The sequence below is a fragment of the Elephas maximus genome, chromosome 13, assembly GCF_024166365.1.
Source record: "Elephas maximus indicus isolate mEleMax1 chromosome 13, mEleMax1 primary haplotype, whole genome shotgun sequence".
Taxonomy (NCBI): Eukaryota; Metazoa; Chordata; class Mammalia; order Proboscidea; family Elephantidae; genus Elephas; species Elephas maximus.
Genome location: NC_064831.1, coordinates 92,939,460 through 93,516,175, shown reverse-complemented (window position 1 = coordinate 93,516,175; position 576,716 = coordinate 92,939,460). Strand labels below are relative to the sequence as shown.

At 44.0% G+C, this 576,716-nt stretch overlaps 4 protein-coding genes and 1 long non-coding RNA gene across 6 annotated transcripts; 4 read left to right on the top strand and 1 right to left on the bottom strand.

The window, feature by feature from the left end:
* Positions 1–115,391: 115,391 nt before the first annotated feature.
* Positions 115,392–118,790, bottom strand: LOC126088038 (uncharacterized). Its single transcript, XR_007519926.1, has 3 exons — positions 118,572–118,790; positions 117,928–118,115; positions 115,392–116,474 (listed from the first exon to the last, which is right to left on the bottom strand). It is a non-coding gene; the product is annotated as an uncharacterized LOC126088038 (long non-coding RNA).
* Positions 118,791–118,966: 176 nt separating this feature from the next.
* On the top strand, positions 118,967–388,231 carry PCSK6 (proprotein convertase subtilisin/kexin type 6). 2 transcript variants are annotated; one of them, XM_049906075.1, is made up of 21 exons: positions 118,967–119,263; positions 191,104–191,208; positions 225,173–225,283; positions 226,413–226,556; positions 227,589–227,665; positions 230,042–230,130; positions 263,665–263,837; positions 271,071–271,283; positions 275,104–275,204; positions 277,172–277,275; positions 279,321–279,438; positions 298,352–298,540; positions 302,647–302,783; positions 341,885–342,064; positions 361,786–361,888; positions 365,089–365,285; positions 367,405–367,492; positions 371,148–371,251; positions 379,885–380,014; positions 384,591–384,703; positions 386,600–388,230. In XM_049906075.1, exons 1-21 carry the CDS (start codon positions 118,967–118,969, stop codon positions 386,695–386,697), a joined length of 2,871 nt encoding a protein of 956 aa, XP_049762032.1. In that variant the 3' UTR covers positions 386,698–388,230. The 2 variants fall into 2 exon arrangements, with proteins under 2 accessions (XP_049762032.1, XP_049762033.1); XM_049906076.1 differs by lacking the exons at positions 361,786–361,888; positions 365,089–365,285 and having other exon boundaries at positions 386,600–388,231.
* An 18,577-nt stretch (positions 388,232–406,808) lies between these two features.
* On the top strand, positions 406,809–422,767 carry SNRPA1 (small nuclear ribonucleoprotein polypeptide A'). Its single transcript, XM_049906079.1, has 9 exons — positions 406,809–406,961; positions 408,954–409,101; positions 409,751–409,829; positions 412,869–412,915; positions 413,212–413,314; positions 413,907–413,986; positions 414,382–414,457; positions 415,118–415,211; positions 422,353–422,767. The coding sequence occupies exons 1-9, from the start codon at positions 406,880–406,882 to the stop codon at positions 422,409–422,411; spliced, it is 768 nt and encodes a 255-aa protein (XP_049762036.1). The 5' UTR covers positions 406,809–406,879; the 3' UTR covers positions 422,412–422,767.
* Positions 422,768–441,601: 18,834 nt separating this feature from the next.
* On the top strand, positions 441,602–452,373 carry SELENOS (selenoprotein S). The gene is made up of 6 exons (XM_049906082.1): positions 441,602–441,737; positions 442,563–442,697; positions 444,996–445,102; positions 449,750–449,839; positions 449,941–450,019; positions 451,425–452,373. The coding sequence occupies exons 1-6, from the start codon at positions 441,662–441,664 to the stop codon at positions 451,502–451,504; spliced, it is 567 nt and encodes a 188-aa protein (XP_049762039.1). The 5' UTR covers positions 441,602–441,661; the 3' UTR covers positions 451,505–452,373.
* Positions 452,374–475,090: 22,717 nt separating this feature from the next.
* On the top strand, positions 475,091–554,644 carry CHSY1 (chondroitin sulfate synthase 1). Its single transcript, XM_049906077.1, has 3 exons — positions 475,091–475,443; positions 492,115–492,610; positions 551,706–554,644. Exons 1-3 carry the CDS (start codon positions 475,124–475,126, stop codon positions 553,296–553,298), a joined length of 2,409 nt encoding a protein of 802 aa, XP_049762034.1. The 5' UTR covers positions 475,091–475,123; the 3' UTR covers positions 553,299–554,644.
* Positions 554,645–576,716: the final 22,072 nt, after the last annotated feature.

The following is a 576,716-nucleotide window of genomic DNA, read 5'->3' as shown; positions in this document are numbered from 1 at the left end:
TTAGGAGTATAATTAGGGCTAGTGTTAGGTTGAAGTTTAGTGTTTGAATTTGATCTATGGGTTAGGATTGGGTTAGGGCTAAAAGTAAGGCTAAGGATAGAGTTAAACTTATGTTTACTGTTATGGGTAAGTTTAAGTTTAGGTAGACGTTTATGTTTAAGGATATTATTAGATCTAGGCCTCAGTATCATTTAGACTTAGTGTTAACCTTTGTGTTAGATCTAGAGTTAGGGTTAGTTTTAGGGTTTGTTAAGATTAACATTAGCGTTAGTGTTAGTTTTTGAGTTAGAGTGTTAAGGTTAGGGTTAAATCTAGGGTTAAGTTTAGGGTTAGGTGTTAGCAGTTTTTTTTAGAGATGGGATTAGAGTTAGATCTAGAGTTATTGTTAGGTTGAGAGTTAAATCTATGGTTAGGTTAGCTTTATGGTTAAGGTTACATCTAGGGTTAGAGTTATGTTAGTTATAGGGCTATAGTTGGGTTTAGGGTAAGGGATAGTCTTTAAGGTTAGTGTTATCATTAGCCTTATGGTTACATTCAGGGTTAGGGCTAGGGTTAGGGTTAGGGTTAGGGTTAGGGTTAGGGTTAGGGTTAGGGTTAGGGTTAGGGTTAGGGTTAGGGTTAGGGTTAGGGTTAGGGTTAGGGTTAGGGTTAGGGTTAGGGTTAGGGTTAGGGTTAGGGTTAGGGTTAGGGTTAGGGTTAGGGTTAGGGTTAGGGTTAGGGTTAGGGTTAGGGTTAGGGTTAGGGTTAGGGTTAGGGTTAGGGTTAGGGTTAGGGTTAGGGCTAGGGTTAGGGTTACAATTAGTATTTGATCAGAGTTACAGATCTGGATAGAATAATGGTTGGGGTTAGATCTGTGGTTAAGGTTAGGCTGTGTGTTAGGATTAAGGTTAGGGTTAGGATTAGAGTTAGGTTTAGGGTTATATCTAGGGTTATGGTTAGGGTTAGATCTAAGCTCTTGGTTAGGATTAGTGTTAGGGTTAGGTTAGGAATAGTATTAGGATTAGGGTTAGAGTTAGCATTAGGGTGAGGATTACCTCTAGGGTTAATGTTAGGGTTAGGGTTAGCTTTAAATTAGGATTATCTAGGGTTACTTTTTAGGTTAGGTTAGAGTTAGATCTAGGGTTAGGGTTATGGTTAAGATCAGTGTTATGATTATGGTTAGTGTTAGGTTAAATATGAAATTAAAGTTAGTGTTTTACCTAGGTTTAGAATTACACTTAGATGTAGGCTTAAAATTAAGGTTAAGGTTACATCTAGGGCTAAGGTTAGGGTTAGATCAAAGGTTAGGTTTGGAGTATAGTTTTAGGGATAGCGTTAGGGTTAGTGTTAGGGTTACTGGTTATTGTTAAGGTGAGAGTTACGGTTACACTTAGTGTTACCAGAATAGATCTCTTGACTTAATATACTTGAACAGGAAAATCTATGTAGAGTTTTCTCAGTCAAATAATGGGTTGGAAATTTTTCCATCCTTCTTTCATACAAACATACAATGTACATTGAAAATTTGGGTAACTCTCTTTATTACATGTAGTTTAGTGGGAGAATCTGTATAGCATTTTCTCAGTAAAAGAATGTATTGTGAGCTTTCCTGTTCTTATAAAACATGATATACTTTGCAATCTAAGATAGCTCTCTTGATTTCATGTAGTTGCATGAGAGAATCTGTGTGACGCTGTGTCAGTCACAGAAGGTATCGGGAAATTTCTCATATTTGCAAAAATTATGGACATTGAGAACCTATATTGACTTTATTTTTTAAAATCAGAGAACCTGTGTAGTGTTTTCTCATTCATAGAATGAATGTGGGTAATGTCCCGTCTTTATTATACATAATGTCCTTTGAAAGTCAGAATATGACTTGATGTCATGTACTTAAACAGGAAAATCTATATAAAGACTTTTCTCAAAGAATAGATTGGAGCTTTTTCGTCTTTCTCGTAAAAAACATACATTGAATATTAAGATAACTTGCTTCATTACATGTATTTGAATGAGAGAATCTATACAGTGTTTTCTCAGTCAAAGAATGTTTTGGGAACTTTCCTGTCCTTGTAAGACCCAATGTACTTTGCAAACTGTGGTAACTCTCTTGACTTCATGTACCTGAGTGGGAGAATCTGTATAGTGTTGTGTTAGTCAAAGCATGTATTGAGAACTTTCCAAACCTTGTCATACAAAGTGTACTTTGAAAACCTATATTGATTTCATTTACTTGATTTGGAGGATCTGTATCGTGTTTTATCATTCAAAGTACATATAGGAAAATTTCATGTCTTTGATATACACAGTGTACTTTGAAAACCAGGATAACCCTCTTGACTTTATGTACTTAAATGGGAAATACTTGCAGAGTGTTCAAAAAGAATGTGTTGTGAACTTTTCCATCTTTTTACACAAGATGTACATCAAAAACGATGACATTTTCTTGAGTTCATTTACATGTGTGAACAAATGTGTATAGTGTTTATTCAGTCAAAGAATGTTTCAAAAACTTTTTCACCCTTTGCTTTGAAAACCTGGAAAACTATTTTGACATTGTCTGAATTATCTAGGGCTTCTATAACAGAAATACCAAAAGCGGATGGCTTTAACAAACAGAAATTATTCTCTCACAGTTTAGGAGGCTAGAAGTCCAAATTCAGGATGCCAGCTCCAGGGGAAGGCTTTCTCTCTCTGCTGGCCCTGGGAGAACTCCTTGTCATCAATCTTCCCCTGGTCTAGGAGCTTCTCAGTGCAAGGACTTTGGGCCCAAAGGATGGGTTGCTCCTGGTACTTCTTTCTTGGTAGTAATAAGGCCCCCCATTTCTGCTTGCTTCTGTCTTTTATATCTCAAAAGAGATTGATTCAAGATACAATCTATTCTTGTAGATTGAATCATGTCTTATTAACATACTAGCCTCTAATCCTGCCTCATTAACATCATAGAAGTAGGATTTACAACACATTCACCTCATCATAGCATAACAAAAGTCTTAAATCAACTTCAAATCCAAAAATTCCTCTTCATCTGTGAAATCTAGAATACCAGTTGTCTGCTTCCAAAGTACAATGGTAGAAAAGGCACAAGGTAAACATTTCCATCACAAATGGGAGAAATTGTGGGGAAAGAAGGGATTACAGGCACCAAGCAACTCAGCAGAACACATTACATTAGCTTTCAAGGCTTAAAAATAATCTTCTGTTCTCTAACCGTTTAGACAATGGCCCCACCCTCCAGACTCTGGGTATTCACCACACTCTCTGGATTCTGGGAGGAGGCCCCTTGGCCCTGGGCTTCAGCTCCACCTTCCAGGTCCACTGGAATGGAAACTCTGCTCATTTGGCTTTTGGCAGCTCCATTCTCCTAGTCCATCTGAGTATTGACGCTACCCCCCAGCCCCAGCATGCCCATTCTGCCCCTTAGGCATGCAGACCTCCTCCTTCAGCTTTGGGCAACTGATCTGGCCCTATCCCATAGGCACTCGTGAACAGCAGCCCCACACTCCAGAACCAAGTTGTTGAAGATCTGACTCTTTGAAATCTAAGAGGCTTTGATCTCACCCTTTGAAACCCTAGAGGCCATGGCCCCACCCTTTGACACCCCAGAGGCTGTAGTGCTACCCTTTGAGACTGAGGCAGCTCTGTTTCCTGTGCTCCTTGTTTCTTCAGCTCTGCTTCCTGGTTCTTTGGCCTCTCAGCCCCTCAGGCGTTGCGGCCGGCATCTGCCCTACTAGGGCAAGTGTTTCAAAGCTTTTTACCTCAACTGAGAAGTGCCTAGAGGCACCCCACTCCACCAGGAAGCCTCCTGCACACAGGCACTTGGCTCTCTCACTCTGTGGGTCGGCTCCAGCACTGACTCTCACTGGTCTTCTGCTTCTGCTGCTGCCATTTCTCTGCTGCTGCTTCTCACCGTCTGCACCATCTCCGGTGTACAGCTCTCTTTATTTCCTCCTGAGTCCTCACAAGAATTGCCTTTGACATCCATAATTCCACCAACAGTCTCTTCAAGGCAATCTAGGCTTTCACTATTGGGCACTTTAAAAATTCTTCCAGCCTCTATCCATTCACAGGTTCAAAACTGCTTCCACATTTTAGGTACCTGTTAGGGCAGCACCCCACTCTCTCAGTACCAAATTCTGTCTTAGTTATCTAGTCCTGCTATAAGAGAAATACCACAAGAGGATGGCTTTAACAAAGAGAAATTTATTTTCTCACAATCTAGGAGGTTAGAAGTCCAAATTCAGGGTGCCATCTCCAGAGGAAGGCTTTCTTTCTCTGCTGGCTCTGGGGGAAGTCCTTGTCATGAGTCTTCCCCTGGTCTAGGAGCTTCTTAGTGCAGGGACCTCGGGTCCAAAAGGCATCAGCTCCTGGCACTTTTTTCTTGGTGGTAATGGAATCCCCCCATTTCTCTGCTCCCTTCTTTCTTTTATATCTCAAAAGAGATTGACTCAAGACACAACCTAATCTTGTAAATTGAGTCCTGCCTCATTAACATAACTGCCTCTAATCCTACCTCATTAACATCATAGAGGTAAGATTTACAACATGTAAGAAAATTGCATCAGATGACAAAATGGCAGAAATTCACACAATACTGGGAATCACAGCCTGGCCAAGTTGACACACATTTTATGGGGACACAATTCAACCCATTACATTCCACTTTTTGGCCTCCCAAAATTAGTGTCCTTGCTACATGTAAAACACATTCACCCCATCATATCCGAAAAGTTTTAAATCAAATAGAAGTCCAAAATCTTATCTTCTGCAAAATTCCTCTTCATCTGTGAAATCTAGGATACAAGTTATCTGCTTCCAAAGTACAATGGTGGAACAGGCACAAGGTAGATATTTCCATTACAAATGGGAGAAATTGGAGGGAAAGTAGAAATAACAGGCATCAAGCAAGTCCAAACCCCAGCAGAACAATTTACATTATCTTTCAAGCCTTGAAAATAATCCTCTGTTCTCTGAGATCATCTAGGCAATGGCCCTGACTGCTGAACTCTGGATGTTGGCCATGCTCTTCGAACTCTGGGTGCAGACTCCTTGGCTCTGGGCTTCAGTTCCGCCTTCGAGGCCCACTGGCACAGCAACTCTGCTTCCTCAGTTTTGGGTGGCCCAATTCTCCTAGTCCGTCTGAATGTTGACCCTGCTCCCTCAGCTCCAACAGGCCCGTTTTTCTGCCCCTAGGGGTTGGCAGCTCTGCCCACTCATCTTTGGGCATCAGATCAAACCGCATCCCCTGGCACTTGTGATCGGCAGCCCCACACTCCAGAACTGAGTTGGTGAAGATCCAACTCTTTGAAACCTAAGAGGCTGTGCCCCACCCTTTGAGATCCAGCAGATTGTAGTTCCACTTTTTGAGAACCTAGAGGCCATGGCCCCACCCTTTGAGACTGAGGCAGCTCTGCTTCCCATGCTCCTTGTCTCTTCAGCTCCTGCTTTCTGGGTCCTTGGCCTCTCAGGCTGAAGGCACTCAGCTCTCTCACTCCATAGATCAGAAAACCTAGCTCCGCCACCAAGTGCCCAGAGGCACCCCACTCCACCAGGAAGCTTCCTGCCCAAAGGCACTCAGCTCTCTTGCTCTGTGGGCTGGTTCCCGTGTTGTCTCATGCTGGTTTCCTAGTTCTGCTGCCACCATTTGTCTACCACTGCTTCTTGCCATATGCACCATCTCTGGTGTTATAGCTCTCCTTATGTCCTTCTGAGACCTCAGCAGAATTGTCTTTGATGTCCCTAATTCCACCAACAGTTTATTTAAGGTAATTGAGCCTTTTACTATTAGGCACTTGACAACTCTTCTAGCTTCTACCCATTACTCAATTCTAAAACCACTTCCACTTGTAGATGTCTGTTAGAGCAGCACCCCACTCCCAGTACCAAATTCTGTCTTAGTTATGTAGGCTGTTATAGCATAAATACCATAAGTGGATGTCTTTAGCCAGTGGAAATTTACTCTCTCATAGTTTAGGAGGCTAGCATTCTAATATTAGGGTGTCAGCTCTTGGGGAAGGCTTTCTCTCTCTGTTGGCTCTGGCAGAAGGTCTTGGCATCAATCTTTCCCTAGGTCTAGGAATTTGTCAGCACAGGGACCCTAGGTCCAAAGGATACACTCTGCTTCCAGCTCTTCTTTCTTGATGGTTGGAGGTCCCTCTCCTCTTTGCTCACTTCTCTCTTGTATAGCTCCAAAGAGATTGACTCAAGATACCACCTAATCCTGTACTTTGAATCCTGCCTCACTAAAATAACTGCTGCTAATCCTACCTCATTAATATCATAGAGGTTAGAATTTATAGCACATAGAATAATTACATCAGATCACAAAATGGAGAACAACCACACAATACTGGGAATCATGGCCTAGCCAAGTTGACACACATTTTGGGGGCGGGGGGTGGGCACAATTCAATCCATAACTATTTTTACTTGAATGGGAGAATATATGTAGTGTTTTCTCAAAGAATATTTGAGGAAATTTTATGTCCTTGTCACAAATGATATATGTTGTCAATCAAGATAACGCCCTTGACTTCATATACTTGAATGGAAAATCTGCACAGTTTTCTAAAAGACTGTGTTGTCAGCTTTCCTGTCCTTGCTACACACTATGTACTTTGAAAACCAGGATAACTTTATGACTTCGTGTATTTGAAAGGCAGAATACATGTAGTGATCTATCAGTCAAAGAATGTACTGGGAAATTTCTTGACCAAGTAATACAAGATGTACTTTGAAAACCTATAAAACTGTTTTAACTTCATATACTTGCATGGGACATAATCTTTTTTGTATTTGCTTTCAAAGAATGTGTTGGGAAAGTTCTTGTCCTAGTTATACCAATGTACTTTGAAAATCAAGACAATTCATTTGATGCCACATACTTGAATTTGAAAATCTGTACAGAGTTTTCTCAGTCAAAGACTGAGTTGTGAACTTTCCATCCTTGTTGCACACGATGTACTTTGAAAATCAGGATGACACTCTTGACTTCATGTGCTTAAATGGGAAAATCTGTACAAAGAGTTTTCTCAGTCAAAGAGTGAGTTGTTAACTTTCCCATTCTTGTTACACAGGATGTGCTCTGAAATTCATAAAAGCTCTATTGATTTCATATACTTGCACTGAAAAGTGTGTGTAGTGTTTTCTCAGTCAAAGAATGTGTTAATACTTTTTCCGTCCTTAACACAAGATATACTTTGAAAACTTGAAAAACTATTTTGACTTTACATACTTGAATGAGAGAATCTTTATAGTTCTCACTCAAAAAATGTATGGGAATTTTCTTGTCCTTGTTACACATGATGAACCTTAAAAGCTTGAAAAACTCTGTTGAATTCATGGGTGTCAATAAGAGCACCTGTGTAGTACTTCTCATTCACGGGATGTGTTGGTTACTTGTGCAATTTTTTTACACATGATGTTCTTTAAAAACCAAGATTACCCTGTTGACTTTATGTACTTGAATGGGTAAATCTTTGCACAGTTTCTCAATGAATGTGTTGTGAACTTTACTGTCCTTGTTACATATGTTGTACTTTGAAAAATAGAATAACTCTCTTGACTTCATGTACCGGCATGAGAAAATTGGTGAAAAAAGAGTCTCAGTCAAAGATTGCATTGAGAACTTACCATTTCTTGTTACACAAGATGTACTTTGAAAATCTGGATGACTCTATTGATTTCATGTACTTGCACGAGAGAATACGTGTAGTGTTTTGTCAGACCAAAAAATGTAACCTTAACACTACACCTACCCCTAACTCTAGATCTAACCTTAAGCCTAACCTCAGCTGAACACTAACCCCTAATCCTAAAACTAATCCTCACCGTAGTTCTTATCCTAAACCAAACCCTGGGTCTAAACCTAACCTTAACTCTAACACTAAGCATAGAACTCTCCCTAACCCTAACTGTAGATCTAGCACTAACCCTAGATTAAACCCTAAAGCTCACTTGAATCTAAACCCCATTTGTAACATTAATGCTGAATCTAGCCCTAACCCTAAACCAAAGCCTAAACTTTATCTTAAGCATAGATGTAACTCTAGGACTTATCATAAGTCTAACCATAACCCCTACCGATAACCTTAACCTGAATCTTAACTGTATTTCTAACCTAACCCTCAATCAAACCCTAACCTAATGTTGTAGATTGAATTGTGCCCCCCAAAATGTGTGTCAAATTATCTAGGCCATGATTCCCAGTATTGTGTGGTTGTCCTCCATTTTGTGATCTGATGTGATTATCCTATGTGTTGTAAATCCTAACTTCAACGATGTTAATGAGGCAGAATTAGAGGAAGTTATGTTAATGATGGAGGACACAATCTACAGGATTAGGTTGTATTTTGAGTCAATCTCTTTTGAGATATAAGAGAGGATGGAGCAGAGAGGAGAGCGGAATCATTACCACCAAGCAAGAAATGCAAGGAACAGACTGGTACTTGAACGCAGGATTGCTGCTCTGAGAAGCTCATAGATTCAGGTGAAGATGGATGACAAGAATTGTAACACAGAACTGACAGAGAGAGAGAAAGGCTACCCTAGAGCTGACACCCTGAATTGGGACTTCTAGCCTCCTAAATTGTGAGAGAATAATTTCTGTTTGTTAAAGCTATCCACTCATGGTATTTATGTTTTAGCAGCAATACATAAGACAAAGCCTAACACTAACTCTAGATAAAACTGATTCCTAACAGTAACCCTAATCCTAACCCCTAAAACTAATCCTAGATGTAACCCAAAGCATAAATTTAACCTTAATCCTAGCCTGAACCAAGCCTTAGATGCAAAACTAACCCTAATCTTGGCTCTAACACTAAAACTAGCCCCTAACCTTAACATTATCCCTAACCCTAACCCTAAATACAGCCAAAAACACAACCTTAACCCTACGTCTACACTTAACTTTAACTCCGGATCTAATCCTAATCCTTCCCTTAAACCTAAACTTAGATCTAACACTAACTAAACAATAACTCTAACCCTAGATTGAAACTTAACCCTAACCCACCATCTAAATATAACCCTAACCTTAAATCTAACCCCAACACTAACATTAGATCTAACATTAACCCTAACTCTAAATGCAAACCTAACCCTGATCATAACTCCAGAACTAACAGAAACCCTAAACCTTTATCTAACCCTCACCCTGATCCTACACCTAACCCTCCCAACCCTAAACCTAATCTTAACACTCTTACCTTATGTCTAACCATAATCCTGACCCTAACCCTATATCTAATCATATCCATAACAGTAACCCAAACCCTATTACTAAACCTAACCTTAGATCTAACTCTAATCTTAACCTCACACTTACTCCAATCCTTTATCTGACACTAACCCTAACCCTAAATATGACCATAACTCAAGAAATAACCCTAACTCTAAATCTACAACTTACTATATCTCTAAACCTAGCCTTAACTCCTAAATGCAACCCTCAACCTAGTTCTAATTGCAAACCTAACCTTAACCATGAGTTTAACCCTAACCATAACCATAACACTAACTTCTAACATTAACACTAATCCTAATCCTATCCCTAACCCTAACCAGAGATCTAAATGTAATCCTAACTGTAACCCTAACACAAGATCTAAACCAAACCCTAACTCTCTATCTCTAGGTCTAACCTTAACCCTATCCCTAACCCTACACCAAAATATAATAATAGCTCTAATGCTAAACCTATCAACCATACTTCTAACCCCAACCTTAGATCTAACCTTAACCCTATCCTTAAAACTAATCCTAATCCTAGATCTAACCCTAATCTTAATCTTAACTCTAAACATAGCCCTAATCTTAACCCGAACCAAAAACTTAACTTTACATCTAAACTTTAACCCTAGATTTAACCCTAACCTTAAGCCTAACACTAACCATTTCATTAACCCTCACATAATCATTGAAGTAACGCTAACCTTAATCCTAATAACACTAGCGCTAACTATAAACCCTAACACTAAATATAACCCCAACACCAACACTAAACCTAAACGTATCCTTAACCCTAAAACTCCTAGATATAACACTAACCCTAACTCTGGATATAACCCAAACTCTAGCTGTAAACCAACCACAACCCTAACCCTAATTCTAGATATAACCATAAACAGAGCCCTAACTCTGGCTATAACATAATTCTATATCTAAAACAAACACTAACCCTAGCCCTACATCTAACACTAAATGTAAAACTAACACTTGATCTAACACTAACTAGAATCCTGACCCTAACCCCTACTATTATGGTTAAAGTTAGGGGTAGTCCCAGGTTAGGGTTAGATTAAAGGTTAGGGTTAGAGTTAGGCTTAGGTTTGTCAGTATAATTAGGGCTAGAGTAGGGCTATGTTTAGGGTTAGGGTTAGGATTAGGGTTAGAGTTTGGATATGGACTATAGCTACCCCTGCCCTTAACCCTAACCCTAACCCTAACAATAAAGCGAACACTAACCCTACCCATAAACCTAACCCTAAAACAAACCAATGCCTATCCCTAGCACTCATTATGCCCCTAAACACAAGATCTTAACCCTAACCCTAACACTAAATGAATTCCTAATTCTATTCTTAGCCTTAGTTGTAGCCACAACAGTAACCCTAGACCTAGCTATAGTCCATATCCATTGGCATTTCTCAAGCTGAAAGAACTGAAGAAAAAATTCAAGCCTCGAGTTGCAATAGTGAAGGATTCCACAGGTAAAATATTAAATGAAGCAGGAAGCATCAAAAGAAGGTGGTAGGAATACACAGAGTCATTATACCAAAAAGAACTAGTCGATATTCAACCATTTCAAGAGCTGACATATGATCAGGAACCCATGGTACTGAAGGAAGAAGTCCAAGCTGCTCTGAAGGCACTGGCGAAAAACAAGGCTCCAGGAATTGATGGAATATCAATTGAGATGTTTCAACAAACAGATGCAGCGCTGGAGGTGCTCACTCGTCTATGCCAAGAAATATGTAAGACAGCTTCCTGGCCAACTGACTTCAAGAGATCCATATTTATGCCTATTCCCAAGAAAGGTGATCCAACCGAATGTGGAAATTACAGAACAATATCGCTAATATCACACGCAAGCAAAATTTTGCTGAAGATCATTCAAAAACGGCTGCAGCAGTATAGCAACAGGGAACTGCCAGAAATTCAGGCCGGTTTCAGAAGAGCACGTGGAACCAGGGATATCATTGCTGATGTCAGATGGATCCTGGCTGAACGCAGAGAATACCAGAAGGATGTTTACCTGTGTTTTATTGACTATGCAAAGGCATTCGACTGTGTGGATCATAACAAACTATGGATAACGCTGCGAAGAATGGGATTTCCAGAACACTTAATTGTACTCATGAGGAACCTTTACATGGATCAAGAGGCAGTTGTTCAGACAGAACAAGGGGATACTGAGTGGTTTAAAGTCAGGAAAGGTGTGCGGCAGGGTTGTATTCTTTCACCATACCTATTTAATCTGTATGCTGAACAAATAATACGAGAAACTGGACTATATGAAGAACGGGGCATCAGGATTGGAGGAAGACTCATTAACGACCTGCATTATGCAGATGACACAACCTTGCTTGCTGAAAGTGAAGAGGACTTGAAGCACTTACTAATGAAGATCAAAGACCACAGCCTTCAGTATGGATTACGCCTCAACATAAAGAAAACAAAAATCCTCACAACTGGACCAATGAGCAACATCATGATAAACGGAGAAAAGATTGAAGTTGTCAAGGATTTCATTTTACTTGGATCCACAATCAACAGCCATGGAAGCAGCAGTCAAGAAATCAAAAGACGCATTGCATTGGGCAAATCTGCTGCAAAGGACCTCTTCAAAGTGTTGAAGAACAAAGATGTCACCCTGAAGACTAAGGTGCGCCTGACCCAAACCATGGTATTTTCAGTCACATCATATGCATGTGAAAGCTGGACAATGAATAAGGAAGGCCGAAGAAGAGTTGACGCCTTTGAATTGTGGTGTTGGTGAAGAATATCGAATATACCATGGACTGCCAAAAAAACGAACAAATCTCTCTTGGAAGCAGTGCGGCCAGAATGCTCCTTAGAGGCAAGGATGGCGAGACTGCGTCTTACATACTTTGGACATGTTGTCAGGAGGGATGAGTCCCTGGAGAAGGACATCATGCTTGGCAGAGTACAGTGTCAGCAGAAAAGAGGAAGACCCTCAACGAGGTGGATTGACACAGTGGCTGCAACAATGAGCTCAAGCATAACAACAATTGTAAGGATGGCGCAAACCGGGAGTGTTTCGTTCTGTTGTGCACAGGGTCACTATGAGTCGGAACCGACTCGACGGCACCTAACAACAATAACAACCTAGTTCTAATGCTAACACAAATCCTAACCCTACCACTAAAAAATCTGTAACCTTAAACCTAAGCCTAACCCTAGATCTACCCCAACCATAATACAACCCTAATCCTAGATCTAACCCTAAACCTAACCCAAACCCTAGATGTAAACCAAACCCTAGCCTTAATTGTAAACTAAAATTAAAATCTAACCCTAAACCACACTCTAACACCATCCCCTACCCAAACCCAAACCTTAACTCTAGATCTAATCCTAAACCTAACCCAATATCTAGCCTTCACCTGAACTTTGATCCTAACCCTAATCCCTAACCCTAAAACTAATTCTAGATAAAATCTTAACCTTAATTCTTAACCTAACTCTAAGGTTAATGCTAGGTCTAACCTATCCCTAACTCTAGGTCAAACCTAACCAGATTATGGGTAGGGTTAGGGTTTTTTTTTTTAGGGTTAGGTCTAGGGATAAGGTTAGATTTAGGGATAGAATTAGTGCTAGGGATAGAGTTAGGATTAAAGTTACAATTAGTGTTACAGTTAGGGTTAGCATTAGGTCTAGGGTTAGAAGAATAATCAGGTTTAGGGGTAGAATTAGGGCTAGGATTAAGCCTAGGGCCAGGGTGAGTTTTAATGCTAGATTTATAAAAAAAAAATCTTGGGGTTAAATTTAAAGCTAGGGTAGGGCTAGGCCTAGGGCTAGTGCTCAGTATTGTGTTAGGGTTAGGGTTAGATCTAGGGTAAGTGGTAAAGTTAGGGTTAAATTTAGGATTAGGATTGAGGTTAGAGTTAGGGTTACGATTAGGTGAGGTTGACAGTGTTGTTGTTAGGTGTAGTCGAGTCAGTTCAGACTCATAGCAACCCTATGTATAACAGAAGGAAACACTGCCGGTTTGGTGCCACCTCACAATCGTTGCTGTAGTTTAGACATTTTTGCGGCCACTGTGTCAATCCAGTAAACCCTGGTGGTGTAGTGGTTAAGTGCTATGGCTGCTAACCGAGAGGTCAGCAGTTTGAATCCACCAGGCACTCCTTGGAATCTCTATACCCTCGCTATGAGTCGGAATCGACTTGATGACAGTGGGTTTGGTTTGGTTTTGGTGTCAATCCAGTTATCGCATTGAAGGTCTTTGTTTTTTTTCACTGATCCTCTACATTGCAAAGCATGGTGTCCTTCTCTAGGGGCTGGGCCCTCCTGATAATTGTCCAAAGTAATTGAGATGAACAGTCCCCATCCTTGCTTCTAATGAGTATTTTTTTTTTCTTTAAGTGAAAGTTTATAAATTAAGTCTCTCATACACAAATTTATATACACCTTGCTATGTGCTCCTAGTTGCTCTCCACTTAATGAAACAGCACATTCCTCCACCCTGTATTCTCCGTGTCCGTTCAGCCAGCTTCTGCGACCCTCTGCCTTCTCTTCTCCCCTCCAGACAGGAACTGCCCACGTAGTCTAATGTGTCCACTTGAGCCAAGAAACTCACTCCTCACCGGTATCATTTTCTATCTTATACTCCAGTCCAATCTCTGTCTGAAGGGTTGGCATTGGGAATGGTTCCAGTCTTAGGCTAACAGAAGGTCTGGGCCCCATGACCTCCGGGGTCCTTCTAGTCTCGGTCAGACCATTAAATCTGGTCTTTTAATGAGAATTTGAGGTCTGCATCCCATTGCTCTCCCGCTCCATCAGAGATTCTCTGTTGTGTTCCCTCTCAGGGTAGTCATCAGTTGTAGCCAGGCACCATCTAGTTCTTCTGGTCTCAGGCTGATGTAGTCTCTGATTTATGTGTCTCTTGGGCTCATAATTACCTTGTATCTTTGGCATTCTTCATTCCCCTTTGCTCTGGATGGGTTGAGAACACTTCGTGCATCTTCTATGGCCACTTGCTAGCGTTTAAGACCCCAGATGCCACTCTCCAAAGTGGGATGCAGAATGTTTTCTTAATAAATTTTATTATCCCAATTGACCTAGATGTCCCCTGAAACCATGATCCTCAGACCCCTGCCCCTGCTACTGTGGCTTTTGAAGCATTCGGTTTATTTGGGAAACTGCTTTTGGTTTAGTCCAGTTGTTCTGACCTCTCCTGTATTGAGTGTTGTCTTTCCCTTCACCTAAAAAAGTTCTTGTCTACTATCTAGTGAATACCACCTCCCTCCCTGCCTCCCCTCTCTCCTAACCATCAAAGATATTTTCTTCTGTGTTTAAACTGTTTCTTGAGTTCTTATAATAGTGGTCTTATACAATATTTGTCCTTTTGCAACTGAATAACTTCACTCTGCATAATGCCTACCAGATTCCTCCATGTTATGAAATGTTTCATGGACTCATCGTTGTTCTTTATCAATGCGTAGTATTCCATTGTGTGAACATACCATAATTTATTTATCCATTCATCCGTTGATGGGCACCTTGGTTGCTTCCATCTTTTTGCTATTATAAACAGTGCTGCAATGAACACGGGTGTGCATATATCTGTTCATGTAAAGGGTCTTATTTCTCTAGGATATATTCCAAGGAGTGGGATTGCTGGATCGTATGGTAGTTCTATTTCTAGTTTTTTAAGGAAGTGCTAAATCGATTTCCGAAGTGGTTGTACCATTTGACATTCCCACCAGCAGTGTAGAAGTGTTCCAGTCTCTCCACAGCCTCTCCAACATTTATTATTTTGTGTTTTTTGGATTAATGCCAGCCTTGTTGGGGTGAGATGGGATCTCATTGTAGTTTTGATTTGCATTTCTCTAATGGCTAATGATTGTAACCATTTCCTCATGTATCTGTTAGCTACCTGAATGTCTTCTTTAGTGAAATTTCTGTTCATATCCTTTGCTCATTTTTTAATTGGGTTATTTGTCTTTTTGTTTTTGAGTTTTTGCAGTATCATGTAGATTTTAGAGATCAGACGCTGATAGGAAATGTCATAGCTAAAAACCTTTTCCCAGTCTGTAGGTAGTCTTTTTACTCTTTTGGTGAAGTCTTTGGATGAGACAGGTGTTTGATTTTTAGGCGTTCCCAATTATCTAGTTTCTCTTCTGGTGTTTGTGCATCGTTAGTAATATTTCGTATGCTGTTTATGCCATGTATTAGGGCTCCTAGCATTGTCCCAATTTTTTCTTCCATGATCTTTATCATTTTAGATTTTATATTTAGGTCTTTGCTCCATTTTTAGTTAGTTTCTGTGCATGGAGTGAGCTATGAGTCTTGTTTCATTTTTTTGCAGATGATTATCCTGTTATACCAGCACCATGTGTTAAAGGGACTGTCTTTCCCCATTTAACAGACTTTGGGCCTTTGTTAAATATCAACTGCTCATATGTGGATGGATTTATGTCTGGATTCTCAATTCTGTTCCATTGATCTATGTATCTGTTTTTGTACTAGTACCAGGCTGTTTTGACTACTGTGGAGGTATAATATGTTCTAAAATTAGGTAGTGCAAGGCCTCCCACTTTGTTCTTCTTTTTCAGTAATGCTTTACTTATTTGGGTCCTCTTTCCCTTCCATATGAAGTTGGTGATTTTTTCCTACATCTCATTAAAAAATGTTGAAATTTGGATCAGAATTGCATTGTATCTAAAGATCACTTTTGGTAGAATAGACATTTTTACAATGTTGACTCTTCCTATCCATGAGCAAGGTATGTTTTTCCATTTATGTAGGTCTCTTTTGATTTCTTACAATAGTGTCTTGTAGTTTTCTTTGTATAGGTCTTTTACATCTCTGGTTAGATTTACTCCTAAGTATTTTATCTTCTTGGGGGCTACTGTAAATGATATTGATTTGGTGATTTTCTCTTCGACATTCTCTTTGTTGGTGTAGAGGAATCTAAGTGATTTTTGTATGTTTATCTTGTATCCCAATACTCTGCTGAACTCTTCTATTAGTTTCAGTCATTTTCTTGAGGATTCTTTAGGGTTTTCTGTGTATAAGATCATGTCATCTGCAAATAGAGATACTTTTACTTCTTCCTTACCAATCTGTATGCCCTTATTTCTTTATCTAGCCTAATTGCTCTGGCTAGGACCTCCAGCACAATGTTGAATAAGAGTGGTGATAATGGGCATCCTTGTCTGGTTCTCATTCTCAAGAGGACTGCTTTCAGACTCTTTCCATTTAGGATGTTGTTGGCTGTTGGCTTTGTATAAATGCCCTCTATTATGTTGAGGAATTTTCCTCCTATTCCTATTTTGCTGAGAGTTTTTATCATGAATGGTTGTTGAATTTTGTCAAATGCCTTTTCTGCATCAATTTATAAGATCATTTTGTTTTATTTACATGATGGATTACAGTGATTGTTTTTCTAATGTTGAACCATCTCTGCATACCTGGTATGAATCCCACGTGATCATGGTGAATTTTTTTTTTTTTGATATGTTGTTGAATTCTATTGGCTAAAATTTTGTTGAGGATTTTTGCATCTAAGTTCATGAGGGATATAGGTCTGTAATTTTCTTTTTTTGTGCTGTCTTTCCCTGGTTTTGGTATCAGGGATATGATGGCTTCATAGAATGAGTTTGGGAGTATTCCATCCTTTTCTATGCTCTGAAATACCTTTAGTAGTGGTCGTGTTAACTCTTCTCTGAAAATTTGGTAGAATTCTCCAGGGAAACCATCAAGGCCAGGGCTTTTTTTGTTGGGATTTTTTGATAACCTTTCAATCTCTTCTTTTTTTAATGTTGTCATCTTTTATTTTATTTAGTTTTCTGCCTCTGTTTGTGTTACTGTAGGTAAGTAGCGTGTTTCTAGACATTCATCCATTTTTTTCTAGGTTTCCAAATTTGTTAGAGTACAATTTTTCATGGTAATCTGATATGATTTCAGATAGATCTGTTGTGATATCACCCATCTCATCTCTTATTTGGGTTATTGTTTCCTCTTCTGTTTTTCTTTTGTCAGTTTGGCCAATGGTTTATCAATTTTGTTAATTTTTTCAAAGAACCAGCTTTTGGTCTTGTTAATTCTTTCAATTGTTTTTCTGTTCTGTATTTCATTTAATTCTGCTCTAATTTTTATTTTTTGCTTTCTTCTGGTGCCCGACGGTTTCTTTTGTTGCTCTCTTTCTATCTGTTCAAGTTGTAGGCATAATTCTTTGATTTTGGCCCTTTCTTCTTTTTGGACGTGTGCTTTTATTGCTATAAATTGACCTCTGAGCACTCATTTAGCTGCGTCCCAAAGTTTCTGATAGGAAGTGTTTTCATTCTCATTGGATTCTATGAATTTCTTTATTCCACCCTTAATTTCTTCTATAACCCAGTCTTTTTTGAGCAGGGTATTGTTCAGTTTCTAATTGTTTGATTTCTTTCCCCTGCTTTTTCTGTTATTGATTTCTACTTTTATGGCTTTATGGTCAGAGAAGATGCTTTTTAATATTTCAATGTTTTGGATTCTGTTAAGGCTTGCTTTATGACCTAATATGTGGTTTATTCTAGAGAATGTTTCATGTGTGTTGGAAAAGGAAGTATTTTTGGCTGATGCTGGGTGGAGTGTTCTGTAAACATCCATGAGGTCAGGTTTTGTTGATTGTGGCATTTAGATCTTCCATGTCTTTATTGAGCTTCTTTCTGGATGTTCTGTCCTTCACCAAAAGGGGTGTGTTGAAGTCTCCTACTATTATTGTTTAGCTGTCTATCTCACTTTTCAATGCTGATAGAGTTTGTTTTATGTATCTTGGAGCCCTGTCATTGGATGTATAAATATTTAATATGGTTATATCCTCCTTTAATCATTATATAGTGTCCTTCTTTATCCTTTATGGTGGATTTAACTTTAAAGTCTATTTTGTCAGAAATTAATATTGCCACATCTGCTCTTTTTTGTTTGTTGTTTGCTTGATATATTTTTTTCCATCCTGTGAGTTTTAATTTGGTTGTGTCTTTAAGTCTAAGGTGTGTCTCTTCTAGGCAGCATATTGATGGATCTTTTTTTTTTTATCCATTCTGCCACTCTCTGTCTCTTTATTGGTGCATTTAGACCATTTACATTCAGTGTAATTATGGATAGGTATGAGTTTAGTGCTATCATTTTGATGTCTTTTTCATGTGTTATTGACAGTTTCTTTTTTCCACTTAATTTTTTGTGCTGAGTAGTTTATATATTCTTTTCCTCTTATTTATTGTCACTCATTTTGTTTTTGCTGAGTCTTTATGTTTTTCTTATATTTTATTTTGATATGTAGGATTGTTAGTCTCCTTTGTGGTTACCTTAATATTTACCCCTAGTTTTCTAAGTTTAAACCAAACTTTTATTTCTTTATATCAACTTGACTTCCTCTATACATGAAAGATCTATGACTGCATTTTTTAGTCCCTCTTTATTGTTTTAATGTTGTCATCTTTTACATAATGACATCACTGTTTCCCTGTTTTGAGCATTTTTTTGTCTCGATTTATTTTTGTGATTTCCTTATCTGGGTTGATATCTGGTTGCTGTGTCCTGTGTTCTAGTGTTGGGTTGATATCTGATATTATTGATTTTCTAACCAAAGAACTCCCTTTAGTATTTCTTGTAGTTTTGGTTTGGTTTTTATAAATTCCCTAAACTTTTGTTTATCTGGAAATGTCCTAATTTCACCTTCATATTTGAGAGACAGTTTTGCTGGATATATGATTCTTGGCTGGTGATTTTTTTCCTTCCATGCTTTATATAAGTCATCCCTTTGCCTTCTTCCCTGCATGGTTTCTGCCAAGTAGTCCAAGCATGTTCTTATCGACTCTTCTTTGTAGGTGACTTTTCATTTACCCCTATAGCCACTCCTAAAATTCTTTCTTTGTCTTTGGTTTTGGCAAGTTTGGTTATATGTCTGGTGATGTCTTTTGAGATCTGCCTTACATGGGGTTCAATGGGCATCTTGGATACATATTTTTCACAGTATCATGGAAGTTTTCTACCAACAAATCTTCAACAATTCTCTCTGTATTTTCTGTTATCCCTCCCTGTTCTGGCACTCCAATCACTTGTAGGTTTTATCTCTTGATAGAGTCCCACATGATTCTTAGGGTTTCTTCTTCTTCTTTTTTTTTTTTAATTCTTTTATCTGACTTTTCTTCAAATATATTGGTGCCAAGTTTTTTATCTTCACTCTCACTAATTCTGCCTTCCAGTTTCTCAATTCTGCTCCAGTGACTTTCTATTGAGTTGTCTAATTCTGTGATTTTATCGTTAATCTTCTGAATTTCTGATTGCTGTCTCTCTGTGGATTCTTGCAGCCTATTAAATTTTTCATTATGTTCTTGGATAACCTTTTGAATTTCTTCATCTGCTTTATATGTGTGCTCCTTGGCTTTTGCTGTGTTTTGTCTGATCTCCTTCCTGATCTATTGAAGAGTTCTGTACATTAATCTTTTGTATTCTGTATCTGGTAATTGCAGGAAGAGATCATCTGGAAGATTCCTTGATTGCTTGTTCTGAGAGCTTGTTGAAGCGACTGTGGTCTGCTTCTTTATGTGATTTGATATTGACTGTCATCTCTGAGCCATCTATAAGTGATTGTATTAATTTATTTTAAGTTTGCTTACTGTAGCCTAACTTCTTGCTTTGTTTTGTTTTGCTAAGCCCAAATAGGCTGCTTGAGTGAGCTAGCTTGATTATTCGTGCCTTTGAAGCTCTAATGTTCTGTCACCAGATTGCTAGAGATCTTACCAGGTATATGAGCCTATGAGTCCATTCACTTTCCTTGTATGGATTCAGCTCAGGTATACAGGTATTTGGTCATCAACTGTGTGATACAGGTTCAGGGTCAGGGGTGATTGATGCAGACACAGGTATCTGGTTGCTGCTGGGAGCCACACTCTGAATGAGGCAGGGGGCTAACAACTGTCTCCTCAGTGTCTGTGAGGAAAGCATGTCCCTGTTTCCTAGAGCACACATGTGGGTGGGTTCTGCAGCTGGATCATGGGCACCCAATGCTTTTGGTTGTAAGGACTGGGAGGTACAACTTTTCCTTGGACTGCTGTTGTGGGTAGCTAGGTGATGTAGGTGGAACCACTGGTCCTCAGGCCCCTGATGTGAGTAGGTGAGAACCCTGTTTAATATGCAAAGCAGTGTGAAACATCAAAAACCCACCTCTCCACTGCACAGCTGAAACAGTTGAAATCAGACCTCAAGCACATATACTGTTGCAGTCTGTCAACACAGGTCCAAGCAGGGGTGAAATGTATTCAAAGTCTGCAGACCATTTGTGCCTGGGCAGGAGCCACTTCTGTCTCGAGCTTCCCAGCTTAGTAGAGCTGGCAGATTATCCTTTCCCCCAGCTGTTAATTTATTCCTTCTCCAATGATGGGAGAATGGCTCAGCATGCACAGTAGGACCTATCTCAAGCCCAGGGAAATCAACAGCCACTGAAGCTGACTTGGGGGCTGGGGGTGCAGTAAAATAAACACAAGCACTTAGCTTTTGCTAAGAGCACTGTTCTCTGGTTCAGGAGGTGTGAGTAGACTGTGCGGCTCACTGCCTTTCCCTGAGGAAACCACATCCCAAACTCTACTATCAACCCTGCTGCAGTTGCTCCAGGGGATCATGCCTGAGGGGCACCAGTTTCCACCAAGTCAGGTCTGGCAACTCCTCGCCACTTCTGAACCCTCTCTCCCTCCCCCTGCCGCTCAGCTTGATTTCCTAACTTTACATTTGATGTTCAGCGCTCCTACCTTGTCATATATGTAATTGTTTCATTTGTTTTTTTCAGCTTCTTATTGTAGGAGTGTTCACTGGAAGCATCTGACTACTCCACCATCTTTGCCCACCTCTCATGAGTATTCTGACTGTACTTCTTCCAAGACAGGTTTGTTCGTTCTTCTGGCAGTCCATGGTGTATTCAATAGTCTGCCAACACCACAATTCGAAGGCATCAATTCTTCTTTGGTCTTCCTTATTCATTGTCCAGCTTTCAAATGCATACAAGGTGATTGAAAACACCATGGCTTGGGTCACCTGCACTGTAGTCCTCAATGTGACATCGTTGCTTTTTAACACTTTAAAGAGGTCTTTTGTAGCATATTTACTGAATGCAATGCTTTGTTTGATTTCTTGACTGCTGCTTCCATGGGAGTTGATTGTGGATCCAAGTAAAATGAAATCCTAGACAACTTCAGTCTTTTCTTTGTTTGTCTCAATGTTGTGAGGATTTATTTATTTATAATGTTGAGGCATAATCCAGACTGGAGGCTGTGGTCTCTGGTCTTCATCAGTAAGTATTCTTCACTTTCATCAAGCATGTTCCATTTTGCAGGTTGTTAATAAGTCTTTCTCCAATCCCGATGCAGCATTCTTCTTCACATAGTCCAGTGTCTCAGATTATTTGTTCAGCATACAGATTGAATAAGTATGTTGAAAGGCTACAACACTAACTCACAACTTTCTTGGCTTTAAACCACGCAGTATCTCCTTCTCCTGTTCGAATAGCAGCCTCTTGGTCTATGTACAGGTTTGTAATGAGCACTATTAAGTGCTCTGGAATTCCCATTCTTTGCAATATTATCCATAATTTATTATGATCCACACAGTTAAATGCCTTTGTATAGTCAATGAAACACAGGTAAACATCTTTCTGGTATTCTCTGTTTTCAGCAAAGATCCATCTAAGATCAGCAATGATATCCCTTGTTCCCCATTCTCTCTGAATACAGCTTGAACTTCTGGCAGTTGCCTGTCAATGTACTGCTGCAACTGCTTTTGAATGATCTTCCGCCAAATTTACTTTTGTGTGATATTAATGATACTGTTCTATAATTTCCACATTGTCTTGGATCACCTTTCTTTGGAATGGGTGCAAATATAGATCTCTTCCAGTCAGTTGATCAGGTAACTGTCTTCCAAATTTCTTGGCATAGACAAGTGAGTGCCTCCAGAGCTGCATCCCTTTGTTGACACATCTGAAATGGTATTCTGTGAATTCCTGGAGGCTTTTTTTTTGCCAGTGCCTTCAGTGCAGCTTGGACCTCTTCCTTCAGTACCATTAGTTCTTTATCATGCAAAGGTTAGTGTTAGGGCTACATATAGGTCTAGTGTTAGGGCTATAAATATGTATGGTTAGGTTTAGCTGTAGAATTAGTTTTAGGTTTAGGGCTAGGGCTAGGGTTAGGGCTGTGTCTTAGTTACCTAGTGCTGCTATAATAGAAATACCATAAGTGGATGGCTTTAACAAACAGAAATATTCTCTCACAGTCTAGGAGGCTGGACATCCATTTACAAGGTGCCAGCTCCAGGGAAAGTCTTTCTTTCTCTGTCGGCTCTGGAGGAAAGTCCTTGTCATCAATCTTCCCCTTGTCAAGGAGCTTTTCAGCACAGTGACCCTGGGTCCAAAGGACATGCTATTCTCCTGGCCCTTGTTTCTTGGTTCTATAAGGTCCCCCTGCCTCTCTTATCACTTCTCTTTTTTACATCTCAAAGGATATTGACTTAACACAAAACCTAATCTTGTAGATTGAGTGCTGCCTCATTAACATAGCTTCTGCTAATCCCAGCTCATAAACATCATAGAGGTAAGATTTACAACACATATGAAAATCACATCAGATGACAGAATGGCTGACAATCACACAGTAACAGAAATCATGGACTAGCCAAGTTGACACGTATTTTGGGAGGACACAATTTAATCCATAACAGGCCGTCTTAGTGTAAACACTAGACTGATAGTCTGATTAAAACAAAAATTTTATTGAAGAAATAGTTTTACTCCATGGAATGGAGAAATTATGTGAAGTTCAAAAGGGCTGCTTTGTGTGTTCTGCTTTGCAGGCAGAACAATGAGATATCTAACAGGCAGAGTAAACAAATGCAAACAAGTTCACATCAAAGCAGTTTCAAGGAAAGGAAGGAAAATTTACAAGGGGTGATTAAATTACAAACTTCGTTAACATCAAATTGTAGTCTAACATAAATCTCTCATTCTTGATACAATTTGACCAAGGCAACATTTGTAAAGTGAAACTTATACTTGATGTGGAAGTTAAGGGTTAAAGTTAACAGCTAATTGTATGCCTAAGGGTAGTGTTACAGTAAAATTAGGGCTAGGTTTTGGTTTAGTGCTAGGGTTATGCGGGGTTATGGCTAGATCTAGGCAATGGCTAGTGCTACGTGTAGGGTTAAAGTTAGGTTTAAATTTCAGTTTGTTAGGGTTAAGGTTAGGGTTAGAATAAGAGTAGGGCAAGGGTTAAGGTAAGAGTTAGGTTTGGGATTAAAGTTAAGGATATGCCTAGGGTTATGGTTAGTGTGATGTTTAAGGTTGTGTGTCAACTTGGCTGGGCCATAATTCTCAGTGATTTTGCAGTTATATAATGTTGCGATCACTTTCGTTATGAGATTTTGTATAATGTGCTCACCTCCATTATGGGATCTGCTGTGAGTAGGCCAATCAGTTGAAGGGGAGTTTCCTTGGGCGTGTGGCCTGCACTGAATATGAGTGGACATTCTGGTCAGGCTCATGGGCCTTTGCTCACTCTGGATCCTATAGCTGGCTCCTGTTCGTTGACCTCCAATTCTTGGAACTTGAGCTAGCAGCTTACCTATGGTCTTGCATGTCTATCTTGGGATTCGTCAATCTTTGCAGGGTGCTCTCTGATCTGCCAATCTTGGGTTCGCCAGCTCTTGTGACTACGTGAATCAGGAGAAGTCTTTATCCTGACCCACGGACTTGGGGCATTTCAGCCCCTACAACCTCATGAACCATTTCTGTCATATAAATCTCTCTCTAGATACACTGTGAGTCGGAGTTGACTGAACAGCAATGGTTTTGATCTCAAGCTTATATATACTTACACACTTCAGCAGTTTTGCTTCTCTAGAGAACCCAACCTAAAACATTTGGTAGCAAGAGTGATTCTAGAGAAACAAAATTGTAAGGATGAGTTTTCTAAATTGGTTCTCAAGTCTGGTTAGCCTTAAAGATGCTGATGACTCTGCTTCTGGTAGTAAAGACAGCAATGCTAATCCATGGCATGAGGTGGCAACAGAAATATGCAAAATACCACCACCAATAGATCAGGTATTGGTGAAAGTCAAGGATCTGGGTGATTGCACGTGTGATAGCTTCCTACAGTTTTTTTTTTTTTTTTTTTTCATAACGAGAAGTATAAAGAAGATGGTTGGTTAGTCCTACTTTCACTAGAAAAACTAGTGAAAGAAAAAGATGAGCTCAGGTCTTCAGAATCAAAGCTCAAGTGCCACATAAATGACCTCAAATTTCTCAAATTTTCCACTCATGCCTTGAAAGAAAGCCTTATATCTTTTTTGAGTTAGACGGCTGTTCTGCTATTTTGATGGCTGCTTTGAAGTCACCGCCCATAGTCTGACTCTTAGGGACTTACGGTGTTGGCTACTTAGTCATGGTGACCCTAGGAGTGAAATAGTTAGGAAATCTACTGAATATTTACTTGATCTGTACAAGTGGATGAATTCTAGGTCAAGTGAACAGCAATCTAACTTGAATTGCCAGAATGGAAAGACATGGTCCTTCAATCGATTCCCAGAGTTGAGCAAGTTTAAAATCAGCATGCTGCCTGAGGTGCCCGTCATGAACTGGCCGTTGTCTGACTCAGTGGATGGAACTTCAAGCAGTGCACCTGGTCGTTCACTTTGCTTGGAAGAAGAAATGGCCATATGTATGATTGTGTACTGATTCATGGGCTGTGGCCAATGATTTAGCTGGATGCTTAGGGACTTTGAAGGAACATGATTGGAAAATTGAAGACATGGGAGTAGGGGGGAAGAGGTATGTGGATAGACCTCTCTGAATGGACCAAGAAGTGAAGATATTTGTGTCTCATGTGAATGCTCACCAAAAGGTGACCTTGGCAGGTGAGGATTTTTACAATCAAGTGGATAGGATGACACGTTCTGTGGAAGCCAGTCATCCTCTTTCCCCAGCTACTCCTATCATTGCTTAATGGGCTCATGAACATAGTGGCCATGGTGGCAGGGATGAAGATTATGCATGGGCTCAGCAACATGAACTTCCGCTCACCAAGGACAACTTGGTTACGGCCACTGCTGAGTGCCCAATCTGCCAACAGCAGAGAACAACACTGAGTCCCCAATATGGCACCATCAGCCAGCAACCTGGTGGCAAGTTGTTTACACTGGACCCCTGCCATCAAGGAAAGGGCAGCATTTTGTTCTTACTGGGATAGATACTTACTCTGGATATGGATTTGCCTCACTGCACACAATGCTGTTACCAAAACTACGATCCATAGAGTTACAGAATACCTTAACCACAGTCATGGCATCCTACCAAGCAAAGGGACTCACTTCACAGCAAATTAAGTGCAGCAATGGGCCCATGCTCATGGAATTCGCTGGTCTTACCATGTTCTCCATCATCCTGAAGCATCTTGCTTGATAGAACAATGGAATGGTCTTCTAAAGACACACTTACAGTACCAGGTAGGTGGCAATACCTTGCATGGTTGGGGCAATGTTCTCCAGCAGGCTGTATATGCTCTAAACCAGTGTCCAATATACAATGCTGTTTCTTCTATAGCCAGAATTCATGGGCCCAGGAATCAAGGGGTGGAGATGGGAGTAGCACCACTCACTATTATCCCTACTGACCCACTTGCAAAATTTTTGCTTCCTGTCCCTGTGACCTTATGCTCTGTGGGCCTAGAGGTCTTAGTTCCAAAGGGAGGAATGCTCCCACCTGGAGACACATCAGAGATTCCATTGAACTGGAAGCTAAAAATGCCACCTGGTCACTTTGGGCTCCTTATATCTCTGGATCAACAGGCAAAGAAGGGAGTTACCATACTGGCTGATGTGATTGATCTTATTACCAAGAGGAAATCAGATTGATATGACAGAGGTAAAGAAGGGTATGTCTGGAATACAGGAGATCCCTTAGGGCATCTCTTAGTACTACTTTGCTGTATGATTAAAGTCAATGGAAAACTACAGCAACCCAATTTCAACATGATTACTAACAACCCAGATCTTTCAGGAAGGAAGTTTTGGGTCACCCCACCAGGCAAAGAACCATGACCAGCTGAGGTACTTGCTGAGGGTAAAGGGAATATGGAATGGGTGGTGGAAGAAGGTAGTTCTAAATACCAGTTATGACCACATAACCAGTTGCAGAAGCAAGGACTACAATTGTTATGAGTATTTCTTCCTTGTATGTGTTTATCAAATATTTTTGTTTTCTTCACTTATAAAATATAAGATATAAACAGGACTACTGCTTTTTTTTTTTTTAGTGCATTTTTGGTTGTATGTGTGTCTATTATATCATGTTAGGTACAAGTATGACTTTATAATTGTCTTTATTCAGAGACTATGTATGCTTTAAGGAGATGTGTATAGGTGCCCAGTTGACAAGGGGTGGATTATGATGGTTAAGGTTGTCTGTCAACTTGGCTGGGCCATGATTCTCAGTGGTTTGGCAGTCATATGATATGGTGATCACTTTCATGATGAGATTTTGTATAATGTGATCACCCCCATGATGGGATCTGCTGTGAGTAGCCAATCAGTTGAAGGGGAGTTTCCTTGGGCACATGGCCTGCATAGAAAATGAGTGGGCTTTCTGGCAAGGCTCATGGAATTTTGCTCCTTCTGGATACTGCAGCTGGCTCCTGTTTTGTCTGACCTCTGGTTCTTGGGACTTGAGCTAGCAGCTTACCTACAGTCTTGCCTGTTGATCTTGGGATTCATTGATCTTTGCAGCCTGTGAGCAAGAGCCCTGCTCTCTGATCTGCCAATCTTGGGTTCACCAGCCCCTGTGGCTACGTGAATCAGGAGAAACCTCTATCCTGACCCATGGACTTGGGATGTTCCAACCTCTACAACCTCTTGAGCCATTTCCTTGATATAAATCTCTCTCTATATGCATATGGACATGGAAACTCTGGTGGCTTAGTGGTTAAGAGCTACAGCTGCAAACCAAAAGGTCAGCAGTTCGAATCCACCAGGCACTCCTAGGAAACTCTATGGGGCAGTTCTGTCCTATAGGGTTGCTATGAGTCAGAATCAAATTGACAGCAACAGGTTTTTTTTTTTTTTTTTTTTATATATACATATGGAAAGCCTGGTGGTCTAATGGTTAAGAGCTATGTCTGCTAACCAAGAGGTTGACAGTTCAAATCCACCAGGTGCTCCTTGGAAACTCTATGGGAGCACTTCTGCTCTGTCCCATAGGGTCACTATGAGTCAGAATCAATTTGACAGCAATGGGTTACATACATATATGCTTTACTGGTTTTGCTTCTCTAGAGAACACAGGCTAAGACAGTTAGCCTTGGGTCTACAGTTAGAGTTATGTTTAAAGTTATGGCTGGGGCTAGTGTTAGGTTTAGGATTTGGTTGACGGTTAAGATTAGGGTTAGAGTTAGGCTTAGGTCTAGAGTTAAGGTTAGAGTTAGGGGCAAAATTCAGGCTAGTGTTAGATTTAGAGTTACAATTAGTTTTACTGTTAGTGTTAGGATCAAATCTAGGATTACAATAATAGTTAGGTTTACAGATAGAATTACTGGTAGAGTTAAGGTTAGGGCTAGAGTTAATTTTAGGATTAAGTTTAGTATTAGGGTTAGGGTTAAAACTAGGGCTACACCTGAGGCTAGGCCTAGAACTAAGGCTAACAATAGTTTTAGGGTTAGGGATAGGTTTACAACTAGGGCTAGTGCTAAAGTTAGGGTTAAAATTATGGTTAATGTTAGGGTTATGTTTAGGGTGAGGATGAATGTTAGGGTTAGGGCTAGGGCCAGTTATATATCTTGGGATACAGCTAGGGTTAGGGTTTGGTTTAGGGATAGTTACATCTAGGGCTAGGGTTAGGATTTGTTATATGGTTTAGTTTTGGTTAGGAATTAGGGTTAAGGTTAGATTTTGATTAGCTATAGGTTAATGGTTAGGTTTAGGTTTGGGGTAAAATAGGGCTAATGCTAGGGTTATAGTTAGGGTTAGAATTAGGGTTAGGTTTAAGGTTTGGATAGAGTAGGGTTTTGGTTTAGGATTAGGTATAGGTTTAGGGATAGAATTAGGGCTACTGTTAAGGCTATATTTAGGGCTAAAGCTCTGGTTAGGTTTCGGGTTAGTTGTGGACTAAAGTTACAACTAGAACTTGGCCTAGGCTTACTATTAGGATTAAAGTTAGTGTTAAGATTAGGTTTAAAGTTAGGTCTAGGGCTAGGTTTATTGTTAGGCTTAGGGCTAGGGTTAGGTTTAGGATTAAGTTTAAAGTTAAGGTTAGGATTAGACCTAGGCCGAAGGCTATGTTTTGGGGTAAAACTAGGGCTAGGATTATGATTAGTGTTATGGTTGCAGGTAATTTTATCATCAAGGTTATGTTTAGGTCTAGGCTTAGGGCAATGACTAGGTTTTGGAGTAGAATTATGAATAGAGTTAAGGCTAGGACTAGGGCTAGCTTTAGAGTTAGATTTAGTGTTAAGGTTAGGGTCAGGATAGTTTTTAGGGTTAAAATTAGGCTTACGCCTATGACTAGGTTTATTGTAAGGGTTAGATGTAGGGCTAGGTTTTCGGTTAGTGTTAGGAGTAGGTCTAGGGTTAGGTTAAAGCTAGGGTTTATGTTAAATCTATGGTTAGAGTTAGGTTTAGGGGCAAAATAGGACTTGGGCTAGGTTAGTGTTAGGGTTAGTGCTAATATTTGGGGTAGGATTATGGTTAGGACTTGGGTTAGGTTTAGGTCTAAGATGAGGGTCAAGGTTCAGTTTAGGGGTAAAATTATTGCCATGGTTATGGCTAGATTAATGTTGGGATAGATTTAGAGCTAGGCTTAGGGTTAGGTTTAGAGGTAGAATTAGGTCTACTGTTAAGACTAGGCTAAAGCTAAAGTTAGAGTTAGGCTTAAGGTTAGGGTTTTGGCTAGGGTTAGGTCAAGGTTTGGCATAGGTTTGGTCTTAGGAGTTTGGGTAGGTAAGGTCTACCGTTAAGACTAGGCTAAAGCTAAAGTTAGAGTTAGGCTTAAGGTTAGGGTTTTGGCTAGGGTTAGGTCAAGGTTTGGCATAGGTTTGGTCTTAGGGGTTTGGGTAGGTAAGGGCCAGGGCTAGGGCTAGGATTAAAGTTAACGTTAGGAGTAGATTTAGAGTTAGTGCTATGGTTGGTGCTAGCGTTAGGGTCAAGGTTAGTGTTAGGTTTAGGATTAGCTTTACATTTGGTTCAGGATTAGTGTTAGGATTAGATCTGTTGTTGTGCTGTTGTTAGGTGCCATCAAATTGGTTCCAACTCACAGCAACCCTATAGGACAGAGTAGAACTGCCCCATGCAGTTTCCAAGGATAGGTTGATGGATTTGAACTGCTGACCTTTTGGTCAGCAGCCAGTTAGCCTCTGAGTTCCTAGCCACCACACCACCATGGCTCCAGGATTAGATCTAGGGTTATGGTTAGGTTTGGGTGTGGAAATAGGGCTAGGACTAGGATTAAGATTACGGTTACTGTTACAGTTATGAATATGGTTAAGTATAGGTTTAGAATAATGTTTAGGTTTTGGGTCAAACTAGGGTTAGGTTTAAGGCTAGGACTAGGACTAGCTTTATGGTTATGGTTAGTGTTAGGGTTAATGGTTGTACTTTGGTTCTCATGGATTTGTTCTAAGGTTCTTCAGCTTCAACTTGAACTTGCATAGGAGCAATTGATGGTCTGTTCCACGGTCAGCCTCCGGCCTTATTCTGACTGATGATGTTGAGCTTTCCTATAGTCTCTTTCCACGGATGCAGTTGGTTTGATCCCTGTGTATTCCATCCGGTGAGGTCCAAGAGTATAGTGGCCACATATGTTGTTGAAAAAAGGTATTTGCAAAGAAGTCATTGGTCTGGCAAAATTCTGTCATGCGATCTCTGGCATCATTTCTATCACCAAGGCCATATTTTCCAGTTACCAATCCTTCTTCTTTGTTTCCAGTTTTCACATTCCAATCACAAGTAATTATCAGTGCATCCTGATTGCATGTTCGATCAATGTCAGAATGCGGAAGTTGTAAAAATCTTCAATTTCTTCATCTTTGGCCTTAGTGGTTGGTGCGTAAATTTGAATAAAGGTCATATTAACTGGACTTCCTTGTAGGCATATGGATATTATCCTATCACTGACAGCATTCTACTTTAGGATAGATCTTGAAAGGTTCTTTGACGGTCAATTGGAAATTGTCAGAAATGAATGGAATGCATAAACGTTGATAACCTGAGCTAAAAAGGATTGGTTTGGTCATTTTGAATTGGACAATCATATGGTCTACTATGCTGAAAATGACATGCAAAATAGTGTTGACTTAATGTACTTAATGGGAATAACTGCACACCATTTTTCTTATTCACAGAATGTATTGGGAGATTTCTTGTCCTTTTAAAACATACTGTACTTAGAAAACATATAAAAAAATTTTTGACTTCATGTATTTTATACTTGGATAGGAGAAACTGTACTTTCTTTTCTCCTTTACAGAATGCTTTGGGAAGATCCTGTGCTTACAATATGTGTGTTTAATAACAGGTGAGAATCTATTGACTTCATCCACTTGAATGACAGAAATTGTATATTGGTTTCTCAAACACACAATGTATTGGAAACATTCTCCTGCTTATAACACAATGTGTGTTTTGAAAACAGGTAAAACTCTTTGTAACTCATCGTCATGAATGAGAGAAACTGTATATTAGTTTCTCATTTAAACAATATATTTGGAAGTTTCCCATCCTTGTAACACGAAGTGTACTTTGAAAATATGAAAGACTCTGTTGACTTCAGACACTTGAATGGGAGAAACTGTACATTGTTTTCTCATTCACACAGTGAATTGGGAGCTTTCCTGTTCTTGCAACACAATATATATTTTGAAAACATAAAACTCTTTTGATTTTATGTACTCAAATGGGAGAAACTACACATTCTCTTCTCATTCACAGAATGTTCTGTGAATTTTTCCCTGCTTTTGTTGTACTGGGAAATATTGTGTTACAAACAAAAGAATGTTCCAAATACATTCTGCAAATGAGAAAACAATGTACAATTTCTCCCATCAAGTACATTAAGCCAACACAATTATAAATGTTTTCAAAGTACACGTTGTGTTGCAATAACGGGAAAGTTCACACTCCATTGTGTGCATGAGAAACCAATACAGAGTTTCTCTCATTTTAGTAGATGAAGTCAAAAGATCTTTACCTATTAACAAACAACATGTTGTGTTAGAAGTGCAGGAATGTTCCCAACACATTCTGTGAATGAGAAAACAGTGTACGGTTTCTCCCATACAAGCACATTGTCAAAAGAGTTTAACGTGTTTCCCAAGTACACTTTGTATTACAAGGATGTGGAAGTTCCCAATACATTCAGTGAATGAAAAAAAAAAAATGCAGTTTCTCCCTCTCTAGAGCCCTGGTGGCGCGGTGATTAACAGCTGGGCTGCTAATCAAAAGGTCAGCAGTTCAAATCCACCAGCTGCTCTATAGAGCAGTTCTACTCTATTCTATAGGGTTGCTGTGAGTCAGAATTGATGACTACAACAGACAGTAGGTGAAGTCAAAGAGTTTTACATACTATTAAAAAAACACTTTGTGTTACAAGCACAGGAATGTTCCCAATGCATTCTGTGAATGAGAAAACAATGTACATTTTCTTGTATTCAAGAATATGAAGTCAAAAAAGTTTTACGAGTTTTCAAAATACACTTTGTGTTAACAAGATTTACATTATGTAAATCAGAAAACAAAGTACAGTTTCTTCAATTCAAATACATGAAGACAAAGAGTTACACATTTTCAAAGTACACTTTGCATTGCAAGAGTAGGTAAGTTGCCAATACATTTTGTGACTTAGGAAACAATATACAGTTTCTCTCATTTAAATAGATGAAGTTGAAAGAGTGTTGCCTGGTATCAAAAAATACCTTGTGTCACAAGCACCAGAATGTTCCCAATATATTCTGGGAATGAAAAAACAATATAAAGTTTCTCCCATTCAAGTATACAAAGTCAAAATATTTTTAGAGGTTTTGGAAATACAATTTGTACTAAAAGGAGTGAAAGTTCCCAATACATTCTGCTGATGATAAAACAATGTGCCATTTCCCTTTCAAGAAGATGAAATCAAAACAGTTTAACTTTTATCAAAAAACAATTTGGGCTACAAGCAGGGGAATGTTCCCAACACACTCTGTGAATGAGAAAACAAGGTACAGTTTCTCCCTCTCAAGTACATAAAATAAGCAGAGTTTTACATGTATTCAAAATATGCATTGTGTTGCAAGTACCGGAGATTTCCCATTACATTGTATGAATGACAAACCAACATACAATTTCTCTCATTCAAGTTGATGAAGTCAAAATATTTTTACCAGTTACCAAATACCAGTTTGTGTTAAAAGCATGGGAATGTTCCCAGCACATTTTGGGAATGATAAAACGTACAATTTCTCCCGTTCAAGCACATGAAATAAACACGAGTGTTACATGTTTTTTCAAGTATGAATTTGTGATACAAGGACAGGAAATTCCCCAATACATTTTGTGAGTGAGAAACCAATATACAGTTTCTCTCATTCAGGTTGATGAAGTCAAAGGAGTTTTACCTGTTACTAAAAAAACCACTTTGGTAATACCTAGCTCAATTGGCGTAACATTGACATAACATAACATACTTTGTGTTAAAAGTACAGGGATGCTCCCAGTACATTTTGGGAGTAACTAAACAATTTACAGTTTCTCACATTCAAGTAAATGAATTCCACAGTTTTCATGTTTTCATAGTACACTTTGTGTTCCAAGGGCTAGATATTTCCCAGTACACTGTGTGAATGAGAAACCAATATACAGTTTCTCCCTTTCAAGTAGGTGAAGCCAAAGGGTTTTACCTTTTATCAAAAAACACTTTATGTTACAGCACAGGAATGTTCCACATACATCCTCTGAATGCGAAAACAATGTACAGTTCCTCCCAATCAAGTACATGAAGTCAAAAAAGTTTTGCATGTTTTGAAAGTACACTTTATATTGCAAGGACACGAAAGTTCTCAACTCATGGCGTGAATGAAAAAACAATATAAAGTTTCTCCCTTTCGAGGAGATGGAGTCAAAAAAGTTTTACCTGTTAAACGTAAGCTAAAAAAAAAAAAAAAACTTAGTTTTACAAGCAAAAGTATGTTCCCAAACCACCCTGTGGATGAGAAAACAATGTACAATTTCTCCCTTTCAAGTACATGAAGTCAACAGATATTTACCTGTTATCAAAAAACACTTTGTATTGAGAATGTTAACAATACATTCTGTGAAAGAGAAAGCAATGCAAAGCTTCTCTCCTTCAAGTCCATGCAGTCAACACTGTTTTACATGTTACAAAGTACTCTTTGTGTAACAAGGACAGAGAAGTTTCCAAAACATTGTATAAATGAGAAACCAATATACAGTTTCTCTCATTCAAGTAGATGAAGTCAAAATAATTTTACCTGTTATCAAAAACACATTGTGTTAAAAGAACAAGAATGTTCCCAGTACGTGCAGTGAATGAGAAATCAATGTCTAGTTTCTGCATTTCTAATATATGATATCACAGAAGCTGTATATGTTTTCAAAGAACACTTTGTGATAGAAGGATGGTAAGTTCCCAGTACAATCTGTGAATGAGAAAACAATATACAGATTTTCCCATTAAAGTCCACGAAGTCAAAAGATATTTTTGTTTTGAAAGTACAGCTTGCATTGCAAGAATGGGAAATTTCCCAATATATTGCATGAAAGAGAAATCAATATGTTTCTCTCATTCAAGTCAATGAAGTCAAAAGTTTTTTTTTTAAATAATTTTTATTGTGCTTTAAGTGAAAGTTCACAAATCAAGTCAGTCTGTCACATATAAGCTTATATACACCTCACTACATACTCCCACTTACTCTCCCTCTAATGAGTCAGCCTGCCCCCTCCTTCCAGTCTCTCCTTTCCTGATGATTTTGCCAGTTTCTAACCCTCTCTACCCTCCCATCTCCCCCCCCCCCCCGACAGGAGATGCCAACACAGTCTCAAGTGTCCACCTGATTCAAGTAGCTCACTCTTCATCAGCATCTCTCTCCAACCCATTGTCCAGTCCCTTCCATGTCTGATGAGTTGTCTTCGGGAATGGTTCCTGTCCTGGGCCAACAGAAGGTTTGGGGACCATGACCGCCGGGATTCTTCTAGTCTCAGTCAGATCATTAAGTCTGGTCTTTTTATGAGAATTTGGGGTCTGCATCCCACTGTTCTCCTGCTCGCTCAGGGGTTCTCTGTTGTGCTCCCTATCAGGGCAGTCATCGGTTGTGGCCGGGCACCATCTAGTTCTTCTGGTCTCAGGATGATGTAAGTCTCTAGTTCATGTGGCCGTTTCTGTCTCTTGGGCTCATAGTTATTGTGTGACCTTGGTGTTCTTCATTCTCCTTTGATCAAGGTGGGTTGAGACCAATTGATGCATCTTAGATGGCCGCTTTTTAGCATTCAAGACCCCAGACACCACACTTCAAAGTGGAATGCAGAAAGTTTTCATAATAGAATTATTTTGCCAATTGACTTAGAAGTCCCCTTAAGCCATAGTCCCCAAACCCTTGCCCTTGCTCCGCTGACCTTTGAAGCATTCATTTTATCCCGGAAACTTCTTTGCTTTTGGTCCAGTCCAGTTGAGCTGACCTTCCCTGTATTGAGTATTATCCTTCCCTTCACCTAAAGTAGTTCTTATCTACTAACTAATCAGTAAATAACCCTCTCACACCCTCCCTCCCTCCCCACCTCGTAACCACAAAAGCGTGTGTTCTTCTCAGTTTATACTATTTCTCAAGATCTTATACTAGTGGTCTTATACAATATTTGTCCTTTTGCCTCTGCTAATTTCACTCAGCATAATGCCTTCCACGTTCCTCCATGTTATGAAATGTTTCACAAATTTGTCACTGTTCTTTATCGATGTGCAGTATTCCATTGTGTGAATATACCATAATTTATTTAACCATTCGTCCGTTGATGAACACCTTGGTTGCTTCCAGGTTTTTGCTATTGTAAACAGAGCTGCAATAAACATGGGTGTGCATATATCTGTTCGTGTAAAGGCTCTTATTTCCCTAGGGTATATTCCGAGGAGTGGGATTTCTGGGTTGTATGGTAGTTCTATTTCTAACTTTTTAAGAAAACGCCAGATAGATTTCCAAAGTGGTTGTACCATTTTACATTCCCACCAGCAGTGTATAAGAGTTCCAATCTCTCCGCAGCCTCTCCAACATTTATTATTTTGTGTTTTTTTTTTTTTTTGGATTAATGCCAGCCTTGTTGGAGTGAGACGGAATCTCATCGTAGTTTTAATTTGCATTTCTCTAATGGCTAATGATCGAGAGCATTTTCTCATGTATCTGTTAGCTGCCTGAATATCTTCTGTAGTGAAGCTCATGTTCATATCCTTTGCCCACTTTTCGATTGGGTTGTTTGTCTTTTTGTGGTTGAGTTTTGACAGAATCATGTAGATTTTAGAGATCAGGTGCTGGTCGGAGATGTCATAGCTGAAAATTCTTTCCCAATCTGTAGGTGGTCTTTTTACTCTTTTGGTGAAGTCTTCAGCTGAGCATAGGTGTTTGATTTTTAGGAGCTCCCAGTTATCTGGTTTCTCTTCGTCATTTTTGGTAATGTTTTGTATTCTGTTTATGCCTTGTATTAGGGCTCCTAAGGTTGTCCCTATTTTTTCTTCCATGATCTTTATCGTTTTAGTCTTTATGTTTAGGTCTTTGATCCACTTGGAGTTAGTTTTTGTGCATGGTGCGAGGTATGGGTCCTGTTTCATTTTTTTGCAAATGGATATCCAGTTATGCCAGCACCATTTGTTAAAAAGACTATCTTTTCCCCAATTAACTGACACTAGTCCTTTGTCAAATATCAACTGCTCATATGTGGATGGATTTATGTCTGGGTTCTTAATTCTGTTCCATTGGTCTACGTGCCTGTTGTTGTACCAATACCAGGCTGTTTTGACTACTGTGGCTGTATAATATGTTCTAGAATCAGGTAGAGTGAGGCCTCCCACTTTCTTCTTCTTTTTCAGTAATGATTTACTTATCCGGGGCTTCTTTCCCTTCCATATGAAGTTGGTGATTTGTTTCTCCATCGCATCAAAAAATGTCATTGGAATTTGGATCGGAAGTGCATTGTATGTGTAGATGGCTTTTGGTAGAATAGACATTTTTATTATGTTAAGTCTTCCTATCCATGAGCAAGGTAAGTTTTTCCACTTATGTAGGTCCTTTTTAGTTTCTTGCACTAGTACTTTGTAGTTTTCTTTGTATAGGTCTACATCTTTGGTAAGATTTATTCCTAGGTATTTTATCTTCTTGGGGGTTACAGTGAATGGTATTGATTTGGTGATTTCCTCTTTGATGTTCTTTTTGTTGATGTAGAGGAAGCCAAGTGATTTTTGTATGTTTATCTTATAACCTGAGACTCTGCCAAACTCTTCTATTAGTTTCAGTAGTTTTCTGGAGGATTCCTTAGGGTTTTCTGTGTATAAGATCATGTCATCTGCAAATAGAGATAATTTTACTTCTTCTTGCCAATCCGGATGCCCTTTATTTCTTTGTCCAGCCTGATTGCTCTGGCTAGGACCTCTAGCACAATGTAGAATAAGAGCAGTGATAAAGGGCATCCTTGTCTGGTTCCCGTTTTCAAGGGAAATGCTTTCAGGCTCTCTCCATTTAGGGTGATGTTGGCTGTTGGCTTTGTATTAAAAAAAAAAAAGTATTTTTTTTTTTTTTGCATAGATGCCCTTTATTATGTTGAGGAATTTTCCTTCAATTCCTATTTTGCTGAGAGTTCAAAAGATTTTTTTACCAGTTATCAAAATCAGTTTGTGTTGAAAGCAAGGAAAGGTTCCGAGTACATTTTGGGAATGAGAAGACAATGTACAGTTTCTCACAATCAAGTACATGAAGCCCACAGAGTTTTACATTTTCAAAGTACACTCTGTGTTCCAAGGACTAAATACTCCCCAATACATTGTGTGAGTGAGAAACCAATATACAGTTTCCTTCATTCAAGTAGATGAAGGCAAAAGAATTTTACCTGTTATCAAAACACATTGTGTTAATAGCACTGGAATGTTCCCAATACATTCTGTGAATGAGAAAATATGTACAGTTTCTGCTACTCAAGTATATGAAGTCAAAAAGGTTTTCCATGTTTTCAAAGTACATTTTGTGTTAGAAGGAAGGGAAAGTTCCCAACGTATTCCATGAATGAGAAAACAATATACAGTTTCTCGCATTAAACCAGATGAAATCAAAAGAGTTTTACAAGTCTTCAAAGTACACTTTGTATTACAAGGCCGTGAAAATTCCTAATTCATTGTGTGAATGAGAAGACAATATACAGCTTTGCCATTTCAAGGACATGAAGGCAAAAGAGTTTTTGCTGTTATCAAACAACACTTTGTGTTACAAGCATGGGAATATCCCTAATACATTCTCTGAATGTGAAAACAATGTCCAGTTTCTCTCATTACAGTATGTGAAGTCAAAAATTTTACATATTTTCAAAGTACATTTTGTGTGAGAAGGAAGGGAAAGTTCCCATTACATTCTGTGAATGAGAAAATAGTGTATAGTATCTCCCATTCAAGGACATGAGTTTTACATGTTTTCTAAGTACGCTTTGTGTAACAAGGGCGGGAAAGTTCCCAATACATTGTGTAAATAAGAAAATAATATAAAGTTTCTCTCATTCAACTAGAAGTCAAAAGAATTTTACCTGTTATCACAAAACACTCTGTGACAGCTGGGAGGTGTAGCCAAGATGGCGGAATAGACAGATGCTTCCAGCGAGCCCACTTTACAACAAAGACCCGAAAAAACAAGTGAAATGAGTATATTTGTGACAAGCTGAGAGCCCTGAGCTTCAAAGGCAAGCTTAGAAAACGAACTGAAGGGCAGGGAAAGGAAGAGACCGTTCAGAAGCAAAGAGGAATTACCAGACCTGAATCGGGGGAGCCCTCAGGCATGATTCCCAGAGCAGCGGTGTTGGGCTGGTACTAGCGTTCAGCTGCAGTTTCCTCAGGGAGAAGCAGCCAGCCACACAGCCTACTCACACCTCTGGAACCAGAGAACAACGGCGTTCTGGGCAAAAGCTAAGTACTTGCATATATTTTACCACCCCCACCCCACACACCCAAGCCAGCTTCAGCGGCTGAATTCCTTGAGCCTGAGACAGCCACTGTTGAGCAGCTAAAGCCATCCTCCCACCCTTGGGGAAGGAAAAAATTTGCAACTGGGGAAAAGATAATTTGCTAGCCCCATTAACCGGGGGAGCTCAGGACAGAAGTGGCTCCTGTCCACACATAAACCGTCCATGGACTTTGAGCACATTTCCCTTCTCCATGGACCTCTGTGGGCCTATTTCGGGAGAATAGGCCCTTGTTGGCAGGCTCCAACTGTTTCAGCTGTGTTGTGGAGAGGTGGGTGTTTGATGTTTGACATTGCTTTGCCTGTTAAACAAGGTCTTCACCTACCCACATCAGGGACCTAAGGACTGGTAGCTCCACTCAGGTCACCCAGCCACCCGCAACAGGGGTCCAAAGATAACTGGTACCTCTCAGTCCTTACAACCAAAAACTCTGGGTGCCCATAGTCCGTCTGCAGAACGCACCCACCTGCACACTCTAGGGAACAGGGATGCGCTTTCCTCAGAGACACTCAGGGGTCGGTTCTCAGCCCCCAGCCTTCATCAGAGTGTGACCCCCTGCTGCAATCAGATACCGGTATATATGCCAATCACCCCTGCCCCTCTAAGACTGTAGGACAGAGCTTGTACCACACACTTGATGATCAGCTACCTGGAAACCTGAGCTGAATTCATACAAGAAAACGGAATAGACTCCTAGACTGATATACCTGACAACAGCTCTAGCCAGCTGGGAGCAGGACACCAGAGCTCCTAAGGCAAAAATAATCAAGCTAGCTCAATCAAGCAACCCATAGGGGTATAATAAAACAAAACAAAGCAAGCAGCTACAAAACAGTAAGCAAGCATAAACTAATAAAATAATGTCTAGATGGCTCAGACAAAACAGTCAATATCAAGTCACATAAAGAAACAGACCATGGTCACCTCAACAAGCTCTCAAAACAAAGAATCCAGGGATCTTCTAGATGAAAGGGCATTCCTGAAATTACCAGAGCCAGAATACAAAAGATTAATAAACAGAATCCTTCAAGAGACCAGGAAAGAAATGAGGCAATATGCAGAACAAGCCAAGGAACACACAGATAAAGCAATTGAAGACATTAGGAAGATTATTCAGTAACAAAATGAAAATCTTAATAAGCTGGAAAAATCCATAGACAGACAGCAATCAGAAATTCAGAAGATTAACAATACAATTACAGAAGTAGACAACTCAATAGAAAGAGGAGCAGAATTGAGCAAGTAGAAGCTAGAATTTCCGAACTTGAAGATAAATCACTTGGCACTAATATATTTGAAGAAAAAAGTGAAGAAACCTTAAGAATCATGTGGGACTCTATCAAGAGAAATAACCTATGAGTTATTAGAGTACCAGAACACGGAGGGATAACAGAAAATACAGACAGAATTGTTGAAGATTTGCTGGCAGAAAACTTCCCTGATATCGTGAAAGATGAGAAGATATCTATCCAAGATGCTCATCAAACTCCACATAAAGTAGATCTTAAAAGAAAGTCACGAAGACATATTATAATCAAACTTGCCAAAACCAAAGATAAAGAGAGAATTATGAGACCAGCAAGGGATAAACAAAAAGTCAGCTACAAAGGACAGCCAATAAGAATAAACTCCGACTACTCAGCAGAAACCATGCAGGCAAGAAGGCAATGGGATGACATATTTAAAAAATTGAAGGAAAAAATAAGAATCATATATCCACCAAAACTGTCTCTTAAATATGAAGGTGAAATTAAGACATTTCCAGATAAACACAAGTTTAGGGAATTCATAAAAACCAAACCAAAACTACAAGAAATGCTAAAGGGAGTTCTTTGGTTAGAAAATCAATAATATCAAGTAACAACCCAAGACTAGAATACCGGGCAGAGCAACCAGAAGTCAACCGAGACAGGGAGATCCAAAAAACAAACCAAAAAAAAAAAAAAAATATATATATATATATATAAAAAGATCAAAACAGGGTAACAGCAATGTTATTATGTAAAAGAAGACAACATTAAAATAATAAACAGGGACTAAGAAATGTAATCATACACCTTCCATACAGAGAGGAAGATACACCAATACAAAGAAATGAAAGTTATATTAAAATTTAGAAACATAGGGGTAAATAATAAGGTAACCACAAAGGAGACAAACGATCCTACTCATCAAAATAAAATACAAGGGAAAAATAAAGACTCAGCAGAAACAAAATCAACAACAACAAATATGAGGAAAGGACAATATATAAAGAAAACCTACTCAGCACATAAAATTAAGAGGGAAAAAGAAACTGTCAACAACACACAAAAAAAGACATCAAAATGATAGCACTAAATTCATACTTATCCATAATTACCCTGAATGTAAATGGACTAAATGCACCAATAAAGATACAGAGAGTGGCAGAATGGATTAAAAAACAAGATCCGTCTATATATGCTGCTTACAAGAGACACACCTTAGACTTAGAGACACAAACAAACTAAAACTCGAAGGATGGAAAAAAATATATCAAGCAAACAACAATCAAAAAAGAGCAGGAGAGGCAATATTAATTTCTGAGAAAGTAGACTTTAAAGTTAAATCCGTCAGAAAGGATAAGGAAGGACACTATATAATGATTAAATGGACAATATACCAAGATGATATAACCATATTAAATATTGATGCAACCAATGACACAGTTGCAAGATACGTAAAACAAACTCTATCAGCATTGAAAAGCGAGATAGACAGCTCCACAATAATAGTAGGAGACTTCAACATACCACTTTTGGTGAAGGACAGAACATCCAGAAAGAAGCTCAATAAAGACGCAGAAGACCTGAATGACACAGTCAACATACTTGACCTCATAGATGTATACAGAACACTCCATCCAACAGCAACCAAGTATACTTTCTGTTCTAGTGCACATGGAACGTTCTCTAGAATAGACCACATATTAGGTCGTAAAGCAAGCCTTAGCAGAATCCAAAACATTGAAATATTACAAAGCATCTTCTCTGACCATAAGGCCATAAAAGTGGAAATCAATAACAGGAAAAGCAGGGAAAAGAAATCAAACACTTGGAAACTGAACAATACCCTGCTCAAAGAGACTGGATTATAGAAGACATTAAGGATGGAATAAAGAAATTCATAGAATCCAATGAGAATGAAAACACTTCCTATCAGAACCTTTGGGACACAGCAAAAGTGGTGCTCAGAGGGCAATTTATATCAATAAATGCACACATCCAAAAAGAAGAAAGGGCCAAAATGAAAGAATTATCCCTGCAGCTTGAACAAATAGAAAGAGGTCAACGAAAGGAACCCACAGGCACCAGAAGAAAACAAATAATAAAAATTAGAGCAGAACAAGATGAAATAGAAAACAGAAAAACAATCAAAAGAATTAACAAGACCAAAAGCTGGTTTTTTGAAAAAAATCAACAAAATTGATAAACCACTGGCCAAACTCACAAAAGAAAAACAGGAGAGGAAGCAAATATCCCGAATAAGAAATGAGACGGCCGATATTACAACAGACCCAACTGAAATTAAAAGAATCATATCAGACTACTATGAAAAATTATACTCTAACAAATTTGAAAACCTAGAAGAAATGGATGAATTCCTAGAAACACAATACCTACCTAAACTAACACAGAGGAAGAACAACTAAATAGACCCATAACAAAGAAGAGATTGAAAAGGTAATCAAAAAACTCCCAACAAAAAAAAATCCCTGATGTGGGCGGCTTCACTACAGAGTTCTACCAAACTTGCAGAGAAGAGTTACCACCACTACTACTAAAGGGATTTCAGAGCATAGAAAAGGACAGAATACTCCCAAACTCATTCTATGAAGCCACCATATCCCTGATACCAAAACCAGGTAAAGACACCACAAGAAAAGAGAATTATATACCTATATCCCTCATGAATGTAGATGCAAAAATCCTCAACAAAATTCTAGCCAATAGAATTCAACAACATATCAAAAAAATAATTCACCATGACTAAGTGAGATTCACACCAAGTATGCAAGGACGGTTCAACATTAGAAAAACAAAGTAATCCACCACATAAATAAAACAAAAGACAGGAATCACATGATTTAATCAATTGATGCAGAAAAGGCATTTGACAAAGTTTAATACCCATTCATGATAAAAACTCTCAGCAGAATAGGAATAGAAGGAAAATTCCTCAACATAATAAAGGGCATTTATACAAAGCCAACAGCCAACATCACTCTAAATGGAGAGAGCCTGAAAGCATTTCCGCTGAGATAGGGAACCAGACAAGGAGGCCATTTATCATCGCTCTTATTCTACATTGTGTTGGAGGTCCTAGCCAGAGCAGTTAGGCTAGATAAAGAAATAAAGGGCATCCAGATTTGCGAGGAAGAAGTCAAAGTATCTCTATTTGCAGATGACATGATCTTATACACAGAAAACCCTAAAGAGTCCTCTAGAAAACTACTGAAACTAATAGCAGAGTTCAGCAGAGTGTCAGGATACAAGATAACCATATAAAAATCACTTGGATTCCTCTACGCCAACAAAAAGAACATGGAAGAGGAAATCACCAAATCAATGCCATTTACAGTAGCCCCCAAGAAGATAAAATACTTAGGAATAAATCTTACCAGACATGTAAAAGACCTATACAAAGAAAACTACAGGACACTTCTGCAAGAAACCAAAAGAGACTTACGTAAGAGGAAAAACATACCTTGCTCATGGATAGGAAGACTTAATATTATAAAAATGTCTATTCTACAAAAAGTGATCTATACATTTAATGCAGTTCCAATCCAAATCTCAACGTCATTCTTTAATTATTTCGAGAAACAAATCAGCAACTTCATATGGAAGGGAAAGAGGCCCTGGATAAATAAGGCATTACTGAAAAAGAAGAACAAAGTGGGAGGCCTTACTCTACCTGATTTTAGAACCTATTATACCTCCACAGTAGTCAAAACAGCCTGGTACTGGTACAACAAGAGATACATAGACCAATGGAACAGAATTGAGAATCCAGATATAAACCCATCCACATATGAGCAGTTGATATTTGACAGAGGCCCCAAAACAGCTAAATGGGGAAAAGACAGTCTTTTTAACAAATGGTGCTGGCATAACTGGATATCCATCTGCAAAAAAATGAGTCAAGACCCATACCTCACTCCGTGCACAAAAACGAGTTCAAATGGATCAAAGACCTAAATATAAAATCTAAAACGATAAAGATCATGGAAGAAAAAATAGGGACAACATTAGGAGCCCTAATACATGGCATAAACAGTATACAAAACATTATTAAGAATGCAGAATAAAAACTAGGTAACTGGGAGCTCCTAAAAATCAGACACCTATGCTCATCCAAAGACTTGATCAAAAGAGTAAAAAGACTACCTACAGACTGGGAAGAAGTTTTAGCTATGACATTTCTGATCAGCACCTGATCTCTAAAATCTACATGATACTGCAAAAACTCAACTGCAAAAAGACAAATAACCCAATTAAAAAATGGGCAAAAGATATGCATAGACACTGCACTAAAGAAGACATTCAGGTAGCTAAAAGATACATGAGGAAGTGTTCACAATCATTAGCCATTAGAGAAATGCAGATCAAAACTACAAAGAGAGTTCATCTCACTCCAACAAGGCTGGCATTAATCCAAAAAACACAAAATAATAAATGTTGGAGAGGCTGTGGAGAGACTGGAACACTTACACACTGCTGGTGGGAATGTAAAATGGTACAACCACTTTGGAAATCGATTTGGCACTTCCTTAAAAAGCAATCCCACTCCTCGGAATATATCCTAGAGAATATATCCTTTAGAAATAAGAGCCTTTACATGAACAGATATATGCACACCCATGTTTATTGCAGCACTGTTTACAATAGCAAAAAGATGGAGGCAATCAAGGTGCCCATCAACAGATGAATGGATAAATAAATTATGGTGTATTCACACAATGGAATACTATGCTTCGATAAAGAAAAGTGAGGAATCTGTGAAATATTTCATAACATGGAGGAATCTGGAAGGCATTATGCTAAGTGAAATTAAAAAAAAATTTAGTCGGTTGCAAAAGGACAAATACTGTATAAGACAACTATTATAAGAACTTGAGAAATAGTTTAAACTGAGAAGAAAACATTCTTTTGTGGTTATGAGGGGGGGAGGGAGGGTGGGAGAGGGGTATTCACTAATTAGATAGTAGATAAGAACTATTTTAGGTGAAGGGAAAGACAACACACAATACAGGGGAGGTCAGCACAACTGGACTAAACCAAAAGCTAAGAAGTCTCCTGAATAAACCAAATGCTTCAAAGGCCAGTGTAGCAGGGGCAGGGGTTTGGAGACCATGGTTTCAGGGGACATCTAAGTCAATTGGCATAATAAAATCTATTAAGAAAACATACTGCATCCCACTTTGAAGAGTGGCATCTGGGTTCTTGGACGCTAGCAAGCACCCATCTGGGATGCATCGGTTGGTCTCAACCCACCTGGATCAAAGGAGAATGAAGAACACCAAGGACACAAGGCAATTACAAGCCCAAGAAACAGAAAGGGCCACATGAACCAGAGACTACATCATCCTGAGACCAGAAGAACTAGATGGTGCCTGGCTACAACCGATGACTGCCCTGACAGGGAACACAACAGAGAACCCCTGAGGGAGCAGGAGAGCAGTGGGATGCAGACCCCAAATTCTCTTAAAAAGTCCAGACTTAATGGTCTGACTGAGACCAGAAGGACCCCGGTGGTCATGGCTCCCAGACCTTCTGTTGGCCCAGGACAGGAACCATTCCTGAAGCCAGCTCGTCAGACATGGATTGGACTGGCCAATGGGTTGGAGAGGGATGCTGGTGAGCAGTGAGCTTCTTGGATCAGATGGACACTTGAGACTATGTTGGCATCTCCTGCCTGGAGGGGAGATGAGAGGGCAGAGGGGGTTAGAAGCTGGCGAAATAGACACGAAAAGAGAGAGTGGAGAGAGAAAGCGGGCTGTCTCATTAGAGGGAGAGCAATTGGGAGTATGTAGCAAGGTGTATATAAGTTTTTGTGTGAGAGACTGACTTGATTTGTAAACTTTCACTTAAAGCACATTCAAAAGTGTAAAAAAAAACAAAAAAACAAAAAAAACTTTGTTTTCTAGCACAGGAATGTTCCAGATACCTTCTGTGAAAGAAAACAGTGTACACTTTCTCACACTCAAATACATGAAATAAACAGAGTTTTACATGTTTTCAAAGTACACATTGTATTACGAGGTGGGGAAATTTCCCAACACATTATGTGAACGAGAAACCATATACAGTTTCTCTCATTCCAATTGATGAAGCCCAGAGTTTTTTACTGTTATCAAAAAAAACACTTTGTGTTACAAGCACAAGAATGTTCCCAGTACATTCTGTGAATGAGAAAACAATGTACAGTTTCTCACATTTGAACACATGAAATCAGAAGAGTTTTACATGTTTTCAAAGTACACCCTGTATTACAAGGACATGAAAGTTCCCGATGCATTCTGTGAATGAGAAAACAGTGTACAGTTTCTCCCATTCAAGTCTGAACTCAATAGTGTTTTACATGTTTTCAAAGTACACTTTGTGTTGCAAGAATGAGAAAGTTCCCAATCCACTGTGTGAATTAGAAACAATGCACAGTTTCTCTCATTCAAGTAGATGTAGTCAAAAGAGTTTTACCTGTTATTAAAAAACACTTTGTGTTACAAGCACAGGAATATTTCCAATACATTCTGCGAATGAGAAATCCTTACATAGTTTCTCTCATTCATGAAGATGAAGTCAAAAAAGTTTTACCTGTTATCAAAACACACATTGTGTTACAAGCACGGGAATGTTCCCAACACATTCTGAAAATGAGAAAACAATGCACAGTTTCTCCCATTCAAGTATAAAAAAAATACATTCAAGTATATGAATTTAAAAATGTTTTACATGTTTTAAAATTACACTATGTGTTAGAGAGATAGGAAATTTCTCATTACATTCTGTGGCAGAGAAAACAATGTACAGTTTCTCCCATTCAACTACATTAAGTCAACAGTGTTTTTCATTTTCAAAGTACACTTTGTGTTGCAATTACGGAAAAGTTCCCAGTACATTGCCTGAATGACATCCAACATACAGTTTCTCTCATTCAAGTAGATTTAGTCAAATAGTTTTACTTGTTATCTAATAACACTTTGTTACAAGCATGGGACTGTTCCCATTACATTCTCTCAATTAGAAAATGATGTACAGTTTCTCCCATTCAAGTACATGAAGTCAATAGAGTTTTACATGTTTTCAAAGTACACTTTGTGTTAAAATGACAGGAATCTTCCCAATACATTGGGTGAATGAGAAATCAATATCCAGTTTTATATATTTTATATATAAATCACAGGCTTACTGCTAATAAGTCAACAAAGGAGATAAAAAGAAATCATAAAAATACTCAATTAACCCAAAGAAGATAGAAGAGGAATGGGAACAAAGAAAAGATGGAACAAATAGGAAACAAATAACAAGATGTATATTTAAACCCAAACATACCAACATAAAAATAGTAACATTAAATATAAATTATATACATATGAAACACTGGTATTGTCAGATTAGTGGAAACCCTGATGGCATAGTGGTTAAGTGCTATGGCTGCTAACCAAGACGTCGGCAGTTCAAATCCACCAGGTGCTCCTCGGAAACTATGGGGCAGTTCTACTCTGTCCTATAGGGTCGCTATGAGTCGGAATTGACTCGAAGGCAGTGGGTTTTGGTTTTTTGGGTATTATCAGATTGGATAAAAAATTGAGACCCAACTATATGCTGCCTACGAAAAGCTTGCTAAAATATAAAGACACAAGTAGGTTAAAAGTAAATTTTAAAGACATAAAAGTTGAAAAACAGATGAAGAAAAGATATACCATTCTAACACCAGTCCAAAGAAAGCAAAAGTGACTATTTTAATATCATAAAAATTAGATTTCAGAGCGAATAATGATTAATAAGTGTTATTACATAATGATAATGGAGGCAATTTACCAAGCATATACAAAACAGACCTAAACATTTATGTCCATCATAACAAAATTTCAAAATCTGTGAAATAAAAGTGGATAGAACTGTAAAGAGAAATGGAAAAATCCAAAATTATAGTTAATGATTTCAGCATCCCAGTTTCAATGATTTCTACAACAAACAGAAAATTAGTGGTAATGTAAAAGGCTTATACAACATAATCAACCAACTTTATATAATTGATACCTATAGAACATTTCACCTAACAACAGCAGAATACACATTCTTTTGCAGTGTGTATGGAACATTCACCAAGAAAGGCCATATTTAGCAACATGAAAAAACTCAATAAATGTAGAAAGATTTAAGCCATACAAAGCATGTTCTCTGGTCACAATGGAATTAAATTAAAAATTAATAACAAAGATAGCTGGAATATCTCCAAATATATGGAAATTAAATAACACATTTCTAAATGATGCATGGGTCAAAGAAATCAAAAGATCATAAATAAAAATGAAAATACAAACTATCCAAATTTGTGGACTGCAGATAAAGCCACACTTCGAGGGAAATTTATAGTACCAAATACTTATATTAGGAAAAAGAAAAGTCTCAAATAAATTACTTCATGTCTTACCGTAAGGAAGAAAAAAAACAAACAACAAATTAAACCCAAAGGAAACAGAAAAAGGGAAATAATAAAGATGAGAGTAGAAACAAATGAAATAGAAAACAGATAAATAGTAGAAAAAAATCAATGAAACAAAAAGTTTGTTCTCTGAGGTTCACCCTTCAGCCAAAGATTAGACAGGCCCATAAAACAAAACAAGACTAAAGGGGCACAACAGCCCAGGGGCAAGGACTAGAAAGCAGGAGGGGACAGGAAAGCTGGTAATAGGGAATCCAAGGTCCAGAAGGGAGAGTGTTGACATGTCATGGGGTTTTTAATCAATGTCATAAAACAATATGTGTACTAACTGTTTAATGAGAAACTAGTCTGTTCTGTAAACCTTCATCTAAAGTACAAAAAAAAAAGATTGTTCTCTGATAAAATCAATAATATTGATTAGGTTCTTGACAAAAAGACCAGGTTGGGAAGTGGGAAGCAGATGCAAACTATTACTATCAGGAATGAGAGAGGGGATGTCGTTACAAATTCTACAGATATTAAAGGAAATATTAGAAAATATTAGGAATAACTGTACATGAATAAATTCAACAATTTAGGTGAAATAGACAAATTCTGCGAATGACACAAGCTACCAAGCCTCACTCAAAAGAGAGATAGATAATTGGACTGCCCTTATATCTATTTAAAAAATTGAATTTATAAATAAAAACCTTCCCAAAAAGAAAACTTCAGACTCAGATGGCTTAATTCTACAAAATGCTTAAGGAAGAAATAATAATACAAATTCTACACAAATTCTTACAGAAAATTAAAGAGAAGGAAATGCTTTCCAACTCATTCTATGAAGGCAGCATTGTCCTGATACCAAAACCAGACAAAGACATTATAAGAAAATAAAACTGCAGACAATTATCTCTCATGAACAAAGATGCAAAAATTCTTAATGAAATTTAGCAAACTGAACCTAACCGTAAATAAAAACGATTCTACATCATGACCAAGTGGAGTTTATCATAAGAATGCAAGATGGGTTTAACATTTGAAAATCAAAGTAATTAATCATATCAACAAACTAAAAAATAAAAACCTTATGTCCATCTCGATACATGCAGAAAACATTTTAACAAAATCCAATACCCATTCCTGATTAAAAATTCTCAGAAAACTAGAAATAGAAGAGAACTTCCTCAACCTGATAAAGATTACACAATGGTTGGCTATCTGCTGCTACCCCAAAGGTTGGTGGTTCGAACCCACTCAACAGCTCTGCAGAAGAAAAGACCTGGAGAACTGCTTCCGTAAAGGTTACAACCAAAAACCCTATGGAGCAGTTTTACTCTGTAACACATGGGATTGCCATGAGTCAGGGCCTCCTCAATAGCAGCTAACAACAAGGAAAAGCTTACAATTAACATCAAATGTAATGGTAAAAGACTGTGCTTTCCCTCTAAGGTTAGGAACAAGCTAGGACATCTGCTTTTTAACTTCTATTTAACTTGTCTTAGACTTGCCAGGCCATTCAAGAAGGCAAGACAAAGATAAAAGGCATTCAGGTAGGGAAAAAAGAAGAAAAACTGTCTTCATTTGCAGACATGATAGTCTATGCAGAAAATTCTTACAGAATCCACAAAAAAACTACTGCAACTAAGAAGTACGTATAGCAAGGTTATAGAATGTAACACCAAATTACAAAAAAATCAAATGTATTTATATATACTAGCAATGAATATTTAAGAACATTTCAAGATTTATGCTGAAGTACAGCACTGTCAGTGATAGGATAATAACCATACACCTACAAGGAAGACCAGTTAATACGACTATTATTCAAATTTATGCACCAACCACTAATGCCAAAGACGAAAAAATTGAACATTTTTACCAACTACTGCAGTCTGAAATTGATTGAGCATGTAATCAAGATGCATTGATAATTACTGGTGATTGGAATTCAGAAGTTGGAAAGAAGAAGGATGACTAGTTGGAAAATATGGCCTTGGTGATAGAAACAGCACAGGAGATCCCAAGATACAGTTTTGCAAAACCAATTATTTATTCATTGCAAATAACTTTTTTCAACAAATTAAAGGGTGACTATATGTGTGGACCTAACCGGATGGAATATGCAGGAATCAAATTGATTATATCTGTAAAATGAGATGATGCAGACAATATCATCAGTCAAAATAGGGCCAGGTGCCAACTGTGAAACAGACCATCAATTGCTCTTATGCAAGTTCAAGTTGAAGCTGAAGAAAATGAAAACAAGTCCTGGAGAGCTAAAATATGACCTTGAGTATATCCCACCTGAATTTAGAAACCATCTCAAGAATAGATTTGACATATTGAACACTAATGACCAGACAAGTTGTGGGATGGCATATAGAAAGCAAAAGGTCATTAAACATACAGGAAAGAAAGAAAAGACCAAAATGGATGTCAAAAGAGACTCTGAAACTTGCTCTTCAATGTAGAATAGCTAAAGCAAACAGAGGAATGATCATGTAAAAGAACTGAACAGAAGATTTTCAAAGAGAAGATCAAGAAGACAAACCATTATAATGAAAGTTGCAAAGACCTGGAGTTAGAAAACCAAACTTGGCACTTTTCAAGCTGAAAGAATTGAAGAAAAAATTCAAGCCTTGGGTTGCAATATTGAAAGATGCTATGAGCAAAATACTGAATGACACAGAAAACATCAAAAGAAGATGGAAGGAATACACAGAGTCACTATATCAAAAAGAATTGGTCAACCAATTCAGGAGGTAGCATATGATCAAGTATTGAAGGAAGAAGTCCAAGCTGCACTGAAGGCGTTGGTGAAAAACAAGGCTCCAGGAATTAATGGAATAACAATTGAGATGTTTCAACAAATGGTTGCAAAGCTGGTAGTGCTCACTCATTGTTACGGGTTGAATTTTGTCCCCCTAAAAATGTGTGCCAACTGGGCTAGGCCATGATGTGTGATTGTCCACCATTTTGTCATCTGATGTGATTTTCATATGTGTTATAAATCCTACTTCTGTAAGGTTAATGAGGCAGGATTAGAGGCAGTTATATTAATGAGGCAGGACTCAATCCACAAAATTCGGCTGTATCTTGAGTCAATCTCTTTTGAGATATAAAAGGGAGAAATGAACAAAGAGATAGAGGACCGCACACCACCAAGAAAGTAGTTCCAGGAGCAGAGCGTGTCCTTTGGACCCAGGGTCCCTGGACTGACAGGCTCTTAGACCAGGGGAAGAATGACGACAAGGACCTCCCCCAGAGCCAACAGATTGAAAAAGCCGTCCCCTGGAGCTGGCACTCTGAATTTGGACTCTAGCCTCCTAGACTGTGAGGGAATAAATGGCTGTTTGTTAAAACCATCCATTTGTGGTATTTCTGTTGTAGCAGCACTAGATAACTAAGACACTCACCTATGCCAAGAAATTTGGAAGACTGCTACCTGGCCAACCGACTGGAAGAGATCCATGCTTGTGCCTATTCCAAAGAAAGGTGATTCAATAGAATGTGAAAATTTTTGAACAATATCATTAACATCACACACAAGTAAAATTTTACTGAAGAGCCTTCAAAAACAGTTGCAACAGTACATAGACAAGAAATTACTAGAAATTCAAGCCAGATTCAGAAGAGGACATGGGACGAGGGCTATTATGCTGATGTCAAATGGATCTTGGCTGAAAGCAGAGAATACCAGAAAGATGTTTACCTGTGTTTTATTGACTATACAAAGACATTCCATTTTGTGGATCATAACAAATTATGGAAAACATTAAGAAGAATAGGAATTTCAGAACACTTAATTATGCTCACACAGAACCTGTACATAGACCAAGAGACAGTCATTTGAACACAACAAGGGAACATTGCATTGTTTAAAATAAGAAAAGTTGTGCATCAGGGTTGTATCCTCTCACTATACTTATTCAATCTGTATGCTGGGCAAATAATCCGAGAAGCTGGACTATATGAAGAAGAACACAGCATCAGGATTGGAGGAAGACTCATTAACAACCTGTGATATGCAGATGACACAATCTTACTTGCTAAAAACAAAGAGGACTTGAAGCCCATAATGATGAAGATCAAAGACTGCAGCCTTCAGTGTGCATTATGCCTCAATATAAAGAAAACAAAAGTCCTCACAACTGGACCAGTAAGCAACATCATGATAAACAGAGAAAGTAATTGAAATTGTCAAGGCTTTTATTTTACTTGGATCCATAATCAACGTCCACGGAAGCAGCAGTCAAGAAATCAAACAACATATTGCATTGGGCAAATCTACTGCAAAAGACCTCTTTAAAGTGTTAAAAAGCAAAAATGTCACTTTGAGAACTAAGGCACGCTTGACTTAAGCCGTGGTATTTTCAGTTGCCTCCTATGCATGCAAAAGCTGGACGATGAATAAGGAAGACTGAAGAAGATGCCTTTGAATTGTGGTGTTAAAAAGGCATCTTCTTCGGTCTTCCTTATTCATTGAATTGTGGTGTTAGCAAAGAATATTGGATACACCACGGACTGCCAGAACAACAAACAAATCTGTCTTGGAAGAAGTACCGCCAGAATGCTCCTTAGAAGTAAGGATGGAGAGACTTCATCCCACATACTTTGGATGTGTCATCAGGAGGGACCAGTCCCTGGAGAAGGACATCATGCTTGGTAAAGTAGAGGATCAGTGAAAAAGAGGAAGACCCTCAACAAGATGAATTGACACAATGCCTGCAACAACGGACTCAAACAGAAGCCACTGTGAGAATGGTGCAGCATTGGGCAGTGTTTCTTTCTGTTGTACATAGGGTCTCTATGAGTTGGAACCAGCTCAATGCCACCTAACAACAACAACAGTAAAGAATAATTAGAAATTAAAATTTCAAAAGCAATACCATTTACAATGGCATCAAAAATATAAAATACCTGGTAAATTTGACAAAATTTACACTGAAGACCTTTACACTGAAGACTACAAGCAAAAAAAAAAAAAGCTGAGAGATATTAAGACCTAAACAAAAAGAGTGATATGTCATGCTCATGGATCAGAAAACTCAATTTCATTAAGTCGATTTTCTCCAAATTGATTTAACACAATTGCAATAAAAATTCCAGCAGGCTGCTCTGACAGGGATCACAATAGAGGGTCCCAGACAGAGCTGGAGAAAAATGTAGAACAAAATTCTAACTCAGAAAGAAAGATCAGCCTTGCTGGCCTGACAGAGTGGAGAAGCCCTGAGAGTATGGCCCCTGGACACCCTTTCAGCTCAGTAATGAGGTCACTCCTGAGGTTCACCCTTCAGTCAAAGATTGAACAGACCCATGGAACAAAACAAGACTAAAGGGGCACACAAGCCCTGGGGCAGGGACTGGAAGGCAGGAGGGAACAGAAAACCTGGTAATAGGGAATCCAGGGTTGAGAAGAGAGAGTGTTGACATGTAGTGGGGCTGTTAACCAACGTCATACAACAATGTGTGTGCTAACTGTTTGATGAGAAACTAGTTTGTTCTGTAAACCTTGATCTAAAGTACAAAAAAAAAAAAATCCATCAGGCTGTTTTGTAGAAATTGAAATTTATATGGAAGTATAAAGGACCTTTTTTTTTTTTTTTTTTATAAAGGACCTGTTGTTGTTGTTAGGTGCCATTGACTCAGTTACAACTCATAGCAACTCCATGTTTCAGAGTATAACTGCTCCATAGTTTACTAGGCTGTGGTTTTTATGAGAGGAGGTCACTAGGTCTTTTCTCCTGTGACCAACTAGGTGGGTGCCAACCACCAACCTTTTGGTTAACAGCAAAGGGCTTAACTACTGCACTACCAGGGATCCTTATAAAAGACCTAGAATAGTCACACACACAAAAAAAAGAACATAGTTGGAAAACTGTCACTGCCTGACTTTAAGATTTTTTAAAAAGCTACAGTAATCAAGTAGTGGCACTGATGTAAAAATAACCAAGAAGATCAATGGAAGAAAGTAGAGTCCAGACATAGACACATATATAGATAGTCAATTGGTTTTGGACAAAGACGCCAAGGCAATTCAAAGGGTAAAGAATAGCCTTGTCAACAAATGGCACTGGAACAATTGGATATACATATATGGAAAAAAATGAACCTTGATTATTAGTTCACATTGAATCATGGACCTAAACGTAAAACCTAAAACTACAAATCTTCTAGATAAAGAAAACAGGAGAAATTTTCTGAACTTGAGTCAGGTAAAGATTTCTTAGATATTTCATCAAAAGAACAACCCATATAAGAAAAAGCAGATCATTTGTACTGCATCAAAATTAAAAACATCACTTCTTTGAAAGATGCTGTTATGAAAATAAATGGACAAGCTACAGACTTGAAAAGATAACTGCAAATCACATGTCTGATTAAGGCTTGTATCCAGAATACATGAAGTCTCAAAATGTGATAATAAACAAGCAATGCATTTAAGAAAAAAATGGACAAAATATTTATACAGACACTTCACAAAAAGGCATATATAGATAGAAAATAAGCACAAAAAAAATCCTCAATATCATTAGTGATTAAGGGAACGCAAATTGAAACTTCTATTAGATACCACTGCACACTTACTAAAATGGCTAAAATTAGTCTAATGAAAAAATGTTGGCGAAAATAGAACTGAAATGCTCATAATCTTCTGGTGGGAATGTAAAATGATGCAACCACTTTGGACACTGTCTGGCAGTGTGATAGGCATCTTCTGACATGGCCCTAGATTATCTCTGCCTTCTGGTATTCATGGCCTTATGTAACCCTCTTTTCTTGAACAAACTGCTTCTAACCAATGAGTTACAACATCAAAAGGATGTCACTTTTATGATTAGGTTACAAAAAATTGTGACTTCAGACTTCTTAGCAGGTTCGCTCTTTCTCATTGGCTTTGATGAGGCAAGTTGCCATACTGGAGAGGTCCATGTGGCAAAGAACTGAAGGAGGTCTCAGCCAGTAGACAGCAAAGATAAGGTCCTCAGTCCAACAGCTCTCAAAGAAGTGAGTCCTGCCAACAACTATATGAGTGAGTTTGGAAATAGATCCTTTCCCAGTTGAGTCTTCAGATGAGACATTAGCACTCGCCAACACCTTGATTGTATGCATCTAAACCATGTCTGGATTCCTGACCCAGAGAAACTCTGAAATAATAAATGTGGGTTGTTTTAAGCCACTAAGTTTTGTGGTAATTGGTTATGCAGCAATAGATAAGTAACACAGGCAGTTTCTTAAAATGTTAGACACACATCTACCATGTTACATAGTCATTCTACTCCTAGGTAGTCAAAAGAAATGAAAGCATGTATCCACACACAGTCTTGTACATGAATGTTCATGCCCAAAACTTTTTAATATTTTTAATAGCCCCAAACTGAAAACAATACAAATCTCCATCAATGGCAAATGGATAAACAAATTGTGGCATATACAATATATAAAAAAATAAAAATATATAGTGGAGTACTATTCAGCAGTAAAAAAAAAAATGAACTGTTGATACATGGAACTACATGGATGAATTTCAAAGTAATTATGCTGAGAGAAAAAAGCAAAAAAAAAAAAAAACATATTGTATGATCCCATTTATAAAAAAATTCTAGAACATGCAAACTAATCTTCAGCGACAGAAAGCAGACCAGTGGTCATCCAAGAAAGGGGTGGGGTGTGAGGTTCCAAGGAGGAGAAGATGGGAAGGATTACAAAAAAGCAGGAAAAAAATGTCAAGTTATGGATATAAAAATATATATGCATAAATATAACTACTTATTATATTGATCATGGTGATGGCTTCACAGATATTACCTATGTCAAAACTTGTCAAATTGTACACTTTAAACACATAAAATTATATATTAATTATAATTCAATAAGGCTGAAAAAAATATTGTCACAGAAAGGAACATTTAAAAAACAAAATTGGTTTTGGATTTTAAAACTTCAAAAGTAGAAATAAAAAATTTAGTAGAAGCATCGAAAGTTAAAGTTGAGGAATTCTAATAATTAGAACAATGACACCAGTGAAGTGGGGAATAGAAGCTAGAAAGTAAGAAAATTAGAGGACTAGTTAAGAGGTTAACTGGTTAAGAGGTACAACAGCTTAAATAATAAGGCTTTCAGAAATAGAAAAGAGGAAGCATAGCCAACGTGGCACTGTAGACAGAAGCACCAGGCCATCCTTCTGCAGCAAAGACCCAAAAAACTAAGTAAACAGATATAAATATCAATCCTGGAACCCTAAGTGTCAAATGAAAGGATAAAGAACTTGATCAAAGCACCAAATGGAATATGAAACTGACAGAGAACAAGGAGAGCTATGGAGTGGAGGTCCCCTACCAGCTAAAGTGGCACAGATTTACCATCTTGGACCTCAGTCACCAAGGACCTTGGACAGGAAGTATGGGAAGGCAACTTCACAGAGCTCCCAATAGGAGACAGAGCACCCAGTAACCAGGGATACACATTTTACCACTGCCCACCCTTCTTCCCTGTATGAGGCCTCCATCATTTCCACAGGGCCATGCACGGTTGCTCGACCAGAGAGACAACAGCTCACTGCCCCCTGGGTCCACCCCACCCCCAATGTCTTGTTCTCCTGCCACCATTTTTTAATTTTTTGGTTACTGTTTTTTTTTTTTTTTTGCCTTCTTTTAACCTTCTCTCTCTCTCCTTTTCTTCCTTTCTATTCTCCTGCCCAGATAGCCCCAGACACCACCCTTGCTCCTTCTCAACTGGCTGTGCAGCACTGCTAGGCTAGAAAGCCAAGGGCACAGCCTCCCTGGTTCCACGCCACCCCCACCAGCAGGCTCCCTCAGTGCAATTTTTTTCTCTATTTCTTCTCTCTCTCCCTTCCTTCCTTTCCTTTCTCCTCCACAGTTAGCCCCGTACACCAATCCCACACCATCTCAATGGGCTATGCCACATTTCTTTCTTTTCTTTTTTAATTTTTATTCTGCATTAAGTGAAAGTTTACAAATCAAGTCAGCCTCTCATACAAAAATTTCTACACACCTTCTATATACTTCTAATTGCTCTCCCCCTAATGAGACAGCACACTCCTTGCCTCCACTCTCTCTTTTCATGTCCTTTCCGCCAGCTTCGGACCCCTCCACCCTCCTGTCTCCCCTCCAGACAGGAAATGTCAACATAGTCTCATGTGTCGACTTGATCCAAGAAGCTCCCTCTTCACCAGTATCATTTTCTATCCCATTGTCCTGTCCAATCCCTGTCAGAAGAGTTGGCTTTGGGCTAACAGAAGGCCTGGGGACCATGACCCTCTGGGTCCTTCTAGTCTCGGTCAGACCATTAAGTCTGGTCTTATGAGAATTTGGGGTCTGCATCTCACTGCTCTCCTGCTCCCTCAGGAGTTCTCTGTTGTGTTCCCTGTCAGGGCAGTCATCGGTTATAGCCGGGCACCATCGAGTTCTTCTGGTTTCGGGCTGATGTAGTCTTTGGGTTATGTGGCTCTTCCTGTCTCTTGTGCTCATAATTACCTTGTGTCTTTGGTGTTCTTCATTCTCCTTTGCTCCAGGTGGTTTGAGACCAATTGATGCATCTTAGGTGGCCGCTTGCTAGCGTTTAAGCCCTCAGACACCACTGGATTGCAGAGTGATTTAATAGATTTTATTACGATAATTGACCTAGATGTCCCCCGAAACCATGTTCCCCAAGCCCCTGCCCCTGCTATGCTGGCCTTCGAAGCATTTGGTTTATTCAGGAAACTTCTTTGCTTTTGGTTTAGTCCAGTTGTGCTGACCTCTCCTGTACTGTATGTTGTCTTTCCCTTCACCTAAAATAGTTCTTATCTACTATCTAATTAGTGAAAACCTCTCTCTATCCCTCCCTTCCTCCCCCTCTCATAACCATCAAAGAATATTTTCTTCTCTGTTTAAACTATTTCTCGAGTTCTTATAATAGTGGTCTTATATAATATTTGTCCTTTTGCAAATGACTAATTTCACTCAGCATAATGTCTTCCAGATTCCTCCATGTTATGAAATGTTTCATGGATTCATCACTGTTCTTCATTGATGCATAGTATTCCACTGTGTGAATATACCATAATTTCTTTATCCACTCATCAGTTGATGGGCACCTTGGTTGCTTCCATTTTTTTGCTATTGTAAACAGTGCTGCAGTGAACATGGGTGCGCATATATCTGTTCATGTAAAGGCTCTTATTTCTCTAGGATATATTCCAAGGAGTGGGATTGCTGGATCGTATGGTAGTTCTATTTCTAGCTTTTTAAGGAAGTGCCAAATTGATTTCCAAAATGGTTGTACCATTTTACATTCCCACCAGCAGTGTATAAGTGTTCCAGTCTCTCCACAGCCTCTCCAACATTTATTATTTTGTGTTTTTTGGATTAATGGCAGCCTTGTTGGAGTGAGATGGGATCTCATTGTAGTTTTGACTTGCATTTCTCTAACGGCTATTGATCTTGAGCATTTCCTCATGTATCTGTTCACCACCTGAATGTCTTCTTTAGTGAAATGCCTGTTCATATCTTTTGCCCATTTTTTAATTGGGTTATTTGTCTTTTTGTTGTTGGGTTTTTGCAGTGTCACGTACATTATAGAGATCAGGCACTAATCGGAAATGTCATAGCTAAGAACTTTTTGCCAGTCTGTAAAAAAAAAAGTCTGTAGGTAATCTTTTTACTCTTTTGGTGAAGTCTTTGGATGAGCATAGGTGTTTGATTTTAAGAGCTCCCAATTATCTACTTTCTCTTCTGTGTTGTTAGTAATGTTTTGTATACTGTTTATGCCATGTATTAGGGCTCCTAGCATTGTTCCTATTTTTTCTTGTATGGTCTTTATCATTTTAGATTTTATATTTGGGTCTTTGATCCATTTTGAGTTCGTTTTTGTGCATGGTGTGAAGTATGGGTCTTGTTTTATTTTTTGGCAGATGGATATCCAGTTATGCCAGCACCGTTTGTTAAAGAGACTGTCTTTTCCCCATTTAACTGACTTTGGGCCTTTCTCAAATATCAGCTACTCATATGTGGATGGATTTATGTTTGGATTCTCAATTCTGTTCCATTGGTCTATGTATCTGTTGTTGTACAAGTACCAGCCTGTTTTGGCTATCCTGGCAGTATAATAGGCTCTAAAATTAGGTAGAGTGAGACCTCCCACTTTGTTCTTCTTTTTCAGTAATGCTTTACTTATTTGGGGCCTCTTTCCCTTCCATATGAAGTTGGTGATTTGTTTCTCCATCTCATTAAAAAATGTCATTGGAATTTGGATCGGAATTGCATTGTATCTATAGATGGCTTTTGGTAAAGTAGACATTTTTACAATGTTAAGTCTTCCTATCCGTGAGCAAGGTATGTTTTTCCATTTATGTAGGTCTCTTTTGGTTTCTTGCAGTAATGTCTTGTCGTTTTCTTTGTATAGGCCTTTTACATCTCTGGTAAGATTTATTCCTAAGTATTTTGTCTTCTTGGGGGCTACTGTAAATAGTATTGATTTGATGATTTCCTCTTCCATGCTCTTTTTTTTGGTGTAGAGGAATCCAACTGATTTTTGTATGTTTATCTTGTATCCTGATACCCTGCTGAACTCTTCTCTTAGTTTCAGTTGTTTTCTTGAGGATTCTTTAGGGTTTTCTGTGTATGAAATCATGTCGTCTGCAAATAGAGATACTTTGACTTCTTCCTTGCCAATCTGGATGCCCTTTATCTCTTTATCTAGCCTAATTGCTCTGGCTACACCCTCCAGCACAGTGTTGAATAAGAGTGGTGATAAAGGGCATCTTTGTCTGGTTCCTGATCTCAAGGGGAATCCTTTCAGACTCTCTCCATTTAGGATGATGTTTGTGCTGCATTTCTTGGCTAGAGAGCCGCTGGCACATGACCTCCCAGGGTCCATGCCACCCCGCTCAAGCCAGGTCCTTCAGTGCCATATTATTTTATTTTTATTATTTTTGTTCGTTGTTATTTCATTGCTCCCTCTCCCTTCCTTCTTTTCCTTTCTCCCACTCACCTAGCCCCATGTGTCGCCCCCACCCCTTCTTGACAGACTGTGTTGCACCTCTCAGCTAGAGAGATGCTGGCACGTGGCCTCCGTGGGTCCATGCTGCCCCCACTGGGTGGCTCCTTCAGCACCATATTATTTCCTTTCTCCCTCCCACCTAGCCCTGTCTGCTGTCTCTGCCCCCTCTCAATGGGCAGTGCTGCATGGCTTGGCTAGAAAAGCACTGGCACAGGGCCTCCCCAGGTCTGTGCCACACATACTGGCAGGCTCTCTCAGTACCATATTTTTTTGTTTTATTTTGTTTCTTTGTTTATTCTCTCTCCCTTCATCCTTTTCCTATCTACCCACCTGGGCCCATGCACCACCCCCACCCCTTCTTGAAAGGCGGTGGTGCACTGCTCAGCTAGGTAGTCATTGGCATGTGGCGTCTCCAGGTCTACACTGTCCCCACCTGCCAGCTCCTTCAGTGACTTTTTTTTTACTTTGTTTGCTTTGTTCTTTTTTCTTTTTCTTTTTTTTGTTTCTTCTCTCTCTCTCTCCCATCATTCCATTCCTTTCTCCCTCCCACCTAGCCCATGCACCACCCCACCCCTTCCAAAAAGGCCATGCTGCACTGCTTAGCTAGAAAGCCACTGGCACCCAGCCTCCCCAGGTCTTCTCTGCCATCACCAGCTGGCATCCTCAGTGTTATTTTTTGGTTGCTGTTGTTTCTTCTCTCTCCCTTCCTTCCTTTCCTTTCTCCCTCCCACCTAGCCTGTGCACCACCGCGCCCCTTCTAAAAAGTCCATGCTGCATTGCTCAGCTAGAGAGCCACTGGCACACAGCCTCCTTGGGTCTGCACCGCTCCCACAGGCCAGCTTCCTCAGTACAATATTCTTCATTTTTTCTTTATCTTTCCCCTTCTCTCTTCTCCTTCTCCCTCCTACCTAGGCCCTATGCTGCCTCTGCCTCTTCCTAAGAGGCTGTGCTCCACAGCCCGGTGAGAGAGACACAAGATCACCCCTTTGATTCTACCCAATCCCAACAGCCGGATCCTTCAGCACCGAGTTTTTTGTTCTTATCTTTTATTTGTTGTGTTTTAAGTGAAAGTTTACAATTCAAGTCGGACTCCCTTACAAAAACGTGTATACTCCTTGCTATGTAACCCTAGCTACTCTCCTCCTAATGTGACAGCACGCTCCTCCTCTCCAGTCTGCATTCCCAGTGTCCGTTCAACCAGCTCCTGACCCCTCTGCCTTCTCATCTCACCTCCACAGGAACTGCCCACATAGTCTCATGTATCTACTTGAGCCAAGGAGCTCACACCTCACTGGTAACATTTTATGTCTTATATTCCAGTCCAATCCCTGTCTGAAAAGTTGGATTCAGGAATGGTTCCAGTCTTGGGCTAACAGAGGGTCCAGGAGCCATGACCTCTGGGGTCACTCCAGTCTCAGTCAGAACGTTAAGTCTGGTCTTTTTAAAAGAATTTGAGATCTGCATCCCACTGTTCTCCTGCTCCATCAGGGATTCTCTGTTGTGTTCCCTGTCAGGGCAGTCATTGCGAGTAGCTGGGCACAATCTAGCTCTTCCAGTCTCCGGCCGATGGAGTCTCTGGCTTATGTGGCCCTTTCTGTCTCTTGAGTTCATATTTACCTTCTGTCTTTGGTGTTCTTCATTCCCCTTTGCTCCAGGTGGGTTGAGACCAATTGATGCATCTTAGATGGCCACTTGCTAGCATTTAAGACCCCAGACTCCACTCACCAAAGTGGGATGCAGAATGTTTTCTTAATATATTTGGTTATGCCAATTGACCTAGATGTCCCCTGAAACCATGGTCCCCACATCCTTGTCCCTGCTGCTCTGGCCTTCGAAGTGTTTGGTTGAATTCAGGAAACTTTTTAGCTTTTGGCTTGGTCCAGTTGTGCTGACCTCCCCTGTATTGTATGTTATCTTTCCCTTCACCTAAAATATTTCTTGTCTACTAAAAAAAAAAAAAAAAAAAATTTTTTTTTAATCTAACTAGTGAATACCCTTCTCCCTCCCTCCCTACCCTTGTAACCATCGAAGAATATTTTCTTCTGTGTTTAAACCTTTTATTGAGTTCTTATAATAGTGATCTCATACATTATTTGTCCTTTTGCCACTGACTAATTGCACTCAGCAAAATGTCTTCCAGATTCCTCCATGTTATGAGATGTTTCAAGGATTCTTCATTGTTCTTAATCGTTACATAGTATTCCATTATATGAATATACCATAATTTATTTATCCATTCATCCATTGATGGGCACCTTGTTTGCTTCCATCTTTTTGCTATTGTAAACAGTGCTGCAATGAACATGGGTGTACGTATATTTGTTCACATAGAGGCTCTTCTTTCTCTAGGATATAATCCAAGGGGTAGGATTGCTGGATCCTATGGTAGTTCTATTTCTAGGTTTTTAAGGAAGCACCAAATCAATTTCCAAAGTTGTACCATTTTACATTCCCACCAGCAGGGTATAACTGTCCCAGTCTCTCCACAACCTCTCCAATATTTGTTGTGTTTTGGATTAATGCCAGTCTTGATGGGATGAGAAGGAATCTCATTGTAGTTTTGATTTGTATTTCTCTGATGGCTAATGATTCTGAGGAATTCCTCATGTATCTGTTAGTGACCTGAACGTCTCCTTTGGTGAAGTGCCTATTCATATCATTTGCCCGTTTTTAATTGGGTTATTTGTCTTTTCGTTGTTGAGTTTTTGAAGTATCATGTAGATTTTATAGATCAGACCCTGAAAGGATTTATCATGGCCAAAAACTTTTTCCCAATCTTAGGTTCTCTTTTTGCACTTTTGGTGAAGTCTATGGATGGGCATAAGTGTTTGATTTTTAGGAGCTCCCAGTTATCTAGTTTTTCTTCTGGTGTTTGTGCATTGTTAGTAATGTTTTCTATACTGTTTAGGCCATGTTTTAGGGTTCCTAGCATTGTCCCTGTTTTTCCTTCTATGATCTTTATCATCTTAGATTTTATATTGAGGTCTTCAATCCATTTTGAGTTCATTTTTGTGGATGGTGTGAGGTATAGGTCTTGTTTCATTTTTTTGCAGATGGATATCCAGTTATGCCAGCACCATTTGTTAAAGAGACTGTCTTTTCCCCATTTAACTGACTTTGGGCCTTTGTCAGATATCAGCTGCTCGTAAGTGGATGAATTTACATCTGAATTCTCAATTCTGTTCCATTGGTCTATGTATCTCTTGTTGTACCAGTACGAGGCTGTTTTGACTACTGTGGCAGTATAATAGGTTCTAAAATCAGGTAATGCAAGGCCTCCTGCTTTGTTCTTCTTTTTCAGTAATAGTTACCCAGGGCCTCTTCCCCTTCCATACGAAGTTGGTGATTTGTTTCTCCATCTCATTAAAAAAAGTCATTGGAATTTCCACCAGGATTGCATTGTAGCTGTAGATCGCTTTGGGTAGAATAGACATTTTCACAATGTTTAATCTTCCTAACCATGAGCAAGGTATGTTTTTCCACTTATGTAGGTCTCTTTTGGTTTCTTGCAGTAGTGTCTTGTAGTTTACTTTGTATAGGTCTTTCATGTCTCTGGTTAGATTTATTCCTAAGTATTTCATCTTCTTGGTGACTACTGTAAATGGTATTGATTTGGTGATTTCCTCTTTGAAGTTCTCTTTGTTGATTAGAGGACTCCAACTGATTTTTGTATGTTTATCTTGTATCCAGATCCTCTGCTGAACTCTTCTATTACTTCAGTAGTTTTCTTGTGGATTCTTTAGGGTATTCTGTGTATAAGATCGTGTCATCTGCAAATAAAGATACTTTTACTTCTTCCTTACCATCTTGGGTCCCCTTTATTTCTTATCTAGCCTAACTGCTCTGGCTAGGACCTCCAGCACAATGTTGAATAAGAGTGGTGATAAAGGGCATCCTTGTCTGGTTCCCATTCTCAAGCGGAATGCTTAGGGCATGCTGGCTGTTGCCTTTTATAAATGCCCTTTATTATGTTGAGCAATTTTTCTTCTATTCCTATTTTGCTGAGAGTTTTTATCATGAATGGCTGTTGGACTTTGTCAAATGCCTTTTCTGCATCAATTGATAAGATCATATGGTTCTTGTGTTTTGTTTTATTCATATGACATTCATTTTTTTCTGATTAATTCCACTTGGTCATGGTGAATTTTTTTTTTATATATATGTTCTTGAATTCTATTGGCTAGAATTTTGTTGAGGATTTTTGCATCTAAGTTGATGAGGCATATAGGTCTGTAATTTTCTTTTTTTGTGGTATTTTTACCTGGTTTTGGTATCAGGGATATCCTCACTTCATAGAATGGGGTTGGGAGTATTCTGTCCTTTTCTATGCTCTGAAATACATTCAGTAGTAGTAGTGTTAGCTCTTCTCTGAAAGTTTGATAGAATCATCCAGTGAACCTGTCAGAGGCAGGGCTTTTTTTTTGTTGGGAGTTTTGTAAATTACCTTTTCAATCTCTTGTTTTGTTATGCGTTTATTAGTTGTTCCATCTCCGTGTTAGTTTAAATAGGTAGTGTGTTTCTAGAAATTTGTCCGTTTTCTCTAGGCTTTCAAATTCGATAGAGTACAATTTTTCATAGTAATCTGACATGATTCTTTTAATTTCAGTTGGTTCTGTTGTGATATCGCCCATTTCATTTCTTCTTTGGGTTTTTTGCTTTCTCTCCTGTTTTTCTTTTTTCAGTTCGGCCAATGGTTTATTTATTTTGTTGATCTTTTCAAGGAATTAGTTTTGGTCTTGTTAACTCTTTCAATTGTTTTTCTATTCTCTATTTCATTTAATTCTGCTCTAATTTTTATTATTTGCTTTCTTCTGGTGCCCGACGGTTTCTTTTGTTGGTCTCTATTTGTTCAAGTTGTAGGGATAATTCTTTGATTTTGTTCCTTTCTTCTTTTTGGATGTGTGCATTTACTGATATAAATTGATCTCTGAGCATTAATTTAGCTGTGCCCCAAAGGTTCTGGTAGGAAGTGTTTTCATTCTCATTGGATTCTATGAAATTCTTTATTCCGTCCTTAATTTGTTCTATAACTCAGTAGTTTTTGAGCAAGGCATTGTTCAGTTTTCAAGTGTTCGATTCCTTTTCCCTATTTTTTCTGTCATTGATTTCTACTTGTATGGCTTTATGGTCAGAGAAGATGCTTTGTAATATTTTGATATTTTGGATTCTTTTAAGGCTTGCTTTATGACCTAATATATGGTCTGTTCTAGAGAATGTTCCATATGGGTTGGAAAAGAAAGTATACTCGGCTGCTGTTAGGTGGATCATTCTGTATAAGTGTATGAGGTCAAGTTGGTTGATTGTGGCATTTAGATCTCCCATGTCTCTACTGAGCTTCTTTCTGGATGTTCTGTCCTACACTGAAAGTGGTGTGTTGAAGTCTCCTACTATTATTGTGGAGCTGTCTATCTCTCTTTTCAATGCTGTTAGAGTTTGTTTTATGTGTTTTGGAGCCCTGTAGTTGGGTGTGTAAAAATTTATTTTGGTTATGTCTTCCTGGTGTATGGATCCTTTTATCATTATATAATGTACTTCCTTATCCTTTGTGGTGGATTTAACTTTAAAGTCTATTTTGTCAGAAATTAATATTGCCACTCCTGCTCTTTTTTTTTTATTGTTTTTTACTTGGTATATTTTTTCCATTCTTTGTGTTTTAGTTTGCGTATTTAAGTCTAAGGTGTGTCTCTTGTAGGCAGCATATAGACAAATAGTATTTTTTTTTATCCATTCTGCCACTCTCTGTCTCTTTATTTGTGCATTTAGTCCATTTGCATTCAGCACAATTATTGATAGGTATGAGTTTAGTGCTGTCATATTTTGTGTGTGTGTTGCTGACAGTTTCTTTTTTCTACATAATTTTTTGTGCTGAGTAGTTTTTCTTTATATATTGCCTTTTCCTCTTTTTCATTGTTGTTGATTTTGTTTTTGCTGAGTCTTTATGTTTTTCTTGTGTTTTATTTCGATGTGTAGGATTGTTAGTCTCCTTTGTGGTTACCTTAATACTTACCCCATTTTTCCAAGTTCAAATGAAACTCTTATCTCTTTATATCACCTTGACTTCCTCTCCATATGAAGGATCTATGACTACATTTTTTAGTCCCTTTTTATTGTTTTAATGTTGTCATCTTTCATATAATGACATCTGCGTTTCCCTGTTTTTAGCGTTTTTTATCTGGATTTATTTTTGTGATTTCCCTATCTGGGTCGATATCTGGTTGCTCTGTCCTATGCCCTAGTCCTGGGTTGATATCTGATGTTATTGATATTTTAAGCAGAGGGCTTTCTTTAGTATTTCTTGTAGTTTTGACTTGGTTTTTGCAAATTCCCTAAACTTCTGTTTGTCTGGAAATGTCTTAATTTTGCCTTCATATTTGAGAGACAGTTTTACTGGATATATGATTCTTGGCTGGCAATTTTTTCCTTCAAGGCTTTATATGTGCCATCCCATTGCCTTCTTGCCTGCATACTTTCTGCTGGGTAGTTCGAGCTTATTCTTATAGACTCTCCTTTGTAGGTGACTTTTTCTTTATCCCTAGCTACTCTTAAAATGCTCTCTTATCTTTGGTTTTGGCAAGTTTGGTTATAATATGCCTTGGTGACTTTCTTTTGCGATCTACCTTGTGTGGAGTTCGATGAGCTTCTTGGATAGATATCATCTCATCTTTCACAATATCAGGAAAGTTTTCTACCAACATATCTTCAACAATTCTCTGTATTTCCTTTTACCCTTGCTTGTTCTGGTACTCCAATCACTCGTAGGTTGTTTCTCTTGATAGAATCCCATATGACTGTTAGGTTTCTTCATATTTTAAAATTCTTTTATCTGATTTTTCTTCAAATATATTGGTGCCAAGTATTTCATCTTTAATCTCAGTAATTCTGACTTCCATATTCTCAATTCTGCTTCTCTGGCTTTCTATTGAATTGTCTAATTCTGAAATTTTATTGTTAATCTTCTGAATTTCTGTTTGCTGTCTCTCTATGAATTTTTGCAACCTATTAAATTTGTCATTATGCTTCTTAATTTCCTTCTTAAATAGCCTTCTTAATTTCCTCCATTGCTTTATCTACGTTTTCCTTGGCTTGTTCTGCATTTTGCCTGATCTCCTTCCTAATCTCTTGAACTTCTGTATATTAATCTTTTGTACTCTAAAAAAAATTTTTTGTACTCTACATCTGGTAATTCCAGGAAAACATCTTCTAGAAGATTCCTTAAATCTTTGTTTTGGGAGTTTGTTGAAGCAATCATGATCTGTTTCTTTATGTGATTTGATATCTACTGTTGTCTCTGAGCCATCTATATGTTATTGTATTACTTTATTCTATGTTTGCTTACTGTGTCCTAGCTTCTTGCTTTGTTTTGTGTTAATATGCCCAAATAGACCGCTAGAGTGAATTAGCTTGATTATTGGTGCCTTTGAAGTTCTAACATCCTGTCACCAGATGGCTAGAGCTGTTACCAGGTATAGGAAGCCAGGAGTCCATTCACTTTTCCTTTATGGATTCAGCTCAGGTGTCCAGGTAGTCAGTCACCAAATGTATGATTCATGCTCTCACCTACAGTCTTAGAGGAGCAGGGGTGGTTGGTGCAGGCACAGGTATCTAGCTGTACCAGGGGGTCACATTCTGAGCAAGGCAGGGGGCTGATATCGTCTCCCAAGTGCCTGTGAGGATAGCACATTCCTGTTCTTTATAGTGCACAGGTTGGTGGGCTCTGCAGCCAGACCATAGGCACTCAGTTCTTTTGGGTCTAAGGACTGGGAGGCACCACTTATCCTCAGACCCCTGTCACAGGTGGCTAGGTGGCATGGTTGGAGTCACCAGTCCTCAGGCCCCTCATGTGGGTAGGTTAGGACCCTGCTTAAAGGCAGTGAAGTGTAAAACATCAAAACCCCACCTCACCACCACACAGCTGAAACAGTTGAAGTCCAACCTCAGCCACGTACACCATTGCACTGTGCCAAGGAAGGCCTAAGCTGCTGAAATGGTCCCACACAGGTCCATGCAAGGGTGAAAAGCACTCAAAGTCCATGGACCACTTGTGCCTGTGCCCAGACAAAGGAGCCACTTCTGCTCTGAGTTCCCAGCTTAGGGGAGCTGGCAGATTTTTTTCCCACATTTTTTAATTTGTTCCTTCTCCTAGGCCAGGGGAATGGCTCAGGGTGCACGGCAGGACCTATCTCAGGTCTAGGAAAGGCAACCACCACTGAAGCCAGCTTGGGGGCTGGAGCAGAGGGAGGAGGGATCAGATAAATGGGAGAGAGTTCTTTCAAAAGGGGTGCATTTTGGTCCATGCAGTAAATTAGACACAAGTACTTTTCTTTTGCCAAAAGCACTGTTCTTCAGTGATTCCGGAAGCATGAGTCGACTCTGTGCTGCTTGCTCTCACCCACCGTGGAAAACTTGTCCTGAGTGCTACCACCTGCCCCACTGTGGTCAGGCCAGGGAATTGGGCCTATGGGGCTCCAGCTTCTGCTGAGTCAGGTCTGGCAATGCCTCACTGCTTCTGAACCATCTCTCCCTTCCCCTTCTGCTCAGTCTGATTTCTTAAATTTGCTTTTGATTTTCAGGGCTCTTAGCTTGTCATATATATAATTGATTCAGTTTTTTTTGGGGGGGGGGTCTTTGTTGTAAGAGGGACCACCAGAAATGTCTGACTACTCTGCCATCTTGGCCCCACCTGTTTTGTTTTTTTATTCTTCTCTCTCTTTCCCTTCTTTCCTTTCCTTTCTCTCACCCACCTAGCCCCATGTGCAGCTCATGCCCCTTCTTGAGAGGCCAACCCACACTGCTTTGCTAGAGAGCCACTGTCACATGGCCTCCCTGGGTCTGTCCCACCAACAACCACCCAATCCCACCATGCCATCATTTTGTTTACTTTTTTCCCCTACATTTTTTCTTTTTTGTGATTTTCTTTTTGTTTCTGTTTTTCTTTCTTCTTTCTATCACCCACTTAGATCTGCACATCACATTCTCTCCCTTCCCTTCTGCTAATCTGCATTACACACTGACCACTGTGCCCCCAAGTGATATCAGTGCAGAGCCCCGAGCCCCACCTCACATTGCCCCCCAGTTTTTGCCCCAAAGGACCTATCCACTCCCCTTCCCCTGACTTGACCTGCACTGCTGCACCATACCTGAGCGACCAGCCTGCCCACCTGGACAAGGTGGTGAGAAGCATCATGCCCACAGGCAAGCAACAAAACGTGTCCAGCCCACCTGTCCAGACATAACCAAATAAAACAAAAAAGCAGGATGAAATAACAAATTTACAATCAATGAACAAAGAGAGTTATTCCTGAATGTCCCAGAGACAGCAGACAATATCAAAACATATTTAAAAAAGGGCAGGATGGCTCCAGTAGGCTTCCAAAATAAAACACCAGATGGCCTTATGGTAGAAGAAAAGGCACTGGAACCACCTGATAGGGTATTAAAAAGTCTAATATTCAGGGCTCTCCAAGAGATTAGGAAAGAAATGAAAGAAAACACAGACAAAAATAAGGGAAAAATAGGAAAAAAAATCATCAAAAATGCATACAAAATCATAGAAAACACATATACAGCAATGGAAGAATTCAGGAAAATAATACAGGAACAAAATGTCAAAATAAACAAACAACTAGAAATCATACAAAAACACCAATTGGAAGTTGAAAAGATGAACAAGATTTCATAAATGGACAGTGCAATAGAAGAAGGTTTTAGGAGCAAATCTGAGAAAATAGAAGACAGGATCAGTGAAATTGAAGACAAATCCTTGAATACCATTTTGTTAGAGGAAAAAAAACAAGGAAAAATGAAGAAACCTGAGAATGATATGGAGTACAATCAAGAGCAAATTTTGTGCATAACTGGAGTTCCACAACAGGGAGAAAAACCAGAAAACGGAGAGAGGATCATTGAGATCTGTTAACAGAAGACTTCCCTAATATCATGAAAGAAGAAAAGTTGGCCATCCAAGAAGCTCAACAAACTCCATATAGATAGGCGCCCGAAAGAAAGTCATCAAGGTATATCATAATCACATTCACCAAAACCAAAGACAAAGAAAGAACTCTGAGAGCTGCTTGAGAAAAATGAAAGTCACATACAAAGGGGAAATGATAAGACTGAGCTCTGATTACTCAGCAAAAACCATACAGGGAAGAAGGCAATGGGATGACACATATAAAACCATGAAAGAAAACAATTGCCAACCAAGAATAATATATCCTTCAAAACTCTTGCTCAAATATGATGGTGAGATTAGGAAACTTCCAGATAAACAGAAATTAAAGGAATATGTAAAAACCAAACCAAACTTACAGGAATTATTAAAGGAAATCCTTTGGTTAGAGAACCAGCAACATCAGACAACAACCTGAATCTAGGACACAGGACAGCATCAGCCAGACATCAGCCTAGGAAACGAACTCTCAAGGATAAAACAAAATGAAAAGACTTAAAATAGGACACCAGAGACATCAGTCTGTAAATGACAACAACATCAGAACAAAAAAAGAGGGAAGAAAATGATGTGGGTATAGAACTTTCAAATGGTGAGGAAGTCAAGGCAATACAAAGTAATAAAAGACTGGTTTAAACTTAGGAAGGTAGGAGTAAATTTCAAGGAAACCATGAAGAAAGTTAACAAACCTACTCATCAAAATGAAGAAAAACAAAGTCTCAGTAAACACAAAATCTACAAAAACAAAAGAAATGAAAAAAAAATCCACAAATAAAAGGAATTCACAGGAGAGTAAGATGAACAAAGAAAACATCAGCACCAAAAAAAAAAGCATTACAAAATATCGACAATAAATCCATACCTACTGATAATCGCACTGAATGTAAATGGCTTAAATGTACCCATAAAGAGGCACAGTGACAGAATGGATTAAAAAAAAAAAAAGGAGTCATCCATATGCTGCCTACAAGAGACATATCTTAGAAACAAAGGCATAAATATATTAAAACTCAAAGGATGGAAAAAATATATCAAGCAAACAGCAGCTGAAAAAGGGCAGGAGTGGCAATACTAATCTCAGATAAAATAGATGTTAAAACAAAATCCACCATAAAAGACAAGAAAGGACATTATATAATGAGTAAAGGGACTATCCACCATGAGGACATAACCATAATAAATATCTATGCACCCAATGACAGGGCTCCAAAATACATAAAAAAAAAAAAAAACTAACAGTACTGAAAAGAGAATTTGACAGTTCCGTAGTAATAGTAGGAGACTTCAACATACCACTCTCGGTAAAGTACAGAACATCTAGAAAGAAACTCAGCAAAAACATGGAAGATCTAAAGGCCACAGTCAACCACCCTGACATCATAATAGACATGTATATAATACTCCATCCAATAGCAGCAAAGTATACATTCTTTTCCAACACAGAATCTTCTCCAGAATAGACCACATCTTGGGCCACAAAGCAACCCTCAACAGAATCCAAAATATTGAGATAATATAAAGCGTCTTCTGTGATCACAAAGCAATAAAAGTAGAAATTAATAACAAGAAGAACAAGTGGAAAAAATTAAATACATGGAAACTGAATTAACACCTTGTTTAAAAACCACTGGGTAATATGTAGCTATAGATTCACACAACAAAAAAGAACAGCGAAATCAAAACATTAGCTTTACAACTCAAACAAATAGAAAGAGAACAGCAAAAGAAGCCCACGGATACCAGAAGAAAGGAAATAATAAATATCAGAGCAGAAATAAATGACTTAAAGAATAGAAAAACAATAGAAAGAATCAACAAAACCAAAAGTTAGTTCTTTGAAAGGATCAAAAAAAAAATTGACAAACCGTTGGCCAAAGGGACAAAAGAAAAACAGGACAGGAAGCAAATAACCCAAATAAGAATGAAATGGGGGACATAACAACAGACCTAACTGAAATAAAAAGGATCATGGCAGAGTACTATGAAAAAGTATACTCCAACAAATTTGAAAACCTAGAGAAAATAGACAAATTTCTAGAAACACACTACCTATCTAAACTAGCACAGACTGAGGCAGAAAATCTGAACAGGCTCAAAACAAGAGAAGAGATTAGAAAGGTAATTTAAAAAAAAACTCCCAACAACAACAAAAAGTCTGGGCTCAGATGGCTTCACTGGAGAATTCTACCAAACATTCAGGGAAAAGCTCACACCAGTACTATTCAAATTATTTCAGAACATAGAAAAGGAATGGATACTTCCAAGTTCATTCTATGAAGCCAGCATAACCGTGATACCAAAACCAGTTAAAGATGCCACAAAAAAAAAAAAAAAGAAAGAAATTTACAGACCAGTACCTCTCATGAATATAGATGCAAAAATTCTCTACAAAATTCTAGTCGATAGGATTCAGCATCACAAAAAAAAGAATACACTCAACCAAGTGGGATCCATACCAGGTATGCAAGGATTGTTCAACATTAGAAAATCAGTCCACGTAACGCACCACATAAACAAAACAAAAGAATCACATGATCATCTCAATTGACACAGAAAAGACATTTGATAAAGCCCAACACCCATTTCTGATAAAAATCTCAGTAAATGGGAATAGAGGAGAAGTTCGTTAACATAATAAAGGATCTGTACAAAACCAACAGCCAACATTATTCTCAATAGAGAAAGGTTGAAAACATGCCCCCTAAGAACAGGACAAGGATTATCACACCTATTTAACATTAGCTAGAGCAATTGCATAGGGTAGCTAAGAGTCAGAATCGACTTGATAGCACTGTTTTTTTTTTGTTGTTTTGTTTTTAGAGCAATAAGGCAAGAAAAAGAAATAAAGGCATCCAAATTGGTAAGGAAAAAATAAAACTATCCCTATTTGTGGGATATGATACTATACATAGTATATGATACTATACAAAGGACTCCACAAGAAAACTACTGGAACTAATTGAAAGATTCAGCACAGTAGCAGGATACAAGATAAACATAAAAAATCATTTGGATTTCTATACATTAATAAAGACAACTATGAAAAGAAAATCAGGAAAGCAATACCATTTATAAAAGGCCCTAAAAAAATAAAATAGGAATAAATCTAAGCAGGCACATGAAAGACTTATACAAAAAAAACTACAAAACACTATTGCAAGAAACCAAAAGAGACCTACATAAATGGAAAAACAAACCATGCTCATGGATAGGTAGACACATTGTGAAAATGTCAATTCTACCCAAAGCAATCTACAAATACAGTGCAATCCCAATCCAAATACCAACAGCATTCTTTAATGAGATGGAAAAGTAATCATTAACTTTATACGGAAAGGAAAGAGACCCCGGATTATTAAAGCATTATTGAAGAAGAATAAAGTAGGAGGCCTAGCTCTATCTGACCTCAGAACCTACTATACTGCTATGATAGTCAAAACAGCCTGGTACTGATAAAACAACAGACACATCGACCAATGGAACAAAATTAAGAACCCAGGTGTAAATCCATCCACCTATTGTCACCTGATCTTTGACAAATGGTGAAAAGACAGTCTTTTTAACAAATGGTGCTGGCAAAACTTGTTGTCCATCTGCAAAAAAAATGAAACAGGACCCATACATCACACCATACAGAAAAACTAATTCAAAATGAATCAAATACTTAAATATAAAACCAAAAACTATAAAGATCATAGAAGAAAAGATAGGGTTAATGCTAGAGGACTTAATAGATGGCATAAATAGGATACAAACCACAAGTAACAATACATAAACACCAGAAGATAAACTAGATACCTGGGACATTTTAAAATTAAACACTTATGCTCATCAAAAGACTTCAACAAAAGAGTAAAAAGAGAACCTACAGACTGGGAAAAAGTTTTTGGCTATTACAAACCCAACAAAGTTCTGATCTTTAAAATCTGTAGGAAATTTCAACATCTCTACAACAAAAAGACAAATAGTTCAATTAAAAAATGGGCAATGGATATGAACAGGCACTTTACCAAAGAAGGCATTTAGGTGGCTAACAGACACATGAGGAAATGCTTGTGATCACTAGTCGTTAGAGAAAAGCAAATCAAAACTACAACATTACAGGCACAAATCAAAAACACAGAAAATGGCAAATGTTGGAGAGGCTGCAGGGAGACTGGAATTGTTATGAGCTACTGGTGGAAGTGCAAAATGGTACAACGATTTTGGAAAACATTGCGGTGCTTCCTTAAAAAGCTAGAAATAGAAATACCATATGATCCAGCAATCCCACTCCTAGGAATATATCCTAGAGAAATAATAAATAGACATATGCACACCCATGTTCATTACAGCATTATTCAGATTAGCAAAAAGATAGAAACAGCCTAAGTGGCCATCAACAGATGAATGTATAAACTGACACACACAATGGAAAGCTACTCAACAGTAAAGAAAAATGATCAATCTATTATACATCTCACGACATGAATGAACCTGGAGGGCATTATGCTGAGTGAAACAACTCAATCACACAAAAAAATATTGTAGGGAGTCACTACCATAAAAACTCTTGAAAAGGTTTACACACAAAAAGAAACAATCTTTGGTGGTTATGAGGGAGGGAAGCAGTGGAAAAAAAATGGAAAAATACTAAATAGACAATAGATAAGTGGTAACTTTGGTGAAGGGTAAAACAGTACACAGAACTGGGGAAGCCAACACAACTTGTACAGGGCAAGGTTATGGAAGCTCCACAGACACATCCAAACCCCCTGAGGGACTGAAGTACTGGGCTGAGGGCTGGGGACCATGATCTCAGGAACATCTAGCTCAACTGGCATAACATAGTTTACAAAGAAGATGTTCTACATTCTACTTTGGTGAGTAGCATCTGGGGTCTTAAAGACCTGTGAGTGGCCATCTGAGATACTCCACTGGTCTCACCCCTTCAGGAGCAAGGGAGAATGAAGAAAACTAAAGATACAAGGGAAAGGTTAGTCCAAAGGACTAATGAACCACAACTACCATGGCCTCCACCAGACCAAGTCCAGTACGACTAGATGGTGCCCAGCTATCACCACCAACTGCTCTGACAAGGATCACAATAGAGGGTCCAAGACAGAGCTGGAGAAAAATGCAGAACAAAATTCTAGCTCACGAAAAAAGACCAGGCTTACTGGCCTGACACAGGCAGAAGAAACCCTGAGAGTATGGCTCCCGGACACCCTTTTAGCTCAGTAATGAAGTCACGCCCGAGGTTCACACTTCAGCCAAAGATTAGACAGGCCCGTAAAACAAAATGAGACTAACGGGGCACGCCAGCCCAGGGGCAGGGACTAGAAGGTAGGAGGGAACAGGAAAGCTGGTAATAGAGAACCCAAGGTCGAGAAGGGAGAGTGCTGACATGTTGTAGGGTTATTAACCAAGGCCATAAAACAATACGTATACTAACTTTTTAATGAGAAGCTAGTTTGTTCTGTAAACCTACATCTAAAGTAGAGATTTAAAAAAAAAAAGCTTGTGAGCAGCCATCTAAGATAGGCCACTGGTCCCACCCAGTCTGGAGCAAGGGAAAATGAAGAAAACCAAAGACACAAGGCAAAGATTATTCCAAAGAACTAATGAACCACAACTACCTCAGCCTTCACCAGACTGAGTCCAGCACAGCTAGGTGGTGCTGGCTACCATCACCAACTGCTCTGACAAGGATCAAAATAGAGGTTCCCAGACAGAGCTGGAGAAAAACGCAGAACAAAATTCTAGCTCAAAAAAAAGACCAGACTTAAGGGTCTGAGGGAGACTGGGGAACCCATTTTAACTCAGTACTGAAGTCACTCCTGAGGCTCACCCTTCAGCCAAAGATTAGACAGGCCCTTAAAACAAACAATAATACATGTAGCTCAACCATGTATGCGAGACTAAATGGAAACAGCAGCCCAGGGTCCAGGATGAGAAGTCAGGATGGGACAGGAAAGCTGGATGAATGGAAATGGAAAACCCAATCTTTAGAAGGGGAAAGTGTTAACACATCTCCAGGTTGACAACCAATGTCACAAAACAATACATGTATTAATTGTTTAATGAGAACCTGATTTGCTCTGTAAATCTTCATCTAAAGCACAATTAAAAAAAAAAATAGAAAAAACACAAAATGGACCAGAGAAAATTATCAAAGAAACAATTCAAGAAAATTTCCTGGAAATAAAGAATATGAATTTCTAGATAGCACAATGAAAGAAAACAAAGCCACAGAGAACACACCTATGAGAATTTTCATAACACTCAGGAAAAAGGGAAGGTGTTAAAAGATCCCAGAGAAAAAGAAGTCACATATGAAAAGTCCAGAATTAGTTTGGCATTAGATTTCTCAGCAGCAATGCTAAAAACTAGATGATAATAGAGCCTTCAGAATTCTTATTGAAAGTGGTTTCCAACTTATAATTCTATATTCTCAGCCAAACTATCAACATGCTATTAGGGCATGTTATTGCACATTTTCAGATATGCGATGTCCTCAATTTTTTTTTTTTTCTTTACTGCCCACGTTTTCTTTCTCAGGAAACAGGAGATCTCTTCTGTTGAAGAGTTGGGGATGAATTTGTGATAGGTACTGTCTTGGTTATCTAGTGCGGCTATAACAGAAATACCACAAGTGGATGGCTTCAACAAACAGAAATTTATTTTCTCACAGTTTAGAAGGCTAGAAGCCCAAATTCATAGCGCCGGCTGTAGGGAAAGGCTTTCTCTCTCTGTCGGCTTTGGAGGAAGGTTCTCGTCTCTTCGACTTCTGCTTCCTGGTTCCTTGGAAAGCTCCATGTGTCTTGGCATCTATCTTACCCCAGCTTTGCTTGCTTGCTTGTCCTAATCTGTTCTTTTTATATTTTGTAAGAGATCGATTCAAGACACATCCTACACTAATCCTGCCTCATTAACATAACGAAGACAACCGATTCCCAAATGGGATTATAACATATTTTGGGGGGAGACAATTCAATCTGTAACAGGCATGTAGAAAATCAAGGAGCCCTGTTGGCACAATGGTTAAGCACCCAGCTGGTAACTGAAACGTCAGTGGTTTGAGCCCACTTAGCATCTCCACAGAAGAAAAGCCCCGGTGGTCTGCTTCTGTTAAGATTACAGCCAAGAAAACCCTATGGAATGGTTCTACTCTGTAACACATGGGGTTGCCATGAGCTGGAATCGACTCAGTGGCAAGTAACAACAAGCAGTTCATCACAGGAAAATATTTCAAAAGGGGGGGAAAAGTTACATGCTTGGAGATGTTCGCTGCAGTATTATTTATTCCAGGTACAACTGGAAATTATGTAAATGTCTGGCAACAGGAGATAGTAAAGTAAAATATGATACATATACTTGCTAAAACAAAGGAGTCCTGGTAGCTCAAGGGTTAAGTGATCTGCTGCTAACTGAAATGTCGGCAATTTGAACCCACCAGCCACCCATGGAAGGAAAGATCTGGAAATCTACTCCTGTAAAGATTACAGCCTAGGAAACTCTATGGGGCCCTTCTACTCTGTTCTATAGGGTCACTATGAGTCAGAATCGACTGGACAGCGCCTAACAACGACAACATAGAAAACTAAAATGGGAAAAAACATTGACTCCAATGAAAACAAAAATTCCTATAAGAAAGGAATCATAATGTATTACGTGGCTACAGCCTCAAATAATATTTATATAGGCATAATAATGTAATGCTAATTATCAATTTGTAAAAAGAATTATGATATTCTATTAGAACAATGGAAACCCTGGTGGTGTGGTGGTTAAGTGTTATGGCTGCTAACCAAAAAGTTGGTAGTCCATATCCGCCAGGTGCTCCTTGGATACTCTATGGGGCAGCTCTACTCTGTCCTATAGGGTCGCTATGAGTTGGAATCGACTCGATAGCAACAGGTTTTTGTTTTTTTTTATTAGAAGGATAAGAGGGAGAAGAAATGTGTTTAATGGTATGGGAGTGGATTGGGAGACCTAAACCTTTATTGTTTATTGCCTGAAGTAAATATAGTTAAAAATAAATAAATAGGAATTTAATCGTACTATGCAGAAATAGGAAACCCTGGTGGCATAGTGGTTAAGTGCTACAGCTGCTAACCAAAGCGTCGGCGGTTTGAATCCACCAGGCGCTCCTTGAAAACTCTATGGGGCAGTTCTACTCTGTCCTATAGGGTCGCTATGAGTCGGGATTGACTTGACGGCACTGGGTTTGGTTTGGTTTTTGATGCAGGAATATGGAGGCTAATACCAGAAGATGAGAAGTGTTGATAGTAGTGGCTTCTCAGGAGTGTGATGGAACTGCTAACTTTATTATGAGACTTGTAGAACCATTCAATTTTTAAAACTATGTAAATGTACAACTTTTAGTAAAATGAACAGAATAAAGATATGTTAGAAGCAAGCTTCCTAGAACTGACAAAAGACTAAAAGACCTTCCAAGTTCCAAGCAAGATAAAGGATAAAGGACACAGGCCTTGATATAGATTCAAGATATTTCAGAACATCAAACATAAAGAGAAGTTCCTAAAAGCTCCCAGGAAAAAAGAAAAAGTCATCTGCTGAAGAACAAAAATCATACTGGCCTTAGACATTTCATTAAGGACACTGAACACTAGAAGACAAAATTCTGAGAAATATAATTTTAAGCCAAAAATTCCGTACTCAGAAAATTGTTGAAAGGGAGGACAAAACAAAGACAGTTTTAGGTTTTTAACTCAGATAATTTACCTCCAAAGTACTTTTTCTGTTACTGTAGGACATAGCCCAACAAATGGCTTCAAGAAAGAATCTGATCATGAGGTTTGATAATCAGGAGGATCTAGCAAAGGCATGTTTCTTTTACTAACTAGGAAAATGTGAGGCAATTAAGAATACCAAGAAAAACAAAAAGCAATATAAGAAACTCAGTAAGAAACAAAAATGTGACAAGAATTTGATTGATTCATCGTGTGGCTCATAGCCAGTGACACTAGACCCTCAGAGAAGGAAATTAAATCCTAACACACTGCTTGACTTTGCAGAAATAATATTTACAGAGTCATAATAATGTAAACCCTGTTTGTTGGTTTTTAGATTTTTATAATCAACCTGTGGACAAAATATGAAAGAATTATGTTTACAAAACAGTATGTAAAATTTTTAACTGTGATGATATAAAAGTTAAGATACAGCTGAAATAAATTTAGATAAAAAGTCATCCAAAAGTGCCAGGTCATTGTGGAGGTGGTCATGACATATTGTCTGAAAGTAACAGAGTAAGAAATGAGATTTAGATGTGCAACTGAGGTAGCCGACAAGAAAACTAAAAATAATAATGTGACTATCAGTAAGCCAAAATTGACTTGACGGCAATGGATTTTATAGGGCAAACAATTAACACACATGAGGAACATGCTTTGTAGTTCAATCATGTATATGAAACTAATCGGCACACCAGCCCCAAAGCAAATACTAGAAGGCAGAAAGGGAAAGGAAAACTGGACAAACAGATACAGGCAACCCACAGTGGTGAAGGGGAGAGTATTGACATGTCACTGGATTGGCAACCAATGTCACAAAACAATTTGTGTATTAACTGTTTAATGAGAAACTAATTTGCTCTGTAAATTTTCCTCTAAAGCATAATAACAAAAAAAAAAATAATATAACTATCAAAAGTTAGGTGATTGCAGCATATTCACAATAGTCACAATGTGGAAACAACCTAAATGCCCATCAACAGAAGAGTGGATAAACAAAATGTGGTATATGCATATAATAATATATTGTTCAGCCTTAAAAAGGAATTAAGCTCTAATGCATGCTCTGACATGGATGAACCCTGAAAACATTATGCTGAGTGAAATAAACCTACCCAGTGCCGTCGAGTCAAGCCAGACACAAAAGGACAAAATTTTGTGTGATCCTACTTATATGAAATATCTAGCAGAGGCAAATGCATTGAGACAGAAAGCAGGTAGTGGTTACCAGGGTCTGGGGTTAGGGAGGAATGGGGAGTTATTGCTTAGTGGATTCAGAGTTTCTGTTTGGGGTGATGAAAAAGTTTTAGGAATAAATAGTGGTAATGGTTTAAAAAAACTAGGAGAGGAGGGAGTGTAAGTCAGCTAAAGCCTTGTGTTCCAAAGCCAGGAGTCAATATTTAGTGCCTAAATTGAACATCAAGATAGTTCAAATTAGGGTGCTTGCTGTTGTGGTTGTTGTTAGATACTGACGAGTCAGTTTCGACTCATAATGACCCCATGTGACAGAGTAGAACTGCCTCATAGGGTTTTCTAGGCTGTGATCTTTACTGGAGCAGATCAACAGGTCTTTCTCCTACAGAGCCTCTAGGTGGGTTCAAACCACCAACCCTTTGGTTAACAGTTAACTGTGCTAACCACCAAAAAACAAAGATAAAAACAAAAACGAGTGTAGAAATGGTTAAAGGGACCATGGGTGAGAAAAGGGAATGGAGTGAGTGAATTTTGCGTTTCGTTTTACATCCTTTTCTACCCCACACAAAATGTAAAATGCTTTGAAATGTTTTACATGAATAGAATAAAAAGGTGAATGGTGAATACATTCTGAAAACTGGATATGAAAACATGTTGCTAGTGAACAGCAATTTCTTACATAATCAGGACACAAGGGTATTCAGCATGTGTCATCCCGTTTGTCATCGGGCTCCAGGATGGTGGCTGTCATGGATTGAATTATGTCCCCCCAAAAATATCTGTATTGATGGACTGAGGCGGAGCCAAGATGGTGAAAGAGACAGACGCTTCCTTCGAACCCTCTTTACAACAAAGACCCAAAGAAACAAGTGAAACGAGTATATTTGTGACAAGCTGGGAGCCCTGAGCATCAAAGGCAAGCTTAGACAACGAACTGAGGGGCAGGGGAAGGAAGAGACCATTCAGAAGCAGAGAGGAGTTACCTGACCTGAATCGCGGGGAGCCCTCAGGCACCATTCCCGGAGCAGCGGTGGCAGCACCACGGGCTGGTCCTAGCGTTTGGCCGCAGTTTCCTCAGGGAGAAGCACCCAGCTGCACAGTCCACTCACACTTCCAGAACCTGAGCAGAAGGGCGCTCTCGGCAAAAGCTAAGTACTTGCGTATATTTTACCGCGCCCCCCCAACCCCCAACCCAGCTTCAGCGGCTGAATCCCTGGGCCTGAGATAGACCCTGGTGAGCACCTGGAGCCTTAGGGAAGGAAAAAATTTGTAACTGGGGGGAACAGATAATTTCCTAGCTCCATTAACTGGGGGAGCTCAGGGCAGAAGCGGCTCCTGTCCAGGCATAAACTGTCTGTGGACCTTGAGCACCTTTCCCTCCTGCATGGACCTGTGTGGGCCTATTTTGGGAGAATAGGCCCTTGTTGGCAAACTCCAACCATTTCAGCAGTGTGGTGGAGAGGCAGGTGTTTGAAGTTTGACATTCCTTTGCCCATTAAACAAGGTCCTCACCTACCCACAACAGGGACCTAAGGACCGGTGGCTGCACCTAGGTCACCTAGCCACCCACGACAGGGGTCCAGGGATAGCTGGTACCTCCCAGTCCTTACAAAAAAATCTTTGGGTGCCCATGGTCCCTCTGCAGAGCCCAACCACCAGCACGCTCTAGGGAACAGAGACGTGTTTTCCTCAGAGACACTTGGGGGTCGGTTCTCAGCCTCTTGCCTTGTTCAGAGCGTGCTGCAATCAGATACGGGTATATACACCAATCACCCCTGCCCCTCTAAGACTGTAGGACAGAGCCTGTACCACACACTTGGTATCAGCTACCTGGAAACCTGAGCTGAATTCATACAAGAAAACTGAATGGACTCCTAGACTGATATACCTGATAACAGCTCTAGCCAGCTGGGGACAGGACACCAGAAGTCCAAAGGTGAAAATAATCAAGCTAGCTCACTCAAGCAACCCATAGGGGTATACCAAAACAAAACAAAGCAAGCAGCTACAAAACAGTAAGCAAGCATAAACTAATACAATAACTTATAGATGGCTCAGAGACAACAGTCAATATCAAGTCACATAAAGAAACAGGCCATGATCACCTCAACAGGCTCTCAGAACAAAGAATCCAGGGATCTTTTAGATGAAAGTGCATTCCTGGAATTACCAGATGCAGAATACAAAAGTTTAATATACAGAACCCTTCAAGACATCAGGAAGGAAATGAGGCAATACGCAGAACAAGCCAAGGAACACACAGATAAAACAACTGAAGAACTCAGAAAGATTATTCAGGATCATAATGAAAAGTTTAATAAGCTGGAAAAATCCATAGACAGACAGCAATCAGAAATTCAGAAGATTAACAATAAAATTACAGAATTAGATAACTCAATAGAAAGCCAGAGGAGCAGAATTGAGCAAGTAGAAGCTAGAATTTCTGAACTCAAAGATAAATCACTTGGCACTACTATATTTGAAGAAAAATCAGATAAAAGAATTAAAAAAAATGAAGAAACCTTAAGAATCATGTGGGACTCTATCAAGAGAAATAGCCTACGAGTGATTGGAGTACCAGAACAGGGAGGGATAACAGAAAATACAGAGGAAATTGTTCGGGATTTGTTGGCAGAAAACTTCCCTGATACTGTGAAAGATGAGAAGATATCTATCCAAGATACTCATCGAACTCCACATAAGGTAGATCTTAAAAGAAAGTCACCAAGACATATTATAATCAAGCTTGCCAAAACCAAACATAAGGAGACAATTACAAGAACAGCGAGGGATAAAAGGAAAGTCACCTACAAGGGAGAGCCAATAAGAATAAGCTCGGACTACTCAGCAGAAACCATTCAGGCAAGAAGGCAATGGGATGACATATTTAAAAAATTGAAGGAAAAAAATTGCCTGCCAAGAATCATATATCCGTCAAAACTGTCTCTTAAACATGAAGGTGAAATTAAGACATTTCCAGATAAACACAAGCTGAGGGAATTTGTAAAAACCAAACCAAAACTATGAGAAATACTAAAGGGAGTTCTTTGGTTAGAAAATCAATAATATCAGGTATCAGCCCAAGACTAGAACACTGGACAGAGCAACCAAAGTCAACCCAGACAAGGAAATCAAAAAAAAAAAAAAAAAAAAAAAAAGCCCAACACAGGGTAAGACGATGTTGTTATATAAAAGAAGACAACACTAAAATAATAAAGAGGGACTGAGAAATGTAATCATACACCTTCCGTATGGCGAGGAAGATATGGCGATACAAAGAAATAAAAGTTAGTTATAAATTTAGAAAAATAGGGGATAAAATAATAAGGTAGCCACAAAGGAGACAAACTATCCTACTCATCAAAATAAAATACAAGGGAAAAATACAGACTCAGCAGAAACAAAATCAACAACAACAAATATGAGGAAAGGGCAATATATAAAGAAAATCTACTCAGCACATAAAATCAAGTGGGAAAAAGAAGCTGTCAACACACAAAAAAAGACATCAAAATGATAGCCCTAAATTCATACCTATCCATAATTACCCTGAATGTAAATGGACTAAATGCACCAATAAAGATACAGAGAGTGGCAGAATGGATTAAAAAACAAGATCCGTCTATATATGCTGCCTACAAGAGACACACCTTAGACTTAGAGACACAAACAAACTAAAACTCGAAGGATGGAAAAAAATATATCAAGCAAACAACAATCAAAAAAGAGCAGGAGTAGCAATATTAATTTCTGACAAAGTAGACTTCAAAGTTAAATCCATCAGAAAGGATAAGGAAGAACACTATACAATGATTAAATGGACAATACACCAAGATGATATAACCATATTAAATATTGATGCAACCAATGACACAGTTGCAAGATACATAAAACAAACTCTATCAGCATTGAAAAGCGAGATGGACAGCTCCACAATAATAGTAGGAGACTTGAACACACCACTTTTGGTGAAGGACAGGACATCCAGAAAGAAGCTCATTAAAGACACAGAAGATCTAAATGCCACAATCAACCAAATTGACCTCGTAGACATATACAGAACACTCCACCCAACAGCAACCAACTATACTTTCTTTTCTAGTGCACATGGAACATTCTCTAGTATAGGTCACATATTAGGCCATAAAGGAAGCCTTAGCAGAATCCAAAACATTGAAATATTACAAAGCATCTTCTCTGACCTTAAGGCCACAAAAGTGAAAATCAATAACAGGGAAAAGAAATCAAACACTTAGAAACTGAACAATACCCTGCTCAAAAAAGACTGGATTATAGAAGACATTAAGGATGGAATAAAGAAATTCATAGAATCCGATGAGAATGCAAACACTTCCTATCAGAACCTTTGGGACGCAGCAAAAGCAGTGCTCAGGGGCCAATTTATATCAATAAATGCACACATCCAAAAAGAAGAAAGGGCCAAAATCAAAGAACTATCCCTACAACTTGAACAAATGGAAAGAGGTCAACAAAAGAAACCCACAGGCACCAGAAGAAAACAAATAATAAAAATTAGAGCTGAACTAAATGAAATAGAAAACAGAAAAACAATTGAAAGAATTAACAAGACCAAAAGCTGGTTTTTTGAAAAAATCAACAAAATTGATAAACCACTGGCCAAACTGACAAAAGAAAAACAGGAGACGAAGCAAATATCCCGAACAAGAAATGAGACGGGAGACATTACAACAGACCCAACTGAAATTAGAAGAATCATATCAGATTACTATGAAAAACTACACTCAAACAAATTTGAAAACCTAGAAGAAATGGATGGATTCCTAGGAACACAATACCTACCTAAACTAACACAAACAGAGGTAGAACAACTAAATAAACCCATAACAAATGAAGAGATTGAAAAGGTAATCAAAAAACTCCCAAGAAAATAAAAGCCCTGGTCCAGACGGCTTCACCGCAGAGTTCTACCAGACTTTCAGAGAAGAGTTAACACCACTACTACTAAAGGGATTTCAGAGCATAGAAAAGGATGGAATATACCAAATTCATTCTATGAAACCACCATATCCCTGATACCAAAACCAGGTAAAGACACCACAAGAAAAGAAAATTATAGACCGATATCCCTCATGAATGTAGATGCAAAAATCCTCAACAAAATTCTAGCCAATAGAATTCAACAACATATCAAAAAAATAATTCACCATGACCAAGCGAGATTCATACCAGGTATGCAGAGATGGTTCAACATTAGAAAAACAATGTAATCCACCACATAAATAAAACAAAAGACAAGAACCACATGATTTGATCAATTGATGCAGAAAAGGCATTTGACAAAGTTGAACACTCATTCATGATAAAAACTCTTAGCAAAATAGGAATAGAAGGAAAATTCCTCAACATAACAAAGGGCGTTTATACAAAGCCAACAGCCAACATCACCCTAAAAGGAGAGAGCCTGAAAACATTCCCATTGAGATCGGGAACCAGACAAGGATGCCTTTTATCACCACTTTTATTCAACATTGTGCTGGAAGTCCTAACCAGAGCAATTAGGCTAGATAAAGAAATAAAGGGCATCCAGATTGGCAAGGAAAAAGTCAAAGTATCTCTATTTGCAGATGACATGATCTTATACACAGAAAACCCTAAGGAATCCTCCAGAAAACTACTGAAACTAATAGCAGAGTTAAGCAGTGTATCGGGATACAAGATAAACATACAAAAATCAGCTGGATTCCTCTACACCAACAAAAAGAACATTGAAGAGGAAATCACCAAATCAATGCCATTTACAGTAGCCCCCAAGAAGATAAAATACTTAGGAATAAATCTTACCAGAGATGTAAAAGACCTATACAAAGAAAACTACAGGACACTTCTGCAAGAAACCAAAAGAGACTTACATAAGTGGAAGAACATACCTTGCTCGTGGATAGGAAGACTTAACATTATAAAAATGTCTATTCTACCAAAAGCGATCTATACATATAATGCAATTCCAATCCAAATCCCAAGGGCATTCTTTAATGAGATGGAGAAACAAATCACCAATTTCAAATGGAAGGGAAAGAGGCCCTGGCTAAATAAGGCATTACTGAAAAAGAAGAACAAAGTAGGAGGCCTTACTTTACCTGATCTTAGAACCTATTATACCACCACAGTAGTCGAACAGCCTGGTACTAGTACAACAAAAGATACATGGACCAATGGAACAGAATTGAGAATCCAGACATAAATCCATCCACATATGAGCAGCTGATATTTGACAAAGGCTCCAAAACAGTTAAATGGGGGAAAAGACAGTCTTTTTAACAAATGGTGCTGGCATAACTGGATATCTATCTGCAAAAAAAAAAAAATGAAAGAAGACCCATACCTCACTCCATGCACAAAAACTAACTCAAAAGGGATCAAAGACCTAAATATAAAATCTAAAACATGGAAGAAAAAATAGGGACAATGTTAGGAGCCCTAACACATGGCATAAACAGTATAGAAAACCTTATAAAGAACATAGAAGAAAAACTAGGTAACTGGGAGCTCCTAAAAATCAAACACCTATGCTCATCCAAAGACTTCACCGAAAGAGTAAAAAGACTACCTACAGACTGGGAAAAAGTTTTTAGCTATGACATTTCTGATCAGCACCTGATCTCTAAAATCTACATGATACTGCAGAAACTCAACTGCAAAAAGTCAAATAACCCAATTAAAAAAATGGGCAAAAGATATGAATAGACACTTCACTAAAGAAGACATTCAGGTAGCTAAGAGATACATAAAGAAATGTTCACGATCATTAGCCATTAGAGAAATGCAGATCAAAACTACAATGAGATTTCATCTCACTCCAACAAGGCTGGTATTAATCCAAAAAACACAAAATAATAAATGTTGGAGAGGCTGTGGAGAGACTGGAACACTTATATACTGCTGGTGGGAATGTCAAATGGTACAACCACTTTGGAAATCGATTTGGCACTTCCTTAAAAAGCTAGAAATAGAACTACCATACAATCCAGCAATCCCACTCCTTGGAATATATCCTAGAGAAATAAGAGCCTTTACATGAACAGATATATGCACACCCATGTTTATTGCAGCACTGTTTACAATAGCAAAAAAATGGAAGCAACCAAGGTGCCCATGAACAGATGAATGGATAAATTATGGTATATTCACACAATGGAATACTACGCATTGATGAAGAACAGTGAGGAATCTGTAAAACATTTCATAACATGGAGGACCCTGGAAGGCATTATGCTGAGTGAAATTAGTCAGTTGCAAAAGGACAAATATTGTATAAGACCACTATTACAAGAACTTGAGAAATAGTTTAAACTGAGAAGAAAACATTCTTTTGTGGTTACAAGAGGAGGGAGAGAGGGAGGGTCGGAGGGGGTATTCACTAGTCAGTTGGTAGATAAGAACTACTTTAGGTGAAGGGAAAGACAACACACAATACAGGGAGGTCAGCACAACTGGACTAAACCAAAAGCAAAGAAGTTTCCTGAATAAACTGAATGCTTCGAAGGCCAGTGTAGCAGGGGCAGGGGTCTGGGGACCATGGTTTCAGGGGACATCTAAGTCAATTGGCATAATAAAATCTATTAACAAAACATTCTGCATCCCACTTTGAAGAGTAACATCTGGGGTCTTAAACGCTAGCAAGCGGCCATCTAAGATGCATCAATTGGTCTCAACCCACCTGAAGCAAAGGAGAATGAAGAACACCAAGGACACAAGGTGATTATGAGTCCAAGAGACAGAAAGGGCCACATGAACCAGTGACTACATCATCCTGAGACCAGTAGAACTAGATGGTGGCTGGCTATAACCAATGACTGCCCTGACAGGGAACACAACAGAGGACCCCTGAGGGAGCAGGAGAGCAGTGAGATGCAGACCCCAAATTCTCATAAGATCAGACTTAATGGTCTGACTGAGACCAGAAGGACCCCGGTGGTCATGGCCCCCAGACCTTCTGTTGGCCCAGGACAGGAATCACTCCCAAAGCCAACTCTTCAGACATGGATTGGACTGGACAATGAGTTGGAGAGGGATGCTGGTGAGGAGTGAGCTTCTTGGATTAGGTGGACACTTGAGACTATGTTGGTATCTCCTGCCTGGAGGGAAGATGAGAGGGTGGAGGGGGTTAGAAGCTGGTAAAAAGGACACGAAAAGAGAGAGTGGAGGGAGAGAGCAGGCTGTCTCATTAGGGGGAGAGTAATTGGGAGTGTGTAACAAGGTGTATATGGGTTTTTGTGTGAGAGACTGACTTGATTTGTAAACTTTCACTTAAAGCACGATAAAAATTATTTAAAAAAAATATGTGTATCAACTTGGTTAGGCCATGTGTGGTTGTCCTCCATTTTGTGATTATAATTTTATGTTGAGAGGATTAGGGTGGGATTGTAACACCACCCTCACTCAGGTCACCTCCCTGATGCAATGTAAAAGGAGTTTCCTTGGGTGTGGCCTGAACCACCTTTTCTCTCTCAAGAGATAAAAGAACAGGGAAGCAAGCAGAGAGTTGGGAACCTCATACCACCAAGAAAGAAGCACCGGGAGCAGAGCACGTCCTTTGGATCTGGAGTCTCTGTGCCTGAGAAGCTCCTTCACCAGGGGAACGTTGAGGATGAGAACCTTCCTCCAGGGCCGACAGAGGGAGATGTCTTCCCCTGGAGCCGATGCCCTGAACCTGGACTTTTAGCCTACTAGCCCGAGAAAAAAATTTTCTCTTTGTTAAAGCCACCCACTTTTGGTATTTCTGTTATTGCAACACTAGATGACTAAGACAGAGGCCTTCCCAGAGGCGAGAGCAGTCCCCAGTATGTCCAGCCCTAAAGTTAAGAAGGAGCTCACAGGGAGATTACAGAAAAAGTAAGGTGCCTGAGTTATGTATCAGTTTCCTGCTTGTTTGGTATAATGTGATTCATAAAACCTTAAAAAAAAAAAAAGCTAAGTGCACATGAAATTCCATTATTATGACCTCTAGTGATAGTGACAGCTATCAGTGGGGACGCTGGATTCTGACAGAATTCTACAGTGGCCTTCTGTGTGTTGCGCTCATGAGGGGATCCTGTGAGGCAGCCTGACTTAGTTCAAGAGACTTGGAGATCCTTTTTGCTTCTCATTTACACAACTGCTCAGCCACCTTGGGTCCCACTGTTGATTTGGTCATCTGAACGTTCTCGTTACAGCTGCGCGGAGAAGCTCCAATTTGGCATTGGTTCTTATAGTCCAAGCAAAACCTTCCCTGGACCATGTTAAGCAGCCCAGCTTCTAGGCACAGTGCACCATGGACTTTGAAAGAGCAGGCGTGTGGATATTAACATCCAGGGGTGATCTTACTCTCTACAGGCCCATACCTATCACCCTGATAGCCGTGCTGCATTCAGATCATGTGGGCGGCCTGGGGACGACCCGGATTTCAGCATCAGTGAAAGTTCTAACATTTATATCAACTCTGGTATTTCAGGTTGATGGCAGAATTCTCTTGATCACTTAAATGTCTCATATAGGAAAGAATTTCCATGTGGCTAAAAATGCAGCCCATTTTACCTTTCTATCAGGCTATTTTCAGTGTCATTATCTTTTCCACTAACACACTTTAGCAATGATTGCATTTTTCTTAGTTTTATTGATCTTTTGGTTATTCTTCCCTTTGGGGCCATGGGTTAGTCCCTTTCCCTGGCTATGGGTTAGTCCCTTTCCCTGCAAGAGAAGCTCAGAGAGAAGTGTATTTACGTGGTGGTTAATGTATGTTATTACACTATTTAAAATGAGAAGTCACACTGACTCTATTCAAAGCATATGGGAAAGATAAGAGAGAATAATCACGGCCGTGTGAAAAAATTATTGGGGCCAAGATGGACTATTAATGCTTGGCCTAAAAGGAATCCATTGACATGACACATCCTAACTAGCCCTCAGATACAAAGAACAATCTGCCCTGTCAGTTTGGCCTGTGTCCCTAACATCTGCTGGCAGGGAGCGTCCTCTTACATGATGGAACTGGGGGGAGAAGAACATCACCGCTGATGTGCTGGGCTGGGAAAGTGTTCAAACGATGGGCTAGTAGCAAAAGGCTGTGGCATTTCAATACCTCTTTGCTGTTTAATATACTTGTTTTGGGATAGTCCATTACCTGCTTCTCTGCCTTGATCCATCATTTCTCCCTGCACACAAGTACAAATTAATACAGAACAGAAATAACTCTGGATCCACAGACTTCAGCCAGCTCTCTGTTAACCTGGCAAAGTGTTGATTAGTAAAAGCTTCTGGTTAGCACAAGATTCCCATGTATGGCATAACTGGATGACCAATTTTCAAGTAATTAGAAAGGAGTACAATAAAAATACTTTGTCATGGATACGGTGCAACCCTTGACTCAGACAGCCCTGGTACTCCTTACAACCTCGACATTTTTGGTCGGAATATTGTCATTATACAGATCCTCATAAGTTGGTATCATAGAATGACAGTTAATAGAATGTTTGATAAACCATCTTTGGAAACCCTTAGCCCAGCCATTTCCAACATTAACTCAACAGCCAAAATTTGGAACTAGAAGACAGTGTTGTTGACATTTCCTTCACTATGCTAGACTCCTCATTGCAGAGAGCTGTGTGTGTCCATGTCGCATCCTACCTGGTGTTGAGCTGCCCCACAATTCATTCCTTACATACTAAGTATACCTCAACATGGGCTCTGCAGAGCACCAAATGCCATCCTGTTCTTACCTGCTCAATCCATACAAAGCTAGAAAAGTTCATGGGTACCTGGTCTAATAGGGCAGAAAGAGAGATAAACTGGGATCTCATATTGGTTTTATACAGGGACCTAATTGTCCCTTCCCAGGACAGAAGTTCCGTCTTAGCTGACAACTGTCTTGCTGACCATCAGAAAAAAAAAAAATTGCCAAAGGAAGGGGGGAATGAACAACAAGAAAATGGAGAGAAGATGAAATAGAAAAAGAGGATAAATGAGATGTTAAACAAAATGATGAAATAGAAGAAATAAGTCTCGTTTGGGAGGGGTGCCTCTGACTTGATGGTGTTTCATTTTGCCTAGGTGTCTGGGGTTGGTGATGGGAGCAGAGAAGGAGGCTGAGAGGAGGGCAAGGATGGAACATAAGAAATGGTGGGGATGGTATGACTCTCCTGGCCTGGGCCCTCCCAGGTTCTGGGGAGCAGGCCCCCTCGCCTCTGCTATTCCCCACCATGGAACCCACTGAGGCCAGAATGACAGGAGGATGAGGTAGGCAAAAGGGTTCTTCGCCAGGTCACCCAAACCCTTCCTGAAATACCAGCTTGAAGAAACTTCCCTAATGTAAGCCATGTTGGAAGCACCCTTTCTCCTGTGAATAACACTGCCCAAGGGTTACGATTGTCTCAGATAGTGCATTTTTGTCTTGATCTCTCTTCCCCTCTGTCTGTTTCTTTGTTTTTATTCATTTTTGTTTTGTTTTGTTTTATTCTGTCAGGATGCCTAATGGGCTGTACCTCAGCTCAGCTGACACAATTGTTTGAGTTGCCATGATTCCAGGCCATATCAAAAAATGTTCTGTATTTTTAACCCAAAATCTGGTGACCTTGGTCTGTCGCTCATTTTAAAAATATCAGTAATACATTTTCCTACCCTATTCCAGCTTATTCCAGCTTAAGCATTTGACCCCCACCTTTGACTCCAAAACTTAAAGCAAATAAAAATATGGGACACCCAGGTAAATTTTAATTTCAGATAAATACTGTAACATATAATTTTGGTATAAGTATGTCCCAAATACTGCACGGGACATACTTATACTAAAAAAATCATTTCTGGCTACCTGAAATTCAAATTTGACTGGATAGCTAGTATTGTCTCTGTCAACCCTACCACCTAATCCCTCAACTGTTCTATGAACACTTTAGCCCCAGGCTCGTATACAATAAAGAAAAAAAAAATACAATAGACATATTTAAAAAAAAAAATTTTTTTTTTTTTTTTTTAATTATCCACATTGTTTGTTCGTGGCGTGCACATCTCTGCTCGGGTGTATCCAGGTACGTCTCAGACTGCGAGCTCCAAAGGAAGCTCTCCTTCGGCACAGGGCTTAGAATGTTGCCACTCACAGGAGGGGGTGATTGCACAGGAGGCATTTCAAGGTGGAATTCAGTGGAGGCAAAATGTGAGGACCTTCCAGCTTTGCCGGAGGCTGGGCTTGTGGTCAGTGGGAATGGGATTTGGTGCACTTTTCACATTTGTCTGGGGTTTCACTGATAGTGGAATTGTATAGCTGGCCCGGAGGTAGTCCATTGAGTTCAGCTTCTCTGAAGATCGAGGAAACCTCTCCTCGACGTCCATACCAGGGGCCCAGACTTTTTTAACGCCTTCCAGGTGGGAAGCACATCAACACACCGCATACAGGAACAGCTCTACCTCTCTGTTGTTACTGTTAGTTGTCAACTGATTCTTGGTGAGCCAATGTACAATGACAGAACCGTTGCCCAGTCTTGCACCATCTTCATGATCGTTGGTATGCTTGAGCCCATGTTGCAGCCACTGTGTATTTTGAATGCTTTCCAACCTAGGAGGCTCATCTTCCAGCACTATGTTGGCCAATATTCTGTTGTGATCCATAGGGTTTTCATTGGCTAATTTTCTGAAGTAGATTACCAGGCCTTTCTTCCTAGTCTGTCTTGGTCTAGACAATCTGCTGAAATCTGTCCATCATGGGGTGGCCCTGTTGGTATTTGCAACACGGGTGTCATAACTTCCAGCATCATAGCAACTTGCAAGTCACCACAGTAGGACAAACTGACAGACTGGTGGTGTTGGTTTACCCCTTTATCTCAACTCCATTTTTAAGGTGAAGAAAATGCAGTTCAGAGAAGGAAGTTTCCTTCAAATCAGCCCAGAGAGTTCTGACCGGGCCTTCTGATCTCTAATTCAGCTCCTCTTCCACTGAACCCTGCTGTCCTTTCTCGCCTATTAGAAGCCCACAGACAGCTGCTGTTTTTTCATGTCAAAAGGACATGGGTCGAAAGGGTGTGGTGGGAGATGTCTTATAAGTGAGTGTGGGTGAGTATGTGGGGTGCGCCTGGAGCAGAGTCGGGCCGCCTCCTCAGGTAATGGACGTGTCATTCCTGATTCCACTCGTCCCCCACCCCCAGCAGCCTGCCACCCTGTCACGGGCAGAATACAGTGAATGACAAGAGGATTTATTTCCACCAGTGAGAGAATGGCTCATAATTTACAGCCCGCTGAGCCAGCTCCCACCAAGTCGTTAAAACCTTCTTTTAGTAGACAGCAATAAATTGTCTTATCACTAGCACTGACATAACATGCTCCTCTTTAAGTGCACCACAATTTTTATTTTTAAGAGAATATTCATATTTGATGGCGGAGCTCATGGGCATCTCCGTGCTGCTCTAAGAGAAGATCTTTTTGTGTTTAAAGAAGGTGTAATTCAACTCTCTGGTGCCATTGCCAAGGGTAGTCTTGACTTCTAAATGGATGTTTAGAAAAGATGTTTCTAGACTCTTGAGAGACAGAGCAGCTTGTCCTTCAACAAAGAGGTCTCACGAAGATTAAAATAGCATCTCAAGAATGCCCGTCCTCTGATGTGGCCATGTGTCTGCTTTAGGAACAGGACCTTGGTAAGAAGGTTTCCTGTCAGACCAGAAGGCGGTGACAGGGAGTTGTGCCTCCATAACCTTTTTATCCCAAAGGGCCGGTTTCCCCTCCACTCAGGGCACTTACTCCCCAACGTGTTGCTGACGGTGGTGGGGAGTGGGTGGTGACAGATGGGAGTGAAGGCAGCTCCTGGGTCTCCCACTCAGGTCATTTCCAGTTTGGAAGCCCTCACCTACCTGGTCACTGGGCTGGTTGAGGTCAGGCCCCTGCTCCTTCCTTCTGTGCCTCCTTTAGTGGGTGACCATGCAGCCTTCTCGCATCACCAAGGAGCAGTTCTGTCCCTGGCTGGGGAGCCTCTGAAGCACCCTGCAGGGCTGCTGATGCGCAAATGGCCACTGCCCACCAGGGACTCCCCCAGGCCCCTGTTTCTCCAGACCTGTGGAGAGACCAGTGTAGTGTTCTATCCCCTCAACAAAGGGCCCTCTGCTGCCTGGCAGGAAGAGAAGTGACCGCTGGGGATTTTTTGGCTTCCCCCTGCCTTGTGTCCCTCTGCCTCCACTGCTCACGCTGTACCTCTCATTATCAGATCCCTAACTCACCCACATGACCCCATGGAGGCTGAAGGCCTTAGGCCAGGGTCCATCCCTCTCTCAACCTCATTTTTCTTGTCTGTGAAGCAGGAGAACTGATAGTCACTGCACAGAGAGGTTTTAAAAACAAATGAAGTGATTGAAATAGCATGTTTTGGTTATATGCATTTCATCACAATAAAAATTAAAAAATATAGAGACATAAACACACCCAAAAGCTGAGCAGAGGGCTCAGAAAGTATGTGTCTGCATCTCTCTTGGCCACTCTTCCCTCCTTTCTTCCTTCACCTCCTTTTTCCCTCCTTTTTGTCAGGCCCATATCAGGAAGGGGCTGAGGCCCACTGTGCTGTGGTGGTCCCTTTAGAGCTGGGATTCAGAGGAAAGAGAGGCTGGCCTGAGGGTCTGTCTTAGGCTGGGTTCTCCGGAGAAGCAAAACCAGTAAAGTGTATAAATATATATACATAGAGAGAGTTACATCAAGGAAACAGCTAGTGCATTTGTAGAGGCTGGAATGTCCCAAGTCTGTGGATCAGGACAGAGGCCTCTCCCAAGTCACAGAGCCGCAGAAGCTGGTGAACCCAAGATCTGCAGGTCAGTGAGCAGGGCTCCCACTAATAGGCTGTGAAGGCCGAGGAATCCCCAGGTTGGCAGGCTAGACCACAAGGTTTCTCCTGATTCATGCAGCTTCAGGGATGGGTGAACCCAAGATCCGCAGGTTGGGCAGCAATGTTCCTGCTTACAGGGTGTGAAGATCCATGAATCCCAGAATGACAGGTAAGCTGCTAGCTCAAGTCCCAAGAACTGGAGGTCAGACTGGAGGCAAATGCTGGATCCAGAACAAGCCATAAAGCTTGGCAAGACGAGCAAGAAGGAATTAGGTGGCGGAGAGTGGAGAGATGAAGGCTGAGGGGGTGGTGACCCGTCACAGGCCCCGCCCCCACTGGGACCACTCAGCAGATTTCATCATGAGGATGATCACATATCAAATTTCAACAGAGAAGTGATCACAACATTATAGAACACTGAGACTCATGGCCCAGCCAAGTTGACCCACAATCTTAACCATCACAGGGTCTCTCTTGGGGGAGATGCAAGACTGGTCTTTGTGGGCCGGCTGGCCCAGGGTACATCTGTGCTAATGCAGCTTTGCACACACACAGACACCTCTAGTACCATCTAGGTTTACAAGTAGCAATCAGATACTGGCCTTATGATAACCATATCAGCTAGCTCCTACCTAATGTCATCTAAGTGCCAGGCAAAATTTGGACAATTTATCTGTATTAACTCATTTGAAATAGATACTATTATGCCCATTTCATGCTCAGTTTGGAACTCTGAGGCCCAGAGGGGTTAATTAACTTGCTTATGGCCACACAGCTAGGAAGTGGCAAAGCTGGGATGAGAAACCCAGATGGCCAGCTCTAGAATTGCTGCTGTAACCATGGTGGGACACTGCCTCTCTTACCACTGTTAGGCAATCCTGTTTCACTTAGTCCATTCCCTGCACTTCCCGTGGGATAGCACATCCCTCCCAGCCATGCCATCCTGTGGCTCTGCTGTGTGCTGTGGCAAAGCCCCCATGAGCTTTGACCTGAAAGGTATAGTACCTAGACAGTGAGTGAGATGCTTCCAGTCTCCCGTCCACCAGCGGTGCAGGCTTCCTGGTCTTTCTTCCTACAGCGGTGGTCACCTGTGACTGTGACTGCACTGTGCTAATAGGGATCAGGGAGCCCTGGTGGCACCAGTGGTTAAGCATTTGGCTGCTAACCAAAAGGTTGGCGGTTTGAATCCACCAGCCACTTCTTGTAAACCCTATAGGGCAGTTCTACTCTGTCCTGTAGGGTTGTTATGAGTCGGAATCAACTTGACAGCAATAGGTAGCAGGGAGCACACTGTTGCACTTTGCTGGTTTCTAAGTTAGGATCACTTTTACAGGATGAGGGAGAAAGGGCTCAGAAGGACAGAGAAAAAGAGTAAGGGGATTGGCCCTAATTCAGATGAAGAGAACCCGATACAAAATCATTTGAGCCACAAGAATGTCGTTATCAAATTTCCAACCTTTTAAAAATGACGATATTGGACGGCAGGAATCATAACATCGTGGATCTCCTACAAGGGAAGGAATTAGGCACCGCTGCAGGTGACCTGGGGCCCTGGGTGGTGCAAATGGTTAACACCATCAGCTGCTAACTAAAAGGTTGGAGGTTCCAGTCCACCCAAAGACGCATCACAAGAAAGGACTGGAAAGTCAGCCATTGAAAACCCTGTGGAGCACAGTTCTATTCTGACACACATGAGGCCACCATGAGTTGGTGTTCACTTGACAGCAACAGGTTTACATGTAACTCAGCATAACACTGCCACCCATCTAGTTGTCTCTGGCTCACATTTCTGTTGTCACCAAGCCCCTGCCAGTGTCTGCCAAACCTAGGACACACATCTTGGTGAAATGATAGTTGACATTGGCCTCCAGAGACTGCTCTAATGCTATGTCATTCACTCACCACAGGGAGGTACTGCTGTGGGTCTCTTTTACAGCTTAGGAAACTGAGGCACAGGAGATTAAGTGACCTGTCCAAGGGCACACAGCCCTCAAGTGGTGGGCTGGATTCCACTCACCCTGGAGCCCACACTCCTAACTGCTGCCCACCCCCCTCAGCTGATAACCACCACAGCATATGAAAGGATGTGTGTGCCTTTGTTTCTTTCTTCCTGGGGCCTTGTGGTCATCAGCCTTCTCTCATCTTGTTATTGTTATTAGCTGCCACTGAGTTGGCCCCCGACTTATGGAGAACCCATGCACAACGGAACAAAATGCTGCCTGTTCTGGTACCATCCACATGATAGGTTGTGGGTAGGGCTGTTGTGATTCATAGGGTTTTCACTGGCTGATTTTTCAGAAGTAGATTGCCAGGCCTTTCTTTCTAGTCCATCTTAGTCTGAAAGCTCCATTGAAACCTGTTTGGCATCATAGCAATACGCAAGCCTCCACTGACAGATGGGTGATATTTGCACATGTGGTGCATTAGCCAGGAATCGAACCTCGGTCTCCTGCATGGAAAGTGAGAATTTTACCACTCAGCTAGCACTGCCCCCTTTTTGTCATCTACACACCTTTATTTCATTTAACGTACTCACTCACTGGTATGGATTGAACTGTGTCCTCCAAAAAGATACGTTGGAGCCCTAATCCCTACCTGTGAATGTGACCTTGTTTGGGGAAATAGGTTCGTTCTTTGGAGATATTATCAGCTAAGTCACACCAGAGTAGGGTGGGTCCTAGTCCCAATCCCGTCCGAGTTGAGTCTTATAAACGGGGTGGACAGAGACAGTCACACACAGACAACTTCATGTGAAGCCAGAGGCAGATGCATTTACATGCAGCATTGGAATGGCAAGGATTGCAAGCAGCCACTAGAAGCTAACAGAGAGGCACGGAATGGCTCCTCCCTCAGAGCCCACAGAAGGAATCAACCCAGCAGACACCCTCATTTGGATGCCTATCCTTCAGAACTATGAGACAGTAAATTTCTGTTCTTTATTTTTGCTGGCAGCACTAGGGAACTAAGATACTCACTGTGATAGTTAAGATTGTGTGTCAACTGGCTGGGCCATGATTCTCAGTGTTTTGTAGGTTGTATAATGTTGTGATCACTTCCTACTTGAAATTTGATATGTGGCCATCCCCATGATAGAATCTGCTGAGTGGTACTGGTGGGGATGGGGCCTGTGGTGGCTCACCACCCCCTCAGCCTTCATCACTCCACCCTTCATCTCTCTACCTACTTCCTTCCTGGCGGCCTTGCTAAAGTTTTTTGGCTTGTTCTGGATCCAGCACCTGTCTCATGTCATCTGACCTCGGGTTCTTGGGACTTGAGCTAGAGCAAAGCACCTATCAATCTCGGGATTCATCGATCTTCATAGCCTGCAATCAAGAGTCCTGCTGATCCTGGGTTCGCAGCCCCTGCAGCTACGCGAATCAGGAGAAATCTTGAGGTCTTGTCTGCCAATCTTGGGACTTGTCGACCTTCACAGCCTGTGATCAGGAACCCCTACTGATCTTGGGTTCACCAGCTTCTGTGGCTGCATGAATTGGGAGAGGCCTCTATCCTGATCCACAGACTTGGGACCTTCCAGTCTCTACAATCACATGAGCTGTTTCCTTGGTATAAATCTCTATATACATATTTATACACTTTACTGGTTTTCCTTCTCTAGAGAACCCAGCCTAAGACATTTGGTACCAAGATTGGTTCCAGAGAAACAAAATTGTAAGGAAGAGTTTCCTAAACTGGTTCTCAAGTTTGTTTAGTCTTAAAGATGTGGATGACTGCTTCCAGTAGTAAAGAGGCCACCGCTAATCCATGGTTTGATGTGGCAATTCAATTATGCAAATTATCACCACCAATACATCATGTATTGGTGAAAGGTGAGGCTCTGAGTGATGGCATACATGATACCTTTCTACAATTCTGTCATAATGAGAAGTATAAGGAATCTGGTTGGTTGGTCCTACTTTCACTAGTCAAACTGGTGAAAGAAAGAGATGCACTCAGGGCTTCAGAGTCAAAGCTCAAGAGCCGCCTAAATGTCCTCAAATCTTCCACCTGTGCTTTGAAAGAAAATCTTATTTCTTGTAGTAACAGAGCTGATATTGCCGAAAACCAAACCCAGACTCTTATTGTAAGAATGGCTGAATTACAACACCAGCTCAACTGCCAACGTCTAGAGGTATATGAAGTTAAAGTAAGGGCGTTGATTGGGAAGAAATGTGATCCTGAAAGTTGGGATGGAGACATGTGGGCAGATAATCAGGAAGCTGGGGACACTGAGCCCCTAAATTTCATTGAATCACTGCTGCCAGCAGAACCACTCCCATCTAAAGAGATTACTTCATGCTTGTCTGCTAAACCACCCAGCCCAGAAAAACCATTAGCTCCTCCACTCCTATCTAATGATACTAGCCTTAGTCAAGCTGTCACTAAAGAGCCCTTGCCTGAGTCATTGCCTGGGGCATCTCCTGAGGCAGATGCCCCAGGCAATTATAAGACATTGCTGAATGTTCTCAAAACAATTCCACACTACTGATTCTGGCTTCTAGACCTATAACTAGACTTAAGTCCCAGTGAGCCCCAAAAGGTAAAGTACAAAGCATTACTCAGGAGGAGGTACCCTACACTCCAAAAGAACTACTTGTCTTTTCTACCATGTACAAAGAGAAATCTAGGGAATATGTGTGGGAATGGCTATTAAGGGTATGGGATAATGGTACAAGGAGCATAAAGATGGATCAGTCTGAATTTATTGATATGGGTCCACTAAGCACAGATTCTTCAATGTTTCAGATCTAGAAGTTAGGAAAGGATCTAATTGTTTGGTTTGGTTGCTGAAGCATGGATTACAAGGTGGCCTATGCGAAATCAAGTCGAAGTGCCAGACTTGCCTTGGTATACTGTAGAAGAAAGTATCCAAAGGCTTAGAGAAATTGGCATGCTAGAGTGGATTTATTGGGTTAGGCCCACAGACCTACACATCGAATGCCCAGAGGATGCACCTTTTATCACAACTGTGAGGAAAAAATTTGTGACAGGAAGCTCCAGCGTCCTTGAAGACTGCTGTGATTGCTATTTTATGTAAGTCAGATTTGACAGTGGGAACTGGCCTAACTGAACTAAGACACCTAAATACAATGGGGCTGATTGGACCCATGGTAGTGGTAGCAGGAGCCAAGTGGCTGCACTCAATTGACAAAGACAAGGTAGGCATGGTTATAGTAACAGACAGTGGAGCCAAAGCAGTAATCAGAATAGTCTGACTCATATGGACTTAGGGCATTGGCTACTTAGTCATGGTGTCCCTAGGAGTGAATGCCGTCGAGTCGATTACGACTCATAGCGACCCTATAAAATCTACTAATATGTACTTGATCTGTACAAACAGATGAATTCTAGGTCAGGTGAACAGCAGTCTAACTTGAATCACCAGAACAGAGAGTCATGGTTCCTCACTCACTGAGCGAGTTTAAAGATCCACAACCCCCTGAATGAAGCGGGGCTGGGCCCCCTTGAAGAAGGACCCCAACACACTGCCCAAAGTTAACAGTGTTAGTCTGTCTCCCAGCCTTCCCCAAGGGGATCTATGCCTTTTACCAGAGTGACTGTTCTCATTGGAGAAAAGGAAATAATCAGACTTTTTGGAGATTACTGGATACTGGTTCTGAACTGACACTAATTTCAGGTGAGCCAAAATGTCACTGTGGCCCGCCAGTTAGAGTGGAGGTGTAATGGAGGTTAGTTTATATGGAATCTTGGCTCATGTCCATCTCACAGTAGGTCCAGTGGGTCCCCGAACCCATCCTGTAGTGATTTCCCCAGTTCCAGAATGCATAATTGGAATAGACATACTCAGCAACTGGCAGAACCCCCACACTGGATCCCTGACAAATGGAGGAAGGGCTATTATGGCAGGAAAAGCCAAGTGGAAGCCATTAGAACTGCCCCTACCTAGGAAAGAGTAAACAAAAAGCAATACCACATTCCTGGAGGGATTGCAGAGATTAGTGCCACCATCAAGGACTTGAAGGATGCAGGGGTGGTGATTCCCACCACGTTCCTATTCATCTTTCCTATTTGACCTGTGCAAAAAGCAGATGGATCTTGGAGAATGACAGTAGACTGTCGAGAATTTAACCAGGTGGTGACTCCGATTGCAGCTGCCGTTCCAGATGCAGTTTCATTACTTGAGCAAATTAATATATCTCCTGGTACCTGGTTTGCAGCTATTGATCTGGCTAATGCCTTTTTCTCCATATCTGTTTCAAAAGACCACCAGAAGCAGTTTGCCAGCAATACACCTTCACTTGCCTACCTTGAGCTACCTCCACTCTGCCAGCCCTGTGTCATAATTTAGTCCTCAGGGACCTTGATCGCCTTTCCCTTCCACAAGATGTCACACTGGTCCATTATATTGATGACATTATTCTGATTGGACCTAGTAAGGAAGAAGTGTCAATGACCCTGAATTTGTTGGTAAAACATTTGTATGGTAGAGGGTGGGAAACTAATTCCACAAAAATTCAGGCATGTTCCACCTCAGTGAAATTTCTAGGGGTCCAGTGGTGTGGGGCATGTCAAGATATTCCTTCTGAAGTGAAGGATAAGCTATTGCATCCGGCTGCTCCCACAGCTTAAAAGAAGGCACAGTGCCTAGTGCACCTGTTTGGATTTTGGATGCAACATATTCCTCATTTGATTCTGCTACTCCAGCCTATTTATCAAGTGACTCAAAAAGCTGCTAGTTTTGAGTGGAGCTCAGAACAAGAGAAGGCTCTGCAACAGGTTCAGCCTGCCGTGCAAGCCACTCTGCCACTTGGGCCATATGATCCAGCTGATCAAATGGTGCTTGAGGTGTCCATGGCAAATAAAGATGCTGTTTGGAGTCTTTGGCAGGTTCTTATAGGTGAGTCACAGTGTATACCCTTAGGATTTTGAAGCAAAGCCCTTCCATCTTCTGCCAATAATAACTCTCCTTTTGAGAAACAGCTTTTGGCTTGTTACTGGGCTATAGTAGAGACTGAACACTTAACCATGGGACACCAAGTCACCATGCAGCCTGAGCTGCTCATCATGAACTGGGTGTTGTCTGACCCACAGAGTCATAAAGTAGGACGTGCACAGCAGCGCTTCATCATTAAATGGAAGTGGTATATATGAGATCGGGCCCAAGCAGGACCTGAAGGCACAAGTTGCTCGAGGAAGTGATCCAAATGCCCATGGTCTCCATTCCTGTTACGTTACTTCCCATCTCCCAGTCTGTATCTATGGCCTCATGGGGAGTTTCTTATGATGAGTTGACTAAAGAACAGAAAAGCTGTGCCTGGTTTACAGATGGTTCTGCATGATATGCAGGCACCACTCAAAAGTGGAGAGAGGCAGCACTATAACCCCTTTCTGGGACCTCCCTGAAGGACAGTGGTGAAGGGAAATCCTTCCAATGGGCAGAACTTTGAGCAGTGCAACTGGTTGTTCACTTTGCTTGGAAGGAGAAATAGCCAGATGTGTGATCATATACCGATTTATGGGCTGTAGGCAATGGTTTGGCTGGATGGCCAGGGACTTAGAAGGAACACGATTGGAAAATTGGAGACAAGGATTTATGGGGAAAAGTATGTGGATAGACCTCTCTGAATGGACCAAGAAGTGAAGGTATTTGTGTCTCATGTGAATGCTCACCAAAAGGTGACCTCAGTGGAGGATGATTTTAACAATCAAGTGGATAGGATGACACATTCTGTGGAAACCAGTCATCCTCTTTCCCCAGCTACTCCCGCCATTGCTAAATGGGCTCATGAGCAAAGTGGCCACGGTGGCAGGATGGAGGTGTTGCATGGACTTCCACTCACCAAGGCTGACTTGGCTACAGCCACTGCTTACTGCCCAATCTGTCAGCAACAGAGACCAACATTGAGTCCCCAATGCTGACACCATCCCTCGAGGTGATCAGCCCGCAACCTGGTGGCAAGTTGGACCACTTCCATCATGGAAAGGGCAGCATTTTGTCCTTACTGGAATAGACACTTACTCTGGATATGGATTTGCCTTCACTGCACACCATGCTTCTGCCAAAACCACCATCTGTGGACTTACAAAATGCTTTATCCACCATGATGGTATCCCACACACCATTGCCTCTGATCAAAGGACTCACTTCACAGCAAATGAAGTGAAGCAGTGGGCCCATGCTTGTGGAGATCACTGGTCTTACCATGTTCCCCATCATCCTGAAGCAGCTGGCTTGATAGACTGATGGAATGGCCTCCTAAAGACACAATTACAGTGCCAGCTAGGTGGCAATACCTAGCAGGGTTGGGGCAGTGTTCTCCAAGAGGCTGTATATGCTCTGAACCAGCATCCAATATATGGAGCTGTTTCTCCCATAGCCAGGATTCATGGGCCCAGGAATCAAGGAGTGAAAAAGGGAGTGGCACCACTCACTATTACCCTTAGTGATCCACTCGCAAGATTTTTGCTTCCTGTCCCCATGATGTTACGCTTTGCAGCTATAGAGGTCTTAGTTCCAAAGGGAGGAACACTCCCACCTGGAGGCACATCACTGATTCCATTGAACCAGAAACTGAAAATGCCACTTTGGGCTCCTTATGCCTCTGGATCAACAGTCGAAGAAGAGAGTTACCATACTGGCTGGTGTGACTGATCCTTATTACCAAGAAGAAATCTGATTGATATTAGGTAACGGAAGTAAAGAAGAGTGTCTGGAATGCAGGAGATCCCTAGGGCATCTCTCAGTACTACCATGTCCTGTGATTAAAGTCAATGGTAAACTACAACACGATTATTAATGGCCGGTACCCTTCAAGAGTGAAGGTTTGGATCACCTCACCAGGCAAAGAAACATGACCAGCTGAGGTGCTTGCTGAGGGCAAAGGGAATACAGAAAGGGTGGTATATCATGGATTGAATTACGTCCCCCCCGAAAATGTGTGCATCAGCTGGGTTAGGCCATGATTCCAAGTATTCTGTGGTCGCCCTCCATTTTGTGATAGTAATTTTATGTTAAAGAGAATTAGGGTGGGATTGTAATACCCTTACCAGGTCACATCTCTGACCCAATGTAAAGGGAGTTTTCCTGGGGTGTGGCCTACACCACCTTTTATCTCTTAACAGATAAAAGGAAAATGAAGCAAGCAGGGAGTTGGGGACCTCAAACAACCAAGAAAGCAGTGCTAAGAGCAGAGCGCATCCTTTAGACCTGAGGTGCCTGCGCTGAGATGCTCCCAGACCAAGGGAAGACTGATGACAAGGACCTTCCTCCAGAGCCAACAGAGAAAGAAAACCTTCCTCTGGAGCCGGTGCCCTGAATTCAGACTTCTAGCCTCCTGGACTATGAGAGAATAAACTTCTCTTTGTTAAAGCCATCTACTTGTATTTCTGTTATAGCAGCAGTAGATGACTAAGTGGTAGAAAAAGGTAGTTCTACATACCAATTACAGCCACTTGACCAGTTGCAGAAATGAGGGCTGTAATTGTTATGAGTATTTCTGCTTTGTATGTGTGCATCAGATTTATTTTTTCTTCACTTATAAAATACAAGATGTAAACAGGGCTAGTGTGTTCTTTGTTGTACGTGTGTTAGTCGTATCATGTTAGGCACAAGTATGACTTCATAATTATCTTTATTTAGAGATTATGTATGGTTTGGGGAGATGCGTACAGATGCCAAGTTTACAAGGGGTGGGCTGTGATGGTTAAGATTATGTGTCAACTTGGCTGGGCCATGATTATCAGTGTTTTGGCAGTTTTATAATGTTGTGATCACTTCCCTGTTGAAATTTGATATGTGATCACCCCCATGATGGAATTTGCTGAGTGGTACAGTGGGGGTGGGGCCTATGGCAGCTCACCACCCCCTTAGCCTTCATCTCTCTGCCCTCCACCACCTACTTCCTTCTTGCTGGCCTTGCCAAATTTTTCTGGCTTGTTCTGGATCCAGAACCTGTCTCGTGTCGTCTGACCTCTGGCTCTTGGGGCCTGAGCTAGCAGCTTACCTGTCGATCTTGGGATTTGTTGATCTTCACAGCCTGCGAGCAAGAGTCCTACCCCCTGTCCTGCTGATCTTGCGTTCATCAGCCCCTGCAGCTGCATGAATCAGGAGAAATCTTGCAACCTTGCCTGCCAAACTTGGGATTCCTCAAACTTCACAGCCTGTGAGCAAGAGGCCCACTCTCCAACCTACTGATCTTGGGTTCACCAGCTTCTGTGGCTTCATGAATTGAGAGAGGCCTCTACACTGGTCCATGGGCCTGGTACATTCTGGCCTCTATATTCATGTGAGCGGTTTCCTTGATATAAATCTCTCTCTATATACTTATACACTTTACTGGTTTAGCTTCTCTAGAGTACCCAGGCTAAGAAACTCACTCTAAACCCCCTTTATATTTCTGTAGCCCCAGCTCAGTAAGCCTGACTCCCACTCTGCTTACAAGAATTTTCAGAAAACACTGAGACCTGGGCTGGACTCTTCTTACCATTGGCCCCCAAACAGATCTTTTGTTCTTGAGCCTTTCAAGAAAATTGTTGTGACCTAATACTGAGGGAAAGGTAACCTGGACAGAGTGATGTTCAGGATTACAGCTGGCTGTCACAGTTATAGAAAGTCCAAGGCTTTAATGGATTTTTTAAACCTATTGGATTTCCTTCACATGCCTGCCAACTTACGTCCCACTAGCCCATCCCTCCTCCGAGCCTCCAGAAGAGAATGGGGTAGGAAAATTTTAGATCTGAGGTGTTGCCCTATTTAAATGAAGGTGTTGTGAGATTGTGGAGTTTGAGGCCTGATTTTAGCACTGAGGATGCAGAGTGCTTGGGGAAGATGGAGAGCATCTGCTGGGACCCAGCTATGAGTCGGGTCCTGAGCTGGGTGACAGAGACCCCATGACCACTCGGCATGGTTTGCTGAAAATATAAGGCCACGTGGTCACGGTGAACGATTCTGCCTAGAGAGAAAGAGAGAGGGGGTGAGATGGATGTGGCTCAGGGACTTCGGGTAAGGGAGGCTTCACAGAGGAGGTAACCTGGGGCTGGTAACTCAGGCAAAACCTGAGTGTGCAGAAGGAGAGCAGAGGAAGGCATCTCCAGAGAGGGAATGGCAAAGGAAAGCCCAGGTGTGGGGGGCTGGGGCGGCAAGTCTATCTGGGGACAACAGTGGGAAAAAGCAAGAAAGAGTACTGGCTTGCAAAGGGCCTTGAGAGCCAGGCTCCACAGTCTGAACATCTCCATGGTGGCTGGGAAGACTTCTCCTTCCCAGCGTCTCGTTAAGTGGTGGTAGGTTTGACGTCAATGACTCTGGAATGGTGGGCATGGAGGATAGATTGATGGGGAGAAGGCCAGAGGCAGAGAGCCAGGATGAGCAGGTCTCTTCTGATACCCTCTACCTTCTCAGTAAAAACGGACACAAAGTCCACAAGTGGGTGGCTTTAAAGAACAAAACTTTATTTTTTCCACAGTTCAGGAGGCTGGAGGTATGAATTCAGGGCATGGCCATGGCAGGAGGCCCTTCCTTGTCCATTTAAAAAAAAAAAACAAACTTTTTAGCCTCTAGTGAAACCAAACTAAACCTGTTGCAATCCTTGTAGATGCATCTGTCTCTGTTGTCTATTTTCTCTCTGTGTGTATCTCTATGTCTGTTCTTTTTTGTGACTCAGAATTGATTAGATTTAGAACGTGTCATTGTTTTTGTTAGGTGCCATTGAGTAGGTTCTGACTCATAGCAACCCTACGTACAACAAAACAAAACACTGCCCGGTCCTGCGCCATCCTCATAATCATTGTTATACTTGAGCCTATTGTTGAACCCACTGTGTCTGTCAATCCATCTTGCTGAGGGTCTTCCTCTTTTTCACTTACCCTCCACTTTACCAACCATGATGTCCTTCTCCAGGGACTGGTCCCTCCTGATAACATGTCCAAAGTATGTGAGACGGAGTCTCCCACCCTTGCTTCTAAGGAGCATTCTGTATGTACTTCTTCCATGACAGATTTGTTCATTCTTCTGGCAGTCCATCGTATATTCAATATTCTTTGCCAATATCATAATTCAAATGCATCAATTCTTCTTTGATCTTCCTTATTCATTGTCCAGTTTTCACATGCATATGAGGTGACTGAAAACACCATGGCTTGGGTCAGGGGCACCTTAGTCCTTAAAGTGACATCTTTGTCAGTTTGTCATCTGTGGTAGTTTGTGTGTTGTTGTGATGCTAGAAGCTATGTCACCAGTATTTCAAATACCAACAGGGTCATCCATGGTGGACAGGTTTCAGCTGAGTTTACAGACTAAGACAGGCTAGGAAGAAGGACTTGGAGGTTTACTGCTAAAAAAAAAATTAGCCAGTGAAAACCTTATGAATAACAGTGGAACATTGCCTGACATAGTGTGGGAAGGTGAGCCCCTCAGGTTGGAAGGCTTTCAAAATATGACTGAGGAAGAGCTACCCCTTCAAAGTAGAGTTGACCTTAATGACATGGATGGAGTCAAGCTTTCAGGACCTTCAGTTGCTCATATAGCATGACTCAAAATGAGAAGAAACAGCTGCAAACATCCATTAACAATAAAAATTAAAAACCAAACATGTTGACATCAAGTCAATTCTGACTCATAGCGATCCTATAGGACAGAGTAGAACTGCCCCACAGAGTTTCCAAGGAGTGCATGGTGGATTCGAACTGCTGATCTTTTGGTTAGCACCCGTAGCACTTAACCACTACACCACCAGGGTTTGTTAACAATAGGAACATGGAATGTACGAAGTACAAATCTAGGAACATTGGATATCATCAAAAATGAAATGGAATGTGTGACATTGATATTCCAGGCATTAATGAACTGATATTGACTATTTTGAATCAGATAATCATATGGTCTACTATGCTGAGAATGACAAATTGAAGAAGAATGATGTTGCATTCATCGTCAAAAAGAACATGTCAAGATCTATCCTGATGTACAATGCCATCAGTGATAGGAAAATATGCATATGCCTACAAGGGAGATCAGTTAATACAACTATTTTTCAAATGTACACAGCAAACACTAAGGCCAAGACGAAGGAATTGAAGATTTTTACCAAGTTCTGCAGTCTGAAATTGATCATACGTGCAATAAAGATGCATCGATAATTACTCGTGATTGGAATGCGAAAGTTGGAAATGAAGAAGGATTGGAAGTTGGAAAATATGGCCTTGGTGATAGAAATGATGCTGGAGATCACATGATAGAATTTTGCAAGACCAACGACTTCTTCATTGCAAATTCCTTTTTTCAGCAACAGAAACGGCGACTATGTACATGTGAACCTCACCGGATGGAATACACGGGACTCATATCAACTACACCTGTGGAAAGAGTTGATGGAAAAGCTCAGTATCATCTGTCAGAACAAGGCCAGCGGCTGAATGCAGGGCAGATTTAGAGCCTATCTGTTATGAAATGAATTGTGTCCTCCGAAGATATCTGTTGCAAATCCTAACCCCTATACCTGTGAAGGAGCCCTGGTGGTGCAGGTGGTTAAGAGCTACAGCTGCTAATCCAAATGCTGACAGTTCGAATCCACCAGCTGCACCTTGGAAACCCTATGGGGCATTTCTACTCTGTCCTACAGGGTCGCCATGAGTCAGAATCAACAAGGTTTTTTTTGTTTGTTTTGGGGGGTATACTTGTGGATGTAACCTCATTTGGGAATAGGACTTCTTCTGTTATGTTAATGAGGCCATATCAGTATAGAGTGTGTCTTAAACCAATCACTTTTGAGATATATAAGGAGCAGATTAGGTACAGAGAAAAGCAAGCACAGATGGGGGGGAAGAGAGAAGCCACACCACATGAAGATCGCCAAGAAACAGAGAAACAAGGTGAAAACAGACAAAGACTTTCCCGTAGAGCTGGCAGAGAGAGAACGTCTTTGCCTAGAGCTGGTGCCCTGAATTCGGACCTCCAGTCTCCTAAACTGTGAGACAATAAATTTCTGTGCATTAAAGCCACCTGCTTGTGAAATTTCTGCTATAGCAGCACTCGGAAAATAAGACACCACCCTAGTCAGATATGATCTAATTAACATAACAAAGAAAACTGTATTTCCAAACAGGATTACATACACAGGTATAGGGGCTAGGATTCCAACAAATATTTTGGGGAAACACAATTCAATCTGTAGCAGGGGATATTGGGCACAATAGCTGCAACAATGAACTTAAATATACCAATGATCATAGAGGAGGCATAGGACCAGGCAACACTTCATTCTGTTGGGCATAAAGCCACCATGGCAGACTGAATCGCAACTAACAATAACAGCAACATTGGCGTGGGAGAGAGAAGAAGGGTTGAATGTCATTCAGAAGAGTGGGAATACAGTATGACTGCCAGAGGTGTGAAAGGAAGAAGGCCAAGTGAGACGTCAGGGTGCTCTTGTTGAGTGGACCAAGAGCTGGTACAGGAGCTATGCTCAAGTGCGAAGTGATGGGACCTTTTCCAGAACCTTGGTCATGAAGGCAGAAGGAGAGAGGCAGAGGTGTGTGAAGGGGAAGTAGGGTGTAGAAGGCCTTTTTAGGATGAGGAAGCCCCAGGAAATGCATAGCTGAAGGGAAAGGGCTGGGAAAAGGCAAATATTAAAGGGTCAGGAGTGTGAGTAACTGCCAGAGCAAAGTCCTACAGCTGATGGGATTCTGTAGGGGGGCAACATGGAGGGAAGGAAGCTTTGAAAAGCGACAGGGCACCCCCTTTCCCCAGGCGCAGCAGGACAGAGAGGTAATGGTGTCCCTGCCTGTCTTAGTCATCTAGTGCTGTTGTAACAGAAATACCACAAGTAGATAGCTTTAACAAAGAGAAATTTATTTTCTCCAAGCCTAGTATGTTGCAAGTCCAAATTCAGGGCATCAACTCCAGGGGAAGGCTTTCTCTCTCTGTCAGCTCTGGAGAGAGGTCTTTGTCCTCAATCTTCGCCTGGTCGAGGAGCTTCTCAGGTGCAGGGACCCTGTGTCCAAAGGACACGCTCTGCTCCTGGTGCTTCTTTCTTGGTGGTATGAGGTCCCCAAATCTCTGCTTGCTTCCCTTTCTTTTTATCTCTTGAGAGATAAAAGGTGGTGCAAGCCACACCCCAAGGAAACTGCCTTTACCTTGGATCAGGGAGGTGACCTGAGTGAGGGTGGTGTTACAATTACACCCTAATCCTCTCAACATGAAATTACAATCACAAAATGGAGGACAACCACACAATACTGGGAATCATGGCCTAACCAAGTTGATACATACATTTTCGGGGGTACATAATTCAATCCATGACCCTGCCTTCTGGCCTTCGTTTCCCTGGAGGAAGTGAGACAACTCTAGGGCATAGGATCTGTAGGAACGTCCCAGAGAATCCCCTCCCCGGCCAGGCCCCTCCATTCACACTGCATCTCCCAAGAGACCTGCGATGTACTTTTCCCATTATCTATTGATACTATTCCCAAAACTATTCCTTTCCAGAAAAGAATCATTTTCGGGCTCTTCGCTCTTGATTGTGACTCCAGTCCCCATCCCCATCTTCCACCTTGCTCCATTTGTTCATTCTCATTTGGGAAGAGTACTTAGGCAATGGACCCTAAACACTCCTGGAATTAAGGGGAAGTCTTCACACAGGAAGAAGAGGCATATTCTGTTGCCGGACTTAGGCAATATACAGTATATATTACAATGCAATCCTGAGGGATGGGGGACGTGGGATCAGAGTCAGCCAGCAGTTGCTTAAGGCTGGTTTGTGTTGTTATTTTACAAATGTACTCATTCTAAAAGCTATTTGACCCTTCCTTCCCCTCTTCCCCTTCTCCCTCCTCCTTCCCTACCTCTTCTCTCTCTCTTTCATTCTTTCAGTAACTATTTCTTGGGAGTCTGCAGTGAGCCTAGCAGACTGTACGTGAAAGTGACACGCAGAGGCAGAGAGGAATAGGAGGCAGAACTTGCTGGCCCACAAGGTAGCCTTCCCAGTGCCACCTCTAGCTAACAGAGCCCTGGTTTTGCTTAATTTGGGGCATGATGTGCTCTGGGATTGCTCCCCCAGGAGAAAAGCCAAGACTGTTCTAAACCCGCCATGGTAGCCCCATTCCCATTGGGAATGTGAGGTGGGCCTGTGACCTAGTTTGGGTTAGTAGGGTCTGTGTGGAAACAAGTGGGGGTTTGGGTGCCTCCTCCCTAAGGAGGGCAGCACTTGAGAGATGGAAGGTGGCTCCTGCCCTTTCTTCCTTAGAGGCCATCTTGAGAGATATGACAGTCCAAACCATGGAAGTCATCGAGGAGGAGTGGAAGCCAAGCAAAGCATGGAAAAGCTCCCCCAAGCCTGATATCCCTGAGCTGCTGAATCAGCAACTCCAGGTCTACCTACCACCTTCCTGTTCTGTGAAATAATAAACTGTCCCTATTGTTTGAATATTCTACTATTTGTAGCCAAAACCTTCCTAACTGCTTTAGTCAGGAGGAAATAAATATTAGTGATTTTTTTTTTTTAATCACACGTGACTCTAAGTCTCCTGGTGACCAAGGCAGAACGGGAAATCAGATGAATTTGCAAAGCTCTCATTCTTCATTCTTAGCCAGAAAGAGCTTCTCAGGGAGCCACAGGTTTTGCCTCTAAACTCCCTGTTTGGCACTAAATTGCCAGGTGGGAGTTTACAGCAGGGACACTGAGACACATAGTTGCCAGATCCGGGATGAGGGCTTTTCAGTAGAAGCAGTTTTCACGAGGATCTTAAAACAACTAGGGTCTAGACACAAGGTGAGAGCCTAACCAGAGAGGCAGAATGGAGTGGAAATGGGGGTGGGTGGGCATTCCAGCTCCTCTGTGCCTACCCTTTCCCAGATGGTCACAATGCTCGCAGCAGGGAGTCATGCTTAGTGTGAATGACAGCAGACACTGAAGAGATGAAAGGGTGATGACACAGAGTGCAAGGCAGAGCATGGACGAAGTGGGAGACGCCTGAGCTGCAGGGCAGGGCACAGGCCCTTGGCCTCCACTGCTGAAGGGGCTATGAGGGGATTTGGGCTGTGTAAAAGAGAAGTGTCAGGGGCAGAAGAAGCTGGGCAGGCAAGAATCATTGGTGTGTAGAAGACTGGGCCTGGTTGATGTTTTCTCTGGGACAGGGGTGGAGAGGCTGGAGGTCCACTCTCCCCTGGGCCTTCCCTTGTCTTTGCATCTCAGGGCTCAGCCCAACTTGCTGTGCCACATGTGACATCTGTATCAGTACTTCCTCTCCCCGGGCCAGGACCGTGAGTGCTAATTCAGGCCCAGTGGAGGGCCATCAGCTCTGCGGAACGCCTCTGTAAGCACCATCAGACATCTTATTGCTGAGGGCATGTAGTTGAAGTGTGTGAGTGCTCTCCTCACAGCAATGAAGTATTTGAAAATTCAAACTAACCAAGCTGGTACTTTAGGAAAAGCCTATGCTTTGGCAAAGGACTCACCACAGATTTTCGTTAAAAACACGGCATTCTCCCTAGTGTAGTTCTTTTTGCAGCATGTTGTAATGGGTTGAATGGTCGCCCCCAAAAGATACATCCAGGTCCCTGTCCCTGGAGCCTGTGAATGTGACCTTATTTGGCAAAAAGGTCTTTGCAGATGAAATTAAGTTACAAATCTTGAGTTAAGATTATCCTGGACTACCTAGAAAAAAAAAAAAGACAAAACTAGTTGCCATGGAGTTGATTCTCACTCACGGTGCCCCCATGTGTGCAGGGTAGAACTGCTCCTTAGGGTTTTCGAGGCTGTGACCTTTCAGAAGCAGATTGCCAGGTCTTTTTTCTGAGTTACCTCTGGGTGGGTTCAAACTGCCAACCTTTCAGTTAGTAGGTGAGCACTTAGCCTTTTGTGCCTCCCAGGGACTCCAGATTGCCCTGGTAGGCCTTAAATCCAATGACAAGTGCCCTTATAAGACATAGAAGAGAAGGCACTGACACAGAGGAGAATGCCATGTGAAGACGGAGGCAGAAATTGGAGTGATGCAGCCATGCTGTGGATTGAATTTGTGTCCCCCAAAAATGTGTGTCAACTTGGCTAGGCCATGATTCCCAGTATTGTGTGGCTGTCCACCATTTTGTCATCGGATATGATTTTCCTGTGTGTTGTAAATCCTACCTCTGTGATGTTAATGAGGCAGGATTAGAGGCAGTTATGTTAATGAGGCAGGACTCGATCTACAAGATTAGGTTGTATCTTGTGTCAATGTCTTTGGAGATATAAAAGAGAGAAGCAAGCAGAGAGACAGGGCGACCTCCTACCACCAAGAAAGCAGAGCTGGGAGCTGAGCACATCCTTTGGATCCAGGGTCCCTGCGCTGAGAAGCTCCTAGACCAGGGAAAGACTGATGACAAAGACCTTCCCCCAGAACCGACAGAGAGAGAAAGCCTTCCCCTGGAGTTGGCACCCTGAATTTGGACTTCTAGCCTCCTAGACTGTAAGAGAATAAATTTTTCTTTGTTAAAGCTATCCACTTGTGGTATTCTCTGACAGTAGCAATAGATAACTAAGACAGAATTTTGTACTGGGAGTGGGATACTATCCTAACGGATACCTAAAATGTGGAAGCAGTTTTGAAATTGTTAATGGATAGAGGTTGGGAGAGTTTTAAAGTGCCTAATAGTAAAAGCCTAGATTTCCTTGAAGAGACTGTTGGTGGAATTATGGACATCAAAGACAATTCTGGTGAGGACTCAGAAGGAAGTGAGGAGAGCTGTTACACTGGAGATGTCACAGATGGCGAGAAGCACCAGCAGAGAAACGGCAGCAGCAGAGAGCCAGAAGACTAGTGTGAGACAGTGCTGGATCCAATCCATGGAGCAAGAGAGCGAAGCGCCTTTTTGTAGAGGCTCCCTGGTGGAGTAGGGTGCCTCTGGGCTCTTATTGGTAGAGCTAGCCTTGCTCACCCATGGATCAAAAGAGCTGAGTACCTTCTGGCTGAAGTTGACTGGGGAGTGAGGTGCCTCCAGGGACTTATCAGTAGAGCTATAAAGCTTTGAAATGCTTGCCCCAGCAGGGCAGACACAGGCTGACCCAAGGGGCTGAGAGGCCAAGGAACCTGGAAGCAGAAGATGAAGAGAGAAGGAGCACAGGAAGCAGAGCTGCCTCAGTCTCAAAGGGTAGGGCCACGACCTCTGGGGTCTCAAGGGGTGGGGCCATGACCTCCTAGGTTTCAAAAAGTCAGATCTTCATCAACTCAGTTCTGGAGTGGGGCGGGGGGCTTTCATGGATGCCAGTGGGATGGGGGCAGAACTTCCATGCCCAAGAGGCAGAAGAAAGGGGTCTTTTGGGGCCAAGGAAGTAGGGTTGCCACTCAGATGAACTAAGGAGAATAAATAGGGCCTCCCAAATGTGAGGGAGAAGAGTTGCTGTCCCAGTGGTCCTGGAAGGCAGAGCTGAAGCCCAGGGCAGGGGTCTCTACCCAGAATCCAAAGAGTGTGGCCTATACCCAGAGTCTGTAGGACAGGGCCATTGCCTAAATGGTCTCAGAGAAGTGAGGATTATTTTCAAGCCTTGAGAGATAATGTGTTCTGTTGACTTGCTTGGTGCCTGTTATCCTTTATTTCCTTCCAGTTCCTCTCATTTGTAATGGAAATGTCTAGCTTGTGCCTATTCCACCATTGTACTTTGGAAGCAGATAATATGTACCCTAGATTTCACAGATGAGGAAGAATTTTTGGATTTGGGACTTAGAGTTGATTTAAGACTTTTGCTATGATATGATGGGGTGAATGTGTTTTACATGTGGCAAGGACATGAATTTTGGGGGGCCAAAGCATGGAAGGTTATGGGTTAAACTGTATTCCCCCAAAATGTGTGTCGATCTGGCTAGGCCATGATTCCCAGTATTGTGTGGTTGTCTGCCATTTTGTGATCTGATGTGATTTTCCTGTGTGTTGTAAATCCTACCTCTATGATGTTAATGAGGCAGGATTAGAGGCAGTTATGTTTTATTGACTATGCAAAGGCATTTGACTGTGTGGATCATAACAAATTATGGATAACATTGTGAAGAATGGGAATTCCAGAACACTTAATTGTGTTCATGAGGAACCTGTACATAGATGAAGAGGCAGTTGTTTGGACAGAACAAGGGGATACTGCAAGGCTTAAAGTCAGGAAAGGTGTGCGTCAGGGTTGTATCATTTCACCATACCTATTCAATCTGTATGCTGAGCAAATAATCCGAGAAACTGGACTATATGAAGAAGAACGGGGCATCGGGATTGGAGGAAGACTCATTAACAACCTGCGTTATGCAGATGACACAAGCTTGCTTGCTGAAAGTGAAGGGGACTTAAAGCACTTACTGATGAAGATCAGAGACCACAGCCTTCAGTATGGGTTACACCTCAACATAAAGAAAACAAAAATCCTCACAACTGGAGCAATGAGCAACATCTTGATAAATGGGGAAAAGACTGAAGTTGTCAAGGATTTCATTTTACTTGGATCCACAATCAACACCCAGGAAAGCAGCAGTCAGGAAACCAGACACATTGCATTGGGCGAATCAGCTGCAAAAGACCTCTTTAAAGTATTGAAAAGCAAAGATACCACCTTGAAGACTTAGGTGCCTGTCTTAGTCATCTAGTGCTGCCATAACAGAAGTACCACACATGGATGGGCCTTAACAAAGAGAAATTTATTTCCTCATGGTAAAGTAGGCTAAAAGTTCAAATTCAAGGCGTCAGCTCCAGGGGAAGGTTTTCCCTCTCTGTTGGCTCCGGAAGAAGGTCCTTGTCCTCAATCTTCCCACAGTCGACAAGCTTCTCAGGCACAGAGACCGAGGGTCCAAAGGATGCGCTCTGCTCCTGGCGCTGCTTTCTTGGTGGTGTGAAGTCCCCAACTCTGCTTGTTTCCCTTTCCTTTTATCCCTTAAGAGATAAAAGGTGGTGAAGGCCACACCTGAGGGAAACTCCCTTTACCTTGGATCAAGGAGGTGACCTGAGTAAGGGTGGTGTTACAATCACACCCTAATCCTCTCAACATAAAATTACAATCACAAAATGGAGGACAACCACACAATACTGGGAATCACGGCCTAACCAAGTTGATACACACATTTTTGGGGGGACATAATCAATCCATGACAGTGCCTGACCCAAGCCATGGTATTTTCAATCGTCTCCTATGCATGTGAAAGCTGGCCGATGAATAAAGAAGACAGAAGACGAACTGACGCCTTTGAATTGCGGTGTTGGCAAAGAATATTGATATACCATGGACTGCCAGAAGAACAAACAAATTTGTCTTGGAAGAAGTACAACCTGAATGCTCCTTAGAAGCAAGAATGGCGAGACTACATCTCACATACTTTGGACATGTTATCAGGAGGGATCAGTATCCGGAGAAGGACATCATGTATGGTAAAGTAGAGGGTCAGCGAAAAAGAGACCCCCAATGAGATGGATTGACACAGTGGCTGCAACAATGGGCTTAAGCATAACACAGGTGAGGAAGGAGCAGGACCGGGCAGTGTTTCCTTCGGTGGTACATAGGGTCGCTATGAGTTGGAACCAACTCGATGGCACCTAACAACAACAAAAACATCTGCTTTATGCCGGGTTCCAATCACCTTTCTGGTCCATGTCCTGCCTGTCCCTTGGTCTGCTGACCTCAATCTTGGGAAGCAGCAGGCACCACCTCAGAGCTGTGCAGCCCCCAAGAGCAGACTGGAGAGCCATGCCCTGAGTGAGTGGTAAATCCCCTTCCTGCAGGAGGATGAGCCAAGTTTTATTGCAGACCCTCTCACCATGCAAAGGGCTGGTACTTCTGTGATTGAGCTAATCCTGTCACCATGTAAATCAATAGGAACCCACAAGAGGAGGTTTGATTTAGGATGTTCATTTTGGGAAGCTGGTATTCCTATAAAATTGGAGCCAAGATATTGCCTGGGTACTTTCATGACAAATGGGAAATTTAGCCTGAAATGACCAGATTTGTTAATAAAATAAACTCAGATCCCTCCAAATAAAAATTCAGATGCATTTTAGTCTCGTCTCAGTTCAGTGAGTTGAATCCCTTAATCTGTCAAATTATTAAGGAAAAAAACCCTTATCTTCTGCCTGTCAAAATCACAGCTGTCTTGGTGGCACCCTTTGGAGGCATGGGCTGCTTCATTGTAACTGAGGTTATGTGCAATGAGGCAAGATCTTGAAGAGGGCCACATTCTTGAAGACAAATAAAACACAGGAGCTGGGAGGGGTCCAAGAAATAGTCGGGCCAACAGGGGCCAGAGAAGGGACACGTGCTGCTCAGAGGTCTTGCTGTAAATGGCAGAGTAAGGCCTCTAACCAGCCTGCTGATCCACCCAGGGTCCCTCCTCTGTGGGCCAGCTGGATGGGCAGCCAGTCAGGTTGAGACAACCGAGGGTTTGGGGCTCTTTCTCCCCAGCACATCTGTCTGGGGCTGCCCCATCTGCAGAGGGCCAGTGTCCCTCAAGTAGGGCAGCTGTGGGCAGGGGAGGCAAGCATTCAGGCCCCCTGTAGGAGGAAGATGAAACGCCCGCACTCTGCAGCATGGGGCGGGCCTAGGGTGCCTGACTGCCTGCCCAGGGAGCTGCCCCACTTGACTGGGGAGGGCAAGGGGAAGTGGAATCTACTGATGAAATGGGAAGTGTGCTGGGAATTCAATTCCCAGGTGCCAAGAGGGGACCTTGTGAAGGTGGATTTGGCATGTACAGGACAGGCCTCCCACCACGCCTCCCATTCTCCCACCTCCATTCGGGAGTGACTCACGTTTGCAGAAATGATGAATCATATGGGTTATGAAACCAAAGGGCTCCTGAGAGGAAGGCTGGAAAGGATCTCGGGAAGCTGTCTCCACGGATCCTGCCCTGTCCCCACTTCCTTCTGCCCCTCACCCCCACCTCCATCTGCCAAGCCACAGACTCAAGAAAGTGAGTTCTGCCAGGCACTCCAGCAGGTCTGACTGCTCCTGGAAGCTGAGCATCAGAGAAGCTGAGCCCGTCCTTCCCACCTCAAGGCCTTCTTGGCCTTTTTTCACTCCCGAAGTCTTTTCGGCTGAAGGCTTGCTTTCTGCACAGGCCAGTTGAGACCAAAGGGTCCTAGGAGGGCTGGGAGATCCTGCAGCGGTCCTTGCCTCTCCGCATTTGATCATGGTGTGAACATGTCCACAGCTCTCCAGGGTGCTCCAGACACTTACCTACTGGATTCCAGGCTGCTTCCAGCGGCAGGGGGCAAGAATGATGCAACTCTGTCCCACCAGCTGGCCCAGCCCAGTGGGCGGTGCTTCTGAGAGTATTCACAACCTAGAGACCGCTCAGCGCTTGGCAGGCTCCAGGCTCATAAAAACAAACGTTTATTGAGAGCTCATGGAATCACCAGAACAGCCTATGGGGCAGATAATATTGTTATTTCCACTTCCCTGGTGGAGCAGCTGCCGCACAACAGGGATACAACTTCACCGAGATCACACAAATACTGAGTGGACGCCCTGGGGGTTCACCTGCACCGCCTGACCCGGAGGTGCGTTGTCTCCTCCGGGCTGTACTCTTAGGTTTCTCCCGTCAACTCCTGTAACCCAGTTAATCTGCCAAACGCCTTTGACCCGCATTTAACCTGCCCGTTCAATCACGCCTGGTTCTGGGAGAGGGCCGTGACCCTGTGCTTTCGGTGCAGCTTTTTTTCCCTAGAACTCAGGACCCTTGCAAGCCCACTGTCTCGCCCTGAGGTGAGGAAGGCTACCCGGCCTCTCAAAGCAGACCTCGTTGAATGCGGCCACCCAGGGCGCCCGACCCGAGAGGAGGGCGCCGGCCTGAGCACACTAGCCTGGGGAACCCGGCTCACCTGAGACGCTCCCCACAGAGCCCTCCCCGCGCCTACTAGAACACGCGGGGCCGGGGCCCAGCCGTCTTGAGTCCCGAGCGCCCCAAAGTCCGCTGACAAGTTCCCGGCCGGGAGGGCCCGTTCGGGCCACCCCTGCGGCCGCCCACCCCCCGGCTGGTGGCGGGACCCGGGCTGCCGGCCGCGAGGCGCGCGGGCCGAGGGGCGGACGCCCGGCAGCGCGGGCGGGAACGCGCCGTGGCCGCCTCCTCCCTCTCGGCTCCCGCCCGCGGCGGCGGCGGCGGCGGCGGCGGCAGCGGTGGCGGCGGCGCTCCCCCGGCGCGGAGCGGCTTTAAAAGGCGGCACCCCACCCCCCCGGCGCACTCGCCGCTCGGGCGCCGCGCGAGCCTGCCGCTGCCATGCCTCCGCGCGCGCCGCCTGCGCCCGGGCCCCGGCCGCCGCCCCGGGCCGCCGCCGCCGCCGCCGCCGCGGGTGCGGAGGGCGCTGGGGCCGCGCGAGGCCCCGGTGGGGCCGGGATCCGGCCGCTCGCGCCGCGCGCCTGGCGCTGGCTTCTCCTGCTGGCGCTACCGGCCGCCTGCTCCGCGCTCCCGCCGCCGCGCCCCGTCTACACCAACCACTGGGCAGTGCAAGTGCTGGGCGGCCCTGCCGCGGCGGACCGCGTGGCCGCGGCGCACGGCTACCTCAACTTGGGCCAGGTGAGTGCGACCGGACCCTTCGCGCCCAAAACTTTCCCGGCCGGGCGGGCGCGGCGAGGCGAGAGGGGGCGCCTCTGTCGCCTGCCAGGCCCGCGGCCCCGCGTGGGGAGGGTCCGGGCTGCGCGGCCCCGGGGGACTGGGGGTGGCGGAGACGCCCGGCGGGGAGTCTCTCCGGGAGCGCGGCGCGCGGGACAAGTGGCGGGGCGGTCAGGGTGGCTCGCAAGGGCGCCCACGCAGGCCCGGCGCCCCGGGGAGGTCCCCGGGCGGTGTCTCCAGGCTTTAGCGCTTGGAAGTGCACCCTCTGAGCCGAGCCCGTTGGGGACACCTGCCCAGCCGGGCGGGAGAGAGTCTTCTTGGGGACGGCTCTCTGCCCGTTGGCGCAGTTCTCGGTGCCCACCACCCTCTCTGTGGCCCCTTGAGCCCCGGCCCTGCCACCTCAGCCCTGGTGCCCTCGACAGACAGCTTGGGGCTCCGGACCCTGTGCGGGCGCCAGGAAGCTCCCTCGGTGACAGGCGCTTGGCTCGAGTGTCGGGAACCCAGGCTCCTCGGCGTCCGCGGCACCGCGGGAGGGTGACCAAATGCCGGGGCCCGAGGGCCGGAGGTGGGGGTCCTGCCTTAGAAACCTCTGGAGGCAGGCAGGGAAGTTGCTTTGTTGCTTTGTTTCTGGAGTCCTGCGCTGTTCGAATGGCACCTCCACATACTAGCCTTGTGACCTAGGCAAGTCACTTCCCTGTCTGAGCTGCCCGCCTTGCTCCTCTGTAGGGACGGACTGGGACAGTGCCTGCCCCATGCAGTCGTTGGGACGATCTGATGAGGTCTGGTCAGAGAGCGCCGGTAGGGGCTTGGCCCACTGCAGGCGGGTTACAGTGGCCAGAGTCCGCCCGCGCCCTCTGCCCTGGCAGGAAGCGGCCAAGACTCAGAAGGGACCGCCAAGGCGGGGCCGTTTTCCCGCTCCAGTCCCGCGGAGCGCTCGGGGCGGAGGTTTGATGCGGGTTCATGGCCGGCGGAGGGTCCCCAGCAGCCTGAAGCGTGCGGTGCCGCCGGGGACTCCCCGTGCAGTTAACAAATCTGGCAAACTACACAGTCAGAGGATCTAGCGAAGTGACAGGGACGCGCCGCCCCATAACTCAGACCCTAATGCCAGGCACTGTTAAATTAGTTTCATCATTATCCCTGACAGAAGCCAGCAAAGTGTGCTGCCAGCCGAGATAAATGACATTTCTTCTGCATCTGAAATTCCATGATGATGCAGCTAATGGGAGGTGTGTCGCCTTCTGGAAGAGCAGATTCTGCCGTTTGAACCACACTTCACGAGGCGGGTCAGAGTTTACCTGAAAGGATGCAATCACTGCTCTTGAGGATCTTTTTTTATGTGTTTTGGCTGCTCAGATCTCTTCAGACATCCTGTGATTTAAGAGTCTGCGGTTAGGTAGCACTGACTTGTGTCTCTCTAGCTCCTAAGTCTCCTGACCGGTTGTCCAGAGTTGAGATGGTGCTCCTCAGGGTTCCACCCTGGTCATGACCCCTCTTGTTTGCTTAGGGCCCTGGCTCCTGCCACACTTGGCTGCCCTGCCCAGGTGGCCCCTGCAATTTGTCTCCAGCTAAAAGGGACTCTTGAACTGCCCAGTAATTTACAAGGAGCTTGGGTTTCTGGTTCCTATAAGAGCCAGCTGAAGTTGAGCTGTGAGTTTCTGCAAGAGAGATGGAAACCCATTTACCTCCTCCTGCAGTTCCTGTCCCTGGGCTTCAAAAATGCCTGACCCCTGACCCAGCCTGGCCTTGGAAAGAGCTTACGTCAGACTCATTGAGTGCTTGATGCACAAGGTGTGCTATCCCCATCTTGCCTATGGGAAACGAGGTTTCTCCCCATATGCAGCCCCTCTATCCTGGGACGTTTCGGGGAGTCTTTCAGGGTACCCCAGCTGCTCAGAGTGCAGTCAGCGTACAGTCCACAGCCTGGTGTGGTAGGCACAGGACTTGGTGGCGATGCTGCGGAGACATTCACTACCAAGGAAGTAGTTTGTTGGGAACACAAGCTGTCCCAAAGCCAGAGAGGGGCTCCTGTGTGTGATTACAAGGAGGGCCTATTTCTCTTTACTCCCCAACCAGCTTATTTCTTCCTCCTCAAAGCGCACTGCTAATGTGGAAAAGGCCTGGAGCAGTCCAGCCTCTACCCACTCAATAAGAATACTTTAAAAACCTAATTTGCCTTTTTTCAGCCAGGAGAATTTGTGACTCATAAATAAGTGGTAGAAATAATTAGCTTTGATTTATAGATGAGTAAACTGAATGAAGCAAGGGAAGGGAGCTGTTTGTGTCCACGCAGAAACGTGTGTCACGTCTGTCTGTTCTGCTCCCTGCTCTGTGTCTCCAGCCATATTCCCTGGTCTAAGATCTCCTGGGTGTGACTCTCTGCCCAGACCCTTAACGGGCAATTAGTGGTAGCTCTGTACCTGAGCTGACTCACAGGGATCTGTGCTGTGTGCTCAGCTCTTGCTTGATTGTTTTACTTTCTTTCATATGACTGATTACGTTTGTTTTACACGGTCCAAAGGTAGTTTAGAGTAGTGGTTGTTCACCTTTCTTGAATTAGGGATCCCTTTCAGAGTCTGACGAAGGCTCGGGATTCTCTCCAGAGCCACTGTCGGGAACAAACCAGACTTGCCTCTTTTTGCCCCTCTGCGCAGCATTATTGAGCCTGGTGGCGTAGTGGTTAAGAGCTCGGCTGCTAACCAAGAGGTCAGCAGTTTGAATCCACCAGCCACTCCTTGGAAACTTCACGGGGCACTTCTACTCTGTCCTATAGGGTCGCTATGAGTTGGAATCGACTTGACAGAATGGCTTTTCTTGGGTACCCAGCATTGTAGGAGTCCCTGGGTGGCGCAAATAATAAAGTGCTCGACTCCTAACTGAAAGGTTGGTGGTTTGAACCCATTCAGAGGCACATCAGAAGAAGGGCCTGGCGATATGTTTCCAGGGTTGGAGCTAGGGAGCACAGTCCTGCTCTGACACACACGGGGTTACTGTGAGTTAGAAGGGACTCAGCGACCGTGGTTTGGCTGGCTTTTTGGTATTGTACTGGAGATCCCAGCTAATGCAACGAAATTTTAAAAAGAAAAAGGAATAAAGATTTGGAAGAGTCAAAACTTTCGTTATTGACAAGTGACATAACTACTGATATTGATAATCCAAGAGAAGCTACAGACTATTGGAACTCATGAGAGAGCTGAGCAGATTGCTTGATTAATAAGAGCTACACATTTTTTTTTTACACATACAGCAGCAACGTCTGAGTAGACAAAAGAAAGTATAAGTCTCTCTACCATAAAAGCTATAAGATACTTAAGAATAAATCTAAAAAAAACAAAGCGAGACTTCTATGGAGAAAATTCCAAATTATTTAAAAGGAAGATTGGAAAAAGAAGGTCTGAGTAAATGATATATTAAATCATATTAAGAAATAAAAATGTCAGAATAAATGATACACTATGTTCTTGTAGGAGCCCTGGTGGCACAGTGGTTAAGTGCTCAGCTGCTAACCAAAAAGGTCGACAGTTCGAATCCACCAACTCTCCTTGGAAACCCTGTGGGGCAGTTTTACTCTGTCCTATAGGGTTGCTATGAGTCAGAATCGACTCTCTGGCAATAAGTGATAAGTATGTTCACGTATGAGAGGACTTGATGTCACAGTTCCCCCCAAATTAATCTGTAAATGCAATATCATCTAGTTTAAGCCCTGACAGGATTTTACGTGGAATACAAAATCACCTATACTGATTCTAGAATTCAGATGGAAAAGTAAGATCCAAGAATACCTAAGATAGTTTTAAGAAAGAAGAATGAGGAGGGGAGTAAGAGTTACCATAAAGCCGAAGTCATCACAGCAGTTTGGCATTGGCCCAGTAGTGGTCTAATCCATCAATGGAATAGAGTCAAACACAAGCATATATGAGAACTTGTCTATACAAGCAGAAGAGTTACAAGTAGATGAGGACAAGATAGATTGTTTAATAAATGGTGCTGGGAGGATTGACCCTACATGGAAAAATAGTTTGTAGTGTGTTCTGCTGACTTGCTTGGTACCTATTATACCTTATTTCCCTCCAGTGTCTCCCATTTGTAATGGAAATGTCTAGCTTGTGCCTATTACACCATTGTACTTCGGAAGCAGATAATTTGTATTCTAGATTTCACAGACGAAGAGGAATTTTTGGATTTTGGACTTGGAGCTGATTTAAGACTTTTGCTATGATATGATGGGGTGAATGTGTTTTACATCTGGCAAGGACATGAATTTTTGGGGGCCAAAGGATGGAATGTTATGGATTGAATTGTGTCACCCCAAGATGTGTGTGAACTTGGCTAGGCCATGATTGCCAGTATTGTGTGGTTGTCCACCATTTTGTGATCTGATGTGATTTTCCCATGTTTTGTAAATCCTACCTCTATGATGTTAATGAGGCTTTATTAGAGGCAGTTATCTTAACAAGGCAGGACTCAATCTACAAGATTAGGTTGTATCTTGGGCCAATCTCTTTTGAGATATAAAAGTGAGAAACAAGCAGAGAGACAGAGGGACATCATACCACCAAGAAAGTAGTGCCAGGAGCAGAGCGCATTCTTTGGACTCTGGGTCTCTGTGCTGAGATACTACTAGACTAGGGGAAGACTGAAGACAAGGACCTTCCTCTAGAGCGTACAGAGAGGAAAGCCTTCCCCGGAACCGATGCCCTGAATTTGGACTTCTAGACTTCTAGACTGTGAAAGAATAAATTTCTGTTTGTGAAAGCCATTTATTTGTGATATTTCTGTTACAGCAGCGCTAGATAACTAAGACAATCCTCGATTTACACTGTATGCAGCAATAAATTCCAGATGGGATTAAAGACCTGAATGGGTACAAAACCTTTAGACATAAATACAGTAGAATGTCTTTATGACAGTGGGGAAGGAAAGGACTTCTTCAACAAGGCACAAAAAGAAGAAATTATAAAAAGAAAACTTGTTAAATTAGAATAAAAACTATATACAGCAATTATAACAAAGTTAAAAAGCAATTAATAGAATAGGAAAGGTATTTGTAATGCATATAACAAGCAACAAATTAGCATCCAGATCACTTAAAAAAACTGTTAATAAAAAATGTAAACACCAGGTAGAAAGATGGGAAAGTGTATGAGCAGGGAATTTAATGAAGTAGAAATTCAAATGGCCAATAAATGTAAGAAAAAGTGCTCACCTCACTCAGAATTATCAGGGCAAGGAGCACAACCTAAGGCAACAGTGAGATACTACTTCACACCCATCAGATTGGCAGTCATGGAAAAGTGTTAACACTAAGCGCTGGCAACCGGAACTGCAACATGCTGCAGTTGGAAGGTGAAATTGGTATAATGCTTTGGAGAGCAATTTAGTAATGCATAAATCAGTTGTCCTCAAGTAAGTTCTGACTGATGGTGACCCCAGCTCTGTCAGAGTAGAACTGTGCTCTACTATAGGGTTTTCAGGGGCTGACTTCTCGGAAGTAGATCACCAGGTGTCGTGGATTGAATTGTGTCCCCAGAAATATCTGTCAACTTGGCTAGGCCGTGATTCCCACTATCATGTGATTGCCCATCATTTTGTCATCTGATGTGATTTTCCCATGTTTTGTAAATCCTATCTCTATGGTGGAAACCCTGGTGGCGTAGTGGTTAAGTGCTACGGCTGCTAACCAAAGGGTCAGCAGTTTGAATCCGCCAGGCGCTCCTTGGAAACTCTATGGGGCAGTTCTACTCTGTCCTATAGGGTCAGTATGAGTCGGAATCTACTTGATGGCGCTGGGTTTGGGTTTTTTTTGGGTATCTCTATGACGTTAATGAGGCAGGATTAGAGGCAGTTATGTTAATGAGGCAGGACTCAATCTACAAAATTAGGTTGTGTGTTAAATTAATCTCTTTTGAGATATAAAAGAGGGGAGTGAGCAGAGAGACAGGGGGACCGCATACCAACAAGAAACTAGTGCCAGGAGAATAGCGTGTCCTTTGGACCGGAGGTCCCTGCGCTGGGAAGCTCCTCAACCAGGGAAGATTGAAGACAGGGACCTTTCCCCAGAGCCAGCAGAGAGAGGAGGCCTTCCCCTGGAGCAGGCAACCTGAATTCAAACTGCGAGCCCTCCTAGGCTGTGAGAGAATAAATGTATGTTTATTAAAGCCATCCAGTTCGGGTACTTCTGTTATAGCAGCCCTAGATACCTAAGACAACAGACCTTTCTTCTGTTAGCAGCTGAATATGGTAACCATTTGCAAACCAAAACCAAACCTATTGTCATTGAGTTGATTCTGACTCATAGCAACCCTACAGGACAGAGTAGAGCTGCCCCATAGGGTTTCCAAGGCTGTAAGCTTTACAGAAGCAGACTGCCACATCTTTCTCCATGGAGGCTGGTGGGTTCAAAGTACGGACCTTTTGGTTGGCAGCCGAGCGCTTTACCCACTGTACCACCAGGGCTCCTTGTTAATCATTTGCAGGTGAGGTTGAATTGCCCCAGCAAGCCCACATCAAGGTTTACATGTGAGAAGAACCCTTGCACGTGTGCACGAGGAGATCTGTGTGTGAACGCCCACAGAGGCATTGGTTAAATGAAGGGGAGAAAATCAATCCAGTTGCCATCCAGTCAGTTCTGGCTCGTGGCACCTGCGTGTGTCAGAGTAGAGCTGTGCTCCGCAGGGCTTTCAGTGGCCGGTTTTTTGTAAGCAGATCACCAGGCCTTTCTTCTGAGGTGCCTCTGGGTAGGTTCCAACTGCCAACCTTTTGATTAGTAGACAGGCTCTTAACTGTGCTACCTAAGGACTCATCAAAAATAATGTTGATTCAACAAAGGCAAGTTGCAGTATTTATGTAAACTTTAAAAAATGCACAAAGCAATATTATATTATTTATGAATGCTTACATTAAGCATAGGTGGCGCAAATGGCTAAGAGCTTGACTACTAGCTGAAAGGTTGGTGGTTCAAGTCCACCTAGAGGCACCTTGGAAGAAACCCCTCATGATCTACTTCCAAAAAACCAGCTCTTGAAAAACCTGTTGAGCACAGTTCTACTGTGACACACGTGGAGTCGCCATGAGTTGGAATCAACTCTATGGCAACTGGTTTTACATACGTGCATTTATACACATATATACACGTATAATAAAATGTTAAAGGGAGAGAAAAAGAAGAGAAAAATGCATCTCACGCACACACCTGTTGTTCCTGGATACCTGAAGCACATCTGTGGGCATACAGATGCCTGTGGGCCCCAGGTTAAGAAGCCCCTGCTTTAGACACCCCGGCTGGGCCTGTACACTTGTCAAAGGCAACGGCGACGCAGAGGACAGAATGCCTGGCTGCAGATCACGCAGCTAATTGGAGGCAGAACAGGACTGGGAGCCAGGAATCCCAGCTCCTGGCCAGCTGCTCTTCCCTCCACATGCTCCTCTCTCCTGCCGACCATCTCTTGCAGATGTGGGCCCTCCCTGCCTCTGACCTGTTGTTACATGTGACACAGGCCAGTCCTAGAAAAGACAATTTGTTAATGTGAAGACTGTGGCAGCAAAATGCTCTTCGCAAGCTGGATCACAGCCCCTCAGCATCTGCAGCTCCTGAAAGTGATGTTTACCTAGAGGGTGGCACTCACACGCCGTACTTGCCCTGCATTTTTGCTTTGCCTGGGGTGTTGAGCTAATTTGTTGGTTCTGAGTCTGAACATAGAAAGGCAGGCTCGTTTCCAGGGCCCTAACAGATCTAAGAGCCTTAAATGATTCTGGATCTGCCTTAAATAGTTCTACGTAGAATAGCTGGGGCGCAGGCTGTACCTGGCTCAGAATTTCAGGTGGGTCAGCAGAGGAAGTGGCCATGCTGCAGACAGCCTGCTCTTCTGAAGGAAAATGGAATGAAACCTTAACCAGGAGATTAAAGAATGGGCCAGAACTTGTTCCAACCTGAGGGTTGGGGCTCAGGAGGGGCAAGGGGGAGCCCAGAATGTAGTCACTTGTGACATGATTCACTGATATTGATATTCAGTGTGATACTCTCTTGTTTGTATGCTTTGAGCCTAGAGCCTTGCTCAGGACTGGCCTGGGTGTGAACGGGGAGACACAGACAGGCTCATCCTATCATACCCTCCTCCCATTTGACAGGTTTTTCAGATGCTCACAGATTTAAGTGGACAGGGCCCTTATTTGAGTAGACTGACCTCTCGAATCATTAGACTGGGGTGCAGAGGGGTGACGGAAGCTGAGCTGTGCGCTGTGTGTACAGCCCAGAAAGCTCCAGAAGTCAGTTAACCAGAAGCCCCGGCAGGTTTCTCATGGGCATGTGCTAGCTCATGGGGTTTTGCAACAATCGTTCAGAAGTGTCACCAGCCCTGTTGTACTGAGATGAAGCCTCAGGCCCGGCTAACTTGTTGCTGATCACATCGCTGACTGACAGCCAGCGCCTAAACCCCCTCCTCCCGCACTCGCCTTCTTACACTGTCACCTTTGGCAAATGATCTCATTTCTGCTTCACAGAAAAAGAGTAGGCCATCAGATGAGACAGCCTTTCAGCTCCGGCTGCCGCTGACACCTAAGCCCGCGTGCACCCATCAGCCTCTGCTTCTCCTTCCCCTCTACTTGCCTCTGACGTGTGCATACACAAACACACACACACACCCCACACACAGACACACCACATACAGACATCACAATACCCGATACACACAGACGTACAAACCACATATACCATACACACCCCCACACACAGACACGAGACACCACACACAACACAACACACAGATATACCACACATACACACACACAAACACCACAGACACATGACACACAGACACAGATACACAGACACACACATCCCACCACACATACACACAGCACAGACACAACTCTTCCTGGGGACCCAGTGCAGCCTGTTAGCGCTTTTCTGTCTGAAAGAGTCTGAGCTGGCCTTCTCGTCAGTTCTGAAACTCAGTCACAGCTCTCCATATTGGACGGGAAAACACGCAGCCTCTTCTGGTCCTCCTAGGCTATCACATGCAGTTGCTCAAACTCTGCGGTTATCAACTGAACTGATCATCCCTTACTGCAGACCCCTCTTCTCTGTGTGCTCCCCGTCTCTGGAAAGGGACCATCTTCTACCCAGGGGCCTCAGCTAGAGACCCAGGAGTCACCCACCCCTGTGCCTCGTGCCCAGCCTACGGAACACCCATCTCTTCCTCCTGCAAGGCTTTTAGGTTCCCTGCTTGTCCCCTGCATACTGCCCCTCACAGGCCCAGGTGGTGCCCACCCTCACCTCTCACCTCTCTGTACTGGCCCCTTCCAGCCCTGCCACTCTCCTGCCTCAAACCCCTTAATGACTTCCCACTGCTTTGCCAGGAAAGCCCAAGCTCTGAAAATGCCTTCCAAGGCCCTTTGTGACCTGCCCCCCCTCCTCTCTGTCACCTCCCTTCCCCCACCCTGCTCCAGCTGCAGCTGCGCTGGGCACTTTCTCAGTGCTGGTGCTGACATTTAGGCTTTCTGATACTGACTGCCCTATCTGCCTAGAATGACTTTCCCCTTCCACCTGGTTAGCCCTCTTCCTTCAAGTCTCAGCACTGCCATCTCCCTCAGTGGCCTGCCCTGCGCCTCACCTCCCTGACCTGTCTTCTTCTGGGCAGCTGAGCCCCCGGCATGGTGACATTGCCTGTGGACTTGTCTCTTTCTGCCTCAGGGCACTAGCAGTCCAGGGTCAATCCTCTGGCCACTCTCTAAGGTCTCTCCAAGTCCCACTCCACACCTCCCTGAGGGCTGAGAAGTCACAGAAGGGCCACCTTCAGCAGCGGAGCTCTGTTCATTTTCTCAGCAAGCATGTATCGTGTGTCCACAGTGTCACAGGCTCTTGCTGGTGCGGGCCCTCAGGAGTGAGTAACATGTGGCCCCAGCCTCAAAGAGCATTTTATGGAGGGGGAAGCGTATGGATTTGTCAACAAGCACAGTTAGGCCCATGCATTTAGCGTCAGTGGGCAGAACCATCTCCACCCACTGCTTTTAAAAATCTTAATCCATTGCTTTTTGGAGTCACTCAGCAGGCTTACCCCTCACACCTTTGTTTGTGTGCCGGGAGGCCCTTTGTCGTGACACACACCAGTTTTTGTGTGTGCGTGGGGGGGATGCCCTTCACTGTGACACACTCCAGTCTATGTGTGTGTGCTCGTGGGGATGCTCCCTCCCAGGACACACTCCAGTTTGCTTCCAGGTCAGGTCAGCAGCTGGACATGCCACCAGCACGGCTCAGCAGTTACCCTGGAGCTCACCGTGGATGCTTTAGACCCAGTGGGGCCTGTCATTCTGTCAAACCATCTGTCTTCCTTGTGTCCTTGTGCCTCCGCTGCTTGTGGAGTCTGAAGACCCAGGGCCAGCACAAGGCCCTCTGTCCTGCCTCGTAAGAACAGCGATGAATAGCCCAGCAGCTGTCGGGAGCCTCATGCTTGGTGGGATGGGATTGGCAGCCTCAGGTTCCCATGGTAACCAGCCCGTCAATGCCCTCAGTGTCAGCGATGGCACCGCAGAAAGGAAGAAACCATCTCATTGTCTCTCCCTGGGCTGCCTGGGCACAAACAAGCCATGCCCTGCAGGGTTCGACGGTTCCAGCCCCAATGGGGATGCTCTGCCAGTTGTACATGTACCCGCTTGCTGAGCTTGGCCAGAAAGAGGCCATCGATTTCCGTTTTCTCACCCTCCTTGGGGCCTCCTGAGGTCCTGCGACCGGCTAGCTTAGTTTGCTACCAGAGTCCTTGTCACGCAAATCAGTTCTTCAGGGGGAGAAATGGCAGCCAGACTCCACTCTCCGTGGGGCACGCTGTGGTGAGGAGTGAGTTGGTATCTCACAACAGCAGTTGTATTTTTGAAAGGGACCTTGATTTTCAAGCTTTCTCCCTTTTGTCGTGTTGGCCACTTTCAGAGAAGACCCTTCTTCTTGCCCACATAAGTCCCAAGTCCCACCTGGATGGTCTGCCAGACTCTCCAGGGCCAGGGTTAGGGCCAGGGAGGTGGTGGAGGGGAGGTGGGTTAGCTAAGGGCCCCCTTTCCTGAGGCATAGGCCTGCATTTCCCCCATGAGGACGTCTAGACACTCCAAAACTTTGCTGGCCCTTTCCCAGTTAATAGCGCCGCCACTCCCGTCCATCCTCCAAGCCAGGAACCAGGACACCACCCTGGATTCCTCCTCTCATCAGGCCTCAGCCATGGCCCTGCTCCTTCCCCCTACCTATCATTTCCCCTGTATCCCACCACCCCACAGACCTCCCCCTGCCCATGCCTGCATTGCTGCCTCAAAGCTCCCTCTGCCCATCCCTGCCATTTCCCACACTGCCGACCAGGGAATAGCTCTGCAGAACCATGGCTCTCATGCATTGCTCCCGGCTTTCAAACCATCAAAGGCTCCTGCAGAGCAAAGCAGACACATTCGGCCCCTGGTGAACAGTCACTCCCTGCTGTCTGTCCTCGGCTCAGAGCCTCTCACTTTTACCTTTGGCCCCAGCACTCCCAGACTTCTGGACTCTGGAAACTGTCCCTATGCTTTTTCTTCCTTTTGCACCTGCTGTTGTTGTTTTAACTTGGGTGTCCAGTCCCCTGTGGTCTACCTGGAGAATTCTGTTCTTGGTCAGAAATTAAGGGAACTGTTCTTTCCTCAGCCATCTGCTAGTCCCCCGCCCTCGCCACTTGCCCCACTGCACCTGGTGGTCGGCATCTTTGCCTCACTCATTGTGGTTTCCTCGACCCTAGCACAGTTCCGGCACTCAGAAGGTTAGTGAATGGGAACCTGTTAGGACATTTCTATACCAGGACCTGCTGGCTTAATTACCTTCACTTCTGCTTAACTCTAGACTTGTGAGTGGTGTATATTTACCATGTTTCTTTGTGATCAGATGTCACTTGAGTTCCCCTTATGCCACCTATTGGTTCCCTGCCTTTGGGCCCATACCCCCCCAGGAGCGGAGTGCTCCGAGGGTCCCACAAGGGACTCAGTGCTGTCCTTGGTCACTTCTGGCTGGGGGTGCCATGTGGCTGCTCAGCACTGAAACTGGCAGACGTGGCTGAACCCAGGGTCCTAGACTAGTGTCCTCAGAAGTAAAGTGGGCAGAAGACAGGAAGGAAGAAAGCGTAGGAAAGAACTGGGGATGCCAGAGGAGTGGGAGGAAGGGAGTAAGGGGAGGAGGTGGAGAGGCCGGCATAGGAAGAAAAGCAGAGGAAGAGGAGGTATGGGGCCCCAAGGCCTTAGGGGGAGTCCTCCCTGGTAAAAGGTCTAATTTCTGGGAAGAAGCCTAGTTAGCCCGGGTCTTCCCTGTGCACAGCCTCTCCATCCCTTACACCCACTGTACGTGTGTGTGTGAGTGTGAGTGTGTGTGTGTGTGTGTGTGTGTGTGTGTGTATGTGTATAGAATGTATAACTGGGTCAGCCCAAAGTGGATTCCAGTACCAAAGCTACCACCAGCAGCAGCAGCTCCTGTACCAAGCGCTATTCTGGTAATCCCCCGGGAGTCCTAACATAACCCCATTACACGTGTGAGCAAACTGAGGCACAGAGTGGTCAGTAACTTCCTACAGCTCAGTAAGGAGCAGAGCAAGAGTTTCCGCCCAGACAACTCTGCCTGCAGGTCTTACACATGGACAGCCCACATCCACAGTAGGGAAAGCTGCAGAGCAGGGGCGGCAAAGCCTGGGGGTGACGCTTGAGTTGGGGTTTTGTAACCGAGTGCACTGCAGGCAGATGAAGGGTGGGACAGGGGTGGTCCTGGAAAGATACTGGCAGTCCCGGCTAGAGTGAGGGTGGCTTAGGAGGCCTCCCTTCTTATCAGGTCCCCGGCCTGGGGCTTCACTTCAAAGGCTTATCTATGCAGGAATGATGATGGCCATAATCAGCATTCTTCAAGTTGGAGTGTTAGAGTCTCAAGAGCAGGGAATTATCCTTGGACACCCTCACCCAGCAGAGCCCTGCGTGTTTCTGGGCCTCCCAGGAGGAGAGAGGGCACTGGAGAAGCCAGTGTTGGAGCAGGAGGGCTGGTGCAGAGAGCACCGAAGGGGCACAGCGCTAGAAGAGAGCTACAGAACTGATTTTTCTAAGTCTGATACAAAAGTCATCCCTGTATGTAGGAATTTTAGAAACCATGGGAAAAAACAAACAAAACTATAAAAATCGTCTCTAATCTCACCACTCAAAGATAACCGCTGTTAACACTTTGGACCACGTCCCTGTGTTTTTTTACTGTGTGTGCGTGTGTCTGCATGTATGTGTGTGTGCATGCGTATGTACGTGCACACACACACACACACACACACACACATACATAAATGTCGTACATAAATAGGATTGTTCAGTGTTGCGGTATGTACCCCCCAAGCCAATCACATTCCACATGCACATGTGTGGTTGGCCCAGAAATTACTTAATCTTTCCCCTGTTCTTAGACATTCCGGTTGCTGGATTCTTTCTGACTTCTTGGGGAGGGGTGTTGGAGTAGCTGGCCTGGGATGTGAGGACCATGCTGGAAGGTCGAGTGGGGTCTCACTGCTGTGTGACCTCCCACTGCTGCCTGCCTACCTGTTCCAGCTTCCTGTGGCACACCTGGGCCCCAGACTCCTCTTCTGTCCCCATCCCACATTACTGGCCTTACAGGGGATCCAGGACTTGGTAACATTTGTTTGTGTCAACTCGAAGATTTTATTGAGCATTTTTTCTTATTTTAGAAAATTATGCTTGTATTATCTGAATAACTTTAGACAGTTCAGAGTTCACAATTCAGATAGTACAGAAGTATAAAGAAAAAAATCCAAAATCTCCTTCCCCTCATCCCACTCCCAAATTACTTCTTTCCCCAGATGTCACCCTTGTTCAACTTTAGAACATGTGTGTGGTACTTTTTCTGTTCCTTATCGAACATATGTAAGTACGTATTTACATATAGAGTTTTGGGGGGGTTGATATTTTACATAAATGGGATCATGCTATACCTATTTCTCTGCACCTAGCTTTCCTTAGTCTAACAATAACCCGCTGCCGTGGAGCCAATTTTGACTCATAGCGACCCTATAGGACAGATCAGAACTGCCCTATAGGGTTTCCAAGGCTATAATTTTTACAGAAGCAGGCGGTCACATCTTCTCCCCGTGGAGCGGCTGGTGGGTTCGAACCATCAAGCCTTCAGTTAGCAGCCAAGCACTTAACCACTCTGCCACCAGGGCTCCTCAGCCTAACAATACAGCTTGGAAATCTTTCCACGCCAGTACATATAGATTTGGAGTCCCTGGGTGGTACAGATAGTTAATGCACTCAGCTGCTGACTGAAAGGTTGGAGGTTCAGGTCCACCCAGAGGTGCCTCTGAAGAAAGGTTGGGCGATCTATTTCTGAAAAATCAGCCGTTGAAAACTCTATGGGGCACAGTTCTACTCTGACACACGTGGACTCTCCATGAGTGGGAATGGGCTCAGTGGCAACTGGTTTTGGTATGTACAGATCTACCTCATTCTTTTAAAATAGTTGTATGTATGGCCTTCTGCAATATGGATATGACATATTTTGTTTCACTGTTTACCTATTAATGATATTTGATTTGCCTCCAGTTTTTTCCATTATGCACAATGTTACAATGATCATCCTTATTCCTGGCTCTCCGTGTGTATGTATGAGAATATCTTTAGGATACATAATCACTAAAATACATAATACTGTATTTTTATGCAAATAATCTGTGCCTTCTACATTTGTTTGCCAACTTGCCCACTCCCCCCCAGGTATTTTAGTAAGTGTGCTATGCTAATTTTTTTTACAGCAGCATACGCTTATGAAAATATGTCAAGGGGAGAGGGCACCACTGGCAAACAAATAAACTTAGAAGAAGCGTGTTATTTGCATAAAAATATGGTAGTTAAAATAATAAGTAACAATCACACACACCTATCTGGTCCTTACTGTGTGCCAGCTAATTTCCAAGTTCCTTCCATGCATGAACTCATTAAATCTTCTGGAAAACTCTATGAGGTTGGTGCTATTATTGTTCCCATTTTACAGATGAGGAAACTAAGTTACAGAGAGGTTAAGTAACTTGTCCATGGTTATACAGCTTTGTAAGTGCTAGAGCTAAGACTTGAACAGTCTGACTCCAGAGATTGAAGAGCTGCTAAGTCAAAGTATTTACACCTTTTACACTGTGTTAGGCATTGCAGATGGCCTTCTAGAGAGGTAGTACCAATTGACCCTGCCTCGGAAGTGTCCTGAGGACCCTCACCAAGCTGGGGTGGAGATTATCCAAGATTATGGTATTTACTATTTCTTACAGGCGAAAACGAGGTCTGAGTGCTGTTTGAATTTGCCTTTTCTGAATACTGTTAGCCGCCACGGAGTCGTCATTGTGGTTTGTAGGGTTTTCCACTGCCTGATTTTCAGAAGTAGATCGCCAAGCTTTACTTCCTAGTCTGTCTTAGTCCGGAATCTTCACTGTAACCTGTTCAGCATCATAGCAACACACGAGCCTCCAGTGACAACGGTGGTGGCTGCGTGTGAGGCCCATCGGCTGGGAATCAAACGTGGGTGTCCATGATAGAACGCAAGAACCCTACCACTGATCCACCACTGCCCTCTTTCTGTTTGCTGGAAAAGTTAACTCTGTCTTTTCATATATTTATCAGCCATTTTAATTCTCCTCTAAATTGTTTCTTCATATTCTTTGCCCACTTCAGTTGGGTCGTTTGTCTTTCTTTCATATTAATAATTTGTAAGTGCTCACTCTCTATTCTGGATATTAATCCCCTGTTTTTAAATATATTACAGACACACTTCTCCTGCCTGCAACCTTTTCTCTGACCTCCACTCAAAGGGTTGGTTGGTTCGCTTGTTTTTTTTTTTTTTGAAGTAAACTGCAGTAGTGTGTGTTTACAAGACTTTGGATAGTCAGTTGGTATAGTTCAGAGATGAACAAGTTGTGGTACAAGACCTTAATAACAATTGCAAGAGGAATAGTGAAAGCAATACAGAGACGGCATCCAAAAGCTTTAGGATAACACAGCAGAGCAGGGCTAATTTTCACCTGGGGAATTCAGGGAAAGCTTTGTGATCAGTAGCGTTCAATAACACGGGATTCCTACAGACCGAGGAAACAGAGAGGGAGTGCTGTGTCTGTGGATGGATCAGGAGTGAACGCATCAGCAGCATCCCATCAGGAAACAGCTCACCTTCGTGGCGCAGGTAAGGTGACTCTCAGGAAGGGACTACTTGCAGAAGTGTGAATGGGGTTAAGGGAGCCACCAAAGGGTGTTGAGGCACCTGGGAACTAGCAATGGTGGGGAGCTGTTACCCCTCCCGGGCTGGAGAGACAGTGGGAGAAATGGTATTAGCAGAGCTTTGTAGGAGGGGCCCATAGAGGGTGCAGTCTCCTGATGTCATTACAGGGTGTTTTTGATTTAATTATGATCTCCAAAAATATGTGTTGTAGATCCTGACCTCTGTGCCTGTGGTTATAATCCCATCTGGGAATGGGTTGTCTTTGTTATGTTAATGAGGCAGCATTAGTGTAGGATGTATCCTGAATCTATTTCTTTTGAGATACAAAGAGATTAGACAAGTGAGCAGAGCAGAGAGGGGAAAGACACATGCCAAGATAAATGGAAATCTCAAAGGAACCAGGAAGCAGAAGCTGAAGAGACAAGGACCTTCCCCCAGAGCCAACAGAAAGAAAAAGCCTTCCCCTTGAGCTGGCACTCTGAATTCAAACTTCTACCCTCCTAAACTGTGAGAAAATCAATTTCTGTTTGTTAGAACCATCCATTTGGGGTATTCCTGCTATAGCAGCACTGATATCTAAGACAGAAATTTGGTACCAGGAGTGAGGTGCTTCTCTAACAAATACTTAAAATGTAGAAGTGGTTTTGGAATTGGATGAAGGGTAGAGGCTGAAAGAGTTTTAAGGCACCTAATAGTAAAAGCCTAGATTTCCTTGAAGAGACTGTTGGTAAAATTATAGATGTCAAAGGTAATTCTGGTGAGGGCTCAGAAGGAAGTGAGGAGAGCTATAGACAAAGTCTTTATCATCTTAGAGTATACATACGTCAGCAGCAACAGAATGTTGCTGCAAATATGGACGTTAAATGTGCTTCTGGTGAGTCCCACCCAGGAACTTCCATTACTGCTAGAGAAGGGGAGCCATTCACTGCTGCTTTTATTCAGCAAATGTGCATTGAGTGTGGCCCAAAGCCTGGCACTGTGCGAGGTACTGAGGCGTACAGATGCGGCAGGCAGGGCCTGCACCCTGTGCCCTGTGGCTTGGCGTCAGTTTTCCTTTTCCATGTGTCCTCTCCCAGGTTCGAGCAGAGGTGTGTGGTTTTGCGTCTGTCAGACCCCATGTACCTGGATCTGTGCCCTGTCGTCCCAGCCGGAGTTTATTTAGGTGTGTCTATGTGAGGACAGCTTTTAACACGGGAAAGTAAGACCATTTGTGGTGACTATTACACTCAGTCTAACACATGTCTTCATCTTCTGCTGTGTTTATAAAGCTCAAACAAACAAATATCCCTATTTGTGTTCCTCTTGATAAAGCCTAATTTCTGTAAAAGGAAAAGAAACCTTATTTCTGGCCTGCTATCAAAAAAAAAAATTTTTTTTTTTTTTTTTTTTATCAAAGGAAGCACTCAGCCCTAAGCTCATTAACAGTCTCTATGTGCATGTCTCTTAGTTTCTCATTTGCAGGAATATAACACTGTGAGCCACGAACAAGAAGCTGGATTCGTTTCGGTGGCTTAAACCAGCCCATGTTCCACGACTTTGCCAACTGAGACCCTTTCCTTTAGCACCAGATGCCGAAGTCCATGTGTGGAAATGGACAGTCTCCCTTCCCAGAGCATTCCATGTCTTTTGTACAGAATGAACTTGTTAGTCACTTTCCAGCTTCTTTGGTTTGCTTTTCGAGGAACGTGGCTTTACCTTCCTCTGATATCTGGTCACACTAGGAATATTGTAAAACCAAATTGCTTCTGCATGCTGCTAATCCTAAAATTCAGACCAGACCTCAGAGGTAGCTGTGGATACACAAGTGACTCTAGAAAACCATGTTTCTGAGGCTCAAGTTGGGCGGCACACCCACACACCCACACACACATTGCCACTGAGTCAATTCTAACTTATAGCGACCCTATAGGACAGGGTAGAACTGCCCCACAGGGTTTCCAAGGAGTGCCTGGTAGATTTGAACTGCTGACTTTTTGGTTAGCAGCCATAGCTCTTAACCACTACGCTACCAGAACCACTACGCTACCAGGGTTTCCAGGTCGGGAGACAGGACTAACAAACCCTGGCATTCCTATTCCAGCTCAGTAAGTGCATTTCCGTAACCCAACCAGGGAAATCTTTCCACTTTTCCATTTTGAGTCTTGCTCTCCAAGCGTCCTGAATGTGTTTTTTGCTTTCTTCTGTCAGGAGTTGAATGGCTGCATAGAGCTACAGGAAATCCTATCTTAAAGCCAGGATATGTTTCTTACTAAAAGTTTGCTCCTCTTTCCAGCAATGGGCTCCTTTCCTGAAGTTGTCACTGGTGGTCCTGTGCACTTGTCTGTGCCGACTGGCACGCCAGGTGGCCACCACGCCTCCTTCCTGGCCTCCCTGACACTGACCTCCACCAGCAGTGAGGCCTTTCAGTGGCCAGGCACTGCCATTGAGAGGTCTTTTTTCTTTTTTTTCAAAGACTGAGGAAACCTGTTTTTGCGCTTGCTGCCGACTTTCTCCCTGTGGTGTCTGTGTGCTATTTGAATGGTGTGTCAGGCCGCATGGATTAGGTTGCAAGTCTCGGGGCAGGCTGTGTCTGCACACACCGCGGGCATGCAGCTGGTGCTCCTCCACACATCGTTAGGAGCAGAGACGCAGCCACGAGGGAGCCGTCATCTCGTCAAGCCTGCCCAGTTCATTTCCACTGACATGCTTTTGCCATGAGGTTTTTTTGGCGATGTGTGTTGGTGTTGAGTCCAGTTTGATTTCAGTGTCCGCCTTTTTGAAAGGGGATGTTGTGGACTGATGTGACCAGGCCTCACATGGACAGCGGGAATGGGTTTTGTGGCCCCCTGACTCGACGGCAGTGGGTTTGGTTTTTGTGTGGGACTGCTTGTGGGTTTTGGCAACAGAAAGGGAGGCGTGTCTGATACCAGCACGTGGTTCCTGCGGTCAGGGCGTGGGACGAGGCGGCCTGTCTCCCCTCTGGCTGCTCAGTAATCTGTGTGCTGCCTCTGTTTTATATCAGAGGATCGTGGGCTGCTTAGCTTGTTTATCACAATTTAAGAAGTTTCTTAGATCCATCAAAGGGAGCCTGGATAAACAAATGTGATATGATCATACAGTGAGCACTCTTCATTCAGCAGTAAAGAAAACTGGCAGCCGATGTGCACAACAGCATGGATGAATCTCACACTCATCATACAGAGTGAAAGACTCCTTCCACACAAGCGCATACGTGATGTGGCTCCCTTGGTGTGAAGTTCTAGAACAGGCACAATCAGTGGTGGAATGAAGATGACTCTCTGAGGGTGGGCACTGACTGGGGAAGAGCATGGGGGACTTTTGGGGGGTGGCTATGTTCTATATCTTGTTAGGTGTTTGGATTACGCAAGTGGATATGTTTATCAAAACTCAACAAATGTTCAATTAAGATTTCATCACTCCATTATTCTACCTAAAAAGAAAAACACATTTATAACAAGCATTGAACCCTGGATAATGATGTGCATGTTGAAGCATTTGGGGGAGGTATACTGATGACTGCAATTTACTTGAAATGCGCCAAACATGAGACAGATGGAGGGAGGGAGAGCGGGAGGGAGAGATGAGGGAGGGAGCGAGGGATGGGTGGGTGGATGGCTGGATGGATGGATGGGTGTGTGGGTGGGTGGGTGGGTGGATGGATGGACGGGTGGACGGGTGGACGGATGGGTGGATGGACAGATGGGTGGGTGGGTGGGTGGACGGATGGATGGATGGGTGGGTGAGTGGGAGGGTGGGTGGATGGATGGGTGACTGGATGGATGAGTGACTGGATAGATGGGTGGATGAATAATAGATGGACGGATGGGTGCATGGAAGAAAGGAAGTGTGATGGAGCAGTTTTATTAAATACATTTAATGGTAGAATCTAGGTGGTGGGTACACAGGTGTTTGCTGTGCAATTATTTCAACTTTGCTGATTTTTGAAATTTTTCATAATAAATATTGAAAGTAAAATTCTTAGGGTCATGGCAGAGAAGAGGTGGATTTGAGAGAAATGACCTGCTGTCCTTGGAGACATACTCATACATTTGTGTTTAGAGATGAAGATTAGAAGCCTTCTAGTGGAAACCCTGGTGGTGTCGTGGATAAGAGCTACGGCTGCTAACCAAAAGGTCAGCAGCTTGAATCCACCAGGTGTTCCTTAGGAACTCTATGGGGCAGTTCTACTCTGTCCTTTAGGTGGCTGTGAGTCGAAATGGGCTCAACTTGACGGCGACGGGTTCGGTTTTTTTGGTTAGGAGTTTAAGAAGAAACAGCGGTGGTTCAGTGGTAGAATTCTTGCCTTCCAAGGTTCGAGTCCTGGTCAATGCCTGTCATGCGCAGCTACCACCTGTTTGTCACTGGAGGCTTGTGTGTTGCTATGGTGCCAAACAGGTTTCAGTGGCATTTCCAGACTAAGACGGACTAGGAAGAAAGGCAGGGTGATCTACTTTTGAAAATCAGCCAGTGAAAACCCTGTGGATCACAACATTCCAGTCCTCAACCGACCGTGGAGATGGCAGAGGACCAGGCACCTTTTCGTTCTATTGTGCGTGGGGTCGTCAGGAGTCGGGGCCAACTCTATGGCAGCTAACAACAAGGACAACAATAAGAGATTTAAGAGGACAAATGATGGCATCAAAGAAATCCCTGTAGAATCTGGGTTTGGGGCATATGCTTCTGGTAGGTGTGTTCTGGGGTTACACTGGCGTCTGAAAGGACTCCTGTGACTCCCTGGGCCCCTAACTTGTTAGTTTTCCACTAGCAGAAAATTTCAGCATTGGGGTGTAGCATCCATAAATGTAAATGGGTAGAGACCCACCTGCTTATGGACCTTTCTGCAGAGGGGAGATAAGCCTGCAGCAGATACCCTGACAGGGAACAACTGACTGGGTTGCTTGCCTGCTAATTATCTCCGTCTTGCCCTGCAGTGTTTTCCTAGCCCCAGGATTTGGATTGTTGACTTTCTGTAGAATTTTCAGTCCCTCTTGAGCTGTTGAATGGAAGGGCGGGGCCAGCAGCCATGCTATGCCAAGCCCCAGTGGACGACGTCCTCAGTTGTTACCCAGGGCCTGTCCCAGAGCAGATGCAGCAAAGACGCATGGTCAGGCTCCTTGTGGGAGAAGCTCTGCCTGGGGAGAGGAGGTGCCTGGTCCGCTGGTGAATTTGGGGCATGTGAGAGAAGTGAGGGTGGGGAGAACAGAGAATGAAAGCATTATTCTGAGGAGCTGCCTTTATTTATAGATTCTCCTAATTCTGTTAAAATGAATCCCTGGGGCATATAAAACTTGGAACACGTAACACATAACAGAAATGAAAGAACGTTAAACTAAGAACGACGGTAAAAGGACAAGAGACTCTTAGTACCGAGAGGAAGATGTGACAGTTTTCTGAAATAAAAGCATCTTAGGGTGCATTGTACAGGGAAAACCAAAACCAAACCCGAAAGTGCATTAAAACAAGGACTTGGTTAGGGGAAAACTTGGACAGAAACATAAAATATTTCATAATGAAAAAGAGAACGTGTTAAGCTGACTCAAGGGGAAAACAAATGCGGAGATTACACTAATTACATTATAAAGACAAATAAAATGTCAATGTTGTAAAAGGGAAGGAAACTAATTAAATGCTTAATGTGCTTTAAGAGGGGTCGGCAAAATAGAATGTGTTAAATATGATAAAATATGTAAATAGCCATAATATGCCTTGCTTGTTCTGGCATCCAGAACAGTGCCTTACCTCCTGCATATAAAATGAGAGACTTTTGATTGCAAGGATATAGCACATTTATGGGACAAGATACAAAATAAATACCCACTTATTTTGGAAAAGTTGGAATCAACTGAATGCTTGTTCAGCACATGAATTGATGAATGAAGGAGGATTCTTTAAAGTGAGGAACTTAAGAAAACACAAAGGGGAAAAGAAACAGAACTACTTCCAGAGATTAAAATCTAAAGAATTAAGGCACAGAAGAAGGTGCATGTCTTTTCTACCAGTCACTTAACCTCTCCTTGCCTCTGCTCTTCTGGAAAGTGGAAGTTAGTAGCACCTCCAACAAGCAAAAGCTTGGACTAGTGCCAGGCCCGTAGTTAGCATGCAGTGCCTGTTATCACTAATAACTTCATTATTACTATCAGGATGGTTACTATTAACACCAAAAGAGAGGGAGATAAAGCATCCTTTCAACATCAGGCATTGGACTCAAGCTAGAAAATCTCTGCCTGTTTTCAAAGTAGGAATTCGTTGTTATTATTAGGAGTCGACTCAATGGCACCGACACATAGCGACCTTACACACAGAGAAAGAAAAACTGCTCGGTTCTGCTCATCCTACAGTCATGGCTATGTTTGAGCCCATTGTTGCAGCCACTGTGTCAATCCCTCTCATTGAGAGTCTTCCTCTTTTTTGCTGACCCTCTACCTTGCCAAGCATGATGTCCTTCTCCAGCGACTGGTCCTTCCTGATAACATGGCCAAAGTACATAAAACGAAGTCTTGCCATCCTCATATCCAAGCAGCGTCTGGCTGTACTTCTTCTAAGTAAGATTTGTTTGTTCTTCTGGCAGTCCATGGTAAATTCAATATTCTTTGTCGATGCCTTGATTGAAAGGCGTCAATTCTTCTTCGGTCTTCCTTTTCCATTGTCCAGCTTTTGCATGCATATGAGATGATTGAAAATAGCATGGCTTGGTTAGGTGCACCTTAGTCCTCAAAGTAACATCTTTGCTTTTCAACACTTTAAAAAGGTCTTTTGCAACAGATCTGTCCAATGCAATATGTCATTTGATTCCTTGATTGCCGCTTCCATGGGCATTGATTGTGGATCCAAGTAAAGTAGAATCTTTGACAACTTCAATACTTTCTCCATTTATCATGTGTTGCTTTTTGGTCCAGTTGTGAGGATTTTTTTTTTTTTCTTTATGTTGAGGTGTAATCCATACTGAAGGCTGTAGTCTTTGATCGTCGTCAATAAGCGCTTCAAGTCCTCTTCACTTGCAGCAAGCAAGGTTATGTCATCTGCATATCACAGGTTATTAATGAGTTCCACCAATCCTGATGCCCCATTCTTCTTCATATAGTCCAGCTTCTTGGATTATTTTCTCAGCATACAGATTCGATAAGTAAGGTGAAAGGATACAACCCTGAGGCACACCTTTCCTGATTTTAAACCACACAATATCCTCTTGTTCTGTTTAAACGACTGCCTCTTAGTCTATGTACAGGTTCCACATGAATACATTTATGTGTTCTGGAATTCCCATTCCTTGCCATGTGATTCATAATTTGTTATATTCCACACAGTCAGATGCCTTTGTGTAGTTAATGAAACACAGATAAACATCTTTTTGGTATTCTGTGCTTTTAGCCAAGATCCACCTGACATCAGCAATGATATCCCTTGTTTCACGTCCTCTTCTGAATCCAGCTTGACTGACAGTTCCCTGTGGATATACTGCTGCAAACATTTTTTAATTATACTCAGCAAAATTTTACTTGCCTATGATATTAATGATATAGTTCAATAAGTTCCACATTCTGTCGGATCACCTTTCTTTGGAATAGACACAAATATGTATCCCTTCTGGTCAGTTGGCCAGGTAGTTGTCTTCCAAATTTCTTGAAAATAGACGAATGAGCACCTCCAGCGCTGCATCCATTTGTTGAAACATCTCAATTGGCATTCCGTCAATTCCTGGAGCTTTGTTTTTTACCAGTGCCTTCGGTGCATCTTGGAATTCTTCCTTCAATACCATGGGTTCTTGATCATATGCTGCCTCCTAAAATGGTTGAGTGTCGACCAATATTTTTTGGTGACTCTGTATATTCCTTCCATTTTCTTTTGATGCTTCCTGAGCCATTCAATATTTTACCCACGTTGTTGTTGTTGTATAGGTGCCATTGAGCCAATTCCAACTCGTAGCGACCCTGTGTACAATAGAATGAAACACTGCCCAGTCCTGTACCATCCTCGTGGTCATTGTTATGCTTTAGCCCATTGTTGTAGCCACCATGTCAATCCATCTTATTGAGGGTCTTCCTCTTTTTTGCTGCCCCTCTACTTTTTTGGGTTTTTTTTTTTCTACTTTACCAAGCATTATGTCTTTCTCCAGGGACAGATCCCTCCTGAAAACATGTCCAAAATATGTGAGACGAAGTCTCCCCATCCTCGCTTCTAAGGAGCATTCTGGCTGTACTTCTTCCAAGACAGATTTGTTCATTCTTTTGGCAGTCCATGCTATATTCAATATTCTTCACCAACACCATAACTCAAAGGCATCAATTCTTCTTCAGTCTTCCTTATTCATTGCCGAGCTTGCGCATGCATATGAGGCGATTGAAAATACCATGCCTTGGGTCAGGCGCACCTTAATCTTTAAAGTGACATTTTTGCTTTTTAACACTTCAAAGAGGTCTTTTGCAGCAGATTTGCCCAGTGCAGGACAACACAGTGAAATGCTTTCAGCCCATATCCCTCTGATATCAGCAATGATATCCCTGGTTCCATGTCCTTTTCTGAATTTGGCTTGACTTTCTGGCAGCTGCCCGTTATACTGCAGCAACCATTTTTTAATTATCTTCAGCAAAATTTTACTTGCCTGTGATATTAGTGATATTGTTCGATAATTTCCACATTCAGTTGGATCACCTTTCTTTGGAATAGGCATAAGTATGGATGGATCTCTTCCAGTCAGTTGGCCAGGTCACTGTCTTCCAAATTTCTTGACATAGACAAGTGGATACTTCTAGCCCTGGATCGGTGTGTTGAAACATCTCAATTCCTATTCTGTCAATTCCTGGAGCCTTGTTTTTCATCAGTGTCTTCAGTGCAGCTTGGACTTCTTCCTTCAATACCATCAGCTCTTGATCATATGCTACTTCCTGAAATAATTGAATGTTGACCAGTTCTTTTTGGTTCAGTGATTCTGTGTATTATTGCTTCCATCTTTTGATGCTTCCTGCCTCTTTCTATATTTTGCCCATAGAATCCTTCACTATTACAGCTCATGCCTTGGATTTTTTTTCAGTTCTTTCAGCTTGAGAAATGCCGAGCATGTTCTTGCCTTTTGGTTTTCTAACTCCAGGTCTTTGCACATGTCATTACAATCCTTTACTTTGTCTTCTCTAGCTGACCTTTGGAATCTTCTGTTCAGTTCTTTTATTTCATCATTTCTTCTGTTTGCTTTAGCTACTCGACATTCAAAGGCAAATTGCAGAGTCTTTCCTAACATCCATTTTGGGCTTTTCTTTCTTTCCTGTCTTTTTGATGACCTCTTGCCTTGTTCATGTATGATGTCCTTGATGTCATTCCACAACTTACCTGGTCTTCAGTTGTTAGTGTTCAATGTGTCAAATCTATTCTTGAGATGGTCTCTAAATTCAGGTGGAGTATACTCAAGGTTGTACTTTGGCTCTCGTGGACTTGTTCTAATTTTCTTCAGCTTCAACTTGAACTTGCATATGAGCAATTGATGGTCTGTTCTGCAGTCGGCCCCTGGCCTTGTTCTGATTGATAATATTGAGCTTTTCTATCATATATTCCCAAAGATGTAATCAGTTTGATTCTCGCGTATTCCATCTGGTGAGGTCTACGTGTATAGTCATCATTTGTGTTGTTGAAAAAAAGATATTTGCAATGAAGAAGTCATTGGCCTTGCAATAGTCTATCATGCGATCTCCAGAATTGTTTCTGTCACCAAGGCCTTATTTTCCAACTACTGATCCTCTTTGTTTCCAGCTCTCACATTCCAATTACCAGTAATTATCAATGCATCATGATTTCATGTTCAATCAATTTTAGACTGCAAAAGTTGGTAAAAACCTTCAATTTCTTCATCTGTAGCCTTAGTGTTTGGTGCATAAATCTGAACAATAGTCATATTAACTGGTCTTATTTGTAGGTCTATGGATATTTTGCCCATAGAGTCCTTCAGAATTGCAACTGGAGGCTTGAATTTTTTTTTTTTTTCAGTTCTTTCAGCCTGAGAGATGCCAAGCGTGTTCTTCCCTTTTTGTTTCCTAACTCCAGGTCTTTGCACATTTCAATTCAGTAGGAATTCAAAGCTTGTAGAACCCTCACCTTCCTTGCAGGAGACCCAGGTTCAATTCCCAGCCAACCCACTTCATGTGCAGCCACTACCTGTCTGTCAGTGGAGGCTTGTGTGTTGCTATGATGCTGAACAGGTTTCAGCAGAGCTTCCAGACTAAGGCAGACTAGGAAGAAAGGCCTGGTGATTTGCTCCTGAAATCAGCAGGTGGAAACCCTATGGATCACAGTGGTCCAACCTGCAACTGATCATGGGGATGACGCAGGACCAGGCAGTTTGATTCTCTCTTATGCCTGGGGTTGTCATGGGTTGGGGGCCAACTCCATGGCAGCTAAATATGTCGGGGAGAAAATTTATGATATGCTGTTTCTTTTTCCTTTCTTATTTTCTTTTTTATTGTGCTTTAAATGAAAGTTTACAAATCAAGTCAGTCTCTCATACAAAAATTTATATACACCTTGCTATATACTCCTCGTTGCTCTCCCCCTAATGAGACAGCACACTCCTTGTCTCTACTCTCTATTATGGTGTCCATTCGGCCAGCCTCTGACCCCCTCTACCCTCTCATCTCCCCTCCAGACAGGAGCTGGCCACATAGTCTCATGTGTCTGCTTGATCCAAGAAGCTCACTCGTCACCAGTATCATTTTCTATCCCATTGTCCAGTCCAATCCCTTTCTGAAGAGTTGGCTTTGGGAATGGTTCCTGTCTTGGGCTAACAGAAGGTCTGGGGACCATGACCTCCAGGGTCCTTCTAGTCTCAGTCAGATCGTTAAGTCTGGTCTTTTTACAAGAATTTGAGGTCTGCATCCCACTGCTCTCCTACTCCCTCAGGGGTTCTCTGTTGTGTTCCCTGTTAGGGTAGTCATCGGTTATAGCCGGGCACCATCTAGTTCTTCTGGTCTCAGGTTGAGGTATTCTCTGGTTTATGTGGCCCTTCCTATCTCTTGGGCTCATAATTACCTTGTGTCTTTGGTGTTTTTCATTCTCCTTTGCTCCAGGTGGGTTGAGACCAATTGATGTATCTTAGATGGCCACTTGCTAGTGTTTAAGACCCCAGATGCCACTCTCCAAAGTGGGATGCTGAATGTTTTCTTAATAGATTTTATTATGCCAAATGACCTAGATGTCCCCTGAAACCATGGTCCCCAAACCCCCTCCCCTGCTATACTGGCCTTCGAAGCATTCAGTTTGTTCAGGAAACTTCTTTGCTTTTGGTTTAGTCCAGTTGTGCTGACCTCTCCTATATTGTGTGTTGTCTTTCCCTTCACCTACAATAGTTCTCGTCTACTATCTAATTAGTGAAACCCTTTTCCTTGCCTTCCTCCATCCCAACTCTCCTAACCACCAAAGAATATTTTCTTCTCTGTTTAAACTGTTTCTCAATTTCTTATAACAGTGGTCTTATACAATATTTGTCCTTTTGCAGCTGACTAATTTCACTCAGCATAATGCCTTCCAGATTCCTCCATGTTATGAAATGTTTCACAGATTCATCACTGTTCTTTATCGATGCATAGCATTCCATTGTGTGAATCTACCATAATTTATTTATCCATTGATCCGTTGATGGGCACCTTGGTTGCTTCCATCTTTTTGCTATTGTAAACAGTGCTGCAATGAACATGGGTGTGCATGTATCTGTTCGTGTAAAGGCTCTTATTTCTCTAGGATATATTCCAAGGAATGGGATTGCTGGGTCGTATGGTAGTTCTATTTCCAGCTTTTTAACCGTTCTTATATTTTTGGTAAAAGATTAAAACAAAAATAGTTGTCATTGACTGGATTCCAACTCATGGCAACCCCGTGTGTGTCAGAGTAAATCTTCTCCATGGAGTTTTCAGTGGCTGATTTTTGAGAAGCAGATTGCCACGGCTTTCTGCCAAAGTGCTTCTGGGTGGGTACGAACTGTAAACCTTTCAGATTAATAGTTGACTGCTTAGCCATTTGCACTCCCCGGGGACTCCTGGTAAAAGATGAGCTGATTTGAAAAGAGTAGGATGAGAAAGACAGAAGTTAAGCTGGACAAGGGAAGTAACTGAGGAGCTGTGACTTAAGCCATGAGGATGTACTCCAGCTGCAGAGCATGACCCAGAGCCCCAGTGAGGACTCATATGAAGTGGGTTATTAGTTGCTTTAGCCCCTTGGCCTGCCTGGCATTTGTGCCCACTATCACTGAAGCAAAGGAGGGCTGTCATGCTTGAAATTAATTCATTAAGGATTGCCTCTTAAGGGTAAAAGAAAATAGAACTTTGGATTAAGATGGCAAGCTGAGGGTTCAGTCAGTTACTCTGTATTGGCATCCATGAGCCAACACAGAACCTTATGAAGAATTAGCCTATTGCCTAACTAAACACAGCCGAATGGGAAATGCAACCCGTTGCCGTCAAGTTGATTCTGACTCATAGCGATCCTGTAGGACAGAGAAGAACGGCCCCATAGGGTTTTGAAGGGTATAGTCTTTATAGAAACAAACTGCCACATTTTTCTCCCACGTAGTGGATGGTAGGTTCAAACCACCAAACTTTCAGTTAGCCCCTGTGCTACTAGAGCGCTTAACCACTGCACCACCAGGGCTCCTTAAATAGGATATGTTAGCAGCCCTGTATAAATGTGGATTTTTCTATTAATTACAACCAAAAAATGTCAACTTTTTCATTCCCAAAAAAGAATGGCATGTGGGGAGATGCTGGATTTTCGTCCTTTTCAAACTTTTCTTGCTCTAGGTGTCAGGGCAGTTTGCACAGAACACTGATCCTGTTAATTAAATGAGCAGCAGTTTAAGGGGACTGTAGGAGAGGGAAGGCAAAGTGCCTTTTTCTGAAATGAAACAGGATCCAAGCCTCACACCATACACAAAAACAAATTCAAAATTGATTAAAAACTTAAATGTGAAAACGAAACTGTAAAATTCTTAGAAAAAAATGCAGAGGCAGTGCTGTCAGGCCCAGCTTTTAAAAATGGATTATTTAATATAATAATAAAAGCACAAATAGCAAAAGACATAAATAGGACCTCATAAAAATTAAGAATTTTGTTCATCAAAAGACTTTATCAAAAAAGTGAAAAATCAAGCTACCGACTTGGAGAATATCTTTGGAAACCATATATCTGATAAGAATATAATAACCAAAAAATGTATGTAAAACTTTGATAACTTAACAATAAACTTAACAAATAACCCAATCATAAAATGGACAAAGGACTTGAATAGACATTTCACCAAAGAGGATATTCAAATGGCCACCAAACACATGAGAAGATGTCAGTGTGGTTAGCCATCAGAGAGATGCAAATCAAAACCATGATGAGCTACCATTTGACTCCCACTAGGATGGCTAAGGTAAAAAAAATAAATATTGGTGAGGACGTGGGTGAATTAGAACCATTACCCACTGCTGGTGGGAATGCAAAGTGATACAGTTGTGGAAAAAAAAAGTGTGACAGTTCCTCAAAAAAAAAAAAAAAAAAAACTAAAAATAGAACTACCATAGGACCCAGCAATTCTACTCCTAGGTATATACCCAAAAGACTTGAAAGTATAGACTGAAACAGATACTTGCACACCAGTGTTCATTGCAACACTATTCATAATAGCCCAAAAGTGGAAACAACCTAAATGCCCATCAATGGATGAATGGATAAACAAAATATGGTACATACACACAGTGGAATGCTACTCAGCCAGTAAGAGACATGGAGTCTTGATGCATGCTACAGTATGGATGGAGCTTGAAGGCATTATGCTGAGTGACATAAGTCAATCCCAAAAGGACAAATATTGTATGACCTCACTTATATAAAAAGACAAGAAAAGGCAAATGTATAGAGACTAAAGGTGGGAGGGAGGGGGGAAAGGGGGTTATTGCTTATGGAGTGCTGACTTTTGATTTATGGTGATGGAAAAATCTCATTGATTAAGGGTAGGGTTGCACAGCTGATTGATGTAGTTGCCGTCAATAAGTTGTACACCTGTAAAAAGTAGAACCGGCAAAAGTTGAATGATAGATATACTTACAGCAATGACAAAAAAGAGAGTAACTGTTGAGGCTGCTTATGTATAACCAAACGTCTCATGAGATTTGGTTCCTTGGTTTGGAGGTTTAGGGTCACAGTTTCATGGGACATCCAGTTAATAACTAATAATGTGTTTAGTGTTTCTGTTTCATGTCCTAGTTCATTGCGTAATGCCTAGGGTCTTCAAAGCTTGCAAGCAGCCATCCAAGGTACAACAATTGGTCTCTATTTGCCTGGAGCAACAGAGGAAGAAGAGTCAGGAATAGGAGGAGGAAATGGAATGTGTGGCTAATTGCCTCCATAAACAACTGCCTCCTTTGCCATAAGACCAGAAGAACTAGATGGTGCCTGGCTACCATGACTGAACATTTTGATCAAAGATTCTATAGAAGAATCCTGATCTAAATGGGGAAAATGCAGAACAGAATTTCCAGTTTTCCTGGAATCCAGATTTTCCATAGCCATGGAGGTTGGATGAACCCCTGAATCTATGGCACTGAGATAATCTTCAAACTTTAAACCTTAACCAATAGCTTTAAAACCAAACAGTAGCTTAGATTAACTAGTAAAGAATGTCTACCTTGAGCATTGTGCTCTTTTAAGATTTATCTATATGGGATCAAATTGACAACAGTGACTCCAAAGATTAGATAGGAACCTTAGGGGGCAGTGAGTTTATGTTAATGGAGGAGGAACAACTTGGAAAAGGAGGGTGAGAATGGCTGCACAAGCCAAAGAATGTAATCAATGTCACTGAATTAATAGGTAGAAATTGTTGAATTGGTGTAGGTTCTGCTGTGTATATTCTCAACAACAGTAACAATAACAAAAAATATTAAAACAAAAGGTGCTTTTTCTTTTTCTTCTCCCCCACAATAGTCAAATTTCCCTAAAATGCATAAAGATACATGTTTTCTCATTTTAGAGGGCTGTTTTGATCTGGTAGCTCTTGCAAACAGAGCCAGTGGCAAAAACATGGGTTTTACAATCAGAAAAACTAGATTGTAATCCCAATACTTACAAACTGAACAACAGTAGTTGAGCCATTTAACATCTGTGATTATCTGATTATTCACCCGTAAAATGTAATAGTAAGAAAAAAAAACAAAAGCCATCGCCACTGAGTTGATTCCGGCTCCTAGTGACCCTATGGGAACAGAGTGGAACTGCCACATAGGGTTTCCAAGGCTGTAATCTTTATGGAAGCAGACTGCCACATCTTTTCCCACGGAGCAGCTGGTGGGTTTGAACAGCCAACCGTTTGATTAGCAGACAAAGCCTTAACCACTGCACCACCACCCAAAACAAACAAACCCGTTGTCGTCAAGTCGATTCCGACTCGTAGCGACCCTATAGGACAGAGTAGAACTGCCCCATAAGGTTTCCAAGGAGCAGCTGGTGGATTTGAACTGCTTACCCTTTGGTTAGCAGCTGAGCTCTCAACCACTGCAACACCAGGGCTCCAGTGTGGCACCAGGGCTCCTATAATTGTAATAATGACAGCCAAGATAAAGTTCTGCATTTGGCTGTTGTGAGGATCACAGCCTAAATGTAAACTGTGTAAGTGGCAGGGACCATCATCATTAATCAGATGTGAAGTTGGCCTCCTTGACGGACGACACAGTGCATGCAGACCAGGGCCAGTGCGTCCTCCTGGGTGGACACCTTGCAGCAGGCCAGGAGGTCATCAGCCAAACCAGGGCCCAGGAAGATGTAGCCCGTTTTACTAGTATCTGCTGCAACCCGCACCCCACATTTTGCCCCATTTGGTTCCTTACTGGATTTTGGGAGGAGCCGTAGCACCGGGTGTTTGTGGAGCCCTGGAATCACAGCCACCTTTTGACATGAACCAAAATTTGAAATGATCAAATTGCTGTGGTTTAATTCAGTCAGTGATCCAAACACTCCTCCTCTGAGAGCGAAGAGCTGGCCTTCTGCCGGGGAGCAATGCACCGTGCGCCTCCAGTTTCAGAGCGTTGTCGAATAGAATGAGTACATTCCTAAGAAGCAAAACCTAGAAAATGGTGGTTTAAAGAAAGCAGTGTCATTTTCTTTATGCAGCAAGTCAGAGATGAGCTGTACAGGATGGGCACAGTACGTGTTCCTGTCCCCTCCATGGACTCTTTACCCTCAGCATGGAGGCCGGTGTCCTTACCACCCTGTGGTGGCTGATGTGCCTTCAGGCCTTAGGTTCACATCCTAGGCGGGAGGCAGGGGAAAAGGAAAAAGGTGGAAGAGTGAAGGCCTCTTCCTTTTCATTCATCCAGAAGGGTCACCTTCCCCAGGGACTCATGCCTACCTCTCCTCGGACAGAAGTATGTTGCCTGACCATGCTAGCACAAGGGTGTCTGGGAAAGATGTTAGATTCTACAACCTCTGTAGAAGAGACTGTCTTCCATACATCACGATGGCCTGTAGTCTACTTCCACTGTCTTATTATAGGATGAGAAGGAAGGGAAGGAGGGAGGGTAGGAGGGAGGGAGGGTAGGAGGGAGGGAGGGAGGGAAGAGTCTTATCTTAATCTCAGCTTAAGCAGCAGCTCAGTGAGGGGCAGGCTCTGATTGAGGTGCCCTGGGGAACACAAAGGTGACCAAGGCAGGCTAGCTGGTATCAAGGACTTGCTCTAGTGAGGGAGGTGCCTGCACTAATAGCTGCAATGCCAGTAGAATGGATAGGTCATCTGAGAGGGGCTGCAAGTGATACTGGAGGACTGGGCAGTACAGTGGGGGTCACTTCCAACAAGGGAAAATAGTGATGGTGAGGATGGTAAGCAGGATGATGATAAGACGAGGAAGATGAGGCTGGCGGCAATGAAAATGATGATGACGGTGACTCTAACAATGGCTGTGATAAGGATGATTAGCTCTTACAGGGGTCAGTACTGCTCTAGGTGCTTGATCTCATTTGTTCCTCAGAGCCACCCCCTGCCTCCACGTAACAGCTGGAGAAACCAAGGCACAGAGAGATCAAGTAATTTATCCAGATTAGAGATAGCACAGCCGGAGCTAATACTACACTCATTTATCTTTAAAAGAACGTATCGTGTCATACATGTAAAAGATCTTCCATAACATAAAACCAGTTGCCCCTGAGTCTGTCTGACTCATGACCACACTATGTGTGTGTGTCAAAGTAGAACTGTACAGGTTTTCAATGGCTGGTTTTTTGGAAGTAGATTGCCAGGCCTTTCTTCTGAAGGGTCTGTGGGTGGGCTTGAACCACCAACCTTTCGGTTAGCACCGCCCATGTTACTTATAAAAAGCACAATAATAGAACCTGGGAAGCCACTACCCGGTCTGAAAACTAGGCTGTTACCAGTATTGCCTACACATTCCTCTCCTCACTTCTACCCAGCTACCACACCTGTAGCCCTCACAGATAACCCCCGTACAAATGGTGTGTGTATCATAGGTCTAGATACGTTTAAATGATATACTGCTCAGTTTTGTTTTTGAGAGCTATAAGAATGGTACACTGTGTGTCTTAGCTATCTAATGCTGCTACAACAGAAATACTGCAAGTGGACGGCTTTAACAAACAAATTTATTTTCTCACAGCTTAGGAGCCTAGAAGTCTGAATTCAGGGTACCAGCCCTAGGGGAAGGCTTTCTGTCTCTGTTGGCTCTGGAGCAAGGCCCTTGTCTCTTCTGAGCTTCTGCTCCTGGGCAACCTTCTTGGGGCTTCTAGCTTCTCTGGCTTCTAGCTTGCTTGTTTAATCTCTTTTGTATCTCAAAAAAGATTGACTCAAGATATTGCCTACACTAATCCTGTCTCATTAACAAAGCAAAGACAACCCATTCCCAAATGGGATTGTAACCACAGGCGTAGAGGTTAGGATTTACAACAGTATTTTGGGGGGACACAGTTCAATCCATGACACTGTGTGGTCTTCTGGGCTTGCTTTTTTTCACTCAACATCATGTTTCTCAGGCTCAGCTGCATTGTAGCTGCAGCCCCAGCTTAGCAGTTCGTTTATTTTCACCGCAATATTCATCTGGTGAACAAATTCCAACGGACCTGTCCATTCTTCGGCCCTGGGTGTTTGTGGCTTTCGTGAAGAACACTGCTGCTATGAAGAGCCTTGTGCATGACCTCAGGCGCCTGTGTGGTGGTTCAGGGGTAGGATTTTCACCCTCCATGTGGGAGACCGGGGTTTGATTCCTGACCAGTGCCCCCCATGTGCCGCTAGCACCCATCTGAAAGTGGAGGCTTGCATGTGCTGTGATACCGAACAGATTTCAGCAGAGATTCCAGACTAAGATGGACAAGGAAAAAAGGCCTGGCAATCTGCTTTCAAAAATCAGCCAGTAAAATCCTGTGGATCACAGTAGCTGGAGCCATGACCGATCATGGGGAAGGCACAGGACCAGGCAACATTTCATCCCGTTGTTGCCATGAGTTAGGGGCCAACTTGACAGCAGCTAACAACAACAACATGTCCCTAGAAGTAGAATAACTGGGTTTATATTTATTGGCTACAAATTGTCAGTTACAATGGTGAGAGATATTGTTTCCCGGTTTGTGATTTTTTTCCCCCTATATAGCGTCTTCTGATTAAACTGGGGAGTGGATTTTTACACAGTTGTATTTATCAGTCTTGTCTGTTTTTGTTATAAAAGCTTTATTGAGGTATCATTCACATACCATACAATTCGCCTGTTGAAAGTATCTAGTTCACTGTAGTTTAGGATTTCCAGTTTTGCAGCTATCACCACAATAAACTAGAACATTTTCGTTCCAGAAAGAAACCCATGCCCGTTGGCAGCCACTCCCCATCACACCCCATCCCAACACCAGCCCTTAGCAAACATTCATCTATTTTCTGTCACTACAGATTTGCTTATTCTAGATTTCATATGACAGAAATCATACAATATGTGGTTGTGTTGTGACTGGCGTCTTTCACTTGGTGTAATGTTGTAGCATATATTAGAATGTCATTCTTTTTACTGCCAAATAATATGCCATTGTATGAATATACCACATTTTATTTATGTCTTCATCAGTTGACGGACGTTTGGGTTGTTTCCAATTTTTGCCTATTATAAGTAATGCTGCTACGAACAGTAATTTTGGGTCATATGGTAATTCTGTGTCTACCCTTTTCAGGAACTGCCAGACTGTTTTCCAAAGTGGCCGCATCATTTTAGATTCCCCCCATCAGTGTTTGAGGGCTCTAATTTCTCCATATCCTTGCTAGCACTTGACATGGCCTGTCTTTTTGATTGTACGCATCCTAGTGGGTGTGAAGTGGTATCTCATTCTGCTTCTGATTTTTATTTCCCTGATGGCTGATGATGTTGAACATTGTTTCATGTGCTCATTGGCCATTTGTATATCTTCTTTGAAGAAATGTCTCCATTTCGCATATTTGAAACGGGTTATTTGTCTTTTTATTATTATGTATTCTAGATACAAATCCCTTGTCAGATATATGATTTGCAAATATTTTCTCCCATTCTGTGGGTTATCTTTTCACTTTCTTTATGGTGTCCTTTGTAGCACACAAAACAATTTTTTTTTTAATGCAATCTAGCATTCTTTTAATGGTGTATTTAGACCATTCACATGTAAGTGATTGTTGGTGTGGTTGGATTGGTATCTACCATCTTTGTAACTGTTTTCTGTTTCGTTTGTCCTTTGTCCTCCCCCACCCTGTTCTGCCCTCTCTGGTTTTAATGGACCCTTTTAGATGATGCCATTTGATCTCTCTTAGTGTATCAGTTATTAATAAAATCAGTTGCTGTCGAGTGGACTCCAACTCACTACGACCCCATGTATGTCCGAGTAGAACTGTGCTCCAGAGGGCTTTTAATGGTCGATTTTTCAGAAGTAGATCACCAGGCCTTTTTTCCAAGGTATTTCTGGGTAGACTTGAACCTCTGACCTTTCAGTTAGCAGCCTACCAGGGACTCCACATCAATTATACTTTAAAAAAAAAAAGCCCTTAGTGGTTTCCTTAGAGTTTACAGTATGCATTTTTAAGTAATCTAAGCCCGCTTTCAAACAGCACTACTGTGTCACGTGTAGTGCAGCCTGCGTAGTGAATGTTCCCAGTTTCTCCTTCCTATCCCTCGTGACATCGATCTTTTTCTTCTATGGGTAGTGTTTCCTCTGTTCTTGTTTATGAAATCCTTCCTTACCCCAAGACCAGAAAGCTCTCCCAAGTCTCAGTCAGGGTCCCAGCAGGCAGCAGATGGCACCTTGGCCCTTTTCTGTAATGGTTTTATCCCATCGGGTGGGAACCACTGTGGGGACTGACTCCTTCCATGGCACACCTGCTCCCACTGCATGGTCTGGAGCTGTGGCAATGGCACTGGGAGGAGCCGCAGGCCCCACTAGACCCACCACGTGATGGACCTGATTCTAGGAGCAGAATAAGGGTAGGGCTTACACCAGAGTTAGGATCAGTGGCCACAGTGGCATTTCAGGTTCTGGGATCAGTGTGAGTTCAGAGCCAGCGCCTGACCAGCTTGTGAGGCTGCAACCCCAGGAGCAGTCTTTGGAAGGCTTCTCTGCAGCAGGGGGCTGTCCACCTGGAGGGAAGGGGCTGCCTCTTCAGACCAGGGAGGTCAGAGTTGTCCCCGACAGCTAGTGTCTGCCCAGGTCTGCTGGGCCCACTTCTTCCCCACCAGGACCCTTCCGAACTGTGGTTTTGAGGTTACAGAGTCCAAAACTGATTTAAATGCAAACTCAGTGGCAACGGGTTGGGTTTTGGTTTGGGCCTATAAAACTGTCCAGGCCTGTTCTGTGTGAGAGAGACAGACAGATGTTTAGCTGCTGCTTCAGTTTCATAGTGGGAAGTCCAACTACTGCTATAAATATTTCTTCTTTAGTTTTCATAACTTAGAATTTTCTAGGAATTTGTTCATGTTGTCTAAGTTTTCAAATTTCTAAGTACCATTGATGGTGTTTCCTTATTATCTTTTAAATCTCTGCTTTATCTGTGGTCATATCCCTCTTCTGATTTGTAATATTATTTATTTCTGCCTTTTCACATTTTTTTCTTTGTCAGTGTTGCCATAGATTTATCTTGTTAGATTTCTCAAAGAGCCACTTTTGGTTTGTTTATTCTCTCGATTATTAGAAATGTGTTTTCTATCTTACAGGGTTCTGATCCTAATCTTATTATCTCCTTTTCTCTCTGGATTATTTTTTTTAAAAAATTAAATTGGACACAATCTCATGAATTTTCAGCATTTCTATTTCTAATAGGAACTTTTTAAAGATTTTACATTTCCCTTCCAGTATTCACCAACGCTCATGAGTTCTCTTAAGTAGCGTTTTCATTTTTCATTCAGCTCTGAGTATTTCTTGGACCCACGAGTCATACAAACATGTTTGTGAACTTCCAAATGTGTGTGATTTAAAGATCTTTCTTGATGTTATTGATTTCTAATTGAATTGCATTGCGGAAATCAGTTCTTGGACATTTTGGGGACTTGCTTTAAGTCCTGGTACTGGGTCGGTTTGTTAAAACACTCTGCGAGTCCTCTGATGCTGGGCTCAGGGGTCTCCGTAGGGCTGTTAGGGCACGCTTCTTCCTGTTGTTGTTGTTAGCTAGCTGCCATCGAGTCCACTCCGCCTCGTGGTCGTGCGTATGTCGTTGATAGCTGCCACGGAGCAGGCCTCTGACTCACGGTGACCCCATGTGTTCCAGAGTAGAACTGCTCCGTAGGGTTTTTCCCGGTGGCGCCGTGGTTAAAGGGACCGACTGCTACCTGAAAAGTCAGCGTCTCAAAACCACCAGTGACTCCGAGGTAGAAAGACACGGCAGTCTGTTCCGTAGAAATTCATAGCCTTGGAAACCTTGTGGGGTTGCTATGGGTTGGAATCGATCTGATGGCAGTGGGTTTGATTTCAGTTTAATCTTTCCAGGAGCAGTTTGCCAGGCCTTTCTTCTGCGGAGCTGCTGGGTGGGTTCAAACCACCAACCTTTAGGTTGGCAGCCGATCACAAACCACCTGTACCACCCAGGCTCCTGTCGAGACGTTGCCTGGTCCCACACCATCCTCACGATTGTTGGTATATTTGTATCCATGTTGCGGCTGTTATGTCAGTCCATCGCATTGAGAGTTTCCCTCATTTTCACTGACTCTCTGCTTTACCCAGTGTCTTAGTCATCTAGTGCTGCTTTAACAGAAATGCCAGAAGCGGATGGCTTTCACAAAGACAAATTAATTTTCTCACAGTCTAGTAGGTGACAAGTCCAAATTCAGGGTGTTGGCTCCAGGGGAAGGCTTTCTTTCCCTGTTGGCTCTGGAGGAAGGTCCCTGTCCTCAACCTTCCCCTGGTCGAGGAGCTTCACAGGCACAGGGACCCTGTGCCCAAAGGACACACTCTGCCCCTGGTGCTGCTTTATGAGGTCCGCAACTCTCCTTGCTTCCCTTTCCTTTTATCTCTTGAGAGATAAAAGGTGGTGCAGGCCACACCTCAGGGAAACTCCTTTTACCTTGGATCAGGGAGGTGACCTGAGTAAGGCTGGTATTACAATCCCTCCCTAATCCTCTTTAGCATAAAATTACAATCACAAAATGGAGGACAACCACGCAATACTGGGAATCATGGCCTAACAAATTGACACATATTTTAGGGGGACACAATTCAATCCATGACACCAAGCGTGATGTACACTTCTTTGTAGAGCTCCTCCAATCCTCTCTACACCCCCTGACTTGCTGTCTGTGTAGCCCTCTGTTGTGGAGGGGCATTCCTGTGCTGTGGGCTCTAGAATCCAAGGACTCATTCAGGAGGAGCAGGATTTGGGCTGGCCCTGGGGGATGAGGAGGACTGCACCTGCTGGAGGTGGGAGGAAGGCCCTGCAGAGGTGATGACATAGATAGTGGGGACAGGAGGCTGGGAGATGGTATACCATCTGGAAAAAGTGCCAGAGAGAAGGGGAGGACTGGACAGGACCAGATGCCCTGGGAAAGGCTCCTTTTTAGAAGAGAGGGAGGAGAATCCTGTCTGAGGAAGCTCAGCAGGATGGAGCTGGCCTGTGCTGTGGGGTCTGCCCTGGACACTGAGAAGGGGCTCCTTGTGATGGTACCCAGCGGACAAGCTGTGGTGAGGGTCTGAAGAGTGACAGTATGAACATGTGGTAAAGTTTTCCTCAGCCAGGCTTGGGGGTTGAAAATGTAGAGACATCAGAAGGGGTAGGGACAGGCAGTGAAGGGTCCAAGGAGAACATGATGGAAAGGACAGTTCCAAAGCACCAAGATGGGTCAGAGAACAAGGGGGCAGGGCCGTGGTTGGTACTCATGGTTACTGGAATGGAGGAGTCAGGATGAGAGAGAGAGGGGTCAGGATGAGAGAAAGAGGAGTCCAGGAGTTGTGGGGCCAGGGTGTTGGGAGGGTCGTTTACCTGGGTGTTGAAGTCCCATGACAGAAAAGGACCATGAGCCTACAGGCAGTGGCAGGAAGGAAGGTGGGGGGAAGGGAGTGAGGGGCAGGCTGTGAGGACTTCACAGAGAGGCAGGTGAGCCCAAGAGAGGGTTGACCTGGAGCCTCCTTCACTGGTTGGATGACCACAGCCACATAACTTGTTGTCCAAACCAGGATACTTCTAAGAGCATTAGGGGGGCCGTGGATGTTTACACCGGGGCCCCAGGACTGAGCCAGCAGCCTCCACAACGTTTACAGGGAGGAGGTATCAGACAAGTGGCACTTTCACCTAGGACGAGAATGTATATGGAAACACCAAAGGGGTAGAGGAGTTTTTTATATTTGTTTGCTTGGACTTTTACTGTAGGGATTCCCAAGGGTTCGGTGGAGGGGCCAGTAGCGGGGCAGGGTGAGGAGAGTCCGGCAGGAGAGGTGGCCTGGGGCGGGGGTGGGGGGTTAGGGGTAGAGTGGGTTAAGTATGATATATTCAAGGGACGGCAGAGATGAGGTCCTCCCTGCCATGTTGGAAGGACTGCCAAACCAAAACCAAACCCATTGCTGTTGAGTCAATTCCTGCTTACGGCAACCCCACCTGTCACAAAGTAACCTACTCCGTGGGGTTTTTTCGGCTGCTATCTTTACGGAAGTAGATCTCCAGGCCTTTCTTCCAAGGTGCCTCTGAGTGGACTTGAACCTACAACCTTTTGGTTAGCAGCTGAGCACTTAACCATGTGCTCCACCTGGGGACTTGAAGGACTGTCAGGCCAGTCCAAACTCTGGGATCTCTAACTGCCAAGAGCAAGGTGATGATAGCTTCTTAAGCTTATGAGTAGGACAGCCTGTCAGGCAGATTATGTCTCAGTTTCTTTTTCTGATCCTTTCTTCTATCCAAACGCCTTTCTCCCTTGGCTGAGAGAAGCTTCAGGCACAACTGTTTGGATCTGTGACATGCAGAACCACAGCTGTACAACTGTCGGCAGTAAACACCAAGGCGCATGAAAGAATTCTTGGGGAGAGATGAGACGAGCATGTACGGGTAATTAAGTGAAATGGAGGGCAATTTATTTTTTTTTTAAGTGAGGCAGATGTGGAGGACTTTTGTAGAAGCTGACAGAGATGTACCAAAAGCTGCTAAACTTAGCCTGGGTTTGGGAAAGAGAGACTGAAGAGGTGGTGTGGTAAGTAATTAGACCCAGCCTGAGACTCTGAGTGATCACCCGACAAGGTTCATGTCTTGTTGTCACTGGGGAGAAATATAACGAAATGGAGGTCTTTGAAGGGAGCCCGTCTACTGAGAACTCCGGAGCCTTTGGCACTGGGAGTTGTACCCTGGGTTGCTGTGTCTGTTCCCGGAGTGAGCATCCACATCACAGAGAGCAGACCTGGGGCGGTCCCTGGAGAGAGAAGATGGTCCCGTGGTAGGGATACCTCCAAGGCTCCCGGCCTCCAGGGACACCAGGGCACAGGGTGACCCTGCAACTGTGTGTAGTCCCTGGGCATATTTTATTTTGATGAGAATGCTTTTAGCAAACTGGCATTATTATCCGTATTTAAACATTGGGAGATCTCTGATAGAAATCTACATTTCCAGTTTATCTTGAAAAACAGGAAGAACTGGCCACTTTCCCACATGGCCACAGGCAGAGTAAAGGCACAACCACCCCTTCTACACAGGCAGCCACACCCTGTGTTCCCTTCCCATCATTCCCTGACCACTTTGCCCATGGATGTCACCTGGCTGGCTTCTTAAAGGCGTGTGGGTTGGTGACACCAGCTTGGAGCCATGTAGAAAACCCTTTTAACATGTTGACTGCCAGCTGCAGAGAGACAGACCCACAGCAGGGAGACAGAACCGCTGAGCAGGTGTTCCCATCCGACGACCTGTACCCACCCAACCAGTGACATTTGATAGAAAGAGGACTGAGTGAGGCAGGTGTCTTAGTTTCTTAGTGTTGCTATAACAGAAGTACAACAAATGAATGGCTTTAAAGAACAGAAATTTATTTTCTCACAGTTTAGGAAGCTAGAAGTCCTAATTCAGGACCCCAGCTCTAGGGTAAGGCTTTCTCTGTTGGTTCTGGGGGAAGTCGTTGGCTCTTTTCAGCTCTTGTTCCTCTGTTCCTTGGTGATCTTCACGTGGCATCCGTCTTCCCCCATCTGTGCATCCTTGCTTCTTTGCCCCATCTGCTCCTTATATTTTTCAAAAGTGACTAGTTAAGACACACCCTACACTGATGTGGCCTCATTAACACAACAAAGAAATCCCTATTCCAAAATGGGATTACATTCACAGGTATATGGGTTAGGATTTACAACACCTGTTTTCAGGGGATACAATTCAATCCATGACAGTGGGGAAAGGTGAATTTTTTGGTTCATTCTCTGGAGAAGCAGATAGCAGCCATATCAGGTCCACACTGGGGGTGCTGGACAACCCAGTGGCTGAGGAACAGCTCCTGTCTCAGTCCCCTAGTGCTGCCGGCACTAAATACCACAGAGTGGACAGCTTTAAAGAACGGACACTTATTCTTTCAAGGTTCCGGAGGCTGTAAGTCCAAATCAGGGTCTCAACCTGTCATTTCCTTACTTGTCAGTAGCCCCAGACATTCCTTGGTGTTCCTTGGCTTATACACGATTTTCATGTGGTGTCAGTCTTCCCTGTGTGTGTACATGTGTCTCTGTACTGGAAACAAAAAAGAGTCCAAATTGCCGTTGAGTCTATTCCGACTCATAGTGACCCTATGTCTGTGCTACTATTTTTATAACTCAGAAGTGATTAAGTTTAGGATCCAGTGCACACTGGTATGACCTCAACTGATTGGTTGATTGTGTTCCATTGTTGTTGTTGTTGTTAAGTGCCATAGAGTCAGTTCCAATTCACAGCGACCCTATGCACAGCAGAACGAAACACTGCCCGGTCCTGAGCCATCCTTGCAATCGTTGTTATGCTTGAGCTCATTGTTGCAGCCACTGTGTCAATCCACCTCGTTGAGGGTCTTCCTCTTTTCTGCTGACCCTGTACTCTGCCAAGCGTAATGTCCTTCTCCAGGGACTGATCCCTCCTGACAACATGTCCAAAGTATGTAAGACGCAGTCTCGCCATCCTTACTTCTAAGGAGCATTCTGGCCGCACTTCTTCCAAGGCAGATTTGTTCGTTCTTTTGGCAGTCCATGGTATAGTCAATATTCTTCACCAACACCACAATTCAAAGGTGTCAATTCTTCTTTGGTCTTCCTTATTCGTTGTCCAGCTTTCACATGCATATTATGCAATCGAAAATACCATGGCATGGGTCAGGCGCACCTTAGTCTTCAAGGTGACGTCTTAGCTCTTCAACACTTTGAAGAGGTCCTTTGCAGCAGATTTACCCAATGCAATGTGTCTTTTGATTTCTTGACTGCTGCTTCCGTGGCTGTTGATTGTGGATCCAAGTAAAATGAAATCCTTGACAATTTCACTTTTTTCTCCGTTTATCGTGATGTTACTCATTGGTCCAGTTGTGAGGATTTTTGTTTTCTTTATGCTGAGGTGCAATCCATACTGAAGGCTGTGGTCTTTGATCTTCATTAATAAGTCCTTCAAGTCCTCTTCACTTTCAGCAAGCAAGGTTGTGTCATCTGCATAAAACAGGTTGTTAATGAGTCTTCCTCCAATCCTGATGCCCTGTTCTTCATATAGTCCAGCTTCTCGGATTATTTGCTCAGCATACAGATTGAATAGGTATGGTGAAAGAATACAACCGTGACACACACCTTTCCTGACTTTAAACCAATCAGTATCCTCTTGTTCTGTCTGAACAACTGCCTCTTTGTTCTATGTAAAGGTTCCTCATGAGCACAATTAAGTGTTCTGGAATTCCCATTCTTCGCAGCGTTATCCATAGTTTGTTATGATCCACACAGTCGAATGCCTTTGTATAGTCAATAAAACACAGATAAACATCCTTCTGGTATTCTCTGCTTTCAGCCAGGACACATCTGACATCAGCAATGATATCCCTGGTTCCACGTCCTCTTCTGAAACCGGCCTGAATTCCTGGCAGTTCCCTGTCAGTATACTGCTGCAGCCATTTTTGAATGATCTTCAGCAAAATTTTGCTTGCTTGTCATATTAATGACATTAATTCTATAATTTCCACATTTGGTTGGATCACCTTTCTTGGGAATAGGGATAAATACGGATCTCTTCCAGTCAGTTGGCCAGGAAGCTGTCTTCCATATTTCTTGGCATAGACGAGTGAGCACCTCCAGCGCTACATCTGTTTGTTGAAACATCTCAATTGATATTCCATCAATTCCTGGAGCCTTGTTTTTCGCCAATGCCTTCAGAGCAGCTTGGACTTCTTCCTTCAGTACCATCGGTCCTGATCATATTCTACCTCTCGAAATGGTTGAACATCGACTAATTCTTTTTGGTATAATGACTCTGTGTATTTCTTCCATCTTCTTTTGATGCTTCCTGCGTCGTTTAATATTTTCCCCATGGAATCCTTCACTATTGCAACTTGAGGCTTGAATTTTTTCTTCAGTTCTTTCATTCCATTAGATTGCATTATGGAAGGTGATTACATTGTATAGATTACATTGTGGAAGTGATTATATGATATTAAATTATATTACATGACATTACTTTGTTAAACTGAATGTAAAGTCATTGAATTACGTTACATTACATCATATTCCAAACAAAACTAAACCCATAGGGTTCCTAACATGGCAACGATTGTGAGGATGCTATAGGACCCAGGCAGTGTTTTGTTCTGTTGTACATAGGGCCACTATGTGTTGCAACCAAGTCAATGGCACTTAGCAACAACAGCAGTCTTTACGGAAGCAGACTGCCACATCTTTCTTCTGTGGAGAAGCTGGTGGGTTCAAGCTGCTGATCTTTCAGTTAGCAGCCAAGTGCTTAACCACTGCAACACCAGGGCTCCTTGTCCACAGGAATAGGATTCTTACACATATTTTGGGAGGACACAATTCAATGCATGACAGCCCCCAAGACCTCTGAGTCAGAGTCAGTGGCCATGTGTGGTGCGTCACCTAACAAATTGCTTGACCCTGTCCCACCTAACAAGGGGATGTTTTTGTCACAGGAGCATCTGTGGGCGAGGGTATTGGAAGTACCAGTTCTCAGCTCTGGTAAGAGGGGAACAGTAATCGGAGCATTACACAGAACTTAATGAGCATCTCTCTCACTTGGAGTCAATTTGTTTTTACAGACTTGTGAACACAAATGATGGCAGGAGGCAGGAATTCATTTTACAGGATCAGAGGTCTAGGACTGTAAAATGTTTCAGCATAAAATGCAGTTGGTCAGATATTGCACCTCATTTTATGAAAACTTGTAAAAATAAAAAGGACGAGAAAGAAGCTATTTCAGAACTGAAAATTCCAGTGGATGGGCAGACACGGGAGACCATCCCCCACCATGATGTGGGGCAAGAGCAGCTGTTGGGTGTGGTACCGGGAACAAAAGCACCTCAGCTCCCACATGCCCACAAACTTACAGGCCTGGCCAACAGGCCTGTATTTTTTATATTGGCCTTTTTGGGTCTGTATAGATGGAATTATTTTCCCCACAGGGAGACTGATAAAGAAGTACACTATTTTTGTTTTAATTGAAATCAAAGGGCCAAATGGGATTTGTTAGGTGGAAATTGCATTTGCAGCCAACTTCGTTGCAATCCTTTCTTTCTCCATAAAGTGAGATGCGCTCACATTCCTTTCTTAAGAAGTAATACAAATAAAGCTACCTCTGACTGACTGTGTGCTGTGCGCCAGGCCCTCCCAAGCACTTCTCCCACAGTGTACCTCATTTATCCTCACGGCACGCCTGGGAGAAAGTGACACTGCCACCCCATTGTCTGGAAAGGAAGTGGCAGTCAGAGAAATGAAGACCCGTCTTCTTTCCTAGTGCGGCCGTAACAAAATCCTACAAAGGGAGTGGTTTGTGAGAACAGAGATTTATTGTCTCACAGTTCTGGGAGCTAGAGGTCCAAATCAGCATATAAGTCATGTCAATTCCTTCTCAGGGCTGTGAGAGAGAATCTGTCCATGCCTCTCTCCCAGCTTCTGGTAGTTCTAGGCATTTCTTGGCTTGTTAGCTGCAGGGTCACATGGTGTCCTGCCTCTGTCTCCCTGTCTCTGAGTCTCTTCTGTTTTATAAGGACACCACTCAGATGGGATTAGGTCCTACCCGACTGCTGTATGACCTCCTGGTAACCTAAATAATAACATCTTCAAAGACCCTATCTCCAAACAAGGTCACATTAACAAGCACAGGGATTAGGACTTCAGCATATCTTTTTCAGGACACAATTCAGCCCATAACAAGGATCTTGCCCAGAGTCTCTTTCCAACTGAATGGTGGAGCTCAGATTCAGATTCTCACAGCCTGGTTCCAAGGCCCAGATCTGAGCCGCCGTGTCCCATGGGAGTGACCCCCACTGTCCGTGGAAGGCGATAACTGGGCTCCCCACATTTCCCACTCCTTGTCCAGCCTTCCCTCCTCACTGAGGGTGTTTCCCCCTCTCAATCTGGTCCCATCTTTTCTTGAAAGCCCCAGTAGAAAAGATATTCTTTCCATCACCTTGACCCCAGGCTCTGAAAATGGAGCTCCCTGTTTTTCTCTCTGCTCCTTAGGATGCGTTTTGGCAGCTTGTTCGTGCTACACCACCTGAGCAGTAGCCGGGTGGGATGGCTTCTTTTGCATCTCCGCTGGCAGCCAAAAACCAGTTGCTGTCAAGTGACTCCAACTCATAGTGACCCAACGTGTGTCAGCATAGAAATCTACTTCAAAGGGTTTTCAGTGGTTGATTTTTCAGAAGTAGATCACTGGGCCTTTCTTTCAAGGCACCCTCGGTAGACTCGAACCTCTGACCTTTCAGTTAGCAGCCAAGTGTTTAACCATTACATTTGCACCATCCAGGGACTCCTCTGGCAGCCAAGGGGCACCTTCATTTGACTCTGTGGTAACCACTCTTATGGCTTCTCCCCTGGAGGCAGGCCCTGGGCCTGTGGGGCCCTGCTGGACCCTTGGTGTCTAGGATAGTGTGTGGATCAGAGGGGCTGCTCAAATACTTGTTGAGTGAATTAATGGGTGAATGAACAAAGCCTACCGAGACCTGGGAGAATTGAGAAAAACCGAACATGGATCTAAGATGGAAGAAGCAGGAGTACCTAGTGTTACCTAGGGGTTCAGGTGGGTGTGCCGCTAGTAAGTAAACAGAAAGTGACCATGGGTGAACTTTGAAATTGTGGGGCCTCTGGTATCTGCTCTTGTTTGCAGGACTCCGTTCTATGTGTTGTCTCTGCTAATCATGGATGGAAGCAATGGGGCAGGAGACAGACTGGGAGGTACTACTTCCTCCTACTCACCTTTCAAACAAGAATTTCTCATCTGCAAGCTAGTGCTTCTGAAGTTTTACTCTGAATATGAAAGTTCTGCTGAAATGGCTTATTAATGAATATCCTGTTACACTATGGATGTTAGTTAGAGTAAAAGGGGGAGAGTAGAGACAGGCTGTGAGGGACAGAGACAGCCTGGGACCTGCGTCCCCTGACTCCTTAGCACACAAGCTTGCACAAAAAGTCCCCATACTAAGGCCATACTAAGAGGGCTAACAGGAAAATAATTGCACACAGCTCTATTTTTTGTTTGCAAACCCAGATGTGCTGTGCAACCAGGAAAGGGTGTCCCTGAAGTTGTATTTTGATGAAATCACGACAGCTACCTCATCAGTAACGTCTTCATTTTTAATTACTGGCTTGGGGTTGACTCACAGAAGCAGAATGACAGCGCTTGTTTCTCTGCGTCCGTTTTTAATTGGTGTTTTGATCTTGGGGATTCACGGAGTTGGATTTAAGTTTTCTGTATCTTCATGAACTGCGAGCTGCCTGTCTCAGCAGGACAAGCACCATGAGGTCAGCCTAGGGAGCTGGATCACTGGACTATCTGGTCAGCAGACCTTCAAGGCCAACACTTGGGGTGGGCGACAGGACTAAAGGAAGCTGAGCTCTCAACTGTGTTTTGCTGTTACTGTCAGCCAGGGGCTGTGAATTAAGATGAGCTCAGGGGAACTTGGCCATCTCCAAGAGCATGGCCAGCTCCTTCTGCTGCTCTTTTCCTCTCCCTTTAAGGGGATCTGCATATTAGAGTGGGACCCAGGAAGGGCTGAGCGGCCTCAGCCGATGGTAGTGAGTCATCACAGCAGAGGGCAGGATTGTGCTCACTTCCCTCCTCGCCCCTTGGGGCTGGCCGCTCCTTCTCCTCAGGTCTCCACGTACGTACCTCAGCTTCCCCAGCCAGGCCCTCAGCATCCTGAGTGACACAGGAGAGGCATCAACTATAGGAACAGTGGGGACAGAAAGTAGAGAAGATATTTACTTTTAAAGGAATGTTTTAAAGATGAATTTCCCTAGAATACCTTTTAATTTTCCTTGGGATAACTACCATCAAGTGAGTATATTTTAGATATTGATATATAAACTTCAAATGTTTCTTTCGTAAGGACAAGAACCCTCTGCTAAACCTCACAGCCTGCTCTGACATGGCCTTCCTCAGTTGGTTAGGCCTGAACCCACAGCCCGGAGCTGGTCCTTCTTTCTGGGGAGCCCAGGAGAAGCTGGCAGGAGCCACATAGGCCCCATCCTGTTTTCGTGGGTGCTCAGGGTGGCTGTGTTCTCAGATCAGCAGCGTGACTCGCCTGCCCAGGGTGTGTCATGTCCAGCCATCGATGCTAAAGAGGATGAGCTCACAGGTGCTCCTTGCCGGGAGCAGGTAGGGGCTTGTGCCACAGCATCTCTTCCCTGGCACAGCTTCAGAATGAGCCTTTCATGAGGATAAGGCTGTCCCCCTACTTCTTTCCAGTACTCAGGAGGAAAAAAGTAAAGAGTGGGCCTGCTAGGAAAACAACAACAAAAAAAGCCAGTTACCATCAAGTCGACCCCAACTCATGGCACCCGCATGAGTGTCAGTAAAGCTGTGCTCCACTGGGTTTCCAATGGCTGATTTTTCAGAACTAGGTCACCAGGCACCTTTGGGTGGACTGGAACTCCAACCTTTTGGTTAGCGGCTGAGTACATTAACCATTTGTACAACCTTGTTGTTGTTAGTTGCTGTCAAATCAATTCCAACTCATGGCAACCCCATGTTTGCAGAGTAGAACTGCCCCATAGGGTTTTCAAGGCTGTGACCTTTCCGAAGCAGTTCTCTAGGTCTGTCTTCTGAGACCCCCTGGAGGATTCAGACCACCAGCTTGACCTGACTAAGTAGTCAAGCGTTTAACCATCTGTACCACCCAGGGACTTCACCTAGAGTTAGGAAAATCTGAAACAAAGTCTAGATTCCAGTTGCAAAGAACACAGGCTACTGGCCTGCAGGCAAGTCTTAGGAAGGCTGCACAGTGGTGTGACAGTTTTTTAATGAGTTGTTGATATTAAAACATGGAGAGAACTAAAGAGGACCTAATAGATGGGAAGTTGTTCTATGCTCATGGATTGGAAGACATAATATAACCAAGATGTCAGTACTACCCAAAGTGATCTATAGATACAATGCAATTCTGATCAAAATTCTAACAACGTTCTTTACAGAGATGGAAAAACTAGCCCTCATTTTTACATGGAAAGACAAACCCGTTGCCATAGAGTCGATTCTGACTCAAAGCGACCCTTTAGGACAGAGGAGAACTGCCCCATAGAGTTTCCAAGGAGCGCCTGGTAGATTTGAACTGCAGACCTCTTCAGCCACAGCACTTAACCGCTATGCCACTAGGGTTTCCATGGGAAGACAAGAGACCCCCAAATAGCCAAAGCAATTTTGAATAAGAACAAAGCAAAAGGCCTAAGACTTCCTGACTTCAAAACATATCACACAGCTACAGTAATCAAAACAGCCAGGTACTGGTTTAATGATAGACACATAGACCAATGGAATAGAATTGAAAACCCAGAAATAAATCCAAACATCTGTGGTCAATTGGTTTTGAACAAGGGAGCCAAATCTATTCAACGGGGAAGGAACAATCTCCTTAACAAATGATGCTAGCAAAACTGGATTTCCACATTCAGAAAAATGAGACAAGATCCAAACATCACGCTGTACACAAAAGCTAATTCAAAATGGATCAGGAACCTAAATGTTAAATCTAAAACCATAAAGTTCTTGAAAGAAAATAAGGAGCAAAGCTTCAGGACCTAATTTTTTTCAGTGATAGATTATCAAACACAACAACAAATACATGAGCAACAGAAAACAAAATAGATACCTGGGACCTCATAAAACTTAAATACTTATGTTCTTCAAAACGAAAACACACCCAAACCCATTACTGTCAAGCTGATTCCAACTTATAGCGACACTGTGTTCATCAAAAGACTTTATCAAAAGAGTAAAGAGACAACCTACAGACTTGGAAAAAGAACTTTGGAAATCATATAACCGACAAGACTCTAATGTGTAAAATATATAGAAAACTTCTACAAAAAGACAAATAACCCAGTGAAAAACTGGGCAAAGGACATGAACAAACATTTCACCAAAGAGGATAGTCAAATGACCAACAGATTCATATAGAGATGCTCAGTGTCATTAAACATCAGAAAAATGCAAATCAAAACCACAGTGAGATACCATTTCACTCCCCCTAGGATGACTAAGATTTTTTTAAAAAAGGAAAAGAACAAGTGTTGGAGAGGTTGTGGAGAAACTAGAACCCTCATCCATTGCTGGTGGGAACGCAAAATGGTACAGCTATTGAGGAAAACAGTCTGGTGGTTCCTCAAAAAGTAGAGGTAGAGCAGCCATAATGCCCACCAATTCCACTCCTGGGTGTATACCCTAGAGATCTAATAGAAGTGACAAGAACAGGCATATGCACACCACGTTCATTGCAGCACTATACACGATAGCAAAAAAATGGAAACAACCTAAGTGCCCATCAATGGATGAATAAATAAGTAATTTGTGGTACATGCCGTACAGTGGATTACTACTCAGCGATGAAGAAAGATAAGTTCTGAAACACCTTACAATGTAAATGAACCTGAAGGACCTTGTGTTGAGTAAAATAAGTCAATCGAAAAAGTATATTGTATGATCTCACTTTTACGTAATGATAAAAAAAAAAAAAAACCCAAACCCTTTGCCATTGAGTTGATTCCAGCTCATAGCAACCCTATAGCACAGAGTATAGGATTCCCAAGGGGTGACTGATGGATTTGAACTGCTGACCTTTCGGTTAGCAGCTAAAGGCTTAACCACTGTGCCACCAGGGCCCCTATGTAATAACGTGAAGAATATACAGAAATTACTGTTCATTAGAGGTTAGCAGGGGTGGGATAGGAGGGGAGTAGGAAGAGGGAGAAGTACTCCCTAAATAGTACACCTACTCCTCACTTATCAACTCTCTCATTATCCTACATTTTGCATTCACTACAATAGTGAAAAATTTACTATCAGACTAATTTGCACATTGACAATCTACATCTGGTGGTAACGAATACCAAGGGATGAGGTGAGAGTTAACATTGGCTGTAATGGTTAAGGTTATCTGTCAGCTTGGCTGGGCCATGATTCTCAGTGGTTTGGCAATTATGTAATGATGTAATTTGGCAGTTATGTGATGATGTAGTCATCCTCCATATTGTGATCCGATGTGGTCATCTCCATTTTCACATAACACCGATTTTCACATAGTGATCTGATCTTTGGAACCTAACCATATTGCTAAGTGAGGAATAGGTGTAGCCATTTTTTGTTTATAGAAATGGGAAAGGTGGCATAAATGGAGTGAATTTTGCACAGCATGACTGGTGTAATTGTTGTTAATAAGCTGTACATAGTGAAAAGGATGAATGGGCAAATGCTAGGTTGTGTATAGTTTTGCAACAATAAGAACAACCAAAAAGGGGGGGTGGCTACAGATGCTAATACTAATTAGACATAACCAATCATCTCATGGGATTAGTTCTCTTTGTTTGGGGGCTTAGGGTGGGACAATCCAGTCAATTCACATAATATAGTTCTTAAAGTTTATGTTCTACCTCCCAGTATGGTGAGTAGTGTCCAAAATCTTAAAAGCTTATGAGCAGCCATCTAAGATACAACTATTGGTCTTTATTCACCCCAACCCAAGAATCAGAGAAGAGACTGGACTGTAGGACTGACTGTGAACACGAACCACTGCCTCTTCCACCTTGAGATCAGAAGAACTAGATGGTGCCTGCCTACCACTACTGAGTGTTCTGATCAGGAACACAATAATTAATCCTGATGAAAAGCGAGAAAAATGTGGACGGAACTTCAAATTCTCAAAGAATCAAGACCTACTGGACTTATGGAGGCTGGAGGAGTCCTAAGACTATGGCCCAGGTTCTCTTCAAACCTTAAATTGAGATTATCCCCTGAAGTCATCTTTAAACTAAGCAACAGTTTAGCCCAAAAAGTAAAGATTGTCACCCTTGAGAACTGTGCTACTATAAAAAAAATTATATGAAACCACAGGGTCAACAGCTATTTTAAAGCATACACGAAAGGGTTGGGGGCAGGGAGATTAAGGAAATAGAAGTGAAACACTGTAACAGAAATAATGAGACTGTTGACACAATGTGAATAATATAGCAAATGTCACTGATCATTATGTCTAGTAACTGAAATTGGAGCGTGTTTTGTTGTGTATATTTTCACAAAAATATAAATAAATAAATAAATCCATTATCCCAAAAAAGGAAATCAATGGAAGCAAATAAAAGCACTTTAATTAAAAAAAAAAAAAAAAAAAAACAATGGGAGAGCTCAGGTAGAATCTGTGTGTTGGCTTCTCTTGAAGAGTTCAGAAGGTCTGGCAATACTGGGTTCCTCAAGTCCCCACAGTCCCCAGTTGTCATGGGATCCTGGGCTAGGCCCTGTAGTTGTTGGGGGACCTCTACCAACTGGAGAGACCAAGCATGTCACAGGGCATTTAGAGGGTGGCAGGGACATGCCACGCAACCCCATCCCCACTGTCAGATCAGTGCATTCAGGCAGCCTTGGGGCGGTGGGCAGGTCTGAGGAGCTTAGGCAATCAGGGGAGGAGGGCAGCTTCAGGAGCCAGAGCCAGGCTTCAAGTATTTGCCCTACCCCAGAGGTCACCTGCCCTTGAGAGAAACCCCATTTTTTTCTGTCTCTTTTACAAAATAGTTTATGGGCCTGAGAGTTTCAGCTTTGGTAAGAGAAAGGAATAGTGTCATGATTCTAATAACCAATCTGCCATTTGCAACATGGAGTTAGAGGAAGACCTTCTAGAAGAAGAGTTACAGGAATTGAAGCAGTTCAAGTTTTGTTTTCAATTCTAGACCATAAATTACTTAAGCTTTATTTGAGAAGGAGGGTCTGATTACCTTGTGTGATGGTTAATGTTGTGTGTCAGCTTTGCTGGGCCATGATTCTCAGTGGTTTGGCAGTTATGTAATGATGTAGTTTGGCAGTTATGTAATGCTGTAGTCATCCTCCATGGTGTGGTCTGATGTGATCAGCCAATCAGTTCTAAGGGGAGTTTCCTTGGGGGTATGGACTGCATCCAATATATAGTATGGACGTTCTGGCAAAGCTCAATTCTTTGCTCTGGGTCATGCATCCAGCTCATCATCATCTGACCTCTGGTCTTCGGAGTTCAGCCAGCTGGTTGCCGTATTGCCTGCCAATCTCGGGATTCACTGGCCTCCACAGCCTGTGAGCCAGCAGTCTGTTGTCTTACCTGTCAATCTTGGATTCGTCAGCCTCCACAACCCGTGACCCAGCGGTCTGCCATCTGACCTGCTGATCTTGGATTCATCAGTCCCTGCAGCTACGTGAGTCAGGAAATACCTCCAGCTTTATGCCTGTCCTACAGACTTGGGACTTAACAGCCTTTATGAATGTTTGAGCAATTTCCTTGAGATAAATCTCTCTCTCTCTCTGCATATAGGCATATATGTATGTGTGTGTGTGTGTATGTATGTATATACTTCACTTGCTTTGCTTTTCTAGAGAACCCAGCCTAAAACATTTGGTACTGAGAGTGGTTCTAGAGAAACAAAATCATAAAGATGAGTTTTGCAAATTGGTTCTCAAGTCCGACTAGTCTTAAAGGCACTGATGACTCTGCCTCCAGTACTAAAAAGTGTGCGGCTAATCCATGGCTTGAGGGGGCAATATTAATATGCAAAATATCACCACCAATAAATCAAGTACTGGTGAGAAACAAGTCTCTGGGTGATCATTGTATGATACTTTTCTATGATTTTGTCAGAATGAGAAGTATAGAGAAGCTGGTTTATTGGTCTTACTTTCGCTAGACAAAGTGGTGAAAGAAAAAGATGAGCTCAAGGCTTCATAGTCACAGCTCAAGTGCCACATAAAAGACCTCAAAGTTGACACTTTTGCTCTGAAAGAAAGTCTTATTCCTTGTAGTAAAAGAGTTGATATTGCCAAAATCAAACACAGAGTCTTATCATAAGATTGGCTGAGTTACAACATCAATTGAATTCCCAGCCTTGAATCCTGTCTGAAGTTAATGTGAGGGCATTGATTGAGAAGAAATGGGATCCTGAATCTTGAGATGGGGACGTATGGGAAGACAATCAGGAAGCTGGGGACACTGAGCCCCTAAATCCTGTTGAATCAATCCTGCCAACAGAACCAGCCCTCTTACTCCCATCTGAAGAGATCACTCCATCTTCGTCTGCTAAGCTACCCTTCCTAAGCCACTGTCCCTTCCACCCCTATCTGAAGAGATTAACCCAGCTGTGTCTGAAGTCTTCATCTGATATATCACCTGGAAAGTCACCTGAGTCATTGCCCGGGGCATTATCTGTTGTAACTGCCTTACAAGACATTGCTGAATGTTCCCAGGACCCACCCCCCATTTTTGCTTCTAGACCTATAGCTAGACTTAAGTCTCAGCGAGCCCCAAAAGGTGAAGTACAGAATGTGACCCAGGAGGAGGTACACTACACTCCAAAAGAACTGCTTGACTTTTCTAATATGTACAAATGGAAACCTGGGGAATATGCGTGGGAATGGCTATTAAGGGTGTGGGATAATGGTGCAAGGAACATAAAGTTGAATCAGTCTGAGTTTATTGATGTGGGCCTGCTAAGCATAGATTCTTCATTCAGTTTTTCAACTCAAGAGGTTAGGAAAGGATTTAATATTTTATTTGGTTGGTTCACTGAAGCATGGATTACATGGTGGCCTACACTAAATCAAGTTGAAGTACTGTTCTTATGTACTGTAGAAGTTATCCAAAGGTTTAGGGAAATTGGCATGTTAGATGGATTTATCAAATTAGAGTCACAGACCCATACATGGAGTGCCCAGAGGACACACCTTTTAACACAACAGTGAGGAACAAATTTGTGAAGGGAGCCCCAGCATCCTTGAAGACTGCTGTGATTGCTATTTTATGTAAGTTAGATTTGACAGTGGGAACTGGCCTAACTGAAGTAAGACACCTAACTGCAGTGGGGCTGATTGGACCCTGTGGTAGTAGGGGCCAAGCAGCAGAACTCAGCCAACAAACACAAGGTGGGTGTGGTTACTGTGACCGACAGCAGGTCAAAGCAATAATCAGAATAGTCTGACTCATATGGACTTATAGCATTGGCTACTAAGTCATGGTGTCCCTAGGAGTGAAACAGATGGGAAATCTACTAAATATTTACTTGATCTGAACAAGAGGAAGACATTTAGATCACGTGAATGGCAGTCTAACTCAAATCACCAGACTAGACAGTCGTGGCCCCTCAATCAGTTGGAGGGGGTGTCAGGTTATTAACGGAGTCTTAGCTCAGGTTCATCTCACAGTGAATCCCTGAACTCATCCTGTAATGCACAGTTGGAAGAGATACATTCAGCAACTAACAGAACCCCCATACTGGAACCCTGACAAGTGGAGTAAGGGCTATTATGGTAAGAAAAGCTGAGTGGAAGCCACGAGAACTACCCATAACTAGGAAAATAGTAAACCAAAGGCAATGTTGTATTCCTGGAGGGATTGCAGAGATTACTATCACCATCAAGGACTTGAAGGATACTGGGCTGGTGATTCCCACTACATTCTCATTCAACTTGCTTATTTGGCCTGTGCAAAAAAAATGGATCTTGGAGAATGACCGTGGATTATCTTAAAGTTAACCAGGTGATAACTCCAATTGCAGCCGCAGTTCCAGATGTTCACTTCTTGAGCAAATTAATACATCTTTTGCTAGTTGGTATGCAGCTAGTGAGCTGACAAATGCCTTTTTCTCGGTTCTGTTCTCAGAGGAACACCAGAAGCAGTTTGCCTTCAGCTGGCAAGGCTGGCAATACACCTTCCTGGCCTACCTCAAGGGTATATCAACTCTTCAGCCCTGTGTCATAATTTAGTCTGCAGGGACCTTGATCACCTTTCCCTTCCACAAGACATCACACTGGACCATTACATTGGTGACATTATGCTGATTGAACCTAGTAAGGAAGACGTGTTAATGACTGGACTTATTGGTAAAGCATTTGTGTTCTAAACCAAAAATCTGTTGCCAATGAGTTGATTCCAACTCATAGCAACCCTACAGGACAGAGTAGTACTATCCCGTAGCATTTCCAAGGAGTGGCTGGTGGATTTAAACTGCCAATCTTTTGGTTAGCAGGTAAACACTTAATCACTGTGCCACCAGGGTCTCCATTTGCATGTTAGACAGTGGGAAATTAATCCCACGAAAATTCAGGCGCCTTCCACCTCAGTGAAATTTCTAGGAGTCCAGTGTCATGGGGCATGTCGAGATACTCCTTCTAAAGGAAGGATAAGTTGTTATATCTGGCCCCTCCTACCACTGAAAAGGGGGCACAGTGCCTGGTGGGCCTCTTTGGATTTTGGAGGCAACATATCTCTCACTTGGGTGTGCTACTCCAGCCTGTTTATCAAGTGACTCAAGAAGCTGCTAGTTTTGAGTGGGGCCCAGAACAAGGGAAGGCTCTGCAACAGGTCCAGCCTGCCATGCAAGCTGCTCTGCCACTTGGGCATATGACCCAGCTATGCTTGATGTGTCAGTGGCAGATAGAGAAACTGTTTGGAGTCTCTGGCAGGCCCCTGTTGGTGAATCACACTCCGACACTTAGGATTTGGGAGTATCTGCCATCCTCTGCAGATAGCTACTTTCTTGAGAAACAGCTTTTGGCTTGTTATGAGGCCTTAGTGGAGACTGAATGCTTAACCAGGGGCCACCAAGTCACCATGCAGCCTGAGCTGCCCATCAAGAATCGAGTGTTGTCTGACCCACAGAGTCTTAAAGTCAGACGTGCACAGCAGCACTCCATCATTAAATGGAAGTGATATATATGAGATCAGGCTTGAGCAGAACCTGAAGGCACAAGTAAGTTGAATGAGAAAGTGACCCAAATCCCCATGGTCTCCACTCCTGTCACATTACCTTCCATCGCCCAGCCTGCACCTATGCCTCATGGCAAGCTCCTTATGATCAGTTGCCTGAGGAAGAGAAAATTCGTGCCTGGTTTACAGATGGTTCTGCACGATACCCAGGCACCACTTGAAAGTGGAAAACGACGGCACTGCAGCCCCTTTCTGGGCCCTCCCTGAAGGACTGTGGTGTAGGAAGATCCTCCCAGTGAGCAGAACTTCAAGCAGTATACCTGGCTGTTCGCTTTGCTTGGGAGGGGTAGTGGCCAGATATGCGATCATATACTGATTCATTGGCTGTGGCCAATGGTTTGGCTCTATGGTCAGGGATTTGGAAGGAACACGATTGGAGACAAGGAGGTATGGGGAAGGGGTGTGTGGGTAAATCTCTCTGAATGGGCCAAAGAAGTAAAGATATTCATGTCTCATGTGAATGCTTACTCAAGGGTGACCTCAGCAGAGAAGGATTTTAACAATCAAGGGGATAAGATGATGCATTCTTTGGAAACCAGTTATCCTCTTTCCCCAGCCACTCCAGTTATATTGGCTCATGATCAAAGTGGTCATGGTGACAGGGATGGAGGTTATGCATGGGCTCAGCAACATGGACTTCTGCTCACCAAGGCCAGCTTGGCTACAGCCACTGCTGGATGTCCAGTCCGCTAGTAGCAGAGACCAATACTGAGTCCCCGATATGGCACCATTCTGTGAGGCAATCAGCCAGCAATCTGGTGGTAGGTTGGTTACATTGGACAGCTTCCATCATGGAGAGGGCAGCGTTTTATTTTTATTGGGATAGACGCTTACTCTGGGGATGGCTTTGCCTTCCCTGCACACGGTGCCTCTGCGAAAAGTACCATCCATGGACTCATGGAATCCCTTATTCATCATCATAGTATTCCACACAGCATCGCCTCGGATCAAGGGACTCACTTCACAGGAAATGAAGTACAGCCGTGGGCCCATGCTTATGGAATTCACTGGTCTTACCATGTTCCCCATCATCCTGAAGCAGCTGGCTTGATAGAATGATGGAATGGCCCTCCTAAAGATACCATTATGGCGCCAGCTAAGTGGTAACAATTTGCAGGATTGGGCCTATGTTCTCCAGAGGCTGTATGTGCTCTAAACCAGTGTCCAGCGTATGATATTGTCTCTCCCATAGCCAGGGTTCACGGTTCTACAATCAAAGGGTGGAGATGGGAGTGGCATCACTCACTATTACCCCTACTGACCCACTCACAAAATTTTTGCTTCCTCTCCCTGCAACCCTATGCTCTGTGGGTCTAGAGGTCTTTGTTCCAAAGAGAGGAATCCTCCCAGCTGGAGACATAACACAAATTCCATTGAACTGGGGGTTAAGAATGCCATCCAGCCACTTTGGGCTCCTTCTGCCTCTGAATGAACAGGTAAAGAAGGAAGTTACCATACTGGCTGGTATGATAGACCCTGTCTACCAAGGGAAAGCAGATTGATGTTGCATTAAAAAAAACAAACCTGTTGCCATATTGAATCAATTCCGACTCATAGTGACCCTATAAGACAGAGTAGAACTGCTCCATAGGGTTTCCAAGGAGCACCTGGTGGATTCGAACTGCCGACCTTTTGGTTAGCAGCCGTAGGTCTTAACCACTACGCCTGTTGTTGATAGTGGAGGTAAAAAAAAAGGTATGTTTGGAATACAGGAGGTCCCTTAAGGCATCTCTTAGTATTACCATGCCCTATGATTAAAATCAATGGGAAACTACACCAACCCAATTCCTACATGATTACTAAAGACCCAGACCCTTCAGGAATGAAGGTTTGGGTCACCCCACCAGGTAAAGAGAATCATGACCAGCTGAGATGCTTGCCGAGGGCAAGGGGAATACAGAATGTGTGGCGGAAGAAGGTAGTTCTAAATACCAGTTATGACCACATGACCAGTTGCAGAAACAAGGACTGTAATTGTTACGAGTATTTCTTCCTTGTATGTATGCATCAAATATTTTTGTTTTCTTCTCTTATAAAATATAAGATTTAAACAGGGCTAGTGCATTTTTGGTTGTAGGCATGTTGTATCATATTAGGCACAAGTGTGACTTTGTAATTGTCTTTATTTGTATATTGTGTATGGTTTAAGGAGATGCGTACAGGTGCCAACTTGACAAGGGAAGGACTCATGGTTAACGTTGTGTGTCCACTTGGCTATGCCATCATTCTTCTTGGTTTGGCAATTATGCAATGATGTAATTTGGCAGTTATGTAATGATGTAGTCATTCTCCATGATGTGATGTGATCACCCAATTAATTGTAAGGGGAGTTTCCTCGGGGGTATGGCCTGCGTCCAATTACATAGGGTCACTGTGAGTTGGAACTGACTCGACAGCATCTAACAATAACAGAGTGATTACTTATTTTGACACTAAAATTCTTCCTAATTTGACATTTTTAATGTGCCTCTAGCAATCTTTGAGCAGTTTCTTGTTTCCTCTGTAAACATGATGTTACAGGTTCATGTTGTAGTTTCCCTGACCCAGCCCTCAGTCATCCATTTCTCCAAGAATCCCTGGGTTCTTTGAGTAGAAAATGGTGTTCAGAAGCCAAGATCTGGGCTCTACTTGGGCTCATTGCTTTTGGGGTGCTGCTGCCCTCAGGCTTGGTCAGAGGGGGGAGATGAGGAATATATGTCTGCATATACACATGTACACATACCTGCATTTTTTTTAGTCTATTTATCTGTGATCCATCTATCATCTACCTACCTATGTGTAGTGAAAGCTGTGAATTCTGTCTCCCTACCCATCTACGTTTCTATATGAAAGCTGTAAATTCAAAGAGATTTCAGTTCCAGTCTAACACCACAGGCCTACTCTAGTTTTCCCCCATTCATGTACACCTTTATCCCCAACAGTGAAAACCTGGCCCCCATTGTCCTGATTATTAACATATTTGATCAGCACCCCCCCCACCAATATGGGACATCTCCCATGTCCTGTGTTGCCACTCCCCTGTGTGGACACCCCCTTTACCCTGCTTGGACTCTCTCTGATCGCATAGCAGGCTGCCCTGATCCATGGACCCCCCATCAGGTTCTGACCTCCCCTCACCTGTTGGGCTCCAGGGATGCCTTGCTCTGAGCCACCCCAGCTCCCCTCTTCACCACCCCCTTGCCCACACACACACCAGAAATAATCTGCTCCACATCATGGCTTTAGAACTGAATGTTTCAGGAAGAGGAAGAGTTTTATGCGTTATTTTTAAATCAAAACAAAACTAAAATGAATACTAAAGGGCAGTTGCATTTAGGGATGCAGTAAAACAACAAAAAAAATTAATTCCAGATAGCCATAAAGAAACCTTTAACCTGTAAGTGATTTAAAATGAAGATCTTCAAAGTAAAGATTGTAGAATTTTCAGGTTGTTCTTTGTGGACATTAAAGGACTAGACTGAGGGCAGATATATAAGTCAGATGTCCTCATTTGAGGCCACACTCTTTGGCTTGATGACTTAAGAGAAGAGAAAATGCAGTCCATTAAGTAAAAATGAATGATTTTTCAGGAATTTGTAGGATGCTAAACAGCTTAATTGCTTAGTTTGGGTGGATATGTGTTGATATGTGTTGAAGAAAGCAATTTTAGGGGACTGGGAAATTGTACAAGAATCTTAGGTCAGAATTTCAATTATTGCAATAACAGAATGTTGCTATGTGTATATGTGACTGAAATGGGAAGCATATTTTTTTTTAATAATTTTTATTGTGCTTTAAGTGAAAGTTTACAAATCAAGTCAGTCTGTCACACATAAGCCTATATACACCTTACTACATACTCCCATTTACTCTCCCCCTAATGAGTCAGCCCGCTCCCTCCCTCCAGTCTCTCCTTTCGTGACCGTTTTGCCGGTTTCTAACCCTCTCTACCTTCCCATCTCCCCTCCCGACAGGAGACGCCAACACAGTCTCAAGTGTCCACCCAATACAAGTAGCTCACTCTTCATCAGCATCTCTCTCCAACCCATTGTCCAGTCCCTTCCATGTCTGATGAGTAGTCTTTGGGAATGGTTCCTGTCCTGGGCCAACAGAAGATTTGGGGACCATGACCGCCGGGATTCTTCTAGTCTCAGTCAGACCATTAAGTCTGGTCTTTTTATGAGAATTTGGAGTCTGCATCCCACTGTTCTCCTGCTCCCTCAGGGGTTCTCTGTTGTGCTCCCTGTCAGGGCAGTCATCGATTGTGGCCAGGCACCATCTAGTTCTTCTGGTCTCAGGATGATGTAAGTCTCTAGTTCATGTGGCCGTTTCTGTCTCTTGGGCTTATAGTTATCGTGTGACCTTGGTGTTCTTCATTCTCCTTTGATCCAGTTGGGTTGAGACCAATTGGTGCATCTTAGATGGCCGCTTGTTAGCATTTAAGACCCCAGACGCCACAGTTCAAAGTGGGACGCAGAATGTTTTCACAATGGCATTAATTTTGCCAATTGACTTAGAAGTCCCCTTAAGCCATAGTCCCCAAACCCCCGCCCTTGCTCCACTGACCTTTGAAGCATTCAGTTTATCCCGGAAACTTCTTTGCTTTTGGTCCAGTCCAGTTGAGCTGACCTTGGGAAGCATATTTTTAACACTTTAAAAATTGACAACAAAATGTCTGTTCTCTTACTCTGGACTTCCTGAATTGTAAATACCAAGTATCCCAGTTCTTGCTAAATATAGGCTCAGTGGCCACCTATATTCATAAGTTTCTTTAGGTGGAAGTCACCAGAGTAAGACAGACTTAATTCAGTGTGTAGGTTTTTATGGGCCCCAATTAGTTATGTTTTTCTTAAGCAGACCACTGGGATCACTGGCATTATATAACTACACTCAGACGCCCAGGCCTTTTAGGCACTGACTCTTCCCCAAAGGCCAAGGCCCTCGGGAGATGCCGGCCTTGAAGCTGAGCAGCACCAGAAGCCGGCCCGCTGCAGCTGCGGCATGGACCGGTCTGGGACATCTGTGTCCAGCTAAGGGCAGGCTGAGAGTCATAAAGGGAATAGTTTTTTTTGCAGAATCAGAGGCCTCATCTGCAGGCCACTCATATCTGAGACCTTGAATTGTGACAGTGTGTGGCTGCTTATCAGCTGTTTTGTGAGGCAGGGTTCAGCTGCCTGGCGGGGTGAGGTGGGGATGCACTTAGCCACCACCCAAAGCCAACTTGATGACTCCAGGGCTTTCGGAACTGCACCTGTGTCTGAAGTCACACCCACTACAGAGCCGAGTGGGGTGGGGGACCTTTGGAACAATCTGATGTCATTTGGGGTCAATTTGGCATTCTCACTGGTGACTTTGCTGCAAATCAAACATGACAAATCACATGGGGCTCTCCTCTGTCATTCCTAGGGATCTTCAAAAGCACGTGAACCCAAGCTGGTAGCACCCACTATGATCTGCCAGACCTCAAACCTGCCTGATCTAAACAGTAAGCCAGTTGCCTTTGAGTCAGTTGCAACTCATGGCAGCCCCATCTGTGTTAGAGTAGAACTGTGCTCCGTAGGGTTTTCGGTGGCTGATTTCTCAGTAGATCATCAGGCCTTTCCTCTGAGGTGCCTCTGGGTTGACTCGAACATCCAACCTTACGGTTAGCAGCTGAGAGCATATTAACTGTTTGCACCATCCAGGGACTTGGCCTGATCTAAACAGGCGGTCATTTGAAGCTGGCTGTACTTGCATTTAGAGAATAAAACAGATGCCAAGAGAGGCTCTCCTTTAGACACACCCAGCCCAGGCCTCTGCTCATCACATTTGACCACTCCTCTTCCTTCGTTTGGCTTTGTGGGATGTTTATGCTCATCCCCACCTGTGGTCCCTGACTGCCTTCCTCTCCAGCTGATGCTCTTGCCATCAATGAACGGTGCTGGCCAGATGCTGCTTGAACCATGCACAGCCTGCCTCGCTTGTCCCACATCCCTGGAAGGGGAGGGCTGGAGTGGTTAGCAGGACCCACCCAGGTCACCCAGCGGTGGGCAGCAAGCCTGACTCCACAGCCAGCACCCGGCCTCAACACTGTCCTGGGAAGGGCCTTGAGACAATGTCCAAGGGCTGGACAGAGATGCCTGGGCCAGGAGGCAACAGGATCTCAGTCTGCGCCACCTCCTCGCTGAATGACTGTACGTGGATGGACTCGGTTCTCGCTGGACGACTGTATGTGGATGGACTCGGTCCTCGCTGGACGACTGCATGTGGGTGGACTCGGTCCTTGCTGGATGACGGTATATGGGTGGACTCAGTCCTCGCTGGATGACTGTATGTGGGTGGACTCGGTCCTCGCTGGATGACAGTATGTGGGTGGACTGGGTCCTCACTGGATGACAGTATGTGGGTAGAATACAGAAGGTGCACGTGTCCTTGCCATGCCATTTGAAGCTGAAGTCCCTTCATTTCACCTTTCATTGTTTTGAGTTTGGGCTGTGCACCAGGTCCCTGGGTGGTGTAAACTGTTTGTAACTGGCTGCTAACCTAAAGGTTGACAGTTCGAACCCATCTGGTGGCTCCATGGAAGAAAGCCTTGGCAGTCTGCTTCCATAAAAATTACAGCCAAGAAAACCCTATGGAGTTTTCTACTCTGTGACGTATGGGGTCACCATGAATCAGAACTGACTTGACAGCAATGGGTCTGGGTTTTTTTTTCAGATTGGTGTGTAGCAGAGGCTGCTGGGATTTTACAGATGACATAGTGCCTGCCCTCGAAGGGCTCAGAGTGGGGGTGGGGAGAGGTGTGCAATAGCAGCGTGTAGGCAGGCCCAGGCCTGGGAGGTAAGGGAGGGCTCCCTGTAGGCACTGGCAGCTGAGGTGAGGGTTGAAAAAGATGCTGGGCAGAAGAGGGAGGGGAAAGGCCCTGTCCTCTTGGTGTTTGACATGGTCCCTGGATAGAGCCTGGCTTCACAACCCATGTGCTCATCACAGCCCGGACTGATGGAACCAGAGCCTCTGTCTGTGGGTAGGCCAGGCTGCTCAGGGATTCTGATGGGCACAAGGCTGTGAGCCACGATCTAGGGGTTCTGAACTATGGTAGCCGCAATGTCCTGGAAGTCCACTCAAGTGAGAGGGCAGTGGGAAATCAAGGACCTGCCTGGTGTGTTCAGAACTATTTCTTTATGAAACTTGTAAACACACACATATATATGTATAAACCAAAAAAAACCAAAGCCGTTGCTGTTGAGTAGATTTCAACTTCTATCAATCCTATAGGGCAGAGTAGAATTGTCCCATATAGTTTCCAAGGAGCAGCTGGTAGATTCAAACTGCTGACCTTTTGGTTAGTAGCCGTAACTCTCAACTGTTGTGCCGCCAGGGTTCCTATATATGCATACACGTATATATAAATGTACACAGACACACATACATACATACATACATACATATATGTCATTAGCTGCCACTGTCAAGTTGGCCCCTGACTCATGGCAACCCTATGCATAACGGAACAAAACGCTGCCTAGTCCTACACCATCCCCATGATAAGTTGTGGATAGGACCATTGTGATCCATTGGTTTTCATTGGCTGATTTTCAGAAGTAGCCTGTCTTAGTTGGAAGCTCCACTAAAACATGTTCACCATCATAGCAACCCACAAGCCTCCACTGACAGACGGGTGGTGGCGGTATGAGGTACATCGGTCAGAAATTGAACCTGGGTCTGCCAAATGGAAGATGAGAATTCAACCACTGAACCACACACATGTATACACATATACACACATACATATACACACAGGCACATTTAGACACATACACAAATAGTATGATACACACACAAATTCATGCATGTGTACATATACATGGAGCCCTGGTGACACAGTGGTTAAGAGCTATGGCTGCTAACCAAAAGGTCAGCAGTTCAAATCCACCAGCCACTCCTTGGAAACCCTGTGGGGCAGTTCTACTCTGTCCTATAGGGCGGCTATGATTTGGAATCAACTTGACAGCAACAGGGTTTTTTTTGGTACACGCACATGTGTACATGTATACACACACCACACACACCTACATACACAGTGGAACATACATGCATGTGCCTATGTAACATCCCATACGTGTGTATGTGTGTGTACCTATGTTCATTTCTTCACTGGAATGAAGGGAAGTCAAGGCTTGTTTTGCTGCATGTGAAGAACGTGCTGCTGAGGACAAGGACCAAGATGATTTGAATTCCCCATGGCAACCAGTGGCCTTAAACGTATCAGCAGGAGGAAGGTGTGATGGCTAACATAGGGACTCTGAGTTCAAGCCCTGGCTCTGCTCCTTACTAAATGTGTAGGTTTGAACCAGTTACTTAACCTTGCTGTGCCTCAGTTTCCTGTCTGCTCAACGAGGATAATAATAGCATCTGCCTCATAGCGGTGTTGTGAGAACCAAACCAGTGGATTTGTCCACACGCTCAGCCTGGGATGGGGTACGCTCAGCAGGCGTCGGCTGCTCTTATTAGGAGCAGCGAGCACCCAGTGAGGTTGGGGAGCTCGGGGGAAGGAGGGGTCGACGGTCCCTACTGTGTGCCCTTTCATACCCTCTACATTTTGTACCGTGTGCATATAATATCTAGATTTTAAAATGTCCAGTAGAACATCCTGTTTAAAGAATTAAATGAGATTTCACTCCCTCCTATGTGTTCTTCGAACTCATTTCTTCCAATGTTCTGACCGAGAACATTTAGTAAGGTTTTTAATGATGTTTTAACGTTACCAATCTTATCAACTAATGTGCATAATGACATATCAATGTTGAGTAAAGAGATGTGAGCATTACATATTCAGCAAATTGTTTTCTTGGATGGCGTACTGAGCTACTTGCTTTAATTAATGCATTTTGAAAACATTGTGGGCAAGAAAAGGAAAATGAACATATTGAAATTTTATGTTGTGACTGAAGAAAAAAAAAAGCCCAACTTACAGAGCAGAGGTCACATTTGCTGATGAAGAGAGCCGAGCTTCTGGAAGAGCTCAGAGCTGAGAGGACTATCAGGCAGCCTGCGGCCAGGCAGAGGGAGTTTCTCTTCAGTTCTCAAGGGAACGGAGAGGAGGTAGACCAGTGCTCCTTGGGAGCCACGGCTCTCCTGTCTACATGGGCTGGGGAGGTGGCCCAGAGCCCATGCGGGAGGTGACCTTGGAGACAGAGCCGAGAGACAGCACCTGGGATGGCACCGACTTTCATAGAATGCAACTGTCAAATATAAACACAAATAGTTTTTTACTTAGAAGATTGCCTTGGATTTGAAGACTTTTTTTTTTGGTGAAAATATACATCACAAAACATATGCCAACTCAACAGTTCCTATGCATACAATTCAGTGTCAGTGACTACATTCTTCAAGTTGTAACCATTCCCACTACCCTTTTCCAAATCACTCCATCACCAGGATTTCAAGTCTTTATACCACCCGGCCCCCACTTTTGTGTTTATTCTGATGATTTCAGCTCCTTGACAGGACCTTGAAGGTGTATAAAAAGTGTAGCAATAATCCTAAACCCTGTTTTGTCTATCTATATGTCATTTGGTATCATATGCTGTCACCTGTCTGTGGGCAGAATGGGGAGATGTTAGTTCAGGAATCAGGAGCCCCAGAGTATGAATTTGGGCTTAGTCTCCCCAGGCCTCAGTTTCCCCATCAGTAAAATGAGAGAGCTTGCAGCAGCACCTCTGTAGTTCCATCCCGCACCCTAACCTGCGAGTCAGGGCCAGAGGGTGGTCTGCCAGCCCTCGCATTTAACCAGGCCAGTGGCCATGTCCCCACGAGTGACTCTGGCCAAGGCTGCAGCCTCCCAGCCTGTCATCCTGTCCTCCTCATGAAGACATTAGGAGGGCTTAAGGAGCAACTTCCCAAGTAGGGGAAAGGTCTACCTGGGTTGACACTGCTGTGGTAGGTCTAGTGAAAACCTGAGAAGCATTAGCCGGGGTGGGGAGGGGGGAAGGAGCGAGGAGCATGAAATTACATCATAAATGCTACATCTTCAAGGCCAAAATGACTTCTTCAATGTACATATCCCACGTGTGGTCGCCTGCCTGTTTGGGGCACTCCTGCTCCTGCTCCCCCACCCCTTGATCCTTTCTCACCTCTACCCATGGTGAAAACCTCACATTCCTGCCCTGTGCCTGATGCAATGGGAGCCAAAGGCAGGGAAGAAAGTGACTTCCCGGGGCACTGACAGCGACAGGTCACAGAGAAAAGACCGCCTAGTGACTGAAGGAGACCTCAAGGATGCCAGGAGCGGCTGTGACCTAGGACTGTTATATATAAAACAGTCCCTCAGCATATGGACTGGCCGCTGCCAACCTTTAGAGAACCCACATTTAACATCAGAGTCTTTGGTGGAACCCAGAATATTTCCAGCAGCTAATGCTCTAAGTCACAGGTGGACAGATGTTTTCTGTGAGGCCCGGATGGTAAATGTTTTTGGTTCCGTGGGACCTATGATCTGTGTTGCAACTACTCAGCTATCTTGGGCAGTAGGTAAGTAAATAGGTGTGGCTGTGTTCCAAGGAAACTTATAAAAGTTGGTGGTGGACCCAGATCTGGCCCTCGGGCCATAGTTTGCCAAGCCCTATTCTCAATGAATTAGTATTTTATTAACCACAGTCATCAGGATGACAGTGGTCACTCTATGTGGGGAAACCCACTGCCATCGAGTCGATTCATAGGTATCCTGTAGGATGGAGTAGACTCTGTAGGACTGAGTAGAACTGCCACATACAATTTCCAAGGCTGCAATGTTTACAGAAGCAGACTGCCATATCTTTCTCCCTCAGTAGGTTCAAGCCACCAACTTTGGGTTAGTGGCCTAGTGCTTTAACCACTGTGCCAACACCTTCTCTTACCACCTCTGAAATTTCAATATGAAGCAACCTTCACTCAAACTCAGGGACCTGTGGTTGGCCTGACTCTCAAATCTGTGGTCATGAGGTGGGAATGTGGCAGCTCCCACCCCCTCAGTCCCACCCTCTCAGTAAGGAACCAGAGGGTAATGGCAGCACACAGAATCTCAGAGGGACCCTTGGGACCTCTTTCAGATTTGTGGCCAGTCAGTGACCTTCCCTTCCCCTCTTTTCTGAAACAGATTCCAGCTTCTGCAGCTGGCTCTGCAAGGGCAGGAGGGTGGCCTTGGCTGATGTCCCCTTCTCCCCTGCAATGGGAGTGGCCCTCTCCAGCCCCTCAGCCCCCATGCTGAGCTGGACACAAGTTTCCAAACAGATGTAACTCTGGCCACTGCTGCCACCAGAGGCAGTTTGCCTGGACAGCACTGTAGGGACCATCTCGAGGAGAAAAGCAGCTCCATTAGTGCAGACCCTTTGGGCCATTGTTAAGGATGGTCATGGCGACCCCAAGGTACAGGGCTGAATGCCCTTGTGACCAACCTGTGATGGGAGAGGTGGCCATTGGTGAGACTGAATGTGACACCTCTGGCTGGCTTTGCTGCCTGAAGGCCAGGTGCTGACCCAAATGACTTCCAGGGCAGCATGACGTGGACCTTACAAGGGTCAGCAGCTCTGCACTAAATCCACCCCTTGGCCAGAAAATTTGACTCAAGTCTTAGTTCTTTCTCTACAACCTGAATGGAAATTGATTTGAATGCCTAGAGTTAAAAGACCAAAAGTTGTGTAACATCTCCCAGGGATGGTAGCAGCTTATGAGCAAATGTGTTGCTTAAACACTGCTGTAAGTTGATAGGCACTGTTGAGTCAGTTCCGACTTATAGCGACCCTATGTACAACAGAATGAAACACTGCCCTATCCTGCCCCAACCTCACAATCATTGTTATGCTTGAGCCCATCATTGCAGCCACTGTGTCAGACCATCTCATTGAGGGTCTTCCTTTTTTCGCTGACCCTCTACCAAGCATGATGTCCTTCTCCAGGGACTGGTCCCTCCTGATAACATGTCCCAAGTATGTGAGATGAATCTTGCCATCCTTGCTTCTAAGGAGCATTCTGGCTGTACTTCCTCCAAGACAGATTTGTTTGTTCTTTTGGCAGTCCATGGTATAGTCAACATTCTTTGTCAATACCATAACTCAAGGGCGTCAGTAAGATAAGACTTCATTATTACCTCTGCCAATAAATAACGGCCTTTGGAGCCTTGGCGGTGCAATGGTTAAGAGCTCAGCTACTAACCAAAAGGTTGGCAGTTCAAATCCACCAGCCACTCCTTGGAAACTCTATGGGGCAGTTCTACTCTGTCCTACAGGGTTGCTATGAGTTGGAATCCACTCAATGGTGATGCGTTTGGGTTTTTTTTTTTTTTTTAAAGCATGGTTTAGGAGGAGCCTTGTGACGTATATAGCAATTAGCTTTATTGAAGAAACGATGAAGGTGACTTCTCTGTAGGAAGAGAAACAAAAGTGTTTTGTGCAAAATAGGGCACAATAGGTGCAAAATATGTTTGTGGGGGCAGAAAAAATGTCTTGAGATAGAAAATGTACTGAGAGTCAGAATCGCAGTAAACCATACATTGACCACTTATTATCTGACGGCTGCTCTGCTAATGCTGTCACATATTTATCTCTTTAAGCCCCAGAGCAACTCTTCAAGGTAGTAGTTATTATTCTTATAAGGAAACTAAGATCTAGAGAGGTTAAGCTCCAGGTTACCCAGCAGGAAGCGGGTTGAGTTAGAATGCAAACCCAGATTGGGACAAATTCTACAGTATTCTAGACCTAGAGAGAGGAATGGAGGAGCCTTGGAGAGGAACCAGAGAAAGAACCTCATCTCCCCATCACACCAGCCTGCATTTATCAAGCAGGTTCTACACACTAACTAGGCCCTAAGCAGATGATAAGCATTTTAATCCTCGTGACTGTCACAGTATTCGATGTTCTGTGGTTGCAAGTAACAGTAACCCACCGGGGCAGGCTTAAGTGAAAAAGGAGGTTCTCTATTTCAAGGACGGGGGAATGTCTCCTGAAACCCAAGAACGGAGGCAGCTATCCGGGATTTCTGAAAGCAGGGGCTGAAGGATAATTGAGAGGCCGGGAGGGCTGTCTCTTGCACGCCTGCTTAATCATCTTGTAGAAGGTGTGCTGTGCTGACCACACTGCAGGGAGAAGAAGCCATTCACAGCATCCAAGTCCCCCCAGGTCTCTGTCTGGGCCAGTCAACTCTTCTGGGGTCAGGTCATAGCAGACAAAATGCCTGTGATGGGCTGGGGATGGCCAGGGGCTTGCTGTGAGTTGGGTAGACTTTAGTCCCACTAAAACAACTTCAAGGGAAGAGTTGTGTTATGCCCACTTCACACATAAGGCATCAAGCTTCACAGGGGTTGGATATCCTTGCAAAACGTCACACAGCTAATGGTGGTGATGGGACTGGGGAGGGGTTGAACTAAGTTTGTTTGACTGAAAGCTCATGCTCATAGTCATAATATATATAACTCTCTAGAGGACGATTAGTCTTAAATTTACCCTTTAATCAGAAGCTAGAGAAGAGAATTGGGTGATGTAGGCTGAGAAGGGCAGCTTGAGAGCCTATGTAACATTCAGTCCATCTTTAGTTATTTGGAAAGCTCAGCTTTTCAGGATGGCAACAAACTAGCTATTCTCAACAGCCAGTGAAGGTTAGCACAAGAAGCAGGTCTTCTGAGAAGGATGTCCTGATGTTGGAGGGTCACCACACAATGGGGGCAGGTCACCGGGGAGGCCTGGGCTGCAGGGAAGGCCACAGAGGGCCAGCCATCCTGCAGGCCAGGGGTTGGGCATTGCGCTCCTCTAGGTTCCCGTCCAGGCTTCAGGCTGCAATCTGTCCTGACAAACCGCCCCTGGCGGGAAATTGGGACACCCGGGGGGGAGGTGGGGTCTGGTGTTCTCATCTGACCTTTTCACAATCCCCAAGCAGATGGCCTGGACTGTTTTCTCTGGCTCTCTTGTTGCATTTGAGAACTAGTGTACATTCTTAGATATTTCAGTTTACCCACAGGGTGGAGGGACAGTTTGTTTACAAAGGAATATTTTGGTGTAGACCTGACTTGACACTAACTGAACAACTTCAAGGATGCTTGACACTAAACCAATATTAATTCACATCTAAAAAACGTGGCTAAGATAGTAAAAAAAAAAAAAAAACTTTAAATGGTATTAGCTTACCATGAGATGTGGTGGCATTTGTGCTTCATATGAAATATGGCTTAGTGTTGTTTATTTAAGAGGGCACCTCTAAATCCACCTTCATGTTCATGAACACAGGATATGTGCCAGAGATACGCATGAGGAAGCGTGATGAAAGGTGTGCCTTCTGGGAGCAGAGTGCACATCTCAGATCAGGGCAAGATTTTGGTGGGATGGAAGATTTTTGAAACTGTTTGTGTCGTTAGTTGCTGTCAAGTCAGCTCCAACTCATGGCAACCCCATATACAACAGAACGAATCCATTGTTGTGGCCACTGTGTGTTTTGAGTGCCTTCCAACATAGGGGGCTCATCTTCAAGCACTGTATTTGACAATATTCTGTTGTGATCCATAGGGTTATCATTGGCTAATTTTTGGAAGAGATCACCAGGCCTTTCTTCCTAGTCTGTCTTATCCGGAAGCTCTGCCGAAATCTGCCCACCGTGGGTGACCCTGCTGGTATTTGAAATACTGGTGGCATAGTATCCAGCATCACAGCCACATGCAAGCCACCATAGTGTGACAAACTGACGGGTGGGTGATGGAAGCTGTTTGTTGGAATGTATTAATTGGTGATATCCTGCTTCTTATTTTGCAGATTGGCAACCTGGAAAATTACTACCATTTTTATCACAGCAAAACATTTAAAAGATCGATCTTGAGCAGCAGAGGCCCCCATAACTTCCTCAGGATGGACCCACAGGTACAGATCCCTGCCCCTGGACGGGGCTTCACCAAGGGCTAAAGTGTGGTTTGCTTTTTTGAGATCTGTGCTTCTAAAAATGGCTCAGTCTGTATTTCAGTATGACTCTGTAGAGCCTTTGGTGCTCCAAATCAACTTTAATAAAACAAGACAGATGGGAGGCTCTGTATCAGGCCATCTAAATGCTCCAAATATTTGGGTGTCTTGTCAGACTTGAGAATTTAAATTCTTGACTTCATTTAAAGCAACCGTCAAGTAAGTACAGAGCTACTGATGTATTTTAAATATTTTTTAAAAATTAACAAAACAATAATGTCAAGAGCAGAAGTATGTGAATATTACCCGTAGGCAATTCAAGTGAGTTTTTTAATAATGAAAGTAGAGATTGGGCAGACAGATGTTTTTGTGGTTGTGATAACATGTACCTTAACAGTTACCATGAATTTAAAAACTTGGGCAGTAAATAAAAGTTTTTTTCCCCTTAAAAATTCATATGAACATTGAGATGAAAACAAATATAATTTGAATAGAGGCTAACATTTTAAGTTTTAATATAATTCATATTTAAAACCAATTGCTGTGAGTTGATGCTGGCTCCTGGAGCCCCCATGTGTGTCAGGGTAGAACTGTGCTCCATAAGGTTTCTCAATGGCTGATATTTTGGAAGTAGGTTGCCTGGCCAGTCTTCCAAGGTGCCTTTGTGTGGACTTGAGCCTCCAACCTTTCAGTTTGCAGCTGAGCACATTAACTGTTTGCAGCACCCAGGGACTCCAGTTCATATTTTAAAAAGTTACTGGGTAGTTAATTATGCTTCCTTTCTGCATAGCTTTGAGATTAATATTTGACAAGTATCAGTCAATAGATATTTGGTAAGATTAAAAATTTAAAACAACCAAGAGAGCCTCTGATCAGTTCGCTCACTCCACAAGTGTTTTTGGAATGCCTGCTCTGCATCAGGCTCTGTTCGCAGCAGTGACTGCTCTCACGGAGCTTCCTTTCCAATAGAACAGGCAGCATGGGGGACAGAAAATGAAACAGTAAATAGAAAAAAAATATAGTATATCGCAGGGTGACTAGAGCAATGAAACCAAAAACCAAACTCGTTGCCATCGAGGAGATTGGAACCCTATAGGAACAGAAACCCTGTAGGACAGAGTAGAACTGCCCCATAGGGCTTCTAAGGAGTGGCTGGTGGATTCAAACTGCTGACCTTTGCTTAACAGCCTGAACTCTTGACCACTTCACCACTAGGGCTCCAGAGGGAAATGTAATTCACATGAAAAGCAGTAGCAGCTGCAACAAAGAAATGTGGTCCTTGGTAAATTATAGTTATAGAACATGGAAACCATCTTCTCTTATAAGCAAAGTGCTAAATGTTAGTTTGAATCCCCAAACTGGCACATAATACTATTTCAGCTACTCCCAGAAAGGATTTATAATAAGGTTTTCTTGAGAACATGGGTCTTGGTGTTGCCCAAAGCCACCCCACTGACAGTCGTAGCTTCTTTTGTATTGACTGAGCAGGAGAGGATGGGAGGGATGGTTTATTACTGGGTACTGTACTAGAAGGAAACCCTGGTGGCTTAGCGGTTAAGTGCTGCGGCAGTTAACCAAGGGGTCGAGAGTTTAAATCTGCCAGGCGCTCCTTGGAAACTCTATGGGGCAGTTCTACTCTGTCCTATAGGGTCACTGTGAATCGGAATCAACTCGACGGCAGTGGGTTTTGTTTCGGTTTTGACTGTACTAGAATACCCTTCTCTAGGGCATGAGTCTAGGTATTCTAATTGGAAGCACATGAGGAAGCAATCCCCATGGAGTATGGAGCTCATTTGTCTAAGTGCACCATGTGACAAGACAGTCGTATTTTGTATACATTTCTGAACTCATTTTTAGAGATAGATGGATGGATGTGTGGGTGGGTGGGTGGGTGGATGGATGGATGGATGGATGGATGGATGGGTGGATGGGTGGATGGGTGGATGGGTGGATGGGTGGATGGGTGGATGGGTGGATGGGTGGATGGGTGGATGGGTGGATGGGTGGATGGATGGATGGATGGATGTGTGTATGGATGAATGGATGGATGGATGGTTGGTTGAATGGATGGATATGTGTGTGTGAATGCATATGGATAGATAGAAATATACCTTTATATTTAAGATAAAGATAAAATATAAAGCTTCATCCTTATTAAGGATTACTGTGAGCTTGGGCACTTTAACATACGTTAGCTCACCTGATCATATGGTGCTGTGATCATATCTGCTTTTGTTCACACCATGGAACTTGAAAGAATGTGTTTTTCCAAAGGCGCAGTCTATCTTTTCCTCTAGGAGGCAAAACCAGTATGTCAGTTGCTTATTTCCACAAATGGGGCTCTTGGAGGAGGGTAAGCCAAGTCAATTGCACGTGACAGCAAAAACCAGAGTCAAGAGGGGGCTTGGCGAGGGGGTACAGGACACTGCTCACAGAGGATGTGTGAGTTCTGTGGGGCTGCAGGGCAAGAGATGAACTCAGCGGCCCATCATCTGTCAACGTTTGGAGAAGATTCTAAGCCAGGAAGGAAGTTGCTTTGGTTCTCCTCCACACTTTTGGCAAGCAATTCATCTGTCCTGTGAAGACAGCATGCTTATTCTTCATCTGATGCCTTTTTGAGTTATTAAATTATTACCACCCAGATAGTTAGGAGCAAGCTGTCTACACCAGGGAAGCCCTCCTCTGGGCAAGCTCTGAGAACAGACACTGGGACAGTGGCTTTCGTGGCTCCTTTTCCACGGTGGCTTTCAGGAATTCAGCTGTTTCTAAATTTAGAACTAAGGTAGAATTGGAATATGAGATGTCATCCGTGTTATGCCTAGCATCCTCTTTTTTAAGCTTTAAACATTTTTGACAGTAATCAACTAAGTATTCTTCCCTTCCTTCCAAAAATTTTAGTTGTGTACCTGGTAAGTGCAAAGCCCTGAGGCCTGGAGAATGCAGACAGGCCCAGCCCAGGGGCTGCCAGGGTGAGCCCACCATAGAGCTGTGCGAGAGCCCACGGCCAGGCCAGAGGAGGATCCACACACCCACCTCCCCGGTCAGCACTGGAGCTGCTTAGCTTGCTCGTTTTCTGTGTGCTTAATGTAGTATATACTTGACGGAGTCTGGGCCTGAGGGCCCGATATTCCCAGTGGCCAGCTGATCCCTTGAAGGGAACAGAAGGAAGGGTGGGCTTCCTAGACAAAGGCTGTGGCAGTTAAATTTTTTCAAGTAAAAATCCTTTTTACACAAGCTTCTTAATAAGCTCCTGGCAGGGCCACTATCAAAGCATCCTGCCAATAAAGAAGAAAGAGAGAGAAGGTAAACAGCCGCGCATTCCAGCCCCGACTGTAGCCGCCACGTGATTGGCTGAGGCCTTCTTACTGTTCTAATTAAATTTTTAGCCCCAGGGAAAGCATATAGACATCTGAACCAATTATGAATTCAGAATCGCAACTGAAATACCTCTGTTTAAATTAGTCCAGTTTTAATGCAAGCCAAATCAATTAGCTGTCAGTCTGACTAATATTTACTTTGCCCAGCCATTGCAATGAAATATTTGGCCAAATTAGCTGTTTTATATAAGTATTTAGCCTTATCTTTTATTGCAGTCCGTCAGAACGTTTTCCTACATTAACAAAGCACTTATGTGACACCTTTGCATTGGAGGAGTTGTATAATTAATATTATTAATAAAAGGGAAAATGATTTAATACTATTCGTAGACATCGGAATGCAAAATCACCATTGCGTTTGAATGACCAAACTGGAAATGAATGTTATAGGACTTACGATAAAGTTCAATTGAATGCAGATGGTGTTTAATTAGCCTCAGTCCCTATTGTATAAAAGGGCTTCCTTAGGTGATGGAATTTACACTCCACCCCTACATCACATAAAAGCTGATCAAGTGTACATTTGTTTTAAAAACACACACGCACACACACACACAACAAAATACAAGGGGGGGGAGAGATAATAACAGAACTTTCTTCTTTAGTCTCAGACACACATTATACAAATACACGTGCACACACACAGAACACATACACATAACACATACATATCACATACCCACAAACACACATGCACACATCACATCATACATCCACAAACACACATGCCCACATACGCATCACGTACATATATCATGCACCCATGAACACACATGCACACATATGCCACGCAAACACATATCACGCACCCATGAACACACATGCACACATACATATCACATACTCATCATACGCCCACAAACACACGTGCACACACCTATTAAGCATCTTTTTGCCTAGAGCCACGACCAAAATTGCGCAGTTGTTTCCCTTACAATCTTAATTACCCTCACTTGATGTTTTTCATCATCTTTGAAAAAAGCCGTTTTGCTCAAGTTGCTTTGCCGACCAGCCCCATCCTTGGGAGCACAGCCCAAGTGTTCTCAACGTGTAGTATCAGTCACTGGTTTTTCCAAGGGCCGTCATTTAAGCAAACTGAAAGCATTTGTTTTTAACTTGTTCTTTTGCCAAAAGTCGGGGGAAGGGTGGATGTTACTGAAGCATCGGCCAATAGCTGAAAGGGCTTACAAATTTTTTTTAAATTACTTGTTCTGATTATGTTCCAAGCTGGCTTGTAGTTAGCTGTTGCTGCCTCTGTCATCCAAACCTTACATTTTAGCATGATGATTCCGGTTCAGCCCTTGCCTTCCCTTCAGTTCTCAGCCAACTTGATGATGGAAGTGGAAGGATAAAGAAGTGATTTGGGAGGTGCTAGTGGCTCCTTCTGGGGCAGTGGGAGCCTTCGGTTTGATGCTTCACTCGAGAGCCTTGAAGGTCAGAAACTGGAAAGTGGTTATAAGCCTCACAGTGGGCATTCTGTTGTGTAAAGTGGGACTCTGCCCCCGGAGTTTAATCCAAGCTCAGGTTTCCTTCCAGCAGTGATGCAACGTTGAAGCAGATCTTTCCATTAACCACAGATGGAATTTTATCTGACAGCTTTGTGTGCCAGAGCCATTAGAAGTACAAACAAACAAAAAGTTCCTGGCAAATAAAAGCACATAGACAGTAAGTGACCAGATTGGTCTCAGGGGTTGATGAACTGTGTAGCAAGTGGGAGGTGTGGAGGGCTGCCCAGGGCCTGGGGAGCATGCCCACATGGGGAAAGGAGCCATCTCCAGCCATCCTCTACCACGGTATAGAAAACCATTGCTCCCACTCTCAGCAACTCAGAAAACAGTGGCAAGTTGTCTTTTCACATTCCAGCAACACCCACTGGCTCTGATTGAGCAGTGGAATGGTATGATTAATTAGTAAAAAGTTTTCAGCTTAAAATGTACTTAAAAGACAGTGTTTTATTATTTCACTGCATGCTTAACACTTCAGCTTCAGGTCTCAAAGGCAGCCCTAGCTCAACATGTCCCAAAGCAAACTCATGATCTTTGACACCACAGCTGGACTCACTCCGACATTCCCTGTCTTTGTGAGAAGCCCTCATCTCCAGTCCGCCCTCACCTGCTTCGAGGTGTGCAATAATCTTGAAAAAAGCAATATGACCTTTATTTTCAGTTTTTTTGAGCCATACCAACACCTGAGGCTAATGAATGAGGGCTGACCAGACCAATAGGGACCACCTGGGGGCCGATGCTGACTAAGCCTCAGGAGGCATGATGTAATCTATCATGGCCATGTGGGGAAGCTGAGAAGAGCCCTGAGCCCTAAGGCTCAGAGGAGGTTCCTGGTTGGTGATCGTGCACTGGGGAGAGTAGTGTGTCCTCTGGGACATGGAAGCTATGTTCTGTGACCCCCACCCCAGGCCTCATCTTATGCATCTCTCTGTTTGTATACTTCTTGGTTATAATAAAGCTGTAGTCGTAAGTATGCTCGGGGAAGATTACCCCAGTAAGCAAGGTACACATGGGCTTAATTGTGCTTATTTACTCATCCATAGTACACAATTTCACATGGTGTTATGGATTGAATGTGTCCCCCAAAAATGTGTATCAACTTGGCTAGGCCACAATTCTTAATATTGTGTAATTGTCTTCCCATTTTATCATCTGATGTGGTTTTCCTGTATTGTAAATCCTGCCTCTCTAATGTTAATGAGGGAAGATTAGTGGCAGTTATGTTAATGAGGCAGGACTCAATCTACAAGATTGTATTGAGTTGTAAGTCAATCTCTTTTGAGATATAAAAGGGAGAAGTGAGCAGAGAGACAGGGACACCTCATACCAACAAGAAACAAGAGCCAGGGTCCCTGCACTGAGAAGCTCCTCGACTGGGAAAGATTGGTGACAAGGACCTTCCCCTAGAGCTGACAGAGAGAAAAAGCCCTCTCCTGGAGCTGGCACCCTGAATTTGGACTTCTAGCCTCCTAGTCTGTGAGAGAATAAATTTCTGTTTGATAAAGCCATCCACTTGAGGTATTTCTGTTGTAGCAGCACTAGATGACACAGATGAGTAAGTAAACACAATTAAGCCTGTGCATATCCTGCTCATTGGGTAATCTGTCCCTGTATGCTATACTCTGTGAGATTCTGTGAATTTTTCCAGAGAATTAATGAACCCACTGGGGTGTGAAAACCAGCAGGGGCAGGTATCTGCCTATTTGGCAGTCTGAAAAAAGGTGTCCTTCTAAATGTGAGCTCTGACTCAGCCCCGGATGATAAAGCCAGGGAAATACTGCATGGACAGCTAGTCTGAAAGATGGTGTCCATCTAACTTGTGAGCTCTGGCCCAGTTCTGGGTGGCTAGGGTCAGAAAGAGAGTGTGCTGTGTGAGCAGCTTGTGATGAGGATGGAGAAGCGGGGAGGTGAGGACAGGGTTCATTTCCACGCTTTGGGTATTGGATCCATGCTGATCCTTACCACACAGTTAGCAATGAAGATGGGATTTGTGCCCCTCGTTTAGTGCATCCCCACTCTCAATAATTTCATTAGGCTGGGCCCACCTAGAGTCACTTGCTGGTGCAAATGATTAGCACACTTGGCTGCTAAACAAAAGTTTGACAGTTCAAGGCCACCCAGGGGTGTCTTGGAAGAAAGGCCTGATGATCTACTCCCAAAAAATCGCCACTGAAGATCAGCCAGAATCAGCCTGATGACAGCTGGTTACTGGTTGTGTCCATCTGCCTCCTCCACAACTCTCCGCTGCCCATTTCTCTGTGTCTCCATCTCCACAACTCTCCGCTGCCCATTTCTCTGTGTCTCCATCTCCACCCCTGCCCCAGGCCGGGTTCCCCTCTTCACTTCCCTTGCCCACTGCACGCCTTCCCTAACTGACCTCCTGTGGGTAGCCTTGCCTTCCATCAGTCTGCTCTCCACACTACCCAGGAATCCGATGAAATACACGTGTGATCCGGACACCACTGCTGAGTATAAAAAATCCAACCACCTTCCAGACCCCCCTTGGTCTGGCCCCCGGTGGCTCCATTGGCCCCAGCCCCACTGCCCCAAATTACCCCAAATGACCTTTTCTCTTGCCACTGGCCAGCCTTTGCAATTACTGTTGCCCGCTTCCCCACTGTTGGTCTCCTCGTCACCCTCCCTCTCGGCTCAGATGTCCTTGACACCAGGAAGCCCACTTGGTTTCCTCAGGCTTGGGTTTTTCTTCCTAGCAGTTCTGTGTTTATAATTCTAGCTTTGTGAGGCTGTTCCTTTAGTATCTGTCTTCCCCCAATGGACTCCAGGAGAAGAGGATTGTGCTCTTTGCTCACTGCTCTTGCCCCAGCACAAATGCAGGACTCACATACAGAAGTGGCAGAGCTAGAAGCCGAGCCAGCCATTGGGTCCATGTCCATCCCTCAATCCCAGCTGACCACTAGTCCTAGGACATGTGCCATAAGAAAGTGGCTTAGGGACCAAATAAACTTTACAAAGAATTGTACTCTAGCCCCCCTTAGGGATTGACATACACGTGAAAGCAGTAAGGAAAGCTTTAATTCTGCAACTGTCAAACTTGTTTAACCATAGAGCCCCCACCCCATTTTTTTTTTTCTTTTTTCTTATAACATCTATTTCCTGGACATTTTGGGAATAGTGCTAAGACTGAAGGCCTGGGAGTGGGAACATGACTAGTTTGTTTGGTATCTGGTAAGTGACAGAGACAGTACTGGCACTGTAAATGGCTCACGGGAGCCCTGGACATCAGGCTAAGAAGAGTTCTCAGTTTTCCAAAGCAAACCAGAGACGATGGGAAGGACAAATCTAACCTGGTCCTTAGACGGCACTGGGGAGAGGAGATTATAACTAGAAGCATGCAAGCCAAGCTCTTGCCAACAGATTATAAAGCTCTTGAGGACTGAGGCCACATCTCATTTGTTTTTCAGTCCCTTAGAATGCAACAGACTATCTGATAAATAAATAGTAACCCATTGCCATCGAGTTGATTCCAACTCATAGCAGCCCTATAGGACAGAGTACAACTGCCCCATAGGGTTTCCAAGGAGCGCCTGGTGGATTTGAACTGCCAGACTTTTGTTTAGCAGCCATACCTCTTAACCACTATGCCACCAGGATGGATGTAAATATTTACTGAAGCATACCTTGATATTCAGAGTAAATTTACATATAGAAGTTGTATCTGTATTATTTGCTTGTCAACCTCTTTCTATGGAATGATTTAGTAGTATATATTGTGGTCCACCTGGGTTGAATTAGGACAAAAACCCTAAAGAGGACCTGAATTAATAAAATACAGTATGCTATGTTGGATACTGTGTGGATCATAACAAATTATGGGTAACATTACGAAGAATGGAAATTCCAGAACATTTAATTGTGCTCATAAGGAACCTGTACATAGATCAAGAGGCAGTTGTTCAGACAGAACAAGGGGATACTGAGTGGTTTAAAGTCAGGAAAGGTGTGCATCAGGGTTGTATCCTTTCACCATACTTAATCAATCCGTATGCTGAGCAGATAATCTGAGAAGCTGGACTATATGAAGAAGAACGGGGCATCAGGACTGGAGGAAGACTTGTTAACAACCTGCATTACGCAGATGACACAAACTAGCTTGCTGAAAGTGAAGAGGACTGGAAGTACTTACTAATGAGGATCAAAGACCACAGCCTTCAGTATGGATTGCACCTCAACATAAAGAAAACAAAATCCTCACAACTGGACCAATAAGCAACATTATGATATATGGAGAAAAGATTGAAGTTGTCAAGGATTTCATTTTACTTGGATCCACAATCAACAGCCATGGAAGCAGCAGTCAAGACACATTGCATTGGGTAAATCTGCTGAAAAAGGATCTGTTTAAAGTATTGAAAAGCAAAGATGTCACCTTGAAGACTAAGGTGCGCCTGACCCAAGCCATGGTATTTTCAATCGTATCATATGCATGTGAAAGCTGGACAACGAATAAGGAAGACTGAAGAAGAATTGATGCGTTTGAATTGTGGTGTTGGTGAAGAATATTGAATATGCCATGGACTGCCAAGAGAACAAACAAATCTGTCTTGGAAGAAGTACAACCAGAATGCTCTTAGAAGCAAGGATGGTGAGACTGCGTCTTACATACTTTGGATATGTTGTCAGGAGGGATCAGTCCCTGGAGAAGGACATCATGCTTGGCAAAGTACACGGTAGGCAGAAAAGAGGACGATCCTCAAAGAGGTAGATTGACACAGTGGATGCAACGATGGGCTCAAGCATAACTACGATTGTAAGGATGGCGCAGGACCCGACAATGTTTTGTTCTGTTGTGTATAGGGTCACTATGAGTTGGCACCTAACAACAACAACAATGTTGCTAAGGCCTGAAATTATAGAAGTGCTGACAATGGCTGGACCTGGGTCATGCTGACCAGTGTCTGGCCTCATAGGTGACATTGAGGCCATGATCTGTCCCACTATCCATGAGTGGAGGCAGTGAGGTGAAGTGGGGAGAGAAGTACCTCCTGTATCCTTTCAGCAAAATCAGAACTACCTTATACATGGATGAAGAGCTTTAATTTCTCAAAGTACTTTCACACACACTGTTCCATGTCTGAATTTGGCAGAATAAGTACCTCACCTCAAGTGAACATTAAGCAGGGGACTTTGGCACAGGCAGTTGAGCTCGGACTGGAATAATTCAGGAAATGGTCCATACATGGCTTCAATTGTGGCTGCAGGTGTTGCCAGGTGGAAACCCCAGGCTCTGCTCAGAGTGATCAGAAAGACGCCTTTATTTCATTGTACAAGAAAAGGAACAGTCGGGGCTGTTGCCTCCAAGACTGCTCACAGGCAGCCTGGGGAGGTGGGCTTTTACAGAGAGCAGACAAGGAAATGCAAAATCATCATGAATATTCTGGATGACTTTCATGCAGGTGCTCAGAGCTTGGGGATGACTATGCATTTTTTCCAGACAAAGGTTCGATCTCCCAGGATGGAGGAAGAGGTCAGGTTTTCCTTCACTAACATGTTAAGTCTCCACCCAGAAGCTGGCTGCTTATATGTATTTTTCACCTAATGAACTGATAGGTCACTCGAAGTGTTAAGATGGCATAGAAAACCTGCTAAAACTGATTGAGGCCGTCTATGGCCTGCTCTGTGGTTATCTTGTCAAGGACAATTTTAGAAGAATGTGCAGCTTATTCTGCTCTGTGTAGAATAAGCCAGACCAGGTGTCTCTTAAAGGAGTTGGGATCTGAGGCTATCTGCCTCACAGGTGTGAATGTAGGGAGGGGACTGGGTCACCAGCAGCTTTGGTGACATGGGAGGAGGAGGATAGCAGGTCTCTAGGCTGAATTAGAATATGTTCTATTTTTTGGTTGGTTCTAGCTTCTCCTTCCTTCTGTGGGCCTGATGCTCTGGGTTTCCAGTTGTGCGGTTGCCGTGGCAGGCAGCATGTCCCACCGCCAAGGTGATTCAGCGCAGTGTCGCAGGTATTCTGGGGTGTCTCACTGAGGATCTAATGAAGCTGTAAACCACTTGCTTATGGTCCTATCACCCCGCTGCCCCAGGAAGATAATGAGAACCGGTTGCTACGGAGTCAGCTCCAGCTCACGGAGGCCCCGCGTGTGTCAGAGTAGAAGCGCGGTCTGCAGGGTTTTCAATTGCTGATTTTTTGGAAGTGAATCACTGGGCTTTTCCTCTGAGGGGCCTCTGGGTGGACTCGAACCTCCAACTTTTTTGCCAGCGGCCAAGTATTTACGCATTTGTACCACTCAGGGACTCCAGGGAGATAATAGTGGTAAACTTTCTACCTCTGTGAGCCCAGCTTACTCCAATGGTTCTTAACCATTTTGGCATCACAGGCCCCTTTGAAAAACTGATGAAAGTTGTGGACTGTCTCTCTTCAGAGGAAAAAATGAACCATGGCGTATGCCGACACCATTGTGCAGGCTTAAGCCTGTCCTTAAGGGCCCATGGGCCCTGGGACAAGAAGTCTCCCACTGAGTTCCCAGCCATTCTTTAGATAAGCCCACAAACCACTGAGGTAAATGAGAAAGGACCACCTTGAAAACTGTGAGGTGACAAACACTCATCGGGGAGTATTGCTTTTCTTCCTGCAAATTGACCACTCAGCCTTCTTACCTTCTTACCTCTTAGCTTTCCAGCTTGTTGAATGTGTGGATGGGAATAGAGATCTAAGCATCACAGATTAGTGAAAGTAAGATTATTAGAGATGGCCGAGCCACCCCCGTCGCTTTACAGGTTGGAGGCCAAGGCTGAGGCAGCCTCCCACAGAGAGAGGGTGAAAGAAGTCTACTTGCTACCATACTCCTCGTGTGATGGGTCTTTCCTGGGGCAGGCTTGAGGGTTTGGTGGCACCTGGAAGTTTGGGGGTCTGGCCTCTGACCTCTTCCGTGGATCTTCCCTGGTGGGCAGTCAGCTGCTGTCAAGTCAGACCCCGATTCATGGCAACCCCATGTACAACAGAATGAAATGTTGCCTAGTCCTTTGTCATACTTACATTGCCAACATGTTTGAGTCCATTGTTGTAAATACTGTGCTAATTCATCTCACTGAGGGTCTCCTCGCCTTTGCTGACCCTCTATTTCACCAGACACAAGGTCCTCTTCTAGCAGTTGATCCCCCCTCATGGCATGTGCAAAGTAAACAAGTTGAACAATGTTCTGTTGTGATCCATAAGGCTTTCACCAGCTAATTTTTGGAAGTAGATCTTCAAGCCTTTCTTCCTAATCTATATTAGTCTGGAAGATCCACTGGAACCTGTCCACCATGAGTGACTCTGCTTGTATGTCAAATACTGATGGCATAGCTTCCAGCATCACAGCAACACACAAGCCACCACAGTACGACAAACAGACGGACAGGTGGTAAACAACAGCAGGAGGACATCCCCTTGTCCTCCTAAGTCACAGGATCAAGTGTCCTCGACTTCGATGAAGCCAAAGGAAGAGGAGAATGGAGAGAGCTGGCCAGAGCTGGCTTCCGTGCTCTGATGCAATGGTGCATGCCAGTCGGAGCCCTCTACAGAATTAACTGTCCACACACAGGCCAGTGGGCAGTAAGGAAGTTGAGCGATTTGAATCAAGTGCAGACTTTCCCCCTTGAGGGACTCTGGGAGGGAGTGGGCATGAAGATCTCTGGAAGTGCCCTTTCTTGACTTAGCAGCAACTCAGAGCAGACCCTGGAGCCCCTGTTCTAGGACTCTTCAGCACTCTATACCTCCACCATGAACCTCACAGCAGGGCTCCCTGAGCCATAGAGGAGTCCCCTGAGTGGAGTCCAGGACTGTAAGGCAGTAGCTTTAGGCAAGTACAGGGGGCGGGGTTTCATGCTCTTTTTGGTGACATGGCACATGGGAGGAAGTTTCCAAACAATTCTCTTCATCCCCTATTGTTTCCAGGACCAATATGTCAGGCCCTGCCATTTGGCAGTGTCCCCAAGGCCCACAAGGAAGAAGACCACCAGCTGAAACCACACTTGGAGAATTTTTACTACTCAGTGACATGAACAACCAATGACACGGGAAAATTGGATTCCCACATGCAGACAAATGAAACAAGATCCATGCCTCACATGATACACAAAAACAAATGGAAAATGGATTAAGGACTTAAATGTTCAAACTAAAACCATAAAATTCTTGGAAGAAAAAGCAAGGGCAGTGCTGTCAGGCCTAGCTTATAACAATGGATTATCTAATAAACACACACACACACACACACACACACACACACACACACACACACACAGCAAAAGACAAAATAAAGAAATGGGACCTCATAAAAATTAAAAACTTGTTTCTCAAAAGACTTTACCCAAAAAAGCTGAGAAGACAAGCTATCGACTGGGAGAATATCTTCAGAAACCATATATCCGACAAGACTCTAATAAACTGTATATAAAATTCTGACAACTTAACAACAAAAAGACAAATAATCCTATCGTAAAATGGGCAAAGGACTTGAATAGACATTTCATCAAAGACAATTCACCAAGGCATTCGAATGGCCAGGAAACACATGAAAAGATACTCAGCATCACTAGCCATCAGAGAGATGGAAATTGAAACCACAATGAGGTATCATTTCACTCCCATTAGGATGGCTAAGATGAAAAAAAAAAAAAACCTGAAAATAACAAATGTTGGCAAGGATGTGGGGAAACTGGAACCCTTATCCATTGCTGGTAGGAATGCCAAATGGTACAGCCGTTGCAGAAAATCGTGTGGCAGTTCCTCAAAAAACTAAAAGTAGTGTCTTAGTTATCTAGTGCTGCTTTATCAGAAGTACCACAAGTGGATGGGTTTTAACAAAGAGAAGTTTATTTCCTCACAGTAAAGTAGGCTAAAAGTCCAAATTCAGGGCGTCGGCTCCAGGGGAAGGCATTCCCTGTCAGCTCTGGAGGAAGGTCCTTGTCCTCAGTCATCCCATGGTCAAGGAGCTTCTCAGACACAGGGACCCTGGGTCCATAGGACACGCTCTACTACCAGTGCCGCATTCTTGGTGGTATGAGGTCCCAAGCTCTCTGCTTGCTTCCCTTTCCTTCTATTTCTTGAGATAAAAGATGGTACAGGCCACATCCCGGGGAAACTCCTTTTACACTGGATCATGGAGGTGACCTGAGTAAGGGTGGTGTTTCAATCCCGCCCTAATCCTCTTAACATAAAATTACAATCACAAAATGGAGGACAACCACAAACTACTGGGAATCATGGCCTAACCAAGTTGATACACTCATCTTTGGGGGAACATAATTCAACCTATAACAAATACAGCTACCATATGACCCAGCAATTCCACTCCTAGGTATATACCCAGAAGAATTGAGAGCAGAGACTCAAACAAAGACTTGTACACCGATATCCATTGCAACACAATTCACAATAGCGAAAAGGTGGAAACAACCTAAATGCACACTAATGGATGAATGAATAAACAAAATGTGGTACATGCATGCAATGGAATACTACTCAGCTAGTAGAAGAAATGACGTCTTCATACGTGCTACAATGTGGATGGAGCTGGAAGACATTACACTGAGGAAAATAAGTCAATCACAAAAGGATGAATATTGTGTGACCTCACTTACATAAAAAGACAAGAAAAGGAAAATGTATAGAGAACAAACTTTATTAGAGGTTACTAGGGGCCAGAGGGAGGGAAAAAAGGGGGGTTAACTTTGATGGCAGTATTACAGTGATTAACGGTAGGGTTGTACAGCCAATTATTATAATTGCTGTCAATAGGTTGTGCACTTGTAAAAAGTTGAATTGGCAAAAGCTGTGTAATAACACAACTTTGGTTTCTTGGTTTAGAGGTTTAGGGTCCTGGTTTCATGAGCTATCCCAGTTAATTGGCCTAATGACATTTTTAGTGTTTCTTGCTACCTCCTAGTTCATTGTGTAGTGCCTGGGGTCTTAAAAGCTTGTAAGCGACCATCCAATAATTGGTCTCTATTTGCCTGGAACGACAGAGAAGGGAGCATCAGGAATAGGAGGGAGATATGGAACGTGTGGCTAATTGCCTCCGTGAACACCTGCCTCCTTTGCCATGAGACCAGAAGAACTGAATGGTACCTGGCTATGATTACTGCACATTTTGATCAGAGAATCTACAGAAGAATCCTGATCAAAAGGCAAAAATGCATAATAGAATTTCAGATTCCCATGGACTCCAGACTTCCTGGAGCCATGAAGGCTGGATAAACCCCTGAAACTATTGCCCTGAGATAACCTTTAAACTTTAAACCAAAAATATCTTCTGAAGTCTTCTTAAAATCAAACAATATTTTAGCTTAAACAGAAACCACCAGTGACATCCTCAGGACACTTATGGGGACAAGACTTCTCCTGGGTCTCTGATTGTTTATGTTAACTCTTTACATGCATGCATGTTTTACCTCATCAAAATCTACCCCTTACAAAATGACATTCAACAGATGCTTAATTTTAATTGAATAAGAGTTCTCAAGAAGAAACCTGGAGAGGAGCAGGTACTAAACAAGAGAGAAAGTGCCACCGTTTCCTGCAGTTTTGAGCAGATCACGAAGCCTTCCTCATGACTAGAATTCTTTTCCCCAAGCAGATAACTTTCTAAAATGTGTGTGCTGGATGCTTAGCAGAAAACATACAAACAGCCAATGGATAGAAGGGAGAATGACAGAGTGAAGGAGCACCTTCAAAACAGGACTTCAGAGAAATTAAGACACTTCGTGTAGGTTTGCTAAGATACGTGATTTGTGCTGGGACTAGTAGTGGCATTTGACAAACTTTGCTCTAACGCCAAATCACTTATAGTTGACCTCCCACTAAAAGCCAGTAAATGTCATCTAGCAGTCACTAAGACCCAATTACATGTTCTACTCTGAAGTATGTTTCTTAAAAAACCTATTTGTGGTTAAAACATACTTACCATCTGAAACCTATTCATGTAACCTCATTCACTCATTTAAGAAACGTTGAGTGGACATCTACTCTCTGCCCTGCATTGCCTGGACGCTGAGATACCATGGTGAACACAATGCAGGCCCTGTCCACGTGGGGTACACAGGCTAGTGTTGAGGCAGAGGTTAATCAAACTGATCCCCAAATAGACCCCAATCACAGACTGTGGCCTGTGTAGACTGTGCTGGAATAGCAGGCCCAAGACAAGCCCTTGACCTCTCGTGGAGACACCCCTGACTTTATATTCACTGAGCATCAGTTTCCTAGTTTGCTTTTCATTAAAGAAAGAGGGTAACACTTTAGCCCAGCAGGCCTTTGCTGAGCAAGTAAGTACCTGTTACAGGGTAGGTGCTTTGCTAAGAGCTGGAGAAACAAGGGTGGTTGGGACACACCGTTCCCTCCATGACCTCTTCCTCTAAGGGGCAGGTGGAGCCACTAGAGAGATAATACCCACACAGGTGGTAAGGGGGTAAGTGGTAAGATGCATGCAGGGTGCATGGGAACCCAGATGGAGGCCCCATCCTGTCCAGCATGGGGGCGTCAGAGACGGATTCCAGGTGTCGAGTGTTATAAGGTGACTACAAGTCAGCCCAACGAAGGGGGAAGGGCGTGTCAGTCAGAAGGCCCAGGGTACAAATCACTTGGCCTGCTAGGAGTTGGGCATGGAGGTAGAAGACTGAACTGGAGAAAACTTGGGCACCATGGGGGGCCCTGTGGCCAGTGAGTGAGGGGTCAAATAAAAGGGGATGTGGCTGAGCTAAGAGTGGCCGTGGTGATAACCAGAGGAAACATCTTTAGAAGACTGATCGTGAGACACTCGCGAGAAAGAGGACTCTCACGACGCTCTGACTTAGAAAACAGGTGGATTTCAGTGACACTAAATTAGATAGTGGTTAGGAGCTTAGCTGCTAACAGAAAGGTCGGGAGTTCGAATCCACCAACCGTTCCTTGGAAATTCTATGGGGCGGTTCTACTCTGTCCTACAGGGTTACTATGAGTTGGAATCGACTTGACAGCAACGGGTATGGGTTTTTTGTTTTTTGCTTTTAGTAAATCAGATAGAAAAGGAGCTCTGGTATTGCAGTGCTTAAAGCATTTGGCTGCTAACTGAAAGGTTGGAGGTTCGAACCCACCAGCCACTCCGAGAGAGAGAAAAATGTGAGTCAGATTCCGTAAAGGTTGTTGTTGTTTTTGTTAGGTGCCGTCCAGTCATTTCTAACTCGTAGCAACCCTATGTACAACAGAACAAAACTCTGCACCATTCTTACAATCGTTGCTATGTTTGAGCCCATCATCGAAGCTACTATGTCAATCCATCTCCTTGAGGGTCTTCCTCTTTTCCACTGACCCTCTACTTTACCAACCATGATGTCTTTCTCTGGGGACTGGTCCCTCCTGATAACATGTCCAAAGTATGTGAGAAAAAGTCTTGCCTTCCTCTCTTCTAAGGAGCACTCCAGCTGTACATCTTCCAAGACAGTGATGTTCCTTCTTCTGGCAGTCTATGGTATATTCAATATTCTTCCCCAATACCGTAATTCAAAGGCATCAATTCTTCCTTGGTCTTCCTGATTCACTGTCCAGCTTTCACATGCATATGAGGCAATTGAAAATAGCAAGGCTTGATCAGGTGTGCCTTAGCCCTCAAGTGACAACTTCGCTTTCAATACTTTAAAGAGGTCTTTTGCAGCAGATTTGCCCAATGTAATACGTAATTTGATTTCCATGGGCGTTGATTGTGGATGCAAATAAAACAAAATCATTGACAACATCAATATTTTCTTCCTTTATCATGATGTTGCTTATGGGTCCAGGATTTAAGTTTTATGTAAGGATTTATGTTTTCTAATGTTGAGGTGTAATCCATATTGAAGGCTGTAGTCTTTCATCTTCATCAGTAAGTGCTTCAAGTCCTCTTCACTTTCAGCAAGCAAGGTTGTGTCATCTGCATGTCACAGGTTGCTGATAAGTCTTCCGCCAATCTGGGGCCCGTTCTTCTTCATATAGTTCACAGCTTCTCTCAGTATTTACTCAGCATACAAATTAAACAAGCATGGTGAAAGGATACAACCTTGATGCACACCTTTCCTGATTTTAAACGATACAGCATCCTCTCGTTCTATACAAAAGACTGCCTCTTGGTCTATGTACAGGTTCCATATGAGCATAATTAAGGGTTCTGTAATTGCCATTCTTTGCAATATTATCCATAATTTGTTATGATCCACACAGTCGAATGCCTTTGCATAGTCAATAAAACACAGGTAAACATCTTTCTAGTTTCTCTGCTTTCAGCCAAGATCCATCTGACATCAGCAATGATATCTTTCATTCCACATCCTCTTCTGAATCTGGCTTGTGACTTTCTGGCAGTTCCCTGTTGAGGTACTGCTGCAACAGTTTTTCAATTACCTTCAGAAAAATTTTACTTGTGTGTGATATTAATGATATTGTTTGATAATTTCTGCTTTCTGTTGGATCACCTTTCTTTGGAATGGGCACAAGTACCGATCTCTTTCAGTCAGTTGGCCAGGTAGCTGTCTTCCAAATTTGTTGGCTTAGATGAGTGAATACCTCCAGTGCTGCATCCATGTATTGGAACATCTCCGTTGGTATTCCCACTGCCAGTGCCTTCAGTGCAGCTTGGACTTCTGTCTTCAGTACCATCGGTTCTTAATAATATGCTACCTCCTCAAATGGTTGAATGTCGACCAGTTCTTTTTGGTACAGTGACTCTTGTGTATTCCTTCCATCTTCTTTTGATGCTTCCTGTGTCATTCAAAATTTTCCTCATTAGAATCCTTCAAATTGCAATTTGAGGCTTGAATTTTTTCTTCAGTTCTTTCAACTTGAGAAATGCCAAACGTGTTCTTCCCTTTTGGTTTTCGAACTCCAGGTCCTTAGACATGTCATTATAATATTTGGCTTTGTCTTCTCGAACTGCCCTTTGAAATCGTGTGTTCAGCTCTTTCACTTCATCATTTCTTCTGTTCACTTTAGCTACTCCATGTTTAAGGGCAAGTTTTAGAGTCTCTTCTGACATCTATTTTGGTCTTTTTTTTTCCCTGTCTTTGTAATGACCTCCTACTTTCTCGTGTATGATGTCCTTGATGTCGTTTCACAAGTCATCTGGTCTTTGGTCATCAGTGTTCAATACATCAAATCTGTTCTTGAGATGTTCTCTAAATTCAGGTGGAATATACTCGAGGTCATATTTTGGCTCTCATGGACTTGTTTTAATTTTCTTCAGCTTCAACTTAAATTTGGATATGAGCAATTAATGGTCTGTTTTGCAGTCTGCCCCAGGCCTTGTTCTGACTGATGATATTGAGCTTTTCTACCATATCTTTCCGCAGATGTAGTTGATTTGATTCCTGGATATTCTGTCCGGTGAGGTCCACATGTTTAGTTGCCATTTATGTTGTTGAAAAAAAGTTATCTGCAAAGAATGAGTCATTGTTTTGCAAAATTCTATCATGCGATCTCCGGGGTAATTTCTATCACCAAGGCCATATTTTTCGACTACTGATCCTTCTTTTTTTGTTTCACCTTCTAATCACCAGTAATTTTCAACGCCTCTTGATTGCATATTTGATCAATGTCAGACTGCAGGAGTTGATAAAAATCTTCAGTTTCTTCATCTTTGGCATTAGTAGTTGGTGCATAAATTTGAATAATAGTCTTATTAACTGGTCTTCCTTGCAGGCATATGGATATTATCCCAGCACTGACAGCATTGTACTTCACAATAGATCTTGAAATGTTCTTTTTGATCACAAATGTGACGCCATTCCTCTTCAATTTGTAGTTCCCTGGACAGTAAACCATATGATTGTCCATATAAAAAAGGCCAATACTAGTCCATTTCAGCTCGATGTCCAGGAAATCAATCTTTATGCTTTCTGTTTCATTTTGTTTTTTTAATTGTGCTCTAGGTGAAAGTTTATAGAGCAAATTAGTTTCTTGTTAAACAATTACTACACAAATTGATTTGTGACATTGGTTCCCAACCTCGCAATGTGTTAACACTCTTCCCCTCTCCACTCTGGGCTCCCAATTTCCATTGGTCCAGTTCTCCAGTCCCTTTTTCCTTCTCGTCTTTGCTTCAGGGGTAGTCTTGTATATATGGTTGAACTATGAAGCATGCTCCTCACATGTGTTATTGTTTCTTTTATAGACCTGTCTAATCTTTGGCCGAAGGCTGAACTTCAGGGGTGCCTTCAGTACTGAGTTAAAAGGGTGTCCAGGGGCCATAATCTCTGGGTTTCTATACTCTCTGTCAGACCAGCAAGTCTGGTCTTTCGTGTGTGTGTGTGTGTGTGTGTGTGTGTGTGTGTTTGAGAGAGAGAGAGAGTTTGAATTTTGTTCTACATTTTTCTCCTGCTCTATCCAGGGCCCTCTATTCTGATCCCTGTTAGAGCAGTTGGTGGTGGTAGCAGGGCATCATCTAGTTGTTCTAGGCTCAGTCTGATAGAGGCAGTGGTAATTGTGATCCATTACTCCTTTGGACTAATCTTTCCCTTGTGTCTTTGGGTTTCTTCTTTCTCCTTTGCTCTAGGTGGAGTGGGACCAATAGATGTATTTAGATGGCTGCCTGCAGGCTTTTAGGACTCCAGATGCTACTCACCATAGTCGGATGTGGAACATTTTCTTTACAAACTATGTTATGCCAATTGAGCTAGATGTCTGCTGAGACCATGGTTCCCAGCACTCAGCCTAGTAACTCGGATCCTCTGGGAGTTTGGATGTGTCTATGAAGCTTCTGTGATCTTGCCTTGGTCAAGTTGTGCTGGCTTCCCCAGTATTCTGTACTGACTTACCCTTCACCAAAGTTACCGCTTATCTACTATCTAGTGTTTTTCCCTCCCCACCAGCCCCTTCCTAATACCATCAGTGATTGTTTCTGTGTGTAAACCTTGTCTTGAGTTTTTATAATAGTGGTTTCATACAGTATTTGTCCTTTTGTGATTGACTTACTTCACTCAGCATAATGCCCTCCACATCCATCCATGTTGTGAGATGTTTCGCAGATTCATCATTGTTCTTTATTCCTGCGTAGTATTGCATTGTATGTACCAGTTTGTGTATCCATTCGTCTGCTGATGAGCACTTGGATTGTTTACACATTCTGCTGTTGTGAGTAATGCTGGAATGAACATGGGTGTGCATATGTCTATTTGCATGATGGCTGTTATTTCTCTAGGATATATTCCTAGGAGTGGAATTACTGGATCATATGGTGTTTTTATTTCTAGCTTTTTTTTTTTTTTTTTTTTTTTTTTTTATAATAACTTTTATTAAGCTTCAAGTGAACGTTTACAAATCCAATCAGTCTGTCACATATAAGTTTACATACATCTCACTCCCTACTCCCACTTACTCTCCCCGTCTTGAGTCAGCCCTTTCAGTCTCTCCTTTCTTGACAATTTTGCCGGCTTCCCTCTCTCTCTATCCTCCCATCCCCCCTCCAGACAAGAGTTGCCAACACAATCTCAAGTGTACACCTGATATAATTAGCTCACTCTTCATCAGCGTCTCTCTCCCACCCGCTGACCAGTCCCTTTCATGTCTGATGAGTTGTCTTCAGGGATGGTTCCTGTCCTGTGTCAACAGGAGGTCTGGAGAGCATGACCGCCGGGATTCCTCCAGTCTCAGTCAGACCATTAAGTTTGGTCTTCTTATGAGAATTTGGGGTCTGCATCCCACTGCTCTCCTGCTCCCTCAGGGGTCCTCTGCTGAGCTCCCTGTCAGGGCAGTCATCGATTGTGGCCGGGCACCAACTAGTTCTTCTGCTCTCAGGATGATGTAGGTCTCTGGTTCATGTGGCCCTTTCTGTCTCTTGGGCTCTTAGTTGTCATGTGGACTTGGTGTTCTTCATTTTCCTTTGCTCCAGGTGGGTTGAGACCAATTGCTGCATCTTAGATGGCTGCTTGTTAGCATTTAAGACCCCAGACGCCACATTTCAAAGTGGGATGCAGAATGATTTCATAATAGAATTATTTTGCCAATTGACTTAGAAGTCCCCGCAAACCATGTTCCCCAGACCCCCGCGCTTGCTCCGCTGAGCTTTGAAGCATTCATTTTATCCCGGAAACTTCTTTGCTTTTGGTCCAGTCCAATTGAGCTGACCTTCCATGTATTGAGTGTTGTCTTTCCCTTCACCTAAAGCAGTTCTTATCTACTGATTAATCAATAAAAAAACCCTCTCCCACCCTCCCTCCCTCCCCCCCTCGTAACCACAAAAGTATGTGTTCTTCTCAGGTTTACTATTTCTCAAGATCTTATAATAGTGGTCTTATACAGTATTTGTCCTTTTGCCTCTGACTCATTTCGCTCAGCATAATGCCTTCCAGGTTCCTCCATGTTATGAAATGTTTCAGAGATTCGTCACTGTTCTTTATCGATGCGTAGTATTCCATTGTGTGAATATACCACAATTTATTTACCCATTCATCCATTGATGGACACCTTGGTTGCTTCCAACTTTTTGCTATTGTAAACAGAGCTGCAATAAACATGGGTGTGCATATATCTGTTTGTATGAAGGCTCTTGTATCTCTAGGGTATATTCCGAGGAGTGGGATTTCTGGGTTGTATGGTAGTTCTATTTCTAACTGTTTAAGATAACGCCAGATAGATTTCCAAAGTGGTTGTACCATTTTACATTCCCACAAGCAGTGCATAAGAGTTTCAGTCTCCCCAAAGCCTCTCCAACATTCATTATTTTCTGGCTTTTTGATTAGTGCCAGTAATATTGTAGTGAAATGGTATCTCATTGTAGTTTTGATTTGAATTTCTCTAAGGGCTAGTGATCACCAACATTTCCTCATGTGTCTGTTAGCCACCTGAATGTCTTCTTTGATGAAGTGTCTGTTTGTATCCTTTGCCCATTTTTTAAATTGGATTATTTGTCTTTTTGTTGTAAACATGTTGAATTTTCTTATAGATTTTAGAGATTAGACCTTTGTCATATATGTCATAGCCAAAATTTTCTTCCCAATCTGTAGGTTCTTGTTTTACTCTTTTGCTGAAATATTTTGATGAGCCTAAGGGTTTAATTTTTAGAAGATCCCAGCTATCTAGTTTATCTTCTGGAGTTTGTGTATTGTTAGTTATGGTTTATAGCCTATTTATGCTGTATATTAGGGCCTCTAGCATTGACCTTATTTTTTCTTCCATGATCTTTATAGTTTTGGTTTTGTATTTAGGTCTTTGATCCATTTTGAATTAGTTTTGGGGTACGGTGTGACATATGAGTTCTGTTTCATTTTTTTACAGATGGACATCCAGTTTGCCAGCACCATTTGTTAAAAAGACTGTGCTTTCCCCATTTAATGGACTTTGGGTCTTTGTCAAAGATCAGGTGACCATAAGTGGATTTACATCTGGGTTCTCGATTCTGTTCCATTGGTCAATGAGTCTGTCGTTGTACCAGTATCAGGCTGTTTTGACTATAGTTGCTGTATAATAGGTTCTGTGGTCTGGTGGTGTGAGGCCTTCTACTTTGTTCTTCTTCAATAGGGCTTTACTTATCTGGGGCCTCTTTCCTTTCTGTATAAAGTTAATGATTAGTTTCTCTATCTCATTAAAGAATGCTGTTGAAAAGACCAGACTTAATGGTCATAATGGGACTAGAAGAACCCCAGAGGCCATGGTCCCCAGACCTTCTGTTAGCCCAAGACGGGAACCATTCTCGAAGCCAACTCTTTAGACAGGGATTGGACTGGAATATGGGATGGAAAATGATACTGGTGAAGAATGAGTTTCTTGGATCAAGTAGACACATGAGACTATGTTGGCTTCTCCTGTCTGGAGGGGAGAAGAGAGGGCAGAGGGGGCCAGAAGCTGCCTGAATGGACATGAGGAGAGAAAGTGGAGGAAAGGAGTGTGCTGTCTCATGAGGGGGAGAGCAATTAGGAATGTATAGCAAGGTATATATAAATTTTTGTATGAGAGACTGACACTTGATTTGTAAACTTTCACTTAAAGCACAATAAAAATTAATTAAAAAAAAAAACAAGGAACAGACCACAACTACCAACCCCTTACCAAACTGAGTCCAGGACAACTAGATGGTGCCTGGTTGCCACCACCAACTGCTATGGCAGGGATCACGTTGGAGGGTCCCTGACAGAGCTGGAGAATAATGTAGAACAAAATTCAAACTCAAAAAAAAAAAAAAGACCAAACTTACTGGTGTCACAGACTGGAGAAACCCTGAAAGTATGGCAACCGGACATCCTTCTAACTTAGTACTGAAGTCACTCCCGAGGTTCACCCTTCAGCCAAAGATTAGACAAGCCCAGAAAACAAACAATAACACATGTAGCTCAACCATTTTTATGAGACTAAGGGGGCATGCTAGCCCAGGGACAAGGTCGAGAAGGCAGGAGGGGACACGAAAGCTGGACGAATGGAAACAGGAGAACCGCGAGGGTCGAGAAGGGGAGAGTGTTTACATGTCGTGGGGTTGGCAACCAATGTCACAAAACAGTATGTGTATTAATTGTTTAATGAGAAACAAATTTGCTCTGTAAACCTTCATCTAAAGAACAATTAAACAACAAAAAAAGGAAAAAAGAAAAGAATGCTATTGGTGTTTTGATCAAGATTGCATTGTATTTGTAGATTGCTTTGGGCAGAATTAACGTTTTCACAATGTTGAGTCTACCTATCCATGAGCATGGTAAGTTTTTCCATTTATGAAGCACTTTTTTGATTTCTTGCAGTGGTGTTTTTTAGTTTTCTTTGTACAGGTCTTTAAAGTCCACGATCAGATTTATGCCTACATTTTTTATTTTTTTAGGGGTTATTATAAATGGTATTGCTTTCCTGTCTTCGTTCTATTTATTGGTATATAGGAATTGAACTGATTTTTGTGTTTATCTTGTATCCTGCAACTCTACTGAATCTTTTTATTAGTTTCAGTGGTTTTCTTGTGGAGTCTTTAGGGTTATCTTTATGTGTAGTATCATATCATTTGTAAATAGAGGTGGTTTTACTTCTTCCTTACCAACTTGAATGCTCTTTATTTCTTTTTCTTACCTTATTATTCTAGCTAGCATTTCTAGCACAATATTAAATAGAAGTGCTGGTAGAGGGCATCCTTGTCTTCCTGTTCTCAGGGGAAATGTTTTCAGCCTCTCTCCATTGAGAATGATGTTGGCTGTAAGTTTTGTATAGATGCCTTTTATTATGTTGAAGAATATTCCTTCTGTTCTTATTGTATTGAGAGTTTTTGCCAGGAGTGGGTGTTGGACTTTGGTGCATCAATTGAGATGATCATATGATTCTTTTGTTTTATTTATGTAGTGGATTACATTGATTGATTTTCTAATGTTGAACTATCCTTCCATACCTGGTATGCATTCCACTGGGTCGTGGTATAGTTTTGTTTTTGTTTTTTTGTCATTGTTGTTTTTTATGATGCCGAATTCTATTGGCTAAAATTTTATTGAGAATTTTTACACCTATATTCATGAGAAATATTGGTCTGTAATTTTCTTTTTTTTTTTTTGTGGTGTCTTTGTCTGGCTTTGTTATTAGGGTTATGCTGGCTACATACAATGAATTTGAAAGTATTCCTTCCTTTTCCATGTTCTGAAATAGTTTGCATAGTACTGTTCTGAGCTTTTCTCTGAATGTTTGGTAGAATTCTCCAGTGAAGCCATCTGGGCCAGGATTTTTTTTGGTTGCTGTAAGTTTTTTTTATGATCTTTTCAATTTCTTCTTGTTATGGTTCTATTCAAATTTTCTACCTCAGTTTGTGTTAGTTTAGGTAAGTAGTGTGTTTCTAGATATTTGTCCATTTTTTCTAGGTTTTTCAAATTTGTTGGAGTACGGTTTTTCACAGAAGTTTGTTATAATCCTTTTTATTCCAGTGGGGTCAGTTGTAATGTCTCCCATTTCATTTATTATTTAGTTTATTTGCTTCCTCTCCTGTTTTACTTTTGTCAATTTGGCCAATGCTTTGTTGATTTCGTTGATCCTTTCAAAGAACCAACTTTTGGTTTTGTTGATTCTTTCTATTGTTTTTCTATTCTTTATTTCATTTATTTCTGCTGTGATCTTTATTCCTTTATTCTGGTGGCTGTGCCTTCTTTTGCTATTCTTTTCCTATTTGTTTGAGTTGTAAAGCTAATGCTTTAATTTTTTCCTTTCTTCTTTTTTGATGTATGTGTCTTTTGCTCTAAATTGACCTCTGAGCACTGCCTTTGCTGTGTCCCAAAGGTTTTGGTATGATGTGTTTTCATTCTCATTTGATTCTACGAATTTTTTTTTATTCCCTCTTTGATTTCTTCTTTTACCCAGTGGTTTTTAAGCAAGGTGTTATACAATTTCCATGTTTTTTTTTTTTTTCCTTGCTCTTCCTGTTATTAATTTCTACTTCTATGGGGTTATGATCAGAGAAGATGCTTTGTACAATCTCAGTGTTTTGGATTTTGTTGAGGGTTGCTTTGTGGCCTAAGATGTGGTCTATTCTGGAGAACATTCCATGTGTGTTGGAAAAGAATGTGTAATTTGCTACCGTTGGGTGGAGTGTTCCGTATATGTCTGTGAGGTCAAGTTGGTTGATTGTGGCCTTTAGATCTTCTGCATCTTTGTTGAGTTTTTTTCTAGATGTTCTGCCCTTTACCGAGAGTGGCATGTTGTTGTCTCCTAACTATTATTGTGGAAATATCAATGTCTCTTTTCAGTGCTATTAAAGTTTGTTTTATGTATTTTGGAGCCTTATCATTGGATTCATAGGCATTTATTATGGTTATGTCATCATGGTGGATTGTCCTGTTAGTCATTATATAATGTCCTTCCTTGTCTTTTATGGTGGATTTTGCCTTAAAGTCTGTATTATCTGAGATTAGTATCGCCATTCCTGCTTTTTTGGTTGCAGTTTGGTTGACATATTTTTTCCATCCTTTGGTTTTTAATATGTTTATGCCTTTGTGTCTAAATTGTGTCTCTTGTTGACAGCATATTGATGGGTCCTGTTTTTTATCCATTCTGTCCCTCTCTGTCTCTTTACAGGTGCATTTAGGCCATTTACGTTCAGTGTGGTTATCAATAGGTATGAGTTTACTGCTGTCATTTTGTAGTGGTTTTATTTGTGTGGTGCTGATGTTTTCTTTGTTCCTCTTGCTCTCCTGTGTTGAATTTCTTTTGTTTGTGGATTTTTTTTTCATATCTTTCATTTTTGTAGAGTTTGTGTTTACTGAGAACTTATATTTTTCTTCTTTATTTTGATGAGTAGATTTGTTAACTTTCTTTGTGGTTACCTTGAAATTTACCCTTATGTTCCTAAGTTTGAACCAGTCTTTTATTACTTGATTTGCCTTGACTTCCTCTCCCTTTGAAAATCTACACCTACACTGTTTATTCCCCTTTTTATTCTTTTGACATTGTTGTCATTTACAGATTAACCTCTCTGATTCCCTGTTGTAAATCTTTTAGTTTCATTTTATCCTTGAATGCTCATTACCTAGGTCTGTATTTGGCTAATACTGACCTGTGTCCTAGATTCAGGTTGGTGTCTGATGTTGTTGGTTCTCTAACCAAAAGACTCCCTTTAATAATTTTTGTAAGTTTGGTTTGGTTTTTACATATTCCCTTAATTTCTGTTTATCTGGAAATGGCCTAATTTAGATCTTCTGCGTCTTTACCATCTCATTTGAGCAAGAGTTTTGCAGGGTATATTATTCTTGGTTGGCAATTTTTTTTCTTTCAAGGTTTTATATATATCATCCTATTGCCTTCTTGCCTGCATGGTTTCTGTTGAGTAATCAGAACTTAGTCTTATTGTTTTCTCTTTGTATGTGACTTCATTTTTCTCAAGCTGCTCTCGGGACTCTGTCTTTGTCTTTGGTTTTGGTGAGTGTGGTTATGATATGTCTTGGTGAATTTCTTTTTGGGTCTATCCTCTATGGGGTTCGTTGTGTTTTTTGGATGATCAGCTTTCATCTTTCATGACATTAGGGAAGTTTTCTGTCAGCAAATCTTCAATGAGCTTCTCCGTGTATTCCATTTTCTCCCCCTGTTCTGGAACTCCAATCACACACAAATTTTTTGCTCTCGATCGTGTCTCAGATAGTTCTTAGGTTTTCTTCATTCTTTTCTCAGATTTTCTTCAAAGTGGCGTCTGTGAATTTGTCATCAATTTCACTGATTCTGTCTTCCATTGTTTCATATTTGCTCCTAAAGCCTTCTATTGGGTTGTCCATTTCCAAAATTTTGTTGTTTATCTTTTGGATTTCTAATTGCTGTTTTTGTATAATTTCTGTTTGTTTATTTTGACATTTTGTTATTGTATTATTTTCCTGAATTCTTCTGTTGCTTTGTCTGTGTTTTCCTTGATTTTGGCTGTGTTTTGGTTGGTTTTGTTTGCATTTTCCAAGAATTTTTCTATTTTTTCTTTACTTTTGTCTGTGTTTCCCTTGATCTCTTTCCCAATCTCTTGGGAAGCCCTGAATATTAGACTTTTGAATTCCCTATCAAGCAGTTCCAGTGCCTTGTCTTCTACCAGAAGAACATCCAGGGCTTTATTTTGGTTGCTTACTGGAGCCACCCTGTCCTATTTTTTAAATGTTTTGATATTATCTGCAGTCTCTGAGATATTCCAGTATTATTTTCTTTGTTTAGTGATTGTAGGTTTGTTTGTTTTGTCCTGCTTTTTTTTGTTTTGTTTGATTATGTCCAGGAGGGTGAACAGGTGTGTTTTGTTGCTTGCTCATCTCTGGGAACAGTAGTTCTCACCATCTTGTTCAGGTGGGCAGGGCCAGTTGCTCAGCTATGGTGCAGCAGGGCAGGTCCAATGGGGGGGAGGGGTCATTTGTTTGCAGCACAGACTGGGGCTGGTGAACTGGGGCTGGCGGGGCAGGGGCTGGAGGCCGGGCTAGTTTCTCTTGGGGGTGTGGTGCTCAGTGGGGCAGAGGAGAGACACAGGAGAGGGGCCAGAGGGAAGGCTGGATGTAGCTAGATGGAGGAGGGCAATAAGGTAGATTCATACTGTGGTCCTCGGCAGTCAGAGGAGCTGCCAGGATGGGACAGTTTTTGCTCCTATTCATGAAAGGGGTGGGAGTTTTAGGACTGTGCTCCTATGATTATCACACGAGAGCATCTGGACACTTCCTTGAGCTGCAGCCAGCAGACGTGGTTTTACTTAGCACTGAGTGGGTCTGTGCCGTACCTCTATCTCCTCTTGGGAATTCTGTGAAATTGCCTTTCTGTGTTCTTGGTGTGGAGTTGTTGGCTTTATTCCAAGATGGCCACACTATGTCCTGCCACTTGGCTGGGAACCTCCATCCTGTAACTCTACTTGTTTGCCATTTTCTATCAGTTTCTTCTCAGAGGCTTATGTTATAATGCTTTATCCCTTAATTTAAGGTTCAGGGTTCCAGGATTGACAACTGTACTTGTTTTACATAGTTGTTTGGGTCATTGTTGCACAGCGAAGGCTTAGTCCATCTGACTAATCCGCCATCATGGCTCCGTTGTCCATTTCATTTTTGACGACTTCCAATTTTCCTAGATTCACACTTTGCGTAATTCACATTCTAATTATTAATGGATGTTTGCAGCTGTTTCTTCCTGTTTTGAATTGTGTCATATCAGTAAATTCAGGTCCCGAAAACTTTACTCCATCTATGTCATTCAGGTCGACTCTACTTTGAGGAGGCAGCTCTTTGCCAGTCATATTTTGAGTGCCTTCCAACTGGAGGGAATCATCTTCTAGCACTGTATCAGATAATGTTTTTCTGGTATTCACAAGGTTTTCACTGGCCAGTTTTTTCAGAAGTAGATTGCCAGTACCTTCTTCCTAGTCTGTCTTAGTCTGGAAGCTCTGCTGAAACCTGTCCATGATGGGTGACCTTGCTGGTATTTGAAATACCACTGGTATAGTTTCCAGTATCACAGCAACACAAAAGCCCCCACAGTATGACAAACCAACAGACGAGTGCTGTATTAGTTTCCTAGTGCTGCTGTAACAAATTACCACAAACTGGGTGGCTTGTAACAACAGAAATTTAGTCTCTCACAGTTCTTTCTGCAGGGTTAGAAGTCTGAAATCAAGGTGTAAGCAGTGCCACACTCCCTTCAAAGGCTCTAGGGAAGGATTCATCCTTGCCTCCTCCAGGCTCTGGTGGCTCCAGATATTCCTTGGCTTCTTGCAGAATCCCTCCAATCTCTGCCTTTGTCTTCACATGGTTATCTTCTCTCTGTGTCGCAAATCTCCCTCTGTCTTTCTCTTATACAGACCTTGTCGTTGAATTTGGGACCCACCTGGGTAACCCAGGATGAGCTCATCTCAAGATCCTTATCTTATTACACCTGAAAGGACCCTGTTTCCAAATAAAGTCACATTCTAAAGTTCCAGGTGGACATATCTTTTGGAGGACCACCATTCAACCTACTACAAAACCTGAGGAGGATAAACTAGAATGAGCAGGAACTTCCTTGTCACAGTATTTCCCTGTCCCTCAACCCAGTGGTCTCAAGGCTTTGGGGAGGTGAAGAATTCTTTCCATTAAAAGGTTGGGGATTCTCCATAAGAGTTCAACTCTTCCCAACCTTTTTACTTTTTACTTTGCCGTATTGATTGGCATTTTACTTTTTTTACTTTGCCCTATTGATTGGCATTGAGTTGAACTTTCCCCTGGGCTCACTCATTCACAGCTTACATTGGTTTAGGATTTATTTTCAAGTTATACATCTCTGGCCTTGAAGCTCAAAGGTGGATAAATGGTTCTACTCCCTCTTCCAATGCACTTCTCAGCAAGAGAAAGTACGCACATCTCAAAGAAAAGTGCTGAGGGACCTGGCGAATAGATCATGATTGAAGCTTCACTGTAAAGTGATAACCAAACAAACTTCCAGAGAAACATCACGACTTCCCCTGTGCACCAGCCGTCTTGGGAGAGGAAGAACTCTTTCAACCCTACAAAGAACCTTTCATTGCTCTTTCTTAAAAAGATAACTACATACATAAAGTAAAATAAGAGTCTGTGGGTGGTGCAAATGGTTAACACATTCATCCACTAACCAAAAGGTTGGCTTTAAAGTCCACCCAGAGGTGCCTTAGAAGAAACGCCTGGTGACCTACTTCCAAAAAATCAGCCAGTGAAGCACAGTTCTACTCTTATACACATGGCGTCGCCATGAGCCGGAGTCGCCTCAGGGGCAACCTGTGTGAGGTAAAATATTCAACAAGCACAGAAGCTAAGTCTTCCTCTAACCCTTGACCCTCCCCATCAACACCCTCACTCTGGTTGTTTGCAAGTTCTACAGAGGAGTCAGTTCCGTGAAGGACATGACATACCTTAGAGATCCTAAACTATCTGCTGCTTTACCGTAACTATCATTACTGTTTACGCAATGGAAACTCTCTACTGTGCCTCTGAGGTGCCTCATTAGCATGGACAGGTGTGATTCTTTGATAGGAGAGCTAAAGTTTCATCACTTGGTTCTGAGTCATCAGCACACCTCTGACCTTCCCAGAGAGTCCAGGTGGCCCCTGGTTCCTACCTGAATATCATTGTGAGGCAGAGCTCTGCATTGAGCTGAGGTGAAGAGGGCACCTGGGTCCTGGACAGGCTCCCAGAGCAGAGCACCAGGCACACAGTAAGAATTAACACCTCTTTTTGAGCAAGCAACTGAATAAATGACCACAGGAGTCCTGCTGTGCAGAGAAATCAGGGAAAGTGGAACTGGAGGATGGCTTCATCTCTGCAGTGGGCAGGAAGTTGGGGTCCAAGATACTTTCCTAGGGATGGGTGAGAGACAAGGCAGTGACTGGAGTATGGGGAGATGAAATGAGGAGACAAGCAGGGACACACAGACCAGGGACCACTGGCAGAGTCAGCCTTCATGACGGGGCAGGCGCCTGTGGTGGCATCTCTGTAGGGTCTGGGCGCGGAAGCCCCATGCCTGTCATGCTGTTTATTATCTTCAGTTCCATTGACTTCTGGCAACATGGCTCACACACCACCTACCCAGTTTGGGGGTTGGGAGGGCAGGAGTCACCTGGGCTTGGAAAAGGAAGGTTTGCCCCTTCCTCTGTGACTGGAGGTGCAACCAGGTAGGCAGAGCTGTTGGAAGGCTACAGATGTGATTAAGATGGGTAGTGGTCCAGGGCTCAGCCTGGGGGGATGGATAGGGACATCCCAGGAGCTTGGAGCCTTTAGTGGTATACGCGCCACCGTATTGTATAACAGAATGTTTAACAGATTGTGAAATACTGTCTTAGATATTTTATATCAAGTAACAGCTTTCTAGTTCAAGCAGTAGTATATGGTGAAGTTGCAAAATGTCATCAGAGGGTGTTATGAACAAAATATCTCATTTTACAGTGTTATTTTCCACAGAAAAATCTATCAGTGGCAATTATAAATTACCTGTGCCGTGGTGCAGAGGCTTTTCTTAGTGTCTAACCCCAAATTGATTTTGAGCTCTGTGCAGCATTCTTAAGGAAGCCAGGTCTACTGGTGCTTTACAAACAAATCACATTGGCAGTGGGATGGCTGTGACACTTCTTTCTGAGCGTTTTGTGTTGTCAACCAAGGATGTCTTTAAAATCTGCCTCCACCGCAAATGTGAGGCTACGCCTAGAGCTGTTCTGCTGTCCTCCCTCCTGACAACATGAGGAAGTCGAGGCTGAGAGAAGTCTGAGGAGGGACTTTCACTGGGCCTCAGGCCGTTCTGGCCTCGGAGTCCAGCCAGGGGTCTGCAGCCTTAGCCTGGCCTCCAGGTCACCCTGGCCTCCACACCCCACCGTGGGACCCCACTAGCAGGGCTCCTCCCCTACTTCCTCTGCCTCTCCTCCTGCATCCTAGGGCTCCCAGCAGAGGAAAGTGAGAGAGGCCCTCGCATGAGTCAGGGTCCCTCCTGACTATGGGTCCTCAGCCCACCCAGTGCCGCCTTTTCCACTCAGCCTGTCCTGTTCCTACACCTCCTCAGAGTTCACACCATGCTCTTTAGTCTGCTTCCAGAGGGGCCCCAAGTGGAGCACAAACTCCTTGAGAGTAGGGCCCAGTGCCGGTCCTCATCCTGCCCATCTTGGCACCCAGCACAGGCCTCGAGTATTTGATGAGTGGAGGGTGTCACTGAATCAGTTGGGACTGCTGCAGCAACACCGAAAGATCTGGCTCAGGGCTGGATTACTTTTCCCCATGATCTCTTAAAATGGGAAAACTCTACTGGCTTGAAACACACATCCGCAAGGGTAATAACAACTGCGTGCCAGGCACTGACTATGAAGCTTATGTATTTCACCAGTCTGTGTATTAATCCGCATGACAACCCCATGATGACCCCATTGTACAGATGAACAAACTAAGGCCCAGGAGGTTAGTTGACTGCTCAAAGTCAAACAGCTAGTAAGTGATGGGGTCAGGATTTGAACCCAGGCAGCCAGCTGCCTGCTGTTAAATATTATTTTATAGTGCCTCTCTTAACTTTTTTTGTGCCTTTGGGTATATTTTCTCTCAAATATTTTTTTTCTTGATTGTGAATGCAAATCATGCCTATTGAAGGAAATTTATGAAATACTAAAAAAAAATTTACAAACTTTGAACTACCAATAATATCACCGCCAAGAGATTGCTGCTATTAACATTTCACTATATCCCTTTCTAGATTTTTCTCTGTACATGTTTTGTTACCATGTTTCTGGTGGCTGCCCACAACCCCAGCACATGGATCACCATAATTCACCTTTTGATTTCTTCCCTGTGAACTGTGAGACATCTTGCCTCCAACTGGTGGTAACCATTTTGACCAAAGAATTTCTTACCTCTCTTCACTCATGCCTCTCCCATGTGTGTACTTCTTTTTCCCTCAGGACAGGGGTCACCAGACCATTCATTGGCAACTTTGCAAGGTCATTGGTTTTTTTTAGTAGAATGACTTCAGGTGTCATTTCCTCTTCCACCTACACAAACAAGTTCCCGTTTTTCAAACGTGATCGCTACTTTAAAAAATGAAAATGTCCCCTGGGAAGTCACCACCCATAACCTCTTATAATGGCACAGGTATTCGTGAAAAGAAAACCTATGGTACCCACAATCAGGAGATGGTTTTAAAAAAATATTAACTGCCTTTCTTCCTGTTAGGTGAAATGGCTCCAACAGCAGGAAGTTAAACGCAGGGTGAAGAGACAGGTGCGGAGTGACCCGAAGGCCCTTTATTTCAATGACCCCATTTGGTCCAGCATGTGGTACATGGTAAGTCCAGGGCAGGGCCTTTCACCACGGGGCATCTGCAGCACCTGGGCTCTCAGATGGGTCTGCAGGAAGAGAATATTTAATCCCCCCAACAAACTAAAGGCAAGCAAGCACACTTGTCCGGATGTAATACCTGACCTTCAAAAAGCTGTACAACCCAAGCTTTCTTAGGAATTTTTTCTGAGATTATGTGAAAGTCTGAGGAGGGGATCTTTGAGTGGGGAAATGATTTGATGCAGGCTCTAGGACTAATTGTCCCTGGGTGGCGCCAACACTTAACACGTTTGGCTACTAACTAATAGGTTGGAGATTCAAATCCACCCAGAGGTGCCTTGGAAGAAAGGCCTGGCAATTTACTTCTGAAAAAAAATCAGGCATTGAAAACCCAATGGAACACAGTTCTACCCTGACACACGCGGGGCCGACAAGAGTCAGAGTCAGCTCAATGACAGTTTATTGGTAGGATTAACTGGTAGGACTAACTAAATTCTGGAGACGACCCTGTGGACAGAGCCCCTAAGGAGGGAGGATTCCTAGGAAAATGTGCACAAATTGGTAGGTGCAGGAACAGCAGATGGAGCACTCCTTCTGGATCTGGGTGGAAAAGAGGCTTTCTGGAACAGAAGGCAGGGCAAGCGCCTCTTAGACACTTCTACAAGCGTGAGGTGCCGCTCCCTGGCTCGTCTGTGCCTTCTGCATCAGGATCGCACCACCCTGTCCATGCTGGAACTGTCCTAGTCTCCTTAGCAAAATACCACAAACTGGGTGGCTTATAAGGACAGAAATTTGTTATTGCACAGTTCTGGTGGCTGAAGTCCAAACCAGCATGTCAGCAGGGCCATGCTTCCTCTGAAGTCTCTAAGATCCTTTCTTATCTCTCCTAAATCCTTTTAGCCCCAGGCATTCCTGGGCTTACAGATACATCTTCACATGGCTTCTGGGTCTCTTCTCTTTTTTAAGATGGGATTAGGACCCACCCTGCCCTGGTATGAATGACCTCAGGTTACCTTAACTGATAACATTTTCCAAGCAAGGTCGCTTCACAGGTACCACTTAGGACTTTAACGCATCTTTTTGGGGCACACAATCCAGTCCCTAACGGGGGTCTGTGTTTCTTCTTTGCGTACAGCATTGCGGTGACAAGAACAGTCGCTGCCGATCGGAGATGAACGTGCAGGCTGCGTGGAAGAGGGGCTACACTGGGAAAAATGTGGTGGTCACCATCCTTGACGATGGCATAGAGAGGAATCACCCCGACCTGGCCCCAAACTATGTAAGTCAGGCCTGGGAACGCACATACAAGGATAGACAACCGTGCTGGTAACTAAATGGTGTAGATTGAAGACCAATCAGGCAATAAAGCAAGCAGCGCTGGGGAGGATTGATGAAACCAAACCCCTTCCTGCTGCTGCCAGGGAGACGGACCTTACAGAGGAACCTGTCCATGTTTGAAGACTGGCAAGAACCAAGACAGCCCACACATGGGAATGACCGTCACATGAATATTAACGACACAAAAAGTGACTGGGTTAGAAGCTTGGACTCTGGGCTTAGGCTGCCTGGATTCCTATCCTGGCTCTGCTACTTCTTAGCTCTGTGGCCTTGGCCAAGTTGCTTAACTTACCTGTGCTCAGTGTCATCGTCTATAAAGTGGGGTTCATGGTGGGACTGCTATCTTGTACGGATATTGTCAGATTTAATGAGTTAATAAATGTGAGGAGCAGAGCCTGGCATATAGTAAATATGATAAACACGTTAAATATTCTAAGGCACCTGGGTGCCTAACAATGGTTACATAAATCATACTATGTCTGTTTGGTAGACAATTATGCCGTCATTAAAAATGACCATTTTGAAGACCATGTCAAAGCTTTTATGATATTTCAAAGGAGACAAAATTATATGAATACTACGATGACAAGTATGTAAACAAAAACATAACATATTAAAAATAGAATTCCTCTGTTTTCCAGTAGAGGTAATAATCGTTTAAAATAGGGCTTCACTTCGTGGCTCAAGTAGACACATGAGACTATGGGGGTGGCTCCTGTATAGAGACGAGATGAGAAGGCAGATGGGGACAGAAGCTAGCTGAATGGACATGGGGAATATAGGGTGGAGAGAAGGAGTGTGCTGTCTCATTACGGGGAGAGCAATTAGGAGTATACATATATAAATTTTTGTATGAGACACTGACTTGACTTGTAAACTTTTGCGTAAAGCACAATTGAAAAAAAAAAAGAAATAACACATACAGAAAAAAAAATAGGGCTTCAATGTGCTGTGTCATTTTCTTCACTCTTAGGATTCCTATGCAAGCTATGACGTCAATGGAAATGATTATGACCCATCTCCACGTTACGATGCCAGCAACGAAAATAAGTACGTCATCTCGTCTGCTCCTTTCCTGTCTCCTTCCTTCTCTCCCTGCAGAATCACTGAGGAGTTTTCACACAGAAATGATCTAGCAGGGGTTCAGGAGGTAGGCACTTCCCTGCCCGTCCGGGGCTCTTCCAGGGGTCGGAAGCCTCACCTGCGTAGTCCTCCAGGCACAAGGCAGCTTCTGTGGACCTCGCCTCTTCCTTAGGGGTCGTCACCTCTGTTGCTCAGCTGAAGATAAATGTTACAAACATTGCTCCTGTTTCCAACCTTGTTGGACAATTTGTGGAAAAAAAAAAAATTACCCTTAAATAATCCAGTGGGCCCCAGGACCTGCTGTTTTAAAATGCCATTTGCCCTCCACAGAAGGATCCTTGGTAGTGCAGTGGTTAAGCGCTGGGCTGCTAGCCAAAAGGCTGGCGGTTGGAACCCACCAGCTGTTCTATGGGAGAAAGATGTGGCAGTCTGCTCCCATAAAGATTACAGCCTTGGAAGCCCTATGGTGCAGTTCTCCTCTCTCCTATAGGGCTGTTATGAGCCGGAAGGGCCCCAGTGGAGCACACAGCTCCTCTGACTCCACCTACAATCTGATATGCGTGTGGAGAGAGCAAAGGCGTGAGGTTGGGTACTACTGGGTCCAAATCCCAGCTCACTACTTATGGGCTGTGTGACTTTGTGCAAGTTGCTTACCTTTGCTGAATCTGTGTCCCGATCTCAGAGATTTTTCTGTGGGGGTCACCCTGCTCACCTCCCAGAGTTGTGAGGCATGAGATGAGATGTGTGAGCACCTCGTAGGGTGTGGGGCTCTCAGTGGGCGCTCAGTAAATGGCAGTGGTAACTACCATCCCTGAGCATGTGCAGGCAGTGGGGCCGCGGTGATGAGGAGACTCATGCAGCGTCCGTGACGACCGCCCTAGGGTTGGAGCCCAGGCTCCCAAGTCCTAATGCCATGAGCGAATTTGCCGTGCCTGACCTGTCCCTTCTGTGTCAGTGCACCCCACACCCTGAGCTCTTACCATTCTTTCACAAGTATTCAGAGGAAAGCAACAAGAGCCCTGTCTCTGTACCCGCTGTTGACATGACAAGGTGCTACCTCTCTCCACGGTTCCGACTCATAGTGACCCCGTGTACAACAGAATGAAACACTGCCCGGTCCTGTGCTATCCTCACAAGGTGGACTCTACTTTGAGAAGCCAGCCCTACCCCAGTCATACTCCCTTCATACTGTTCCAATTTTCAGTGGATTCACATCTGTGGCTGAAATGCTGGTGCCCGGACTGTGCTGTGCGGGGAGGCTGGGCTGGGCTCACGTGTTGAACAAAGCAGCCCCGGAGGCCCTGGCTCTCCTGCTCACATCCCAGGATGCCTTTCCCACTCAGTGGTGCCAACAGCACCCGGGGCGAAGGGGCTCTGTGTTCCGGGCACATGTCCAGGGGGCAGAAGGGAATGATCTAGATCCATGCACTGACCCCTGAAGGGCAGAACTGACTACTGTGTGAGACACTGGGCCACGTGACTGTTAGCAGCGCCGGTCACTGCCGTGCAAGCTCCGGAGGATATGGGTGACTCTCTTCCAAAGGCTGAGTGCACAAACCAGGAGTGTTTTTAAAGGCGATTTTAAATTTGAATCAATGATTCTAATCCCCAGTGGAGTCCTCTCAAAGGCATGCTGTTTAAAGTCACCCGTACTTTGGCCTCTGCCGGAAGAACTGACATGAGCAGCATATTCAAAAATGGGGTCATTGCTGAGAAAAGCAGTTTGTTTGGGGGTAATTTCTTCACAGTCCCCCAGATGCTGTTGTATATTCAATTTAGAGCTTTCTTCTCCGGCTCCTACTTAAGTGGGAAGGATGGAAGACTGTCCTGAGGTGAGAGTGGATGGATGAGACATAAAGTACCGTTTGCTCGTTCTTTCATGCTGTCCGTGAAACCTTTATGACGTGCCTGTGTGTGTCAAGCACTGTGTTAGTCACAGGAGACACAGCATGGAGGCCTAGTGGCCCCTGCCCTCCCCTAAACCCTAGTCCAGCACACCAACAACAGGTGCTGTGGATGCCAGGAGACTGGCCCTGGGCCCTTGGAGCAGGAGCTGCTAGCTCAGACTTGGGGGTCAGGGAAGGCTTCCTGGAAGAGACAATCCCAGAGCCGATGCCCACCATTTGAGGACTGTTGGGAAGGCCTGTGGGTCTGAGCAATGTGGCAGGTCCAGGGTGTGCAAGGCCTGGCTGAGCTCCTTTCATAGCAGCTGTCAGAGGTGGTGCTGATGAGAGAGCAAAAAGGGGACTTTGCTGTCTGTCCTGGACTTAGGAAAATCCATCTCGTCGTGTGAGAACTAAGCAACACACTGAACTCGTAACTGTATTTCCTCCTTTGCTTCAGACACGGTACTCGGTGTGCAGGAGAAGTTGCCGCCTCAGCCAATAACTCCTACTGCATCGTGGGCATCGCGTACAACGCAAAGATAGGAGGTAAGGTCCCAGGTGCTCAGCTCGGGAGCCGAGGGGCTGGGAGGAGCTGAGGGGCTGGGAGGAGCTGAGGGGCTGGGAGGGGCCAGGAAGCATCCCTGCCTGCAGGGCTTCTTGGCAGCATCCTCCTCTTTTTGCTCGGCAGTTTCAGACCCCAGGCCTGAAGTAGCAGCTGCCCCATCCTACGGCCCAGGCCACCAGGGCAAAGAGAGGTCAGGGCCTCCTCTTTCTGCCTTCTGGTTTCTAGTCCTGCAGGCTTCCATGCTGCTGCCCGTTGGGCCACTCCACAATGCCCAGGTGCTGTCCTCTGCCCACAGGCCTGCAGTGGCCCCTCTCACTTCCAAGACAGGGTTTACTTTTACCTGGGATGACAGGCCTTTCCCAGGATCCAGCCCCACTCGAGCCTGATCACCCACTTCAGCACCTGACCCTGAGCTTTAGCCATAGTGCCATAGTGTCCCCCAGACACACCTGGTCATCCCTATCCATGCCCAGGCTTGCAACACTCTGCCCCAGGGCCCCCTCCCTTCCCCTCCATTGGCTCAGCCCTCCCATGATGTGTGGCCAGCTCACGCCCCTCTACTCTGTGAAGCACTCCCCGGATCCAGACCGCTCCGCTTCTTGTTCGCCAAGGAAGTCAGAGCTCTCCCAGGCATGTCATTGGGTCATTGTCCTGCCTGCCCTGGGTGTCTCTGCTTTGTTATTTAGCTTTTCACATTTGTAAGTCACGCTTCTCTTGATGGGTTGGGCTTTGTACAGAGAGCACCTGTGACGTCATCATCTGCTCACACCTGAGGCTAGAGGTGCGGGGGTTCAGGCCATCAGCAAGTCTCCCAAGTGCCAAGTGCCGGCAGGTGCATATCACTGAGCCACAGCTGAACCTGTGAGCAGCCTCAGAGGACTGCCACTCCACCTGACTCTCAGTTTGTCTCTCACCTTGAAGGCACTCATGCTCACACAGGTGGCCTCGCAGGAAAGCTGCCTCCCCTGGGCACTGCCTGGCCCTCTGCTTGACCTTTGCAGGGGCAGCTGCAGCCCCCCTACCCCCGGCCCCACCTATGAGCTGCACAAGGTGGTGAGGGTGGCCAGGGCTTCCCTGGATCACTCAGCCCTTGGGAAGTTTCTTGAGTTTTTAAAAAAGGTTCCCAGCTTTTACTTAATTAGAACTCTGCCTTTGCCCCTGGAAATCTGTGCAGTGGTTCAGATTTGTCATTCTATGACAAAATTAACCCCCAAGAGTGGGGTCTCAGTTAGCTAGTGCTGCTGTAACAGAAATACCACAAATGGGTAGCTTTAAAGAATAGAAATGTATTATCTCACAGTTTAAAACCAAAACCAAACCCACTGCCATTGAGTCGATTCCAACTCATAGCAACCCTATAGGACAGAGTAGAACTGCCCCATAGAGTTTCCAGTTTAGGAGGCTAGAAATTTGAATGCAGGATGCCGGCTCTAGGGGAAAGCCCAGCATTCCTCAGGTCCTTGGCAATCGCTATGTGGCATCTATCTTCCCACAGTTGTGTCTGCTTGTCTGTGTCTGTGCTGCTCTTTAAACCACTCAGAAGTGACTAGGTTTAGGACACTCCCTGCACTGGTGTGACCTCATTAGCATAACAAAGAAAACCCTATTTCCAAATAGGATTCGGTATAGGAGTCAGGACTTTAAAACATTTTGGAGGGTCACAATTCAATCCATGGGAGTATGTTCTTCAGAACAAACCAGGAAGCTCTGTCAACTGGCCTCATTCCTCTGTGGCTGGAGAGTTCTTTTACGCTGAGATGTGAAAGTTCTCCCTGGAGCCTCTTGTGGTGAGGGAAGACTGAAAAGTCTCCCCAGGAGCTGTCAAATCCTACTGGCCAGACACCGCTCCCGTTTCCACTACCCACTGTCTGTGTGTCCTTGGACAGCAAGATTTCCTCACCTGTGGAGGGACAATCAGTGATGTGGCTGCCTTCCCACGTTTGTTGGGACATGAAGCGAGATACCACATGTGACAGCATCTGGCTTGGCTCTGGGCTGAGTTTGTAGGGAGCTGCTGAGCATCTCGTCCCTCTTTCTGAAACACTCAGAGGGAAAATAAAACGCTGTTGCTTTGAGCAAGGGTGTATACCCTACTTTTGGGCTTTTTAAACCTTGCTCCTCAAAGTCAGCCTCTGGACTAGGGGTATGGACATCACCTGGAGCTGTGATAAATGCAGAATCCTAGCCCCACCCCAGATGTACTGAATCAGAACCGGCAGAGGGTTCGTCCACAAATAACCATTTGAGAAGTGCTTGCTTAGAAGGCTTTCTGGAGTCCTGCGGGTAGGTAATACCTACCTTACGGGTCATGATGAATCAGTGAAAGTCACCCCCATAGAGAACCTCCCAGAGGAAAAGAGGTGTACAATAAATAGCAGGTTGGTATCATTAGGTAGCTGTATGCTCGTTGCAATTGTATACCTGTCTCCCAGATTCTGGAGAGAGCACCTCCACTTCCAGGGCTTGGGAACGGGAATATTTCAAATTAGTGCATGTGTCACGTGTCTAACACTGTGCTAGTCACTGAGCAGGTGAATAAAGGGATGACAGACACAGTTCTGGGCTTCTAGGAGCTTAGTCTTTGGGTGAATGACTTAATGATCCACATCGAAGGCACGGCAAAAGTGATAGCATACAACTTCTAAAATGAGGTCGTAAATGACATTGCTGTTTCCTTTTCTCATGATTGCTTGCAATAGGGGAAGCTACCATGTTGCTTCAAACAACCCTATGGAGCGGTCTGCCTGATGAAGAAAAAGGACCAAGTACTGAAGTGAGAGAAGGAGTACAGAACCAAGTACTGAAATGAGAGAGGCAATCAGGAAGCCCCAAGGAGTGGTAGGGCAAGCAGTCAGTGAGGGCAGAAGCATGTGGTCTAGCTTCTTTGCCCCAGGAGACGTGGGGAGTGCCCTCAGAGAAGAAATTATGTGTATGTGGATCATAGCTAGTATGGTTCTCTTCTTTGAAGAATCCAATCCCGTGTATGCCTCTGCCTTCTTCTGATTGCTATTTAATGCCCTTAAAAAGCTGTTTTTAAAAAATATATATTTTGTTCAGAGTTTATAATTATTATCTTGAGAAGAGTTAGCCTGATATAAGCTACTCTCCCTTCACTAAAACTAAAACTTGTGGTATATATTTCTTTACCGAATAAATGGGGTATCAGTTATCTATTGCTGCATGACGGTTACTCCAAAATGTAGTGGCTTAAAAAACAAACATTTGTTATCTAACACAGGGTCACTTGTGAGGGTCATTTGTAAGGGTCACTTGTGAGGTTGATGACCCTGATCCTAGTCACCCTCAGGGTCACTTGTGAGATTGCAGTCAAGCTATTGGCCATGGCTTCAGTCTGAAAGCTTGACTTGGGCTGGATGATCCACTTCCCATATGGCTCATTCACGTGGCCATTGGCTGGAGTCCTCATCCCATGCGAACCACTGTATTGGCAGGAAGCCTCTATTCCTCACCACACAGACCTCTCCAAAGAGTTGTTTGAATGTCCCCACAACATGGTAGCTTCCCCTACTGCAAGTGATTCAAGAGAGAGAACAAGGAAGAAACAGCAATGTCTTTTATGACCTAATTGTAGAAGTTGCACGCTATCACTTTCGTCATTCGTTAGGTGCGGGTCATTAAGTCTATCACACACTCAAGGGGAGAGAAACCAGACTGCACTTTTTGAAGGAAAGAGTGTCACAAAATTTGTGGACACAGTTTAAAATCATCATAGATTGGCTAATGAAAATTGAACTGCATATTTACATAATTGGAATAAAATTGTCTGCCAACTTTCATGGTAAAATGTCACGTGTTCCTTAAAGTTTTATCACATAAAAATAATTTAATCGGATGAAAGAAGTAGTGAAACTCTCCAAATTATATCTTTAAAATAACATTCTTGCTAGAACATTACTGATCAGTCAAGATAACTCCAAACTATATGTAATGTTTTACTGCGGTACAGAATAGTACGAAGAAGAAAGTAAAAATACCATCTAGATCCCAGTGAAAATAGAAATAGCCAGCACATCCTGAGTGCCTGCTGTGTACAGTAAAACTGTGAAAGCCAAAACCTGTATAAGGTGGAAACCTGTCAGAGAAGGAAAACTAAGACACTTTCCACTAATACAGAATGATAGAAAAGTGGTAAGACTATACCCTGTCAAAGGCAGAAAACTCTTGAAACCCGGAAAAACAAGGCAGCTCCATCTAGTTCTGGCTTTCACAGGCTTCATGTAGTAGGCACTAATCTAAGGTACTATCTCTATAGGTACTATCTTACATAATCTTCACAAAATACTATGACGTAGGCCTGTTATTATCCCCATTTTACAGAAGAGGGACAAAAAGTTTAAGTAATTTGCCCAAGATCAAATCAAGGCTACTGCAGATCCCAGCTCTTAACCTCTACTGTTTAACTGATATTTTTAAACCGTATGTAGGGAGTAGTCCCTGGGTGGCACAAATGGGTAAGCACCGGAATGCTAACCGAAAGATTGGCGGTTCGCACCCACCCGGAGGTGCTTCTGACAAAGATTGGCGGTTCGCACCCACCCAGAGGTGCTTCTGACGTAAGGCCTGACTGTCTGCTTCTGAAAGGTGACAACCTTGAAAACTCTATGGAGCAGTTCTGCTCTGCACACTTGGGGTTGCCGTGAGTCGGAATCGACTCAACAGCAACTAACAGCAACAAAGATATGGACAGATGGTTAGATAAATGGATGGATATTCTTTCATTAACACGGGATGTTCCTTCATTAACGTGGGAGCATACCTGTTTTTAGTAACAAGTATTAAGTTTAATTTTATGTGAACTTGACAGGAGGAAGAAATTCAGATGAAGCTTAAAAACTTCTGAACTGCAAATTTAATTTTCTACCAGTTTTTATTTTGTTTAGTGTTGAATTTTATGCTTCATTTATTGAATTTATATTTACTGTTGTGTGGACCTAACAGAAGAAAAAGAAACTGTCTTAGTCATCCTGCCATAACAGAAATACCACAGGTGGATGGCTTTAACAAAGAGAAATTTATCTTTTCACAGTCTAGTAGGTTCCAAGTCTAAATTCAGGGCATTGGCTCCAGGGGAAGACTGTTTCTCTCTTTCAGCTCTGGAGCAAGGTCCTTGTCCTCAATCTTACCCTGGTCGAGGAGCTTCTCAGATGCAGGGACCCCATGTCCAAAGGGCACATTCTGCTCCTGGTGCTGCTTTCTTGGTGGTATGAGGTCTCCAACTCTGCTTGCTTGCCTTTCCTTCTATCTCTTGAGATAAAAGGTGGTACAGGCCACACCCCAAGGAAAGTCCCTTTACCTTGGATCAATGAGGTGACCTGAGTAAGGGTGGTATTACAATCCCACCCTAATCCTCTTAACATAAAATTACAATTACAAAATGGAGGACAACCACACATGGCCTAACCAAGTTGATACATTTTTGAGGGGACATAATTCAATCCATGACAGAAACTAAGTTGAAATGAAGAATAAACTTCAGCTTATATTTCACTACCATGAAATATTTTCTCAAATATCCCTCTGAGGTTATTAAAAAATGTATGAAAACCATTAAGAGGCCAGAGTTACTGATTTGGTTTTAATTACATGTTTCCAATATTAGGTAATTAGCACTTCAGTTTCTTCTCACTTCTTCTCCCCCATGCCCCAATTTTAGCGGTGTTTTTAAACATTGTCAGGTTCAACATCAACATTTACTTCAGTTATTGATGCCCAGTTATTTAGACTTTGTTCTATATTTAAGTGAAGTAAACATGTTCACCACCATCATTTTCAGCACTTTTCCTTCCTGATTCGTCTTTTAATTCACTGGATTTCATCACTGAGTAGCTTTTTTCTTTCCGTTTTAGCTTTTTAGCCTTTTAATTCCTACAGAATTTATTTCTGTGAATGGTGTGAAAGAAACATCTTTTTTTTCCCCAAGATTAATGTTCTGAGATCTCTACATGCTACCTACCCTTATCACCCTTATTCCCATGCATACATTCGATTCTCCATTATGGTTCATTAATCTGTTTCTTTTTAATTCCTGAACAATGCCACACTGTTTTCACTGTTATAGTTCAGGAGTTTTGTTTGTTTTTATCTTTCATAGCTGATAGGACAAATTTCTCTTTAAGCTTCTTTTGCAAAAGTTTCTTGGCTATTGCACATTTTCTCTTTCAGATGAATTTAAGAATCTGCTTGTCAGGTTCCGTAAAAAAAATCCTGTTGGGGTCTTGATTAGGAATGCATGGAAATTATAGATTAATTTGGGGAGAATTGACATCTTTATAATATTGAGTTTTCCCATCCAGGAACATGGCATGTTTTTACCTATTCAGGTGTTCTTTTACATCCTTTTTAAAAGTTTTATGACTTTCTTCATATCAATCTTACACATTTCTGGTTAGTTTATATCTAGTTTTGTGTTTTTTAAAAATTATATTTCTAATGGGTCATTATTAGACCGTATATAGAAAAGCTGTTGGTTTTTGTGTATTAACTTTTTTTTTTTAATCTGGCTGCTGCCTTATTGAACTCTTATTAGTGAAATTGTTTTTTTCCTTAATTCTCTTGGCTTTTCTAAATAGATGTAAATAATAGCTATTTATAAAAAATGGTGGTGTTTTCAATGTTAATAACTCCCTTTTTTTTTTCTTGGCTTATTTCAGTGTATAGGGTCTCCTAATGATTATCGAATAGTAGTGGTTTATAGGTTTGTTGTTTTACTTCTGACTTACACAGGAATTTCTCTGATTTTATATAATTTGTAGATATCTTCAGTAGGTTTCCTGTAGTTACTCTTTATCAAATTAAAGAAATTTTATTATATTCCTAGTTTCCGAAGATCTTTGATAAGGAATGAATGTTGAATTTTATTACATGCTTTTTTTTTTAAGCCTCTAATGAATTTTTCCACTTTACTGCTTATTTGATCTATTTTGTTTAGTAAATTACATTAATTGATTTCTTAGCACTGGGAATTTTATTTTTCCATTCTTGGAGTAAATCCTATTTGATCATCAGTATTGTTCTTTTAATACACTGCTGAATTCATTTTGTCAATATTTAACGTATGATTTTTGCATCTTTATTTATAAGATAGATTCAGCTGTCTTTTGTGATCTCTCTCTCCAGTGGGGTATCACAGCTAAGCCGGCCTTATAGAATGAATTAGGAAGCTTTCTGTCTTTTTCTGTGCCCTGAAACAGTTTCATATATTATAGACATTGTTTTTTTGAAATGTTGGTAGAGTTGATTAATAAATCTGATTGGACATGGTAACTTTTTGTCTATTCATTTGCTATTTCTCCTTGAGAAAATTTTGGTAAAGTTTTCCTAGAAAATCATCCTTTCTGCAGATTTTCAAATAAATGACATATAAACATAGTATCGTATTTTCATAATTTTTTAAAATGTTCTTTATATTGATAGTTTGAATTGTTCCTAATTAATTTGTATCATCTTTTTTTTTTCTCTTGATCAAACTAATGAAAAAAATTGCTTTTTTTTAATGGACTTTTTCAGAGAACTAGCTCTTGATTTTTTTGTTTGAGATATTTTCTATTTCATAAATTTCTGCTTTTCTTTGTTACTAATTCCTCCAGATTTTTCATTTTTATTGTTTTTTTTTCCTCCTAGCTCCTTAAATGGAATGCCTAGTTCTTTATTTTCAGCCTTTTACATGTTCTGATAAATACCTAAGGCTGTATGCATCTGCCTGTCATTACATGTCACTGGCCTAATTATGCAGTGCTCTTATTGTTAATCATTTCTGATCATTTTTAATTTCAACTTTGGTTTTTCTCTTTTACCCAAGAGTTGTTTAGAAACAACTGGATAATTTTTTTTGGCACTCTTTTTGTTACTAATTTTTAACTTTATTGCCTTGGGATCAGAGACTGTGTTCTGTATAATTCTGTTTTTTGAAATTTGTTGAGATTTTCTTTGACGTCTATTACCTGCTCCATTTTGGTAAATATTCCCATGGGTATTTGAAGAGTATTTTTATTCTATGCTTATTGAGTGCAATAATCTATATATATTCTATCAAAGGTTTTAACTGGTGCCCCACAAGCAGCCTCTGGCCGGCAAGTGTGTTTTGTTTGACCCACATGGTGTTTTTTAAAAACTTGAGCAAACATTTACAAATCAAGAACTTTTACGTAAAAATAAGGATTTGGGGTTTCTCTTGAAAACTCAGAACATCTGGTGATGCTAGGCCCTCATTTCTTCATGGCAGTGATTGGCTGAAGCAGCACAAGCTGCCCCTTTCAAAGGGCCAGCACCACCCCCAATTTAATAGACCTGGACATTTTACCCATTTTACTCTGCCTGCCTGGTGCCTGTAGGTGTCTGAGTTTGTCATGTGTCACCTGTCCCCTTCAGAAGTTCTGAAGACTTTTGTATTTTTTCTGCCTGATCTATTTCACAGAAGGGATGTTGGTCCCCATGATGATTATAGATTTGTCAGTTTCTTTCAGTTTTTGCCCGTATGTATTTCATAACGGAAACCCTGGTGGCATAGGGGTTAAGGGCTACGGCTGCTAACCAAGAGGTCAGCAGTTTGAATCCGCCAGGCGCTACTTGGAAACTCTATCGGGCAGTTCTACTCTGTCCTATAGGGTCGCTATGAGTTGGAATCAACTCGACAGCAGTGGGTTTGGTTTGGTTTGGTTTATATTTCATAACGATATTATAAGGTGCACAAAAGATGGTTATTTCTTCTTGGCACACTGAATCTTTCATTAATATAAAATCTTGTCTTTGTCTTTTTTTTTTTTTTCCCTTTCATTCTTTCCTTTAATTGTACTTTGGCTGATACTAATATTGCCACACCCACTGAGTTACTTTATCTTCACTTTTACCATGTATTTTTCATTCCCTTATTATTAACCTTGAAGCCCTGGTGGCATAGTGGTTAAGATCTTGGCTGCCAACCAAAAAGGTCAGCAGTTTGCATCCACCAGCCGCTCCTTGGAAACCCTATGGGGCAATTCTACCCTGTCCCATAGGGTCGTTGTGAGTCGGAATCAACTGTTCATCAGTGAGTTTTTGGTTTATTGTTAACCTCAGTTTTGTAAGCAGAATGTTTTGAATTTTTTAAACACAATCTAGATGTCTCTTTAAAGAGGAAATTTGATGTATTCACCCATGTCCTGCTTTCAGATAGTTTTGGATTTATTCCTGTCATTGTATTTTGTTTTCTCTTTACCATACTCCTATTTTTTTTAATAACTGTTTTTCTTTCTTTTGCTTCCCTGCCTTTTGCTGGATAGATGTATTTTTCTTCTCTCCTTTTTTTTTTTTTCCTTCTATTGGCTTGAAGGTTTCACATACTAATTATTCTGTTTTTATGTCTTACCCTGAAGCTTTTAACACAATATTTGAATTTATATTTTCTACACTACATACATTAACTCGTTCCAATCCGCTTCTCCTGAGCAAAGCAAGAGCCTTACTATAGCTCCACCTCCCTCCGCTGTTTTCTCTTCTCCCTGATCACCTCCCAAAATCGGGATCATCCAGGATTTTAAATCCACATCGTTATTCACATTTGTATATTAGGCATCAACGATTACATAAGCGTAATTATAAAAGCAGGCCATTTTCTTAGGCCATCATTTTTTCTTGCATCTTATATCTTTCTTTTATATATATTTTTTCTTTTACTAGATTTTTCTCCTCTACTAAATCATTCATTCTTTCAAAGAACATTTTTTAGTGGTTGCTGCATATGTGGATGGTTATATAGAAAATAAACTTTCTGAGTCCTCAAAGTCTAAAAATGTATTTTTCTCCTACAAATTTGGCTGGTTTAGATTTTAAGTTCAGAATAATTTTCACTCAGAGTTTTAAATAATATTGCCCCATGGTCTTTTGGCACCCAATGTTGCTGATGAGAGGTCTGACGCCAATATTAATTTTTGTTGCTTCGTAGTTAACTTGTTTCATCTTGGGAAGATTTAGGACTTTTTCCTCCTTCTTTGGTGTTCTAGGACTCAATTTCTGTGTGTCTAGATGAGTCTGTTTTCATTGATCTTCTCTGACTGTCAGTGGGCTTTTTTTTTTATATGTGATTTTTATTGTGCTTTAAGTGAAAGTTGACAAATCAAGTCAGTCTCTCACACAAAAACCCGTATACACCTTCCTACGCACTCCCAATTACTCTCCCCCTAATGAGACAGCCCAGTCTCTCCCCCCACTCTCTCTTTTCATGTCCATCTCACCAGCTTCTAACCCCGTCCACCCTCCCATCTCCCCTCGAGGCAGGAGATGCCAACATAGTCTCAAGTGTCCACCTGATCCAAGAAGCTCACTCCTCACCAGCATCCCTCTCCAACCCATTGTCCAGTCCAATCCATGTCTGAAGAGTTGGCTTTGGGAATGATTCCTGTCCTGGGCCAACAGAAGGTCTGGGGACCATGACCACCGGGGTCCTTCTGGTCTCAGTCAGACCATTAAGTCTGGTCTTATAAGAATTTGGGGCCTGCATCCCTCAGTGGGTTTTTTTAAGCTGATGACTCGTGAGCTTGGTTTTAGGAAATTCTTCTGTTATTTATTTTATTTCATTTGCTTTATTTTCCTTCATTCCATTCTTCTGGAACTCTTATTAGACAGATAGGATAAAAATTGTGTCAAATTTATATACCAATTTGGAGAGAATTTACATCTTTACTCTGTTGAGTCATCCAGTCCATGAACATGGTATGTATCTCCATTTATTTAAATCTTCTTTAATTTTTGGTTTTTGGTTTTTTAAATTTCTTTCATCAGTATTGTGTAGTTTTCAGCATATAAATCCTATATGTGTTTTGTTAGATTTATACACATTCATTTCTTTTAGTGATCGTTGTTGTTGTTGCTAAGTGTCATCAAGCCGGTTCTGACTCATTGAGACCCTAGGTACAACAGAACGAAACACTGCCTGATCATATGCCATCCTCACAATCATTGCTATGCTTGAGCCCATCGTTGCAGCCACTGCGTCAGTCTATCTCATTGAGGGTCTTCCTCTTTTTCACTGACTTTTTACTTTATCGAGCATGACGTCCTTCTCCAGGAACTGGTTCATTCTGATAACACGTCCAAAGTACTTTAGACAGAGCCTCACCATCCTCATGTCTAAGGAGTGTTCTGGCTGTACTTCTTGCAAGACGGATTTTTTCGTTTAACTTTGTCCGTTTAGTTCTTTTAGTGATAGTAAACCGTATATATTTTTAATTACAGTGTCCATGTGTTCGTTGTTAGCATATAGAAGTACTTTTTTTTTTTTTTTGTATGATAATCTTGTATCCTTTACCCTTGCTGGACTAATTTATTTGTTCTAGGAGTTTTTGTAGATTCCTTGAGATTTTCTCCTTAGATAATCATGTCATCTGCATTTAGGGGCAGTTTTATTTCCTCCTTTCTGATCTGTATCTTCTATTTCCTTTTCTTGTCCAATTTCATTGGCTAGAATTTCCAACCTATGTTGAATAACAATGGTGAGAGCAGAGATCCTTGCCTTGTGCCTAATCTTAAGCAGACAGCATTCAGACTATCACCATTAAGAATACTGTTACCTGTAGATCTTTTCTAGATGTTCTTTATCAAGTTGAGGATCTTTATCTCCAGTCCTATTTTTCTGAGAGTTTTTAACATGAATGGGTGTTGAATTTTGCCAATGGTTTTCCTTCATTGATTGATATGATCATGAGATTTTTCTCCTTTAATCTGTTAATGGGTGGATTATACTGATCGATTTTCAAATATTTAACCAGGCTTGCATCCCTGGAATAAATTCCACTGGTCATGTGCATAATTAAAAAAAATATGTATATATTACTGAATTCTGTTTGTATTTTGTTAACAAAATTCTGAATTGTGTTACGGAATTTTGCAACTATATTCATGAGAATTATTGGTCTCTAGTTTTCTTTTGTACTTTATTTGTCTGGTTTTGGTGTCAGGGTAATAGCAGCTTCATTAAATAAAACGAAAAGTATTTCCTCCTCTTCTGTATTTTGGAAGTGATTGTGTAGAATTGGTATTAATTCTTTCATAAACTTTTGGTAGAATTCTCCAGTGAAACCGTATGAACCTTGGGGGACATAATTCAAGGACAAACCTGAAGATTTATTTTTTGGGCTTTTTTAATTATTCTTATGAATTCAACTTCTTTAATATTTTTAGGAATATTCAAACAATCCACTTAATATTGGTTGAGTTGTGGTAGTTTGTATTTTTTGAAGACGTAGTCTATTTTGTCTAATTTGTTCAATTTTTGTGTGTAGAGTTATTTTAGTACTACCTTATTATGCTTTTGATGTTTGCATAGTCTGTGGTGATATCCTCTGTTTTATTTCTGATATTGGAAATTTGTGTCTTCTCTCTTTTTCTTTGTCAATTTATCAATTTTATTGATCGTTTCACAGAACCAGCTCTTTGTTATATTTATGTTCCCTATTGCTTGTCTGGTTTCAATTTCATTGTTTTATGCCCTTATCTTTATTATTTCCTTCTTTCTTACTTTGGGTCTATTTTGCTTTTCTTCTTCTAGGACCTTGAATTGGGTGTTTAGGTTATTAATTTGAGACTTTTCCTCTTTTTAATGTAAAAATATAGTGTTCTAAGTTTTCACCTCAACAATACTTTAGCCAGGTCTCACAAATTCTGATATAGTTTATTTTCATTTTTGTTCAGTTCATTTTTTTTTTTTTTGACGTCAAGTCTCTTTGACCCATGGATTATTAAAAAGTGTGTTGTTTAGTTTCCAAGTGTTTGTAGATTTTCTGTTATCTTTCTGTGATTGATTAGTAGTTTTATCCTGATGTGTTTGGAGAACAACTCAGTATGAGTTCAGTTCTTTTAAATTTGTTGAGGTTTGTTTTATGTCCCAGAATCTAGTATATGTATATGGGCAGTTTAAAAGAAAATGTGTATTCTGCTATTTTTAGGTGGAGTCTCCTATAAATGTTGATTAGAACCTGTTGGTTGATGGTCTTCTTGAATTCTTCTATGTCCTTGATGATTTTCTGTCTATTGTTGAGAAAGGGGTTTGAAGTCTCCAACTATAATTGTGGATTAGTCTGCTTCTTTCACTTCTATCAGTTTTTGTTGACATTTTGCCAACAATGTATTTGCTGCTTATACATTTAAGTTTGCTATGTATTTTTGGTGTATTGACCCTTTTATTTTTATATAATGTCCCTTTTTGTCTCTGGAAATTTTCTTTGCCCTGAAGCCTGCTTTATCTAATATTAATATAGCTACTCCTGCTTTCCTTTGATTAATGTTTGCATTGTACATCTTTTCCATCCTTTTACTCTCAGCCTCGTTATATTGTTATATTTGAAGTGAGTTTCTTGTAGACATCATATATTTGGGTCGTGTTTTCTTAATCCACCCTGCCAATCTCTGCCTTTTAATTGGTGTATTTAGACCATTTACATTTTATGTAATCCTTGATACATTAGGACTAAATTTTGTAATTTCGTCTTTTGTTTCCTATTTGTTCCCTCTGTTATTAGTTTCTCAATTTTCTTTTTCCTGTCTTCCTCTGGATTATGTGAACATTTTTTAGAATTTCATTTTGATTTATCTGTAGTGTTTTTTAGTATGTCTCCTTGTATAGTTTGTTTTAGTGGTTGCTGTTGTACATTAGATGTACATAACTTATTGGAGTCTCCAGGTGTTGTCATTTTACCAGCTCAAGTGAGGTATAGAAACCTTACCTCCCTGTAGATATCATGATCCTCCCTGTTCATAATATAATTGCCTTAAATATTTCTCTACATACATATGTTTAAAACCACACTATACAGTGTGATAACTTTTTGCTCAGCCATTATTTCCTTGAGTAATTTTTCAGCTCTACCCTCATTCTCTTCTCTTTCTGGGACTCCTGCAGTGATAGTAACATGAGTTCTTTTGTTTTCCCACAAGGCCCTAGGCTCTGTTTGTTTGTTTTTTCTTTAGTCTGTTTTGTCTCTGTTTTTTTCGGATTGGTTAATTTCTATTCTGTCTTCAGTTCACAGTTTCTTTCCTTTGCCCCTTCAGTTCTGCTATTGAACCCATTCACTGATCTTTTTATTTTGATTACTGTGTTTTCAATTCTAAAACTTTACTTGATTCTTCTCTAAATATTATATTTCTTTGCTGAAACTTTCTGTTTATTTGTTTCTATTTTGTCTGTTTCAAGCATATTTATAATTGTCATTAAAGTATTTTTATCATGGCTGCTTTTTAAAGTCTTTGATAGGACACAAAAGCTAACTTAAAATGGATCAAGGAGCTAAATATAAAACCTAAAACTAGAAAGATCATGGAAGAAAAAACAGGGGCAATACTAGGGGCCCTAATATACAGCATAAATAGAATACCAAACACAACTAAAAATGCACAAAAAGCAGAAGATAAACTAGATAACTAGAATCTCCTAAAAATTAAACATGTATGGTCATCAAAAGACGTCTCCAAAGGAGTAAAAAGAGAACCTACAGGCTGAGAAAAAAAATTTGTTTATGATATATCCAAAAAGGGTCTAATCTCTAAAGTTTGTAGGAAACGTCAACATATCAATGAAAAAAGGCAAACAATCCAATTAAAAAATGGGCAAAGGACATGAACAGACACTTCACCAAAAACTTTTAGGCAGCCAACAAACACATGAAGAGATGCTAGCAATCATTAGCTATTCCAAAAAACCTGTTGCCATCGAGTCAATTGTGAATCATAGCAACCCTATAGGACAGAGTAGAACTGCCCCACAGGGTTTCCAAGGAGCAGCTGGTGGATTTCAACTGCTGACTTTTTGCATAGCAGCTGAGCTCTAAGCCATTGTGCCACCAGGGCTCCCATTATCCATTAAACCCATAAAACCCATTGCCGTCAAGTCTGTTCCAACTCATAATGACACTATAGGACAGAGTAGAACTCTGTCATAGGGTTTCCAAGGAGTGGCTGCTGAATTCCAACTGCAGCCTTGTGGTTAGCAGCCAAGCTTGTAACCACCGAGCCACCAGGATTCCATTAGAGAGATGCAAATCAAAACTACGATGAGAACCATCTCACCCTGGTAAGAATGGCACTGATCCAAAAATCAGAAAACAACAAATGCTGGTGAGGTTGTGGGAAGATTGGAACTCATATACACTGCTAGTGGGAAAGTAAAATGGCACAACGACTATAGAAAATGATAGAGTGCTTCCTTAAGAAGCTAGAAATAGAAATACCATATGATCCAGCAATCCCACTCCTAGGTATATATCCGAAAGAGCTATGACAAGGATAGACATATACACACCTATGTTCCTTGCAGCATTATTCACAATAGCAAAAAATGGAAACAACCTAAATGCCCGTCAATGGATGAATGGATTTAAAAAAACTGTGGTATGTATACACAATGGAAAACTATGCAATGGTAAAGAATAATGATGAATTTGTGAAACATCTCACATCATAGATGAATCTGGAGGGCGTTATTCTGAGTGAAATAAGTCAATCACAAAAGAACAAATATTGGATGAGACCACTATTATAAAAAGTTTAAAACAGTTCCTCAACAGAAAGTAACATTCCTTGATGGTTATCAGGGATGAGAGGTGGAAGGGGGGAAAACCACCAACTAGATAGTGTTGTTGCTGTTAGGTGCCATCAAGTCAATTCTGACTCATAGCGATCCTATGCACAACAGAACGAAACAATGCCTGGTCCTGCTTCATCCCCACAATTGGTGCTATGCTTGAGCTCATTGTTGCAGCCACTGTGTCAGTCCATCTCATTGAGGGTCTTCCTCTTTTTTGTTGACCCTCTACTTTACCAAGCATGATGTCCTTCTTCAGTGACTGATCCCTCCTGATAACATATCTAAAGTATGTGAGGCGTGGTCTCGCCATCCTTGCTTCTAAGGAGCATTCAGGTTGCACTTCTTCCAAGACAGAGTTGCTCCTTCTTTTGGCAGTCCATGGTATGTATATTTGATATTCTTCGCCCTGTTGATATACTGCTGCAGCTGCTTTTGAATAATCTTCAGCAAAATTTTGCTTGCATGTGATATTAATGATATTGTTCAATATTTTCTACATTTGGTTGGATTACCTTTCTTGGGAATGGGCATAAATATGGATCTCTTCCAGTTGGTTGGCCAGGTAGCTGTCTTCCAAATTTCTTGTCATAGACTAGTGAACACTTCCAGCGCTGCTTCTGATTGTTAAAACATCTCAATTGGTATTCTGTCAATTCCCAGAGCCTTTTTTTCACCAATGCCTTCAGTGCAGCATGGACTTCTCCCGTGGATTCCTGATCATATGTTACCTCTTGAAATGGTTGAACCCAAACCAAAAAACGTTGACCATCGACCAATTATTTTTGGCATAGTGACTCTGTGTATTCCTTCCATCTTCTTTTGATGCTTCCTGTATCATTTAACATTTTCCCCATAGAATCCTTCACTATTGCAGCTCGAGTCTTGAGTTTTTTGTTCAGTTCTTTCAGCTTGAGAAATGCTGAGTATGTTCCTCCCTTTTGGTTTTCTGTCTCCAGGTCTTTTCACATGTCATAATAATACTTTACTTTGTCTTCTGGAGCTGCCCTTTGAAATCTTCTGGTCAGCTCTTTTACTTCCTCATTTTTTCCTTTTGCTTTAGCTACTCAATGTTCAAGAGTAAGTCTCAGAGTCTCTTCTGACATCCATTTAGATCTTTTCTTTCTTTCCTGTCTTTTCAATGACCTCTTGCTTTCTTTATGTATGATATCCTTAATATCATTCCACAACTCGTCTGGTCTTTGGTCATTAGTGTTCAACATGTCAAATGTATTCTTTAGATGGTCTCTAAATTTAGGTGGAATATAGTCAAGGTCGTGTTTTGGCTCTCGTGGACTTGTTCTAATTTTCTTCAGTTTCAGCTTGAACTTGCGTATGGGTAATTGATGGTGTGATCCCCGGTTAGCCCTTGGCCTTGATCTGACTGATAATATTGACCTTTGCCATCGTCTCTTTCCACAAATATAGTGGATTTGATTCCTGTGTATTCCATCTGGTGAGGTCCATGTGTATAGTTGCCATTTATGTTGGTGAAAAAAGATATTTGCAATGAAGAAGTTGTTGATCTTGCAAAATTCAATCATGTGATCTCCAGCATCGTTTCTATCACCAAGGCCATATTTTCCAACTACCATTCCTTCTTGTTTCCATTATTCCCATTCCAATCACAAGTAATTATCAGTGCATCCTGATTGCGTGTTTGATCAATTTCAGACTGCAGAATTGATAAAAATCTTCAATTTCTTCATCTTTGGCTTCAGTGGTTGGTGCATAAATTTGAATAGTAGTCATATTAACTGGTCTTTGTTGTAGGTGTATGGTATTATCCTGTCACTGACAGCGTTGTACTTCAGGGTAGATCTTGAAATGTTCTTTTTGACTATGAATGCAACACCATTCCTCTTCAATTTGTCGTTCCTGGCATAGTACATATGATTGCTTGATTCAGAATGACCAATACCAGTCCATTTCAGCTCACTAATGCCTAGGATATTGATGTTTACGCATCCGATGTCATTTTTTACAATTTCCAATTTTCCTGGATTCATACTTTGTGCATTCCATGTTCTAATTATTAATGGATGTTTGCAGCTGTTTCTTCTCATTTTGAGTCATGCCACGTCAGCAAATGAAGGCCCAGAAAGTTTGACTCCATTCACATCATTAAGGTCAACTCTACTTTGAGGAGACAGCTCTTCCCCAGTGACATTTTGAGTACCTTCCAACCCGAGGGGCTCATCTTCCAGAGTATATCAGACAGTGTTCCACTGCTATTCATAAGGTTTTCACTGGCTAATTCTTTGCAAAAATAGACTGCCGGGTCCTTCTTCCTAGTCTGTCTTAGTCTGGAAGCTCAGCTAAAACCTGTCCGTCCTGAGTGACTCTGCTGGTATTTGAATACCAGTGTTATAACTTCCAGCAACACACAAGCCCCCACAGTAAGGCAGAATGACAGATGCGTGGGAGAACTAGATGGTAGACACATGTTAACTTTGGTGGAGGGAAAGGCAATACACAATATGGGGGAAGTCAGCAGAACATGACCAAGGCAAAGAAAGACACTGAGAGATGTGCAAGAATAAAAGGCAACTATGCTAAATACTACAATATATACAACCCTGCAACAACACTAATGACAAACAATTTATAAGTGAATACATAGGCAGATAGGTATGCTGAATAGGTGTGGGAGGGTGTATGAGTACATCCATGTGCATATATAAAGTTGCAGATATGTCTACATACATGCTGCTTGTCTGTGCTGCATGGATAGTCATACGTACAATGGAATACACAGGGAGCACAGTCAGGGAAACTTCTTAGACATAACCACTTAATGGAACTGAGTTACCAGGCTTGAGGGCTGAGGACCATAGTCTCGGGGAACATGTAGGTCAGTTGGCATAACATAGCTCATAAAGTCAATGTTCTACATCCTACTTTGGTGAGTAGCATCTGGGGTCTTAAAAGCTTGTGAGTAGCCATCTAAGATACAGTTACTGGTCTCTTTCTGTCCATAGCAAAGGAGAGTGAAGAAAACCAAAGACTCAAGGAAGCAATTAGTCCAAAGGATTAGTGGCCCACAGGAACCACAATCTCTACCAGCCTGAGACTGGAAGAACTAGATGGTGCCCAGCTAGCACTACCAACAGCTCTAACTGGGATCACAATAGAGGGCCTGGACAGAGTGAGAAAAAAATATAGACAACATCCAAATTAAAAAAAAAGACCAGACTTAATGGTCTGAAAGAGACTGAAGGAACCCCCAAGACTATGGCCTTTAGTCACCCTTCTAATTTGGATCTGAAGTCATTCCCGGAAATCACCTTTCAGCCAAATAGTAGACAGGCCTATAAAATAAACCGTAACACCCATGAGGGAAGTGCTGCTTAGAACAATCAACCATACAAGACCAAAAGGGCAACATTTGCCCCAAAACAAAGATAAGAAAGCAGGAATGCGCAGGAAAACCAAACGAAAAGAAATGGGGAACTCAGGGAGAGTGGTGACACATTGCAGGGATTGCAAACAATGTCACAGAACACTTTGTGTATAAGTTATTGAATGGGAAATTAATTTGCTCTGTGAACTTTTACCGATTGCACAGAAAAAGACAACAATGTCTTAAAGAACCAATTACAACGGTGTTTAAACAGAGAATACAAAATGTTATTCAGTAGAGGCAGCGATGAATATAAAATATAAAATAAATAAATCAAGTCCTGGTTAGATAATTCCGACATCCCTGTTCCATTTGAGATCTTTCTAGCTCTTGATACAATGAGTGCTTTTCGGTTGAAACCTAGACCCTTCTGTATTATATTATGAGACTCTGGATCTTATATAAACCTTCTATTTGAGTTGGCTTCCTCTGACTTTGCTATGACAGGCAAAGGGGGGAGGGGTGACTGCCTCATTTTTGCCAGGGTAAGTCCAGGCTCCCCACTTGTCATCTGTTGACCCCTGAGGGTGGGAGGGCTCCCCGTTAATGCTGAGCAGGGGTGGAAGGTCAGACTTCCCACATGGTCTCTACTGACACTGCAGTGGGGGTCGCCTTGGGGCCACTAGCTTCCCCTGATATTATTCTGGGGGAGATAGGGAAGGACCCTTTGTTACGGCTGGAGGGAGGTGGTTTTCCTCAGATATTTGCTGATTCTTGGTTTTCTACTCATTTTTGTGCTCCAAGATTCCTATTTGTCTGTGGGTGGCTGTCAGGTCTCACGGCAGGGGTCTCTGTGAGCGTGGGAGGGGGAACTGCCTGCTGCTGGATGACGTTTCTTCTGGGCAGGGTGGTGGGTGCGCTGTCTCTTCCCAGGGCTCTGCCTGCCTTTGTGGCCCCAGCACCCTCTCGCTGCTTTAGCCTCTGGGTAAATTTACTGCTGCTCACTGTTAGCCCTGGGGAAGAGGCAGCGACCTGCCCAATGCCGGATGCAGGCCCCCCAGTCCTTGCGTACTGGCTCTTGGAGTTTCGAACACTTCTGGAACCGCTCCCACCTGTGCCAAAGGCTTCTTCCATAGATGCTATTTCCTCCTTTGGTCTGATCCCATCTGCTCTTTGACTTTCCAGAATTCCTCACAACATCTTGTCTGCCGATTGTGTTTTCTACAGTTCTTAGAGATTGTTCTTTTTCTCATCTTTTTGATGCTGTTTCTAGAGATTTGGGCTCTGAGGAGAGGTGGGCTGTGTGCTCAGTTTTCCTCCTTGGTCCAATTTCCTTAGTATTTTCATTGTGATGATAGTAATCACTGTCACTGAGAGGCTGCTGAATGCTGGGTCCTGCACCAAGCGCTTGTATCCATCTTTGCATTTAGCCTCAGAACAATTCCGTGAGTTGGGTTTTCCTACAGCCATTATACACCAGGGGAAACTAAGGCTCAGAGAGGTCTCTACCCCGTCCAGGTGGACACAGCTGCTAGGAGGCAGAGCCAAGAGGCCTGTGGACCGGAAGGCTGGCTCCTTCTGCCTGGCTTCCCCTTTGCAGTCGTAGCTCTCGGATGTCAGGACATAGCGGTAGTGGAGGATGACAGCCTGGTGGTCAGGAGCAGACCCAGAAGGGCAGTCTTCATGGTGTGCAGTTCTCATCTTGACTAAATTCGTATTCCTTCCAAACATAATTTGGCCTTGCTTCTTTCTCCTGGACTAAAAACTGGCGAGTCATACTTTTCAGCCTTCCTCTGATGAGTGAAACAGCACAGGAAGGCAGTGATTGTGAGCATGAATAGCAGCGGTCATCTTTGCCTCTCTGCACCTCTTTGCTCCTTTGCTCTGCGAACTTTTTTTTGTTATTATTATTTTTCTTTTTTTTATCTCAGCCCTGCATGTAGCTACCCTCCTTCTCTCTCCCTGTAAAGCTCCTCCCACCTTCCCCATCTGCGTCTGGTTTGCACTGGTCACAGGCAGCTCTCAGACTGGCCTGCATCCCCCAGCCATCAGCTCACCTACCAGGTGTGAGCTTCCTGCCTGTGCCACAGAGGTGCAACGGCCCCAGTGCACAGCTCTGTCCACTGAATGGGGGGCTCCTGGCTTCAATGCCCCACCCAGCATCCTCTGAGACAGGTGCACAGGGGAGCCAGGTGTGCTGGGGAGCCAGGTGTGCCTCCTCGGCTGGGGCTGGGCATGTTGTCAGGGAAACTCACATCTTGTCAATCATTTTCCCTTGGATCTTTTATGAGGCAGGGGCAGTAAGTGAAGCCCCCCACCTCTTTCACTTTAGTAGGCCCTTGGAGTCCCTAGGTGGTACAAGCAGTTAACGCACTCAGCTGCTAATCAAAAGGCCGAAGGTTGGAATCCACCCAAGGCACCTCGAAGAAAAGCCTGGCAATCCACTTCCGAAAAATCAGCCATTGAAACTCCTATGGGGCACGGTTGGTTCTACACTGACATACTTGGTGTCACTGTGAGTTGACTTGATGGCCACTTAGTTTTTTTTAGCCTTGGACAAGTTCTTCACCAGTGCTGGTGCTTAACAAAATTCAGGCATCTTCATGGGCAGGAGAGGTGTCAGTGAGGACAAGTGTTGCTGGTACCTGCTTCTGGCTGCAGAGAAGCATAGCTGCCTGGGGACAAGCATCCCCCAGGTGGGTCAGGAACAGCTGACTTGGCTCTGGCTGGGGCATGCTGGCCCAGGACCCCCTTCCAGACCTGACCAATGCTTTGAAACAGAAATGGGGGCTCCCCTGCTCAGCCTCATAAAATCCAAACGTCTTTTCAGACTGTGCTTGCTCTCTTGGTGGGAAGGACAGGCAAACAGCAACAGCCAACTTTCTGTCGGTGTTTTTGCTCCATAGTTTGATTGGGGAACTGAATCAAGTTTTTCCTTTTCATAAACGTGAAAATGTTAAATACATCATAGCTAAATTAATCCGTGCCCATAAATTGGTTAATTATGTTAATTCTGAGTCACAGAACGCAGTCTCATTAGTGTTTCCATTAAGCGCTTTAGACTTGGGAGCATTTTAAGAAAACAGTTTAAGCTTCAGGTTGATCTTCAAAGATGCCAAGAGCATATTCAACTGCAGGAGGGTTTAAAATGCACTGGGAGGTTCTGGGGATTTAGGATTACCCAGGAGCAGCAGGTATCAGGGAGTAGGAGTCCCCACCTCCCCCTGTCCTCACCGCCCCCCCCCCCCACCTGCCATATTCTCATCAAAGGCCCCTGCTTCCAGGGTTAAGCAGAGGCCAAGGAAAGGAGGAGGTGGGTGAGAATCAGCCCTCCCCAACCGCCCCACTGCAGCTACCCCAGAGCAGGTGAGGCTGGCTCTCAGATGCCGTGAGCTTTATGGATCTAGGTTCCCGAGATTGTCCTCGCAAGCACTGAAAGAAAAGCAGTTTTATTCCTGGGTATATATGAGAAAGACGGCCGGACAGACAGAGGCAAAGAGACAGTGTCAGGGACAAACCCTTGGTGGCCTTTGTTCATGACAGGTATCAATGTCTCATTTTTGGGGGCTGTGTCTTCTTTAGGGAGCCCTGGTGGCACAGTGATTAAGAGCTCAGCTGCTAACCTGGTTGGCAGTTCAAATCAACCAACTGTTCAGTGGAAATCCTATGGTGCAATTCTACTCTGTCCTATAGGGTCACTATGAGCCGGAATTGACTCTATGGCAACGGGTTTTGGTCTTCTTTAGAGGAATCCCCGGGTGGTGTAAATGGTTAATGTGCTTAGCTGCTAACTGAAAGGTTGGATGTTCAAGTCCACCCAGAGGTATCTCGGAAGAAAGGCCTAGAGATATACTTCCAAACACTCAACCATTGAAAACCCTGTGGAGCACATGACACACATGGGATCACCATGAGTTAGAACTGACTTGATGGCAGCTAGCATTTTTTTTTTTTTTGGTGGGGGCATCTCCTTTAGAGGCCAGTCCAGGTCATGTGCACATGCCAGCTCAGGCTCCTCCGCTGTCCTCACTCATGGCACGTGCTTAGGAACACTCCATCTGGCCAGGAAACTTGGTACTCTTCCAGTGTCACACTGCCAGCTCTCACCAATACCCATGTGCCCCCAGGGCAAGGCACTTCTGTTCTCTGGCCCTCTTCCCTGGCTGGGACTAAGAAAGTCCATCTGGATTTCAAATCTCTAGACAATTGCAAAGGCCCTTCCACTTTTACCATTCTTTGAAGAATCAGTAGGACCCAATTATGAGAGAAAACCCTGGGCTGGGCCACACCCCACTAACCAGGACCTCTTAGCAGGGCGCCCATGAGTTCCCTGGTGTACCACTGGCCACAGCTGCATTTCCACTCCAGAAGGGCATGGAATAGCCTTTGTGGAGATCAGGTGAGGAGTAAAGTGCCAAGAGAGACTTGGCTTTGGGGTTGACTGCTGGTCTCCCAGGCCCCACAAGTGGCTACAATCAACATCGGCAGGCGCACAGTTTGTAGAACAAGGCGTCACATGTGAGCACATGCAGACATGTGAGGGCCCTGCCGTTGTCCTAGGCGATGATGAGAGTTGACAGCAACATCTTAGGTTGGTCGCATTTCTCAGTAACCGTTGAAGCCTCATTTCCCCGAAGTGGCTGCTCATAGGACGGAATGTACTACAGTTTTACAGGAAAAAAAAAGCAATTCTCTGTGGATTTACTAAAATAAACTCAGGATTAATGAGCAAAACTTGTTCAAGAGGCCTATTTGTCACACTCGGGAAACTGCAATCTAATTTTACTTGCTGCTGTTCATTGCTCTTGCATTGCCGTTCATTTGCTGAAGGCAAAATACATTACTTCTCAATAAACAAAAGTGGGCCCAGTGGGTCCTCCTCCCCGTCCTCCCCCAGACGTTAGCAGCCTGGGCAGGCTGGCTGGCTTCTATCCCTGTGTGTGTGGTGTGTGTGCACGTGTGTGGTGTGTGTCCACACATGGTGGTGTGCACGTGTGTGTGTGGGTGTGCATGTGCCCTGCATGTGTGCACATGTGCGTGTCTGTCTGGTTCCCATTGTCTTTTAACATTGAGCTTCCTCAGAAAGTTTTCCAGGAAATGCTACGTCTTGTGTCCTTTATAGGGCCAACTGCATCTTAATAGGCGTGCCCCGCCTTATACCAGCTCATTGTTTGAAAAGTCACAACCTAAATTAGAAGCTGGGGAAGGGAAGAAGGGCCGGTTATCCTGTGAAAAGTGTTGTTTTTTTAACTTTACCAAGAGACTTATAAAATCACTTATCTCAGCAAGTTCTCTCCAGACATTTAAAATATTATTGGGTTTAGGCCATTTGATAGGAATGAATATATTTTTGAAAGTGGAGTTGTTGTTAAGTGCTGTGAGTTGGTTCCAATTCATAGCAACCCTATGTACAACAGAATGAACTACTGCCCGGGCCTGCGTCATCCTCACAATCATTGCAATGTTTGAGCCCATTGTCACAGCCACTGTATTAATCCATCTCATTTGAGGTCTTCCTCTTTTTCGCTGACCCTCTACTAAGTATGATGTTTTTCTCCAGGGACTGGTCTCTCCTGATAGCATGTCCAAAGTATGTGAGAAGAAGTTTCACCCTCCTTGCTTCTAAGGAGCATTCTGGCTGTGCTTCTCCCAGGACTGATTTGTTCGTTCTTCTGGCAGTCCATATTTGGTGTTCTTCGCCAACCCCACGATTCAAAGACATCAGTTCTTCTTTGGTCTTCCTTATTCATTGTCCTGCTTTTGGATGTATATGAGGCAATTGAAAACACCATGGCTTGGGTCAGGTGCACCTTAGCCCTCAAAACGACATCTTTGCTTTTTAACACTTTAAAGAGATCTTTTGCAGCAGATTTGCCCAATGCAATGCATTATTTGATTTCTTGACTGCTGCTTCCATGGGTGTTGTGTATCCAAGAAAAATGAAATACTAGACAACTTCAGTATTTTCTGTTTATCCTGATGTTGCTTATTGGTCCAGTTGTGAGGATTTTTGTTTTCTTTATGTTGAGGTATAATCCATCCTGAAGGCTGTGGTCTTTGATCTTTCTCTATAAGTACTTCAAGTCCTCTTCACTTTCAGCAAGCAAGGTTGTGTCATCTGCATATGTCAGGTTGTTAATGAGTCTTCCTCCAATCCTGATGTCATGTTCTTCTTTGATAGTCCTGTACTCTTCTTCCCTGGATGGGGCTTCTGTGTGTAACCAGAGTTGTCCACTGGGGACTTGAGCCCTGATGGCACCCTGAGCTGTCCATCCAAACACAAGGCCATCAGGTCCTCCAGACACCACCTTCCTCCTACCTTTGTGCCCACAGACTCATCCTGAGAGTGACCAGTCCAGCACGTTTATCACACCACTGTGAGCTCTGAACCCAACGTGTTTAAAAGCAATCTGTTAGCAAGCTAACAATAGGAGTTAATTTGCCATCAAAATGATTTGTCCAAATTATTCTTGTACCTGACAATTTATAGTAAATGGGTCTGTCTGTTTTCATTAGAGAAATGATTACTGTTTTTCTTCTATGTGGCATTTCCAGAGAGCCATTCACATTTAAAGCTAATATTGGAACAGCAGGTTTCTACTGAAAATATTTACCGTTTATTTGTTGGCAACTTGTCAGTGTTTGGGAAAATAGAGGCTTCATTAAAATGTGAATAAATTTTGCTTTCCCGCACATCACTCATTCTCCAGGATGAAGAGCATCGTCAGAGGGGCTGGGAAATCACTTGGGGCCTACGTTTTTATACATTTTTAGCAGTCCCTGGCATCTCGCTCTTCTTGTTCAAAAATAGGCATTTCGCCACAGAAAATTTGCACAGAGAAGTCACAGAATAGCAGGTTGAGCATCACCACTAGAAAATCAGGTTCAGTGTTGACTCTCTGTGTGGCCTGTGGCACCCCCTGTCCTGGAGCGCCCATTGCCTGATGCATGGGCAGACCGGATGCAGCCGCCGTTTATCAAACAGCCCTAGGTGCCCGGCCTCAACCTATATTTTCATCAGTCCACTCAACTACCAGGTCAGGTAAATATTGTAGGAAATAGGAACTGAGAGGTTAAGAACTCTTTCCTTCTGTGCCACAGACCCAGGTTCAATTCCCAGCCCGTGCATCTCATCTGCAGTCGTCACCCATCTGTCAGTGGAGGCTTGCATGTTGCTATGATGCTGAACAGGTTTCAGCAGAGCTTGCAATCTAAGGCAGACTTGGAAGAAAGGCCTGGTGATCTATTTCCAAAAATCAGCCAATGAAACCCCTATGGATCACAGTGGTCTGATCTGCAACCGATCCTGGGGATGGCACAGGACTGGGCAGCATTTTGTCGAGTTGTGCATGGGGTTGCCATGAGCCAGGGCTGACTCGATAGCAGCTAACAACAACAAGATCCTGGCCTGAGGTCATCCAGAGCCAAGGGTCCAGCCCTGGTCTGTCTGACCCCACGCCATGACCTTCCCATTGTGGACATGGCCCTTAGAGGATCAGGGCTGGGAAAGTCGGGCATGTGGAAAGGGAACCCTGGGCCCAAAGACCAGACACTGGGGAAGGGCAGCGTCTCCAGGTCTCCCCGCTCCTCCTCTCCACCCAGAACTCAGGAGAAATCCCAAAGAGCTGATGGAACAGCCCATAGGAGCTGTGGTTGGAGGCGGCTCAGCCGCCATGAAAGGGAGAAATGCGTCCCGTGAGAGATTCGAGCAAACTGGAAAAGATTTGGCTCCCAGGACTCCCTCGAGCTTCAGTGGGAAGTGAGCTCTTACTCTGCGAAGATGAAGAACCTCTGCTCATCAAAAGACACCATAAACAAAATGAGAAGACAAGCTGTAAGCGGGGAGAAGATATTTATGACATGCGAAACCAACAAAGGATTAATTCCAGTGCAAGCAAAACCGAACATTCTTTACACATACATACAACTGTAATAAAACATATCTTTTCAAAAGGCAATCAAATGAATAATCCAAAACCCTGAGCAGTTTCTCTGTGAAAGAGGCTGCAGGTAACAGGGAGGGCACGTGGGTAGCAGCCACAGCGGGTCACGTTCCTGCTCTTGTGTTAGGTGGAGCGTTCCTGGAGCCCATTATTTCGTTAGGCTTTTGAATTAACACGTGACGTGATTCTGCGTGTGGATCAGAGAGCCTATCAAATACAGGTAAATAATAAAAAAGCCAAACCTGTTGCCATCCAGTCTGTTAAATACTAGCATATGTTACATGAAGTCCCTTAGTTATGTGCTGGGCCACTAATCAAAAGGTTGGAGACTCCAGTCCACCTAGAGGTGCCTCATGGTGATCTACTCACGAAAATCAGCCAAGGAAACCCTGCGGAGCCAGTTCTGCTCTTGACACGTGGGCTTGCCATGAGTCAGGGGTGACTTGATAACAGCCGGTTTCATTTTATATGTTAAATAGTATATTTTAAAGGGAAAAATTAATTAGTTATTAACAACCATTGCAGTAGGTACTATTGCCTCCACTTTTACAGATGGATAAACTGAGGCTCAGTAGTGTCGGCATATACATGGGTCAAGTGCTTACTATGTACCAGTCACTTTACCATTTTTTTTAAATAGTATTTTAATGTGTTTTTGGTGAAAGTTTACGCAGCAAATTAGGCCCCCATTTGACAATTTCCACACAACTTGTTCGGTGACATTAGTTACATTTTTCACACGTGTCAACATTCTCTTTAATTGTGTTCTGATTGTTTCATTTCCAGGACTCTAGTTTCCCTGCCCCCTTATCTTCTCATCTTTGCTTTAGAGTAAATGCTGACCTTTTGGTCTCCTACAGGTAGTTTTTTAGTAGAGCACCATTCTTACAGGTAATATCCTTTATTTTGTATGCTGCTATGCTATTTTGCTAAAAGATGATTTCAGGGGATAGTTTCAGTTCAAGGTTTACAGAGTGTCTCAGGGCAATAGTCTCAGGGAGTCCTCTGGTCTCAACTACTTCAGCTGCTCTGGCATTTTTTAAGAATGTGAGTTTTGCTCTACGTTCTTCTCTCATTCTATCCAGGACCATCTATTGTGACCCAGTTCAGAATGGTCACTGGTGGTAACCAGGCACCATCTAGTTCTGGTTTCAGGGCCGATGAGGCCATGCCTTGAGTAGGCTATCAGCCCGATAGATTTGTTTCTTCCCTGAGATTTCGGTTACCTTGTTACTCTTTTGCTCCTGATAAGAAGAGACCAATAGTTGTATCTTAGATGGCCACTTGCAAGCTTTTTAAGATCTCAGGCACCACTCACTTCACTGGAATATAGAACATGAACTTTATGAACTATATTATGCCAACTGACTGAGTTGTCCTGTGAGACTATGGTCCTAAGCCTTCAAACCCAGAAAACCAATCCCGGAAGGTGTTTGGTTATCTCTGAGGAGTATCTGTAGTTGTGTCTTTAGTGAATATATGTGCCTGCACCCACATATCTGTATTTACACATACATATAGATACTTCTGGAAACCCTGGTGGTGTAGTGGTTAAGAGCTATGGCTGCTAACCAAAAGGCTAGCAGTTCAAATCCACCAGGCACTCTCTGGAAACTCTCTGGGGCAGTTGTACTCTGTCCTATAGGGTCGCTGTGAGTCAGAACTAACTCGACGGCAGCGGGTTTGGTTTTGGGTTTGGTATAGATACTTCTATTTTCACATAGGTATATATCAGTACCTACCCATATACCTATATGCCTATACCCATCCACATGTGATCGTACGCTCATTTTTTGGTCTTTGTTGGAGTTGTTACCATCTTATATATGTCTCTTAAGTGCTTCTCAGTGACATCATTTACTTTAGTCATGCTATACTCACTATACCCACATTTGGCACCACTTTTCCCATCATTAACAGAAATACAATATTTGTCCTATGTGCTTGATTTATTTCCCTTAGTATTATGTCTGCCAGGTCCATCCATGTTACACATTTTGCAGACTCATCTTTGCTCTTTATGGTTGCATAGTATTCCATTGTATTCTATACCACATTTTGATTATCCATTTCTCCATCGGTGGGCACTTCAGTTGTTTCCATTTTTTTTTTTGCTATTCTGAATAAAGTTGCAATGAACATGGGTGTGCATATGCCTATTCGTGTCATGGCTCTTATTTCTATAGGGTATATACCTAGGAGTGGGATTGCTAGATCACAGGGTAGTTCTAGGTCTAGTTTTTTGAGGAAGCACCATACCATTTTCCATAGTGGTTTTACCATTTCACAGTCCCATCAGCAATGGACAAGGGTTCCCCACATCCTTGCCAACATTCGTTATCTGTTTTTGTTTTTAATCAGTTCCATTTTAGCCAGGATAAGATGGTACCCCATTGTAGTTTTGATTAACATCTCACTAATGGCTAACGATCATGAACATCTTTTCGTGTATTTGTTGGCTGCTTGGATGTCCTCTTGAACTGTGTTAGGGATCTCTGCCCACCAATTTTCAATCAAAAGTGACCTCAAGGCATCTCCAACGATGACAGTTTAAATTGATGGACAATAGATTTAATACACGTAAAACCTTTGTCCCTGAGCAACCAGAAGGGAGGATCTTACCTCCCAGGATGTCCTTGCTGTGGGTCTTCTTGCTGGAGGCCCTATACCATCTCTTTTAATTAGGTTAGTTGGTTGGTTAGTTGGTTAGTTCAGTTCAAATTTGTTTCCCTTTGTTAAGGTACAAGTTCCATTACATGGTCTGATACTCAGTAAATGAAAACTTATTCAAATAAGGTGATATTTTATTCCCATTATTTCCAGGTAACTGTTTACAATCAAGTAGCAACACCAATACATCCTTGGGAAGCCATCCATGGGAGTTCACACTTTGCCAAGACCGAGCTCCTCTGGAGTAGAGATTCCCAATTCATTTAAAATTGGTCTAAGTTCACATAACTCAGCAAGTTTTTTCAAATCCCCTGCATGCATTTTCCCATAACTTCCTCCCAGGAAGATGCAGTTTCCAGATACACTGATGGTCATAAGCATGATTTGATGTAACTCGAATATGTCATAAGCCAGGGACTACCTGTATACTATTCTTATAAACAGAAAAAAAAAAAAAAAGTCCTCTGTCTTAGTGTCCTAGGGCTACCGTAATAAAGTACCACAGAGTGGGTAGCTTGTAAAGACAGAAATTTATTGTCTCACAGTTCAGGAGGCTGGGAGTCTAAAATCAGGGTGTCCGGAGGGCCATGTTTTCTCCAAAGACTCTAGGGGAATATCCTTTCTTGTCTGTCACAGCTTCTGACAGTGCCAGACTTTCCTCAGCTTGTACATGTGTCTTCACATGGCCATCTTCCCTGTTTGTCTCTCTGTCTCTTCTCTCTTATAAAGAGACCACTCATGTAGGATTAGGACCCACCCTACTCCAGTATGACTTCATGTTAAATGATAACATATTCAAGACCCTATTTCAAGCAGGGTCACATCCACAGGTACCAGGAGTTAGGATTTCAACATACCTTTTTCAGGGAACACAGTTCAGTTCCCAGAACCCCTTTTCTGGTTCTTTTTTTTTTTTAATTGTTTTGAAAATATACATAATAAAACATATCATCTCAACAATTTCTGTATGGACAATTCAGTGACGTTGATTACATTCTTTAAGTTGTCTAGCCATTCTTGCTATCGTTTTCCAAATTATTCTACCACCACTATCATAAGCTCACTGCCACCAAAGCAAAAACTCCCCATTTTTCCCCCTCCCTCTCACCCCTTTTCTTCAAGATTGCTTTAGCAATTGGGGTCCCTTGCCCCTCCATATAACTTTGAGGAATGGCTTTTCTATCTCTGCAAAGAAGGCTGTTGGAATTTTGATGGGGATTTCAATGAAGTTATGGATTGCTTTGGGTAGTATTGATATCTTAACTATATTAAGCCTTCCAGTCTATGAACACAGAATGTCCTTCCATTTATTTAGATCTGTAATTTCTTCTCGTAATGTTTTATAGTTTTCTGTGTACATGTCTTTCACCTTCCTGGCTAAATTTATTTCTTGGTACTTTTATTCTTTTAGATGCTATTGTAAATGGTACTGTTTCCTTAATTTTCTTTTCCACATGCTCATTGCTAATGTATAGAAACCCAGCTGATTTTCGTGTATTGACCTTTGCCAAATTCATTGATTAGCTGTAATAGCTTTCTTGTGGATTAATTGGGTTTTTCTATGTATAGGCGTAGTGGCTAAGTGCTTTGGCTGCTAAGCAAAAGCTCGGCTGTTTGAATCCACCAGGCACTCCTTGGAAACTCTGTGGGGCAGTTCTACTTTGTCCCACAGGGTTGCTATGAGTCGGAATTGACTTGACGGCAAGGGGTATGTATAGGCTCATGTCATCTGCAGAAAGGAATAGTTTTACTTCCTTCTTCCCAATTTGGATATCTTTTTTTTTTTTTTTTCCTAAGCCTGGTTGCTCTGGCTAGGACTTCCACAATGATGTCAGGTAGCAGTGATGAGAGTAGGCGTCTCTGTCTCATTCCTGATCTTAGTGAGAAAGTTCTAAGTCTTTATTGAATATTCTGTTGGCTGTAGGTTTTTCATAGATGCCCTTTATTATTTTGAGAAACTTCCCTTGTCTTCTTATCTTGTTGAGTGTTTTTATCATGAAAGGGTGTTGAATGTTGTGAAATGCTTTTTCTACATCTATGGAGATGAACAGGTGATTCTTTTCCTGTTTTGTTAATGTGACATATTACATTGATTGATCTAATGTTGAACCACTCTTGCATTCCTGAGATAAATTCCACTTGGTCATGGTATATAATCCTTTTATTATATTTTTGGATTTGGTTCGCTAGTATTTTTTTTTTTTTAATATTTTTGCATTTATATTCATTAGGAATATTGGTCTTTAGTTTTCTTGTGGTGTCTTTGGCTTTGGTGTCAGGGTAATATTCACCTCATAGAACGAGTTAGGTAATGTTCTTTCCTCTTCTATTTTTTGGAAATGTTTAAATAGGATTTGAGTCACTTCCTCTATAAATATTTGGTAGAATTCCTCAGTGAAGCCATCTGGTCCAGCACTTTTCTTTTTTGGAGGCTTTTGATTACTGATTCAATCTCATCAATCATTAAAGGTCAGCTGAGATCCACTATTTCTTCTTGAGTCAGTGTAGGAAGTTTGTGTTTCAAGGACTTTGTCCATTTTCTCTAAGTTATCTAACTTGTTGGCATACAGCTGTTCATAGTACTAACTTACAAACCTTTTTATTTCTGTAGGGTTGGTTGTAATGTCCTCAATTTCTTTTCTAGTTTTAGATATTTACATCTTGTCTCTTTTTCTTTGTCAGTCTAACCAAAGGTTTGTTAATTTTAGCGATCTTTTTTAGAAAAACAACTCCTGGTTTCATTGATTTTCTTTATAGTTTTTTTACTCTTTGACTTATTTCTTTTTGATCTTATTTATTTATTTATTGGTAACTCTGGGCTTAGTTAGCTCTTCCTTTTCTAATTCCTCAAGGTGTAGAGTTAAGCCATTGATTTGTGATCCTTCTTTTTTAATGTAGGCATTTATTGCTATAAATTTTCCTCTGAGTACTGCCTTCGCTGTATCCCATAGGTTTGGGTATGTTGTGTTTTCACTCTCATTCAACTCTAAGTACTCTTTCTTTAATTTGTCTCTTGATTTCTCCTTTGACCTATTGGCTGCTTAATAGTGTGTTATTTATTTTCCACATATTTGTGTATTTTCTGGTTTTCTTTCTCCTTGTTAATTTCTAGCTTCACTCCATTGAGTGGAAAAGATACTTTGCATGATTTCAATCTCTTTAAATTTATTGAGACTTGGTTTGTACCTAAGATATGGTCTATCCTGGAAAATGATCCATGTGCACTAGAGAAGAACATACATTGTGATGCTGCTGGGTGCAGGGATGGATTGCCCAATAAGGAAGGTACACACACCCCACTCACCCTCTCGCCACTGGGGTGCCCTTGAGAAACCTTCACTCCCTCAACTTAGATCCTGAGCACTCTCCAGAACACAAGGAACTTGAATAGACAGGTGAGATGACGAGTGAATCCAAGACCTGCTTCTCTCTCTGTGATAGGCCAGGGGGTCGGCTGCTCTCTTCCCGATTAAAAGCCCATTGTTTGGTTCATAACCAAAAAAAAAAAAAAAAAAATGAAACCCGCTGCTGTCGTGTAGATTCTGATTCATAATGACCCTATTATAAATCAGAGGTGGAATAATAAAAGGGAGAGAAATAAGTATCAACTGTTAACTGCTAGGAAGACTGAAAAAGATTCTGGAGCTCTGCTATAGGAATGTTAGTTTTTAAAATAACACCACGGTACCGGGGGAAATTGATTAACCCCCATGTTTTGAAGACGCTTTGTTTCTTTGATTGCTTTCATGCGTTAGGAACGCTTCACACAGCGGCCTGGGGTGTCATTTTCATACTTTCCCATCAGCCAGCACAGAACGGGAGAAGGACTTCCAGAGTAACTTCGGAAAGACGCCTTCCTGCCCCAGGTGGCGTGCACACAGCGCCACCGTTGGCCGCACAGCGCCACCGTTGGCCGACGCGGGCCTTTCCCGGCAGCGCTTGCGCACAGTCCACGTGGCCCGTTCACGCCCCGCCGCCCCTGTGCTTCCAGGCATCCGTATGTTGGACGGCGACGTGACCGACGTGGTGGAAGCGAAGTCGCTCGGCATCCGGCCCAACTACATCGACATCTACAGTGCGAGCTGGGGGCCAGACGATGACGGGAAGACGGTGGATGGGCCTGGCCGGCTGGCCAAGCAGGCCTTCGAGTACGGCATTAAAAAGGTTTGCGGAGCCAGGCGGTGGGGGCACCGGGGCGGGGGTGCGACGGTGACCGTAGTGACGGCTGGTGGGCACCGGGGCGGGGGTGCGACGGTGACCGTAGTGGCGGCTGGTGGGCACCGGGGCGGGGGTGCGACGGTGACCGTAGTGACAGCCGGTGCCGGCCAGAGCTCTGACACAGGACGGGCAGGCCCTGCAGTCGGGAGCAGCGTGAGGGAGGGCACGTGTGGGGGCTCAGGGCGGGGCTGTTTGCCTTCTGGAGCGTAAGTGTTTCCACTCATTCTGGTGTTGCTGCCCCAGCGAGCGCCTGCTGTCATCAGGTCAGCCCCAGGACTCTGCCTGGGAGTCTGCCTGCCTGGGTGAGGGCTGCATCGGGGGAGTGGTAAGGGTCTCAGTCAGATGCCCTGACCTGTTATTTGTCCAGTGCTGACGGAAAGGACGTCTTGGGCCTCAGTCCACCTGCCCACAGAAATACCTGTGAAAGTTTCCAGTTCCCTTATGAGCAATGAGTTAACCCAGCACCCCACCATAGCAGGTCATCAAGGTTTAATGCCACCCCCATTTGTCAGCCTGTCATATTGTGGGAGATACATGTTGCTGGGGTGATGGAAGCTATGCCACCAGTATTTCAAATACCAGCAGGGTCACCTATGGTGGGCAGGTTTCAGCAGAGCTGCCACACTAAGACAGACTAGGAAGAAAGACCTGGCAATCTACATCCAAAAATTATCCAGTGAAAACCTTGTGGATCACAACAGGATGCTGTCTGATATAGTGCTGGAAGTTGAGGCCCGCTAGGTTGGAAGGCACTCAAAATACACAGGGGTTGCAAGAGTGGCCTCAGACAACTTCCAGCATGGGACCCAACGTGTATAGTTTCTTGGGTAGAGCCTCACCACACTAAAGAGAATGAGCTTCTAAGCAGCTGGTTCTCCACAGACAACCTGTGGGGGTGGGGGATCCACTTTCCCTTCCAGCCACTTGTCACCATCAATTCTGGACCCTAGGGAATGGGAAGGAGGCCAGGAGATGCATCTGTTCTTAAAAGTGGGATGTAAGGCAGATTTCCCAGCGAGGACGGCTCCGTGGAGGAGACAAAAAGAGCTGTGGTCCAAGTCTTTGGTGGACCTGGGTGGTCCAACAAGACCCCGCCTAGAGCCCAAGGCGTGGCTGGAGATTGCTGGCAGGTCCTGCAGGAAGCCAGGGGCCAGCGTTCATACTTCTGGCTTCTCTGAGCAGGATGGGAGAGTGGGGATGGAGAGAGTCGAGCCCACTGTAGTATTTACATATTTAAAACATTTTTTTAAGTTCTTATCTTACTGTAACCCACGCACATTGATTAAAACGTGGTTTGTCAAAAGTTGTGTGATAGATGCATTTACAACCACAACAACAGAAAAGAGTAGCTGCTGAGGCTGCGTATGTACAACCAAAAACCTCATGGGATTTGATTTCTTAGTTTGGAGGTTTAGGGTCATGGTTTAATCGGACATCCCAGTTAATTGGTCTAGTAACATGTTCAGTGCTTCTTTTCTACCTTCTAGTTCATTGCATAGTGCCTGAGGTCTGAAAAACTTGCAGTGGCCATCCAAGGCACAACAATTGGTCTCCATTTACCTAGAACAATAGAGGAAGAAGTAGAGTCAGGAATAGAAGGAGGCTGTGGAATGTGTAGCTAATTGCCACCGTGAACAGCTGCCTCCGTTGCCGTGAGACCAGAACTGGATGGTGCTCGGCTACCATTACTGGTTATTTTGAGCCAAGATTCCATAGAAGAATCCGATCAAAAAGGGGAAAATGCAGAACAGAATTTCAAATTTTCATGGACTCTAGACTTCCTGGAGCCATGAAGCTTGGATGAACCCCTGAAACTATTGCCCTGAGATGATTTTTAAACCTTACACCAAAAATATCCTCTGAAGTCTCCTTAAAACCGAACACTGGTTTAGTTTTACTAGTAAAACATATCTGCCTTCAGTATTATGCTCTTTAAAGAATTATCCATATGGGACCAAATTGATAACAGCAATTCGAAAGATTAGATAGAAACCATAGGGTGCAGTGAGTTTATGTTAATGAGGGAAGAACAACTCAGAAAAGGAGGGTGAGGATGGTTACACAACTCAAAGAGTGTGATCTGTGTCACTAAATGGTGCATGGAGAAACTGCTGAAGTGCTGTATGTTTTGTTGTGCATATTCTCAACAATAACAAAATAAATAGAATTTTTTTTTAATGTGGTTTTTAAGAGCAGATAGTATCAGGAGGCTTGCATTTAAAAAAAGTTTTTCTTTGTCCCAGCTCAGGTTCCACAGGGGAGCAACGCTTTTTCACGATTCCCTTTTTCTCAATAGCACGATTTCTTTGCTATTTCTAGATATATTGGGTTTGGTCATTGTCTATTCATTTCCTGTCATGGGGGCTGACTATTTGTCTCCTAAAATGCCCCCAGTGCTCTCTGCTCCATCCCCGAATGCCCTCTGGAGCTTTCTCCCATTTCCTGAATACTTCTCAGGCCTGGGGTCTCAGACCCAGGCCTCCACCCCCTGCCCAGGGGAGGCTGGTTTGCACTTCTCTGGACATGGATGAGGGGCTGCTCCCCAGGTGTGAAGTGGAGGTAAGCTGCTTCCTTCTCAGCCATCCTCCCCTGCCTTGGATGCCTGAGAACCTCCTACTGGCCAAAAGTGGGGTGTCCGTGTGGCTGTCCCATAGAGCTTAGTGATCTCCCAGACTCTCTGGGAACTTGCAGTTTTTTGAGAATAAAAGTAAAAGAAGAGGGAAGACACAGACGCACATGTATCTGTAGCATTTGAACTCTTGCTCGTGCTTGGGACACGTGACAGCTTCCCTTTATCTCTGTGACTGCATGAAAACTTTGCTCCAGTCAGGATTATTGATTACCAAGATGCGCAGTGCAGAGCCTGCAGCTGCCCTCTGGGAGCCTCCCCACAAAACAAATCAGGTCTCTCCAGAACTCGGCCACCCACCGAACCATGTGAATCTCGCTTGTGATAACAGCTGTAAATATCCTTGCATCCTTACAATGAAACTTATGAGGCAGGCAGTGTAGGATTCTCTCCTTCCATGCTGAAGACCCACGCTCAATTCCTGGCCAGTGCACCTCCAGCACAGCTACCACCCATCTGTCAGTGGACGCTTGTGTGTTGCTATGATGCTGAACACGTTTCAGTCAGCTTCCAGACTAAGACAGACTAGGAGGAAAGGCCTGGCGACCTACTTTGAAAATTAGGCAGCGAAAACTCTGTGCATCACGATGACCTGATCTGCAGCCTGTCATAGGGATGGCGCAGGACTAGGCAGCGTCTCCTCGCATTGTGCGTGGGGTCACCTCGAGTCGGGGGCTGACTCGATGGAGCAAACAATAAGAATGAAACTTAATTTAAGCTCAGAGAGGGTAGCTAAGTTACAGCTGCATTTTCTCTGTGGAAGATACTGCTTTGAATGGCTGTCTTCCTGAACCTCTGCTGTTTCTAAAGATATGATGCTAGGACAGGGTGCCCTGTTGACAGGAGGGGAGACCTGATGGCTTTGTTTTGTTGGGGGTCTTCTTTGCAGCAGTCAAATGGTTGTTTTGGTTCTCTGCCTCACTCAGGCCTGTGCCAGCTGAACCCGTGAGAATCTGCATCCCAGATTGTCAGCAGAGCCTGCTTCATGGAGCTGTCAGAGAGTGGGGAAGTTTCAGGCGGAACCATGTGGTTCCCCCGTCATTCTTGTCACGGTTTCTTGAAATACTGAGGTCATTTCTTTCTTTTTTTGTCGTTCTGAAGTAAAATATGTCATACAGGGAGACTTAAATTGCAGCTGTCTAAACCTGTCAGTGAACATCCTCCTGCAGATTTGATGGTCTCGAACCAAACCTCATCCCCATCTGTTTCTCCTCCCCGGGCCCCATTTGTCACCCGAGCTCTTTTTCTGTAAAATCTAACTTAAGTCTTCAGTGGATGATGGTGGTTGGGGTGGTACCAAAACGAACCAAACCCAGTGCCATCAAGTCGATTCCAACTCATAGCAACCATATAGGACAGAGTAGAACTGCCCTCCTTAGAGTTTCCAAGGAGCGCCTGGTGGATTTGAACTGCTGACCTCTTGGTTAGCAGCCGTAGTACTTAACCACTACACCACCAGGGTTTCCGGTTGGGGTGGTAGGAGACTTTAAAAGCCGCAGTAGCACCAAGTGAAATACGCCAGACGCAAGAGGACAAATATTATATGCTTTCCTTATCCCCAAAACAAAACCCAACCCACTGCCATCAAGTTGATTCTGACTCACGGCGAGCCCACGTGTTACTGAGTAGAACTGCTCCATAGGGTTTTCTTGGCTGTAATCTTTACAGAAGCAGATTGCCAGGCCTTCCTTCTGCAGTCCCGCTGAGTGGGTTCGAACCTCCAGCCTTTAGGTTAATAGCCAATTGCAGAGCCTTTGTGCCACCCCAGGGACTCTGAATGATGCCACTTATATGAAATACCTAAATAGGCAAATGCAGAGAGAAAGACAATAGACGTTACCAAGGGCTGGAGGGGGAGGAAGGCGAGGTGGCTGCTTAATGGATACAGAGTTTCTGTTTGGAGTATAAAAAAGTTTTGGAAACATAGTGGTGATGGTTGCACAGCATTGTGAGTTGGATTAACGGGACAGGATTGTACACTGTAGAATAGTTTAAATGGCAGATTTCATGTTAAAAACAAGCCATGGTTTGGCATAAAAGATCTGTTCCACGTTGGTCCTTACGAAGCCCTCTTCCTCACGTGCTCATCGCTCCGAGGGGAGATTGTCGCATGGCTAAAAACACTGGCCTTGTCAAGGTGGCAGGCACTGAGCTCACAGATACACGCTCCTCCTCCTAGGCAAGACCCCGAAATGCGTTTGGATGGGCTCAGTGTGACTTGGCTGAGCAGAAGTGCAAGCTCACTGTTGGGACTGACATGTCCTATAGCTCTGCCCTGTGGCTCCCCTCTGTGTGGAAGATGTGGAGGTGAACACGCAGTCCTCAGAGACAGCTCAAAACATCCCCTGACACCTTGGCCCTGGTGTTTCCTGCCGCTGGTGTCCATGTCCTCTTTCCAGAAAGCTGTTGTACAAACAGAAGGAGCTGTGGGCGCCCTGCCGCCTGGGAGAACTCCTTGGTCTTGTAGCGGATGCCTAGTGTAGGGTGGAAAGACTCAGACTGCCGGCCCATCAGGCCTTGTTGCTCTACGTGGGGCCCCAGCCCAGCCCCACTGGCACCACCTGTAGCTGTTAGAAATGCAGAATCTCAGGGCCACCCCAGGCCTGCTGATCCCCAGGGGATTCGTGAGCACATCAGAGTTTGAGAAGTGCAGTTTCACGCCTTCTCAATGCTCCTGGAGCAATCGGGTGTGTTGTACTTTGCACAATGACAACCTTTTCTAAGTAATTCTGAGTGGGATAGGCAGTCAGGGGTGACCGTGTCTTAGAGATAATTCTCACATGGAATAAGGCTTGGCTGTGATGGATTAGGAGCCCCTCAGCGGTGTAGATGGTTAACACATTGGCTGCTAGTGGAAGGGTTGGTGGTTCAAGTTCACTCAGAGAAGCCTTGAAGAAAAGCCTGGTGATCTGCTTCCGAAAACCAGCCGCTGAAAACCCTGTGGAGCACAGTTGTGCCCTGACACACATGCAGCCGCGAGTCAGAGTCGGCTCAGTGGCAGCTGCTCAGGTGATGGGCTGAACGCCTTCCCATTTGGATGTTAGTGGTTTTCAACGAGCTTCTGATTCATCATTTGCTACAGCTGGTTAGATGCATGAACACACCCATTTCCTTAGTACTCTGCACCTTTTTTCCAGAAGGTTAAGTTTTTGGCCCTGGCCCATCAACTGTACCTTTGAGATGTAGAAAGCAGCCGTAAATGTGGTGTCCTTAAGCTGCAGAGCTGAGTGAACACCAGGCACCTTCCTGTGGGCTCTCTTGAGCCCTCAGGAGGACATGTTAGAAAGAGTTATGGCAAAACAGGCACAAAGAGGCCAGAGAACCATAAGTCCCCTTGGTCTCTGTGCTAGAGCAGCGAGGGCTTATGGAGCAGGCGTGCCTGCACAGCGAACCTGGGTCTGGAATGTTCTAAGGGTGATTATAATGCTTCCAGGCAGCAGTACGGACTCAGTTGGGCTCCACAGGAAATACAGAGTTGTGTTGCAGGTTATCTTGAAATTGGCCAAATGTTGGGCATAAGCACCAATTTTCTCCCATGTGGCTTGGAAAGAGAGTTCTCGGTAAGGATGCCACTGTCACTGTCCACTAAGCCCAGTTCTACGTGGGGATGGTGTTGGCACTGTTTCCCAGGGGCTGGGGCTGTACTCGGCCAACTAGTCCAGCCATTTGGACTGAACCAGTCAGGTCAGTCTAATCTGTTCACAGTTAACTGAGTCTGTGACCACAGTGACCACTGGGCTTTGTCAGAAGTCGTTGGTCCTGCCGGCGTGGAGTAGAATAGAGGCCCAGGGACTCACCCGGGTCCACCACTGTCTTTCAAAGACTTGCTTTCCTGTGTCCATTCTTACAAAACAAAACCTACTCATAGGTGGACCCACTGGCGGTGGCCTGACCTGACCTCTCCAATGCTCACCTGTGGTGGAGACTCCAGGAGCTCTGATGGGACATCCCGAGCAGCCACGGGCAGTCTGCACCATGGCCCTTCTTGCCTGTTCGTGCATCACCCAGAATTCCTTCTCTCCCCACTCTCTGCAAAGTTAGCTTGCTCTTTAAAAAAGGGCACATCTTCAGCCGCGGTTTCCATCACATTCCTTCTCTCCCCACAAGACCAGCTCTTTCAGTCTGGAAAAATTGAAGTGATAAATTCAGCCATCATGTGCCACCGCAGACTTGCTTGTGACACTGCTTGGTCTTTTTCATTATGGGTCATGATAATGGAAATCATATAGACATTTTTTGGAAACAGTACTGCTTGTATTAGTTCCTTCGACATGCCTGTGACGAATAGAGGGGTCTTTCGAGGGCTTTCCCACACTACCATCCTGTGATTTTGTAGTGTAAGGCTGTTGCCACGGGTAAACGCACTTCATTAGCATCAACCGAGCTCCCCTAGAGCAGGTCCTGCGCGCAGCGTTGTGCTGTCCTGAAGCTCACTCCTTCCCCTGTGCAGGAACTTTATGGCGGGGACTCCAGGCCGGTGTACCCCCCAGCCCCACGCGGCCCTGCTGGAGTCTGCTGCCCCGCCTGACATTGCACTTCTCCCCCACCAGGGCCGGCAGGGCCTGGGCTCCATTTTCGTCTGGGCGTCTGGGAACGGCGGGCGAGAGGGCGACTACTGCTCCTGTGATGGCTACACCAACAGCATCTACACCATCTCCGTAAGCAGCACCACCGAGAACGGGTACAAGCCCTGGTACCTGGAGGAGTGTGCATCGACGCTGGCCACCACCTACAGCAGCGGCGCCTTTTATGAGCGGAAAATAGTGAGTTTGGTTGGCGAGTTGGAGTCTCTGGGTGGTGCAAATGGTTAACATGCTTGGCTGCCAACTGAAAGGTCGGGGGTTCATGTCCACCCAGAGGCACCTTGGAAGAAAGGCCTGGTGATCCGTTTCTGAAAAACGAGCCTTTGAAAACCCTATGGGGCACAGTTCTATTCTGACACACATGGGTCACCAGGAGTTGAAGCCGACTCCATAGCCGCTGTTTTTGTTTTGTTTTGTGAGGTGGAGAGTTGTCTTAGTCACCTAGTGCCGCTGTAACAGAAATACCACAAATGGATGGCTTTCACAAAGAGAAATTTATTCTCTCACGGTTCAGAAAGCTAAAAGTCCAAATTCAGGGTGCCAGCTCCAAGGGAAGGCTTTCTCTGTTGGCTGTGGGTAAAGGTCCTTGTCATCAATCTGGGAGCTTCCCTGCACAGGGACCCCAGATCCAAAGGACACTCACGCTTCTGTCTCTTCTTGCTTGTGGTAGGAGGTCCCTCTGTCTCTCTGCTCATTTCTCTTTTTTATATCTCAAAAGAGATTGACACAAAATACAACCTAATCTTATAGAGCCCTGCCTTGTTAACATAACCACCTCTAATCTGCCTCATTAACATCATAGAGGTAGGATTTACATCACGGAGGAAAATCACATCAGATGACAAAATGGTAGACAATCACACAACACTGGGAATCATGGCCTAGCCAAGGTGACACACTTTTTGGGGGGACACCGTTCAATCCATATCAAGAGTGCATGGCACACATCCCAACTGTTTAGGTATGCGCTTCTTTTCCCTTTAAGAAAAAATGAATGAGGTCGAGGGCATATGCCTGAACCCCAATTCTAGCTTCATCCATCGCTGAACTAGTAAGCTCCAAGGGAACCCCAGTTCCTTGACAACTCTCCTCAGACCCTGCCTTTCTCTTCTTTGTATGAGAGTACCAATTAAAACCCTCTATGGCTTTTTTTTTTTTTATGGCTTTAGACCCTATAGGGTCGCTGTGAGTCAGAATCAACTCAGTAGCAACAGGTTTGGTTTTATTACTATTATTATTATTATTATTATGGCTTTAGAGGAGCCCTGCTGGCACAGTGGTTAAGTGGTACAGCTGCTAACCAAGAGGTCAGCAGTTCAGATCCACCAGCTGCTCCGTGGAAACCCTAAGGGGCAGTTCTACTCTGTCCTACAGGGTCACTATGAGTCGGAACTGACTCAACGGCAACAGATTTGGTTTTTGTTTGTTTCTTTCTTTTTTGGTTGTTATGGCTTTAGACAAGAACCCTGGTGGCACAGTGGTTAAGTGCTTGGCTGCTGACCGAAGAGTTGGTGGTTCAAACCTACCAGCTGCTCCTTGGGGGAAGGATGTGGCAGCGTGCTCCTGTGAAGAGTCCAGCCCTGGAAACCCTGTAGGGCAGCTGTGCTCTGTTCTGCAGGGTCGCTGTGAGTCGGGATCAGCTCGACGGTGCATAACAAAGACAACATGGCTTTAGAGCCCTAAAAATATCATGTAGGAATGGAGTTCATGCTCGTCCACGCTCATCACGATGTCTTCCTTTTAGCGTTCTTAAATTCTGTGGTCATGTCAACTGGGATTCTGTTGACCGGTTCATTTTCAGTGTGTGAGTAGGAGAAAGTCCAGCTTTACACTGAAACCTGGGAGAAATCAAGTGTTCCTCTAGGCGTTCCCTTCCTCGGAAATGACTTTTCCTCGTTGCTTTAAGTCAAGCAGTGGTTTCCGCCTGGTAAAAGAATCGGTTCCCTTGGAGCCAACCCCAGCTCATGCCTGTGTGTCAGAGTAGAGTTGTGCTCCACGGGGTTTTCCATGGCTGGGTTTGGACGTGGATTGCCAGGCCTTTCTTCTGAGTCACTTCAGGGTAGACTCCAACCTCCAAGCTTCAGTTAGCAGCCGAGTATGTTGACCGTTTGCACCACCCAAGATCTCGGCTCACTTAAATTAACTTTAAAGTTATCTTTTAAAAAGCAACTGTTTTAGTATATGGGTGGGGTTTGTGTTTCTTCCTTCCCTATGTACTTTTCTGTTTAAAAAAGAGGGGGATGGTTTCAAGTCCAAAATAATTCCAAATTCAAATGCACAGTCATTAAGTTGGGTTGTAGACATTTTGACAATGAGGCCATGGAGCTGGACAGACACGGCTTAATTTTTAAGCTCACTAGCATCTTTTCATTTCTCCTGTCTGGTGGCCACATCTTTAGAAATTATTTGCACAGGGATTTTTTACGTGTTTCCGTGGAGCCTACAGGCTTCCTGGTCTCTGCTTTGCCCTGCTCCGGCTGGAAAGTCAGCTTTGAGCGCCCTGCGCCAGCCAGGCAATAGCTGGGGCCGGTTTGCCCAGGGATTAATTCCGACTGTTGTTCTCTTTTTCTGTTGGAGCACACGCCCCAAGACGGGCAGCTGAGATTCTGAATGGTGTCTGTTCATTTCGAAATCTTGCTCACCTGAGCATGGACTTGCTGGAGTCTCATAAAACAGATGCTCGTGCCAAAACTTGACAGAGGCCTGCTGGTGAATGGGGGCAAGTCAGAGCTTGCATTGTTGTACTCTTTGTACTGTGGGCAGGGTGCGGGGAGGACGGGCTTTCTCAACCTAGGAGTGGAGCTTATGGCTTCACCCCAGTGTGTGTGTGTGTGTGTGTGCGTGTGCACGAGAGAGTGAGACAGGGGAGATGCTCCATTTGGAAGTAGATCTGGATTGTTAACACTGGGAAATTTATTCTAAAGGTTTTTGCAAATTGGCTACTGGAGCCTGGCGGTTGGTGAGAGTCTTAGTTATTTAGCGCCACCGTAACAGAAATACCACAAGCAGGTGGCTTTAACAGACACAAATTTATTTTCTCACAGCTTAAGAGGCTAGAAGTCTGAATTCAGGGTGCCAGCTCAAGGGGAAGGCTTTCCTCCCTCTGTCAGCTCTGGGGGAAGATCTGAGCTTCTGCCCCTGGGTCATCTTCATGTGGCTTGGAATCTCTCTTCCCCCATCTCTGCTAGCTCTCTTGTTGTTTAATCTCTTTTATACCTCAGAAGAGGTTGACTCAAGACACACCCTACACAAAGACAACCCATTCCCAAATGGGATTATAACCCTAGGTTAGGGATTACAGCACGTATTTTGGGGTGCACAATTCTGTCCATAACAAGTGAGTGTATTAGTTCCCTATTGCTGCAGTAAGAAACTACCTCAAACTTGCAGCTTCAAACCACCCTTTCCGTTGGAGAACCTGATCTGTGACCCTCCAGCCAAGGGCAGAAATGCTCTTTGGGGTCACCTGCACACATGGTCCATTTCTAGCTGCTCTGAGGTCGTGGGGGTGACACGTGGGGTCACAGCTGAAGGCTGTGGCAGATGGTCATGCCCATGGTGGCTCTCAGGGCAGCAGAGTGAGGCACATGCCAGGAGACCCAGGAGAATGGTGTGGAGAGCCCTGCTTTGTGTTGTCTTGCTTTGCCTTCATTCCTGGGCGTGCACTTTGACAATCTCAATGAAATGAGGTTACCCGTTCTCAGAGCTCACGCCCAGCATGTGGCTTCCAGGTGCAGGTCTTCCCTCTGCCTTGTCTCCTTGTTTCCACTCCCCAGTAATCACGTCCCTGCCAGCTGGTGGGTTCTCGTCTTGCTTAGAGCAAAGCGATTTAGCGGAGAGGACAGGTATTCCTGAAGCCTTGGTTGCTAAGGAGTGTTGGTGTAATGCCGGTCCTGCTCCTGGGAGCCGGGATCACACCCACCAGTGAGCAGCATCTTGCGTAACCTCTGACTTCTCCTAAGAGCTAAGCTAGCCTCTCTCCCACCACCCTCTCACCCAGGTCACCACGGACCTGCGTCAGCGCTGCACCGACGGCCACACGGGGACCTCGGTCTCAGCCCCCATGGTGGCAGGCATCATCGCCTTGGCTTTAGAAGCAAAGTAAGTCCCACTTCCCTTCTTTTAGTGTTTAAAGCCCACAGTCCCCTGCACTTTGTAGGGCCCCGGGGGCTGGCTGGGCCAGAACCCCGGCCTACTCCCCATTCTGCGCTGCACACCAAGTCCTACAGAAGGCTGCCACGGCTTCGCTTCGTGAACTTTAGTTCATAAATTGCCAATAAAATTGTGATGTTTTGTCTGTCAAAGCCAAATGAAGCCTCTAAAGTTCTTAGTATGTGGACGGGATTAGAGAGAAAGAAGAGCTAACTGCACATCAATCGTGAGGTCCAAAGCAAACTCTAGTTTAGACATCAGAACTACCCAGAACCACTGGCCACTTGCCATAGCCATTTGTCATAGGTGAGATTTCAAGTGATTCAAAAAGAATATTTAAGAAGCTCACATACGTGTCATTATGTATGTTTGCGTGCCGATCTGCAGGAGGCAAAGAGCTCAACGCTGAAGTGCTGCCGCTTTAATGAGCGAACAGCTCAATTAGTTTCAGTTTGCAGGACAAAACCTTGGCTTCTGTATCCTGAGGCTCTTCTAAAAATTCTAAATAATCAGTTACTTGTGTGGAAAGTTCCATTCACATATTTAAGAATTGACTGTTGTGTTTTTGTTTTTTTGTCTTCCCTTCTTGATGGGAAATATGCAAGGAATTCTGTTATTTAAAATTAAGTAGAAAACAAACCCTGCTTTCCACCAGATTGCCCAGTTAGCCTTGGCCTTGTAGGCGCAGGTGAGCTCTGATAGTCATCTTCCTCACCATTCTAGCTCGTTCTCAGGAGCTCACAGGTGGCAAATCAAGCAAACCTCATTTGAAACAAAGTCAACCTATAGCATTTTAAACTTACAGGATTGGTCAAGAAAAGAAAAGATGACATCCAGGGAGCCAAAATGCCCGGTTTTGGAGACTGGAGCTGCTGAGGCATCTCAGCACATCGCTGGCTGCTTGATTGTGCAGGGTGGTGTTCTAGATCTGCCCCCGAGCTGTGGAAGGAAACAGCGGAGCCAGGTCGTCCTGGGTGGAGAAGCTCCCAGGGGGTGCAGGGAGGGTCTGCAGATAGTATATGTCAGGAATGAAGAAAGACCCTCATGTGCAAGAATTGTGCAAAGGCGGTCCCACTGTTTGGGGCAGTCTTGGGACTTATCAGTCCCTTCTTCATCGAAAAACATTTCCGTGCCCTTGACCACAGTGCAAGACCTTTAGCTACTGAGGGCACCAGAATCCTCCTCTAAAGATTAGGTTGGCCTGGAGGCTCACAGAAAGGGTGGTAGATAAGGGGAGGACAGTAGTCTACCTGTACCAGGCAAAGGCCTGGGAGTTGGCTGCATGAAAGGAGGTGGGTAGACAGCGAGTGTGTGGGTCTGGGCAGACTGTGGTCCAAGTGTACAACTGTGCGCCATGGTACTCCTTCATTATGGTGAGAGAAGTTGTTGTGCCATTGGGTCGATTGCTATAGGGCAGAGTAGAAATGCCCCATAGGGTTTCCTAAGCAGTAATCTTTATGGGAGTAGATCGCCAGGCCTTTTCTTCTGAAGAGCAGCTGGTAAGTTTTAGCCACCGACCTTTCAATTAGCAGCTGAGCACTTAAACATTGCACCACCAGGGCTCCTGTGTTGAAAAATAGCTCCCCAGATATTTAATAAACATTTACAAGGATGTTAAAATTTTCCTTCTTTATACTTCCAAACTTCCTTGTGCAAACGAAAGCAGAGCTTGGCAGCAAGGATGATTTTTTAATGCTTGTGGATTTCCGGTCATCCGTTGTGCTCTTTATCTCAGGATTTAATTGCTGGAAAGATCCAGTACAAAGAGGTTGTGAAATAAGCCATTGCTAAGGAATGCAGCCGGGGGCCTAAGGGACTCACTCAAGTCCAGACTTGAGGGTGGGCGCCCATGTACCACCTCCGATGGGCCCGTGTGGCCATCACCGTCTGACCTGTCTGTCGTTCTGTCATTGTAGCAACCAGTTAACCTGGAGGGACATCCAGCATCTGCTGGTGAAGACGTCCAGGCCGGCTCACCTGAAGGCAAACGACTGGAAAGTCAACGGCGCAGGTTACAAAGGTGCAGTGTTCAGTGGCCTGGAAGGGACAAGCATGTCACCATGCCCTGGCCAGCCCCCGGGGGGGGCCTCCTAGAATCCATATTAAGGGGTGATAATGAACTTCCCAAAAGCATCCCCAAAATCACATTAGTTGTCTATCACCAGAATTAGGAATAAGTATGTAACGATTTGAGAAAAGCACCCTGGAGCTCTGCTTGGGCATTGAGGAAAAAGCCTGAAGTCACTGGAGTCCAGGTTTCCTCAACTCCGTGACTTTTGCCACTGACTGTTTCTCTTTAGGTTGACTCACACCTTTTTCACATAAAGAAATGTATTTTAAAAGGAAATTTTATTCTGCCTATTTAATCATGGGTTTGATGTGTAGTTATATTTTTTTTTCAAATGCACGTTAAAACAGATGCATGACTGTTAAAAGCAGTGTTTGTTTGTGTGCCACCTAAGGGCACCTTGCATTCTTAGTCCTGAGTAAGCTCCGTGATTTTGAAACTAGCCCTCAGCTTCCTCATCTGTGCAATGAGGATGTTGAGGTAGCTGTGTAAGGCGCTTTCTGACTATAGAACTCTGTCAGCAAGCCCCTGTGTTGTCAGAGTAACTCAAAGGACCACTGTATCTGTATATGATCCTGGCAGCAGGGCCCCCACCCTAGGCCAGCTTGATACGGACCCCTGTACCATGAAATCAACCCTCAGCCAGGTCTCGTAGCCTAGGTATTTAGAGTCCTTGGAGCTGGGAGAAAGAGGTGGCAGGTGATTATAGGCCTTTGCCACTAGCTTTGTTTGTCTGGCTTCTTATCAGATACTTGAAAGAGATTTACATTCAGCTCTGGTATATTAGGGAGAACTTTTTTCCCTTCTGAAGCTCAGGTCCAACTATTTTAACACCAAGCCTTATACTTGTATCTGTAGATTATAGGTCAAGTATTGTTACAATAAATTCCAAGGAACATTCCTTTTCATAAAGAGGCCATTGACTGGGCCTAACACGCTTTTATGTGGCAGGAATGTTGGTGGTGGCAGTGTGCTGTAACAAGAGCTGACCTACATTTCAATCTTGGCCTAATTAAACAGGAAAATAGATCGTATCTAGTTCTTGACCTTACCGCTTAATTAAACTTTGAAACTCTCCTGCCGTAGCCAAATTAAACATGGGCTCAGCCAGCTCACACGCACTCACAGTCTGTGTACTACGCGATGCTGCTTTCCTTGGCTCCTGGGAATTCAGCGGGAAAGGAGATGGGCACGAACTTGTTTGGTTCTGTGTGTCACTCAGAGCCCATGGACTGAGAGGGCTCAGGTTTTGTTCCTTTCTTCTGGTTTAATATTCTGGAATCCTAAGTGCTAACCACTCCGTTTAATGTAAGGAAAGCTGTCCTCATCTGGAAAAAGATAGTGCTAGGCCCTCTCAGGAGTCAGTGGCGGGTCAGTGGTAGAGTTTTCACCTTTCATGCAGGAGACCTGAGTGCTGTTCCCAGCAGGTGCACCTCATATACAGCCATCACACATCTATCAGTGGAGGTTTGCGTGTTGCCATGGTGCTGCGCTGGTTTTGGCGTGGCTTCTAGACTAAGATAGACTAGGAAGAAAGGCCTGGCGCTCTACTTCCAAAAACACTATGGATCACAATGGCCCAGTTGCAGCCAATCAGGGGGATGGAGCAGGACCGGGAACATTTCATTCTGTTGTGCATGGAGTCACCATGAGTAAGGGGTCAACTCAGTAGCCACTGACGGCAACAACAATGGGCCCTCTCGACACTTCTCCTATGCTACGTAAAATAAAACACACCTCCTGGCCCTCAGTCCTGCAGAGGAGTCTAACTCAGAGAAGCAGCCCTCAGAACGCCGGTCCTGCCAAGGGGGCAATCTTGGGAGAGCACTCAGAGCCATTCCAGCCAAAAGGGGTGATACTGTTAGTATGACATGGTGCCCACTGGTTCCTGGATCAGGTGCCCCAGGCGGGAGCAAAGCAGAGTGCAGGCGCCCAGCCTTGCCCGCCTCCAGGAGAGAATGGGGGGAGCTCTAGTTCTGAAGTCCCTGTCTTTCCAGTTAGCCATCTGTATGGCTTTGGCTTGGTGGATGCAGAAGCTCTTGTGGTAGAAGCAAAGAAATGGAAAGCTGTCCCGTCCCAGCACACGTGTGTCGCCGCCACGGACAAGGTGCCCAGGTAAGGCTTGGCTTCAGCTCCCAGGGAACTTGCAGACGGACTAGTGTGGACTTAACTCTCCTGGAAGATCCAAGGAGGTATTACATACAGATTCCTGTACGCGTACACAGGACCACGTGTGTGCATACGTGTAGCTCTGCATTTGCACGTCTGCATGTTCTCTTAGGGATTATTCAGCTGGGAAAGGAATAGCTTCTTACTCCAGGGCTGTCTTGAGGCCTCTTCCCAATATGTTGTAGATTGCTCCATAGTAGGGATGTCGGTCACTTAGCCCCGTCTCCTGGCCTTGTATTTGAATTCTCATCCATAGTCATGAGCATAGCCATCCGACCAGGAATCTGCCTGCCCAGTGGGAGTGAGGAGCAGCCATCAGGGTTTTCTCTGCCATCACCCACAGGGATGGGGTGTGGCCTAGCCAATCTGCCTGGGCTGACCCAGCAGTGGAATCTGGGGCCGCGTCTGCCCTGCTGGCTGCAGGGGCTGCTCCCAAGGGCTGAGCCGCTGTGTCGCTTTCATCTGCCCTCATGCATCCTCTTCTTTGTTTTCTCATTGTTGCAAAAATACATACAACACAACATCCGCCAGACCAGCTTTCCCTCATACAACCTTCTTCACCTTTCAGCATCTGGGATTTACTTTAATAGACTTTATCTTTTAGTGCAGTTTTAGGGTCATAGAAAAAGCATGCAGATGATACAGGCTTCTCGTACGCCCCCCTCCCTCGGCCCACAGTTTCCCGTCATTAACATCTTGCATTCCTGTGGTACATTTGTTACAATTGATGAACCGATATTGATACGTTTTAGTCATTAAAGCCCATCCTTTACATCAGGGCTCACTCTGTGTGTTGTACAGCCCTTTGGGTATGACAGGTGCAAAACGTCTGTGTCCACCATTACAGTATCACACACTAGTTCCACTGCCCTAAAAATGCCCTGTGCTCCTTCTGTTCCCTGCCCCTGACCCCCTTCTGGAGGCTTTGAAGGAGCGTCGGTAGCATGCCTTAGGATACCCCCAGCCTGGCTCCGTGTAGTAAGCTTTTCTAAATTAGTTATACTTGTTCACTGAAATGTTTATTTCAAAAACTGGAGTAAATAACTAGAGCCCTGCTCCATCAGGAGTAGACGTGAGATGATTGTGCCCTCTGACCTGCCCTTGCACCTGGGCCGTGTAAGAAGGAGAATGGCAGCTCTTGACGAAAAAGGAAATACCTTTCTGGCTGTGACTCTTGGACAACGTGTATTTGAAAAAGAAGTGATGAGATGATTAAAAGTGATGATGTCTGTCGTCAGGACCACCACTTCCTTGAATGAATCCACCTCATAACAGGCTCTTCTGTAATAAAATTATGAGAAAAGTGTTTCTAGCAGATGCCTTGCGTATAATAAACCCATTGCTGTAGAGACGAGTCCAACTCATAGCGACCCTATAGGACAGAGTAGAACTGCCCTGTGAAGTTTCCAAGGAGCAGCTAGTGGATTTGAACTGCCAGCCTTTGGTTAGCAGCTGAGCTCTTTAACCACTGCCCCAGCAGGACTCCTTGCGTACAATAGGCCTTCAGAAATGGACTGAATTGCTGAGTGGAAAACCACAGAAGGAGCTGGGTGAAAAGTTGCATTTCCATCCTGCAGTTGATCATCAGCACTGACTGCTGGGCGATCTCTCCAAGGCCCAGCACGCCGGCCGGCCAGCGTCAGTCCTGACATTTTGAAGCTGCATTTTCCCTGGGGAGCCTTGGACTGTCAGATTCTAAAGAAAGGGTTGCTTCTTTGAGATCACGAGGCCTTTTCCTTTCCTCTTCTTTGCTTGTTGGGAAATGCCAGGACATAGAGAAGGAGACACCAGGTGAGGGGAAGCTGCAGTGTGCTGGGCCCGGAGCTGGCTCCCTCCCGGGCGCCTGCCCCCTGTGCCCGCTGTGCGGCCACCCCAGGTGGCTCTTCCCTATACCGCTCTCCCGTCAGGGGCTCCTGAATGAGGCGTTCTTCCCCTGCCAGAAATAGTTTTAAGATGGCAGAGTGGTGCCTCTGTGGCGAAGGGTTGTTTTTGTTTTTATTTTATTTTGTTTGTTAAGTGGAAGCACGTGGAGTCTAGACAGCACAGTTGCAAGAGCTGGCGTCACACAGTGTGACTTTGTTCCTGTCCTTTGAGGAAAGTAAGTGCTCCACACATTCCAAGGAGAGCAAGAAGCAGACTCCTGTGGGGCATAAAAAATCATCTCTACATTCAGCAGTTTCAGACTCCTTCTGGAATTTTCAGCCAACTCACTGTCCCAAACCACTTGCTGAACTCCACGGCACAACCGTTCCCAGGGCCATAGGAGTCCAGAGGGAGAGGAGCCAGCGTGGAAGGCAGGCGGGTGCGGCGTCGACACCCAGGCTGTCTCCTGTAGTGTGGCTCCAGTCCACCGTGGCAGCGCCCTCCCCGCCTGGCTGGCTCGTTCAAACCAGGCCCACCGAGCCCACTGCTGTGACAGGTTTACGGGATGGCAGGTCAGGTGCAACATGGAAAGAGGAGCCAGGGAGGCCATGAATAGTAGCTAGGTCTGCTACACTCCCAGCTGCCAGAGGCAGGGAGGCACAGCATGCGGTGATGCAGGCCTACACGGGTGGAATCCAGGGAGAAGCTAACGAGCTGGGACTGTAGGGAAGGGCTGACGTATGGGAAGCAGGATGGGTTAGCAAGGTTTTGCTGGCTTCCAGAGGATTGGGCATTTGAATGATTCTGCAGGGCCAGGGGGCATAAGGGCTGTCCATAGCTGTTGGGTACCTGGCCCCAGGAGATTAGGCTGGGTGCATAGCAGCCAAGGAGTGTAAGAACCCTTTAAGGGGCGTGGCTGGAGAGTGGATTTAATCAGCTGCTCAGGAAGCAGAACAGACCAGCCTCCTGACAGGTCCTCAAAACTAGGTCAAAAAGAGGATGGTATTGCACCATCCCTGATGGTTGAAGACAACTTCCCTTATCAGGGTTCTTGCCCAAGCTGGTGGGCTCACGGAGCTTAAAAATGAAAAGGAAGCGTCTCCCCCGTGCCTGTTCTCCCGCCTTCTAGCTGCTCCCCATGCAAGTACATTTCTTCGTCTAGACGTCCAAAGAGAACTGTCCACTCTCACAGCCTCACGCTAGGTCTCCCTCTCATGGCGGAATCCTAGGACTTCTTGAGCATCCCCAACCTGGCCTTGGCTTTCCCTGGTGGAGAGCAGAAGAGAGAGCTTTGTTACATTCCTGTCCCATGTGTGCCTGTGTGCACCACCTGTGGTATGTTTACCTGCCTTTCCTCTTGAATAGAAGGAAAGTGATGTGCCTGGAGGGTTAGAGAACTTTGTGGTGTCTGTGTCCCACTTCTCCAGAATCTCCCACGGGTTCTGAATTGGGGGGCATGGGTGTTGAGGTGTTTGCCCACGGGTCATGGGCAGGGGCAGGAATGAAGAGCAGGGACATCTCTCTGTCTTCTCCCACCCCTCTGCCCGGAACTCCTTCCCTTCTGGGATGTGGTCATGGTTCAGGGAGATGGGGCCTCGCTGGCACATGGGTCATCCTTTGTGTGAATCCCGAGACTGACCTGTACTCAGAATCTAGCACCGCGCCCAACCAGTGTGCCAGAGCAACCACACAGCTTCAGCCTCCATTCTTCCACTGGTGTCTTAGTCTCCTAGCGCTGCTGTAACAAAAAAGCACCGCAAGTGGGTGGCTTTAAAGAACAGAAATTTATTTTCTCATAGTTTTGGAAGCTAAAGGTCCAATTCAGGGTCTTGGCCATGTCGATTCCCTCTGTGGGCCTCTCTCCTAGCTTCTGGTTACTGGCAGCAATCACTGATGTCCCTTTGCTTGTAGGCAGTCTTCACATAGCATCTGCCTTCCCCCATGTGTGTCTCTGTATCTGTTCTGCTCTTTTTATAATTTAGAAGTGATTAGGTTTAGGGCCTACCCTACTGTAGTATGTTAATGGACTCATTAACTCTGTTTCCAAATAGGGTCATATTTATAGGTACAGTGATCAGGACTTCAACATAATTGGGGAGGGGGAGGCACAGTTGAGTCCAACACAGTGTCCACCTGTTGGACTAGTGTGTCCCATGCTGCCCTAGCAGACACATTGGCCCGGCCTGCCTGAGGCACTGTCAGGTTGAAAGGAGCAGACAGGCTGGTGGTAGTCCGATGAGGGCCGGATTACAGATGCTCCAGAAACAGTCCCATTGGGAGGAGCTGCTCGTGTTCTGTAGCTTGAAGAAGGCCATACATAGTGTGATTCAGAGGAGCAGCCAAAAGGGGACCCCAAGTGCTATGTGAGCATTACTAATCTGGACACTGGAGATCTCAAGACTGTAGGAATTTGGGAATTTTTCCTGTCTCTGTTGGGGTACCCTCCTGATGGATGATAAGAAGTCCCTAGGAACATTCCTGGACTCCCTGGGTGCTGTAAACAGTTAACACACTCAGCTGCTAACCAGAAAGTTCAAGTTCACCCAGAGGCATCTTGGAAGAAAAGCCTGGTGATCCACTTCCCAAAAATCAGCCATTGAAAACCCCATGGGACACAGTTCTACTCTGACATACATGGGGTCGCCATGAGTCGGAATCAACTTGATGGCAACTGAAAAAAAGGGTGCGTTCTCAGGGTAAAATCGAGGTCAGGGAGCCCACCAGAAGAGGGAAGGCTATAGGGGTGAAGATGAGGGACCAGGCCTTCCCTCCTCCAAGGGGCTGCTGAGCACTTTCCTTACAGCCTCCCTCACCCCACCCCAAAGCAGACTGAGCCCCCATCCCTCTCCCTAGGACCCCACACAGGATGCGGCTTCTCATAGGCCGTTTTCCTTAAATGCTAAACCTAAACACAAGGGCAGAGGGGAAACTCACCTGAACTTAACGACAGGTTCTTTTGTGAAAGAGAGTGACTTGTTAGCATCCTTCAGGATTTCACTGGATGAAAATATGAGCTGAATCCAGGCCTCTGTTGTAATGTTCAAATACATACATGTAGAATATCAGATAAACTCTTACCGACTCTTGGGCACAAATGGTTTTAATCTATTTAGAACTTTTCTTCAAATAAAGGAGGGTAAGTGAGATCATCGCCAGTGACATCTGCCTGCGCAAAATTATTTAAGAATCTGTGTATTACACAGAGAAGGATACAGTTGATACTTTTGTAGATTTTCTTCAAGTGAGAAAAACATCGAGCATAGTATAATTCCCGTAAATGAAAAAGGGCCAAATAGCTTGTGTGACCACTAGGATTTTTCTACCCAGAACTTCGCTTGCTTCTTTAAAAATCCAGGTGGCTGCGAAACCATTGATGGCATCCGTGACTCCCTGTTCAACGCTGGAAAGACAACCACGACAAGAGAATCTTAGAAGCCAACAAAAAGCGATTAAAACTGTGTGTTTCACATATGTCTTTAGTCTTAGCTGGTTTGGATCAGAGTTGACAGTTTAGTTTGGCCTGTCTTTTATTTAAAGTGCTCACAAAAGAATGATACTTCAGTCCTAAACAAACAAACACCGCCACGTGTGTTGCTTTGGACACTAAGGGTTATCTAAAGACAGTCTATTCATGGATGGTCAGGAATTTACTGGGGTAACCACATCCTACCTACTCTTCTGGGATTTCGTTAAACGAGGCCATGTGTGATGGTCATCATTTCTGTCGCGCTTGACTGTTAACCTAAAAGGCAAGGATGTCACTTTAAGGACTAAGGTGTACCTGGCTCAAGCCGTAGTGTTTCCAGTCACCTCATATGCATGGGAAAACTGGGCAGCGAATAAGGAAGACCAAAGAAGAATTGATGCCTTTGAATTATGGTGTTGGTGAAGAATATCACACATACTAGGGACTGCCAGAAGAACAAATAAATCTGTCTTCGAAGAAATAACAGCCAGAACACTCCTTAGAAGCGAGGATGAGAGGACTTCGTCTCACATACTTTGGACGTATTACCAGGAGGGACCAATCCCTGGAGAAGGACATCATGCTTGGTAAAGTAGAGGGTCACGAAAAAGAGGAAGACCCTCAATGAGATGGATTGACACAGTGGTTGAAACAATGAGCTCAAGCATAACAACAATTGTCAGGATGGCACAGGACCAGGCAGTGTTTTGTTTTGTTGTACATAGGATTGCTATGGGTCGGAACTGACTCAACAGCACCTAACGACGACACAACATTAACCTAAAGGTTAGAGGTTTGAACCCACCCAGTGGCTCCAAGGAAGAAAGATCTGCTTTCATAAAGATTATAGCCAAGAAAACTATGGAGTAGTTCTACTTTGTTACACATGGGATCACCCTGAGTCGAAATCAACTCATTGGCAATGGTTTGGTTTTTTGGCTCTAATTATAAATACATGTGGCCAAGTTATCAAAGATAATAATGCTTATAAGACGCTGTGTGCACTTTATGTAAAATGATTCCTTCAGTACCCACAACAAGGGTATGAGATATGGGTACTATTTTTAATCCCCTTTTTGTAGATAAAGAAACTGAGGCATAATGAAGTTAAGAAGCTAGCCCAATCACACCACTAGGATGAGGTAGAGCTGAGCTTTGCTTGAGACTATCTGTCTCCAGAGCCCACCTTGCCCTCTGGGAAGGACACATCTTAGGAATGCAGGCAGTGCTGAACCAAGTAGAGAGAACTCCAGGTGCCCCCAGAAGATCTTCCTCTGTTCCCTTCACGTTCCGGGTTAGGTGGGCACATTGCCCTTGGCCCCAGCTACCTGGTGGTTTCCCCACCCTTGGCCAGTCCGTTTTGTCTTGTCTGCAGCAATGCTGGCTGAGTGAGCAGGCAGGGCCACGTGTCCACAGCATCCTGATGGAGTACCTGTGTGGAAGGGACAGGTCTTAGTTATCTAGTGTTGCTATAACAGAAGTACCACAAGTGGATGGCTTTAACAATGAGATTTATTCTGTCACAGACTAGAAGGCTAGAAGTCCAAATACAGGGTGCCAGCTCAAGGGGAAGGCTTCCTCTCTTTCTCGGCTTTGGGGGAAGGTCCTTGTCATCAATCTTCCTCTTGTCTAGGAGCTTCTTAGCTCAGGGAACCCAGGTCCAAAGGATGAACTCCTCTCCTGGTTCTTCATTCTTGGTGGTATGAGGTCCCCCTGTCTCTCTACTCATTTCTCTCTTTTATATCTCAAAAGAGATTGACTCAAAATACAACCTAATCTTGTAGATTGAGTCCTGCCTCGTTAACATCATGTTGTTGTTGCTGTTGCTGTTGTTGTTAGGTGCCATCGAGTCGGTTCCGACTCACAGCGACCCTATGCGCAACAGCACGAAACACTGCCTGGTCCTGCGCCATCCTTACAATCGTTGTTATGCTTGAGCTCATTGTTGCAGCCACTGTGTCAATCCACCTTGCTGAGGGTCTTCCTCTTTTCCGCTGACCCTGTACTCTGCCAAGCATGATGTCCTCCAGGGACTGATCCCTCCTGACAACATGTCCAAAGTATGTAAGACGCAGTCTTGCCATCCTTGCTTCTAAGGAGCATTCTGGCAGCACTTCTTCCAAGACAGATTTGTTCGTTCTTTTCGCAGTCCACGGTATATTCAATATTCTTTGTCAACACCACAACTCAAAGGTGTCAATTCTTCGGTCTTCCTTGTTCGTTGTCCAGCTTTCACATGCATATGATGCAATTGAAGATACCATGGCTTGGGCCAGGCGCACCTTAGTCTTCAAGGTGACATCTTTGCTCTTCAACACTTTGAAGAGGTCCTTTGCAGCAGATTTACCCAATGCAATGTGTCTTTTGATTTCTTGACTGCTGCTTCCGTGGCTGTTGATTGTGGATCCAAGTAAAATGAAATCCTTGACAACTTCAGTCTTTTCTCCGTTTATCATGATGTTGCTCATTGGTCCAGTTGTGAGGATTTTTATTTTCTTTATGTGGAGGTGTAATCCATGCTGAAGGCTGTGGTCTTTGATCTTCATTAGTAAGCGCTTCAAGTCCTCTTCACTTTCAGCAAGCAAGGTTGTGTCATCTGTATAACGCAAGTTGTTAATGAGTCTTCCTCCAATCTTGATGCCCCGTTCTTCTTCATATAGTCCAGCTTCTCGTATTATTTGTTCAGCATACAATTGAATAGGTATGGTGAAAGAATATAACCCTGAGGCACACCTTTCCTGACTTTAAACCAATCAGTATCCCCTTGTTCTGTCCGAACAACTGCCTCTTGATGTATGTAAAGGTTCCTCATGAGCACAATTAAGTGTTCTGGAATTCCCATTCTTCGCAGTGTTATCCATAGTTTGTTATGATCCACACAGTCGAATGCCTTTGTATAGTCAATAAAACACAGATAAACATCCTTCTGGTATTCTCTGCTTTCCGCCAGGATCCATCTGATATCCCTGGTTCCACGTCCTCTTCTGAAACCGGCCTGAATTCCTGGCAGTTCTCTGTCGATATACTGCTGCAGCTGTTTTTGAATGATCTTCAGGAAAATTTTGTTTGTGTGTGATATTAATGATATTGTTCTGTAATTTCCACATTCAGTTGGATCACCTTTCTTGGGAATAGGCATAAATATGGATCTCTTCCAGTCAGTTGGCCACGAAGCTGTCTTCCATATTTCTTGGCATAGACGAGTGAGCACCGCCAGCGCTGCATCTGTTGAAACATCTCAATTGATATTCCATCAATTCCTGGAGCCTTGTTTTTCGCCAATGCCTTCAGAGCAGCTTGGACTTCTTCCTTCAGTACCATCGGTTCCTGATCATATGCCACCTCTTGAAATGGTTGAATATCGACAAATTCTTTTTGGTATAATGACTCTGTGTATTCCTCCCATCTTCTTTTGATGCTTCCTGCGTCGTTTAATATTTTACCCATTGAATCCTTCACTATTGCAACTCGAGGCTTGAATTTTTTCTTCAGTTCTTTCAGCTTGAGAAATGCCGAGCGTGTTCCTCCCTTTTGGTTTTCCATCTCCAGGTCTTTGCACGTGTCATTATAATACTTTACTTTGTCTTCTCAAGAGGCCCTTTGAAATCTTCTGTTCAGTTCTTTTACTTTATCAATTCTTCCTTTTGCTTTAGCTGCTCGACACTCAAGAGCAAGTTTCAGAGTCTCCTCTGACATCCATCTTGGTCTTTTCTTTCTTTCCTGTCTTTTCAGTGACCTCTTGCTTTCTTCATGGATGACGTCCTTGATGTCATTCCACAACTCATCTGGTCTTCTGTCACTAGTGTTCAATGCGTCAAATCTATTCTTGAGATGGTCTCTAAATCCAGGTGGGATATACTCAAGGTCATATTTTGGCTCTCGTGGACTTGCTCTGATTTTCTTCAGTTTCATCGTGAACTTGCATATGAGCAATTGATGGTCTGTTCCACAGTCGGCCCCTGGCCTTCTTCTGACTGATGATATTGAGCTTTTCCATCGTCTCTTTCCACAGATGTAGTCAATTTGATTTCTGTGTGTTCCATCTGGCGAGGTCCGTGTGTATAGTCGCCGTTTATATTGGTGAAAGAAGGTATTTGCAATGACGAAATCATTGGTCTTGCAAAATTCTATCATTCCATCTCTGGCATTGTTTCTATCACCAAGGCCATATTTTCCAACTACTGATCCTTCTTCTTTGTTTCCAACTTTTGCGTTCCAATCACCAGTAATTATCAATGCATCTTGATTGCATGTTCAATCAATTTCAGACTGCAGGAGCTGATAAAAATCTTCTATTTCTTCAAAATAAAAATCTTTGGCCCTAGTGGTTGGTGCATAAATTTGAATAATAGTCATATTAATTGTCTTCCTTGTAGGCGTATGGATATCATCCTATCACTGACAGTGTTGTACTTCAGGATAGATCTTGAAACGTTCTTTTTGACGATGAATGCAACACCATTCCTCTTCGAGTTGTCATTCCCAGCATAGTAGACTATATGATTGTCCGATTCAAAGTGGCCAATACCAGTCCATTTCAGCTCGCTAATGCCTAGGATATCGATGTTTATGAGCTCCATTTCATTTTTGATGATTTCCAATTTTCCTGGATTCATACTTCGTACATTCCAGGTTCCGATTATTAATGGACGTTTGCAGCTGTTTCTTCTCATTTTGAGTCATGCCACATCAGCAAATGAAGGTCCCGAAAGCTTTATTCCATCCACGTCATTAAGGTCGACTCTACTTTGAGGAGGCAGCTCTTCCCCAGTCATCTTTTGAGTGCCTTCCAACCTGGGGGGCTCATCTTCCAGCATTATATCAAACAATGTTCTTCTGCTATTCATAAGGTTTTCACTGGCTAATATTTTTCAGAAGTAGACTGCCAGGTCCTTTTTCCTAGTCTGTCTTAGTCTGGAAGCTCAGCTGAAACCTGTCCTCCTTGGGTGACCCTGCTAGTATCTGAATACCGGTGGCATAGCTTCCAGCATCACAGCAACTCATGAGCCCCCACAATATGACAAACTGACAGACACATGGGGGATTAACATCACAGAGGTAGGTTTTACAACACCTAGGGAAATCACATCAGGTGACAATATGGTGGACCGTCACACAATACTGGGAACCATGGCCTAACCAAGTTGACGTACACTTTGAGGGCATGCAATTCAATCCATAACAGGACCCAACTCTGTAAGACCCCGCAGCCTGCTGTGGCCAAGCACACAGCCTGATTTGACATCTTTGTAGGAGGCTAAAAACCTCTCTTTCCTCTGAGTGCTGTCTCTACTTTGTAGGTTCCCACCCCACCCAGCACCTTCCTGCAGGGGATCTAACCTCTGCGTACCTGAATACCACAGGCTTCTGACTTCTTCTGTCCTGCCATTATAGTGTAGGGAGGGCAAGGCTGGGTGTCCTAAGAGAACCTGTAGGGTGATATGCAGCCCTGCCCTGGGGGGGACAAGGAGTTGATTCAGACTCATAGTGGTAGAACTGCCCCATAGGGTTTCCAAGTAGCAGCTGGTAGATTCGAACTGCCAACCTTTTGGTTAGCAGCCTGAGCTCTTAACCACTGCACCACTAGATAGTAGCTGCCTTTTTTTTTTTTTTTTGCTTCTAACTTACATTTTTTGGTGTAAACCTGTTTTCCTCAAGTTGTAAAGGCTACTTCCAAAATTAGCGTTTGAATTTGAATAATACGTTTTACTGTTTTTTTTTTTTTACTTCCCATCAGATTGAATCTTAGCATGTTATAATTGGAAGGCATGTTTAAAGCCAGCTAGTTCAGCCCCTTCATTTCACACAGAAGAAAAATATATGCTATAAATTTAAATATTGTATAACACCTTATAGCCCAGTGAATCCTGGACAGCACTGTCTAAATTAATTTACTAGATTAGCCTCTTTTTTAATTTAAAACAAAATTTTTTTTTTTAATTTTCAGCCTAAATGATACACTATGGTTTGTTAATCAAAAGCTGTTTCTTCTAAGGAAAATTCTGAATTTGAACTAATATGAGTAAGAAAGTATACAGATTTAATGAAGTAATCTGTCTACTTCAGACACACATAATCATCTTGTCCAAGGTTTTCATCCTGGAACCTAGGAAGCGGCTCAGAAGCTTGTTGTTACGGTATTGCCATACACAGGCTGTGGCTCCTTATAGGCAGTTTTCCTTAAAAGATTGCTCTCTGCCCTCAAACAGATGGAGTTGATTTCTTACAGTTTCATATAACAAGCCTGCCCCAGTAAATGCCTCTCCATTCCACTCTCAGTCCTTCGGATGGTCGGCGAAAGAGCTTCCTGGCCAATCTTCAGTTTGCTCTTCCTCATCAACCTTCTGGGTGACCTTCCGTTGTTACAGTTCTCAAGTCTTCATGGGCCTTATCTCCTCCAGACAAATGCCAGATGCAAAAAGGGGAAGGACGCAGCTGCCTTCTGGTTCTGGTGTATCTCCTGTGAGCTCCCCCCTCAACCTGATCTTAGAATTGTCTAATGAGGACCTGGGACCCACAGGACTCTTGGCCCCAGCCCTGCAGCTCGATAGGACAACTGTGCCCTGGAAATGCCTTGTACAAGGGCAGAGGTCTGTCCTTGAAAGCCGAGCTGGAGAAAGATCAAGGTCAGAGTGAGAAATACTTACTTGTAGTAGCTTCCTACCTAGAGCAGAAAGACAAGTGGTGAGCTGGAGGCTCCCAGAGATGGAAGGTTGCATGCAGCCCTTGGCCAACTTCCCTTACTATTCCCAGCTGCTTCGTTTACTTGCAGATATTTATCTTTGGCTCTGAATGTTGTTCTGATACCAAAAATTCTAAGTGTTGCAATTATATGAGTGGCTTGAATTTAGCAAATTGGGAATTTGTTTCTGCTTCCTCTTTACGTAATATTAGATGGTATTTGTGCATTGGAGAAAAATAGAAGGCCAGTGTATTAGTGGTCTTGAGATACTAGGAAGTTGTTATGAAGGCTGCTGGTTGGTAAGCTTCTACCACCTCAGGAGAAAGGAGCCGTTCAAAGGAGTGGGGGATGAAATGGGAACATTGCAAGTATCAGAGTAATTAAGTCTGAAATGCAGCTCAACAGGAAGTGACAACTCTGTCATCAGATCTTTCCAAAGTAGGGCAGTCTCAGTAGCTTAGACATTGTTCCATCTGGTCTTGTTGGCATCGTTTAACTTTTTGGGTTGTTTTAGGATCCTAGGAAGACCATTTTATGTACACAGACACAGTTTTAAACTCTAATAGCAAAAGAACATTTTCAGTTATCTTCCAAAAACCCAAACCCAAACCTACTGCCGTCAAGTTGATTCCGACTCATAGCGACCCTATAGGACAGAGTAGAACTGCCGCATAGAGTTTCCAAGGAGCGCCTGGCAGATTTGAACTGCCGACCTCTTGGTTAGCAGCTATTGCACTTAACCACTACACCACCAGGCTTCCCAGTTATCTTGGGAGCTTTAAAAAATCTTTCTAAATTAATTTTCACGATTAAAATACAACTTAGCTATATTCTTATGACAAAAATAATTCCTGCACATTGTTTAACCTGAAAAATTAGTTACTTTGCAGTTGACTTGCATTTTCTCTGTTATATTTGAAGTACTAGAGAGTGGGGAATAACTTCCGTTTTTTCATTGATGGGTTCGCTTTTGCCTTAGAGCTAAGTTAATCCTTAAAAAGTGATGGCTTTTGGTGTCTGGCATCACCAGTTTTACTTGGAGTTTCTATCTGAAATAAAGATTTTGGCTCAGCTCTCGTGAAACACTCTGAAGCCTCCTCTTTTTTTTTTTTTTTAAAGGAAATTAAAAGTTCCCTGATTTGGAGTGGTAGGTTGCTTGTTTCAGCAGGAACACCAGAAATAACATGTGGTGGGTGAACTGCGTATAAGAAGTGTTACAACTAGCAACTCACTGCCCTAGCTGCCCAGGACTTCCCACTCTTCCCTAGAACTTCCAGAAATGGGGAGACCTGGTTGCTTTTAATTGTAAAATTCCACAGTTAGAGATTTCATATAAAAACATCTTGTTACAGTTAGCCTTGTTCCCGACACGCTTCCAGCTCTGAGCCCCCAGGTGTGGGTAATGTCTTGGCTTTGAAAACCAGCCAAGCTCTTAACTCCTGAAAGGAGCACTGTGTGCCACCCACACCCAGCCAGCCACCTTCCTGGGAGACCTAACTCAACCTCCTACAGTGGGGGAGGAGGGGTCTAAAGTTCCTCAAACCGGAAAAAAAGCAGTTGTCTTCAAATCAGCTCCGACTCATGGCAGCCCCACGTGTGTATCAGAGTGGAACCACGCTCCACAGGATTTTCGATAGCTGATTTTTCAGAAGGAGATCGCCAGGCCTTTCTTCAGACATACCTCTAGAGACAAGTCCAGCGTGTTAACTGCTTGTACCACCCAGGGACTCCGGAGTCCCTTCAGCAGGAGTAAAACATGAAAAGCAATAGACGTTAATCCTCTGACCCTCCCCAGTGGCCAGATTGCTTTGTTTAGGTGCTGACACTATGGGCTGGACACAGAGAGGTGAGCAGGTGAAGGGTGGTGTGCTTTGTTATATTTTAACCTGCTCCTGTCCTCTTCAGTCCCACACATCAGCAGTGTGATCCAGGTTTCCTCCCCAGGATTCAGGGTCTAGTCCTGGAACAGAGTGATTGCCCCCTCCTGATCAGCAAATGGCTGTGGGAGTGAGGGGCAGATTTTTTTACTATTACGACTTCTTTCTGTTTCAGCTTGATCTTGCTGCTCAGCCCTTGGAAAGTGTTAAGATGTGAGTGTGTAGGGTCTTTCCTGAGTCTGGGTCTTTCTGGGGGGCCCTATTTGCAACCCTCAGGGAAGCGTTAGTGGAGCCTATTGGCTTTTTTGTTGCCCCATCTTCACTCTGAGCCTGACTGACCTGCCCCGACCCCCAGCACACACACATGCACGCACACACACACGTCTCCTCCTCTGTACTGGGGGTAGGGAAGATTCACCTGGAGATGTGGGTGGCCCCCTGCAGCAGCTAAGACTCTCTAGAGCTTTCTATTCTGTTCCCCCTCTGGGCGGGCTGCTGACTGGTAAACACAGACAGCGAACCTCAGGAGAAGGCGATGAGCGAAGGCAGCCTCTCTAAATCCGTTTACAGTACATGCAAATCATGTTTTCAAATATTTACAAAGTCTCCGCCAGCATTACATCACTGTTTATAGCTGTTTGATTGTTTTTTATGACTCAGGCCCAGTAAAGCCAAGCAGTGTAACTCCCGAGAGGGGAGCCGGGTGTAATTGGGAAAGCGCTCCCACAATAAGCCGAGCACTGACCACTGACCACGTGGTGGGGAATTATTAATGGGCTGCTTGGTGGTGGTTGTTTGCACCAGAGAATGTGGTGTCTTCCAGCTTGCAGGTCATTGTAGTGAGAATCAGGGCTCCCCGACATGTGAGCGTGGAGCCCAGAATAGCTGGGTGGCCCAACGCAGGTGCAGGAGTAGCATCTCGTACAGATTGTGTGTCTGCTTGTCTGGGGAGCCCACTCGAAAATTCTAATGGAAATGACTCGAATGATTGGGGTTTTGTGCTTGTCCTCAGATTCCAGTCCATTTGGTAAAAACTGCACTGAATTTGTAAAAAGAACTATCATCAGTTCCTATCACAGGGCAGGAGAGGGAAGGACCAGGAGTCCTTATCTAGGAAAATCAGAAAAGGACCAGCCCCCACTGATTCTCCAGTGATTCTGTTCTAGCAATCAGCGTTGAGCGGTGCGTAGAGCACAAGAGGGCGCACTCTGGCCCCATGCTCCTTGTCCATTCCTCCCTTCCTGCATCTTGAATGGAAATGCAAGTCTGTGTAAATGGTCTTGGGAATCCCTGGATGGCACAAACGATTCACATGCTCGCCTGCTAACCAGAAGTTTGGAGGTTCAAGTTCACTCAGAGGCACCTTGAAAAAGCAACCATTGAAAACCCTATGGAGCACAGTTTTGCTCTACACACACAGGGTACCATGAGCTGGAATTGACTGGACAGCACCTGGATTATGAGTGTTCTTGAGAGGCAGTGTGCTGTAGAGGTTGAAGGCATGGACCCTGAAGCCACCGTGCCTGTCTTCAAACCCCCTCTGCCGTTTATCAGCTGCGTGACCTTGAGCACAGTACTTAAGCTCTTTCAGCATCAAATGGGTTAATCCCTAAACTCTTAAGCCAGTGCCTTGCCTGTAGTAGCTCGGGAAATGTTTGCTGTTGTTATTACTCAGCAATGTGACTTATATTTTCAAGGCCAGTGCTTGAAGCAAAGTTAGGTGCCATAGAGTCGGTTCCAACTCACAGCAACCCTGTGTACAACAGAATGAAATGCTGCCTGGTCCTGCGCCATCCTCACAACCATTGCTGTGCTCGAGCCCATTGTTGCAGCCACTGTGTCAGTACACCTCGATGAGGATCTTCATCTTTTTCACTCACCTTGCACTTTACCAATCATGATGTCCTTGTCCAGGGACTCGTTCCTCCTGATAACATGTCCAAAGCACGTTAGACAAAGTCTCACCATCTCTGCTTTTAAGGAGCATATGGCTGTACTTCTTCCAAGACAGATTTGTTCATTCTTGTGGCAGTCCATGGTATATCCAATACTCTTCACCAACACCATAATTCAAAGGCATCAATTCTTCTTTAGTCTTCCTTATTCATTGTCCAGCTTTCCCATGCATATGAGGCAATTGAAAATACTATGGCTTGAGTCAGGCGCACCTTAGTCCTCAAAATGGCATTCTTGCTTTTCAACACTTTTGCCCAAGGCGATGTGTTGTCTGATTTCTTGACTGCTGCTTCCCTGGGTGTTTATTGTGGATCCAAGTAAAATGAAATCCTTGATAACTTTAGTCTTTCCTCTGTTTATCATGATGTTGCTTATTGGTCCAGTTGTGAGGATTTTCGTTTTCTTTGTGTTGAGGTGTAATCCATACTGAAGGCTGTGGTCTTTGATCTTCATCAGTAAATCCTTCAAGTCCTCTTCACTTTCAGAGAGCAAGGTGTGTCATCTACATATCGCAGGTTGTTGATGAGTCTTCCTCCAATTTTGAAGCAAAGTTCTTTATATAGTCCAGCCTCTCAGATTATTTGTTCAACATACAGATTGAATAAGAATAATGAAAGAATACAACCCTGATGCACACTATTCCTGGTTTTAAATCACATATTACCCTCTTGGTCTATGTACATGTTCCCCATAGGCAATTAATTTTTCCGAAATTCCCATTCTTTGCAATGTTATCCATAATTTTGTATGGTCTGCACGGATGAATGCCTTTGCACAGTCCATAAAACACAAGTAAACGTCTTGCTGGTGTTCTCTACTTTCAGCCCAGGTCCATCTGACACCAGCAGTGATGTCCCTTGATCCATGTCCCTGTCTGAATTGGCTTGAGCTTCTGGCAGCTCCCTGTCAATGTCATGCTGCAACCACTTTTGAATGATCTTCAGCAAAACTTTACTTGTGTGTGATATTAGTGATACTGTTTGATAATTTCCTCGTTCTGTTGTATCACCTTTGTTTGGAATAAGCACAAGTATGGATCTCTTCCAGTCGCTTGGCCAGGAAGCTGTCTTCCAAATTTCTTTCTTTTTTTTTTTTATTGTGCTTTAGATGAAAGTTTACAGAGCAAATTAGTTTCTCATTAAACAATTAATACCCATATTATTTTGTGTCATTGGTTGTCAACCCTGCGATGTGTCAACTCTCTCCCCTTCTCAACCTTGGGTTCCCCATTTCCATTCATCCAGCTTTTCTGTCCCCTCCTGCCCTCTCGTCCTTGCGCCTGGGCTGATGTGCCCATTAAGTCTCATACACATGGTTGAGCTACATGTATTATTGTTTGTTTTATGGGTCTGTCTAATCTTTGGCTGAAGGATAACCGCAGGAGTGACTTCAGTACTAAGTTAAAAGGATGTCTGGGGGCCATACTGTTGGGGTTCTAAAATTCTTGACGTAGAAGAGCGAGTACCTCCAAAGTGCTGCATCCATTTGTTGAAACATCTCAATTGGTGTTCCATCAATTCCTGAAGGCTTGTTTTTTGCCAGTGCCGTCAGTGCAGCTTGGGCTTCTTCCTTCAGTACCATCAGTTCTTGATCATGTGGTACCTCCTGAAATGGTTGAACTTCGACCAATTCTTTTTGGTACAGTGACTCTGTGTATTCTTTCCATCATCTTTTGATGCTTACTGCATCGTTCAATATTTTCCCCATAGAATCCCTCAATATAGCAACTCAGGGCTTGAATTTTTTCTTCAGTTCTTTCAGCTTGAGAAATGCTGAGCGCATTCTTCCCTCTTGGCTTTCTAACTCCAGGTTTTTGCACATTTCATTATAATACTCTACTTTGTGTTCTTGAGCCACTCTTTGAATTCTTCTGTTCAGCTCTTTTACTTCACCATTTCTTCCCTTCACTTTAGCTACTCTATGTTCAAGAACAAGTTTCAGAGTCTCTGACATCCATTTTGTTTTTTTCTTTCTTTCCTGTTTTTTTAATAGCCTTTTGCTTTCTTCATGTATGACGTCTTTGATGTCATTCCACAACTCTTCTGGTCTTCTGTCATTAGTGTTCAATGCATCAAATCTATTCCTGAGATGGTGTGTTCTTGAGTTGTGTTTTGAGTGCCTTCCAACCTGGGGGGGGAGGTTCATCTTCTGGCACTATACCAGACAGTGTTCCACTGCTATTCATAAGGTTTTCACTGGCCAGTTTTTTCAGAAATAGACCGCCAGACCGTTTTTCGTGGTCTGTCTTAGGCTGGAAGCTCAGCTGAAACGTGTCCACCATGGGTGACCCTGCTGGTATTTGAAATACTAATGGCATAGCTTCCAGCATCACAGCAACATGCAAGCCGCCACAGTACAACAAAGTGACAGACAAGTGGGGTGAAACAAAGTTGCGGGATTTTAAGGCTTTGCCAACCATGGATAATTGAGGAGATGTCCTGGCTCAGTGTTCTGTGAAAAAAGGTGGCCTCTTGGGGCTCTCAGAGCACCAGAGGGCTCTTAGGACAACACACATGGCAGGCCTGTGAGGCACCCAATCCCTGGGAGCCACAGCCCACACTGCACAAGGACCTATTCCTTAAATCTCTAGAAACAAGTACGCAACGATAATCAGCTTCTGGGAGTCCTGGGTGGTCCAGACAGTTCAGCGCAGGGCTACTAACCAAAAGGTTGGGGGTTTAAACCTCAGAAGATAGGCCTGGTGATCTGATTCTAAAAGGCCATAGCCATGAAAACCCTGTGGAGCACAGTGCTACTCTGCACACATGGGCTTGCCATGAGTCAGGGCTGACTCACCATGTCTGGGCTGGTTTTGGTAAGCAACTTCTGGGCGGGTGATGGAACTCAAATTGGATCTTCCTTGAGTGAGAATTAAGGGGCTGCTGCTGTTTATTAGGCCCGCGGGAACCAGAGGCACATCTAGGGAGGGATGGGGCAGGCCGCCAAAGCCGTCACCACCTGCTGCGTGACACAGTCACTCGGGTTCCAGGGTGTGAGCTCTCCTCCTCTCCCCAGGAGCATCCCGGTGGTGCAGACGCTGCGGGCCACTGCACTGACCAGCGCCTGTGCCGACCACTCGGACAAGCGTGTGGTCTACCTGGAGCATGTGGTGGCCCAGATCTCCCTGTCACACCCGCGCCGAGGGGACCTTCAGATCCACCTCATCTCCCCCGCAGGAACCAAGTCCCAACTTTTGGCAAAGAGGTAAGGCAGACTGGGCCGGGAGGGTGGAGCTGGGCTCTTGGGGACCCGAGGGTCTCGCTGCTTCTGCCAGCAGCAGCTTCTTGGTGGAGACACTCACTGGTGGACCCCACACACCTGGAAAATAGCACCCTGAAACCTCACCTTCAGAACAGTCGGGTCCATTTGTCCTCTGGAAAACTTTAGTGTTCAGGCAGAACTGAGGAAAGGGTTTTGTTGAAGCAGAGAGATATGTGGATTTCTGGGTATGATGTAATTGCTTTTAGATGTGCATTTAAGGTAATTTTTAGTCATATTCATTTGAAGTTTTAAGTGAGCCCCTCTGCCATAAGCGTTATTTTATGTACTTTATCTCCTGGAGTTTCCGCTGCCCAGTAGTTGATTGCACTGTAGACGCTGAAATGGGTGAGAGGCTCGGTCCTGTGGAGGATGTCTGTCTGGGGTGGGAGGAGGAAAAGGCAGCTCAGAGGCAGTTCTGGCCCAGATCCTTGAACTGTCCCCACGTTTAGCTGAAGCCCTCAGAAACCTGGGATTCTGCACCTTCCCACACGATGTGTGGAAGGCCATGGAATCACTTCTCCAGCAAACTTAGGAACAAGAGGAAATGCTTTGATACGTTTATTAGAACTTGCAGATAATCACCATGGTCTTTGCCTGAGCTTGGAGGGGAGTGGGGTTAGCAGGGAGCGTGGAGGGAGAGCTGGGGCCCCTCTGTCTTCTCCTTCCAGCTGACAGGCACAGAGAAAAAGGAAGGTTTTGCAGACAAATCAGCATTTCCAGCTCCTCCTGAAAAAACAGAAAGAACTGGCAGCCTTGAGCCCATATCCCTCTGCCCCCATGGTCAGGAGTCATCTGAGCAGAGGGGACCAGGCCTGCCCTGTCCACAGGCTGTGACCCACCACCCCATTTGCCCACCTTGGACCAGTTTACCTCTCTTCGGGCACCTACCTGGCGCTGCGAGCCTTCTCTGGACTGTAGGGAGCTGAGGCGGCCCACACAGTGGGGGCGAGTAAAAGCTGCCAGAATAGGCCAGGAGGGTTGCCCCTTTTCTTACCCCTCCCCCAACTTTGCATCGAACAGAGGGGTTGACTGGCAGCAGTGGCAGCAGTGGAAGGGTAGACGTGGGCCTTTGTCCCAAGGAGTGGGAGCTGTGCTGTGCCACATACCCACCCAGCCTCCCAGGTCCCACAGCCCATCTTCTTTTCAGCCAGAAGGGTCAGCAGGCAGTGACCCCAGCTACAGGCTTATCCTTGCTGCCCCTGTGAATTGACCCTGAGATGTGGCTTCCTGAGACCCAGGGCCTGGCTGCCCAGCTCAGCCCCAGAGGCTCCCCTCTGGGAGGGCACACGGCACGGGGCACCACCCTCCTGAAGGTCATCTGGCCAGCGGAGACCAGTGCAAGGGCTTGAAGCAGAGGTGACCAGCTGCAGAGTTAGACTATTTTGCTCCCAGTTTCTTTCTTTTTTTTTTTTGATTGGGATTTTTAGAGATTTCATACAAAAGTCTAAATTTCTAGTGTGAATTGAAAAATTAGAAGTTCTTGCAGTGCTGGGCCCTCATTTTCTGTATGAGTGCAAGGCTGGAGCTGAGCAGAGGGGCATCAGCTCCAGTGCGCTCCACGCCTGCCGCCCATCCTCCACCAGTACCAAGGTGGAGACAGGGTCTGTTTGTCACCGCGCTGAAGTTGCCAGTTTACCCCAGACTGGGCACACACCTGGAGCCATCCGCATCTGTGACCTGGTTCAGAGGCCAGAGCTGGCGGCAGGCACCACATGGTGGCCTGGCAAGAGCCCCAAGAGAGGCTGCAAGGCTGGGGTCGGTGGTGCCCAGAGGACATTGGCTTTGGGGCCCAAGACTTGAGCCCACACCCCTACTCCCTCACTTCTCAGCTGGGACGGTCTTATTATTCATCTATAAAAATTAGAAATGTTGTAAGAGCTAAATGTGGTGATAAAGATGAAAATGCTTGGCACTGGCCCTGGCGTGGGCAGCTGGCTGCCCTTCCTGTCCTGCTTACACTTGTCCACCTGGTCAGCAAGAACTTCCTGGAGCCACACCATCCCACCCTACTCCCGTCCTCTCCCCAGTTCTCCTTGGCTTCCTTCCCTTCTAACTTCTGCTTTTCTATCCCAGCCCAGTGTTTGAGCCCTGGTGAAGGCTGAGAGCAGGCTGTGCTGGGTTCATTTGGAACAACCATGTGCTAGGTGGTGCTATACCTGTGCTCCCAAGGGCTGAAAACATGCCCTGAGGCCACATGGCAGTCACCCAAGCCTTGGGAATTTGTTTCCAGGTCTGATTTTGTGATAATATCATGGGTTTGTGTTTTAGTATCTATTGCTTTCCACTTTATTTCACAGGTTGCCAAATATTTTCAATAAGAACAGCCTGACGTTCCTTAAGCATCTCAGCACTTAAAAGACAGTTTGTTCTTGTTCTTTCCCTGGTGTTTGGCTTCAGTTTGGTGTTATGCGTGAAAACCAGCCTTGAACTTTGCAGTTTCTTAGAAGAGAGTACAGCTCCCCCGATATTGTCCATACAAAGAATGCTCATTTGATAAACATGTTTAAACGGCAGATACTCAGCAAACTCCCAAGCCAGAAATTTGATTTTTTGTACCACATAAAGCTTATGTATTTGAATTTCTGTTGAACAATAAAAAACCCCTTCCTCCATTTTAAAATTTCTATTCCGAAATAGTTGGAAAATTAGACTATGAAGAAAGAGTAAGAGAAGAAGCTGGAATAGTTTCTTCTAAGGAGAGAGGACTGAGAAGGGGGCTGAGTGTTGGAAGACCGAGGGTGTCATTAGTTACTTCCTGTTTCTCCTACTAACCAAACACAGAAAAATGACAATGCTGACGCCCCAGGGACTTGTGGGTAGGGTCAGGAAAGACCTTCCAGTCTGGAAAGACAAAGGGAACTTCATTGGAACCTGCAAGGGGGGTTTTGCTGGGAAGGGAGGGAAGCTCCTTCTCCTCCTCCCCCAAAGCACTGCACCCAAGGTGTCTCCTGAAAGCTGGGCGAGCCTCCCAAAGGCACTGAAAAACAACTGAGTCTGTTATCAGCTGGCTTCTTCCCGAGCTCCACTGTCGAAGCCTATTCATCCCTAAAGAACAGGGGACAAAACTTCCCACAAGTTTGAGTAGTTGTTCATTTTTCCATATGTGTACCTCGCGGAGAACACTGCACAAGAGCTGGCTCTAAGACAAATGTGAAAGTTACAGTCAGTCCACAAACAAGCATTTTAAAGACTTCCTTTGTAAAGGCCATTGGGTTTAAATGGAAGGGCCGTCCAGCTGCCTCTATCTGCTTCTGTGCATCCAGGCACTGGGGCTGTGAGCCTATAGCGTCGTTCCTGAGGTAGGAAGGGACCAAACACCCCTGTAAAATTGGGGCAGGAGGGAAAGGATTCATCTGGGACCTCATAGACACCTGCTGGTGATGGAAAGAGCACAGGACAAGGAGTCAGAATGTCCCCAAGTGAGTTCCATCTCGGCTGGCTACTGGCCTTTGGGCCTGCAGCAAGCCACTCAACTTAGAATCTATAAATTAGGAAGGGAGGGCAAAGACCATCGTTTACCAAGTCCCTATGTTACACGGAAACCCTGGTGGCATAGTGGTTAATCCCTACGGCTGCTAACCAAAGGGTTGGCTGTTCGAATCCACCAGGTGCTCCTTGGAAACTCTATGGGGCAGTTCTACCCTGTCTTATAGGGTCGCCATGAGTCGGAATTGACTCAACAGCGCTGGGTTTGGTTTTTGGTCTGTGTCACACTGGGTGTGTGTCATGCCTGCCATCCTCTTGGGATGTTTGGGAGATTCCAGGAGATAACGGAGGTGAAGCTCTGGTGTATCAGGCTGTTGTGATCTATGGTAGAAAACAAGAGTTTGAAACAATCAGCGTTTAAACAACATTTTCTCGCTCATATCAGCTAAGGGCCAGGTACCTTCCTCCCCTGCTCTCTCCCACTGCCACCCTTGCAGTATGCCTTGCCCATTGGTACAGTCACCTAGGGGAAAATTTGAATGCAGAAGAGCACCACCCCAGGCAGCCCCCACCCGCCTCCCATTTCAGGCCCTCATTTTCTGATGCCACATCTCTAATTCCAGATTGCTGGATCATTCCAATGAAGGGTTTACAAACTGGGAATTCATGACCGTCCACTGCTGGGGAGAAAAGGCTGAAGGGGAATGGACCCTGGAAATCCAAGACATACCATCCCAGGTCCGCAACCCGGAGAAGCAAGGTCAGTGACTCTCAGGAATCTCGTGACAAAAATTTACCAGACACAGTTGTTGTTGTTGTTAGGTGCCATTGGGTTAGTTTCAACTCGTAATGGCCCTGTGTACAACAGAGTGAAACACTGCCCAGTCCTGCACCATCCTCATAATTGTTGCTATATTGGAGTGCATCATTGCAGCCACTGTGTCAATCCATGTCATCGAGGGTCTTCCTCTTTTTCGCTGACCCTCTGCCTTACTAAGCATGATGTCCTTCTCCAGTGACTGGTCCCTCCTGATAACATGTCCGAAGTTTGTGAGAAGAAGTCTTACCATCATCGCTTCCAAGGAGCACTCTGGCTATACTTCTTCCAAGACAGACTTGTTCATTCTTCTGGCAGTCCGTGGTACATTCAGTATTCTTTGCCTACCCCGTAATTCAAAGGCATTAATTCTTCTTTGGTCTTCCTTATTTATTGCCCAGCTTTTGCATGCTTACGAGGCAACTGAAAATACCATGGCTTGGGTCAGAAGCACCTTAGTTGTCAAAATGACATCTTTGCTTTTTAATACTTCAGAGAGATCTTATGCAGCAGATATTCCCAATGCAGAGGAGCCCTGGTGACACAGTGGCTAAGCGCTCGGCTGTGAACCAAAAGGTCGGCAATTCAAACCCACCAGCCGCTCTGCAGGAGAAAGATGTGGCAATCTTCGTTCGTAAAGATTGTTGTTGTTGTTAGGTGCCATTGAGTCAGTTCCAACTCATAGCGACCCCACATACAACAGAATGAAACACTGCCCGGTCCTGTGCCATCCTCACAATTGTTGTTATACTTAAGCCCACTGAGGCAACCATTGTGTCAATCCATCTCATTGAGGGTCTTCTTCTTTTTCACTGACTGTAAAGATTACAGCCTTGGAAACCCTGTGGGGCAGTTCTCCTCTGTCATATGGGGTCGCTATGAGTCGGAATTGACTCTATGGCAATGAGTTTGGTTTTTTGGTTTGAAGTGGTTGAACATCAACTAATTTTTTTTTTTTTTTTTGGTACAGGACTGCGTATTCCTTCCATCTTCTTTAGATGCCTCCTGTATCATTTAATATTTTGCCCATAGAATCCTTCAATATTGCAGTTCGAGGCTTGATTTTTTTTCTTCAGTTCTTTCAGCTTGAGAAATGCCAAGCGTGTTCTTCTTTTTGGTTTTCTAATTCCAGGTCTTTGCTTATGTCACTGAAATAGTTTACTTTGTCTTCTGGAGCTGCCCTTTAGAATCTTCTGTTCAACTCTTACTTCATCATTTTTTCCATTTGCTTTAGCTGCTGTGTATTCAAGAGCAGCTTTCAGAGTCTTCTGGCATCCATTTCGATCTTTTCTTTCTTTCCTGTCTTTTTAGTGACCTTTTGCTTTCTTCATATATGACGTCCTTGATGTTATCCCATAAGTCATCTGGTCTTCGGCCATTAGCATTCAATGCATCAAATCTGTTCTTGAGATGGTCTCTAAATTCAGGTGGGATATACTCAAGGTTGTACGTTGGCTCTCATGGACTTGTTTTAATTTTCTTCAGCTTCAACTTGAACTTGCGTATGAGCACGTGATAGTCTGTTCTGCAGTCAGTCCCTGGCCTTGTTCTGACTGATGATATTGAGCTTCTCCATCATTTCTTTTCCACAAAAGTACACAGAAACACAGTAGTTAAATAAAAATTTTGGCATTTTTTTTAATGGAGGTAAAATTCACCTACCATAAAATTCAGTAGTTTAATCATTTTATACTGTACAATCCAGTGACTTTTAGTACATTCAGAGTGCCTAGCAATCATTGCTGCTATCTAATTCTAGAACATTTTCATCACTCTCGAAGGGAAACCCTGTGCTTATTAGCAGTCATTCCTCATTCCTCCTTCCTCCAGTCCCTGGCACCCACTAATCTACTTTCTGTCTCTATCGATTTGCCTGTTCTTGACGTTTCATATAAATAGAATTACATGTGGCTTTTTGTGTCTGGCTTTTTTCACTTAGCATAATGTTTTCAAGATTCATCCATGTTATAGCACGTATCAGCATTTCATTCTTTTTACTGCCAAATGATATTCCATGATATGGATATACCACATTCTGTTTACCTGTTCCTCAGCTGACAGACATTTGGATTGTTTCCACTTTTTGGCTGTTAAGACTAATGCTGTTGTGAACATCCAGGTACAAGTTTTGTATGGACATATGTTCCCAGTTTTCTTGGGTATATACCTAGAAGTGGAATACTCGGTCATATGGTAATTCTATGTTTAATTTTTTGAGGAACTCTTGCCAGGTTGTTAAAGCCAGAGTCTGTGGCTCTGAAGGGCTGAGGACTCTCTCCAGGGGCCACATGGTACTATAGTTAAGACTGTGGGCTCTGGGGCCAGACAACCTGGGGTGGATGCTGCTCCTACTCTTACCGACACCTGTGACCTTGGGCGAGTCACTTAGCCTCTCTCCGGACCTTGTCTAGAAAATGGAGTGATCATGGTGCCCGAATTGCAGGGTCGTTTCGGGATGGAATCAGTTCATGCAGGCAGGGTGCTGAGAGTGGTCCCAGCTCACACAATGCTTGACAGCACCCCTTCTAGAAGCACCCTCCGCACTCTGCTGCAGCATGCCCATGCGATGGGCCTCTCCCACCTTACCAGCTGCTCCTCCCAGGTCTCCTTCACCGACCCTTTGCTTACACTCCTAATCGTGGCAGGCCTCTGTCTTGGTTCCCACCTGGTGCTCTTGTCCAGCCAGGACACTGACTACCTTGTACCTGCTGGTGGTGCCCAAACCCCACCTCTACCTGCCTCTCGTGCACGCTGACCTGCTCGCCAGCCACCTCCTCAGCTTCTGCACATGGAGCTTAACAGGCTTCTCATGCCTCATGCATCTCAGACAGAACTCCCAAACGGCCACTCTCCAGTGTTCCCCATTTTGTAAATAGCCCCATTCTCCTCAGGTGATTGGCCACAGCCCAAGAGTCACCCTTCAGCTCTTCCCTCTCTGCTCCCTCACATCTGCCTTCAGAACAGATCTCCATCTGTCCACTTGTCTGTGTTCCACTGCCCCAGTCATGCATACCTCCCTTCAGTTCCTCAATCGTGCCCCAATCTTACCTGCCCCAGGGCCTTTGTATCTGCTCTGCCCTCCACCAGGAACGCTGTACCCCAGACTGCCTGTGGGTGCTCCTTCTCATTATACAGGTTTTAGCTCAAGCATCACCTCCTGGGGAGGTCTTAGCTGAGGATCTGGGATAGATGTCCTACCTGCCCTCTATCCCAGGTTATTTCTGCAAAAACAGTGAGGCCGGGCATGAGAACAGGGAGGGAGAAAAGTTTGTTAAGATTCCCATTTTACGTTGGGGGCATGCAGATGGTGTTTTATTCTTAACACTGATAGAGGCATAGAACCCAAATATCTTTTTTATAATGCAGATATAACCAAGATTCAGAACAAGATGTAGAACTTCCAAATCACTAGAGGAAAATAAGAGTAAATAAAAATTGATCAATATGCCAAAAAAGAAAAGAGCTATAGGCACATTTAAATAGAAATACAAAAATCTTAACACAAAGTCTTAAAAAACATGAGAAGTGGAGTGTATTAAAAGAATAACGCTCCCCTCCAAGAATGCAGCATTCATGCAACAAGAATTTTTTGAGCACCTCTAGGCTCTGAGCGGTGGGGAGACAGTGGTGAACAAAACAGATGTGTGCTTACCTTCTAGTGGGTGGAGTCAGCCATTAAACAAGATTACTATGTAGGAAGTTATAGTATGTTAGATGATGAAAAGCTCTGAGGAGAAAAATAAAGCCGGGAGGGGTGGTAGAGAGTATCAGGTGGCCATGGAAGGCCTCACAGAAGGGGCATTTGACTTCTGAAAGAGGTCAGGTTGTGATCTATGGAGACATCTGGGGAAGGGTATTCCAGGAAAAGCGTTCAGCATGTGCAAAGGCCCTGGGGCAGGAGCATGCCTGGTATGTTCAAGGCATAGTAGAGGCCCACGTGGCTGGAAGGAGTTGGGGCAGGGAGCAGGGAGAGTAGGAGGAGATGGGGTCATAGGTCATGCTGGCTTTGTAGGCCATCAAAAGCTTGGTGGGAAGCCATTGCGAGGTTCTAAGCAGAGGAGAGGCAGGGTCTGAACGTCCATGTTACTAGCTCATTTCAGCAGCTCAGTTAGACTAGAGTAGGGTGCAGGGAGGCAGGGAGACCACTGAGGCGGTTGCAGTAATTCAGACAAGATGGCAGTGGTGACACTGCCCAGGGTAGTGGCAGTGGAGGCCTGCAAAGTAGTCAGATTCTGAGTGTAATTTGAAAGTCGAGTCCAGAGTATTTATGCAGAAGGATCAGATGTGGGCTATGAGAGAAGACGGGGGCATCGACGCCTCCAGGTTTGTGTCCTGAGCAGTGGAAGAATGAAGTCGCGGTTTCCTGCGACTGGGAAGACCACCAAGAAGCACAGGCCAGAGAGAAGACCAGGAGCTCAGTTTGGGGGTTTAAGTTGAAGATGTCTGTTACAAATCTGGGCAGAAATGTGTACTTGGAGCTCAGGGAGGTGGTAGGGCTGGAAATGCACACTTATGCGCTGTCAGCCATGAGTGTGGACAACAGCACCCAGGGGACGAGTAGAGATAGAAAAGGGAGGGATCCAAGGATAGGGCCCTGGAGCCCCCCAGTGTGTGGGCAATGCTGGGAAACTGTGTAACAGTGATTTGACAAATGCATAGAGACTGCTGCCTGTAGGTAGTTGGTGAGCTTTGGGGTTGCAGTGGGTACAACACAGAATGAAATGGCCTGCGTACCTGCACGCCCGTGCCGCACACACCCCGTCCTGCCCAGCCACTCCCTGTCATGTCAGTTCCCTGCTGCCTGCCCGTGCAGGCCTCAGCTCTGTCCTCACCTTCTTCAACACTGGCATGTTTGCTCTCTGGAATCTTGTCGCCTGGCTCTGCCAGCTCCCCCGGTTCATGCCACACACACAGTAGGTATTTGATGAATTAATGAGTACTGGTGGAGACTTTTGTCATCACCAAGTGACCAGGCATTCTGTGTGCTACAGAGGAAAAGACCTAGTGGAGACAAGGGATGCCTCCTGAGGGTGGCCCTGAATTAAGTCCTAAAACAGGCCCATCTCCATCCACGGGCGTGGCTAGAATGAGGGTCTTTGTGCTTAGATGGCTGAGACAGGAGCAGGATACACATCTTGTGACACCTTCTAGCTCTGAAATTCTGTGACGTAGAATTTGGGGGCTGGGGATGCATCTTCTGTGTGGCCACAGGGTCTACACAATCCTGGGGTGCTTTTGGGGTTGGCTCGTTCCCTCGGGCTGTAATCCATGCAGAGTTCTACACCTGAACATGTGCTTTGCCGGACATGACAAGTGTATTGTAGCATCAGCTCACTTGCTCTGCGTGGTGAGGACGGCCCTCTCTGCAGCCTGCTCAGACAGCAGCATGGCGCTCCCTCCCTGGAGGCCTGTGCAGTAGCTCACCATCAGCCCCATCCACTCTGCCCCACATGGAAACCCGTCATGGCCTCCCTTGGACACTGCAGCTGAGATCGAGTCTCCTCAACACACACGGCCTGCACTTCCCACATGGTTCAAGGTCAGGCTCTGGGCTTTATTGATGAGTTGGCAGCCAGCGTCCACCAGGGGGTCTGGTGGCTAGTGAGCATGCAGGCATCTGTGGGGACCCCATGGAATCCAATGGGGGGATGGCACTAGGACAGAGGCAGAGAGGACCTTTCCCTGACTGGCGGGTTGGCCTGGTGCTTGGGAGGCTGCTCCTGGGTAAGCCCTCTTCAGCCTCCATATGAAGTGCCCCCACCCAGATGTCCCTGGGGTGTCAAAATAGAAGGGATCTACCTGTCCCAACAGCCATTTATCTTATGAATGTTTGTAGAAGTTATGCCACGGCCAGACACAGTGGAGGTGCCTGTACCGAAGAGAGCCTGAAGACAAGTCCTGGCCTTTGAGGAGCTGCCAGGCTAGTTGGGAATGTTCTAGTTTTCAGGAACCTGTGGTGCCACACACATGGCCATGGGCTACAAAAGACCCACAGGAGTACCCAGAACTCAGAGCCGGGAGGGACAGGGAAGGGGTTTAAGGAAGGGTTTGTTTTAAGGCCTACCAAATTTGGAACCTCCCCTATGTGAGCTGGCTATTTTCCTTATTTGGACTGAAATTACAGGACACCAAGGGATGGAGACCGGCCAAAGGGTATTGCTCTCCCTTTAGCTTCCCCAAAGTGAAGGGTTAAGCAGTGCCTGCCAGTTACCCACCCTGCTCTGGCATGCTATCTGGGGGAGGAGTCCTCTGAGTGTCTCCTGTGCCCAGGTGCCTGGAGCTGGCCATGCTCACCTGGCAGTGGCGGGGCAGGGGGGGAGGTAACTGCACAGGGTTGCCCGTGAAGCCATGGGGCCTCTGTGATCTGATCTGGGGCCTGTCCAGGGTGAGGCTCCATGGTGACGGCCTGTCCCAGTGCTCCTCCTCCAGGGACCCCCTCACATGCAGAGCAGAGGCGGGACCACCTGGCCAGGCTGAAGGTGAGATGGCCTCGTCCTGCAGAGGTCTTTACATCAGCTGGGGCTTCAGGAGACGTGGGACTTGGAGAAATTGGAGGGGTACCCGAGAAGAACCATAGAAACACTTGTAATGCCAGAAAACATCACCCAGCAGGAGAGGCTAAAGGATGCTCTGGGATGAGGGCTGTCCTGAGAACAAAGCCATGTGGTGTCTCCACTGAAAGCTCACTCGGGCAGTGGTCACCTCGTGCAGAGAGACCTGGGTCCCAGAGAGGCCGTGCTCATGCAGAAACCAAGCCACCAGGAGTACATCCAAAATGTGCACGGGGCGGCCAGTGAAAGAACACACTGGGGCCCACTTACATATAAGTTTGTGGGTGCAGAGGTGACTAAACTCATAAAAAAACAAAACAAAACCAGTTGCCATCTAGTCGATTCTGACTCATAGTGACCCAATATGTGTGGAGTAGAACTGCTCCATAGGGTTTTCAAGGCTGGGACCTTTCAGAACCAGATCTCCAGGCCTGTCTTCCGAGGCACCTCTGAGTGGGTTTGAACTGCCAACCTTTCACTTAGTTGTTGAGCACTTAACTATTTGTGCCACCCAGGAACTCCAACTAAACCCTACATGGACATTATTGCACTGTTTTGGATATGTGATATAGTTGCCAGTGAGGAAGAAAGGGAAAAGAGAGGAGAGGAAAAGGAAGAGAAAGGGAAGGTGGAAGAGAAAGAAAGAGAAGGGGAAAAGAGAGAGAAAGGGAGAGAGAAGTATCGCATACCCACACGGTCTGCCTTACAAAGCAGGCTGATATGATGGTGTCTGTCAGGGATACTCAGCCTGGGAAGGTGACCCCAGAGCCCAGGAGAAACACAGGCCTGTGGCTGTCGTGCTGGCATTGTGGGTAACAAGGATGTGATGTGATGCTTCATGAATGCGTGTGCTGTTTCTGTCTGGTTGTCTGGTCAGGGTAGCCTCTGATCACCAGGTCACCACCCTCCTCGATGCCAGGGATCGTGTGGCCCCGCCAGGCACAGTCCCCGGAAACACAAGGTCGTTGTCATTTTTACACAGTGCTTCCAAGAACCTGTCCTTGGGCAAGGTGCCTCATTCCTGGTTCATTTCAATCTCCCTCAAATTTCTACAGCTTAATTCCTTTAAAAAAAAAAGAAAAAGAAGCTCGCTTCTAATCGTGTATTGTATAAAAATACCTTAAAATCTCAGATAAGACCTGGGTTTATTAAGTAATCAAGTGATCTAGCTCAACTAATACTCAGTCTTCTGTCACACTGAGCTTGGTTTATGTAATTAGTTCTGAAACCAGTTTTTAAAAATTGCGTAGCGTATTAGTCATCCATTTTCCTCTTCAGTTCCTAGACCAAGGAAAGGGTGTGTGTTCCTCTCCAGTTACACTGCTCCAGAGACAGGGGGTAGGGCTGAGTCCAAGGCTGCCTCACAGCCAGGCTGTGTTCATGCGTGCCTGCAGCACGTCGCGGCTGCTGTTGTTTGTTGGTGTCTGGTCTGGCGTAGTGGTCAAGTGCTCCGGCTGCTAACCAAAGGGTCGGCAGTTCAAGTCCGCCAGGTGCTCCTTGGAAACTCCATGGGGCAGTTCTCCTCTGTCCTATAGGGTCGCTATGAGTCGGAATCGACTCGACGGCACTGGGCTTGGCTTGGGCTTGGTCAGCTCCAACTCGTATATGACAGAACCGAACGTTGCCAGGTCTCGTGCTGTCCTTACCGTCATTGGTATGTTTGAGCCCATTGTTGAGGCTCTTGTGTCAGTCCATCCTATTCGGGATTTCCCAACCACAGTGTTCTTTTCCAGAGTCTGGTCTTTGCTGATGATGTGTTCAAAGTAGCAAGCATGCCTAACTTTCACCAAATTTACATCTAGGGAGCATTCTGGTTGTATTTCTTCTAAGACTTTGTTCGTTCTTCTGGCAGTCCATGGAATATTCAGTATTCTTCACCAACACCACAATTCAAACGTATCAATTCTTCTGTCTTCATTTTTCATTGTCCTGCTTTCACATGCGTATGAGGCAGTTGAAAAGACCATTGTCTGGTTGAGAGGCACCTTAGTCATCAAAGTAACATCTTTGTTTTTCGAACCTCAAAGAGGTCTTTTGCAGCACATTTGCCCAATGCAGTACATCCTTTGATTTCTTGACAGCTGCTTCCATGGACGTTGATTGCTGATTCCAGCGTGCCTTTCTTCTTGTTGTTAGTTACCATCGAGTCAATTCTGATTCATGATGACCCCATGTGTCAGAGTAGAACTGTAGTCTGTAGGGTTTTCAATGGCTGTGGCGTTTTGGAAGCAGATCACCAGACCTGTCTTCCAAGGCACCTCTAGGGAGGTTCAAATCTCTAATCTTTTGGCTAGTAGTCGAGCGCTTAGCTGTTTGCACCACCCAAGGGCTCCTTAAGCATGCCATTACTGAAACCTAATTAGTGCCAGGTCCTGGGGACAGCAGGACAGCCCTAACCCTACAGCCTTACCCCACACTGGGGAAGCAGGCCTGCCTGTGCAGGTGTTGGGAGTGGTCTCAGGCAGGGAGTGTGGAGGCTGAGGGATGCCCAGGAAGGGCCCTGAGAGCCTCAAGGCCGCCATGGACAGTGAAACTGGGGATGGTCATGTCAGAGCTGACCATAAGGGTCCCAGTCTGCAGAAATATGGATGCGTCTTAGAAAAGTTCCCATCTAGAATGCTCAGAATATTAAGTTTGGATCCTGATTGCAGACAGCTTCAGCCATCTGGGAATCACACATGCTCCATCACCCAGCAGCAGGCAGGCCTGCGGTCAGACCTCCCTGCCTCTGCTCTTCCTGAATCTCCAGCACCAGGGCTGGGTCTCCTCTCCTGTCAGATGGCAATGCACATACCTCCCTTGGAAGCTTGTGCAGAAGGTGATGGCCCAGGTAGGGTAAATGAGGATAAGAGCTCTCTCCTGCCCTCCTCAGCACAGAGCGGGAGGGGCCTGGTCCAGGGGGTCTCCAGCACTGCCCCTGCCAAGACTGGTGTCAGCAGTCATGTCTGGGCACCAGGCAAAGCCCTTGCGCTTGCACCAGTTATACCAGCGTCCCTGCTTAGGCCACACCCCTCCCAGCACTGTGGGCTCTCTCCTGTGAGCCCCCCTGATGGACAGGGTCCTCACTGGCCATCATGAGCCCCCCCGATGGACAGGGTCCTCACTGGCCAGCATGAGCTGGTCAGGGCACAGCATGGTACAGCACCAGGGAGGGCTTTCCTGGGTTCTTCTCTCATTTATTCAGAGACTGCCTACCTTTACTGCATACCTGCTACCTGCCAGGTGTGCTGGGTAGGCATGCAGGTCCCAGGAGCTTCCTCTTTCTTGGCCTCATGCTCCCCTCCACCCTGAGGGCCCAGCTCTGTGCCCTGAGCGAGGACTCAGCCAGGGCTACCACTTCTGTCTGCAGGACTCAAGCTTTACTGCTAAGGTGCTTCCCACTTCTTCCCTGGTGAGGAGGAGGGACTATGAGGCATCACCTTTAAACAGAAGAAAGAACCAGCATGCTTTCCAACCCTCTCTGTATAATCCACGGGGTGTACCTTACTTCATGGCTTCAGCAGGTTTTTTTTTCCCATGCTTGGTATTCACGTAGTGTCATGGATTGAATTGTGTCTCCCAAAAATACATGTCAATTTGGCTAGGCCATGATTCCCAGTATTGTATGGTTGTCGTCCATTTTCTGATCTGATGTAATAGTCCTATGTGTTGTAAATCCTAATCTCTGCCTGTGGCTAATGAGGCAGGATTAAAAAAAAAAAAAATTTTTTTTTTTCTTTTAATGTTAAAGAAGGTTAGGTTATATTTGTTACATTAAAGAGGCAGGATTGCAGGGATGGGGGGGATCCCACACCCTTACTCAGGTCACAGCCTTGATCTGATGTAAGGGGAGTTTCTCTGGGGTGTGGCCTGTATCACCTTTTATCTTAAATAAAAGGAGAGAAACAAGCAGAGAGAGAGGGACCTCAGTACCACCAAGAAAGAAGAGCCAGGAGCAGAATGTGCCCTTTGGACCTGGGGTCCCTGTGCTGTGAACGTCCTAGACCCAGAGGAAGATTGATGCCATGACACATGGAGATCTTCAAGGAACACCAGGCCCACAGATGTTGAAAGGAGACAAGGACCTTCCCCCAGAGCAGACAGAGAAAAAGCCTTCCCCTAAAGCTGGCGCCCTGAATTCAGACTTCTAGCCTCCTAAAATGTGAGAGAATAGATTTCTGTTCGCTAAAGGCATCCGCTTGTGGTGTTTCTGTTATAGCAGCACGAGATGACTAAGACACACGGTAGTAAGAAGGGTGTCTACGACAACTGATGGCATTTTTCAAAAATTCTATGTCATTTTCTTGAACTCTCTGAAGGCACTTGTTCTTCCTGGATAAGATTTCTCTTTATCCTCTGATCTCTCCTTTGTTTCTAGAAGAGCAGCAACCCACATGTGCCGTGATTTTCTTGGTTTCAACAACAGTATTTCCAGATTCCCACAGATCTATAGGAGAAGTAAAATAATTTAAAAACCAGTTGTTGTTGAGTCAGTAATTTAAAAACCAGTTGTCGTCGAGCTAGCTCTGACTCACGGCAACCCCTGCCTACGTCAGAGGACAGCTATGCTCCATAGGGTTTTCAGTGGCTGGTTTTCAGAAGTAGATTGCCAGGCCTTTCTTCTGAGGTACCTTTAAGTGGACTCAAACCTCTAACCTTCTAGTTAGCATCTGAATGTGTTAACCATTTGCTCCACCCAAGGACTTCAGGATGATAATTAGTGCTTATATAGTCTCCATCAGGCACTGGGTGTTATTTTGTTATCTCATTGTAAAAATCAGTATAGAATCGAAGAGTCTTAAACAGAAAAATAGATGATCATGAGGAATTAATGTTTTGATAGGTATGTGTAATCGTTAGGGTTGAGTATCACCTTGTCAGGGCCATGAATCTCAGTAGTTTGACAGTTATGATATAGTTCAGCACTTCTAGGATGGTGTGATCACCTCCATGATGAGATTTGATATAAAATGATCACCTCCATGATGGGATCCACTATGAGTAGCCAATCAGTTGAAAGGGAGTTTCCTTGGGCATGCGGCAGACATCAAATATAAGTGAACATTGTGGCAAGGCTCCTGGGCTTTTGCTTGCCCTGAATCCTGCAGCTGGTTCTTGTTCACCTGACCTCCAGTTCTTGGTATTTGAGCTAGCAACTTATCTGCAGTCTTGCCTTCGGATTCGTTAGCCTGTGAGCAAGGGCCTGCTCTGTGACCTGCCAGTCTTGGGTTCACCAGCCCCTGAAGCCACGTGACTCAGGAGAAGCCTCTATCCTGACCCACTGACCCTGGACTTGGGATGTTCCAGCCTCTACAACCATGTGAGCCATTTGTGTGATATAATTTTTTTTTATATATATATATATATATACATATATATTTGCTGTATTGGTTTTGCTTCTCTAGGGAGCAGAGTATTCAAGGCGTCAAATCTTTTCTTGAAATGGTCTCTAAATTCAGGTGAAATATATTCAAGGTCGTATTTTGGCTCTCATGGACTTGCTCTAATTTTCTTCAGTTTCAACTTGAACTTGCATATGAGCAGTTGATGGTCTGTTCCACAGTCAGCCCCTGGCCTTATTCTGACTAATGATATTGAGTTTTTCCATTATCTCTTTCCACAGATGTAGTCAATTTGATTCATGTGTATTCCATCTGGCGAGGTCCATGTGTATAGTCACCATTTATGTTGGTGAAAAAAGGTATTTGTAATGAAGAAGTCGTTGGTCTTGCAAAATTCTGTCATTTGATCTCCAGCATTGTTTCGATCACCAAGGCCGTGTTTTCCAACTACCAATCCTTCTTCTTTGTTTTCAACTTTCGCATTCCAGTCACCAGTAATTATCAGTGCATCCTGATTGCATGTTCGATTTCAGATGGCAGAAGTTGATAAAAATCTTCAATTTCTTCATCTTTGGCCTTAGTGTTTGGTGCATAAATTTGAATAATAGTTGTATTAACTGTCTTCCTTGTAGGCATATGGATATTATCCTATCACTGACAGCGTTGTACTTCAGGATAGATCTTGAAATGTTCTTTTTGACAATGAATACAACACCATCCCTCTTCAAGGTGTCATTCTCGGCATAGTAGACTATATGTTTGTCCAATTCAGATTGGCCGGTACCAGTCCATTTCAGCTCACTAATGCCTGGGATATCAATCTTCATGCGTTCCATTTCATTTTTGATGATTTCCAGTTTTCCTAGATTAATACTTGATACATCCCAGATTCCAATTATTAATGGATGTTTGCAGCTATTCATTCTAATTTTGAGTCATGCCGCATCAGCAAATGAAGGTACCCAGTTGTCTTTTGAGTGCCTTTCAACCTGGGGGGCTCATCTTCTGGCACTATATCAGACAATGTTGTGCTGCTATTCATAAGGTTATGACTGGCTAATTCTTTTCAGAAGTAGACTGCCAGGTTCTTCTTCCTAGTCTGTCTTAGTCTGGAATAAGAATGGATTTGACGCCTTGCACACTAATGACCACAGACCAGACGAATTGTGGATTGACATCAAGGACATCGTACATGAAGAAAGCAAGAGGTCATTGAACAGACAGGAAAAAAAGAAAAGATGGATGTCAGAGGAGGCTCTGAAACTTGCTCTCGAACGTCGAGCAGCTAAAGTGAAAGAAGAACTGATGAAGTAAACTGAACAGAAGACTTCAAAGGGCAGCTTGAGATGATAAGTATTATAATGAAATGTTCAAAAACCTGGAGTTAGAAAACCAAAAAGGAAGAACACGTTTGGCGTTTCTCAAGCTGAAAACTGAAGAAAAAATTCAAGCCTTGAGTTGCAACAGTGACAGATTCTATGGGGAAAATATTAAACAATGCAGGAAGCATCAAAAAGGAAGTTGAAGGAATACACACAGTCATTATAGCAAAAAGAATTAATCAATGTTCAGCCATTTCAAGAGGTAACATATGACCAGGAACCGATGGTACTGAAGGAAGAAGCCCAAGCTGCACTGAAGGCATTGGCGAAAAACAAGGCTCTGGGAATTGATGGAATATCCATTGAGATGTTTCAACAAACGGATGCAGCACTGGAAGTGCTCACTCATCTATGCCAAGAAATTTGGAAGACAGCTTCCTGGCCAACTGACTGGAAGAGATCCATATTTATGCCTATTCCCAAGAAAGGTGATCTAACTGAATGTGGAAATTATCAAACAATATCACACACAAGCAAAATTTTGCTGAAGATCATTCAAAAGCAGCTGAAGCAGTACATCAACAGGGAACTGCCAGAAATTCAGGCTGGGTTCAGAAGAGGACGTGGAACCAGGGATATCATCGTTGACATCAGGTATCCTGGCTAAAAGTAGAGAACACCAGAAGGATGTTTACCTCTATTTTATTGACTATGCAGAGACATTCAACTGTGTGGATCATAACAAATTGTGGATAACATTGAGGAGAATGAGAATTCCAGAACACGTGATTGTGCTCATGAGGAACCTGTACATAGATCAAGAGGCGGTTGTTCAGACAGAACAAGGGGATACTTCGTGGTTTAAAGTCAGGAAAGGTGTACATCAGGGTTGTATCCTTTCACCATATCTATTCAGTCTGTATGCCAAGCAAATAATCTGAGAAGCTGGACTATATGAAGAAGAATGGGGCATCAGGATTGGAAAAGACTCATTAACAACCTGCATTATGCAGATGACACAACTTTGCTCGCTGAAAGTGAAGAGGACTTGAAGCACTTACTAATAAAAATCAAAGACCACAGCCTTCAGCATAGATTACACCTCAACATAAAGAAGACAAAAATCCTCACAACTGGACCAATAAGCCACATCATGATAAACGGAGAAAAGATTGAAGTCGTCAAAGATTTTATTTTGCTTGGATCCACAATCAATACCCATGGAAGCAGCAGTCAAGAAATCAAAAGACGCGTTGCATTGGGCAAATCTGCTGCAAAAGACCTCTTTAAGTGTTGAAAAGCAAAGACGTCGCCTTAAAGACTAAGGCATGTGTCATGAATCGAATTGTGTCCCCCAAAAATATGTGTCAGCTTGTTAGGCCATGATTCCCAGTATTGTGTGGTTGTCCTCCATTTTGTGACTGTAATTTTATGTTGAGAGGATTAGGGTGGGATTGTAACACCACCCTCACTCAGGTCACCTCCCTGATCCAAGGTAAAGGGAGTTTCCCTGGGGTGTGGCCTGCACCACATTTTTTCTCTCAAGAGATAAAAGGAAAGGGAAGCAAGCAGAGAGTTGGGGACCTCATACTACCAAGAAAGCAGCACCAGGTGCAGAGCGCATCCTTTGGACACGGGGTCCCTGCGCCTAAGGAGCTCCTCCATCAGGGGAAGCTTGAGGACAGGGACCTTCCTCCAGAGCCGATAGAGAGAGAAAGCCTTCCCCTGGAGCCGACGCCCTGAATTTGGACTTGTAACCTACTAGACTGTGAGAAAATAAATTTCTCTTTGTTCAAACCATCCACTTGTGGTATTTCTGTTATGGCAGCACTAGATGACTAAGACAGTGCACCTGACCCAAGGCATGGTATTTTCAATCACATCGTATGCATCTGAAAGCTGGACAATGAAGAAGGAAGAAGAACTGACACCTTTGAATTGTGGTGCTGGCAAAGAATATTGAATATACCATGGACTGCCAAAAGGACAAACAAATCTGTCTTGGAAGAAGTACAACCAGAATGCTTCTTAGAAGCAAGGAAGGCGAGACTGTGCCTTACATACTTTGGACATGTTGTCAGGAGGGATCAGTCTCTGGAGAAGGACATGATGCTTGGTAAAGTATAGGGTCAGTGGAAAAGAGGAAGACCCTCAACAAGTTGGATTGACACAGCGGCTGCAACAATGAGCTCAAGCATAACAACGATTGTAAGGATGGCGCAGGACCGGGCAGTGCTTCGTTCTGTGGTACATAGGGTCGCTATGAGTCGGAACCGACTGGACGGCACCTAACAACAACAACAGGGAGCGAAGGCTGAGACAATATGATAATGAGTCTGGGTTTATGGAAAAAACTAAGTCTTGTTGTTGCTAGTGATACCTGCCATAGGGCTTACAAGTGAAGGATGATGGGTGTCTGGGGTTTGCTTTAAAGCACCCCAGGAGTGGGCTGGGCATGGCTGGAGCATGGAAAGGGGATAGATGAAGCCAGAGGGCCAAAGCGTGGAGGCCTGGTGGGCCTGTGTAGTGGGGACGTGGGAACTCAGTGTGCTGTCTTCTCTACTTCGTGTTTATTTGAAAATTTCCAAAGCAGTCAGAATGAAAGACTAACACAGATTTAGATTACAGAAGTAAATTAAAATGATATAAAGATTTAGTAGTTTTTTTTAGAACAAATACGCCCCAATTCTCTATGTATCTGTGAGAAAAAGTGCTCACTGTGGCATGGAAAACTAGTCTCTTTTCTTAGTATTTACACTTCCTTACTCCCAGACAGTCAGTCTTAAACGTATATGTATATCCTATATGTATGTGAGTAGTTGTGTTCACGCATGTTTATGCATGTGTGTGTGTTTTAAATAAATGTAGCAGAGTGGTTGAGCTCCGGAACCAGCCTGCAGGTCACATTCTTATTCTGCCACTTGCCAGCAGTGGCCCTGGTCAGGTCATTTCTACTCTGAGGCTCCTATTCCTCCTCTGCAGAGGGTTGCAGGGAGGATTAAAGGCAATCACTCCTGTGAAGTGCTTAGTGCTATTGTTACCATGATTCCTCCCAGTGATCTTGTTGTGTGTAGTTTTATTCTCCTTTTGTGGAAGAGGAAGCTGATTCCACAACCACACCTACGTTCCAGCCTGACCGAGCTCACGAGCTGGTAAGGGGCTGAGCCTTCATGCAGGGCGTGTCTCCTCTGACCCCAGGCCCAGGCTTACTCCAGCCCGTCTCAGCGCATCCCCACCAGCCGCAAGGAGCCCTCAGTTGAGTTATTCTCTTTAGTCTCGTGGCCAGTAGTTTTCATGTGTCTGGCTGTAGGATATTTTTGGTTAGATTTTCAACTTAAAATTTCGTGATTAGAAAATAAAATCAAAGTGGAATATTAAAATCTAACAGATGCCTTTGACGAGCTGGAGCACCAGCTCCGTCCTAAGGTCAGGACTACTGGGCAGTGCTGTGCCTGAGACACAGGCTTTCACCTGGATAGGAGTCAGAGAGAGCAGAAAGACTTCTGAGAACTTGCTTTGATCAATAGGTGAGGGTGTACTCCTTTATTTTTTTAATTCACCTGGGCAGTTAACACATAGTGGATACTTAAAATAGATCTTTATTGGGTTTTTTATTATTATTCCATTGTTTCTGTTTTTGTTTTATTGTACTTTAGTTGAAGGTTTACAGAACAAACTAGCTTCTCATTAAACAGTTAGTACATATATCATTTTATGACATTGGTTAACAACTTCACGACATGTCAACAGTCTCCCTTCTCAACCATGGGTTCCCCATTACTAGCTTTCCTGTCCCCTCCTGCCTTCTAGTCCTTGCCCCTGGGCTGCTGTGCCCCTTTGTTCTCATTTTGTTTTATGGGCCTGTCTAATCTGTGGGTGAAGGGTGAACCTCAGGAGTGAATTCATTACAGAGCTAAAAAGGTGTCCGGAGGCCATACTCTCGGAGTTTCTCCAGTCTTTCAGGCCAGTAAGCCTGGTCTTCTTTTTGTGAGCTAGAATTTTGTTCTACGTTTTTCACCATCTCTGTCTGGGACCCTCTATCGTGATCCCAGTCAGAGCAGTCTGTGGTGGTAGGTGGCACCATCTAGTTGTGTATTTATTGGTGTTTAAGGGTTTTTCCTATATACTGTGTTTCTGAATGGGAAACACATTGAGTTATCTTTTCTTCACAAATCTGTCATCTTAACATAATCCCAAACAATATCACAGTAAAATTAAGGGGAAACAGGGGAGCTTGGCCAGATGATTGTAAAGCTTATTTTGGAATAGGGGCCATAAGGGAATAGCTAGAGAAATTCTGAAAAAGAGCAAGTATTTTTATATATTTAACATATTGTCAAACTATAATGATTAAAAAGGTGTGGCACTGATGTTAAAATAGGTTAATCAAGTGACCAGGACAGTCCATAAATAAATCCATACAGATAAAATAAGTATGCCATTTCAAATTGATGGAGACAGAATGAAGTGTTGAATGAAAGCTACTGACAATTGGTTAACCATTTGGAAAGAAGATAATGATCTTGACAGATTTATGTACCTAAAATTAGAAACTTCTGTTTGGCAAAAAACACTATTCAATTAAAATTAATACTACAGAAACATTTATAAAATATTTTGGACAAACTTGAGTAATTCACAGATGATCTCTTTAGCCCAGGGGTTGGCAAACTATTTCTGTAAAGGTCCAGGTAGTAATTATTTTAGGCTTTGTGAGCCATGTGGTATCTGTCCCAGCTGCTCAGCTTTGCCGTTGTAATGCGAAAGCAGCCACAGTACGTAAACAAGTGGACTGGGCTGCGTTCCCACAAGCCTCTACAAACGGGCTAGGTCTGCTGCCCTGCTCTGTCTCATTGACATGTCGCAGTTGAATTAAGTGCTCCGTTAGTTGGTAATTAAGAGGCCTGTTTATTTGGGTGTCATTTAAGACACCCCACCCTGTCCCCATTTTTCCCACCCCTGGGCCCGGATTGTCAGTGGTGTGCCGGTGAATGTTTAACAGCCAACACTCTGGGTAGAGATGCTGCGTATGTGCTCATTCGTGAGTTTTTAATAAAATGCCCAATATTTATTGTAAATTCCATATAGCCACTGGATTTTCAGAGAATGCTTTTGTTGATTTTTGCCAAACTCTTGTATCTGTAGCCACCCAACAGTTGCGATCGGTTGAGTCTTCTTCCAACATAGATATTGGTTAACGACAACATACACATGTCAGAACTTCATTATCTCGTCCGTGATGTGAGCAACTTCTTTGCTGGTCTGGGTAATAATTTGCAAATAATGGAAGCATATGTCCTCAAATTTTTTATGTAATGGCTACAAACAACACACTTTTAAGTTTAATCTGCGTTATTAACATTTTCTTAATTACTTTCTTGAATCCAGAAAATTAACAATAAATCAAGCCCTGATTTGTAGTATTTGTCAGTTTCTATGGTGTTAACACACCCACCATGGCCAGTTTGAAGCTACCAAGGTGCCGTCACTGAATGTGGAGTCAGGAGCGGCCCAGGAGCGCACCATTAGATAGCATTTCCGTTGTGTGGACAGAATAGACGTAAATAACCCCCAAATCGTAGGTCATGGCAGAATGTGTGAAATAATTGGGAAGAGATAATTTTTGAGTATTTGTTACCTTTGCTTTAAACTTATCTGATTGTAAGGTCATATCATTTAATTTTTAGTAAAGGATTTAACAACTAGCTCACAAAGTTCCTGAAAATTTGACACTCAGCCTTGTAAGTCACTGCAGGCCAGTTCAAGCACACCACTAGAAATCATGTAGATAGCAGACTTTTCTTTGGGATGAATATACTTTAATGGGGGGCCCTGTTGGCACAGTGGTTAAGCATTTGGCTGTTAACCAAAAGGTCGGCAGTTCAAATCCACCAGCCACTCCTTGAGAACCGTATAGGGCAGTTCTACTCTGTCCTATAGGGTCGCTATGAGTCGGGATTAACTCAATGGCAACAGGTTTGGGTTTTTTTGTTTGTTTTTTTGTTTTATACTTTAATGGGCTCAAACATACCAATGATCTTGAGGATGGTGCAGGACTGGGCAATGTTTTGTTCTGTTATACATAAGGTTCCCATGAGTCAAAACCGACTGGATGGCAACTGTAACAACGACAATACACTTTAAAGGAGATGTATCCTACGTATGGCCAAGACTCAGACCAAGTGCTCTATCCCCCACTCCACGACTCCTCTTTGTCCGAGTAGAGCCAGCGCCTGCTTGTCCCTCCCCCAGGAGGTAGGGACAGATCACAATCAAGGGCTATTTCATTAGTTTACTTCTTCCAAGGCCCACGAAGAGGAGTGAAGATCCAGTTGCCATTGATGTAACTGCATATTTAGTCAACCAAACTAATTTTCTGACTAAATCTTGCTAATCAGTAAATAGTCACCATTTGATTCTCAATGTGCTAAAATTTTTTTCAAGGGGGAGAAATTATAAAAATATTCGGTATAAGAAATTCCAATACACGGGCAGACACTTTATTTCTAACGACTCAACCCACAAGGTTAGATGATCACAGAGCTTTATACCATGTTACAGCCTTAATATATAAAAAGTGCTTACAAATCACTAAGAAGTGTGCAAAGCACTTCACTAGGAGAATGGGTAAAGATCCTGGAAAGGCAATTCATAAAGAAAAATACAAATAACCACCAAACAAAAAGATATTCCATCCTTGTACTCATCAGAGAAAACATAAGTTAAACCATAGGGAAGTGACTATCATGATAGCAGGCCAACAAGCAGAAGTGCCAGGAATTACAAGACAACTACCAGAACGTGTATGGCATTTTGCACTTGGGGCCACAGTGTGATTTGGTATAAAGACCGTGCATGTACAGATAGAAAGACCTGGGTCTCAGTGGCTGGCTGGGAAACCTTGTGAGTTAACTGCTGCCCAGGGCTGTTATGAGCACATGATGGTATGAACACATCTAGCACAGTGCTGGGCACAGTAGAGTGTCATGAAATTGCAGGTCCTTTTCTTTCCTTGCCCCACCCGCCTGCCCTGAGCCACCCCTCCAGGCACAAGTTATGCCACAGCCTTTGGGAACTGGTCCATCTGCCCTCTGGGAAAAGTCACCCCGAGGTAACTGGTAGAGACCTGCCCCAGCACCTTTGAGGAAGATTAAACCAAGGCTTTGAACTAGTTCCTTCTGGCTCGAACCCCTGCTGATAATTTGTATTTCTAACAAGTTCCCAGGAAGGTATATATAAGAATCCTCTTGGGATCATGTTAAAATGTCGATTCTGATTCAGTATATCTGGGGTGGAGGTACAAATTCTCAGCAGGAGTTTGAACCAAACCAGAACAAGCAGTTTAGAAGCCCTGGATTAGACTGGCTGTGATTTATGGAGAACCCAGGAATTTGGAAACAACAAGAGTTCAAGTTTACTTCACTGAAGGCACACTGGATTGCCATCCAATGAACTGGCTGAAACGGAAAACTCTTTCATGTCCTGAACTCAGCAAATGCCTTTCTGTTCCTCTCTTCTGCTTTTTAAATGACATTTTTTCCAAGCAAAACAAACAAAAACCTGCTAGCCCACAGCTGGGTTTTGAAACTATTGGGAGGAGAAAAGGAGCCCCGAATGCCCTGTGGCTTTGGTGTGCATGCAGGCAGGTTTCCCAGGGTCCCGTTCATTCCAGAGTTCCCACACATCTCGGCTTTCTTCAGAGTGCAGCCAGTGCACCTGACACCACCGGCCCACTTCTTTGGTCCTCTCCTTCCCACAAACCTGAAAGTGGAAGCCAGGACGAGATCAAAGGGGCCCACAAACCTTTAGTGCTTTTGCCAACACTTGCCGTGTCAGCCGCAGGGGTGCAGGGATGTTGAGAAGATCAAAACTGAACCACTTTTGTGAATTGAGGCAGTCAAAAAAGGACAGATAGTGTATGATCCCACTTATAGGAAATGTCTAAAACAGGCAAGTGCGTACAGACCAAAGTTTATTCGTGGTTACCAGGGGCAGGTGGGAGGGGACACTGAGCTTCTATTAAGGATAAAGGTATAATTTGGGAATGGATAAGGGTGATGGTTGGGCAACATGGTGACAATTAATGTCACTGAGCTGTACATGGGAAGATGGTTGAAGTATCCAATATTCTGTTACATATTTATTTGCCACGATAAAAACAAAAGAAAAAACTGAACCACATTCAAGTCAGCGTGACTGAGAAGAGGTGTCCGGGAGGAGGTGGGGCCAGAGGAGGACCAGGCTGCCGTGGGCTGAGGCAGTCTAAGGCACCTCTGTGTACAGGTTCTGTCTTGGCCGGGGCTGTGATTTAGGTGAGCTGAGCAGAGTGGCTGGCAGATGTGGGGCTCTGCTCCCACTGGCCCCCTTGCTGGCCTAGTCCCACACTTCTTTTGGTCTTGTTTCTGCACATGTGGAAACCCCAGTGGCATGGTGGTTAAAAGCTCCGGCTGCTAACCAAAAGGTTGGCAGTTCGAATCCACCAGGCGCTCCTTGGAAACCCTATGGGGCAGTTCTACTCTGTCCTGTGGGGTCACTATGGGTCGGAATCGACTTGACGGCAACGGGTTTGGTTTGGTTTCTGCACGTGTGTGGTAGGAAAAAATTGCGTCTACTTCATTGGGCCTGAATGAGGCTCAAATGTGAGAAAGTTCCAGATGAACGAATCCTTCACGAGGATTTACAATGGTTTCAGGACTGTCCTCTGTGTTAGTCCACAGTGCCTGCAGCATCAAAGGTGCCAGTAAGTATTCTTGATTAAGCTTCCTTGGAACTGCTTACCCTTGTCAGTTACACACCAGATTCTGCCTTAGACTGTTGGGCAATGTTGACTCACGAAGGCCCTCCGCTTGCTTGAATGGGAGACTAAAGCAGTCCTGGGACGTCGTCCCTTTCCGCTCGTTACCGATGCTAGTTCATGCCTTATACCTCGAAGCACGGGTACTGATTGCACTTCACTACATAAATGTTGTGTTGGGCCCCTTACGTGCCTCCCAAGACTGGCTCGGCCCTGCGCTCTCGAGACCGCTCTTGCCCAGAGCACAGCCCTAGCCTCCCCGGGCCTCACTGCTCCTCAGCTCCCTGCAGAGAAGTCAGGGCTCAGGCACGGCTGCCATTGCCCCTACCAGGTAGAGCTGCAGTGGCTCCAGGGCTCAGGTCAGAACCTGTAGGACCTCACTTCCCACCAGGCATGGCGCCTGGCTGTCCAGCACCGAGCTGCTGAAACGCCAGGTAACAACCTGGAAGTGCAGAAGGAAAATGACACCTGTGGGGGCACACTTAGCCCCTGAGAGACAGAAGATGAGTCCCACTCGCTCCCTCTCACCCTGCTCTCTGTCAGACAGTTCTGAGGCACTGTGGTTCCTCAGGCCTGCTGGGAAGAGTCCCATCACCGAACAGCCTGCGTCGTTTTGTTGTGACATTGCGGCCAGCTTGGAACAACAGTTCCAGCTGCCATCAAGGTGACTGACTCATGGCGACCCCAGGTGTGTCAGAGTAGAACTGGGCTACACAGGGTTTTCAGTGGCTAATTTTTCAGAAGTAGGTCACCAGGCCTTTCTTCTAAGGAGCCTCTGGGTGGACTCCAACCTTTACCCTTTGGGTTAACAACTGAGCATGTCAGCTGTTTGCACCACCGAGGGTCTCCAGCTTGGAACAAGCCCCTTGTATTTGTTCCCCCACCCTGCCTCACCCTCTTTTCCCCTCACGCTTGTGCCCTGGGATCGTACCTCCCAGTAAGCTTCAGACCATGTATTTCTCAGACCCTTGTCTCCCGTGGAGCCGTGGCTGAAGCACACATGTTCAGGTGGCAGATTGAAAAACATCTCCAGTAATCTCTATAAATATTGGAGGGCGATAGCTAATCAAAGGAATGATGTTTAGAGCCAGTCTGATGTGATTCTGCCGCGGGCAGGCAACGTTCGCCTGTGGAAGGCCAGTACGGGGTCTTTCATCTCTCTCGGCACTTAGAACGTGGCTGATAAGCAGCAGTTGAATGATGGGATCAATGAATGTGCGTGCCTCTTGTTTAAACCAAAAGTTCAGATCACTTTAATCAACTCTGTTTTCAGCTGTGTATAGTCAGTAAAATGTTTAATAATCGGTTAAAAGGAGAAGAAATTAGTCTCTCCCGCATGACTGTTTTTTCCCTTTTGTATCATAGAAAGTTCCGTGGTTTCCTGATTTCACTCCTGTGGCTGTCTTACACATTTCTTCTTTCCTAAGAGCATAACTGTTCTCGTTTTATGGTGAGTTTTATTGACCTCTGCTTTATTGGCATCTGTTTTGAGCTAATCTCCGTTTCCAAGATAAGAGCTGAAATTTTGCAATCTGTGTTCTATGACTCAATCTATCTTGTGTTCACTGCTAGAAAGGAAGTCAGATTTAAAGCACTTGCCTTCTGTGCTGGTTTTAAAGTTTGCCACTAAACTCTCATTTCTGGAACATGCAATTATAAAGCCTCTCTCCTTGGGAAACAGAAATGAAGAACGTGGTGAAACTTCCAAACAGCCACCATCAAAGCGATGGTGTCAGAAAGTTGCATTTTAACCCCATGTTTGCATTGATGTTACTCAGTGCTTCAGTCTCTTTGCCTCACTTCTGCTCTTTCGGGTGACCATTAACAGTGAGACCTCCCCTAGAAATCTCTTGATTCAAGGAGAAAAGAAACATATTAGCTCACTTCCGTAGGTGATCGCTCTGACCCTGCTGCCTTTGTGGTCATTTATGAATCATGGTATATTGTGCAGGAAGCCTGCATCTCCTGACGACAGACTTATTATAACGAAAAGATGAGGCTTCTCTACCTGCATATTTAACTTTTGCAAATAAAACACTAAATGTTGATGGAAGTGAAAAAAAGAAGATATGCGAGAGAGAAAGAGCTCCCCTTAAATGCAGTTCTTACATTCATCCGGCTGCCAACGTTTAGGTGCCAAGGTGCCCTCCATGCTCCTGCTGCCTGCGTTGTCCGTTCTAGCAACTGCGTTCTTCCCAGAATAAACCAGCTGTCGTCAAGTTGACGCGGACTCATGGTGACCCCACGTGTGTCAGAGTAGAGCTGTGCTCCACAGGGTTTTCAGTGGCTGATGTTTTGGAAGCAGATAGCCAGGCCTTTCTTCCAAGTCTCCTCTTTGTGGACTTGAACCACCAGTCTTTCAGTTAGTAGCCAAGCATGTTAGCTTTTTCACCACCCAGGGACTTCTCCTAGAATATATAAGTGCATATAACTTTGGACATTGGACTTTATTATTTTCAGAAACACATTTTATTCAAAAGAAAGTCTTCAATTTCCCCTTCCAGAGTTTTGATAATCATTTCTTTCTTTTTTTTCTTCTCCCATTTTGTTTATGGTTTGCTCTTCTTCATGATCTGTTTGGAGTTTATTTTAGTGTAAGATAATCCAAATTTATTTTTTCCCTAAATTGCTAGCAAGTTGCCCCAAACAAAGACAAAATTTAAATGTTAAAAGATGCTGTGGACTCCGATTTCCGGCAATATGAAAGACCAGGTGTTCTAATGAAACCACCCTCCCACAGGAGGGAATTGTACATGCTGGTTAAAGTGCCACCACCCAGAAAGGTGGATGGAATGATGTCAGGCATTTACTGCGTCTGCAGAGCCCACCTGAGGTGGGAGTCTACAGGAGACCTGCATAGAGCTGGGACCCCGAGGCATCAAGGAGAGCAAAGCACACAGAAACACACCAAACAGGTTGTTAAAATCAAGTCCAACTCTATCAGCAGTTTCCATAAGTAGACTAATTGCTCCACTTAAAAGCCACAGATTGTTATATTAGATCAAAACACAAATTGCTGTTATGCCAGGTCCATTTCGTTTACCTGCCAGATTCACCCTTAGCTCTTTCCCACCCTGCTCTCTGCCTTGGAGACTGGCCTGTCCACAGACTCCCTGCTTCCGGCTCATGCTGAGTTCAGCCGAGGGGAAACTGGACAGGAGCCTGCAGGGAGGGGAGTGAGCTCTCTATTCCTCCACTCCCTGAGCAGCCAGCGCCCCTCAAGGTCACAGCTCCACCCTTCCTGTCCCTCCACAGTGGACACCTACAGCCCTGGTGGCGAAGTGGTAAGAGCTTGGCTGCTGACCCCCGTAGGGTCACTATGGGTCAGAATCGACTCGAGGGCAACAGGTTTGGTTTTGGTTAGGGGCTAAACAGAGGTATGGTGGTTGAGTGGTAGAATTCCCGCCTTCCACGCGGGAGACCTGGGTTCAATTCCTGGCCAATGCACCTCACGCACAGCCCCTACCTGTCATCGGAGGCTTGTGTGTTGCTATGATGCTGAACAGATTTCAGTGGCGCTTCCAGACTAAGATGAACTAGGAAGAAAGGCCTGGCAATCTACTTCTCAAAAATCAGCCGATGAAAATCCTATGGGTCAAGGGTTCGACCTGCAACCAACTGGGTAGCACTCCGTTCTGTTGTGCGTGGGGTCTCCATGAGTTGGGGGCCTACTCGTGAGTTGGGGGCAGCTAACAGCAACAATAAAGGCTCAACAGCCTTCTATTACTGGCCTCAAGGAACTGCACCAGCTCTGGATTTATTGCGGTCTGCTCACACCTTTTTATATTGCCTCTTTATTAAAGCCTTCTTGGCTTTTCTTAGTATAATTATGCTATCTGCTTCCTGCTCGGACTGACTGGCACAGCTATATACAAGAAAGATATCTAAAATATAAGAAAACAGAAAAGTTAAAAATTAAGTGGACAAGGAAAGCTATACCAGGCACATACGAACCAAAGAACCTGGTGTAGGTATATTAATATCAGACAGAAATGTCATACCAAAAAGCAGTACTAGAAAATTATTGGAAATAACTGATAGATTAGGCTCTTAAAATAAAAAATCTTCCTATATCAAGGGTGTTTGCAACACGTGGCAGAAAGGGGCTTGTTTTCTAAACACATACCAGAGCTTTTCAAGTCTGGAAGGAAAAGCTGAAGCACTGGCTGAGCGGTGGGATAAAGAAGAAATATTGACTAATAAGCACCTGGAAAAAATCAGACAACGTTCAGCTGTCTTTCACAATAGTGTCTTTCACATATAAAATTTTAAATGTTTTGAAAAGTTGTAAAATTGTAAGGGAAAGGAATGCTGATATTGTGAGGTGGCACTTTCAGGGGCTCGTGGTAGAAGTGGAAATGGGAGGATGGTCTGGAAACGTACGTTGAAAGCTTTGAAAAACTCAGCAGTTTCGATACCGGGAATCTATCCTGAGGAACAGTTAATGATTGTATAAGGAGGTAGTGTCAACACCGTTTTATTGTTTTGTTTTTTAAAATAATAACAAAAATATGAGAAACCAACTGTGTTTCCAGCAAGAGGGGATTGGTTGTATAACTCGTGCTGTTGCTGTTGTTAGTTGTCGTAGACTGGATTCCAATTCATGAGGGTTGTCGTTGTTAGTTGTCGTAGACTGGATTCCAATTCATGACGGTTGTCGTTGTTAGTTGTCGTGGACTGGATTCCGATTCATGACGGTTGTTGTTGTTAGTTGTCGTGGACTGGATTTCGATTCATGACGGTTGCTGTTGTTAGTTGCCGTGAAGTGGATTCTGATTCATAATGACACCATGCTGCTAACCTAAAGGTTGGCAGTTCAAATCCACCAGGTGCTCCTTGGAAAGCCTATGAGGAATTTCTACTCTGTCCTATATAGGGTGGGTTATGAGTCGCAATCGACTCAATGGCAGCGGTTTTCAGCTAACAGTCCAGCTCTTAACCATCTGTGACACCCAGGGACTCCATTATAGGGCTGCTAACAAAAAAGGTCAGCAGCTCAAATCCACCAGCTGCTCCTGGTAAACGCTATGGGACAGCTCTACTCTGTCCTGTGGGGTCACTGTGAGTTGGAACCAACTCAACAGCAATGGGTTATATACTGGAATACTCTCCACCCACTAAAAATTACAGTGTAGATGGCGTGCGAAAGCATTCACTATATATTAAGTTTTTAAAAATTAGGTCACAAAGCCATATTGCAATAAGGTCCCATTTTTTTTAAACAAAAAGCATGTTTATTTACACACCACCCAAGAACTTCTGGAGACTACTGCAGATATTATCAGTAGTTATGAATGGTGAGATAATGGGCAATTTTAATTTTTTTTCTGCTAATCTATATTTACTAATTTTTGTTTAGTAAACAAGTCTTATTTTTATAACAAGAAAAAAAAAGTATTGCTAAATATCACAACATATTGATAAAAAGTTTGGTTCAATTGTAAATGTTCTACTTCTAAGCTTTTATGCGTCTCATAACATAGCCTTAAAATATATAAAGCCAAAAATTGTTAAAGCAGAAAAGAGAAACCCATACACAAAGTAAGAAATTAGTATACCTCAAATATATTTGATAGCTAAAAAAAAAAGCAGGTGCTATCAAGTCAACTCTAACTTAAAACAGCAAAAATCAGTAAGAATCTAGAAGATTCAAACATCACCATCAAAATTGCAGGTCTAATGGGTGTATATGGAACACTGAACCCAAAAGCTGAAGGATAAACTGTCTTTTCAAGCACAAATGGAATATTTATGAAAACTGACCACATTGTGGGCTGCTGGCAAACTTCAACATTTTTTCCAGGGATAGTAGCATGTAAATCATGTTCTCTGACTTCAGTTAGAAATCAGAATTAAAGTAAAAAAAGGTAACTGTGAAAAGCCAATACTTTTGGAAACTGAAAAACACTTCTACGTAACTCGTGTCCCAGAGAAAAAAGTCGTAATTTTAAGTAGAAAATATTTAGAACTGAATGATAACGAAAATGCTCCATATCAAAACAAATGGAATGTAGCTCAAGTAATGGTGAGAGGGTGGCATAGCAGTTAAGGGATACAGCTGCTAACCGAAAGATCGACAGTTTGAATCCACCAGGCGCTCCTTGGAAACCATACGGGGCAGTTCTACTCGGTCCTATAGGGTTGCTATGTGTCGGAGTCAACTCCACGGCAACGGGTTTGGTTTTTTGGTTTTAAACAAATGTTTTCTTTTAAAGCAGAAAAGTTACGTTTACCCACGTATTTTGGTGCTCTTCTTCTGATGGATCCAAATTTTCATGGCATCATTTTCCTTCAGCCTGAAGAACACCCTTTAATGTTTTTTGTCATACTCCTCAAGCTGGCAATGAATTTTCTCAGCTTTGATTTAGTTGGAAATGTCTTTAAGCCAGCCCATCTTCGAATGGTATTTTCACCGGTTGTAGAATTCTGGGTTGCAGTTTGTTTTTTTTTTTAATTTCAGATACTAGATTTTCTTCTGACTTCTACTGTTTCTGATGAGAAGTGTTTACTTTTACTATATAAAGATTATTTACATCTGAGCCACATGGTATACTATGATAACATTTCCTTTCTCATATAATACAAGCTGGCAAGTTCGTTGTATACAAAATGAATAAACATAAAAAAGTAAATGTCCGTATTTCAGTAACATGTACAGAACTTTCAGTTAGCTTTTTAGTGCCTCACTACTAAATATAAATGGACCACCAAGGATCACCACAAATTTGAAGAAATTATCCAACTTTTTTAAAGGCAGAAATAAACTCCAAGAGAAAAGACTCTTGGAGGGGAAAGAGGCAATTCAAGCAGCAAAAGAAAACTTAAAACAAAAAACTACAATTGATATTCTCAGGGAAGATAAGAGAAAATATTTCATCTATGAAACAGGAGCAGGATGCTGTATTTTTTAAGTTGTTGTAAAAACATAGGTAACACAGCATTTGCCAATTCAGCATTTTTCAGTTGTACGATTCAATGAAACCAGTTATCTCAATCCTGTTGTACAACCATCGCCAACATCTATTGCCATGTTTTCCACCCCCATAAACAAATTCAGTGCTAGCTAAACCAAGAGTACCCCCTTTCCCCTTCCCTCCTGCCCCGGTAACTACTGTTAAACTTTGATCTCTATTCGTGTATTCTGAGTGTTTCATGTTAGTGAGATCGTATAATATTTATCTTTTTGTGATTGACTTATTTCGCTCAGCATAATGTTTTCAAGTTTCATCCAGGTTGTAGCGTGTGTCAATATTTCATTCCTTATTACGGCTGAGTAATATTCTGTTGAAGTCCTGGTAGGCAGTGGTTAAGAGCTTGACTGCTAACCAAAAGATCAGCAGTTCAAATCCACCATCCACTGCTTGGAAACCCTATAGGGCAGTTCTACCCTGTTCTCTAGGGTCGCTATGAGTAGGAATCAAGTCAGTGACAGTGGGTTTGGTTTTGTTTGTTCAATGTTCCATTGTATGAATGTAGTGCACCACATTTTTTGTCCTTTCACCTGCTGATAGGCATTTGGGTTGTTTCCACCTTTTGGCTATTGTGACTAGTGCTACAGTGAACGCTGGCGTACGTGTGTCTGTTACCATTGCTGCTGTCAGTCTCTTGGGTGTATACCTAAGAGTGGGATTGCTGGGTTATATGATAACTCTACTTTTAACTTTTTGAAGAACTGCCAAACCGTTTTACACAGGATGCTATATTTTTAAAAATAACATTGGCAGAACTAGATAAAGGCCTTGAAAAATAAAGATATAGGCAAATATAAGAAATTCAGTAGCTAGATTAGAAAAGAAACTTGAGGAATCTCCCAGAAAACAAAATGGGGGTGGAGGAGGGGACACTAAAAAATACGAGTTATAAGAATATTGGAAGGACAAGGGAAGTGGTATGTGAGGGGGTATGTAAGAGAACTGAATTCTCAGCTTCCTTACCTAGGAAGTTGTTGGCTGATGTCTACAGCAGAGAAACTAGACGTGGCATGCCCACAGGTTACCTAGGAACATGGTGGCACTGCCAGGAGAGTCTCTCAAAGTGTTAAATGAGGCTGCATCTGGGGGCAGGGGACCACTGAATGAAAGAACTGCTGTTTTTGTTATAAACTTTGTAGTAGTATTTGACTTTTCAAACTATTAATTTATTACTTTGAAAAACCTAAAAATAAAAATTTTAAAGATAGTATTTCAGGGTCCCCTGTCTTGCCTTGGAGCCCTGGTGGCGCAGTAGTTAAGAGCTCGGCTGCTAACCAAGAGGTCAGTAGTTTGAATCCACCAGCTGCTCCTTGGAAACCTTATGAGGCAGTTCTCCTCTGTCCTTTAGGGTCGCTATGAGTCAGAATCAATGGTTTGGTTTTGGTTCATCTAACCTTATGGACTCCATTAAGAAGACTGCCATTTTGTGCATTGTTGTGTAGTACAAGTGATTGTCCTTTACCAAATGTGTATTTGTTTCCACACTTCACCCAAATAAAAATTGGAGCTTGGGAGTCTCAGACCCCGTTTCTGACACTTATGATACCATCTTTAGAGGTTCTTGTAGCTAGAAGGACAGACCGTTGTAGCTCTCATTTCTAACACCTGGCTCTGAGGACACGTGTATGTGCACATGTACATGTGTGTACGTATGTGTGACAGGGAGGAGACCACACACATTTACACTCACTCTTCCTTAGCCTACTTGCCAGGTTGTTTCCTAAATTCCCTTTATCTTTATTCTTCTCGCTTGTGGTAATGTGGATAAAGTGCATTTATTAAATATGTGTTAAATGTATTGAATAAAGCTTGGTATTTCATGTGTGGGTGGGTGGGTGTGGATGGGTATGTGTGCATGTGTGTGTACAGCTTTGTTGAGATACAATTCACATACCATCAAATTTCAGCCCCCTTAAAGTGTTCTGTGTATATTTTTATAAATAATTAAGGTGAGCCTTTTTTTATTCCTTCCACCCAAACCTCTGTGTTCAACTTTGTAACCTGAACGTGGCCCTCAGGTGACTGCCTCACTGGTCCTCAGAACGAAGAACGTTCCACCAGAGTGTTAGAGAGAAACAAACCAACTTGATTGTGTAGGCCTCTCTTTCTTTACTGTGTTTCAACTAAAGAATTTCTTCCTGCGTGTTTTAAATATGGGGAAGGGGGTGCAGGGAGAATTAATAAATTCTTTATCATTTAATAACTTCTCTTGTGGCCACGAAAACTCAGGAATCCAAGAGTATTAGCTCAGAGCACTAATCTAACAAACCCTTTCCCTCACCCCTACCTGCTTTGTCTCCAATTTTAAAATCCCTTCTCAGGGACATTTAATGCCTGATACAAAATGCCAGGGAGAGGAGAGCTTCATTACTGCCGGGAGCTTCCCGTTGACAGATTCAGCCTTGGTCTTTCCTTAATCCTGATCTTTCTTTGAATGATAGGAATAGTCTTGTTTGTTCCTGATGATTCTAATTCATGGAGGAAACGTTCCAACTGCCTGGGCTCTGCCTGTCACGGTGGGCGTGAAGTGCTTACACGGGTACATCTGTGGTTCTTCCTTCTACAGCCTCAAGAATCTGATGAAGAAGCAAAGGCATCTTTTAAGACCCCTTCCAGAAATTAAGGAATTGATGGCACTAGTTTTGTGTTGTTTTTGTTTTTTAACTGAAAACTTGAACAGACTTGCCCACTATCTTGCATAGTAAATGACACATTCCTGTTAAACGCTTTGTCGGAAGCGGGGACAACTTTCTAAAGTCCTGCTGACTCTGGATGGCTGTTCCGTTGTGGGTGGACTCGGTCTCTGGCCAGGTGTGACCCGGATCTGTTCTGGCTTCTTTTTTAATGTTTTATTGTGTTTTTGGTTAAAGTTTACACAGCAAGTCAGGTTCTCATTCGACAATGTCCGCACAGATCTTTCAGTGACAGTAGTTACATATCTTCCCGATGTGTCGACAGCGTTCTCTTTAACTGTGGTCTGGTTGTTCGTCTCCAGGACCCTAGTTTCCCTGCCCCCTCATCTTCTCATCTTTGCTTTAGAGTAAATGCTGACCTTTTGGTCTCGTGCAGAAGGTTTTTTAGTAGAGCAACGTTCTTACTGGTAATATCCTTTATTTTGAGTGCCACCCTGTATTTCACTAAAAGTGACCTCAAGGGATAGTTTCGGTTCAGGGTTTAAAGAGTATCTCAGGGCGATGGTCTGAGGGAGTTCTCTGGTCTCAACGGGTCCAGTTAGTCTGGCCTCTTTTAAGAATTTGAGTTTTGTTCTACATTTTTCTCCCATTCTATCCAGAACCATCTATTGTAACCCCAGTCAGAAAGGTCATTGGTGGTAGCCGGGCACCATCTAGTTCTTCTGGTCTCCCTGTAAATGAGGCCGTGGCTCACGTAGGCTGTCAGCCTCATAGACTTGTTTCTTCTCTGAGATTTGGTTACCTACTTACTTGTTTGCTTCTGACTAGTAGAGACCGATAATCGTATCTCAGATGGCAGTGTGCAAGCTTTTAAGACCCCAGACACTACTCACTTCACTAGGATTGCTCTGCTTTCTTCTGATTGCTTGGTTTATCTATGTGTCTCATCTCCCCAAAAAGAGGGCAGCTCTGGGGTGTAGCTGAGTATGGAGGGAGCCTTGTCTTGGGTGTAGGGGGGGTCAATGCTCTGGGTGATGGCAAGAGGAGTCATCCCCTGAAGACCAGGGGTCCATTCTGTATCTCCAGTCACTGGCACATGAACCCCAATACAGAAAAGGCTAGAAGGACTTGCTCCTGTGTGTTTCTGCTTTAATCTGTTACACTAAGTCACAAGTATGTGATCCTGCTGACTCAGGTAAGCTGGGGCTGGGGGTTGGGAAAGAGACTGTATACAGGGTGTGATTCTTACAAGAGAACAGATTCTCCCACATGGCTGGTAGTCATCTGCCCAGTTCGTTTTTAATCATGCCTCATGAGACACCAAGCACTGTGCTGAGAATCATCGGCATTTTTTGTGTTAAGAGTCTTGTTGTTGTTGGTTGCCATCAAGTCAACTCTAACTCATAGTGACTTTATGTATAACAGAACAAACGTTGCCCTGTGATCTCATGATTGTTGGTATGTTGGAGTCCATCGTTGACTTCGTACATTCCATGTTCCAATTATTAATGGATGTTTGCTGCTGTTACTTCTCCTTTTGAGTCATGCCACTTCAGCAAATGAAGTCCTGAAGGCTTTATTCCATCTTTGTCATTAAGATCAATTCTACTTTGAGAAGGCAGCTCTTTCCCAGTTGTATTTTGAGTGACTTCCAACCTGGGGGGCTCATCCTCCATCACTATATCATGCAATATTTTCTTGTGATCATTGTCTAATTTTTGGAGGTATATCATCAGGCCTTTCTTCAAGAGCCTTAACAGTGTCTTCTTCTCTGGGCCACTGCTTCCACTTTGGAGAATCTGTCTGGTGAAAGTAATCCAGATTGTAGAAAATGGTATTTCTGAGAAACTTATATAAGAAAGCAAATTTTTTTAAAAAAAGGAAACGAACAAATGTCCTATCATAACCTATCTTAAAAGATTGGTTAAATCAATGGTTACATACACGCAATGGAATATTTTGCTGGTGTAAAAAATAGTACCTAAAGTTAGTAATTCATTAATTCAGCAAACATTTATCGAGCATCTGCTGCATGCAAGAAACTTGCTACACACTGAAGCTAAATGAACCAAATAAGAAAATAAGAAAGCCACAGAACATTCCTAATCTGATGAAAAAGAGAAACAATAAGCAAGTAAATAAATAAGACAATTTCTGAAAGTAATTGACATGATATATGTTAAATGGGGAGAAAACAGTATACTGCGTGATTTCAGCTACACAGAAAACACACCGGCGTAGAAGAAAGCCTGGTAGAAAATATACCAAAGGAATTATAGCTGATATTCATTTTTTCTTTCTATGTTTCAGTATTTAATAATTTTTCTTCTTCATTTTAAATATCAATATTTATTTATCGATGAGACATTTTCCCATTACCTCTTTGGATAGTGGATCAGGTCATTTGCATTTCATCATAAGGTATTATTGTAATGTTTGGAGTCCCTGGGTGGCACAAATCCTTAAGCACTCCACTACTAACCAAAAGGTTGGCGCTTCAAACCCACCCAGAGGTGCTTCAGAAGTAATCTGTTTCCAGAAGGTCACAGCCTTGAAAACCCTATGGACCAGTTCTATTCTGCACACTTGGGGTTGCCATGAGTCAGGATCAACTTGACAGCAGCCAACAACAACAATATTGTAATGTTCTAGAGAATATTGCAATAACTTCTGTGATTTAAGAGTATGTTTTCAATCAGGAATGGGTTAGATATTTTTGAGTGCTTTTTCTGCACTTGTTCTTTTAAATTTTTTATATTGGTATAAGGTCAAAATATGTTAATAGAGCCGCAGTTGTGTTCAAGAGATAAATCTTTCTTTCTGCTTGTCTTTGTTTATTAATTTAAAGTTACAATAATACAACATGCTTGTTAATTTTTCTTCTTTTTATAATTAGAAAAAATAGCTTAAAAAAGAATCATACTTCAAATTTATACCATACAATGGAATATTTATTTTCATGTTTTTATGCAGGCAAAAAACTAAGCGATTCCCTTGGTAGAGGAGGTAAAAAGAGCATGCACACCTTTAGCTACCAAAAGAAGAAGAGGAAATGGACCCAACGTTGCTAGTGTCTAGCCCTTAACCACAGGTCAAGTTTTCCAAATGGCACCTGTTAGGACAGAAGAAATCTTTCTTGGAGCTCACATAGGAAGGGGTTCCTTCGATCACCCTCACCTGTCTCTGGGTGTTCCTTCTCACCTCCTGACCCTCAGCTCTGTAGCCCTTAGCACAGTGCCTGGCCCACAGCAGACTCTCGTGATTATCCGTTGCATGAAATGCAGATAGAGAAAAGGAACAAAAATGTAAACCAGGCATGAGCAAAAGGATTTTCTCGAACCACTAGTACTTGCAGCGACTAGTGCTAGTACTAGTGATAACATGCATCCTGGCTTCTAAGGAGCGTTCTGGCCGTGCTTCTTCCAAGTCAGATTTGTTCACTCTTCTGCAGACCATGATATATTCAATATTTTTCGCCAACACCGTAATTCAAAGATATCAGTTCTTTTTCAGTCTTCTTTATTCATTGTCCAGCTTTCCCATGCACATGAGGCGATTAAAAACACCATGGCTTGGTCAGGCGCACCTTAGTCCTTAAAGTGGCAACTTTGCTTTTCAACACTTTGAAGAGATCATTTTGCAGCACATTTGCCCAATGCAACGCGTTGTTTGATTTCTTGACTGCTGCTTCTGTGGGCGTTGATTGTGGATCCAAGTAAGAGGAAATCTTTGACAACTTCAATCTTTTCTCCGTTTATCATGATGTTGCTTATTGGTCCAGTTGTGAGGGTTTTTGTTTTCTTTATGTTAAGGTGTAATCCATACTGAAGGCTGTGGTCTTTGATCTTCATCACTAAGTGCTTCAAGTCCTCTTCACTTTCAGCAAACAAGGTTGTGTCATCTGCATATTACAGGCCATTAATGACTCTTCTCCAATCCTGATGCCCCATTCTTCTTCATAAAGTCCAGCTTTTCAGATTATTTGCTCAGCATACAGTTTGAATAAATATGGTGAAAAAAACAACCCTGACTCGCACCTTTCCTGACTTTAAACCATGCAATATACCTTGTTCTGTTCGAACGACTACCTCCAAATTCTTTGGCATAGAAGAGTGAACGCCCCCAGCACTGCATCTGTTTTTTTGAAACATCTCAGTTGGTATTCCATCAATTCCAGAGCCTTGTTTTCCGCCAGTGCCTTCAGTGCAGCTTGGACCTCTTCCGTCAGTACCATATGCTACCTCTGAGATGGTTGAACGTCGACCATTTCTTTTTGGTACAGTGACTCTGTGTATTCCTTCCATCTTCTTTTGATGCTTCCTGAATCATTTAATATTTTGCCTGTCGAATCCTGCAACATCGCAACTCGAGGCTTGATTTTTTTTCTTTGTTTCTTTCAGCCTGAGAAATGCCGAGCGTGTTCTTCCCTTTTGGTTTTCTAACTCTAGGCCTTTGCACATTTCATTATAATACTTTGTCTTCTCGAGCTGCCCTTTGGAATCTTCTGTTCAGCTCTTGTACATCCTCATTTCTGACATTTGCTTTAGCTACTCGATGTTCAAGAGCAACATTCAGAGTCTCTTCTGACATCCATTTTGGTCTTTTCTGTCTTTGTCTTTTTAATGACCTCTTGCTTTCTTCATGTATGATATCCTTGATGTCATTCCACAGTTCATCTGGTCTTCAGTCATTAATGTTCAATTTGTCAAGTCTATTCTTGAGATGGTCTCTAAATTCAGGTGGAATGTATTCAAGCTCGTACTTTGGCTGTCGTGGACTTTTTCTAATTTTCTTCAACTTCAACTTGCATATGAGCAATTGATGGTCTGTTCCACAGTCGGCCCCTGGCCTTGTTCTGACTGATGCTGAGCTTTTCCAATATCTCTTTCCACAGATGTAGTTGATTTGATTCCTATGTATTCCATCTGTTGAGGTCCACGTGTATAGTCACTGTTCATGTTGTTGAAAAAAGGTGTTTGTAATGAAGAAGTCATTGGTCTTGCAAAATTCTATCACGGGATCTCTGGTGTTGTTTCAGTCACCAAGGCCATATTTTCCAACTACTGATCCTTTGTCTTTGTCTCCAACTTTGCATTCTAGTCACCAGTAATTATCAATGCATCTTAATTGCATGTTTGATCAATTTCAAACTTCAGAAGTTGGTAAAAATATTCGATTTCTTTGTCTTTGCCCTTAGTGGTTGGTACGTAAATATGAATAATAGTATTAACTGGTCTTCCTTGTAGGTGTATGGATTTTATCCTATCACTGTCAGTGTTGTACTTCAGGGTAGATCTTGAAAAATTACACTTACACACATAAAATTCAGCCCCACCACCCATCTGCCAGTTGCCATACTGTGTTGGCTTGAGTGTTACTGTGATGTTGGAATCTATGCCACTGGTATTTCAAATACCAGCAGAGTCACCCATGGTGGATAGGCTTCAGCAGAGCCAGACTAAGACAGATGAGGAAGAAGGGCTTGGTGATCTCCTTCTGAAAATTAACCAGTGAAAACCCTATGGGTCCACAACAGAATGGACTCAAACATTCCAACAATTGTGATGGTACAGGATCAGGTGACTTTTCATTCTGTTATACATAGGGTCACCATGAGTCCGAGCTCATGGCAGCTAGCAATATGTCAAACGCTGCTCTAAGTGCTTTACAACCATGAAATATTTAATCCCTCAAACAACTCTGTAAGGTAGGTATTATTATTGTCCACATCTTACATATGAGAAAACTGAGGAACAGAGATATTAAGTAATTTGCCCAAGAATCACACAGCTAGTAGGTGGTGGAGCCAGGACTCAAACTCAGATCCCTTGCTCTTTCCACACCACTGAGTCCCTGCTCATGTGACCAGGTTACAGTACTGTTTGTAATTTGCAAAAGTTTGGAAGCAACCTCAGTGTCCATCAATAGGCGATTGTTTAAGTATTATGATACTTTTGTAGCATAATTTGGCATGGTGCAGAAGGTGCCACCATTTGTGTCAGTAAAGGGGATGCCTCAGAATATATGTTCATACTTGCTTGGATAAATATATAGTACCTCTGGAAGGAAGCACAAGATTTAAATAACCACAGGCACCCATAGGGAGGAAAGCCAGTGGTAGAGTAGGAGGGATATGTCACTGGGCTCCATTTATACGTTGGGATTTTGAGCCATCCATGTATATTACTTACTCAAAAAACAAACAAAAAGCCCCGAGGACCATTGCTTTTTAATGATATTTCTCTGACCTACAAGTACTCTGTTCATTGTTTGTTTTTTTAGGTTAACTTAAATTTTTTTTTTAATTTATGTATGTGAACAGGTTATATATGCTTGAGGGTTTTAAAAAAAAAGATCCCCAAAGGAATATAATAGAAATACAGTTCCTCTCCCATTCCTGGACCCTGACCTCCCAGTCCCTCCTCCCAAGCAGGCCCCTGTTCCTGGTTCCTTGTGAATTCCTTCCACTCCCTCCCTCCACTGCAGTGCCCACTGATCCTGGGCACAGAGCAGCCTCTTTGTCTGTCCTACCGAAACTAGATCTGAAAATAAGAATCTAATTTTAGTAACCAGGCCTTCTGTGGATGTTTCTGGAGACATCATATAGAGTGGCAATACCCTACCCGGTGTCTCCAAAAACACCCACACATACATTTCCACCCAAATTACTGCTTAGAGAGCCCGTGGTCTCTGTCATATGGTCATTCCACTCCCACCTTAATCACAGTTCACCACTCAGTAGTTGAATGTCCAGATTCCTTTGTGGTTTTGAAATAAAGCTGTCATTTGATCCTAAGGAGTTGAGAAGCAATGGGGATTCCTAACAGTGGCTGTGTATTCTGCACCTGCAACTGTATCAAATGCTTCTTATTTTGCCATCGTCAAGTGTGCCGCCTGTGATGGGGAAGGCATCACAGGAACGAGCCATGGTGTGTCTAAAAGAGCCTGGCCCTTTGGAAGACCGTGCACTGGGAAAGACCAGCTCAGGAATGTTTAATGAATTGAAGAACCTCATCTATATCTGCTAATCCTGGGTGTCTTGGGAGAGGCTCGGAAGACACAGGGCCTGGCCTGGGGCAGCTGGGATGCTGCAGGTGTAGGGGCTGACACTCTGGTTGGCGAGGGTGTTGGCTAAAACAAAACAGTGCTTCCCTCGGCCACATTGTGTCACTGAATCAGAATCAGAACACCATGAAACACCACCAGGGTTTGGCCTGGTGCACAGCTGGGTCACTTCTGGCTCTGGCTGTCTCCCACCCAGCCACCCAGGCCTGCAGTGATGCCAGCCCACAGGTAAGCAGGAGCCCCGCATTGGGATTTAGGGAGGCCGAGAGGTGCCCAGCAGGTTCCAGGGAGTGAAGTGACTGATGAAGATCCTGCAGTGGAGGGAGAGCTCAGAGGCCTGAGCCATGGTCCATCGAGGGGTTCACACCACACTCTCTTGCTTTGCAGGGAAACTGAAGGAATGGAGCCTGATCTTGTACGGCACAGCTGAGCACCCATACAACACCTTCAGCTCCCACCAGTCCCGTTCACGGATGCTGGAGCTCTCCAACCCGGAGCTGGAGCCGTCCAAGGCTGCCATGTTCCCGGCCCAGCCTGAGGTCCCTGAGGAGGAGGAAGATTACACAGGTAGTGGATATGAAGCAGGGGGAGCTGGGTAGCCTCAGTGATTTTTGCTTTTCCACTGTAGCTCTTAAAATGTGGGGCTGCTCCCAGCAAGAGGTGGGGGTGAAGATTGTGTGCCTTCTCGTTCCTGGAAGTTGTAATAATGGTGGTAGTTTGCACTCACACAGCTCCTTCCACCCAAGGCTCTCCTTATATTTACAGAGGAGTAACTATGCTTCAGACCAGGAAGTGTTCTTTAGCCTTCCCAGTCTGGGAAATTGAGGCCCTGTATGCCCAGCCAGAGGAAGGACCTGCCCCCTGGTCAATTAGCTTCCTCCTGAGGCACCCTCTTTTCCTCAGAGGCCCCTGTCTCCCTACCCCCTCACCCACCTACCCACATTTTGTCCTTGGACATTACTAACAGGGGCCCAGGCCACTTGGGTTATTCTGCAGAGCCAGGAAAGGAGCTGCAGTTAGCCATCCAGGGCAAGACTCCGAGAACTGTGATAGAGACCAAGGACAACTCAGGACATTCAGTCAGTAGACACCAGTGCTGCACAAGAAAGCTCTTAGGAATCTCACAGGCAGTAAAGACACCTCTGCAAACCCTGTCTTCAGCCATACCATTGCCAGGTGGCATAGGTAGCACCTGGGCTGGTCCCAGTGTACCTTGCCGGGGCCACAAAGTGCCACAGCAGCCAGCAGGGGGCTTCCGTGTCTCCAGCCACTGGACCAGCACAGTTTTTATTAGCACGTTAGATAGAAAGCTGCTCCCTTCCCTCTGAGCCATCCTGCCCAGATTTGTGAGACTGCAGTATTTCTGGTTTGGCACATTTTCCTTAGCTGAATATTACAGCTGCATGATAAATGATGGGTGATAGCTCAGAAGATTGATGCTGAGTCATGTAACCACTTCTGGAAAAAAATAACAGAATGGAGAATTACACCAACACAGATCAAGCATAAATTACGGTTGATTCAATTTTAAATTTCTCCTTTAAAGCTGAGCACTGAATTATGTATGGACTAATCTGCTCCGTTTCCCCCTGTGATTTATAAATGGTGGCAAGATTCAGTAATTATTAATAAAGGACTAATTTTTATTTTCTTGAAAATCTGCTCTTGGCTTTACCTTGTGCACTGAAACTTCACTATAATATTACTCCAAGGTTCCATTCTCCCCGTCTTTACTGAGCATCGTGGAGCAAAGATAGGGAGCATGTCCCTGCAGTCTCGGTGCAGGTGGGACAGGTGGCCAAGTAGCAAGGGGCAGGCAACAGAGCACAGCAGAGAGCATAGGACAAGAGGGTGCCCCCCTGTGAACAGCAAAGGGAGAGGACTTTAAGGAGGAGGAAGCAGCCTCATTAGATCCCAGGGCAGGTCAGGGAGGAGGGAGCAGAGGAGAAGCTACGTGCAGAGGCCCAGGGAGGGAGAAAGAGAGGACGATTCTGAAGTACAGCAATGACTGCGAACAACTTTCCAGAGCTTTAGTCCCACTCGGGAGTTTTAGTGGGCCATGCAGAGCAGGACTGCTTCGGGCTGACACGGCTTACAACTCCCCTGCCAGAGCTCACCTCACAGATGAGACAGGACCTGCCCAGGCACTGAGGGGTCATGGGGACCACAGTGGAGTGGGTGCTCTCTGTCACTCTTCTTCGCCCCCTGTTCTCTGCAGTCAGCCAACCCTACCCCTGTATGTTATGGTGAGATTCCTGTGCACTGTCCTCAGATGGGCAAATGGTGAAAAAGACCCTATTAAACAGCAAATCCTCCTGTGCCTTCGGAAGTTGGCCTGAAGCATAACTGCAAAGCCCATCCCCCAGCCATTTCCTACTTGCTTTCTAACTTTTGCTGTTTGTTTATGAATTTTTTTTTTAATCCTGGATTTGCTCCACAAAGGATTCACAGTGGCATTTTCAGATATCCCTGTGTCAATATAACACAGTGTACCAAGGCTCTTAGCTGGTCCATTTGCTGCAGTAATTGAGCTCCCCTTGTATGCACAGCCTCCTGTCAGGAGTGATGGGACGCTACACAGGAAGGCCGTGGGTCTTGAAGGAACTTCGAATTCATCGAGGAAAGAGGAAAAGCAGATGTAGATACAATCAGAAGACAGATCACATGTGCCCCCCAGAGAGTGAGTTGCAGCTACACGAGAAACAACACACACACGTGCTTAGGAGTAACAGGGTGGCTGGGTAGGACAGCCAGGGGTTGAATTCAAGCACGCTTCCTGGGAGACATGACTCCTGATACTTGGCTTCTCAGAAGAATCCAAGTAGAGAGGCATCTGGGGAGTTTGCCCACAGAGTTCCCCCTGCGTACCTGCGGCCTCGGGATGGGCACGTTTTTTTTTTAAGTAATGTATTTTATTTAACCCAATATATTATTTCAACATGAAAAATTTTTTCATTGTGCATTAGGTGAAAGTTCACAGACCAAATTAGATTCCCACTCAATAGTTAGCACGTAAAGTGTTTCATGGCCTTGGCTTCATGTCCCACAAGGTGTCAGCACTCTCCGCACTTCCGCCCTGGGTTCCCCGTCTCCTTTCATCCAGATTTTCTACCCCTTCCTGCCTTCTCATTTTTGCTTTTGGGCAAATATTACCCTTTTGATCTCGTATAACTGATTGTTCTAAGGAACACATCTTCTCTGATGTTGTTTATTTTATGGGCTTGTCTATCGTTTGGCTGGAAGGTGGTCTCCGGGAATGGCTTCAGTTCCAGGTCAGAAGGGTATCTTAAGGCCATAGTCTTAGGGGTTCCTCCAGGCTCTGTCAGACTGGTAAATCTGGTCTTTTTTGTGAATTTGATTTTTTCTTCTACATTTTTCTCCCACACTGTCCAGGACCCTCTGTTGTGATCCCAGTCAGAGTGGTCAGTAGTGGTAGCTGAGCACCATCTAGTTCTTATGGTCTCGGGGTCATGTAGGCTCCGGTTCATGTGGTCCATTACTCCGTAGAACTAATTGCTCCCTTGAGTCTTAGATTTTTTTTCACTCTCCTTTGCTCCAGGTGGGAAGAGACCAGTAGTTGTACCTTAGATGGCTGCTTGCAACCTTTTGAGACCCCAGAAGCTACTCACCAAAGAAGGAGGCAGAACATTGTCTTTATGAGCTATGTTGTGCCAATTGACACAGATGTCCCCCTAGTCTATGGTCATTTGGCTTCGAGCGTAGAAACTTCATCCGCCAAGGTATTTGGTTATGTCTAAGAGGTTTCCCTGACTGCCTTGTGCGCTCTATTGACTTATGTTAATATACGAGGAGTACCTACAATCATGTATGTAGAAATATTTACCCCCAATCCTATATCTGCCACTGGCTGTGCTCCCTTACACCCTCCCACATCACTTGGCATAGCTACCTACCTATGTATCCGTTGGTAAATTGTTAATACTGCTGTTGAAGGATTGTCGATGCTATAGTAGTTACTGTAGTTGCTCTTTATCCTTGAGTTCCTCTCAGTGTCCTCTCTTGCCTTGGTCATGTTGTGCTGACTTCTCCCATGTTGTGTATTGCCTTTCCCTTCACCAATATTAACACGTGTCTACTATCTATTTGGTAATGTTCCTTACCTCCCCCTCCAATCCCTGATAACCATCAAATAATGGTTTGTTTGTTTTTCTGTGTATAAATCTTTCATTGTTACTTTATAGTTGCACTCTCATGGAATATTTGTCCTTTTGTTATTGACTGTTCCACTGTATATAATTCCTCTAAATTCATTCATGTCGTGAGGTGTTTCACGGATTCGTCATTATTCTTTACATTGCGTAGTATTCTATTGTGTGATATACCAGTTTGTTAATCCATTCATCTGTTGATAGGGACTTGGGCTGTTTCTGTCTTTTTGCTATTGTAAATAATACTACAGGGAACATGGGTATGCATATGTCTATTCATGTCAAGGCTCCTATGTCTTTAGGGTATACACCTAGGAGTGGGATTGCTGGATCGTAAAAAAAATTTTTTTTTTTTAAGGTATTTCTGCTTCTAGCTTTTTGAGGAAGCACCGTACCATTTTCCATAGTGGTCATAGCATTTTACGTTTGCACCAGCAGTGTATAAGAGTTCCAATCTCCCCACAACCTTGCCAACATTTATTATTTTCTGGTTTTTTTAGTTTTGATTTGCATCTCTCTAATTGCTAATATCATGAGCATTTCTTCATATGTTTTTCAGCAGCCTGAGTGCCTTCTTTGGTGAAGTGTCTGTTTATATCTGTTACCCATTTTTTAATTGGATTGTCTTCCTGTTGTTGTTGAAGTGCTGAAGTTTTCTATAAATTTTATAGAATTTATGTCATAACCAAAAATTTTTTCCCAATCTGTAGATTCTCTTTTTACTCTTTTGTAAAAGTCTTTTGTTGACCGTGAGTGTTTAATTTTTAGGAAGCACCATTTATCTACTTCATCTTCTGTGTGTGTGCATTTTTAGTTATGTTTGGCATTCTATTTATGCCATATATTAGGGCCCCTGGCATTGTCCCCGTTTTCTCCTCCATGATCTTTATGATTTTAGGTTTTATATTTAGGTCTTTGATCCATTTTTGAGTTAGTTTTTATGTGTGGTGTGAGGTATGGATCATGTTTCATTTTTCTACAGATAGCTATCCAGTTTTGCCATTTGTTGAAGAAACTGTCTTTTCCCGAGTTAATGGTCCGTTGTCGAAGATCAGCTATCCATAAGTGGATAGATTTATGTCTGGGTCCTCAGTTCTATTCTACTGGTCTACATGTCTGTTGTTGTACCGGTACCAGGCTGTTTTGAATACTGTAGGTTTGAGATCAAGTGATGTAAGGCCACCTACTTTGTTCTTCTTTAATAATGCTTTACTTATTCAAGGCTTCTTTCCCTTTCATATAAAGTTAGTGATTAGTTTTTCCATCTTATTGAAGAATGCTATTGGGATTTGGATCAGGATTGCATTATATCTATATATTGCTTTGGGTAGTATTGTCATTTTCACAGTATTAGGGCTTCCCATCCAAGAGTATAAATCTGGGAAAATTGGAAGTCGTCAAAAATGAAATGGAACAGAGGGCGGGGCCAAGATGGCTGACTAGGTAGAAGCTACCTCGGATCCCTCTTGCAACAAAGACTCGGAAAAACAAGTGAATCGATCACGTACATGACAATCTACGAACCCTGACCATCAAACACAGATCTAAAGAGTTGACCTGAGTGACAGAGACTGAGAACAAACAACCATGGGGAAGCAGCGACTGTTTTCAGAGCCTGGAGCCAGCGTCCCAGTCAGGAAACCTTGGCGCCAGGCTTTGGACTGGGCGCAGGGGAGCTGAGCACGGCATCCTGAGACGGCGCAAACACGGGATGCAGCCCTAGCCCCCAGAAGTGACCTCGGAGGAAGCCCAGCCAGTGCACGCAGGCAGCGCAGCAATGCGGCTGACAGGAGGAGAAGTCACCAGGAGGCAGCAACTAGTTTTGGAGCCTGGAGTGCGGCGTCCCAGCTGGGGAACCTTGGTGCTGGGCATTGGAGTGGGAGCAGAGGAACTGACCACGGCTTCTGAGACAGCACAAGCACAGGACGCAGGCCCGACCCTCGGGGGCAATCTCTACCCAGCCAGCGCACACAGTCAACACGCCCCTCGGGAATCTCAGATAAAACAGTCATCCCAAGCAAGATAAGTAACTTTGTCTATATTCTGGGGTGCTACTCTCTCCTATTTATCTGAACCCTCCCCTCCCCTTCCCAGGCAGCTTCATTAACATTGGAATTTCCTGAGCCAGAGAGTGAAGTGTGCTGCGGTTTTACTTTCTTTTTTTTTTTTTTGGTCTTTTCCTAACCCATTCTCCTGGCCTGAGAGAAGCAGCTACAAAAAACCCAGGGACCAAAAATCCTTCCCTAATTGGACTAAAAACACAGAACTAGCTCCAGCCAAACATATGTGATCCACAGTCTTGGGCTTTCATCCCTACAGGGAACAAGGTGGCTATTATAATGCAAAGGCAATTCTGATAGGGATCTGACTGTAATTGTTTTAGCGGATTACTGGAAAGACAAGTTTCCCAGATCTGATATCTCTGCATGTTCAACAGAGCCCTCACTGACCCACAACAGGGAACTGAGGGCTGAAGCTACCCCCAGACCACCTGGCCTCCTGCCTTAGGGGTCTAAGGAGGGTGACACCTACCAATCTGTAGAGGTTCTTGCACTGGGGGCCTAAGGTACAGCTGCAGAGCCCACCCACCAAAGTGCTTTAGGAATAGAGACACATCTACCTCACTGGCACTTGGGGGAAGACTGTCAGCGTCCTGCCCCCGCCTGGAGTGTGAAACCCTGCTGCTACTAGAGTCTGGTGCACACAACTATCACTGCTACTTCTCTAGGTGGATGGGTGACAGTCTGCACCACACACTTGATGACCCAAAATCAGATTCTACTCAAGAATAGCAAATGGACTCTTAGGCTTATATATCTGGTAAGAGCCCAAACCAGCTGGTAATAGGACATAAGTGAGTCAAGGGCTACAATAATCAAGACAGTGCAATCTAGTAGCCCATCTACATATATTGAAAGAAAACAAAACAAGATAAGACTCAGTGAGCAAATATAGAATAAATCACTACAATATCTTAGAGATGGCTCAGAGATACCAGTCGATATCAAACCACATAAAGAAGCACACCATGATTGCTTCTACAACTCCCCAAACTAAAGAATCAAAATCTTTCCCAAATGAAGATACTATCCTGGAATTGCCAGATGCAGAATATAAAAAACTAATTTACAGAATGCTTCAAGACATCAGGGATGACCTCAGAAATGAAATAAGGCAATCTACAGAAAAAGCCAAGGAACACACTGATAAAGCAGTTGAAGAACTCAAAAAGATCATTCAAGAACATAGTGGAAAAATTAATAAGCTGCAAGAATCCATAGAGAGACAGCATTCAGAAATCCAAAAGATTAACAGTAAAATTACAGAATTAGACAGCTCGATAGGAAGTCAGAGGAGCAGACTCGAGCGATTGGGAGGCAGGGTGGGGGATCTGGAGGACAAGGGAATTGACGCCAATATAGCTGAAAAAAAATCAGATAAAAGAATTTTAAAAAATGAAGAAACCCTAAGAATCATGTGGGACTCTATCAAGAAGAATAACTTGCGTATGATTGGAGTCCCAGAACAGGAAGGGATAACAGAAAATACAGAGAGAATAGTTGAAGATCTGTTGGCAGAAAACTTCCCTGACATCATGAAAGATGAAGGGATATCTATCCAAGATGCTCATCGAACCCCATTTAAGATTGATCCAAAAAGAAAATCACCAAGACATATTATCATCAAACTTGCCAAAACCAAAGATAAAGAGAAAATTTTAAAAGCAGCCGGGGATAAAAGAAAGGTCTCCTACAAAGGAGAATCAATAAGAATAAGTTCAGACTACTCAGCAGAAACCATGCAGTCAAGAAGGCAATGGGATGAGATATATAGAGCACTGAAGGAGAAAAACTGCCAGCCAAGGATCATATATCCAGCAAAACTCTCTAAAATATGAAGGCAAAATTAAAACACTTACAGATAAATACAAGCTTAGAGAATTTGCAAAAACCAAACCAAAGCTACAAGAAATACTAAAGGCAATTGGTCAGAAAACCAATAATATCAGATACCAGCACAACACAAAGTCATAGAACAGAACATCCTGATATCAATTCAAATAGGGAAATCACAAAAACAAATTAAGATTAATTTTAAAAAGAAAAAAACGCTCAAAACAGGGAATCATTGAAGTCAACGTGTAAAAGATCACAATAATCAAAAAGAGGGACTAAATACAGGTGGCATAGAACTGCCATATGGAGAGGGAAACAAGGTGCTATAGGACGATACGAGTTAGGTTTTTACTTAGAAAAATAGGGGTAAATATTAAGGTAACCACAAAGAAATATAACAACTCCGTAACTCAAAATAAAAACCAAGAAAAACATGACAACTCAGCAAATATAGAGTCAAATACTATGAAAATGAGGAACGCACAATTTACAAAGAAAAACATCTCAGCACAAAAAAGTAAGTGGAAAAATGAAATTGTCAACAACACACATAAAAAGGCATCAAAATGACAGCACTAAACACGTACTTATCTATAATTACGCTGAATGTAAATGGACTAAATGCACCAACAAAGAGACAGAGAGTCTCAGACTGGATAAAGAAACACGATCCGTCTATATGCTGCCTACAAGAGACACACCTTAGACTTAGAGACACAAACAAACTAAAACTCAAAGGATGGAAAAAAATATATCAAGCAAACAACAAGCAAAAAAGAGCAGGAGTAGCAGTATTAATTTCTGACAAAATAGACTTTAAAGTTAAATCCACCACAAAGGATAAAGAACGACACTACATAATGATTAAAGCACAATTGATCAGGAAGATATAACCATATTACATATTTATGCACCCAATGACAGGGCTGCAACATACATAAAACAAACTTTAACAGAACTGAAAAGTGAGATAGACACCTCCACAATTATAGTAGGAGACTTCAACACACCACTTTTGGAGAAGGACAGGACTTCCAGTAAGAAGCTCAGTACAGACACGGAAGACGTAATTGCTACAGTCAACCAACTTGACCTCATAGACTTGTACAGAACACTCCACCCAAGTGCTGCAAAGTATACTTTTTTTTCTAGCGCACATGGAACATTCTCTAGAACAGACCACATATTAGGTCATAAAACAAACCTTTGCAGAATCCAAAACATCGAAATATTAAAAAGCATCTTCTCAGACCACAAGGCCGTAAAAGTGGAAATCAATAACAGAAAAATGAGGGAAAATAAATCAAATACTTGGAAACTGAACAATACCCTGCTGAAAAAAGACTGGGTTATAGAAGACATTAAGGCGGGAATAAAGAAATTCATAGAATGCGACGAGAATGAAAACACTTCCTATCAAAACCTCTGGGACACAGCAAAAGCAGTGCTCAGAGGTCAATTTATATCAGTAAATGCACACATACAAAAAGAAAAATGAAATGGAACAGATAAACGTCAATATCGTAGGCATTAGTGAGCTGAAATGGACTGTTATTGGCCATCTTGAATTGGACAATCATATGGTCTACTATGACAGGAATGACAAGGAGAAATGACGTGGCATTCATCAACAAAAAGAACATCTCAAGCTCTATCCTGAAAAACAACACTGTCAGCGATAGGATAATATCCACATGCGTACAAGGAAGACCAGTTAATATGACCATTATTCAAATTTACACAGAAACCACTAAGGCCAAAAGAAGAAATTGAAGCTTTTTACCAATTCTGCAGTCTGACATTGACCAAGCATAAAATCAGGATTCATCGATAATTAGTGGTGATTAGAATTCGAAAGTTGGAGATAAAGAAGGATCAGTAGTTGGAAAATATTGCCTCGTTGATAGAAATGATGCTGGAAATCACATGATAGAATTTTGCAAGACCAATGACTTCTTCATTGAAAATACCTTTTTTCAACAACGTAAACGGCGACTATACATGTGGACCTCACCAGATGGAATACACAGAAATCAAATCAGCTACATCTGTGGGAAGAGATGATGGAAAAGCTCAATATCATCAGTCAGAACAAGGGCAGGGGCCAACTGTGGAACAAACCATCAATTAATCATATGCAAGTTCAAGTTGAAACTGAAGAAAATTAGAACAAATCCAAGAGAGCGAAAGTACAACCGTGGGTATATCCCTCCTGAATTTAGAGACCTCCTCAAGAATAGATCTGATGCACTGAACACTAATGACCGAAGACCAGACCAGTTGTGCAGCGACATCAAGGACATCATACACAAAGAAAGCAAGAGGTCACTAATAAGACAAGAAGGAAAGAAAAGACCAAAATGGGTGTTAGAAGAGACTCTGAAACTTGCTCTTGAATGTTGAGTAGCTAATGCAAACAGAAGATTTCAAAGGGCGGCTCGAGAAGATAAAGTATCATAATGACATGTGCAAAGACCTGGAGGTAGAAAACTAAAAGAGGAGAACAAGCTTGGCATTTCTCAAGCTGAAAGAACTGAAGAAAAACTTCAAGCCTCGAGTTGCAATATTGAAGGACTCTACATGGAAAATATTAAACTACGCAGGAAGCATCCAAAGAAGAAGGAAGGAATAGAGAGTCACTGGACCAAAAAGAAATGGTCGATGTTCAGACATTTCAGAAGGTAGCATATGATCAGGAACTGATGGTACTGTAGGAAGAAGTCCGAGCTGCACGAAAGGCATTGGCAAAAAAAAAAAAAAAAAAAAAAAACAAGACTCCAGGAATTGTCAGAATAGCAGTTGAGATATTTCAACAAATAGATGCAGCACTGGAAGTGTTCACTCGTCTGTGCTGGGAAATTTGGAGGACAGCTTCCTGGCCAGCTGACTGGAAAAGATCCATATTCATTCCTGTTCCAACAAAGGTGATCCAACCGAATGTGGAAATTATCCAACAATAGCATTAATATCACACACAAGTAAAATTTTGCTGAAGATCATTCAAAAGTGGCTGCAGCAGTATATCAACAGGGAACTGCCAGAAATTCAAGCCGGATTCAGAAGAGGACGTGGAATAAGTAATATCGTTGCTGATGTCAGATAGATCCTGGCTGAAAGCAGAGAATACCAGAAGGATGTTTACCTGTGTTTTATGGACTATGCAAAGGCATTCAACTGTGTGGATCACAATAAATTATGGATAACATGCAAAGAATGGGAAATCCAAAACACTTTATTTTGCTTATGAGGAACCTGTACATAGATCAAGAACAAGGGGATACTTCGTGATTTAAAGTCAGGAAAGATATGTGTCAGGGTTGTACCCTTTCACCATACTTACTCAATCTGTATGCTGAGCAGATAATCCCAGAAACTGGACTACATGAAGAAGAATGAGGCATCAGGATTGGAAGAAGACTCATTAACAACCTGCCTTATGCAGATGACACAGCCTTGTTTGCTGAAAGTGAAGAGGACTTCGAGCACTTACTGATGAAGATCAAAGACCACAGCCTTCGGTATGGATTACACCTCAACATAAAGAAAACAAAAATCGTCACAACTGGACCAATGAGCAACATCATGATAAATGGAGAAAAGATTGAAGTTGTCAAGGATTTCATTTTACTTGGATTCACAATCAGCACCCATGGAAGCAGCAGTCAGGAAATCAAAAGACGCATTGCATTGGGCAAATCTGCTGCAAAAGACCTCTTTAAAGTATTGAAAAGTGAAGATGTCACCCTGAGGATTAAGGTGCACCTGACCCAAGCCATGGTGTTTTCGATTGCCTCATATGCACTTGAAAGCTGTACGATGAATAAGGAGGACTGAAGAAGAATTGACACCTTTGAATTGTGGTTTCGGAGATGAATATCAAATATGCCTTGCAACGTCAAAAGAGAAACAAATTTGTCTCGGAAGAAGTACAATCAGCGTGCTCCTTAGAAGCAAGAATGGCGAGATTACATCTCATAAACTTCGGACATGTTTTCAGGAAGGAGAAGGACATCATGCTTGGTAAAGTGGAGGACCAGTGAAATATAGGAAGACCCTCAGCAATGGACTGACAACTGTGGCTGCAACAATGGGCTGAAGCATAACAACGATTGTGAGGATGGTGCAGGACTGGGCAGTGTTTCATTCTGTTGTACACAGGGTCGCTATGAGTCAGAACCAACTCGATGGCACCTAGCAACAACAATGTCATCGAAGCACATGGTATGTTTTTTTTTCATTTATGTAGGTCTCTTTTGGTTTCTTGCAGTAGTGTTTTGTAGTTTTTTTTGTATAAGTCTTTTACACCCCTGGGTAGATTTATTCCTAAGTATTTTATCTTCTGGGTAGCTATTGTAAATGGTATTGTCTTCCTGATTTCCTTTTCAAAGTTCTCTTTGTTGATGTAGAAGAATCCAACTGATTTTTCTATGTGGACCTTGTATCCTGCCATTTTGCTGAATCCTTCTATTAGTTCCAGTAGCTTTCTTGTGGAGTGTTTGGGATTTTCTACGCATAGGATAATGCCATCTGTGAATAAGGATAGTTTTACTTCTTCCTTGCCAATTTGAATGTTCTTTATTTCCTTTTCTCGCCTTATCGCTCTCAGTAGGACCTCTAGCACAGTGTTGAATGAGAGTGGTGACAAAGGGCATCCTTGTCTGGTTGCCATTATCAAGGGAAATGTTTTCAGACTCTCTCTATTGGCTGTTCGTTTTATTTAAATTCCCTTCATTATATGGAGGAATTGCCTTCTATTCCTGTTTTGATGAGAGGTTATCATCAGGAATCGGTGTTGGATTTTATCAGATGCTTTTTCTGTGTTGATTGAGATGTTTTACTTGTGTGGTGGATTACGTTGGTTGATTTTCTCATGTTGAACCATCATTAGCATGCCTAGTATGAATCCCACTTGGTCGTGATATAATATTTTTTGATACGCTGTTGAATTCTATTGGCAATTCTTTCATAGTGAGGTGTTTGCCTGGTTTTGGTATCAGGGTTATATGGCTTCCTAAAATGAATTTGGAAGTATTCCTTCCTTTTCTAGTATTTGGAGTAGTTTGAGTATAACTGGTGTCAACTCTTCTCTGGATGTTTGGTAGAACTATCCAGGAAGCCATCCGGGCTGGGGCTTTTTTTGTTTTAGGGGGAGAGTTTTTTTATGACCACTTCAGTTTCTTCTTTCGTTATGAGTCTGTTAAAATTTTTGACCTCAGTTTGTGTTATTTTAGGTGGGTAGTGTGTTTCCAGAAATTTGTCCATTTCCTCTAGGTTTTCAAATTTCTCGGAGTACAGTTTTCCTAATGTTCATAGTACCCTTTTTATTTCAGTTGATTCTATTGTTTTTCTTTTCTGTTTCATTTATTTCTTCTCGAATTTTTATTATTTCATTTCTTCTGGTGACTATGGGCTTCTTTTGCTGCTCTCTTTCTAATTGTTCAAGTTGTAGGTTAACATTATGATTTTTGCCCTTCTTTTTTGATGTGTGCATTTGTTGCTATAAATTGACCTCTGAGCACTGTTTTTGCTGTGCCTCCAAAGATTTTGGTATGTTGTGTTTTCATTCTCATTTAATTCTAGGTATTTGTTAATTTCATCTTTGATTTCTTCTATTATTCAGTAGTTTTTAAGAAGGACGTTATTCAGTTTTCATCTATTAGATTTTTTTACTTGCTCTTCCTGTTATTGATTTCTATTTTTCTAGTGTTGTAATCAGAGGAGATGCTTTCTATTATTTTGATGTTTTTGAATTTGTTGAGGCTTTCTTTGTGGCCTAAAATGTGGTCTCTTCTGAAGAATGACCCATGAGTATTAGAGAAGAATGTGTATTTTGCCGCTGTTGAGTGAAGTGTTCTGTATGTGTCTATAAGGTCAGGTTGGTTGATTTTGGTAGTTAGCTCTTCTCTGTCTTTTTTGAGCTTCTTTCTAGTTGGTCTGTCCTTCCCCAAGAGTGATGTGTTAAAGTATTCTAGTATTGTGGAAGTGTCTGTTTCTCTTTTCAGTGCCGTTAGAGTTTGTTTTATGTATTTTGGAGCTCTGTCGTTGGGTGTGTATATATCTAATATGTTTATGTCCTCTTGGTGAATTGACCCTTTTAATCATATAATGTCCTTCCTTGTCTTTTATGATAGATTTTGCCTTATAGTGTATTTTATCAGAGATTAATATTGTCACACCTCCTCTTTTTTGGTTATTGTTTACTTGATATATCCTTCTCCATCCTTTAAGTTTTAGTTTACTTACATCTTTGTGTCTAAGGTGTGTCACTTACAGACGGCATAACAATGGGTCATATTTTTTTAATCCATTCTCTCACTCTCCATCTCTTTACTGTTGCGTTTAGGCCATTGACATTCCATATGATTATCGATAGGTATGAATTTATTACTGTCATTTTGTTTTTTTGTTTGTTTTTTATGGTGTTGACTGTTTCTTCATTCCACTTAATGTTCTGTGCTAAGTACTTTTTGATTGTGGTTTTCTTTTCATTTCCTTCATTGTTGTTGGTTTTGTGTATACTGAGTCTTTATGATTTTCTTCTTTTATTTTGATGGGTAGGTTTGTTAACTTTCTTAGTGGTTGCTGTGAAATTTACCTTTATCTTCCTAAGTTTAAAGCAGTCATTTATTTCTTGATGTTGCCTTGACTTCCTCTTCCTTTGGAAGTTCTAAACCTATACCCTTTGTGCACCCCTTATGTTTTGAAGTTGTTGTCAATTAAGATCAACATCTCTGGTTCCCTAGCTTTATTTTTGAGAGTTCTTTATCTGTTTTGATACCTGGTTGATATTGTCATGTATTTTAATCTCAAGCTGTTGTCTGGTGTTGTTAGTTTTCTGTCTGAAGGACTCCTTGTAACAATTCTTAAAAAGTTGGTCTGGTTTTTACAAGTTCCCTTGATTTCTGTTTATCTGGAAATGTCCTAATTTACCATCACATTTCAGGGACAATTTTGCTGGATATAAAATTCTTGTTTGGTGATTTTTTTTTTTTTTCTGTCAAGATTTTCTGTATGTCATCTCATTGCCTTCTTCTCTGCCTGGTTTGTGCCAAGTAATCAGAGTTTAGTCTTACTGATGCCCGTTTGTAGGTGACTTTTCATTTTTCCTGAGCTGCTTTTAGGATTCTGTCTTTGGTTTTGGAAAGTTTGGTTATGATATGTCTTGGTGTTCTTTTGGAATCTATCCTGTATGGGGTTTGTTGTGCTTCTGGGATGGTTATCTCCTCATCTTTCATGATATTAGGGAAGTTTTCTGTCAGCAAATCTTCAATTCTCTCAACAAATGCTTTTTGTTGTTTCCTTCCCTTCTGGGATTCCAATCATGCTCAAGTTATTCCTCTTGATAGTGTCCCACATAACTGTTAGTCTTTCTTCATTTTTCTTCTTTCTTTTTTTTTGTTGGTGTTCCTTGAACAGATTATTGTCGAGGGATTTGTCTTCTATCCTGCTGATCCTGTCTTCCAATGTTTCAAATCTATTCCCATGACTTTCTATTGAGTTGTCTATTTCTGGAATTTTATTGTTAAGCTTCTGGACTTCTACTTGCTGTTTTTGTATGCTTTTCAATTGTCTGTTTATTTTGCCGTTTTGTTCTTGTATTGTTTTCCTGAATTCTTCTAATATTTTGTCTGTGTTTTCCTTGTTTTTGTATGTTGTTTCCATAGTTTCATCTGTTTTCCATGATTTTATCTGTGTTGTCCTTGATTCCTTTGAGGACCCTATACATAAGTATTTTGAATTCCTTATCAGGGAGCTTCATTATATTTTCCTCAGGGAGGTTTTCTGGTTCTTTATTTTGGTCACTTGCCAGGGTCATCTTGCCCTGCTTCTTTAGGTGGTTTGCTATTGTCTGTCATCTCTGGGACATTAAGGAGTTACTGTATTTGTTTTTTAATTGTATAATTGTTTGCTGGGTCCTGTTTTTTGTTTTGTTTTGATGATTCCTGGAAGGCGTGGCTAGCATGATGCTCTGGTTGCTGAACTGGCCATGCTGGAGTGCTCCCAACCTGCCACTGCGAGTGGGACAGTAGGTAGGTGTGGAAGCTCAGGTCTCTACTTACTGGTCTTGCAGGCCATTTGAGGGTGGGTTGGTGGGGCTTTAGCCTTCGTCTGTCTTAGGATCAGTGGTGCAGGAGCAGGTAGTAGTGCTTTTCTTGCAGGTAGAGGGGCCAGTGTGGTGGGTGTAGCAGGCGAATAGGGGCATGGTTGTCATCTCTCGCCGGTTGGAGGGAGAGGTGTGGGTGGTAAAGGAGTGCAGCAGATGGACTCATGTGCAGTCCCAATACCTCCACCTCCTCCTGGGCAGGGAAAGGGAGGAAAGAAAAAAGGCAGGTGCGTGCTCAGTCACACTGCATCTGCCTGTCAGTGGGCAGGGAGAGGGAGGAAGGCGTAGGGTCCAGATATACACACACTTGCTCTGCTTTCACTTCACACTGGGCAGGAGGAGAGAGGAAAGGGCCTCGAGGGGGTGCACGTTCAGTCACAGCTCCTCCACACCTCACTGGGCAGGTCAAGGGAGGGAGTCGTGCTGTGCCGATGCATACACGGTAGCACCAGTCGTGCTGTGCCGATGCGTACGCGGTAGCACCAGTCGTGCTGTGCCGATGCGTACGCGGTAGCACCAGTCGTGCTGTGCCGATGCGTACGCGGTAGCACCAGTCGTGCTGTGCCGATGCGTACGCGGTAGCACCAGTCGTGCTGTGCCGATGCGTACACGGTAGCACCTCTTCTGCCTCGCACCAGACGGGGGAGGAAGGAAGGGGCTGCAGGTGGCAGACGGGGAGGAAGGAAGGGGCTGCAGGTGGATGAACATGCAGTCGCATCTCCTCTGCCCCTCAGCAGAGCAGCAGGCCGACTCTCTCACTGTCTTCCCACTGACCACCACCAGGCCCTTGGGGAGGTATAGGCGGCAGGCAGGTGTGCACACAGGGTAGGGAGGTATAGGCGGCAGGCAGGTGTGCACACAGGGTAGGGAGGTATAGGCGGCAGGCAGGTGTGCACACAGGGTTTGCCTAGTCTCACTCGTTGGGTGGGCAAGGGTGGGTAGTGGATGGCACTGGGTAGAGTAGGGGAAAAGCGGAGAGGCTTGTGTTGTGGTCCCCCGGTGAGGCAAGGTGGTTGGGGTATGGGATCCTCTGCCATCTCCAATCAGAAGGATAGGGTGAGGAAGAGTGAACCCACCGCCCCCCCACCGGCTAGTATACACGGGTGCTGGAGCACCTTGTGTCCACTGCAGCCAGCGAGTGGGACCTGTCCCCTCTCGAGTTTGGGGGAGGTCTGCCCAGGGACCAGTTGGGTGGGAGACCTCCTGCCGACACTCCGCGGGTCCACCACCTCATGTGCACCACTCACCCCTCAGGTCAGGGGCCACCACTCCTGAGTATCTCTGCTTCTGGCTCCTGGCTCCTTCCCTGGCTCTGCTTCTTTCCATGTGTGTCTACAGAGTTTCTCTGTCCCTTTTGGAAAAGTCATGAAGTTGCCTTGCTATTTTCTTCACCAGGGGTCTCTACCAGCTTTGTCCTAAGATGGCTGAGCAACTCTGTTCCATGTTACTCTTCGTTCACTGCATTCACTCATTTTTTCCTTCCAGTCGTTGTTCCAGTCAGTTCTTAAATCTCCTTTTTTGATGTACAGGGTTCCCAGATTGTTATGTGCTTCTGTCTCACTTGGTTTTTTGGGTTTTGGTACAATGAGACATTATGGTGTGTGTGACTAAGCTACTATCTTAGTTCCAGGATAGCCATGTTTAACCCAGTCTTTCCAGCATGGTGCTGGGTCACCTTCTGCTCTTGCTGTTGTGTGGCCCCAGCCTTGTAGAAGGCATCCACTCATCATTATTGACAAAATTCTCTTCCGCAGACCCCAGAGACAGGGGAAGAGAATGGACTGAGGATGAGGTCCTCACACACAGGGAGGGAGGGGAGCCAGTAAAAACACTCCTGACAGATCGTGGGCCACTAGCTGGAAGCCTGCCCCAGACCCCTCCCAGGCCATCCAGTCCTGGGGAGAACGCATTCTGTGTGCAGATGGTTCCTTCTTTCTGTCCCCTCTCCTTTCATCCATTCACTCATCCTTCCATCATTTGGCAGATGCTCACGTGATTCTAGGAGCTGGCTACAGCAGTGAGCAAACTGGACAAAACCCGCTGTGCCTGTAAGGATTGAGGACATTGGTCTCTCCTCCCTGTGCCCCCAAAACCATTCACTGTTATCAAACAGATGGAGCCCTATGGAGCAAGTACGGTGGGGGGAAGGCTGGAGGGTTGTTGGTCACCTGTGTCATCGAGGTCACTGCAGGGCCAGAGCTCAGTGCCCAAGTATGTGTGTTTTCGGCTCAATGGGTAATTAAACACCAAAGTGCAGTGCCGCAAGGCATTTCCGTGGATACCTCCATAGATGGTCTGGCATGAAGTCAAGCAAGAACCAAATCTGCTGAAATGAGTGGAGATGAGAGTTAGCCAATTCTTATCTGAAACAGAATGGAGCCAAAAAGTTGCAGAGGGTGCTCTGAAGCAGGGAAGGTTGGCTCAATGACAAGTTTGGAAATGGTGAAAATGTGTAGTAGAACATAGAACTTGAGCATGGACTCCATTGCCCCTGCCAACCCAAGGCCAGGGAGATGGGTCTAGAGCACTGAGAGGCGTTTGCAGTGGGGGGCAGGACAGGAGGACACAGAAAGAACACTCTGGAAACATCAACAACGGTGAACCTTCTGGGAGGGGAGCAAAACACAGTGGCTATAACGTCAGCAAGGTCTATAGGCTCTTAAAAATGAACGAAGGAGGCATCGTGCAGCTCAGCAAAGAGGCCCATTATGGGCAGCAGAGAGTGGGGGCTTTTTCTTTCCCTCGCATCCCCTGTGAAATCCTGGTGGCCAGCAATTGCCTACTCTTTGCTTCTGAACTCATGTCCCACCCGCTCCAACAACTAAAACTTTTGTACGTTATTTTTCTTCCAAAGGCTCAAAAGCCTTGACAATGTACATTTAAGCCCTCCCTATACCTTTTTTCTAAAAAAAAAAAAAAATTTTTTTTTTTTTTAATACCTATCGAGGAAACCCCGGTGGCATAGTAGTTAAGTGCTACAGCTGCGAACCAAAGGGTCGGCAGTTCGAATCCACCAGGCACTCCTTGGAAACTCTATGGGGCAATTGTACTCTGTCCTATAGGGTCGCTATGAGTCAGAATCGACTTGACGGCACTGGGTTTGGTTTGGTTTTGGTTTATACCTATCGAGTGGAGCTATCCATTCAGTGAGGTGATAAGGTTTTCCTGACCCGCTTACCTGGTTTAGGAGGGCCAGGTGGCCAAGTCAGGCAGGAGGACCCTACCTCAACACCAGCTTTGGTAGGTCATGGTCCAAGCAGGAGTCTGTGTTCTTCAGAACCCCGAGCCTGGCTACAAACAGTGCCCCAGCCACCTCAAGGGGGTGAGAAGTTTAAAACAGGGCTCCTCCCTGTGGCATACTAGATGGAAGAACCTAGAGGGGCAAGGTTTGTAGAGTCCACTGAGCCTTTCTGTGTTTCTCTCCATCACTTCCTCCACAACACAGGATCCAGAGTTAGGATTTGGGGACCAGAGGGGGCTCCAGGGCCCACCACTGAGGGCTAGAGGTGAAGGAAGCTAAAAAGGAGGTCTGCTCAAAAGCAGACAGCCCAGGCAGCTGCCCCTGTCCAGGCACGAAGCAACCCCACACGTGCTCAGCACAGCCAGGGGGCAGCACAGCCAGGGCGTCCTGAACACAGGAACATTCACACTCACCCCCACCACCCAGGCAGGGCCTTCTCTGCCTCATTCATGTCAGATGATCAGTGCTTGGGAGCAGCTACCTAACTCCCTGAATACCCCATCCTGGCTGCTTTATCCTGCACAGAAGTACATCAGAGGACCTGACCATCCCAGCACAGTGACTGGCTCTGCCTTGTCATCACAACCTTGTCTTTGAGCTCTCACGATTCTGTATCTTCACTGACCTTGGTCCCTACCCACCCCCTCCCCCTTGGCTATTTGACTTGCTCTCATGGAATCCCTGCGTGCAGTGTTCCGACCCCAACAGAGATCCCGCACTGGGCCCAGCCTGCACCTGCCATCAGGTCCTGTGGGGAGGGCTCCTGTGCGAGGCTCTGCCTTCTAGCTCGCTGGGTCAGATGCACTGTCCCCATGGAGAGCTCACTTCTGGGTAAGAGTGCATCTTTAGGGATAAAAGGAAATCCTTGTCTCTTTAAGGTGCGTGCCATCCAGAGTGTGGTGACAAAGGCTGCGATGGCCGCAACGCAGACCAGTGCTTGAACTGTGTGCACTTCAGCCTGGGGAGCACCAAGACTGGCAGGTAATGGGGGAGGGACAGGCAGGGCTTCCACTGCATGCCCCTGGGCCCCACCCAGCTGTGACCTTAGCCCCCCACAACCTGATGCACCAATTCAGAATACATGTAGCACCCTAGACAGGAAATCTTGTTGAGGCTTTGGGCTTAAAATTTTTCTAGTAACTTTTTGTTGTCATCACAAAAGGCATATATGTCCATCACAGAGAAATTAGGAGCTGTAGCATTTTGATGTCTGTATTTATAAATCTTTTTCTATCCATCTTTGTTAAACAAAAATTAGATTTTCTTAGTCTCCTAGAGCTTCCGTAACAGAAGGACCACAAAGTGAGTGACTTATAAGAACACAAATTTTTTTTAACATTTTATTGTGCTTTAGGTGAAAGTTTACATATCAAATTAATTTTCCAATCAGTAATTCTTAACACAAATTGTTTCATGACCTTGGTTGCAATCCCCACAGTGTGTCAGCACTCTTCCCATTTCCTCCCTAGGCTCCCCGTTTCCATTAGTCCGGTTTTTCTGTCCCTCCCTGTCTTCTCATCTTTGGATTTAGGCAAATGTTGCCCTTCTGGTCTTGTATAGTCGATTGTTCTAAGCAGCACATTCTTCCCGGGTGTTACTGTTTATTTTATAGTCTTGTCTATTATTTGACTGAAAGGCGGCCTCCTGGAGTATCTATAGCTTCATGTTGGAAGGTTGTCTTAGGGCAGTAGTCTCGGGGGTTCCTCTAGTCTCTTTCAGACCAGTAAGTCTGATTTTTTTTTTTTTTAATTTGAATTTTGTTCTGTGTTTTTTACCTGTTCTAACCAGAACCTTCTGTCGTGATCCCAGCCAGAGAAGTGGGTAGTGGCAGCGGGGTATCATCCACTTCTTCTGGTTTCAGGTTACAGGAAGCTGTGGTTCATGAAGGCTATTAGTTCTTTGGATTAATTGCTTCCTTGAGCCTTTGGTATTCTTCGCTCTCCTTTGCCCCAGGTGGGAAGAGACCAATAGTTGCTTTGTAGATGGCCACCCACAAGCTTGTAAGACCCCAGATTCTGCTCGCCAGGCTAGGATGTAGAACATTGTCTTTATGAACTGTGTTTCGTCAGTTGACCTAGATGTGCCACAAGACTATGGTCCTTAACCTTCATGTCCAGTAGTTCAGCCCTGATGTCTAAGTAGTTTCTGTAACTGTGCCCCCATATGCCCGGTTTTATATGAGTACACATGCAGCATTTACAGTACCCACGACCTAAGACCAGATATTTATTGCCTCACAGTCTGGAGGCTGGAAGTCCAGATCAGGGTATCAGCTGTGTCAGTTTTTTCTGGGGGTTCCGTGCCTCCCTCCTAGCTCCTGGTAGCTGCCAGCGGCAATCCTTGGCCTTCCTTTGCTGCTTGTGAACACGTCTTCACGTGGGTTCTTCCCCCTGAGTGTGTGCCTGTCTCCATGTCTGTCCTCTTTTATAAACACCACTCAGAAGCAGGGGCAGATGACCCAGTAGGCAAGGTAAGCACAGTGCTTACCTTGCTTACCAGACCATCTGTAGTGAACAGTTTCACATTTTTTCATATCAGAGATTCTGTTTCCAGGTATGGCCAGGATCAGTCTCTCACCCACCCCCACAGCACCTTTCCAGAGAATCAAAGTCCCTTTCAAATTTACAATCCCTGACGGGGACAGATGACCCAGTAAGCAAAGTAAGCATGGGCTGACTTGCTCTTACTTACTAACCTGTAGTGAAATTGTTCCTACAGATGATCTGATAGGCAAGGTAAGTGCTGGATAATCTGTCCCTCCTCAGAAGGGATTAGGTCTAGAACCCACCCTACTCCAGTCTGACCTCATTAACTGATAACATTTACAAAGAAAAGTCCTATTTCTCCAAACAATGACATACTCACCGATGCAAGGGCAAGGACTTCAGCACATCTTTTGGGGGGGACACAGTTCAGTCCATAACCAGTCATGCTGAGCGTGCCGAGGTGGCCACTGGTAAATGTATACAAAGATGGTTTTAGGGCCTGTGTTTTTCTCAGCCACCCGGTCTCCTCACTGCCAACTAGGGTAGCATGGACTCACATGGCCTGAGCCTCTTTGGTCGTTTCCCAGTCGTTTGTCACAAGCTGGGTGTCAGTGTCACACATGCTGTCCTGGGAGCTCCCTGGAGAGCCGGTAAGCCTTGCCCCCCCCAGAGGGGTGGGCCTTTGGGGGCTCTGACCTACAGGCCCCAGGATGTGGTTAACTGCCCAGGACCAGGTTGGCCGTTCCGGCGAGTCTGCCCTCCTGTGTGTCCTTGCCACCAGGTGCTGAACTCTGTTCCAGGAGCCCTCCTCCAGCTCTGTACAACCCCCTTCCTCCTCCATCCAGGTCTCCCGGGGCCAGGCTCATTTTACACTCTCTTGAACACCTGCCACACCGTGCCAGCCTGGAGGGCGTAGATGACGAGATGCTGCCTGGCCCTCCGGCAGACCTGGGCAGACAGATCCAACCCCAAACCTGCTCCCACCCCAGCCCAGATCTGACACACCTGCTCTCTCATACCCTACGCCTGCCAGTATCAGCCACACTTGGGTGATCCTGCACAAAGGGAGATCCAGCCTCATTCCCACGCCCCACGGAGGAGATTCTCTGCCCCACCATTCCTGCCTAATTCTCCCTGGATGATCCAGTGGTTTTTTGAGTGGGATCACTGCTCGGTGACAGCTTACCTACTGCCCCGAACACCCCAATCTGGCTGCTTTGTCCTGAACAATGGAAATACATCCACAAGTGTTCATGGCAGAGGCATGGCCAGTGCACAGTGGAGCTGGGTGTGGGCACCGGGGAGTTCCCAAACACACCTTTACTCAGCCTACTGAGCCATAAGACTGGCCAGCAGGCCCCGAGGAAGTGCTCCAGAAGTCAATACCGTCATCCTGGTGCCTTCCGGACACCAAACACAGCTTAAGGGTCCCATCAGAGTCCTCAGAGCCTCCACCTATGTTCTTACAAACCTCCCACCTGCACCAAGACCCAGGCTTTGATGGTCCAAAATGGACACCTGGGGTCTTTGTTCCTTCATAGCTTTGCTGACTCTGGCTGGGCCCCTAAGGCTTGGGGAGATCCTTTGAAACCCACTGCCCTGCCTTGGCCTGGCCCCGGGATGGCTGGCAGGGCAGGCGGACAGCAAGGTGGTCTGGGCTGAGTTGGACAGGCCTCATAGCTCTGCTCCCCACAGGAAGTGCGTGAGCACATGCCCCTTGGGCTACTTCGGGGACACAGCAGCAAGGCGCTGCCGCCGGTGTCACAAGGGCTGTGAGTCCTGCTTGGGCAGGGCCCCCACCCAGTGCCTGTCTTGCCGCCGCGGGTTCTACCACCACCAGGAGATGAGTGCCTGTGTGACGCTGTGTCCAGTGGGATTTTACGCTGATGAAAGTAAGTGCGTGTCCGCGGGTAGGAGAAAAGAGCCCGCTCCCGCTTATGCTGGTCCTCCCTCTGCTGACCTCTGCTTCCTGTATCTGGTGTTCTGAGGGAGGACCTTCAGCAGGGGGCAGGGAGGGGAGGAAGAGGAAAGCAAAGCGGTCAGCCCTGTGAGTTGGTGGCAGTTCATGTACAAACCTGGCCAGGACCTGGGGTGGTGTGGGGAGTTGCACATCTCAGCAGGTCAACGCCTGTCACTGATGAAGGGTGGGGAGGCAGAGGGGCCAGCCAGCTCCAGCTCAGTCTGCCTTCAGACATCCAAAGAGGGGGCACTAAGGGTGCCCTGCGGTCCTACAGTTTCCCACCCAGGAAGACTGTGCTGCCTGCATCTCTGTAGCACAGGGTGGGTGCTTGGGGCAGAGCCAGGAGATTGAGCACAAGCTATGGAGTCCGTGTTTGAAAGGAGGAGAGCCCTCCTGGGAAGAACTGCTGAGATGAAATTGGGACTTAAGTACAGGCAGGTTTACCGTCCCCTGTAAGTGAAGATGAGCCTCCAGCCTAGTGCCGGCTGGGCTCGGGAGACCAGTTAACCCGTTGCCATCAAGTTGACACAGATTCGTGGTGACTGCATGTGTGTCAGAGTAGAACTGCGCTCCACAGGGTGTTCAACGGCTGATTTTTTGTAAGTAGATAGCCAGGCCTTTCTTCAGAGACACCTCTGGGTGAACTCAGACCTCTAACCTTTTAGTTAGCAGCTGAGCACGTTAACTGTTTGCACCACCCAGTGACTCGGGATAAGGGATGGTTAATTTTTGCCAGGCACTTCATGGATACCGTCTCATGTAACCTGACCACACTCCTGAGGGGCAGGGTGATGTGCTCCAAGTCCTACAGATGGGGAGTGAAGCTGAGAGAGGCTAAAAGGCCCCAAACTAGTAACAGCAGAGATGGAATTGAACTCAGAGCAGGGGCGCCAGCTGTCCTGCCTTTCTGCCACTTGCCAGGTGGGCCTGCAGTGCCAGTCATGGGAAGGTGGGTGGAATGGGCAGGGGCTCGGGCTTGAGACTTCATGCCAGTATTTCACCAACTCACCTCGTCCTGAAAGAGGCTCAGTGGAGCATTTTGGTTAGGTTGACGAAGGTAGTTCTTAAACAAGTTATGGAGAACTGAGCATTTTGATGTCTGCAATTTTGCAGGCAGCAGGCCTTCCCGCTCTGGGCCCTTGTGAACAGGAGGCATCCTTGACTGCCTGTCATGGCGTTGCCCTTACTCCTTTGCAGAAGGGCACATAAAGCCATCAAGTAACCTGAGTCTCTTTGAGGGAAAACAAATAGTCATACAAGACCTGTTTCACAGCTTTGTGACCCCTGCCCTGGGCTGCCAAACAGAGCCGTTTGCAGTGGGACTTCATCATCCCAGCCCCTCCCTGGGCAGCACCAGCCACACTCCTTCACTCACCGTCCTCACTGGGTACTGCCACGTGGCGGTGATGCCACAGGTGGAGCCTAGGGAGGACGCAGCCCTGACCTTCCAGGACTGGAACAGTCTCTCAGGGAGATGAGGCCCAGTGTGCCCCTACCATTCAGGCATCATGAAGGTGGTATTTGATGAGGTGTGACAGTGAGCGATCTAGATCATAACTTACGCAAACGCAGGTGGCAGCTGTGATTGCCCGGAGTTTCCCGTGAGGGATGGTGGGCTGTCATGGGTTCAGTAGAGACACCCTGTGAAAGCACTGAGCTGAGAGACAACCCAGGCCCCCGTCACTTTGATCAAGATTTGCACCTGATTAATCTCTTGGCTCACCTGCCCAGTGATAGCATCAGTCCCTTTTGAAACAAGGAGAACCAGGGCAGGTCTCCCCTGGAAAGGGGCCACCTCTGAAGCCTCTCGGTTGCTGGAGAACTTTCGTTTACCTTAGGAAGGAGAGGAGAGGTTCCGTGACCCCACAGCTGGGCACGCTGTTCCTGCCGTGGCCTCTGCCTGTCTCATGAGTTCTTTTCCTTTCTGGAGACGCCCTGGTAAAGAGAGCTGTTCCTGCAGCCCACTTGGCAAAGCTACAGCCTTATTTGCCCAGATCCATTTCCTGCAGTTCTCCCCCTCCCCGTTTCCTCACGATGATGTTTTTCTCCAGGCCAGAAAAACTGTCTTAAATGCCACCCAAGCTGTAAAAAGTGCATTGATGAGCCAGAGAAATGTACCATCTGTAAAGAAGGATTCAGGTAAGGCCTTCACTTCAAGCCTGAAGAGTGCCAAAGGGTTTACGTTCTTGGGGATTGTGTAATTAATTTATGAAGTTTTGCATCTTTTTCTAAAAGCTAAAATTTCAGAGGCCCAAAGCTTTTCAGGGCAAGGATTCCAAACCTGTTAAATCATATTTCCACTTATAGATTATTGGTGTTTCGGATGGAAAGTTAGAGGATGGATAAAATTTCTAGATTTTATACATTTGGAAAACTGGTAAAGGCAACAGTTTATGGTATTATAAAGTAGAGCTTACTGCTGGGAGGGTGAGCAGCTCTTAAGGGAAGCACAAGTCTCCCCTCTTTTAGGCGCCAGTAACCCCACCTCCTTCACTTTCCCTCCCAGACCCAGCAAGGGGTGGACTGTGGTGCAGCGCCCACCCTCCCTGCTCTCCCATGCCTCTTTTTTCCCCAGTTTCTGGTCTCTTTCTCCAGTTGGGGAGCTTGCTCCCTGAGGAAGCTCTTTAGATCCCTGGTTTCCCCTGTGCCACCCAGCTCAGCCTGGTGAACCTCAGCACAGCTTTCCTTTAAAAACATTTTCCTGGGATAATGGTTTCTATTGGACTATGTTTAAATGCTTGTTTAGCCTATTGAATATCATCAAGTGTACAGCATTTGTTCCTCCAAGTTACTATGTAGAAACCACTTTATTAGAAATTGTGCTTCAAACAATCCCACCCTGGAAAGGAAGCCAGGCCTGCATTTTAGGCAGAAAGGGGGAAGGTCAGCTAAAGCAGTGCTCCTCACCCACATTGTGTGCAGGGATCACCAGGGCTCTTATGAAAATGCAGATTCTGACCCAGCAGGTCTGGTGGGCCCTGAGACTCTGCATTTCTGAGGCTCCCAGGGGATGCATCTGCTGTTGGTCCAGCAGCACCCTTGGCGTAGGGAGGCACTAAAGGACCTCAGGCCACCTCCTTCCCTGCCTCAGACTCCCTCCATCCCAGTGCTGCTATGACTTTAAATTATCACTATCATGCTAAAGCAGTTAGAGATCAGCTGTGCTACTGCCTCCTGGCCATCCTTCTCTTTAGGGGAAGAAATATAGGAAGATTTAGTGGGGGACTAGGGCAGCAGTTATTAGAGACGTGATTTAACTGCACGTGCAGCAGCCCTGATGTGTGGTGAGGAAGAGCCCTGGGTGTGTGTTCGCCTCCACGCAGAGGGGCTTGTGGTCCCCCAGCCTGCAGCACAGACATCCTTCCCCTTAATGCAGGAGTCTGGGTCCAGCAGATACACCAAGAGAGCTTGGTCAATAGGTTCAGTGACAAAGCCATTTAGGATGTTTGCATCAAATGCGGCATAATCTGAGGAAGTAAAGAAATAATATTTACACTTGCCATCTGTCAGATGCTGCTCCAGTGCTTTACATGCGTTAGCTCATTTGGTCCTCAAAACTCCAAGTGATGTAGGAACCATTGAACCAGTGAACAGGTGAGGAAATGGAGGCCCAGAGAGGCTAAGTGGCTTGCCCAGGGTCTCACAGCTAGGAAGTGGCAGAGCCTGGGCCCCAGCTTGGGCTGCCCAGCTCCAGAGTCCAAGCTCATGAGCTGCTCGTAGGTTGTGTCTTAGAGTTCTCTAGAGAAACAGAGCCAGTGATAATAGAGAGAGAGAGATTTACTTCAAGGAATTGACTCATGCGATTGTAGGGGTCTGGCAAGTCTAAGATCTGTAGGTCAGGCAACAGGAAGAGTACGGCATGAAGTTCTGCCAAAATACCTATTTATAGCCTAGAGGAAGAAGTCGCCTTAGAGAAACTCCATTTTCAACTGATTGGTCTATTATATTACATAAGTTTACATTATGGAGGTCATTACATTACATGTAAGCTAATCACATTACATTAGATTACATTATGGAGCAACAAGACTAGTGATTGGCCAAACAACTGGGAACCATAGCCTAGGCAAGTTGACACATAAAATGACCATCACATGCTGTCTCGCTGGAATGAGGTGAGGGCAGGCACCCAATGAGGTTTAAGAAGAAAACAGGGCCTAGTAGGTTCTAGTAATGGATTAAATTTGAAGTCCCTTGTGAAGCCACAGAAGGTTTTGAGCCAAGGCATGGCAGGAGCGGACATGTGTTTCAGGATCAGCCTTGCCACCCCCACCCCACATATGGTATTGTGAGGGGTTTGACCAGCTACAAAGTTAGAGGAAGACATGTCCACTCAAGACCTGTTCACTGCTGACACCAACCACAAGTTCAGGGGGTTCCCAAAACCACCCTCAGGTTTAGCGATTTGCCAAAAGTACTCACAGAATTCACTGAAGACTGTTATACTCACAGTTATAGTATATTATAGGCAAAGGATACAGATTAAAATCAGCCAAGGAAAGCAGTGCATGGAGCAGAGTCAGGGGAAGGACCACATGCAACTTCTCCCCATGGAGCCAGGCTGTGTTATTTTCCTGGGATCGATGTGTGACAATGTGCACAGAGCATTGCCAACCAAGGAAGCTCCTCCAGCCTCAGTGTTCAGAGTCTTTATTGGGACTTTATCATGTCGGCAGGATTGATTATCCACGTGGCTGATCTCAGTCACCAGACCCAGGTCAGTCTCCAGGCATGACCCAGACCCCCATCCTAAATCACATTGTTGGTCTTTCTGGCAAGGCCAGTCCACACCCTAAGGTGTGGCCATCCCCCATCTTAAATCATATTGTTAGCCAGGACAAAGACCAGACATCTTTTGAGGCAAAATTAAATTCTTTGTTACACAACTGTAAATGCTAAAACCTCCCGGAGGAGGCCTCAGACCAGGGTGAGCCTGGGTGTCTTAGTTGGGTTCTCTAAAGGAGCAAAACCAGAGAGAGATTTACTTCAAGGAAATGGTTCACACAATTTGGGGGCTGGCAAGACCCAAATCCATAGGTCAGGCAGTAGGCTGGAGACTTTTGCTGACACATGGAGTTGTGGAGGCTAGTGAATCGAACATGTACAGGTCAGGCAGCAGACCAGAGACTTCTGCAGAATATGTCCCAGGAACCAGAGGTCAGATGACGCAAAGTGTGCAGGGTCGAGAGCAAGGGTGAGAGCGAGCTTTTCTAGGAAATCCATTTATATACTGGAGGCAGACCACACCCCCAGGAAAATTCCTCTTTGAAATGATTGGTTGGTCACATCAGACCACAATTATGGAAGGTCATTGCATGACATCACGTTACAGAACAGCAACCAGTCCAGTGTCGGCCAAACCACTGAGAATCATAGAGTAGTCAAGTTGATACATAAAATTAACCATCACACTGGGCCAGTGTGCCCCAGGGGTCACCCATATATGCTCAAGTTCCGCCTCTTGAGTTTGGGAAACATCAGGGAAGAGAAGCCATCACAAACCAGGAGAGAAGCTGAGTACACGGGCTCTTAAACCTAGAAAAGAACCATGGGGCCTTGAGGGAAGCCTCAGGCCAACGGCCTACTGGTGGTGGCCCTGGTCCCCAGATCCCCACAGCAGTATGCCTCCAGCTGGCTGCCGTACAGCTTCTCTGCTTTCATTAGTTCTTAAGTGACACAAATAGCTATGCTTCAGGAGCTTCTTGTCTTCTCGTGAAAGGCTTTCAATGGCAACCATAACTTGCTTCGGACTTTGAGACGGATTTGGGAACTTACCTTGTTTTCTTTCCAACAGCCTTGCGAGGGGCAGCTGCATTCCAGACTGTGAGCCAGGCACCTACTTTGACTCGGAGCTGATCCAATGTGGGAAGTGCCACCCCACCTGCCAGACCTGTGTTGGTGAGTCGGCCACCTGCCAGGGCCTTGACCCCTACACCAGTCATACCCTAGGCAGCCGGGGTCTGCCGGACAATAATTCTGAAACCAAGGTGGTCCTGGACATCGTGGCCTTGCACGTTTGTTGCAGCATTAAAACCCAAAGGGCCCCTTCGAACAATCATGCAGGGGTTTCCAAGTCTGAGAAACCCACCGAGTGGTGGCGGTTTCCGTCTGTGAGGGAATGCTAACTGCCTCCAGTGCCTTGCCGGGAGCTCAGCTCTTGCGACAGAGTGGGTGAGACTGTGCACACAGGCAGACAGAGGTGGGTGAGGTGCGGGAGGGACAAAGCCTTCGGCCTGTTTTTTTTTTTTTTTTTTTTTTTTTTCTTTTTATTATGGTGAAAATATACACAACAAAACATATGCCAATTCAACAATTTCTACACGTATGATTCAGTGCAGTGATTATATTCTTCAAGTTGTGTGACCATTCTCACTATCCTTTTCCGAATTATTCCATCATTGATATAAACTCAATACCCCCTAAGCGGAAACTCCCCCTTACCACCCCTAGTAAAAATAATAATAATAATTTTCAGTTTCTATGTATTTGCTTATTTCATGTGAGATCATATAGTATTTGTCCTTTTATGACTGATTAAAAGACTTAGTTTTTAAAACATACCCTTAGTTCTTTTTACCTGTCTTCGCTTGTTTTGAATGCATTAATCAGAGGAAAAGACACCAACAAACAGTTTCACGTACAGTATGCTTTCCCACAGAGGCCCTCGCCCCTTGGCTCCCAGGCACCCTTTTTATGCAGAGTAGTGGAGAAGCCGTTCCTTTTATTAGGTTCCATTCTGCAGTTATTTGCACAAGAAAGTTGAAGTGCAATGTGAGTCTCTGGGCTCTGAAACATTCCTCGTTATGTCTACTCCTCTTGACCCTCCTTCCTGCCCATCCCCGCTTTGGTCCCTTTCCTAAGGAGCCCACATGAGATGAGTGTTGCTGCAGTCACAATTTAAAAATTAGGTCTCTGCCGAATCATAGTTGCCACAGTTCTTCAGAAGTGCCTAACCCTCCTTGGTGTGGCCTGGTGAGCCCTGGGCACTATCAGCTGTGCCTCCAAGAGTGGACGTGCCAGAGAACTGGGGCGTCCCAGCCCAACTGGGGCTGGAGCCAAGGCGGGTGTCCTGCAGCCTGTGGGAAGCCTGACCTTGATGCCCTCCTGGGACAGCCCCCAAAGGAACCAATGCTTAGCAGGTGGGAAGGGCGCTTCCCACTGGCAGCTCTGTGGGTTTCCTTGCAGTTTACCCTTGTATTCTTCTCCTGGGCCTGCCGTATCCAAGTATCCAAGACACAGGCTGAGTGACTTTAATCAACAGGAATGTATTGTCACACAGTTCTGGAGGCTAGAAATTCAAATCAACATGACAGCAAAGCCTTGCTCGCCCTGAAGGCTCTGGGGGAAGATTCTGGCCTCTTCCAGCTTCTGCTAGCCCCAGGTGTTCTTGGCTTGTGGCAGCCGGTCTCTGCCTCTGTGGTCACATGGCCATCTTGCCTCTATTTCTATGTCTCTTCTCTCATTAAAGGACAGTGCTCATACAGGATTAGGACCCACCCTACTCCAGTATGACCTATTAACCTAAGTGATAACATCTTCAAAGACCATGTTTCTAAACAGGGTCTTAGAAATTAGGACTTCAACATGTCTTTGGGAAGGCACATTCAATCCATGACCTGGCTGCCTTTTTGTCTATCATTTTTATTCCTTGTTTGACTCTTTGTTTGTCCGTGGTTGATTAAGGAGCATTGCTGACGTAGCTTGTTTAAACGTCATAGCTTCTTGAATCCATACAATTCAGGGGTGCAGCTTTGAGTTCAGTGATTCAGTTTAGTTTTCTTTCTCCAAGTCCCTGGGCTGCCTGATGGCAACCAGCTTTAGAGTCACTTCTAGGTTTTCTCAGCTCAGCCCAGGGATGTGTTTGCCCCATCAGGCCCTTTAGAATTCAGCCATTTTCAGGTAAACTGCTCTCTAGGGGGGCCCCCTCCCCACACCTGTCTCCTTCAGGGTTTGTACTGTGCTCCTAGGCACACGGGCATCCACCCTTGGGCAGCAACTGGGAAGAGGGGTCCCCCTTCTCAGCCTAAGTCATCTTCCCCCTAGAGGCTTCTTGCTCCCACGTCAGCTGTTCCATGCCTTCCCCCAGGCACATCCCTAGCTCACCCGAATGGCACGCTCAGCAATTCACCCTCAGGGCCCCCAGGAGCTCCAGAACCCCCCAGTCAGCCTCCCCCACACAGGTTGCCTGCTCTCCTGCTGGGCCACACTCCTGGGGCAGAGTTGCCCCTGTGAGCGCCACACGGTCCAGAGATTTCAGAACACGCAGCAGGGCCCCAGCCACCATGTAGAAAATCATCCAGGGTGGCCTCCACCCACCCAGGGACAGACACAGCTCCTGCCTCTCTCTCCGCTCTTAAACTTGCCCAAACTCAAGCTCAGAGCTCTTTCTCTAGACTTGGGGGAAGATGGAGAGGACATGCTGCCTGTTCACACCACCTTTCCAATCTCCTCTCCTACACGAGACCCCTGCCACTTAGAGCTAAAAGCCAAGAGTTAGCCTCTGTGTTACTTCTTCAAGCAAAGGCGTTCTCCCGGCTGCTGAATTCAGGTGAGGGTCAGCAAGGGAGACAGGCGAGGCCCAGCTCTGGCAGACACTGCCCACCCATCCACCTTGCCAGCTTACTAAGCAGCACCATCACTGGGAGACTGGCAGGGTCCCAGGCCTCAGACACATGCTCCACGCTCTCCCGCCTTCTCCAATTTAGAGCCTTAATTCCCGCAGGTGAGAGACCTGCCACCACAGGCTGTTCTGGGGCTCCAAGTTCTCCCGTGGGAGATGGTGTCTGGAGCAGCTGGGGCACTGCTCGGCTTGCCTTCCCATCTGCCCGCTGTCCCTCCTCCAGCAGTCTCCCTCCTGGGCAGGCATTCACAGAAGGGTCCCACCCATCAGAGCAGCGAAGTCTTCTCAGCTTCTCCCCACTGCAGAGTAGCTACCCTCAGGGCAGTCAGGGCCAAGTTCAGGCTGCCCCACAGAGCCCATTGCCCAGTTTTCTGGGGGGCAGACCCTCATCCCAGAGTGTGGGACTGGCGCAGGTGGAGCCCTCCCCAGGTGCTGTCCCCGTATCACCACCTGAGTGCCCACACTACCCCCATCCTCACTGTGTACACCAGGACACTGAGGCTCAGAGGGCTGCATGTCCCCTCACCCTGTAGAGTGCTCCCTGCTCCCGCTCGGTGACCACTGCTGCCCAGCCCTGTGGGAGCCTGGATGTGGGGAGGGTCAGGGTGAGGTGCACATGCCTGATGGTACCTCAGGGTGGGGTGGGGTAGGGGGGTGGTAGCCATCCCCACTCTAGTCTGACAGTGCCACAGCACGATCCAGGTCCCTGGCATGTCCTGGCATGGAGACGTAACCCCTTGGGGGTCTCCCATCTGCCCTGGGTTACTGTGGCAGCCATGTGGGAGGGGGAGATGCCTGGCTGGACTCATCTGCCCCCAGGAGGGAGTGAGGGGACCCGCCAGCGGTGGGCCACACGCACACAGGCAACGCACATGGCAAGCCTCAGAGCGGTGCCCCCAGGCACCTGTGAGGGTCTGCACTACCCTATGAGTATCCCCATGCCCGAGGGGGCTTTAGGGAATTAATTAGCATTAATAATAATTATGGTAATTATTATATTGTAATAATTAGCATTGATGGCAAATAACCATGATAAGTCAAGAGGGAGATTATGGAAGAGAGGAAAACATTTTACATTTTAGTACCTTTGTGTCTTTTTCTTGCTTTTTGAGCAAGGAGTTGCGCACTTTTATTTCATCCTGGGCCTGCAGATCCTGCGGAGCAGGTCCTGTGTGAGAGTCGTCCACTCTGCTGCTCGTGCTGCCTTGGCAGATACATTCACAGCATCCAGAGCCTGTACGGACGTGTGACTTCATGGAATCCCTAAGGGACTTCGACCAAATTACAAAATTTGTAGTTTTTATTAGTTGTGAAAATAGTGTGTTTAAAAAATTTGTGTTTAATCAAGTTCTTAAGTTTCACAAATTGAGCACCAGACAAAGAACAAACAAGAATGAGGGTCCTTGCCCACCACAGGAGCCCTTGGGGCATTGGCGTTCCCCTCTGGGGAAAGACCATAAGGGTGAGAGGGTTTTAGCAGGTAAGGCAGGAAGGGGAGTGAGAGTCCAGCCAATAGGCTCACAGCCTTGAGTGAGGCCCAGCTGAATGCCCTTGACCTCAGCTTTGGCCTCCAGAGTTCCCTGGAGATAAATGAGGGGTGGGGAGGGAGTGGCCAAAGTACAAGAGGAAAGGTTGCTGCATGAAGAGAGCAGCTTTCGAGCTAGGAGGACAGAACGGCCTACCCTCGTCCCTGAGGGCAGCTCCCCAGCCAGCCACAGGGAGGCCCCACAAGTGGAGACTAGAGCCAGCGGGCAGCTGTCCAGACCCCCTCCAGGAGGGCAGTCTGCGTGACGACGCCCACCCTTGGGGCTCCTGACCAGCCCGTCCTCGCCCCACCACAGCCTCTCACTCACAGTCCTGTGGCCTTCTGGGCATCACTTTTCCTGACAATCCAATGAGGTGTTTAGCTGGATGAGCTCAACATTCCCTGCGAGGGCTTAAAGCTATGGTCCTAAGTTATGTAACTAGCTACCAGAGCAGAGAGCCTGCAGCTGGTAACTGTCCTGGGACCCACAGGGCTGCAGAACGTCTGCAAAGAGCCTACCCTTGACACAGCAGGGAGGTCCATCTTAGTCAGAAGTTACTTCAGGAAGAGGACCAAATCTCATTGTATTAGCTCTCAGGCCTCAGTCTAAGACTGCAATCAAATCAAAGAGGAAAAAGGTTTACCCAGGCACCGTGGTTATCATACAGCGTCTGAGATGACTTCTTACCCATGTTCCAACCTCTGCTGTCAGCCAGCAGCTGCCCTGCTGCTCCTTATATCCTCACCAGGTGTTCTTTGGGGACATTTGTCAGACTGGATGCCCAGCATGGACTTGTACAAAGGGATGAATGGATGGGGAGATGAATGGAGAGATGGTTGCTGGATGGATGGGGAGATGGATGGCAAGGGAGATGGACACGTGAACCGATGGACAGTGTGGTTTCTATATTCTAATACAATGTCTGACCGAGAGTAATTCATCTTCCTCTGATGCTTGGCTTAGCTACACGTTTTCCTTCGTAACTTTTTTCTTTTTAATGTTATTTACTTTGTTGTCATTGAGAACATACACAGCAAAACATACACCAATTCAACAGTTTCTACATGTACCATTTAGTGACATTGATTACATTCTTCAAGTTGTGCAACAATTCTCACCATCCTTTTCTAAGTGGTTCTTCCCCCATTACATAAACTCACTGCCCGCTGTTTCCCATCTAATCTTTCAAGTTGCTGTTGTCAATTTGATCCCAAATAGGTAGTTCTTAAAAGAGCATAATGCTCAAGGCAGACCTTTTTTTACTGTTGTCGTTAGGTGCCGTCCAGTCACGACTCATAGCAACCCTGTGTACAGCAGAAGGAAATACTGCCCGGTCCTGCACCAACCTCATGATCATTGCTATGCTTGAGCCCATTGTTGCAGCCACTGTGTCAATCCGTCTCATTGAGGGTCCTCTTTTTCACCGACCCTCTACTTTACCAAGCATGATGTCCTTCTCCAGGGACTGATCCCTCCTGATAACACGTCCAAAGTATGTGAGGTAAAATCTCCCCATCCTCGCTTCTAAGGAACATTTTAGCTGCACTCCTTCCAAAAGAGATTTGTTCATTGTTTTGGCACTCCACTGTATATTCAATATTCTTCGTCAACACCGTAATTCAAAGGCATCAATTATTCTTCTGTCCTCCTTATTCATTGCCCAGCTTTCACATACATTTGAGGCGACTGAAAACACCGTGGCTCGGATCAGGCGCACCTTAGTCCTTAAAGTGGCATCTTTGCTTTTCAACACTTTAAAGAGGTCTTTTGCAGATTTGCCCAATGCAATGCATCATTTGATTTCTTGGCTGCTGCTTCCATGGGCATGGATTGTGGGTTCAAGTAAAATGAAATCCTTGACAACTTCAATCTTGTCTCCATTTATCATGATGTTGCTTATTGGTCCAGCTGTGAGGAGTTTTGTTTTCTTTATGTTGAGGTGTAATCCATACTGAAGGCTGTGGTCTTTGATCTTCATCAGTAAGTGCTTCAAGTCCTCTTCACTTTCAGCAAGCAAGGTTGTGTCATCTGCATAACGCAGGTTGTTAATGAGTCTTCCTCCAATCCTGATGCCCCGTTCTTCTTCATATAGTCCAGCTTCTTGGATTATTTGCTCAGCATACAGATTGATTATGTATGGTCAAAGGATAGAACCCTGACACACACCTTTCCTGACTTTAAACCACTGCAGTATCCCCTTCTGTTCAAATGACTCCCTTTTGATCTATGTACGGGTTCCTCATGAGCACAATTAAGTGTTATGGAATTCCCATTCTTCACAATATTATCCATAATTTGTTATGATCCACACAGTCGAATGTGTGGATAGTCAATAAAACACAGATAAACATCTTTCTGGTATTCTCTGCTTTCAGCCAGGATCCAGCTGACATCAGCAATGATATTCCTGGTTCCACGTCCTCGTCTGAATCTGACTTGAATTTCTGGCGTTCCCCTGCCTATGTACTGTTGTAACTGCTTTTGAATGATTTTTAGCAACATTTTACTTGCATGTGATATTAGTGATTTTGTTTGATAATTTCTGCATTCGATTGGATCACTTTTCTTGGGAATAGGCATAAATATGGATCTCTTCCAGTCAGTTGTCCAGGTAGCTGTCTTCCGAATTCCTTGGCATAGACGAGTGAGCACCTCCAGCTCTGCATCCATTTGTTGAACATCTCAGTTGGTATTCCGTTAATTCTTGGAGCCTTGTTTTTCGCCGATGTCTTCAATGCAGCTTGGACTTCTTCCTTCAGTACCATCGGTTCTTGGTCATATGCTGCCTCCTGAAATGATTAAACATTGACCAATTCTTTTTGGTACAGTGATTCTGTGTATTCCTTCCATCTTCTTTTGGTGCTTCCTTCGTCTTTCAGTATCTTCCCCATAGAATTCATCACTATTGCAACTCAGGCCTTTAAATTTTTCTTCAGTTCTTTCAGCTTGAAAAATGCCAAGAGCGTTCTTCCCTTTTGGTTTTCTAACTCCAGATCTTTGCACATATCATTGTAATACTTTACTTTGTCTTCTCAAGCCACCCTTTGAAATTTTCTGATCAGCTCTTTTACTTCATCATTTCCATTTGCTTTTGCTACTCGATGTTCAAGCGCAAGTTTCAGAGTCTCTTCTGACATCCATTTTGGTCTTTTCTTCCTCTCCTGTCTTTTTAATGACCCCTTGCTTTCTTCATGTATGATGTCCTTGATGTCATTCCGCAGCTAGTCTGGTTTTCGGTCATAGCGTTCATTGCATCAGATCTATTCTTGAAATGGTGAGATATTCTGAAGGTCCTGCTTTGGCTCTCTTGGACTTGTTCTAATTTTCTTCAGCTTCAACTTGAACTTGCATATTAACAATTGATGGTGTGTTCCACAGGCAACCCCTGGCTTTGTTCTGACTAATGATCTTGAGCTTTTACATAGATGTCGTTGATTTGATTCCTGTGTATTCCATCCAGTGAGGTCCACGTGTATAGTCGCCATTTATGTTGTTGAAAAGATGTTTTCAATGAAGAACTTGTTGATCTTGCAAAATTCTATCGTGTGATCTCTGGCATCATTTCTGTCACAAAGGCCTATTTTCCAACTACCAATCCTCCTTCTTTGTTTCCAACTTCCCCATTCCAATCACCAGTAATTATCAATGCATCATGATTGCATGTTTGATCAACTTCAGACTGCAGAAGTTGGTAAAAATCTTCAATTTCTTCCTCTTTGGCCTTAGTGCTTGGTGCATAAATTTGAGTAATAGTTGTATTAACTGTCTTCCTTTTAGGTTTATGGATATTATGCTATCACTGACAGCGTTGTACTTCAGGATAGATCTTGAAATGTTCTTTTTGATGATGAATGCAATGTGCCTGAAATATTAGCATTTCAACATGTAATCAGCATAAAAGAGCCATGAGTTGTATCACATCCTGTGTTGGAATATTCTAAGTCTCTGAAATCTGGTGTGTGCATGTAATTCACGGCACATCCATGTTTCAAGTGCCCAACATCCATGTGTGCTAGCCAGTGGCTCTGGTACTGGATGGTATAGCTCTAAAAGAAGCAGGGCCTGTGCCTGTTGGGAAAGGAAATGTTTGGAACCAACGTGGTCCAGGCAGTGTGGAGATGCATTGCAGTGGTCTCATGCCTCTGAGGGTACAGCTCCTCCCATCTCTCCATCTGTGAAATGGGAACAGTGATACCCACCTCCCAGGAGCCACGTGAGGATGGGGCTGGTACAAGCTCTTGGTGGCCACTTGGGAAACACTAGCAAAGGTGCTGGCTGTGGGCACCTGGACAGTGCTCTCGAACTCATCAGGCACTGCAGTAGGTCTGAGACCTGGTGACGGGTGGGGCAGTCCTTGACATCCACTTCTTTTCCTGTCCCCGCAGGGCCCAGCAGAGAAGAATGCATTCACTGTGCAAAACCCTTCCACTTCCACGACTGGAAGTGCGTGCCAACCTGCGGTGAGGGGTTCTACCCAGAGCAGATGCCAGGCCTGCCCCACAAAGTGTGTCGAAGGTACAGCTCCTTTTAAATCGTCCCCTGGCTCAGCCGAGGTAACAGGGCAGGGCAGTTGTAGTGTCCGGCCAAGGAGCAGCATCTCCCTTGGGCAGGGGTGAAGTAGGGAGGACAGGAGCCCACCTACAGAGAATGGCATCACCTGCAGTTAATGATTTGGCCAAGGTCACACGTGAGTTTGTGACTTTCATTCCTTTGTTCATTTAGTGAGCATTGTTGAGTGTCTATTCTGTACTGGGTACTGGAGCTGGGGCAGGAAGAAGAATAGCAAAGGGTTGCCTCTGTATGCTTGCCTCCCAGGGCTAGCTGGACTGGAGGGCCCACCTGTGCCACCCTAGGGATGTATTCACTTTGTTGGTAATTAGGAAGCCATGCTTTTGATGGTTTTTTAATTTTTTTAATTAGATATTTTAGAGAAAAGAATGAGGTCCTGACAATGTCCTCATTCCGCAGCCATTTCCTATCCAGCAGGTGAGCATACATTTAACCCTGTCTTGCTCCTGTTTCTTTTATCCACGTGCCAACACAGCCCGCCATGCTTGTTGGGTGGCTTTGGGCTGGGCAGTGTTCCCTTTTGTTGCTGGACTTGGCAGTTAAGGAAGAAACCATATGCTTTGGTCCTCTCTTGTCTTGCTGAATGTGGCCTTCTAGGTTCCAGAAACAACTGCAGGACAGCTGTCTTGTTCAGGATGAGGGCAACAGAGAGGAGTGTGAAGGTGATGATAGTGATGATGGGGATGGGCTATGAGGGAGGGGAGGGAGAGAACCTTCCATCTGAAATAGACTCAAAACAAGGAAGCCCTCTGAGGCTCATGTGAGAGAGGGGTGAAGAGAGCAGGCCCATCTTCCAGCTCACGACTGGGGACTTAATAGCACTGGTAGATCTCGCTCCCACGACAGGGTCCGCCTCCTGAGGCTGTATTTGGAGAACTGCTCTGGGTTGTAACTTATTCCCTTAAAACAAAAAAACAACCCTACAGTGAGCCAACAAGAGGCTATCAAGTCCTTGCTCTCTTGTGACTTAAAAAAAGAGGGGTCCAGGAGAGAGGGTCAAGTAACTGTGAAAGGGCAGCCCCTCTTTGATTGAGTTTAAGATCAGAAACTTGCTTCCTTCGCCTAGCCCTGCCAAGTCTTGCTCAGAGCCATCTGCACCGTTCTCGGAAGCAAACCTTTCGTTTCACCCAGCCAGATGGTTCGAGGGTAATTACCCAAGTACAGTCACCCAGAGAGAACTTGGTTAAACAGGGATCATCACATTCATTGTCAAGTGCCTGGATCCCAGAGGATGCTGGATATCCCAGCAAGCATGGCAACCAGATGCCCCGGGGGCAGCAGGAGGCAAGGGGCGGACCTCCCTGTCAAGGCCCCTTAGGGCATGCCTGGTCCTCACTTCCATCTTGAGGAGGTATCCAGCCTTAGAGTGGAGTTCATTGCTGGGCTGACGTGTCATGTGTCAGAGAGAATACCCCAGAGGAAGACCCTGCACAGAGCCACAGAGGAGATGAACTGCAGCTTTTCAGAAAGTGTCCATCCTTGCAAGCGTCCCCTTCTCTCGGACGACCCATCAGTGTAAATTCCTGCCAAAGGAAACAGGCTTGAGCTGCCTGATTCTGTCTGCAGGGCTATCCCAGCCTGGCGGCAGCAGCTTTCAAAAAACATAGCCTCCCCGACCCAGCAGTGCTGGTTTGCACTGTGCTGTTCCTGCTCACGGGCCCAGGTAGCTCCCTGGGAATAAGGGGCAGATGAGGCGGGGCGGGGTGGCTTGGGAGGTAGGGAGGTGTCTTGGTTATCTAGTGCTGCCATGACAGAAATACAGGTGGATGGTTTTAACAAACAAATTTATTCTCTCACAGTCTAGTAGGCTACAAGTCCAAATTCAGGGCATCAGCTTCAGGGGAAGGCTTTCTCTGTCAGTTCTGGAGGAAGGTCCTTGTCATCAATCTTCCCCTGGTCAAGGAGTTTTTCAGGGACCCTGGATCCAAAAGATGCGCTCTGCCCCTGGCGCTGCTTTCTTGGTAGTATGAGGTCTCAATATCTCTCTGCTCGCTTCTCTCTTTTATATCTCGAAAGAGACTGGCTTAAGACACAATCCAACCTTGTAGATTGAGTCCTGCCTCATTAACATAACTGTTGCTAAACCCACCTCATTAACATCATAGAGGTAGGATTTACAACACATGGGAAAATCACATCAGATGACAAAATGGTGGACAATCACACAATACTGGGAACCATGGCCTACACACTTTAATCCATGACAGGAGGGGAGGGCACCAGAATGCTACAGTGTGTTCCTGTGGTGTTCAGGTCTAAGCTGAGGAAAATCCATGGTAAGTGTCTCAAAAGAGGCACTGGACCCCTGCCCCCGACTTAGTGAGAGACCCAGCAAGAGAGAGCGAGGCCCTCTTTGGAGGACAGCCACTCTGTGGGGTAGTTGCCCTCCCCGTAGCCCTCCCTGCACCCGCCTCAACTGGGTCCAGGATGGCAGGCGCTCCGAGGCCACTTTACGCTATGGCCCAGGAAGTGTGATGTAGAGCTCCTGGGGCAAGATGGCCTGTGTCCTTGGATTCAGGTGCCTGACTCTTACCTGGAACAGCCCAACAGAAAGAGGTGCAGAGAGGGGCACAGTGGACGTGCCTGTCCTCCCAGGATTTGGCAGGATAGAATCGCCATGGTGTTTTGGGGGTGAAGTTGGTGCTACAGATAATAACTGAACACTGGCCCCTGCCCTAGAGAACCACGTGCAAGGAAGCTCCAACAGAAAGCTGAGAGCGTCTACCACAGAAACGGGAGCTGCAGGAGAGCCAGGGCCCACTGGGCAGCATCAGCCTCCCAGGGAGCAGCAGGGGCTGGATTCCTCCCCTGAGCCTCACACAGGAGCCCAGCCTTCCAACACCTTGTCCTGGGCCTGTGACACCCCAAGCAGGGAGCCCAGCTGAGCCTGCCTGACTTCCACCTGCAGAACTGGGATCTACAGTGCGTGCTGTTTGAAGCCACCACGTGTGTGGTGATGTGTTATGTGGCAGGAGGAAGTGAATGCCTTGTAGTCCTGCCGGGGCAGGCAAGGAGGTCCCATAGGGCCTGGTGAAGGTAGAGGTTGGAGAAACAGTAAGCTGGGTCTGCCAATACTCCACCAAAGCCCAGTCAGCACACTGGCTGTGGCTGAAGCAACCCTCAGCTACAAGTTTAAATGGCCTGGTCTTGCTCATGGACGTGGTCTGGAAGAGATGCCAGCAGCATTCCTAGGGAATTGTCCCCTCTGCTGTGGCCTCAGAGGCCTGTGGCTGGGTCCCCAAGGCTACAGGGGGAGGTTCTGGGAGCCCAGGCACAAGGGGTTTCAAAAGTGAATGAGAAACAAGGTCCTGTACAGAGCCTGCGGCAAGTCCTCAGGGTGGGCGGGAAGGGCCAGTCCTCGTTGCAGGAGGGAGAGGCCAAGGGACTCCTAGATGTTGGTTTGCACATCCTGCAGCTGAGGGTGGAGGCTCAGTGGTGGAATCTGCCTCCATCAGGGCTGCTTTGGAACAAGTCTGATGAAGAGCCTTGTCATTGGTGTCCAGTCACTGCAGGCCTCACCTCCAAGAAGATGGCATCTGTCTGCAGCCAAGAACTGTGAACACAGGCAGGGCCCTCCTGCCCTGCATGCCACCCTGCATCCCCTCCGATGCTGCCTCTGGGGCCTGTCCAGCCCTGAACTGGGAGTGGTGGGCCACAGTGCTAGACTCAGAGAATGTGCCCAGCATGTCACACTTGGGCCCAAAGTGGGGAACATGCGAGTTCAAGCCCTGTGGCCAGGTCAGCAAACCTTTCCTGCAAAGGGCCAGAGAGTAAATATTTGAGGCTCTTGGGCTGTATAGTCACTGTCACAGCTCCTCAGCTCTGCCATTGTAGCACATGTGCTGTAGACAGTGCGTCAATGATGAGTGTGGCTGTGCTCCAATAAAACTTTATTTACAAAATCAGGTGGTGGGCCAGGTGTGGCCCAACGGCCAGAGTGTGCCAGTCCTTCCCTTAGGTCACGTTTACTCTGCATCAGAAACAGCCCCATGGCCCTCTCTGGGCTAGGCTTGGCCATGACCATTGAGGGTGGGGGGAGAGGGAGGTTGGGAGGATACTTGCCCCTGGGTGAGGCAGGCATGGCCTGAAAGGAAGCCCAGTCTGCTGGTGGCAGCAGTCTCAAGGACAGCTCAGGATGAGGTTCATCAGGCACCTGGAGTGGAGTCTGGCCAGCCCCAAGTCTACAACCATCGAAGGGGGCAGCTGCCAGAGGAAGCCTGTGCTGATGCTGCTCTGGGTTCTATGGGTCTGGTGGTGTCAGTGCCCAGGAGGGGTGGAGATGAGCCATGGGAAGTCTCGGAGGCCTGAGCTTATTCCTCCCTCCCGGGCAAGCTGGAGCCTCAGTCTAACTTCTGCTAAATGGCCATGACTGTGTGAGGTCAGACAGGAGGAGGCCCCTGGGGCACAGTTGCCACCTCTCTGCAGAGGACCTGGGCTGGGATAGGGTGTGTGGGAGGGGAGCAGAGCTCTGGCCGTGGGTGGGCCTGCTCCCCAAACTGCAGCAGCCTTTGCCTTCCCTCAGGTGCGACGAGAACTGCCTGAGCTGTGAGGGCTCCAGCAGGAACTGCAGCAAGTGTAAGCCGGGCTTCACGCAGCTGGGGACGTCATGCATCACCAACCACACGTGCAGCAACGGTGAGCACAGCCGGGCAGGGCTGCCCCCAGACAGCGGGTCACAGAGCAGCAGCCCACCGAGCAGGCATGCTGGCCGGTAGCTTGGCTTCTCTAGTCAGTTTGGACCATGACTGCCCTCTCCCATCTCTGCCTTTAGGCCTCTCACATTGATCTGAGGCATCCCAGCGAACAGCCCAGCTACTGCTGGTTGTTTTGTCGGTTGACTTAAAAATTATTTTCTTCTTGTACCATTCCCACTCTCATGCCATGGATCATAGGAGATGCCTCACTCAGAGGTCAAAGCCAGGAGACCCGGAGGGTGTCCACCTCAGGACTAAGAGGAGAGAGCCCCACAGTGAGGCCTGTGCTCAGGCAGAGAGCCCCTGTGAGCTGGCAGGCCAGCCAGAGGGTAGGCTCAACAGCAGGAACCCCACCAGGCACACAGAACTATCCACAGGGAGGATCCACACCTGGGCTGGGACCAGAGGCCGGCTCTTGTGCTGTGGGAGGGCCCAGGTCTCCAGGTGGGCTGAGGGACAAGGATGGATAAGTTTAAAACAGAAACCCAGAAGAGGACCAAAGGCGCTGCCCAACGTGGGGATTCCAGGCAAGAGGCAGGCTCAGTAGGAACCTTTGGCCGGTGCTTGATGGGAGCCATTGTAGGACATGCTGTGGCAGGAAGGAGGGTACAGTGGCTAGGTGTGCTGCAGGGAGGGGCAGCTCTGGGCACCATGTCCAGGCAGGAAGGAGGGCAGGGAGCAGCACTGGCCCCGTCTGCAGACCTGGGGCCAGCAGCAGGAGCCCCAGGGCTGCCTCACAAACCACAGCAAGTGGCTCCATGCTGTGCTCTTTGGTGATTTTGCTGGTTCACCTAATTGTATCCCTTCCAAGGCCAGAAAGCTCCCTCTTTAGGAGGTCACCTGCTTGGGTCACACATCCAGTCCAAGAGCAAGGTTGTCACAGGAGGGTCTCCCAGGGTCCGTGAACGGCCAGGTGTCCTCATATCCAGTGGCCATCCTCCATCCGTGCTTCTCCCGCCCCAACATCTCCACGTCACCTTTTCCATCACCACGTCTCGTCCATCTTCCTGGACAACTCTCTCCACTCCACCACCACCTCTCCCCATGGGAGGTGCTCCCAGACCACGGCAGCAGCCACACTCTAGACCCCTCTGCCTTGCACCCCCACCACCACCACCACACAGTCGCCCAAAAGACACGTCCATTCAGTGCACCCAGGACCCTCTGCCCGGTCTCCTCAGACCCCTCCCACCTCGAGAGGCCCTTCTAGTCCACCATGTGAGGCCCTCTTGTCCCTCACATTCAGTGCAAGCCCCTCACACCTAGCTGCCACCTGGGCTGGCGGCAGCTAAGCCCCGTCATAGGAGGGGACTGTGAAGGCTGCCAGGCTGCCTGGCAGTCCCACCTCGCCTTGTGTCCCCCACACCTGTTTCCCCCACACCTGTATCCCCCCACCTGTGTCCCCCGCACCTGTTTTCCACACATCTGTGTCCCCACACCTGTGTCTCCCACACCTGTGTCCCCCACACTTGTATCGCCCTGTGTCCCTCATACCTGCGTCCCCCCACACCACGCCCAGAAGCCCAGCAGCTCCCAGCAAATGTGGAACGAATGCAACAATCTTAAACAGGCCTCAAAGTCTGACTGTTGTTGTTGTCATCGAATCAGTTTCAACTCCTGGTGACGCCATGTATGCAGAGTAGAACTAATCCGTAGGGTTTTCAAGGCTGTGCCCTTTCAGAAGGAGATCGCCAGTCTTATCTTCCAAGGCACCTCCGGGTGGGTTTGAACTGTCAATCTCTAGGCAAGTAGTCAAGTTCTTAACAGTTTTTGCCATCCAGGAACTCCATAAAGTCTGACTAATCCCTCCTTTTTCTTTCCCGGCCGGGGGCACCAGCTGATGAGACATTCTGTGAGATGGTGAAGTCCAACCGGCTCTGTGAGCGGAAGCTCTTCATTCAGTTCTGCTGCCGGACGTGCCTCCTGGCTGGCTAGAGGGCACCAGCCCCTCTCGCCTGCCCACCCTCACCAGACCTGCAGACAGAGCCTGTGCCTAGAAAACGGGGCAGGAACCGTGCATTTGACAGCTTTATCTCACTGGACCAGGGCCCGCAGCAGCTCTGTCCTCCCAGAGCCAGGAGGATGGTGGCCTTTCAAGGAGGCATTCTTAACATGGTGATACTCTTTCAAACTCTGCTTGCTGGCTACAGTCTTCTGGCAAACTCAAAATGAATGAACAAAATGAATTCTGGAACCCACAGCTCCAGCTTCAAAGCGGCATCTGGGACCATACGTTTACTGAATCTCCAAGACCAAAGCAGAAAGGAGAGACATTTGGCATCCCTGTCACTTTCCCAAGCCTCTGTGCAGTGCCGTAGTCATCCTCCCCAGGGCCACATGCAGGGCCCAAGCGTCCACCTGATGGTGATAAAGTGCGGGCCCCTCACCTGCTCCTCCGCCTGCCACAGAGCCGTCTGCCAGGCGGCTTGGCCGGACTGTAAATAAAACAGATTTGGGGGCATAAAATGTATGACCACTGGGGATGGAGTGTCTGTTCCTACATAGTCAGCCACTTCTGAAACGGCAGCAGTGGCTTAGAAAGTCACATCCGGAGCCCAGATGGGAAGGTGCTTCCTTTCTGTGCAGCTCTCTCCTTGGGATCCCAGCTCCCCGCGTTGCCACATCACCGTGTTCCTTCTGTGTCTCTGGGAGTCTCGTGGCCTTGACCCACCACGTGTCCTGATGCTGAGCCTTCTTGGGGGGCCCAAAGGAGGCACTCCAGCGGCCAGCCCAAGGGGCCCTGCAGGACCGCGCAGTTCCTCCGGGCTTAACAAAGAGCAAACTAGCCTGTGACCTGTTAATCACGCCCCATCTTATGGAATAGCTATTAAAATATGCTCGGCCTCTGCTTTGTGGGAGACTTGTTCTCATGGCAGATGTTTCTGTGTCCATCAAGAGCCTGCGCAACACAGATGGGTTTATTTCTGCCAAACCTGTGTAGACATTTTGTACACTACATGTTCTGATTTTTACTGATGTTAATTATTTTGACAAATATTTCATATATTTTCATTGAAATGCACAGATCTGCTTGATGAGTTCCCTTTACTACGGGAATAACATTTGCCTTAAATTTTCTTAATCTCGTTTCCCTCCATCTCATCCTACCCCCTCTTGACTGTGATGCACTCGCCTCGTGGCCTGTGAGCCGTAGAGAACCGAACTGCTGTTCATGGAATCAACAGCTCCGAAAAAGAAAGCAACCGAGCCAATGCAGTGTTAACACTAAGTTAATAAAGGCGTTAGCATCCCATGCCAGGGGAGCCTGCGTTTCTTTCCAAGGTGCAAAAATTAAGCGTGGGTGCTGACCACTGCATGAAACGGAGTGTTTTATTTGTGGTTTCAGGCTCTGTTTGATGTCATTACTCAGAAGGTCTTCTTTGAACTTTAGCGAATGTTGATGTAATGAAGTTATGGGGGAAATCCCAGACTTGCAACCCCAGGATATCCTAGACAAAGAAACTTTCATCAGGCCACAAAAGCATGGGTGGGGGGGCTACATCAGCCCCAGATATAGGGAAACCTTCCCACGGTTAGCAGTCCCTGGGTGGTGCAAGTGGTTAACGGCCCCAACCCAGGTTACATACTGCATGGACTTTGCCTCATGGCTCCTCTGGGAAGGCAGAACCTTATATTTGCTAGAACCCTTTGGCTGCACATAAAGGAAGTGCACCAACTGGAATGGACTTTAGAGGGAAAAAAAAGTGGGTGCAGGCATTGTGTTGGGAATCCAGGGTAGGCTCAGAATTTCAGAGGAGGGTGCGGCTGGGCCTCAGGAGCCCCAGAGCCAGCACTAAATGTCAGCTGGACCCTCTTAGAACAGCAGCAAATTGGACTGGGGTGAGCACTGATACCAGGCAGGCCAACCAGAGTCCTGACCCAGCGGCAGGGAGCTCTTCTGGTGACCACATAGCCAGAGAAGAGGTCAGCAACGCACAGCTCTCAGGAAGCAGCGGGGAGGCCACACAGTCCACCATAAGCATGGACTGACAAGAGCTGTAAATGCCAGTGAGTTCAGGATACAGTAGCCAGGACAGGATTCAACCTCGGGCATAAGACTGACCTTGAGTTAAAACCACAACTTGTCCAGTACCTCTGGTGGAAGGCACCGTTTTCGTCCCTGGAGCTCAGATGCTGATAAACACAAGCTCTTTGCCCAGTAAGAGCTTACAGTCTAATAAGTTTGAAGATGAATCAGGGACAGACTTGTTTTATGTCCTAGAGTCACCAACCCACAAGAAGGCAACCAGGCAGCCTCAGGGAGCATGTACCCTCCCGGCAGCAGCTAGGCTGGCCCCCTTGCCTTGGTGAAGCCAGTCCTCGGGTGACACATGGGCTAGGGAGTGGACAAGCTTTTCACAACGTCTGAATGATTAAACACCCCCTTGTTACAAGGCACTGACCATATAAAGTGCCTGCTCACAGATGGCCCAACCTTAAGGTTAAGATCATCTGGCTCAGTTGGAGAAGCATGTTTATGGGTTTTGTGTTAAGTGATAGACTCATGGACCACCTCCTCTAAATGTGTCATTTCAGAACAGGGACACTAAGGCCCAGAGAACTGAAGTGACTTGCCTCAGGCTACACACTAGCCACATGGCTCCCATTGCTGTGGCAGGGAGGGTGCTGGCTCTCTGCAGGAGGGGTGGTCACTTCTATAGCTTGCCAAATGCAGCCATAATGCATTTGTTTTATTTCCAGAGGGTGACATTTTCTTGACCTTATCCCCAAATTCTTGACCCCCTCACAGTGGTCCCCATAGGTAGGTCCCCATCCTCCCCCAGCCAGTGCTGACTTTGGACCTTGTAACTCTTCAAAGAGGACTTGAAGCACTTACTAATGAAGATCAAAGGCTACAGCCCTCAGGATGGATTACACCTCAACATAAAGAAAACAAACATCCTCACAACTGGACCAATATACAACATCATGTTAAACGGAGAAAATATTGAAGTTGTCAAGAATTTCATTTTACTTGGATCCACAATCAACGCCCATGGAAGCAGCAGTCAAGAAATCAAATGACGTATTGCATTAGGCAAAAACTAAGGTGCACCTGACCCAAGCCATGGTATTTTCAATCTCATATGTGTGTGAAAGCTGGACAATGAATAAGGAAGACCAAAAAAGTATGCCTTTGAATTATGGCGTTGGCAAAGAATATTAAATATACCATGGACTGCCAGAAGAACAAACAAATCTGTCTTGGAAGATGTACAGCCAGAGTGCTCCTTGAAAGCAAGGATGATGAGACTTTGTCTCATGTACTTTGGACGTGTTACTAGCAAGGACCAGTCTTTGGAGAAGGACATAATACTTGGTAAAGTAAAGAGTCAGCGAAAAAGAGGAAGGCCCTCAACAAGATGGATTGACACAGTGGATACAACAGTGGGTTCAAGCATAGCAACGATTGTGAGGGTGGCACAGGACTGGGCAGTGTTTCATTCTTTTGTATATAGGATCACTATGAGTCAGAACCGACTGACAGCACCTAACAACTACAACTCTTCTAAGGGCTGGGGAAAATTGCACTTTTTAGAGAAGACACACCTACAATGAGAAAAAGGTGTCAAAAGCAAAAAATTGATTAACGGGTCAATGAGAGTTAACAGGGTTTATTGAGTGAGAAACTGTTCACATGTGAGGAGTGTCCAACAGAGAAGCTTACTCAAGCAGCGTGAGCACAGAGCTTTTAAAGGCAGGGGATTTCTAGTAAGGAAGTTACAATAACTGGGTCTCAGGAATGTCCTTAATTGAAGGGAGGGTTTTACAAAGTGGGGGGTCTTTCTGTCATTGGTTTCATAGGTATACTTGTCTACTGAGGATTGGTGGTGTCTGGTATGATGAGTCAGAAACATTTTTTAATGTCAAGTTGTTTCACTTGTGAAGTGTCTACAATTAGAGCACTTTGAAAACTCCCTATTGTTCTGTCAAGGTTTATACCTGGCATAAACGGCCGTTTTGATTTATTGTTCTGGGAAACGTTTTGCACCTGGCACAAACAGCCCTTAATTTTTATTTAATATTTAACAGGGTATCAAAAGAGCTTTAAGGAAATACAAGGGCAACACAATCTAAATGTGTCCAGGCGTGGGGCATCCTTGAGCCTGGGGAGACGGCCATCTGCTGTATTTACATTGTTGATGGTATGGCTGGAGAAGGCCTTAAACCTGAAAGCTGCCGTAAGCTGGGGCTCCTGGGAGCTGGTGAGGGTTTCGGAGGTTTAGATCAGAGGGCATGGAAGGGGAAGGGGATAGGGAAGTGGAGTGCAGCAGAAGGAAGTTTTACAAGAACAAGGAGGGTGAAGGACAGTAGTAAACCCAAGTCATTCTCTAGCATTTTAAGGCTCTGCCCAACCAGCTGGGAGGCAACCAGGCACTGGCTGTCCTGGAAAAGGAGTTTGCATCCCCACCCCAGCCTCTTCTACTGCTTCCTTTCCGGGAACCCCAGGTCTGACCTTTCCTGGCTGGTTGTCTGAGGCCTTTCCTGACACCATGGGCTCTGTGGCTTGTCTATGCCCAGAACAGCACCCACAGGTGGTACAGTACTGAACACCCACCTCAGGTCTTGGAGTTCAGTTTCTACCACCTAAAGCTCCCCCCACCCCTACCCCACCCCCCGCTCCACTATCTAGCAGCCTCCCTGAAGGAAGATCAGACACTTCCTAGGTTCTCTGCTGAGCCAGTAGAGACCAAAGTGCCCAGAGAAGAGAACATCTCTTTGCCAAAAACACTGGTTCTCCACCAGGGAGGATTTTGTCCCCCAGGGGACATTTGGCAATGTCTGGAGGCATTTTGGGTTGTCACAACTGGGACAGTGCTACTGGCATCTAGTGGGTAGAGGCCAGAGATGCTGCTCAACATCCTACAATGCATAGGACAGCCCCCACAACAAAGAAGTATCCAGACCAAAATGTCAGTAGTGCTGAGGCTGAGAAATCCTGGGAAAAAGAAATGGAATCAAAAAAGAAAATTCTGTTTTCAACTTCATACAGATACCTATTTCTGTCCATGTGTTGGAGCGAGGGAAACCCTATACAACTTCCCGCTTTTAAAGTAAAGAAATAAAACCCTATTTTTTAACCCAGCAAAAGAAAGGCCCAGGAAAAAAGAGCTTTCCAGTCTAAGGTCTCCACCTGGTGGTTCTGTCTGGCATTAAATGAAGTTTGGTTGGTTTCCTTTTGTTTTGTTTCACTTTTTAAATTTTAAAACAATTACAAACCAAAGTTACAGAGAAATTGCAAATACAGTACGTTTTTCCTGAACAATTTGAGAATAATTCTCAGAAAAAAAAAAAATTGCCGTCAACTTGAGTCCAACTCATAGCAACCCTATAGGACAGAGTAGAACTGCCCTATAGGGTTTCCCAAGGAGCGGCTGGTGGATTCAAACTGCCGACCTTTTGGTTAGCAGCCGAGTTTTTAACCACTGCACCACCAGGGCTCCAAAATCTCAGATAAGATGCCCAAATATTTTAGTGAGCATTTCTTATAAACAAGGACATTCTCCTACAGGACCACAATATAACTGTCAGAGTCAGCAAATGAATATCTATTAATATCATCTAATCCTCTGATTCCACCACGGGTCTGTTTGTCATACTGTTGTGGCTTGCATGTTGCTCTGATACTGGAGGCTTTGCCACTGGTATTTCAAATGCCAGCAGGTCACCTTTGGTGGACAGGTTTCAGCTGAGCTTCCAGACTAACACAGACTAGGAAGGACCTGGCAGTCTACTTCTGAAAAAATTGGCCATGAAAACCTTAAGAATAGCACCAAAACATTGTCTGATATAGTGCCAGAAAATGATCCACTCAGGTTGGAAGGCACTCAAAATATGACTGGGGAAAAGCTGCCTCCTCAAAGTAGTTGACCTTGATGACGTGGGTAAAGTCAAGTTTTCGGGACCTTCATTTGCTGATGTGGCATGACTCAAAATGAGAAAAAACAGCTGCAAACATCCAATAATAATCAGAACGTGAATGTATGAAGTATAAATCTAGGAAAATTGGAAGTCTTCAAAAATAAAATGGAACACATATACATCAATATCCTAGGCATTAATGAGCTGAAATGGACTGGTATTGGCCATTTTGAATCAGGAAGATTTTTGCCAACTTCTGCAGTCTGAAATTGATCAAATGTGCAATCAAGATGCACTGATAATTACTGGTGATTGGAATGTGAAAGTTGGAAACAGAAGAAGGATTGGTAGTTGGAAAATATGGCCTTGGTGACAGAAATAATGCCAGAGATCACATGATAGAATTTTGGAAGACCAACAACTTCTTCATTGCAAATACCTTTTTCAACAATGTAAACAGCCACTCTACACGTGAACCTCACCAGATGGAAAACAAAGGAGTCAAGTCAACTACGTCTGTGGAAAAAGACGATGGAAAAGCTCAGTATCATAGTCACAACAAAGCTAGGGGCCACCGTGGAACAGATCATCAATTGTTTATATGCAAGTTCAAGTAGAAGCTGAAGAAAATTAAAACAAGTCCACAAGAGCCAAAATACAAACTTGAGTATATCCCACCTGAATTTGGAGACCAACTCAAGAATAGATTTGAAGCAACCCTGAGAGTGTGGACCCTGGACACCCTTTTAGCTCAGTACTGAAGTCACTCCTGAGGTCCCCCCTTAAGCCAAATATTAGACAAGCCCATTGTACAAACAATAATACATGTAACTCAACCATGTATCTGGGACTAAAGGGGCATACCAGCCCAGGGGCAAGGACGAGAAGTCAGGAGGGGACAGGAAAGCTGGATGAATGAGAACGGGGAACCCAAGATCAAGAAGGGGAGAATGTTGGCACATTGCAGGGTTGGCAACTAATGTCAAAACAATATGTGCATTAATTGTTAAGTGAGAAACTAATTTGCTTTGTTAGCTTTCATCTAAAAAAAAAATTTTTTTTAAAGCACGATAAAAACACACACACACAATAAAATTTTTTAAAAAAAGAATAGATTTGATGCATTGAACACCAAAGACCAGGCGAGTTGTGGAAAGACATCAAGGACATCATAAATGAAGAAAGCAAAAGGTCATTAAAAACACAGGAGAAAAAAGACCAAAGTGGATGTCAGAAGAGTCTCTGAAACTTGCTTTTGAATGTAGAGTAGCTAAAGCGAACAGAAGAAATGATGAAGTAAAAGAGCTGAACAGAAGATTTCAAAGGGCGGCTCAAAAAGACAAGCCAAATGTTATAATGAAATGTGCAAAGACCTGGAGTTAGAAAACCAAAAGGGAAGAACACCCTCGGCATTTCTCAAGTTGAAAGAACTGAAGAGAAAATTCAAGCCTTGAGTTGCAATGGTGAAAGATTCCACGTGCAAAATATTGAATGACACAAGAAGCATCAAAAACAGGTGGAAGGAATACACAGAGGCACTGCACCAAAAAGAATTGGTCAGAGGGAGGCAGGACCAAGATGGTGGAGTAGTCAGATGCTTCTGGTCATTCTTCTAACAACAAAAAAAAAGACCTGAAAAAACAAGTGAATCGATTGTATATGACAATCTAGGAGCTCTGAACATCAAAGGCAAAGTTGAGGAATCAGACTGAGTGGCAGGGGGAGGGAAAGACGGTTCACAAGCAACAAGGAGTTGCCAGACTTGACCCAGAGGGAACCGGCACCCTGCAGGCCAGATTCACTGGCACAACACAAGCACAGTTAGAGAAGCAGTGGAATTCAGGACATGTTTTCCACATCAGGAGAGATGGAGCAGGAGAGAGTTCATTCACACCTCCGGGATCAGCGAAGAGCAGCACTCTCAGCATGCGTACTTGCGTCTAATCTACTGCACGGACCAAAAAACACCCCTTTGGGAAAAAACACTGTCCCATTTAACTAACCCCTCCCCACTCTACACCAGATCCCGAGCCAGCTTCAGGGATAGCCACTTTCCCTCAGCTCTAAGTAAGACCTGTCATGCACCCTGAGCCATCCTCTCAGCCTTGGAGAAGGAACAAATTAACAAATGGGGAAAAAGTAATTTGCCAGCTCCCCTAAGCTGGGAACTCAGGGCAGAAACAGCTCCTTTGCCTAGGCACAGCCATAAGCAACCCACGGACTTTGAATGCCTTTCACCTCTGCATAGACCTGTGTGGCCCATTTCAACAGCATAGGCCCTCGTTAACACAGTACAACAGGGTATATACCTGAAGTCTAACTTCAACTGTTTCAGCTATATGGTGGAGAGGCAGGTTCGTGACATTTGTCACTGCTCTGCCTATTAAGCACATAAATCACATAAAGAGGCAGACCATGATGGCTTTAGCAAGCTCCCAAAACAAAGAACCAAGAAATCTTGTGGAGGAAGAGAACTTCCTGGAATTACTGAAAGTAAAATACAAACAATTAATATACAGAACTCTTCAGGAGATCAGGCAAAATGCAGAACAAGCCAAGGACTGCATAAACATAGCATTAGAGGAACTTAGGAAGATTAGAGAAGAACATAATGAGAAATTTAGTAGGCTGCAAGAATTCAAAGAGAGCAAACAAATTCAGAAGATTAACAATAAAATTTCAGAATTAGACAACTCAATAGAAAGTCATAGGAGCAGAACTGAGGCAATGGAAGTCAGAATTAGTGAGATTGAAGGTAAAGCACTTGACACCAACATATTTGAGGAAAACTCAGAAAAATAATTAAAAAAATTAAATCCTAAGAATTATGTGGGACTCTTATCAAAAGGAATCACCTATGAGTGATTAGAGTACCAGAACGGGGGGGATAACAGAAAATACAGAGAGAATTGTTGAAGATCTATTGGCAAAAAATTTCCCTGATACCGTGAAAGATGAGAGGAATCCATCCAAGGTGCTCATTGAACCCCACGCGGGGTAGATCCCAAAACAAAGTCACCAAGACATAATCAAACTTGCCAAAACCAAAGATAAAGAGGGAATTTTAAGAGTGGCTAGGGATGAACAAAAAGTCACCTACAAAGGAGAGTCAACAAGACTAAGCTCGGACTACTCAGCAGAAACTATGCAGGCAAGAAGGCAAGGGATGACATATAAAAAGCCTTGAAGGAGAGAAATTGCCAGCCAAGAGTTATATATCCAGCAAAACTGTCTCTCAAATATGAAGGTGAAATTAGGAAATTTCCAGAGAAACAGAAGTTCAGGGACTTTGCAAAACCCAAACCAAAATTACAAGAAATACTAAAGGCAGTCCTCCGGTTAGAAAATCAGTAACATCAGATAACAACTCAAGACTAGAACACAGAACACAGCAACCAGATATCAACCCAGACAGGGAAATCACAAAAATAAATCAAAGCTAAAAATGCTTAAAACAGGGAAATAGAGACATCATTATGTAAAAGATGACAACACTAAATAAAAACTTTAAAAAAGGAACTAAAAAATAATGTAGTCATAGATCTTTCATATGGAGAGGAAGTCAAGGCAATACAAAGAAATAAAAGTTTGGTTTAAACTTAGAAAAATAGGGGTAAATATTAAGGTAACCACAAAGGAAACTAACAATCCTACACATAAAAATGAAAAACATGAAGACTCAGCAAGAACAATGAAAAAGAGGAAAAGACAAAATATATAAAGAAAAACCATTCAGCACAGAAAATTAAGTGGAAAAAAGAAGCTGTCGACAACAGAAAAAAATAGACATCAAAATGACACAACTAAACACATATCTATCAATTACGCTGAATGTAAATGGACTAAATGCACAAATAGAGAGTGGCAGGATGGATTAAAAAAAAAAAAAAGATCCATCTATGTGCTGCCTACAAGAGACACACCTTAGACTTAAAGACACAAACTAAAACTCAAAGAATGGGAAAAAATATATCGAGCAAACAACAATCAAAAAAGAGCAGAAGTTGCGATATTAATTTCTGACAAAATAGACTTTAAAATCTACCACAAAGGATAAGGAAGGACACTATATAATGATTAAAGGGTCAGTATACCAGGAAGCTATAACCATAGTAAATATTTATGCACCCAATGACAGGGCTCCAAAATACAGAAAACTTTAACAACATTGAAAAGAGAGATAGACAGCTCCACAATAATAGTAGGAGACTTCAACACACCACTTTCAGTGAAGGAAGAACATCTAGGAAGAAGCTCAGTAAAGACGTGGAATATCTAAATGCCACAACCAACTTCACCTCATAGACATACACAGAACACTTCACCCAACAGCAGCCAAGTATACTTTCTTTGCCAGCGCACATGGATCATTCTCCAGAATAGACCACATATTAGGTCATAAAGCAAGCCTTAACAGAATCCAAAACATTGGAATGTTACAAAGCATCTTTTCTGACTGTAAAGCCGTAAAAGTAGAAATCAACAGAAAAAGCAAGGAAAAAAATCAAACACATAGAAATTGAATAACACCTTGCTCAAAAACTACTGGGTTATAGAAGAAATTAAGGACAGAATAAAGAAATGCATAGACTCAAATAAGAATGAAAATGCTTTCTACCAGAACCTTTGGGACACAACTAACACAGTGCTCAGAGGTCAATTTTTAGCAATAAATGTACACATTCCTAATCAAAGAATTATCCCTACAACTCAAACAAATAGAGAGCATCAAAAGAAGCCCTTGGGCCCCAGAAGAAAGCAAATTATAAAAATTAGAGCAGAATTAAATGAAATAGAGAACAGAAAAACAAACGAGTTAACAAAACCAAAAGCTAGCTCTTTGAAAAGATCAACAAAATCAATAAACCACCAACCAAACTGACAAAAGGAAAACAGCAGAGGAAGCAAATAACCTGAATAAGAAACGAGATGGGCGATATCACAACAGACCCAACTGAAATTAAAAGAATCATAACAGATACTATGAAAAATTGTACTCTAACAAATTTAAAAACCTAGAAGAAATGGATGGATTTCTAGAAACACATTACCTGCCTAAACTAACACAAGCAGAGGTAGAACAACTAAATAAACCTATAGCAAAAGAAGAAATTGAAAAGGTAATTTTTAAAAAAAACTGCCAACAACAACAAAAAAGCCCTGGCCCTGATGGCTTCACTGGAGAATTCTAGCAAAGTGTCAGAGAACAGTTCACACCACTACGACTAAAGGTATTTCAGAGCACAGAAAAGGATGGAATACTCCCCAACTCATTCTATGAATCCAGCATGACGCTGATACCAAAAACAGGTAAAAACTCCACCAAAAAAAGAAAATTACACACCAATATCCCTCATGAACTTAGATGCAAAATTCTCAACAAGATTCTAGCCAATAGAATTCAACAACATATCAAGCAAATAATTCACCATGACTAAGTGGGATTCATACCAGGTGTGCAGGGATGGTTCAACACTAGAAAAACAGTCAGTGTGATCCATCACATAAAGAAAACAAAAGACAAGAACCACATAATCTTATCAATTGATGTAGAAAAGGCATTTGACAAAGTCCAACACCCATTCATGATAAAAACTCTGGGCAAAATAGGAATAGAAGGAAAATTCCTCAACATAATAAATGGCATTTATACAAAGCCAACAGCCAACATAATCCTAAATGGAGAGAGTCTGAAAGCATTCCCCTTGAGAACGGGAACCAGACAAGGATGCCCTTTATCACCACTCTTATTCAACATTGTGCAGGAGGTCCTAGCCAGAGTTTCTGTATGAGAAACTGACTTGAATTGTAAACTTTCACTTAAAGCACAATAAAAAAAAAAAATACCTAGGAATAAATTTAACTAGGGAGGTGAAAGACTTGTTCATTGAAAACTATAAAACATTGCTGAAAGAAATTAAACGAGACCCAAATAAGTGGTAAGACATTCCATGTTCATGGAGTGGAAGACTTAATATTGTTAAGATGCCATATTACCCAAAAGAGATCTATAGATTCAATGCAATCTCTATCAAAATTCCAACAGCTTTCTTTGCACATATGGAAAAGCTAATTCTCACATTCGTATGGAATTGCAATAGGCCTGAATATCCAAAGCAATCTTTAAAAAAGAACAAAGTAGGAGGACTCAAACTCCCTGATTTGAAAACATACTATAAAGCTACAATTAAAAAAAAAAAAAAGCCTGGTACTCTCACTTACATAGAAATAAAAGGCAAATGTACAGAGACCAAAATTTATCAGTGGTTACGAGGGTGGGAGGGACGTGGAAGGGGGTAAGGTTAACAGTGATGGAAAAATTGCACTAATGCAGGGTAGGGTTGCACAACCAATTATTGTAATAGCTGTCAACAGGTTGTACAACTATAAAAAATTGAATTGGCTAAAGTTGTGTGATAGATATATCTACCAAAAAAAAAAAAAAAGTAGCAGCTGAGGCTACTTCTGTACAACCAAAATCCTCATGGGATTTGGTTCCTTGGTTTGAAGGTTTAGGGTCATCGGTTTCATGGGACATCCCAGTTAGTGCTTCTCGTCTACCTCCTAGTTCATTGCATAGTGCCTGGAGTCTTGAAAGCTTGCAAGTGGCCAACCAAGGTCTCTGTTCACCTGGAGCTACAGAGGAAGAAGGGGAGTCAGGAATAGAAGGAGGATATGGAATGTGTAGCTAATTGCCTCCTTTGCCATGAGACCAGAAGCATTGTGTGGTGCCTGGCTACCATTTCTGAACATTTTGATCAAAGATTCTATACAAGAGTCCTGATCAAAAGGGGAAAAATGCAGAACAGAATTTTAAATTCTCATGGACTCTAGACTTCCTGGAGCCATGGAGGTGGACAAACCCCTGAAACTATTGCCCTGAGATAATCTTTAAACCTTAGACCAAAAATATCCCTGAAGTCTTCACAAAAGCAAACAACAGTCTAGCTCAACTAGTAAAAAAACTCTGCCTTGAGCGTTATGCTCTTTTAAGAACTATCAACTCATATAGATAGTTCTTAAAAGAGCATAACGCTCAAGGCAGACTTTTGGAATCGACTCGACGGTGATAGGTTTGATTTTTTTGTATATGGGATCAAAATGACAACAGCAGCTCAGGAAGTTTAGGGGACAGTGAGTTTATGCTAATGGGGGAGGAGCAACTCAGAAAAGGAGGGTGAGGGTGGATGCACAATTCGAAGAATATAATCAATGTCACTGAATTCTACACATAGAAACAGTTGAATTGGTGTGTACTGCACTGTGTATATTCTCAACAACAACAAAAAAAAGTCTGGTGCTGGTATAAGGATAGACATATAAACCGATGGAATAGAATTGGGAGTGTACAAATAAACCCTATCTATGCTCAACTGATTTTTGACAAGTGTGCTAAGATTCTTTGTCCAAGAGTCTCTTCAATACATAGTGCTGGGACAACTGGATCTCCACATGCAAAAACATGAAGTTGGACTCATACTTCACACCATATTTGAAAATTAAAATTTGACCTAAACATACAGCTAAAACCATAAAACTCTTAGGAAAAAAACAAAACAAAACATAGGGGTAATGCTTCAAGACCTTGTTTTGACAGTGGATTCTTAGATATGGCACCAAAAGCTTAAGCAACAAAGGATAAAATAAATTGACTTCATCAAAATTAAAAACTTCTGTGCATCAATGGACTTTATCAAGAAAGTGGAGAGACAACCCACAAAATAGGAGAAAATATTTTGTAACCATGCATCTGATAAGGGCTTAATATCTAAAATATATAAAGAACTCCTATAACTCAACAACAAAAAAAAAAACCAATTTAAAAATGGGCAAAGGCCTTGAATACACATTTCTCCAAAGAAGATATAATAACGGCAATATGCACATGAAAAAATATTCAACATCGTTAATCATGGTGGTGGTGGTTGTTAGCTGCCATCAAGCCGGTCCCCAACTCGTGACCCCCTGAACGATGGAATGAAACTCTGCCCTGTCCTGTGCCATCCCCAAGATCAGTTTCAGCTTCAACTGTTGTGATCCACAGGGTTTTCATTAGTTGAGTTTTGGAAGTAGATCATTAGAGCTTTCTTTCCATTAATCATTAGGAAAATGCAAATCAAAATGGAAATGAGATACCATTTCACATCCCCTAAGATGGAAACCCTGGTGCCTGGTGGTTAAGAGCTACTTCTCCTAACCAAAAAGTCAGCAATTTGAATCCACCCGGTGCTCCTTGGAAATTCCGTGGAGCAGTCCTACTCTGTCCTATAGGGTTGCTATGAGTCGTAATCGACTCCAACGGGTTTGATTTTTTTGGTTCAGATGGCTAATATCAGAAAAACTGAAATAACAAGTGTTGGTGAGGATGCGGAGAAGTTGAAACCCTCATCCATGGCTGGTGGGAATGTAAAATGGCGCAGCAGCTATGTAAAGCACTTTAGAGATTTTTCAAACAGTGAAACATAGAATTATTGTATACCCCAGCAATTCCTCTCCTCCTGAAAAGAATCAAAAGCAGGGGCTCAAACAGATACTTGTATATCAGTGTTCACTGAAGCACTATTGACAACAGCCAAAAGGTGGAAACGATCCAAGAGTCCATCAACAGATGAATGTATAAACGAATGTGGTACATTCATACAACAGAACATTATTCCGCTATAAAGAGAAACAAAGTGCTGATACATGCTATGACACAGATGAACCCTGAAAACATGCTAAGTGAAATAAGTCAGACACAAAAGGACAAATAGGGTATGACCCCACTTAGATGAAATATCTAAAATAGGCAAATACATAGAGACCAAGTTCATTAGTGATTACCAGTGGCAGGTGGGAGGGGAAAATAGGGAGTTATTACTTAAGGGGTAGTAATTTTCTGTTTAAAACCAAAAACAAAAAAAACCTCAAACCTGATTTTGACTCACAGCAACACTGTGGGATAGAGTGCTGCTGTTTCGAGGTGCTGCCAAGTCAGTTCCAACTCATAGTAACCCTGTGAGCAACAGAACGAAACACTGCCCAGTCCTGCTCCATCCTCACAACCCTCGTTATGCTTGAGCCTATTGTTGCAGGCACCTTTTCAATCTATCTTGGCGAGGGTCTTTCTCTTTTTGGCTGACCCTCTACTTTACCAAGCATGATGTCCTTCTCCAGGGACTGGACCCTCTTGATAACATGCCCAAAGTATGTGAGATGCACTTATAGCACAATAAAAAGAAAATGCAAAGTATGTGAGAAGAAGTCTTGCCATCCTTGCTTCTAGTGAGCATTTGAACTGTACTTCTTCCAAGACAGATTTGTTTGTTCTTTTGGCAGCCCATGCAATAGTCAATATTCTTGCCAGCACCATAATTCAAAGGCATCAATTCTTCTTTAGTCTTCCTTACTCATTGTCCAGCTTTCACATGTGTATGAGGCAAGTGAAAACACCATGGCTTGGGTCAAGTTCACCTTAGTCCTTGAAGTGACATCTTTGATTTCTAACACTTTAAAGAGATCTTTTGCAGCAGATTTGCCCAGTGCAATACGTCACTTGATTTCTTTACTGCTGCTCCCATGAGCATTGATTGTGGATCCAAGGAAAATGAAGTCCTTGACAACTTCCATCTTTTCTCCATTTATCGTGATGTTGCTCGTTGGTCCAGTTGCGAGGAGTTTTGCTTTCTTTATGTTGAGGCGTAATCCACACTGAAGGCTGTGGTCTTTGATCTTCATCAGTAAGTGCTTCAAGTCCTCTTCACGTTCAGGAAGCCAGGTTGTATCAGTTGCATATCGAAGGTTGTTAATGAGTCTTCCTACAATGCTGACGCCACATTTTTCTTCAGATAGTCCAGATTCTCAGATTATCTGCTCAGCATACAGACTGAATAAATATTGTGAAAGGATAAAACCCTAACACACACCTTTCTTGAGTTTAAACCATGCAGTATCCCCTTGTCCTGTTAAATGACTACCTCTTGGTCTAAGTACAGGTTCCTCATGAGCACAATTAAGTGTTCTGGAATTCCCATTCTCTGAAATGTTGTCCATAATTTGTTATGATCCACACAGTCCAACAATGCCTTTGCATAGTCAATAAAACACAGGTAAACATCTTTTTTCTGGTGTTCTCTGCTTTTAGCCAGGATCCAGGTGACATCAGCAGTGCTATCCCTCCTTCCATGTCCTCTTCTGAACCTGGCTTGAATTTCTGGCAGTTTCCTCCTGATGTACTGTTCAACTGCTTTTGAATGATCTTCAGCAAAATTTTACTTGCGTGTGATATTAATGATACTGTTTGGTAATTTCTGGATTCTGTTGGATCAGCTTTGTTTGGGATGAGCACAAATATGGATCAAGTCTTGTAGTTGTTTGGCCAGGTAGCTGTCTTCCAAACTCCTTGGCATAGATGAATGAACACCTCCAGCTCTGCATCTGTTTGTTGAAATATCTCAATTGGTATTCTGTCAGTTCCTGGAGCTTTGTTTTCCGCCAGTGCCTTCAGGGCAGCTTGGACCTCTTCCTTCAGTACCATTAGTTCTTGATCATATGCTACCTCCTGAAATGGTGGAACGTCGACCAATTATTTTTGGTACAGTGACTGTGTATTCCTTCCATTTTCTTTTGATGCTTCCTGCATTGTTTAATATTTTCCCCAAAGAATCCTTCAACATTGCAACTCACAACTTGAATTTTTTCTTCAGTTCTTTCAGCTTGAGAAATGCCAAGCATGTAAGACAGAGTAGAACTACCTCATAGGGTTTCCAAGGCCATAAATCTTTACAGAAGCCGACTGCCACATCTTTCTCAAAAGAAGCAGCTAGTAGGTTTGAACCACGGACCTTTTGGTTAGTAGCCACACACTTAACCACTGCACCACTTGGGCTGCAGTTTCTGCTTAGGGAGATGAAAACCATTTGAAAATGGGTAGGGGGATGGAAGGAATACACAGAGTCATTACACCAAAAAGAATTAGTCAATATTCAAACATTTCAAGAGGTCACATATGATCAGGAACCGATGGTACTAAAAGAAGAAGTCCAAGCTGCTCTGAAGGCATGGGTGAAAAACAAGGCTCCAGGAATTGATGGAATATCAATTGAGATGTTTCAACAAACAGATGCAGCGCTGGAGGTGCTCACTCGTCTATGCCAAGAAATATGGAAGACAGCTTCCTGGCCAACTGACTGGAAGAGATCCATATTTATGCCTATTCCCAAGAAAGGTGATCCACCCGAATGTGGAAATTATAGAACAATATCATTAATATCACATGCAAGCAAAATTTTGCTGAAGATCATTCAAAAACAGCTGCAGCAGTATATCGACAGAGAACTGCCAGAAATTCAGGCTGGTTTCAGAAGAGGACATGGAACCAGGGATATCATTGCTGATGTCAGATGGATCCTGGCTGAAAGCAGAGAATACCAGAAGGATGTTTACCTGTGTCTTATTGACTATGCAAAGGCATTCGACTGTGTGGATCATAACAAACTACGGATAACACTGCGAAGAATGGGAATTCCAGAAAACTTAATTGTGCTCATGAGGAACCTTTACATAGATCAAGAGGCAGTTGTTCGGACAGAACAAGGGGATACTGACTGGTTTAAAGTCAGGAAAGGTGTGCGGCAGGGTTGTATTCTTTCATCATACCTATTTAATCTGTATGCTGAACAAATAATACGAGAAGCTGGACTATTGGAAGAAGAACGGGACATCAGGATTGGAGGAAGACTCATTAACAACCTGCGTTATGCAGATGACACAACCTTGCTTGCTGAAAGTGAAGAGGACTTCAAGCACTTACTGTTGAAGGTCAAAGGCCACAGCCTTCAGTATGGATTACACCTCAACATAAAGAAAACAAAAATCCTCACAACTGGACCAATGAATAACATCATGATAAACGAAGAAAAGATTGATGTTGTCAAGGATTTCCTTTTACTTGGATCCACAGTCAACAGCCATGGAAACAGCAGTCAAGAAATCAAAAGACGCATTGCATTGGGCAAATCTGCTGCAAAGGACCTCTTCAAAGTGTTGAAGAGCAAAGATGTCACCTTGAAGACTAAGGTGCGCCTGACCCAAGCCATGGTATTTTCAATCATATCATATGCATGTGAAAGCTGGACAATGGATAAGGAAGACCGAAGAAGAGTTGACCCCTTTGAATTGTGGTGTTGGTGAAGAATATTGAATATGCCATGGACTGCCAAAAGAACAAACAAATCTGTCTTGGAAAGAAGTGTGGCCAGAATGCTCCTTAGAGGCAAGGATGGTGAGACTGCATCTTACATACTTTGGACCTGTTGTCAGGAGGGATCAGTCCCTGGAGAAGGACATCATGCTTGGCAGAGTACAGGGTCAGCGGAAAAGAGGAAGACCCTCAACGAGGTGGACTGACACAGTGGCTGCAACAATGAGCTCAAGCATAACAACGATTGTAAGGATGGCACAGGACCGGGCAGTGTTTCGTTCTGTGGTGCACAGGGTCGCTATGAGTCGGAACCGACTAGACGGCACCTAACAACAACAACAAGGGGGATGAAAACCATTTGAAAATGAATAGTGGTGATGGTTGCTCAACATGGTGGATTTAATTAAAATCACTGAATTGTACACTTTGAAATGGTTAAAATGGCAAATATTTTGTTACGCATATTTACCACAATTTTTAAAAACCTGTGGGATCATGCCACCCAAAGACTGACCCCTAATGTGAACTATGGACTTGTTAATAATGATGTATCAGTATTGGTTCGCCAATTGTAATATATCACAGGAATGCAAGATATTAATAGGAGAAACAATGTGGGGAGGGGATGGGTAAATTCAAATTATTTTCTGAACCCTGTTTTTGTAAACCTAAAACATCTCTAAAAATAACGTCTATTTAAAATGCTAAACCCATTTTTCTCCAAAAAAAAAAATTCATCCTCTCATGGTTTTGAAGGCTAGAACTCTGAAATTAAGGTGTTAGTAGGGCCATGGTCTCTCTAAAGGCTCTAGGGAGGATCCTTCCTTGTCTCCTCTTAGCTCCGTGTAGTTGCCAGCAATCCTTGGCTCATAGATATCACTCCCATTTTGGCCTCTGTCATCACACGGCATTCTGTGTTTTTGTGTCTGTGTCCAAATTTCCTTCCAGTCGTGTTGGATTTAGAGCCAACCCTAATCCAGTACGACTTTATCTTAACTTGGCTATATTTGCAAGGTCCCTACTTCTGAATGAGATGACATTCTGAGGTTCTGGATGGTGGGGGGAGGCTGTATCAACCCAGTACAGTAGTTAGTGACTGGAAGAGGACAAGAGGGGAGCTTCCAGGGTGTGGTAATATCCTGTTTCTTGATCTGGATGTCAGCTGTTTAGGTGTACTCTGTTTGTTCTGTAGGTACATCACACTTCAATAAAAAGTTCTGAAAGAATCAATTCCAGGTGGATTGTAGAGCTAAATGTGAAACGTAAATCAAGTAAGCCTCTAGTAGATGCTATAGGAAAATATGTTGGGGGTGAGGAAAATCTCTTAAGCAAAACACATACAACCCACTAATCATAAACGACAGTATAAACTGGATTACATAAAAGTTAGAAACTTCTCATCATCAAAAAAGAGCATTAAGAGTGAAAAAGACACGCCACAGAGTGTGCTCGTATCCAGAATATATAAAGAATTCCCACAAATCAATAATGAAAAGGCAGACAACCCAATGGGGGCCAAAAAAAACCACAAATCAATAATGAAAAGGCAGACAACCCAATGGGGGCCAAAAAAAAAAAGAGAGAGAGAGAGACCGGAAATAGACACTTCAGGAAAGAAGCAATTGGAAAGAACACTATACACATGAGAACAGTGTGTATATCGTGAGGCCAGCTGTAGCTGGAGGGACAGGACCCACGGGATTCAGGGAAGGGTCCAGGGCTTAAGGTCCCTGTCCTGGTGCTGGGCTTCGGGCCGGGACACAGTATGAGCACCTGAGCTGGATCATCCGCTTATGATCATGGGGCACAAACGCCTGGAACCAGGAGCCCTCCATGGTACAGCTACGCCCCAGGAAGTAACCCCAAACCGGATACGGCCTCAACGCCCGTCAGCACCTTCGGAAAGAACGAGCCGCGGGCGTGGCCTCTCGATTGCTTCGGCCTGGCCGACGAGCTGCGCGCGCATGCGCCGGCTGCGATCGGTGCTGCCTGGCGGCGGGGCGCGGGGCACGCTGGGAGATCTCGTCGGCGGGAAGCAGCGGGCCGGGGCGCCGGGAAGCGGGTGGCGGCAGGATGGTGAAGCTGACGGCGGAGCTGATCGAGCAGGCGGCGCAGTACACCAACGCCGTGCGGGACCGCGAGCTGGACCTCCGGGGTGAGTCCGGGGACCGGGCAGGCGGCACGGAGACCTCGCGGTCGCGCCCCGCCGCGTGCGCCGCCGTTCTGGGCTCCAGGCCGGGCTGGGCGCTGGGACAGCCCGGCGGCCGCCCAGCAGACCGCGCAGTAGGCTCCCCCGAGGTGTCCGTCGACCCCGCTTCTTCGCACGCACCCGGCTGAATCAGGTGCGTCCTGAGCCGTCCCCGCGGGCCCCGGTGAGGCCGTGTGCGGCGGGGCTGGCAGTCGGGACCCTGAGGGCCGGGCAAGTCCGACTCGGGTGGAGGGCGAGCGGGATCGCTTGTCAGTAAATACGTTAGGATAGATCGCATGCGCGCTCGTTATCCCTAGTTTATGCGGAAGGAAGCAAGGTTCGGGAACCAAAGCCACTGTTCCCTTTCTCCAGTCTTCTTGTTAGCTTTATTTGCCTTCTGTCAAAACATTTAAAAAGTGTTGAACTGTTTGACCTGCTCCGGGGTCTCTCTAACCACCGCCGCAGGGCCTGGCCCCTTCACTGAATCCCGTGGTGTACGTGGTAGAAGCCCGTGGACCTATTCCGATCCCTGCGGGTCTTTCACCCCTAGTTAGGCTTCTCAAGAAGTGGGGAGCTCGAGTTAACTAGTTGGCATTTCAGGAGATGGCTTTAGAAGGGATGTGAAGAGCAGCTTCTCTGGGGATCACCATTCTCCAATCCTGGTCTGAGATTTGCCCGCACAGGACACCCTCGGGGGAGCATCAGTGCTCTGGCTCAGCTCCTTTCTGCTTAGATTCTTTGCCGAACTTTTGGGAAATTCCAGTGCTTTCATTATGTTGAAATTCCCATTCTTTAGACAAAGGCTCAGTTCAGTGGTAACTCACCACCTCCACTATCTTTGTGCATGTGGATCTCTACCTTCTGTTTCTGAAGTTCTCCCAGTGTTGAGAATACTTGTTTTGGTGCAATACTTACCTTTTTAAAAAACAATAATACGTTTTATTGTTGTCGTTGAGAATATACACGGCAGTATCTACTCTGGTGTAATTCTTAACAGCTCTGAATTATGTACTTAAACTCTAAAAAAAAAAAAAAACTACTGCCATCAAGCTGATTCCAACTCATAGTGACCCCATAGGGTTTCCAAGGCCGTAAATCTCTAGCTGGGTTTATTTCTTTTTTTCTAGCACCTAATTATGCCCACAAGTCAGTGAGTATTTGAGCAAATTGTTACACAGTATGATTTACCATTGTGTATAAACAACTGTGAAGTGGAGCTGTGTACTTTGTGAAAGAAGTTGTTGGAATGAACAGTACACATGAGAAGGTGTTCAACTTCATTAGTTATTAGAGAAAAACAAATTAAAGCAGGAGTGCAGTATCACTGCACACCTGTCAGAATCACTACAGTTAGGGGCAGGGACCATGATGTCATGATGAGTTCTAGGGGACTGGCCTGTGTTAATGCAAAAGAGGCTGAGAACTGTTGTCCACAATGTTTGAACAAGGGTCGGACACTGATAGTTGGTAGCTCAAAGTGTAAATTCCTGTTACCCCACTTAATTAGCTCTAGGACCTTAATTAAATCATAGAGCCTCCATTTCTTCATCTCATTTTTAATGGACGAAAAACTTAAAACTTAACTTGTGGGTCAAAATGACTAAAACTACTTACGCTACTTGAATAGTGGGAAGCACCTTGTAAATATTCTTACAAATGGTAGTTATTGGTATTATTAGTAAGTCCTCATTCTCATTGTCGTAATCATCTCCATGTCCACTGCTAGGCTGTCAGCTTCATAGCAGCCGGGGCCTGTGGCTCCCTTGTTCAACATCTTAACTCCAATACCTAGCACAACGTTTGGCACATCCTAAGTGCTAGGTAAACACTTCATCAGTGAATGAAAGCTTTGAGTCAAATTACCATGAAACGTTGCTAATGTTACAAGGTGCATTTTAATTATGATAGTGTGATAACCTTTTGTGTTTTTTCTTTCTCTCTTTTTCTTCCCTTTTACAGGTTACAAAATTCCTGTCATTGAAAATCTAGGTGCTACCTTAGACCAGTTTGATGCTATTGATTTTTCTGACAATGAAATCAGGAAACTGGATGGTTTTCCTCTGTTGAGAAGACTGAAAACATTATTGGTGAACAATAACAGAATATGGTCAGTGTCTGATTTGGCTGAGTATCTCTCTCACTTCGTGTCTTCTTCTGTCTGTATTTAGCTACACCTGATTTCTAGAATATTACTCATTTATTTAAACTGAAATCTTCTTTGATTGTCTTTCGGCTCTGTGCAAATATAGGAAAAAGTTAATGAAAGTCTGTAGATAACGTTTTTAGGAAGTACTGTGTGGTGTGGTTTTGGCTTTTTCAGATAGGCACATTTCTCATAAATTAACCATTCACTTATGATATAGTTGTATGCCTTGTAGCTGAGCTATGAATGCAGAATTGTGAATTTCTGTGGTGCACACACAGAAAAGTTATGAAGAGGACTATTTGGTAGTATGTTTTACTCAGGACTCTCTCGTTTTCCTAGGTTTCACTGGGAGCTGTAGAAATGGAAAGAGCCCTAGGCAGCTGTAGGAGGCATGGGCTCTAAGTCATCCCAGTGTGCCATTGCCCTCAGAGCCTGAGCATGATTTCCTCCCTGTGCTTCACTTCCCCATCAGATAGGGGGTTGGAAGAAGGATCCCCACGGCTCCTTCCAAGGCTGGAGTCTGAAACCCTCGGAGGGAATAAGGACTTAGATCAATCATTAGCCTACTGACTTTTCACTTTTATTAAAAGAGCCATTATTTTTATTTTAGCCGTATAGGTGAGGGACTTGATCAGTCTCTCCCCTGTTTGACAGAACTCATTCTCACCAACAACAGTCTTGTGGAACTGGTAAGTTGAACAGGGAAAAATATCTTGGGGGGAGGAGTTAAAGGTACTACATGCTCCTTATAGAAAATTTGGAAAATCCAGAAAAATTCACACTGAATTATATCATTCTTTTTCTCAGTTAATTCAGGGTCTCGGTGTTTCTGGTTATATATATATATTGCAAATATCTTCTCCCACTCTGTGGCTTGCCTTTTAGGGATCTGATAGACAAGTTCCTAATTTAAGTGTAGTCCAAATCATCAAGCTTTTCCCTTACTGTTGGTGCTTTTGATATTTTCTTTTTAAGTAAACTTTTCTTCCCCCAGGTCATTAAGAAACCCTCCTATGTTGCTTTCTAGGATTTCAGTGTCCAGTATGGTAGCCAGTAGCCACACATAACTTGTTTGAATTGAGATGTTCTAGCAGTGTAAAATACACATTGCATTTTGAAAACAGTACAAAAATAATGTCAACTCTCTCGATAGTAGTTTCTATGGATTACATGTTGAAATGATAGTATTTTACATATTGCATTAAATAAAATATATATAAATAAATTAGTAAAGTAGCCCTGGTGGCACAATGATTAAGTGCTCAGCTACTGACCGAAAAGTTGGCACCCAGCAGCTCCTCAAAAGAAAGACCTGGAGGTCACTCCTATGAAGGTTACAGCCTAGGAAGCTCGATGGGGCAGCTCTCCGTTAACAACCTTAAAGTTAGTTTTATTTGTTTCTTTTTTCTATTTTAATGTGCTGCTAAAAATCTTAAATTATGTATGTGACACACATTGTACTTCTGCTGGACAGTTTTATTCTAGAAACTTTACTGTTTTACCCTTTACGTTTAGATCAACAGTCCACCTGGAGTTGATTTTTATGTGAGATAAAGGGCAAGTTTCTTTTTGTCTGCATATATTATTACTTTGACCTATTTTCTTTTTATCCTTTTTAAGTTTCTGCTCTATTATGTGTAAATTTTAACACAATTGAGCTCATGCTATGTATTCTGTAACCTTTTTTTTTTTTTCTCTTGAACATCAGTGGGTTTTGTGTAATTTGACTTTGGTTATGACCTTACCTCCTTTCCGTAATACCATGATTCATTAGAATGAACTGTATATTCCTTTTCCTGTAGACCAAGTTCATAGCTTCCCTCAGATTCTTGAAAGGGTGCTTGCCTCCAAAAGTAAGCAAACCCTGCTCTGAGGCCGTCTCCTTTCTAAAATTTGTGAGGTCGTAAGGAAGACGTCTCAGGGTGCGCACTCAGCTCCCCAGCAGTCATCTAGTTTAGTCAAGCGGGAAAAACATACCCCTATCCCAAACGCAAACTGCCTTAAAGTAAAACGTATGAGGCATTCAGTCCCCGTTCTTACAGAACGTGTCCTGTGATAGGAGCTGTTAGAGAAATGACTTAACGCTGTTCGCAAAGGGGAAGGAGGCAGGTTTAAAGTCTCACATTATGATGGTGGGTTTGACTGTCTCCGGGAGTTCTGTCAATCTGAGTTTTATGTATTTTGAGATTATCTGACTTGATACATACAGATTTTAAATTGTTACTATTTTCCTGGTAAGCTGAGCCTTTTATTATTATGTTCTAACCCTCTCTACCCCTGGTCTCGTTTGTTTACCTTGCTGTCTGTTTTATCGGGTACTCAGAGACCAAAACAAACTTTCTTTTGGTTCGTATTTGCATGATAAATTATTTTTCATCCAAAATTTACTTTCAACTTTTCTGTACCTTATATTTTAGATATATCTTTTAAACACAACATATAGTTGTGGGTGTTTGTTGTTGTTTATTTGTTTTAATCCAATCTGAAGTCTGTCTTTTAAATGTAGTATTTACTGGTACATTTGAGTTTATCTTCTGTCATTCCTGGGGCTTTCTGTTTGTCTCACCCATTCTGCATTTCTTTTTTGTTTTGTTTTGCTTTTTTGGTCATTCCATTTTTTCCTCTAGTTAGAGATTATTTACTCTATTTCTGTTCATAATCCACCCCCTAGAATTAAAACGTACAGATTTATCAAAGTCTAAAGTTACCTGGTAACTTTACCCTCCTAGATAATGCAGGGACCCTGAACACTTCAGTTCCCTACCCGCTAACCTCTGTTAGTATGCGCTCTAGAGCTCCCTCTGGTGGTCCTTGTTAAATATGCAAAAGCTGGTACCCCCTAACTTTTTTCTGAGAGAAGTCCCTGGGTGGTGCAAAAGGTTTGCTTGCTGCTAACCAAAAGACTTGTGTTTCGAGTCTACCCAGAGGCACCTCAGAGGAAAGGCCTGGCAGTCTTGAAAATCAGCCATGGAAAACTCTATGAAGCATAGTTTACTCTGAGACAATGTGGAGTTGAAATTAACTTGATTGCAATTGGTACTGATACTTTCTGAGAACCCTAGGCTCTGTTCCCCTCCCTTTTTATCTGGACTTTTTTTACTCACTGCCTGTTTTGCCCCTGTCCTATTCAATTTGGATGTTTCTAGCAGTTCCACCCCAGGGTAGGGCTGTGTTCAGGAACGATTATACCAGGTTCATGGCTTGAGTTCCCAGTGTGAATAGCTTACTGCGAAGTCACGTCGATTTTGGCATTGCTCTCTTTTCTAAGTCGTTGCTTTAAGCTCATTAGTCCTTTGGAGATTGCTACAGGAAATCAATTCTTCTGTCTCTCTACTGTTGAAACAGTAGCTGTTAATGCCAAAAAGTTTAATTTTAAGAAACTCAAGTTTATTCACCACTTTACTCAGTATCTCTAATGTGCTAGGGGAGCCCTGGTGGCTCAGTGGGTAAGAGCTCAACTGCTAACCAAATAGGTCGGTGGTTCAAATCCACCAGCTGCTCCTTGGAAACCCTATAGGGCAGCTCTACTCTGTCCTATAGGGTCGCTGAGTCAGAACTGACTCGACGGCAATGGGTTTGCTTTTTTGGTTTGGAATCTGCTAGGTGCTGGAGCAGTATAATAAATAAATAAAAGGTAAGACGAGGCCTTGCTCCAGAGGCACCTACTGTTTCAGAGTATCAGAGTAATGCGTGTATGAGTGCTCTTACCTGTGGTGGTTGTTTTGCAGGGTGATCTGGACCCTTTGGCAGCTCTCAAGTCGCTGACTTACCTAAGGTTTGTAAGTTATTTGTGGCGGTGGCGAAACTAATGAAGTCCTTTAAAATGACAGATTTCCTAGCCTTGCCTTTAAAACAATCGGTTACTAAAAAAGTACCTTTTGAAAATATTGCTTTGGGCCCCTGTGTTCTGTTAAAAGTTTCCCTAGCGTTACTTAAGTCATTAATGACATTGAAAAGTGTGAAGAATAGTGAGATTTTCTTTGATTTACAGATTCGTTAGACTTTATTAAAATGGGCCTTGAATAACGCGCCATGAGCGAGGTTAGCATTACGTTGTTCCTTTTCTTGTAGTATTCTAAGGAATCCTGTAACAAATAAGAAGCATTACAGACTGTATGTAATTTATAAAGTTCCACAAGTCAGAGTACTGGATTTCCAGAAAGTGAAACTGAAAGTAAGTATTAGCATTATTGTGTTGACTGGGGGTCATTATGGGGTTGTGTGTTTTCCTGTGTATTTTTGTACCTGATTTTTTTAATTGCCTACTCAGTAAACTTTACTATTAGTTTGTAATTAAAATGTGGGAAAGAAAATGTTGCCATTTCACAGCAGAACTATGGCGGGACCTTGAGTTAAAGCGCTTTTACGTGGTGTCAGTCGTTCCATAGGTGGCAGAACGCCGGGCCACAGTGACCTCTGTTAACAGGTGGCTGAGATGTCTTTCCGACGGGGATCTTAATATAATACTCCATTTTTGAGCAGCTTTCATTGCTAGAATGTTTTTCTCTTTGGGGGGAGGTTTTTTTTGTTTTCACCTTCTTGGTTCCTTAGGAGCCCCTCTTTGGTACCAGCAGAGGGGACTTCTTCAGGGAGCTTCAGCAGAGAAAGCAAGGCCGATGTGTTTATTTGTAATTCATAATTGGCTTTTGGTATTTTAACCAGCCCAGAGTATTTCAGGGGCGTATTCTTCCGTGTTTTCTGAGGAATGCATCTAAATGCATGTGGTATTCCTGTTTCCATTAACTCTGTGTGTGGTGTCGCTGTAGGAGCGTCAGGAAGCAGAGAAAATGTTCAAGGGCAAACGGGGTGCACAACTTGCAAAGGATATTGCCAGGAGAAGCAAAACGTAAGATACAGATCTAACTTGACTCCATTTCTCCTTCAGAAATACTGTGTGGCAGTTTGCCTCCTACAAAATTAAACAAAACAGCTACGACTCATGTGGTATTAAATTTGGGTGCTAGTGGTCCATGACACCATCGATGTTGTATACATCTGTGAAATTCCCAGGTCAGCAGAGCAGATATTTCCATGTTCAGTCTTGATGGGATATATATGTGCCCTGCTTTCTCTATAGGAAGATGAACTGGGTAGTGTTTCTGAAGGAGAGCGTTCTTGTATCAGTTTGTTAACAAAGATAAGATACTACACTGATTGAATTACTTTCAAAAGCTTTTGAAAGTAAAAGAGAAGCAATTTCTGTGGCCTCGATTTAACAGTTACGTTCTTCCCCCTCTCAAGTTTTAATCCAGGTGCTGGTTTGCCAACTGACAAAAAGAAAGGTGGGCCGTCTCCAGGGGATGTAGAAGCAATCAAGGTAATATGTCAAGACTCTTGGACTGGAGAGAGTGGAGATGGAATTGGGACACAAGGACGTGGAAAAACAAGTTCTGAACGTTGTAGATTCCAGTTCGCACAGCTCTTAGAATCCAGCTATACTTCCATTAAGGAAAAACTAGCTAAAAGTTACTATTTAACCAGACTTTGTCATGAATTGATGATTATGGCTAGTCATAGCAAGGCAGCTCTGGTCTCTCACATGTTCCCAGGATGCATTTATTGTGGGGCACTTGGAACAGTTAGTTACTTGGTAAGCTGTCTCAGTGGTTTGCCTCTCTTCTTACTTCCAGATATTTCCTGTGTCTGGCAGAGCCTCTGTGCAAGGATATCAGAGGAAAATCATAATTTTATATTATTGTCTCCTAAATTATTAAGTAATACAGTACCAAATAAGTACTTAAATTAGCTAGAAATTTTAAGCCACTTGGAATGATTACTTATTTGCTCTCTTTATGAGAGGGCCACCATCTCTTTACCAATATTGGAAATTTGTAATACTGTTTTTGGGTTGATTTCCATGTACCAATAAAATGCTTCTCCCAACACACATTATTTGACGTTCTGACTTGAAAAGTTGCTGTGCGTTTTTGTTGGCGTTTAAACTAATTGCCCATGTCCATCATCTTCTGTCCTCCAGAATGCTATAGCAAATGCTTCGACTCTGGCCGAGGTGGAGAGGCTGAAGGGCTTGCTGCAGTCTGGCCAGATTCCCGGCAGAGAACGCAGATCAGGTCAGGAGATGGTCATCTGTCTTTGTTCAAATTAATGTTACAAAGATGATTACAGAACACTTCAGAGGCTCTAACACAAGAATGACAGAATAGTGCCTCATTTCCATCTAATCGAATATATTCAAAAGCCCTTTAAGTGCTCTTCAAAGATGAAGAAATTATTTGATAAATTTTTTTGTTATAAGAGTGTGGGGGTTTTTGTGTAAAAGTTGAAGCAATGATTATTTCGTAGTCATGGAATGAAACTAAGCTCCAAAGGTAACAATGTGGAGTTTTACCCGTGTTTTATGATAGCTTAGTCGTTAAGAAATAGGTTCTAAAGTCAGACAACCTGGGGCCCTAATTTTAGCCTCACTCGCTGTGTCCTTGGGCAAGTTTCTTAACCCTGCTAAGCCACTTGATCTTTAAATCAGGGGTGATAATAGTTGTGAGGTGCCATCAAGTTGGTTCGCACTCATAGCGGCCCTGTGTACAACAGAAGGAAGCACCACTTGGTCCTGTACCATCCCCACAATTTTTGCTATGTTTGAGCCCATCTGTGCAGCCACTGAGTTGGTCCTTCTAATTGAAGGTCTCCCTCTTTTCCACTGACCCTGTGGTCCCTCCTGATAACGTGTCGAAAGTACGTGAGAAGCCTCACCATCCTCACTTCTAAGGAGCTTCCTGGCTGTACTTGTTCCAAGACAGATTTATTCCTCCTTCTGGCAGTCCATGGTATGTTCAGCATTCTTTGCCAGCACCGTAATTCAGTGGCATCAATTCTTCTTCAGTCTTCCTTGTTCATTGTCCAGCTTTTGCATGCTTATGAGGCAGTTGAAAATACCATAACTCGGGTCAGGCACACCTTAGTGACGTCTTTGCTTTTTAACACTTTAAAGAGGTCATTTGTAGCAGAGGAGCCCTGGTGGCACAGTGATTAAGCACTTGACTGCAAACCAAAAGGTCGGTGGTTTGAACCCACCAGCCGCTTCGCAGAAGAAGATGTGGCAGTCTGCTTCTGTAAAGATTACAGCCTTGGAAGTCCTATGGGGCAGTTCTACTCTGTCTTACAGAGTCACTATAAGTCAGAACCATCTGGACAGCGGTGGGCAGCAGATTTGCCCAATGCAATACGTCATTTGATTTCTTAACTGCTGCTTCCGTGGACGTTGATTGTGAATCCATGTAAAATGAAATCCTTGACAGCATCATTGTTTTCTCTCTTTATCATGATGTTGCTTATTGGTCCAGTTGTGAGGATTTTTGCTTTCTTTATTTACGTTGAGGTGTAATCCATTCTGAAGACTAGTCTTGCATCTTCATTAGTAAGCGCTTCAAGTCCTCTTTGCTTTTAGAAAGCAAGGTTGTGTCATCTGCGTATCAGAGATGAATGAGTCTTCCTTCAATCCCAATGCCCAATTTTTCTTCATATAGTCCAACTTCTCAGATTATACGCTCAGCATACAGGTTGAATAGGTATGGGGAAAGGATACAGTCCTGACGCACACCTTTCCTTATTTTAAACCTTGTGGTATCCCCTTGTTCTCTTCAAATGATTGCCATTTAGTCCATATTCGGGTTCCTCATGAGCACAATTAAGTGTTCTGGAATTCCCATTCGTTGCAATGTTATCCATAATTTGTTATGATCCACACAGTCGAATGCCTTTGCATGGTCAATAAAACACAGGTAAACACCTTTCTGGTATTCTCTGTTTTCTGGCAAGATCTCTCTGACATCAGCAGTGATATCCCTCATTCTATGTCCTCCTCTGAACCTAGCTTGAATTTCTGGTAGTTCTCTGTTGCAGCCACTTCTTCAGAGAAATTTTACTTGCGTGTCGTATTGATGATATTATTCAATAATTTCTGCATTCTGTTGGATCACCATTCTTTGGAATGGGCACAAATACAAATCTCTTCAAGTCAGTTGGCCAAGTGGCTGTCTTCCAAATATCTTGGCGTAGATGAGTGAGTACTTCCAGTGCCGCATCCATTTGTTGAAACATCTCGGATGATATTCCATCAATTCTTGGAGCCTTGTTTTTCACCATTGGCTTCAGTGCAGCTTGGTCTTCTTCCTTCAGTACCATCAGCTCTTGATCGTGTGTTACTTCCTGAAGTGGCTAAACATCGACCAATTCTTTTTGGTACAGTGACTGTGTGTTTTTTCCATCTTTTTTTGATGCTTCCTGCATTGTTAAATATTTTCCCCATAAAATCCTTCAATGTTGCAACTCAAGGCTTGAATTTTTTCTTCAGTTCTTTCAGCCTGAGAAATGCTGAGCATGTTCTTCCCTTTTGGTTTTCTAACTGTAGGTCATTAGGATATTTTACTTGTCTTCTCGAGCTATCCTTTGAAATCTTCCATTCAGCTCTTTTACTTCATCATTTCTTCCATTTGCTTTATTTACTCGATGTTCAAGAGCAAGTTTCAGAGTCTCTTCTGATACTCATTTTGGCCTTTTCTTGATGTTTTCACACAACTCATCTGACCTTCGGTCATTAGTGTTATGCATCAAATCTGCTCTTGAGATGGCCTCTCAATTCAGATGGGATATACTTGAGGTCATACTTTGGCTCTCATGGACATGTTTTAATTTTCTTCAGCTTCAACTTGAATATGAGCAGTCGATGGTCTTTTCTACAGTTGGCCCCGGCATCGTTCTGACTGATGATATTGAGCTTTTCCGTCATCTCTTTCCACAGAGGTAGTCGATTTGATTCCTGTGTATTCCGGCTGTCAAGGTCCATGTGTATAGTCGCCATTTATGTTGTTGAAAAAAGGTATTTGTAATGAGTAAGTCATTGGTCTTAGAAAATTCTGTCACATAATCTCCAACATCATTTCTGTCACCAAGCCATATTTTTCAACCACCAGTCCTTCTTTTTTCCTGTTTCACATCCAGTCAGCAGTAATTGTCAGTGCGTCTTGATTGGATGTTTGATCAATTTCAGACTGCAGAAGTTGGTAAAAATCTTCAGCTTACTCATCTTTGGCCTTAGTGGTTGGTGTGTAAATTTGAGTAAATAACTGGTCTTCCTTGTAGGCTTATGGATACTATCCTGTCACTGACAGCGTCGTACTTCGGGATAGATCTCGAAATGCTCTTTTTGACAATGAATGCAACACTGTTCCTCGTCAATTTGTTGTTCCCACCATAGTAAAAAATACTTATTATAGGTTTTTTATTTGAATGTAACTGGAGACCTCTGCCTAGACTGGCAGCTCAGGGAGAGTGTCCCTGGGAAATAAGGTGTGATCTTCTAGTTTAAAATGACTGCAAAGGACTCTGACACCAACCAAGCAGATTTAGGCTGAATTCACAGGTTAAGGGCATAGTCTTCCAGACTAACAATCTGCCCAAGACTTCAGACACCAGCTGCAAGCTCAGGGGTTCCCAGGGCCACCCTCACTTCTGACTAACTGACTACAAAGTTGGGTATTCCCACTGCCCTCTCAGGCTCCGTAATTTATTAGAACAGTTCCCAGAACTCAGGAAAGCACTATGCTTAGGATTTTAATCTCATGATACCAGAAAGGGTACAGAACAAGAGATGTATAGGGTGAGGTCTTGGGGTGGTCCCACACGTGAAATTTCTGTGCCCTCTCCCCATGGAGCCAGTGATCATCACCATCCTGGCACACTGAGAATCTGGGAGGCTCACCTGAACTTTGGTGTCCAGAGTTTTTCCTGGGATTTCATCCTATAGGCATGATTGACTAAATCTTCAGTCATGGAATTGAACTCAGTCTCCAGCTCCCCACCTCCCTTCGGTACAGCAAGGCCAGCTGTTACCACTTGGTAGGTCTTTCTGGTGTGGCCAGCCCTTGTCCTGATCCTCTCCTGAGAGCCCGCCATGAATAACAAAGACTCCAGTCACTGGGGAAATTCCAAGGGATTTAGAGTTTACCTCCCAGGAAGCAGGGACAAAAGCTAGACACTCTTTAAGTTAAAGTGTTCACTCCACATTGAGTAAGACATTAATTAGACCAGTGGTTCTTACAGTGTGGTCCATGTGCCCCTGGAAAGAACTACAGGAGTCCCTGACTTACAACATCATAAGTCGGTTCTGATGTAAATTGAATACCTTTTTTTCTTTTTTTAAGTTCTTATTATTATTGCCTTTTATTATCAGTATCTTAATTCAGTCTTTGTCTGTCAGCAGGTGAACATCTGAGAATTATTAAACCAGAAAAAACCAAACCCATTGTTGTCCAGTCGATTCTGACTCATAACCACCCTATAAAAACCAAACCCATTGCCGTCGCGTCGATTCTGACTCAAAGCGACCCTATAGGACACAGTAGAACTGCCCCATAGAGTTTCCAAGGAGCGTCTGGTGGATTCAAACTGCTGCCCTTTTGGTTAGCACCCGTAGCACTTAACCGCTACGCCATCAGGGTTTCCAGCCACCCTATAGGACAGAGTAAAACTGCCCCATAGGGTTTCCAAGGCTATAAATCTTTATGGAAGCAGACTGCCACGTCCTTCTCCTGCAGAGCTGCTGGTGGGTTCAAACCACCAACCTTTGAGTTAGTAGCCGGACACTTTAACCACTGTGCCACCAGGGCTCCTGCCAATGTAGTACATATTACTAACAATAAGATGTATGCAAAAAAAGGACGGTCGTGAGTGTGGTTCTCGTAACTGGGGTACGTCCTAAGTCAGAGGCTGCCTGTCCTTTTGTAATACCACAGAGGCATTATTTGCTTTTTAAATTGCATTGACATTTGTACTAATGGTGCAGAGCAGTGGTGGGTACACTGCTGGCGCCGTCCAGCACCACCGCTGGTTGCCTTTGTCCGCTCTGACTCAACCGTGACCCCACATATGTCAGAGTAGAACTGTGCTCCACAGGGCTTCAGTGGCTGACTTTGGGGAAGTTCATCATCAGGCCTTTCTTCCAAGGTGCCTCTGGGTAAACACACATCTTTCAGTTGGCAGCTGAGCGCGCTAACCATTTGCAGCACCCGGGGACTCCACTGGGCAGCACAAGTAAAATGTGTACCACCTATCTGACCTAAGACCGCCCTTGACGATGCCGTAAAAATCATTAATTTTACTAAGTCTCACCCTTGAGCACACATCTTCTTGATTCCCTGGGGGCAGATGGGAGCTTTACATGAAGCAGCGCTTCTGTGTACGGACGGTTGTCTGCGTGGGAGGCACCTGTACAGTTATTTCATTGAGAAGCAGATATTTTCTTGAACATGAATGAAGTAAGCCTGTCATTTCAAGGAAAACAACTGACAGTGCTGAATGCCAATGGGAAAATTCAAGATTTCAGACAAAAATTATAAGTTGGACACTCGTATCCAGCACTGGGGCCTTAGCAGCGCCCCCTCCATAGGCTCTTCTCCTGAGGAGGTGGGTGGTGATATGATGAGTATGGTTTCATGTCATGTCATGCATGGGTGGAAGACCTGTTCAGAGTACAAGGTAAATTAGTGGATTGTCAAGTGAGGTAGTACAGAAAGTTTGCTGAGAGGGTTTCGGACACCATGCTGCAAACTAAGTTTTAAGGAACTACCACGTTTCAAGCTGTGGCATAGTAACAAAAAACGGATACCCACAATGGATGCAAAGGCTATTAAAATACTCTTCCCTCTTCTGCCCTCGTATTCTGTGAGGCAGAATTTCTTCATATCCTTCAGTCAAAACTATATTACAACAGGTGGAATACTGAAGCCGATACGAGAAATCAGCTGACTGAAGGTCAGACGTTACAGAGAGATATAATGCAGAAATATAAAATAATGCCAATCCTCTCAGTATATATTGCTAATTTTTATAAAAAATATAGATGGCATTTTAATGAGCTGCTAGTTTTTTGTTTGTTTAATTCTCAGATTTAGTTTCTGACAGTAAATTTGTAGAGCTAAATGTAATCCACATAAACAAAAGGTCATTGGATCCTGAGACCAAAAAGTCTGAGAACAGCAGAAATAGACAAAGGCAAAGAAGTCTTCCAGGTAAAAGGAGCTGGACAGCAAACCTGTAGCCACAGGAAGAGGTGGATGAGGGCCAGGATGGATGGAGGTGACGCGGGAAAGCACGTGGAGACTACAGAGAGCGAGCGCGGTCAGGCCCCACAGGGCAATAGGGCGTGTGAAGGATTCCGTGAGGTCTTTAGTCTTGAGAACCTTAGAAATCTACTGAAGGCTTTTAAGGTTCCGTGCTGCCAGAGGTTGGAGGAAGGGAGGTATAATACCAGATTTGCTTATTCTGACTACAGTATGACAAAACCAAACCCAACCGAGTGCCGTCCAGTCAATTCCGACTCGTAGCGACCCTGTAGGACAGAGTAGAACTGCCCCATAGAGTTTCCAAGGCACCTGGAGGATTCGAACTGCCGACCCTTTGGTTAGCAGCCATAGCACGCCACCAGGGTTTCCATAGTGTAAATGACAGAATTCCTGAATTAATTTGCTTCCCCTGGAATAGTTCGTTTGAGCCTTGGAGCCTCTTGACATTTTAAATCTGAAAGCTCGTTAGGGAAGGGAAGATAGACTGTCGTTCTTGGTGGCCTATTTGATAGTCTTCCAAGTAGCACTTCTTAGTGGCACTCTTTCTTAGTAGTATCTAGAATTTGTATGTTTGGATCTAACTCCATAAAAATAGTAGGCTTAAACATGAGTAATTTTTCCAAACACTGGTCAAAAACAGACTTCCTTTTTCAGAGTACATTGACTAAAATGTGTGCAGTAAATTGTTGAACAAATTTAAAGACCTTTTGGTTGTTGTTGCCATATCTCCCTGATTTACAGAGGCAATTAAATTATTGACTTTTCTCAGTATCTGGCATACAGCAGGCGCCCAGATGTTTTTTGAGTGCATTTCCCAGTTCCTTTGTCTATGGTACTGACAACAACAAAATACAAAGTATAAATTCTTACCCTCACAAAAATGAATTACACACCGGAGTGGGTTACAATGGGAGACAACAGTTGAGACATTCATAAAACACTTTCCTTAGAAATTGACCATCCCTTCCAATAATTGAAAGACAGGCCATCTCCAGACTATAAACTCCTGGAGCACCGGGGCTCTGTTTGTACCCAGTCCAGGGCCTGGCACACCATAGCCTCACACAGCGAGCACTCACACATCCAGCAAACAAATGATGTAAAACTGATTTGACTTCTGACTTTTATTTAGGGCCCAGTGACGACGGTGAAGAGGAGATGGAAGAAGACACAGTCACTAACGGATCTTGAGCGCCGTGTGGCCTGGGCATGGGCAGGACGTGGAATAATGCCAATTGGGGATAAGTCTTGCTTTTTGAACGTGGAGTAATCTTATGTCTGCAGAGTGAAATCATACACATTGATGAAATGCTGAAAACTCTTGCTGTTCATTTTGTAATGTAAATTTTGAAATCTAAATGTCCGTTTTCTACAAACAGTGAAGCGAAGGACAGTCCATGTGCTGCTGAGTTGCATCTCACCGTGGGGTGTTCGCAGTGCAGTTGTGTGGTGGTTTTTAAGTGGGGAGGGTGGGGCGGTAGCCTTACATAGTCCTCTCTGAATTGTTGAGATTTTAAAGTTCTTAATAAAATTCAAGATTATCTGTTTTGCTGCCCGTGATTGTTAATAAAAAGCAGCAGTCTCTTTAATGCATGTTTTCTGCAGAGTAACAGTAAGCTCCACTAAAGGCAGCCAGGCGGCAGGTCTTCCACGAGTCACGTCCTTTGACCTTTTCCTTTAACCCTACATACAGACATCATGCAAATTAATAAATTACTCATTTGCAAAAATAGAGGGGAAACGTGACTTCTGCTTGTCAGGGGATGGAATATGAGCAGAGGAATAGCGTTTTCCAACTTTCAGGACATGGTAGGGGGATCATGGCCTCCCTGGTGGACAGACCGAGGCCTGATTTCCTCATAGCTCCTAAACATTTTATTCTTCACACGTTGTGGCCAGTTAACGCTAATCTAAAAAACAGGGTGCTGGTGGGGAGGGGCAAACACTGTATCTCTGTGTCCACCTTTTCTCACCTGGCATTCATTGTTCTACAGTTTTTCCACCCAGAGTCAGTGAACCTTAATTAGTGGTTCCTTAACCTCAACCGAATATTAGAATTAATGGGAAGGGTTTTAAAAACACTTGTGCTTTGGACTCCCCACTAGCCTCAGTGCAATGGCAAAAGACAAGAATGACGCAGAGCTTTGAAAAGCAGGTGGAACTTGGGCCTGGGAGAACTTAGCCTTTACATTTCCTCAATTTGACCCTAAACCAGTGCTTTTCAAACTCTAATGCCCTATGAACTCCAGAGGATTTTGTTAAAAATGCAGGTCCTGTGGTAAGAACCTGGTGCTGCCAGGTGCTGTGGCTCAAGGTACAACACTCGGTGGGAAGGATTTCTAGCCTTCCCTCACCGCTTCCGTACCTTCCACCTGACCCCTTCCAACTATCCTTACAGAGAGTTCCTCTGGCAACCATTACCCACGGCCCTAACCATGTGGGTGCTCTCCTCTAAGTCTTGGCCTCACTTTAAAACTTACAGCAACAGGATAGCATAGAGTAGAAGTGCCTCATGGGTTCCTTAGCAGGGGCTGGTGGATTCGAACTGTCAGCCTTTGGGTTAGTAGCTGTGCTCTTAACCACTGCGCCACCAGGGCTCCTCTCAGGAAATAAACCAACTCTACAGGAGATAAATTTACCCAGTCATGCCAATTAACTTACAAAAGGAAGATTACTCAGTGGTTAGAGTTCAAGCTGTCTTCTTTCCCTCACTGAGGTGCCTTTTGGAAGTAAAGCATTAAGTGTGCATAGGATCAGAAAAGAAGAACTTGGGGCACCTTCCGGTTGGCTTCTTCCTGGACTGGACTAGAGCCTAGTTCACTGGACATCTTTCAAGGTATGTGCTAGTGAAGCTGCTGTTCTTACTCCCCACACAGCCCTTGTGTCAATGCAAGGTTAACCTGTTGCTTCTGTTCAACGAACTCATTGCTATAGAGTCGATTCTGACCCGTGTAGACCCCATATGTTTCAAGGTACATACAGCTGCACTCCTTGGGCTTGTCAGTGGCTGTAATCTTACGGACCCTGAGTGGCACAAATGGTTAGCCCTCATCTACTAATCTAAAGGTTGGCTGTTTGAACCCTCCCAGTGGCACCATGGAAGAAAGGCCTGGCAGTCTGCTTCTGTAAAGATTACAGCCAAGAAAACCTTATAGAGCAGAGCAGCTCTAAAACACGGAGGTCAGTGACCATGAGTCAGTGCCAGTGGGGTTTTTTTTAATCTTACGGAAATAAAAAACCAGGCCTTTCTTGCGCAGTGCCATTTGATGGATTTGAACCACCAATCTTTCAGTTAGTGGCTGACAGCAAACTGCACCACCCAGGAACCATCTGTGTCTGATGGGAGAAAATGATTGCATTTTTCTTTTCTACAGTTAAGATCCAGGGAAGCTATCTCCATCATACTTGGGAGGCTCCCTGCCAACATCGTTTATCGTCCGCATCCCCAACAACAGGCTGACTGCAGTGTTGGTGTCCTGGTGGCTTCTCAGCTCCAGCTCCTGACCTCTAAGGAACTGCTTGCTTTGGCCCTTGGCCTTGACTGCACTGCAGCCCTGAGCACATGACAGGAGACTTGGCACCATTTCCAGAGTTGATCTAGACTGAACATGGTTCTCTGGCACCAGATAGTTTCATAGTTGAGGGCTGTTGAGAAAAAAGCAAAACGGGCCCCGTTACATTATGAATTGTCCCCAAATGATTTGGAGAAAGGCGATGGCGCCTGTGCTCAGAGCTCACCCTGCACCTGTAGGTCTCAGGGCCCCAACATTAGCTTTTATGCTCCATTGTGTTTCTGCATTTTAAATGTCCCCTGAGGCATCTTTCAGGCTTACCTCTGCCTTCCTGGCCTATTGAGATTCCAATTACTAATTTTTTTTCCATACAGGTAGTCCCCGTTTTAGGTGTTCCGTTCCAACAACTCCATCGTACGTCAGTTCCAACGTTAAGTTGCATACTTTTTTTTTAAGTTTTCGTTATTACTGCCTTTTATTTCAGTATCTGTAAGTCTGACAGTAAATCATAACACTGGACATCTGAGAATGATAACATCAGCAAATTACAAGCTGCAACATATTACCAAGGATAAAAACAAACCCGCTGCTGGCGAGTTGATTTCAACTCATAGAGGTTCTATGGGACAGAGTAGAACTGCCCCCATACGGTTTCCAAGGAGCGACTGGTGGATTTGAATTGCTGACCTTGTGGTTAACAGACAAAAAAAAAGGAGGTAACGAGTGCGTGGTAACTCGAATACATCTTAAGTCGGGGACAACCTGTGTTCTGGTCGCTAAGGTTCTGTGATTTCGAGTGGTTTGCCCTAACTCGATTTTTCCCAGAAGCACAGTCTATTCAGTGGGCAATTTTGCTGTGTATAAGGGTTCCGAATCACTTCTGTCATGTTAGAGCAGAAACAGTCATGCAACTCGAAAGAACCTTGTTTCTGTGAAAACTACCGTAAGACGTTAATGTAACCAAATGAGGGTTCTTGTCCTGTCCTATTGGCTGATCGAAATAAGACAGATGCCACGCCGCCAATTGCAGGGGAAACAGAAAGTGGAAATTTATTGGCTGCACAAACAAGGAGCAATGCAGGGTCTAGTGACCATAAGGCCACATGCTTGCTGTCTGAGGGGTTTGGGGAGCTTTTTATTTCCAATGGCATCTGGGGGTTGAGTTTGGTGCCCAGAACTCTCCACCCTTAGCCCTCCCATGTCCACATTTGGAGGTCTGGATGTTGAATCATGTCGGTGATGTTCAGCTCCAAGGACAGACTGAGGACACAGCTCTTCAGGTCCTGTGCGTGCGCCAAAATCTTGGTTAGCGCATGCGCAGGATTCTGGCACCAAGTTCAAACTGCGGTTACAGCCACGGTGTGGTCGGGCCAAACCGCGGTTAGAAGCTGTGGCTTGGTGGGCTGCAAGGCGGGGCAGGGAACCGCGGCGGAGTGGGGGGGACGTCTCAGCAGAGGCATCAGTCTCCCTCTAACAGGTTCCTTTTAATCTTAGAAGAGGTTTAGGGCTGAAGGTCTCATCTGTAGCTTCTTCCTGCTGGCTTGGGCCGCTGGCGTAGAACTGGGCTCCAGCTGGAACCTGCTCAGGGGAGATGGGGTGATATCCCCATCACAGCATCATTTGCAGGTGTAACTTCTGAAGCCTGGAAGACGCAAACTTTACTAAAAGGTTAAACAAACAAGGCCTGAATACAAGCAGCAGGACGACCATGGCCACGGATCTCAGAAGGGGAAGGCATGATGCTAAGTTCGGGATTGTTGCCTTCACTGTATTTGTAAAGATTACAGCTAAGAAAACCTTATGGGCTTTGGTTAAGCTTGTGCAGCCATTTATTATGCAGGGACTCGAGCCCTCAACAAGTGGCCAGGAGCCCTATTACTGCACCTGCCCCAGTTAGGATTAAACCCAGTGCCCCCTTTAGCCTACAACCTGAGGCTCGGCTGGAGGCCCAGTACGTGTTGACACTGGCGCCTGAGAGAAACAAAAATCCTAGGGAACGTTGACCGGTGGTTGTGACAGGGCCAATGTAAGAAGCTGTCCAGTCACAGCCAGGACAACGACAGGCCGGGCTGCGGTCACCCAGGCACGAGCCAGACCGACACACTCAGACACATCCACCGGGGGCACACAAAGATTCAGTGATGGCACAGACACTGAGGGTGGCACCGGCTCGTTCGAGCCAAGTGCCACTCCACAAGTTCGGGGCCAGAGGACCACAAAGCCCAGGTTGGCACGCTTGGCACTCGGGGCTTTGGTATTTTTTTCTTGTGGCATTGTAAATGTGTTTCAGAGGTAAATGAGTGTGCCCAGGGGTATAGGACCCATGTTGTTGGGCAAGCAATAGTCAAGGAGCAAATAAGTTTTGGGGAAATTTTTGGATATCTTCTCTCAGTAGGCATCCCCATGGAACAGACTTGGCTGGTCAGATCAGTCTGGAGATAAGTTGTCTCATTCTAATTGTCTGGGGTTTTAGCAGTGGAGTCAGTGAGATCCTGGATAGTCTGTTGGACAAAGTCTCTATTGTAACTAAGGAAGGATGGGCCCTGGGGAGACCCACTGCTTGGGGAATCTAGTGGTGTTTTTAGTAGGTGGGGGCACCTGGACCAGGAGTGCCTCTACATTGTCTTTAGTTCTGGTACGGGGGGTGAAGCAGACCCAGTGGTCTTTTAAGTGGAGAGCGTTTGAGGTGTTTATGAGATAATTATCCTGCCATTCTAGGGGCCCTGTTTTTCTTCTAGAGAGATACAGGGAATAAACAAGCAGGACCTAAGGCCATATATAGGTGGTAAACTTGAACAAAGTCATGAATAACAACCTACACAATCACTAGGGAATGACAATCAACTGGCACAGCTATCACTTTAAATCCTCTGAAGTCTGACTTTCTCAGTTATCACTGTCTTGCCAACTCTTACTGCTCTGCAGGGCTTGTTGGCCGGTATCGTTGAGTAGCAGCCGGCTGGATGCGAGAGTTGTGTATCCACTCTCCCTTTTGGGCGATCTTGATTGCAGTGCCGGGGGTTTGTTCTCCTGTCCTGTCTGTAGTGCTCTAGGTCTTGACACAGAGAGAGAGACTTCAGGTTGTGGAAGAGTCTGTCACGTTGTGTACCTGTAAAGAGAGTCAAGCATCCCTGCCACAGAATACAAATACTGTTTAATAGCAAGCTAGCTTTGTGTGTCTCTAGCCTCTAAGGTATCCTCAGGACCCAGAGTAATGAAGCCTTCCCACAAGTTACAGAGGAGGGGACGCCCATACATAAACTCAAAAAGGCTTACCTTAAGTTTGGTCTGAGGTGCAACCCTTGTCCTGAACGGAGCCAAGGGAATGGTCTTAGCCCATGCTAATTAGGTCTTCTTGCAAGGCTTGGCCCGGTGGGCTTCAATAGTCCAGTTTACCTTTTTCTTGTAATCTTTTGCCAGAACATATTCCTAGTACTTAGTCTCCTCTTACGCTGCCAAGAAGATCTTGTTGTCTCCTTTTTTTTTAAGTAGTGGTCTTTAATACTGAGAGGGACCATACAGAGTGACAAGTGGTGCAGAGCCAGCTGTTCACAAGACTAAAACCTGATCCAGTAGCAGAATAAGTCAATATATTGACATTTAGGTTTTTCCTGGAAACCCAGGACAGTCCAGTCTGGAGCCATCCCTCCCTTTCTTCTCTACCTTTCTACTTCCTTCTCACATTTTTGTTTTCTCTTCCTTCTTCTTGCTCTCTACCCTTTTACTCCACCAAGTCTCATCAGATGTTTCTTCTCTGTCCGGCCCCTATTTTTGCAACTATGAAGGTCTTCTGTAGCTTATGGCAAGCTGGAATCAGTTACTACTATTGGGATCACCGTTCTCGCTGCTTGCTTGGCCGATAAGTTGGCCCTTTGGTGGGCTTGGGCCACTACTGTATCTTCCTGTTGCTGTCCTTTGTAGTGTACCACAGCCAGAGCAGCAGGGAGTGACAGTGCCTCAAGGAGTTGTAAAATCTGTTGGCCATGTTTGATTTCTTTACTGACCCAATTTAAAAGCTCTCTTTGCTTCTACAAAGTTTCATATACATGTAAAACTGATAAAGGTACTCCGAATCTATATAAATGGTCACTCACTTGGACTTGGCCAGCCGCAAGGCCTGAATCACCGCAACCAGCTCAGCTTTCAGGCTAAGGTTCCGTTTGGGAGAGCGTTTGCCTCAAGGACCTCAGTGTGGCTGACAACTGCATAGCCCACTCCTTTGGCCACCCTCAAGGAAGCTATTCCCACCTCTGAAGATCTCTAAACTGACGTCTCTCAGAGGTTAATTTTGTGGATCTGGACAGCTGGCATTGACTAGGCCCACCGTCCGGACACAGTCATGATGGATGGAGTTTCCCAGGGACAGAGTGGGAAGAGGGGTGGCTGAATCTGGAGCGGCAACAGATTGGACCGATGTGCTGGGATTACCGACTAGAGAGGTCTGGTATTGAGTTATTTGGTACTTGCACTCTCTCGGGACACCCTCTTTGTCAGTGGCCCTCTTGCTCACAATATGCATATTGGTTCTCCCCCAGCAGGGTTCAGGATCAGGCCTTGCTAGGGCCTGAGGGTCTTTTCCTCCTACGGGGCCTATGCCGTTTCTGTACTGTTGTTGCTGTTGCCAGTAGGGCAACCTGGCACTTCCTGTCTTTGTCTTTTTCCCTGTTGTTACAGGCCTTGAATGCCAACTTGACTACGTGTTCGATACTCGTAGTTACTCTTCTCTCTATTTTGTGAAGTTTGTTCCCAATATCTGGGGCAAACTGTCTTATAAAAATATTATTAACCATGTGAGCATTTGTTGGGTCCTTTGAATCTTGATCAGTATATTGTCTAAAGGCTCTATAACTCTTTCAAGGAAGGTTGCAGGGTCTTCATCTTTACGTTGGTTAATTTCATATAGTTTGTTCTAATCTAAGAGCTTAGGCATTCCACATCTAAGGCTCACTAAAAGACAGTCCTGATACCAGGTGAGCCTACCGTATTCCATTGTGTGATTGTGGTCCAAGTGGGGTCTTGAAGGGGGAAGATGTCATCAACTGCATCTCTGCTCCATCGAGCATCATGTTGCCTCTGGACTTCCTCTCTGGCCTTGTCTAGGACCATCTTCCTCTCCTCTGAGGGGAGGAAGGTGCCTAAGAGAGATCGACAGCCTGCCTAGGTGGAATCAAAAGAGTTAAAGATGGCAGTAAACAGTTCATACAATTTCCTTGGTTTCTCTCGACATCCTGAGGTGTTATTCTTCCAGCTAATCAGGTCCGCTGTACTAAACGGAACGGGCCCCTATTTGCCACTGGAGTTGTTTGGTGGAGGGGATACTGGCTGGGGACTAATGCTCCTTGTTGGCTCTGCTCTGGCTTTGCAGCACCCAGGGCCACTTTTGTCCCTCCATAGGGTGTTCTCCCCCCCCGCCCCACACCTTGTATGGGGCTATAAAAACAAGGGAAAATTCCCAGGACATTTGAAATGTCTTCCCTGGTTTATTTTCTACCCTTTTCCCCTGCCTGGCACAGGTCCAGGAGGGAGCTGCACACTCTGCTGGAGTTGTAAGGGCTGTTCATCACTAACCCTGGTGGCGGCACAGTGGACACTTTCTCTTTTTCCCAGGATCACACCTGAATTTATCTCAGTTCTCTGAAGTACACCTTAAGGGTGAATGCTTTGGAATGTTTGTAGGATTATCCCTATTCCTACACCTACACACTCGCATGAAGACACACAGAGAGACAAAGAACACCAGTTTTAAACACATTCAGACAGAAGGACAACCCCCACAACCTAGAGGAGTGCCTACCAGACAGACAAAGAATACCAAAGTGAAAAGGACGTCCCCTAAACCAAAACCAAAACTAGGACTTAACCAAAATCAATGACCATAAATTAAATTACCCATTTTCTGCTGTCAGAGAGCAGGGATAGAGAGAAAGGGAAAGAGGAAAAGAGTGTTCCAAAAGAAAGATTGTCGCAATGGCAGGGCAACCTCTGAGGAACTTAAATACCCTCTATCAACCACCGATTAACCTTGGGTGATCACAGTTGGACAAAGATCATAGCCGATCTCAGAGTGAACGGATACCGTTGGTTTCAGATGGGGTGAGGGACCCCAGCTAGGCTGCGGATGGGTCCCAGGGGCCATGACCCCCACTCCCCTCATTTTACAACCCTTGAATTCGGGTCTTAGGACTGTGCTGTTGCCACCCTCTTCTTTGCCTAGCTCCCCGGGGGAACTGTAACCCCCCTCAGGGGAGACTTTAACCCCCTCAGATGACCAGTGGAACAACCTTGTCCCATGCACGCTTACCTTAATTCAGATTTTAAGGTTTTTTCTTTCCCATGAAACCAAAGTAAAATGTCTTATTAATTTTTCTCTTTAGCACATTATTCAAGCTTGATAAACACCATTGTTTGATCGTGTTTAACCTGCCATAGTGTTTACCAACCTGATTGTGTTTAACAACCTTCGTTATGCAGATGACACAGCCTTGCATGCTGAAAGAGAAGAGGACATGAAACACTAACTGATGAAGATCAAAGACTACAGCCTTCAGTATGGATTACATTTGAACATAAAGAAAACAAAATCCTCACAACTGGACCAATAAGCAACACCATGATAAATGGAGAAAATGTTGAAATTGTCAAGGAATTCATTTTACTTGGATGTGCCATCAATGCCCTTGGAAGCAGCAGTCAAGAAATCAAATGAACTCAAATTCTAGTAAAAAGACCAGACTGAGACTGGAGGGACCCCAGAAGACATGGCCCCCAGACTCTCTGTTAGCCCAGAACTAAAGCCATTCACGAAGCCAACTCTTCAGACAAAGATTAGACTGGGCTGGAAGACATAAAATGATACTTGTGAAATAGATACATGAGACTAAATGGGCAGCTCCTGTCTGGAGGCAAGATGAGAAGGCAGAAAGGGACAGGAGCTGGTTGAATGGACACGGAAAATACAGGGTGGAAAGGAGCAGTGTGCTGTCACATTATAAGGAGAGCAACTAGGGTTACATAGCAATGTGCGTATAAATTTTTGTATGTGAAGCTAATCTGAACTGTAAACTTTCACTTAAAGGACAATAAAAAATTAAAATGATGTATTGCACTGGGCAAATCTGCTGCAAGAGACCTCTTTAAAAAAGATGTCACTTTGAGGACTAAGGTGAGCCTGACCCAAGCCATGGTATTTCCAGTCGCCTCATATGCATTTTTTTTATATGCATGCAAAAGTTGGACAGTAAATAGGGAAGATGGAAGAAAACTGATGCCTTTGAATTATGGTGTTGACAAAGAATATTGAATATACCATAGACTGCCAGAAGAACGAACAAATCTGTCTTGGAAGAAGTACAGCCAGAATGCTCCTTAGAAGTAAGGATGGCAAGGATTTGTCACATGCACTTTGGACATATTGTCAGGAAAGACCAGTCCCTGGAGAAGGATATCATGGTTGGCAAAGTAGAGGGTCACTGAAAAAGAGGAAGAACCTCAACAAGATGGATTGACACAGTGACTACAACAATGAGTTCAAACTTAGCAACAATTGTGAGGATGGCACAGGACTGGGCAGCTTTTAGTTTTGTTGTATGCAGAGTGCTATGAGTTGGAACTGACTCCACAACAGCTTTTCACAACAATGATGTTTGATTGCTGCCTCTGTGATCTCTCTTAGCTACTAACACCCTTAGTCCCAGTCTTGTTGCATATAAAAAAAAGAAAGTGAAAAGGTGAGGTTTGGCAGTTTACCAGTTAGCTATAGCTACAATAATGCTGTGCAACAAGCCCCCCCAAAACTTGGGTTTTAAGCAGCAACTGAGACAGGTCCCTGAGGTAAAATCAACCCTCTTGTGAACAGAGGTTGTAAAAATTCCAAAGCAAACAAGATGTGGCATAGGCCGGACATGAGGAAACCAGTATCTCAACCTGGAACTAAATTTTAAATGATAAGCAACCAGATTTCCCTTAAGAGTTTTTCTTAGGATTGTCTTTTATGCAAACCAACTAAAACCAGAATCCCACACAGGTACAGAAGCAATTTGGTTGAGTGCTGGATGTCCCCATCCCATAAACAGTCCTTCCTAAGGACCAAGAAACTCGTGTCAAGAAACTAAAGACACCGGACTTATGTCACCAGATAAAAGCTGGACCTAATTTAGAAGCCAGAGGTCCAACAGCCACTTCCATGCTAAGTCTTAGTCCAGCCCTTGTTTTAAATATGCATGCTATTTCCCAGGAGTTTAAAACTCCTCCCAGCCCTTGGTTCTGGGAGACAGTGCTTTGAGGATGATTTCCTTGTCTCCTCCTCTCTGCGACTATTAAACTATGTCTGCTTCAAAATCCACTTGACTCCAGTTATTCTTAGCCAGAGTACAAGCGGCGAGCCCAGTGTGTTCGGTAACAAAACCACCGTTTATATTCACAGTTGGCACTGCTTTTCACTGCAGGTCTGTGGATTCACTAGGGAGGCTCAGCTTTATATGTCTCATTCTCCTTGGACAAGCTGGTTAACTAGGCAAAGCCTTCTTAAATCTTTCTTCTGCCCACTTGCCATTAAAGCAAAGCAAGTCGTCTGCCCATGTCCAAAGTCCAAGAGTGGGGAAACACACTCCACTCACTGTGAGGCCATGGCAAGGATGTGGTTGCAGGGAGGAGTGAGGAAGCCGGCTGATTACTTAATCTACCACAGTCAGTTCTGGTTACTCTCCACCTTTGTATTATTTTTGCAAATAACACCTGAGCAGTTATACTGAGCAAAGTGTTTGCTGAAATAACTTTATGGTTCTGGACAAGCGAGGTGAGGTGATAGCACCCTGATTAAAGGGACAGAGGAAAACAACATAATTTCTATCAATGAGACCTGAATAAGGCAGAGCCTCAAGCAGCTTTGCATCAGAATCCTGTTTCCTTTGCCTGGCTTTCTCCTCCACAGTTTGGCATTAAAATCCTTTTTTGCTTGGAAGTAATAAGTAAAAGTAATACGTAATAAGAGCCTCCTGACTGTCTTACTGAAACCTGTACCAATGATTGTTAAGAAAGGCAATTCAAAATGTAGGATTACAGAGATTTAGCAGTTTCTAGCCAATCTGTGAAAAGCTGAAGCTTTCAATGGTTTTGCCCAGTTGCAACGCTAATACACACTGATGACTCTGTAATGTCCCTTGGACTCGGGAAGCCATGGCTGTAGCAGCATTCTTGTCTGGTTTCCCACTTTTGCCTTTTAAAATATATGCTGAATAAAACTTTCTTTTTGCTTTACTAAACCTTGGGATGTTTTTACCCTACAATAGCATAAACTAACATCTCATGAAATTTTAAACCAGGGAGGGGCAGCTTGCCCTCAGGAAGAACACTTAGTATGTTTTAAACAGATTAACTGAAGACCTCCAACGGAAGAGATTCATCCTGTATTATCTTGCTAATCATGTATTCTTTAATGAAAACTTGGTTGTCACATGTAAATTTTTCTATACCTTCTGTTTCCTCTAGACAAATTTTGTGTGCTCTTTACAGATATATGTTTTTCTGTGGTGGATCCAACTATACTAGTTTAAATGATTCCTTTCCAACCGACAGTGAGTTTATGTGGGCAATCTCTTGTTTAGATTCCTGATGAACACATGGGCAATGCACTTGGGAATTTTAGGATTACCTTTAGATATTTATAATACTGATGCTAGTAAATATTAAAAGGTAATGTTAAATTGTTACATATTGTAAAACAAGATCCAAAAAAGAAACCCATTGGTCCAATACTCAGGGTGGGGTTGGTAGCTTTAATTCCTACTGTTGTTAGCTGCCATCCAGTTGGTTCTGACTCATAGTGACCCTATGCACAGCAGAATGAAATACTGCCTGGTCCTGTGCCATCCTCACAATTGTTGCTATGCTTGAGCCCATTGTTGCAGCCACCGTGTCAATCTGTCTCTTTGAGGGTCTTCCCCTTTTTCACTGACCCTCTACTTTACCAAGAATTGATGTCCTTCTCCAGGGACTGATTCTTCCTGAAAACATGGCCGAAGTATGTGAGATGTAGTCTCGCCATCCCTGTTTCTAAGGAGCATTCTGGTTGTACTTCTTCCAAGACAAATTTGTTCATTCTTTTGGCAGTCCATGGTATATTCAATATTCTTCACCAACACTGCAAAGGTGTGAGTTCTTCGGTCTTCCTTACTCATTGTCCAGCTTTCCCATGCATATGAGGAGATTGAAAACACCATGGCTTGGGTCAGGCACATCTTAGACCTCAAGGTGACATCTTTACTTTTCAACACTTTGAAGAGGTCTTTTGAAGCAGATTTACCCAATGTAGTGCATCTTTGGAAACCCTGGTGGTGTAGTGGTCAAGTGCTACAGCTGCTAACCAAAGGGTTGGCAGTTCGAATCCACCAGGTGCTCCTTGGAAACTCTAGGGGGCAGTTCTACCCTGTCCTATAGGGTCGCTATGAGTTGGAATCGACTCGCCAACACCGGGTTTGGGTTTGGCTTAGTGCATCTTTTGATTTCTTGACTGCTGCTTCCATGGGTATTGATTGTGATATCCAAGTAAAATGAAATCATTGACGACCTCAATCTTTTCTCCGTTTATCATGATGTTGCTTATTGGGTCATTTGTGAGTGTTTTTCTTTATGTTGAGGTATAATCCATACTGAAAGCTGTGGTCTTTGATCTTCATCAGTGAGTGCTTCAAGTCCTCTTCACTTTCAGCAAGCAAAGTTGTGTCAACCTGCATAAGGCAGGTTGTTAATGAGTCTTCCTCCAATCCTGATGCTGTGTTCTTCTTCATATAGTCCAGCTTCTCGGATTATTTGCTCAGCCTACAGACTGAATAGGTATGGCGAAAGGATACAACCCTGATGCACAACTTCCTGACTTTAAACCACATAGTATCCCCTTGTTCTGTTTGAACGACTGCCTCTTGATCCATGTACAGATGCCTCATGAGCACAAGTGTTCTGAAATTCCTGTTCTCCGCAATGTTATCCATAATTTGTTATGATCCACACAGTTGAATGCCTTAGCATAGTCAATAAAGCACAGGTAAACATCTTTCTAGTATTAATTCCTATTACGGCATAGTTAAATTGGAGAACTCTAAGAAATTTATCAATCATTATGGGACAAACAACAGACAAAGTTGCTAACGGGATAAAAGTACAACAGCCAAGGTGACATGAAATAACAAAATAGCCTTAGATTGTTTTATAGCCCAAGAAAGTGTAATCTGTACTGTAGCAAATACCTCTTGTTTTATACAGATAAATAACATAGGAGTAAAACAGGATATACATAGAATTAGACAACGAGCTACTTGGGTACACACTGTACCACACTTACAAACACCAGGTTTATTTGGTTAGTTACCATCAAGAGTAAATACGTGAGCTAAATCACTATTGCAAGGAATAGTAATAGTCTTAGTCTGCATCCTGATAGTATTAGGCATAATAAAACTTATTTTCTATTGTCTTATACACTTAAGAAGGCCTCGGGCTAAATGTTGATGTACATTGAGTCTGCTTACTTCAGCAATGCGATTGATGGGAACGTTGCTCTTAAGATCCTGGTGAAGAACCAGGTAGTATCCAGTGGAAAACCAGCACCGTGAGTTTAAAAGAGCCTGCCATGGCTGCCATCTAGGGGCTGGACTAAGTCCAGGTAGAATGTTATCTCTAATCTCCAATCAAAAGAAAGAGATAATATTGGAGCCATTATTACCTGTCCTCGAGCATAAAAAATGTGACCCAGCTGGAGCTGGACTTACAAGGACTCATAAAGACACATCAGCTAGGCCCTGAGGTATAAAGACAATAGCTAGGAAAATCTTTGAAAACATCTTTCAGGGAAACATTCACATAAACAGGGCACAAAACCCACTCCTATCTTTTTCTTTTAATATTTAGTAAATAGTTGTAAATCAACAGGTTACTAGCCACAATGAAAGGCTTAGGTCCAATATTTGCCCCTCCCCAAAAACATGCCAAACAATTCCAAGCTGGGCTATACTTCACAATGGACACTGGTCCTGAATGACCAATGTCCACAAGGAAATGGAGGAAATAAGGCAGAGTCTCAAGCAGCTTTGCATCAGAATCTTGTTTCCTTTGCTTGGCTTCCTCCCTCACAGCCTTCTTTGCTTGGAAGTATGTGTAAACCCCAGTGCGGCTGCATAGTGTGATTAAGAATGCTGCTGATGTAACTTATATGAACTCCCTACTTGTAAACCCCTTAAAGATAACTTTCCCCTTGCCCTCAAACAGCAGTCTTGGTGGCAGCAGCTCTGACTGACTCCTTTCCTTGTGCAACGAAATAAAGGTGCCTTTCCTACTCTCCTGCCTTGGTTTTTTTTTATTGGTCACTTCGAGTCATGCTGAGCAGCCTGGGGTTTCCCTGTAACATTACAAACAACATGCCATGAACTGAACTGAAAGACCCATCATCATGCAGTCCATTCAATATCTATTAGATTTTAGTCGAATATACTATTCATCATTAGGCTCTATGTACACACACACACACTGTAATTCCCAGTGCTATACAAAGGTACCTTGTTATTTGCGATGTTTAAAATGTGTATTGTTTTCATGAATGTTGGTGCTGATTTCCATTTTACATTGCAAAGTCCTAAGTGACAGTAATTGCTCACTATTTTTTCAATTTGTTATTCCTAATTCTCAACTCTTCTTTTGAGACACAGCTAGAATTGTTCACTTCAAATGCTTCCCCCCCAAAAAACCTCAAGGTAAACTATTAACCTAATTTGTAAATAAATTACAGGGAAAGAGGGTATGTTTTTCCAATTACTGTCACAGATTTTTCTGCAGCAGTCCTGTCTCAAGTATGTTGGAGCCCTGGTGGCACAATAGTTAAGCATTTGGCTGCTAACCAAAAGGCCAGCAGTTCGAATCTACCAGCTGCTCCTTGGAAACCCTATGGGGCAGTTCTTCTCCGTCTTACTGGGTCGCTGTGAGTCGGAATTGACTCAATGACAACAGATTTTTGCTTTGAGAGTCCTGAGGGTTTAGCCTCACTCAGTGCATATCTGGGGACAGACAGAAAATGTCATTTTCTGCCACCATACATGTCCCACTCTCCCTTCCAGTCCAGCTGAAGCTTCTGGTTTTCCCCATGAAGCTTTCTAGTCCTTCCAGCCCTCCCGCTCTGAGTTGCTATCTTGCACTTCCTATTTGCATCATTTACAAATTTTTTTAAAAATGTATGTAAAAGACCTACACAAAGAAAACTACAAAGCTCTACTACAAGAAATTGAAAAGGACATACTTAAGTGGAAAAACATACCTTGCTCATGGGTAGGAAGACTTAACATAGTAAAAATGTCTATTCTACCAAAAGCCATCTATACATACAATGCACTTCCGATCCAAAGTCCAATGTCATTTTTTAAGGTGATAGAGAAACAAATCACCAACTTCATATGGAAGGGAAAGAAGCCTCGGATAAGCAAAGCATTACTGAAAAAGAAGAAGAAAGTGGGAGGCCTCACTCTACCTGATTTCAGAACCTATTATACAGCCACGGTAGTCGGAACAGCCTGGTACTGGTACAACAAAAGACACATAGACCAGTGGAACAGAATTGAGAACCCAGATATAAATCCATCCACATATGAGCAGCTGATATTTGACAAAGGCCCAGTGTCAGTTAATTGGGGAAAAGATAGTCTTTTTAACAAATGGTGCTGGCATAACTGGATATCCATTTGCAAAAAAATCAAACAGGACCCATACCTCACACCATGCACAAAAACTAACTCCAAGTGGATCAAAGACCTAAACATAAAGACTAAAACGATAAAGATCATGGAAGAAAAAATAGGGACAACCTTAGGAGCCCTAATGCAAGGTATAAACAGAATACAAAACATTACCAAAAATGACGAAGAGAAACCAGATAACTGGGAGCTCCTAAAAATCAAACACCTATGCTCATCTAAAGACTTCACCAAAAGAGTAAAAAGACCACCTACAGATTGGGAAAGAATTTTCAGCTATGACATCTCCGACCAGCGCCTGATCTCTAAAATCTATATGATTCTGTCAAAACTCAACCACAAAAAGACAAACAACCCAATCAAGAAGTGGGCAAAGGATATGAACACACACTTCACTAAAGAAGATATTCAGACAGCTAACAGATACATGAGAAAATACTCTTGATCATTAGCCATTAGAGAAATGCAAATTAAAACTACGATGAGATTCCATCTCACTCCAACAAGGCTGGCATTAATCCAAAAAACACAAAATAATAAATGTTGGAGAGGCTGCGGAGAGATTGAAACTCTTATACACTGCTGGTGGGAATGTAAAATGGTACAACCACTTTGGAAATCTATCTGGCGTTATCTTAAACAGTTAGAAATAGAACTACCATACAACCCAGAAATCCCACTCCTCGGAATATACCCTGGAGAAATAAGAGCCTTCACACAAACAGATATATGCACACCCATGTTTATTGCAGCTCTGTTTACAATAGCAAAAAGCTGGAAGCAACCAAGGTGTCCATCAATGGATGAATGGCTAAATAAATTGTGGTATATTCACACAATGGAATACTATGCATTGATAAAGAAGAGTGATGAATCTGTGAAACATTTCATAACATGGAGGAACCTGGAAGGCATTATGCTGAGCGAAATTAGTCAGAGGCAAAAGGACAAATATTGTATAAGACCACTATTATAAGATCTTGAGAAATAGTATAAACTGAGAAGAACACATACTTTTTTGGGTACGAGGGGGGGAGGGAGGGAGGGTGGGAGAGGGTTTTTTACTGATTAATTAGTAGATAAGAACTGCTTTAGGTGAAGGGAAAGACAATACTCAATACATGGAAGGTCAGCTCAACTGGACTGGACCAAAAGCAAAGAAGTTTCCAGGATAAACTGAATGCTTCAAAGGTTAGGGGAGCAAGGGCGGGGGTTTGGGGACCATGGTTTAAGGGGACTTCTAAGTCAATTGGCAAAATATTTCTATTATGAAAACAATCTGCATCCCACTTTGAAATGTGGAGTCTGGGGTCTTAAATGCTAACAAGCGGCCATCTAAGATGCATGAATTGGTCTGAACCCACCTGGAGCAAAGGAGAATGAAGAACACCAAGGTCACACGATAACTAAGAGCCCAAGAGACAGAAAGGGCCACATGAACCAGAGACCTACATCATCCTGAGACCAGAAGAACTAGTTGGTGCCCGGCCACAACCGATGACTGCCCGGACAGGGAGCACAATAGAGAACCCCTGCGGGAGCAGGAGATCAGTGGGATGCAGACCCCAAATTCTCACAAAAAAACCATACTTAATGGTCTGACTGAGCCTAGAAGAATCCTGGCAGTCATGGTCCCCAAACCTTCTGTTGGCCCAGGACAGGAACCATTCCCGAAGACAACTCATCAGACATGAAAGGGACTGGACAGTGGGTAGGAGAGAGATGCTGATGAAGAGTGAGCTAATTATGTCAGGTGGACACTTGAGACTGTGTTGGCATCTCCTGTCTGGAGGGGGGATGGGAGGATAGAGAGAGTTGGAAGCTGGCATAATTGTCACGAAAGGAGAGACTGGAAGGGCTGACTCATTAGGGGGAGAGCAAGTGGGAGTATGGAGTAAGGTATATATGAACTTATATGTGACAGACTGACTTGATTTGTAAATGTTCACTTGAACCTCAATAAAAATTAATTAAAAAATTACTTTATAAAATGACATATTTAATAAAATACAGCAAATAAAAATGTAAGCCTCAATATAAAAAAATCATTGTTGCTGCATATTAAGTTCGCTTCTGATTTTTACCTTTATTCACTCAACAATTATTTATTGAGTCTTCACTCCCCATCAGGCATTACTCAGGAGCTTGGGTTACGTCAATGAGCAAACACCCCTTTCCCTCCTGGTGCTTTCCTTCTACAGGTAAGAGAGACAGGCAGTAAACACTAAGCACAGCAAGCAGAGTAAACAGTGTATTAGAAGGTGACGGTGCTACAGAAGAGAGATGAAAACAGAGTAAGATCAGGGGACTGAACATTTCAAATCGGGTGGTTGAGGTAAGCCTCACAGAGGAATGCAGGAAGGTGGAGCAAACAGCCAGAAGAGTTATAAATAACTCAGACAACATTTTGTGACACATTCAAAAAACAAACAAAAAAAGCAAACACACTGCCATCGAGTCCAACTCATAATGATCCTATAGGACAGGGTAGAAGTGCCCCGTAGAGTTTACAAGTCGCACCTGGTGGACTCAAACCACCAACCTCTTGGTTAGCAGCTGTAGCACTTAACCACTACACCACCAGGGTTTCCTGGCAACTCTACAGTAAGGCTCAGTACATGCTGGAGCCATTACTATGATTATTCTTTCCCAAGAGGTTTTGATTTTGGGGGGGAGGAGAATTTTGAGGCTCGGTGGGCACCTTCTCTGAAAGGTAACACTGGCAGCAGGACGAGGCTGCTGCCTGTATTTCATCTTTCGTCCTATTCCGGGGCTCGACGTTGGCTGCAATCCTCATGCCTGGGAGTCGCCAACCAGCTGAGCCCTGTTCCAGCGGGCACGAGCCAGGCTGTGGCCGCAACCTCCTCGGCCTCAGGGTCCAGTTAGTAACCAAGAGGACAGTCCTTGGGACCTGGCTCAGGCCAGCTGGGAACCCTAGGGGAGACCCAGCGCGCCAGCCCAGCACCCTGCTAGGGCACGGCCCCCTCTCCGCGGCCTTCTCGCACCGCCCCCTCCCCGCCCCTCCCGGCTTCCCCGCCCACCTGCCACACCCCCCCTGCGATAGGCCGAGCCCAGAGCCGGGGCGAGCGGCGATTGGCCGAGACAACGCCTCGCCCGGGCGCGCCACGTGTACGTCGGGGCGGGCCGGAAGGCGCGGGGCTTCAGGCGACGCGCTGGCCGGGCGGTGGCGGCCGCAGCCATGGAGTCGGACGCGGAGCAGCTGTCCGCGCGGCCGGCCCTGGAGACCGAGGGGCTGCGCTTCTTGCACGTCACGGGTGAGTCGCCGCGGACGCGGCGGAAGGGGCTCGCGCCGCCGGCTCTCCCGGCGCGTCGCCATGTTCGGTGGGTAGTTCTCCCGCTGCGCGCCGGGCCGGCCTCCGGGAGCTCCTGGCGGCGGCTGGGCCGGGCGTGGGCGCCGGAGGGAGGCCCCGGGCGGCGGGCCACCTGGCGCCGCACTTCCAGGGCGGATCCTTTGTGCCGGACAGACCCTTCCTGGTGTCAGTCACAGGGGTCGCCCGGCCCTTGGCGTCCGGCTCCCGAGCCTCGCGGCCAACAGCCCCCTCCCAGCCCCCGCCCAGCCCCCATCCAGCCCCCGCCCAGCCCCCGTCCAGCCCCCGCCCAGCCCCCGTCCAGCGCCCACCCAGCCCCCATCCAGCCCCCGCCCAGCCCCCGTCCAGCGCCCACCCAGCAGCCGTCCAGCCCCCCGCCCAGCAGCCGTCCAGCCCCCGCCCACCACCCATCCAGCCCCCAGGCCCCCGGCCCAGGCCTCGTATCGGTCCCCCACGCCCAGCGCTTTCTGTAGGTGGTTCTCTAGATCGGAAGACCTTTGCCTTCTTGTGTCAAACTTCTCTTCATTCTCTAAGCTGCTGTGCCCTGCACCCTCCTCCCTGGATCCCCAAAGGGTTGACAGGTCCCTTCCCAGTGACCGCCGAATTGTTGCACGTCTTCGTGTGTTGACTGTCCACTTAGGAGGCCATCGCAGCGACAGTGTGAATGGGTTGAGGGCAGGAGCTAGGCTTGTTTTATCCTTGTTGAGTTTTACGGAGTCAGCTGGTGGTATCCTTTTTTTAGTCTTTTGAAAACTGTTTTCTTCTTTTCAGTGGGCTCCCTGCTGGCCACGTATGGCTGGTACCTCGTCCTCAGTGGTGTCCTTCTCTTCGTGGTCATTCAGAAGCTTTCCGCCCGCCTGAGGGCCTTGAGGCAGAGGCACCTGGACCGAGCTGCGGCTGCTGTGGGTTAGTGCCTGGGAGCAGAAAGGAAGGCAGTGTTCCCGACACCTAATTCTCTTAATATTTAAAAGTTAGTCTGTTGTTAAGAATGAGAAGCACATCATTTTATGCTTCTGAAATTGATTTTTATTTTTTAATTTCAGAGATTTTGAGATAAAAAACCTGTCTGATGGTGTGTAGAGCACTCACTGCATATCTTGAGTGTTTTTTTTTTTTTATAAACCAAAACCCTTGCTGTCAAGTCGGTGTCAACTCAGCAATGCTGTAGGACAGAGTAGACCTGCCCCGTGAGGTTTCCAAGGAGCACCTGGTGGATTCACACTGTCGACATCTTGATTAGCAGCTGTAGCTCTTAACCACTGTACACCAGGGCTCCTTTTCATTTACAGGAGGGATTAAAATGAAAACGTCACACTTTCTGTGCTGTGGTTCTGCCTAACTTGAGTTCTCTCTAGAACCAGTGTGAGTCACAGGACACTCAGCCTTAGTTCTCTGTATCTTCCTCGTTTTCATTTTTGCTTACTCATCAGACCTGATTTCTAAATTATGTTTGGCTGTTTCAGAAAAACTCATTCTCTCTGAAAGGGTGGCCTTTTCACTAAACAGAAGCTGCAGAAGGAAGTTAAATAGAAGTCTTCATTCATCTTAGTCCCTGTGGCTGTTGAGGTTGGGTAGGAAAGCAAACGTCATAACACAAACATAGTCGTTAATGGAAAGACTTAGAAAATCTGTTCACTCAGATATGCCCGTCTCCTCTCCCATGAGACCCGTGGTCTCTTCTGTCTGTGAGTCTTCGTTGGCTGTACATCCATCCAACAACGAACTGCAGAGTACAGTTGTCTGTCTTGCACAGAATGCAGGGTTTTATGAAGCAGGTGACAGTGGGGTTGGAGAACTGCTACAACCATCTCTCCAGATGAAGTTCTGGCAGAATAAGCTAACCTACCAACTGGAGAGGAACTTTGCAGTGATGATGATAGAGTGGGTGCTTCAAAAGAGAACTACTGATTCAGAGAGGTTTTCAAAATCGATGAAGCCTTTGACTATTGCAAAAAATATACGTAGGAAGCACTGCAAAAAGTAAATTGTACTGTTGTTCAATTTTGTTCAAAAAATTAGGTTAAGAAAAATCTATACTTGGTTGATTTTATTCTGAGAATGACCCAGTAGTTACACATGTTAACAAAATTTTCATTTGTGTGATTTTCTTTTGTTTTTAAAGATAAAATTCCAGTCATCTCTACCACCACACACATACATGCATGTGCTACTTCGGTTGTGATATTTTGGCCCCCGTTTTATGTGGATGCAGTTAAGTGGTCTTTTTCCAGTACTAGTTGGTCTGCAAATAGTGACGATCTACTGATGTGATTATACAAGTTCTAGTTTGTTTTTTTGTTTAAAAAATTAGTCACAGTATAGTTGCCCTTCCGAAACCAAACCCACTGCTGTTGAGTTGATTCTGACTCAGAGTCACCCTATAGGACAGGGTAGAACTGCCCCATAGGGTTTTCAAGACTGTAAATCTTTACAGAAGCAGACTGCCACATCTTTCTCCCATGGAGGGGGCTGGTGGGTTTGAACCACGGACCTTTCGATTAGCAGCCAAGTGCTTTAACCACTGTGCAGCCGGGGCTCCTCGATTGCCCCTCAGTGGTCCTTAATAAGGCAGTCAGAATGATGAACAGCTGGAGAGCTTTACAGGGATTTATAGTAATTCTGCTTGGTTTTACAAACTAGATAAAAGAGTAGGTGAATCTGGGGCACTCATTTTTATTCTTAGTCCCAGCTAGAAAGATTTTTCTTCCTTCTCTATAGAAAAATGGATAAAATACCTAAGAGTCCTTACCTTTTTCTGACATAGGTGTGGGCTGACTGAGTGATGGACAACTATCCAGAAAACTTTCAATTGTTCTAAGTTGTTTTCTGGAGTTCTGGTCAGCCTAGAGTCTGTGGGTGTTAATGAGGTATCTGGGCTGTGGATGGAATCTCGGTGTGACCTTTAGGCTACTTACATTTCAGTCACGGGAGCCTTATCGCAGATTTTCTGTTGGACTCGCTTGGGAGGGACCCAGAAACCTGCATTTCTAAGGTGTTTCTGGTGACGCAGATGCTTAGCTAGGGCTAAGAACAATGGCCGTGGGATAGTCCTTTGCCCCTTTAAGTAGTGAAACATCCGCAGGAGGATAGAAATGTTCAAGCAGAATCATCTATTTATCTTCATCATACTTCTAATAAAAAGGACTCTCAACAATTTTTATTATTATACAAGGTGCTTTATCGGAATTTTTTCTGACATTTTAGAGCCTGATGTTATTGTTAAACAACAAGAAGCTTTAGCAGCCGCTCGTTTGAAAATGCAAGAAGAATTAAATGCACAAGCTGAAAAGTATAAAGAAAAACTAAGACAGGTATGTACTGGTTTTAGTTTGGAGGAGTGGTCTTAAGAAATAAAAGCTTAGTGGGTCAGAATATGTGTGTGTGTGCACCCCTGGTTAATTATAAGATACTTGGACAAGGTCCTATCCCATAGATTCAACAAGTGTTTCAGTACCTACTGTGTAAAATATTGGTGATACAAAGAAAAATATGCTGTCCTTAGGGAAGGATAGATGTATGAGTATAACACAATGAAAGGTGCAGAGCTGTATTTCACTCAGCAGGATTTTGCGTCTAGGTCTCCTGCTACTAGACACCCGGAAGACACATTTGGCTTCTTGCTCCTTTGTCCATTTTAAGCTCTGTGTCTCACCAAGACCTGGGCTATGAATTGGAAGAGAGAGTGGAGGGCGGTGATGGGTATACTATAAAAATAGAAATGGAAAGTAGCAGGTGGAGTTTGGAAAGTTTTCTTAAAAGGCGTGTGGCTTGGCTGGGCAGGGGGATAGAGGAGGGGAGGAAGAGCCAAGGCTGCCTTTCAGGTGGACCTGAGGGATGTGCCTCCCTTCACTGGGGCCAGCTCACTCACCCACTGTGACCTGATCTATGTCACCCACAACCACCAAGTGTAGACTCTGCTTTCAGGTTTCAATCTACGTGTGTCTGCCCTCTCCTTTTTATTTTATTTTATTTTTTTTTGTGCTTTAGGTGGAAGTTTACAGTTCAAGTTAGTTTCTCATACAAGAGTTTATATGCATACTGTTACATAACCCTAGTTGCTATCCCTTTAATGTGACAGGACACTCCCCCTTTCCACCCCGGATTTCCTGTGTCCATTCAGCCAGCTCCTGTCCCTTCCTGCCTTCTCATCTCACCTCCAGACAGGAGCTGCCCATTTAGTCTCCTGTATCTGCTTGAACTGAGAAGCACACTCTTCACAAGTATTGTTTTATGTTTTATAGTCCAGTCTAATCTTTGTCTGAAGAGTTGGCTTGGGAATGGTTTTAGTTTTGGTTTAGGAGTCTGGGGGCCATGTCTTCTGGGGTTCCTCAAGTCTCAGACCATTAAGTCTGGTCTTTCTATGTGAATTTGAGTTCTGCGCCCACTCTCTCGCCCCTCTTCGTCACCTCTAAGGAAGTCCTCTGCCCCCTCTGAGGCAGCAGGAGGAGCTGGTCTACCTTTGTCTCGCGTGTGCCTCTGGGGCTCCCTGGGCAATGCAGTGTGTCTTTCTGCCAGTCGCTTTGGTGGTTTCTGTGTCGTCATCCTCCCAGGCCGGTCCGCCCAGCTTGACCAGAGCCCACAGGAAACAGGACACGGTGAGACCACACTGACTCTCCTTGGTCACCCTGTTCCAACAGCCTTCCTCAGCATTTGTGAATATTGGCTTCCCATTGTCTTAGTTTTCTAGAGTCACTGTAGCACAAATACCACAGTGGATGGCTTTAAAGCACAGAAATTTATTTCCTCACAGTTGAGGAGGCTCGAAGTCTGAATTCAGGGCACCAGCTCTAGGGGAAGGATCTCTCTGTCAGCTCTGCGGGAAGGTCCTTATCTCTTTCTGCTTCTGTAGCCCAGGCTTCCTCATTTCCTTGGTGATCTTCACGTGGCATTGATTCCTGCCCCCCACCCCCACCCCATCCTGTCTCTGCTGCCCTTAGGACTCTGAAACTCTGAAGCGAGTAGGTTTAGGGCACACCTTCCAGTGATAGGTGCCATTAACATAACGAAGAACTCTATTCCCAGAGGGAACAGGTATTGGGGTGGGTAGAATTGAAACACATATTTTGGGGAGGCGGGGAGGGACCAGTTCAATCCATAACACCCATCTTTCCCTGAAATGAAACCACTGACCCAAAATCTGAGGATAGTGGTGGTTCAGTGGTAGAAGTCTCGCTTTGCATGCAGGAGACCCTGGTTCAATTCCTGGACAGCGTACCTCGTGTACAGCCACCGCCCATCTGGTTCAATTCCTGGACGGCGTACCTCGTGTACAGCCGCCGCCCAGCTGGCATGGGGCTTGCTGTCATGGCAGTGATGCTGAACGGGTTTCAGCAGAGCTTCCAGACTAAGATGGACCCGGAGGAAAAGCCTGGTGACCTGCTTCTGAAAACCAGCCGATGACAACCACATGGCTCACAGGGGTCTGATCTGCAGCTGGTCATGGCTCAGAACCGGTATCATTTCCTTCCCTTGTGGCTGAGTCGGGGCTGACTCACTGTTAGCTAACAATAACATTAATTTAAAATCTGCTAGCACATTCCTATTGTTTATTTAACTTTTTAATAATGGACATGACAGAAAAAAACTTGATATAAAACTCTGTACCATGAAAATTATCTGTGTCCACCTCCTCCCCACCCCCACTCCAAGCATCCCATATTAAGTTTCTTAGGTATTTTTTCCATATGTATTTTACCCATAGATAAACATGCTTATATCCTTTTTGTACAAATGGCATCGTAATATACATATCATATGCCATTTCTGAGCCGTTCTGTTGTTGTTTTTCTCTTTGCTGATTTCCAATGCCTAATTATTTTTTTATTTCTAAAGTCATAGTAAGTTAAGTTTCTTTCATGTGTCAGAGTTGAGTGACTTCAGGGTCTGAGTTTTTTTTGTATTAGTAAAATAGTGTAATCATTTAATCAGCTTGCTTATTATGTAGCTGAAAACATCTTTTAAACAATCACTTTTTTTCCCAAATTTTATTCATTTTGTTGTTGAGAATATACACAGCAAAACACACATCAGTTCAACAGTTTCTACACGAACAATTTAGTGGCACTGATTACATTCTTCTAGTTGTGCAACTGTTCTCACCTTCCTTTTCTGAGTTGTTCCTCCCTCGTTAGCATAAACTCACTGCCCTCCAAGTTTTCTAGCTAATCTTTTGAGTTGCTATTGTCAATTTAACCCCATATAGATACTTCTTAAAAGAGCAGTGCTCAAGGCAGAACATTTTTAATAGTTAAACTATTGTTCGGTTTTAAAATGACCTTGGAATATTTTTGGTTTAAGATTTAAAGACTGTCTCAGAGCAATAGTGTCAGGGGTTTTTCCAGCCTCCATGGCCCCAGAAAATCCAGAGTCCATGAGAATTTGGAATTCTGTTCTACATTTTCCTTCTTTTGATCAGGATTCTTCTATGGAAGCTTTAATCAAGATGATCAGTAACGGTAGCTGGGCACCACCCACTTGTGGTCTCATGGCAGAGGGGGCAGTTGTTCATGGAGGCAACTAGCCACACACCCATTTCCTCCTTCTATTCCTGACTCTCCTTTTTCCGCTGTTTGCTCCAGGCGGATAGAGACCAACTCTTGTGCCTTGGAGGCCACTTAACTATGCAGCCAGCTAGGAGGTAGAACAGAAGCATTGAACACGTGATTCAGCCAGTTAGATGGGATGTCCCATGAAACCACGACCCTAAACCTCCAAACCAAGGAACCAAATCCCATGAGGTGTTTGGTTGCACGTAAGCAGCCTCAGCAGCTCCTCTCTTTTTTTGGCCATTGTTGTAAATACGTCGATCACACAGCTTCAGCCAGTTCAGCTTTTTACAGGTGTACCGTTTATTGACATCAATTTAAGCCGTCACTTTTTAAGATTATGTGAGCCTCCTAAAATCGGGAGAGGGACGAAAAGCCTTTGTTCAGATTAGAAATGGTCCAGCGCGTGTGGTTCTGTCTCATGTACTTATAAAAATAGTAATAATAAAGGGATGAACTGGAGTCTCCCTCACTCACGGTGAAATCAGGTCTCGTGTCTATGGTCTCAGAACTTGGCAGCTGTGGTCTGTTCTGATGGTCTTCATGGTTAGCTAGAGTGTAGGACAGTCTTCATGTCCAGATGGTTCATCCTGGATCTCACTTGCTGGAAGACAGTGGAGGCATGAGGTGACAGGTATTTGGGTTTGGCAGCGATGGACCCTGAAAGCCATTGAGGGATTTTCTAGATGTGTGCTCTTTAAAGCATCTTCTCGCATATCCTTGTGACACCGTGGTTTAACTGGACCCAGAATGAACTGCATTTGGGGTTTGAATTCCGTTGGAGACAGAAACGTAAGTGAACTGTGATTGGTACTTGGTTGCAGGCAGGAGCAGAAGCAAAGGACAGTGAACAGTGTTTCCTTCATCTTGGCCATCTCTTCAGTGTGTGATTACACGGTTTCTCCAGACCTCATGGTTGGACATGATTTTCTGCTGTTAGATTACTTTTCCTTTAATTTTCCGCAGAACGTGACTTTTGAAAGCACTTTCTGATCTGTTCTCGTCTGATTGTCACAGCCCTGAGCAGCAGGGGTGTTCAGTAACTCCCCAGGTGGCACAGCCAGGAATCCACAAGGGGGCCCCATAGCCATGCCCACTGGTTTCAAGGCAGAGTTGTTCTATATTACCAAAAATGTCTCTACGGGCAGAGTCCTAGCCTCTCTCCTGGGCTGACTTTTCAGAAAAACCAAGTCTGTTCTTTCCATGATGCTTTTTGCATCCGTTAAGAGTGTACAAAATAAAGGTTCTGTTTGTGGTTAAGCTCACACCACTGGTTGGCAAGTGTTATTAACTGAGGAAGGTGCAGGCAAAGGTTTGTTTTGAAGGACATTTAAATTGTCCAAATTAGCATTTTCTTTGAGGAAGATGACAGGCATATGAATTCATTGTTTACCATGTGCGATTCTTTCTCAGCTTGAGGAAGAGAAGAGACGGCAGAAGATTGAAATGTGGGACAGCATGCAAGAAGGAAAAAGCTACAGAGGAAACGCCAGAAAGCCTCAGGTGCCTGTGGACACGGTCCTGCTTGACAGCTTTCAAGGAGATAAAGATTTTTTGAGTAGAGTTTTTTAAATAGATTCTTAAGCCTGTGTGTGTTCTAACAGGAAGAAGACAACCCTGGGCCTTCTACTTCATCAGTTCTCCCGAAACGTAAACCTGACAGAAGGCCGTTGCGGGGAGGTGGTACGTGCCAAATGACCCCTAATGTGAAAGGATTCTGAACAGTCAGTTACGGGATATACTTTAGAAAACTAGGTTCTGTTTCATTGTTTCACCATCTGTAAATCGAGACTAATTCCTACCTTTCGAACTGTGGCGATGAAGTAAAGGAAACTGGCATAAAGCATCTGCGAGGCACTCAGGCGATCCCTTGATGGTTGGGGTTGTACTTTCCTATTCTCAATTGATCCCACAATGGCAAGTGAGTGGAGAAGTCAGTAGGATAAGGACAGTATGCCCATTTTGCAGCGGAGTGTCAAGAGGCCAGAACACAGTGTGTTGTGTCTTTTCAGTCCGGGCTTTCTTATTTTCTGCAGACATCTTTCTCAAGGACACGTGGGCAAATGTTCCCTCTGAGCTTTGTCTGTGTGCAGCCCCACCTAGGCCTCTCAGGTCATACGCCAGCAAGGCTGTCTTCTTCCCGTTAGGGAGGGTTTGTGAATCCCTTTGGAGAGATTGGTCACACACAAATGAAATAAATAATCCTTTATGGTTTGAAGGAATCTTGGCCTTCAGTGAGGAGCTGTAATTCCCTTTGTGTCGGAAAGCACGGCAGGCTTGCCGTAGGAGAATGAGGTGTCTGAAAGAAGCTGTGTTCTAAAACCTTCCCTTGCTGGAAGTCTATTTTGAAAGCAGCCAGTGGTGAAACCTAGGAGAGGAGTGCAGACCGTGGAAAGTGGAGCGCCTGCCAGGCGAATTGGCACAGCCTCTTTCAGTGTTCCCCACAGTCTTGAGACAGGCTGGGACTCGCCTGGTTTTACAAATAAGGAAACTGAGGCACAGGGGGCTGCTGCCCAGAGTTCCGACAGCAAGTCAGAAGCAACCCTGGGCCTCATTTAAGGTCTGGCTGACAAGAGCTTGAGCACTCGTCCAAGTCCCTAGATGCCCATTGACCGCTTTGGGAAGCTTATGGCGGGGGTGAGGAGAAGGTAGATCGCCCAGTTAGGTCCTGCTGGAAGTGGCAGGTCACATTCTGTTTTTTTTTTTTTTTTTTTTTAATATTTTGTAGCTTGAACTGCCCTTATTTAAATGTCTCTATTAAGCGCTGCAGTAGGAGCCCTCATGTACTTAAATTGGGCCATTTTCAAAGGTTTTTGGTAAATTTTTTCCGTGTATATTTTTGTGTATTTTGAGAAGTTAGGACCAAGAAGCTGAACAGCTTGTTTTCTTCCCACTGATGTCAATTTAGATTGCACTCGCTATATCAAGTTTTTTTTTCATATGGTGACTAAATGTTTTGTAAAAACTTCCTCGAAAATAGAATCCATATCTTTGTAGTGCTTTGCATGTCGAGGTCCTAAGTTTATTTTTGATATAAAACATTCCCAGGTTTTCACTGCAGATAAATGCTTTCTTTCTGTCGTCTCAGGTTACAACCCTCTGTCTGGTGAAGGAGGTGGCACATGCTCCTGGAGGCCTGGGCGCCGAGGACCGTCGTCTGGCGGATGAGGCTAAGAGTCTTGTTAGTGTCGTCTGACATTAGCAAGATGAGCCTGAACCCGCGAGTCAATTGCCTTACGCACGCTTTTCACAGTGACTAGCCCTGGAGAGCTGGGGGTTATTTCTGTTCTTCCCTGTGTCTGCAGATTTAAGGGTTTAAGTCAGCAAAAGGTGTAGACAGCGCCGCTGGGCGTTAGGCCAGTGGTCACAATCCACTTAATGATGATGACTGCCTCTGCCGATTTCCAGGTGAATTGCTAGCTAGTATGTAAAGGCCTCCAGATGATGAACAATCTTGAGAAGAGAGGCCGAGTGGTGATTTTCTACAGTAAAAATCCTTGCTGATGGAATAGTCTCTGTGACAGGGTGCGTTGAATGATGTCTTCCTTATAAATGGTGAACCCACCAGTGAGGATTACTGATAATAGACAGTTGATGGGGTTTGTTTCTGTATATTTATTTTTATGTACAGAACTTTGTAAAAAAAAAAACACTATAAATATTTAAAAATCACAAATAATAACATTTTTAGCATCTTTGTGAAATTTGAGGAAATTTCTTTCTGAACTTGAATTTGTCTATCAAACATTAAACTGCTTTTATCATTCACAACTTCCAACTGTTATTACTTATTTCTCTACTTGTTATTCCTCACCAGAAATGAGAATGGCAAGTGACAGCTGCCATGATCTTGAAAGTTGGCAGACTCCTTGGGGCTCACCCACAAGGTCAGGGTGAAAATCAAATGCTTGCAGATACTTGCTCAATTAATAGGATGAATAAACAGCTCCTTGCCTAGAGCTGATTCGTAGGTCCCTGACAAGGTTCCTGAGAGCTCCGGCCTCCCTTCCCCTTTGTGCCTGGATTCATTTGTTATGCTCTTGTTGAGGCTCTCACAGGGGCTGGCAGACTTTTTCCCTAAAGGGCCGGATAATAAACATTTTAGACTTTGCAAGCCACCTGTAGTCTCTCTGCCACATATTCTTCTTAGGTGTTTATATTTTTTAAAGGTTGTTTAAAAAAAAAAATGGTTAGCTTACAGGCTGAATTGGGCCTGTAGGCTGTAGTTTACTGACTTCTGCTGTAGAGATCAGAAGGGACTTTTTTTTTTTTTAATTGTGTCATAAGGGAAAGTTGACAGTTTAAGTCATTTTCCCATACAAAAATTTATACTCACGTTGTTATGTGACCGTAGTTGCTCTCCCTGTAATGTGACAGCACACTCCTCCTTTCCACCCTGTATTTCCCATGTGCGTTCAACCAGCTCCTGTCCGTTTCTGCCTTCTTATCTCACCTCTGGACAGAAACTGCCCATTTAGTCTCATGTATCTACTTGAGCTAAGAAACACACACTTGCAAGTATCATTTTATGTCATAGTCCAGTCTACGTCTGAAGAGTTGGCTTCAGGGATGGTTTTAGTTTTGGGCTAACAGGAAGTCCAGAGGCCACATCTTCTGGGGTCCCTCCAGTCGCAGACCATTAAGTCTGGTCTTTTTACTGGAATTTGAGTTTTGCGCCCCACTTTTCTCCTGTTTTGTCAGGGACTCTGTTGTGTTCCCTGTCAGGGCAGTCACTGGTGATAGCCAGGCACCAACTAGTTCTGGTCGCAGGCTGATGGGGTCCCTGGGTTATGTGGCCCTTTCTGTCTCTTGGGCTAATATTTTCCTTGTGTCTTTGGTGTTCTTCATTCCCCTTTGCTCCAGGTAGGTTGGGACCAATTGATGCAACTTAGATGGCCACTTGCTAGCTTTTAGGACCCCAGACACCACTCATCAAGGGACAGATGTTAACCTCCAGATTAATTAGCTGGAAAGGCGTCTGAAATGGTCTCATGTAAATTAGTCAGCACTTATTGTGTATCTGATATGTGGAATCTGTGGTTGTCCCCTTTGGCAATATTCTACACAAAGGAAAAAATAGGATCTGATTTTATGAGGCTTTAAACCTTTGTGGGGGGCTGTGGGAGAGAGTTGTGGGGAGTAGAAACAGGACACTTGAGCAGCCGTGTAATTACATATAGGTTGGAACAGGAAAGACTAACTTTTTGAGCCTTGAGTGAGAGAGAAATTTTGTCTGTGGAGGGAGTTGGGGCTTCCAGGCAGAAGGGGGGTCAGTGAGAACATGAGTGAGTCTTAGGAGCTTTAGGAAAGCCCTTGAATACTTCTCCCAGTTTCCAGTGTAACTAGATGGCTCTCCCCCAACATGGAAGATTGACAACTGAGAAAGTTAGAATTGGATTAAAATTTTTCCTCCAGCTTTGTTGTTAACCCCTAGAGATTTCCTTGTAGGACATGAGAAACTTCTTAGTAATTCTTCCTTTAGTTTGATAACGTTCTCTGTAGCTGGACACTTGGGATAAATGGTTCTCAACTATTAGAAGCATTAGGAAATAAGAGATGAAATAACCTTCACAAACAAGGAGAGTCTTTCTAGTGTTCAGCTTTAGTACAGACTCCTCAGTGGCTTCCTCCTTAGAGTCCACGTGGCAATGTGGAAATGGAGGCTTTAGCAAGTGCCTTAGGAAGTTTTACTGGCCCTTTGATACCTTTTTAGCATCATGGGAGAAGGTAATACAATGCCACAAGTCCAGGTTAGGAGTACATTTCTGCAAGCATTGGTGCAGAATAAGGCCCTTTCACTTTGCAACATCCACTCCAGTCTCCTCTCTGTTCATTTTAGGCCTCCTCTCCCCACCATCATAATGACCTATTGTGTGCTGTGGAGTTTACAAACCCCACGGTAAAATTAGGGATGGTTTTCAGAAGGCACAAGAAAAGTGAGCTTGCCCGATGTGACCTGTGATTTGGAAGATGGCTCTGCTAGCTTTTCCAGGGTGCTAGACCACCCTGGACTTCATAGCTTCAGAAAAGCGTTTGTTGCAGGAGTCCGTTGGGCTGGGCTCGGCTTGATCTTGGCTGCCTCACTCATGCATCCGTGGTCTGTTGATGAGTTAGCTGGAGGCTGGCTGGACCCAAAGGGCCTCACTCGGGTCTGGCATTTGGCTGGACCATGTGTTTCTCAACCTTCAGCAGGCTAGCCTGGGCTTATTGACGTGGTTCAATTCCAAAACAGCGTACCAAAACTTTTCAAGTCTCTGCTCGCTTCATACTTTGCTGCTGTCCATTGGCCAAAGCAAAACATACAAGGCCACCCAGAGTCAAAGAATGGAGGAAGACTCTGCCTCTCAATGGGAGGAACTAAAAAGTCACATCACAAAGGTGTAGATACGGGTCTTGTTAGGCAAGCTCGTGCAGCCCATGGAATCTCCAATCCTGATCAAAGCTGTGCCACTTGATCTGCAAAGATCAGCCCCAAGATTTACAATCAAGAGAATTGCCTCACACACGGGAAGAATCCTGTTCCACAAATACTCTATGTCCTGTCCCCAAAGGATCCTTAGGGACTGACCTGTATCAGTCAGTGTTTTAGCAGGCAACATGGAACACTCCAAGTGGTTAACTGGGCTATTTACCAAGGGGCAGACAGAGTTGAGGGAAACCAACAAAGGACAGTGGGATAGTGGGGGCTAGCAACATTGGGGAACCATCAATGCTGCTTCCCCTGCCCCGCCGCCCCCTACAAGCCTGAAGGTATCAGACACTGTAGAGAGGAACTGTATGACAGAGACAGACCTTCAGTAGAGAGAACGCCAACTCACAGTGACCCAGCAGGTAGGCGCCAGAATAAATACGCTGACGTCACTCCTCCCACCCACCATCTGCCAATGTCTCCCACTGGCTGAACCCAGCTGGAAGCCGCAGCACCTGGGAGTGGCACTAACATCTGCTGAGCTGGTTTACGGGAGCCTGGACCCAAAGTGGCCTACAGTCAATGTGGTTGAGCTAGCATTTCCCTGACGTTAGAGGGTACAGTGCAAAGACTCAGAAGACACAATGTTGCATGCATGTACTATGTACAACTTTCTCATTCACGCTGAAAGCTTCCCTCCAGAGGTAGCCCAGGAGACCTTCCTTTACCAAAGCATTACAAAGGGCATTGGTGAGAGGACACCAGCATTCCTGAAAAGCACCACAGTGACCTAAGGACAGGTAAGTGGTAATGAGCTGGGCTTGGGCTCTTCTGTCTGCCCCTCCTTGTCCACTCTACCCTGTTCTGTGCCCCAAGAGGCTGACCTGTCCAAGCTGCAGAGAGCTCAGGTGGGTAGTCCATATAGGTCAGCTTCTTGGGCTGTTGGCTCTAGGCTGCCTTGCCTCTAGGCTTCAGGTGGCCAGCCTAGCAGAGATGAACACCACCCAGGTGCTCCAGGTGCTGAATTCTTCCATTTCAATAAGTTTGGCTCAAGCAAGCCTTATAATTCCTCCTCCTGACACCCTTGGAATGCACCACTGTGCTTTCTCCCCAGACTCCTGCCACTATGGATGGGTGAGGTCCTACCACTCTTGTTAGCTGTGTCTTCTCCCAGCAGGCCTTGCACTTTCCATTTAAGCTATGTTGGAGTCAAACTCCTCTTCAGGGCCTGGAGGTAATGAGGAGTGTTGAGGTGAGTTCTGTGGAGAAATAGCATTGGCTTGCGCACAGCTGCACTAAATGCAGGAACTGAAAGGCATATACGCGGGGGAGGCTGACTGGGACAGAGACCAGGGATTTGGAGGGTCACAGTTCTCAGCCTTCTCTGTGTCAGCCTGTACCTCAGGGTCCCACTTCTTCCTGTCCAGAGCCCTCAGCATCAGAGACGGGACAGGGTTGAACATGTAATTGGCAGTTCCACTGATCGCGACCCTATAATCAGGCCAGGTCTTGGCTTCTCTGTTTCTCCCCTGCAACCTCAGGGATGGTGAATTTCATCAGGGATTTCTCACCTTCCGCTGTCTTCTGCCCTGACAGTAACCACCTGCTCTTTGTCGTTTCTCCTGTGTACACACTGGAGGGCCATCAGAAGCAGCCAGCTAATCCCACAACCTTCAAAATCACTTTTGTTGCCATTGCGACTGTTACAGACATTTGATTTCCCATTGCTGTGCTCTCCGGTCCACGTCCCTCTCCTGTGCTGGGGCTGGACACATGATTAGCTCCCAGTGAGATTTTGAATAAGCTTGATGCCTCTGCGTGCCCTGATCACCAGTGCCCAATTGCTCACACCTTAAATACTTGAGCAATCCAATCCCCTAATCCTATTTCGAGGGTGCAGATCCTAGCTTCGTTCAGCCAGGGTCCTGGGTGGAAACAGATGGGACATATGCAGGGTGTAATGGAGAAGAATTTAATAAAGGGGCTGTTTACAAAGGCGTTGGCAGGGCTCAGGGAAAAGAAGAAGGGATGGTGCAGACCCCAGGGATAGCAACACAAGGGAGACATTACCTCCACCAGGCCTGAGGAAGCAAGCGAGGAGGGAGTTACCAGAACTGTGAGAATAGAGCTGGAGCCTTCAATAGAGGCACCCAAGCCACCCAATGGTGACCCAGCAGGAGCCCAGAAGAGGAGTCGTGTACTAAGTGCTGCATATGCTTGGGCTTTTAGGTGGCTTATGATGAAAGATATATGCACAGTGAGGTTTAGTAGAGTAATAAAACACAAGGATTAGGAAAGGAGGAAAAGCAGCTGCGCAAGCCCAAGGCCTAATGCAGTTCCTGTAACTGAGCCTTGAATCTGCCTCTGCATTTCTGAGCAGCCAAGGCAAAAAGGGAACCACAAGTTGATTCCTCGTCATTACTAGAAAAAAGAGAGCATGTCAGACTCTTTGGGGAGAGAAAGTTTATCCTGGTATTAAAGTGTAAGACAAGTTTCAGACATAGAACTTTGACAGAAGAGAAACAGATGCTAGAACATGTAACAAATGTCCTGAAGAACAATTTTATGGCAAATTCAAACGTGATTTTTTAAAAAAACCGGGATTGCTGGTCTTCCTTATAAAGACCAATATTAAAAGCTAAGACTATAACATTAATGCCCAATTCAGGGAATGCAATATGTGTGATGGGCCAGGCCCAGGATGCCCAATAGGCTTCCCTTATTGGTAGGTAGTAGCCTGGAGGTGTAAGTTGAGAATTGCCTGGGATCAGTGGACTATGACTGGATTAGATGCTACCCTGGCCGGGGCATGGGGAGTGGAAGTATGGATAGAGGAAATCTGCCTGTCCTGAGCTAAGCTGATATGGTCCAGTGATCCAATTCAATACTAGAGAAGAATCTACAATACCTAGCAGAGTGGATGGATAGCTTACTCATTCATACTAGAGTTTCAGTCTTCCTCTGCCCCCACATGAGCAACCTGCGCCCACGACTATTCCTAGGTGTCTCAGTCATCTAGTGCTGCTATAACAGGAATACCACAAGTGGATGGCTTTAACGAAGAGAATTTTATTTCCTCACAGTAAAGTAGGCTAAAAGTCCAGATTCAGGGTGTCAGCTCCAGGGGAAGTCTTTCTCTCTCTGTTGGCTCTGGAGGAAGGTCTTTGTCCTCAATCTTCCCCTGGTTGAGGAGCTTCTTAGGTGCAGGGACCCTGGGTCCAAAGGATGCGCTCTGCTCCCGGAGCTGCTTCCTTGGTGGTGTGAGGTCCCCAACTCTCTGCTTGCTTTTCTTTGCTTTTATCTCTTGAGAGCTAAAAGGTGGTGCAGGCCACACCCCAGGGAAACTCCCTTTACACGGGACCAGGGATGTGACCTGGGTAAGCGTGGCGGTACAATCCCACACTAATCTTCTTTAACATAAAATTATAATCACATAATGAAGGACAACCACAGAATACTGGGAATCCTGGCCTAACCAAGTTGACACATATTTTGGGGGGATACGATTCAATCCATGACGCTAGGGTAACCCACAGTTCCTGGCAGAGTGGCTGTAACTATACACTTTCTTCTCTCACCTAAGAAAGCGTAAATTAGTGGATGTGATACCATAGTAGGGATAACTTCATGTCTATTTTAATTTGCATTTCTACAAGTATATATATGTCCAGCACCCAGCAATGTAAAATTCACAGTATCTAAATTCCAATAATAAAATTACCAGGCATACAAAGAGGTAGGAAAGCCTGACTCATTAATAATGGGAAGAATCAATTGAAACTGACTCAGGACTGATTTTTTAAAATTTAAAAAAAAAAAAATTTATTGTACTTTAAGTGAAAGTTTACAAATCAAGTCGTTCTCTCATACAAAAATTTATATACACCTTGTTGTATACTCCTAATTGCTCTCCCCGTAATGAGACAGCCTGCTCCTTCCCTCCACTCTCCCTTTTCATGTCCATTCTACCAGCTTATGAACCCCTCTGCCCTCTCATCTCCCCTACAGGTAGGACATGCCAACATAGTCTCAAATGTTTACTTGATCCAAGAAGCTCATTCTTCACCAGTATCTTCTTCTATCCCATTGTCCAGTCCAATCCCTGTCTGAAGAGTTGGCTTTGGGAATGGTTCCTGTTCTGGGCCAACAGAAGGCCTGGGGGCCGTGACCACCGGCGTCCTTCTAGTCTCACTCAGACCATTAAGTCTGGGTCTTTTTATGAGAATTTGGAGTCTGCATCCCACTGCTCTCTTGCTCCCTCAGGGGTTCTCTGTTGTGGTTTCTGTCAGGGTAGTCATTGGTTGTAGCTGAGTACCATCTAGTTCTTCTGGTCTCAGGCTGATGTAGTCTCTGGTTTCTGTGGCTCTTTCTGTCTCTTGGGCACCCAGAACTGATTTAAATGTCAGAATTAGCAGAGAAGAAATTTAAAAAGTTGTAAATATATTCCACATGTTCAAAGAGTTAAGTGGAGACGTGGATGATATGGGAAAAGATTCAAACAGAACTTCAAGAGATGAACTATAATGTCTGAGATGAAAAATTTCACTGGGTGGAGTTAACAGTATATTAGAAGAATATTGAAGAAGAAAAGATTAGTAAACTTGAAAGCAGAGCCATAGAAACTATCCAAGATGAAATTCAGCAAAAAAAAAAAAAAAAAATTATATATATATACACATACATGTAGTATGTTTGGTGAAAGTATACACAGTAAAACAAGTTCCCGTTCAACAATTTCTACACATAACGTTCAGTGACATTGGTTACATTCTTCACATTGTGTCAACATTCTCATTATTTCCGTTCTAGTCGTCCCATTCCCATTAACTTTGTCTCATTGTCCACTTATCTTCTCATCTATGCTTTAGGGTAGCTGTTGTTCATTTGGTCTCATAGTTTTTAAGAGTCTACTACTCAAGGGTGACATTCTTTACTTTTGGAGCTAACTATTTAGTTAAAAAGCTGGGTTCTCAAGAGAAGCAAAACCAGTAAAGCATATAAATATATATATAGAGAGAGAGATTTATATTAAGGAAACAACTTAATTCCTTGGGTCGGGATAAAGGCTTCTTCTGATTCACGTAGCCACAGGGGCTGGTGAACCCAAGATTGGCAGGTCAGACAGCTGGGCTCTTGCTCACAGGCTCACAGGGTGTGAAGTTCAACGAATCCCAAGATTGGTAGGCAAGATGGCAGGTAAGCTGTTAGCTCAAGTCCAAAGAACTGGAGGTAAGATGAACGGGAACCAGTTGCAGGATCCAGAGTGAACAAAAGCCTATGAGCCTTGCCAGAAAGTCCACCTATATTGGTTGCAGGCTACACCCCCAAAGACACTCCCTTTCAACTGATTGGCTACTCATAGCAGATCCCATCATGGAGGTGATCACATCATCATACAACTGCCAAATTACATCATAGTTGCCAAATCACTGAGAATCATGGCCCAGCCAAGTTGACACACAACCTTAATGTTCACAGTGACTTTAGGAGATAGTTACTGTTCAAGGAGAAAAAAAAGAATTTTTTTAAAAAAGCATCAGAGCTGGGGAACAACTTCAATTGGTCTAATATCTGGGTAACTGAAGTCCCCAGGGATGGGGAGAGAAAAAATGTTTGAAGGAATATGGCTGAAATTTTCTAAATTTCACTGAAAACTATAAAGCCACATATCCAAGAAGCTCAATGAACCTCAAGCACAAGAAATATGAAGAAAACTACACCATGCACATCATAAACAAATTTTTCAAAACCAATGGTACATAAAAAAAAAAGTCAGTAAGGATATAGTAGACTTAAACAACACTATCAACCAAATAGACCTAACTGATACTTATAGGACACTCCACCCAACTTCAGCAGAATACACATTTTTTCAAGTGTACACAGAACACTTGCCAAGATAAACCACATTCTTAGCCATAAAATAAGTCTCAAACATTTTTTAGAGATTCAAGTCAGATAAAATATGTTCTCTGACCAAAAACCAAACCAAACCCATTGCTGTCAAGTCAGTTCTGACTCATAGTGATCCCATGTGTGTCAGAATAGAACTGTACTCCATAGGGGTTTCAATAGCTGTCATCTTAACAGAAGTAGATTGCCAGGCCATTCTTCCACGATGTCGCTGGGTAGATTCAAACCACCAACATTTCAGTTAGTAGCTGACTGCAAACAGTTTGCACTGCCCAGGGACCTGTTCTCTGACCACAAAACCGAAACCAAAACAAAACAAATTCACCGCCATCTAGTCGATTCTGACCACGGGGAGTTAAATTAGAAATCAATATAAAGATCTCCGAAAAATTCGTTCCCAAGTATTTGGAAATGAACTCAGATAAATAATCTATGGGTGAAAAATGAATTAAAAGGGAATTAGTATTTTTAACTGAATGAAAATTAAAACGTAACCTTCAAAATTTGTGAGATGCCACTAAGGTAACATTGTGGGGAAATTTATAGCACTAAACTTCTGTAGTAAAAAAGAGTGGTCTCAAACCAATTACTTTTGCTGCCATCTTAAGAAACTAGAAAATTAAGAGCAGACTAAACCCAAAATAAACAGGAAAAAAAAAAAAAAAGAATTTAAAAACAGCAGAAATCAGTGAAGCATTTTCAAAAAATAATAGGGAAAATTAATGAAACCAAAAGCTAGTTCTTTGAAATGGTTGATAAAATCGATAAACCTCTCACCAGACTGATCAGAAGGAAAAGAGAGAAGGCATACCATCAATATCAGGAATGGGGAAACTGACATGACTGCGGGTCCTCCAGATATTAACAAGAATTAAAGGGAAATACTGTGAACAACTTTATGCCAATAAACTCGACGACTTAGAGGACATGGACAAATTCCTTGAAAGGCACTAACAAAGCTCACCCGAGAAGAAATAGATAAGCTGAATAGCCCTATATCTATCAAGGAAACGGAACTTGAGGGTAAAATCTCAAAGAAAACTCCAGGCCTGGATGGCTTCACTGGTGAATTCTATCAAATACTAAGGAAGAAATAATGCAAATAACCCCAAACTCCTCAAGAAAATTGAAGAAGGAATATTTCCAAACTCATTGTGTAAAGGAATTTTAAAATTTGAGGTACGTGAGAAGATCTGAAGTGGCTGACTTGAGGTTCGAGTGCGACTCCTCTGTGGCTAGTTCTGTTTCCACCCTAGCAACAGCCATTTTCCACACAGACATAACCATGAAACTAAGAAATGTAAAGCAACCATGTAACTACACTGCAACTCCCCTGAAAGAGGAATACCCAGTAATGACATAACCACCTTGCGACCCCCATCCCATCACATACCTTTATGATTACCACATCGTAACCAGTCTAAGACATATATATCCTTTTAATCCAATCGCTTTATGAGCTTCTGCCACAGTAAGTCCCACCTTAAAATGATCTACTACCAATCAAGCAATGTCTTTCAATGATCTAAGCCTGTAATTACCAATCAAGTGATGTGTTCAGTGATCTAAGTTTGTAAATACAAATCAAACATTGTACTTCAAGTCCTTTTTCCCCTCCATAAAACGTCACTGCGGTGCTGTACTTCAAGTCCTTTTCCCCCCTATAAAAGGTCACTGCTGAGTCACCATATCGGATTACTGGATTCCACTGCATGGAGTTTAGTCTATCCTCAGCTCCAGCTGTCTCTTTACTTTCAATAAATATCTAAATTTTCATTAATCAGAGCACAGATAGTTACTTTAGGACATCATTCTATGAGGATAGTATTACCCTGATATGAAAACATACAAATGCCATAGAAGAAAAAAAAAAAAACAAAAACTACAGACCAATATTCCCCATGAACAAAAATGAAGAGATTTTAAAACATTTTTAATTGGATTTTATAAAATCTCATAATTAATTAAAGGAACAGAGAAGTCATGATGTCACGGCCAAGTAGAGTTGATTTAACATTTGGAAATCAATCGCAATAATTCACCGTATTAAAAACTAAAAATTAAAACCCTTATGATCATCTAAATAGACACAGGAAAAGCACTTGACAAAGCCCAACATCAGTGCCTAACAAAAACTCTCAGCAAACTAGGAATAGAAAGAACGTCCTCAATTTGACAAAGGACATCTGCCAAAAACCATAAGCTAACATCGTACTTAATGATGAAAGACTGCATCCCCTCTAAGATCAGGAATAAGGCAAGGATGTCCATTTTCACCACTCCTATTCAGCATTGTATTGGATGTTCTAGCCGTGCGATAAAGCAAGTAAAAGAAATAAACAACATCTAGGTTGGAAAGGAAGAAGTAGAACCCACAATGAGCAGATCCCATGATCACCTGTGTGGGCCATCTGATGGATTCTGCAAACCATTATCAGAGCTACTGAGTGAGTTAGCTGGTTGCAGGTCATGAGATTAATATGCAAATATCAACTGTATTTCTGTTTACAGGAATATAATTAAAACTGTATTAAAAATTATATTTACATTACATAAAAATGAATTTAAAATTACATTTACATTATCACCATAATTTAGAAATAATTAAGGATAAAACTGACCAGAGATGTAAAAGACCTGCATGTTGATAACTATAAAACATTGCTGATGGAGACTGAAGACCTAAATAAATGGAGGGAGATACTGTGTTCATGGGTCAGAAGACTCAATATTGTTAAGAAGACAATTCTCCCCAAATGGATCTAAAGATGGGAGACAGTACCAGTCAAGGTTTTTTTTGTAGAAACTGACAAGCTGATTCTAAAATTCATATAGAAATGTAAAGGAACTAGAATAGCCAAAACAACTTTAATAAAAACCTGAGAGAGAGTGTTAACACTACCTGATTTCAGGACTGATCCTAAAGCAATAGTAGCCAAGAGTATGGCGTTGGCATCAACTTAGACAAACAGATCAACATGACAGAATAGAGAATCTAGAAATAGACCCACAGTATATGGAAAACTGATTTTTGGTTGAAGTTGAAAATGCAATTGAGTGGAGAAAGAATGATCTTTCCCATGAGTGGTGCTACAACGATTGAATATCCATATGAGAAAAGATGAACTTTGCTCCAAATCCCAGGCAAAATTTAACTAAAAATGGTTCACAGACCTAAATTTAAAAGCTAAGACTGTTAAACTCCTGTAAGAAAGCATGAGAAAAATCTTGGGCTTAGGAAAAAATTTCTTAGATACAATACAAGCATAATCTATAAGAGAACGAGTTGATAATTTGGACTTCATCAGACTTAAAATATACTGCTCTTTGAAAGGTACTGTTAAGGGGATAAAAAGGCAAACCACAGACTGAAAGCATATATTTGCAAATCATGTATATAATAAAGAACTTTTATTCAGAAAATATAAAGAACTCTCAAAATTTGAGAATAAGAAAACAAACAACTCAAAAGAATCGAACAGACGCTTCCCCAAAGAAGATATACAGATGGCCAGTAATCACATAGGATGTTCAACATTATTAGTCATTAGGGAAATGCAAATTAAAACCACTATGAAATACCACTACCGGTCCTACCCCTTGGCTTTGAGTGGATGCCGACTCATGACAGCCCCGTGGTGTCAGAGTAGAACTGTGCCCTCTAGGGTTTTCAGTGGCTGATTTTTCAGAAGTAGTTCACCACACCTCTCTTCCAAGGTGCATCTGGGTTGGCTCAAATTGCCAGCGTTTCTGTTAGCCCCCAAGCTTTTTAATTGTTTGTACTACCAAGAGGCTCTCAGATACCACTACACACTTATTTATTAAAAAAAACAAAACAAAACTCATGTTAAGTCATAACCACCCCACTGTTTGCACCCCCTAGGGACTCCCACATACTTATTAGAAAGGCTGAACATAAAAGGACTTACTAGTCCAAGTGTTGGCTAGGATGTGGAGGAACTGGAGCTCAGCTGGAACTCACATGCTGCTCGTGGGAATGCAAAATAGAAAACAGTTTGGAAGTTTCTTAAAAAGTTAAACTTCACCTACTGTATGCTGCAGCCCTTCCGCTCTCAGGTGTTTGCCTAAGAACTGACTGCGTATGTCCATGCAAAGCCTTGCACATGAATGCCCATAGCAGTTTTTTTTTGTAATAGCCAAAATGGGATCAACACAAATGTCCATGAAGAGGTGAATGGGTAAACCAATGGGTTTTTTTTTTCATACTATGGAATGCTACTCAGCAGTAAAATGGAATGAATTATTGGCACATGCAACAACCTCGGTGGATTTCAAAATAATTATGCTGTGGGAAAGAAGCTGGACAAGAAAGACTATATGCTGAATGATTTCATTTCTATAAAACTGCACGCTGCTGTAGGGTGACAGAAAGCAGTCCGTGGTTGCCTGGGGATGAAAGTGGGGCTCGGGGAGGGGGGGATCACCAAGGGGCATGAGATGCTTTTGGGGCTGATAGACAAATTCCTGATCTCGAGCAAGGTGATGATGTCACAGGCGTATATTATGGCAAAACTTATCAGGTTATATGGTTCAAATGCCTGCCATTTGTCGCATATTAATTACGCCTCCATTTTGTTTTTATTTTTATGTTTTTAATTCTCTCTTCGAATAACTGGCAAGTTTTGTGTCCTCTGACTGGACTCTGCTGACCAGGTGGTTCTGGTGGAGGATTTCAGCGTTCTTTGTGGGATCTGTGAGTCTCTGTCCGCTTTGCTCACTTGACATCACAAAATTTGACACGGAAGTGACGCAGAGGTCCCTTGGGCAAGTGTCAGGGGTAGCTTCTGGGTGCAACCTGAATCACACAGCTTCTCATCCTTGCTTCTTCTGTTCACCCTCGTGTAACTGAACCAGTTGGCTTTATTACTACTAAAAAAGATTTGAGAAGAAAATATATTTTGCAATGGCATAAATGGTAGTTTCTGATTTTAACAAAGTAAAAGATTTATTGGAAAAATGTCGTGAAATACAGAAAATGTAAAGAAAAAATTAATTATACCAGTTTATTATAATTTCTTCCTGTTAGTTTTTTTTTTCCTCTTTTTTTAATAACTTTTATTAAGCTTCAAGTGAACGTTTACAAATCCAATCAGTCTGTCACATATAAGTTTACATACATCTTACTCCCTACTCCCACTTGCTCTCCCCCTCTTGAGTCAGCCCTTTCTTACTGTTAGTTTTAACAGTGTTGGGCCACTCTCTCCAGCAACCATTGAATACCGGGGCTGATTGTATCTTAAGGCCATGTTATGGATGGAATTGTGTCCCCCAGAAATACGTGTTATAAATCGTAATCCTTATACTCGTGGATGTAATTCCATCTGGGAAGAAGGTTATCCTTGTTATGTTAATGAGGCCATCTCAGTGTAGGGTGTTTTTTAAGCCAATCTCCTTTGAGAGATAAAATGAGTGGATTAGGCACAGAGAAGCAAGCAGAGATGGGGGAAGATAGATGCCACGCCACATGAAGGTCACCAAGGAGCCAAGGAACAGAAGCTGAAAAGAGACAAGGGCCTTCGCCAGATCCAACAGCGAAAGACAACCTTCTCAGGGAACTGGCACCCTGAATTTGGTCTTCTAGTCTACCAAACGGTGGGAAAATAGATTTCTGTTTGTTAAAGCCACCCACGTGTGATATTGCTGTTATAGCAGATTAGATAACTAAGACAGGTCCCCTCCAGTGTCTAACAGCAAACGCATGCTATCTTGGGAGACTTCCCTTCCATTTTCTAGGCAGGAGGGCACATTGTCAGAGCCACACCCAGGTGGTGGCAGAGTCTGGAGCCTTTCTTGAAGGGACACAACCAAGGCAAATACTGTGGGGAGAAGTGTTTATAGAAGAGTACAAAAGGATTAAAAATGGCGTTTCTCCCCAGAGGGGAGAAAGACAGGCTCGTTGCCTTGGCACTGGTGTCAGGGCTAGCTGATGAAAAGCCTTATGACATGGACGACCTCTCTGACCTTCAACACCGGCCCCTCCTCCTGCTGCACCTCAGTACCCAGCCACCACGCCATGCCAGGATTCCCTGGGCTTGGGGAAGGCACCCCAGTGAGCTTCTGAATCATGAGCTTGTTTGATATGTCTCAGGGGCAGTGTGCACAGCTGTTTTTGTTAGCTTCCATCAAGTCAGTTCCAACTCATGGCAGCCTCATGTACAACAGAATGAAACATTGCCTGGTCCTGTGCCTTTTTCATGATCATTGGTGTGTTCGAGGCCATTGTTTGGCCACTGTGTATTTCGAGTGCCTTCTAACCTAGGGGGCTCATCTTCCAGGACTATGTCAGGCAATACCCTGTTGTGATTCGTAACGTTTTCATTGCCTAATTTTCAGAAGTAGGTAACCAGGCCTTTCTTTCTAGTCCAGAAGCTCCACTGAAGCCTGTCCACCATGGGTGTCCCTGCTGGTATTTGGAATATTGGTGGCATAGCCTCTAGCACCATGGTAACACGTAAGCCACCACAGTATGACAAGCTGACAGACAGCTGGTGGAGCGTGCACAGCTGAGTGTCACTGTTGTTACTGTGTGCCGTTGAGTCAATTCCCTGTATGCCAGGGTAGAACTGCCCTGTAGGGTTTAATAGGCTGTAATGTTTACGGGAGCAGATCACCAGGTCTTTTCTCCCCCAGAGTGGCTGGTGGGTTTGAAGCACCAACCTTTTGGTTAACAGCTGAGTGCTTAACCACTGTGACACCAGGGTTCCTACTGGCACTATCCAAATCTGTTGCTGTCGAGGCGATTCCAACTCATAGTGACTCTATACAACAGAGTAGAAATGACCCATAGGGTTTCAAGGGCAGGCTGGTGGATTTGAACTGCCAACCATCTGGTTAGCAGCGGAGCTCTTAACCACTGAGTAAGCAGTCACTACAGACTTCCAATTTTTGTCTTGCTTTTAACAGGGATATACCACCAGAGGGCGCCATTGCCACAAAGTTTTAACACTGCCCTTGAAACTTGGGTGTGTTTAATAATATTACAGTACTCTAAGATGATTTTGAAAGATTCTCTCTTTTATATGTTTAAGGGTTTAAAAAAAAAAAGGCAATGCAAGGCCCCGAGATTATGGGAGGTCCAAGACTAAAGGATGAGGAGGAACAAATATAAAACAAGTGGAGAAATAGATTCTGGAGGAAGTGTAGGCATTTTTGGTAATTTGAGAAGGCTCTTAAAGATATTTCCGCTCTGGAGGGACACTTACAATGACATTATAATGTTCAATAATTTCTCAGAAATTTTCATTTTAACCAGTGACTAGAGGGGTGAGAGACAAACTTGATAGAAAACATTAGGGGGATTCCAGCTTAGAATCTGATTGGGCAAATCCGCTGCAAAAGACCTCTTTAAAGTTTTAAAAAGCAAAGGTACCGCTTTGACGTCTAAGGTTACTGTCTGACCCGATCTTTTCCGTCACCTCATATGCATGCAAAAGCTGGCAAAGAAAAAGGAAAAGAGTTGATGCACTTGAATTGTAGTTTTGGTGAAGAATATTGAATATACCGTGGACTATCGGAAGCATGAACAAATCAGTCTTAGAAGAAATACAACCAGAATGCTCCTTAGAAGTGAGGATGGCAAAACTTTGGCTCACTTACTTCCGCAAGTCCAATCACTAAAAAAGGACATCATATATATTTGGTAAAGTAGAGGGTCAGTGAAAACGAGGGAAACCCTCCACAGGATGGATTGACACAGTAGCACCAACAATGGGCTCAAACATACCAATGATCATGAAGATGGTACGGGACTGGGGAACGTTTGTTCTGTTGTACAGAAGGTCGCCTTGACTCAGAGATGACTATACAACAACTAACAACAACTCAGAACCTGAGGCCTGCGGGCTGCGGGGCTGGCTCTCTGGCTAACCGGCTGGTGCTAGCATTCGCTTGCGGCTAACTGGTTTCATCTCTCCGGACCCACTACTTCTGCAAAATGAGAGCCATTGGCGAGATAAGCTCTCACCAAGAACCTATGACCTCCGTGCAACACAATCTGCTAATACCGCTTCAGGCCGACTTACACGGCTAATTGGTACTTTCTTTTCTGGCTAGATAGATACTAAAAAAAAAATATATATATACTACAATCACATAAATCAAAAATCAAAATGGTATTTAGAAGCATCCACTGGGAAATCTTGTTCACATTCTTCCTTTCAGCCACTTCCTTTTCCCTAGTCCTCCCACCGCTTGTGGGCTACCACTTTTATTTCTTGTGCAGCCTTTCAGTGTTGTTATGACAACACAGACAAATGCGTCTTGGCTCTCCCTTCTGCTCTGCGCCACTGAAGTGCAGACAGCCTCCTGGCCCTGCTGTGTGTGTGGCTGCACCCTCGTTTATTTATCCACTCTCCATAAATGGACACTTGGATCTAATCTGTTATCATCAGACATAGTGTTGCAGAATAACCTCGTGGGTGTCTTTTTGTACTGTTGTGGCTGGAGGATAAATTCTCAGAAGTGGGATTGCTGAGTCAAAAGTAAATACATTTGTGATTGGTAATTTTTACAAAGTTACCCTGGAAATGGGTTGTATGATTCTGCTCTCTCACCCCCAGGTATGAGAGTTGTTCTTTTCAGCAACAAAATGTACCATCACCCATGATGATACCTTTATTATTTTGAATTATGCAGAGGCCTTAATTGCCAGATCTGGGTAAAAACCCTTCTCATCCACCAGATGGATCATAGAAGTATCTGTGAACCTCATGTGGGCATGAGGTTTCACACACAGGGTGTGTGAAAGGGCAGACCTGGCCCTGCAGTGGGGTCACTTATCAGTCGTCATTGAACCAACACGGACTCACAGCAGCCCCGTGTGTGTCGGAGCAGAACTGTGCTCAGCAGGGCTTTCAATGGCTGGTTTTTGGGAAGTAGACTACCAGGCCTTTCTTCCGAGGCCCCTCTGGGTGGACTCAAACCTCCAACCTTTTGGTTCGCAGCCAAGCGTGTTAATCATTTGCACCACCCAGGGACTCGAGTCACTTAGCGCTGGATTGTAGGGTGTTCACGTTTTCTTATTCCTGTGTTGCGCTTTATGTGTTTGTACATCTGAACTTCTGCCGCCTCCCTTTGTAGCTTCAACCTTCTTCTGCAGCTTGAATTTCTTCCTAGGCAATTTCATGCTTCATTAGGCCTTGAGTAAAACAAAGAGAGTTTGAGCGATGAGTCTGGAGCATTTCCACAGTGTGCGGATTCTGCCACGACTGTTTAACCCTCAGGTGTTGAGACACCGACAGGCTGGGCAGCGCCTAGGTTCTGATGGGGCGTGGGGGCTCCTGTGGAATGGAAGCCTGTCTTCATGCAAACTCCCTTCTTTGGGAACTCTGGCACCTCTGTGAGGATGCATGGTACCTCTTGGCAACCAGTAGGAAGGGCAAACTTCTCTGCCACACAAGGGTTAAGTCTTAGACTAGAAGCAAGCTGCCTGCAGCCTTCGTGGTGAGGTTATCTCCCAAAGAGCACGCAGGCTATTGCCCAAGAGTGCCTGTACTGGTGGCGGCCGACGTGTTCTATCACATTCTGTCCCCTGAGTGCAGAGTTTGCTGTTAGATTCCTTCTCTCTCTCTCTCTCATACACATACCGACTTGATCGACATCTGACATAACACAGCGACAGGGTCCATGAGCAGACCGACAAAGCAGGGGGACGCCGAAGGTCTTTAGCGCAACCAGTGTTTGATCCCGCGGTATCTAGAAGCCAGGACAGAAGCCGGAGTCACTCGCCCTTCCCTGCATCTGGCTGGAAATGGAAGGAAATATTGGGCAAAATTAGCTAACAAGGACATTTGCCTGTCAGTTTAAAAGTAGCGTTAATAATAAGGCCAGCTTTCATTGGGTTAACAGAGGTTCCAAAAACCCTAACCAAACCCGCTGCCATCGAGTCGATTCTGACTCATAGTGACCCTATAGGACAGAGTAGAACCACCCCGTAGAGTTTCCAAGGAGCGCCTGGTGGATTCAAACTGCCGACCTCTTGGTTAGCACCCGTAGAACTTAACCACTATGCAACCAGGGTTTCCTAATAGAGGCTAAGTGGTAATATTAGTAAAGCAGTCCTTATAGATTTTCTTCTTCACAGGCAACCAACAGAGCTTTCCAAAATGACAGCAAATGCTTGGCATTTGCTGTTTCTTAAATGAGATATTTCTAAAGGCTTTAAAAATGATTTCCACTTTTTAAAGGGCACCCTGTTTTAGCCTTGGATCCAGAGGCTGCGTCTTTAAAGGAGCGCTGGCAGGCAGCTTGGTCTGTTGTGCTGCCAGCAAACAACTGATGCATTTCCTAGGGTTTTTTTTTTTTTTTTCCAAGAAATTGCTGCAAATTACATGAAATGTTACACCTGTAACAGGCCTTCAATGTGTTAAATGTTAGCAACAGAAAAAAAGGTAAGATGTGTGGGAACAAAGTTGTAATTGGTGAGGAAGCATTCAGTCATATAGGTGGAGATGAATTTTAATGGCATGCCATAGAGGCATCACGCCTATGAAAGAAGAAGGGAAATTAGATGATCTGGCTTTTTTTTTTTTTTTGGCCAACTTTGTAAACATCAGCCAAAAATCACTAAGGAGGAAAGGTTAACATGATATAGTGGAAAGACCCATGTAGAGATGCAGAAACGGAGACTGAGAGGGGACAGAACTTGTTCTGGTGGGACTCAGTGCAGAACCCAGACTAGAGCCAACCGGGCCCCGACCCAGCATGTGTCCACCTCTCCTTATCATTGAATTACATTCTGTGGTTGAGTTTTCTTTACAGCACATCTGCCCGTCAGTATGTCCTATTGTGGTGGTTTGCGTGTTGCTATGATGCTGAAAGCTGTGCCACCGAAACGTCAAATTCTAGTGGAGTCATCCATGGTGGACAGGCTTCAGGGGAACATTCAGATAGGACAGAGTAGGAAGGAAGCCCAGGTGATCTACGCCTGAAAATTGGCCAAAGCAAACCCTATGGATCACAACAGAATGTCGTCTGATACGGTGCCAGACGACGAGCCAGCTTACTGAGGTAAAGTCCCTATAAAATATGATCGACCCGACTTCTGCACACCTTTAAAAATACATTAAGGAGTGGTGTATCTAAGACGAGGAGCCGCCCTGGCCTTGAGGTGGCTGCGGGGAAGACTGTGTGTATTGGGGACGAGTGTCACAGACTCAGGCCTGTCCTCCCTGGGTCCTTGCTGCTATTTGCTGTGCCATGGCTGGTAGGTCTGGTCTCTGGAAGGGCCTCCACACAGGGGTTACCAGGCCTGTTGAGCTTTTGGGCCTCTGGCTACCACTGAAGTCTTTGGTTCCAGGCCTCTGCCCTCTGGCTGTGAAATCTCTGAGTAGGACAGCTCTACCTCCTGACCCAGGCCTCTGTCGGGCCTCTGACCGTGGTGCCTTTGGAGCCCTCACGAAAAGTGCCTCTGCTTCACCATCCAGCTACCCTCCCAGCTGTGCTGGAGCCCCCTCCACCTCCTCAGGAAATGCTCCTTGTGTCCCTGACAGGGTTCTACAGAGCCTCGGTGTCCCTCTTCTCCTTCCCACACTCTCCTGGCCTGGAAGGGCAGGCATTCCCTCACTTCTCCTGGAAGGCCTTTACCTATGTCATATACTCCTTCCTCCAAGGGCTCTGGGCCTCCAGGCTCAGCCTTTATGGATGGAGAGAAGGGCATCCTCTCTTTGTTATGAAAGAAACACTACCACTGAGTCTGCAGGTGAGGCTGTTACCCAGGAGTGGAGGGGCACTGGGAATCCAGGAATTGCCAAGGACAAAATATTTGGCAATTGAAAATATTATTGAAATAATCCTGAAAATATTATTCCCATCACATGTTTATATACTTTTCATTGGATCTTGGTCTAGAAAAGGAAATACAGAGAAGTCTAAAGCAGAAGAGAAAGTGTTGAAATCACTAAGTGTGTTGCAGAGTTGGACATCTCTATCTCGCCAGATTGGGCTCCATATAAATCATTGTGAATTATGGGGCTGTTGCTGAATTTGGGGGATCTGGTGACTACTTGGCATTTGTGGCTTTTGGTCTTACTGGAAACCCTGTTCGATGGTTTTCCAGCCTATAATTCATGGTTGTGTGTTCTGTATTTTTCCAAAGACCACTGCTAGAATCCTGTATTCACTGTATAATGAGGATTTTATTTTTAGATGCGGATTGCGTCTGAGGGAGGGAGTCGGTGGGAAGGTGGGTAATGAACTATTTTTTAACATAAATCACAAATGCCAAAGAAAGTAGTAATATCCAAAGAATAAACAAAAGTGACCGCCATTCAGTTGTAGAGTTTGTGTCCGTACCTCACACAAGTTGGCATTCCAAATTATGGGTAATATTTCAATTATTTGGTCATATTAACAATGAAGAAAGATCCAAGGATTCCTCCAAGCGTGTTTACTTTCTGTACCAAATGCCTGGGTTCATGTGATTAAATGAAAGGAAGGTTTCAGGCCCAGGAGAATTACTTTGCTCTCCAGGAGTTTTATCAGAAAACCCTGATATGTTGGCAACTGAATAACAAGACTGATATTTACTCTATACCAACATCTGTTGGATGGAGGCAACGTCTTAGCTTTTGTTGCCCTTAGCTGAATTTTATTTTCAATTGTGGTAAAATACATATAACACAAAATTTTCCATTTTAACCATTTCTAAGTGTGCACTTCAGTGACATTAATTACATTCACATGTTGTGCAAACCATCACCACTCTTTCTGAAACTTGTTATCACCCCAAACAGAAACTCAGTACCCCTTAAGCAATAACTCTTTCTCCCTCCCCTCCTGCCCCTGGTAACCACTTTGATCTTTATGCATTTGTCTACTCTAGATCTTTCATGGAAGTGAGATCATACAGGGTTGGCCTTTTTGTGACTGACATTCACTCAGTATGTTTCCAAGGTCCACCCATGTTGTAGCATGCATCAAGACTTCACTTCTCTTCATGGCTGAGTGATATTCCGCTCTATGCCTATACCGCTTTTTGTTTATCCATTCATTTGTTGACGGACACTGGGTTGTTTCCCCTTTTCGGCAATTGCGAAGAGTGCTGCAATGAACATTGGTGCAAGGATCTGTCTCTGCTTTCAAGCCTTTTGGGTGTATCTTAGGTGTGTTTCTGTTGAGGAAATATGTATTTTAAATCCACGGTGGAGGAGCCAGTCCTCAAATCCTGTCTTTAGAAGCCCACAGCAATTTTATAAAGGGACGAGGCTAATATTGACAGACTCAGGTTGGGGCTACTAGCTATTTGCCCACACAGAATAGTCACAGCGGTGTTTACCACCCTAAGTGTTTACATCATCTACCGTTTCTTCGACATCCGTTAGATGCCAGCACTGTTGAACGAGGTCTGGACACTAGACACAGTTTTTCTTTTTTTTCTTAGAAACCAGGGGCAGGGAACGAAGTACGTAAGGCACGGCCCGCTCCAAGCTGCAGGTCCCCGGCGGCTCCTGCGCCGTTGACGGACTGCTCCCCGACGGCGGGGACAGGGCTGCAGGGTGAGCCGGGGAGAGCGGGGAAGGGGCGGCGGGGCCCGCCGGCTGCGGAAGGGCGTGGGCGGCGGGGTTTATCCGGGGACAGGCTCCGAGCAGCCGCCGGGCGTCTGGGGGGTCTCAGCGGCCCGAAAGCCACTCTGGGCAACGCCCCCGAGCCTCCGCCGTCAGGGAAGAGCAGGCCCCGCAGCGCCCCGCGCCCCGCGCCCCGCGCCCCGCTCCCGCCGCGGCCCACGCCCCCTCCGCCCCGCCGGCCGCGCGGCCACTCGGTCGGCGGGGCGGGGCGGGGCGGGCCGGGCCGGGCGGGGCGGGCGCCGGGGAAGCCTTTTTTTTTTTTTTTGGGGTCAAACTTTGTGGCCCGCCCCCCATTCACTTCTCCGCCAATCAGGAGCCGCGGACGGATCCCGAGCGGGGCCACGCGCCGCCGCCGCCGGGCCCGCTTCATAACGCGCCGTGCGTGACGTGAGGGGCTCCTGTTGCAATGGCGAGCTAAGCCGGAGGATGTGCAGCCGCAGCGCCGGCGCCGGCCACGCAGAGGACGGGGGCGGGCGCGGCGCTTGCGGAGCCCAGGCAGCCGGGAGACGCGGGCAGGCCGGCCCAGGGGCCCCGACCCGAGTGCAGCCGCCGCCGCCGCCGCGCTGGCCCTGCAAGCCGGCGCGCCAGCGGGAGGAGCGGCCGCCGCCTGGCGCCCTAGCTGTCGCCGGCGCGCGCCGGGCATGGTCCCCTCTTAAAGGCGCAGGCCGTGGCGGCGGGGGCGGGCGCGAGGAACAAAGCGCCGGCGCGGGGCCTGCGGGCGGCTCGGGGGCCGCGATGGGCGCGGCGGGCCCGCGGCGGCCGCGGCGCTGCCCGGGCCGGGCTTCGCGGCGCTAGGGCGGGCTGGCCTCCGCGGGCGGCGGCGGGGCGCTGAGGGCGCGGAGCCTGCGGAGGCGGCGGCCCGGCGGGCGGAGCGGCGCGGGCATGGCCGTGCGCGGCCGGCGCGCCTGGCTCAGCGTGCTGCTCGGGCTGGTGCTGGGCTTCGTGCTGGCCTCGCGGCTCGTCCTGCCCCGCGCCTCGGAGCTGAAGCGAGCGGGCCCGCGGCGCCGCGCCGGCCCCGAGGGCTGCCGGCCCAGGCAGGCGGCGGCCTCCCAGGCAGGCGAAGCGCGCGGCGATGCTCGCGGGGCGCTGCTCTGGCCGCACGGCCGGGCCCCGGAGGGCGGCGCGCGCGACAGCAGCTTTCTCTTCGTGGGAGTCATGACCGCCCAGAAGTACCTGCAGACTCGCGCGGTGGCCGCTTACAGGTGAGCCCCTGCGCCCGGGCAGCGCCTCCTGCGTCCAGCGTCCCGTGGGGGGCGCCTTCGTCCGCGGCTCAGACCCGTGGCTCCCAGGGTCCCCGTGGGGTCGGGTGCCCTCAGAGGAGCAGAGGTCAGAGGCGGGGTGGTGGGCGCAGCGCTTTGGGGTCAGACGCACCGGGGGGGTGGCACTTCCAGAGGTGGCCCTTAGCCTGATCCTCTTTCTGCGAGACCCTTTAGCCTCTACTTTGTTAAAGGGACCGGCTGATCGCGTCTTCCCTACAAGGCTGTTGGGAAACTCTTAGTCCGGTAGCTACGATCGGTGGTGGCAGTGACAGTTACTACTTGGTTCTCTGAAATGCCTACCGTCGCTCTTGCACAGCTAAAGCTGATGTCGTTTTACCTGGCCCTTCCATGTCATACTTCTAGATTTCACTTTTTGAGGTACTCATGTAAATGAAAGGGGTTGCCCACTGCAGGCTCGACCGCACCAGTCTCTTGATTAAATGGAAAGAGAACCTTTGGAGAAAAGTAGTTCCTGGCACACGGGAGATTCAGTGGAAGCCTGCATTCCTGTTAGTAGCTAAGTTTAGTGATGTCTGTACGTTATCCGGTAACTGTGCGCTAGTTGGTCATATGAGTCATAAAATGACCGGAATCATATTCAAGATTAACAAAAGGATTATCTAAAGTAGTCTTTAGGAGACAGACTGTTTTGAAATAGCGGGTGTGGTTACGACCAGATTCACATTATATGAATTCGAAGCAGAAGAGGGGTGTAGATGCGATAAAAGGCATCGATGGAAACCTTATATGTGATAAGTGCAGAAACACTGCACGGTTAAGATTTGGGACTCGTCCAGCCATAGAACAAACCAGTGGAGGGCGGTCCTCTGGGAAGGAATTTTGAGAGCCCTCAGGGCTGAGCAGGATAAGCGAGTTGCTATATGTTCTTGATTTATAACCTACAGCTTTAGCTTTTAAATCCAGTCCTGGTGTGAATTATCAGGCTGTTTTTTTTTAGAGTTTGTGAGGGGAAAATCATAGATGGTCCCCCCCACGATCCCCTAAAGGCGGAAGAAGGGGCTGAGAAGGAAGGTGGAAGAGCAGTAGGGAATGACCTCCCTTCCAGTACATTCACACCCATTGCTGCATGCTTCCTGTAGGATCTCGCTTTGAGTTCAGAGCCCGGATTCTGCCAGGCAGGGTCCTGAGTGGCTGAAAAGCTTAGAATGTGGATAGTGTCAATACAGACTAGTGCAGCGTTTTGGGAACCAGCAGATCAGGGTTTTTGCCCAGATGTACTTTTTATACCATGTGTACCTGGGACTTGATGTGAGTTGTACTTTTTGACCAGAGAAACGTGCTTATCAGAAATTGAGGATGAGCGGTATAAATTGTTATACAGCACGACTTTGAAATTAAATCTACATGACTGCAATTTGATGACGGGCCATATGAAACCACAGCTTTGGGGACAATTACCTGTTTGTTCAAACAGTAGATTAATGTGACTCCTTAGCCCTTTTTCCCAAACAAATACATTTTAATAGAAACAAGATCAGTGTATAGAAATCAGTAGGGTTCCTGTTACACCAGCAATTCTCAGATAATGTAACGCAACATGGAACTACTGTTTCACACTCCGATGTGGTGTTTTCCCAAAGCCCATGTTTCATGCTCTTACTTTTGGCCATGTTACCTCATCGTTTTTGTATTAGGGCTTTATCTCATTGTTAATTTTCTCTAACGCAGTTAGGGGAAAGTGGCAGGGTTCTCCCGTCTTTTTGCTACCTTTGCCTTTCTGAGAAAGAAAACCTTACAGGAAACAGCGATCCTGTCCAGTTGGCTCTGTTAGCTTGCTGCAGTACCTTTTCTTTTATCTCTCTGATCCTAAGAAGTCACAGTACTTGGAATCTGGGAGTGAACCTACCCCGGCAGTTACCGACCTCTCCTTCTCAGCCTGCCAACCCTGTGTTTAGAAGGCTGATTGCAGGTGATGGCACAGGACTGCGTTAGCCTTAAGGAGCTTTCAGGAAGGCCTGGATGGGATGAAGGTTATCAGGTATAACTTATGATTGTGGCTTGGCTGTGCTTTGCAGCTCAGGCCAAAAGTCCACACTCAGCTCTTAAATTGGAAATTTTATGCACAGGTTGGTATCAAACCAGGCCTTAAAACTTCTGGCACAAGGTGAAACTCTACTTTGAAACTGAGTGTGTTCAGTTTTACATTTCTCCTAAAAGGCAAATAATTCCTTACCTTAAAAAAAAAGGCAAAAAACTGCCCCTGCCCCCCCCCCCAAAACTTAAGTGTGTGTGTGAACAAAAACCATTGTTTAGCTTATGGATGAAGGAGACTCAAATTTGTAGTTAAATGGCAGGCACTGTGGTGTACTTTTATGGCAGGATGTTGAAAAATGTAAGAATTTTTATCTAGGGACTAGTAACAAAAGGCAGCTGTTTAGCAACTTCTTGCTAGTGACTGTTTGAGATTCAGAATGGGGCAAAAAACTTTGGAAAATTTAAAGACAGTCCTGCCTGCCCTGAAGTTGTTAGGCCCTGTTGAACCGGCTCTGCCTGAAGTGACTGCACGTGAACGCTGGAACGGCCCCGTTATCACGACTCTTATTTTCCAAACCTATCCTGTGCATGAAGCAGAGAGGTGGCCCACCAAGACACGCTGGCAGTGCAGTGAAAGCTGATTGAAGGCAAGAAACGGATTTTAAAAAGCAGACAAAATGAAGGTCAAAGTGTGGGCACTCAGAGGCCTCAAGTAGACGCCATAACTGCTGAGTTCATAGGAGTGAGCTTGGGTCATTAAAATGTTTAGGTACGCTGAGGACTGATGCCTTTGTTCAGGAAATACATGAGTGGCCCCCTAGACTCAGACTCTCAGTGAAGTCGCTGTTCTCCAGACCTTCGACTCCGGGATGGGGTGGAGCAGACACTGAAAAGGGGGTCTGGCTGGTGATGAGCGCTGTGGGGAAAATGGAACAGGGTGAGGGCAGGGTGGGGTGGTGTCCTCTCTGAATTAGGTGGTTGGGAAAGTGCCCGGAGAATGGTGTTTGGGCTGAGATCTGGATAATGAGGAACTGGCTGTGTGAATATCAGTGATGGAAATGCAAGGCTAGGGAAGTTGTCCTAAGCAGGAACCAGCTTGGAAAGGCGTCTGAAAAGGCTAATAAAAGGAAGGGGACAAGGGCTTGATAGCGTCTGGTGTGGAATTTTATTCTAAATGAATTGGGAAGGTGTTGGAGGGTTAAGCAAGTAAATGAAGCAGTTGGCGTATGTTTTTAAAAGTTAATTTTACCTAGCATGTGGAGGCTGGATTGTAGGGAAGCAAGCAGACTAGTGGGAAGTAACCCAGGTGGAGGTGGAGATGCTGCTGGACTAGCATGATAGCAGTGGGAATGGAAGTGAATGGTTGTGGGATGTATCGTGGACTCAGAGCTAGAGGAGGTGCCCAAGGAATGCTTGTGAGGGTAAGGGAAAGAGGCATCACCAGTGGCTTTGAGGATTTTGCCTTGACCAACAGGGTGTATGGTTCTATCTTTTACTGAGATGGGAAGGACTGGAGGAGGGATAGACTTGGGTGGGAAGGAGGTAAGGCAGCAGAGATGGGGTTTTGCGTATATAATGTTGGAGGTGGCCTTTAGACATACAGGTGGATGTATCAGCTTGCAAAGGTAATGAACGCAAAGAAATGAATTAGAAGGTTTACATCTGAAATAATTACAGTGTCGGAGCTCTAAAGCTATCTTAAACTAAAATTTCCTGAGGGTTCTGATAGCAGGAGGCTCTACAAATAAACATAAAATAATTTGTTTTGACTCATTCACGAAGTATGTGTATGCTAGGTAATTTCAGTTTAAAATGGTGCCAAGATTTGTCCAGAGAAATTTATTATGCTAGTTAGTGACAGATTGCCAGAGCCCCCCTGGGTTCCTTGTGTCTCCCTTTAGCAAGCTGCAGTTCCTGTTTTTTTCTGTATCTTTTTTTTTTTTGTCTTAGTTATACTGTTTTGATACACAGAAGTTAAATGTTTATGTAGTCTAATCAATTTTTTTTCCTTTCTGATTTTAGTTGTTTGGTCCCCGCCTCCCCCCCCCCAAGCTTGGAAAGTTATTGCCCTAGAGAGATTTTTAAAGATAACATTTTTTTTTACCCTGATTCTAGAAGAATAAAAAAATCATCTCAGCTTCATTTTTTCCCCAAATAGTACACTGTCTCGGTACCATCTGTTGAATAATCTCTCATTTCCCTACCAATTTGAATTGCCATCTTCATTGGGTGTGTTTTTGGACTTCCTGTTTTGTTCCATGGATCTTTCTGTTTGTTCTTGTGCCAGTACCAACCATTGAAATTATTGTAGGCTGAATAATATTTTAATATCCGGCAGACAAGTTCCCCTTTGTTGCTCTTCTGTTTCAAACGCTTCTTGGCTGCACTTACCTATTCTTGCTGAGAGAGGTTTGATGCTACCTAGGTTTTATTTTTTTAATCATTTGATAAAAAAGAAAAAGCATACATACTTAACTTTTTTAATCCACATTTATGCCCAGAACAGTGAGTTAATCTTGATTCTTACTGCCCCTGGCCTGAAGAAAGGGAATGGTTTTGTTCTTTCTTTAAGGTCTAAGAAGGAGAGAGGCGAATGATTTCCCCTCCTTGCCCCAGGAGTGATAAAGGTCACCTTAAATACTAGCATCAGTCTGTAGGGGAACTGTGGGAACACTAGCCTTAGATATGGGAATCTTATTTCAAGATACTGTTAAATCAGTTAGTGTTCTCTTCCTAACGCCTTAAAAGGAAGGCAGGCTGTTCTCTTTTACCAACCTAACAAGCTTCTGCCTTCTAAATCTCAGAGTTCATTTCCTTATTTCTTGAGCAGAGTAGATCTGGCATATCTTGAAACAGTTAGGGGCAATACTTGCTTTCTTAGATGGAATATAATTTGGTAAACATTTACCGAAAGCCTTCTCTAATCCAAATAACCCGTAAGTGCAAAAATGCACTTTTGGAGCATAACTCATTTCAAGTTATGAATTACCTGTATAAAAAGATTAGCGAGAATGTGGTCCTGAAAGTGAATTTAGTTTTGCATATTATGGTTCATGATCTTGATGCCCTCAAGCAGCTAAAATATTCCAGAAATACCTTCTGTGTTTCATAGCTGTGGTTGTCAGTAGAGGTTTGTGCATGACCGTGTTTTCATCCCCTGGCAGTTTTACTTTTCCTTGTCCATTAGTTACACTGCTATTTATTGAAAATAGATTAATAGTAACCAGGTGCTGCTGAGCTGATGCCAACTCACGGCAACCCCATGTGTGTCAGAGTCGAACTGAGGTCCACAGGGTTTTCCATGGCTGTGACCTTTCAGAAGTAGATTGCCAGGCCTTTCCTCTGAGACACCTCTGGGTGGATGAGAACCTCCAACCTTTTAGTTAGCAACCAGGTTCATTAGCTGTTCGTCCCACCCAGGGGCTCCAGCTTAATAATCCTGGGCCCTGTCCCTGTGGAGTTTACAGTCAAAGGAAGGAAAGAAATGACAGCTGAGGGTGATAAAGGCCATGAGAGTCTGTGAACTCATTACTGTGGTGTACAGGAGAAAGAGACCCGCGCTGATGGCATGAGTGTGTACAGGCCCCACGTACACTCTGCTCCTGACAGCTGAGGGTGATAAAGGCCATGAGGGTCTGTGAACTCATTACCGTGGTGTACAGGAGAAAGAGACCTGCGCTGATGGCATGAGTGTGTACAGGCCCCACGGACACTCTGCCCCTCCCCGCATTACTGTGGTGTACAGGAGAAAGAGACCTGCGCTGATGGCATGAGTGTGTACAGGCCCCACGGACACTCTGCTCCCCCCCACATTACTGTGGTGTACAGGAGAAAGAGACCTGCGCTGATGGCATGAGTGTGTACAGGCCCCACGTACACTCTGCTCCCCCCCACATTACTGTGGTGTACAGGAGAAAGAGACCTGCGCTGATGCATGAGTGTGTACAGGCCCCACGGACACTCTGCCCCTCCCCACATTACTGTGGTGTACAGGAGAAAGAGACCTGTGCTGATGGCATGAGTGTGTAGAGGCCCCACGGACACTCTGCTCCCCCCCGCATTACTGTGGTGTACAGGAGAAAGAGACCTGCGCTGATGGCATGAGTGTGTAGAGGCCCCACGGACACTCTGCTCCCCCCCGCATTACTGTGGTGTACAGGAGAAAGAGACCTGCGCTGATGGCATGAGTGTGTACAGGCCCCACGGACACTCTGCTCCTCCCCGCCCCGTGAGCCTTCAAGGATGAGTAGAAATTTTGAGGCAGAGACTACAGCAGGTTCCCTGAAACGTGAACTAACGGAGGTAGACGAGGAAACAGAAAGTTCCCTGGGACTGGGGTGCAGGCTGTGAGTGGTACACTGGTAGGCAGGGAGTCGGGAGGGCCTAACCAGGGCAGGGTCCATGTGCCAAGCTCAGGAATTTGGGTTTTGTGTTACAGTTGCCCAGAGCTTTTGGTGATGTGTAAGCAGGAAGACCAGTCTGGCGGTGACCCTAATTTATGTGTGGACAGAGAGGGACATGGTGTGAATTGGTACTGTTTAGGAGGGCGCTTTGGCAGTACTTACCAAGCGCTCTAAATGCGTCCATCCTGAGGTCTAGTAATTCCTCTAGAAAATTTTCCTAAAGAATTTCCAAAGATGTGTACGTGAAGTTGAAATTTCTAGTATCTTAGGTGTCCTGCATTAGGAACGTGGGCCACTGATGACGTAACCGATTGATCCGTGCTGTGGTCTACTTCAGAAACCCTGGTGGCAGAGTGGTTAGGTGCTACGGCTGCTAACCAAAAAGTCGGCAGTTCACATGCGCCAGGCGCTCCTTGGGAACTCTGTGGGGCAGTTCTGCTCTGCCCTGTAGGGTCACTATGAGTTGGAATCGACTGGATGGCAACAGGGGTTTTTTTTTTGGTGGTCTATGTCTTTACCCCCAAAATGGATGATGTGGTTGGAGTATGTACATTGGAATGAAGAGACTCACAGAATAGTGAAGGGCACTATTGAAAACGTAGATATTAATGCCGTTAGCTGACGTATACTAAGTTGAATCTTAAGTGCAAAGGCTGCTTTTGTGTTAAATTTTATTCGCTGTGTTTCCCACCAAGTGCTCTCAAATGATTGGGCAGGATTTTGAGTAGCAAACAGATCAAAACACAAAACGAGGGCTTCAGAAGTTAACATTTGAAAAAAAAGTCTTGGGCCTTAAATTAAATCCAGCCTGAGCACTGAAGAAGTGTCCTTCAGCAGATTTTGACTGAGTGTTCGCGTTGCCGAGCCAGACAAGCAAAGAGTGGGTGAAGTGGTTGAAGAGTGTGTCAGGTGTGTGTAGGGCTGCTTTCCCTTATCTGTGATGACTGTTTGCGCAGCCTTATCAGCAGGAGCCTGGAAGAGAAGTGTGGGTGGTAACCTGTGGAAGAGTGGGACGGACGAAAAGCCAGTAGTAGGCTGGCAGAGGGAGGCAGTGGCAGGGCACAGCCTTCAGAATCAGCCTGCTTGCATTCTGGCTTTGACATTTATTGGCTTTATGACCTTGGGAAGGAGCCCTGGTGGTGCACTGGTTAAGCGCTTGGCTGCTAACGGAAAGGTCGGCAGTTCGAATCCACCAGTCGCTCTGCAAGAGAAAGATGTAGCAGTCTGCTTCAGTAAAGATTACACCCTTGGAAACTGTATGGCACACTTCTGCCCTGTCTTGTAGGGTCCCTATGAGTTGGAATCGATTCAGCAGCAGTGGGTTTGGTTTCTTATGACCTTGGGTAAGTTACTTACCCACCCTGCACCTTAGCTTCGCTATCTAAAACATGGATTATGATACTACATACATAAGGTTGCTGTAAGGATGAAATGAGCATCAGCAATGCAATTGGCACAGTGCCTCCCACTGGATAATTGTCAGTAAAGCGTAGCTATTGCTAAGTGGGCTTGATGCCAGGTGACAGAGTGCCTCAGAGAGGGAAGACTGGGGCTTGCAGAGGGGTCTGTGGAAGTAAGTTCAGGGTGGTTTTATTGTTTGCATGAAACAACACTGATTTTTTTTTTTTTTTGGCTTAGATTTGAAAACATGATTAAGAGTTAGTTGCATAGTTATGATTTTAAGTTTATAACAGGAGCAAAATACAAATTATATAAAGTAGCGCTCCAACACTTCACGTTTTTGAAATGTTTCGTGAGGTCAGAATTTGCCTTCTGTCATGTAGACTCCAAATTTTAATTCTTGGGTTTCCAAAAGGGCGTTTTTGTGGTCTATATGGATGAGTATTTCCCTTACTTGTTATAAACCTGGGCTCACAGGGCAAGTTCCTATTAGCTTAATACCTTGGACATGCCTCCTGGGCCATTGCCCAGGCCATTGTTGAAGTGGGAAGCTGCAATCCCCCACCAGTGGCTTAAGTGAGAAAAGGCCCTTTAGTGCTTGCTTTCACCTCATGTCTGTTTTTTTTGGATTAACAGTAAAATGCCTGTAATTTGATATTTCATTTTAAAATGTTTTCCCATCATTTGCAGTTTCCGTTGTATTTTCCCACCTACTTCCAAAAAGCTTTTGAGATTGTCTATGTCCCTTGAGATTGTGAGGACATACGCAGTCAGGCAGTTAAAGATTTTAAAAGGGGAAACCACATACACGGAAACCGCGAGTGCGGAAGGGGAAACTAACACACGGAACTGCAGAGAGAGGCGCACCCGGCAGAAGGTGGGGATGGTGGCTGAGAGCGCTCAGAGCATCCCTGGCCCAGGGCAGGCCTGGGTTCCGGGAGAACGCTTAGTCATCACTTGGTAGCCTTGGTGGCTCTCTGAGGGTTCACAAGGCTGGTCAGGTTGAAGTCCTCGGCTGCTCTGCCTGGCAGTATAGAATACCTGTACCCCATGTACTTTTTGGAGAGCATGAGCTAAGACTCCTACCCATCAAACTGTGCCTCTGGTCAGAGACTCATTATTCTTGCTTTCTTGGTCTACAGTGGACCCATGCGAGACGTTTTCCTAAGATCTTGTGTCTGGAGTAGTCATACTGAACCCTGAACAGTGGACCACGATCTCAGTACTTCACGTGGTTGTCTGCTGGGAAGCTTAACTTTGAGCCCTCCTTTATAGGGTTGCTATGAGTCAGAATCGACTCGACAGTGATGGGTTTGGTTTTTTTTTTTTTTTTTGGTTTAGTGGACGAAGAGGTTTGGAGATCCTGTGGTGGCTGACTGCAGTTGAATTTGACGTTAACCATGGGGTGCTCTGACTGGTTCTGTGTTTGCCGTGAGCATAGAGAGGGGCAGGTAGCAGCCACCATGATTTTGCTCTTCCTGGTACTGACGCAGAGCCCTGGTGGTGCAGTGGTTAAGAGCTTGGCTGCTAACCAAAAGGTCAGTGGTTCATATCCACCAGCTGTTCCTTGGAAATCCTATGGGGCAGTTCTGCTTTGTCCTATAGGGTCGCTATGAGTCAGATGGACTTGACGGCCACGGGTTTTTTTTCTTAGGTACTGGCACGACTTCACTCCTCGTCCAGCATTCCTATTCTTGATTTTCTCAGCCCCATCTTCTTGCTTATTTTTTCATCCTGTATACATTTTGGTTAAGTTGTCCCTAAATTCTTTTTGTGACAGAGCAGAATATAAATATATACATCTAATTTGTGTTACTTAGAAAAGCTGTTCTCCTTCCTTCCTTGACTCTAAGTTCTTAGCTGATTTGAGTCCTTTTAACTTATTGCTGTGTAACCAACAGACAGCATATGTACTAGTGGTTTTGGGGTACTCAAAATCCCCCCACCTTTTTAATGATAAAAATTCGTGTACCTGTTGCCAGTTTAGAAAATATAGAAGAAAACACTTATAATCTTACTCCATTTTTCTTTTGTTTTTGTCCATTGGGTAGAGAAAAGAAATGTTTCTATTACAAAAATATAATTTTCTGTTGTCAAATATTTTGATTTCTTTGATTGCTTTTTAGCTTAAAATTTTTTCCTCAGATATTTTTTTTTAATTGTAAATATACCTAGCAGTGGCAGAAAATTTAAAAAAATGTGGAAAACACAAGGAAGAAAATTAAATCCCTTCTAATCCCCATCTAAAAGTAACCACAGTAAACACTTGGGGTAGAGGTATCCATTATTTACTTTTTGTCACGTGTACTTTTGTCTCTTTAGTAATTCACATCACATATACATACTGTTTATTGCCTCCTTTTAAAATAGATACATATGTTATGAATATATACCCAGGACAATAGTCCTGGTATAAATGCACTTTTGTACAAAAATGTATTTTATGCACCTTTTCTTAAAATGACCACAAAAAAAAAAAAAAAAAACCACTGCTGTCAAGTCAATTCTGACTCACAGCGACCCTATAGAACAGAGTAGAACTGCCCCGTAGAGTTGCCAAGGAGCGCCTGGTAGATTCAGACTGCCAACCTTTTGGTTAGCAGCTGTGGCTCTTAACCACCGAGCCAGCAGGGTTTCCTCTTAAAATGACACTGAATGGAAATTGAAGCTTTGATGTTAAATCCTAACCTAGTAAAGGCATTCCTTAACTGAGTTAATATGACCCAGCTGTGTTACCTAACTGTGATTTAACTTGGGGTGAGGATAGCATTCGGAAGCCTAGAGGAATGGAAGATTCTCTTGGCACTCTCAGATTTCAGTTGTCTTATCTGTGCGTTAGCAAGAGCTGGTTATCAGTCCACTGAAAAAGGAGCTTTCTGGCAAGGACCTTTTGCAAATGCTCTTTTTTGATTAAGTGAGAGCTTTGTGCTCTAGGAAGCAAGTGTGTTGATGGCAGAGTTGGCATTTGCTTGTGAAAATGAAACGACCTGTTGCTGTGGCAGGGGGACAAGCTTGCTTCTGGAGCAGCATCTCCTTCACGTCTTTAAAATTGTTAATGCAGCCTCCCCTCCCCCAGGATGGTGAATTTATGTCCTAGAACTCCTTAATGTTGTGGAGCTTTTAAGCTAAAAGTATCCTCATTGAAAAAGTGATAATTTCTAAGGGTAGGAGAGTTTACAAAAACTTCATATTGGCCACAATGGCCAGAAGGTAGAAGCAACCTACATACGGATGAATGGGAAGACAAAATGTGGTACATTCATATGATGGAGCCTTTACTCAGCCATAAAGAGAAATGAAGTCCTGATGGACGCCACAACATGGACGAACCTTGAAAACATTGTGCTGAGTGAGAGAAGTCCTTATAGAAGGACTGACACTGTGTGGCCTCACTTACATGAAATAGGCAAGTATATAGAAACCAACACGTATCAGTGGTTACGGGGAGGGGGGAGGAGCTTTTGCTTGGGGGACGCAGAGTTAATGTTAATGGTGGTAGAATAATCCGGAAAAAGATAAGGATAGAGGTTTGGCAACATGAAGACTCAATCAGTGTCACTGAGGTGTGCATGCAGAAACTGTTGAATTGGTGAATGTTTGGTTATGTATATTTATACCACAATTAAAAAGAAAAAAAAAACTTCATTTTGGGAGATTTCCCTCAAACCACCAGTCATTTAGAACAGAAAAGGATAGCATGAGGTTTTCCTTGGGTTCCCTAAAAAGGAACAGATAATAATTGGGTGGAGTTACCATGAAACTGAGGAGAGGCTTTTCAGGACAGTTTGAGGTTAGATTGTCTGTTTTTAAAATTAATTGGTTTCTCTTCTTGGACAAATTACACCATTTCAAGTCATAGTTGAGGCATTACTGTCCCACTGTTGCCCCCCCTTCCCTGTGTTCGCCTACTTGGGCCCACAGGGAGCAGGGCAGTCAGAAGGGAATTTTGATCCTCAGTCTAACGTGAAGGAGTCTGGTGTTTTAAGTGAAAACACTGTTAAAGTTTGAAGTCTTCTTAGGCTTCTACCCTAACACTGCCTGAGATTGCTAATTAAATAGGGGGGAAAATGTATGTATATGTGTGTATATATGAATACATATGTATGTACATCTGTATACATAGATACGGAAACCCTAGTGGTGTGGTGGTTAAGTGCTGCGGTGCTAACCAAAGGGGCTGCAGTTGGAATCTGCCAGGCGCTCCTTGGAAACTCTGTGGGGCAGTTCTGCTCTGTCCTGTGGGGTTGCTATGAGTTGGAATCGACTTGATGGCACTGGGTTGGGTTTGGTTTTATATAGATAAACAACAACAACAAAAAAACCCAAACCTGTTGCTGTCCGGTGGATTCAGACTCATAGCGACCCTGTAGATACAGATCTGTGTGTACCTACGTATCTATCTGTCTAGAGTGTTGGGTTTTTAGCCAGAAATGTAAGAAGCCACGTTTTCCATAATACCTTCACTTCAGTGTGTCAGGAAACCCTCGTGGTGTAGCAGTTAAGAGCTAGGACTACTAACCAAAAGGTCGGCAGTTCAGATCCAGCAAGTGCTCCTTGGAAACCCTGCGGGGCAGCTCTTCTCTGTCCTGCAGGGTTGCTATGAGCTGGAATCAGCTCGATGGCAATGGGTTTTTTTTCCAGTGTGTCATCTTGAGGACAACTTTTCCAAGTTTAACCCACACTCCCTCTCTCCCTCCCTTTTTCTTTTATTAGCTTATGTTATTTGCATATCCTTTTGTTCCTAATAAGTCACAGTTACATAGGGCCGCTATGAGTTGGAAGCTGTGAGCTGGAATCGACTCTACGGCAGTGGGTTTTTTTGTTCGTTTGTGTAGTGCTTACTACATTCCAGGCAGGCTCCTCAGCACTGTACATACAATCACTCATTGAGTCCTCACAATAGTCCTGTGGTTATCCCTAGTTTACAGATAAGGAAACTGAGGCATCAGGCAAGTTACCCAAGTGAAGTCAAGATTTGAACCCCCACAGCCCGAATCCAGAGCCCATGCTCTTAACCACTACACAGAGTGCTGTTTCTTTAACAGATTGCTCCTTTGAAGGCAGGAGTTGTCTTACCTACCCCCATCCCTCAGGTAATATACTGGCGTTTTAGTATTTTCAGTGGCTTCTGGGGTTGGCTGCATTAATACTACTTTGAACATGGTCTATTTTATTAATCATACTTTAGTTTGGAAGCAATTTGATGTAAGCTAAATTTGATTTTATTCGCTACCCTTTTAAAATCAATTGTAAGATAATACAGATTATTTAGCTTTGAATTATATTTCCAAGTTTCCATGAATGACACGTAAATTTCAACCCCAGTGTGCCCTTTGAGTTTTACCTCTTCTAATAATTTTTTTATTATTCTGGTTTGATTAAGTCAGTTTCTTTTTACATGTGTGAATAGTAGTATTAGTATGGCTTATGGAAAGTGATGAGAAGCCCCTTTAGAAATTTCTAGAAGAGAGAGTAGTGATTTCTGCCTTTTTGCATACGCATAGCATCTTTAAGTCACGAGTGAACAGTATTCATTTAACCCATTTGCCGGCCTCTATTATGTGTCTGGAAACCCTGGTGGTACAGTGTTTAAGAACTACGACTGCTAGCCAAAAGTTCGGCAGTTTGAATCCACCAGGAGCTCCTTGGAAACCCTATGGGGCAGTTCTGATCTGTCCTATAGGGTCACTGTGAGTTGGAATTGACTCGACAGCAACAGGTATTGTGTACCTGGGTGTTCCACCTGGAGGTGCCTCAGAAGAAAGGCCTGGCAATCAACTTCTAAAAGGTCAGCCATTGAAAACCACATTACAGGGCACAGTTCTACTCTGACACACATGGGGTTGCCTTAAGTCGGAGTCAAGTCAGTGGCAACTGGTAGTAGTGTTACGTGCCAAGCGCTGAAATTACTTAGATTTTCAAAGAATTCTTTTGACTGTCAAACAAAAAATATTTTCTACGAGAAGAAAGAGGAATCTAGGGCTCCCCGACTTGAGTGGAGGCTGTCTAAGTACAGTTCCTCGTCAGGGACCTTGGAGGCTCAGCATTGGAGGACTGCTGGGCGGCTGTCTCCGCTCTGCACGCCAGAGCGTCAGGAGAGTACGTTTGGATCGTCACCTAGTCTGTGCGTGCCCTGGTCTGCTCACATTTCTGAGGACTTGTCCATTTACAGGAGGGGCTGGTTTCTTTTTAAATGAGTTGCTCCTGTCCCTGCTGAGTTTACACTGCATCCTCTTTCTCAGGAGCATAGCCTTTGTGAAAATGAATGAGGTACCTTGTCTTTCTTACCTTGCGCTGCTGTAATGGAAATACCACAGGTGGGTGGCTTTCTAGAACAGAAATTTATTGTCTCACAGTTCAGGAGGTTAGAAGTCCATATTCAGGGCGTGGCTCTAGGGGAGGGCCTTCCCTGTGTGTTTCAACCTCTAGCAACTGCCACCAATCCTTGGTGTTCCTGGGCTTGTAGGTGCATCCATCGCTGTCATCTGTCTTCCTCTCCCCACTGTGAGTGTCTCTCCTCCCCTTTATGACACAGCTCGGAAGGGATTAGGGTTAGGATTCACCCTACTCTGGTATGACCTCATAAATGTAACAAAAGAAAAGCCCTATGTCCAGACAGGGCCATATTTACAGGTACCCATAAAACCTGTTGCCATCGAGTCGATTCCAACTCATAGCAACTCTATAGGACAGAGGAGATCTGCCTCATAGAGCTTCCAGGGAGTGCTCGGTAGGTTTGAACTGTCGACGTTTTGGTTAGCAACCGTAGCTTTTAGCCACTGTGCTGCCAGGGTTTCCATTTACAGGTACAGGGGTTAGGATTTCAACACATGTTTTGGGCAGCACCGTTCATAACGTATGTGCACGGTATCTGCAGTATCACAGGGTTCCCTCTGTGCTGCCTTAGTGCCGTGGTGCTTTGTTAATGGGCCCTTTCAGTGGTGTGAGAATAACCAGGCCCCCTTTAAATTCACGGGCATCAAGGGAAAACATGAGCAACTGCCGTGTCCCGTCCCTAACAGGATGTATGTTTGCTCTCACACGTTAACGTCTCTGAAATCAGCATGCATTTTACAGTTGTGGCATCAGATGATGGTTGGCAGCCTTTTTTTTTTTTCTTGTTGGTTCGTAAAACATCTTACGGTTGACGTCCCAGATTTGGTGACGTGGACCTTTTGAGAGGCATGTGGAATCCCACTGAATTTTTCCTCTGCTTGAGTGCTGTACATTGCAAGTTATTTCGTATTCCTTATATTTGGGTTAGGAAGAGAAATAAAAGCCAGTATTTTGTTTTCCAAGTACTTTATTGTTTTTGAAATTACACAAGTGATACCATGCTTATAAATGTTTTTTCCCCCAGTATAGAGAATTATAGAATAAAATGTGTAAGCCATCTTTATCTTCCTCCCAGCTCCTCCTGATTTCCCTAATTCCCTTCCCCAGAGGTTTGGTATATGCTTTTTTGGATCCTTTTCTCCAGAAACTCTCCAGATGCCTGTGGCTTTATGGATCCTTCATGTTGCCTTTCATGTAATAAGCACAGTTGTGACAGTTGAGTACAATAAAAATTTACAGAGGAGAATATTATCTGTGAACTGTGGTTCTCTTTTGATCCTACTAAGATTAAATTTACTATTTCAGTTATTCTCTTTGATACGGTTTTCCTAGAAGTAGTCTGTGTGAGGGAATCATCGTAGCTAAACTCCTTCAGCTCTTAATACAGAGCATGAAATGTAAGAGACAAACGTAACTGGATAGCCTCGGATGCAGTGTTCAGGAGGAGGATTTTTTTCCTTTGTTTCCTTCTAATTACCCACTGACAAACAGTTCCCTCTCAAGCTCTCCGGCCACTGCAGTCACTAATGCGTCTTCCTGCATCCAGTCGGCCTTCCTGCAAACCTCGCCTCCGCTGCTTGTTGTTAACAGCCGCTGTAGAGGTGGCCCCTACTCGTGGCAGCTCCAGGCACAGTGGAGCAAAATGCTACCCAGCCGTGCGCCATCCCCACGACTGGCTGTGGATTGGACTGTTGTGATTCGTAGGGTTTTCATTGACTGATTTCTGGAAATAGATCACCAGGCCTTTCTTCCAAGCTTAGCTTAGTCTAGAATCTCCCCCTAAACCTATTCAGCTTTACAGCAACACGCAAGCCTCAGTGCCCGACTGTCTGCTGCTCTCTGTGCCAGGTCTACTTCTGTGTCCCTGCCTTTCACCCTTTTCCCCTTGGTCTGGCTAGCTTCCTTCGTTACACTCTTTGCACTGGGCCTCTCTGCTTCAGAGTGCTTATCTTAGTTCATGACACTGTGTGTGTTGGTGTAACTGTTGGTGTAAATGCCCGTCTCTCCTGCTGTCAGCTCCGTCAGCCCAGGCCTGTATTTTTGCCCCCCTCTGCATTCACCTTGCCTAGAGTAGTAACTGGCATCTGATGAATGTTCAAAGAAAAGTTGTTGAATAAACAATTTATTTTTTTGTTGTTTGGTAGAGCTGAGGAGTTTGTGGGTAGGGAGTTGACAGTATCAGAGGATTAACTTGAACACCTAGACTTGGGGCCCTGGAAATTTGAAATTTAGCTGTAAGTAAAACTTAATTAAACTAGAAATATTTTAATACTTCATTCTTTATTGAGATTCTTTTGAAATTGAATTTGAACTGTGTGGTCCTTGGTAGCCTGAGTTTATGTTAAGAGGTAGCAAGCAGATCATGTAACTTTTTATTATCCTTTTGGACATACAGTGGTTCAGATGAACAGATACGTGGATTTTTGAAAATGAAGCTTGAAATAAACTGTTCTCTAACTGATGTTTATTTTGATTCTAGAACGTGGTCCAAGACAATTCCTGGGAAAGTTGAATTCTTCTCTAGTGAGGGTTCAGACACATCTATACCCATTCCAATAGTGCCACTACAGGGTGTGGATGACTCCTACCCACCCCAGAAGAAGTCTTTTATGATGCTCAAGTACATGCATGACCACTACTTGGACAAGTACGAATGGTTTATGAGAGCGGATGATGATGTTTACATCAAAGGAGATCGCCTGGAGAACTTTCTGAGGAGTTTGAATAGCAGCGAGCCCCTCTTTCTTGGGCAGACAGGACTGGGCACCACAGAAGAAATGGGAAAACTGGCACTTGAGCCTGGTGAGAACTTCTGCATGGGGGGGCCCGGGGTCATCATGAGCCGGGAAGTGCTCCGGAGAATGGTGCCGCACATTGGAAAATGCCTCCGAGAAATGTATACCACCCATGAGGACGTGGAGGTGGGAAGATGTGTCCGGAGGTTTGCAGGGGTACAGTGTGTCTGGTCTTATGAGGTAAGAGCCGAATTCTTTACTGTGGGAAAACTGTTCATTTTGTCATAAATTGTGAAGCAGTCTTAGGAAACTCGTCATGACATCCTTTCCGGGGTTTAAAGTTGGTATTAAGTTATTGTACATTTCTTTTCTAGCCTTGGTGTTTTTTTGTTTGGATTCCCCTTATGACCTTTTCTCTTGGCTTTTAGAATGCACCATCCATACTTTTTTCTTTAAGCTCTCTGCAGATACCTTAGTTAGCAAACAATGGCATTTGAGGGCCAAAGGAAAGACACGGGGCTTCTGAAGGTCACAGCCGCATTTTATAATTATCCAGAGCACATCTGGTTTCTGCTTTCCCCACAGGCGTGATTGCAAGAGTGTGAAGTTACTTTGCCCCGTTCTTCCAGCGGCCTGACTTCTCATTTGGTCATGTTGACCCACAGATTAGAAACTTAGATGTTTTGAATTTATAAAATGATTATTGATGTAAAAGCCAGTAGGACTTGGCTTTGCATTGCTTTTAAACCTTGACATTTCAGACAGTTACTGTAATCTGTAAGTTTACAATATAAATGGTTTATGGTGTCTGTAAGTTGTCCCTTTTAGCATGGGTTTAGGCAGCTTCCAGATTATTTTGATAAATGAATGAAACGTTTTAAAGGGAGTCCACTTGTAGGTGTTTGCTTCTGAATAGTTGTAGAGAATATGAGCTCGCTTTTGACTTTTCAGTGTTCTTACTGGTAGCTGTGCCACCTATTGCCTGAAGTTGCAGCATCTGAAATCCCATCAGACTGGAAAGAATTATTTAGGTTTGTGTTGTGTTTAGATTAAGTCGTGTTATGTCGAACTACTGATAGTGTGAGGAGCAGAGGGAATCGTTAGACCTTTTTGCCTAAGAAAAAGAAATATGCCTTCTGATGTAATCAGCTAAGTGCTCAGTGAAGAAGGAGTGATCTTGCCTGTACTTGCTTTCCCTCCAGACTCACTTTTAACTGTCTTCTAACCACTTTCTTTCATTTGAACTTTTGGGGAAGTAGACACATTCAGAGGTATTTCAAGTGATCTTCCTGTCATTTCTAATTATATATTCACAAAGATAAATTTAAGTCTTCCGTGCAGTGTGATCTGAGCAAAGCCTTTCATTTCTTTGTGCACCCCTTGAGCCCTCTCTTCCCCACCCGGCTATTGCTTCGTCAGTTCAGGGAATCTTTTTTGTCACAGATTTTATTTTTCTTTTTGAATAGTGTGAAAATGCCAGCAGGGAAAGCTGTTTGGGGATTTTATGCAGTTGAAAGCAGACTACAACTGTCAGTATTACTTCATTTTCCCCATCCTAAATTAAGTGGTTGTAACTTTAACATATTTCATTGTGTTTAGAAATAATGTAATGCTTTTTTGTGCATTTTGGAGCATGTTACTCTGCCCCTGATTTTGAGAAGCTAGCCTTCTGCCACAATGTAGTACAGGAACTTTTGGGAAGAACTTTTAAAAGTGTGTTTTCGTGTTGTTGTAGTGCCATAATATATCTTATATATACTGTTTTTTTATACTGTTTAGAGAGAGACACCAGCGGAGCCAGTATCTTGAGTTTTATCTAGAACATTGACTTAGCTGGCATCAATGCCAAAATGTAGTTAGAAAGTATTTTCCTGGGGATGCAGGGTTTGGAAGAGTGTTTTCTGGCTGGTTCTACCCTGTTATCATGGTAATCGCCATAGGTTTCTCATGTCCTAAGCAATGGTGTTTAGAATCATTCTGTTAGAATCTTGAAGCTCCTTGTAGACTTGATGCTTTAGGTAAATGACCTTATTAGCTAAAGGGATCTGGTTGGCAAGGAAACTCCCTCTTGAGTAGCTTAGCTCCCTATCTCCCCAACTAGGGAGCTCACCAGTGAGTACTCTGTGGCAGAGGGGGTCTCCCTAGGAGTGGGGCTGTCTGCCTCTGGTGAGTCCAAGCTTCTTTTCACTCCTTTAATGTCTGGTGACAGCTTTACTAGATCTTTTCCTGTTTGCTCTCCTTGCTGCTTGTATCACTTATCCTCCCACCAGCAGCCCCTTAGAGCCTTTCTCTTTTGTGAGTTGCCTGTTCATAGTCTTGGCCCATTTTTCTGTTGGAGTGCTGTCTTACAGTTTTGTTGGAGTGCTTTGTTCTGGGTACAGAATATCTTCTCCCAGTCTGTGACTTGTCTTTTCACTTTAATTGTGGTATTTTTTTATTATACAAAATTGTGAAGTGTAGTCTAATTATCGTTTTTTTCCTTTATGATTTGTGCCTTTTGTGTCTCGTTAAGGAAATTCTTCCCTTTCTTGGGTCACAAAAATTTTCTCCTATATTTTTCTGTAAATTTAAAGTTTTGCCTTTCACATTCAGTTTTTCATCATCATTAATTTAAAGAATTATATCTACTGGGACTCTTAGCATTTTATTAGACTTTTTATTTATTTATTGTTTTTTAAGTGCATCTGACCTACGTCATTATTTGGATTTGTCATTGTGTTCACCATTAAGGTGAGATTAATCTTTTATGTGGATGTGGAACTTATTATTAAGCTTCCTGTAAATCTAGTTTCTCAATTAAGTCTCACATTATGAGGAATTATTGAGGTGGGGTTTTACGTTAAAGACAATTATGTTTATCTTTAAATCTTGGAAGGTACTTATTTAGCTCTATTATAAACCTAGCCAAAGGTGTAATTTTTTTTTTTTATAATTAGAAGTAATGCCTTGGGATTATATTCATATAATTAAAATGACTTGTGAGGAGCAACTGTGAAAATAAAAATTCAGATTTATTATTGGTGATTATTAATAAATGGCTTTTTTTAAAAAAAATTTTTATTTGGAAGTAATTTCAAAAGTTACAGAAAGAAAATAATAACAAATTCACCTATTGTTAGCATTTTATTCTCTTATAGTGGTACCTTACTCACCATTTTAGACGGCCTATTAACCTTTTTTTATTACCTACCTGAGAGCTAGGCAGGCCCCTAAGTGGCTAGAACAGTTGTTCCAAAGATTGAGCGCTCATGCTGTGTGTTACTTCAAGTCAGAGCTGTTCTTCTATTCAGCAAATGTAGTGGCCCAGTTTCCGGCACTTACTGTTGTGAGGATGACATCGTACCAAGTAACGTTTCGTTCTGTTATTCATAGGATTGCCATGAGTCAGAAACAGCTCAGTGGCACTTAAATATAAAATCTAAAACGATAAAGATCATGGAAGAAAAAATAGGGACAACACTAGGAGCCCTAATACATGGCATAAACAGTGTACAAAACAGTACTAACAATGCACAAACATCAGAAGAGAAACTAGATAAGTGGGCGCTCCTAAAAATCAAATACCTATGCTCATCCAAAGAGTTCACCAAAAGAGTAAAAAGCTGTGACATTCCCTATCGGCGTCTGATCTCTAAAACCTATAGGATATTGCAAAAACTCAACTTCAAAAAGATAAATAACCCAATTAAAAAATGGGCAAAGGGTATGAACAGACACTTCACTAAAGAAGACATTCAGGTAGCTAACAGATATATGAGGAAATGCTCACAATCGTTAGCCATTAGAGAAATGCAAATCAAAACTACAATGAGATTCCATCTCACTCCAACAAGGCGGGCATTAATCCAAAAAACACAAAATAGTAAATGTTGGAGAGGTTGTGGAGAGACTGGAACACTTCTACACTGCTGGTGGGAATGTAAAATGGTGTAACCACTTTGGAAATCGATTTGGTGCTTCCTTAAAAAGCTAAAAAAAAAAAAAAAATATATATATATATATATATATATATTTTTTTAAGCTAGAAATAGCACTACCATAGGATCTAGCCATCCCGCTCCTTGGAATATATCCTAGAGAAATAAGAGCCTTTACACAAACAGATATATGCACACCCATGTTCATTGCAGCACCATTTTCAATAGCGAAAAGCTGGAAGCAACCAAGGTGCCCATCAACGGCTGAATGGATGAATAAATTCTGGTACATTCACACAGTGGAATACTACACATTGATAAAGAATAATGATGAATCCGTGAAACATTTCATAACATGGAAGGCATTAGGCTGAGTGAAATTAGTCAATTGCAAAAGGACAGATATTTTATGAGACCACTATTATAAGAACTTGAGAAATAGTTTAAACAGAGAAGAAAATATTCTTTGATGGTTATGAGATTGGGGAGGGAGTGAGAGGGGTTTTCACTAATTAGAATAGTAGATAAAGAACTATTTTAGGTGAAGGGAAAGACAACACACAATACAGGAGAGGTCAGCACAACTGGACTAAACCAAAAGCAAAGAAGCTTCCTGAATAAACTGAACCCTTCGAAGGGCAGCATAGCAGGGGTGGGGATTTGGGGACTGTGGTATCAGGGGACATCTAAGTCAGTTGGCATCATAAAATCTATTAAGAAAACATTCTGCATCCCACTTTGGAGAGAGGCGTCTGGGGTCTTCAATGCTAGCAAGCAGCCATCTAAGATGCATCAATTGGTCTCAACCTACCTGGAGCAAAGGAGAATGAAGAACACCAAAGACATAAGGTAATTATGAGCCCAAGAGACAGAAAGGGCCACATAAACCAGAGACTGCATTAGTCTGAGACCAGAAGAACTATATGGTGTCTGGCTGCAACTGACGACTGCCCTTACAGGGAACACAACAGAGAACCCCTGAGGGAGCAGGAGAGCAGTGGGATGCAGACCCCAAATTCTCATAAAAATACCGGACTTAATGGTCTGACTCAGACTAGAAGGACCCCTGAGGTCATGGTCCCCAGACCTTTTGTTAGCCCAAGACAGGAACCATTCCCAAACCCAGCTCCTCAGACAGGGATTGGACCAGACTATGGGATAGAAAATGATACTGGTGAAGAGTGAGCTTCTTGGCTCAAGTAGACACATGAGACTATGTGGGCATCTCCTGTGTGGTGGGGAGATGAGAGGGCAGAGGGGGTCAGAAACTGGCCGAATGGACACAAAAAGAGAGTGGAGGGAAGGAGTGTGCTGTCTCATTAGGAGGAGAGCAACTAGGAGTATATAGCAAGGTGTACATAAATTTTTGTATGAGAGACTGACTTATTTGTAAACTTTCACTTAAAGCACAATAAAAATTACAAAATAAAAAACAACTGGATGGCACCTAACAACAACAACAACAACAACAATAGATTTGAAATGGCGAATTAGTCACCCCCAAAAAGAGGCTACTGTATAAGCAGTGGAGCCCTGGTGGTGAACCATTTAAGAGCTTGGCTGCTGACCAGTAGCTTGGCAGTTCGAATCCACCAGCTGCTCCTTGGAAACACTGTAGGGCAGTTCTGCTCTCTCCCATATGGTCACTGTAACTCGGAAACGACTCGAAGATAACGCGTTTATGTAAGGACTGTATCAGCCGTGAGTGGAAAGAGGGTAAGGAAAAGTAAAAAGTTAGTGAAAGTGAGTCCGTGAACACTACAGCAGTCTAATTTTATCCATTATGGTTGGAAAACATACTTTGTATGATTTCAGTTCTCTTAAGTTTGAGACTTTTTAAATGACTTAACATGATCTATGCTGGTGAATGTTCCATGTGTACTTGAGAAGAATTTGTGTTCTGCTCTTGTTAGGTGGAGTGTTCTATAGATGTCTGTTAGGTCTAGTTGGTTTATAATGTTGATCCAGTCTTCTGTTTCCTTGTTGATCTTCTGTCTAGTTGTTCTGTCCATTGTTGAAAGCAGAGTGTTGAAGTCTCCAGCTGTAATTGTTGAATTGTCTGTTTCTCCTTTCATTTTTATCAGTTTTTACTTCATGTATTTTGGGGCTCTCTTGTTAGGTGCGTATATGTTTGTAATTTTTATATCTTCTTGATAAATGGTCCCTTTTATCATTATAAAATGCCCTTTTTCTGTAATACCAATTTCTGTTTTAAAGTCTATTTTATCTGATATTAGTATAGCTATTCCAGCTCTCTCTCTTTCTCTCTTTTTTCTTGCGTGTGATAAGTTGCTTCTCTCACAGCTTTCAAGATTCTCTCTTGTCTTTTCACAGTTCGATTATGATGTGTCTGGGTGTGGGTGTCTTTGAGTTTATCCCACTTGTGTTTTAAGCTTCTTGGATGTGTACATTGTTTTTCATCAAATTTGGGAAGATGTGTAGATTGTTTTTCATCGAGTTATTTCTTCAAATATTATTTCTGCCCCTTTCTCTCCTCTCCTTCTGGGACTCCCATTATATGTATACTCTGAGGCTCTGTTGATTTTATCTTCTTCTTTCTTTCTGTTCCTCAAACTGCATAGTCTCAGTGGATTTCTCTTCAGGCTCTCTGATTTTTTCTTCTGCCTGTTCACATCTGCTGTGGGTTTTTCATTTCAGATACTAGACTTTTCAACTCCAGAATTTGTATTTTTAAAATAATTTTCATCTCTTTTATTGATAGCTTTTTTCTGTGTGTGAACCATACTTTCTTTAAATTGTGTTTTAAGTGAAAGTTTACAGTTCAAGTTAGTTTCTCATACAAAAATTTATATACACATTGTTACGTGACCTTAGTTGCTCTCCCTAAAATGTGACAGCATACTCCTCCTTTCTACCCCGGATTTCCTGTGTCCATTAAGCCAGCTCCTGTCCCTTTTTTCCGTCTAATCTCGCCTCTGGACAGGAGCTGCCCATTTAGTTTTATGTGCCTACTTGAGCTGAGAAGCACTGTCTTCACGAGTATCATTTTATGTCTTATAGTCCAGTCTAATCTTTGTCTGAAGAGTTGGTTTTAGGAATGGTTTCAGTTCCAGGCTAACCGAGAGTCTGGGAGGCCACACTTTCTTGTTTCTTTGCATGTATCATATTTTGCTGTTGTTGGAAACTGGACATTTTAAATGTGGCAAATCTGGAAATCATATCCTTCCCTTTCTCCAGAGTTCGTTGTTGCTGTTTATTTACTGACTTACGAATTAATTCTGTAAAGTCTGCATTCTTTTTTGCTAATGATTGGACAGAGATTTCTTTAGATGCCTGGAACTAATAAGCCTCTTAGTCTTTGCTGAGAAGCTCTGTGTGCATGTTGGGACGTCAGTACTCAGTCAGGCAGTTGATAACTCTGTCTTAGCCTTCACTTCCTGCTTGCACAGAGCCTCAGAGTAAGGCAGAGATGAGAGCTTAGGACCATCTTAGATCTTTTCTGAGTGCACACACAGCCCTACACATGTGTATGGCCCTACATTCCCAGGAACGTAGTTAAGTTTTTAAAGCCCCATATGGATGTCTCATTCCCAGGCTTTTCTTTTGAGCTTTTTGGTTAGCCTATTTTTTGCCCCAACTGTTTTTTCTACCACCAACTGCTGCAGTGTTCAACAGTTGCCTCTGCTTATTTTCTACAAATGCTTGTGGAGAGGCTGTTCATACTAGGCGAGCTCCTAGTCAGGTCAGATAAAGACAGCCTTTGCGGGTGGGGTCTTCCAGGGAACTACCACACAGTTCAGATAATGGCGCATCTCTGGGAAGGGGTCTTTGAAGGAGCACCAGCCCTACTCTGTCTCCTCCAGTGGCTGCCAAGCTGCTGGTTTTCACTGTCATTGTGGGCTGTTGGTTTTCAAGATTCCTCAGAACTGCAGAGTAGGGAATGGAAATAGGGTAAGTTAGAATGCCACAAAGTGTTCTTACCAGAATTCTGCTGTTTTTCTTGAATAAATGCTCCTGAATTGCTGAATGCCTTTGGCTAATATCCAGAGTCCTGAAAAGGTTGATTCTGGCAATTTTTGCCAGTGTTTTCACCTTGCTCTTAGGGAGGAGAGATTTTTGAGTCCCTACTCTGCTGTTTTCACTGATTTTACCTAAGATGATCTATAATGGGGCCTTAGCTTCACAGCTTACATTTTTCTGTTTATGATGAGATAAATTACTCTGGATACCCTTTTATACTGTGTTTAAGAAGAAGGTATTATTATACCTTAAAAATTAGAAAGGCTGCCAACAAATTGGTTACAATATTCATTCATTCATTTTTCAAATAAATTTTGAGCATCTGCTGTTAGCCAGATGCTCTTTTGGTGGGGACACAGTAGTAAAGAAAGCAAACGCCCTGCTCTCATATTCTAATGGGGCTGGATGGGGTGCAGAAAAATAGACAGTAAAGTAGGGTTTGTGCTAAGGAACAGCGAGGTGACCACTGTGACTGGAGTGCAGTGAGCAAGAGGGTGAGTGGGGAACGATGAGGCCAAGTGACAGAAATGTTGAAGGGAAACAAGGAATTGGGGTGGGCATTCGTTTGGGTGCAAGAAACCCTGGGCTTGAGCCTCATTTCTTCATTCATCTTCACTCTTCATTAGCTGTGTGTTCTTGGGCATCAAGTTACCTAACTCTGAACTTTTGTTTCCTTAAAAATGAGATAAGGATAGAAATTGCCTGCCTTGTAGGATTGTTTCAAGGATTAATTGAGATGATGCGTATAAAGTGCTTCACTAGTGAAATGGTAAGGGGGCTTGGGAGCACCCTCAAGTATTGGAAAAACGTAGCCATTCAGAACTCATTCCCTAAGAACTGTGCCTATATTTTGATCTGTATGAACAAATTACTTGAGTACGATTTAGTGACATTGCAGCCTGAAAAGGAATCCCTATTTTAACTTTTCCTCCACGTGCCTGTCAATTTGTCCTACTGTGCGGGCTTTTGTGTTGCTGTGATGCAGGAAGCTATGCTACTGGTATTCAGATACCAGCAAGGTCACCCGTGGTTAGCTTCCAGACTAGAACAGACTAGGAAGAAGAACCCAGCAGTGTACTTCTGAAAAGAATTAGCCAGTGAAAGCCTTATGTATAGCAGTGGAACATTGTTACAGTGCCGGAAGATGAGACCCCCAGTTGGAAGGCACTCAAAAGACGACTGGGGAACAGCTGCCAGAAGTTCAGGCTGGATTCAGAAGAGGACATGGGACCAGGGATATCATTGCTGATGTCACATGGATCCTGGCTGAAAGCAGAGAATACCGAAGGATACTGATTGGTTTAAAGTCAGGAAAGGTGCGTGTCAGGGTTGTATCCTTTCACCATACTTAGTCAATCTGTATGCTGAGCAAATAATCCAAGAAGCTGGACTGTATGAAGAAGAACAGAGCATCAGGATTGGAGGAAGACTCGTTAACAACTTGTGTTATGCAGATAATACAACGTTGTTTGCTGAAAGTGAAGAGGACTTGAAGCACTAACTGATGAAGGTCAAAGACACAGTCTTCAGTATGGATTATACCTCAACATAAAACAAAAATCCTTACAACTGGAGCAGTGAGCAACATCATGGTAAATGGAGAAAAGACTGAAGTTGTCAAGGATTTCATTTTACTTGGATCCACAATCAACACCCACGGAAACAGCAGTCAGGAAATCAAAAGACGCATTGCATTGGGCAAGTCTGCTGCAAAAGACCTCTTTCAAGTGTTGAAAAGCAAAGATGTCACCTTGAAGACTAAGGTGGGCCTGGTATTTTCAATTGCCTCATACGCATGTGAAAGCTGGACAGCTACGAATAAGGAAGACCGAAGAATTGACCTTTGAACTGTGGTGTTGGAGAAGAGTATTGACTGTACCATGGACTGCCAAAAGAACAAACAGATCTGTCTTGGACGAAGTATAACCAGAATGTTCCTTAGAAGCAAGGATGGTGAGGCTATGTCTTATATACTTTGGACATGTTGTGAAGAGGGATCAGTCCCTGGAGAAGGACATCATACTTGGTAAAGTACAGGGTCAGCAGAAAAGAGGAAGACTGTCAACGAGATGGGTTGACACAGTGGCTGCAATAGTGGGCTTAAGCATAACAACGATTGTGAACATGGTGCAGGACTGGGCAGTGTTTTGTCCTGTGGTACAGAGGGTCACTATTAGTCAGAAGTGACTTGACTGCATCTAACAATAACAGTGTTTTAACTTTTACAGTTTAGAGAAGACTACCTTAACAGAACAAATCAAAGTTTGCCTAAAGTGGAAATGTTTAGTTGCTTTGAGTCTGTAAATATTTTACTAGCAAAACAAAACATTCTACACACACATCTCTGAAATGGTTATACCATTTGGTTTCTCAGATGTGGATAAAGGGGTCTCCTGGTTGTGAGGAAGAGGGTGGGTTTAAAGGCAGATTCATATACCTTCATTGTATTTAAGTTTGGGTGGGTGTTAAAGATACTATACCAAAAAACCAAACCAAACCCAGTGCTGTGGAGTCGATTCTGACTCATAACGACCCTATAGGACAGTAGAGCTGCCCCATAGAGTTTCCAAGGAGCGCCTGGCGGATTAGAATTGCCGACCCTTTGGTTAGCAGTGTAGCACTTAACCACTACGCCACCAGGGTTTCCTAAAGATATTATAGGCTTTATATATTAGTCACCTTTCTTATTGGAAGATCATCACTAGGTGTATTTTGCTTATGTTTAGTTGACAGGAAAAATGCTCTTTAACACATAAGCAGATGAGGTGGTTACATCGTTCTTCTTAAGATAAGCTGAGTATAGTTGAAAAGATAATTCCTGTATAGTTGAAAAGATAATTGAGATCACAGATGTCATCACTCCCACTCCAGAAGCAGAGCTGATAATCTACCTTTTCAAGCACATCCAGACCAAAACTCATTGCCATCGAGTCGATTCTGGCTCACAGTGACCCCATAGAGTTTCCAAGGCTGTAAATCTCCATGGAAGCAGACTGCCACATCTTTATCCTGCAAAGCCACTGGTGGTTTCAAACCACTGACCTTTCGGTTAGCGGTCGATTGCTTCAAGCACTGCGCCACCAGGGCTTAAAGCATATATCAGTATTTGAAACACTGTACAAGCCATTTTGAGGTAATAAGAGTGAGATGATTCCTTAGCTCTAAGAACTTGGTATGTGAAAGTGGATCAACCCATATGAAAAATACCTCATTACGTAATCAACAGTAAGCCGGGGCAAACAGTGTAAGCTACTCGGGAAAGTATGGAAGGACTGGGGAACAATTAGAGCTGGGTAGGATAAATTAGGGGGACGGGGAGGAATCTTTGATAGTCTGGGTCAGTCCCTTCTCTAAAGGTGATGGGTTTCTGGACTGTTCTTAACAATCAAGATGGTATCCTTTCTCATTTTAAGAGGTCTAGGGATGGCAACAGCAGAGTTTTTTTTAAGGTTTTTAGTTGCAGTATTTAATCACCTTTATTGAACTGCTAAGACTTTCTGGTATTTGAAAATTAACAAATGAGGGAAGACAGGGAACCTGGTAGAGTCAGCAGCTGTTGGCTAAGGCACTGTTTTAGGACAGGAAAAAACGAAACTGGAGATGAAGTCACGTTGTATATAGATGTTCTCAGACTTGAATGATACGCAAAACCACAAAATCAAACCTGTTGCCGTCAAGCCGATTCTGATGCGTAGCGACTGTACGGTAGACCTTCTTTTCTCAATAGAAAAAGTGTGTGTGTGCGTGTGCATGCAGACCTCAGGTATTAGCATTGCTCTTGGATCTTATACCAAGCTAGAGTTTCCCAAAAGGAGACCATCTGTGAGTGAATCACTTGAGGTGCTTGTTAAAGATTTCCAGGCCCTGAGCCCAGAACCAGGACCTGTGGGCAGAATCCGATACTCTGCGCTGTTCACAGGCTTCTCCAGTGATTCTCACGCTTGATGTCTAGGAGCCAGCCTTGTGATTTGTACTCTTATAGCTTTTCTTAGGATCCAGTGATGTTTTGGGACAGTGTAGAACCTGCGTACGTTTTTGTTGACTTGGTGTCATCCCATCTAGCCCCTGTCCTGTGCAGAGTTGAGTTTGGTCTTTCCAGAAAGTAGCTTATAGTCAGGTTGGTAAACCCCCCCAACCCGTGCCGTCGAGTCAGGTTGGTAGGGGAAGCTGAAGTCAGCACCGTTGTCCTCCTGATCGTAAGTGTGGTAGGCGAGTGCTTCCCGCCCCCCCTTCTTCCTTCCTCTGAGTCATGTTAGCTGTGAAGAATTGCATAGCCAAATAAAAGTCAGTTAAGGCTGAGCGGTGGTCGGCAGTAAATCTGAGTGACAGCAGAGGAAGAGCGATATTACATGAGATGACGAAAATAATTTTTGGCCAGAGATTAGACTGACGAACACTTGAAAGCTAAAACTAGATGATAAAAGATCTTTTCATCTCTGCAAGTGATGATTTCACATATGTCTGTTTTTGTGGTCTGGTTGTGAATCTGAAACTTCAGCTTTTGTTAGTTGTCATGAACCATACGCCAAACTTGTTTATCAGACAAGTTGTAATAAAAGTAAGTAGTTAGAAAAAAAAAAAAACCCCAAATTTTTTGATACTCTTCCCTCTGAGAGGTAGGGCTTCATTTCCCTCTCCTTGAGTGTGGGCTGGACTTAGTGACTCATTTCTCCTGAATAGATAGGGAAGAGGGACACCACCTTGTTAGCCAAGTGACCAAGGTTGACCTCACCAGTGATGCATCTTAATGATACCATGTACTCCCTGATGTGTGAGATGAAAGGGCACCGTGCCTCTGTGGTGGTCTTCCCTCAAACCCATGACTCTAGTCTCATCATTGGAAAACATCAGACAAACCCAAATTGAGCAACATTCTGCAAAATACCTGACCAGATTCTTCAGAAGTGTCAAGGTCATGAAAAACAAGGAAAGACCGAGAAACGGTCACAGGTTGCAGGAGACCAAGGGGACGTGATCATTAAATGCACCGTGGGACCCTGGATCGGATCCCAGAGGAGCAAAAGGATCTCAGTGAAAAACGGGGAGAATCTGAATAAAGTCTCTAGCTAGTTAATGGTGTTGTACCACTGTTAATATCTTGGTTTTGCTATGTGTGCCCTAGTGATGAAAGATGTTAACATTAGAGGAAGTGGGGTAAAGATACGAGAACTCTCGACTGTCTTTACAACTGTTCTGTAAATCTGAAATTATTTAAAAACGTAGTTAGGACCCAGAGATGCTCTAATCTGACACAGAAGTGGTGCTGGTGTCTGCTGGTGTCCATAGTGGCCGCTCCGTGCCGTGGGGAGACTGGCTAGATAGAGCAACAGGAGACAATCTTCTGTGCGTGGGAGTGGATATATTGTGCAGAATGTGACTTTTAGCTTATTGACTTCTAGGAACTCTAAGACAGAGAGGTCTTTGTTTGAGAGGACTGCAGACTTCTAACCCTCATAAAGAGCTTATCATTTGAGCAAGCTTATAATGTACCGTGTTATTACCGTAAGAAATTTGTAATGGGACCGTTACAGCAAAACTCTTCCCTGGCTAAAAAGAATCTCTCAGCATTCACTCAGCAATTTAATGCTAACGCATTCGCTGACGTCATCCGGGTTACCGGGTTAACCCTGTAGCGTTTTGTTTCTGTGTGTTTTCTCCGTGAACCCTTGTGGGGATAAAGAAATCAGCACACAGTTATTTTCTTTGATGCCTGGCATTTATCTTCAAAGCTCTCTCTTTGAAAATACTGTGTTACTTTTCCTTTTGTGCATGGTAACATGCCGGTGCTTTCTCCCTCCCTAGGGAACACTGACTGGGGTTTTTTTTTTTTTTTAATTGTGGTGAAAACATACACAACAAAATATTGACCAGTTCAACAATTTCCACATGTATAATTCGGTGACACTGATCACATTCTTCATGGTGGGGACACTGGTTTTACTTTTCTTTTTAATGATGTGGTTTGTTTAGGCAGAAAGTGAGTACAGTCCTATTTATTTTTTTACCACCTGAGGAATGTCTGTTTACCTTTTAACCGGTTGCTGTGAGTTGATTCCAACTCACAGCCACCCCCCGTGTGTCAGAGAGAACTGTGCTCCGTGAGGTTGGTAGTGGCTGAGCTCTGGAAGTGAACCCCAGGCCTTTCTTCTGAGGCATCTCTGGGTGGACTCGAACCTTCCGTCTTCCAGTCAGCAGCAGAGCGCTTTAACCATTTGCGCCACCCGGGGACCATGAGTTGGAGTCAACTCGACAACTGGTTTACCTTTTAGGTGTTTATAAATCGATTCTGTAATGATTTAGAATTCTGGTTGTTTTATTAGGGTAAGATGAATATGGAAGTTGAAATACTGCAGATAATACAAATGTAACTTAAATTTTTTAAACGGTAAATTTCATTAAAAAGCTACTTGCGTTGCTACTGTGTGACAGGCTGTGTTCTAGACAGCCGGGGGGGTGCAGCAGTGAGCTTACAAAGCCCCTCCGCTCAGTACACACTTTACTTCCCCTGGGGAGGTCAGGCAAGGAAGTGAATAATGCCGGGCAGCGCTAAGCCCTCTGAAGAAATACAAGCCTGATCAGGGGATGGAGAGTGATGGAGGGGGTGGTGGAGGGTGCCAGATGAGAGCGAGAAAGTGAACCTTGCTTCTTTCCGAGGAAGGACCATTTCAGGCTGGGGAAATGGGCGTGCAAAGGCTCGAAGGCAGAGTGTGTGCTGTGTTCAAGCAGCAAGGAGTCCACGGTGACTGAATCACTTGAGGGAGGGCCAGACCCTGTAAGGCCTTGCCCACGATCAGGCTTGGGTTTTGTGCAGAGGGAGCTGGGAAGACGTGTGGCTTTGGGGCAGAGATGTGCAGTGATTCCTCAGGTTGGCTCGTGGCGAAGCAACTACCTGGAGCAGAGTGGAAGCAGGGCGGTTGGTTAGGAGGTGCTGCAGGTCATGCAGGCTGGGGGAGAAGGTGGCTCGGACCAGGTGGAGCAGTGGGAGTGGTGCAGTGTCAGCCCGTAGGGGCGTGTTTTGGTTTTTGTTTTTATAACGTATTTTTTGTTGTTGTTTAGGATATATACAGCAGAATATACACCAGTTCAACTATTTCTACATGTACAGTTCAGTGATATTGATTATATTCAAACTGTGCAGCCATTCTCACCCTCTTCTTCTGAATTATTTTTCTCCCACTAAAAACGTAAACTTAGTGCCCTCTAAGCTTCCTGTCCATTCACTTGAGTTGTTGTCAATTTGATCTCATATAGATAGCTCTTAAAAAGCACAGTGCTCAAGGCAGACATTCTTTACTAGTTAAGCCATCTATTGTTTGGTTTTAAGAAGACTTCAGGAGATATTTTTGATTTAAAGTTTAAAGATTATCTCAGGGCAGTAGCTTCAGAGGTTCATCCAGCCTCCCTGGCTCCAGAAAGTCTGGATTCCATGGTATTTAGAAATTTTGTTCTGCATTTTCTCTGTTTTGATCAGGATTCTTCTATAGAACCTTTGATCAAAACATTCAGTAGTGGTAGTCAGGCACCGTCCAGTTCTTCTGCTCTCGTGGTAGGGGAGCCAGTTGTCAAGGAGGCAATTAGCCACACATCCTGTTTTCTCCTCCTATTCCTGACATGGAAACCCTGGTGGCATGGTGGTTAAGAGCTATGGCTGCTAACGAAAAGATTGGCAGTTTGCATCCACCAGGCACTCCTTGGAAACCCTATCGGGCAGTTCTACTCTGTCCTATAAAGTCACTATGAGTCAGAATCTACTTGATGGCAACGGGTTTGTTTTGTTTGGTTTTATCCCTGACTCTCCTTTCTCTGTTTCTCCAGGTGAATAGAGATCATGTGTGCCTTGAACGGCCACTTGTAAGCTTTTAAGACCCCAGGCACCACACAGCAAACTAGGAGATAGACCAAAAGCCCTAAGCACAATTGTAGGCCACTTAACTGGGATGTCCCATGAAACCATGATCTTAAATCTCCAAACCAAGGAACCAAAACCCATGAGGTGTTTGGTTGTGTATAAGCAGCCTCAGCAGCTGTGTGGATGTGTTCTGAAGGTTGAGCTGACAGGCTTAGATGTGGGGAGAGACGTTGCCAGAGCAGTTGGAAGAACAGAGTTAGCATGAAGGGAAAAACCGGGGAGAGCCCTCCGCACACAGATGGTATTTAAGCCCAGAGAACACATCATACCACCTAGGGAGGTAGCAGGGAAAAAGAGAAAGTCCCAGGGCTGAGTCAGGGTTTCCAGGGCCTAGAGGTCAGAAGGGAGGAGGATCCAGTGAAATAGGAAGAAAACCATGTCTTGGGTTTACCGTTGCCTAGGCATTCTCTGGAGTCCCTGGGCGGTACAGACAGTTAAGCACTGGGTTACTAACTGTGAGGCTGGAGGTCTGAGTCCCTCCGGAGGTACTTTGGAGGACAGGCCTGGCGGTCTGCTTTCCAGAGGCCACAGCCTTGGAAACCTAGTGGAGCAGTTTTGCTCTGCACACCTGGGGTTGTGGTGAATTGACTAACGCAGCTAGTTGGTTGGGCTCTCTCTGAACACTCCCCATCTGGGTACTTGCTACAGATGCCTTCAAAGTGGTAACGTGGGAGATTTTTATCAAATGTGAACATTACCTTTCTTACAAAGTGAACTCCATGGTATGCGTAGACAGGGGTGGGAGGTGTGCTGGCATAATGATGGGAATGTATTTATCTCCTTACAAGTGGTGTTTGGGGCAGTACTTGACATGGTAGACCACAGATGGTTTATAATTAAACATTCAGTTAAACCTTTGTAGCAATTTTTTTTTTTTTTGGAAGGAGGCAAGGTTTAAAGGATATTGTTTTTGGTGTGGGGAGAAAACCCATTTAAACTACGTTCTCCTAAGCCTCAGTTTCTTTAAAACAGTTACTGAAGTTGTCTAAGGTCGCACAGCTCATCAAGTGATAGCATCTGAGTTTGAATCCAGGCAGCCTGACTGCAGAGCCTACAATTTTAATTCTAATAATTACGCTTTCTTTTTCCCCATAATATGGCACTGTATTCTGTATTGGCAGTATTCATTTATAAAGAACCAGTAAAGTGCACTTGTCGAGAATTTTTGGTAAAGAGAAAATTTTCATGGTTCTTAGATTTCTTTGCTTGGTGTGGGATATTTTTAATATACTCAAATATTTAAGATAATTTTCAACTGATAGCAGTTAGATCCCATAATGCTTTGTTAATTTTTTCATTGGACTCCTGCCAAGCTGTTGTGAATAGCTAGTTTAAAGCAGTGAACTTTAACCCCAAAACAGCCCGAAGAGGTGTTTGGTCTCCAGTCACCGTACACTCTTTGGGACTTTTCAGTATTAAAGAGCAGCAGACCAGCATGGCTGGATCTTCACATTAGTCCTAAAAGTTCTCAAAAGTTCTTTAAAGGTGCTGGGTAGGATCTTCCACAAGAAGCCCTCTGAATTCTCTGGCTTTGGTGAAGGTCTTTATTAACTGTATAATTTTAGATAGTTGGGAGGGTAGTAATATTCTGCCTTTATAGTTGATTTTATATGGTGTCCTGTGGCCATCCCTATTAAGAAAGAAAAAAAAAAAAACTGTAAGATCCTTGGTCAGAAATCTTAATTCTTTGTTACAATTTCATAGGAGGAATCCATTGACATCAGTTCAATTTACAGTATGTTGTTAGGTGCTGTCGAGTTGATTTCGACTCACAGCAACCCCTTGTGACAGAGTGGAAACCCCCATAGGGTTTTCTAGGCTGTAATCTTTAAAGGGAAGGAGCTCTGGTGGTGCAGTGGTTAAATGCTTGGCTGCTAGAAAGGTAGGTGGTTTGAACCCACCAGACACTCCATGGGAGAAACATGTGGCAGTCTGCTTCCATGAGGATGACAGCCTTGGAAACCCCGTGGGGTAGTTGCTCTGAGTTTGGGTTTTTGGATTTTTATCTTTACAAGAGCAGATCAACAGGTTTTCTCTCTTGTGGAGCTGGGTGGGTTCGAACCACCAGCCTTTCCATTAGCATCTGAGCGCTTAACCATTGCGTCATCAGGGCTGCTAAGGTACGTGTGGTAGGTTGAGTAATGGCTGTCCACAGGTGTCAAGTCCTGATCCCTAGAATTTACAAACATTACTGTATTTGGAAAAATGGTCTTTGCAGAATGTCTAATTGAAGGGTTTTAAAATTGGATTTCCCTGGGTTATCTGGCTGGTGCCTAGTACCACCCCAGCTGTCCTTATAAGAGAGACACTATGGAAGATAACACAGACAGAGGAGGAGACAGCCAGGACTGCAGGCCCAGGAATGCCTGCAGCCACAGCAAGCTGGAGGAGGCAAGGAATGGATTTACCCCTAGGACCCCTGGAGGGAACTCGGCTCTGCTGGATTTTGGCTTTTTAGCCTCCACAACTGTTGTTTTCAAGCCACATACTTTGTGGTATCTGTTACAGCAGTCTCAGGAAACTAATACAGTGTGTGACGTGGCCCTTCCGGAGGGCAGGGACAGAGACTCCACAGCTCCCTCATGTAACCATGGGGCCTTCGGAAAACTGCTGTCTTTCTCACTAAGCCTTCAACATCTCTGATGTGGTGATGGTCCAACCTTTCTCACAGGTTTGTTGTATTACGGACCTGGCACATAGTAAGCACCTGGTGATAGTCCTCACTTGGTTTGTCTCAAGCATTCTCAGAGTATAGGTCCCCAGACCAGCAGCCTCAGCCTTACCTGGTCCTAAGCCCCATTTACCTCCTGAATCTGAAGTCAGTGCCACGGTGGCGCTCAGACTTCAGCATGCGTCAGAGTCACCCAAGGGATTTGTTAAAATGGAGTGCTGAGCCCCACCCCGGAGTTTCTGATTCAGCAGGGCTGGGTTGGGGCCTGAGAATTTGCATTTCAGCAAGTTTCCAGCTTAGGCTGATTCTCCTGGTCCAGGAACAACACTTTGAAAACCACTGGTCTAAGTTTGGTGGTTTACAGAACGGAGAGTAGAAACGGATTTTTGTTTGCTGTTTTGTTTTTAAATAAACTTTTAATTTTAAAACAGTTTTAGATTTACAGGAAAATTGTGAAGATTAAAAAAAAAAAAGTTGCTGTCAAGTCGATTCCGATTCATCGCGACCCTATAGGACAGAGTAGAACTGCCCCATAGAGTTTCCAAGGAGCGCCTGGCGGATTTGAACTGCCAACCTTTGGTTAGCAGCCATAGCACTTAACCACTACGCCACCAGGGTTTCTAATGTGAAGATAGTACAGAGAATTCCCATATACCCCACCCCCAGTTTCCACTTAACGTCTTGTATGCGTATAGTATATTTGTTACAATTATCGAACCAATATTGATATATTTATTCAGGTTTTTACCTGCTGTCCTTTTTCTATAGTCATGTCCCCTTAGGCTCTTCTTAGCTGTGACCATTTCTCAGATTTTTCTTGTTTTCGATGACCTTTATAGTTTCAAGGAGTACTGGCCAGGTATTTTGTAGAATATCCATCTCTTGGCATTTGTCTGATGTTTTTCTCATGATTAGACTGAGATTTGGGGGTTTGGAAGACCACAGAGGTAAAGTACCATTCTCATCACATCATATCAACGGTATGTATTATGAACATGACTTATCTCTGTTGACGTTGACTTTGATAACCTGGCTGAAGTAGTGTTTGTCAGGCTTTTCCCCTGGAAAATTGTCTTTTCCCCCTTTTTCATACCGTAAAAAAAAAAAAAATTTTTTTTTTTTTAACTCTATGGAAAGAAGTCACTCTCTGAGTATCTACATAAATTAATTTAGAAGTTTGCACAGGAAATTTGCTTCTTTTCTGGTTTATTACTGTATTTTTACACAGATAACACGTCTTCTATGTTTGTTTGCCAACCGACCCCCACCCAAGATATTTTTATAGGTGCACATATCTCTGGGGGTGGGAGGTGGTACAGTTGGCAAAGAAACATAGAAGGTAGGTGTTACTTGTATAAAAATACGGTATTTATTTATTTATATCAGTGTGGACCCATGAATATTTATATTTCAGATTATGTATTACTGTATTTACTCTACCGTTAGATTGTTCCAGCTTTGACCATTGGGGGTTCTTTAAGTTGGCTCCTGTATCCCTTTGGAAACCCTGGTGGCATTGTGTTTAAGACCTACGGCTGCTAACCAAGAGGTCGGCGGTTCGAATCCACCAGGCACTCCTTGGAAACCTTATGGGGCAGTTCTACTCCATCCTGTAGGGTCACTATGAGTCGGAATTGACTCGATGGCAGCGGGTTTGGTTTTTTGATTTTGTATCCCTTTGAAGTACTTCTGTCATTATGGCATTGATTTTGTTTGCTTTTTAAAGCATTTTCTTACTTTTTTCACCACAATATGTTCTGGGGTCATCTTGTATATTTTCTGCCACAATCCTAAAATGAGCCATTTTTCTAAGGAGCCCAGGTTCCTTTTATTGGAGAATGGTATTAAAAATCAAGACCTGGATGCTAGGTGTATACCTTCCTACTGCAGTATCATTGCTTCTAGGTCTCCTCAGATGGCAGAGCAAGGAAGTGTGTGTGCGCGCACGCGCGCGTGTGTGTGCATAACCAGTTTATGTACACATGTACATGTAGCTGCCTATATCAAGGTGAACTTGAGTTCACGCCAGCGTCTCCAGCTCTCATCCATTACCACGCTGACCATTCTAGCCTTCACCACTTGCTTGTCTGTCATTTCCCATTACAGCAGTCCTGAGAATCCTGCCTCCCGTCATCCACCATCCGTTTGCCTAATTGCACATTTCTGGTATGCGTGAATAGTGGTTTCAGAATGAGCAGTCACTATCCCCAGGGGAAGCAACTTTCTCAACTAGAGGACTGTATCTTTTTGTAAATAATGCACCCACATGAATACTGTGCCCACACGTACGGCGAATGAAAATGATGAGATGTGGTAAAACGTTCTGGCATAGCACATTTGGGGGGAAAGTATGCATGCGTTATTTGCATAAAAATACGGTACAGTGTTTATTATGTACAGCTCCCTTTGCCTTTAGTTCTACAGATTCCATTCAGTTCCACAGTTACTTAGCTCGGCCCCTTCCGCCCACCTCCTTCGGTGAGATTTTTCTACATTTGCATCAGTTAGATTGTTTTGTCACGTTCTGCATTCCATCCCCTGACCTCCAAAATGATTTTTTAAAATTTTGTGTACATTAAGATTCTCTCTTTGTGCTACAAGGGTCTGGGGGTTTTGACAGCTACGTAGTATCAGGTATCCACCATTGGCTGCCCTGGAAGATCCCTGGGCTTCACCTGTTCAGGACCCTCCTTCCTTCCCCCCTCCCCCACTCCCCAGGCCCTTGGCAACCACTGACCTTTTTACCATCTCTGTAGTTGTACCTTTCCAGCATGTCATCTAATCGGAATCATACCGTGTGTAGCTTTTTCACACTGACACCCTTCACTCAGCAATGTGCATTTAAGATTTATTCATGTCTTTTTGTGGCTTGAGAACTCATTTCTTTTTATTGCTGAATATTCCACTGTATGGGTGTGCAGGAGCCCTGGTGGTGCAGTGGTTGAAACACTCGACTGCTAACTCAAAAGGTCAGCAGTTTGAACCCACCAGGTGTGCTGTGGGAGACAGATGTGGAAGCTGGCTTCTGAATGTAAAGATTAACAGCCTTGGAAACCATATGGGGCAGTTCTGCTCTTCTAGAGGGTCACTGTGAGTCGGAGTTGACTGGCCAGCAATGGGTTGCATTATGTAGGTATACCGCAGCTTGTTTACCCATTCACCTATTGAAGGGCATCTAGACTGTTTCCAGAGCTTGGCAATTACCGATAAAGCTGCTGTAGACATTAATGTGCAGGATTTTGTGTGGGCATGAGTTTTCATGAGTTATTTGGGTAAATAGGCATCTCCAGGAGTGTGATTACTGGATCATACGGTAAAACCGTGTTGAACATTGTAAGGGACTGCAGACTGTCTTCCAAGGTGGCAGTTTTATTTTGCGTTCCCACCAACAAGTAATAAGAGTGCCTGGTGGCCCACATCCTCGCCAGCAGTTGGTATTGTCAGTTTTTTTTTTTTTTAACTTTAGCTGTTCTAATCGGTATGTAGCAGTATCTCATTGTTTCAGCAAGAAGTGTTTAATGGCCTGTTTATGGTTTAGTCCATGCTAATTGTGCTTTTATTGGGTATTATGTTTCTAAGTTTATAATTTGGGCAAATGGCTCTTCCCATTTTTGTATTTTAGTGATACTAATAATATTAAGTGGGGACATGTTTGCACTTGACTGTAATGAGAATATGGAAAATTGTTGAACTGGTCTTCTGTGAGGTTGTTTTTTTTTTACCCCTGTTTTATGATTGTTCATGTGCCTTAGGCATTTAGAATATTAATTAGGGTACTTAATCTAATGGTAATGGCAAAAGTTTTTAAGACAAGTCTGAACAACTTACAGAAGATCACATTCCATGTTTCTTACTTAGATGAGTATTAACTAGAAAAGATTTTGAAGAGACATTCATGAATTGTTCATTTATTTGTTCATTCAGCTGGTAATTATTAAATGCCTAATGTGTAATACTAAAAAACCAAACCCTTTCTTGTCGAGTCAATTCTGACTCAATAGTGACTGTTAGAGATTGAATTGCATCCCCCAGAGTGTCAACTTGGCTAGGCCATGATTCCCAGTATTGTGTGATTGTCCTCCATTTTGTGATCTGATGTAATTATCCTGTGTGTTGTAAATCTCAACTTCTATGAGGTTAATGAAGCAGGATTAGAGACAGTTACGTTAATGAGGTAGGACACAGTTACAGTATTAGGCTGTATCTTGTGTCAGTCTCTTTTGAGATATAAAAGAGAGAAGCCAGCAGAGAGGAGAGGGACCTCATACCACCAAGACAGAAGAGCTGGAAGCAGAGCACATCCTTTGAACCCAGGGTCTCTGCACTGAGAAGCTTCTAGACCAGGGGAAGATTGATGAGAAAGACCTTCCCCCAGAACCAACAGAGAGAGAAAGCCTCTTCCTGGAGCTGGCTCCCTGAATTTGGACTTCCAGCCTTCTAAACTGTGAGAGAATAAATTTCCGTTTTGTTAAAGCCACCCACTTGTGGTATATCTGTTATAGCAGCACTAGATAACTAAAACAGCAACCCTGTAGGGCAGAGTAGAGCTGCCTCATAATGTTTCCAAGGCTATAAATCTTTACAGAAGCAGCCTGCCACATCTTTCTCCCACAGAGTAGCTGGTGGGTTCGAACCATGGACCCTTTGGTTTGCAACCGAGTATTTAACCATTACGCCACCCCCAAAAACCAAGCCGATTGCCGTCAAGACGATTGCGACTCATAGCAACCTTATAGGACAGAGTAGGACTGCCCCATAGGGTTTCTAAGGAATAGCTAGTGATTCGAACTGGCGACCTTTTGGTTAGCAGCCGTAGCTGTTAACCACTGTACCTACCACCAGTGCTCCTTAATGTGCGATACTGGTGCTATATGGCAGGGGTGTTAAGGTGAATGAACATACCTATCCCTGCAGTTGCGGTATTTAGCCTAATGGGAGAGACAGACGATTCTGTGACTCATTCATTCAGCCGAGTCAATACTCAACAAATACTTGTGTGCCTACTCCACACCAGGGTGAACAGCAGGACAGGGCCCCTGCCCTCTGGAAGCTTAGACTCTTGCCAGGGAATCATTCTGTTAATTACAGCTTTGGTGCTTCTCTGAAGACAAAGCCTGGAGAGCTGTGAGCATGTAGAGCAGGCAGGCCTGATCTAGGCTGGGGGTCAGGGAATACCTCCTTGAGGAACTGAGGCAGGAACTGCTGTCTAAAGGTTGAATAAGAAAGAGTTAAATAAGTACAGGTGGAGGAGGGGTGGGCGAAAGGAGGGAGTGTTAACAAGCAAAAGGTGGCACAGTGAAGGTAGTTGGATTGCAGGACCTGAAAATATCAATTCACTTTAGTTGTGTTTTTTCCCTTAGCAAGGTCTTTACACCCAGACCCATCCCCTTCATAGGTGAATACAATAGGGAGCCCTGGGGACACAACGGTTAAGCACTCGACTGCTAACCTGCTAACTTAAAGGTAAGGGGGGAAAGACCTGTCGATCTGCTCCTGTGGAGATTTATAGCCTTGGAAACCCTATGGGACAGTTCTGCTCTGTCCTGTAGGATTGCTGTGAGTCACAATCAACAGTACACACAGCAACAGACGCTTGAACTTGCTTTCTGCAGATAATGCATTTTTTTTAAACTACATTTTTTGCTGTCAAATAGAAACAGTATAGACCAATATAGAGTAAGAAACATTCCCTTTCCTTTAGCCAGGCAGTGAGGGTCAAGAAAGCCCTGGTGGCGCAGTGTTTAAAGCGCTCAGCCACTAACCGAAAGGCCAGCAGTTCAAACCCACCAGCTGCTTCGAGGGAGAAAGATGTGGCAGCCTGCTTCTGTAAGGATTTACAGAAACCCTTTGAGGGCAGTTCTACTCTGTCCTTGCAGGGTTGCTGTAAATTAGAATCAACTCCATGGCAGTGGGTTTGGTTTTTGGTTGGGAGGGTCAAGATGATTAAGACGAGAACCCTCCTTCAGGGAGCTGAGGCCCAGGGTCACCTTGAAGTGACTTACCATTGCTGTTGAGTCGATTCCAACTCATAGCTTCCCAGTAGGACAGAGCAGAACTGCCCCATAAGGTTTCCAAGGCTGTAATCTTTATGCAAGCAAACTACCACATCTTTCTCCCACGGAGCAGCTGGTGGGTTCTGACCACCGACCGTTCGGTTAACAGCCAAGGACTTAACCACTGTGCCACCAGGCTCCTTGGGAGTGACTTAGAAGCCTGTAATAAGAATACTGGCATAAGAATGCTGTAAATCTATTTACAGTTATCTAGTGGTGGTGGGAGAGAGATTGTGTATAATGAGACCTTTTATCTCCTAACAGATAGGGTGTTAATAGGAAACCAGAGGCGGATTGTGAGGACTGGAGGAGTTGGGGGGTGGGGGAGCAGGAGGAAGTCTGTGTTTGTGGTGACTTACCCAGAAGCTGTGGAAGAAGACTATACCAGGCTGACAAGGGTGGGGCCTTCTGGTCAGAGGGAACAGTAAGTGTGAAGTAAAGGGGATGTGAGACAGCCTGCCCTTTGTGGAAATGACAGTGGCTTAGTATGAGTGGAGTGGTGGGAAGTGAGATTTAGATGAACTGGCTAGTTTATTTCAGGGGGTGAGGGCATCCAACGTGCAGCCTGCTATGTATGGACTGCCTTGATGTTTTAGCAAAAAAAAAAAAATTTTTAACCTGATTAGCTAACAAGGAACCTGATTGGCCCTTGTGTGGAAAAGCTGAGCTTTCATGTAACAGATAAGGTGGTTGCAACAAAGAGATTAAAGGTTGCCACAGTTCATTTAAAGGGAGGTTTACGTGCCCATTACAGTGGCTTATATTGCTTTATTGACCCAGGGGAACTTGTGCAAATCAAATCATTCTATAATGTGACAGGAAATCAAGACTAAACATTCTTCATGATGTTGACAGATAGAAACTCTGTGGAAGAAGCTGATGAGAATAAAGTGTATTTTAGTGTAGTTAAAAGGCTGCATCATGGAACGTTATTGAAGACGTTTACCGAGCTACTACTGCTCAAGGACCCTAAAACCCAACTTGTTTAAACCCCCACCTGATGAATTACATTTTTTTTCCCTCTGGGCTTGAAACTTGGAAAAGATATTAAAAAAAAAAAAAGGCAGATTGATGATTTGTTCAGCAGAATACAAGAATTCAGACTCAGACGGGGTGTGTGGATTGAGCAGATGGCAGCTGCAAGTGGGACTTCCGGTCTATATATCATGATCCTAAGATGTCATCAGTTGTAAGACTCACAATGTTATATGCCTCTGAGAAGGAAAAAGCTCCCACCTATTAACTGTGACAGGAGTACCTGGGTGGCACACATGGTTAAGTGCTCAGCTGTTAACTTAAAGGTTAGAGGTTTGAATCTACCCAGAGGTGCCTGGGATGACAGTCCTGGTGATGTAATTCCGGAAGTTCACAGCCATTGAAGACGCTGTGGAGCACAGCTCTACTCCGACACGCACGGGGTCCCATTGAAGACGCCGTGGAGCACAGCTCTTCTCCGACACGCACAGGGTCCCATTGAAGACGCCGTGGAGCACAGCTCTACTCCGACACGCACGGGGTCCCATTGAAGAAGCCGTGGAGCACAGCTCTACTCCGACACGCACGGGGTCCCATTGAAGACGCCGTGGAGCACAGCTCTCCTCCGACACGCACGGGGTCCCATTGAAGACGCGGTGGAGCACAGCTCTACTCCGACACGCATGGGGTCCCACTGAAGACGCCTTGGAGCACAGCTCTACTCCGACACGCACGGGGTCCCATTGAAGACGCGGTGGAGCACAGCTCTACTCCGACATGCATGGGGTCCCACTGAAGAAGCCTTGGAGCACAGCTCTACTCCGACACACACGGGATCCCTGTGAATCAGAGTCGACGCAGTAGCAGCTGGTTTGGTTTTTTTATTAATTATGACACAGTGTTTTCTTATCAATAATAAGACACATAGTAATTTTAAAGATGTGTTAAGATGTAAAAACTGCCTCTTGGGATGAATGAAATTCAGTACTGCTTACTAGCCTGTAGGAATATCAGCGAATGAAGAACTGTGGAGTTAGAATAGACTGAACTCCTCTGAGTTTTGTCTCCCACACCCCAAAACTCGGTGCATGACTGATCCAAAAACCCAACCAAACCCAGTGCCGTCGAGATGATTCTGACTCATAGCGACCCTATAGGACAGAGTAGAACTGCCCCATAGACTTTCCAGGGAGCGCCTGGCAGATTCGAACTGCCAGCCCTTTGGTTTGCAGCTATAGCACTTAACCACTACGCCACCAGGGTTTCCACATGACTGATACATAATAAAAACCAAAAAAAAAAAAAAACCAAAGTCATTGCTGTGAAGTCGATTCCAACTCATAGTGACCCTGTCCAGAATAGGTGTCCAGTGATTGAAGGAATGAGTGAGTGGATGGCAGACAAGTGTAAATGAGCTAAGGGTTGAAGGTGTTAGGCAGGCAGAGAGTATGTGGGAAGGGCATTCAGGCAGAATTAAAGTAGTGAATTCGATAGAAGCAAGTTTGCTTATGTTATGGTCATGATAGTAGCTAAGATTTAACACTTAAGTGCTTCCTCCTTTTCTCGGCACTTTCCATGTACTAACTGACTTTATCCTCTTAACCCTAGGAGGTAGATGCTGTTATACCCCTTTTACAGACAAGGAAACCGAGGCCCAAGGTCATATGGAAGTGACTTAGAAGCCGTAGTAAGAATACTGGCGTAAGAATACTGGCATAAGAATGTTCTAAATCTGTTTATAGTTGGTAATAATTTTGATTAAAGGATTCTTTGGAAGAATTTATTTTTCTCTGTCTCTGTATTTTAAAATTATGTAAGATTCTGTGCCACAACAATTCCATGCAAGGTTCCAGAGACCCTGTTACCTCAACCCCAGGGCAGCCACCTCGAGCTAGCCCTTGAGAGGTCAAGTAGCTATGAAACTTTGTATACTTAAACCTGTTTATTTTTTATGGCCTTTTAAAATTAAGTTTGCTCTACCTGATATTGTAGGCTTGTGTTTATAGTATACTCTAGAAAACCTTTTAAAGTATTGGCTCTGTGAATTGTCTTTATCCAATATTTTTATGTCTTTGTACATCATATATCAAAATTTAATAAATTTAATAAAAATTTATTAAAATTACAGAGGATGGTGTACCTGATTGAAAATTCAGTTATCCTATTTTAAGATGGCAGATGGCTTGATGCAGACCTTGCTGTAGTCAGTGTCTCCTTTAATAAGACATAAAAATTAAGATGATTTTATGATACCATGGTGATTTTACACAGGCCCTGGTAGGTAGGTGTTCAGTAGTGTGGTGGGTGGAACGGGGTTGGGGGGTGGATAAGATAGGCTGTGGACAGTAACATGGAGAAGATGCCTCTACTGCTGCACGTTTACCAAGCACTAAACTAGTCCAAGGTTGACAGATAGGAGGCCTGAGACAGACAGACACGTACACCTGTATCCAGTGTGAAAACAGCTTGTGGAATGAGAACTCCTTCCATTAAGGCCAGATGCCATTTCAGTTTTGTCCCACCCACATTTCCCCCTTCACCGCAACCCCACAGATGATGGATCCCAGTCAGTTGGAACTGGCATAAATGAAACCTGGACTGTCTGTTTAAGGTGGAGGAATCAGTTCTCATTGGAGAGAAAACAAGACTGTGGCTGGATTGGCACGTTCCTCTGAGTTATTTTGCCTTAGTTAACCAAATTAGGAAAAGTAAAGTCATCGTAATTTTTCAGATATGTTTAAGTAATACAGGAAGTCCCGATGTATGACATGTTTGAGTTAGGCCGAACAGCACTTATTACCATCTTTTTTTTTTTTTTGGTACCTCTTATTGGTTAAGAGCTATGGCTGCTAGCCAAAGGTTGGCAGTTTGAATCTACCAGGTGCTCCTTGGAAACCATATGGGGCAGTTCTGCTGTGTCCTGTAGGGTCGCTACGAGGCAGAATCTACTCGACGGCAGTGGGCTTGGTTTTTTTGGTTTTATTGTTAGTAATGTGTCACAGCATGTAATTTACTGATGTTACTCACGGAAGTTCACTTGCAGATGTTCAACTTGGTGATTTACCGTTCGAAACGCTGCTGGATTTATAAAGATACCGCTAATAAAAGGCAATAATGAAAACTCAAAAATTCAACTTACAACAGAACCGCTTAAAACTGAGTCAGCGGAACCCCGCCATAGTCAGGGACTACCTGTACTTTAAACACCACATTCTTGGAAATGACATACAGTAGGAACTCAGTAAACATTTGTTGGCACGAGAGTTCACTTTTCTTTGTGCTACGACCGTCTGTCCCTTTCCACCTTACTTCAGGGTCTGAGCAACAAGAGGGACGTTTTGTCTGCCGTAGTGTTTTGAAACAGTTGAAGCGGAGTGGCTTTAATACTTTGTTTTCGTTTAGACCATCTGAGTTAGTTTTCATTTTAGGGCTTTATGTGAGCCATTGTGTGGAATGCATTTGGTAAACCTAAGATTAATCTGTTTTGAGTAGTATTTTGTCAGGTACCACATATTTTTCTTTTTTCAGCTTGATGGTTGTTCTAATTGGATTATTTAGTCTGCTTACATTTAATATAATAACTAGCATTTGGGTTTAAATATATTTGCTATTTGTTTTTTATTGGCCTGCCTCTTCTAAATTTATTTTTCTGTCTTTCCTTCTTTTGAACTAGATATTTTTTATTATCCCATTTTTTCCCTCTTCTACTATTTGTCTAGTGGGAACCCTAGGATTACGAAATGCAGTTTTGACTTATTAAAGACTGTAAGTTAATATCACTCTAGAAAATACAAGGATTTTAGAATACTTTAATTCTGTTTAACTTCTCTCACCTTTGGGCTGTAGTTTTCGTGTGTGTGTGTGTGTGTGTGTGTGTGTGTGTGTGTGTGTCCTAGACGTAGTTACTGTTACATGCAGTTAATTCTCATGTAAATTCACAGTCACAGTCGTCTTTCTCTTGCTCTGTATTCCTGACTTTGTCTCTGTGCTTCCATCTGGAATTATTTCCCTCTTTGTAGAAGAACTATCTCCCTTTCAAACTTCCTTTAATGAAGTTCTCCTGTTGTCAAATTCTCCATTTTTATATGTCAGAAAATAGCTTTATTTTATCTTCATTTTTTTTCTTAAACGTTTTATTATGAAAAATCTCAAGTAATGTTGAAATAATTGTACAGTGGATACCTGTATACCTACCACCTATATTCTATCAGTAACATTTTATTAGACTTACTTTATTATGTATCTGTCCATCTTATTTTTTGATGTATTTCAAATTAAATGGTAGACATTGGTACTTTTTCGTGCAACTATTTTACCATGCCTGTTATTAACTAGAGTTTAATATTGATTTAGTTTTTCTTTTAGATCATATTTATATACAATGAAATGTACAAATTACAAGTTTATGTTGACCTAGGTTTGACAAGCGCATACGCCTGTGTAAACCAAACCTTCATGGTCGTGGTTATGTGCTGGGAGTCCAACTCATAGCAACTCTGTAGGAGAAAGTAGAACTCCCCCATAGGGTTTCCAAGGAGCAGCTGGTGGATTTGAACTGCTGACCAGTTGGTTAGCAGCCCAGCTCTTAACTATTGTGCCACCAGGGCTCCATCAAACCCTCATTAAGATATATAATATTACCATCACCGCAGAGAGTTCCTTCATGCCCCTGTCAGTGAATCCGCCACTCCAAGCAGCTACTGAACTACTGTTTTGGTTGCTTTGGTTTTTTTTGCATCACAGATAGGTTTTGTCTGGTCTAGAACTTCATTTAAAGGTATCCGTGTTCTTGAACTTCATTTAAATGAGTCATAGATATGCACCCTTTTGTGTGAAACGTCTTTGCCTCAGCACAGTCTTTTTGAGATTCTACCGTACTGCTCTGTTTCAGCAGTTCTTTCCTTTCTCTTGCAGAGTAGTGTTCCACCTAGACCGGCTCCAGTTCTACTTATGAACGAAGCTATTGTGACCGTTCTCGTACAGATGCACGCGTGTGTGTGTACATGTGTTTTTCTTTTCAGTAAATATCCAGTAGTGCAGTTGCTGGGTCACAGGCACAGGGTGGGTGGTGTTTTGGTTGGTAATGAGGGCATTTATAGCCTATCCCAGAAATGTAACAGAAAAGATAGAAGGATTCATTTTTTTTGCCTTTGCCTTTGTTGACTTCATGTAAATATGTCCCATTATGTTGCATAGCAACTGAACTTGTACTTGTTGTTTTTGTTTAGCAGTTTTTTCCTATGGAACGTTGAATTTGAATAACAATTTCCAGTCTCTTAGGTGCCAGTGGTGAAGGTTTTTACTTAACCTCTTTCCCTTAAGACAGAAGAAGCTTCATGAAATACAGGTGTGTGTGTATATATATTATATATCTATATTTTAAACCATTTTTTAAATAAATCTGTGTGTAAATTGAAGTTTTGTTAAGATGAATGAAATGCTCTGAGTCTCTTTAGTCACGTTCAGTCTGAAACAGGTCCTTAGTCTTTCGTTGATTTTTATGACGTTGATGCTTTTGAAGAGTGCAAGCGGGTGGAATGCCCATCAGTTTGGATTTGTCCGTTGTTCCCTCATGATCGAATATTATAGCAGATAGTGGGTTGTTTTGATTTGTTCTTTATTGGTGGTATTGATTAAGGTAGCGTCTCCAATGTGGAGTTACGCTCTTTTTATGATTAATAAGATTCATTGTGGAGAGTACTTTGAGAGTGTGTAAATACCCTGTTCCTCGTCAGATTTATACCCACTGGCTTTAGCATCCCTTAATGCTTCTTGACTGAATAAATTATTACTGTGATGGTTGCCAGTGGTGGTTTTCTAGTTCATCATTCCTTCTACTTTTATTAGTTAGAAGTAAGAAAGAGGTCGCCCTTCTCCCTGTTTATTTAGGTGTTTGTATCAAAAATAAATAAAAATACGCTCATGTATTCCTATTTATTCAATGGGTTAGTTTTCTGATATTTACATCATCCCAGATTTGTCCACTGATGGCCCCTTCATGCTGGCTTCTGTGTCTTTGACATGCTCTGTCATTCTTTGAGCAGTTTCTTGCCTTCTGGCACAAGATGTTCTCAACTCATCTTACTCTTTGCCTTCCCAGCCCTGAAATCTACCGTTTCTCAAAGGCACTGTGGCTCCTTTTAGTGGAAGATATTTAGAAGCCAAGATCTAAATAAACTCTAGGTATGCTCGTTGCTCTAGGGGTATTGCTGTTCTCAGGCCTGTTCAGTGGATTGAACTAGGGATGGTGTATGCGTGTTTGTGTGTGTTTATACATTTGTGAGTGTGTGTGTGTGTATCCATGAATTTAAATTGATATCCAGAATTCCACTTCAACACTAACAGGTTCATTTTCATGATCTCCTTTTTCATATTTGTAACTCTTTTCTTTGAGAATTCAGAAATCTAACTCCTAGTATCCTCAGATACATTTACTTATGGATCAATTTCTGTTGAAACAGGCTTCTAGTTCTCCTCCCCACACCCCCATGCTTTCCTCATCCCATTTGGGCTTCGACAGCCCATGCTAGGCCACTGCCACCCACATGGCCACCTTCAGCCCCTGTATAGGTGCCTTTCTCACTTTGTTCAGACTCTGACACCCCTCACTGGGTGCTGTGCCCCTCTACCCTTGATCCCTCTAATGGCTTTTTGCTTCAGGAAAAAGGCTAAGAGGTTGGGGCAGAAAGCTTAAATTCATCTTGAAATAGGCCTTTTAGTTACTTGATTCCAGATAATAACTGACTGTCAAATTGCAACATAGCCTTCATTTTTCAAAGGAATTGTGTTTTTTTCTAATTGTGAATATATATTCATTACAATTAAAAAACAAATGAACAAAAAACTTATCTGAAAATGAAGGCTAGGTAACAAAACGTTGCCATTTAAGCAGCCACCACAGTACAGCTCAGTGACGTTAAGTGCGTCCCCCATGTCGTTTAGCCACATCACCAGGAACCGTTCCTGAATTTTTCGTCACCTCAAGAGGGTATTTTTTAAATCTGTGGCTAAGTTTGGCAAAATGGAATATTTCTATTTTGAATGTTACTGGAAGATCTCTTTTCTTTGGGTGTTTCTTTGTGCCAAATGTTGGACTTTGTCTTTTTCCTAGTTAATTGGGTCTTCTCTTAATCATTTCTGTATCCCATTAGAGGCTTAAATGTTAAACACTTAAATGTTGGATAAATTCACTTATATAAGGGATATGTTAGACATCTTGAGATTTAAGGAAAATGATCTGCTAACGTTGAAATAAAATGTTATACAAAGTACGTAGAGAGTGTTTCTGTTGAGAGACAGCCAGCATCATGGGTTGTGTTTTAAAAATTGGAATGAAGACTTTTTAAAATACTGTTGTTATTTGGCAAAGTTGAGAAGCACTTGGCGATACTAATTCTTCCCATTGTGAAGTTTTGTATGGGTGTAACTCTTTCCTCTTCTTTCAGCCAAAGATTTTTGTTTCCAGAAATGAGGTATAGAAGAAAAGCCTTTTTATTTCCATTTTAGGTAGTGAGTGGTTTCTTTTTCTTTTTGACTGTCAATGCTATGTTAATACAAAAAACATTCGTCAGGAATGGACTGTTTCTGGGGAATATACTGGACCAAATTTGTTTCAGATATGTTTTTAGGATCCTCCCCTCCTCCTGGGTTTTTTTTGTTTAGTTGTTTGCCTTTTTTTTTTTTTTTTTAAATCTTGTTTCTCTTAAACAAAATTTTAATTTTAGAACCTTATTTGTCCAAAAGTTTATCCAGGGAAGTGTGTGCTGATGCGCTCAGGTGGCAGGGGGGAGCCCCGGGGTAAACATGGAGTAAGTTCCTAGAATATCAGTTTGACCTGAAGTTTGGGGGAGCGAGAGACAAACATGGATAACATGGAGTATAATGCAAATTTGCATGAATTTTTAAGATTGGAAATGTGGAAATTAGTATTTATTGGAGAATTGCTTTAGGCTTTGTCCACAAAACTTTGGGGGGTTTTCATTGACTGTTCTCTGCCAGTAGGGGTACTGCTGAGTGAAAAAAAAGAGAAAACTACATATGTTTTCTCACAGGTTATGAAGCCTCTTTTATTCATTTCTTTTCTGTAGCCAATTTATTGATAAGGCTGTCTTTTCTGGCTTCCATAGTTTACTGACTTTCAATAGAATCCCATATTCTTTAAGTGAATAATTTGTTTTCTGAAGTATGTTATATGAAGTCAGGCCACGTAAATGCTTCCATTCATAACCCTTTTCATGGGAAACAAGCCTCAGTTGCCATCCTATGACTTAGCATGCCACCATCTCCAAAGTCCTGCTAATTGATACAACAGCTGATGAGGGGACTGCTGCTCCCTAAATGGGAATTTTTTGAGGTGCCCTCCACCCAACTCCTGTCCTCTACCCCTGTCCCAATGGACCATATGACTCTTTAAAAATAAAAAATCTAGGAATTGGCGTGCCTGTTGATTTGAGACCTGTGAGGTTTTCCATTGTCTGATCTAAACCGTTCCTAGGTGGCCTCTTTTTCTGTTCCCTAGATCCTACCTCTGTCTCAGAGACTGCCCCAGGGGGAGAGAAAGGAGGGCAGGCAGAGGTTTGAAATTAAACTTCTCATTCGGTAATGCGAATGTTACAGAACATACTTCAAAATCAAATACCCCTAAATACGATTATTTTAAGGATGGACCATATTATTAAATATAGATACTAGAAATAGAAAACCATAGCATACTAAGAGCCTGGGAGGTAGAGAAAATCACTAAACCATCTCCAAAATTAAAGTTGTTCACTTTGAGCAGAGTAAGTGTGTGTGGGTTTGTATGTAAATGTCAGACGGCTAGAACTAACAGTGATTAGTAGAAATGTCAGGTTCACCAGGTTTATCACAAAACCCTTTAGGTTTAGATGTGTGTCTTGCAACAAGTAGCTGTAAAAATCTGTTAGAGCTGAGTATTTTCTCTAGTTATCAGGAAGCTTTGTGGAAGCTGTGTAGATAGATGGCTAGTTTGATTATATTAAAGGGGACTTAGAAGGAGCAGGGTTTTCCTGAAACAACTGATGAGTATTCTGGTTCTAGCAGTTCATATGTTTTTTTTACCCTGTGAATCACCAGTGTGTATGGTGGTAATTTAGCGACTAGGAGGCAGGGTAAATTATTGGTTATTATAAATTGATGTCATGCCCACAGCACAGCAAGCAAAAAGGATGAATTAGAGACAGAAATAGTAATAGGTTTTTGTCCAGGAAACCTCAAAGCATATAATGAGGTATTGCCATGTCGATTACTTTAAAAAAAGAAAAGGGAGGGAAAAAAGACCTAGGATGCAAAATATTGAAACTTTTGGCTTAATAAACTAGATGATAGAGCAGAAGTTTCTTGTTGTATACTTCTGAAAGTCTCTTTGGATAGTTCAGAACTATTAATTAGTCTCTTACCATAATTCCATGATTTGTTTGTTAGTGGATAGGTATGGAGTATTGCAGGAAATGGTCACAGTCATTTTTAACACTTGTTTTGGTAGGGTTTTTTTTTTTCTTATTATTATTTTGGTATAATTTTAGACTTAACAGAAAGTTTTCAAGAACAGTACAAAGAGCTCTTGTACACCCTTCGTCCAGACCCCGATTGTTTGCACCTGCCACGTCAGCTTTATCGTCTCTTCTCGATGTTGATACTGTTTTTTCAGAACCATCTGAGAGTAGTGAGTTGTATGCATGGTGCGTCTTTGTCACTAAATACTTAGTATTTCCTAAGAACAAGTGACATCACTTACATTGACATCGTACAGTAACCAAATTAACGTTGATACAATACTGTTGTCTGATTTACAGACCTTATTCATATTTCACCAGTTGTCCCAATAATGTCCTTTATAGCAAAAAACAAACCAAAACGAAAGAACAACTTCGGGTGAAGTGGGGCCAGTTCAGGATGACATGCAGCATTGAGTCTCTTGGTGTCCTGTAACCTTGAACAGTTGTTCAGCCTGTGCCCTTCATGACTTCGACATTGTTAAAAAGTATAGGCCAGTTATTTTGTAGAGTGTTGCTTGGTTTGGGTTTACCTGGTGTTACTGGATTAAGTGATGCCGTGTCCTCCTCAGTGCATCACATCAGGAGGCACGCGATCTCAGTGGTGTCCGTTACTGTCTGCGATATTATGAGTCACCCTGGCTAGGCCATGGTTCTCAGTATTACATGATTATCCTCCATTTTGTGATCTAATGTAATTATCCTCCATTTTGTGATCTCCCGTAAGTAATATAGTATAATCACCTCTATGATATGATCTGGTGTGATCAGCCAGTCAGTTGTAAGGGGAGTTTCCTTGGTGGTGTGGCCTGCAGCATATATCTATTCATATATATTTATATATATGTATGGATGTTCTGGCAAACCTTGCTTGCTTGCTCTGGACCCTGCATCTGGCGTGTCATCATCTGACCTCCGGATCTCTGGACTTGAGCCAACAGCCTGCTGTCTGACCTGCTGATCTTGGGTTCCTCTACCCCTGCAACCATATGAGTCAGGAGAAGCCTCCAGCCTGATGCCTGACCCATGCACTGAGAATCCCCAGCCTCCACAACTGCGTGAGCCATTTGCTTGGATTAAATCTGTCTCTATTTGTGTGTGTGTGTGTGTGTGTGTGTACTTAACTGGTTTTGCTTCTCTAGAGAACCCAGCCTAAGACACTGGCAGTGTTAATTTTGATCACTTGCCAGGTTTCTCCAAGGCAAAATTTCTGTTTTCCTCTTTGTAATTAATTAATATTTTATAGGGAGAGATTTTGAAGCCATGAGACATCCTATTCCTCCTCTAACCTTTACCTACTAAATTTAGCATCCCTTGATGATTCTTTCCCAAGTCAGTTACCATGATATTTTGTCAAATGGTGATGTTTTTAACTTCATCAGATGGTAATTTTTATATTTAGCAGTTTTATACAGGAGCTTTCAGTAATTGTTTGCTTTCTTGAAGTAGTTCGAGTGACATAGATGAGGGAAACCTTTGTATTAAATGGTGCCTCTCTTGTCATCCTGTAAAGTTGGATGGATAGCCTGGACCTATGGACTGGTGGCCCAGAGGGAGAAGCTATGTGGCCTGCTGGGATTGTGGGCCGGGGTGCCTGGGCCTGCAGCCCTCTCAGTGCTCTCAGGGTGCCTGTTCTGCCCTTACGCACATATACACCACACACTTACACACTACCCGGTCTCACCCCCATATCTCAGGGGCTTAGCTTCTGGAACACTAGCACATTCTACTTTAAAGCTTGGTTTTAGGTGCAAACAGTTGTTAATAAAATTGATCTGTAGTAGTTTTCTTCTTTTGTTTGCTTGAAAAAGCTGTTACTGAATTATACTGTCATTTTTTTTAATTTTTACATGTTAACCAGTACTATCAGTGTTTTCTAGAAACATGTTGCCTTTCTGTAGCAGTGGAAAATGGATTAAAAAAAAAAAATCCTAGTATGGAAAGATCAAAGATCATGACATTTCCCCCCAAATTATAGTGGTTTCATACTGGTAGAAAAAAGCTTTCTAAAATGCAAAAACAGTTTATCTTACTAGTACTTTTTTCCCCCTTGCTTGATTCCCATTAAATAGGGCCACTTAAAACCAAACAAAAATCCCTAAATTAAGGTCACCTTGCCCCTCCTATACCAGTGAGTGCTGCCAGTGGTCAGAACTTTCCTCAGACCCCCACTTGGCTCCTAACTCTCAGGACCTGCTGTGCCCACCCCACCCCTGCATGCTGGTCACAAGCAGCCTCGGTGGCTACTCAAGCGCATGGAATGTAGCCTGGCCCGTTACATGAGGTCAGACTGAAAGCGGAAGTGTCCAGAGGTCTGAGGTGTCCCTCAGCCCAGGGGTGCACCTTCTCTGCTGGCTTGTTGGCGATTTGAGGTTGTTTTTAACCCCTTTTTGTCACCTGCTGGCGGGGCCTGCAGGGAGCCTCTGGTTCAGGCAAGGCGGGAGGTGGTAGTCTTCCATTCCGCCTGGTTAGCCTAGTCTCTCTAAGAACAGGCTGGCTGGGATGGAAAGGGAACTGCAGGCCCTGCTAGCACAGGGCCACCAACACTGCCAAGCGCACCCGCCTGTGTGTCTTGCCTGCTGTGGGAACTTCCAGCTTCTTGTAATCTCCCCAACCTGTGACTCACAGTGCAGCCCTCAGCTAAGATTTAGCTTCTTTGTCTTAGTGCCTTCCTGCCTGCCCTCCCCATGGTCCCAGTTTCCTGCTCCCAAAGCCCTCAGGATGGTGGGAAAGGAGCCCTGCTTCTTTGACTGTTTATGGAGGAGGAGATTAGCTCCAAAAGGACGTTAGGAGTCAGGCTGCGTCTGTGAACCTGCAGTCCTACTCTGCCCAGCCCCTGCCCTTTCTCAGGCGTTTTTCAAATACAGCCCTTCCTGTTCTACTCATGTGTCTCTATCCCTTCGTACCCCCATTTATAGACTTTGGGGTGGTTCTCCCTGCCAGAGTGCCTTAATGCTGATATTCATGGAGGCCGGAGAGGGAAGGAATAGGCAGCTCGCCCTGCTGTTCCTTGTCCAGCCCCCAGCCTCATTCCATTCTCCGTGACGTGGGTATTTGCCAGGGACATGCATCAGAATCCTAAGCGTCTGCGTTTTTAGGAAGTGTGCCCTTTGGGGTGAATCATCAAGAGAATTCAAAGGGGATTTTTCTTCTGACCCTCCTCATACCTCCACCCACCCCAAAACGAAAGCTACTCCGTCTGCAGTGCATTCTCCTATAAATGTGTCCACACACTCCACCGCGGGCACGCCTGGAGACCTGTCAGGGTGATGGGCAGTGCAGTTCTGTGTGACAGGAAGGGCGCAGGCCCGTTGGGCCCACAGACCCTGGCTCAGCCCTGGCACCCAAGTCGGGAGGCTCGGCACGTATTATGAGGAAGAACTGCTGGCACAGAATCAGGCCTGGTGGGGGGAGGAGAGGTGGCTGGGCCGGGAGGGACCCAGGGATCATGCCCAGCAGTTCAGATGGATGGAATTATTTCCAGCAGGCAAGCAGTGTGACCAGAGCTCTGTTTCTGAGTGCTCGCCCCAGCAGAGGTTTGTTGTTGTATGCCGTCAAATCTATTCTGACTCACAGCAACGCTATAGGACAGAGTAGAACTGCCCCGTAGAGTTCCTTGGTTGCCATCTTTTTGGGAGCAGAGGCTTAGAGGAAGACAAAGCTGGAGGTAGAGAGGCAGAGAGGGGATTTCTGCAGCAGCTAGGGGAGAAACGGTGAGGGTCAGAGCTGAGATCTCGCTGGCAGGCGCAGAGGAGTTGGTGCCTCAGGGACATCCAGGATTGTGCTCTTCTGAGAGTGTGGTCCCTGACGGGTTCAGGTGTTGTTGCCCCGGCTGTGTTTATTGTACCTGAGGAAGGAGGGTCTGCTAACAGTCCCCCTAATCTTGTTCATCCTAGTAGTTTTCCCTACATTTGTAACCCTGGAAGAGAATTTTGTGTTTAGCCTTTTACTTCATTATTAAAGGAATTGAGGCCAAATTGGTCAGGAGACTTGCTCAAGGGCAAACAGCCCGGGAGAAGCCGGTCAGCTCCAGCTTCTCAGCTCTTAACCACTGCACCACCCGGGCTCTTGTTAAGTGCTAGAGTATAGCAAACCCAAATAATTTTGTTATGGTGTTCATTTTTGTGTCTAAACGGCTCTTACTTTTTTTTACCTTGAAACTCATAAAATAAAAAGGATAATTCTAGAAGTAAGCTGGTCATGAAGGGACCATATACAGTGGCAGTGTTCTGTCTTATTTGGCCTAGGCTGCCATCCTAGTGCCTGAATGATGATGAGTATTGGTAATAAAACATTGGCTTCATGCTATAGAGCATTGGGTAACTTCACAGCTGTGCCGGGCATACAGTGGGCCGTAGAGCATGGGATAACCGCACGGCTGTGCCGGGCATACGGTGGGCCGTAGAGCATGGGATAACTGCACGGCTGTGCCGGGCATACGGTGGGCCGTAGAGCATGGGATAACTGCACGGCTGTGCCGGGCATACGGTGGGCCGTAGAGCATGGGATAACTGCATGGCTGTGCCGGGCATACAATGGTGCTCACAAAATATCTGTTGAGTGGCATGAATTTTGTGAATTTCTCAGAGCACCTTATTCAGAATGATGCTTTCAGGAGCTTCTGTGACTCACTTAGATGCAGTTGCTGAAACAGCTATGATGCTGGTTGGAAACGGGTAAAATGGACGTGTTCTTCTGTTCGCGGTCTTTGAGGGTTCTGTTTTAGGGAGTGCCATGTCTGTTTTAGTTTCTCTGTGCCTTTTATGCACAGAACTGAAGTGGAATAAACGTATATTGCAGGGTACATGACACCACGCACAGTGTATGTGTCGTCTCTGCTGCCTCTCCTGTTGTTACTGTCAGGTGTTTACCTTTTTTTTGTAACTTGAGTCACATGTGCTTATTTATTATTATATTTTTAGAGAACTTAGATAAATTCTTAATCTCAAAATTGCTTTTTTTTGTAGGAGTCCTGTTAGAGTTGAAAATGTAGGAAGCCAGAGGTGTAACGTGCACAGACTTGATGAGATGTTTTGGCGTTGGGGACTCACAGCCTGCCACTGGTCAGGAATGGTGGGCCGGGCACCAGAGAGGGTGAGCAGGAGACTGCAGACGGGACAGCGAGCTGGACGGGGAAGAGCACCCACACTTGGGAGCGTGTTTTGTTTAGGCAAAGTCTGTGCATGCCTGGTTTGCACCCAGTAAGCAGGGAATGGTATTGAGAGCTCCTAGATCAACAAGCTTTCCATAAAGGGCCTGGTAGCAAATCTTTTAGACTTTGTGGGCCACAGGATGTCTGTGCCAGCTCCACAACTCCGCTAGTGTGGTACAAAAAGCAGCCATGGGCAAACATAAACAATTGAGCATAGCTGTATGCCAGCAAAACTTGATTTACAATACCAGGCAGCAGACCAGTTGTGACCTGTGGGCTGTAGTTTGTCCTTCTGTGCTCTAGAGCTACAGGCATGACTCTTTTAGACCTCGGTTCTGCTCCACTAGCTGTTTCCTTGTCAGGTTATCCTGTTCCTCAAAGCTAATTTTCTCCTCTCTAAGATGGGGATGACACCTACAAACCTAGGGTTGGCATGAAATTACATGAAATATGTAAAATGCTGCTCAGAAAATCATAGTTGCTGCCACATTTCTTGTGAGATGTGATTCTGAAATGTTGCGTTTAAGTCATACTGTTTATTAGCTCACGTGTTTACTATAGAAGTCAAATTTATAATGTGTGTGAATTACAAAAAGGCTAAACCACTATAAGAGATGCCGGAAAAATGCAGATGTTCATTTTTCCCAAAGTAAACAGTCCAGGGTGGGGGCATCCAGGGTGGCAGGTGACTGTGAGGTGCATCATGGTCACGTTGGGATCCAGGGGTACCATCCTCGGTTGCATGGCCACAGTGTTCAGGCTGCAGCCTCCGGAGGGGGCACATCACCGCCACCCATCCACTGGGGAGGACTCTGCTTGTGGCCATACCTGCGCGACGAGAGGCTGGGCAGCCCGTGCCAGGTGAGGACAGATGTGGGCAACCAGGCTGTGCCACACTCCGGAAAGGAGTCCTGCAGTGAATCCTGAGCAATCTTTCCTCTCTTTTGTGGGTTGGGTATTTTGTTCCTCAGGTGTAAAGTGTAAGACATCTGTGTGTCATTTTTGGAAATCTTGGGAATGTACCAGTACCGCAATCTCATGATAAAACTTCGAGGGCTGAGGAGTTGCTTCTTATGGCTGAGCAAGGAACGTGCTTTCTTGAGCTGGAATCTACTCCTAGTGCAGATGCTGTGAACACTGTTGAAATGACCACAAAGGTGAGACTATCACATAAACTTAGTTGATAAAGCAGTGGCAGCGTTTGAGGGAGTTAACTCCAATTTTGGAAGTTCTCCCATGAGTAAAATGCCAGGAAACAGCATTGCTTGCTACAGAGAAATCTGTCTTGAAAGGAACAGTCAGTCGATGCGACAAACTTCATCGCTGTCTTATTTTTAGAAATTGCCGCAGCCGCCCTCAACTTCAGCAGCCACCACTCTGATCAGTCAGCAGCCATCAACACTGAGGCAGGACCTTCCACCAGCAAAAAGGCTCTGACTTGCTGAAGGCTGTTTTTAGCAATAAAGTATTTTTTTAAACAGAGAAAGGTATGTACACGTTTTTTGTAGACATAATGCCCTGGCACACTTACAGACTACAGGGTAGTGTAAACGGAACTTTCGTGCACTGAGACACCAAAAAACATCCACGTGACTTGCTCTGTCGGGATATTCACTTTATCGCGATGACCTGGAACCAAGCCTGCGGTGTTTCCGAGGTGTGCCTGTAGAGAGCTTGGGCAAACATCTGTGATTAAATATGCATCTTGGGGGTATGTAAATACCTTGTTATAAGTTATCAAAACTTAACGTGCTCTTTTAAAAAAGAATATAATTAGTGGGCTTGCAAATTTATCAGCAATTTGAGAGAAAAATCTCAAATTGGATACCGCCACCTTCGAGATGAAATAAAGAAAAGTCTCTGATTCTTGTGTATTTGCATAGATACATACTTGGGAGTAAGGTAAAACAAGACTAATAAAACTGAACCTGCTCTGCTCCTTTTTATTCTAGGATCGTGCCCATAGTTCACTGTGAATTGCTAAGGTCACGTAGGCCCAGTGTAACATATTGCACATTAAACTGAAAACATTTGAAGGTAAACCAGCATGTTCACATTTAAATTATGGCTTTCATTGCCCACACTGGCTAATTGTTCTAGAGTTTAATTACAGCATTAGTCATGGACCTTGGTGTGCAGTACCACTTACAGACATTACGGTACTGTGGCTTTTTTTATTTTGACATTAATCGGACCCTCAGTTAGTGACGGTTCAGTGGTAGAATGCTGACCTTCCATGTGGGAGAGCCAGGTTCAGGTCCCGGTCAGTGCATGCCCTGTGCAGCCGCCACGTGTCTGTCAGAGGGTGCATGCATATTGCTATGATGCAGACTGAGATGGGCTAGGAAGAAAGGCATGGCAGTCTCCTTCCAAAAATTAGCCAGTAAAAGCTCTGTGAAGCACTGTGGTCCCATCTGCAGTCAGTCACAGGGATGGCACAGGACCAGGAAGTGTTTCATTCTGTTGTGATGGGGCCGCCACGAGTTGGGGGCCAGCCCCTCAGGAGCTAATAACAAGGCGGTAATAGTAGTTATCGCTGGGTAGTAAGAATATGGTTAAATTTTCTTTTTACTTCTCTGAGTTTTCGTGTTTCTGCCAGTGAGCATGGGTTGTGTAATAAACCATCCACCACTCCCCTTTTTGCAAAGATAAGGTACTGACAGTAGCTGGACTTAACATCAGAATGAGACACGAGAAAAAAAGAGGCTCCGAAAAAAGAGGCTCTCATTTCTTCTAGTGTAATTCATGTTAATGGAGCCTTTGTCTTACATGGCTTAGTTACAGCGTGCCTGCTTTACATATGTGTGTACCTTTATAGGGGTCATGATGATCCCTGACTTGAATTTTGACCTATGTGATATTCTTTCCTCCTATTAACCTCCTCCCCAGTTATCTGGTGAGGAAAATTCATACCTGTAACCTTTGGTTGACACAGGACTTGACTTACTCCATTACCATTAGCCTTTAATGCTTATCTTTCTCACTTCTTTGAGATTTGTGTTTTTCTTGAAGCTTATAATTTTAGTGTCTCTTTTTCTTTCGTTGAAGTCCTGATTGACAAATTGTAGAATAGCTTGATTTTATTTTGCATTAGTGCTGTTAACTATTTTAGGGGAATAAGATGGCCAGAAGTGGAATTATTACTCAGACATGACACTCTTAGAAGTATATGTACCCTGGATAGTATCCATAGTATAATTAGCTTTGTTACTCACCTCCTATGTGTATATGTGCATTAGAAATAGTGAACAGATAATTTTCAAATACCGGCAGAGGATTACAAGTGATTTTCCCCTTTTACTATCTTATAACGAATGTATATTGCTTTATAATAACAAAAAAGGTTTTAAAACAGATAGAAATCGTAAGTGATTTATGTATTTGTACCAGATGGAATTTTAACAGTTACGTGGTTTATGGGTGCAGGCTTGTGAAATGTCAGACTCCATTCACAAGATCTCCCTTTTTCCATTGTAGCCAGTCTTTCTTATAAGACACACCTTGTGGAATCTCTTCAAGACTTTGGGCAGAGAAGCAGATGACATCTCATCCTTTTAGCATCCTCCCGGGTGCTTTCCAGCACTGGACTGCTGAGAGCAGAATTTGGACTCTGAGGAGCCCCTATTCGTTCCCTGCCCCAGCCCATACACGGCTCTCACTGACTTCCTGTTCTCTCAGCCGTGTGCGCGTGCACACACAGTCAGACGGTGTGATTTAACCTAGAGATAGAGGCAAGATTAGAAATGGGAGTTGTGGGGGGATTTGCAGGGCAGGTGTGTGCAGTGGTTCTTTTACAAGCAGGGGTAGAAAGTTCTGGGTGTGATAGATTAAATACCAGTGCATTCGGTGTTCAGAAGCGGTTCGCTCACTCTCTTCCTTTCTAGTACTTGGTTGTTGTACAGTTAAATCTAATATGCATGGACTACTAGATAGGAAACAATATAAAGGCAAAATGGATGGCTAGATAGTTACACTGGCCGCTTAATTCAGAGTAAAGCTAATTTAGAAGTTACAGGGTTTTTTGGAACATTGTATTGTGGTTTGGGTGAAAGTGTACAGAGCAAATTAGTTTCCCATTCAACAATCTATGTGTGTTTTGTTTCCCGACATTGTTGCAATCCTCTCAATGTGACAGCAACCTAACCACTTTCTCCCTGGGTTCCCGTTTCTATTCCCCCATCTTTCCTGTCCCTTTCTGCCTTCTGAACTTTGTTTTTGGGCAAATGCTGCCTTTTTGGTCTCATGTGGTTGGTTATTCTGAGGAGCAGTTTTCTCACTGGTATTATGGTTCACTTCATAGGCCTGTCTATTATTTGGCTGAAGGGTGGTCTCTGGGAATGAGTTTTTTCCCAGGTTTGAAGGGTGTCTAAGGGCCATCATTTTGGGGGTTCCACTAGTCTCTATCAGGCCAGTAAGCTTGGTCTTTTTATGAATTCGAAGTTTGTTCTACATTTTTCTCCTACTCTGTCCCAGAACCTTGTATTGCAGTCCCTGTCAGAGGGGTTGGTAGTGGTAACCGGGCAAGTCTTCTGGTCTCAGGCTAGTGGAGGCTGTGGTTTGTGTGGTCCACTAGTCCTTTGGACTCATTGTTTCCTTAAGTGTTTGATTTTCTTTACTCTTCTTTGCTCTGGAATGGAAAAGATCAATAGTTGTATCTTAGATGGGTGTTTGCAAACTTTTAAGACCGCAGTCACTACTCATCAAAGTAGGATGTAGAACCTTGTCTTTATGGACTACATTATGCCGACTGGCCTAGATGTCACCTGAGACTATGGTCCTGAGCCCTCAAGCCCAATGACCCAGTTCCTTACGGTGTTTGGTTATGGTTGAGAAGTTTTCAGCTTTGCCCCCTGAGCGCTCTACTGTATGTACATGGATACATTTGCAGCACATACAAATACGTATGTAGAATTACTCTCCGCCAAACCTGTACGCTCATCAGTGTGCTCACACACGCCATCCCATACTTGTTCAGTTTACATATCTACCTATGTGTCCATTTGTAAATTATTGCTATTACTGTTACTGCAGGGTTGTGTGTAATAGTATTTACCATCGTTTCCTTTTACTCTTGCATTCTTCTGTGTCTTCCTTTGCCTTGGTCATGTTGTGCTGACATCCCTCTCATTGTTAATATGTATCTACTATGTAGTTAGTGATTTTCCCTCCCTCCCCTTCCCTTCCCTGGTAACCGTCAAAGAATGTTCCTGTGTGTAAACCTTTTCTTAGTTTTTTATAATAGTGGTCTCATACAATATTTGTCCTTTTATGATTGACTTATTTTACTCAGCACAGTGTCCTCCAGGTTCACCCATGTTGTGAGATGTTTCGTGGGCTCACCATTATTTAATGTGTAGTATTCCATTGTGTGTGTGTACTATAGTATTTATCCATTCTTTCGTTGATGGGCATTTAAGTCGTTCCCATCTTTTTGCTATGGGTGTACATGTATCTGTGTCATACCTCTTATTTTGTTAGGATATATTCCTAGTAGTGGGATTGCTGGATCATAAAACCCATTGCCATCAAGTCAATTCTGACTCATAGCAACCCTATAGGACAGAGTAGCACTGCCCATAGAGTTTCCAAGAAGCATAAGGTGTCTGTATTTCTCACTTTTCAGGGAAGTGCCCTACCATTCTCCACAGTGGTCGTACCATTTTACAATCCTACCAGCAGTGTATGAGAGTTCCAGTCTTTCCACATCCTCACCAGCATTTGTTTTCTATTTTTTTGATCATTGCCATTATTGGCTAGGTGAGGTGCTATCTCATTGTTGTTTTGATTTGCATCTCTCTAATGGCTAATGATTAAAAGTATCTCTTCATGTATTTGTTGGCCACCCGAATGTCGTCTTTGGTGAAGTGTCTGTTCATGTCCTTTGCCCTCTTTTTAATTGGATTGTCTTTTTGTTGTTGAGGTGTTGAAGTTTTTTTTTTTCTTTAATAAATTTTAGAGATTAGTCCCTTGTTAGATACGTCATTGCCAAAATTTTTTCCCAGTCTGTAGGTTCTGTTTTTACTCTTTTGGAGAAGTCTCTTGATGTACATAAATGTTTAATTTTTAATAGGTCGCAGTCGTCTAGTTTATCTTCCACTGTTTCGTGCATTTTTAGTTGTTTGATAGCCTATTTATGTCATAAATTAGGGCCCCTAGCTTTGCCTCTGTTTTTTCTTCCATGATGGTTATAGTTTTAGGTTTTACATTTATGTGTTTGATCCGTCTTGAGTTAGTTTTTGTATATGGTGTGAGGTACGGATCCTGTTTCATTTTTCTGCAAATGGATACCCAATTGTGCCAGCACGATTTGTTAAAGAGAATATCTCATCCCCATTTTATTGGGTTTCGGCCCTTTGTTGAAGATTACCTATGCACAGGTGGATGTATTTACTTCTGGGTTCTCAGTTCTGTTCCATTTGTCTGTGTGTCTGTTGTTGTACCAGTACTAGGCTGTTCTGACTACTGTGGCTGTCTAGTAGGTTCTGAGATCAGAAAGTGTGAGGTGTCCTACCTTGTTCTTCTTCAGTAGTGCTTTGCTTATACGGGGACTCTTTCCTTTCCATATAAAGTTGATGATTAGTTTTTGTATCTCTTTAAAGAATGTTGATGGAATCTGGATCGGGATTGCATTATATCTATAGACCACTTTGAATAGTATTGACATTTTCACAGAGTTAAGTCTTGCTATCCATGAGTATGGTACGTTCTTCCTAGAAGTTAGAATTTAAAGTGCAGTAGTGAAATATTATTCTGAAATACTTTAAAGTGTTGCCTGGGCTACTTAACTGTTTCTCGGCTGTAGTACCTATATAAAATGTGTGCTTACATTGAACAAAGATAAGAAAGAAGTAGAGGAGCAGACAAACGTTAGTGGTTGAGATAGCCTTCCCTTGAATTAACTTTTTCATTCTGTTTCCTTTTAGTTTATAGTATTTGTGGCACATGTGTAAATGTTAATTATAAAGCAGAAGTTACCCATTTTATTTTTAGGAACTGTTTCTCTTAAGTTTTGGTGCAGTGGTTAAGTGTTTTTGGCTGCTAACCAAAAGGTCGGTAGTTCAAACCCACCAAGCTGCTCCATGGTAGAAAGATGTGGCAGTCTGCGTCCGCAAAGATGACAGCCTAGAAAACCTTGTGGGGCAGTTCTACTCTGTGGAATCAGCTTGGTAGTACCTGACAGCAGCAAATACTAGGAATGCTTCTGCTGCAGAAAACTCAGTAACTCCATCCAGAGGGCTTCGGGGAAAGGTACTGTTTTTGAGTCACTTCTTCTTTAAACAGGAAACAGGCTGGCATTTGGGCCCACTTTGTTCTGGGCCTGGGCCAAGAAGTGGGCGGCTGCTGGTAGCACAGTGAGGAAGGAAGCGGTAGAAAGGGAGGAGAGGGAATCCTTGCTGAACGCAAGTGGCACTGTTTCACTCTGATGTCCCTTCCTTTGCTCGCACCCTCGTTGCTGAGAGTCAGTCCCCCACCTGCCCACAAAGCGAAAATGATCTCATTGTAGTCTCCGTTCCAAGAGACTGCACTTCCTTGGGAAATGAAGGTTCCTGAAGGTTCCCGGGAAACGCTGCTGGCATAGTGGTTAAGGGCTACAGCTGCTAACCAAAAAATTAGTAGTTCGAATCCACCGGGCGCTCCTTGGAAACTGTGGGGCAGTTCTGCTCTATCCTATAGGGTTGCTATGAGTCGGAATCGACTTGACAGCAACAGATTTTTTTTTTTTTTAAGGTTCACATTATCTCCTGTGTGGAGAACGGATACCATCAGTAAGATCGTTAGTGCTGGGAAGGTTTGTGTTGCGAGTGTTCCAGATAGGGGTTTGCCGTATAGTACGTGGTGATTTTGTTGTGCTTATGCTGTATTTGACCTATGTGTGGCTCCATGGAGTTTATGTATCTGTTCAGAACGTTTTCAATAGTGATTTTTAGCTTTTAAATCTTGTTTACTTATTATGCATTTAAAATACACACACTGTCTGATGGCACGGCACCGTACCACCCAGTCTTAGAACCGGCCCCCCTATACGCTGAGAGACTCTGGCCAGGAGCCCATGGGAAGACTTGCGTAGAGTCTAGAGGTCGGAGGTTGGACTACAGCTGACTGCAGAGCAAGGAGCTGGGGTCTGTACTCCAGGGTGGATGGGCGGGTACGGGGGCCCAGACATGGTGCCCGCTCCTTGCCCCTCCGGTCGTCACTCACGCAGAGTGCGGGGGTCATGTTCACTGGAGAAGTGAGTGTTCCAGAGGCAGGACGGCACAGTCCATAGCCTTTGACCTCCTGTCCCTCTGGAACACTTGCCTCACTGCCTCACTTCCCTCTGGTCTCAACTGACATTTCACCCAGCCGGAGAAGCCTTCCTGGCCCTCCAAAAAAACCAAACCCAAACCAACTGCCATCAAGTTGATTCCGACTGGTAGCAACCCCATAGAGTTTCCAAGGTCGTAAGTCTCCAGGGAAAGAGACTGCCACCACTTTCCCCTGTGGAGCCCCTGGTGTCCGACCCAGGGAACCACTTCCTTCTGTACTGTCTCACCTGCTTTATGCTTCTTCAGAGCCCTGCTCACTACCTGCCATGTTACCTGTTTATTTGTACGTTGCCTGTCTTTCCCTGGGAATATGAGCTCTGGGAGGGCAGGGGCTGCCGCTGTCCTCTGCTCTGCTCTGTACCCAGCACCCAGCTCAGCGCCTGTTGTGAGCGGCTGTGGTTGTACAGAACCAGACTTCTAAGCGGAGCTGAGGGTGAGCGTGCCCGCAGCCAGGGGTAATGTGACCTGTGCGGCAACTTAGCGCACAAAATGTGAGTGGCAACAGAACTACCTAAAGGATTAATTAGTTACTACGTGGTAAGTGCTTAGTACAGCTTCCAAGAGATGTTACTTGTCTTAGTCATCTAGTGCTGCCATAACAGAAATGCCACAAGTGGATGGCTTTAACAATACAGTCTAATAGGCTAGAAGTACAGATTCGGGGCGGCAGTTCCAGGGGACGGCTCTCTGTCTCTGTCGGCTCTGGAGGAAGGTTCCTTGTCATCAGTCTTCCCCTGGTTGAGGGGCTTCTCAGGCGCAGGGACCCCAGGTCGAAATGACACACTCTGCTCCTGATGCTGCTTTCTTGGTGGTATGAGGCCTCCCGTCTCTCTGTGGCTTCTGTCTTTTATATCTGAAGAGATTCCCTCAAGACATAGTCCAATCTTGTAGACTGAGTCCTGCCTCACTAACCAACTGCCGCCCATCCTCCCTCATTAACATCATAGAGGCAGGATTTACAGCATACAGGAAAATCACACAATACCAGGAATCATGGCCCAACCCAATTGATACACACATTTGAGGGGGGACATAATTCAATCCGTGACACTTGCTAATGTTATAAAATCATATACATTGTTTAACTTCAGTTAGGGATGTGGTGGTTAATAAGCATTTTCTCAAAAAAAAAAAAAAAAACCCAGGTGCCTCTGTAGGATTAAAGGACCAGGTGTCAGTTTAAACAGGTTTCCTAACATTTAGCTAAAGGAAGGGTTCTGTTGAATGGTTGTCTGTGGGAAGTAGGTTATTTGGGGAGTATAGGATGATTTTCTGTTTAGTACACTGGAAGTCTCAGTTATTAACATTTTATCCTTTGGGCAAATGTTTATTAAGAGAATCTAATGCGTGCCAGGCTCTGCTACATATTGGGGCCAGAGAAATAATACATGATACCTGCCTTCAAGAAACCTGAGACTAGAGGAGAAAGTGGATGGCTCCTAGGGACGGTTAGTGTAACTTCCAAGAACTCTCGTGGATCCTCTTAGAAGGGTGCCTTCCCTCCTGCACCTCTCTGAGGATGTCAGCTGCCTGTGTTCTAAAGTCCTCTTCTCTGAGCTCTGTTGCTGGTCCTTTAGAGCCAGGGAGGGAGACAGAAGTTGTTGACAGGGTTTGTCTCTTTTGCCTTTGGCTGGTCTGCTTGCCGGTCCGCACGGGCTGCTGGGATTTCAGGTGGCAGCTGGAGGTTCTTTATGGGTGGGCTCAGGTCCTGTGCTGAGTTTGCACCCTCTCCTCCGGGGTGTCAGCTCTTCTGTTTGTTCAGGGCGGGCAGTGCTTTTCTTTAAAAGTGTTGTTTAAGTATTGACGAGAACCACTTTATTACCAATAATCAGCCTGACTTACTGTCCTCATCTGTAAAATGGGAGAAGTAATATCTATTCATTTATCCAGCAGGTACTTACTGGGCAATTAATTGTGCTAGGCATTGAGAATAAAACAGGTTTGCCCTCAAAGAATTCACAGTTGTGAGGGTTAAATGATTGTGTGTGTGCATGTGTGTGGAGAGAGAAGCATGGTGTCTTACAGTAAAACGGTCAGATGAGCAAAAGATACTTCTTCCTTCCCCTTTTTATATAAGGATTTTTAGTCTAGTTTTGTGTCTTAAAGAAAATTGTCATTGTGAATTGTTAATTATTTACATTTTATTTCCACCTGCTTCTTTCCACAGAGGATTTGAAAGTTGGTATATTTTATGTATTCCTCTAGAGCTTTTGTTTTGCACAGGATAGAGAATAAGTAGATGGGGTGAATGAATGAGGGAATGAATGAATTGATTATAAAGCACAAGTGAGAGAAAAGGAATCAGCTAATAGTTTTCTCCTAGGAATGACTTAACACAAATAATTTGAAGATTTTCTTTCTTATACATTGCCTATGTTTCGAAAAGGTTTATTGGCATGACTTCTCTGGAAATCTGAGAGTGTAGAATTTAAAGTGTTAATAATCCTTCCCCCAAAACACCACTCCCTTTTCTCCCCCCCAATACCCTTCCCCAGCAAAGTTTTTCTTACGATCGTTTGTGAAAGAAAAAAAAAATTTAAGACTCATGCCTCTGTGTGGTCTTTGTGAAGTAAGGTCCCCTCATACTTACGTTGACCAGAGAAGATAACAGACATACGTCGCTTAACCCCCCAGGGGTAGTGCTGAAAACCCAGGACTTCTAAAACTGCACCTTATACCCTTCCCCTCTCTGTAGACACACTCAGCCCTGCGTACCTTACAGAATGCTGGCAGCCCGGGTTTTAAGTGCAGGAAGCCACCTGCACGTACTGTTGGCTGTCTAAAGTAGCTGCTGCCCTCACAGGCCCTGGGTGGGTGGTGGTTGGGCTGGAGCCTGCGCCTGTCCCCTTACTCCTTGTCCTCGTGGACACGTCCTTTCTGCAGACCGCATCTGTAGGACCCGCCCAGTGGGCTGTTCATACAAGTTAGGCCCTCATCACCTATACACTGTTGGAGTCTTTAGGAGTTGTTTTTTGAAGAAGATACAGTCGGCCCTCTGTATCCACGGGTTTGACCAACCACAGATCGAAAGTATTCGAGGGGAAAAATAAGGTTCCAAAAAGCAAAAGTTGAATTTGCTGCCCATGGAGCACTCCGCTGAATCCATGCAAACAAAGTGGTGTGTACGCCCCCCTGCTGTAGCTCCCGCCATTTCACAGAGCCTCGTGTCTTGTTCTCCACTTGTGTCTTGTGTGCCGTTTGTTCCTGTGGAAAAAAAAAATATATCCTAAAAAGCAATGGAGTAGTAAAAGCATCCTTCACAGGGTAAAAGCATAAAGTGCTCTCTCTCGATGAGAAAATAAAAATCTTAGCTCTTTTGGAAAGCAGCATGTCGGTTGTCAGAGTGGGCCGTAAGGGCGCTAAGAATGAATCAAGCAGTTGCACGAAAGATGCTGAAATTCCTTTAAGTGTTGGCACTGCCCCTACAGCAGCAAAATGGTCCCTCTGGTTCCTGACACAGTGCTCGCAAAGACTGAGGAAGCATTAAGTGTTAAGTGTAAGCATTGTAGCATTTACATTGTGTTAGGTATTATAAGTATCACGACTCGATGGAACTAGTTTTTTTTTTTTTTTTAGAGATGATGTGAAAACCCTGGTGGCACAGTGGTGAAGGGCAACTGCTGCTAACCAAAGGTTTGAATCCCCCAGGCGCTCCTTGGTAACTATGGCACAATTCTGCTCTGTCCTGTAGGGTCGCTATGAGTCAGAATCGACTCCACGGCAATAGGTTTTGGGTTTTTTGGTTTGGAGAGCTTAAGTAGCTCCTCCAAGGTCTGGCCATTAGTAAAGAGCACAGATTGGAATTTAGATACAGGTCTTTGATCGCAGGTGAGGGCTCTCTGCCTCCTATTGTGGTTGTTGATTATTCAAACCAAATAATGCCACTTGCAAAATCTGTTGCTCTCAGCTTATCACTTCACTGTCATCGTAGAAGTCTTAAATTTCTGCCAACATTTTTTGTTTTACTTTGCCAAACATATTTCTCAAATTTTTTCCAAGTTTGCAAAAAAGTTATGCAAAACATAAGCAGTCCAACATTTTATACGTGTAAAATTAATGAGTTGTTCCTCCCTCATTAATATAAACTCACTGCCTCCTAAGGTTCCAATCCAGTCTTTCAAGTTGTTGTTGTCAGCTTGGTCCCATATAGTTTTTAAAAGAGCATAAGGTTCAAGGCAAAATTTTTTTTACCAGTTAAGCTAAATTATTGTTTGGTTTTAAGATGACTTCAGGGGATATTTTTGGTTTAAGGTTTAAAGATTATCTCAGGGCAGTAGTTCCAGGGGTTCATCTACCCTCCATGGCTCCAGAAAGTCTAGAGTCCATGAGAATTTGAAGTTCTGTTCTGCATTGTCCCCTTTTGATCAGAATTCTTCTATGAATCTTTGATCAGAATGTTCAGTAATGGTAGCTGGGCTCCATGCAGTTCTCCTGGTCTCATGGCATAAAGAGGGCAGTTGTTTGTGGAAGCAGTTAGCCATATTTTCCATTTCCTCCTCCTTTTCCTGACTCTCCTTTCTCTTGTTGCTCCAGGTGAATGAGAACCAATTGTTATGCCTTGGATGGCTGCTTGCAAGCTTTTAAGACCCCAAGCACTACCCAGCTAACCTGGCAGTAGAACAGAAGCGCACTCAACACGTCATTAGGCCAGTTAACTAGAATGTCCCATGAAAGCATGACCCTAAATCTCCAAACCAAGGAACCAAACCCCATGAGGTGTTCAGCTGTGCATAAGCAGCCTCGGCAGCCACTTTGTTACTGTTGTTGTTGTAAATATATCTGTCACACAACTTTGCCAGTCAGCTTTCTAGAGGTGTATAACTTATTGACAGCAACTACAATAATCGGCTGTGCCACCTCTCAGTTTTTTTTGAAATAGAATTGACTTACGGATACAAAAACTGTTTAGATTTCAGAATTTGACACTGACCGGTCAAGGGACTGTCATACAGTTCTCACCTTTTACCACTAGAATTCCAGTTTAATTCCCATGAAAATTTTTCTTTTTTGAATGGAGTCCTTGCAATACAACGTGTCTAATCCTTGAACTGAATGGTATGAAGATTGCATGAAAACTAATCAGGAGAGCCTTAATACTGTCGTATGGGTAACAATAGGTGCTGAGAACCCGAGACAGTCCCGGTTTATGCCGGTCATCTTGGCCTAATTATTAACAGACCCTCCTCTTTCAAGGTCTTACCTTGGACAGTGAATTAGCTGGAAACCTCATCCGTACGACAGTGTTAATTTAAATATTTAAAGACCTGTGACTGGCTGTTGAAACTATCATCAGTTATGGTCTCCTGAATTCAAAATACAAAAACAGGTGCTGTTGAGTTGACTGTGACTCACGGCGACCCCATGTGTGTCAGAGTAGAGGTGAGCTCCATAGGGTTTCCAATGGCTGATTTTTCAGAAGTAGATCACCAGGCATTTCTTCCAAGGTACCTCTGGGTGAACTCAAACCTCTGATCTTTTGGTTAGCAGCCTAGCACGTTAATCGTTTGCACCACCCAGGGATTCCTGTTGACATTTAGACACCCCATATTGTCTTTTGACCAGTTTTCAAGACAAAAGGATAAAAACCAATCTCTGCAATGAATTGAAACACTTCCTAAATTAAAATTAGAAATAGCCGTCAGTCCAGAGCAGTGATAGTCTATTGATGTGGCTGAAATGTGTCTTTAATGAAGGAAGGGGATGTAAACAATTAAGGGAAAAACCGTGATTTAATGAGGAGTCGGCTTTCACTGCAGGCGACAGGATGCCCAGTTGCTAATGAAGACCGGATACAGTATTTGTTAACTGGAGATTAAATGGGGGTAAGATGATTGTTGTTTCCAGCTGGGCTTAGAAGTTCCTGGGAATAGCATGACCTTGGTATTAGCCCCTCTCAGACTGAATATAGTATGATTCAGAGTCCTGAAACAGTTTACGGTAAGGGAAGAGGCTTGTCCAGAGTCAGAGATAATGGAGGGTACATTTAGAACAACGGGCAAGAGCTGTTTGATAGACACTGGAAATTAAATTTGATAGACACTGCTGTAGGCCTCTTAACAAGTTTTTCTGCAGCGAGTTTCTATTTAGCAAAGACTAGCCCTATGACTGTAAAATAGTCCTACGCATTTACTTGTGTTCCCTTCTGCAGTGCCTTTTAACACTCCATTTTATAATATTCTTCTAAATAATGGGCCAAATTGTAGATTATTAAACTACATGATAAAAACAAAATCCTCTTAACTCTAAACTTAGTACTATTTGAAATATTTTTCTTCATGAGAAAGTCAATGCACATTTGTTACCTCTGGAGTTACTAAAATGAGCTGTCAGGAACCTCATATTCCTAGCGCTTCTTATTTTATAGCAGAATTGGAGGCTTGTTTTGCTAGGATGGAAACAGTTAATAAGGATGTGTTACTACCCCTCGGTGCCCCCATACAGTTGTACTCAGTGAAGGTAGGATCAGGTAACACTCCAGTGCTGTAACTCCAGCCACCTCAGGAGTGGGTGGGTAGAATAACATCACTTCATGACTTTAGAGTACCTGTGGCTGGTTCTAAAGTGGTCACATAAGATTGTAGAATATTTCAACCTTGAAAGAACCTCCGGTATAATAGTCATTTCATAGAGAAAACTCGAGACCCAATGAATTTAAGTGACTTGTCCGAGGTCGGAAACCGTGGTGGCATGGTGGTTAAGTGCTACCGCTGTAACCAAAAGGCTGGCAGTTCAGATCTACCAGGCGCTCCTTGGAAACCCTATGGGGGCAGTTCTGCCCTGTCCTGTAGGGTGGCTGTGAGTCAGAAATGACTCGATGGCCGTGGATTTGGTTTATGGGTTTTGTCCAAGGTCTTACAACTCATCAGTAGTGTAAAAGCAATAAATGTGTCCATACAGTCTTGTTTCTTAGGCTTTATTCTTTAAATTGTTGTACTCTAAACTTTCTTCCAGAGGAATAGTAGTTTTATTTCTATTACCAGGAAATTGCTACACGATTTAGTCATGTGATTATACCTCTTAAGGATTTGAGGACCTCAGTTCCATTGACTCCAGGAAATTGAATGAATTTGTTGATAGGAGGGCAGCTTACCTGTTTCGTGGGTACGATGTGGTAAGCAGTGAATTAGCCATAAAAGGAAGGAAGGGGGGAAATGGATAGAAGGTATAGGTATTCAGCTTAATGTTCCAGCCTTTCTCACTGAATTGCTTAAGAACAAAATGGTTCAATTTCATTTCACCTGCACATGCCTTCTTAAATGCATCCAGACATCTTTAAAGAAAGATAATAGGGAATATAACCCAGATATCAGCAGAGAAACTGGAAATTTGTCAAGGTAAACACAAACAAAGAAAAAAGATGATTTGAGGAGAACTTTACAAGGGACTCCAAAATCAAATCCGGATGTCTGAAATGCTGCAGAGGCGAAACTGGATCCAAAAGCCCTGTGATGGCTTAATGTGATTGGTGGGAAAGATGGCTCACGTGGGATTACAGCGGAAAGGGTAGAAGGCACTCAGGAGGGCTACTGATTGCTTAGTCAGATCTAGGGGGCTGGCCCTGGGGGTTTGGGGTGCTGGGCGCCGGAGGCCAGGCGATGGGGTGAGGACAGAGTCTGAGGACCAGGGTCAGACGCCCAGCCTTCACTTCTTGCTACTTTCCTTCTGCCTCCATTTCCTTCATGCTGTCCAGATTTTCCCCAGACCTGGCCTTAATAGCTGACCGAAATTTTGCTTTGAATTATACTTTATATTCTATGTTCTTAATTTCAAAAGGGAATTGTAACACATTTCTCTCAAAAAGTTTCCCCCTGAAATTTGAAGAGTATATTTGATTTCTTCTTCTTCATCTCCCACCGCACTGCATTGAGAGTAGATGGTTCCCAGCTTCTACACCAAAGCCATTTTCAATAAGGGTTGGTAGAAAAGTTGAGGAGTGTGTTAACTGACTACAAGGTGCCGCTGGCAGCAGGTTTGGGTGGGGCCTCAGTGTCCCCATCAGTGCCCTGAACATGGAGGTACACTGTCCTCCATGTCAGACGGTCTCCTCACCTGTCACTGAAGCCAGCGCTCGCCTCACTAAGAACGGGAGCCATTTGACTGATACTTATTTAGATTTTTCTTAAAAATCAGTACAGGTATGTGTGCCCACCAGTCTGTCATGTGAGTGGCTTCTTTGTATAAGTTCACACCCGTTCCTTCCGTATTGTAACAGTATTAGTGAGTGCACTAAGTAGGTCCGGTCTGTTAGGGCTACCAGCCAGACTGGACATACGCTTGACTTTAAGTTCACTTTCTCCAGGGCTCCCCACCCCAGCACATATACACACAGACTTTGGCCTTGCAACAGATTTCCTCTTTATTTAAAAAAAGAAAAATTGAGCACAGCATAACATTCCCTTCAGTCAAACTTTTGGAGTTTAGCCAGAAGGTACCTACAACAAAAATTCTCAGTCTATAATGGTTCACGGATTTTAAGGCTTCCGCAAGCGTGTTACTCAGTAATTTTTTTCTTCATGTTTACGCCTTGAGCACGCTCTGCATTTCTGATAAAGCTTGCCTGGACCTCAGTCACTGTGAAATGAATGGCTAGAGACAGCCTCTAAAATATGTTGATAAATGTATTCCTGAAAATGTTTGGGGACACGGCGTCCTTGCAGGTATGGAAGAAGGAATTAGTTAGGCAAAGAACACCATCCACTCAGAGCTGCCACTGGAGGCCCCCCCGCCGCAGTGTGTGGGGTTCTGATAGCCAAGAAGAAAGTGTGTGCTCATGTATTTGGGCTTCTAGGGAGTAAAAGCAAATGACAACTACATCGTTTGTCTGGAGGGGTTTATCTTTTCCTTCAAAATGCCCTGCTGATTTTCATGTTTAAATATACCCTGGTCAGAGGGACCTAGGCTTGTTCCTGTGTTACGTACCACGTATCTTGTGGCCAGCCCTTACCAGTGCTTTGTTCTGCAGTGAAGCCATTCAACCACTTCTTGATAACTTTCTGTGGTTAAAGACTCTACTCTCTTAACTCATCAGCTGTCTGCTGCGCACCTTGTTATGTGCAGTAACGGCCCCCTCAGCCCACTGGCAGAGCTCGTCTTCTGGGGCTCACCTTTCCTTCCTTCTGTGTTGGAGCCCCCATTTCCAGGATCCTGTGTCACCTTCCTTCCAGATGTGTTCCCTCATTTTAGGGGGTAGGGGCACATCGTCCCACAGCTTCCTGGGGAGGAAGGAATGCGAGATCAGTTGGAGTCCTTGAATATCTGACAACACCTCTCCTCACTTCTCTTCCTCCTCCGTGACTGGTTCAGCCAAGAACAGAATTCTGAATGGAGAGTAGTTTTCAGTATTCCCAGTTCTGAGGGTGCTGTAATCCATTCTCATTCCTAATCTAAGAACAGACCCCACCGGTGTCCAAACGGAGGGGGACCGATGCTGGCTGACGTTTATCAGAAGGTCAGACCCATGGTTCCAGGAGAATGCCTGAGCTCACCACGGTGCGTACAGCCCCAGCACAGACCCTCGCAGGCATCAGAGGCCACACCCGTTTTTCCTTCAAGTGATTCTTTGGCAGTATTTGCCTCCTTTTTACTCTTACTGTTTCTGTTAATTGGTAGCATATAGTATTATATAGAAAAAGAAAATGGGACTTAAAAATGCTAATCTGTATTTTCTATTTGTATGACCATTGCAAATGGCTCAGAAATGCAGCTGTCCAAAGGCAAATAAACTAATCAGTCCAAAGCCACAGCCACTCTTATCAAAGTTGGTATTTAACAAAGATGTGACCCACAAATGACAGAAACAGGACCAATTTATCAGATACCTACCTCAAATGTTACTTTTACTAAATATTTTTCACAAAATTTTATCCATCGTTGCAGTGCACTTTGTAAACCTTATTTTTCAAATATTCTGAGGAATTTAGTATATTCCCTTCCTAAGTTAAGAGAGCATTTTGGCTGGTGGACCTCAAGTTTATGTACCTCCAAAATGTGTGTTCCAAGAGCAGCGGCCAAGTCTAGTGGAAATAAGGAGCCTCTGCAGTCCTGAGTCCTGCGCCAGCTCTGTGCTGCTGCCGGAGAGACACTGCCCAGCACAGTGGATCTGCTGTGGTGCACGGAGCCCAGGGAGAGCCAGCAGGCATCCAGAGTGCTTTTAAAGTGTGCGTGCCCCCACTACCTTGCCTCTGTGCCTGTGGTTGGTTTTCCTTCTCTGAAGCTCCCTAGGACAGTGCTCTGGCCTCATCCCGGAGTTCTCCTTTTGGCTCCGTGGGAATGCAGCTTACTCCTACCGAAGGGCCCTGCAGGCTCTGCTATTCCAGATAGCTGCAAGGTGCCGGTCTTCAAGTAGGGAACCATGACACTTGGCCTCTCTCACAGGCTCGGTGCAATGTCTCAGGTTTACTGTCTGTCTTTATGGGAAAACTTTTTCATAATTCCATTTTGCCTGCAGATTTGTAGTAGTCAACCCTGGTTATTGATGAAGTCCTATTCATTGAGGAGCCCTAGTGGTGCAGTGGTTAAGAGCTTGGCCGTTAACCAAAAGGTTGACAGTTTGAATCCACCAGCCGCTCCTTGGAAATCCTTTGGGCAGTTGTACTCTGCCTCTAGAGGGTCACTGTGAATCGGAATGGATTTGATGGCAGTGTTCGTTTTGCTTTGTTCCCTTAGGCAGTTTGTAAATCTTCTAACCTCATTGGACTGCTGTCATTTGGCTTTATCTGGCCTTCTGTGTGCTGTGGATCCCTTAGATGTCTAATATTTCTGTATATTTTTAACATATGCAGGCACATAAGGAAATATAAGAATAGAGGAACATTCAGTCACATCATACTAAAATGGTAATCTTTTTGTTTTCTTAACAGATGCAGCAACTTTTTTATGAGAATTATGAACAAAACAAAAAGGGCTACATCAGAGATCTGCATAACAGTAAGATTCACCGAGCCATCACATTACACCCCAACAAAAACCCACCCTACCAGTACAGACTTCACAGCTACATGCTCAGTCGCAAAATAGCGGAGCTTCGTCATCGCACAATACAGCTCCACCGAGAAATTGTCCTGATGAGCAAGTACAGTAACACCGAGGTTCACAAAGAAGATCTCCAGCTAGGAATTCCTCCTTCTTTTATGAGGTTTCAGCCTCACCAGCGAGAGGAGATTTTGGAATGGGAGTTTCTTACTGGAAAATACTTGTATTCAGCTGTGGATGGTCAGCCCCCTCGAAGAGGAATGGACTCCGCGCAGAGAGAAGCCTTGGACGACATCGTCATGCAAGTCATGGAAATGATCAACGCCAACGCCAAGACCAGGGGACGCATCATCGACTTCAAGGAGATACAGTATGGCTACCGCCGGGTTAATCCCATGTACGGGGCCGAGTACATCCTAGACCTGCTGCTTCTGTATAAGAAGCACAAAGGGAAGAAGATGACAGTCCCTGTGAGGAGGCATGCCTATTTACAGCAGACTTTCAGCAAGATCCAGTTTGTGGAGCACGAGGAGCTGGACGCAAAGGAACTGGCCAACAAAATTAACCAAGAATCTGGGTCCTTATCCTTTCTGTCAAATTCCCTGAAGAAGCTTGTTCCATTTCAGCTCCCTGGATCGAGAAATGAGCACAAAGAGCCCAAGGAGAAGAAGATAAACATATTGATTCCTTTGTCTGGACGCTTTGATATGTTTTCAAGATTCATGGGAAACTTTGAAAAGACATGTCTCATTCCAAATCAGAATGTCAAGCTTGTTATTCTGCTTTTCAATTCAGACTCCAACCCTGACAAGGCTAAACAAGTTGAACTGATGAGAGATTATCGCGTTAAGTATCCTAAGGCTGACATGCAGATCCTGCCTGTGTCTGGAGAATTTTCAAGAGCCCTAGCCCTTGAAGTAGGATCTTCCCAGTTTAATAATGAATCTTTGCTCTTCTTCTGTGATGTTGACCTCGTGTTTACCACAGAATTCCTTCAACGATGCCGAGCAAATACAGTTCTGGGCCAACAAATATACTTCCCAATCATCTTTAGCCAGTACGATCCAAAGATTGTTTATAGTGGGAAAGTTCCCAGTGACAACCATTTTGCCTTTACTCAAAAAACTGGCTTCTGGAGAAACTATGGGTTTGGCATTACATGTATTTATAAGGGCGACCTTGTCCGAGTGGGCGGCTTTGACGTTTCCATCCAGGGCTGGGGGCTTGAGGATGTGGACCTTTTCAACAAAGTGGTTCAGGCAGGTTTGAAGACGTTTCGAAGCCAAGAAGTAGGAGTGGTTCACATCCACCATCCTGTCTTTTGTGATCCCAATCTTGACCCCAGGCAGTACAAAATGTGCTTGGGGTCCAAAGCCTCAACATATGGGTCCACACAGCAGCTGGCTGAAATGTGGCTAGAGAAAAATGATCCAAGTTACAGTAAAAGCAGCAATAATAACGGCTCAGTGAGGACAGCCTAGCGTCCAGCTCTGCTGGAAAAAGACATTTTTAATTATCTAATTTATTTTTCAGAAATTTTTTGTATGACCCGTTTTTTAAGTCCACACAAGGATATATTTTACAGGTGGTTTTCTTACAAAGGACTCCTTTAAGATTGAGCTTTTTGAACAAAAATGTGATCAGTGTTTGCCTTTGAACACACCTTCTTGCTGAACGTTACGTAGCAGGCCTGCTTACTTACGACTTGAAATGTACCCGATGAACAAACTTTTTTTTTTTACATTCCCACTCAAACCCCTTTGCTACGATTCTATGGCAGAAAACGTGAACATTCCTGCAAAGTATTATTGTAACAAAACACTGTAACTCTCCTAAATGTTCTGTCGTGACTGTTAACACTGCACAGATTCTACCTTTTGTCTTTTTTACAACGGTTTTTATTTTTTAAAAAAGCCATTTGATGTTCCAGTCGTAAAATAAGGCGATGAGGTAATAGTTGTATCATCACCTTCAGGAGGGCTTTGCAAAGTTGATGATTTCCCCCAAACTGTGCTTAATGTGGCCGTGTCCTTGGGAAAGCTAGGGGAGCGAGGAAGGTGCTGTGCGGTCAGTCGATGGCCGTTCCCGGCGTCATTTGTTTGGCCTAAATGGACCCGGTATTCAATTTCCAGAAGGATTTATTTAGTGTTTTTCTCTCTTCCTGACCCTTCTTTTTAAAGGGTAAAATATTCATATTTAGAATGGCACAGAATTATTGTAATAAGTCTAATTAATGTATGTAAACTTAAAAACAACAAAGCACCCTAATGAAAACATTGGGGGGAAGACGTTATCTGATTTTGTTCACTTCATCCTGTCTGTGTTATGTTGGTGGAGATGGTTATTTCATTCTTTAATTACTGTTTTGTTTTATCCTTTCTCTCTGAACTACCTTTAATTTATTTAATATCCATTGCGTAGCGCTCTGCCATTTTCGAATACCTGTTAGTTATTAGTATTTATGTGTATCAGGAGTGTGACTCACTGTTTAGTATGTTTGGTTTGCAGTAAACTGATCTCCAAAGATTTCTTTTTGAAAATGATTACCCCCCCCCCTTAATTTTTACATTCCTTACTGTTTTACTAAATATTAAGTGTTCTTTGACAATTCTGGTGCTCACATGTTTTGGGGGACAAGAGTAAAATGAATCTGTCATGACCCCCAAGTACTTTGTTTTAAACTCGTAGATAAAATGTGCCTTAATAAATTTTTTTTCATTTAGATTTCAAACAGTGATAGAATCGCCATTTTACTATACACCATTGGAGATCTGCTTATTTGTAAATAGCCTGTTGCTCCTTTGGAAAAATAAACCAGTGAACAGTATTTTTCTATTGTACTTTTCCAAAACATTTCGTCTCATTATTCCTGTTTTAGCTCAAGAATTGTGTCACATTCGGGGAGTAAAAAACTTAAATGCTGATTCATAAAGTTTCTCACATGACTTGAGGGAGATGTTTATGTGACCCGCAGTTTGGGGGTGGGATGAAGCTAAGTGCCTCTTCCTCTTTTTTCCTAGTGCCTTTGACTTTGGTCGTTCCCCCTTGGCTTGTTGGCTCCGAATTCTCTAGAGCAGTAGTTTTCCAGCTAGGTCCAAAGACCTTCCAGAACACTTGATACCAGCCACCTTCCAGGGCCCGGTGAGACCCACTGGGTCAGTCAGAATCTGCATTTTAATCAGTGCCCTCAGGGTGCTGCACGCACTGACCTTCACAGGGCTTAGCTTGGGTCTAGCTGCACGGTGAACCGCACACAGTTGCTATATAACCTAATGGTCAAGGTCAGATCTTTGATGCCAGGGTAGTGAGCTTTCGTGGACGAGAACTAAACTCCTGGGAGAGGTATTTACAGTGTAATGACAGTTAGGTCCCAGGATAATGACATTGTGCTCCCAGTAAGAATTGCTGTAATTCAGCCTAATTGCCATTTACTTTGGGGGAGTGTTTAGTTTTCCTTGGGAAAGAGCACATTTTTATTCTTCAGTAAAGAAGGACATAATATACATCTCGATGACAAAGTGATTTAAATTCTCCCCTATTTATTGTAATAGCAGTCAGAATTTGGGGAAGAGCGTGAGTGATTGCTTCATCAAGCTGAGGTGTCTGTCCAGCATCTTGGTTACAGTTAACGCTCACCATTTCCTTCCCTGCCCCCGCTCCTGCGGAAGTCTGTTCCTCTCCTGATAACCGAGCTCATGTTTGTGGAAGCTGCTCCGGCCCTTCTTCAAGGCTCCGGCTCCACAGTAGCTGTGGGATCCCTTCAGTCCCTGACCTCCTGTGCCTGGTGGCCTCCAGGGTCCTCTCTCCCTCCAGCCCATCTTGGGTGGGACCTCCACAAGAAAGGGCATATAGGATGGTATCCGAGTGGACGGCGGGTGTGTGGGGGGGATGTGATCCAGCTGCCAGGACCACTTCTAGCTCGAGGGGCTTCCCTGCCCTGAGACTGGGCTCCCAGGCCCCCCGCAGCCTGGCCTCAGCCGTTGTCAGCCACCTCCCCGCCCCTCAGGGAACCTGCAGCCGCACTGGGCTGTGGTTTATAGAGGAGGGAGGAGGCAGTTCCCCCACTGGCCTCGGGCCTCTGCAAGTGGTTCCCTGAACTCTCTCCCGTACTGCTTGGATGGCTAACCAGACTCGCGTTGTAGGACCACAGCCGGAAGGTTGTTTCCCAGCCCCCCAGACCATGGCAGCCCTCCCCCACCCACCACCCGCCGTCCACTCTAACACCGACCTGTGCCCGTCCCGAGGAGGTACCACAGTTGTAGTCATCACGTGATGGGGTGACGCCTCCGTCACTAGATTATAGACGGGAGCCCCTTGAGGGCCGGACTGGCTCCCTTGTTCCTGGTGGTGTCCCGGCATATTGGGCAGTTGTGTCTGTGAAGCAACTGGACCTATACCCCCTGAGCTGCGCTGCTTGGTTCCCCACCTGTGCGCCTCGGGCCACCGCCCTCCCTGATGGATGCCTTCCCGCCTTCCCCACACCCACCCAAGGCCCGAGCCCCTCATTTGTTGGACATGATCCCTTGTGCCTTCCACTCATGGCCTGAAAATAATCCCTTTTCCCTTAAACTGGTCCCTGGGTGGTGAGAAGGGTTAAGGGTTCAGCAACTAACCTAAAGGTCGGTGGTTCAAACCCACCCAGAGGGACCTTGGAAGAAAGGTCTGGGAGTCTACTTATGGAAAATCAGCCATTGAAAACGCTATGGAGCACAGTGCTACGTGTGGGGTCACCATGCGTTGGAATCGGCTTGACAGCAACCAAGTTTTTTTGTTGTTAAAACTTTTTTTGTTTCACTTGTTACTTGCTACTTTTTCTTAACATGCATTACTTCAAATACAGAAAAGTATTAAGAAAAATGAAATGGCCCATAACTCCACAAACCAGATATACTCCATGTTAACAAGATGGAAGAGTTAAGAGTCCTGTGTGAAGATGGTTGAAAAGGGGAGAGATTACAATGCTTGAAGGAATGAAAGGTCTCCCTTCAGTGGTTCAGCCTGCAGGGCTCTCCCACAGAGGCTCTCAGGTGTTTGATATCCTGGGGGAGGTAGGTGAATAGACAAGACAAGCTTGTATATCTTTGTTTGTTTATAAGAAGTGGGAACACCGTGCTGGCTTGGGCCTTCACGGGGAGCCAGGAGAGCCTCGCACACCTGTGCCGGCCTCACTAGGGTGCAGCGTGTCAGCACTGGCTGCTCTGGGATGACCTGGTGGAGTGGCATTAGGAAGGGCGGGTGGGCAGACATGCAGAGCCCTGCCCTGAGGGTGGGATCAGGAGAGCCTGTCTCTGTGGCAGAGGACACAGGTGGGCAGCAGTAATCTGCACCCCACTTCCGGAACTCAGAGCTGTTTTTCCAGGACTCTTATCCAGGGCTGTGTCGTTCCAAGACTAGTGGGTTTGGGGATGAGGCCTGTGTCAGGCAATGCAAGTCTGTGACAGTCCCTCTTAGCTGCAAAGTAGGCAGGCCCCGGGACCCAGGGCAACCATTCCCTTTTGCTCAGTGCTGAGAGCCGAAGGGTGGGCTAGAAACAGATGGCATTTCCCTTTCTGGGACCTGTTCTTCCCCAGGTTCTCCTCCCTCCCCTGCCAGGCCACACACGGCAGCCCCGCCCCCCCCCCCCCCCCCACCACACCACCGTCCACTCTAACAGCATCCCGTGCCCTTCCTTGTGGAGGCACCACGTTTTAGTAATTATATGATCAGATAACGCCTCCCTCGCTAGAGTGTATATGGTCAAGTTCTTGAGCTCGGTCCACGATCAGTCTGAGCCTCCTTCCTGTCCAGCCCTCTTGCCACAACCTATCCGATAGATCCCTCAAAGCCTAGCCCCCTGACTTAGCCAGGCGTTGACACGCGGCTTCTTGTCCCCAGACAGCAGATGCAGGTGGCATTGCTGATAGACTTCTTAACCTAACAGCTTCTGAACACTCATTTGCCCACTTGCTAGGGTACTGGGCTACTCACCCCAGTGACACTGAGCTAAACAGCCACATCGTGCCTCAGCCCTTTGCCCTTGGACAGATGGCCTGTCGGCTCGGCTATTCTCCTTAGCCACCTCCTTTTATTACTCTGTTCACTGAGGTGTCAGCACAGTCACCGCACTCGTCTCTTGAGAACAGTGGTTAGGATAAGGAAAAGGCTGTGTTTCAGAGGCGTTTCCCAGGTGCTGGGCTCTTGCCTTTGCGGCCCATCCTCGGAGAAAGGCATCAGAAAAGCATCAGCTAGGCTGCTTGGCCACCTGTGGACTGTTGGCCGTAGCTGCGGACTCTGTCCAGGCCCCAGGCTTCTTCCAACATCTCCTCTTGTGGCTTTCCTGTCACCGAGAGCATGCAGCCTGGCCCTCCTGCACCCGCACCGACGCCCGTCCTGGGGATTAGGCTGCATTACTGCTGTAATCTCTGCTGCAAAGGAGCTTAGTGCTGCCAGTGATTGGGGAGGCCAGCTCCAGGGGGGTCTCCCAGCTAAGGTGGCTGCAGGGACCGCCACCTTGCCTGCAGCCCCTCGAAAGGCATCCCCCTTCTTTTCTGCTCCAAGGAAAACGCTGCTCAGACCAAATCTGCTTAGTTTAGTTTGTTATAAGTGCATGGGTCAGGTTACAGTAACCCATTTTGTATGGCTTGCAGTAAGAAAAAAAAAAAATGTTATTTTTGCTAAGCTAAAGGGTTTTGTTTTATTTTGCAAGGATGTGGTAGTGGTGGGGCTGTAAGACCTTCAGCCAAAATCCATAGGGCTATCTTTTATTGGAGCCCTGGTGATGCAGTGGTTAAGAGATTGGCTGCTAACCAAAAGGTCAGCAGTTCGAATCTACCACCCACTCCTTGGAAACCCTATGGGGCAGTTCTACTCTGTCCTCTTGGGTTGCTATGAGTCAGAACCGACTGGACGGCAACGGGTTTGGGTTTTTTTGGTTATCTTGTTATCAGTGCAATTAAGTCACTCCATCGCCTGTTGTCAGATTTTTTTTAATGCATTTAATTTACAATGAATTATATTTCAGTTATGTAAGTCTTCGTTTCTTACTAAAACAAAAAAAAAAAATTTGTCCTTTAAAGAACATTCCAGCTACACTTCCTTTAAAATGGTAAGAGTTGTCGGTTATGCCTGACTGATTTTTAATAAGAAAATATAGTCAGTGACCAAATCATTTAATAATGCCAGTTAGCCAAGCTCTGGAGGCTGCTAAAACCCGAGCTAATGGATCTTTAATGCGTTTCTTGCCATGAAGCAGTCCATCAGGCGATCAAGTCAGGGTGTGTCTGGGCTGCCCCTTCTCTCTCTGATGAGCTCATCACCCTCCTTGCCAAACCCAGTGGCTGGTGCCTGAATGAATACCTAGCTTGCTGCTGTATAGACAGTCCCGTTACAGAAAACATTTCTAGCTAAACCTCAAAGTGGCCTTTAGAGTCCTGAATTCTCAATTAAGTTTTCTTTAGGCAAAAGCTTATTTCTAGTTATGTGACTGGAAGGGGAGCCTCACTCAGCCCCTCCAAACACCTTCTGCATACCGTGAGGGCTGATGCTAGAAATGGACTGTCTAAAAATCACTCCAGTGACCACATTTGTGGAGGAAGCATCAGGGAATTTTACAGATTTCTATTTTTTCCATTGCAAATAACAATGTAACCATAATACAAAATTATGCATATTGGAAAGTAGAGAAGGGGAAAGGAAAAGACCCCCAGTACCTTCCTCTTCACACCCGTTACTGCCTTAACAAATTCCTAGGTAGGTTTTTTGCATTATTAGAGCTTAATGTAAAGGTGTACATGCCATTTGGCACCTGCTTTGTTTTTCCTTCCACTCAAAACACTGATTGTTTACCCTCACCTCTAACACAGCTCCTCTCCAGTGGCCATCGTGTTCCAGCTGGAATAATGTCACAGTGAGCATCTTTTGCACGAAGCCCTTTTTGTACTTTGGATTATCAGGTAGATTTCCAGAAGTGGGTCATCTGCTAATAGGGCTGAGGGACTTTGGTGTTGAGCTATTTCTGCCATAGCACTAAATCATCTGGTATTTTACTTGGTCTACGTTTTGTGCCTACAAACAATTCCAATAAAACCTTTAAAAATAAAGCTTAACTAAATGGCCTTCCAGTAATGCTATGGGAATATTGCACACAGGATTTCGGTTACATCAGCCTGTGAAAATGGCAACTGCAGAAATTCAACCCTTTTACTGAAAAACTTGAGTCACTTCAAAGTGAGAACCAAGGCAGATTTATTGGTGACTCAGGGAGTGACAAGAGGCAAGCTCCAGACAGAAGGTCTGTTGGGGAATGACGTCCACCTCCTTCCCAAGCCACAGAGGTCCATCCTGGGAGCCCAGAAGGAGGAGTGAGGAGCGGAAGTGGCCAGCCCGAGATAAGAGCCACTCCTTCCAGACTTGGCAAGGGTGGCAGGCTACTGGAAGAGGTGCAGATGTGACCGGGGCACGGGGTCCCTCTGTGGAGCCAGAAGTCATTCTGTGTTATCTGGTGGGAAAAGTGAACATTTGAAAACAGATTTGAATGAATTTCTGTAATTTAAAGATGAAATTACTGGCCACTTACCTGTGCTCTAGGCAAGATTAGATAAATATTTTACCATACCATTATACCATATATAAATATTAACTATTATTCATTGTATTTGGCTTCTGTGGAAGTAAAGCTCAGGCAAAAAAAGGGCCATAGGAGACCTGTCTCATCACTGAGCTATGAATTTCTGAGAGGGCCTTTGGTTCAAAGAGAGCTCAACTTAATTGTACTTTTGTTGTTACTGTTAGCTACTGTCAAATCAACCAACCCCCAACTCATGAAGACCCCATGCACAAAAGAAGGAAATACTGCCCAGTCCTGTGCCATCCCCATGATCAGCTGGCGATTGGATGGTTGTGACCTATGTGATATTAAAAAAGATCACCAGGCCTTTCTTCCTAGTCTGTCTTGGTCTGGAAGCTCTGTTGGCACCTGTCCAGCATCATAGCAACACACAGCCTCCACTGACAGATGGGTGGTGGCTATTCTTGGGGTGCACTGGTTGGGAATCCAGCCAGGGTCTCCTGCATGGAAAGCAGGAACTCTACCACTGACACCCCCCCCCCCCCCCCCCCCCGCTTCATGGTACCTTAAGGGCTGTTTTCCAAGGCTTGGGGCAAGCTAATGGCCGGAGGCGGGTCAAACTCCATCACTGGGTAATGAGTGGTTTGGACTATGGTTTGTGGGCCTTCTTTACAGTTAGATTTGGGATGGGTCTTTCTTCTGTGCCTGCTAAGCAAACCCTTGCCAAGGCCCAGCTTCTATAAAGTGGATGGTCAGGGCAGTCACTGGGGGGGCTGCCGCCTCAGGAGGGTGTGACATTTGTCCTGCACCAGCTCAGCTGCATAGGAAGGCCCTGTCCAGCCCTGGCTGGCTTCCCACGGGTCTGCAGGGAGTTGCCGGGCAGCCTTGACAGCTAGGTCTACCCAGAAGCTGGGCCTCTGCTGTCGGGGCTACCTGGAGCTAGGGGGATGCTTGGCCTGAACCTCTCACCCAATTCCGGGACCCTCCAGTCAGCCCCCTGGACCCGCTGTTGTGGGCCAGGCTCCGTAGCCTTTTTCCTGAGTCACTGCCACGGCCAGCAGCCCTGTCCTTTGGGAGTGAGTTTATCCTCCCAAATGCCCTGTCCCTTCCTCACCCACACAAGTGCTCCGAGGAGACACTGCTCGTGCCAGATTCCTGGATTCGTGTGTGCGCCTTTCCTCTGCCTCCATAGCAGTCCTGAGTTAGACAAAAAATATCTACAAACCACAAGATTTAGGAGAAAATGTGATGCATATGGGCTTTCGTAGGTTTGGGCCTAAAATGCTGCCCAGTGCCTTAAAACGGAATTGCCTGAGAGAGTGAAGAGCTGCCAAATTTGAAGACAGATGCTGTGCAAATTGAATTAATTTGCAGATTGTGACATCAGAAAGGCAATTCCTACTTGGGAGAAAAAATTGCTGTGTTTGGGTTCTGAATGGTGAGCAGGTATCTGTTAATGCTAATGGGGGGGGGTGGGGTTGCCAAGCCGCAGCTCCTTCAGCGAGTATTAAAACGAGGGACAGCGGTGAGCTTGAGTCTTTCTGTGTGCTCTCAGCAAAAAGTCCACTTGAACTCTGGCTCCAGAAGAATGACCCGAAAGAGCAGGGCCCAAGAGTGGGGGTGAGGAGGATAGCAGCTCTACACTGCCAGTTAACATTGAGTCAGCTCCGACACATGGCAACCACATGTCTGTCAGGGTAGAACTCGGCTCTGTAGGGTTTTCAGTGGCTGACTTTTCTGAAGGAGATTGAAAGGCCTTTCTCCCAAGGCACCTCTGAGTGGACTTGAACCTCTCACCTTTTGGTTATCAGCTGAGTGTGTTACCTTGTATTCTACCTTCTGTTAGATGTTACCCTGTGTCCCATTTATACATCACTCCGTGGTAATACAGACCCATGCGTGTTTGGGTGATGGGCAATGGATAAAAACACAACGAACTGGGTTAGTCGTGAAGTGCTTGGTTTGGCACCATGGAAGGAGAATGTACTTCAGGCCCCAGCAGAGCTGGGTTCGAATCGGGTGTACTAGAGCCAGCTAGTACATGCCTTGTCTTCCCAACTCCACATTCAGTAATGTCATATTGGTACTTGAAATTAGCCATCGTGGGAGCATTTACACCACAGAAAGTGGCAAATGCTACAAATTTGGCCTTTTTTTGGAGCTTGGTTTACAAGCACAGCGTCCCACAGACGATCCTGTGGGTCCCATGGAGTCTGCTGGCAGCTGTGTGACCCTGGAGACGTTACCTGTGCCAGAGCTCGGTGTCTGCCTCTGTGAGATGGGGACAGTTAGGTTACTTCACAGACTGACACAAGATGGGGACAGTTAGGTTACTTCACAGACTGACGGGAGCACTGACAGAACCTGGTTCTCCTCCCACCACTCCATTTCCTTTATGGTGTCAATCCTACCCCGTCACCCACCTACAGACTCCTTCCAGACCCACATCTGGTGAGTCACCAAACCCCACCAGTCCCTCCTGAGTAGTGTCACCAACTGGCCCCTCCTCCCACCCCACCATCTCCTGACCAAGCTGAATTTACAGGGGCATGTCCTGAATCTCCCACTCCTCTGGTCTCCTCAGCCATCAAAGTCTTCTTTCTAAGACAACAAATCTTAACGCCCTTCTTAGACCCTGCACAGCTCAAGCTCAGACTTCTTGATCTGACTGCCCGAAGGCTCTGCTTGACCCAGCCCCCACGTGATTTCCAACCACACTGATCTGTGCTCAGTAATCCCCCTGCCCCCATCACACATACCCCTACTGGCTCCCACTACCCCCATCACACAGCCCTCAAACCCTGTTGCAGAAGAAACCAGGAAATCCTTCTCAAAACTCCATGTCCTGGCCCATGTGTCATCCTTTGCCTGGAATGCCCACCCCCTCTTCTCTGGCAAACTTGCAGAGTCTGCGGCAATGAAGCCTTTCTGGGTGCCTTAGGCAGAGATTTTGTCATGCCTCCCTACCCCTTCCCAAGCCCCTTCCCATTTGGCCCTACAGGGTCCCAGCTGGGGGCCTCTTGTCACAGTCTGCTGGTTTCCTGGCTGACCCACCACAGCCGACTTGACCAAGCTCGCTCACCTCTGTGACCCGCCCACCCAGGGTCTGGTAGATCCTGGTGTGCAGCCAATGTTAGCTTCCCGTCACTTCTGTAGCCTCTAGGCTGGGTTATTTGCCAAGAAAAAAATAACGGCTAAGGTTAAATATTTCTATAAAGACAGCCTGGGACATGCAGTTTTTAGGTGAAAACAAACAGATATCAGCGTTAAGAATGAGAACCTTACTTCCCTTACCCCAAAGAATAAGTCACAGGCCTGGAATGCTTCCTTTTTGAATCATAAACTTAACATTTATGGAAGCGTTACTAAGTGCCAGGCACTTTATATATGTTACTTCCTCTACTGCTCCCTCAATCCCTGTGGGATCAGTGTTCTCATCCCCAGTTGACAGATGAGAAATTGAAGCGCAGAGGGCTTAAGTAACATGCCCAAGGTCACAGAGCTAAAAAACAGCAGATCCAAAATTCACACCAGAGGAGCCTTTTCCAAAGTCTCTGTCTTGGGGGAAAAAAAATACAGTGCATCTCCTTGTCGGGGATATTTAAGAGCCTCAACTCACAGCATCCACAGACTACCAGGAAATGTCAGCCCCTTGAATGGGGTTTTTTGAACAGGGTGCTTTCAGAGTTGCAGGAGAACTATTGACTTCATAACTAGGTTACCTTTTAAATCTTGCTCTGCTTTTTAAAAGGTTGGTTTTTTAAGCTTCCAGAAATATACATTTTAATATAGAAACAGCAAAAGCATTTTTTCAAAATGCATAGTATCCAGATGAGTCCCAGTTCCAGTAGTGATGGAGTAGCTTGTATTAGACTAACGTCCCCACAGATTAGATACTCTGGGCAAAGTAAGGAAAAAGCCCACAACAAAGAAAAAGCCTATTTGAAGGTACCAACCAAAATCAGAAACTGGAGGGGAGTTGGCCCTTGAAAGAAGGGAAAGGCATTGGATGAAATGCATATTGTTTATACACTTTTCCCCGGAGGGTACTCTCCAAGCCACAGAACACCGGGTGGTTAGAACTCAAGCAGAAAATTCTAGTAATATTGGCTTGAGGTAACAGAAGATAGAGTTCAGAGTTGCCAGAGAAGCTGGAAGTGGAGGAGGGGAACCCCAGAAAGGAGAAGGATACAGAGGGGGTAACCCCAAAATCTGCATATGAATTCCCTTCCCAGGCTCGATTGACTCCTTAGCTGCACTTGCATGATGAAAACTCCAAACATCCCAGTTGACAGCAATAGCTGGAAGACTGAAAAGTGAGTCAAAGATTTCAGCTACTTTCCATTGCACAGGAGTCAGAGTTGTGAGGTAAAATTCCACCAAGTTAGAGGGGCTTTATAAACACCTTGGAACTTTCCATTGAACCCAAACGGGGTACACATTAGGAGTAAAGACTATGTATCGGGACTAAGAATTTATCCTAAGACCAAAGGCAAAACCAAAACAGACCTTCCCTAACAAAGTGCGAAAACCAAGTCTCCACAAAAATCAAGGTGATCCGCAAGGAACTTAACAAAAATCAACACTTTTCAGAGGAAGATAATAGAATCCAGAGTCTCTACAACTGATCATCTACAACGTCCAGAATTTCTCTGTCAGTCAAACCTTTCTGAGAGCCTTGGGCAGAGTTTTCATCATGACTCTTCATCCTCATGCTGAACCTTCTTAACATGAAACCCTGTAAGTTCTAACACTTACCTGGGGGCTTCTTGTCAAGGTCTGCTGTTTGGCTGGCAGCCACACCAGACTGGACTGCCACACAAGCATAGTAACTTCTGACTACTACACATGTAAAGAAACAGGGAAATTGGACCTATAGTTAAGAGAAAAATCAGTCAATAGAAACAGACCTTGAGATGACCCAGGTGTTCAAATTTGCAATGATTTTGAAACAGCTATTGTAAATATAAGCCCTGATGGAAACATACTTAAAGACTTAAAAATAAGGGAAATGATCATAGTGAATGACTACTTGTTATGGGGCATCTTAGCTGAGAAATATATTCTGAAAAGTACAATATCTGAAATGAATTCACAGGATGGGCTTAATGGCATAATGAAAATGGCAAAAAATTTTTTTTTTCTTGTTGTTTAAAGATTAAAGAAATTGGTAAACAAAGACCAATCAAGAAAAAAGGGAGAAAATATAAATTACCAATATTGGGGATGAAAAAGAGGCTATGACTACCCATCCTACAGCCATTGAAAGAATAATATGGGAATATTACAATTAAGTTTATGCCAATACTTAGAGGAATTAAGTCAATAACTTAGAGGGAATGTACAAATTCCTTAAAGAACACAACAAAACTGATGCAAGAAGAAATTAATAATCTGAATAACTCTATATATAATAAGAAATTTAATTTGTAATTAATAATGTGACTATAAAAAAAAAAAAAAAAAACTCCAGGCCCAGATGGCTTCACTGGTGAAGTCTATCAAATATTTAATGAAGAAATAATACCAATCTTACAGAAATTCTGTCAGAAATTCTATCAAATATTTAATGAAAAAATAATATCAATCTCAGAGAAATTCTGTCAGAAAATAGAGGAGGAGAGGATACTCAGCAATTCGGTTTTTAAGTCTAGCATAACCCCAGTACAGAAACCTGACAAAGATATCACAGGAAAAGAAAATTCCAGGTCAATATCTCTTATGAATATACACACAATAATTCTTTATAAAATATTAACAAATTGAGCCCAGCAACATGTAGTAGTTGACTTAGGGATGTAAGGTTATTACAATATTCAAAAATCAGTTCAATGGAATTTATCATCTTAATAGAATAAATTAGAAAAATCCTGTCATAATTTCATATATGCAGAAAAAGCATTTGACAAAAAAACACCAGTTCATGATATTAGCAAAGTAGGAATAGAAAGGAACATCTTCAAATCTCTTAAAGGGTATATACTAAAAAACTCAACAGCTCACATTACACCTGATTACACTTACGGCCATTGCATCAGGCCATCTCATTGAGAGTTTCCCTTGCCTTCACTACTCCTCCACTTTACCAAATATGATGTCCTTCTCCAGCCATCAGCTCCTCCTAATGATGTGTCCAAAGTAGGCAAGTTGATGTCTTGGACAATATTCTGTGGTCCTAGGGTTTTCATTTGCTAATTTTTGAAAGTAGATCTCCAGGCCTTTCTTCCTAGTCTGTCTTAACACGGGAGCTTCACTGAGGGAGCTTCACTGAAACCTGTCCACCTTGGGCAACCCTGTTGGTATTTGAAATACCAGTGGCATAACTTCCATTATCATAGAAACATGCAAACCACCAGTGTGACAAGTTGACAGATGGGTGGTGGAGGAGATAACGGGAGAGTATCTTCTTGACCTTGGTTGGGGTAAGGAAAGATTTCTTAGCTGTAACCAGAAAAATGCACTAACCGTGAGGAAAAGACTAATAAATTCATCTACATCAGAAGACATTATAAAGAGAATGAAAATCAAGCCATGGACTGGGAGAAGATATTTGCAATACATATAGCTGACAAAGGTCATGTTAGAATATATAAAGCACTCCTATAAACAAATAAGAGCAACACAAACCACCCATAGGATATGGGCAAAAGATATGAACAAGAATTCCACACAAAAAGAAATCTATAAACACAAAAAGATGTTCAATTTCATTGGTAATGAGGAGCATGCAAATTAAAACCACAATATGATATCATAACAAGCCACTAGTCTGGTAAATATTTTAAAGTCTGACAGTCCCTAGTGTTGGCGAGGATGTGGAGGAATGGGAATTCATACGCTGCTGATGGGAATGTTTATTGTTATAAACATGTTGGATACCAGTTTTGCATTATCAAATTAAGTTGATGACACAAATACCCTATGATTTAGCGATTCCACTCCTCAGTATTCACCCAACAGAAGTGCGTGTGTATGTATCAGTTTTCATAGAAAAGAATGTTCATAGTAGGCCTGTTCACAATAACCAGAGATTGGAAATAACTCAAAGGTCCATGAACAATAAAAATGGATGAATAAATGGAGGTATGTATATATTTATACAATGAAATGGTATATAGCAATGAGAACTAACAAACTATTGCTATGGGCAATAATTTAAATCTCTTTCTATATATATTTACATGCTTTACTGCTTTTGCTTTTCTAGAAAACCCAGCCTAAGCCATTTGGTACTGGGAGTGGTTCTAGAGAAACACAATTGTAAGGATGAGTTTTCTGAAGTGGTTTTCAAGTCTGGTTAGTCTTAAAGATGTTGATGACTCTGCTTCCAGTAGTAAAGAGGGCACTGCTAATCCATGGTGTGAGGTGGCAATAGAAATATGCAAAATATCACCACCAAGAGATCAGGTATTGGTGAAAGGCAAGACTCTGGGTGATCAGATGTTTGATATCTTTCTACAATTTTGTCACAGTGAGAAGCACAAGGAAGCTGGTTGTTTGGTTCTACTTTTGCTAGACAGTGTGGTGAAAGAAAACGATGAGCTCAGGGCTTCTGAGTCAAAGCTCAAGCACCACATAAAAGACCTGGAAGTTTCCACTTGTGCCTTGAAAGAAAGCTTTATTTCGTATAATAACAGAGCTGATAGTGCTGGAAACTAAACCCAGAGTCTTATCATAAGAGAAGCTGAATCACAGTGCCAACTGAATTCCCAGCCTCAAGTGGTGTCTGAAGTTAAAGTGAGGGCATTGACTGGGAAGAAATGTGATCCTGAAATTTGAGATGGACATACGGGCAGATAATCAGGAAGCTGGTGACACTGAGCCCCTTAATTCTGTTGAATCACTCCTATCAACAGAATCAACCTTCTTACTCACATCTGAAGAGATCACGCCATCTTTGTCTGCTATGCCACCCTCCCCAGTAAAACCATTAGCTACTCCACCCCCATCTGATGAGATTAACCCAGGTGGATCTAAAGAGCCTTTGTCTGAGTCATCACCTGGGGCATAGCCTGTGGCAAATCCCTTATAACACAATGCCGAATGTTCTCCTAACACATCCCTACCACCCATTTTGGCTTCTAGACCTATAACTAGACTTAAGTCCCAGAAAGCCCCAAAAGGTGAAGTATAAAATGTGACCCAGGAGGAGATACACTTTAAAAGAATTGTGTGACTTTTCTGATATGTACAAACAGAAACCTGGGGAATACATGTAGGGATGGCTATTAAGGTTGTGCAATAATGATGCAAGGAGCATAAAGATGGATCAGTCTCTGTTTATTGATATGGGCCCATTAAGCACAGATTCTTCAAGTTTTCAGCTCAAGAGGTTAGGAAAGGATCTAATAGTTTATTTGGTTGGTTCACTGAAGCGTGGATTACACAGTAAACCAAAACCAAAACCAAACCCAGTGCCATCGAGTCAATTCTGACTCATAGTGACCCTATAGGACAGAGTAGAACTGCCCCATAGAGTTTCCAAGGAGCACCTGGTGGATTCAAACTGCTGACCCTTTGGTTAGTAGCCATAGCACTTAACCACTACACCACCAAGGTTTCCAGGATTACACAGTAGCCTACGCTAAATCAAGTTGAAGTACGAGACGTGCCTTGGTATACTGTTGAAAAAGTTATTCGAAGTCTTAGGGAACTTGGGATTTTAGAGTGGATTTATCAGGTTAGACCCATAGACCGACACACGAGTGCCCAGAGGACACACCTTTTACCACAATGGTGAGGAACAAATTTGTGAAGGGAGCCCCAGCATCCTTGAAGACTGCTATGATTGCTATTTTATGTAAATCAGATTTGACAGTGAGAACTGCCCTAACTGAATTAAGACACCTAACTACAACAGGGCTGATTGGAACCCGTGGTGGTAAGGGCCAAGTGGCGACACTCAATCAACAAAGACAAGGTGGGCGTGGTTACCATAATGGACAGTGGAGTCTAAGCAGTAATCAGAATAATCTGACTCATATGGACTTATGGTGTTGACCACTTAGTCATGATGTTCCTAGGAGTGAAACAGATGGGAAATCTACTAAATATTTACATGATCTGTCTAAGCAGAACTCTAGGTCAAGTGAACAGCAGTCTAACTCAAATCACCAGAATAGTCGGGTCCCTCAATCAATTCCCAGACTTGAGCAAGTTTGAAGACCCATAACCCCTTGAATGAAGGGGAGGCTGGGTCCTTTTGAGGAAGGACAGCACTACACTGCCAAAAATTAATACTGTTGATCTTTCTTCCAGTCTTCCCCCAAGGGATCTAAGGCCTTTTATTAGAGTGACTGTTCTTTGGGGAAAAAAGAAATAATCAGATTTTGGGGGATTACTGGATGCTGGCTCTGAACTGACACTATTTTCAGGAGACACAAAACATCACTGTGGCCCACCAGACAGACTGGGGGCAGTGGAGGTCAGTTTATTAATGGAGTGTTGGCTCATGTCCATCTCACAGTGAGTCCAGTGGGTCCCCAAACCCTCCTGTAGTGGTTTCCCCAGTTCCAGAGTGCATAACTGGAATAGGTATACTCGGAAACTGGTAGAACCCCCCCATTGGGTCCCTGACAAATGGAGTAAGGGCTGTTGTGATAGGGAAAGCCAAGCAAAAACCATTAGAACTGCCCTTACCTAGGAAAATAGTAAGCCAAAAGCAATACCACATTCCCGGAGGGACTGCAGAGATTGGGTGGTGATTCCCACCACAACCCCATTCAACTCACTTATTTGGCCTGTGCAAAAAAAATCAGATGGATCTTGTAGAATGACAGCGGATAATTGAAAACTTCACCAGGTGGTGACTCCAATTGCAGCTGCTGTTCAAGACGTAGTTTCATTGTGTGAACAAAGTAATCCATCTCCTGGTACCTAGTATGCAGCTGTTGATCTGGCTAATGCCTTTTTTCTCCATACATGTTTCAAAGGACCACCAGAAGCAGTTGGTGTCATGGATTGAATTGTGTCCCCAAAAATATGTGTATCAATTTGGCTAGGACATTATTCCCAGTATTGTGTGATTGTCCACCATTTTGTCATCTGATGTGATTTTCCTATGTGTTATAAATCCTGTCTCTATGATGTTGATGAAATGGGATTAGCAGCAGTTATGTTAATGAGGCAGGACTCAATCTACAAGATTGAGTTGTGTCTTGAGCCAATCTCTTTTGAGATATAAAAGAAAGAAGCAAGCAGAGAGACCTGGGGACCTCATACCACCAAGAAAGTAAAAGAGCACATCCTTTGGACCTGGGATTCTTGCGTTGAGAAGGTACTAGTCCATGGGAAGATTGATGATAAGGACCTTCCTCCAGAGCTGAGAGAGAGAGAAAGCCTTCCCCTGGAGCTGATGCCCTGATTTTGGACTTCTAGCCTACTTGACAGTGAGAGAATAAACTTCTGTTTGTTGAAGCCATCCACTTGTGGTATTTCTGTTATAGCGGTACTGGATGATTAAGACAGGTGGCAAGGCCAACAATACACCTTCAGTGTCCTACCTCACAGCCCTATGTGTTAATTTAGGCCACAGGAATCTTGGTCTCCTTTCCCTTCCACAAGATGTCACACTGGTCCATTAGATTGATGACATTATGCCAATTGGGCCTAGTAAGGAAGAAGTGCCAATGACTCTGGACTTATTGGTAAGACATTTGCATGTTAGAGGGTGGGAAATTAACCCCACAAAATTCAGGCGCCTTCCACCTCAGTGAAATTTCTAGGGGTTTAGTGGTGTGGGGCATGTCAAGATACTCAAATACTCCTTCTAAAGTGAAGGATAAGTAAGTTATTGCATTAGGCCCCTCCCACAACTAAAAAGGAGGCATATCACCTAGTGGGCCTCTTTGGATTTTGGAGGCAACATATCCCTCATTTGGGCCTGCTACTCTGGCCTATTTATCAAGTGGCTCGAAAGGTTGCTACTTTTGAATGGGGCCCAGACCAAGAGATGGCCTTGCAACAGGTTCAGGCTGCCGTGCAAGCGGCTCTGCTGCTTCGGCCGTATGAGCTGCCCAATCCAATGGTGCTTGAAGTGTCAGTGGCAGATAGAGATGCTCTTTGGAGTCTTTGGTAGGCTCCTATTGGAGAATCACAGTGCAGACACTTAGAATTTTTGGAGCAAAGCCTTGCCATCCTTTGCAGATAACTTCTGACCTTTTGAGAAAGACTTTTGGCTTGTTATTGGGTCTTAGTAGAAACTTAACCATGGGCCACTAAGTCACCACGTGCTCTGAGTTTCCCATCATGTACTGGGTGTTGTCTTAGCCACAGAATCATAAAGTAGGATGTGCACAGCAGCATTCCATCATTAAATGGAAGTGGTATATATGAGAACAGGCCTGAGCAGGACCTGAAGGCACAAGTAAGTTGTATGAGGAAGAGGCCAAAATGCCCATGGTCTCCACTCCTGTCACATTACTTTCCATCTCCCAGTCTGTACCTATGGCCTCATGGGGAGCTCATTATGATCAGTTGACTGAGGAAGAGAAAATTCGTGCCTGGTTTCCAGATGATTCTGTGCTATATGTAGGCACCACTCAAAAGTGCATAGCTGCAGCACTACAGCCCCTTTCTGGAACCTCCCCAAAGGACAGTGGTGAAGGGAAATCCTCCTAATGGGCAGGACTCCGAGGAGTGCACCTGGTTGTTTACTTTACGTGGAAGGAGAAATGGCCAGATGTGTGACTGTATACTGTTTCATGGGCTGTGGCCAGTGGTTTGGCTGAATGGTCAGGGACTTGGAAGGAACATGATTGGAAAATTGGAGACAAGAAGGTGTGGGGAAGGGGTATGTGGATAGACCTCTCTGAATGGGCCAAAGAAGTGAAGATATTTGTGTCACATGTGAATGCTCACCAGAGGGTGACCTTGGCAGAGGGGGATTTTAACAATCAAGTGGATAGGATGTTACGTTCTGTGGAAACCAGTCATCCTCTTCCCCTGGCCACTCCCGTCATTGCCCAATGGGTTCATGAATAAATTGGCCATGGTGGCAGGGATGGAGGTTATGCATGGGCTCAGCAACATAATTCCACTCACCAAGGCCAACTTGGTACAGCCACTGCTGAGTGCCCAATCTGACAGCGGCAGAGACAACATTGGGTTCCCATTATGGCACCACTCCTTGAGGTGATCAGTCAGCAACCTAGTGGCAAGGTGATTACATTGGACAAACTCCATCATGGAAAGGGCAGCGTTTTGTTCTTACTGGAATAGACACTCTGGATATAGATTTGCCTTCCCTGTGCACAGTGTTTCTGCCAAACTACCATCCATGGACTTACAGAATGCCTTCTCCACTGTCGTGTTATCCCACTCTGCATTGCCTTGGATTAAGGGACTCACTTCACAGCAAATGAAATACGGCAGAGGGGTCCATGCTCGTGGAATTCACTGGTCTTACCATGTTCCCCCTCATCCTGAAGCAGCTGACTTGATAGAACGATGGAATAGCCTTCTAAAGACACAATTATGGTGCCAGCTAGGTGGGAATACCTTGCCGGGTTGGGACAATATTCTCCAGGAGGCTGTATTTGCTTTAAACCAGTGTCCAATATATGCTGCTCTTTCTCCCATAGCCAGGATTCATGGGTCCAAGAATTAAGGGGTGGGAAATGGGAGTCGCGCCACTCAGTATTACCTGTAGTGACCCACTTGTAAAATTTTTGATTCCTATCCCTGGGACCCTATGCTCTGCAGGTCTATAGGTCTTAGTCCCAAAGGGAGGAATGCTCACACCTTGAGACACGTCACTGATTCCATTGAGCTGAAAATTAAGAATGCCACCTGCCCACTCTGGGCTCCTTATGCCTCTGGATCAACAAGCAAAGAAGGAAGTTACCATATTATCTGGTGTGATTGATCCTGATTACCAAGAGGAAATTGGATTGATATTACATAATGGAGGTAAAGAAGAGTATATCTGAAATGCAGGAGATAGCTTAGGGTGTCTGTTAGCACTACCATGCCCTGTGATTAAAGTCAATGGAAAAACTATAGTAACCCAATTCCGACATGAGTACTAATGGCCCAGACCCTTCAGGAATGAAGGCTTGGATCACCCCACAAGGCAAAGAAACATGACCAGCTGAGGTGCTTGCTGAGGGTAAAGGAAATATGGCATGGGTGGTGGAAGAAGGTAGTTCTAAATACCACTTACGATCATGTGACCAGTTACAGAAATAAGGACCATAATTGTTAAATGATTATTTCTGCCTTGTATGGGTATATCAAATATTTTTGTTTTCTTCACTTATAAAATATATGTCAACAGGGCTAGTGTGTTTTCCGATTGTATGTATGTTTGTTATATTATGCTAGGCTCAAGTATGACTTTATAATTGTCTTTATTCAGAGATTATGTATGGTTTAAGGAGATGTGTACAGGTGCCAAGTTGACAAAGGGTGGACTGTGATCATTAAGGTTATGTGTCAACTTCTCTGCGCCATGATTCTCAGTGGTTTTGCAATTATGTAGTTTGGTAGTCATATAATGATGCAATCGCCTCCATGATGAGTTTTGATATAATGTGGTCACCTCCATGATGGGATCTGCTGTGAGTAGCCACTCAGTTGAAAGGGAGTTTCCTTGGGGGTGTGGCCTGCATCCAATATAGGTGGGCTTTCTGGCAAGGCTTGTGGGCTTTTGCTCACACTGGATCCTGCAGCTGGCTGCTGTTTGTCTGATGTCTGGTTCTTGGGACTTGAGCTAGCAGCTTTCCTGCCATCTTGGATTTGATATTGACTGTCATCTCTGAGCCATCAATAAGTTATTCTATTTATTTGTTTTACGTTTTCTTGCTGTGTCCTAGCTGGCCATGTGAGCTAGTTTGATTATTGGTCCCTTTGAAGCTCTTAAGTCCTGGCACCAGGTGGCTAGATTTGTTACTAGGTGTGTGAGCCCAGGAGTCTGTTTACATTTCTTGTATGGATTCAGCTCAGGTGTCCAGATAGTCGGTCTTTAAGTGTGTGATGCAGGCTGTTACCTACAGTCCTAGACAGGCAGGGGTGATTGGTGTAGGCACAGGTAGCTGGCTGCGGTAGGGGGTCACACACTGAGGAAGGCAGGGGGCTGACGGTTGACCCTGAGTGTCTGGGAGGAAAGTGTGTCGCTGTTGCCTAGAGTGTGTAGGTGGGTGAGTTTTGCAGATGGACTGTGGGCACTCAGTGTTGTTGGCTGTAAGGACTGGGAGACATCACTTATTCTTGGACCCCTGTCACAGGTGGCTAGGAGGCATGGGTGTAGCCACCAGTCCTCAGGCCCCTGATGTGGGTAGGTGAGGACACTGCTTAATGGGCAGAGCAGTATCGAATGTCACAATCCTGCCACTCCACCTTATATATACCCTATTGTGCTGTTGAAATGGGCCCACACAGGTCTATGTAGGGGTGAAAGGCATTCAAAGTCCGTGGGCCCCTCATGCCTGTGCCTAGGCAAAGGAACTGTTTCTGCCCTGAGTTCCTGGCTTAGGGGAGATGTAAAGTTATTTTTTCCTGTTTGTTAATTTGTTCCCTCTCTAAGGGCGGGAGAATGGCTCAGGACACATGACAGGCCCTAGTTCTGGCCCAGGGTACATGTCAGTCTCTGAAGCTGGCCCAGGACCAGACCAGAGCAGGGAGCAAACAGGTAAATGGGAGAGAGGTTCTTCCCAAACGGGGTGTTTTTTGATCCGCTTGGTAGGTTTAGACACGTGTACTTATCTTTTGCCTATTGAAGGCTGCTTCTTGTTGGTTCTGGAGAGTTGAGCAGACTCTCAGCTGCTTGGTCTCTCCTGATGTGGGTAACGTGTCCCAAATGCCGTTGCTTGTCTCATTGTGCTTGTGCCTCGCCAGTGGATCCAGCCTGCGGGTGCCAGTTCCTGGAGGGTAAGGTCTGGCAACTCCTTGCTGCTTCTGAACTGTCTCTCCTTCCCCCTGCCACTCAGTTCGATTCCTCAGCTTTGCCTTTGATATTCAGGGCTCCTAGATTGTCACCTATAATCAATTCACTTGTTCTTTTTGGGTCTTTATTGTAAGAGGGACCACCAGAAGGTCTGAGTACTCTGCCATCTTGGCCCTGCCTGTTGCCTGCCGATTTGGGGATTCATCAATCTTCACAGCCTGTGAGCCAGAGCCCTGCTGCCTGACTTGCCGACCTTGGGTTCACCAGCCCATGTGGCTATGTGAATCAGGAGAAGTCTCCAGCCTGACCTGTGGGCATGGGTTGTTCCAGCCTCTGCAACCACATGAGCAATTTCCTTGATATAAATCTCTCCTTATTTATATATTTATATGCCTTACTGGTTTCACTTCTTTTGAAACCCCAGCCTAAGACAGGGTGGAAAGGGAAACGTGCCACTCTCTGCAGATAAATCATAACGAGGCCTTGGCAGTGTACTGTGCAGGGGCCTTCTAGAGGTCTTGGGGACACATCGGAAGCCACGGGTCAGAACTGCATGCACAGACCTCGACCTTCTGAAGGCAGTCTTCCAAGTGATAATTTTGTTGGCAGCCAGGGCTAAGAACTAAAATTATAAAAAAAACATTTCTGTCAGTTTCCTGAATAAACTGAATGCTTCGAAGTCCAGCATAGCAGGGGTGGGAGTTTGGGGACCATGGTTTCAGGGGACATCTATGTCAATTGGCATAATGAAATCTATTACGAAAACATTCTGCATCCCACTTTGGAGAGTGGTGTCTGGGGTCTTAAACACTAGCAAGTGGCCATCTAAGATGCATCAATTGGTCACAACCCACCTGGAACAAAGGAGAATGAAGAACACCAAAGACATAAGGTAATTATGAGCCCAAGAGACAGAAAGGGCCACATAAACTAGAGACTACATCAGCCTGCGATCAGAACTGGATGGTGCCTGGCTACAACTGATGACTGCCCTGACAGGGAACACAACAGAGAACCCCTGAGGGAGCAGGAGAGCAGTGGGATGCAGACCTCAAATTCTCATAAAAAGATCAGACTTGTTGGTATGACTGAGATTGGAAGGACCCGAGAGGTCATGGTCCCCAGACCTTCTGTTAGCCCAAGACAGGAACCATTTCCAAAACCAACTCTTCAGACAGGGATTGGACTGGACTATGGGATAGAAAATGATACTGGTGAAGAGTGAGCTTCTTGGCTCAATTAGACACATGAGACTATGCGGGCAGCTCCTATCTGGAGAACAGATGAGAGGGCAGAGGGGTTCAGAAGCTGGCTGAATGGACACGAAAATGGAGAGTGGAGGGAAGGAATGTGCTGTCTCATTAGAGGGAGAGAAACTAGGAGTATATAGCAAGCTATATGTAAGATTTTTATAAGAGACTGACTTGATTTGTAAACTTCCACTTAAAGCACAATGAAAATTAAAAAACA

What these genes read in the sequence shown, in the direction of transcription:
- PCSK6 (XM_049906075.1), top strand. Translation starts at nt 118,967, where the DNA reads ATGCCTCCGCGCGCGCCGCCTGCGCCCGGGCCCCGGCCGCCGCCCCGG. An exon ending in GGGAGCACCAAGACTGGCAG is followed by an intron (nt 361,889 to 365,088) that starts GTAATGGGGGAG and finishes TGCTCCCCACAG; the next exon opens with GAAGTGCGTGAGCACATGCC. An exon ending in CACCTGCCAGACCTGTGTTG is followed by an intron (nt 371,252 to 379,884) that starts GTGAGTCGGCCA and finishes CTGTCCCCGCAG; the next exon opens with GGCCCAGCAGAGAAGAATGC.
- SELENOS (XM_049906082.1), top strand. Translation starts at nt 441,662, where the DNA reads ATGGAGTCGGACGCGGAGCAGCTGTCCGCGCGGCCGGCCCTGGAGACC. An exon ending in GCGCTTCTTGCACGTCACGG is followed by an intron (nt 441,738 to 442,562) that starts GTGAGTCGCCGC and finishes TCTTCTTTTCAG; the next exon opens with TGGGCTCCCTGCTGGCCACG. An exon ending in AAGGCCGTTGCGGGGAGGTG is followed by an intron (nt 450,020 to 451,424) that starts GTACGTGCCAAA and finishes CTGTCGTCTCAG; the next exon opens with GTTACAACCCTCTGTCTGGT.
- SNRPA1 (XM_049906079.1), top strand. Translation starts at nt 406,880, where the DNA reads ATGGTGAAGCTGACGGCGGAGCTGATCGAGCAGGCGGCGCAGTACACC. An exon ending in TCCAGAAAGTGAAACTGAAA is followed by an intron (nt 413,315 to 413,906) that starts GTAAGTATTAGC and finishes GTGTCGCTGTAG; the next exon opens with GAGCGTCAGGAAGCAGAGAA. An exon ending in GGGATGTAGAAGCAATCAAG is followed by an intron (nt 414,458 to 415,117) that starts GTAATATGTCAA and finishes TCTGTCCTCCAG; the next exon opens with AATGCTATAGCAAATGCTTC.
- CHSY1 (XM_049906077.1), top strand. Translation starts at nt 475,124, where the DNA reads ATGGCCGTGCGCGGCCGGCGCGCCTGGCTCAGCGTGCTGCTCGGGCTG. An exon ending in CGCGCGGTGGCCGCTTACAG is followed by an intron (nt 475,444 to 492,114) that starts GTGAGCCCCTGC and finishes TTTTGATTCTAG; the next exon opens with AACGTGGTCCAAGACAATTC. An exon ending in AGTGTGTCTGGTCTTATGAG is followed by an intron (nt 492,611 to 551,705) that starts GTAAGAGCCGAA and finishes TTTTCTTAACAG; the next exon opens with ATGCAGCAACTTTTTTATGA.